A 434,755-nucleotide genomic window follows, 5' to 3' on the forward strand; every position below is an offset into this window, starting at 1 on the left:
AAAAAAAAAAAAAAAAAAGAATAACTCTGAGGACAGAGAGAAGCGTGGCAGCAAGAGACAATAAGAGGCAGTGGTTATAAGGAAGGGAAAGAGAGAATGTTCTGGAAAGATATTAGAAGTCAAGTCAGTAGGACTATAATGGTGGGAAAAGGCAAGTGAGGTAGAGGCTAGCTTAAGGGGGAATTCTAGATTTCTGACTTGGGTTATGGATACCATTAACTAAAAATCTAACAAAAAACAAAACAGCTTGGTTAGAAGGAATATTTCTTTCTCTTTCTTTCTTTCTTTCTTTCTTTCTTTCTTTCTTTCTTTCTTTCTTTCTTTTTCTCTTTCTTTCTTCTTTCCTTCCTTCCTTCCTTCTTTCTTTTTTTTTTTTAAAGAATCTATTTATTTACTTGAGAGAGAGAAGGGGAGAGCATGGGGAGGGGGAAGAGCAGAGGAAGAGGGAGAAACAGACTCCCTGCTGAGCAGGGAGCCTGATATGGGGCTACATCCCAGGACCCTGAGAGCATGACCTGAGCCAAAGGCAGTCACTTAACCGACTGAGCCACCCAGGCGCTCTGGAAGGAACATTTTTCTAAACACCTTCACAACTTCCTGTCTTCTCATACAAAGATCTTGGAACATATGGAACTTTCTAGAAAATGCCATTATGAACAGTAATCACTGTGAGGTTCTGTAACATAGGGACGCCCTCAGGGCTTAACTGAAATGAATAAAACTACTTGCTTCAGCACTAAATGGCTTCAAGCATCTTCCTTTCTCTCCCCTCCCTTCCTCCCTCCTTTGTCCTAAGTCTGTTGAAGAATGCTTTCATTTTCTGAAGAGGCTCAACATACCACTGCTCTTGCTGCCCTGAAGGTCCAACAAAACTCTAGCTCTTTCCTCATGGACCAGCATCAGCTCCATCTTCTCCCTCAAGTGGAACATTTGGGCTTGAACAAGAGACTCTCCATTTGTCCCCGATGACAATATCCTGGGATGCACTCCTGTCCACCTTTTTGAAAATTATGAACATTTTTCTGTCTTGAGCCTTCTTGTCTCTCTCTTGATGTGTCTGGTTTCTCAGGAAGGAGATCTGTTAGCACATCAGGAAGCTCTTTCAGGTCTGTGGGATGTAATCTGTCTGGACCTCTCCCCCTGAGCCCTCAACTATTTCAGGCTTCACATCTCGCTTCTTGATATGTCCTCCCACCGATTTTGGTCTGAAGAACATTCTTCTTGACAGAGAGAACCCCCAAAAATACAGATAGAGAAGTTGTTGTTTGTTGTAATTTAACATTAAGCCCTGGCTCCCAGCTGTGGGTCTGGCTGTCTCTTCTTTTTGCTTGAAAGTTAATTTTAAGCATTCTCCTAATAGACCTTAACCCTAGAATCTATTCACGGTCATCCTTGTTGACGTGCTCACTGTCACTTCAGGTCCTTGCTCTGACTTTGTTTTTTTGTCATGTCACTACTTCTCAGCACCTTTTAGATGTCCGGTTTTACCCTAGAGTTATTTTTTTCTAAATTTTATTATGAAATAATTAGAGATTCACAGAAACAGGCAAAAAGACGTGTAGGGAAGTCTCTGTGACCCCCACCCAGTTTCTCCCAATGAGAACATCTTGCATAGCTATCGTACTCTGTCACAACCAAGAAATTGATATTGCTACAGTTTACAGAGCTTATCTCGATTTCATTAGTTTTATAGGCACTCATTTGTGTGTGTGAATACAGTTCTCTACAATTTTACCACATGCATATATTTGTGTAACCATCACCAATATCAAAATACCAAACTGTTCCTTCACCACACAACTCTCTCTTGCTGCCTTTATAGCCATACACACCCCTCCCTCCCCCACCAGCAATCACAGTCCCCCAACAACCACCAATCAGTCCCCCATTTCTATAATTTTGTTATGTAAAGAATGTTATCTAAATGGAAAAAGTACATAACTTTTTAAAGATTGGCTTTTTTTCACATAGCATGATTCCCTCCAAGTTGTTGTATCTATCAATAGTTCTTTTTATTAATGAGTATTTGCCATGAGTATTATTCCATGATATGAATGTACCATAGTTTGTTGAACCATGCACCCATTGAAAGACATTTGGGTTGTTGCCAGTTTGGGGCTATTTCAAATAAAGCCGCTATGATCATTTATGTAAAAGTTTTTGTATAAGCCTAAGTTCTCATTTCTCTAGGATAAATGCCCCAAAGTGCAATTGCTGGATTCTAAGTGTATGTTTGGTTTTATAAGAAGCAGCTGATCTATTTTTCCAGTGTGGTTGTGTCATTTACATTCCCACCAGTGATATTTACAACAGATTCAGCTTCTCTGAATCCTTGCCAGCAATTGGCATTATTACTATTTTTATTTTAGCTATTCCGATAAGTGTATGATTGTGATATCTTGTTGTAATTTTGATATGCATTTTCCTAACAGCTAATAATGTTGGATATCTTGTCATGTGCTTTTTTTCCCCATTTGTATATGAAATGCCCCTTCATGTCTTTTGCCAATGTTTTAATAGGTTCATTTGTTTTTCTGACTAGTGTTTAGAGCACTTTATCAATTCAAAATACAAGTCCTTTGCTGGATAGGTGGTTTGCAAATATTCTCTCCCAGTCTGTAACGGGTCTTTTCATCCTCTTAACAGGGTCTTTTTCAAAGCAAAAGCATTTAATCCTGTGGAGGCCCTACCTAGCAATTTTCCCTTTCATGGATTTTGCTTTTGGTGTCAAGTCTAAGAACTCTTCACCTGGCCTTAGGTCCAGTTTTTCTCTTATGTTTAATTCTAAAAGTATTTTTCTCTTATGTTTAATTTTAAAGTTTTATAATTTTACATTTTACAATTAAGTCCATGGTTCATATATGTATTATATACATATACTTGTATGTATGTATATAATATATGTAATGTATATATATGTAATATACACATACAATATATATGTAATGTATATGTGTAATATATATGTACATATTTGTATATATAATGTATTATATATGTAGGAAATATGTACTATATGTATATAATATGTGTATATGTGTAATATATATGTATATAATATATGTGATGTGTGTAATATACATGTAATATATATGTAATGTGTATATATATTTATATTTATATATATAAACAGACAAACAAATCTTGACCTAAATTTCACTTAAGTCAAGATTGGTTTGTTTATTTATTTATTTTTTTGCCTATGGGTGTCCAGTTGCTCCAACACCATTTGCTGAAAAGGCTATGCTTCCTCCATGAAATTACTTTTGTAACTTGTAAAAAAAAAAAAAAAAACCCAGTTGGTTATATTAGTGTAAGACTATTTCTGTGTCCTTTATTCTGTTCTGTAACTCCATATGTCTATCCTTCCGCCCATCCCACACTGTCTTGATCACTGCGGGTCTCATGTGAGCCTAAACATCAAGTTGTTATTCCTCACATTTTAATCATCATTTTCAGGATGATTTTAGCCATTCCGTGGCTTGTACCTTTCCATGTAAATTTTAGCATGAGCTTATCAATACCTACAGAAAACCTTGCTGGGATTTTGTCAGAGCTGTGTTATACCTCCAGATCAGTTTCAGAGAACTGACATCTTACTATGTTTAGTCCTACAATCTGTGAACACAATGCGCCTCCACATTGATTTAGGTCTCTGTTTGTGTTTTTTGGTTTTGTTTTTTAATCAGTGTTTTACAATTTTCAGCATACAGATCCTATATACATTTTATTACCTTCATATCTAAATACTTCATTTCCTTCGGAGTGACTGTAAATGCCATTATGTTTTAATTGCGATTTCCACTTATTTGCCAGTAGTATATGTGACTAAGAGAGTGAGAACAGGCTTCCTTGCTTCCTTCCCAATCTTCGGAGGAAATGATTCTCTGTCACCAGTATGTATCATATTAGCTTTAGATATTTCTTAGATGCTCCCTTTTTTAAAGATTTTATTCATTTATTTATTCAAGAGAAAGAGAGAGAGTGAGTGGGAAGAGGAGCAGAGGGAGAGGGACAAGCAGACTCCATGCGAGCACAGAGCCCAACACGAGGCTCGATCCCGTGACCCTAGCCGAAATTAAGAGTCGGGCGCTCAACCGACTCAGCAACACAGGCACCCCGATGCTCCTTTTTGTTAAGTTAAGGAAATTCTCTTTTATTTCTAGTTTGCTGAGAGTTTTTATTATGAATTTATTATTTATTATGAGAGTTAGAATTATGAATTTTAATTATGAGAGTTTTATTATGAATTTGATTTTGTCAAGTGCTTTTTCTGCATCAGTTATATGGTTATCTGATTTTTCTTCTTTAGCTCGTTGATATGGTGGATCATATTGATTGATTTCTGGGTATTGAACCAGACTTGTATACCTGGAAATTCCATTTAGTCATGGTATATAAACTCTTTTTATACATTGCTTGATATGGTTTACTAATATTTTGTCGAGGATTTTTGTGTCAAATTTCATGAAAGATATTGATCTTCAGTTTTCTTCTTTTGCACTGTCTTTGGTTTTCATTTCAAGGTCATCCTGACCTCCTAAAATGAGTTAGGAAGTGTTTTCTACTCTTCCATTATCTATAAGAGAGTGTGTAAAACTGGTGTTAATTCTCCTAAAGGTTTGATAGAAGACTCCATTAAAATTATCTGGGTCTGGATATTTCTTTTTCAGGAGATTTTTAAGTACAAATTCAGTTTATTTAATAGATGTAGATAATCATATTATCTATTTAATATTGGTTGAGTCTCCGCAATTTGTAATTTTGGAGAAATCAGTTCATTTCTTCTAAGTTGTGAGCATGAGGTCGGTGATAGGATCTTTTTATTTTCTTGCTAAGGGCTGCAGGATCTGTAGTAACAGCAACCGTTTCATTCCTGATATTGGTGATTTGTGTCTTTCTTTTTCTCTTCATCAGTCTTGCCAGAACTTTATCAATTTTATTGACTTTATTCAAGGAATCAGCATTTTGTTCTACTGATCTTCTCTTTTGTTTTCCTATTTTAAATCTCATTGATCTCTGATCTCTATTACTTTGTTTTTTGTTTTGTTTTGTTTTGTTTTTCTGGTTGCTGAGGGTTTATTTTGCTCTTCTCTTCCAGTTCCTTAAGCTAGGAACCTACTTTATCAGCTTGAGACCATTTCTCATTTGTAATGTGAACCTCTAGTGCTGCTATAAATTTCCCTCCCAGTACTACTTAAGCTGAATCCAATAATTTGATATGTTCTATTCTCACTTTCAATCAGCTCTATTTTTAGAAATTTTTATTTAAGACTTTATAGCCCATGCACTATTTAATTTTTGAAAAAATTTCCAAGTGTTTGGACGTTTTCCTGTTGTCTAACTGTTACTGATTTATATTTTGATTCCATTGTCAAGAAACATACTCTATGCAACTTCATTTCGTTTCCATTTTGTTAGGGTTTGTTTTATGACCCATGATATGGTCTGTCTTGGTGAATATCCTAAATGTACATGGAAAGAATGTGTATTCTGCTGTTGTTTCATGGAGTATTCTATAACTGTTCATTAGATCTTGTTGGTTTATGGTGTTGTTCATTTCTTCTGTATCTTTGCTGATTTCTGAGAGTGGGGTGTTAAAGTCCACAATATAATTATGGATATATTGATTTCTCCTTTCAGTTATATCAGTTTTTGCTTCATGCAAATAGAAGCTCTGTTTTTGGTTTCTTGGAGATTGCATAGAGTGGAAGCATGCTTTTTAATCTACTTTTGCCACACTATCTGCCTTCTAATTGGTATATTTAAACCATTTACATTAAAGTAATTATTGATGTGTTAGGGCTTAAGTCTGCCACATCATTATGGATTTTCTCTTTGTCTCTCTGTTTCCCATTACCAGCTTTTCTTTTCTTACTTTCCTATGGGTTACTTGAACATGTTTTAGAATTCCATTTTGATTTATTTACAGTTTTTTGTTTGTTTTTTAGTTCATCATTTGAAATAGTTTTTTTACTTTTTTTCTGGGCATTACAATATACATGTATAATTTATCACAGTCTACCAACATCAACATTCTACCACTTTGAGTCAAGTTTTGAAAACTAATTTCCATTTATGTCTTTTGAGCCTTTCCATTTTTGAAATGTAATTGTCTTAAACATTTCCTCTACATGCACTATGTATCACTTAATTATTTTTGTTTCAACCATTAAATATGATTTTTAGGGGTGCCTGGATGGCTCAGTCAGTTAAGTGTCTGCCTTCGGCTCAGGTCATGATCTCAAGGTCCTGGGATGGAGCCCCATGTCGGGCTCCACGCTTAGCAGGGAGTCTGCTTCTCCCTCTGCCCCTCCCTCTGCTCGTGCTCTTTCTCTCTCTCGCTCTCGCTCAAATAAATAAATAAATAAAATCTTTTAAAAAATGTGATTTTAAAAAATCATGAGGGGGATGGTCTAAACATATCTACATTTTTACCCATTCTTTTTTCTTGTTCTTTCCTTTCGGAAATGCCATGCCTTCCGCTATTATCTTTTCCCTTCTGTTTGAAGAACTTCCTTCAGCCATTCTTTTTTTTTTTTTAAGATTTTATTTTTAAGTAATCTCTACACCCAACCTGTGGCTTGAACTCATGACCCTGAGATCAAGAGTTGTATGTCTATTGGCTGAGCCAGCCAGGTGCCCCCCTTTAGCCATTTTTCAAGGTAGACCTACTAGCAATAACTTCGTTTAGTCTTCCTTCATCTGAGAATCTCTTTATTTCCCATTAATTCTCTCTTTTTTTTTTTAAAGATTTTATTTATTTATTTGACAGAGAGAGAGACACAGCGAGAGAGGGAACACAAGCAGGGGGAGTGGGAGAGGGAGAAGCAGGCTTCCCGCGGAGCAGGGATCCCGATGCAGGTCTCGATCCCAGGACCCTGGGATCATGACCTGAGCTGAAGGCAGATGCTTAATGACTGAGCCACCCAGGCACCCCAATTTCCCATTCATTCTTAAGGGATATTTTCACTAGCTACAGTTGATAATTCATTTCTTTGAGCACATGAAAAGTGTCATGTCACTTCCAATTTCAGATGAGAAATCTTCTGTCATTCAAATTGGTATGTCTATAGGTAATGGGTTATTTTTCTGTTGGCTGCTTTCAAGATTTTTTCTTTTTCTTTAGATTTTTAATCTTCTTGGTATATAGGGCCTTTTTTTTGGATTTTTAACTCATGATGTGTCTTGTTATTGATTGCTTGAATTTATCATGTTTGGGGTTTGCTCAAGTTCTTGAATTTGTAGGTTTGTGACTTTCACCAAATTTGAAAAGTTTTCAGCCACCATTATTTCTTTAAAGATTTTTTTTCAGCTTCACACTCTTTCTGGGACTTTAAGGATATGAATATTATGTGTTTTGTTATTGATACATAGATCTCTGAGTCTCTGTTCATTTTTTTTTAGTCAGTTTTTTCTGTTTTTCAGAAAGGGTAATTTCTATTGTTCTATCCTTTAGTTCATTGATTCTCTCCCTTATCACTTTTATTGCACTATTGAGCCCATCTAGTGAGATTTTTTTTAACTGGAGCTTTTAAGTCCTACAATTTCCATTTGGTTCTTCTCTATATTCTCTATTTTTTTGTAGATTAAAAAATTTTTTTGCTTCAAGAGTATCTGTAATTGCTCATTAAAGCATTTTTGTTATGCCTGCTTTAAAATCTTTATTGAATAATTCCAATGTTTGTGTCATCTCTATATTGACACCTGTTGATTATCTTTTCTTTTTTTTTTTAATATTTATGTATTTATTTGAGAGAGACAGAGAGTGCAGGGAGGGGCAGAGGGAGAGGGAGAGAGAATCCTCAAGCAAACTCCCTGCTGAGCATGGAGCCCGATGCGGGGTTCAATCCCAGGACACTGAGATCATGACCTGAGCTGAAATCAAGAGCCAGCCGCTTAACTGACCGAGACACACAGGCGCCCTGTTGATTGTCTTTTCTCATTCAAGTTGTAATTTTCTCTGTTCTTGGTATGATGAGTGATTTTCCATCGTATTGTGGACATTTTGTATAGTATGTTAGGACACTCTAGATCTTGTTTAAATTTTCTATTTTAAATCATACTGTTTAGGTTTATCACATAAATTCTGGCCCACTTTTGTGGGCTGTGGTTCCAATAACAACTTAGTTTTCAGAGCCTTGACTGTTCTATTCTGGTCTGCTTTGTTTACCTGATGTTACTGGTATTCTTCCTTGCTCCCTGTTGGTGCTGCTTGCAAAGACAGAAGGTACTTTTTCAGACTGCCCAGTGACCCTGGGTCAGGGGTGGGAGATGTCAAGCCAACAGGGCAGCGACCACTTTGCTGGGCCTGCTCACCAGCAGCCCTGTGCCGGGGGCTAGGAGAGGGGACTTCTGCCCGCACCAAGCCACCTTCTGCCCCTGGGCGAAGGGCTGGGAAATGGTAGGCCTGGAGACCCTAGAATTTGTATACAGACTGTTTTTCTTCACTGAGATCTTTTATGGAATTGAAATTTTATTTCCCTCTGGAGCCACATTTTCACTGTAAGTCAGACAATAGAGCTGTCATATTTCTGAAAACTGCTTTCCTAAAATCTTCACCTGGACTCACCAGAGTTTACTCCAGGGATGCTCATTCTAGTTTACTGGAAGTGTCATTCATTCTCTCATCTCAGAAACTCTTCCTCATTGGTGAAATCCACATTGGAGTTGATGTTCCTTTGCAGTTTTTCTACCCTCTTAGAAATCAGCATAGAGGGTAAAGAATTTATCAGACTTTCTGTTTTGTAAGCAAGTTAGTTAAATGCCCACAGATTCAAAGTTCCCAGTTTCTACTTTGCCTCTGTTACATAAAAGCTCTACTTAAGGGCACCTGGGTGGCTCAGTTGGTTAAGCGACTGCCTTCGGCTCAGGTCATGATCCTGGAGTCCCGGGATCGAGTCCCACATCGGGCTCCCTACTCAGCAGGGAGTCTGCTTCTCCCTCTGACCCTCCCCCCTCTCATGCTGTCTCTATCTCATTCTCTCTCTCAAATAAATAAATAAAATCTTAAAAAAAAAAAAAAAAAAGCTCTACTTAAAAGAGCATTCTGGGCCTGAGTGGACACCCCCGAACTATTCCCATCCATACTACCATGTTTGTTTTTCCTCTCACTATCGTCACTCAAATGCCTTCCATTTTTCCTATCATCCGGTTTGAAACTATCTATATTTTCCATGCTGGCCCTATAACATCTGTGCCTCTGAACACACTATCTTTCTATTCCCATCATTTCCTTAAGTTTAGTGCTGTCTATGAGATCGTATTCATCGTCCACCATCTTCTGTTAAATATGAGGCTTCCCTTGTATGTTACCCATCCTTGCCATTATCATATGCTTGCCTGAGGTCTGAAGTTGCATTTCCAATGCTTTTCCAACACTTCTAAACTGACACTGTTACTCTGCACGTGTTCAGGACCCAAACCTCTGCAGCCACTCATCCATCCATTCATTCATCATCTTTCCGGCTCATGTTGTGTGGTTGATACCGTGTTGGTGCTGGACGGCACCCCTAGAAGCTTCCGGAACATAGAGGGGGCGGGGAGGAGGGAAACTGAGACATAAACAGACACAGTTCAGGATGATGGATGCCATATCAGGTGGAAACAGAGCGATGTGGGGAAGCAGAGCAGGGTTCCACCTAACCCAGGGGAGTCAGAGAATGTATCTTGGAGCAGGAGAAGCTCCACTGTGCTCCCAAAGGATGAGAAGGAATTAGTTGTGTAGGGGGGAGGAAGCAGGGTTGTATTTTCAGAGAAATACATGACCTGGAGTGAGAAGGGTGTAACGATGAGTGGTCTGGCCTGCGTGTGGCTCAGGGTCCACGTGGGGTGTGGTGTGAAGGTGCCGGCACAGGAGGACCGGTGGGCAGAGGTCTTCCTGTTTGTCCCAAGGACCGTGAACAGCCACTGGAGCACTGAAGGCAGGGAACTGACTTGGCCAGGCTGTGTGTTAGAGAGTTCACTCGGACTGCTGTGTGGGGCCCCAATTTGGGAGATGCAGTGCAGGGGAGACTGTGCTAGACTAAGCATACCCAAGTGCCACTAACTAAAATACCACCCAACCAAGAAATCATTCCTCTTGCTGCTGCTGAAGCCATCTTGAGACCACCATGCTTTAGACGATGCTAAAGCAGGGGTTTCTGCTCTGCAGGTGGCTGGAAGCAATATCAGCAGAATAATGAAGGTTCCACAAGCGATAGAAAACAGACTCAAGGTTCATACACATCTATGATGACTCAACTGAAAACCCACCATCAGCTACCACAAAGCAAAAAAAAATATGTTCACGAGCCCCCACTCCCTCCCCTGGGATGCCCACCTATGATCCCTTTGCCCTTCACATCTGCCCTTGGGGCGCATTTCAGCCTCATTTTTCCAAGGGCAACTGTCTGTGTAGGCTAGTGAGGCAAGCTCAGGCCTTGGGGTTAGATGGACCCAGGGGCATGTGCTTGTTGTGTTGCCCTAACTTCTCTGAACCCCAAGTCTGTATAAGAGGATGATCACACCTACCTTGCAGGATCGCCAAAAGCATTATAGATGATATCAGACAATGCCCAGCACAGAGTAGGTGCTCTGTCAGTATGAGTGGTGGGAAGCACAGGGCCTTCTGCAGGCTGGCTCTGCCTCCCTTTGTATGCCCCAAAATGGGGGGGCAGCTGGCGTGAGGGAAGACTGGTGTTGGAGCCACGGTGGCCTCTTTTGTAATGCCCCACACTGGAAAAAGCTTGCCAACAGGGAAATGTCTGCATGAATTGCGGGTCTTGTCTTTAAGGGATATTAGGCAGCTATTAAAAGAAGAGTTAAGAGGCACCCGGGTGGCTTAGTCGGTTAAGCGTCTGCCTTCAGCTCAGGTTATGATCTCGGGGTCCTGGGATCGAGCCCCATGTCGGGCTCTCTGCTCAGTGGGAGCCTGCTTCTCTCTCTCCCTGCCACTCCCCCGCTTGTGCTCTCCCTCTATCAAATAAATAAATAAAATCTTAAAAAACGAAGAGTTAAATCTTTCTCAACAAAACAACAACAAACAAACAAAAAACTAGAGGAATGTCCATGGGAAATCATTCATTGCAGAAAACAATGTGCTATATTATATATAATATGATATCATTTGCGTAAAATCAAAAGAAAAAAAGCCATGTCTGTCTAGCAGTGTCCGGGTTTATCAGTTTCCACGAGCAAGCAGGCTAGGAGGAAGGCCACACCCCAGGATGCCCACAAAGCTTATGTCAGCAGGTTAGGACGCCAGGGAACTGAGGTCCCCTGAAGTCCCTGATTACAAGATTATTAACCCTTGTAATGCTCTCTATGTTGTTTGATAAATTATATTAAGCATGTTTTATTTGTGTAATTAAATAATCTAAAGAAAAAAGAAAACAAAAGCCCAAATCTGAGTTCCAGATCTGCGTCTCATCACCTAATAGGTATTTCAACTTCTCCAAACCTCACTCAGAGTTGATAAAGTGGCAACAATCATGCTCCTCCCAAAGTTTTGAAACTTAAGTACGTTAATTCATTAATTCACTTGATAAACATCTCTTGAGAGCCCTCTATCACCAGGCACTGTGCTGGGGCTTCGGGCTGCACCTGGTTTAAGGACTGCACTCTGTCACCTGATGATGTGGGGCCCAGGAGTTTGCCCAGCCACACCAATAAGTGACCGACAATGGCAATTCTTGGCTTGTGGGAGAAGGGGGGCCAGGGGGAGGATTTGGGGGTAGTGGGACTTTGTGTCTTTACCCTTGGCCTTCCCGGGGGAGCCGTCTGCTCACACAGAGCGGGGATTCCGACACAGGTTGGGGCCCCCTGGTCTCTGCCTCCTACAACAGCCACCTCACACCGAGGTTGTGTTTCAGATCCAAACCCCAAGAAGAGAAAGGGGGTGAACTGCTTCATGGTCATGGTGGCCATCTACCTGATTCTGCTCACCGCAGGTGCTGGGTTGCTGGTGGTGAAAGGTAAAGCGGTCTGGTCCCGTCTGGTGCCTCCTGAGGTGACACAGGGTTCAGGTTGAGTGGAAAGCCCTGGGGTCACTGCTGCCCACCTGCTGAGAAGGGGTTCTTAGTCCCTGGGTAGCCAGGTAGCCACATTGATGGGGCTCGGTGGGAGGGAAGTGGACAGGGGAATGTATGTGTGTGTGTGTGTGTGTGTGTGTGTGTGACACAGAGAGAGAGAGACATAGAGACAGATCGAGAGAGAGATAGAGAAAGCACATTCGAGCCTACGTGCATGAGAGCAGTGAACAATGCAATAATTTCACATGGGTCTGCTGTGTGCGTCTTCTATCAAGTCTCCCCAGTGTTTGAGCGGGAAGGGGCTTTATTGATCAGAGAGTTCATGTTAACATGATTTTACTTAAAAAGTGTTCCTGGTCCAAATGTCAAGGTCATGAAGCAATTCCATCTGCAGACACTGAACTCACCCAAGAACATCGTGTGCCCAGCTGTCATAAACATATGTCACACGTATATTCAGGCCACATGTGATTACATCAGACCAACATATTGGTCATCATATGTTCATGCCCAGAGCATGCAGGAAGGCGAAGTTTGATCATGATGCTGTGAGTGCATCCCTAGGCCATGCGGGAATAGTCTATGAACATGTAATGTCATGCTTAAGTGTGAAGTGCCCATGTGCAGGATATAGAAAGAGCTCTGTGCTCACACTAGGTCCTCATGGCACATGAAATGTGTGTTCAGTATCCAGGACCCACAGAAGTTATGCGCATATGACACAAGAACGTCAGGGATGTGCTCAAATGCCTGGGATTTTAATGAGGTCCCTAAAAGAAGGCTGTGGGGTGGGGGTGGGGTGTCCAGTTCTGAATCTGCAGGAGCGGCTCTGGGCCCTGGAGACTCACTTCACCAATGGAACACTGGCTGCCGAGGATGGCCTGTCCTTCTCTTTGCTCCAGTCAATGCCCATCCCACACCTCCCTGGGGGCACACTGGGGCTGCAGGTCCTGCAGGCCCAGATCACCCAGGTCCGCACCAGGCAGGAGCACCTGCTACGGAAGGTGGACAACTTCACTCGGAGCCCAGGTTTGGCCCCCTCCCCTCTGCACCAGGACTCCTCAGGGGATAGAAAGGAGGCACTGCTGGTTCATGGGAAAGGGGATCCTTGGACTGGAATCCGAACCCTCTTCCATAGTGAGGGGAACATTCCAGAACCTTGGGGCCCAAGGAAATTGGTGAGAGCCATATGGAGTAAGCATGAGATGGCTCTATAATGTTTGGGAGGATGGGTAAAACAGAGCTTGGAGCAAGTCCCAGGACCACTCCCATGTAGCCAACTAATACTGGCCCATGGCTGGAGAGAGAGTAACGGCAGGCACCAAGAGGTCTGGGCCACGTGGGGACCTCAGAGGAACAGAGCAGTGGGCTTGCTGGGGAAGTGTGACGGCTTGGAAGATAGGGCCCAGGGCAGAAGAAAATGGAGCCCAAAGTGGAGATGCCAGGGGTCCCCCTCCCCTCGGTTTTCTCGGGGCCTGAGACTGGGCCACGTGAGGTGGTCCTACCACTACACCCACCACTCTCTTATGCTGTGCCAGAACAGGAGAGCTGATTTGGGCAAAAGCAGCTGCTAGGTGTGTCCTCACTATTGCATGGAGCTCCAGCCCTGTGTCCGGGGAGAGCTGGGGCTTAAGGGGTGATCCCATGACTGCCGTTCTGTGCCCATGGGAGCATTTGCTGAATGGGCACAGGGTCCAGGTGGGAGAATCCCCCAGAGGCTGTGGTCTTCCCAGTGAGCACAGATGAAGGCTGAGCCAGGATGCGGGGACAGGAGACAGCTGTGGCAGATGGGCAGAGTCCAGGCTCAGATGTTCAGATGCTCAGACACAAGGACCATCACTCCCTTCCTTAAGATATGGTGGAGCTGGTTGTGATCAGTACGAGGGGCCCTGCCATTAACCTGAGGCTCTTCCTGAACAGGTTTGGCTCCCAAGTCTTCTGACAATATAGGGTAGACTCCGGGGGTCTCAACCTTCTTTCCCCACTTCTGCAGCTCCCAGGGATCTACAGCTCCCCGGTGCAGACCATTAGCTGCAACAAAACATCTGGCTTTTTCTAAAAGCTCATTCCTGGAAAATACCCAGGTGTTTGGCTCTTGTTGTCCAAATCCCCCATCTGCCTGAAGCCCTTGCTCCTCAGCCTGGAGGGCAGAGGCTCCCGACTTAGAGCTGGGTGCCCTGGGTGCATGCCCTCACAGCCCAGCCTACAACCCTCTCTCCTCCCCTTGCAGAGCTGTTCCGGGTCAAAGGGGAACGAGGCGCTCCAGGTACGTTCATTTCCCCTCTGGCGCATGCCTCCTGCTCGCCAAGGCCTTTCCCCACGGGCTCCTGGGCTGATGCCTTTCTGGGCCCCGACCCCAGCTTACCTTCCATGGGCCCCCACAGCTCCCCACAAGCTCACTGGTCCTCTGTTGGGTCGGCTCTCTCTTCCCTGACCTCGCCTGAAGTGGGAAATGGCTTCCCATCCACCCCACCCCGCCAGATCTAAGCCGCCTTCCACAGCCAGCCCAAGTGCATTGCCCTCAGGTGCCCTCTCCCCTGGTACCCCAGCTGCAAGTGCAGGATCCCCCCTCTGTCTCCCATAAGCACTGTTTCCAGATGCCTCTTACCCAACACCGAGCTTGTCCCCCCATCTGACTACGATCATTTCCAGGGGTGCACGGCTTACGTCTCCTAGAGCACGTAACAGGAGGGGCAGCCTCTGGGACCTGAGTTCTAATCCTAGCTCTGCCGCTTCCTGGCTGTGTGACTTTGGGCCAGTGACGTCATTTTTCTGGAACCTCAGCCACTCAGCTGTGTAAAAACTAACGGAGATCATTTTACTCACCTCCCGGGGTTGCTATAAGACGCAAGTGAAGCAATGTGCAAAAAAATGTCCAATAGCAAGTGCTTTCTGAGGAAAACACGTGTGCCTTCGTTACTTTCTCTTTCTACCTGAACACACGCAGCGCTCGCTGCACACACGTGCACACATGTACACACACTTCACCCCACCCCTACTCCATTTTATCACCGGAGCTGTTGGAATGCCACCTTGAAAATCATTCTACACGGCGTTCTTGGGACAGAACTCTTTGGCCTCATAATTTTTTAAGTTTGGCCCAGACCACGCTGCTGGTCAGCAAGAGTTTCGAGGCAGCCTTGCATGGTGACACGAGAATCCGTTTGCATCCCCAGCACTCCTGGGGACAGACCCTGGCTCTCTCTGGAACCAGGTGGCTTTGAGCAAGTCACTTAACACTTCTGAGCTCAGTGTCCTCCCCTGTGAGATGGGGATAAGGATAGGACCTCCTGGGATTGGTGTGGGGATAAAACAATGAATGTAAAAATGTGTAGTCCGGTGCCCGGCTCAGAATATGTATTCAGTCGTGTCGGTGTTGTTATTTGCTTTGTTATTTTGTCGGGACGATTAAAGGAGCTAATGCTTGGGCAGCCCCAGCCGGATGGATGTTGGCTCCTCCCCTCTAAGGAGACACTGACTCTAAGAAGTCAGGGCTTACACCTCTTCAGATTCCTGCGTTGAAAATCTAACCCCTAAGGGGATTGTATTAAGAGGTGGGGTCTTTGGGAGGTGATTTGGCCATGAGAGCAGGGCCTTCTTGAATGGGATTAGTGCCCTTATAAAAGAAACTCCAATGAGCTCCCTCACCCCCCTTCCACCGCATGACGACACGGCAAGAAGTTCAGAAGAACCTGACCACACTAGCAGTCGAATCTTGGACCTCCAGCCTCCAGAACTGTGAGAAATGCATTTCTGTTGTTTATAAGCCACCTGCTCTGCAGTGTTCTGTTACAGCAGCCCGAATGGACTAGGACAGGACGAGGAGCCCTGGCCTGCCCTCCTGGGGTGTTGGGAGTCTTGAGTCTGCAAAGCAGCCCGTGGGAAGGGACAGAACTATATGTGAGTGACAGCAAAAATAGGTGCCACGTGTCCAGAGCTGGCCGCCAGGACTGCCCTGTGGAGCTGGTATATTAAGTCCGTTTTACTGATGAGGAAACTGAAGCTCAAAAGGAAGAAGTAACTTGCACCAGGTCACCCAGAGGAAGGGGTGGTGCTGCTCCTTGAACCCGGGTCCATCTGATGCACCTCCCTCAGAACACGTCACCTGCATCACTGCGGTTCACCTGTTATGCCATGAGCTCCTCGGAGGAAGGAGCTCTGCCTTCTCTTTCTTTCCTTCCTTCCACACAGTTTGGCTCATTCTTGGGGCTCAGTGGCAGTGTGTTGAATAAATAACAGTGTGATAAGCGGCCTCGTCACCCCACCTTGTGGGTTGGCTGCTGGGTGTCTCTGTTCCTCAGCTTTAGGTCTTCCAGGTCAAAGGGGACCCAGGGCAGGCCGGGCATCGCATCCCAGGTCTGCCAAGGCCACCAGCTGAGAAAGGGGGCCGAGGGGACCGAGGCGTGCCATGGAGCCATGAACACTGGCCCCTGTCTACCAGCCCTGTAATTCTTTTTGCCCTTGTTGTCCAGGCTTCATTCTGAATCCCTTTTCCTTTCCAGGCCCCCCAGGACTCCAAGGCCCGCCTGGAATCAAGGGAGACGCAGGTGGGCAGGGGCCAGCTGTGTGCACAGGGAGAGGGTCTGGAAGCAGGGGCCTCAGCAATTTTATACCCTATGCCTAAGGGACTCGCCTTTTCTTTCCTTTCTCTTTCTCTCTCTCCTTCTTGTTCTGCAGAGTGAAATGTTGTCACTGTTAGTGTGTGTGTGTGTGTGGGGGGGGGTGACACAGAGAGAGGCCTCTCCCTTCATGCTGGGCATCCTGTCCTTCTGTGGGGCTCTAGAACATCAGCTGACTGAGGAGCTGAGACTAGTTCTTTCCTTCCTCGCAGGCCTCCAAGGACCCAACGGTGCTCCAGGGAAACAGGGAGCCCCCGGTAACGTGTGTCTCCTCTGCTTGGGCTCAGCGGTGCCTTGGCCGAGGTGCTGAGCCAGTCGCCCCGCTACCCCTCCCCACAGCCCCACCCGCAGCCCCAGAGGGGTGGTGCCCTCCCCCAGTCCTCTGCCCTGGAGTCTTACTGTGCCTCATCAAGACACCCCTAGATGACCTCACCTTCCCCAGACTTCCTCTGGAGGCCCCTTTCTCTTCTCCCCAAATGCCCCCTGCCCCATTGCCTAGGAGCCTATCCCAGGAGGATGGCAGGAGCCCACCTCGTTGGCCATTCTCTACCCAGGCACCCCAGGACAGCAGGGAGAGAAGGGGAGCAAAGGCGATGGGGGTCTCGTTGGCCCGAAAGGGGAACCTGGAGCTAAGGGCAACAAAGGAGACCTGGGTCTCCCAGGTAAGGGCCCTATGGGGGTGTCAGTGCTTGTGGGGGGGCCTGCGGGCTGGATCCTGTCCCTGTGGAAGCATGTCTGTTCTGTCCCACGGAGGACAAAGCGGACAAAGCTGGGCTCTGCCTACCATCCTCCCGGGAACACACACGAGGTCTTTTCTGTCCAGGTGAGTAGAAACCAGGAACGTGAAAGCTGAGAGCAGTGTGTGTTGGGGGGGGTGGACAAAATCTCATGCCGGGCACGACCTGTGACAAGTGGGGACACAGGCCATGCTAGGAGCTCGGAGGAGAGGAAGGCGAGGGACAGCGGTGGGACCTGAGGTGGGCACAGGGGAGGAGGGGAGACTGGCTGGCAGGGAGGGCAAAGGGGTTCATCCCAGAAGCAGGTGCTACCTCAGAACTATTTGGGGCACTTGTTCAAAGTCCAAGAGTCTGTGTTTCAAAGGCCTGGATGATTCTGATGCTGACAGTCTAGACGCTCTGAGAAGCACAGCCCCGGGGGCTCTGGCCATGACTGAGCACCTTCATGCCCCTTGTCCTTGGCCTCTTGAGACCCCCTTGGGGGGTTCTGGGGCATAGTAGGGAGAGTGAGGCCTGTGCAGCTAGTGGGCTTGTTTTGTTTTGTTTGAAGATTTATTTATTTTAGAGAGAGAGAGAGCATGCATGCATGTGGGTGGGGGAAGGAAGGAGTGAGAGAGACTCAAACAGACTCCCCACTGAGCACGGAGCCAGATGCTGGATCCCACAACCCTGAGATCCGGACCTGAGCTGAAACCAAGAGTTGGACGCTCAACCACATGCGCCACCCAGGGGCCCCAGCTAGTGGGCTTATTTGCCATCCCTGCTCTGCACCTGTTCACTTGCATCTCTAGGCACATTTTTAACCAGTTGAGATTTAGTTTCTTCATTTCAGAAAAGAATGGCAATGAAAATAGTAATAATTAAATTATGCATACCTTGTAGGACAGTTACAAGGGCTAGAGATCATGTTTTCAAACTATCTGCCACATGGTTCAACACTAAACTAATGATAACCATTAGAATTAGCAGTATTAGCGATCCTTTCAGGTAGAGAGGGAAGGACTTCAGTTCTAAGATCAGATGCATCTGGGTCCTAATACGGCTCACTAGCTGTGCTACCTGAGGCAAATGACTGGACCTCTCCGACCCTCAATTTACTCACCTATAAAAGGGGGATAATAAGAGCAACCTCTAATAGGGATCAGTTACAACAGGAATATAAGACATAGGGTGTGTGGCGCTGTACCTGCAAATGGGAATATTTACATTGTAAGAGACTAGGGTGCTTGTCTTCAGGAAGAGGGCACTTACAAGGATGTGTCAGCCTTGCTCAAACATTAGAAAGGCACTTGTGGAAGAGAAAACAGACTCACTCTGGGTGCCCAGCAATAGAAGGAGGAGCGATGATCAAGGGTTTCATGAGAGCCAATTGTGCTGAGGTAAGGGAGGAGGAAGGCATTAAGACTTAAGGCTGCCCAGGGATGAACCGGGCAAGCATGCGCGGGGCTCAGGGGTGGCTGCTGCGGGGGCGGGCCAGGGGAGGGGCTGCAGAATTCTTGGCGGGACTGAGCGAAACCTTTGCACCAAGCAGATGGTTAGACAGTTGACCTCTGAGGGTGCTTCCAAAGGCGGCCCTCCACAGTTCTCTCTGCAACAGGAAAGGGGGCCCTAGACTTTCTCAAGGTGGCCTTGCCAGCCCCGGGGAAGGGGGGGATGACAGCTGGCACTCTGCCCGCGGAGTCTGTGCCCTCCTGTTTCCCATCCCACACTCACCCACCACCACAAACGCACTGTGACTCTGCGCCAGGGCATGGCGCGCACACTCGGAGGCGGACTCGGGCCTGGAAACGCTGTGGCCACCCCTCCTCTTCCCAAATGTCCTCTCCCAAGATCACAAGATCTCTTTCACTCCGCTCTGGTGGTACCGAGGTTTGGTGCTCTTTGTCCCAGCGGACGGGTAATGCCCCTGGTGCAGATCCAGGGGACACGTCTGTTTGCCTCACTTCACCTGTAGAGGTGATGGGAAGGTTCAGACATGAGGCGCAGCTGGGGTTCCTCCGTGGGTGGGTGCCAGACCCTGGTCGTTTCACCCAGAACACCCGGCTTCCCAGGGCTGTCCCCTTTGATGGAGACATGGCAGTTATGGCCACACACAGCCACACACAGATTCCGGCCCAGACCACGCTCCAGAATCTTCCTACAGCCAAGCAATTCCTGTAACATGATGGTTCCGGTCAGCCCGGAACAATCGGGCCCACCAACCAATTCCCCCAGGGAAGTAATTCCTAGTCCCTTCTAACAAATGCCATTTGTCCCTTCTGCCAAAACCGACCCACTCAATGACCAAGAACTGCCTTCATTGGGGCTTGCCCCTGAGGCTTTAAGAGATCTCAACTGTAACCAAGTTCTCTCTGGTTATTTTGTTTCCCATCAAGGAATAATCATCCTTCAAGTATCTAAACCAGGAAGAATCTCCTTCCTAAGCCTTGCCCCTAACGTCATCCCAGCTTAGACCCAGAAAGCTCTGCATGACCCGTGATTCTTTCCCTCTGCTTCAGACCCTTCTGTCTCCTTTCTTGATTCACTGGAGAGAAGGCTGGTATCCCTCTGAGTCCTCCCCTTCTCTATCAAGAAAATAATGGAATGGAGCCTTTTAACCAAATTCCATCGCGCTAAGCCTGTCCCAGGGCAGAGGGGGCTGCTCGGGGTGGGGCTTCGACTGGCAGGGCTAGCAGGGGCGTGCAGCTGGGTCTGAAACCAAACCCATGGATTTGGGAAGGGGTTGCCAGCCCCCTGCTCTCAGGAGCCTCCCTCGATTGATATGCACCAAGCAGTGGCAGAAAGGAGGAGGGAGCAGTGAAGGACCGAGGTGAGGACAGGCTGGGACGAGCCTCGAATGCAGATGACAAGTGGAAAATTTGAAACCTCGGGCACCCAGAGAGGCTGTGGCTGAAGCACTGGCAGGAATCGGAGCTGCGGCAATGTTCCTCTCCCCACCCGTACCTTTGAGTCTCTATTCTCAGCATCTGGGATCGACTTTCTGGAATATTCAGATTTCGGTTTGGGAGGCTTGAAAAATAATTCCCCAAACGCAGACACGAAAATGAGCCAGGCAGCCCTGGCTAAGCCTGGGCTGTGGTCCCTCCCAAGGGGACCGGCATGCTGACCAGGGTCCTGAGAGCCTGGCTTCCTGGGCCTGCCCATCAGCCAAGCCAGGTGACCTTGACCATTTTTCACAAGTTCACATCTTGTCTCTGGGGCAAGGTGGTGTGCTCCTTGACGGCAGCTATTGGATCTTCCTCTTCTGGGCTCCAGGTCGGAGGAGCTCAAGGAGTTTGAGTTTGGAATTTGGGTGAGACAAGTGTCAGTGGGATCTGGCAGCTGGGTTTGCCCTTCCCCTGTGCCTGACCACGACTCCTTGATTTTTCAGGAAGCAAAGGGGACATGGGCATGAAAGGAGACACAGGGGTCATGGGCCCCCCCGGAGCCCAGGGCAGTAAAGGTGACTCAGGGAAGCCAGGCCCCCCAGGTAAGAGGCTGTCCATTGGCCTGTAAGTATTCCCTTTCCCCCCTGGCAGACTGAGCTATAAGGGAACAAAATCCCTAAAAGTCCTTCTTCATTTCAGGTGTGGCTGGATCTCCTGGAATGAAAGGAGATCAAGGTAAGAACTCTGGGAATCCAGGTATCATTCGAGCTGCCACTGTCCCTGGACAAAGTCAAGTCCAGGGCATGTCTTTTATTTCACTGTAGTGTTACCCCAGAGCCCATGGGGTCTCTTAAAACCCAGCCATGCCCGAGAGGAAGGGGCTTGATTGGCATTCCGTCTTAGAGCTTAGCCGCACTCTGCCCCCCAGGGGTGTGGAGCACACGTTCACAACCCAGGGTGCCTGGTGGGTCCCTAAGCCCCAGACACTGCAGAGCCATGGCTGAGATGAACAAATTGCTCAGGCTGTAACCTTTCTCCTGCTGACTGGGCTCGTTCGCGGCTTCTAGAGGGAGATGATTAAAGCTGCCCAGGGAACACATAAGGTGGTAGGAGGTACACGTGTCACTGCTGAGAAGAGAGGTATGCTGGGGCGGGGGGCAGCCAGGCTCTCTGGCGACCGAAGCCAACCTTGCAGTTGTCACTTGCAGGACAACCTGGAGCGAAGGGTCTTCCCGGCTCTCCGGGCGCGGCGGGATCTGCAGGGGCCAAGGGGGAGCCTGGCAGCACTGGCTCCCCGGGACTAGCAGGTGAGGTCCTCGGTGCTGCGGTGGGCGCGGGGAGTGATGTCTGAAGATCCACAGAGCCCAGCCCTCATGCCATCTGGGCATCTGTTGTATAGGACCAGCAGGGAGACCCGGGAGTCCCGGAGCCAACGGCGTGAAAGGAAGCAAGGGGGACCCAGGTAACAGAGGGTGTGGGTAGGGGGTGGGTGGGATGCTGGGTGTCAGGGATGGACAGGGAGGAGGACTGCTTCCCAGTGCTCCCACCAGAAGGAGGCAGAGGGTCTCCTGTGCTCTGGCCCCAGAAACCCCTGGATTAAGGAAGACACTTTCTTTTGCCAGGGCCCTTTGAACTCAAAGCCCTAGGGCTGTCCTCTCTCTGCCCAGGGTCCTTGAAAGGCCCCTATGCCATGACCAAACCTCCACCACTAAAGAGAAGGGAAGGGCAGCTGACCCACATCGTCTCCTGGCCTGCCTTCCAGCCGTGTGCATTCTCTCCAGTTAACCTGCAATGGGACCCCAAGGGTCAGGGCTCTGGATCTGGGCGGGGGCAGGGGTCAAGAAACCCTCTCTTGTACATTCTTCCAAAGGGGCTCAGGCTGGGAGGAGTGACCCACAGTAACCAAACTCACAGTGACTACTGTATAAACCTTCATGTCAACTTGGTCTACATTATAAACCATTGTGCCAACTTAGTCTAGGTTATAAACCAATGTGGTCTACTTTATAAACCTCTACACCAATTTTGTCTAGTCACTAAGTAAGTCTGAGCAATGGTTTAGAAAGTCTGAGCCACTGTGTTGGGTGCTGGGGCACCGTGATGCCGAATACCTGCTTCCTACCCTCACACCTACAGGTCGGTGCAGGAGACAGGTAGACAGACTGTTGCCAGGAACATTCTGTCGTGGGCTTTTGCATGGAGAAGTGCCAAATGCCCTTTAGAAAGCCAGGTGCAGCCTGGAGGTGTTGTAACAGGGCAAGGTCGAGAGAGCGGGCTATGCAGCTGCCTAGGATGGCGTGGACAGTCTGGCACAGCCCCTCGTCTGCCAGAGCAGAAGGTCATGCTGTGTTAGACAGCCTGATGGCCTCACGCAGAGCTGTGTGCAGACTCCCACCAGGGGCAGGTCCTCTCAGGGCTCATCGATCAAGCAGTTGACTGATGGATGGATTGATTCTTTAAACAAATGTGACTTAACTCAGCTAAATGCTTCAGTTTCACAGTGTCCCCTGTCTGGTAGGGGTGGCAAAAGGCAGAGCAGTGTAGGAGCGATGTAAGAGCTTGAGCTGAGTCTTGTGGAATGAGTGGAGCCTGGCCATGGGGAGGAGCGGAAAGGAAATCTAGAGAGAAGGAATAGAGCAGGCGAAGTCATGGAGGAATGAGGGAGAGCTCTGTAGGCTGCTGTTCCCGGCATCTGGGGTTGGGATGTGAGAGAGGGTCAGGAGCTCTGGCCAGAGGGGTGGGTGGGGGCCACCTCCTGGCTGGCCCTGGACTCTGGGCCTTCAACCACTGGGGTTTTCCTGAAGATAATCGAGAGCTTCGGCACAGGCCGCTCTAATACCCATTGTCCTTCTAGCCCATCCAGCCTCGGAGCTGATTTCTTTTTCACGGACTGTGTGTCAGCGTGGGCTGGGGATCTGCTACCTGATGTCATGTAGATACCACCTGAAGGCACCCAGCAAGGTGTCACGTTCTGGGTGCGGTGGTCAGATGTCCCTGCCTTGTTGGCTGCCTCCTCCTGATCTTAAATATTTTCACCTTCTTTGGTCCCAGAGCATAGGGGGTCTGACTTTAGGGCCTGAGGCTGCCCTACCCCTGAGTTTTCTGCTTGGCTTCATAGTGATGACAGCTTTCATCCCTCAGTTATAAATAATGAGTCTCTCTCCCAACCTCCACCCCCCCCCCCATTGCCAGACTAATGGTTCTTAACTAAGCAAGGGTAACAGGGGTAAAACATGATTTTACCCACAAGGGACACTGTGCCCACTCCCCAGGCCCCCAGCCTGTGTCTCCCACTGTCTGAAGGTAGGAGATTTTGCCCTGCACTCCATATCCTGGGAGGGCTTGCAGAAGAAGAGCAGCTCCTGATAATGAGCATTTCCATGACAAGCCGGTGGGATAAGCAGTCTCGTTAGCGCTATTTCACAGTGACTTGCCCACACTTGAGGAGCCAGGAGGAGGCACAGCCAGAACTGGAATCCTAGCATGGCCGACCCAAAGCCTGGGGCCTTGTCCACTACACTCTGTCATGCTGTCTTCCTCCCCAGGCAGCCTGAAAGTACCCCCTACCCCATCAGGCATTCTGATGAGTGACACCTTCTCTCTCCATCCCAGGTCAGGAAGGATTAGAGCTGAGGCTACAGCAGATCCTTCCATTCCGAGAAGGAAACCTGAAGTGTTCAGGCCCTGTTATGGCCCACCTCCCTTATAGCACAGAGAACTTTGGCCCACAGCCTGGGGATCGTTTTAACCCCATTATCAAGTTCCCGTACATTTGTTGGGCACCTTTTTGGGCATCTCCATCAATCAGGCCGAGTGGTAAATGCCAACCAGGCAAATTCTAAGCATTATTCCTTAATTCCGCCTACCCAAGTAAACATGGTGATTACATTTTCAATTTGGAGCATGTGATGATTACAACTTATGTAAAATTGCATAGGTTTCCCACACAAATCCAAATGCTCGTCTCCATCTAGTAGCTAATGGTCCCATCTCAAGAGGGAAGTCCCACAGGTCCATAATCTGGCTGCACATAGGCAGGTCTATATATCATCCCGAAGTCAGAGGTTAAGGAACTCTTGGAGAGGTTAGATTTCTCAAGTGGGAAAAGGAAGGATGGGTGGTGATCATGGAAGATAACGCACACTTTTCCATGTCAGGACATTGGTATTCCCCCAACTAGAGGTAGTATGGTGTTTGTCCAGTTTTGATTATATCAAGCCAGTTTTTCAAACCAGTTTCCTATTTTGTAAATAAAATCGTTAATCTCTCACAAGAATATCTAGCCTCCCTGGATGAAAACAGAGAAATTATAGTGCCTTGGCTTGACCTAGGTTAACAGCCAGATCCCATTATCATGCATTAATTATTAAAAAAAAGAAGTCTGTTTATGATTAACAATGCCTTTGGGCCAGGCACTATGCTTGGGATTTACTCCTATGATCTTAGCTCATCTGTCTGCACCCCTGAGTTTCATCACCCCTACCTTACAGCCGAGGGAGCAAACACTCCCCGAGGGTGAACAATCTCCTCGGGGTCTCACAGTTAATATACTCTGAATCCCAATCCCAAAGTCAGATCCCAAAGTTGTGCTTTTCCAGATTGTGTTGCATAAAATAACATAGAGTGTAGGACTCTAGAGAAGTCCGAATTGCCTGCACCTCCCATTCCATAGTAGATGGGTAAATCCTGGCTCAGTCACCAAATCCTCCTGTTGTAAACGGTCATTTACCATACCCCAACCCATTCAGGTGGAATGTTTCCCCATGTTGACACCTCTTGAGAGAAAGCAGCCATCTCAGATTGAAGATGGTGAAGAGGAAATTTTTTTCGGTCTGTCAGTAAGACAAACCGCAACATATCACGTAGGGCATTATCACTCAGCAGAACTTTCTCCGAAGGTCATTTCCTTTACCATTCACGAAGCAGCATTTTACCACCCCCCAAAACTTAGTTTTTTCTAACCTTTGATCTTTCAAAGGATTTCAAAATTATCTGATTTGGGGGAAAAGATTGCAAAGTACAAAAAAGAACCCACAAAAATTAATTTTAGCTCTAAATCCCTTAGCCATTTCAAAGTTTGTTGGGCTTTGATTTTCCTCTTGAGACAAAGCTAAAATGCAAATAACCTGAAATCCATTTTCTCATCTGTATTGGAAGATATTTTATTGTGAAGGTAAGCAACAAAGAGTAATTCATAATAGCAATTAAGCCCTATATTGTGAATATAATTTTTCAGTTCATTCCAGTCCCCATATTGAAGTACTGAGTTAGTCCCAGAATTTATTACATTTTACCAACTCACATTTCTAACTTGTCGCTTATAAAACCTGTCCTCATTTTCCTCTAAATCTCTCAGGGATATCTGCAAAAGTTTACACGCATCCCAGTTTTGGTCCCCAACCCGCCATCTTACTTCTGCTACATAGCTCAGTCTGTCAGTTATTAAACTCATCCTCACTCTGTCAGGCTGCACTTAGCCTGTATGTCAAGATGCTACTTAAGGAGTTTCCTAATGTACCGGAAATTTCTACATTAAATCAGAGCTGGAAGATCTGCTCCCCAACTTGCCCCAGGCCTGAGTTTCCTCCTCTGTGGAATGTGAGGAATAGTCTAGAATAATATCCAGGTCCCTGCTAGCTTGACAACACTCTGGGTTTGAAACTGGCAATTTCCCCTCAGAGCAGGAACATTCTAAGATTTTAGGCAAAACACCAGCTGAACACTAAACAATAAGGAGATGTTTGCTTTCTAATGAAACGATTTTCTCGGGAGAAAATCATTTCTCTAAATAAACACCTTGCAAATAAATATTTTGGGTCCCCTCAGCTTGATACGTGTGTGATACCCAGAAAAACTCAGTTAGCTGTGGTTTAAAGGAGAAACCAGCATTTGTTTGCCTCAGAGACAGGAAGGCTGCTCAAAGGTGAGCTGGGAAGTGGTCCTTAATGCATCAGTGAGGTTTGTTTAGGGCAGTGTTACTCAAAATGTGGTCCTCGGACCAGCAGCATCACCACAACCTGGGAACCTGTTAGAAATGCAGCATCTCAGATCCACTGACTCAGCATCTCTGGGGTGGAGCCTGAAAAGCCAGTTTGTTTCCCAAGCCCGGTACAGGCAATTCTGATGCACCCCTAGTTCGACTACTCATTTAGGGGAAAGGGATGGCCCAGGGTAGGCTGGGAGTGTCTTTGAAACCAGGTGGACAGCCTGAGTGGAAACTCCAGGAAGGTGTGAGCTGCCGTGCTAATGGGCCACAAGGAGCTACAGCACCCAGTGGGAGACCAAACGTGGGTTACAACCCGACTTCACCACTCCCTCCCTGTGTGACCTTGGATAAATCACCTAGCATCTGTGACTGTGGACTTCCTCCTCTTCTGTATAAAGGAAAATGGCACTACCTTGCAGGGCAGCTGAAAGGTGGAATGAGGGTGTGTGTAAAGCTCCTAGCAGCGGGCCTGGCTCAGCAGATGCTGAGTCCCCGGGAGGGGAGGGCCTGGGAAGGAGGCTGTGAAAATGAGGTGGGGGTGGGGGTCAGGCCATGGGGACCATGGACCTAGGAATAGGGGAGTCCCTATGATTCCTGTCTGTACAGAGTGTGCTTGTCATTTGGTGCTTTGGGGACAGCTGGAGATGGGCACTTCTTTGGGAGGGGACAATAAAGGGAGGTCACAGGGTCTGGGGCCCCTGCACCTTGCTTCCAGGGACAGACTCTCAAGGTAGAGGTTTCTGCAATATGGCGGTCTCTAGGCCACAGACAGAGGGCCAAGGGTCAAGGTATGGACTGTTTTTCTATTTACTAACAGCCAAAGGCAGATTTCTGAGTGTGGCTTCTCCTCTCTGATCTTGACACATGCAATTCAGATGCTGATGAGCAGAGGAAATTTGTGCTGCCTTAGCTGGGTCACCTCAGGTCCCCGGGGAACAATTAGGGGGCTTGTTGGGCAGCGAGCCCGGAGCTCATCTGGGCCAGGGTCTGAGGTGCTCCCCCCGGAGGGGAGACAGACCCACGCCAACAGGGTCCGTGGGGTCCCTGTGGCAGCACTTACTGAGCACAGGCCAGACACGAGGCTCAGCCCATGACACAGGCGACTTCATTTCAGTCTCACGACCACCCCTGAGGCAGCCAGGAGACTCAGAGCAGGAAAGTGAGGCTCCCAGAGGGCAGCACCTTGCTCAAGCTCACAGAGGCAGATGCCAGCCCGGGCCGGCTAACTCTGGCCACTTTGCTGCCTCAGGGGGAAGTACGCCATCCACGGGCAAGGCCAGAGAAGGCTTCGCAGTCAGGTGACATCTGACATCTTAGCAGGTTTTACAGGCTTGATCTGAGTTCTCCAGGGGATGGAAAGGGTGAGACATTCTAAAAAGAGGGACCGGAGCAGGTGCAAATGTCCTGCGGTGGGCCGGGGCCTGCCTGCCAGGGTCTGACGTCTGAGTTTCCCTCAGCTCTTGGAAGAAGCTCGCTGAGCCTCAGTTCTGTCCCATCCCTCACATGAGGGGCTGAACTAGTTGCCCTCTCAGATCCTTCCAGTGTGTCCTGCTTTTCCGGTGCCAAGGTCTGCAGTAGCAGCTCTGAGCTCCTGGGGCTTCTGACCTAACCACACGAATCCTTAGCCACATTAGGGCCATGATGAAATGAACCAACAAATGCTATGGAGCATCTGCTGTGGGTGAGGGCCCCCAACACCACTGGCGGCCAAGGAGTCCCCTCCACAGCCTTCTAGAAATAAAGATGACTTTATTTTCAAAATATCTCTCACTTCTTTTCCAATAAAATGCAGGCAGGAAGGAATGGGATTGGATTTATACACCGAGTCAGGCTACCATCGGACAAAGAAGGCCAGCCAGTAAATCCAGAGTCCATCTGTCTGTTTAACTCTGACTTTCATCCACTACCTTTCTACTTCACCCCAACACGTGTCCCCATTTATCTGCGGTCTGTCTCCTTTTATGCTCTGCTAAGGAGGCTTTAAACAATCGTGGAGAACCAATGTATCTTTCCGTCTGCATTAATCAGACAAAAGGTAGAGGTTGTCTAAGATTAAAAGTGTCTAATATCTAAGTTTTATTATCTCCCCCACCTTTTGTATTTCGATCTTAGGACTTCAAGGACAGAAAGGAACAAAAGGAGAATCAGGAGTTCCAGGTAAAGGGCTGGCTTCATTTAAATTTCTCAGAATGATGTCTGGAAAGCCTCGTGCTTGGAGGGCAGGTCTTGTTGACTTTGAACGTGCTGCTGTCACCTTCCCCCAAAGCAGCTGGGGCCCAAGCCTGTTTGCGGCTAGGACTCCTGTCCTCTGTCCCTCAAGCCTCAGATTCTTCCCCTGGAAAACCTGGAGAGGGACAGAACTCAGGGCCCTGAGGCAGGGGAGAGGGGCTGAGCTGAGGGTGGGGAAGGGGGAAGATGGGGCTGGAAAGCTGGTGGTCAGCTGGTGGCTTCAGGCCGTGCAGCCTCCGTGGAGCTGGGCAGTCTTCCTCTCCAGGCCCCAGGCTGCAAGGCCTCTGTCTGCTTCCCCATGTCTGTGTTGGTCCATCTCCGTCTTCGTCGGCCCCCTGAAGCTTCTCCCGTCCTCCTCCTGCTGCTGGCCCCTGGCCTGTTACGATCACCTCAGTTTTCCAAGCCCCTGCCTGTGGTCCATCCCTGAGCGCAGCGCTTCCCACAGAGCAGTTCTAGTCTCCTCCACAGCCCCGCCCTGATGCGTGCCAACGCGAAACTTCTCAGACACATTTCTTGAACTGTCTTTCTTCCTCCTGAGTTGGGTATTTGGTTCCTATTTGAACTTACTAAAGGAGATCTCGGAGGCCTAGAAACATTCTAGCAAGTTCTCCCAGAATGGCCAGAACTTCCACACAATTAGGTGGTCTGATGAGGACCGACAACCTCTGGAATCAGCTGTTTTGACCTGTGTAGCACTCATGTGAGAGTCAGTGGGGAGATCACAGCAATACCTAGCCCCCCCACCCTCAGCACCTCTCCCAGGTGGGCCAAAAGCACAGGCTGAACATCCAAACAGCCCACTCATGGGGGCGGGGAACGTGCTTGTCAAGACAACCCAGTCATTAAAGACCAAGGTCCTTGGTCTCCCTTGGAAAGCAGAGCGGAACATCTGAGGGAAGCGGTCTCTCTCCTCTCCAGGTCCTGCGGGCATGAAGGGAGAAATGGGAAACCAGGGCCTGGTAGGCCCCCGGGGTCCACCTGGACTGAAAGGCCAAAAGGGAGAGCAGGGAGCGAAAGGTAAGGCCTCAATCTGTGATTTGTGGGTTCTGAGGAGAGGCCCTGTTGTAAGGGGTTTGGGAGTTTTCGGAACCAGAGGTGTAGAGGTTTATTGGCTCCCTGGACAAGTTCCGTGCTGGGCTTGCCCTCAGCCCTGAGCACACGGAAGTGAATGAGGCACAGCCTGGGCACCCAGAGGGGCAGACACGCGAACGTGTGCTTGCACGATACCCGGCCACGCCCTGGCCCCCAGAGCTTTCCACAAAGGAGATGCAGCCCACTATCCGTCTCTTACCTGTTCAATGCTCCTCACTAAGCTAACTTAAATCCTTCCTGCTGTAGGGCAAGCCTATTTCATCTTGCTCAACCAGTGGTGCTCGTGGTACATCTAGTCCCCAGGATGCCAGGTCACTGGCAAAGCTGGAGGAGAGAATCTGCCCTCCCCACCCCCACCCTCGTCCCTGCTGCGAGCAAAGAAGGGTGAAGGGGTCCTGGCTTGGTTTCCTTTAAATTGTGTGTGTTCTTTTTTTTTTTTTTTTTTTTTTTTGGCAGGATCTTCTGGAGCGCAGGGAATACGGGGAGAAAAAGGTCAAAAAGGTAATTATTAATTATTATTAATTCTGTTCTCTTTAATTGGTGCCTTCGAGAGAACGCTGTACTTGAAAACTGTAGGTGTGGTAGAGGAGAGACCCTTATTCTCAGAGAGATTCCTCATTTTGGGAAAAGCTAGCAGACTCAGCCTTTGACTAAGCCTCCCCAGGACGACATAGAACCACAACACAACTGTTTAGCTCCCCTCCCCCACTTCCTTCACTTTCTCTCTTCTTCCCTCCCTTCCCCTCCTTCCCCTCCTTCCCTTTCTCCCTCCCTCCCTTCTTTCCCTCCTGCCATTTCCCCCTCAACTTTTCCTTTCCTTCTCCCCACAAGACAAGGCAAGATGCAGCCGGCTGGATAGGCAGGACCAGCCGCAGGTGGATGGAGGCTGCTCGCCCGGTTGTGTTGGTGTCACATGCGGGATGTCCCCGGCTCTGGTGATGGCCGAGCAGGGGGATTCCCCCTGCCCCTGAATAACAGAACTTCCAACAATGAAAAGGCAGAGCTTGCATCCACACAAAGCCCGAGGCTGCTCTCTTCACCTCTCCCATGTATGTCTTTCACCCAGGTGAACCCGGACTCAGTTATCCGGTGCAGATGGTCAGGATTATCGGCACTAGGAACCGAGGCCGGGCTGAAGTTTACTATAATGGTGTCTGGGGGACCATCTGTGATGATGACTGGGACAGTTCAGATGCCACTGTCTTCTGCCGCATGCTGGGCTACTCCAGGGGAATAGCCCTTACCAATATAACACCTGGTGAGTGGGTCCTCGGCCAGGAGCCTCTTTCCTGGAAGTTTTCCCTTTGGTTGCAAGTGACTCAGTGAGTTTGGGTTAAAGAAAAGGATTGGCTTAAGCAACTGAAAAGTGCTGCTGCTCAGTGCCTTCCAGGCTGGCCACTCCGGGACAAAGGGGACCTGGACAGCAAAGGCTTGACTGGGGCTCTGGCTGGCCTGGCTTGGTCACTGCCTGTGCAGCCCGGGAAGCCAGACTGCTCCATGGCCAAGGGTGTTGGTGAGCCGTGGCTCTCTGAACGACAGCGAGGTGCTGGTCGTGGCAGAACAGAAAAGTTGCAGGGTAGGCAAACACAGGTGCTCATCTCAGCTATCTGGAAACTAGAAGCCAGGAATGGCCATGCTGTGATCATCCTCAAGGAGAAGGTACAAAGGGAAAAGAAAACAAATCAAAGCAGGGACTTCCTAAAATAAGTTTTGGAAAGATATCCCAGGGTGCTAGAGACTCGGCCTATCTCTTTCAGCAAAAGGTTCAAACTTTCAATAAAGTAGTTAAGTCCCCAGGCTGAGACCATTTCTTTGGCCACAAGAGTTGACCTGGCAGGGATACTAGGCTGCCTTCTCCTGCCCCCACCCCCAAACACTCTCTGCCTTTCCTCCACCCTACAGTGCCTACTTGCTTTTTAACCTGAGTTATATATATATATATTTATATGGATATTTATGGATATAAATATATATATATTTATATGGATTATAAAACTCCTTTAAAGTATGTGTTTTCCTCATATAGATTACACTTATGTAGATCGCTACACTGTAAACTGTGTAAAAGTGTAAATTACTGTAACCAAATACAGATCTTCCTGAGTTTATGATGGGGTTATATCTCAATAAGCCCATAGTAATTTGAAAACATTGTGTCAAAAATGCATCTAATACATGTCACCTACCAAACAGCACAGCTTAGCCTCGTCTGCCTTAAGGATGCTCAGAACACCTACACTGGCCCACAGTTAGAAAAAATCATCTAACATAAAGCCTACTTATAATAAAGTGTCGACCAGCCCATGTCATTGATTGAATACTGTACTGAAAGTGACAAACAGCATGGTGGTCTGGGTACGAATGGTTGTATGCGTATCGTATATTGGTTGTTTGCTCTCATGATCACCTGACTGACTAGGAGCTTCTGCTACCCAGCATCACAAGAGAGCATCATCCCACATATCCCTAGCCTGGGAAAAGACCACAGTGCAAAATCCCAAGTATGATTGCACCATCATTAAGTTGGAAAATCATAAATCAAACCATCGTAAGTCAGGACTGTCAGTCATCCCGCTGTTTTCCTCTGTGCTGTTGATCTGAAATCAATTATATCCAAAGGAGGGGATTTGGAAGAATGTGTGAATGCTTTTGAGCCAGAGAACGGCCTGGTTCAAAGGGCATTTGAGGAAAGTGGGTTCCACAGCAGGGACTAAGCAGGAAAGAGACAAACACTGGGAGGCCCCCAGGAGGAAATTTCAAACAGAGCACAGATTAAGTATTAATAATTAATAATAGATTATATATCTTTATCTTAATCTGTCTCACCTAATCTTTGGATGAGACTTTTGTTAAAGGGCAGAAAGCAGGAGGGAGGCAGAGTCATGGCAGGAGAGCCCGAGGGGCTGCAAGGGAAATTGGTAGCCTACCCCAAATGCAAGTTTGGCCCTAATCCTGCTCTCCTCTATCTCCCTGCTTTCCCTATATCCAGGCAGTGGGGAAATCTGGCTGGATGACGTTGCCTGTCGAGGGACAGAGACGAGCCTCTGGAGTTGCCAAAAAAGCAACTGGGGCTCTCACAACTGCAACCACAATGAGGATGCTGGCGTGGAATGCAGATGACCTCCCACAGCCCCTCCACCGTGCTGTGCCCAAAGTGTCTGCAGACATGGACACTCAGCTTCTCTGGGGGAGGGCCAACACTCTCTGAGGGGTCACTCTGGGCTGGGGCCACTAATAAAGCTCAAAGCACGACCTGGTAATGTCTTCTGCTGTGGCTGAAATCACTAGTTCATACCTCCCGTCCCTTATTGATGAGCCCACTCAAGGGACACATTTCACTGAGTTCTCACAGGGGGACAGTGAAGTCTCAACTTATAGCCAGGGGGAGGGTGCGCTCGAGGGGGACCTAAATGCGACGTGGAAAGTGAAGAGTGCCTGTAGTCAAAACGAGGCATGCCCGTCCCTTCCCCTTAAGCTCCCTCACTGGAGCTGTTCGCCAGCAAATGGGGAGGTGGGCACGCAGTTGACACCATGTTGCATGAAAAACAGGAACTGTGCCTTTAAGCATGAAAATTGGTTTTCTTAGGATGTGAGCTCCATAAATGAGAGGACTGTTGTCTGTTTTATTCACCCATGTAGGGGCTGAGTAAACATGTATTTAATGAATGACCGAATTAAACCAAGAAGGTAGAGCAGCTCATGTTCTGAGCAACTTGGCTCCCCCCTCCCTTTTCAGGCTTCCTCTGGGTTCTAAACTTTCTGAGTGCAATCTCACTTGCACTCTCTCTCTCTGTGTGTCTCTCTCTCCCTCTCTCTGAACATCTAATTAGTCTCTTCCCTGCACTGCACAACACCAACCACCTCTTCATTCTCCAGGCAACCTCCTGAGAGATCTTTAGAAATGACAAAGAAACCACCATACTGATCCCTGCCTAAAGCCTTCAATGGCTCCTCCTTCCCCGAGGCAGTGGGCCACACTCATCACCTGGCTTGCAAGGAAATGCCCCTGACAGTCGACCCCACACTTCCCTCCCGTAACCTTGATGCTTCGTTTCCTCTCTATGTTACATCCAGTATCTCCCACACATCACACGACAGGCTCTTGCTGTTTTCTGATTGATTCCCTGAATAAATGGAAGGAAGGAAGGAAGGAAGGAAGGAAGGAAGGAAGAAAGGAAGGAAGGAAGGAAGGAAGGAAGGAAGGAATGCTAAGCAGAGCACTCTGCTTTTCCACACTGGAATTGCTTCATAGTCTTCCCGCAGCTGGAGGGCAGGTCCTGGTGCATCATACTCTAATTATTGTGACTAAGGACCCCCTACTCAAACAGTTTCCCAGGAACGAAGGAATGGCTTTCTCCAAAGGTGAATCTACTCTTCGGTCTTTTATATTTTATAAGGTTGGCTTTCAAAACAAATTCATGGAGCCCATGATGTACTAGGAGTATTGTAAATTTTAAAAGTTCATCTCTTCCTGCTGCCTCAACATGCCCACAAACACGCTGTGAGCACCCAGTCCCCTTCCTACCTCCCATGACTGTGAACTAGTGCTGGTCAAACACCAAAGGGCACCAAGGAAATCCCCTTGTGTCCTTTGCCTGTGTACCTACCCAGCCCCCAGGTAAAGGCCCTTACCCATGGGTTCCTCACGGTCCCTCAGCTCCCCACCTTCGTGGCTGAGCCTGGTCCCTTGGCGCTCTTCCCAAGTGGTCCCCCCTCTTGTCCTGCAGTGACTCTGTCTCTCTAGGACCTGTGAGTTTAATAAACTTTGTTTTCCTGCACCTCTCCTGTGTCCCCTCTTGTGGCAGCCCCTGAGTGACCATCCCCTAAAAGGACAGGGAACAGTAGAGCATCACATGATATGTGATATTATTCCCATCCTCTAAATGAGCCAACAGAGTCGCAGCGAGGTTAAGTGATGCGAGATTGTGGCTCCAATTCATCACCCTTCTGTCCGTGGCCTTCACAATGTGACTTCCCAGCTCATCATCAGAAGCCTGGTCTGTTGCTCGTTCACTCTCTGGGCATTCCCGGCACATTATGAACATTAGTGCGTGCTAGCCCACTGCGGGAAAAGTGAGCATGTGGAGCAGGGTCCTGTTACCCCGGCTGAGGCCATCCTTCATCAGCCAGCCTCTAGCTGGCCACAGTCCCAGTAGGGAGTTCACCCAAGGCTGCTCAAGGAGGAGGAGGAGGAGGAGGAGCTAACTGTCCAACCAATCCACGAACTCATGAGCAATCACAGTTGGTTGTGGGTTAAAGCCACTAAGTTTGGGGTGTGGTTTGTTATATAGCAAAAACCACCTAATAAAATGAACTTGACTAAGGACCCACAGCCGGTAAGAAGCAGAGAGGGATTTGAACCCAGGTCTGTCTGACACCAGTAAGATTAAGAGACAAAGGAGAGTTGCTGCCCCTTGCACATCTGCTCAGGCAGCTCCTCTCATAAGCTCTCAGGCCAAGCCAAGCTGAGAAAACTTCCCTTCCAGAACCACGGGCGGAAGGAGGGTGGGCACGGCACGTGGCCCCAGTGTGGGCACACTGGTTCTGTGGCTGATGGGCGGCTGATTGTGGGGCCGAAAGGAACTGGGTAAAATTAGCATGACGCATCTTCAACGGCCAGAGAGCAGACTGGGGTGGGGCTGGCGCCGAGGAATGTTCGGCATGACCTCCTAACCTCTGTGAGACACTGCTGTTCACTTGAAGTAGTTCTCCTCCTGCTTCCCCTTCCCCTGGCTGAGGCCCACAGGACAGACACCAGCATGAGGCAAGTCGGGCTGAGCAGGACAGAGACGGCAGGTGCTCCAAGAACCCTGCGAGCACAAAGGCCTTGTCACTTCCTGCCCAGCAGGGCAAGCCCAGAGAGCTTCCTGGCACCCAGCTAGAGAGACGCAGCTAAGAGCGCAGGTTCTGGAGCCAGACTGCCCCATAACAGGCTTCTACCTGGACAGTCAAGGTGTTGAAACCCTCTGGGTCCCTTGTCTATAAAATACAGGAACAATTGCTCCCTCTCGGAGTTCTTGTGAGGGTTAATTGAAATCATAAGTCAAAAGAAAGCATTTAACAGGGTGCCTGGCACCTGGTGAATGCACAGTGTTCGTTACTACTATCCTTGAAGACCCTCCACAGCCCACCCCTTGCCCCGGCACTGCCCTGCTGGGCCCTGTGCCCCAGCAGGCAGGTTTTCTTTGGGATCTCCCATCCGCACCAGGCGTGGGGGGTAGGACACACTAGGACGGGGCGTCCAGGGCCCCACACAGATGGAGCTGGCAGTGGGTCAGGCTTACTGGGGCTCAGGCTTGTGAAAGACAAAAGGTAGGAGCAGGATGGGGCATGTGAGCCTCAGACCTGCTTGTCTACATGACTCTACAGGGAAATGTGGAGTGAAGACTGCCCCCCAGCGGCGGCTCACGCTGGGCAGGAATAGCCAAGCCCTAGACCTTGCCCCTGCCCCCTTCCGACGCTGGCCAGGCTGCCCTGGAAGTGCTAGACCTTGACCCGGAAGCACGCAGCCTTGACCCGGAAGCAGAGGTGAATAACGAAGCGCCACCTCGGGGCTAGCGCCTTTGTGCTCCCGCAGCTCAAGGGCAGGTTCTCTTGAAGTCGGAGACCTAGGAGGCCTCTGTGCCTGCCGAAGATGGTTTGGGGGAGAGAGTATGGGATTTCGGATCAGATTCAAATTCCAGCACCAATGACCAATTGTATGGCTTTGGGGAAGTCACATAACCTGAGTTTCTGCTTTTCCATCTGTAAAGGGGGGAATAATGATGATGATGATAAAAATAGTAATAATATACTGGCTCGCGTGGATTCATGGCTGTGCTCTTGGCACTTACTGGGAACTGAATAACAGCAGCATTTACTGGGACAGCTTGACCCCAAGCTTCCGTTCTAACTTACATGGCTCCCCACCCAGAATATCTTCCCTTCTTCCACCCACCATGCCAGAATCCTTTCCACCCTTTATGGCCCCGTTCACATTGTACCTCCTTTAAGAAACCTTTTCTGGTGGTTCTCACTCCAGAGAAAGCTTTCCTTTCTCCCACTCCCAATAGCCCATCTGTGTAAGGAAGGAAAAATCAGCACAGAATCCAAGATTTTCTGAGGGCTGACTGTGGTATGCACCATGCTAGATGCATTCTACTTTTGTGCTGGTTACCCTGATCTTAGTTATTCTTCACAGCAACACTGAGTAGAATGTTTCCTTATTATCTCCATTTTATAGATGGGAAAACTGAGGATGGGAGAAATAAAATGACTTTTTTTGGTTGTTAAAACTCATCTCCAGGTCTTCTAGCTCTGAATACTTTTTCCTTTGCACCATGCTGGACTCAAGAAGCAGTCAGAAAATGTGTATTGTTGCAACATAGGAATCTGCATTAAAATCATATGCAAATGACACTCCCCTGATAGGGATGTTCTAAGTCTTTGGGCCTGAGAGGATCAGAACTCAAAGAATTTGTTCATTTAAAAGCTCTTCCGTTCCCCTTTGTGGCAAAGTAATCAGAGGCAAATAAGATCAAATCCAGGAATATAAGCCATCAATTCACAAAAGAGAGACCATAGGCCAATAAACATTTTTTTTTTTTTAAAGTTCATCCTTACCTTCAATAAAAGAAATGCAAAAATAGTGAGGTCATTTATTTGCATGTCAAATTGGCAATTAAAAAAAATCCTTGGTGGGGGGGCCTGGGTGGCTCAGTTGGTTAAGTGACTGCCTTCAGCTCAGGTCATGATCCTGGAGTCCTGGGATCGAGTCCCACATCAGGCTCCCTGCTCAGCAGGGAGTCTGCTTCTCCCTCTGACCCTCCTCCCTCTCATGCTCTCTGTCTCTCATTCTCTCTCTCGCAAATAAATAAAATCTTAAAAAAAAAAAAATCCTTGGTGTTGGTCAGAAAAGCTATGGCCATTAACCCCTCCTTCCCCTCTGCCTTTCCTCCTACCTCTTTTCGTCTGAGCCCCAAACGCTTGGATCCAGCCAGCAAGATGGCACTCAGCATAGTTTAGAACTGTTCGTTGGCTCTCTCTCTGCTGTGTGGGCAGGAACTGTGTTTGTCTTGGTGTACTCCCATTATTCAGCACAGTGCATGACACACAGTGTATATATATCATGTATGTGAATGTATGTAAGTTGTATATATATATATGTAATAAATAATTTTTTAAATATATATATGCTTAGGGGAAAAAATTGGAAAGAAACAGCAAAATGTCTCTCTTTGGCAGGATTATGATTGATTTCATCTTATTTTTAATTAATTTTATCATGGCCTTTATTTTATTTTTTTATATTTTTCCATGAGTAGGGGGTTGTCTACCATGAGTATGTATTTATAAGCAGAAAAGAGATTGTTATTTAAAGTAAACAATAAAAGTACAATATGCATCATCAAAGAATCCAGAATCTTCCCCATCCTGGGCTCAGACTTTCAGTCCTGGTCCCCCTGTGTGCTGCTGTGTGTTGCTGAGTGTCCTGGAGTGCAGGTCCCTTGGAGGATGAGAGGCATGGGATCCAGAAAACATCTATGCTGCATGGGCTGTGAAGAGAAATGGGGCCGCAGTGGAGGGAGATGGGGGTTCAGGGAGGGCTTTATATTTTAAAACAAGAGATAGTCAATCTTGTTCGTATGTTCATGGGAATGGCCCAGTAGAGAGGGAGAAATTAGTAAGTCAAGAGAGAGGGCATAATTTCAGCAGCTAAGTCCTTACGAGGGCTAGAGGTCAGAGGGGTTCTGAGCAATTGGTGGGAGCAGGATAGCTCCTCGATGGCAGCAGGAAGAAAGGCAAAAATATGAATATGCAGAAGCAGGTGTATTTGGTTGTAGGAAGATGAAGGATAGGTGGACTTCTCATGTGATTACTTCTGGGTTCTTGAAGGGCAGGAACCAAGGTCAGCACCTGAGCAGCGGGGGAAGGAAGGGCTGCTGGGGGCCACGGGAGAAGAATTCGACTCTAGGGTGGGGAGGGAAGGCCTGCACTGGTGCCGCCACTGGAAATGTTGTGGGCAGGGGTAGTCACGCAGCCATCCACTGAGGCCTTACCCTGTGCCAGGCACCCCTTCTCTCATTTGATCTTCAAAACAACCTGCAAGAGGCAGACCCTAAATACACAAAACAAACTGATGGTTGTCAGGGTGAGAGGCGATAGGGAAAATGGGTGAAGGGGGGTAGGAGGTACGGGCTTCGCCTACGGGCTGACAAAGTCACAGGGATGAATGGTACAGCATGGGGAATACGGTCCACAGTACTGCAATGGAGTTGCATGGTGACAGATGGTCGCTACATTTGTGAACACAGCATAGCGTTACAGACTTGTCCAATCATTACGCTGTATACCTGACACTACTAGGATATTGTGTGTCAACCATACTTGAATTACTTGAATTAAAAAAAAAAGCAAAACCTGCAAGATAAAAATTCCTGAAACCATCGTCCAGATGAGGAGTTATGTGTTCAAGGTCACACAGCCAGTGGAGGTGGAGGGCGGATTTGACCCCAGGCATGTCTGATGACTGAGATAAGTTGGTCCTCCACATACTCTGCTGAAGACGCCTTTGCTGAGCCTCACGCCCCGCCTCCCCTTCTGCCCTGCTGGGCGCTACCTCGTGCCACCGCTCATCCTCCCGGTCAAGTCCTGTTTCCTGAGAAACCAGCAAATTCGGGGGCTCTCATACGTCTATGGGAAAGCTGCTAAAGCTTTAACATCCTACCAGGAGAGTTCAGAGGTGTTTTTGACGAGGGCTCCTCTGTATTTAATACTGAGCACTTCCACTTGCCTTTCCACTTGCCACCACCCTGGTTCCAACCTTACCGGCTCACGTTTGTATTTTCTTCTGATTTGCCAGACATCCACCTGTGCCTTCTACGAGGGAGTCACCGACACAAAGATTAACGACCCAGTTCCTGTCCCCTGTGGTCAGGGTCCAAGGGGGGAAGCCACAAGTGAATATATTCTCAGTACAGAGTGATGGGCTGGGCTGACCCAGGAGTGTGGGGATCTTTGCTCTGAACCCCGATCAGGCCTGGGGTCCAATTGGAATTCCTTCCTTCGGTCCCACTCCCCAAATCTATACAGTAAAACCTTAATGAACACAAGTGAAACAGCTGTTTAGTGTCTCCCCGCTAATTGCACTCAAAGTCGTACAAAAGGTAACACAAGAAATTTGCAAGTTTGTTAAGATACACATTAAAATGGCATTTTTTAAAAAAATCTGGATGTTCTTATTGCGGGACTTTGATAAGCTGATGAAAGCTCTTCTCTGGCCCTCTGGCCCTTTTGGCCGGGACTGGGAAGAATAGAGCAAGAGCTGAGCAGGGGCTTGATGCACACTGGTCTCCAGGCGAGAATTTGGTAGACCCTGAGCAGTGACTGACCATTGCAGGTGGTGGCGGGACTGCTGTTGAGGAACAGTCGGAAAAGGGGTGGGTTTCAGGCCTCTCGCCTCCCTCAAACAGAACCTGGCTGCCTCCGGCTCAGGGCCTGCTGGCTGGACCCTGCTTTCCCTTCAGGTCACGAGGCCTGGGGGCTTGCTTCTGCAGACCAACGGTGGTTCGGGAGGTTGTTCTCACTGTGGGCACGCGGGGGCGCTGCAGGCCGTGCTCAGCCTGTCAGGCGCCTGCCTCGGTCTCTGGCTCTGACCTCCAGAGGCTGCGGGTCCCACCAAGGTTCCCTGGCCGGCGGTGCCGCCCGGTCCCAGCCTTCCTGCCTTGAAAGAAATACATGCCTTTCATTTGTGCCCAGCCTGGGCCTCCACTAAACTCCTTCCTCCTTCCTTCTTCCTCATCCCCAGGAATAAACAATCTACAGCTGGCCCTAGACAGAATGCTTTCGAAAGGGCATGAACTAGGGGTCAACACCCTTAGGATGTAGGGAAACTTCCATTTATTAAGCACTGACTGAATTGGTATCATATGAGGTTCTTTATATGTATTAATTCTATAGAAATTTCCACGAGAGTCTATCTATAACTCCCATTTTACTGAGAAGACAGATGAAGTTCAGAGAGGTTAGGTTATCTGCCCAGGGCCACACAGCAAGCTGGTATGCAGCAGAGCTGATGGTCTACACACAAGCTGACCCAGAAACCCACATTCTTCTCCTATACCTGCCATCCCCTTCCCATACCTACACCCCAGGGTAAAGAACGTGGGCAGGAGGAGGTGGGTACTCCAGCAGGTGTGATGGAGGGACTTCTGAAGAGTTTTGGGGGAAAACTGAGAGTTCTATAGCAGAAAAAGCACCAAAGTAGTCAGGCGACCCACGGTCTAGTGTCTACTCAGTCAACTTCTGGATTGTGACCTCCAGCCACGTCCTCCTCCAGCGCTCAGTTCCTTGTGTGGACAAGGGAGGGTGAGACTGAAGCGCTGCCAAGCCCCCCACCATATCTGAGAGTCTGTGCCTACGGGATTCCCCACCTAGGGGCTTCATCCAAGGACTGGCCAGTGAGGACAGAGAAGAGCCAAGAAGGGCTCATGCAACCTGTGTCATGGTTGTGCAGTCTGAGAAGTAGGGTCTGAGTCCCAGAGAGCCAGAGCCCCTGAAAAGTGCCCCCGCCCAAGGCCTGCTTGATGGTGGCCAGTTGATGTGAGAAAGCAGGGGAGCAGGGAAGCAAATGTCCTCGCAAGCAGGTGCTCACCCATGGTCTTAGTGGGCCTGAAGCCGCTGGTTATGTCTCATGCTCTCTGGCATCAGGAGATACCCCCAGCATTTGACAGCCCCCCTTCCCTTGTAGAAAGTGTCCTCTCTCTTTAGGCTCTTTCTCTATGAATGTGCTGGGTTTAATTCCATTCCAACAAACCCTGCCCAGGCACATTGTAAATGTCAGGCCCTGTAGCAGGTGTTGGGCAGGGAGAGGGAGATGCTCCACAGCAGCTAGGCCCACAAAGAGCTCTCAGTCCAGCTGGGGAAAGAGAACCATCAGCACACAACTGGATGACCCAATATGGGGGCCAGGGACACAGAGCGGGACAGTGAACTCAAGGGGGATGATGGAGTTCATGGAAGGCTTCCTGCGGAAGTCCCACCTAGGCTGGGAGGATAATTGAAGTTGGCCAGAGGAGAGAGGCCGGAGGAAAGGTGCTCTAGGAAGAAGGAGCTGGATGAGTGTGTTGTAGGGGATGCACATTTAGCAGACAAGGCCACAGCAGCCTAGCTAAGAGAGGACAAGGGCTGGAGCAGGGGCCTGGGGCACAGATGGGCCCTGATGCCCAAGAGTGGAGGGTAGACTCCAGGCTCATTCCTGGCTGGGGTGCCCAGGAGTGTAGCTGTGCTATTCATCCAAACAGAGGATTCAGGAACAGGGCAGGCTGTGGGAAAGAGAAGCTTGAATTTGACCTAGGGAACCCCCGGAGGAGCTAATTGGCGAGGACAGGAGGGAGTCATCAGGGCTGCCTGGGCCTGCTGAGGAGGCCCTCCCAGAACATCTGAAGTGCGGAAGGTTCTCAGAGGCAATTAGAGCAATTCTGTGATGCTGACTATGGCCCCTGCTGTCATTGATAAAAGAGGCTGCAATTAATTAAAAACGAGCCTCCTTCCTGGTGCTTATGTCAGTTTGCCCAGAGAGCCCCCCTTCCCCCATCTGTACAGGAATCCTCCTGAGTTAGCTCAATCACAGTTCGGACAGGTGGGCCGGACAAAAGCTTGGGCCAGAGGCAAAACTACCTTCCAAAGCCTGCAGTGTTCATAGGCTTGCACGTGGGTACACTCACTTGACAAAGGTATAGAGAACAGTTCTCAGTGCCAGGCACCGTGCCAAGTACGGGGGACTGGGGGTGAAAGTCATGATCTAGGGCCCCAAGGAGTTCTCAGTCTAGTGATGGAGCTAGGGATACCCACAGACAATTTCAACAGAGCATGACTCCTACAGTCAAAAGTGTGGAAACATAGGTGCCTGGAAGAAGGGCATTTGAGAAGCCTTGAAGGAGGTGAGGAAGTAGGCTTTCTGTGCTCTGCTATCATTACTTCCTGGTGCAATGATAAGAATTTCCTTTTTTAGTGGGCACCTATTACGCGCCAGGCCCCTGAGATGAAGCATCCCTCATCTATATTACCACCTTGAAGGGATTCTATACAGGGAGAAACGAAGGCTCAGAAAAGATCATTGGCTTAGTGCTGTCCACACAGCAGGTGAGAAGCAGAAATGGGGTTCAAACCCAAGGATATGTGACTGACTCTGAGCCCAAACTCTCCACCCCAGTGTGCCATCAACTCCAGCCCTCTGTTAGCTCTGCCTTACAGAGGCTCTATGGTAAAGTAGAGAAATGGAAGAATATATAACCAAGGCTTGCTTTGGGGTCTAGAAAGAAATGTAGAAAAACCAGAATGTCTAACCTGCGAGGATCTTTGGAGGGCATGATTTGAGTTGGATTCCTTCGTGTTAGAGGCAAGTGAGGGAGATCCAGAGAGGCCATGAGATTGGCACTGAGACACCAGCTGGGGTGACTGCTGTGCTGGATTAGAACCCCAGTGTCCTTGTCCCCTGTTCAGGGCTCCTTCCATTCACCAAGCTGTGCCACTCACCTTGGAACACACACACACACACACACACACACACACACACACACACACACACGTAGTTGCCCAAATTCGTGATTCATTTTGGTTTTGACCAAGATAATACTTTGATGTTTGAGGATCACCTGAAATGGAAGTTGCTCAGAACATACTCCTGCCCTGGTTGTATCTTCAGGCAAGATGGCAGGGGCTGCTAGTGGTGGTGGGGGAACGTGGTGAGCACCTTGCAGGGGATTTTCCTAAGGGTATTCATGAACAATATGCAGTGACAAAAGGACTTCACAAAACAGAGAAACAACGTGACCAGAGAGACCTCCTAGCCTAGCCCTAGTTGGTTGAGCAATTCACTGTTTCTCATGTGTGGCCCTGGGCCAGCTATTCAATTATTGCCTTAATGTAATTTTATTTAAAATCTATTATAACACAAAAGTAATACACACACATAATAAAAAGCTCAAATAGTACTTGAAAACATTAAATCGATAATAGCAGGGCCTTTCTGTCTGCATGGAGCCCCCCTCTGTCTTCCTCCTAAATATGCTTTAAACTCAACGGTCAAAAGCCAGACTCATGATTTCCATCCAAAGACCAGCTCCTGCATTTCTTATCTCGGAGTAACTATTCATATCCTGTTTTAAGACAGACATGGTTACTAGTTTCACATGTATCCTTCCAAAAAAAAAAATTTAGAGTTATCCATATACAGTATACCGTGTATGTTTTTTATCAACATAATGATATAATTCTAGACACACTGTTTTCTACTGAGCTGTTTTCACTTATACCTCATCCTTCTCAATGGCTGCATGATATTCCACAGTACAGATACAGCAGAACTCATCTATTCCATCCCCAGTTGATGGATATTAGATAGCTTGTAATCTTTAAGCAGTGTTGCTCTGAGCATTCCTACTGGTACACCTTGAGTATCTAGTGGTGGAATTGCTGAGTCAAACGGGATATATGTTTTAAACGCTGACATGGTCCTAAATAAGCTTCTGAAAAGGTCTACCAGTTGACCACCACTGGGAGTAAGAGGGTGCCGATTTCCCCAAACCCTGGATGGCACTTGACAATAAATGAGCATTTTAATATTTGCCAATCTGAGATGTGATTACTGAAGTCTCCTTGCTGTTTTAAATTACATTCTTTTAATTATGAGTTGAGAATACTTTCATATTGGCTTTCATTTTTAAGAACTTCCTGTTGACATCTGCTCATCTGGGGTCTTTCAATGATTCTTTCAATGTACATTAGGGAAATGGGTTGTCTGTCATATGAACTGCAAATACCTTTACAGTTTGTACTGAAGAATTTTTTTTTTTTGTACTGAAGCTTTTAATTTTTTGTGTGTTGTCAAATTTATCAATCATTTCCTTTGTGGTTTCAGGGTTAAGCTGTTATTTAAATATGTTATGGCTAGTTTCAATTTTCACCCAACTAGAGTATAGGTACTTTAACAGCATTGCCTGAAGATTCTATCACAATGCCTTGTGCTTTGTAGGAATGCCTTAAGTATCTATGGATTAGATAGATAGATGGATGGATAGATAGATAGATGAGAGAAAAAGAGAGAAAGAGAGATAGGGGAGGTATCTGAGTCTTACCATTACCTCCTTTCCAAAAAAAAAAAAATGTTTTGCAAGTTCAAAATGCATTATGTGCTTTTTGAAACATTGTCTCCCCTTCATTTTCTTAACCTTTTTTGGAGCCTCGCCCCACTGTCTCCCTGACCCCCTTCAGCCTTCCTCCCCAGCTCCTTTCTCTTCTGTTTGCCCCTTCAAAACCGACATTCAACCTCTTCTTGCTTCACTGTCCATCTATTCCCCGGTAGGAACGATGCCAACGGGTGGCTGGGGGTGGTTACCCCAACTCCATCTTCTTCCTCCCAAAGCCACCTCGAAAGCAGATGAAGAAGAGGAGAGAAAAAAGCAAGCGACGTGGTGTTTTCTCATTCTTCAGTAAAGCTTGAATGAAAACATCTTGGAAGACTTTGCTATTTCCACGGATGTAAGGTGAACAGGAGCAGGGCTCCGTACACGGCCAGCGGCCCGAGGCAGCACGGTCCCTCCCCTCCCCGCACTGCTATTTCTCTGTCCCTCTGGTCAGCACTGCTGCTGGCCACTGGCCCACCCAGCAGCAGCAGCATCCTCTGGGTGCCCCACAAGGGCCTTCGCCTGCACAGCCTCACATTAGGACCGTTGCTCCCTTCATGCTCCTTCTCGAGAGGAAGAGGCTGTTCTCTGTGCAGTCTCTCAGGAAGGACACAAAGGGGCTCCCTCCAGCTCCCCCAGGCCTTTCAGCCTATCACCAAGTCAGACCCTTCCCTCTTCCCTCAGACCCTTTCCCCTCTTCCCAGCAGCCACTGTCTTAATCCTGACCTTTGTCGTCCTTTCCCTGAACCAGCCTCCAGCTTGTCCCCTGTCTCAGCTCCTGCCCCTTATGGCCCCTCTGTATCCCCCTGCAGCCCAAAGTGTTTTCCAAAATTCACATCTGGGGACTCCTGGGTGGCTCAGTCGGTTAAGTGTCTGCCTTTGGCTCAGGCCATGATCCCAGGGTCCTGGAATCGAGTCCCACACTGGGGACTCCCTGTTCAGCAGGGAGCCTGCTTCTTCCTCTGCCTGTCACTCCACCTGCTTGTGCTCTCTCTCTCTGACAAATAAATAAATAAATAAAATCTAATAAAATAAAATAAAATTTGCATCTAACTTCATCAATGCCTGGGGCAAAACTCCAGGCCAGGATGAGACAGAGTACCCAGGTACCCAGACTTCCCAATACCAGGGCACATGGGTCTGAAGTGAGATGGGCACTGCAAGAGCTGAGGCTTGGTGAGTGCCCATCATCCCCCGGGGATGATTCCAAGCTTTCCCTCCCAGCCCTGCACACTGTGGCTTCCTGCCCATATTTGTTGAATGAATGAATGAAAGAACCAACGAACGAATGAATGAATGAATGAATGAACCAACACCTGGCGGTTCTCTGGCCCACCCTTCACTTCCCTTCCGGCCCCACCTCTGTGCTCTGCCAGCTGCCTGGGCCCTGTAGCCAGCCCTCCTGGGACAGGTGCATCTGCTGCTTCAAGTTTGGGCAGACCAATTCCTGGCTGCTCCAGGCTGCCCTGGAGGGCAGGGAATGTCGGAGGAGAATTGGGGGCACATCTTTTGGGAAGTGATGGGGGTTGCTGCTAAGATACTGATGGTCTAATTTCTATCCTTCCCTTAGCTAGATTCCTTTTTTAATTGAAAAGTTATTTTTACAAATTGTGAAAAAGGAAAGCAATACCACGAGATATATTAAGAGGCTCACCCTAACTCAACACCCCCCCCCATCCAGGCTGCTCCGCTTAACAGTCTCTTGTGTATCTTTCCAAATACATTCTATGCATATCAAAGGATATGTACTTTTCTTTCCACACAATTGTCAGCTAACTCTTCATCCTGCCCTGCAGTCACTTTTTCACTCAGCAAAGTGTTTGTGAGATGGATCTCTGTGACTACAAACAGCTCTAGCTCCTTCAGATGTTTGGCAGCCTGGGACTCCACTAAATGGAGGCATCATAACCAATTTAAGGAGTCTGCTATTAATGATCAGTTAGGCTTTTCAAGTTCTCTGCTGTTACAAATAATGCTGCCATGAGTATCTTTGTGTTTCAGCACTAGAATATTAACTCCATGAGGCTGTGTGGTTGGCAGAACAAGGACCCCCAAAGATGTCCACATCCTAATCCCCAGGATCTGTGAGTACGCTACCTTAGGTGGCCGAAGGGACTCTGCAGATGCAGTTGCGTTAAAGATCTGGAGATGGGGAGATCGTTCTGCGTTATCCAGGTGGGCCCTAAATGTAATCACAGTGTCCTTGTAAGAGGAAGGCAGGAAGGTCAGAGTCAGGGAAAGGATCAGGAGCCATGAGCGAAGATGGGCGGGTGGCCTCTAGAAGCAGGACAAGACAAGGAAATGCATTCTCCCCTAGAGCCTCCAGGAGGAACACAGCCCTGCAGACACCTTGACTGTGGGGCTTCTGACCAGCAGAACCGTAAGGTGCCAAAACCACGTTGGTTGAAGTTACCGCAGCAGGAAGAAACGAATTGAGGCGTAGCTGTTTTACTCTCCTCTCTTTGCATCCCAACGCTGAGGACCATGCCTGCAGACAGAGTTTACAACAGAGTTGTTGAATGAATAGAGGGGCATGAGCAATTACGACTATAAAACAGCTCCGAGCAGCGGCATCGTGCTCTCTACGAGGATAAGCCTTGAAAATCTTGGTAAAGTTGTCAAACTGCCAGGCAAACAGGCTGTACTAGTTTCAACAGTACCGGCTGTGTCTTCCTCCCCATCCCCTTGCCTGACTGGATTGTCATCATTATTTTGCCGAGATAATTGTGAAAAATGGCATCTCATTGTTCCGATGTGCGTTTTTTAATGACGAGGGAGTCCGAGCTTCTTTTCATATGTTTATTGACCATTTGTACTTCCCTCTTTGTAAACTGCCTATGGGTTGGGTCCCTCTTTCTTTTTTTAAATTGAGTTATTATTCTTTTTCACTAATTTGTAAGAGCTCTTCCTATTGCCTGGATACGAATATGTAAATATATTCCCTTGGTTTGTCCTTTTCCTTCGTTCCTGGTATTTTTTTTTTTTTTTTTTTTTTTTGCTACGGAGAACATTCTAATTTGACAAAGGCGTGAATGAGGTGCTCATCCTAGTTTGGCACAGAGGAGAGGGGAGATCATTCCATTGCACCTGACAGGAGCAAAGGCTCAGAGATAAGAAGGAACAAGGAAGATTAATATGACTGGAGCAGTTAGGGGAGAGAAGGATTGATGAGGTGTGTGTTGTCAGGGTGGGGGCGGGGGGAGGCGGACAGGAAAACGACAGGGAAGTGAAGACAGCCAGAAGCTGGATGGGGGATTGGGATCATCCACTTCTTATAGGCAGTTTCCATAGGCAAGAGAATAATCTTTTTTTTTAAATTCCTTAGAATGTGCCAGCTACTATGTTAGATATTTAAAATACTTGATCCTATTCTATCTCCACAGCCCTGGGTGGTGGTGGTAGGGAATATTATTATGCACGTTTAAAAAGGAGCAATGAAGGTTTAAGAGCGGTTAGATAATCACCCACGTTCACACAGCCACTAAAGTACAGAACATATCTGCCTGAAGTCCATGGTCTCGGTCACTGAACTCATGATAGTCCTGTGAGGCCTAAGTATCCGGTTTACACAGGAGAGAACAGAATCTCAGAGAGGTTAATTAACTTGCTCAAAGTCACACAGCATGGAGGTCGAGGAATTAGGATTTGAACTCAAGTCTGCTGTGCTCAAAGACCTTGCTGTTCTCATTCCCTCCCTTTATCCATCCCCTGAGTGCAGAAGCCCCCAGAGATTCGGATTTAACTAATCTGGCACGGGTCTGGGAACATCACCGAGACACCCTAGGTACCCCGGCCCTGGTGCAGGAAGGCAAGGCTGGGGGAGAAGCACGCCTGTTGAGTTCCGATCTGCAAAGAGGGGACGTGAGCCATCGCCAGCCCAGCCAAGCCCATCTGCCCCACTGCAGCCCAGCCAGGCCCACAGCAGTCAGGGTGAATGTGGACAGAGCCCAGAACTTCTTATGTGGTTCAGTTTTCCATGACCCTTAGATTTAAAATCTCATTCATTGGTTATTATTAATTTTGAGGGGGAAGTAGCTTCCTTAGGCCTAGGCAAGCAGACCTCTGCCCTGGCCCTGTGCCTCAGGGGGCCCCATTTGGGGTGCCTTCCTTGAAATTCTCTGAATCTCTTTTGGGTACCTGGGGCCAGCTGGGGCTGTGAGTTCTGCTCAGGCTGGCACCCCAGGCCCAAGCCAGGGCCTGCATAGGTTCCAGCTTCCAGAAGCCCCCTCTTTGAAATTTTCTTAAGTCCCCTTTAGTACCTGAGACCCTCAGGGCTGGCAGAGCCTCTGTGTGGGGCACCCATATTCTAGACCTAGACTGGCAGGAGCCTCTGGCTCTGTTTCTCCCCTTCCAGATGCTCGCAGACCCTCTACTCTTTGCATGGGGTCGGCAAAGCATCTGAAGGAGCTTCAGGACCCATGCCTAGGGGATCATCCCAGAGCCCCACGGCCAGGCCATAGTCCCAGGAGAGTGGTCTGAGGAGCCGATGGCCACCGCTGGCTGGCATGCTATTCCTTTCACTGGATGCATGAGCTGGGGCCCCTAGAATGTACTGATACGCTGATTTGGGCTAACTCTCATTCATGCCAGACAGAGGATAAACCTAGGGGCTCTGAGCTACCCACAGTCCACCACAGAGCCTTGGGTTTGAGCCACCATTGTGGGCCCATGGGCTGGTTCTCTTCCACAATGATGTGGCCTCAGGTCTATGACACCCGAGAGTGGTGGGAGGGGTGGTGGATCATCTTTACCCTGCGTCCCTCCCCACCGCTGCTACCAAGGATGGTTCCACACCTCCTTTCCAGGGATGGGGGCCATGCCTATCTCCTCCGAGGGCTTTGGAGAATGCCGTGACACAGTCTCTTTTGGCTGATGGGGGTGGGGACACCATGCTCCCCTGGCCCTCTAAAGACTGGCTAGAGAGTGGATGGATGCTCTTGGTGCGGTCTGCCGGCTCTCCCCCATGCCGCCTTGCCTATGGTGATGTGAGAGCCATCACATTCTAGGGGTACTGTCCTTACGGCCTAATGAGTTCAAGAAAAGACGTGGGTGGAAGTCGTGTTTTGGGTTTGTGCGACAACATTCCAAGTGGCAAGTTTAACATGACCGGAAAATGAATCACTGGTCCCGATTCCCCACAGTCTCGGGGCAGATCTTGTACACGCGTGGTCATCAGTAACAAAGCTCAACAGCGACCGCAGGTCCGTGGAGTCGGTGCTCATGGACGGCACCCTGCTGATGCGGCTTCAGGAGCACTGGTGGCCACCAGCGTTAAGTAAATGACGCTGGGGAACCGCACTGCCTGGGAGCCGAACCCGGCTTCACTGCCATCCAGGCTCCGGAAAGCTACAGCATTGTGAGTTTAAATGGTGTTACCACCTGTTCCTTGCAGTGGGAGCTATGAAATTAGCCAGGAATGCGCTCTTGTCAATAAAGAATACAAAGCGATGCTTCCTGGACCTGAACGGGGAGAGGTAGTGCCGGGGCTCTCTGAAGAATCTTCCCGAGCGCTGATAGGCCAACAAACAATTAAGTTCCTCGTCTCTGCCCATTATCCTAAGCCTTCATCAATAAATCATTAGACTCCGCATGGATTTGATAACACATTTTTAATCAAATATTTTCCTGGGGCCCCATACACCCTAAGGATCGTTCTGTTCTTTGGGCTCGGCACAGCTGTGAAAATGCACATATTTACTAATTTATATAATTCATTTCATGCTTCCCATGTTCCCTGCACCATGCTAAACACGTTGTTAGCATTAATTTCATTTCATCTTCACATCACCCTCTTTGAGGACGGTTGGCACATCAGTTTTCCTTTTCTTCCACCTGGCGAGTCCGAGGCTCAGAGAGGTAGACTGACTTGCCAGAAGTCTCACAGCTGAGGAGGTAGCCCAAGCAGGGTATGACCCAGTACGTGTGTGGCCAACTGTCCCACTCCCCCGTCTTCAGCGGGACAGGTCTGTCATGTGTCCGTGGGGCTGGAGCATCTGCAGCTGGGCAGATCCTCTTCCTCCAACCACAACATACACGGGTCAAGTGCCTCCTATTGACCAAGTATGCCAAAGCACTCGCCAGTCTGGGCCAGCCCCGCCAGGCCCTGGATGGCTCACCCGGGACCCAGAGAGGTGTCAGCGATTCGCAGGCAGGCTGGAAGGAGTTGGGCGGGAGCTGCAGGAGCAGGACAGGGGCCAGGAAGGGGAGCCAGGCACCGGGGGAGAAACTCCCAGGTCCTGGGCCTCCTGAGCTTTGTATCAGCTCTGTGCAGGGATCTCATTCTGACCGACGGATGTGGGGGAACCCAAGGCCCAAATGCTCAGGTGTCACTGGGTGTACGTGGCAGAGCCAGGCCCAACGCCGAAGGTCACTGTGCCCCAGGTGGGTCCCGGGAGAGCAAGGGAGGAGCCCAGAGGCAGGGCAGCAAGGGGAGAGGATCGGCCTGGGGACATCTGCAGCAGGGAGGGACCGTGGGCGGGGCCTGGCCAGCAGCTCAGTTCGACCAGCTGCCTTGTCGGCCCCGCCTGTATGCCAGCCTCGCGCCGGGCACTGGGGATCACGGATGAATAAGTAAGATGTGGCCTGGCCTCAGGGAGGGCCCCGTGGAGGGCCGGAGAAGCCGGCTGAAGTCTGGGCAGCAATGGCAGAGGCGGTTACAGGAAGGGGTGATTCGTGTTCCTGGTCCTCCGGCTTCGCAGAGAAGGAATTCCAGGAGGAAAGGCGCAGCTGGGGAGAAGACAAATGTGCAAAGGCTTGGCAGTGGGAAGCAGCACCTGCAGCACCGGGGGCCACAGGTGTGGTGTGGGTGGTGGAGTGTGACCTGTCACAGGCCTCCTGAGCCTGCCAAGGCCCCTGCTCCCAGCTCCAACACCACCCTCCTGCCTCCCCATGGAGTTTCCTCTTCCCCTGGCACCCGCTCTCACCCAGGCTCCCACAGGGCCCTCGCAGGCCTGTTGCTCCAGCCCTCAGCCACCTGCCATCCAGACTGCCCTGCGCGGCTCTCCAGTGGCTTGGCTGCGCCTAGACTTGGTCTCCCAAAGAGATTGCAAGGTCCCCCGAGGAAGCTCATCTCCGTCACCTTGTTCTCCAGAAACCCGGCAGCCCCTGGCCCGGGCGGGGGCCCAGGCGGGTGGGAGCCATCGGGCTGGGGGTGGATGTGCGGGCTGTGCTCATCAGGCTGCAGAGAAGGCACAAGGTCCCACATGCCGCCTGGACCCGGGCAGCACCTTCCAAGCTGCCAGAGGGGCTGCGGCCTTATACGTGAGGGGACTGGTTGTGGGGGGCCGGGGGGCAGGACACCAGGTCCTGGATCATCAGTGAGGATCAGCTCCCACTGGGGAGAATAGCAGAGACCGGGATGCAAAGCCAAAGGCCCCGAAGCCAGCAGGAAGCCAGGGGGCTCCAGAAGGGCCGCCCAAGGGAGTGCCCATGGCTGCGGGGTCTTTAACCTTCTCACCAGAACTGGGCAGATCCCCGGAGTGCAGCAAGGGCTGGGGGGCAGGAAGACAGAAGAAAAGTAGGACAGTGTCGGGTGTTCCAGGGCACCCATGGTGGTGGCGGTGGCCGGCCGGGGGGAGGTTGCCGGTGTGTGTTTCCAGGTGGGGAGGTCCAGACTGGCTGGGCAGGTTGGCTGCCCCATCAGGGCTCAGTTGGCAGGACTGCCAGCCACACATTCGGCCAGCACTGCTGGGGTGCCGACTATGGGGCTGATGCTGTGTGCAGAGCTGAGCATGAAGTCACTGGGTCCCACCCCCAGGCGGCTCACACTCAGCTCCGGTGACAGACAACTGCCTCCCCTCCTCCCCTCACCTCCAGCTTGCTCCCTCCTGGCTTCTCTTGGCCAAAGAGGATAATAAAACGTGTTGGGTTTTTAATTTATTTATTTGAGAGAGAGAGAAAGTGAGAGACAGAGCATGAGCGGGGCGGGGGGGAGCGCAGAGGGAGAGGGAGAAGCAGGCTCCCTGCTAAGCAAGGAGCCCGATGCGGGACTGGATCCCAGGACCCTGAGATCATGACCTGAGCCGAAGGCAGACGCCCAACTGACTGAGCCACCCTGGCACCCTAAAACGTACTGGTTTTAAAAGCCCTCTCTCTTCCACCTCATGATGAGTTGTAGGCTGTAAGTGAACAAGAAGGAGGGGAATGAAATGTCCTGTTTAACAGGCAATTGGCTCCTAGCAGATGGGTTTTATTGGTCATAGAGACCAGAGCCCCAGAGTAAGATCTGTGATGGGGGCACCGCTCAGGCCCCCTCCAGGCCCAGCAGCTGGCCAGCCCTCAGTCAGCAGCACCTGACTGGCCTCAGGTGAGCTCTAGATGCTCACACATGGAGACAATAACCTCAACCAACTGATAGGTCACCCTATACATGTTTCAATAGTGTGCCAGTCTTCACAATTTCCTAGGTTTTTCTTTAAATTCTTTATGGCATCGCTGTGTTTTGTGGATCTTTAATGAAAACATGGTGGTCCTACAAACTCCATCCATTCATTCATTCATTCTCAATTTACTGAGAATTTGATCTGTGAATAACCTGTGCCTAGGCTCTCTGGGAAGGTTCAGAAATCAACACACTTAATTGCTGCCCTTGGTAGATTCCCCAAAGTCAGGAATTATGGCATTATGTCTCATGTACGTCGAGGCTCCTAGCACAGTGCCTGGCAGGTAGTGGGCGGACGATTGGTGTAGAGTGAATGGAAGAATGTTCTTAGAGGTGGCACCTGCAAGATGTCCTTTTTTGAAAGCCACTGGGCCCTGTGCCACATAAAGACCCCTTAGGATGACAAGAAAGATGTGGGTGAGACATGTCTCAGCCCCTTTATCCCTGAACTGTTGAGATATCCGTCTGCTCCTTCTGAGGCTTGCTAAACAGGCAGATTCCTGGGACCCACCCCCAGGATCTGACTCTCTAGGGCTGAGGTCAGGCCTATGAAGCTGCATTTCAGCAAGCTTTCCTGGCTGATTCACTAGACCACACATTTGAAAACAACAGAAGGGCCCAACCCAAATCCAACCCCAGTGGTCCGTCTGGACACCTTTGCCTCCTTTCCACAATGTCACATGTAGTGACCTTGGTGGCTTGTCAGCCTAGCTTTCCTCTCTTCTGACTATACCCCCCCAAACACACACACACACATACACACACACGCATGCACACACTGCCTTAGAGCTCTAGCTCACCACCGCTTGCCAATCTCGGTACCACCACGAAGGTGGTGGGCACATAAGCCACTTTGCACAGATCAGAGCCAAGTCTCAAGTGGCAGTTTTTACCTCACTCATACTCGGTATCTGCACTGATAACGTGGGGATATTGACACTGAGTGGGCTTTCTTTTGTGAGAACTGCCACTTGAGAGCCCATCATGCATAATAGATGCTATATAGCTATTCATTTCCCCCATTTTATTTTAATATCTTGTAATTCTTCCTTGGGATCCAGCTGAACGCCTGGGACTCGATTAGCTCTCTGCTTCCCATACTAAGCTGATGGTTCAGATGGGGGCCAAGACTTTGTCCCACACTCGGCAGATGCTCAGCCAGTGAATAGACTGAGTGTGAGGGACAGATACCGCCGCACTCCGGAAGCAGTGGAGGTGGGGGCGTGCACTCTGCTCTGCCCTCGGCAGAGAGAGAGCGAGCGAGCAGAAAAGCAGAAAAGGTTTAAGTGTATGGAGGAGTGACTTTTTTTATTTTTACTGCCCTCTCAATCTATCTGCCTATAGAATAAGATTTGCATAGTGGTGTTGGGGAGAGCTCAGCAGCTTGTGATTTAGGGATGTAAATTGCTTTTTAATTCGGAAGAAAAAAACAATTTGGTCTCAAGCAGGGTTCTCTTTAGATGTACAGCCCAGGCTGGTGAATTACTCTTCCGGCTACAGGGCATTGGTTAAAGACTCTCCGGTGCGCCCTATAACTCTGGGAGGGCTGTAATTGCCACGCTAACTCCTAAATTTCCCTCTGGTCAGAGTGCCACAATCCATTCTCATTTAGCAAATCTGCTCGGGATTTATTATTTTCTTTTAGACTTACTCCAACCTTAAATTTTCCCCTTTCATAAAGTCCTTATTGTTCTCATACATTTGTGCCCTGGGGCCACCCCAACCTGCCCTTCAAGGACATAAGCTCCTGGCCCTGCCGCCTGGAAGAAGAGGTGCCAGTGTGCTCAGATAAACAACCACCACCCAACAACCACTGGTCCAGGGGGCACAACATCCCACAGCTGTGCTAAGCACATGTGTTATATATATTTATAGACATATCGATGTTCATATATATATAACATGTATTTATCAATATATATACACATATGCTTTTATATGCATATACGTGTGTATGTATAATTTTGTAGGTAGGGGTAGAATTATCTCCCACTTGGCAGATGGGGAAATCGAGGTTCACAAAAATGAAGTAAGTTTTTTTGGTCACACACCTGTTAAGTGACCGAGCCAGGTGTGGAAAGTTCATTCAAGTCCAAAACTGCTATAATAATCACTGTGTTCACCTCTCTGCCTAGTAAGTAAAGCAGAGCCTGGCTAAAAACAGATCCTTGTGGTAGACCGCAGGAGACCCTTGCCCTCGTCAACACTCTTTTGGGGCATGTCTTGGGCACCCCCACAAATCCTCCTCCTGCCGTGCAGCCCACATGCTTCTGTGTTATGGACTAGGCTATCCTGAGAGACTGAGAAATGCTTTCCAGAAGTTCAGGCACCCTCATCAGCCAGACTCGCCCTTTGCAAATGCAACCACCTATATCTGGCGTACTTCATGAGCCCTCACTGGGCTCTTCCTTAAGCACTTACAAACGGACTACTCAACCACTGCACTTGGAGGGTTTTCCAGGCATTAACACTAAGGTCAATGGCCTTCAGCTTCGTATTTGGAAATGGACTTTGTTTTGTTTTCCAGTTTTGCACATCAGCGCTGCCCTTGTTGGTGGGAAGACTCTCTCTCTCTCTCATCTTTTCTGTCTTGAGAGATTCCAAACAGTGGATTCTTTGAGGTCATATTATCAAGTTCTTTTCCTGTTTGAAATACAGCTGTGTGAGCCCAGGACTTGAATGATTTAAATGTCTGCGAGGCTCTGGCAGGGCTAGCCGGCAGGTGGGCTCCTCCCCACCTCCCCGCCCCATCATAGCTGGCTGTACCCTCCCCATCTCTCCACTTTTCCTGGGCTTCCCCCCTTGCATCAAGTCCTTCATCCTTCCTACTCCTGTGAAAACCGTCAGGAAAACAGTGAAGGAGGCGTGGGAGATTATGCGTTCCCTCTGTGCCCTGTGACCAGTGCAGCTTGTCACACACCTGCATGCCTGCCAGCTAGGGGAAGCTGACACCTGGGGCAGAGTGCCCCAGCAGCTGCTGAACAGCACCCAATCCATTTCTTCCCAGGTCCAAGCGAAATGAAAAAGGGAATTAATTTTCTCTTGTCCTTGACTTTCTTCCTTCCAAACCTCAGCTCATTTGATACTAGAGTTTCCCTGACATTGCTCCTACCGCCCTGGAGCATGCTTTAGCATTTGTCCTTGGCTGCAACCCTGCCTTTTGTCTGTCTTCTTCCAACATCTGCACTCAGACAGAGCTCCCTGTGCACCCACGGCTCTGCCTTCCACGCCTCTCGCGGTTCTTCTTCTTTCCGCTCGGTGGAGATGGCACAGTTGGAACTGCTGGCAAGGGTTTAGCCCTTGCCCCGACCGTAGGTGCTGGAGCAGCCCTTCCCAGGAGTTACCAACTCCTGGCTCCCATAGGGACACTTCAATTAACACATCTATTTCCAAGCATATATATGGGCTTGTGAGTTATTTTTTTAGACAGCGTTTTTGGTCTTAATAAAGAGCATCTATGTTTCAGCCTCATGAATATGTTTGAATCTCAAAGGGCCTGGATCATAGAGAGATCTGAAACCAGGGATTCAGACTGAGTAAACATTTCCACTGCTCACACTCATGTATAAGACATAAGGCTTTACTTAAATACATAAACACTGATCTCTTTGGATGGAAGTATACACAGAGAACACTGTCTCCAGGAGCTTGCTAATTTTTCCTTTCAGAGATCCCCAAGGATCCTAGTCTAGGGATGTACACGCAATTAAGGACCAGTCTGGTGACTGATTAAACTTTTCCTTCACTTCCAAAAGGAGTGCATTCATTTCTTTTTTGCCTCCAGCCCAGTACCCACTGACTACTGGCTGCTGAGTTAGCATGGTGATTTCAGCTACTCAACTAGCAAAATATTTTACATGATTCCATGGACAAGGTGAGAAAAGAGAGGAGGAAGGTACTTCAAGGAAAAGGTAGCCTCTCTGCAGCCCCCTTCCTCTTCACTCTCAGCTCTCATCAATTTGACTCTCCCAGGTCAAACAGTAGCTGGGACCTGTGGTGGCCTGTGGAAAGCCCTGGGCACTGTGGGGATCATAGTCAAGGAAACTGATATAGGACTTTCTCCTCCAGGATAAAGGATGATGAGGATGGCAGGCATCGTAAAGCAGCAGGCCATGAGAGGAGCTTACCTGCAGAAATCCGTCCCCCAGGGGACCAGGGGATATGCCATCCCTCCCTCCCCCATTCTCCCATCTTTCTGGTCGAGAGAGCTGAATAAGTGAACTGAGTTCTCCATGCTCTGGTGGCTGAGAGAAAAGGAGAGACCAGGAGATGTCCTCCACACACCTCAAAGGGATGGTCATCTTGTTTGCTGCAGCAACAGTGACCCACAGTGAGGGGATTACTCACCAACCACCAATCTAGAGCTTGCGATATTCCAATAAAAGATAGAAACTCAGGGGGGTCACAAAGAAAAACAATGGTGCATCTGTAGTGGATGCCATAGTGTGTCACCTAGACTCCCCTATAAGAACGAAGATTTTCTTCTGCCCTCCCTTCCTCTCCCTTCTTGAGCTTCTGAGAGACCTATAGGCAGAGAGCACTCAACTGCCCGCCAGCCCTCTTTGGGAATTGCATTGGCACATCCAAGGTCATACCCACTTTCCAGGACAGATAACACTGAATACCTGACAAGGTGCAGGAGTATAAAATCTCACCCCCTCACCTCAGCTCTGGACAAACTTGAAGGGTCATACTTTGGAGCTCTTCATTAAATCAAGCTCTGTGGAGACTGCCCATTATAGCTCAACTTCTCCTCTTCCCAGTCCTGCTTCCTTCCCTCTTCTCTGGGGACGAGCCCAGGAGAACTCCCCTAATAGACTGGCAGGCTGCTCTCCATCTTAGTCTCCTTGCTGGGGAATCCCACCTGTATCTCCACTAAGGGGGCCCAGGGAGGATGGTCTATCAGAAAAAAAAAAATGCACACCTAGCCAAGGAGAGCTCCTCCCTTGATCCCTAAATGTTAGATAAAAACCGAGCTGTAGTCTTATTGGACCCTGGTTATTTACTAAATGGTACATCTCTAATCATTTTCTTTTTCTTTTCTTTTTCTTGTTGTTGTTGTTGTTGCTGTTGAAAAGACTGATATTTTAACAGAAGAAGATGTTGCCTGAAAAAAAAATTTTTTTAAGTTTTTATTTAAATTCCAGTTAGTTAACATACAGTATAATATTAATTTCAGGTGTACAATCTAATCACTTTCTTCTATGATAATTGCTCTTTTCAAGTGTTCCATTTCTTCTGTGGTCAATTTTGAAAATTTAGTTGCTATGAAATGATCCATTTCTTCTAGATTTTACAATCATTGCTCAAAAGTTACACCTATTATTCTCTTGTATTTTATTTTCTCTTGTCTATGTCAGCTTTCAAATTCCTTATCTCTGAGACCAAACAGAAAAACAGAGCACTTCTTGGCAATCAAAAGGAGCAAACACACACAAAAAGACTTTCTGAAGCTGAAATGTGGTTTTTCCAAGTTTCCAATGTGGCAAGTGAAACAAAGCAAAGATGACACTGTTGAGATGTGAATTAGTGGCCTCGAGAGTCAAGTGAAAATACACACTAATGCACAGAGCAAAAGCTAAAGAAATGAAAACAATGAAGGAAAAGTCTAGAGAGCTGGAGGATGGAACCAGGAAACCTGACATGCAAGTGTTGGGGATCTAGAAGAAAACAAAAAGGGATCACATAGCAAAAAGATAATCACTAAATTAAAAAAAAACAAAAAACAAAAAAAAAAAAACAGGAGAAAATTCCTGGGTGGAGAATAATGGGTTCTAGGAAATGTGAAATATATAAATCTTAAATTCAGAATCTGGAAAATGAAAAGAGGAAATTTCAAGGGAAATTCTAACAACATCTAGACCTAAAAGCACTAAACTATCTGAGCAACACCAGGTTAGCAGGGGCAGTGGTTGGGGACAGAAATAAGAGACATTCCAAATGTCTCTTCCAGGATTGGGAGAAGGGAAGCTGAAGGGGAAGGGGAAATGGAGCATGGGTCATTGAAGGTATTCTAACAGTTTTATGTCATAGGGTAACAAGGAGGGGAAGGCAATGTGAAAATAGAATGTCTTGCTTGGTAAAATAGTATCTTGCTAAGAAGAAGAAGGAGAAGAAGAAGATGAAGAAGAAGAAGAAGAAGAGGGAGAAGGAGAAGGAGAAGGATACAAAAATAAGTGATTATAAGTACAAGGAAAGTAACAGAAAATGTTAATAGAATGTAACAGTTTTATTAGAATGTATAAATTAACAAAGGGAAAAATAAGATGAGTAACAGTTTGATCAAACCAGTGAAAATATAGATAAATCACAACTATAAAGCAACACGAAAGGGAAGAAAAAGCAGGAATATAAGTTTTCAAATCATTTGGGAATAAACTGAATTATGTCTTTAAAAGACAGAGTTTATCAGAGAGGGTTAAAAGCCAAAAACATTTATACAATGTTTAAATAAATACACTTAAAAGAAATTGACAATGAAAGATTCAAATGAAAGGAATGGGAAGAAGAATGCCAGGCAAATGCAAATGAATAAAAGGCAAGAGTGGCAACAATATTCAATATTAGACAAAGTAGAATTTAAGGTTAAACACTAAACAGGACAAAAAGGGACACTGCATAACACAGTGGTGAATATGAAGATATTTCATAAATTGTATGTGCAAAGCAATGTATCAGCTAAACATATAAAGCTAAGCATTAGAAATGTAAAAAGAACTTGATTTTTAAAATTATACACAGGGATGCCTGGATAGCTCAGTCAGTTAAGCAGCAGACTCTTGGTTTTGACTCAGGTGGTGATCTCAGGGACATGAAATCATGAGATCGAGCCCCATGTGGGGTTCTGTGCAGGACTAGAGTCTGCTTGTCCCTCCCCATCTGCCTCCCTCTACCCCTCCACATGCACCTGCTCACTCTTTCTTTCTCTCTCTCTCAAATAAATAAATAAATACATACATACATAAATAAAATCTTTTAAAAATAAAAAATAAAATTAAACACAAAGATTTCAATACAATTCCATTAGAATATTTCATACTTAATTAAATTAAATATAGACATATATGATTTTAAAAGCTCAATAATCTTGACTATATATAAAATTTATAATTGCTTTGTATAAAGAATATACTTATTCTATGTTCACAAATGATATAAAATATTGATCCTGTTCTTTCCCCAAAAGAAATGTTTTGAATATTCAAAAAAGTAGAGATTGTATAGCTATAAAATAGAGGCCACATTTTCTAATCATATCCTAATAAAATTAGAGGCAGATAATAAAAACTGGCCAAAAATCTTAACTACTTAGAAATTAAAATATATAACCTTAGAAAATCCTTAGATTGAGAGAGAAATCAAAAGGGATATTACAACTTCTGAAGAAGTCAATTAAAAGAACACTTTATACATAACCCATGGGTCAGAAAAAGCCATATTAGTAAAAATTAATAGTAAATAGTAAAAGAAATTACTGAAATATGAATATAATCATGACTTAATTATAATAAATGTAACAATTAAATATTAGGTTACACAAATATAACAAAAAATGAAAGCAATTATTACTCTAATGCCAAGTGCCTAAAAATATTTAGAAGTCAGTAACTAAACAGAAATGCTTTCTCTCATTATAATTACTCAAGTATTTCTTTCTGATAAATGAAATGAGCCAAAAAATGCTATAAACATTAGAAAAGATAAGATAAAATACCCTCTTTTTATGCTGAGTGGATTATTGAATTTCTAGAAAATTCAATAGGCTCTAATTAGAAAAACTTACCGAAGTGTATAAGAGAATTTGGCAAGGTAGCAGGATATAAGGTAAATATACAAAAATCAATGGCTTCTATTCCAGCAATGTATATGACAAATGAAAATTAAAAAAAAAGTGTTCCATACACAAACTAGGAAATGCTGAAGAATGAGGTTAATAAGAAAAGCACAAGACCCACGTGAAGAAAATTATAAGATTTTATCAAAGAATATAAAGTAAGATCTGAACAAACGGAGACAGATAAAAGTATTTTCAGATGGAGAGACTTGGTATCATGCCAGCTTGATTTTTCCAGAGTTGGTATCTGTAAATACAGTGTAATTCCCATTTGAATCCTAATAGGACTATTTGAACTGGATAAAAGGATCTTGTGCTTTATATTTTTTAAAAAAATGTCTGAGACAATATATTTAAATATATATATATTTGATATTTTTTTTTAAAAAAAGAAACAGAGTGAGCACTTGCCCTACCAAATACCACAACATGCTATAAAGTTCCTATAAACAAATTAATATGTTATTTCCATAAATGTAAATAAATAGGTCTGTGAAACAGAATGGAAAAATCCAGAAATAGGCTATAAAATAAGCGAGAAATAAAACAGTAAATAAATGCTAATCACCATTTTGTGAGAAATATAAACAAAAATAAATTTCAGATAACTTAATGATTTAAAATGTGAAAAAAATAAAAATTACATCCAAGAGCCTATACCTTTAATCTAGAGACAAGGAGACCATCCAAATTGATGCTAGAAAACCAGAAGGTTTTTTTGTTCTTGTTTTAAGATTTATTTATTTATTTTAGAGAGAGACAACATGAGCAGGAGGGGCAGGAGAGGGAGAGAGAATCTCAAGCAGACTCTGCTGAGCACAGAGCCAGATGAAGGACTCAATCTCACAATCCTGAGATCACTATGTGAGCCAAAACCAAGAGTCGAAGACTCAACTGACTGTGCCACCCAGGTTCCCCTAGAAAACAAGAAGTTTTAAAAGCAGAGCAGAGCAATTAAAAACTTAGGTATAGCAAGAGATACTAAAAATTAAGTCCATACACACAAATAGATTTGGGAAATATTTGCAATGCAATAGATAGGGTTAAATCTATAATATGTAAAAAGATTATATAAATTGACAAGAACTGGACAAACAACTGATAAAAAAATAAGTAAAGAAACAAAGAAGACAATAATCTGCTGGAGAGCAGATTTAAATGATCAACAAACATTAAATATATGCAAATTCTGAAGCAGTCAGGGAAATGTAAACTAAGGTAGCAATGGTGATGTGCAGCATGGTGACTATAGTTAAGAAGATTATACTGCATATTTGAAAGTTGCTAAAAGAGTAGATCTTACAAGTTCTCATCACACACACAAAAAATTTTGTTACTCTATATGGTGACCGATGTTAACTAGACTTATTGTAGTGATCATTTTGCAATATATACAAGTATTGAATCATTATGTTGTACACCTGAGACTAATACAATGTTATATGTCAATTATACTTCAGTAAAAGAATTACCAATGAGCAGTCACTTTATAACTATCAGGTATGCAAAAACTAAAACACTGGAAATGCCTTCTGCTGGTTTCTGTGTGGAAATATGATCTATGACAGCGATTTTGGAAAGTGATCTGGCAGCATCTATTAAAATTAAGACATTAAAATTAGGAGCAGTCTCATTTCTCAGAGTTTATCTCATAGAAATAAAAGCACCTGTATGTGTGCACATATATACAAGAATATTTATTGCTTGTACAGGAAAAAAAATTCCTATCAATTAGGAATAGATGAATAAATTATGGCACATTTTTCATATGACAGCCTGTTATGCAAGCATTTAACAGGGTGCATTAGAGCTATGACAGGTGACCTATGAGTTGGAGCTCCAAGTTGGAGTGATTTTCATGAGTTACTATTTTTTTTTTTTTTGGTGAAAAATTTATATTTAGAGTTAGCCAGCTGGACTCAGTTTAGATGATCCCAATTTTGTTGGCAACATCCAAAGCATCATAGTCAGGAGCCAGTCGAACATATGCCTTCTTGTCTCCATCAGGCCTGATCAAGGTGTTGACCTTGGCCACGTCAATGTCATAGAGCTTCTTCACAGCCTGTTTGATCTGGTGCTTGTTGGCCTTTACCTCCACAATGAACACAAGTGTGTTGTTGTCTTCTATTTTCTTCACGGTTGACTCAGCAGTCAGGGGGAATTTGATGATGATGACATAGGGATCAAGCTTGTTTCTCCTGGGGGCTCTCTTTCAAGGATATTTGGGCTGCCTTTGGAGACGCAGTGTCTTGGGTCGTTGGAATATAAGCGACGTGCCAATCTCTTTTTTTGTGTGTGTGACTGTGGACGCCTTTCAGCACCGCTTTCTTGGCCTTCAAAGCCTTTGCTTTGGCTTCGGCTTTGGGAGGAGCAGGGGCTTCCTTCACCTTCGGCGCCATCTTTGTGAAAGGGATTAAGTGATTATTGATAAAATAAGATAAAGTATGTAAGATTAATGTAGAACATTGACCAAAAAATATATATAATGTGCATGTATGGTGATACATGTGTCTATGAAACCATTATATTTATGCATGCATGTAAAATTATGAGTGTGCATTTAAAATTAAATTTATTACCAAGTATTATAAAATAAAAAGGTATAGGAGTGTGCATGGGAGAAAAAGATGACTTTTGAACTGGCTGAACAACCACAGGGTTGATGCACACGTTAGAATTAATTTGGGAGGAAGATTGAGAACTCTGTTCTTGCTCTGGTTCTAGTTCTTGTCACCATCTTGGTCATGATATTGGAAAGATACAGAAACTATGTTGGTTACACTTGCAGATAAAGGAAAGAAGGATGAGATAGCTATTATGTTTGACGACAGAAATAAGATTCAAAACAAGCCAGAAGATTTAGCCCAGAGCTATAAAATGAACATTAATCATGATAAATATGAAGTCCTGCATCTAGATTTGAACATACCCATTTCCTTAAAACATCTGTGTGGTAATTATCAGTTTCTGGTCTGTGAGTTCTATGAAGTCATTGACTCTGTCTTATTTATCTTCAAGTCCCCACTACCGACTACCCAGCATAGTGCCTGGCCCATAATTGCACAGGACAGAGCCTGAATAAGGTCTGAGGGGGCCAGGGGAGACAAGATACAAAGCCAACCTGCACAGAGGGGAAGGGAAGACACACACGAGGGGCACCTGCTGTTGTCAGATTCCATGTGGGAGCATTTTAACCTCCTAAGATCCCTGGAGAGTGAGTAATACTGATACACTTTACTGATTAAGAAAGTAAGGGTAAACTAGGTATGTCACTTGTTCCAAATTACAAAGTACTAAAAAGAAAGAACGGGGATTTGAACCCAGGGTTTCCCTGACTCCAAAATCTCCCCCACAAAACTGGTAGGAGAGCAAATGTTGTTTTAAAATCATGGGCGCTTAGAGTTGGAAAATCTCATGGGCAAGAAGTCAGGGTGCGGCTGGGGTGGGGTGCTTGAGCCCTGGGCACTCCTCGGCTATCACCGTCACCACCGCCATCTTTAACCAGAGCAGCTTTGCTTTATTCTTTTTTGCTTTATACTTCATGAGAGTTGTTTTATTTTTTGTAAGACTCCATTTAACTGAAGAATTCCTTGACTGGAAAAAAAAAAAAAAAGAGCTTAAAACCAATGATCTCATGCATTCCTGATCTTTATTACACACGTGAGAAAAATGGAATTCCAAGAAGATAGCGAATTGTTTGAATTCTCGAGGCCCAGCCAGGGCTGGCTGCAGACCACCAGCAGCCTGGGTTTCTCCTGTGGCCTGTGGCCTCCCGGGGTGGGAGATGGGGTTGGGGGCTGTTTTCAGGTGGAAAGGTCCACAGGGCCACTGTCTCTCCACTCCTCGGCCCAGACTTGCCCAAGCCATACTCCTATTACCCACATGGCTGCTTTTCCTGTCCATCCTCTGGGGGAGGGCCAGGGGCTTGCCATAAGGGGTCTGTCAATCTTTCCCTGAGTGCATCCACTTTTCCAGAAGGCCGTGCTCCCCCCAGATGCTTAAAAGCCCATTTGGGGCCCCCTGTGGGGTGCCTGAGACTGCCCCACACCAGGAAGCGAGTGAGTTGCTTCTTGGTTGCTTTCCTGCCTGTGCCCGCTTGACTAAGCAGTGCTGGGTCAGCGCTGTTCACCCACTTTCCCTCCCGCCAGGAGGCTGGCCTGGTGACCCAGGCAGGCCCTCTCCCCTCAAGCCCCCGAGAAACATCACCAGCTCTGTCTCAACCATTGCATTGTCTCCCTGCTCTTGCGGAAGTGGACAGCCTCAGACACTGAGAAGGAACCCAGGTTTGAGGCAGCACGCCTGACTGAGGGCGCCTACGCCGTGATAGTTCCATCCAGGAGGAGTTGTGGGAGTAAAGCTACCTTCAAATAGGAAATATAGTTATTAACAACTCTAGTCACTGGGCTGTATATTACATCCCCATGACTTGTTTATTTTATAACTGGAAATTTGTACCCACTGACCTCCTTTGGTCATTTTCAATTGTACGTATTAGATAGAAGTTTACCACTAGAACTTTCTGTTTCTGTGTTGGTGAAAATGCCCTGCATCTGTGCTATTCAATATGGTAACTGCTAGCTACACGTGCCTTTGAGGGGTTGAAATGTGATCAGTCCAACTAGAGAACTGAACTTTTAATTTTATTTAACTTTAATTAACTTAAATTTAAATATCCACATGTGGCTACCAGCTACCATACAGAACTAACTGGATTGGTTTCAAACAGATAAAACAGTGTTATTTCTTTACACAAATGTTCATAGCAATATTATTTATAAAAGCCACAAGGTAGAAACAACCCAAGCTTCATTAACAGCTGAACAGATAAATAAAACTTACTTTATCCACACAATGGAATAGTGGAATAGTATTCAACCATAAAAAGGAAATGAACTACTGACATGGATGAAACTGGAAAATATTACACCAAGTGAAAGAGGTCAGACACAAAAGACCATATATTGTATGATTCCATTCATAGGAAATGTCCAGACTAGACAAATCCATAGAGACAGAAAGCGATTGGTGGTAGCCAGGGCCTGGGGCGCATGGGAAGGAATGGAGAGCAACCGTTGATGTCTTTCCTTTTGGGGTGATGAAAACGTCTTGCATCTAGAGGTCATGGCTGCCCAACATTGTGAATGTACTAAATGTCACTAATGGTAAATTTTACATTATACATATTTTACCACAATAAAGAAAAACAAAATGAAAACAAACCAAAGACAGTATCATCTCTCTTTATTCCTTTGGAAAAGTGGGTGAAGTCCTCTGGCCTCAGTGGAACTCCAGCCCCCAAGGCATATTCAGCTTCTTGCCACTTCCTTCCCCCACCCCAAGGGCAGAAGACACTCCCCACGGGTGACAGCTGAGCTGTTATCTCCGAAGGGACCAGAAAGAGCCACACAGTGACAGGGGCAGAGAACAAGCCACCAGTTAAGGTTCTCCTAGTCCTCCCAGGGGCATTGGGGAGTATCCTGGACAGGAGGTTCGGGCATGGCCCCCCTGAGTGTCTAAGACATGGCAGCCCCGCCTCTGGGAGCTTGTTCTCCCTTCCAGGACACTGAGGAGAGATGATTAACAGCCCCTTCCGTGGGCCCAGCCCCCATCAAGGCAAAGCGTGTGCCTATTAATCAGGCAGGAGTGCTCTTTGCTCAGACACGCATTTGGGGGAGCAGGCCCCCAACATTCATCGAGGATGCTGTGTGGAGCTCCTAACCTTTCCCTGCAGTCTGATGGGGGCCCCACCTCCCTTCACACACACGGAGCTGGCCAAAAGGACAAGGCACCGTAATTTAACTGGGGATGCCACTCAGAAAGTGGTGTGCCTTCAGAAATGACTCAGAAATGAGACCACGCTCCTGACTCCCCAAATCAATATTCACTGTCCAGGTGGCACTTGAGACTGCCGTGGGGGAGACCCCCTCCCTGCCTGCCAAATGAAATAAATTGTGAAGTCACCTGGTCACAAGAGAAAAATGACCCCCGACCAGGGAGAATGTGGTGTTTGAAGGAAGCACAGAGAACTCCGCACTGTGTCCCCAGGCCGCCACTCGACCTTTCAATTTTCAAGTCTGTCGAATGGAGCCAGTGAGCCTGTCCTGCTATACTCGCAGGCTTAAAAGAGGACAGGCTTCTGAAGTCAGACAGACCTGAGCTCAAATTTTCTCTCTGCCACCTACGAGCTATGTAACCTGGGATAAGTTGTTCAGTCTTCCTAAGTCTGTTTGCTCATCTGTAACATGGGTAGAAGAAAGTCTACTTGACAGGGTTGTCATGGGAATCAACTGGCATGATGGCTTGTGAAACCATCAGCGCTATGCCTGGCCCTATGTAAGAAGTGCTCAATAAATAACACCTATTATTATAATTATATATACTGTCAAACACAGCTCTAGATGGGGAAGCAGTTTCAAAATGTGTGGCCTATTTTGCTAGGGTGACACGGTCTTGGAAGCACTGCAGAGATAGGCAGAAAAAGTTGGGAATGAGCCTTGGGGCGCTGCCACTGGCAAGTGGGGCCAAGTCCTATTATGTTTTATCCTGTGTCCCACCTTGGGTTCTCAAAATGGGTCCCAGCTGCTCAAGAAACGGGCTCTTAGCCACCAGAAAAGTTTCACTGTGGGTCCCTCTTATAGATTGAATGTGTGTGCCTTCCCACTTTCATATGGAGAAACATCCAAGGGGATGGTGTTCAGAGGGGGGACATGTGGGAGGGAATTAGGTCATGAGGGTAGAGCCTCATAAATGGGATACTGTCCATATAAAAGGGACCCAGAGAGCTCCCTCATCTCCTTCCACCATGTGGAGACACAGAGAAAAGATTGCCTTCTGAGAGCCAGGAAATCAGTCTTTACCAGACACGCGCGCAGTCTGCTGGTGTCTTCATCTTGGACTTCCCAGCCTCCAGAACTGTGCGAAACAAATGTCTGTTTGTCAAGCCACCCAGCGTGTGGTATTTTTGTTATAGCAGCCCGAATAGACCAGGACAGCCCTGGAAATGACTCTGCTAATTGTCCAGAATGTGGGTCTATATTTCTGCGGCTTACCTCTTCCTCCCCAGCTCTGTCTCCCTGGGCTTCCCAACTCCGCTCCCCACACCCTGCTCAGATGACCCACCTTGGATGCTCTTCTCTGGTTATAACCCTGGCTTAGTTCTTTGGGATCCTGTGGGACCCACACTCTGGCTTCATCAGCTTGGACGCAAGAGCAAAACAGCCTCCTTTGCCACACCCCATCCTGCAGGACTAGAGCCAGCCTCGCAGGCTGCCCACCCTAGGTGTCAGTATCCCCCTTCATAAAATAAGGATGTTGAGCCAGTGCTCTTGAAGGTTCTCTCCAGCTTTGACATTCTGTGATTCTAAATATTATTATTGGTATATACAGAATTTTTGTTGTTCTTCTTCTGTAGAATGCAACCTGTGAAATCAGCCAGGACACAGGTGGTTCTGAAGGGATGAGTCACTCTGGGGCAACTGAAACCCCAGATTAATTAATTCTTCTCCAAGTGTCTCCCATTTATCTCACCTCCATTAACCTTTGGGTCTGTTTATTGTGAGAAGCCTGAGCAGGACTGAAGCAGGATGATTTCTGCCCAAGGCATCAGTCAGCTGCCTGGGGTTGTCACTGGGGAGTAAGAAAAGCTGGGTGGAGAGGTGAGCAGAAGCCAGGGCTCAGAGATTGTCAGGACAGGAACCCTTCTGGAGCTGCCTCCTAGGGATGGAAAGTGAGACATCAAGTCCTCTAAAACACCAGCCTGCCACCCTACTCCAGGTGTCAGGGTCCCTTAGGGAGCTCCATAGCATTGAAAACTCTAGCTGTACTCTCCGTTTGATAGCCACTAGCCGCAAATTTAAACGATTAAATTCAAATACAAATTCAGTTCCCCATTAAACTAACCACATTTCAGGTGCTCAGTAGCCACAGGTGGCTACTGGCTACCATATTGGACAGCACAGATAGAGAACATTTCCATCATTACAATGGAATACAGTACTCCTAAAAGCATAGAAAATGAAGCCAACAGTTCCCTGGCATCAGAAATATCAAAGTTGCAGGCACCTGGGTGGCTCAGTCAGTAAGCATCTGCCTTCGGCTCAGGTCATGATCCCAGGGTCCTTGGGATTGAGTCCCGCATGAGGCTCCCTGCTCAGCACTGAGTCTGTTTCTCCCTCTTCCTCTGACCCTCTGCCCGCTTGTGCTCACTCTCTCTCTCTCTCTCAAATAAAGAAATAAAATTTTAAAAAAAAGAAGTATCAAAGCCGGCGATAACAAGGCATCTTGAGGTCACGCACCAGTCCACTCTGAAGATGCCCAGCATCTTATGACACCCCATACTTCCTCTCGGGTTCTGGTGGGCAGTTAGGCGGTGCTGTTGGAGGGGGTGCTGTTCCTAATGTCAAGATTAGAAGCTTAGAGTGATACCTGAAACCTCGGGCTTCCTCCTCTCTCATAGAACTCTCTGCAAGGATAGAAGTGGGAGAGGGCTCAGGGAAGGTGATCCACATATGAGCATTTTCTGCATGCCAGAGTTGTGCTAGATGTTATACACATGTTGTTCACTTAATCCCTACAACTAAGCTATGAGGTCAGGTATGCCTTAACAACTCCTTGAAGTCAAGGACTGCTGAGTTAATACTTGCCAAGTTCTTAGAACAGTGTCTGGGACATTGCAAGCACCATACAACTGTTTGCTAAAGAAGAACGAATCCATCTGGGATTCCATATTCTTAGAAAGTTGGGGGCAGAGCAAGGGGTAGAATCTGGCCTGCTGCTTGTACTCCAGGGCTCTTTCTGCTATACCCACTGGCTACAAAGCCTGACAAAGAGGACACTGATTGTTTTGGGTCATTCCATAACCTCATCATGGTCAGTCTTGACCAGCTGTAAACTGTGATGCCCTCCCTGCCCTAACCAAGAGATGGGCCTCTCTCTGCCAGGACTTTGACTTCTAAGCACAAAGAGACTGTGATGGAAAGAACCCCCCCTAGAGCTCCCTCACCCCAGCATCAGTGCCTAGAAAAGGGAATTGATCAGGTTCTACTGCCTGGGCTCCCAGAGCTGTCCTGTGATCTATCCTGTTCCCAACCTGGTTCTCCAACTACCTGCCAGCTTTTGTGAGCTGCATGACAACCTGTCATTCAATTTCCTTTTTGATACAACTGGCCAGAGTTGTTTTCTGTAGCTCACCATCAAAGAAGCTTGACTGATACTTCTTCAAAGGAATACGAAGGCACAGCCTTGAAAAAGATTAAGGAGGAGGAAGAAAGAGATGGAAGAAACTGGAATGGAAAAGGGAGTTGGGTCTCAGCAGCCATTTTTCTACGCCTTGATAATCCCAAATGATTCTTCATGGAAAGGCAGGAGGCACTGAAGAGTGACGTGACACATTGAGTAATTGGTGTGTCTAATTCTTCATCTTCCCTATATCCATACCTTTTGTCATGTGGTTTTGCTCCCATTAGAGGTGAGGTAGATTTCTCTACTCCCGGGATTTGGGTTTGGCCATGTGACTTGCTTCTCCAAAGAGACATTAATTAGTGAGCATGATGCATGCAGGGGCTTAAAATATGTTTGCACATTTGGGCTTGTCTTCCTGCGCTTCTGCAGCTGCAGTGATAATCACAGGCCCAGGCCCTCTGGAGCAGAGTTGGACCCAGATCTTATAGTCACCCCGTTGAGCCCAACTTGGATCAGCAGAATCCCAGCTATTCCACAGAAGCAAGAGTGAGAGTGAATGATTGTTGTTTTAAGCCACTGAGTTTTGGGGCAGTTTGTTGTACAGCATTAGCTAACTGATATAAGTAGATTGTAAACCAAGGTGCTAAAGTGCTCTCATAAACAGTAGCCTATTTATGAATAATAATAACGTATACCCCTTTATTTATTTATTATGTGTCAAGTCCTGGGTATTCACTTTGCATGTGCTAGTTCATGTAATCATCACCAACAGTCTTATAAGATTAGTGCTATACTATTATTGTCATTTTATAGGCAAGGGCACTGAGGCTCAGACTGGATGAATATTGCCAACATCATACAATTAGCAGGTGGTGGTACTGAAATGCAGGCCCAGGCATGTCTGCCTCTACATGTTGTACTTTTCATACCTTCTCCCTCCATCCCACCCCTTTCCTGGCTCTGACACTGGATTTAGATGACTCTACCCAAGATATCCCAAGCATGACATACAGAAATTTAGGCCTAGTGATTTTATTCTAGGAACCAGTATCAGGCAACACAGATAAGGAAATGCGCTCCATTTCTCACTAAGAACAGGCAACTATTTGTTTAATAATAGTAAAGGAGGGCGCCTGGGTGGCTCAGTCGGTTAAGCGACTGCCTTTGGCTCAGGTCATGATCCCAGGGTCCTGGGATCAAGTCCCACATCGGGCTCCCTGCTCTGCGGGGAGCCTGCTTCTCCCTTTCCCACTCCCCCTGCTTGTGTTCCCTCTCTCTCTGTGTCTCTCTCTGTCAAATAAATAAATAAAATCTTTAAAAATAAAAATAAAAAAAAATAGTAAAGGACCCTGAATGTCATCTCCTGCATTCTTTTTATATTCATAATCAAAAATTACAGCTCTTCTATTTTCTGTCTTCATCCCCTATACCAGGCTATTGAAAAGTACTGTGGATTTTCATAACTTCTAAATATCTTGCCAATCTGTCCATTTCCCTCCACTCTTCCACCACCCCTCTCCTGGGTTTCATGATCCCTTCCTCCTGGCTCTCCATTTCGAGGGTCCTCCCTGATCTAGTCTCTACTCTGCAGCCAGAGTGATCTTCCAAAATGCAAATTGGACCAGCTTCTCACTCTGTTTAAAGCACTTAAATGACCTCTCAGTACTTTTAAAAGAATGACAAATTACCTGCATGTGGCCTGCAAACTCCTGCATGACCTGGCCCATCAAATTCTCCAGTACCTTCTCCCACCATGTTCTCTCTTACTGCTATGTTCCAGACACTATGTACATCCTACTCTTCCTCAAAACTCCTGTGCCCCACACTTCCTTTAATCACAGGGCCTTTGTACACACTGTTCTTACTGGAGTATTCTTCTCACATCAGCCCTATCACCAGGTTAACTCATACTCATCCTTCATATCACCCCTTGATCTCCATCTCCCCTAACCAGCATCCCCCTCCCGACTAAGTTAGATTTCCTGCATTCTTCTCCTGTGTTGACCTCTCAGTAGCTGATATTTATGCATTTGTTGTATGATTATTGGATTAAGGCTCCTCATCACAACTGGGTTGTTAGGGTCATGAGTTGAAGGACCATGTCACTCATCACTCACCTTCTACCACCAGACTTAGCACACTGCCAAGCCCGATAAGTAGTGGACAAATGGATGAATACGTAATTGAATATCGCCCCCTGCTCATCCACAGCCACCCCCAAATCTACTCCTCCTGCAGCCTTCCTCATCTCAGTCAGTAGGACTCCATTGTTCTGGTTCTTGATTCCTTTCTTTCGCTCATACCCTGTATCTGGTCTACCAGCAAATCTCATGTGTTCTACCTTTACCACGTATCCAGGATATAAGCACTTGTCACCTTTGCCGCCGCCCACCTTAGCCCAAGGTATCATTATCTTCCCCCTGCATCATGGCAGTAGCCTCCTAACTGCTCTTTCCCCTTCATCTCTTTGTCATGAGCCATATTTTTAATTGTTTTCCTCATTTATTGACTGTCTACCTCGCTAGAATACAAGCTCTATGATGGCAGGGATTTCATATGCTTGTTCACTGCTGCATTCCCTTAGGCTAGACCCTGTATGGCACGTAGTTGGTTCTCTACAGATATTTGTTAAATGGATTAACAAATATCATAGCTCAGTCAACCTTGCAAATCAGACAGCTAATGGCAGACACTAGGGAGTCCTGTCTCTAATCTGCCTGCTGATTCTCGGGAAGGCCAAGCATGTGCTTAGCTGTTAAGTGCTTTTAATTTCACTCCTGCGTTGACTGCCTGAGGCCCACCCAACCAGAAGGTGACCGGGCCATAGCACAGCCAGCCCCCTCCCACTCCTTAGGACTATTCTGAAGCTAGGGACAAGATTTAGAGTCAATCCCTGGGACAGGTGACACTGGCTTGCATCAGAATATAGATGAGGGTATCTGGATCTCTCCAGAGAGCTGTTCTGGTAGAGAGATGAGGAAGGTTTGAGTTCAGTGGGATAGGAAGGTGGAGTAGGGTCAGGGAAGAGCTCTGGGCAGAAAAGGAAGATCTGATTGAAGGGAGAAGCACCCCCCTGAGGTCACAGCTTTACTGAGGCCTGGACTAGTCTGAGGTATCGAGTGCTCATCCTACCCAGTCTGGAAAACATAGATGTGAACTCATGTCCTGAGGAACAGTGACCAGGACCACAAAGCTGAGATGAAAGCAGGAGGCCAGGTCACAGGGAGCTGATGCTGCACGTTGAGAATTGCCAGTATGTTCAAAAGCAGGAGGAAGAGGTTGGTAGGCTGAGGGTGAAGGGCTGATGTTATTGGGTGGCTGCAGCAGGCCCACTCTGGAAAGGAGGGGGGAGAGGACTGTTCAGTGCTCACCCTGAGCATCCTGAGTGATGGGGCTGTGTTCAACCAAGCCAGGAAGCAAAAAGGGCTCAGGGGGATGAAACTTCTGTCTCTACATCCCTGGATAGGTTCAGGGGCCCTTTGCACCCTCTGATTCACGTACACCAAACCACACGACTTGAGTCCCTTCATTTCCTCCCACTCTTTGACGTCAAGGACCTGGGCTCCTGGCTGAAATAACAGAAAACCAAGTGCATTTCTCAGAGGCATTTGGACTTGTCATTTTAGTAGGAGGAGTGGAGGAAAGGTTGGGGTGCGTATTGAAGGAAAGGCATGGTGATGAAAGGCAATGAATCCTGGGCCCATGAAGCCGTTTCCTGCTCCCACCTGAACTGGGACTTTAAAAGAATCCTCTTGTGGTGGTTGGAGTCATAGGAAGCCCCATGGGAGCTTTCTCCTAAAGTGCCTGTTAGAATTGTAATGTGCCTGCTGTGGGCTGGAGGTGAGTTAACAGCCAGAAAATCCTATCCCCACGTCCTTGTTGTGGAACAGAACGGTGAAGCCAGGGTTGACCAGGAGAGTCAGCTCACATGAGGCCCCAGCTCCCTTCAGGCACCACCTGTCTGTAGGGGAGAACAGAGTCCCTGCTGCATCCAGGTGCCCTGGCAAGTGCTTGGGAGGGTGACAGGGCCGGCTGACTGTCATTCCAAAAACAACACAGGGGTTAGGGGCACCGACCCCCTATGCAGTCAAAAATCCCTGTATAACTTTGGCTCTCCAAAACTTGACTATGAATAGCCTACTATTGACCAGAAGCCTTACCAATAAATAGTTAATTAACACATATTTTGTGTGTTATGTGTATTATATGCTGTATTCTTACAATAAAGTAAGCTGGAGAAAACAAAATGTTACTAAGGAAATTGTAAGAGAGGGCGCCTGGGTGGCTTAGTTGGCTAAGCGACTACTTCTGGCTCAGGTCATGATCCTGGAGTCTCAGGATCGAGTCCCACATCGGGCTCTCTGCTCAGCAGGGAGTCTGCTTCTCCCTTTGACCCCCCCCCCCATGCTCTCTCTCACTCACTCTCTCTCAAATAAATAAATAAAATCTTTAAAAAAAAAATCATAAGAGAAAATACATCGACAGTACCATACTGTATTTATTTAAAAAATCTGCTTATAAGCGGATCCATGCAGTTGAAACTAGTGTTATTCAAGGGTCAACTATATTTGGCTTTTATAAGATGGGTGACCAATGGCAGCGAACAATTGGATATTGGCCAAAAGGTAATTTCCAAAGAACATCAGCCAAGTTGAATGCAGTCAACAAGTTAAATCTGCATTCAGGACTTCCTGTGCCTCTGGCATTGGGCCAGGCCTTCGGGGACAGTGTCATGGGGCACGGGGGAGAAACGTGAGCTTTGTGCCAAGAGGAGTTGAACTGTGGGACAGAGGAGCACAGAAGATGTGCTGGGTGTGATAGGGGAAAGCACTGGTGGGGTGGGAGAGGAGACAGACCCTGGAAGCCTCACGTGGGCCAGGCCGAGCAGGAAGGTTGAAGGGTGACCCAGCCCAGCATACCAGCGGGCTTGCAAATGTACCTGGAGGGTGTGTTTGTCCAGGAGGGAGTTTGAGCTTCAATTATAGTTTACACACCTTATAATGAGGGTTTGCCAGTTTGCATTTTATACTTGTGGAAACGTGGTTACCCTTGCAGAAGTGGGAAAGCATGCCCACCCCTCTTTCCCCCAAACCAGTGTAATGTAGGACTCAGCCACTCAGGATGTGGAGCGAGAACAATGATTGTTCAGTGTGCTCTCATCTAAATAATCTTTGTGCATTTGGCTTTCACATTTTCTTTCAAATTGGAGATGAAAGTTAGTCTCCCTGCTAACAAAACACTTTCTTCATCCTACACCGAATCCCTCAGCAAATCCTCAAATATCTTTGCAAATCTCAAAGATATTAAGGCATTTAACTTTTTTTTTTTTCATTTAGACCTTTGAAGTGTGCTGTGACTAGAATAATTTCAGAGTTAAAACCTGTCGACTGCATAGAAAATTAAGGAACCCACCTGTCACCCTGGTAGCTGGGCTGATAACTAATTACATATAGATTATAAGTCAAATTTCAAAAAGATAAATATTTAAGTAAAATGTATAATCATTTGGAAATACCACTAAGTGTTTTGTAATTATTGTCTTGAAAGAAATCATTGCTCAGATGGTGCATTCCATAATCTGATGGGCCTGGCAGTTGCTAGAAGGGGAGGTGTGCAGGGGGATGTTGGATTATGCTTGCATATTTGTGTGTGTTATACATGTTTTAATAAAGATATTAAAGGGCAATGTGATGCTTGGAGAGACTGAGGTCTGCTCAGAAGGGCCACATTTATCACAGGAACTTTATCTTCATCAATCAGTTGTTCAGCTCCACTCTAGCCAGGGATAGGTCATAGCATGCCTCAAAGCCAGAAGTGAGGGCTTTGCCGGAATGGGGGCGGGGGAATGTTCTGGAGAAGGAGGGAGAGAGAGTGTAGGACCATTCCCTCCCCATAGACTGTTTGCCAGTTCATAAATGCTCTGCCCTCCCTTTCTCCATCCCTGCCTTTCTTCAGTTCCCGGATCTTTTCTTCTCCAAATATCCCCATGCCCCACATTTTTTGTGGGCCTTGTTGATCTTTAATGTTTTAAAAACCCTTCACCTAGATTCATTCTCTCTCTCTGAACCATTTGGAATTAAGTCGCAGACATCACCACATGCAGCCCTAGTCCTTAGGCATGAGTAAGAATATTCTTCTCCAGAACCACCACACAGCACTCACACGTAAGAAAATGCACATTAATTCAATAACATCGGTTTCAATTTTTTCCTAGCATTCCCAAAACGTCTTTATAGCTTTTCTCTGCCCAACCCCCCCCCCCCCCATCCACTCTGCGCCACATCCTTTTGCAGCTATGCCCCTTTAACGTCATTTACTCTGGAACATCTCTTCCACTGGTCTTTGTCTTTTATGGCACTGATATCTGTAAAGATTTCAAGCCAGTTGTTCTAACATTTCCCACATCTGGATTTGCCTGATTGTTTCTCATGATTAGGTTCTAGTTAGGCATCTTTGCCAAGAATATTACCTAAGTACTGGTATTTCTGATTGTCTCACATCAGAAGATACATACTTTCAGGATCCTCCGGATGATGTTTGATTGCTTGGTTACAGGAGGGCTGCAAGACCCTGCCATTGTAACCATTCACACTCCCCGTGGAATTATAAACAGTCTGCGGGGTGATCATTTAGGCTTAGGTGAATCTCCTGTTGTCTGATGATTTTTAATCAAATTCTTTTATCATCCTGGATTATATTCACCTGAATCAGTTACTATATTTCTGGTTACAAAATGGTGATTTTCTCATTCTACTATTCCTTCCATATTTATTAGCTTGCATTCTCCTGGAAACAGAGGGTACCAGCGACTCTCAATCTCTCTCTCTCTCTCTCTCACACACACACACACACACACAGACATCCCTATAAATGCATTCATTTTTTTCAATGTGTTAATATTTACTTCTGACATCCTTTTTGATGTTCAAATTGTCACATTGGTGCATTGAAGCCCCTTCTAGATCAGTCCTGTGCCCTTAAATATGACCCAATTAATCTTTAAGTTCTCCTTTGTTTTTCTGACAAAGCAAGATGTTCCAGGCTGCCTTTGTGCTTTCCAGCTATTTCTCCATAGAACTTTTAGAGAGGAATGGTATTTAGAAACCAAGATATGGGTGCTAGGGTGTTCATGGTTACTAGGGAGTCATTGCTGATTGCTTCTAGGCCCAGTCAGTGGACAGAGCTGGAAACACAAACACACACAATGGTGCCAAATTTCCCCTTAATAAGATCATATTTAAAGACCAGTCCTTACATTTCTCTGCTTTGTAGGGGGCGGGGAGCTTTATAGCTGCTACCTGGCCTATTTATTCAGATGTTCATTCTAAAGATAATTATTAAACACCCCACCATGACAGCACCTGAGCACCTGGGGGATGCAATAGAGTTGCCAATTAAAATACAGAATCCCAGTTAAATTTGAATTTCATATACACAACAAATAATTTCATAGTGTAACTATGTCCCAAATAAGTATGTCCTAGGGGACATACTTAAACTAAAAAATATATTAGTTGGGCACCTTGTATTTTTATTTGCTAATTCTGGCAACCCTGAGATCTGAAGACCAATAAATCACCACCCCATCCCAAGGTGTTCACAGCCAAAAAAGACATACAAGCTGGAAATAAATAGGAGCAATAAAGCATTTCAGGTGCTGTGCTAAAAATATGGTCAGGGCCTGATGGAGCACGTGGTGCCAGGGAGACTGTTCAGGAAAGACTGAGTTTTGAAAGGCGATGAACAATTTCTCATTCATCTCTACCAGTGAACAACAGGGGATGGGAAGACAATTCTGTGACATGAGGATGTGGGGATAAGGGAAAAGAGGAAAACAGGAAGCCATCTGGGGCAGTCATAAGCCCTGTTGTGGAGTTTGGGACTTACCCTGCAGGCCAAATATTTTCTTGTTGCCCTCTCCCTCCCAAAATATTTTATCAACATTCTCCAATATACATATTTATAAACTGAGTACATGTACAGTCTTACTAATGTACTATGCACGTTATAAGCATTGATGGAATAATCTAGAGATCAAGGAGATAAGAAATAGCTATAAATACAAGTTTGAACACTTTCATCATCGCTTGCACATTCTTGGGACAAATCCATCCCACTTTGGGGAACCCCTGTTACAAGTTTTGGGAAATCTGGTTCCCTCCAGGGAAGGATGAAAAGAAAACTGAAAAAGAAAAGTTTTGTATTTGATTCAGTGTTTGTTAATATCATGTCCCTGAACCGACTGTCATTTCACCAGTGGGGCCCTTAGCCAGGGGTCCTGAAGGGCCTGAGTCAGTCCCATAAACAGCATTTCTGGGGGCACTTGGGGTGCTGTGTGTGTGATACCTCACTGGGTGGCCGCTTCACTGACAGGCTCAGCACACACTCCCCTGTGGTCCAGGCTTCCCTGGTCCCAGTCTCTTGCCTTGATTCTGCAGGAGCTTCCTCGTGGTCTCCCTGCCTCCCTGTCTGGCCGGGACAAATCAGTTCTCCACTCACAGCAAGAGTGATCTTTCCAAGGAAATTCAGATTGAGCCATGCCCCTATTCAAAAACTTTCAAAAGTTTTCCAGATAGAAATGAAACTTCCCACCATAGGTGACTCTCTGATTTCACCTACAACTTTCTTTCCCTCACCCAACCAAGCTGGCCTTCTGTTGCTCCTCAAGCACAAGTGCTTCCTTCCCACCTCAGGGCCTTTGCACCTGCTGGACCCCTTCCTGGCACACTGTTCCCCTGATGCATAGACAGCCTACCCACTTCAGGCCCCCTCAAAGAGGTCATTCCACATCCTACCCACTCTGTACTATCCCCACTCCTGCATCCACTGCTTTTAGCTACTGTATTTTCCCCTCTTGAACTTGACATCTTGTGACTTACCGTATCCCCTTTTGTGCTTATTTGTTTGGTTTCTCATTGTCAGTCTCTCCTACAGACTGTAAGCTCCTTGATGGCAGGCACTCCCTGCTGTATTCACTGCAGGATCCCTAGTGCCTGGCACATGGTTAATGCTCCATGAATATGTTTTGAAAGAAAGGAAAGAGGGAGGGAGGGAAGGACAAAGAAAGAATCTCCTTCTACACCAAATGTGAGGGCAACAACCCTGCCCCCAGTAAATAATCAACAAGCATTTGTAGTGTGTGGGGACCCAAGGGGAATCAGGTGTGGTCCCTCTCACTGTCAACTGGAGAGATATAAGGAGTTCAGAGTCTAAGCGGTCTGAGCTCTGGGCACCCAGCCTTCTTCCCTGGATAGTGGCTTCTCCCCTGCTCACTGCCACCCCCCAAAGTGCCTCTGCGCTGTGACCTCTGAACCCTGTCTTCTCCCAATCCTCCACAGACATTTCCCAGACCTCCAAATGGAAAAGCAGCAGGCATGGGAGGGGGCATGTTTGTAGCTTGTAGATAACTAACCCTCGTCCAGTCCTGGGATTGACTACATGTAGGGCCTTTGACTTTTCATAATTCCGCCATTTTGGCTGGGTTCACAAATGGAGAGTTTGTAACTCAGGTGTGCGTGGACATGTTAAACCCCGCTGAACCCTGGTTTCCCCACCTGGAAAATGAAGCTGGAGATGCCTGCCTTGAGGAGTGTCTGTGAGGAGTGAAATAGCACCCATGTGAAGTAGTGAGAACAGTGCTGGGCCCGGGGGCCATAGGAGAGAATCCATAAATGTCCACTGTCATACGATGACTTTTATTATTATTGTTGTTGCTGCTATTTTTATTAAGATTGTGTACATTTGGTAAAGTGTACAGTTTGGTGGATTCTTACCTATGTGCACACCACCTACATCAAGGTATAGACCATCCCCCCAACTCACATACCGAGAGGTAGCCCCTGTCCTGATTTCCTGTACTGAGATTAGCTTGGCCTCTTCTTGAACTTCACGTAACGGAATCATGAAGTGTGTGTTCCCCTGTGTCTGGTTTCTTTTGCTCACATTAGGTCTGTGAGACTCATCTGTGTGACTGTGTAGGTTGTGATGTGTTTCTGTGACTTTTCCTGCCCTGCTCTGCTGCACCTTGACCCCCATCTGGAATACCCACATTAGTGCCTGGCCTGCCTGCCCTCAGAGAAAGGAGCCGAGATTCTCTACCTGGGCTCCAGGTTTTTGAATTGACCTTCTTAATGTTCCTTTGGCAATTTCAAAGCAGTTCTAGCAGGCATCACCTTATATTTTCTTACCTTTACTTAAAACATGCCCTTTATACCAAAAGGCAGTATCTCCCACAGAACCAAGAGGGTCCTAGATGAGGCAACTAGCAAGTAACACGGGGAGGACATCATTAAGCCCTGATCGCCTCTGGTTCTGAGGGAAGGGAGCCCCGTGGAGCAGCGAGGGAGAGCCCCGAGCGGGTGAGTCTGACAGCCTGATGCGGCTTGGACGGGCAAGGGAGGGCAGGAGGGGGTAGGTGGTGTGGACAAGAGCAAGACAAGAATTAATGAGAAATAGAAAATAATTTAGCAGGACAGCAAGCCCCTGGAGACAAATTCCTTCTCCAAACGTCTCATTTGTCCAGAGGAGATGAGGAAAGTCTACGGCAGAAAGGCTGGCCTCAAGAATTTCATTTCCCTTATGCTATTCAGATTCCCAATGTGATCGATAAAAGTACAATTAGTGCACCAGATCGCATCAGATGTTTTTAACCTTTAGGTGGTGGCAACGTGCATATTAAGGTTCTGCCTCCCCTGTGTCACCTCTCACATGGGCAGGGTAAGTCGTCACCACATTTGACATTTGATGCTATAATTTTAACATACTTTAAAAAATTCAGATAAAGATTATTTCAATTTTTTAAAGCTGGGAGCCAGATGTAATTGCCTTGCTCTGGACTTTAGATCTAAATCATTCTGCCAACTCATCCTGTAGTTATTAAGGACTTTATCATTGGAATGTGTACTGCATACACCGCAGGTTACAATGCCCCAGAGGAATGGAAGTAAACTTTTGATTTCTCCTACGATAAGGAATGACTTTTAATATAGAAACCGTGAGGGTTTAGTTTAGTAAATTGTTCAGTCAACTAATTAATCAATCCATCAACTGACCTGTTCGGGTGCCCACTGTGTGTGTCTGGGGTATCACGTTCCCTGCACCAAGCAGCTTTCAGTCTAGAAGACAAGAGACAGACTTGGAACTTTTTGTACCTTTTGGTGCCTGAAACTGGGTATACAGTGGTGCTCAATAAATGACCGCTAAGTAAATGTAGAGTGGAAAATTTGAGGTGGCACAGGACCAGCTGGACCTACTGCAGCAGCACATGGTTTCAGTGTCCTGTGTCTTTCCTCTCTGATTTCTGCTGTAGCTGGGGGGCTGGTCACAGCAGACCGGGCTCAAGCAGACAAGGCTCATGCCAAAGGCTCTGTTCTCCCTCTTCTTGCCTCACGGCCTGCTCTACAGGGGAGTCTACACAGCCTGCAAACAAGTGCAGCTCAGAAATGCAGGGAGTTAAAGCTCCCATGGCAACTCCCAACAGGTGGGGTGAGAAGCAAATGGATAAGTGCCCCAATCTCTATCCTCAATGGAGAGTTCTGGGAGGTGCTTTGTATAGTTCACAGAGGCCCCAGCGAACCAAGCCCCTGGTGCCTCAATGACCCACCTTTCCATTGGCTTTTCCTCCCTCCCTATTCCCCAACTCCCTTACTCCAGTTTCCTCTGGGATCACCTCCCAAATAAACTGCCTGCACCCGAGTCTTGTCTTTGGCTATAATTTGGGGACAACCAATCTAGACCCCTAAAGAAGCTAATTTCCATAAACCATTCAGGAAGTGTGTCCTCATTTCCTTAGAGGCACAACTCATAACTAAGTGATGCACTGCTGAGCACAGCCTGGAGTGCTTGCGGTTCTCACAGCAGCTGGACCAGCCGGGTCGGGGGGGGACCATTAGGGAACCCTCATGGAGGGACAGGTGCTTGCCTGGGCCTGGACTTGTGTGGAGGACTAAAGAGGGAAAAGGAGGACCAAACAGGGAAAAGGAGGACCATTTCAGGAGAGAGAACCTTGAGTGAAGTTGCAGAGGTAGGAATGAGTGCTGCCTGTGCATAGGGCCATGAGGAGCCCCTAGGCTGGAGTGGGGGCCAGAATTGTCCAGAATGGAGGGTAAGTTTAGGCAGAGGAATGAGAGCCAACCATGGAGGGCTTGCTATGGGCGCTAATCCCACATTAACAGCTGACCAAGTCGCTGTGAGGAAGACAAACACACATCTATAAGAAATGCACACAAATTATGTGTGGATGCACAGACAGGTGCATCAAAAGAAGTTTGCCAAGATATAGAAAGGAGAATTATAGAGTTTTAGAGCAGTAAGGAATCTTGGTGAAGGGTTGACCAGTAAACTATATGAGTACCATTGCCTCTCACCCCTGTACCCACAGATATCACTCACTGACTTGCTGAACCCAAAGGTGGCCTCCTAAACTTACTCATCACCATGTCTAGATGGCCACTACCAGTCTACTAGAGTTGTCTTCCCAGATCAAATTCCACCTCGATTCAGGGTGGAGACCCGTGTTTCCAGAGTTACATTTCCCAATAGGTGACCAGGAAGCCTTTCCTCAAATATTTCCAGTGATTAGCAGCTCACCCCTCCATAAGACAACCCATGCTGTTGGTGAGCAATTCCTAGAGCCACTAAATGATCTAGTCATTCTTCCATATGAAGCTTAGTAGATAATTGATGGCTGTTATCTGCCCCTACCCTTCTCCCCATGCACTCTTCTCCAGGGTAAAGAATCCTGGTTCTTTTCAACATTCCTCACACCATATGGATCCATGTTCCCTAGACCTCCTAGGGGATATACAAGCATACCTCAGAGTTATTGTTGGTTTGGTTCCAGACCACCACAGTAAAGCGAGTATCACAATAAAACAAGTCAAATGAATTTTTTTTGGTTTCCCTGAACTATAAAATTTATGTTTATATTATGCTGTAGTCTATTAAGTGTGCAATAGCATTATGTCTAAAAAAAAAAAACCAGTGTGCATACCTTAATTAAAAAATACTTTGCAGGGCACCTGAGTGGCTCAATTGGTTAAAAGTCTGACTCTTGATCTCAGCTGAAGTCTTGATCTCAGGGTCGTGAGTTCAAGCAAAAAACAAAAAACAAAAAACAAAAAATAAAACAAAACAAAACAAAACACTTTGCGGGGCGCCTGGGTGGCTCAGTCGTTAAGCGGCTGCCTTCGGCTCAGGTCATGATCCCAGGGTCCTGGGATCGAGCCCCTCATCAGGCTCCCTGTTCCACAGGAAGCCTGCTTCTCCCTCTCCCACTCCCCTTGCTTGTGTTCCTTCTCTCTCTGTGTCTCTCTCTGTCAAATAAATAAATAAAATCTTTAAAAAAAAACAAAACCACTTTGCTAAAAATGTGCTAACCATCATCTGAGCTTTCAGTGAGTTGTAATCCCTCTGTTGGTGGAGGGTCTTGCCTTGATGTTGATGGCTGCTGACTGAGTGGTGGTTGCTGATGGCTGGGGTGGCTGTGGCCATTTCTTAAAATAAGACAACAGTGAAGTTTGCCACATTGACTGACTCTTCTTTTCACAAATGAATTCTCTGTAGTGTGTGATGCTGTTTGATAGCATTTTACCCACAGTAGAACTTCTTTCAAAATTGGAGTCCATCCTCTCAAACCCTGCCACTGCTTTGTCAACTAAGTTTATGTGATATTTGCTATCCTTTTTTGTCATTTCAACCGTCTTCCTGGCATGTTTACCGACTAGATTCTGTCTCAAGAAACTACTTCCTTACTTTGTTCATCTATGAGAAGCAACTCTTCATCTGTTTTATCGTGAGACTGTAGCAATTCAGTGACATCTTCAGGCTTCACTTCTAATTCTAATTCTCTTGCTATTTCCACCACAGCTGCACTTACTTCCTCCACTGAAGTCGGGAACCCTCAAAGTCATCCATTGGGCTTGGAATCAACTTCTTTCAAACTCCTATGAATGCTGACATTTTGACCTCGTTCCATGAATCACAAATGTTCTTAATGGCCTCTAGAATAGTAAATCCTAGCCAGAATGTTTTCAATTTCCTTTGCCCAGATCCATCAGAGGAATCATTATCTATGGCAACTATTGTCTTTTAAAACGTATTTCTTAATCATAAGACTTGAAAGTCAAAATGACTCTTTGATCTGTGGGCTGCAGAATGGATGTTGTGTTAGCAGACATGAAAACAACATTCATCTCATTGTCCATTTTCATGGGCTCTTGGGTGACCAAGTGCATTGTTAATGAGCAGTGATGTTTTGAAAGGAATCCTTTCTTTTCTGAGCAGTGAGTCTCAACAGTGGGCTTAAAATATTCAGTAAACCATGTGCTCTCATCCAGACTTTGTTGTTTTATTTATAGAACACAGGCAGAGCACATTGAGCATAATTCATAAGGGCCCTAGGATTTTCAGAATGGTAAATGAGCATTGGCTTCAACTGAAAGTGACCAGCTGCATTCTCCCCTAAGAGAGTCAGCCGGTCCTTTGAACCTTTGAAGCCGGGCATTGACTTCTCCTCTCTAGCTATGAAAGTTCTAGATGACATCTGCTTCTAATAGAAGGCTTTTCCATCTACATCAAAAATCTTTCATTTAGTGGAGCCACCTGCATTAATTATCTTGCTAGATCTTCTGGATAACTTTGCAGTTTCTACATCAGCGCTGGCTGCTTCACCTTGCACTTTTATGTTATGGAGATGGCTTTTTTTCTTAAACCTCATGAATCCATCTCTGCTAGCTTCAAACTCTTCTTCTGTAGCTTCCTTACCTCTCTCAGCCTTCACAGAATTGAGGAAGGTTAGGACCCTGCTCTGAATTAGGCTTTGGTTAAGGGAATATCATGGCTGGTTTGATCTTCTGTCCAGACCACTCAAACTCTCTCCATATAAACAATAAGGCTATTACACTAAATATATAAAAAAAAATTTATTAAAAATAAGGCTATTTCACTTTCTTATCATTTGTGTGTTCACTGGAGTAGCGCTTTTAATTTCCTTCAAGAACTTTTCCCGGGGACTGGGAGGCACAGGATTCTAGTTATGGAATGAATAAGCCATGGGAATAAAAGGCCAGCATAGGGAATACAGTCAATGGTATTGTAATAGCCTTGTATGGTGACAGACAGTAGCTCCCCTTATGGTGAGCATAGCATAACATATACACTTCTTGAATCACTATGTTGCACACCTGAAACTAATGTAACATTGTGTCTCAACTATACTTTAGTAAAAACAAACAAACAAACAAAAAGAACTTTTTGTCTGCATTCACAACTTGGCTAACAGGTGCAAGAGCTTTCAGCCTATCTTGGCTTTTGACATGCCTTCCTTAATCATTTCTAGCTTTGGATTTAAAGGGAGAGACGTGCGACTCTTCCTTTCATTGAACACTTAGAGGCCGTGGTGGGTTATCCGTTGGCCTAATTCCAATATTGTGTCTCAGGGAATAGAGAGACTGGGGAGAGGGAGAGACAGAGAACGACTGGTCAGTGGAAAAATCAGAACACACACGTGAGCCAGTGAGTTTGCCATCTTACTCGGGCACGGTTCGTGACACCCCCAAAGCAATGACAATAGTAACAGTGGGCTTCCAAGACCTGGTACAGCCAACGACTACTGTCATCCTGCAGTGATCTTTGGATCACTGATCACAGACCACCTTATCAAATGGAACAATGGTGAAAAAATTTAGATATTGTTAGAATCACCAAAATGTGGCAGAGACATGAAGTGATAAACTGCTTTTGGTAAAATGGTGCCAATAGACTTGTTCGATACAGGTCTTCAAACCTTCAATTTGTTAAAAACCTTCAATTTGTTAAAGAAAAAAAAAAACCCGTATCTGCAAAGCCCAGTAAAACAAGGTATGCCTACAATCCCATTCCTCAGCCCCCATTGCCATATGCAGCTCTGAGACCTAATGAGAATACTTGAGATGGTTGCCCAGTGTGCGGGGGGCTGTGCTCCCCTATGGGATAATGAAGACCACACTCCAATCACCCACACAGTCTGAGGTCCCTGCAGCTGTGGACTTCTGTCTCAGACAGCTCACACTGAGATCACAGTCCACTGAGATCACCGTCCACACAACTTCCTTCACCTTTTCCAGAAAAACAAGATTTCCCCAATTTGTACTTAGGCAATCGACTTAAAACCTATGTTCTGTGACATATTTGCTATAATTTTCACTTTGCTTTAATTTCTTGTCATCCAATCTGCTGAGAGATTTTGAATCTTGATCTTGTCATATAGAGTATTAGCTGTCCCTACAAATTTTGTGTCAATTTCAGGTTGACTAAACCTGCCTCATATTAAATCACTGATATAAAAAATATGTTGTGTAGGACAGGGCCAAGAGCAGAAGTTTGTATTCCCCACTTAGACTTCCCTCCATAACAACAGCCACTTGTTAATCCAATTTCGGATTGAAAATGGTTTTTCCAACAGCTCCGAACCCATCCAGGTCCTGCCTTCAGAAAATGAAATTAGGGGGGCACCTGGGTGGCTCAGTCGTTAAGCGTCTGCCTTCGGCTCAGGTCATGATCCCAGGGTCCTGGGATTGAGCCCTGCATCAGGCTCCCTGCTCCACGGGAAGCCTGCTTCTCCCTCTCCCACTCCCCCTGCTTGTGTTCCCTCTCTCGCTGTGTCTCTCTCTGTCAAATAAATTAAAAAAAAAAAAAAAAGAAAGAAAATGAAATTAGAGATTTGTTGCATGACCGGATAAAATCCAACTTTATCTGGGGAAGGGGCCCTTAATTTGGGGTCCACATATCTGGACATTAGGAAGTTTGTGAACTTCCCTCCCAAAACTGTATGCAAATATGTATTATGTACATATGTGTGCATATTTGTTCACTGATTTTTTTTTTCAGACTCTCAAATTTCTTCAGATTTCTTCTGGTTCTCAAAAGAATTGACCCACACAATTTTAAGAGCCAGCAGTCAGTAGCATTCCCTCGGAACTACACGCAGGTCATAATCTCCAAAATGGAATAGGATCAGTTGGCTATGCCACGGTGTGTTACTCAGAAACAAGTGCTAGCCAACAGTGATAACAGCTTTGACTCTAGTTGTTCATGAACCACTGGAGGATGACAGTAGTTGCTGGTTGTACCAGGTCTTGGAAGGTTTCTAGGGAGACAGAGAAAAGCAATTATCTTTGGTCAAGAAGTGGAATTCCAGGAGAGATGTTCTATTAGCCTCCTTAGGAGTAAATTCAGAGCTTTGCTTTATCTTGGTGATGAGAGGACTCTGTACCTATATGGCCCAGGATGGTTCTGGAAGCTTCTTTATCCACCTGCTCCTGAGGCAAGATAGTAACCACTTTGTAGGACTTTGAGGATTAAAGGCATCAACACACCTTAGTGTGCTTAGCATAGAGCACAGCTCCTGCAAAGAATTCATTCTGTCCTGATCCCAAGGGGGCCATCAACTAGTGCATTGATCTGAGATCTGTAGTTTCCTAACTATAACTCCACAGTTTAAATTAGTGTTCAGCAAAGAAGGTAATCTTATCAGAAAGAAGCAGAGATATCTCAGAAAATCTGGGGGGGGTTGTGGCAGCAGGAACTGAGAACCTTCATAACAAAGCTGGTACATCCGTCTGTCTAGAGGGCTGCCCCTTATGCTGCTTCGACATTCTCTCTTCCTGCAGACCAGCTTCTGCTCACTCCAGGTCCTGGCAGAAATGGCCACCCAATCCCCCTATTCCAGGATTCCAAAGGTAAGTTCCCAGAAAAGATGGATTTTATTTGCCTAGCTTGGGTCAGGTGTCCACCCCGGCTCAATTGGCTGTGAGGAGGGACAGTTGGGGGTCTCATATTATGACATGATTGTCATGACTATTCTGTGGGGGGTGCAGTTACCAGAGAAATAATGCATAGGCTGCTAAGACACCCCAAAATGTGTCTATTCAAGATGTGATGAAAAAGATCACATTTTTTTTCATATTATGTAGACCATACGTGAAATATTTCACTTAGTCACAAAGGATGCTTTAGGGAGTTGGTAGGTTAGAGGATGGGGATCAGGGAACTGGAAAAGTCCCTCTAAATCTCACTGAGGAGACTAAATGGGTAAGGATAGCCAAACAAATTTGATAAAGAAGTACATGGGGATGAATTTGCCTCACAGTTTATTAAACACATTGTAAAGCTATAAAAAGTGTAACAGATTAATACTAATACAGCAAGAGACTAGCAAAGCACTCCAGTTGGGGGCTGTATTTATAAATTACCCAAATGCCCGCAAAGGCCAGAAACATACATATATATTTGTAATATAAGTATTGTTGCAAACTCATAGAGGCAAAAAAAGGAGAATTTAATTTTTTAAAAAGTTGGGATAATTTAGTAACAATCAGGGAAAGAAGATGGATCTTAACTGAATATCAGAAATCAACACAAATTCCAGATCAATAAAAGGTTAATTATAAACACAAACCCACAGAAATAGAAGAAAATATAGAGGATGTGAGGACTACCCAAGGATAAAAGAAAACAAGAAATCTCAAAATAAAATCAGTACATTTGACTACATAAAATGAAGAACCTCTGCACTTTAAAAGAAACAGAAGAACAGAATTAAGAGGGAAATAGACAAATTGAGAATACGTCCATGATGGTGACAAGTTTTAATACTTTAACCATAAAATGTCCTTATAAACTAACAAGAAATATTTATTTTATTTTTTTTAGATTTTATTTAAATTCAATACTGTGTATTAATAATTTCAGGAGTATTAATAATTTAGGAGTAGAATTTAGAGATTCATCAGTTGCATATAACACCCAGTGCTCATCACATCAAGTGCCCTCCTTAAATAAATAACTAAATAAATAAGCAAGCAAGCAGAGGACATGATCAGTCAATTTGCAAAGGAAAAGATAGAAAAATTTACCCAGTATATGTTTGAGAAAATGGTTAACCTCACTAATGAGTAAGCGAGCGAACACACCAAAACCGCAACATCAGTAACTTACCATTTCCTTGAACGGGACCATCACAGGCATGTCTGTCTGGTAATACTGCGTGTTGAAGGAGGTCTGATGAATGAGGCACTCTGGTTGGCAAACCATTTCTGGGATTATTTGGCAATTTATAAGAAGAGTTTTAACTCTGTTAGGAATCTATCCTAAGGAAATAATCATCAATGCGCAGGGTGTTTATATGTAAGAATGTTCATCTTTGTCTTGACCACTGGAGTAAAAACAATTTAAATGTCTGTCAATATAGTTCTGACTAAACAAAGTATGGTTTACTTGCATAATGAAATATTATGTGGCCACAATAAGTACATTTTGAACGAATGTTTATGGACCAAAGAGACTTACCCACAATACGCTTTTAGCAGTGTACTGAGATATAATTCACATACGATCTAATTCACCCATTTGAAATCTACAATTCAAAGATTTTTTTTTTTTTAACACATTGACAGAGATATGCAACCATCAATTTTGGAACATTTTTATAACCTCAAAGAGAAACCCTGAACTCATCAGGAGTCACCTCTCATTACCTCTCTTAACCCCCAGCTCTGAGCCACCGTTGACATATTTTCTGTCTCTACAGTTTTGTCTATCCTAAACATTCCCTGTCAGTGGAATCATACAAGATACAGTCTTTTAACAACTAGTATCTTACAATTAGCGTGATGTTTTCAAGGTTCATCCATGTTATAGCATGCATCAGGACGTTTTTACTGTTGAATACTATTCTATTATACAGATACGGCACATTTTATTCATTCATTCATCTGGTAATGGACCCTTGAATTGTTTCTACTCTTTTGTTATTGTGAATAATGTTGATATTAACATTTTAGTGTGACCTAAGTGTTCATTTCTCTTATGCATTAAAGTAGAAGTAGAATTGTTAGATCATATGGTAACTCTATGCTTAGCTGTTCGAAAAACTGCCACAATGTTTTCTAACACAGGTAAATTACTTGACATTCCCACCAGCAGTACCAGAGGGCTCCAGTTTCTCCACACCCTTGTCAACACGTGTTACTATTTGTGTTTTTTATTATAGCCATCCTAGTGGGTATGAAGTGGTATCTCATTGTGGTTTTGATTTGCTTTTTCCTGACGGTTAATGATATCAAACATGTTTTCATGTGCTTGTTGGCCATTTGTATGTTTTCTTTGGAGGAATGTCTATTCAGATCCTTTGTCCATTTTTAAATTGGTTTATTATCTTTACATTATTGAGTTACAAGAGTTCTTTGTATATTCTGGATACAAGCCACTTATCAGATATGTGACATGCAAATCTCCCATCTATGGGTTGCCTTTTCTTTTTTAATGATATCATTTGCAGCACAAAAGTCCTTAACTTTGATTAGGTCAAATTATCTTTTTCTTTTTCTTGTTTGTGCTTTTCAGGTTGTATCTAAGAAGGCTTTCTCTAATTTCAGGTCATGAAGACTTACTCCTATGCTTTTTCTTTGACGAGTTTTATACTTTTAGCTCATAAATTGAGATATCTGGTCCATACTGAGTCTTTGGTATAAGGAAGGAACCTGACTTCATTCTTTCTTTTGCGCATAGCTTTCCAGTTGTTCCAGTACCATTTGTTGAAAATTCTTTTCCCATTGAATTATCTTGGTGCCCATGTTGAAAAGCAAATGACCATAAGTGTGAAGTTTGTTTTGGGGGCACCTGGGTGGTTCAGTCAGTTAAATGTCTGCCTTGGGCTCAGGTCATGATCCTGGGGCCCTGGGATCAAGCCCTACGTCGGGCTCCCTGCTCAGCAGAGAGTCTGCTTCTCCCTCTCCCTCTGCCTGCCTCTCCCCCTGCTTGTGCTCTCTCTCTCTCTCTCTGTGTCAAATAAATAAATAAAATCTTTAAAAAAAAGAAGAAGAAGGTTTGCTTTGGTATCTCCATTTTATTCCACTGCTCTATATGTCTGTATTTATGCCAATACCACATTCTCTTGATTATGTATCTTTGTCATAGGTTTTGAAATAATGAAGTTTTGAGTCCTTTTTCAAGATGGTTTTAGCGAGTCTGGCTTTCTTATATTCACATACGAATTTTAGAATCAACATTTTAGTTTCTGCTAAAAAAAAAAAAAAAAAAAGCCAGCCAGGATTCTGATCAGAGTTACATTCAATCTACAGAGCAGATTGGAGAATATAGCCATCTAAGAAATATGAAGTCTTCCTATCCATAAACATGGGATGTCTTTCCATTTATTTAATTTCTTTACAAAGTATTTTGTAGTTTTCAGAGTACAAGTCTTACACTTTGTTAAATTTATTCCTAAGTATTTTATTCTTGATGCTTTTATACATGGAATTATTTCTTAATTTCATTTGCAGATTGTTTATTGCTGGTGTATAGAATTATAATTGATTTTTGTATATCGATCTCATATCCTGCAACCTTCCTGGACTTGTTTATCAGTTCTCACAGTCATTTTGTGGATTCCTTAGTATTTTCTATGTACAAGATCGTGTCATCTGCACATAGTTTTACTTCTTCCCACAATAGAGATTTATCAATAAATCATTGTGTTAATATTATTTCAATTTTTGGAAGATTAACAACCAAGAGGAAATAAGGCCAAATGCCATCATAGATTTCCATGGGTGTTGATATTACAGGTTTTTTTTTTAACTTTTCCAAATTTTACAAATAAACTAATGTGTTATTTTAATGTTAACATGTTACTTTAAAAACATGCCATAAAATTGTATAATCTCCAAGTATTTTTGAGCACCAACTACATGCCATGACTTAGAAACTGTGAAGTAGTCAAAAGATGCAGAAGACCAGTCCTTCTTCCCAAAGAAGTGCTAATAAGACATTTAGGAGACAACATAAGATGAAGTGCTGAGACAGAAAGAATTCGTGCCCAGAAGTATAATCCTGACAGTTAGTACCACAGGCCATCAGAGTGGGCCTCGTGGAGGAGGCGGACCTTGTAGAATGAGTAGCAGGGGGAACAGAAGAGGCAGGGAAGAATAAGGTAGAAGGACAGAGGTGCCCAACCCTGATAGAAGGATAATCATTACGGGGGTTGGTGCAGTGAGGAGACGAGCTGGGTACACCCAGTCAGGGAGAGGACGGTGGTGCCAAGCAGAGGACCTTGCATTTAAATCTGCCTCCACTGTCATCCATGATAGGATCAGGGTGGGGAGCTGACATGCAGAAAGTTGGATTTGAGAAAGATACACTAAGACAGAGCCCATGGGGGGAGAGCACTGAAATTGAGAAGGGGGTTTTGGGGGGTGCCTGGGTGGCTCAGTTGGTTAAGCATCTGCCTTTGGCTCAGGTCATGATCCCGGGGTCCTGGGATCGAGCCCTGCATCAGGCTCCCTGCTCGGCGGGAAGCCTGCTTCTCCCTCTCCCTCTCCCTCTCCCACTCCCCCTGCTTGTGTTCCTTCTCTCGCTGTCTCTCTGTCAAAAAATAAATAAAATTTAAAAAGAGAGAGAGAGAGAGAAGGGGGTTGGTGGGATGGGCCTAGACCAGGGTGGTTGAAGTGAGGGGTGGGAGATTTCAAGAAACAGCCTGAAATCTGTGGAGGGAGACCTATAATCAACTTTGTGACCTTGGGCAGGTTCTGGCCCCTCCGTGGGCCCCTGACATCCTCTTCTGCAAGTAATAAAACACTTGACAAGCAGTGGCTCCAGCAGTAAAGATATTAACTATCTCACATAGGAAGAAATCCAGAGGTAGGCTGCTCTGGGTTTGGTGCAACTGCCCAGAAACATCATTCAGAGGTTCCAATCTCTCTACCGTTCTGTCCTGCCATCACTGATGTGTCACCTTGCCACCTCAGGGCCACACAGTGTCTGTTGTGGCTCTAAGAACCATATCTGTGCTCAAGGCAGAAAACAGGCAGAAGGTTAGAAGAATACCAGCCCCATCTGAACTTTTTACCAGGAGACTGAAGCTTCCTCGGAGTCTTCCGGGACATACCCGTTATGTTTCCCTGACCACAATGGAGTCGTGTGTCCCTCACCCAGCTAGAGGAGCAGCTAAGAAAGTGGCACACAGGGGCGCCTGGGTGGCTCAGTCGTTAAAGCGTCTGCCTTCGGTTCAGGTCATGATCCCAGGGTCCTGGGATCGAGCCCCGCATCGGGCTCCCTGCTCGGCGGGAGGCCTGCTTCTCCCTCTCCCACTCCCCCTGCTTGTGTTCCCTCTCTCGCTGTGTCTCTCACTGTCAAATAAATAAATAAAATCTTAAAAAAAAAAATGAAAAAAAAAAACAGAAAGGGCACACAGAATCGTCATGACTGGCTTAGACCAATCATGCTCCATTGCCTGAGCAAATTGCTGATCACAATTAAATTAGAATTCTGTTAGCCAGGAAGAGGGAGCAACAGGTGTTAGGAAGACCGTTGATGGTGTCTGAGCCAGGAAGTGGGACAAGGCCCCTCCTGATGCCCACAGTCTATGAGCTCTCATCCCTGCACTGCCCCTTCCCACCTCCTCCAGCTACTCTGCTCCGTTGTCCTGTCACCCACTTGCTGGCAACGCCTCTTCCTTCCCCACTTGGCACATGCAGAAAACAACTACTTTATCAACGTCAGGCAAACTGATTTTCCCAGGGTGACTAGTATGTTGATTGGGCAAAAACTGACATGTTGCTAGGAAGCCGCATGTGATAAACGCAGCCCCTGAACGCCCCTCTGTTTGTATCCTGGCTCTGCTTTGAAGGCTCTTCTGACATTTATTTACTTGTCCTTCTTGAGATTTCTCCTTCCAGTTCATCAGCTGAACATGTGAGCCTTTCAAGTGTGAGGTGCAGGAAGACAGCCTAGCCTTGCCTTCCTTCTTCCCATGCCCGGTTCCCCTGTGGGACAGTCATCACAGACCCCACATCCATGAGCCCCCTAGCAGTTCAGTCGTGGGCTCGGAAAGGCAGCAGGGCAGAGGTTGCTCAGGCTTCGTAGAGCTCCATTCGACTCCTAGTCAGGGCTCCAGTCATTGTTTTGTTGTTGTTGTTTTGTTTTTTATTTTATTTATTTATTTGAGAGAGAGAGAGCACGAGTGGAGAGAGGGGCAGAGAGGAAGACGGACAAGCAGACTCCCCACTGAGCAGGGAGCCGGACGGGGCGTTCGGTCCCAGGACCCTGGGATCATGACCTGAGCCAAAGTCAGACACTTAACTGACTGAGCCACCCAGGCGCCCCACGGCTCCAGTCATTGTAAACACCAGGGAAAGCACCAAGTCTGACGACTGTCATGAGGAGGAGCTGTCCAAATGGCGGAGCCATTTGGTTCCAGAATTCAGAGGTGCCTTATGCATGAAAGTTTCCCACATCTGTGCTCAGGGCTGGGCTGGAGTCACATGCGAGGCAGCCAGGCTCCCAGGGAAAGAATTTATCCCCAGGATTCCTCCCCATAACTCCCTGCTCCCAAGCACGGCCACCCAGCCACTGTTGCCATCACCTTTACTTCCGTAACCGCGTACCATTTTGATTCAAACTGTTTCTGCTCTCCTCAATTTCACCCATCAGGATTACACAAGTGACTATCCCCCACCTTCAGTCATTTCTGTACCATCTGCACGACTTTTTTCATTTCCTCCTCGTGCCTGCATATCTTCATGGTTTTAATAGGACTGCTTATTCTTTCTTAAATACGATTTTTAAAAATTCAAACTTTAGATCACTATCCTCTATGGAGAACAAACATTATCTTCCCTAAGTGGAAAGTAACCTTGAAGATAAATGTAATGAAAACAAAACAATGGCAACCTGATGCTGCATGATAAACAGGATTTGGGGAAGGAAGGGGGAAAGCTGCGAAGAAAATGGAAGGAGGCATCAGCCCCCTGACGGGGTGGGGAGAAATGGCATCCATGAGTGAGGATGTGGAGAAAGACTGAGGCTCAGTTGTGCAGCTCAGGTAGAGGTGCCTGGGTCTCTGTTTGGTCCAAACAAAAGATACTAGAAGAAAGATCAGATAAAAAGTCACAATCCAGCATTTCTGGTACTTCTCCTCGCTGACATTCTACTCTTTTTTTTTTTAATTTTTTTAAATTTATTTATTTTCTATTAATTTATGTTAGTCACCATACAATACTTCATTAGTTTTTGATATAGTGTTCCATGATTCATTGTTTGCCTATAACACCAGTGCTCCATGCAATACATGGCCTCCTTAATACCCATCACCGGGCTAACCCATCCCCCCACCCCCCTCCCCTCTAAAACCCTCAGTTTGGTTCCCAGAGTCCATAGTCTCTCATGGTTCATCTCCCCCTCTGATTTCTCCCCCTTCATTTTTCCCTTCCTTCTCCTAATGTCCTCTATGCTATTCCTTATGTTCCACAAATAAGTGAAACCATATGATAATTGACTTTCTCTGCTTGACTCATTTCACTTAGCATAATATCCTCCAGTTCCATCCACAAAGACACATATGTAGTGAAAAGAAGGGGTACATGCGCCCTGATGTTCATAGCAGCAATGTCCATAATAGCCAAACCGTGGAAGGGGCCGAGATGCCCTTCAACAGACGAATGGATAAAGAAGATGTGGTCCATATATACAACGGAATATTACTCAGCCATCAGAAAGGATGAATACCCACCATTTGCACTGGCATTCTATTCTAATGCACTGGATTCCTTGTGAAGACTGGTGCCTCCGTCTTTGAATATTCTGGTCTTCTGGAAAGATGGGGGGACCATTTTGACTCTGGTAGGAAGTTTCTGTCCTTGATTACTTCGAAGCCAATTCCAGGATGCTTGGGTCAAAAAGGAGAGGAAGAAATGTATGGCCACAACCTCATCTGGTCCCCAGGGGCTGCAATTGAGTGTGACTGCAAGCCCCGTGGTTTCCCTAGGGCCAAGAGTGAGAGTGAGCCAGGGGGGCCTGAGGGTAAGGGGGCAGTTGATGGGTTTCCACCTAGGTGATGAAAGAGAGGAAAGGAAGCTTCCAACATGGGTGAAAACATGTCAGTTAAGTTCTGATACTAAGAATCCTGCAGAAGCCTAGAATTAAGATAGACGTGACAATGCAATCAAAGGGAAGGCTTCTAGATGTCCATCAACAGATGAATGGATATTGCTTCTCGGCCTTTTGGCTAAGATCAAGTGTAGTATCTGTTCTTATCAGTTTAACAGATGAATGGATAAAGAAGATGTGGTATATATATACAATGGAATATTATACAGCCATCAAAAAATGAAATCTTGCCATTTGCAATGACATGGATGGACCTAGAGGGTATTATGCTAAGTGAAATAAGTCAATCAGAGAAAGACAAGTATCATATGATCTCACTGACATGAGGAACTTGAGAAAGAGAAACAAGACAGAGGATCATAGGGGAAGGGAGGGAAAAATGAAAGAAAATGAAACCGGGGAGGGAGACAAACCATAAGAGACTCAATCTCAGGAAACAAACTGAGGGTTGCTGGAGTGGAGGGGGTGGGAGGGATGGGGTGGCTGGGTGATGGACACTGGCGCGGGTATGTGCTATGGTGAGCACTGTGAATTGTGTAAGACTGATGAATCACAGACCTGTACCCCTGAAACAAATAATACATTATGTGTTAATAAAAAAATAAAACAAACAAACAAAAAAACAAAGGGAAGGCTTCAGAACTGTCACCTTCTGCTACCATGGGTCCTTCAAGACAGGGTGGCTTTGAAGACCCCAGGATATGTGCCAGAAAGAGACTCTAATATGAGAAAGTCCTGCCTGAGAAGCTCTCACAGTTGAGGCATGAGTAACTGAAGCAGGAAGTAATGTGAAACACTGGGGGCCTGGAAGCCATGGGGTGTTGCTTAGGATTCAGCCAGGCATAGCTTTGACCTCTTTGGCATTTACTAGCTATGCAACCTTGGGAAAGTTACATAATCTCTCTGAGCCTCATCAATAAAATGAGGCTGGTAATACCTACATCATAGGGTTGTTGCAAGGGTTAAATCAAAAAGCATATACAGAATGCCAAGTACAGTGCTTGGCTGTAGATGGATAGATAAGTGATAGATAGATAGATAGATAGATACCCCATCATTAACATTATTATTATTATTATTATTATTATTATTCACACTTCGTTTGAATTTGTTTGACAAGGTCCTGTTTTCTAAATTGGTCCTGTTTTCTAAATAAACCAACAAAGGAGCAAATAAAGAGAAGCTAAGAGCAATTTGTTCTGTGACAAAGTGAAAAAAAAACAAACAAACAGAAAAAGAAATCCACCTCTGGCCCGAGAAGACAGAAGCACATTCCAGGGACCCCACTTTTGGCACAAAGATGCTTTCGTGGGTTAAAAAAAATGGACCCTTTCAGGAGTGGTAAAGATTAGAGTGGGGACTGCATTTTAAAAACATCACTCTTGGTTAAGAAGGGGGAAAAAAGACAAAATTAAAGCATTTGCGTTTAGCAGGAAAAAAATAGCTAGTTTTATAATCTGCCATTTGGAAAATCAAATCTATATAAAGCAAGAAAGCTGTGAGCTGAGGCAAGAATGAGGTTTCTCGGAGACAGCTTCATTTGTAAGTTTTGTGTGGCTCTTGAAGGTCACTCATTCCAGGGACTTCGTCCCACTTCGCAAACAGAAGACGAATCTGCAGTCCCTTTGCTGCAGCAGGTTATACAAGGAAACAATAAATGTGAGAGGCAGGCGCACTCCTAAAGAGGTCTAAATTGAATTGCATTGACTTTTTACAAAGCCACAAATTGCTTATCTTATTCAAGTGCCTGAGTGTTTGGTTTTTGATGAGCTGGGCACAAAGATATCTTGAAGTTTGACAGTGGTATGAGTCGCCCAGTTTGAATTGTCGGTGGTGGGGCGGGAGGTCGAGTGGGGGGCACAGGGGCTCCTGGGCTTACCCTGCTTTTCACACTGAGCGAGGCCAAGGGGGTCAGTCTCAAAGATGATCCTGAAAATCCAAGGTCCTACGAGGATGGGTCCATTCCACCGCTAACATGCATCTACATCCTAGCTCACTTGTGGGGGTCAAATAAGATAATGGATGTAAAAAAAGAATTTAATACTTTTCAGATTTAAGGAGTCAAGAAAGAGGAAAACAATAAAGAGAAAGGAACAGCCATTCCAGCCAAACAGCATGTGTGTCTGAAGCTTTGTAAGGAGAACTGTGTGTGCGTGTGGTGTGTGTGTTGACAAGGAGGCTGGGAAATAAGACAATCAAATTAGGTGTTGGGCTAACTCAGTGGTTCTCAGCCCAGGCAGCACATAAGAATTATCTGGGAAGCAAAAAAAACAAAAAACAAAAAGAATTATCTGGGAAGCTTTTTGAAGCTTCTGGCTACTCTCGGGACATTAAGTCAGAATCTCTGTGTGGGGGACTGGGGAGTTCCAAGCATCCTAATTCTGATGCCCCTTCACCAGGATTTTAGTAAGCGGATTGGATTTCAGACCACCAGACTAAGTGAATAAGGAGTAAAAAAAAGGACATGGTTCGTCCCATTTGTTTAAGAAGGTTGGGGTCACTGGGTTTTATTGAGACAATGGCCATTATGTTGGGGGTGAGCGTGGCCCCATCGATGACAGTTACCAACAATGTCATTCTCCATACCACTGAGATGGAGAAGCCAGGGCATCAAAGAGGAACCAGAGGTAGAAGGACAGCTTCTGAGAGGCTGCACAGGGAACGCTTTTGCTTCATTCTTGGGGGTGCCAGAGCGTGTTGGAAGACCCCATGGGGGAGGGGGTTCGGATGGCCTCTGGCACACAGGCCTAGCCCTCACTGGGGATCCCGCAATTTGAATGGGGTCCTGCCACACCAGGGGTGAGGGCCAGCTCTGTCCATCCCACTTCTGGCTGCTTCTCCAAGGAGTTAATGCAGGTACCTCCTCCAAACTGCAAGGAGCAGTGGCCACACCCACATCCCACCTGATTTAATCCAAGTGCCCCAGACCTAGAATCACACATACCAGCTCCTTTGAAGGCCTCTGTCTCCTTGAGTTTCCTTATGGGAATTCTTTAGATCCCAAAGTGGGACGTGGGGCAGGGGTGATGAAGAATCCACTGAAGGTTTTTAACTACTTGATCTGCTTTGCTCATCAAGACGATGCCTTTTGGTGGTGGAATGAACCCATTCTCATAGGACACTGTTCTTTTAGCTGACTTTTGGGTATATTTCCCTCACACCTCCCACCTCTTACAACACATACACACACCTGGTTGTTAGCTTCTAAACCCCAACATACAGACCTCCAGGAAGGATACTGTATCACCTTTCTTAAGGGTTTTGCCTAAAAAGTGAATCTCTAATGGTGAGATTCTAGGCACTATCTTGGAAATATTTTGCACTGAGGGCTATTAAGGAAATGCTCTTTAAATAGAAAACATAGATTTTTCCAGTATGCAAAGGGGGCGACTCCGAAAGGAGCTAGGTCAAAAGCCTAAAAGGGTCTGGTGTTTTCTGACATTTTTCCTCCTCCTTGAGAAAAGCCAAAGGTCCTCCTGTTTGTCTCACCTTGTATCCACATTAAAAAAATATACTAACAATCACTATTGTTAAGGTGGTGCTTTGTAGCTCCCAAAGCACCGCAATAACATTCAATCCCACAGACACATACCATTGGACCCATTTTACAGTTGAAAAAACCGAGCCCCAGAGAGGTTACAGATCCTGCCCACATCATGCAGCCTGTAAGTGGCTAACCTCTTCTTCAAGGCAGGACCTATATGAATGCACGTGACCTGTCAGTGAGGCCCAGGCCCTGCATGGTTTCTAAGGGCAGCACCAATGTCCCAGGCAGGTGGCAAGCCTGGCACAAAGGAGCTCACTAGCTTGCCCAAGGCTCCCCATACATTCATTCATCCTAAAGCATTTACTGAGCTTGTAATATGGACCATAACTGTAATAGATAGACAGACCCCCTCCTGCCTCCATGGAGCTTACAGTTAGGAGAAGGCTAATCCCAAGGTCATGGTCATATCAACAGCAAATCCTCAGTAGTAGGCGCGGCCCTCTGAAATTGGTCCCAGGGCCTCCCCTGCCCTTTCCATGTCCAGTCCCAGGACCTGAATATGAAACAGATCTGTGATTTAATAAAAACCACACAGGCTGCAATGTTTGTCATCTCTGTTGCCTCACCCTGTGCTGTGTGCTTGTTAAAATGCTGAGAGTGGGGCGCCTGGGTGGCTCAGTCAGTTAGGCCCCTGACTCTTGATTTCAGCTCAGGTCATAATCTCAAGGTCATGAGATCGAGCCCCATGTCTGGCTCTGCGCTGAGTGTGGAGTCTGCTTGAGATTCTTTCTCTCCTTCTCCCTCTGCCCCTCCCTGCTGCCATGCTCTCTCTTAAAGAAAAATGCTGAGACATTAGTCCCCAAGGCAGGAGCACATCCCTAATAGAGAAGCGTCAGGCACTGTGTGAGCTAAGAGAGTTCTATGGAGGCAGCTCTGCTTTGCAACATGACATGAAGACTTCTAGAGATGGATGGATGGATGATACATAAATAACAGATCACTGGATGGATGGCAAAGGAAGTGTGGGTGATCCATAAGAGAGAACCAGGGAAGTAGGTAATGAGCTAAATAATGGCTACAGGATACATTCAGTGATATTCCAGCCAGGCCAATCCACCCACAGTTACCACAGCTCAGCCTGCTCTTGCTCACCCCTGTGCCTTTGCACAGTCTGCTTCCTTAGCTAGCGTCCCTCTGCAGCCTTCATGCCCCACCTCCTGCCCTTTGATGGCCTGGGTTACCCCCACACACCCCAATCCTGGAGGACTTTTCTGACCACCCCAGGCAGGGTGAGATGAGACCTCCTCTGTAACAAGCCTGAGTGCCCACCTCTATTCCAGCACCTCCAACATTGCTGGGAATTATCTGCGGACAGGTCTGCCTCTTGTCTGCTGGGCGGTGAGAGCAGGGTCACGGTCTCTTGCCCGCTGCATCCCTAGCTCTGAGCACAGCCAGTGTCTATTAAGCGAACTCACTGATCTCTACGTGTGCCCATGACCCGCACGTGGGGAGCCAGCAGCAGGGGGGTTTCTCCCCAGAGGTTCCTTGGAGCTGACTGCCGTTGCCAGGTGAGAATCTGCCTGGTGATTGCCGAGGGCCTGAGTGATTGCGCCGTGGCCCCAGGTGCGGCAGCGGTGGGGGAGCCTAGCACAATGAGACCTCCACACCCGCCTCCTGTTAGCACTAACAAAGACAAATCGGAGGCAGCCACTGGAGTGCTTTGCCTGTTAAGTGTTAAGTAGCAGACTGATTGCTCTGAAGTTGACAAGTGACAGGGAGTGAGGCAGCAGGTGCTTCCAACAGCCCCCTTGGGGGAAGCAGGGACCAGGGCTCCGTTTGGGCAGGGGGGTTCCTGACTAAGGAGCCCTCGCCTCACAGAGCAGGGGGATTTCTGTCTTGATCGAGGTTGGGCCTCCGTCCAGGCCCTGTTATCTTGGCTCCCTTCTTGAGAAAAAGGTGAGACCTATGGTTCTGTGAACATTTCCAGGCTTTCCCCAAAGCCTCGGCACCCTGCCCCCAGGACCATCACAATGGAAGGCGCCTGCAGGTGACCATTCAGTTAGGACTCTTATTCTGGGGTTGAGTGTGCAGCATTTCTGATGGGAGTTAGAACTCCATGAGCTGGGGCGCCTGGGTGGCTCAGTTGGTTAGGCTCAGGTCATGATCCCAGGGTCCTGGGATCGAGTCCCACATCAGGCTCCCCCTGCTCTGCGGGGAGCCTGCTTCTCCCTCTGCCTCTGCCTGCCACTCCCCTGCTTGTGCTCTCTCTCTCTGTCAAATAAATAAATAAATAAATAAATAAATAAATAAATAAATAAATAAAAGAACTCCATGAGCTGGACATGAGGGGAGTGGCTGGCTCACCTAACCGGGGCCCCTGTCCTCTACGGCATCATCTGCAATGACAGCTCCCCTCTGTGCCGTGTTCTCAGTCCCCCCAATTCCTGCAGCACCTGCTGGAGCCCCACAGCCGGCAATATCGATCTACACCAGCGCTTCAAATGGACTCTACCTGCAATATTTTCTTAAACAATAGGGTAAGTTTGAATGAGATCTTACCTGAAGTCCGTTATGTGTGAAATAGATCTGGTTGAAGCAGGGCAGAGGGCAATGGGTCCACCCATTCTGCTATCCCGCCACACCCCCGAGGTGCCCCCCCCCGCCCCCCGCGGCAGCCCAGGGCTCCCAGCACACAGCCTGAGGAACACGAGGCCCACGCCATGTGTTTAGCATTGTTTCACATCACACGGGGACCTAAGCCAGCTGTTCAAGTCCTTCCTCCGGGTGAGCTTTGCCTCCCAGCAAGGTTACGGGCAGCGGGTCAGCCCTTCTAGGTATTTGGCAAGCATGGTGCCAGCAGACGCCAGGGAGGTGGCCGTCCTTCTCCACCAGCCTGTCCAGCCTGCACCCTTTCCTGTGTAGGTTCAAATAAATGGAGGCTGCCCAACGGGCCAGCATATTTACCAATTACACTGACGAACAAGACCAGCGCTAAGGAGCTGCAGGCGACCTGGCCTTGGCCTTGGACTCTGGGCATGATAATAATGGCATCGTGTAAGGCACCTACCTCCATCAATGACTAGGAAAAGAAAATCAGAAGTGCTCCACAAATGTTAGTTATAATTTGTTATCAGTAAGTATGTGCAGCAATCTGTGCCATCACTATTACCCAGAATGTCCCCATGCCCCTCCTCTCATCCACGTCCTCCCCATTCTTCTTTTCAAGCCCCACCTCCTCCAGGACACCCTGCAAACTGCATCTGCCTCCCTCAAACCCCCCTTCCTCTCTGTTTGCTTTGATTGATTCTCATCCAACCCTGTTCCTCCTAAATAGCATTCGGGAGTATATGCCTTAGTGGCTGGCTGGAGCAGAGGATCTCGGGTGGGCCCCTGGGCTTTCCTCTGTACCTCCCCACACAGCTCAGCTGCGCACTGAGCAGGCAGGAGAGGTAGAGAGACTGACAGGTTGTTCTTGAGGTATCTCTCTGGGATCATTTTCTCGGTTCTTCCCCTCATAGTTTAGTGGAAAGGAAGGGCAAGGTCCTCTGGTGAATACGCACTGGCTGGTCCAGGATGAGGGAATGGGAGGTAGAGGGAGAAGGAGGATAGCAGCCCAGGTTTGTCCTGTCTGGTCCACCTTCACACCCAGAAATTGTGTAACAGTTCCCTTTTCTGGGGTGATGACTGTGCCTAGCCCTGAAGTGATGGGGACCCAAGACGATGGAGGGGAACAATCTCAAGGGGGAACACCTCCTCTGAAAGCTTCCCAGGAATGACCAACCAGGTGGGGCCCTCCCCTGTGCCCTTGGAGCCCCCTCCCCGGCCTGCCTTTATTCTAGCAGACATCACTGGGATTCCACTTGCTGACCCCTCCACTCCTGCTTCCAACTTGAGGGCAGAAAATGGACCTCACCAGTCGTGTTTGAATGTTGATTGGATATGGACAGATGTGCAGGTGAGTGGATGGATAGAATGATGGGTGCTAGACTTTGTTCAAAGTTCTTTTTTTTTTTTTGAAGATTTTATTTATTTTTATTTTTGCCAGAGAGAGAGCGAGAGCGAGCACGAGCAGGGGGAAGGGCAGAGGGAGAGGGAGAAGCAGGCTTTCTGCTGAGCAGGGAGCCCACACGGGGCTCGATCCCAGGACTCCGGGATCATGACCTGAGCTGAAGGCAGATGCTTCAGCTCTGCCTTCAGGTGCCAACTTTGTTCAAAGTCCTGCCCAGTTCCGAACATAGAATGAAGTGTTTAAGGACATGGGCGTTGGGCGGGGGGGGGAGACCTAGATTTGAACCCTGTATATCCTATACTTTCATAAAGTGTCTATCCAAGTATTTTCCATTTTAATTGAAATACTTGTGTCTTTAATCTTGATATATAGGAGTTATTCATATATTCTGGATACAAGACAATTGTCATATAATGTACGGTGACATGGTTCTCCCAGTCCACAGTTTGCTCTACCTTTTCTTAGCAGTATCTCTTGATCACCAGGAGTTACTAATTTTGATGAAATCTGATTTTATCAACTTTATTCTTTTATGGATAATGCTTCTTGTGTCCTCTCTAAAAACTCACTGTCTACCTCCAGATGTCAAAATTTTGCTTTTGTTGTTTGTTGTTGTTTCGTTGGGTTTTTTCCTAGAAACTTTTTAATGTCCGTTTTGATGTCTCAGTCTATAATCAACTTCATTATTTTAAAATATAGTGTGAAAAAGGAAGGATAAGATTTTTTTAAAATAATTTTATACTGGTGTCTTACCCCAACGTTATTTGTCAAAAAAACTTTTCTTTCCATTCATTAAATTGCTTGGTGTCTTTACTGAAAATCAATTGAGTTTATGTAGGTATGTTTGATTCTGGATACTTCTTTCTCTTTCACTGATTTTTATCTTTTTTAGTATATTCTAATGCCACTACTACATTGTCTTGATACTGTAGTTTTATGGTAAGTCTTGAAACTGATTAGTGTAAGTCTTCCACCTGTACTCTTCAGCTTTATTTTCAAGATTCTTTTGGCTATACTAGGTTCTTTGAATTTCCTTATAAGTTTTTTAACCAGCTTGTCAATTTCTGCAGGAGAACTTGATGGGAATTTGATTAGATAGCTTTGAATCCACATATTAATTTGAGGAGAACTGATACCTTAACGAAAGTGTTCTCTTGATCCATGAACAAAGAACATAGTAATGTTGTCTGCTAATAAAGACCAATTTACTTCTTCCTTTCAATCATTATATCTTTTCATATCATTATCTTGCCTATTGTACTGGTTATGACCTCCAGTAAAATATTGAATATGTATACTGAGAGCAGACATGCTTGTTTTGTTCCCAGTTTTGGGGAGAATGTCTTCAGTTTTTCCCCATTAAGGACAATGTTAGCTGTAGGATTTTTGAAAAACTCTTCATCAGATGGGAAAGTTCCTTTTTATTCCTAGTTTGTTGCGAGGTTTTAACCTGAATGGATGTTGAATATTATCCATTTTTTTCTGCATTTGAGATAATCAAATTTTTTTCCTTTTACTCCTGTTGAAGTAACAAATGACATTGATGATTAAATAATTTTTGTAATTCTTGAGTTTCAGTTCCACTTGGTATTGGTATACTATTTTACACATACAGCCAGATTCAACTCGTTAAACTATTGTTAAGGATTTCCGAATGTATGTTCATGAGGGATGCTGATCTGCAGTTTTCTTTTCTTCCAATAGCTCTGCCTAGTTTTGGTAATGCAGAGTAATACTGGCCTCAGAAAATAAATTGGAAAGTGACGCCTATTCCTCTACTTTCTGAAAGAGTTTGTGTAAGATTGACACTATTTCCTAAGTGTTTGCTTGAAGTGACCTGTGAATTTACCTGAGTCCGGAGGTTTTTTTCCTTGGAAAGGATTTTGAAAACAAATTCCATTTATTTGATAGATACAGGGCTTCTCAGACACACTATTCCATCTTGTGTCATTTATTTTAAGTTGCCTTTTCTAAGCAACTCATCTTTTCCACCTAAGTTGTTTAATTTATTGGCATAAACTTGCCAATAATATTTTCTCATTACTTTTTTAATATTTGTCAGATCTGTGGTGATATCTCCTTTTTCATTCCTGATGTTGGTACCTTATGTTTTCTCCTTTCTCTTGATCAATCTTTCTGAGGGCTTATCAATTTTTTTTTAAAGATTTTATTTATTCATTTGACAGAGAAAGAGACAGCGAGAGAGGGAACATAAGCAGGGGGAGTGGCAGAGGGAGAAGCAGGCTCCCCACTGAGCAGGGAGCCCGATGTGGGGCTCGATCCCAGGACCCCAGGATCATGACCTGAGCCGAAGGCAGACGCTTAAGGACTGAGCCACCCAGGCGCCCTAGGGCTTATCAATTTTATTAATCTTCTCAAAGAACCGACTTCAGGGTTTATTACTGTTCTCTATTGTTTGTTTTGTATTTCATTGTTTTCTGTTCTTATATTTATTTACTTTCTTTTATTTCTTTTTTTTTTTGTCCTTAAGGTAGAAAATTCATTCTTGATTTTTCTTTCTTTTCCAATAAAGTATTTAAAGGTGTAAATTTTCCTCTAACCACCTCTTTAGCTATATCCCACACATTTTGAAATGCTGGGATCTTTGTTACTGTTCCATTTGAAATGTTTTCTACTTTTTTGTGATTTCCTCTTTCACCCATGGATTATTAGAAATATGTGGTTTGATTTTCAAATGCCTTGCTAGAACATTGCTAGAGATCTTATTTCTAGTGATTTCAGATATAATTCCTTTTTCAGTATGAGAAAACATATGTAAAACTTCGACATTCTGAAATTTATTGCTACTCATTTTATGGTCAGGGTGAGATCTGTCTTGGTCAGTGTTCTCCATGCACATGAAAAGAATGAGTATTTTATCATTGTTGGGGTGAGTGCTTCATCAATGTCAATTTGGTCAAGTTGGTTACTAGTGTTCAAATCTTATTTTCTTGTTGATTCATTTGTCTACCTGTTCTGTCAATTACTGAGGGGAGGCTGTTAAAATCTCCTAATATGATTGTTGGTTTGAATATTTCTCCTTTTATTTCCATTGGCTTTTGCTTCAAATATATTACAGTTCTATTATTAAGTGCAGACACCGTGTTTGACTGCTGGAGTAGACTATTTTTAATCATTAGGAAAGTCTCTCTTCATCTGTAGCTAACTCTTATCTTATAATTTACTTTGATATTAAAATAGCCACACACCAGCTTTCTTTTGCTTACATTTTGATTATATAATTTTACAACCTTCTGCTTTCAATATATCTGTGTCTTTATATTTAAAAAATAGAGGCTTTGGGGCACCTGGGTGGCTCAGTCATTAAGCGTCTGCCTTCAGCTCAGGTCATGATCCCAGGGTCCTGGGATCGAGCCCTACATGGGGCTCCCTGCTCCGTGGGAAGTCTGCTTCTCCCTCTCCCACTCCCCCTGCTTGTGTTCCCTCTCTCGCTGTGTCTCTGTCAAATAAATCAATGAAATCTTTAAAAAATAAAGTAAAATATAGAGGCTTTTGTAGATATTCTATAATTAGGTCTTTTTAAAATCTGGTCTAAAAATCTCTGCATTGCTAGTGGAGTTAAAACTACTTATATTTAATGTAATTACTAATATAGTTGAGTTTAAGTCTGCTGTCTCCCTATTTGTTTTCCTTTTTTGTTCCTCTGCTACTTCTTTCTTGCCTTCTTTTATGCTAATCAAATAGTTTTTAGTATTTCATCTTATTTCCTACCTAGCCTTTTAAGCTATACCTCTTTACATTGCTTTCAGTGATTTCTCTAAGGATTATAGTGTATATCTTTAACTTATTACAGTCTTCTGAGTACCATTTCAGGCAAAATATATAACTCTTACAGATATGTATTTCCATTTATACCTTATTTTTATGCTTTTGTTGTCATATATTTATTATTACATGTGGTAAAAATCCCACAGTACAGTTATTATTTTTGCTTTCAACTTGCTTAAAGACATTAAGAAAAATAAGATGATAGGCTTTTGTATTTATTTACATTTTTACCATTTCCAATGCTTTTATTTCTTCCTGTAGATTTTAGTTTTCATCTGACATTACTTCCCTTCAATCTAAAGAATTTACTTTAAAATTTGATGTAGTGCAAGTATTTTGGCAATGGATTATCTTACCATTTGTTTATCTCATTTTAATTTTTAAAGGGTATTTTCCTTGAATATAAGGATCCTTGTCTGAAGACACTATAAGAAAACTACAGATCAATATCCCTTATAAAAACTGATGCAAAAATTCTCAATAAAATGCTAAGAAATTGAATTCAGCAGTGTATTCAAAGGATTATACACTATGACCAACTGGAGTTTATTCCTGAGATGCAAGGATGGTTTGACATCTGAACATCAATCAATGCAACATGCCCCATTAGCAGAATAAGGGTAAAGAAAACACATGATTATCTCAATTGATGCAGAAAAAGCACTTGACAAAATTCAACACCACTTTATGATAAAAACACTCAACAAACTATGAATAAAAGGGAAGTATCTCAACTTAATAAAGGACATATACAAAAACCCCACAGCTAATGTACAAATAGCTGAAACAATCTTGAAAAAGAAGAAAAACTTTGAGAACTCACACTTCCTGATTCAAATTTTACTACAAAGTTATAGTAATGAAAACAGTGTGGTGTTGGCATAAAGAATGGAACAGAGAGCCCAGAAATAAACCCTCATATATATGATCAAACATTTTTTGACAAGTGTGCCATGACCTCTCAGTGGGGGAAAGGACAGTCTTTTTAACAAACAGTGCTGGAAAACTTCACATGCAAAGGAATAAAGACCCTTACCTGATAATATATATACAAATTAACTCAAAATGAATCAAAGATCTAATGTAAGACAAAACTATAAAACGCTTAAAAGAAAATGTAGAGGGTGCCTGGGTGGCTCAGTTGGTTAAGCAACTGCCTTCGGCTCAGGTCATCCCGGAGTCCTGGGATTGAGTCCCGCATCGGGCTCCCGGCTCAGCGGGGAGCCTGCTTCTCCCTCTGACCCTCTCCCCTCTCATGCTGTTTCTCTCTCTCTTGCTCTCTAATAAATAAATAAATATATATATATAAATAAATAAATAAAATCTTTAAAAAAAAAAAGAAAGAAAATGTACAGAAAAGCTTCATGAAATTTGATTTGGCAATGATTCCTTGGATACAACACCAAATGTACAGACAATAACAACAAAAATAGGTAAAGTGCACTTCATCAAAACTAAAAACTTTTGTGCATCAAAGGACACTATCAACAGAGAAAAAAGGCAATCCATGGAATGAGAAAAAAATTGCAATTATGGGAGGGGAGATAGAGAGCTACTTTTTAATGGGTCCAGTTTCAGTGTGGAATGATGAAAAATTTCTAGAGATGAATAGTGATGGTTGTACAACAATGTGTATGTACTTAATGTTGCTGAACTACACACTTAGGTAGAATGGCTAAATGGTAAATTTTATGTTATATATATATATTTTACTACAGTAAAAAAAGTTAAATTAAAAAATTACATAAGGCCTATTGTCCAGTGTTTGTTCAGCTTCTTTTCTTTCAATTCTTTAGAGATATTCCATTATCTTCTGGCTTCCATTGCCTTTCTGCTATGAAGACAGATCTAATTGTTTTCATTGTTGCCTTATATGTAATATGTCTTTTTTTCTATGGCTGCTTTCAATGTTTTTTCTTTATCTTTGATTTTCAGCAGTTTGATTATGATGGGCTTAGGTATGGGTGTTTTGTTTTTTTTTTTTAATTTTTGTCATTTGTGGGTCTTTGAGCTTCCTAGATGGATGTTTTTACTAAATTGAGGAATTTTCAATTAGTGTTCAAATATGTTTTCTTCTTCATTCTCTCTTTTGTCCTTCTGGAATTCCAATGACATTTATTTTAGATCCCTTAATATCATCCCATAGGCCACTGAGGTTCTTTTTCTTATCTTTTACCAATTAAGCTAATTGCTATTCACTCATCTTCAATTTCACTGAAATTTTTCTATTTGCAGTATCTAATCTCAAGTGAATATTTTATTCCAGATATTGTTCTTTACAGTTATAGAGTTTCCATTTGTTCTTTGAAAAGAATTTTTTTGCCCTATTGATAATTCCCAATTTGTTTGCTTATTATATCCAATTTTCTGTTAAATCCTTGACCTAATTGATTATAGCTATTTTAAAGAGTTGTCTGGTAATTACAAAATCTGGGTCACTTGAAGGTATGTTTTTATTGACTTTTTTCTTTTAATTATGGGTCACATTTTTTTTGCTTCTTTGAATGTTTAGTGATTTTTATTGTATGCTGGACATTATGATACTATATTATAGGGCATCTTGGATTATGTTGTCTTCTTCTAAGGGATCCCAGAGTCAGTTAAACTGGTGAATCCTCTTGATATTTTCAGGCTTATTATGCTTTTCAAATAGATCTATTTCTATTTTGACCTTAGTCTTAGGGTATGGACCTTACTAAAGAGCATGTTCCTTCCTCCAAAAGCATGACTCAACGTTCTCAGTGAGTTGTCTCACTGAGATTTCAGTGATTCCGATATTGAAAATGCACTTTCAATATCTCCCAGCACTGCATAAACCCAGGTACCTCCATTCAACTTTCTTTAGCAGCAACTCCCTAATAAGCCTATGCTGTAGCATCTCATCTTGCATATGCAACACAGACCTCAGTCAAAATGCTGAGGGAAACCCTGCGGTAGACTTCTGCCACACATATTCTCATTCAGCTTCCTCTCCTCTGATAGCCTTCACAGCAAATTTCAGATATTTCAGTGACCCCAACCTTCAATCTCTGCCGTCTCAGCTCGGTGAGACCAACACTTTCACTCTTCTCATGGGCTCCACCTCCCTGTACCAAAGTCAGAAAAGTGATGCAAGGCAGAAAATCAAGGCAAACCATGGGGCACACTTTATGTGTTTTCCTTTTCTCAAAATTCATAATCCTGTTTGATTTGTCCAATGTCTGAAGAGTTGCCTCGTACATTTTGTCCTGTTCTATAGTTGCTTTTTGTGGTAAGGTAAATCCAAAGCCAGTTGCTTTGTCATGGCTAGAACTATTTCTGGAAATTAAAGTCTGTGAAATGAACTTTGAAAATGAAGAGGAAGAGAGAAAGGACAGGACTAGAGTTAAAACATTGTTGGGGGCCTTTGTGAAAAATAGAAAATTTTTCTCTCCTGCATAGTGGAATACAAAAGGGATCCTCCTCTGGGCAGAGCAATTAACAACAGATTCCTCTTCCTCAGGGCTGACACTCCATGCCAGAATACATAGATTGGAGAAGAGAGTCCAGGCTGGGTCTCAAAACTCACTCAGACCTTCTGGGTCTGATAATTTTGTGTAGTTTACAACCTGCACAAGAGTAATTAGCAGCTCTCAAGGAAAGACCATTCCTGACTGTTGTGCTTTGCCTGAGGCAGGTGGTCTATCAAAGTACACTTCACTTTGACTTTTTCTCTTGGTGACAGACCATTGTTACTTATAAGTTATGAGTGTATAGTGCATGTGCATTGCCAAATTTAAAATATTATTCTAGCGTACTTAGGGAGGGCCCCCAAAGAATGAGTTATAAAAGAGAGCATGAGGGTAGGGGCAAATCTGAATGTTAATCTGGGAAATTAAACCCTATTGAGCTCAGCATAGATTAGACATCTATGTTCTATAAACCTGTTGAATGTTGCTTATTGGGGTGCGGTGGGGGAAGGGAGGGAACTAAGGCACAGAACAGAGGCACTTTTCCAGGGCCCCAAAGTGTCATAGAAGAAACCAGGGCCAGAGATATTTCTGCCTCCATTAAGGCAATGAGGCATTTCTTATAGGCAAGGCCTTTCTAATTTCAGCCCCTTTACATTCAAGCTTCCAATTTCATGGCAAAATGTATCCTCCCTTTTGAAAACAATATTATAACTTGATTTTTGCTCATTATAGAAAGAATACAGACCTTGGAGACTGAATAAATAGGTTCCCTGCTCTACCACTTACTAGCTGCGTGGTCTTGCATAAGTTATTTAACCTCTCCAAACCACTGCTTCTTATCCACAAAGTTGGGATGAATAATGCCTACTTCTCAGGTTCTTTGTGAGAATTACACAAGACACTGCATGTAAAAGCACTTGGCACAATGTCAAGCACATATAACATCCCATAAATGTTCCCGGATCCTTGATAACAGCAGATTTGTTGCAGCTAGTTTAAAAGAAGTGAGGACTTGGATGATACCATGCACACTCCTCACTTCATGACCCACAAAGACAAACTTCAGATAAAGAGATATCAATGTTTTACATTTCCCTTCTCCACAGGGCAGTCCTGCCTATGCCAAGTCATCAGCTGACCAAATGGAGGGTGAAAAAGAGTGGGTATGGCTGAGCAAGAGAAGAACATACCTAACCACAGAAAGGAGGACTGGGGGCTCCTTTGAACTTGCAGGAATTCATAATTCTGCAGTAGGCTTTTTCCCACTCTTCCCCCTGAACTTGCTGGACCTCAAGACCTGAGGTAAGGAGAGTGCAACATAGGGGCAATATTTTAGCTTCATTTGGGAGAGAAATGTTGTCAGCTTGCTGCTTCAAGAGAAATGTTGTCAGCTTGCTGCTGCTACTTCTTGGACACCTTTCCCTGCCCAGTTCCCCAGTTTCCCTTCCTCAAGCTCCCCTCTCTCCATTTCACCATGTGTCTCTTCCAGAGTTTTTATATTCTCTTCTTCTACTTATATATTCTCCCCACGTATTTCTTTCCACTGATACCTCACCTCCTATCTTTTTCCTTCCACCTGCTATGTTTGCTTCCTTCCAATTCATTTCTCCCTCTTCATTCCCACCTATTCTCTCCCCTACTCTTTTCTTCAACTTCCTCATCACTCCTAGCATACTGTTTTCCTATCACCAGAACCTTCACCATCTTGCTCACTCTTCCTTAGTCTCTATCTTTCTCTCTCTCTATCTTTCTGTCTCTCTCTTTCTTCTCTCCAGCCCTCCCTCTCCCTCTCTCTTTCTTCCTCTTTCTCCCTCCCTCCCCCTCTTTCCCTCTCTCTTCCTCTCCCTCCCTCTCCCCTATCTCTTTTAACCTTAACCCTTAGGGAAGAGATGGGAGAAATGGGAGACTGGGTGGGGGTGGGGAGGAATACATAAGAACAGAGACCTGGGGGCATGGTGTGGGGGGGGAGAACTAAACACAGATATTCTGGGATGGTAGTGATAGGAACAGAATACTACTTGTCTGAGGTTCTGCTTCTGGGACCAAACCAAATAAAGAGGAGCTCTGGAGAATAAGCTGTGAGGTCATGAAAGTCCTCCACTCTCACCCAGCCTATCTCAGAGCACATCATCTTGAAGGCCTGACACAGCATAGCCTAGTGGCAAAGAGCATGAGCTATGGAGCCAATCTGTCTGAGATCAAGTCTTGCCTCCACCATTTACTACCTGTGGACTTTGGACAATTGACTAATTCCTGTGCCTTGGTTTCTTTGTGTGTTAAAATGAGGACAAAAACAATATTTTTATCTATATTTGTTGTGAAGATTAATTGAATTAATATATGTAAGGTTTCTAGCACAGAAATGGCACGTAATTGTTAACTACTATTATTTTTCCAAACGAGACGCAAATTTAACCAACAGGTGAGTGGTTTCCCTTGGTGCTGTCCCTGGTGCTGAAAACCTGGACTCAAGCGTTCCAGCCCGAGTCTTTAGGCTTTGTCTTTGGAAATGGAAGCCCAAATCCAAGAGCTTTCACTGTATTTCAAAAACTGTGCTAAGTGCATTGCCTACATCATCTCACCTTTCCTTACTATCTGGAAAATAGATATCATCTCCCTTGTATATATGAGGGAAATGATGATTGCTGAGCTGGAGCTGGAGTTTAAACCCAAGTCTTGCTGATTTTCATGCTCTTTCTGTGACACTGTGTCATCTCTTATAATGTCATGTTGTCCCTTGTGTCCTCCTCCTACTTCCAACTCCCTAATTTTTGACATAGGCCACCTGCTCCTGCTAGTGACCTGTTTGACCTAATCAACAACCAAGGCCAGCCAGGTGAGGATTGTTTATTGTGTTTGCTATTTGATGCCCCTATAGCCCTGGGTCTTATTATGAGGGTATCACAGTGTGTTATACTTGGCTGCATGTGGGTTTTCCTCTCTAGCTAAGCCTTAAGTTCCTTGGGAGCAGGAGATAGCTCTCATTTATGCTGACTATGTAGTAGGTGCTCATTAAATGCCTGCTAAATGGGTTAGTTTTTCTTTTTACTTTAATAACATAGGAGCTTGTCTCACCCTGCTATGGCTTGACTTCAATAGGTGTTCCCTCTTCTCCCATCTGGGTTTCGGTCATCCCTGTGTGCCACCTGGAGTACTGGCCCCTTTGGCTGATTTCATTGGTTTGTTAATAGGGATTTACTAGTCAGACAATTCATTGAGCCTCCTATATGTCCAGCACTATGATAAATGGAAGCAGACCCAAATATGACTAGCATGCCTTCTGCACTCAAAGCATGCACGGTCTTCTGGGAAGAACTAATTAGGACATGTGACACAGATACTAAACAAGTGATACCATACTTTATGTGGGCAATCTAAGTACAGTAATTGTGTGTATGGCAACAGGAAAGTGATGGTTGAAAAATGAATAAAATTTAGATAAGGAGATGGGAAAGTAAAACATTCTGAGTAAGACAATAGCATTCTCCAATCCAGGTATAGGCTTGGTATGTGTGATTGTGTGCCAGATTGTGTTGGTGATTGTGTGTGTGCATGTGTGGCTGAAGGTAGAGAGGGTGAATAGGAAAATGAAGGTGCTGACAGTCTAAAACACGGATGTATTTTGTCAGACATTTGGAGCTAATGTTTAAGGGAGAAGAGACGGTGGAGAGTTTCAGAAGCACGCAGGGCAGTCTGGGTTTGACATGATAGGAAGTAGGGAACTGCCAAGATGCGTGGAATTAAAGTGTGTGCTTTAGAAACAATCTGTCAGCAGCAGGTAAGGCCGATGGGAAGGTTGATCCTGGAGGCAGGTGCACAGGTCAGAAGGCTCCTTGTAGGAGTCAGAGCTGAGGAGATGGGGTCCTAGCTTCAGAAGGTGGCAGCAGAGAAGAGATGAGAAACATCCACGGTGGGTAGACCGATGCCATAGTCCAGTTAGGTTGTCCAAATCAAGAATAACAGAGACCAAGCAGCCAAAAGACCCCCTGAGGAAGGCTACATTTTTCTCATTCCATTTCCCACAGTCTCCAGTAGGGCATTCTAGCTGTGAGGGATGTCAGATGCTTTGAAAGATGAAGAGAAATGAAAGAGCTCACCCTTTCACCTGCACATTAAGGCTGTCATCTGTGTGCCATTTCACATAGCATCTTGGGCCTAGGACCACCTGGGATTTCAGCTGCACTTCCAGCTGACTACAGCAACAGCTGACACAGAGACAGTGCCGAAGACGGGTAGAGGGTCCCAGCAGCTGGTGGGTGGCCCACATCCCTCACTGCTGGTCCTCCAGGGTCCCTCTGCACACCCCTTCCAGAAGAGCTATGTCATCTCGAGGGCTGTGATAAATGCAGATTCTATATAAAACCAACCCCACTGAAAACCACACTCCACTAAGTGTCTGTGTGGGTGTTGGTGGCCATGGAGAGTACTGGGGTCAAAGCCAGGTTGCCTGACAAAAACCCAAAGCAATCCAGAAAAACATACTGCTGGCTAAGGCCTTGTTGGTATGTCTGCCTATCAAGTGGATCAGTTCTGTCCCATTAGACACACACTCTGAGCTCCCATGTGTCATGTTCCTTCAAACCTTATACAAGTTTGCACAGCTTTCCCAAACCCATTGTCCCATTTGACATCACACCCCATGAAGTAGAAACGGAAGGCCTCATTATCGCCATCTATCTGATCAGCTAGGAACCTGGAGCATTGTCCTGTGCTTTCCCTATCATAACATTAATCATGCTCTGTGATGATTACTAGTTTAATTGCTTGAATTCACTGCTATCCACTGAGCTCCATGAGAGTCGGGAGCAGTCCTACCTAGTTTATTGCTATTTCTCCAGAACCTAGCACAACATTTGGCATTCAAAAAATATTTGTGTGAGTGCAAGAATGAAGGAATGAATTCCCTGAGGGCATGGGGATGATTCCTGTCAGAACCGGAACTGGATCCCAGGACTCCTGTCCTCTACTCAAACCATGGTTTTCATAGGATATTCGAACTAGAAGAGCAATTAGAGGTCATTTCAGCAGGTTTCCTCCCCTGAGATGTCCTCCTCCCCACTTCCTCAAGTGACATTTCTTCCAGGAAATGTGTCTTTCCACGCAGCTAGAAAGAACTGCGTCATCCACATTAGAACCACCTAGAAGCTTTAAAAAAATACTAATGCCTAGGTTCCAAACCCCAGAGATTCTGACTACTGTGGACTGAATGCCTTTATCCCCCAAATTCATATGTTGAAGCCCTAATCCCCCGTGTGATGGTATTTGGAGGTGGGGCCTTTGGGAGGTAATTAAGTTTAGATGAGGTCATGAGGGTGGAACCCTCATGGTAAGATTGGTGCCCTGGTAAGAAGAGACACTAGAACTCTCCCTCCCTCCTTGCCTCTCTGTCTCTGTCTCTCTCAGCTCTTTCTACAAACGTACTTCAAGAAAAGCCACGTGAGGACATAACCAGGAAGAGGTCCCTCACCAAGTACTCCACAATGCTGGTACCCTGAACTTGAACTTCCAGCCTCCAGAGCTGTGAGAAATAAGTGTCTGTTGTTTAAGCCCCACGGTGTGTAGTATTCTGTTACAGTACCTGAGTTCACCGGAACACTGACTTAAGTGGTCTGGAGACCAGCCCAGGAATGGGGATGCTAATGCACACTGTTACTCAGATTATGGTCCTAGGACCAGCAGCCCGGGCATCACCTGGGCTCTTGTTGGAAACGTAGAGCCTCAGGCCCCACCTGGATCTGCTGAATCTGAATTTGCACATTAGCAAGATCCCCAGGAGATTCACTGGCTAGAGCAATATTGTGGTTGTCTTCACCCTGGCTACCAGTAGACTCACTCAGAGAGCTCTCTAAATTGCCAGTTGCTGGCCTCCACATGAGACCAAATAAACCAGACTCTCTGAGGACGGGGCCCAGGCACAGTACTTTTAAAAAGCTCCCAGGTGACTCTCATTTGTAGTCATGGCTGAGAACCACTGAATAGAACAGCTCATCTGTACCTCTGGTGGCATTTAATGCTTTCTGCCTTGCATTGCAATTATAATTATCTTTGTGCATGACTTTCTCTCCTTCATTGGACCATAAGTTCCCTGAGGGCAGAGACTGGTTCATTTATTCATTTATGCAACACGAAGTCATCAAGCTCCTACTGTGTGCAAAACAGTGGGCCGAGCATTAAGGGTACGTTTGCAGACTCTGCTTTCAGAGGGAGACAGTCCTTGTCATCGAGAAGTTCACAATTTAGGGGAAACAGACATCCAAATAAATGACTACAATGTGGGGAACAGGAGTCTGTCATAGAGATGTGAGAGGGGACAGCCAGGCACTGGTGGAAGGCAGCGTGACTGTCAGGAGGAAGTCAAGGAGGACTTCCCGGGGAGGCAGCACTGGGGCTGACGCCCCAAGGACGAGTGCAATGCCCTGACCAGGGAGACAGGACAAGGAGAGGAAGTGCCTAAGAAAAGGAACAGCCTATTCATAACCACAGAGGCATATGTACAAAATGATGAATATACAAACTGTTATCCCAACCTTATTTATAATAGAAAAATATTGCAAACAACCTAAATGTCCATCAGAAGAGAACTGTTAAATAAATTATGGTCTATCCTTACAAAGGAATACCAGGCAAACATAAAAATACTGACGAGGTTCTTTATGGACTAATATGGAATAGTCCAAGATACACTGTTGAGGTAGGAAAAAACAAGGTGCAGAACAATTGCCAATTGTAGAGAGACTATATACATATACATATTATATATTTTACATATATTTCATATATGTAATATATTGAAATATATTTATATATAAATACATATAATATATTAAAATATCTTAATCTGCCTAAACACATTGTGACACATCATCCCATTTTGCAGATAGGAAAACAACATCTCAGGGCACCTCGGTGGCTCAGTCGGTTGAACATCCAGCTCTTGATTCCGGCTCAGATCATGATCTCAAGGTCATGAGATTGAATCCTGAGTTCTGCTCCACGCTCAGGGGGGAGTCTGCTTGAGGTTCCCTCTCTCCCTCTCCCTCTGCCCCTGTCCCCACTTGCACTCTCTCTCTAAAATAAATAAAATCTTTAAAAAAAAAAAAAGAAAAGAAAACGACATCTCAGAGAGATGAAGTCATTTGCCCCATTTCACAATGTAAAGCAGAGAACCAGGATTCAACCTGCCCGGGGTCTGACTACAAAGCCCAGGCTGGCCGTGAGCTCCACCTGATTGGACTATCTGAAGAGCAGATGGAGTTGTGGGCATCAGGGTCTGAGGCAGGGGGAGGGGGTTTGAGGGGCAGAGCCAGAATCCCCCCCTGGGGAAAAGAGGGGGACCAAGGCTGGGCAGTGAGAAGGAAGAGACCCCACAGGGCCATAGCCCACTGCTCTTATAGTTGCCACTTCCTCGGGGTCGGGGGAGGTGGGGTCAGGGGTTTCTACCCAAAGGGGCATTCCTGCAAGCCTGAGGACCCCATGTGGCTGCAGCCAGTACTGTGACATGGGGGTCAAGCTGGCCACTTGTAAAAGGGTCCTGTTGCCCCAGTAGACAGTAACAGGCAAAAATGGCCCCGAATTCCCCTCCCAAGCCCCCATCAGGAAGGACCCCAAGAGCACAGTGAATGGTAGCCCCATTTCCCCAGAGACCCTTGGAGCATTCCTTCCCAGAACTTGGAATTCCATATTGAGGACTAAGAAAAATCCAGGCCCCTCTTGCCCTTCTCCATCCCATGAGGAGAGCATGTGTGGCCATGCTGCACATCCGATGGTGGTCCCCACACAGCAGCATCACCCAGGAAACCTCCCCACCCTGTGTCAGACGACTCACCAGAAGGCCTGAGTCTTTGTCTTAAGGAAGGTGGTGCAGCTGCATGTGAAGAGGAAGAGCGTGGGCTTAGGGGTGACATTCAGGCCCTGGTTCCATCCTCATGGGAGGACACTGGGTCCTCTTAGCTGTGGATAGATGAAGTGAGATGGTCTGTGTCAGGTGGTAGCCGGCCCGGTTTTAGGATCAGGAGACGGAAAACAAAATGGAGCCATCATCCTGTGCATCTCTCTCACCCATGCCTCGTGCACAGCTTTCAAAATACTTTACCTCTTGCCCCAAGTCCTCATGACAAACTTATAAATGCAGGGGGACATAGGACTGGGGTCTCAAACTCAAATATGCCCAGAGGCCAGGAGGCAAAGGAAATGAGTCAGGCGGGGTCGGGTACACGATGAGAGAAGTGGTAGGGACTGTGGTGAGCTGGAGAGCCACAGCCCCCACCCCCAAAATCACCCTGCGGGCCCCATTAAAAAAAAATGCAGGCCTGATATTACCCAAGGGCCACCCTTTTGAGAGTCGCAACCGTGGAGCGCGCCCGGCCGAGCACCACCACAGCCCGCTCAGAGACACACGGAGTTAGCTGGAAGCTGAGACCAGCCCAGTGCCTTCTCCCGTCCCCAGCCTCTCCGGAGGGTCTCCTGGCAGGCTGGCCCCAGGCCTGAGCAGAAGAGGCAAGCAGCTGGAGGCTGCTCTGCGGAACACGGGACCGGCCCCTCCAAGACCTCTCCTCCACAGAAACTGAAATGCCAGCATTAAATATTCATTCCTTTGGGTTAAGTGTTTCCTCTCTGGGGTTCTCTTTTAAAATTCAAATGCTTCTTTGGAGAGGAACAAGCCACTTGTGGCTCAGAATCAAATGCACCGGAATTGAGTGGATGGAAAGGCAGTTTCGCCCGGCCAGGGGGATCGGACCTGCTCACCCATCAGCGCCCAAGGCTCCTCTCTGTCCCTTTGTCCTCCTGCGCGCCTCCGCCCCCCATCTGGGGAGGGACCAGGTGCGTTGGGGAGGGGAGGCCAGGCGAGGATTTGCTCTAAGTTTTTATTCGTAGAGACTAAACAAGAGATTCACTTAAAAGAGCCCGCAGACAATGCCCGTAGCCTTGGTCTCCCCTCTGGGCGCAGAGCGCGCTCTTGCTGGGGGTGGGAGGGTGTCTCCCTGGAGCCCCGGATGCACAGAAAGCCGGGGGCAGCTTCCACCCTCAGGTAGCCGAGGAAGCAGGCACAGCAGCTCCTCCAGGTGGCTCAGACGCACAGTCACCTGCATCACCCCCTCGGAAGCCCGATCGTCATTCCGAGCAGGTTTCCATTTGACTGGGATGCCGAGAACAGTCAGCATGTGCATCGCAGCTAACGAGAGAGCCCCACTTACCACATGAACCGGAAAGTGCTGTTGCGGGCCTACCGTGGGCCCAGCATCGTGCTAGGCAGACTTTGTGATTAGGTTTTCTTGAACTGATCTTAGCCACTGCTCCAACATCTCCGATCTACCCCTGGAGTCATCCTATTTATCTCTGGTGGAAGTCACCAGAAGGTCCACAGGAATGTCCCCATGACAAGGTCTCTTAGTTTCCCTGTGGTGCCCATCATTTGTCTCCCTTCCAGATCTGGCTTTCTTGGGACGGGGGTCCAAATTAAAGTGATGTCACTTTAACTGTTGCTCTTGCTTCCTGCCCCCCACCCTGGGCACCAGGGCGAAGTGACCCTTCTGATTCGAGAAGAATGTTGTCCACCCTTGGACACCCATCATCCCTCTTTGTGACCCTAATGTGCACAGACACCCCCCCCCCCACCATGTCATTCTGTTTGCGGGATTCAGACACACATCCAGGGAAGGGACAAAGGACTACTGTCCCCTCAGCCTTCCGCATCGCCCCCACCAGGCCTCCTGCCACCCGCATCTGCACCCCAGGAGCACTGGCCCCAGACATCTGACTCAAGGCTTGAGTTTCTGGAGGGATGACACCAGCAAGGCCACAGCCAGCTAGGCCCACATCAAGGTTGCCAGGCCACTGGGCTGAGGACCTTCTCAGGGAAAGGGTCAACAAAGCATGCTCCCTGACACCAGGCCACTGACCTCGACAGAATCTTCTTGGCTCCAATAGAGCCTGACTGCTGAGGCCAGAGAGCTTGGTCTGGAGAGAGGAGCGTGGGGAGCTCCAGCCTGAGGGCCCCCTCCTGCAGGTGAGAAGCAAGGGGCCCAGAAAGTCATGTCACCTCCCTGCGCCTCCGTTTTCTTACCTGTAGCTGAGAGTTCTTCTCTTCCTTCCATGTGGGGCCACAGCGCCTACCATCCCCTGAGCAGCTGCTCACCTGCCAAGTGGTCTCCATGCCTTACTGTTAACCCCCCTGACACACACACAATCTGGATCCTGTTATCACTCTCATTTTACAAACAAGAAAATTGAGGCTTGCAAAGAACCCCCACGCCCACCCCAGGAACGGTGCTTGGCATGTGGGAGGGACTCATTAAATGCGAGTGAGTTTTCATACAGAACTTTTTCAACTTTATCCAGTCCTTATCAAGAAGTTTTTATACACATGAGGGAGAAGGAATGGGGCAACATGTATAATGACTGCAATCTTCCCTAGTTTTGGAGGCTCAAGGTGAGGCCCACCTCCCTCAGGAAGCTCTCAGGGATTACCCAGCCCATGGCTATTGTAGCTCCCTGTCTGAGCTCCTGTAGCTTGGATGGTCTTCACTGTTTGTCTGACTTTGAGTGGTCTTCGGGGCCCAGCTAAAGGGCCCTCCAGTTCAAAGTCATTGTCCTTTCCTCCTCTGGCTCCTGTTTGTTCTCTCCAACCTGAATTACCTTGAATGCCTGCCCTTTCTCCTTTCTACACGGCACTGCCTGAGGTCAGGGACTGAAACTTATTTCAGTTCTCTCGCCCCTGTAGAAACAGCCCAACAGTTGCACATAGTGGATACTCATTGGTATTTGCTAAGCTGAGTACAACAACCCTTTTCCTATTTAAGAGAGTGCCCTGGCTCTCAGCCCTGAACACTGCCCCTTTAAGAACAGGGACCACGCCTCAGGGACAGAGCCATCCAGGGAGGAAGCCCAGAAAGAGCTCTGTGACCTTGGGGGAAGTTTCCTAACTTCCCAGAACCTCCACATCCATGGTCACAAAATGACAGTACTAATACCTCTTCCTGGTGTGTTCTAAGAATTGAATGAGGAGGTGTGCCCAAAGCACTCAGCCGGCAGGCACCTGTCATGTAAGGGCCCAACGACTATTCACCCGCGAGCGCTTACACCTTGTCATGCCCCCACAGCCAGAATGTGACCCTGAATATTGACAAGGGAATGAATGAGCATGCTCATGTTGCATACACTCTAGAGTTTCAGAAAACAGGAATCTTCCTGCAGCCCCTAGAATAACGCACAGGCTTGCTTTGGGCCGAGGGCCAGGAGTGAATGCCTTCCAGCAGAGGGCACCACAGAAGCAGAGACAAGAGGAGGGAATGAATCCAGGGTTTGGGGACCAGTGAGGAGAGTGCCCCGTAGAAGAGAGCATCATGGGAACTGGCCAGGACCCGGAGCAGACAGGTAGTGGTGCTGTGGGAGTCACCGTGCTTGAGCAGGGCTGCGACACCGTGCTTGAGCAGGGCTGCGAGATTATTAAAGACTCATTTGGTTACAAGTGTCAGAAACATACTTCGGTCTACCACATAGGAAATGGCAGAGCTGACTGGCTCACATAGCCGGGAAGGATTGGGGGCTGTCTGGCGTCAAACCCAGCTGCATCCAGAGCTTGAGCACTGCCACTGGGGTTTCTCTTTGTCACCTTCTGTGCTGGTCAGGATTCTAAGTGGCAGTCAGTAGAATCCTCTCCAGCTGGTTTAGTAGAAAGAGTTTGCTAAAATACAGGGGCACCTGGGTGGCTCAGTGGCTTAAGCATCTGCCTTTGGCTCAGGTCGTGATCTCAGGGTCCTGGGATGGAACCCCATATCAGGCTCCCTGCTCAGTAGAGAGCCCACTTCTCCCTCTGCTTCGGCCCCCCTTCCCCCTTCCCCTCCCTTGTGCTCTCTCTCTCTCCCTCTCAAATAAATAAATAAACAGAATCTTTTACAAAAAGAAAATAAAATACATCAGGTGGCTCTCAGCATCTTCAACAGAGTCTCAGAACAGAACTGGGACGCTGCTCAGGCAAGAGGGGTCAGGGTAAACACTCAGCCACACCACAAGACTGTTCTGCGGCCACACTCCTAGGGCTGTTTGTACTCGGCTCATGGGGTACTGGGCCCGGAGGCCAGAGCACGGCCACAGAAAAGCAGCTGCCTGTAACACCTTCTTTCTTAGAAGCTCCCATGTCCCTGCACACGGCTCCAATTCCAAGGGAAGTCTGTGACCAGCCTGCTCCCTGGGTCCAGCACCATGGCCCCAAGGGATGAAGTGCTGTGATTGCCTGGGACCTAGCGCCCACCCTGAGGGAGGGCATGGTGATTAACAGCCCTACCAGGTGGGAAAGGGTGCCCAGGGAAGGCAAACTGCAGCCTGCATGACCCTGACCTTCAGGAAGATCACTCAGAAGCAGAGTGGAGTTTACCGGATGGAAACATTGGGTAGAAAGGGAAATCCCATTTCGAGGCCATTGTGGAAATCCAGCAGGGAGGATGCGGAGTCTCCAAGGTCATCGCCTTAGGATCACCAAGCAAGGGGTGGATATAACAGACACGAGAGACAGAAAATAAGTAGGCCTCTGTGATGGTGGACATGGTGTTGCCGGTGAAGAGGAGATGGAAATCGTCCCCAGGGTGCACTTACCAAAGGACGCCTCCTCTGCCAGGAAGAAATTGACTAAGTAAGGGTTAATTGTTCCAGCTTGGTCTGACAGCCAGAAAAAGCATTTTCTCAATGTTATCCTTCTCTGTGTGTGCCCTTGCTGTGATGGAGGGGAGGAAAACATTTGTCGATTTGAGCCGAGGAGAGCATTGTTATGATTTGAAATCTTTTTAAAGTTCCTTCCCCAGGGGGCCTCATTGAACTAGAAAGCAGGTGGCCCTCCAGGCAGTTTGACTAAAATGCAGGAGCAGGCAGTTCCTATAACAGAGAGGCGCGAGGCCTCCCTCAGGCACCTGCTCACTGGTCTTTCATGTCAGCCAGTGGGGGGAGGTGTAAGTCAGAGGACCCTACAGAGAACGCTCCACCACCGGAGCCGCCTCAGTGCCTGGAACGTGCTGTGAGCCTCCTTCTCCGAGTCTCCTGGAGCCCCCTGTTTAAGTGCAGGGCCGCGGGTCCTGACTTTGGGAAGCAAGCACCTGGCGTGGCATCTGAGCTCACCTGGCTGCACGCACACACGCACGAGAAACCAGCTAGCCTCCCCCCACCTGCATAAGGCCCCTCATCTAGCACGCCTGGGCCTTCTCTGCACCCCCCCTCTTGGCCTTATCCTAGCCCATCTCAGAGTTGAGTATGGATGAATCAGGGTCAAATTTGTTGTAAGGTCTTGACAAGCCACTTCCTGGCTGGGAGCCTCAACTTGCTGGGCTGAAATATGGGGGTGGGCTAGCCTTCAGGGAGCCAGCTTCCAGATCTAACATCATGCATGGCCAAATACTCCTGAAATGGATGCGAGACCACTGTGGTGGTCCTAGCCAAAGTCAGGCCCCCGCGGGATGGGGACCCAGGACGGGCAGCTTTTAAGGGAGAGCACTTCAAAGAAGAGCAGGCTAGAACAGAACCTCTCAGCGACACCAAGAAACAGTGTGAACACCCTTGCAGTAGCAGATGCCAAGAGGAAGGGAGGGCCCTTGAAAGGTGGGTGCTGGATACAAATTGGGCCGGCCTCCTAATTGCACAGAGGGGCAGCCCAGCCACGCGGGAGCAAACTGCACTCTTCCCCGGTGGCACTTTTTTTGGAAGTCACACTTGTGTGACTTTTATTCTGACCTCCAACTGAGACTCCATTTATTCAAGAAAGGAAAGATGAGGCGATTTAGAATGTGGAGCCATCATTCCTAAACCTCACCTGGATGTGAACACTGGAAGTCTGCTCACAACATCAATTATTTACAGTGTAAGTTATTGTTCTGCAGAAACTAACTTAACAACGTCGTTTCTTTTTTAAATGGAGCACCTCGGTGACACTGGCAGCTCGGCGGTGCTCAGCAAGAACTCATTTATCCGTAATGATAACAAGACCCACCACTTGCTACACACCCACTAGGTCCCGGAGAAGCATATTTTATCTTTAACTCTCACGTCAAACCCTACAGGGAAGGTATGACTGGCCCGCATTTCCAGATGAGAAAACCGAGCCTCAGACCGGTTAAGTAACTTGTCAGAGAAGACATCACTAAGTAGGATCCACGTTAAACCTGTGTCCCCACAAGCTGACGTCTGTCTTTCTGCTGTGCTGAGCCTCCCACATATGGCTCAGACCCGATGTCAGGGGGCTTAAGATCTAGAGCCAGCAGGTCTATTGAGAATTGCCTAGAATCAACATTTCCCGTGAGAAGGCATTGGGAAAAAGACGGGATGGACGCACCGCACTTTCCTGGAAGTCCCACTCTGTCCATTTCTCCTCCAGTGCTCATCTTTGGCTGAGCACCAGATTGGTAATTGTCATGCCTTTAGGGGCTTATTGTACAAAAAGTACATGTCTCTAAACACTAGAATCAGCATCAGCAACGAGCGATGCTCCTACTGCGGGCGGGAAGTGTGCAGGGACGAGGACACAGTTAGGGAGCAGCCAGCACCCACCTCCTGTCTCACCCTTACTCTGGGCTGTATGAGGGGTTCGATAGATGTTCCTCACCATGCCATGAACAAGCAGCTGAATCCCTGCACCTACTGCACCCCTGACTGATTGACTGACTGCTGCATGCATATAGTTAAATTTCACATGAAATGCACCTGATTATGATGTTACTTCACTGCACACACACCTGCCCCAGGCCACCTCTCCCCCCCGCCAGTACATGCACGCCTCAGCCCCTCAAACACTCCTGCAGGAAATAGACTAGGAAGGCTCTGATTGGAGAAGACAAATTAATTACAGTGTGATTGTGCTGGAATAAAATGGGCAGCTTATATTTTCCATGTTCCTTCCTTTTAGACTGTGCATCCCTCACCTGTGCCTGAGAGCTGAACAAAAGAATGGGGCTCACGCTACAGTTCATAGCAAGAGATGTGCCAGGGGAGAGCAGAAGGCAGGAAAAGACCAACATTGAAGGAGAGGTTTTAAAACACATAATGATTTCATGTCAAAACACAATTTCCTACTGTCACTGCATTGTTCAGCGCACACGAGGGAAAAGGGAAGTGATTGAAAACTCCTGGAATGAGAACGCAGCCATGGATTCTGGAACATTGATTGATGGTCTTGAGAGGAGAGATTGATGGATTATGATTTTCTGGGAGGGATCATTACACGCTGAGTCCATGAACAGAGCTGCCTGGCATTTTGACACAGCAGTGCAAAAGAAAACCATTTGGATGATCCTGATTCATTAGTCCATTATCCAAAACCAAGTGGTGCCGGAACAGCCAGTCAGATTGGAGGCCCTCGGGTGGGACGGGGTCCGGATTTGGTGTGCAGCGAGTGTTTGTCGGATGAATGAGAAAGAACAGCTCAGCCCGGGCCAACCGTCTCTGGATTTGAATAGCTGCCGTGTGCCCACAATACATCACTTTCCCTGCCGGTATCACTCTGGCTAAAGTAATTAGGGAGGAGACCTGCAGTCCGGTCTTCTTGTCCCACCAGTGGGGTCTGGGAGAAGCTGAAGGGGCTGACATCCACATGGGCTGGGCCAAGGTCTGCACTAAGAGGGTGGTAACACAGAGAAGCCAGAGCTGGGGGTCATGGTGGGGGGATGGGGGACCTGAGTGTAACTCACAAAGGAAGAAAAGGTTAGAGACCAGAGACATATCAGGGTGCACCTCTTCAAAGGTTAGTATGGGTCCCTGGGGTGGGGATGTGATTTGGAAACAAGTCACACAGAACCTGGGCTGATCGGGCGCAGGTTGGGGGGGAGGGGTTGGGAGAGCAGGTCAGAGGAAAGCCAGGGAAAGTGAGGGTATCAGAGAACTGCTCCTGTGTGGTGCCAACTGTGTACCTCAGGGGTGGCCTCACCACCTACAGGAGCCAGCAAGAGTTGATGCCCCAGCCCAGCCTATCGGCTCCCTCAAGGCCAGGAGCTGGACCCCCAAAACCCTGAAAGCTGCACTGTCTGCCTGGCTCCCACAGGAAGCTGAAACCTATGAGAGAAAAATCTGAAGAGAGCAAGACTCCACCTTGCACACCTTCTCGAGGCTCCAGTGTCACGTACACCCAGTCCCCTTCAGCACCACCCATCAGGGCGGCACCAGGAGCTGAGGTGACCCCCAACCCCCATGTCCAGGTGGCCGTGGCTTTCTGCCCCTGCCCATCTCCTGCTGCCTGAGCTCTCTGCCTGGACCCCTGTGTCCTCATGGGCCCCTGACTTCCTTGCCTGACCCACCGCAGACTCCTTCTCTCATCCTAGACAGAGCTCTGTGCTACGGGTCCTTCATTCTACATTCTTTTATCACAGCTGAGCTGTCGTCCTTCCATTCACGACTGGCCAGGCTCTACTATGAACCAACATGACGAATCAACGCAGGTGGCTGCATAAATCTTCCCTGGAAACACATTACCATATATTTGGAGCCATGGTGGATAGATGCTTTAGCAGGAAGGAGTGAAGGATGATGGAGACCTCTGGCCCCGTGTCTTCTAGTGGGAGAGACCTTCCAGCACCACTCAAAGTTACATCTTCTCCGTGGACAGGTGGGCTGGTGGAGGGAGCACCATAGATAAGGTGGGCAAAGCAAGAATAGGGATGTCCCCAGTTGAGGACCAGTCTATCTGACCAGCACACAGTGTACTCGTCCAGGACTAGACACTCACTGATGTGGGGATTACAACAATAGCATACACGGTACACACCCGCGCAGTGTCCTTGCCCTCGGAGCACGTGCCTAGGCAATGCCTCTGGCCAGCCTGAGGTTGTAGTCCTCAGTCAGAGGGCTCTGGGGCATCAGAAGACATGTATCAAGGTACTTCCTAAGTCCTAAGCACTACATGTAGTCACAGCAATGTCACTCTGTCAAGAAGAAGATGGTCACACAAAATGGTTTCACACATCACTGGGCACTTCACGGGTGCCCATGTTGTGCAGGACACGTTGTGTTGAGCACTCAAAAGGTGCCCATCCGAGATGAGATGTGCTAAAAGTGTGAGATGCACACCATGTTTTGAAGATTAAATACAAAAACGGATGCAAAATAGCCATTACATTTCTTCATTTGGATTACATGCTGCAAGGAAACCCTTTTGGATGCGTAGGATTAAATAAAATATACTATTTGAATTAAGTTCACCTGTTTCCTTTTACTTAATGTGGCCATGAGAAGAATTTTAAATACATAAATTACATATGTGGCTTGCACTCTATTTCCACTGGACAGCTCTGGTCTTGCGGCTCTCTCCAAAAGAGCTCTCTGAAATGCTGGAAACGGTATAGACCTGTGCTGTCCAATATGGCAGCCTCTGGCCACACGTGGCGCCTGAGTGCTCGAAAAGCGGTTAGTGTGATCGAGGAAATGAAGTTTTAATTTGATTCAGTTTAATGAATTTCCATTTAAGTAGGTGCATGTGTCTGGCGACTACCCTCTTGGACATGCACGTCAGGAGGGTGGGGATCTGGTTAGAGTGGGGTCTGGAGTTCCGTCCCTTGGCTGATTCTTAGAATCATCTGGGAAGTTTTTAAGAAGTAAAGAAGCAAACCTCACCCTCAGAGCTCCCCTGTCATTAGTCTGGGTAGAGTTTGGGCATTGGTACATTGTAAATGCCCCTCACGGGATTTTAATGAATAGCTTGCAGAACCACTAAGTTATAAAAAGAAGGGAGAAGAAAGGGGACGGGGGCCAGTATTTATTGAGAGCCTGCATGTGCCAGGAGCTTTTTGCCAGGATGTGTTGTGGCATCCAGTCTTCTGGGGTAGGCATTATTATCATCATCATTATCCCCACTTCACAGATGAGAAAACTGACATCTGCCCAAAGCGTAGGATCAGAACCAGGGTGTGCAGAGGTCCTGCCACCCACCTCGGCAAGCAGACGGCTGAGTAGCAGAGAATGCAGACAGGGGTCAGGCAGCCTGCACAGCCTTGGGCAAAGCAGGGTTCCCACTTCCAGGGGCAGACCCAAGCCCTGGCTCCCCCCATGCACAGCTGGGCTAGGCCGGCCAGACAGGCTCGAGGCTTCCCCAAGGAAGCCCAAGAGGAGCAGGGCAGAGGCAGCTCTGACAACAAAGACGCCCAAGTGAAGCTAAAGCAAAACACTTCAGACGGCCAGAAGCGGCCAGAAGCTCTGACAGGGGGCGGCTGCCCCTCCCGGGAGTCTGCAGGGAGCTGTCCCCACGCAGCCTCCATGATGCCTGGCTTTGTCATTTAGGACATCAAAGGGTTCCTTTGAGCTAAACACTGGAGGGTCTTTGGAGGATTGGAAGAGCTGAAGGAGCCCCACATGCCAGGAATAGGGATGGCGGTGACTGGCAAAGGCATAACCCAGGATCCTTCCCCACAGGGGACAAATGGGGGATACCCTCGAAAGACTCTGCATGCACCCATGGGAGGAATAGCCCTCCCTCGTGTATGTGTGTAGATGGTGGGTGCCGCTGGGAGGTGTCCTGGGGCAAGGCAAGGAGGGTGAGTGGGTGAGTGCTGAGCACTTGGGGTGGGGGGTAAGATGTCCTCTCTCCACCTTGGCTCACTCCTCAAACAGAAATCCTCATCTCCAAAAGTTAGATATCTGGGTTTGTTGGCCCCCCAACCTCCCTCCCCCTTAACCAATGATGCTAGAGGGAAAATGTAAGAGGCCCCTGGGACCGAGACTCCTGCATGGAGCACAGATACACGCCTGCTGAGCTCCTCTTCCGTGGGAAGCTCTGGGGGGAAGAAGGGCAGAAATCCTCTCCCAGGGCCCAGGCTCGCTAAGCGCCTGTGCAGGGCGCCGGCCCTGGCCCCACCCATGATGGAGCTCTGGGGGACATTCTGAGCCCCGAGCCACAGGCCCTGCCCTCGGGGTGCCCGGTTTAACAGAGAGACAGACAGACAGATAAGTAAATGAATGACAAGCGATGCCAGGTGGGAGGGTCAGAGAAACACTTCAGAGAGGAGACCCGCTCAGTCTGGGGACACGAGCAGGAACCCTCCAAGGTGAGCGGGAGCCAGGAAGAGGGGGTACCTGAGCAAAGGTACAGAGGAAGGATGGGGAGGATTGTTTTTCCAGTCAGGCTATTCCGATGTCTATCAGGAGAAGGAAGTCAGGTAGAAATTAGCCCCCAAAGACGTAAGCAGGGCCCTTCAAGAGGCCACTTCCCTTCTCTCCAAGCAGGGGTCCTAAGCCCCAACCCGTGCTCATGTGGGTAGAATCAGGACAGGGTTTCTGAGGAGGAGAGATGGCTTTGAGTGCGCCTGTGGGCTCCCATTTCACAAACGAGCAAATTGAGGTTAGAGGACACAAGAAGGACTTCTCGTTCTAAGAGACGAGGGCCTGACATGAAGCTGCGGGAACTACAGAGAAGCAGCCGGTGGCCTGCTCCCGGGGCACCTTGAGGTGAGCTCAAACAGAGCTCCTTTAGATGCTGCACGTAGAGGAGGCATGAGGGGAAGACCCATGTCTAAGACATACAGGAAATGTAGCCAGAAACCAGAGAGAGCCACAGAGAGGTGTGAACAGAGATATGGGGGGGCGGGGGGCACGTTCTTGGCCGCACTTCTCTGCCCAGCCTCCGTGCACCTGCAGACAGTGGGGTATAAGCCCTGCACCCCACATCTCGCCTGCTCCTAGCCCCAGCAGAGCCAGTGAAGGCAGCAGGTTGTCAGGAGGGAGTAGGGAGGGGGTGGCCGCTCAGTGAAGTGGTGACTCAGCGGCCTTGGTGAGTGACAGCCTGCAGAGGGTGCTGGAGGGGGTGGGGTGGGGGTGGGGTGGGGTCGGTGAGGCTGCTTTTAACACCAGCATTTGCTCTGACAGCTGAGGAGCAGTGCTGCTTCTGCCCGCTGGGCCGTGGGCTGTGGCCTCCCAGCCAGAGGGATGACAAGCACTGGCAGATTTGCCCATCCTGGCTCCAGCTCTGCCAGCCCCCAAAGTGGGACATGGGCTGGGCTCTTGCCCTCACTCGCCCTATTTTCACAAGGATGGACTGCATCTCTGCCCTTCCTGCTTCTGCCATGACTCCCTTCTAGAAAGGAATATTTTGGAGTGCCTGCCCGCACCAGAGGCTTCACAGATGTTCAGACGACCCCTTCAGACTTCACCCGGAGCCTGGCAGGTGGGCTTTGCCTTCCCTACATTTCAAGAAATCTTGGCTCAGAGAGGGCGAGAGACTTGCCCAAAGTCACACAGCTAGACAAGAGCAGAGCCAGGAGCCTAGGTCTGTCTGCCTCTGTAGTTAATGTACTTCCAAGAAATCCCTCCAGCAAGGCTAGGAACTGAGGTGGGAAGAGACTGGACCCACGGTCCTTAAAGTGTGGTCCCCAGAGATCCTGTACCAAAACTCTGGGGCTGGCACCCATGAATCTTTGCTTCAGCAAGTCCCCAGTGATTCTGCTGCTCGCAGAAGTTGGTGTGCTGAGTTGAAGCCCCTTGCCTTTGAGGAAGAGACTAGAATGTACGAGACATAGGGAAGACCAGGTTAAAGCACTTTGGCTCCTATGGGCAGCAGGGTGGAAAGGAGGGGAGTCCCCACATCCCTTCGACTAGTCCAAGATTCTGCATGTCAAACTGATACACTTCAGAGGAGAACTTTCCCAGTCACCCTGCTGTGCTTGGCAGGCCCGACCTTGGATGCTTATCCAACACCCCACCCTATGGGAGCAAATTGGGGTGGCAGCTGGAAGGTGTCAGAGGCACCCTCCGTGCCTGGGAGTCCTGGGCATGGACTCTGACCCTGCCCCCTCCCCAACCCTCACCCCCAGTCCTGACCCTGTGGCCCAGGACGCAGGGCCTCGCTCGCCCCCTGGTGGCCAGGATGGGCACAAGCAGCCACAGGAACCTCCCCAGGGATTCCCTAGGCAATTTGCTGTGACCTTTAGCTGAAAACCAATCTCCCTCAGACACTCTGTGCGTGGCTCGGCCCCCCTGACAAGGGCAACGTATGACAGGGCAAAGCAGGATGGGAGGTGGGGCTCAGGTCATCGCCCCTCAGGGGTACGAGGCAGCTGACAGGCCAAAGGCCCAGACAAAGCCCCGAAACATCCAGACGGTGGCAGGGAATGAATCAGATTGTGTCAAGAGAGAGAATGAGAAGGCTCATTTCAAAGTAGGTGCTTGTCTTCTAGGAGAAACTAATTTTCTCCTCAGATGGGGGATTTGGGAAGGTCCCCATGATTTTGAACTACATGCTTCGTTCTACAGTTGCAGACTGTCTTGGACTGGGATTCGGGGGCCATGGCTCCCCCACCTACTGGCTGAATGCCCTTGATGAAATCGGGTCATCTCTGAGCCTCAGTTATCCCATCTATAAAATAGAACTAGGAGTGGTCTCTCTGTCTACCCGTCAGAGCTGCAAAAGCCACTACAATCAGTCTGTAGGGGCCTGGCCTACTCTGTTTTCACATGAGGAGACAGTGGTTAGAAGCAGGGAAGGAAACTTCCCTGGGCTGAGGCCAGTACAGTGAGATGTGCATCTGAATGAACTCCTGAGAGCATCTAACACTTTGTTATGCCCCGAAGCGGGGAGAACTGGGCTGGGCCTCCGGGGAGCTCCCCAGCTATTGCAGAGGGGGCCTTCCCTGGACGGGTGTGCTGAGAACTCAGGACAGTGGGTATTTGGGGCCCCAGGGCTGGGGCAGGCTTGGGCAGCTTGGGGGAGGAGGGGTCCCTTAGGGAGGAGGAAACAGGGCCAGGGACAAACACGTGACTGGTGGGACCATCTTAAAGCCTTCTGCACATGCTCTGTGCCATTAGGAGAGAGAATGAACCATTCTAAGACCTTGCAGGGTGTGAGGCAGGGAAATGGTGTCTCCCCTTCCCCAGTGCCCTCAACCTACCCCCGGGGAGGCTGGGCTCCAGCATCTGTATTTTTAAAGGTCCGCAGGAGATTCTAATGTGCAGCCAGGGAAAAAAGTAGCTGATTTAGAAGCACAGAATCAGGGTGAGAGGGCCCTTAAAAATGACCACCACCCACACACATCCACACAGGCATGTGCTTTTCAAGTAGGGAAACTGAGGCTCAGAGATCCGCTCAGGGCCCACAGCCAGTCAGTAATGTGTGAACTCAGACTCTATATTCAGGGCTGCGTCATTCATTTGAAAAATACTATTGTGCTGTACCACGTACCCGATCTTTCCACTTTCCAGCTAGTTTAATGACCTGCTGAAGCCCCATCTCCCCCTCCAAAGTGCACCTACAGCTCACTCCTAAAATCCTTCTCCCCAAAACATCTTCCGCAATGCCCTCCCATCTACCAAAACCAAAGTGTTTTCATACACATCCTAAACCCAACAGCACGCCCTTACTCAGGGATGAGAGAGGAGAGTCCCAAATTCTTTCCCAGGAGAAGGGGAAGGAGAAAGAGATTACCTTTGGGGGAGAGTAGGGCAGAAAAAGGAAAAAACAGGGGGGTCCTGAGACAAGCTTTTCTCGGGACCAGAACCTGCCTTCGCTGCCCTGGGAGACACCAGTCGGGCGTGGGGCTGTGGAAAGGACGCAGCCTCCCTTGGCAGGCTTTCTCCTTTTTCTCATGTCTCCACCAGGGTTGAAGGTTGGCACAGACCCTTGGGCCACTACAAGGGCTCTGCTCCCACCCCCATCCTCGGCCATCTTACACCACGCCGCCCCCACTGCCCGCCACCACCCCTCCTCAGCCTGCTGCGTCAGCGTTCTCGAGCTGCACCCCAGCTCCGCTGTGGCAAGAATCCCCAATGCCCGATGGCCCCCCAGGAAGGTGCCCAGAGCAGGCTCCAGGTTACAGATGCCACTTGCTGCCCAGAAATGTTCCCTGCTCTAATCACTTTTTTAAACTCCACAAACACAATCTCTGCACCGTGATCAATTATTTAGCAGAAAATGATGCATCGTGTTAGCAACTAGATGGCATTTAATATGCCTCCAGAATTCTAATGACACGCCATCTCCATAGGGCCTAATGCAAAGCTTCCCCTGCCCGTGTTCCTGAAGACTTCCCAGAGTGGAGAGGAGCCAAGATCTCCATGCTCTCGGTGGCTGTCGGACTCAGGCGGCCCCCCAGAATGTAATCAGCCTGGCCGCCGCGGTACCGTGTCCTTGCAACTTATTTGTTTTCTTTCTGCCTCGCAAATTACTCCTTCTGCAAGGTTGTTTGTTTAGTGTCAGGAGGTTATTAAACAAACTTAAGGCTTGGAGCCCTTAGTCAAATCAGCAGGAGTGGAGCCAGGGAGGGGTGATACAATATTTAAGAGGCCACTCCTTCAGCCACGCTGCTCCAAAGCAAGGCGACCTGCTGCTCAGAGGTCTCAGGCTGCGGGGACGCGTGAACGGCTCAGCTGGCCCCCGAGGACACAATCCATTGTGATGAGAAAGTCTTGGCTGTCTCCTATTCCAACACCTGAGCCCTGGCAAAGGCATCCAGGTGTGCAAGGAGAGATACCAGAATCTCTGCAGCCAAGGGTCCTTGACTCCAGCTATCCTAAGTGCCTCATCTCCTGTCCGCACCTGAGCCCGCTGGTTAAGAAGAGCCAAGTGCAAGGCTCTCTGGGAAGCATCAGCCAGGGCGCCTACCTCCAAAGACCCACAGTAACCCCGGGACTCCGACTTCGGGAGGAACTCCAGCTACTTCCATTCAATGCAGTTTTGTTACCATTTCCTGAGCATTTGCTATGCACCAAACACTCTACCCATAATTCACAGCGATGATGATCCTATGTGGAATACCTACTGTTGGGAGGGGGGACCAGCCAAGGGCTGGAGCAGGTCAATAACACCTAGGTTCCTTACTCTCACAGAGTGCTAGGCTCAGCTTCAGTTAACAACAAAGTTCACATTGATTCAACTACATAGCCCAATGACAGAGACATCTCAATGTTTCGTTTATCTTTTTTTAAAGATTTTATTTATTTATTTGAGAGAGAGAGAAGGAGAGACAGTGAGAGAGTAGAAGCGGGGAGGAGAGAGAAAAGCAGGCTCCCTGCCGAGCAGGGAGCCCAGTGTGGGGCTCGATCCCAGGACCCTGGGATCATGACCTGAGCAGAAGGCAGATGCTTAACTGACTGAGCTACCAAGGTGCCACCCCCCAATGTTTTATTTAAAAATGTACATCTTATCCATTCAGGGAACTCAGATTAAAGCTGTTGTGTGTGGGAGAGCACTACACAACTACCAGAACGAGCAAGATAAAAATACCAACAGTACCAAGTGCTGGCGAGGAGATGGAGGAGATGGAACAACAGGAACTCTCACACACTGCTGGAGGGAATGCTACAGCCACTCCGGAAAATAGTTCAGCAGTTTCTTCTGAAGTTAGGCATACATTTACCATGAGCCTCAGCAATAATCTCACCCCTGGAAATGTATTCCAGGGAAATGAAAACATGTGTCCATACCAAGATCTGTACACGATTGTTCGTAATCACCAACGACTGGAAACAACCCGTGTCCGTCAACCCATCAACTGATGAATGGATAAATAAAATGTGATCGATCCATACAGTGAGATCCTACTCAAAGCTAAAACTGATACAACAACTTGGATGGATCTCAGAGGCGTAACGAGACGTGAAAGAAACAAGTATCAAAAGATGACAAGCTGGGCGCCTGGGTGGCTCAGTTGGTTAAGCGACTGCCTTCGGCTCAGGTCATGATCCTGGAGTCCCTGGATCGAGTCCCGCATCGGGCTCCCTGCTCGGCAGGGAGCCTGCTTCTCCCTCTGACCCTCCCCCCTCTCATGTGCTCTCTCTCTCTCTCTCTCATTCTCTCTGTCTCAAATAAATAAATAAAATCTTTAAAAAAAAAAAAAAAAAAAAGATGACAAGCAGTAGGAGTCCATTTATGAAACAAGAGCCTGCCGATGGAGAAACAGATCAGTGGCCGCAGAGGTTTGGGATGGGGGTAGAGCATAATGAGGAATGGAAAGTGCAAGGGAATTTTAGGGGGTGATGGAGCTGTTCTGTATCCTGATTGTGATGGTTACGCACATGGATACGTGTGCTAAAATTTGCAGACTGTCCACCCAAAAGTCAATGTTACTGTATGATAACTTTTAAAAATATAGTTAATTTTAAAAAGAGCACTATGTCTGACATGAGGAAGATTTCATTAGGTAAAAAACAAAGTAAGTCTGAGGAAATGACCCATTTATGTTTTTAGAAAACTTCTATGTGGTGTAAGTTTGCATATGGTGTGTAGATCATTTGTAATATAAAGAGAAAAGGTCAGGAAAAATTAAAGCCGTATTTATTGACTGCGGTTACCTCTTGGGGCTAGGAATGGCCAAGAGTAAAGAAGGTCTTTCATCTTTTATTCTATGTACATCTGTATTTGAGTTTTTTGATATTGGCCAGGTATTACTTCCAATAAACAAATGAACAAGGAAGGAAAAGCACAAGTCGGCACTCATCAATTGTTTAATGTTTTAAAAATGGATGTCTTAGAACTCAAGATCTATTGTATTTGTCAGTACAAAAGTGGCTGCTGAGAAGGGGCCCCGTGGATGGGTAATGATGGGAATAATGGCCCCCGGGGTAGGCCGGTTTCCCAAGAGGGTCCTTTTGTGCCATTTCACAGACAAAGAGCCAATCAACGCTACCCGAAAGCTGTGCACTAGCTCTGTAGGAGGCTACAGGGGGTCACGCACAGTTCCTGCCTGCAAGGACCTGAGACTATTTGGGAGGACACGATGAGGGAAGGAATCCCATTAATAGAAGACAGAGAAGCCCAAGAATGGCAGGTGCACTCCAGTCGCCTGGTTACCATTTACTGAGAGTCCCTCCTGAGACAGGTGCATCTCTCGTACCACTTCGTGTACCCCTCTAACGATCCCACAAGGTAACTGGTATTCTGGTTTTTTTTTTTTTTAAGATTTATTTATTTGAGAGAGGGAGAGAACACACAGAGGCAAGGGAGAGGGAGAAGCAGACTCCCCAGTGAGCAGGGAACCCGCTGCGGGGCTCGATCCCAGGATCCTGAGATCATGACCTGAGCCGAAGGCAGACACTTACCCGACTGAGCCACCCAGGCGCCCCAACTGTTAATTCTGTTTTGTACATGAAGAAATCGGGGCTCAGTAGGGTTTAGTGTCCTGCCCGCACAGGATACTAGCATCCTGGTCTCACAGCCATCAAGAACAGGGACCTGGATTCCAACCAGCTCTGTGGGAGGCCAGAGCCCATTCTCTTTACAAAGATTATTCTGTGACCCTTAACTAGTAGCTGGTCAGCACACAGCCTAGAAGACCAGGGCTGCCCCCTCCCTCAGTGGATGGAACACAGCTGTCAATGCGATAATTAAAGGAACAAGAACAAAGTCCCAAATTCTCCCCAAAGACCAGCAAGTAATTGGTCATGAGCATGTGTGGAAAGTAGAGATACATACTTCAAAAAATATAATTTAAGAAAAAGCACACTGCAAAGCGCCATACAGCATAATCACATTAAATATTAGTTATCCAGAGAAACACAGACCACGAAGCCACCTAAGGGACATCCACCTCCATCCACCTAAGAGACGTCCCCTCTTTGGGCTCAAAGAGGGCAATTGTTTAGTCCAAACCACACAGCAAGAGAGTTGCTGACCCAGCACTGGAGCCAGGCCTCCAGACTGCTTGGAGAATCCTTGCACCCTGCTAGACTGCCTCAGAGTGATCAGGGGCCCCCTTTCCCTCACCCAGATCTCCCCACATTAGCCCAAGTTGGGAGTCCCCACTTGCCTAATAACATCATCTCATTTCTTGACATTTTGCTTAATCACTTTTGTGGTGTGGAGCGGGTGCCCAGCCAAGGCTTCTGATCTCGAAAATGGCTCCTAGAAAAGCTGACATGTTGAATTAATGTACACTTTTTCAGATAATCTCTTTAAAAAAAAAAGAATTATCCTGGTGCTATGCTATTTATATGCTGGCATGAAACCCAGAACCATTTGGACATGTTTCTATTCACTTTGACCTCCTCACAGCCCCTCCCTCAGTCAGGTGAGATGCCCATCTTTGGGACAGGGATGGAACCCTGTGGTCCCAACTAGGTGTCTGTGGGATACTGGAAATGAATCCCTGTGGCCCCTCTGTGCACAGGAAGGCAGCCAGCCTGGGAAAACATTTTGAGCCCACTTGGTGTGGGTGTTTGTGGATTGGTTGGATAGAAGGTCCCAGGCCACCTCTGATCCCCAGCTGAAGCAGAGTCCAGAATGAATAGTATCCTGGGTCTCCACTTTGGGTCTGGTCCTCTCCCTCCAGATCCAATCACAAGCATTGATTCTAAACCCTGGAATCAGGCCCAGGAGAGAGTATAAAGAAATAAGGTGGATCCCCAAGTGAGTCCTGGCTGGAAAGGGTGGACTGTCCCCCTTAGAACCTCTGAGATGTAACCATCAACAAATGCTTCTGAGCCTTTTGAGCCTGTTTTGGTTTTGACCTTTGGCTACCTCCTTAATTGGAAGTCAGCAGCTCCATTTCTTTTGTTCTGTGATATTCCATGAGAATTCTGCCACCATCATTGCCATCATCAGCATTTTCAGCAGCAGCGTGGTCTTTAAAGATGCTGGCCTTTAGGAGCTGCTAGACCTGCCTGGCTCTGGCCCCGACCACCACTTCCTAGCTATGTCATGACCATCTCCTGTTACCCCTCAGCCTCCTCCCAGAGCTGTTGGAAGCTCATAGCACCATAAGACATGTCACTGATTGTATTAGTCATCTCAGATTGCCAGAACAGGATACCACAGACACGGTGGCTTAAACAACAGAAATTCATCTCTCACAGTGTCGGAGGCTGGAGGTCCCAGAGGAAGGTGCCAGCTGATCTTGTTTCTGATGAGGCCCTCTTTCCTGGCTTGCAGAAGCCTGCCTCCTTGCTGAGTGCTCACCTGGTAAAGAGCAAGAGAGCAAGCTCTTTTGTGTCTCTTCTTATAAAGACACTAATCCTATAGGATCAGGTCCCCACCCTCACGGCCTCATTTAATCTTAAATGCCTTCATATAGGCCCTACTCCAAAATAGTCACTAGGGATTAGGGGTTCAACTTATGGATTTCGAGGGGTCACAATTCAGTCCATAGCACTGATGAAAGAATCCTGGGGACTTTTCTGACACCTCAGTCTCTGGGAGGACCAGCATCTTTCTCCAGAGGCAGCCAGTGGCCTCCCAAATTCTTCTTGATGGGGCCAGATGGAGCTATTAGTTCTCCAGCTGGGATTTGCCCAGAAGTGGTTGCTTCATGGCCAAAGATCACCCATGGTGGCCCAGACTGGCACTGCCGGTTCCCTTCTGCCCACCACCCTCCCTCCCAGCTTAGTCCCCAGGCAGGGCAACATGAGACAAGCCAGAGTCCCTCACCCAAGCACTCTTGCCTGGGTCGGCACCCAGACCACAGCCCTTTCCTCAGGTCCTGGGTTGTGCCTCCCTTTGCACTCCAAACACCAAATGACAGCTGATGACCTGCTGTATACACAGGCTGGCACAGGCTCCATGATTCCTGGTCCCCGGCCATGGTTTGAGCTGATGCATCCCCATCTGAGCCTGGAGTGACTATTCCTGGGGAAGCAGATGAGAAGAGGCAAATGTTTTAGGGCACACCTACCCCAGAAGCCCCCAGGTCTCATCCCACCTGAGCCCATGGGTGGAGGTGATGGGCTGGGTGAAGTTCTTCCCTCCCTGGATAGCTCTAGTTCAGCATCTTGAGGAGCATCCACTTGTGCTGCTAATTTCTAACAAGGGCACTAATTTCTGAATGTTTATTTGATGACTTTAATTGAAAAATAAAACCACTCAAAGCTAAGTAATTAAAACCTCTCTGTCTGGATTTATAGGATTAAGACTTAGAGGTAAAACCATTCCTCCTCCCTTTCTGTTCCTGCCAAGTGTCGGCATTGGCCTTGGTCCTCCGCACAGTGGCACAAAGGTCCCACGTGTGACCCCCAGTTTCTCTCAACCGTCCCACTTCCTGTTCAGATCCTGGAAGCTCCAGCCTGTAGGGTGCACTCATTCATTCACTCCCTCCCGCGAGATGCCAAGCCCCGAGGAAGCAGTGGTGAACAGGACAGGCATGACCTCTGCCATTGAGGAGCTCCTGGCTCTGCCCTGTGACCACACGGGCCAGGACCTCAGAAAGAATCCCAGGACCATGGCGGCCAGAGCCAGGTGGGCCCTTCCAGCTGACCTGGTTCAACTGTCATTTTACAGAGGCTATGGGGGCAAGGCTGCCCCCCATCCCCACCCCCTAGTTCCATGGCTAGGGACCCCCACCCAAGACTTGGACCAGAACTCTCTAGTCCCTCCCCCTTCCACCCCACAGAGTTAATGACAGCACCAGGCCCCCTGATAACTAACCTTGGGCCTTTCCCTTTATCTCAGGGGGACCCCCCATCCCTATCCCCACCCCCACCCAAAGCAGTTTCGCTGTGGCCCTGGTGAAAACTGTCAACATCTCCCACACATCCAGGTTTAAGTTTCTCTAAGTCCCTGTGCTGGGAACCCGAACTGGCTGACTCAAGGGTGGCAGATACAGCCCTGGAGGGATTTCCTAACAGGAGTACCCAGGACCTGCCTCCTTGGTCTACTGTCAGCTTCATCAGACCCTGGGACTCCAGCCTCTCTGTGGAGTAGGAGAAAGAAAGACACGCATTTGAACTCCCACTCTGCCCTTATTAGCTTTATGCTCTGTAGAATGAGGTAACAGTTACCTTACCAGGTTGTGTTGGGCATTAAATAACATAATCCACGTAAAGCACTCAGCACCGGGCCTGGTACATGCCAAGTGCTCAGATCATGTGGGTTCTTTTCTCTGCCCACCCCGTGCGTAGCCCACAGGCCTCGCACACAGCAGATACTCCATGCTGGTGACTGAGTGGCCCAGCCCAGCTAGGACAGGACTGCATAAGCCAAGCTGGCTGGTGGAGGAGCACTCAATAGGCTTCTGACAGATGCTTCCCAAGCCCTCCTTGGCCTGCTCCCTGGGGCACTTCCTGCCCACCGGAGGCCCTGGGGCAGACAGGAGAGCATCACCTCCTCCCTGGGCCTCTGGCAGCCTGGTGGTACCTGCATTCTCCTCTCCCATGCCCCGTCAGTTTTCTGGGCTCAGCTCTGTCCCTGACCATGCTCCCTCAGCTTTACACATCATCAGGAGACCGCAGGACTTTGCTCTTCTCCAGGGCAGGCCTGCCCCACATCCTGGACCCTCATCCCTCCCCAGTGCTTCTGTAACCTCTTAACCCCATCTTTTCCCTGCCTCCCAATCAAGGACCAACCTCCCTCTAGCCCTTTGGCCGGAAGTAGGGTGAATATTATTTCTAAATCCAAAAGCCATCTCAAGGAAGTACAGTTCAGAAGCAGCAGAGCCTGGGGTCACCAGCTCTTGATTTCAGCTCCAGTCATGATCTCGGGGTCATGGGATCGAGTCCCATGCTAGGCTCCATGCTCGGCATGGAGTCTGCTTGTCTCTCTCCCTCTGCTCCTTCCCACCCCCTTTCTAAAATAAATGAATAAAATCTTTGAAGAAGCAGCAGAGCCCATGAATGCCCATGACAGTGACCAGGGAAAGCCAGTGTGGTTGGAGACAGTGAGGTCTGAGCTCGTGTCCAGATGGGCCCCAAGGATGTGCCTTCACGAGGTAGGTGATGGGGGGCGCCAAGGGAGGACAGACAGGGGAAGTGTCAGGGGCCTCTCTGTGTGGTGAGCCACACATGTGAAGGGGGAGAAACCAGAGGAAAAGGAACATGGGAGCCACTGTAGACATCTGAGTGAGAGAAGACTGGAGGCCTGGCAGACGGCGATGTCTGTGGGGATGGAGAGAGATAGGTGTGAGGAAGTCTGCAAGAAGGACCACAGACCTGAGGACACGGGAGGTGAAGGTGGTCAGTAGCAGTGGCCCAGCTACTGATCCCCAGCTGAAGCAGAGGCCGGGGGGGGGGGGGCGGGGCCGGAGAAGTGGAGGCCCCAGAGGTGGGGCAGGAGCTGGTTTGCAGGGAGGAAGAAGTAGGTAGTGCTGGGTTCCCATATTTCTCCCAAAGCAACATATTTCCATAGTGTCCAAATTTTTTCCTGGGAACATGTAGGACTTTTATGAACCAGAAAAAATAACAAAAGCCATTTTCTAGTAAAGAAAAAGAAAAGGAACATCCTTGACCCTTATTTGCTTATATATATTATCTACAGAATGTCTAAAACTTACCAAAAATAAAAAGTCCCTACGGGCTTAGGGAAGAAAAAGGCAAGATGAAAATGTGTTCTATCTAATTTGTAAGCACCTATAGGAATGGAAAGCAGAACTGGGGAAGCTCTCTCTTCCCCATGGTGGGTCCCCCAGTAGGGTCAGCAGACCTCGGGTTTCCACACCTGCTCTGCTGCCCTGGATGGAAGCCACCGAGCTGTGCTCACAGAGCATGAGTCATGAGTCCCACCAAAGTGGCCAGAGACACGGGTGGAGTCATGGCTTCAGGCTGCTCCAACATTGGGGCTCCTTATCCTGGAGAGCGGGAGCCATGGACCATGTCCCGGGGCCACACCAGGGCTGTGAGAGCAGGGGTGGAACCCAGCCCTGGGGCTAGCAGAGAAGGCTTCCTGGAGGAGAGGACTCCCAGGCTGGCTTGAGGGTCAAGTAGAAGGTGACTGAATGAAGGGGGGCGTTCCAAGCCACAATGGCTGGATGGGGACAAGGGGGCTGAGGAGTAAGAGGGTGTGGCATGAGACTCGGGCAAATGCAAATATCAGTGATTTGGCTTGACTGCCATGTGGGGTGTGTGGAGACCGGGAGCCAATGGGGGCAAGGGAAGGACCTGTCTGTGGGCTAAAGACCTCGGGCTACCCAGGTCACGGGAAGCCTTTGGTGAAGTTTACAGGACAGTGAGGGGATAGGAATACCGTGAATGGTTTCGCATTTCCAAGAGGTCATGGGCCATGGTCCTGAGCAGTTTTCTCATTCTTCGTGCCATGACCTACCAGATGGTCAAGATAGGTTGGGTGCAAGGGGTGCTTGGGTGGCTAGGCCGGTTAAGCGTCCGACACCAGATTTCAGTTCAGGTCATGATCTCGGGGTCGTGAGATCGAGCCCCATGTCAGGCTCTGTGCTGAGTGTGGAGCCTGCTTAAGATTCTCTCTCTCCCTCTGCCCCTCCCCCTGCTCACACACATTCTCTATCTCTCAAAAAACCAACCAAAAAAAGATGAATAGGGTGTGTGCGTTAGTTTCTTATTGCTGCTGTAAGAACTCACCATACAATCAGTGACTTAGAACAACTGATACTCATTCTCACCCAGTTTTGGAGGCCAGGTGTCTTACCCAAGGTGGGGGAATGGCGGTGCTTACATCAAGGTGTTGGCAGGGCTGGTTTCCTCTGGCTGCCTCAGGGAGTCTGCTCCCTGGCTCTCCCAGCTTCTGGTGGCTGCCTGCGCTCCTGGGCTTGTGGCTGCCTCCCTCCAGTCTCCGCCTCCATGATCCCCTGGCCTTCTCCTCTGCCAAGTCACGTCTCCCTCTGGCTCCCTCTTTTAAGAACACTTGTCATTACACTGGACCCACCCAGATAGTCCGGGATCATCTCCCCATCTCACAGTCCTTAACTTAATGCCATCTGCAAAGTCCCTTTTTAAAGTCACTTTCACAGGGTCGGGCTCTCCAAAGATTAGGATGTGGACAGCTCTGGTGCGTTATTCAGCCAACCATAGTGTGCCATTTATCAGGGACCGATCGAGTGCCAGGCTTCGGCGGGGGATTCAGCAGTGAACAGGAAGAACAGTCCCGGAGCTGAGGCAGGGCCCTAGCTGGGCCTTGTGTGTAGGAGTGGGGTATGTCCATGATGCACTCCTCTAGATGTTTCCTTGGGCACCTGGGTCGGTGGCGTGCTGTTCCCCTGAGTAGCTTGTGGGTGTGAGTAAGGGGCTGGGAGTAGGAGGGCATATTCACCCCACTTAGAGACCTGTGGGCATTGACACTGACCAGCCAGAAGAGACTTGGAGCTGGACCCAACTGTGCCAGGGGTTATCCCTCTAGTTACCGCAGTGTGGGGAGGCTTAGGGGTTCTGGGGCAGGGGGCGTGGCTCAGGGCGGTGGTTATCCACCAACCAGTATGAAAGTATCTACATATTTAAGTATCTAAGTAAAAATGTAGATATCTTAACTCACCAACATGGCTCTCCCAGTACCTACCAACTGGCTCTCAGCTCTGGGGGATTCAGAAGTTTGCTTCACACTTGCTGGAACCGAGGTGGCGGTTGAGCAGCTGAGTGGAGCTGGGCAGGAGGCTGGGACCAGAGGTTTCTAGCACTGGGGTTGGGGGGGATGTGCACAGCAGAGAGGCTGGCATCCCACACCCGGCCCCCACCCCGTGGCCCTCCTAATACCTGGAAGAATGCGTCATTGAAACTGGTTTTTCTTAGGCATTGATGGAGTGTGAACAATTCCATTGCCTTCCTTTCCCCCCCCTAAACTTTCCCCTAAGCACTCTGTATTTTTCTTAAAAGCTCTTTTATTATAGAATAAAATGTACCTGTCATCTAACTGCATTTTGCTGGAGCCAGCTCTCAGGACTGCAAATCTGCCTGCTCCTGAACCAGCCCCTTTGTCCCTCCACTGTGGGACAAAGGGGGCTGGAAGGGGGCCTCAAGCCCTGGTGCCCAGACACTCTGGGGGGAGGGAGGCAGGAGGGGTTTCTAGTATCTTCCATTCAGCATAGAGCTGAACACTCGGTAGGTGATAAAGATGCGGGCAAAAGACAGGGATGGGAATTCCAGACCGAATTCTCTTGGAAAGGATGACAGATATATCAGGCTTTGTGAGCTAAACAAAACCACCCATTCTGGAAGTTTCCACCCACTTTGTTGCTCCGTAAACTGAGACCAAAAGCTGTGGACATGACCAAATACTACAATGTTTACAATGAAGGGTGATCTTCTGGACCATTTGAGGTACAACCTGGATGTCCTCTCCACATTTGCTTGTGCCTTGCATTCATTCTAAAATACATCTGAGTTTGTGCGAGTCAGCCTGCCCGCCAGAGCCCCAACTCACACATGTCCCTTGTCCCTTCCTTTACTTTCGGCTCCTGTTGCCCTGAAGAGACCCCCAGACTGTTGATCTGTGAGTAGAGCTCCTGGGTACTTTGTCGAGCTTGGCACAGGGTGAGGGCCTGCAAGCCTGTGTCACCAGCACACGGTGAACCAGCTCCTATGGAGAGAGCTCATCTTGGATCCTGGGATAGGGCTCTGCATCCAGGTGACACTCCGTATATATTCACTCAACAAACATTTATCAAGCGCCTCTTCATCATAAGACAGGAGATAAAATGCAGAAGCAAACAAAGTGACTGCCCTTCTGGAACTTACCTTCTAGTGGGGAAGACAAGCATGGACCATGTAAAGAAGTGGCAGGTATACGGGCAAGTGCTTCAAGAAAGCTACAGCCAGAGGGGGGATGTGTGGGGAGGTCTGAGGAGGTGACGTCTCAGTGGACACCTGAACGAAGTAAGGGAAGGAGCTCTGATAATACCTGGGGGGAACAGTATTCCAGATAGAGGAGCAGCAGGGCAAAGGCCATGAGCAGGAGGGTGCTTGGCCAGCTACAGAGCCTCAGCGAGGCCAGCATGCCCCAGCGAGCCGGTGAGTGAGGATGGGAGGCCACAGGGGGGCAGCGCCAGATAGCAGTGATGACCCCATGAATGAATGAAGGAAGGAAGGGGGACTCAGGAGAAGGGAATCTAAATTCAGGCCGTGGGTCACCTACATGATCAGGAGCAAGTCACTTTAACCCTCTGTCTCCCATCCCCCACATGTAAGAAAAAGAAAATCATCATTTGAGCCCAACTCATTGCAATGAGAATTATACTCCCGAAAGAGCCAGGACTAGGGATTAAGAGGACGTGGTCCGGAGTCACAGTGCTGCCATTTTCTAGCCGAGTGACCTTGGACAGATCATTTCACCTCTCTGAGCCTCAGTCTCCTCATCAGTAAAATGGGAATCATGGTGCCTGCCCTGCCAACTCAGAGGGTTGTAGTCTGTAGTCAAACGTCTTGGCCCACGTCGGAATGGTTTGTACACCGCACCGGTCATGCAAATAGAGGGGCTTGCTGAACACCTGTGGGTGGGGGAAACCTGACGTTCCCACCCTGAGGGCCTAGGTGGACCTTTCACTCCCCCCCAGGCTCTTCCTGGGACAGCTCTTCCTCTTCCATCCTCACCCTCAGCATTCTCTAGCTCCTGTTTTTCTTCATCCTCTGTGTCCTGCACAGAGTATACCACTTGCCCTATAGAAAATGGGTGCTCTGTCCTTAGGGGAAAAGGGAACTGTCTTGCTCTCCTCCATCCACACTGTGTCCTGAAAGATCTTTCAACATGGACATCAGACCCCACCTATCCCCTGCTTCCAAGCCTTCCCTGGTTCCCTAGGCCCTCAAATATCTAAGTTCCATCTCATGCCACACAGGCCTCTTGCTAGTCTTTGGCTATACGGAACCAGTTTTAATTTCTCTAGACAGTATATATCATTTTCTTTGGCTGGAATGTCCTCTCCTGTGCCACCAACTCTTACCCAAATGCCTGGAGAACTCCTATGCATCCTGCAAAACTAGAGATGTCTCTTTGAAGGCAAGCCTCCTGGAACCTCTGCTCTTTCCTTCACAGATGTCAGCTCTTCCTTCTGCTGTGCTCCTCTAGACCTCGTCCACGCTTCCCTCATTGTCCTTATACCACATGTCTGTCTTGTCCCTGCACTAGACGATGCATGACTCCGCAGAGACAACATCCGGGGCATCCCTGCTGCCCCAGCACCTATGACAGGACTTGGCCCATAGTAGATGGTCATGAAACTTCTATTGAGAGGAAATGAAATGCACCTGGGGGGTGCATTTGGGGGAGACAGCCCCTCTGTCTTGAAACTCAAAGCGATTTAGAGTGATCTCCCCAAATGGCACAGGTGTGCGCTGGGTGGTCTTTTCCTCCCTGCTGTACGTGGCAGCTCCAAAGTGAGGGAAGGCCAGTCATCTACATTCTGAATTTGGTGACTATTACAAATGACCGCATTAGTGAGACAGGCATTTTAGAGGCACTAGTATTGACCCAGGTAAGAAAGGCTCTAAATTTAGTGCCCCAAACACGGAGGCTGGTGAATTTGTAGCCTCACAAATGACCCACATTGAGTAGGAAGCTGAATTCGATTTGCATGTCAGAGGAGCGTTATCTGGTACCTGATGTAAGATTAATTTTATTATTAAATTATCAACACTGATTTACTGAGAAATACGGTACTGCCGGGAGCTATTTTTAACCTCTCGCCTCAGCCCCGCTCAGCAAACAAATCATCCTTTGAAGGACAGTGCATTTGCAAAAGTGAATTAGGTGAATAAATATCCATCTATTCATGAAGTTTCTTTATTGAGAAATAAATAAATAACGGCCCTTGAATGCCTTCATTGTCCCCCTGGCAGGTTTCCACCAGGATGACGAGCGCTCCGCAGGGAGGACCGAAGGGGCCATCATGGGAGGTGCTGGTCTGGTGGGATAGTGGTTGGGAGAGGCACCGCCTGGGGCCTGTGAGCTCTGTGAGCCTCAGGGCCTTGGCCAGGGCTGGGGGGCTGGCCATGGCCTCTCACCCCGGGCCGCGGAGCAGGAGCAGTCCCCGTCCAGCTCAGCGCCTGGAGCATCATCCCCCCGCTAACCAGGAAGGATGCAAGCTGGGGTTCTGAGACCAGCCCGTGGTGGCTCTGCCACTTACTATATCTGGAACCTTGCGCAAGTTACTTCGCCTTTCTGTGCCTCCGTTTCCTCGTGCATAACATGGGGATGATTCCCACCTCCTTATTGGGTGGTTGAGGAGATTAAATCAAGTCCCAGGTGCACAGCGCTGAGAAGAGCACCTGGGGCGTAGCAAGAGCCCAGGAAATTGCATTTATTGGTACAGTCACCATCGTTGTTGGGACAGGGAGAAAAGCGGAGACAGAAGCATCTCTCAAGAGGGAATCATATCATGTCCTAGAGGAGGCCTTGGAGTCAGATCTGGATTCCGATTTCAGCTGTGTTCAGCTCCCCACCCAGCTGTGTCACCCTGGGTAAGCTGCTTGCCTTTTCTGTTCCTCAGATTCCAAATCCATGAAATGAGCACCATCACGCCACCTCTGCAGGGAAAAAAAAATGACATCAGAAATATAACGTATACAGGGCGCCTGGGTGGCTCAGTTGGTTAAGCGACTGCCTTTGGCTCAGGTCATGATCCTGGAGTCCCAGGATCGAGTCCCGCATTAGGCTCCCTGCTCAGCAGGGAGTCTGCTTCTCCCTCTGACCCTCCCCCCTCTCATGTGCTCTCTCTCTCATTCTCTCTCTCAAATAAATAAATAAAATCTTTAAAAAAAATTTAAAAAATATATAACGTATACAACATGGTACCTGGCACTGAGGAAGTGCTCAGTAAACAATGGATGGTTAGTAACAGGAGGGTTATTCTTATTAAGATTAATGCAGTCAATCATTCCATTCCTGAATTCTCAGGGCTCCATTTTCCCTCTTCTTGCCCTCCCCTTCCACAACCTGGTACTCATCTGAGATAAAATGAGAATCAAGAATCCACCTTGAAGGAAAAAGATAGGTTCAATGTCTTGAACCGATGACACCTTTATTTAAAATTTTGATAGTTTGTTTACCGTGGATCGCAATGATTTTGAGATTTTAAATATTGCATTAAAAGTATTTATCTTAATTACTGAGGTTTCTTGGCGCCCACTTATATTTGTGCCTCACCCTAGTCCCGGGACCTGCAGAGAGGCAAGAAAGAGCCTCCCTGTGGGGGAACCAGAAGCTCCATCTGGCTGCCGTGCATGAGGAGAGGTGGGCCGCAAGGTGGCAGGGCCGGATCATGCTGCTCCAGCCCACCAGCTTTGGGACTCGGGGATTACCCTGTAAATGCCAGAAGACATGGGAGGTTTACCCAACAAGGAGCTGAGTGTGATTGACTGCCATTTGATCATGCTTGGACTCCCTTTGCCCCAACTCCTGGAGTGGGAATAATGGAGAATTAACTAGGAAAACCCGCTGGGCCCCCAGCCCCCAGCAGCCTCCAGCAAGCAGTCATGATCTGGTGTCAGCTCACACAGTGAAAACAATTCTTTGCTGTTTCAGGGCTGGGGCTATAATAGGGTCCCTAACGTGGCAGCCCCATTATTCCAGTGATAGAAAGGAGGCAGCGGGCAGCAGGCAGTGGGGCTTCGTGAGCTGCCAAAAACACACATGTTAGAGACAGCCTCTCATGTTCCTCAGTCCTGGAGCTCAGCTGTGCAAGTGCCTCCTCGTGGGCCCCAGCCTCATGTGCACCAGGCTAGGTGAGGGGCTTTGCTTATTGCCTCAAGAAGCTCCTCTCTTCAATTAGTAACTTAACAGCAGAAGTAGACTAAGACACAGCCCTAAGTTTCTCCTTCAGCAGCCAGACCTCCCAACACAGTGCTGACCACAGTGTGGGAATTGTGACATGCTCCTGCCGAAATGGGGGCGGTGCATGAAGCCACGGTCAGCCATATCCCACTCGGCAAAGGTGGCCAGCTAAGCCAAGGGGACAGCCTGCAGCCACGGGCCAAGCAAGGGCTCACATGGCACATGATGCAACCAAACTCAAGGCAAGAGGCATGCCATGCCCCAGACTCTCACCATCTTGCAGAAGTGGCAGGAAGCACCTTGGGTTTTGCCTCAAGGGAGGAGCCAAATCCTCGGCTACCTCACAAATTTGCAGGAGGCTGATCTTGCGTTACAATTCTAGCCTCACTGATGGTTAACTGCTTGTTCTTCGATGCCTGTTGCTTGGGAGTAGACCCATCAGAGGCTGTCACGCCTCCTGCTGGGCTGGCTCACTGATGGGTGAGCTGGGCAGGGGCTCTACCCCCATCTCTCTCAGTAAGGAGCCATTTAAAGGAAGTGAGGAAAGAGTGGATGGAGGCTTCTGAAAGTCTGCCACTGATTGGGAGTTCTTTTGGATAGAGATCATCTCACCTACACAGGGCCTGGCACACAGGTATGCATTGGATACATGAATGATAGGTGGATGGATGATGGATGATTAATGATGGGTGGATGGATGGGTGGATGGATGGATGGATGGATGGATGGATGGATGGATGGATGGGGTGGATAGATAGGTGAATAGATGGATGAATGAATGGATATATGGATGGATGACTAGGTGGATGGATGAATGGATGGATGGTTGGATGGATAACTTAGTAGCTATACCCAGAAGGTTATGTGAGGGTTGGGGTAAATGAAAGTGATCTGCTCTAAAAAGCCTGGAATAGGGGGTGGGAATCTGCCTTTTTACTCCCTCCGCCTTCATGATTACCACATCCGGACCTCTCACTTTGAGCCAACAAAAGCTCTTAGAATCCAACAGAACTGACCAGGTGGCCATTTCTAGTACAACTGTTTACCAGCTGTGTGGCTTTGGAGAGATCACCTCTTTTATCTTACCCTCTCTTCATTACCACATCTTACCTTTTACTGGTCAGTACAAGTGTAAGAGCTGGCCCACCCAGCGCCCAGGGTCATTACAGAGATAAAATGGGAAGGAGCTTTCTCTAATCTTTGCATGCTGGGTAAGAAACAATAGATGAAACAATTGCAGTGTGCTTTGGAGAGTGTCAAGTAAAATCCAAGTGTTAAGTTGCTGCTGGGTTATGCCCAGGTTTCTGCAATGGTGTTTCCAGGACATCATGATTTTGGGTCCCTTAGGTACCTCCAACCCCTGCTCTGAGTTATTGCTTCTCCTAACCTCCTCCATCATGCTGTCCTTAGGCTTAGACCCCACCCCACCCTCCAGCCCACCCCAAACACAAACTCCAAACACATTTCCAAGAGAGGCAGCCCACAAAGTTTACTCTGTGTGTTGGGGGCAAGGGAAATGAACCAATGGCATACAACTCTCCCATCTTTCCAATGTGGGGTAAGAAGGGCCCAGTAAATGAGGTGTCCTGGGCCAGGTAAGTACCATTGCAATTGATGCTGTTGTCCCCCTCCTTATACACAAGCACCCACATATACACACACCCCATCCCACACACAAGCATCCTGGCCACAATAAGCCTGCAACACACTATCCCCCAACACACACACATAAATCACAACTACTCCAACACATACACATTCCATATGCACACGCACACACGCATGCAAGCGCACACACACACACACACACACACACACAGGGACGGAAAGACTCCATGAGAACCTTCCCAGAAGCAAGCCCCACTCCCATGTCTTTGCCCATGCTGGTCCCTCCCCACCAGAATAGCACCTCAAGCTCTTGCCAGTCCCCCACCTCAATACAGCCTTCCAGGAGGCCAATATGGCCTTGTTTCTCCTCTCCTGGCCCCACCCTGGACTCAGTGACTCCCTCCTTGTTGCAGTCTCCTCCCTGCTCCAGGTTCCCTGCCTTGGGCCCTGCTCTGGTTCCTCTCCTCCCCTGAGAGTTTCTGCAGGACTGAGTCAAGTCTCAGGACATTTTGGACCCCAGGGCCCAACACAGAGCTCAATGTAGATAAATCAATAAGTCTTTGGAGAATGAATACATAACCAGCAAATCTTCAGTGTGAGTCTTTTGTGCTCAAACCCATTGCAGCCTCATAAGGATGATGACTATTATTTAGATGGCAAACCCCAACTCAGAGGTCACCACCTCCAGGAAGCCCTCCTGATCACTCCAGTCCTTCCCAGGTCCTCTCAGTTCCAGATAGAAATCCCCTGTACCTAGAGCAGCCATCTGAGCAGCCCTTCCCCCCATGGGCATGGTCTCACCACACACCTCAGCATCTCTCTGGGGCAGAGGAGGGGCTCTGTTGCTGGAGAGATCTGGGCTCCAAATCAGGTTCCATGACTTCTTAGCTGTGGGTCTGTGTTACAGGTCAGTTAAGTTTTCTAGTCTTAGTACCCTCAGCTGTGAGATGAAAAGAATAACATCCATCCTACAGGGCTGCAGAGTTTTAAATGAGGTTAACACTAGTCCCTGGCACCTCCCAGAAGGTGTGTTATCATCATTGACAATTATTATTCCTGTCACCAGCCAGACTGAAAGAGGGTAGCACCCAGGCCCCCTGCCACAGTGTTGGGCACACAGTGGGTATCGATTGGGCAGATTTTGAATGGAACAGGTGGCAAGCTGGTTTTCAAAGTCTGGAGGCCAGGGGACTTCTCCCATCGGACTTCTCCCATTGGACTCTGTGCCTTCCAGCAGGGTCTGGGTCTCTGGGGCGTGTATCCTGGAGCTGGGGAAAGAAAGAAGAAACCAGCCCTCCAAAGACTTGTAAGGTCCATATCCATCCCATGGAGGCAGGGCAAGCCTTGAAGGAGTCCAAGGCCTGGGCTGCATGCCCTCAACGTACCCTCTCGAAGGGGCTGTGATGAACCTCCCCCGACCCAGCCCTGGGAGCTTCAGCGGAGGATTAGTGGGTGTTCTTACTATGCATGGCAAGAGGCCCTGAACCACTGGGCTGTGCTCGTCAATTTGAAATCAGGCTGTGATAGAGCTGGGCCGTCAATGGGGGTTTGCATATTCATGCAGCAGAGCCTTGAGATTTAGTCATGGCTCCAGGCCCAATTATGCAGGGGCTTATTAGCCTGGGAGTCAACAAGGGAGTCCCACCAGGATCTGCACAGGATCATTGCATACATAACCAACGTATAGGGACCAGGCCAGGCACCATTTACCATGTGGTTCCTCCTCTCTGGGAGGCCAAGCCATGAACAGTGGAAAAGGCACTGGTTTGAATTCTGACTTTGACATTACAACTGTTGAAAATGGCCTCTCACCTCCTCATCTGTGAAATGGGTGAAATTATCTTTACCTCACAGGCTTACTGAAAGGATTGCAGACGTGTTTGGGAAATGCCCTTGGTGGCCCCTAAGACATTGACACACTCATAAATACTAGCTGTTGACACTGAAATCCTGCCCCTTCTCATTCCAAGCAGCCTTGGTTTGGTGCTTCCCGAAATGTGTCAGCTCAGGACAGAAGAGAACAGTCCCTAACAACACCTACCATCCCCAGGTCGCAAGCACTTACTCTGTACCTCATACTCTGTTATAACATCTCATTAACTCCTCCCAACCATCCATGTGGTAGGAGCACTGGCCCCATTTTACAGATGGGGAAAGTGAGGCTTAGCCAGTTAAATATCTGTCAAAGTGTAACAGAGCCACTTTATGGTGAAGGTGAATTTGAATCCAAGTTCAAAGACTATTCTGAGTTCCACTGAATATCAGTAGCTTAGAAAAGTGGCCAGTGGTACAGGTAGAAAGTGACTTTTTTCAAAACAAATGTTTGAATGCAGATAATTAACTTTTATGGAGCACTTCCCATTAACATAGTTGATATCCATTAGCTCATTCATTCCCCCATTAGCCTTATGAAATCAGTGGCATTTTATGGAAGAGGGAACAGTAGCTCAGAGAGGTTATATGCAAACCTCAGATTACCAATGGGCCAGTATGAGAGACAGGGCATTGGATTATACATTGTAGAGCCTTTGAATCAGACAGACCTGAGCTTAAAATTTGAGGCACCGCCTTGCTGTGTGATCTTGAGCAAATCACCAGCCCTCTCCGTGCCTCGGTTTCGGCCCTCTCCCAGAGTTGCTGTGAGAACTTTTGAGCTATTTCACCTTCTTCCTTGTCTAGATTAAGCAAGATTACACAGATAAAGGGCTTAGCTCAATAAAAAAAAAAAAGTTAAAACCACTTTTTTTTTCTTTCCACAGACTCTGTGTCCATGACCTGGTTGCTTTTAAAGGGTTGAGCTATTTTAGTGCTCACAGTTGCTGCCCACTGCTCAGTCTGGTTCCAGAGCACACGTCAGATGCCCAGTGTGGCCTGGCATCCCTCTGTCAGGGTCAGTCTCTTCGGCTGGCCTGGAGTCACCATGCATCAGAGGCAATGCCCCACCTGCCCTGCCTCCTTCCGCCACCCCAAGGTGCAGGGACCAGGGGAGAGGCACCAGCACCCAGCCCTGGGCACAGGAACTGCAAGGGAGGAAGGGAAAAGAGAAGGGGGCCATTCTCCAAACCTCTTGGGCCTGGGGACCTGGGTACAAAGCTGAGCAGCCAAATGGGTGCCGAGTACCTGCCTGCTTCTCACTCACAAAACCGCACTCAGAAACTACAAAAAAGCTGCGTCTACCTGGAATAAGAGATGTCATTTACTAATTCCCCCAAAGGCCCATGTGGGCAAGCAGACACACGCCATTAAAAAATCACAGCTCTGGGGCTCAGTCGGTTAAGCATCTGTCTGCCTTCGGCTCGGGTCATGATCCCAGGGTCCTGGGATTGAGCCCCACGTCAGGCTCCCTGCTCAGTGAGGAGTCTGCTTCTCCCTCTCCCTCTGCTCCCCCTGCTTGTGCTCTCTCTCTGACAAATAAATAAATAAATAAAATCTTAAAAAAAAAATTACAGCTCTGCCAATCAGCTGCCCAAGAGTCAAAATCAAAAGCGGTATTCTCTCTAAGAAATCCTCCAGCACCATCCAGGCCCCGGACTCCAGCAACCCTGCCTCCACGAACCTTCTACCTCCCTCCCATACATCACATCTCCAGCAAGGTTCCAAAGTTGGAAGCAACACAGGTGGCAGCCAAGGACCATCTTAACCGGAGACCAGGATGCCCGGAGCTGGGCATCCCCCCCCCCCCCGCCCCTGCTCACACACACAACCAGGAGTCCCCCTCCCTCCTCCAGGGCCAGCAGGGGCCAACCAGGGCTGGCTGGAGTTCATCTCTTTCCTCCATTCACCCAGTCCCAGGGGAGGGCCTCTGGATGGAGATCATAGGCCAGGAGGTAACCAGCAAGAACAGGAGGGGCAGCACTTGAATAATCTACAAATTGGGTAAAGATATCGTTTATATTGCTTCAGACGTGAGGCGGGATTTTCCCACTTGAGGGTAGAACCTGTCTCGAAGTGGAAGAGCAATCCGGTTAGCAGATGCTGTTCCTCTGCAGGAGTAGGAATGCCAGAAACGGCTGACAGGTCTAGCGGAGGCTGATCTGTTTTAGCAACCTGAGTTCCTTGTCCGTGGAACAATGGCGCGCACCTTGGTCAAAAGAGACAAAGCGCACCAACTGCCCCCCGAGAGCTGCTCCAGAGTGATCGTTAAGGGAAAGAGCAGGTGCAGAACAGTGTTTAGAGTTTTATATTCTTCGTGAACAAAACCACACAAATGTGCATTTGCTAAGCCGGGAAGAATACAAACCAAGCTGTTAGCAAAAATTACCACTGGGGAAGGAGATTGCCTCAGGAGAGGGGGAATTTTTACTTTCTGTCTCCTTTTCTCTATACTGTTTACATTCTTTGCAAGCACGTCTTACGTAAACAGTTTTTCAAATGGTGTTTTTCATTGGGAGAAAATAGAAGAATCCAGACAGAAAAGCACCCACCGAGGGACCCCACTGGAAGTGAGGCTGCTTCCCAGGCAGCCCCAGAAGGCTAACAGACATTCTGGAGGCTCGGGAAGGAACTTAAATCAGCCCAGAAGCCACAGTGTGGCAGTGGTCATAAATTCATGTCAACTGGAAGGTTCTGCTCATTTCCAGAGGTGTAACCGTGGCCTTGAACATTGCAGTCAGTGTTCCTTTGCACAGTCTTTCCCATTCATCCAAACCCTACAAACACCCAGGGCCCATGAGTGGAGGCAGATGGGGACCAATTGGTCAAGAGCAGTATTCAGCTTGCTGGGAAAATCCCCTCGATCCCACTATAAAGTCAGACACCCCAGTGGAAGTCTTTCCAAAATCTACCCTCTCAGGATCCCCCAGGATTCCATCCATCCATCCATCCATCCATCGTGCAAAATTTTATTGAGTACCTGCTGTGTACCGAGCACCATTCTAAGAACTGGGGAGAGGGGGGAAGGCTCAGTGGCGATCCACACAGATGACGCTCTACCTTTGCAAAGCCTATAGTCCATGGGGAAGACAGACAACCAAACTATAATGTGATTACAGCAGTGTGGCCAGCACCATGGTGGGGAAGGTCACGGCTCCGTGGACCTTCAGGGAAGGGGAGTAGAGAAGCCCTAGGGCACAGGGTGAGGCTGGGGGCTAGTGGACGTGACCTGCCAACTGAGCCCTGAAGGAGGGATGGAAGCTAGCCCAGGGGGAACAGCATGAGTGGTGCACGAAACAGTGAGAAGGGAGAGAATGAGAAGTTCTGAAAATAAGCTGATGGCAATATCAGGGGAGAGCGGATACGTGGGGAGCCTCCCCAGAAATGCTCTGATGCAGCATCCCCCTCAGAGTGTTTGATGGGGAGGCTTGTTTGTAGCAATGCGCCCGGAGTGTGGTTTGTAAGATCTCACCTCCCTGCCCTGCCCATATTCCCCAAAGAGTTTGGGCTCTGGGGTCAAACAGAACTTAGTGACAGTCCTGGGCTTCACTTTGGGCAAGTCTCAAAAAACAAACAAACAAACAAACAAAAAAACCTTTGTGAGCCTCAGTTTCCCCATCTGTAACATGGTGCTAATAGCAATACTTACTTCACAGGGGTGTTGTGAGGAAGCAAACTGAGCCCTAGCACCAATCCCTGGCACATCATAAGGTGTTCATAAAGGAAAACTGTCGTTCTGCCTGGATTGACCATGACTTGGTGAGTATCAAAGCTCAATGATAGGCACATGAGAGCTCAATGGACTATTCTGTTTTCTTCTGAGTATTTTTGAAATTATTATGGTAAAATATATTTTTAAAAACTATGTCTCGTATTATTTCTGCGAGTACTGCTCTGATCCATGCTCCTCTGGGGAGTGTTCCTGTTCGTTGAAGGGAATCAGAGTATGACAATTACAGGAGACCAGAACCTCCCTCCAAAATTCTTCACTTTCACCTGCCAAGTTCATTCTCCCCAGTATTCAGAGGGGCCTGAGAGAGAGCCTGCACCCCCTGGCCCGTCCTGATCCCATGGCTTGGTTCCAATGCCAACATCAAAGCTTCAAAATCAGGTGTAAAATGGAAATACTGAAATTCGAGGTTTATTTATTTTTCATCTAAAAAAAGAGAGAGGGGCGCCTGGGTGGCTCAGTTGGTTAAGCGACTGCCTTCGGCTCAAGTCATGATCCTGGAGTCCCAGGATTGAATCCCGCATCAGGCTCCCCGCTCAGCGGGGAGTCTGCTTCTGCCTCTGAACCTCTCTCCTCTCGTGTTCTCTCTCTCATTCTCTCTCTCTCAGATAAATAAACAAAATCTTTAAAAAAAATAAAATAAAATAAAATAAATAAAAAAAATAAAAAAAGAGAAAAATCAAGCATTCCTAATACTAAAATACGGATTGAAGCTGTGCTCGCAAAGAAGTAAAGTGTGCAGCCTTACTTGTTACACATAAAAGAACATATTTTCTTGCCTAAGAGTCTGGAAAAATGGCAACTCGAAGGGAAACACATGGATTAACCCTTATTTCTTTTGGTTCCAGTGAGAGGAGAACTTTCCCCAAACTTGGTTAGCCAGCTGGAAGAAAGTTACTGACTTGACTATGGAGATCCGTTGATGAATATGAATACAAAAAGATAGAAAAATTTTTTTAAAGTATGGATTGAGAGTAGTCTACGTAAATTATTCACAAGTCAAACACACAGACTGGGTGTGAGTGCTCAAAAAATGTTTGTCCAATGGGACTGCATGATCAGTGAAGTCTGGAGGAACTGGTCTCCATAATATGGCCCTTCTACCGTGTCATCAGCGCTCCATGCAGAGGGAGACCTGGATGCTTTGTCATCTGCCGAGCAGAGTCATCTGCTCACACAGATAGGAGGAAAATGTAGTGGAAGGCATAACTTCTATCCGAATTTCCAGGGCCAGGCGTGTATCTCATGCACTCAGGCAGTCCTGAAAATAATTAGTCACATAGACGTAAACTCTGGGAATAAAGAAAGGGGCCTCTCACCAATTAGGGACAGTCATGCCCACTGCACCTGCAAGGTGTCCCCCTCCCCACCACCAAAAGGGAGAAGGGAGAGCTATTATAAGAGAAGGTGGTCAAGAGACCCTAAGGAGAAGGGGCGTGGGAGGTTGCTGATGGAGACAGATAGGTCCAAACGGAGCATTTAGAGTTGGTGACCTAAGATCCTACTGGGCCATCAATGAGGACCCCAAGGCCAGGATCTTCAGCCAATCCTCAGGAGTGGGAGCTTCCGTCTGGGGTACTCTCTGCCGGCAGCCTGGGCCCAAGAAGCAGGGCTGTCTCTTCTTGCCTGACCCTTTGAAGGGTGCTGAGACTCCCTACATCAGAGGATGTAAGAAAGAGTAGGAAGCGTGTCCCACCCATTTGATCTCTTCTCAAAGCCCTGTGAACTCTGGGAGATGGACGTGCTTGGTCTGTGCAGCTGGGCAGAGGCTCGGCCTGGAGGTCAAGTCCTGGTTCAGCCTTTTAGCTTTGTGAACCTGGGCATGTCACTGGACCTCTTAGAGCCCTAATTTCCCTGCCTCCCCAATGAACAGAACAAGAACTTTTCTACTTCCTGAGAGATGTCAGTATAGTAATCCCATCCTAACAACACCGAAAATGGACCCAAAAGCAATTAGGAAATTAAGACAATACTTTCTAAGTATGATTGGTAATAATTCTCTACTCAGCTAGAGACGAGAAGGGTGAGGGTCTGGGGCAAATGCTTTCTTGCATTCCACAAGAACCCCAAGACGGATAGCCCGCCAAGTTGGCAGCAGGGGGAGGCCTGGTGTCCCCATCCCTCCCTGCCTCCATCTCAGGGCATCCTCCAGAGATCATGGGATCGTGGACTTCAACGAGTCCGGAGGGGCCTGCCTGGGATACGGAGAGTGTGCAGACGCAGAGGTTGTCCTGGGCGGGTGTGCTCCTGCCTCCAGCCTGCCATCTCATCAATCTATCATCCTCTTAGCAGGTGACACCTCTTGAAGCTCCTCCCGGCTGCCCGGGCATTAGAATTGCAAGAAGCCCAGTTGCGCCAGGGAATACAGATGGAGGCATCTCAGATTCAAGTGTGTCTAAGTATTGTGAACAGCCAGACCAGGGCAAGGCATTTCTACTGCCCTGCCACCGAAGGGGAGTGGCGGGGGTTTTGTTAGAAGTACAAATTGCTTCTTAATGCAGAGGATAAAGCTGGGCTTGGGCACCTCCTTAGAAATTCCTCCCGCTCCCAGGGAAGCCACCACTGCATGTCAATTTTAATTTTTGAAATTTAAACCGAGGGCTTTGCGTCTAAGCTCCATCTCATCGGAGGAAGGGGAGGAATAAGTCAGAAAGGATTAGGGGCCCATGGGGGATTGCAGATCCATAGCAATTAGACTTCATTTGGGTCTCAGACATTTGGTTTTAATCGTATTTCTGGATGATACAATCGACAAGGCATCAGAAATTGATACATATGCAACTGTAGATGGGGCCCGACTCTGCCCTCCCCAATTCCCGGGCTCAGCTGGGTTTGGGCTCCACAATCAGGGGGGTGGGCTGGGGTGGGGTGGGGAACTGGGGTTCCGTTTGGGTCTGGAACTGGAGAGATGGTGGTTTGTGTGTGTGTGTGTGAGTGTGTGTGTGTGTGTGTGTATGTTTTCCCCCGGCTCTCTTTGAGCACTTTATCCCTGGACTCAAAGCAGATGCAATCATCGCTAATATTCAAGTGAATGACAATGAAACCTTATTCAAATAAAATAAGAGCATAAAGAGGAATAGCGACAGTGACAGGACTCAAGGCATGAGGTGTAATTGTCTCTCAGATCGGACTCAACGGCTTTCAGCATCCTCCAAGAATTAAAGTCCAGCACAATGCGATTTGGGGGCAGACATCCAGCCTTGAACACTGTCACACACCACATGGACATGGACCTACGAATGTGTGTGTTTGTGCACGTGTGTCCCTTGGATTAGTGATGACAGCCATAACATTATATCTATATGAGGGGTGCATGTGCGCATGCGTATTTCCAGCTTTACCCGGGTACATGCACTCCAGGGTCGCCTCTGCGCACACACTCACATTTCTTTTCAAACAACTAACTGGTCAAAACGAGCTCAGTAGGCACTAACAGGTTGCTAGCTGGTTATTTTGTAGGTAACTTACTGTTTATCGGAACTCAGTGATTTAAAAACGAAACAGAAAAGTAAAAAGAAAAAAATCAAAGCCATGTGGGGTGTTTTCCTAACTCGTGAATGTGGAATTATGAAGGGAAGTAAAGAGGGGACACCAAACGAGCACATTGGGGTTCAGAGCAGGTGCCCCACATCACCGTGCAAATGGAAGGCAAGACCCCAGAAAAAGGATGTCCCCCCCCCAATAGTGTCTATCTTACCACACGGTTCTGGGTGAATTTGGGGAACTGATGGTCCACAGAATTGTCTCTGTTTACCAGCTCTTTTGAGAGATGTGGATCTAGCTGGTGTATGAGCAAATGGACCTGTGCTGAGTATACTATGTGTAAGAGTGGGTGTATTTCTGCGGAGGACTTCTGCACTTCCTTTCAGGGGCAAACATCTCAGAGATCACCTGCTGCAGAGTGCCTCATTCATGCTTCCCATTTGGAGCCCAGCTAGCCTCCTCCCCCCTCCCTCCTCCAGAAACTCTTGCCCTTTGACCTCCTCCCATAAGGCTATCCTCTCCAGCATCCTCTAACTTCCCCCCACCCTCCTCTGGGCTCTTCCTGTTCGGGGCTGCAGCCCAGGGGAGCACATCCCCAAAGGGAGGGAGGCTGCCCCCCCCACATCTCTGCACCCACCCCAGGTGGCAAGGCCGAGGCAGTGGCCAGCAAGCAGGGTATATATGAGGTTACTCAGGGCCCAGTTAAGGTCTTTACGCCAAGGTGGACATCTGAAGGCCCCCCGGTCTTGGGGCCACGCTGAGAGAGAGTCGGAGCCCATGGTCTAAAAACATAATTTAATGCATCAAGGTGGGTCTGACTCGGGAGTGCAGTGGCGAAATGAATTTTCCATTTGCTGGGATTCTGCTGCGGGTGGTTTCTGGCTGATGGACAGGGAAATTTGCACAGGTATTTTGGGTCACAAAGAAGGATGCCCCAGGGAGCTCCTGCTCACTTTGGCCTACCTCTCTGGCCAGGACTGGGAGCCCTCGGTCTCAGGGCACTCGGAGAAGGAGGGGGGACTGGAAGGGCAGGCGTCCCGCCAGGCCTGTCCAGTCCAATCAGGTTTGCAAAGTCTGAACTGAGCTGCCTCCGGCTCCGGGGTTCGGGTTCACGCTCACCTTGCCACTCAGGCATCCCCTTCTCCCTCCCCAGGTAGGGGACAGGGACCAGGAGGACAGCGCAGAGTGGAGCGTGGTGAGTCGCAGACACACTGAGGTCGGAGCGGGGCAGGGAGGACGGCAGGGATGTGTCTTTTCCGTAGATGTCAGGAAGTGTCATGAAGCGAGAGTGGTCCTCTCCAGCCGGGGAACAGCTCTCCGCCAGGGGCACAGGGTGGCCTGAGGCCAGTCCGCCCCGCGTTCCCTGCGCTCCTAATCCGGGTACAGAAGAAAGCCCGAGAATGTGCTGTATTTGTTGTTGTTGCCTCCGTGCGCCTTCCCGCCGTCCAGCTTCACGTACACCTCGTCCCCTGAATCGAGGTGCAGCACCACGCTGTTACTAGCGTAGTCGTAGTTCTGGTCGGCGTCCTGAGCGATGGCACTGGCCCGGACCTGGGGGCGAGCCGCCAGAGCAGGTGGGCCAGGGCACCCCTGCCTGCGCCTTCCCCACCCCCAGATGGCGCTCCCCCCCCAAACCCCGCCGGCCTTCTGCCCGCAGCTCCAGGGACCACACTCCCACCCAGGCTCCTCTCTCTGTCTCCTCTCTCTCTCCAACTTGGCCAGCTCCTTTCCGGTCCCCTCCTCTCGGCAGCCGGCAAGTCAAGTCCCGGAAGGAAGGAGAGAGGGGGCTTCATAAACTCTGACCCAGCGGGGAAGGGGGAGAACCAGGGCACCAGGGCCGAGAAGAAAGAAGACTGGGGGGCAAAGGGGAGACGGGGGCGCAAAGGGAGAACTAAAGAAGAATGAGGCTTCCGAGGAGCCCGCGGGGCTGCTGGCGGGTACGCTAGTAGCCGGCAAGTGCGGGTGGCGGGGTCTCTGGGCGCTCGGGGCACAGCCTGCCGCGCTACACTGGGACAAACGCGACCGGGGCGCACCGGGAAGCTGGATGCTGCGGCGCGCTCCCTCCCGGGGCTCGCCCGGGCCCTGGCGAGTGGGGGGAAAGGAGTCTGGTTTCCCAGGCGGTTTGGGGCGCGGGGTGGGCAGGAGAGTCTGCGGGGCTTTGCGGGGGCCGGCGGCGGTGAGGGGTGACTGACCTGCCCGTTCTTGCAGAGGTCCGCCCACATGCTGGTGCCGTCGCCGCCGCGCATGAGGATGTGGTAGGTGAAGAAGTAGATGCCGCGCACCTGGCAGCTGAACTTGCCGGTGGTGGGGTCGTAGTGATTGCCGAGATTGGTGACCACGTCGTCGAACTTGAGCACCTCGTAGCCTTCGTGGGGGCTCTTAAGACCCACGTAAAAGGCGATCTTGGGACCGCTGAAGGCGGCGCTCAGCGCGCCGGTCACTTCGCCTTCGGAGTCGCCGCCGCCCCCGGTTCCGCCACTTACCACCCCGACACCGCCTGTCGCGCCCGCCGTCAGCTGAAGGCCGGGCAGCCCCGGCCGCCCCGAATCGCCCTTCTCCCCCGGGGGACCCCTGGGTCCAGGCGGGCCCGGCTCTCCAGGGGGCCCCCGCGGCCCCGGCTTGCCGGGTCGCCCCGGGTCGCCCTTGGGTCCCTGGATGAAGGGGGGCGGAGGGTTGGCGCTCAGGTCCTGCATGACTTCCAGGGCGGCAGTGCTGGGTCCGGGCGGCGGCGCCTTGGCGCCCGCGGGCCCCCCGCCGGCTGCGGCGCTGTACGGGTCGCAGATCATGCGGCAGGTGCCCATCATCTCGTAGTGCGCCGCGCCGGGGGGCGCCGCCAGCAGCAGCGGCACGGCGATGAGCAGCCCCAGCGCCATGGCCAGGAGCACGCCGACGGCCGCCAGGCAGGCCCGCCGCCGCCGCTGCCACAGCCGGGAGGCGACCGCCACCAGCTCCTCCTTGCCGCCCGGGGAGGTAATGGTGGGGCGGCGCGGGCGGCCCCGCTCCCCGCGCTCGGGGGCCGACTCCGCGGATCCCGGCCGCGTCCCCGACGTGGCGACCCCCTGCTCCGGGCGCCCGACCACTTCTAGCGAGAGGCGCCTCGGCCCAGGTGCCGGTGCCCACCGCGCTGGGGCTGCTCGGGGAAGCCGCGGAGTCCGGCGCGCATGGCGGGGGGAGCCCAGGCTGAGCCCGGCGCCCCACGGGTCCGGGCGGCGGCGGCTGGGGAGCGCCGGGTGCGGCTGCGGCGTCCCGCGCGGGCTCGGCGGCGCTGCCTCCTGCCCGGCTCGGCGGGGCTCTGCGGGGCTCGGCGGGGCTCGGCGCGCAGTGAGGGCGCCCCGGCTCCGCGGCGCGCTCTGCTCTGCTCTCCCGCTGCTCGCTGGCTCCCGCGCGGAGGGGGGACCCAGCTACCCTGACGTAAGGAGTCCGGGGCTGAGCGGCGGAGGCGGCGAGGCAGCGCGCGCTGCCATCACTCGGGAGACGGCGCCCTCATGTCATCAGCCTTCGGTCCTCCTATCCCGCGGCGTCCTCGGCAGAGGCGGCAAAGGCGCGGTTCCTCCTGCGGCGCCCGGGAGCCACAAGTGGGCGCAGCGGGCGCATCCCCGGCCCCCGCGCCTCTGACACACCCAGCGGCGGCCACCCTCGCGCGCCTCCCACCCACCGCACACACACGCCCACGCGCGCACTCACGGGCGGACGGCCAGCGCCGCCCGGCCTCCAAGGTTCCCGGAATCCCGGTGCCAGCAAGGTCCTTCGGGGGCGTCACCTAATCCATGCCCCCTGCCTGCAAGCGGGACCAGACTTCAACCCAAGTCAAGAGAGCTCAGGCCCTCGAGGCCCTGGAACGAAGGACTCTCTGAAAGGCCTCCTGACTTACTTCTTCAGAACGAAATAAATCTTGCTTCTGGAAGCTCTTTCGCACACCTAGCCCGAGAACTCCAAGCTGTTAAATAGGATCCAGAAGACCACCCCATCAACTCTTTGAAAACCTCAAAGCCCCCGATACAAGAGTTTATTAGCCTCGGCCCCTTTCTTCCACCGAGAAAATCATTGGTCTTTACCCTCTGTATAAAGATCATTTGAATGCAAATCCTTGACACCCAGCACTTGGTGGTAACCTTGGGACACCCAACTCCCACTCCCCACCCACCACTACCAGGCAGATCCACAGACAGGTTCCTTTGAACATAACCGGCTCTCCCTCGTAGTGAGGTCGGTTCAGTTATATATTTTTTAAAAAAGTAGTCCAAAACCATTCGCAGCCAAAGTTTTGAATAAGCTGTGACACCAGATTTAGAGAAGAATTATCCAACTGCAAAGCAGCATGAGAGGATAAAGGAAGGATGGGAACCGCTCCTGTGTACTGCGAAGACCAGAAATCAAAAGCCCTGGTCTTCGCATTCCCTTCTCTGAGACTATCTTCCTAAAGCTCCAGACGCCCCCCACCCTGACATAGGAATGCCCCCCCCCGGGGGGGGGGGCCCTGGGAAGAAAGTCCAAGTGCTGATATCAGTGCTTGGCAATGCATCAGCATCTCTGGAACAATCGTGCACCCTCCTGAGGCTATTGCTTTGAGAAGAATATACATTTATCAGGTGTTGTGTTCTTGTGCATTACTTAAAAATCCATTTTGTTTCTCTGGTCACTCTGGGTCATTTCCCCATCCCACCCCACGGTGCTCCAGCCTCTTTATTCATGGGTGTATTTCCCAGGGCATAGCGTAAGATCTGTCACCTAGTACGTATAGGCCCTCAGTACATATCTGTGAAAAAGATAACTGAACCTAGCCTGAAGCAAACTTTACCCAGGGGAGAAGGGGGAGAAGAAACTCATTTATTGGGCACCTACTTTGATGTATCAGGTGCTTTGCACATGCTCTTCACTTTCTCCTCCCAACATCCCTATGGATTAGCAATTACTCTTCCATTATACAGATGAGAAAACAGAGGTTTTGTAAGTGTATGGTGCTGCCCAGTGTCCCCCATCCACATGACAGAGCTCAACTCCTCATTCCCTGACCAGGGGCTCTGAGAACGTGGCGGTGAACTCTGTTGCCAGCTAGCTCCTGGGCACATTCTTCATTGGTTCGGGAGCCCTCCATTCCCTTCCCTAGGGCCACCGCTAAAACTCGTGAGCCACAGTGATTCCAGGAGCCACACCGTCTGGTCCCAATCCCAGGTCTGCAGCTTTGTATCTGTGTGACTTTGGGCAATTGCTTCACCTCTCTGAGCCTCGGTCTCCATGTGTGAAGAATGGGAATGCCAAAAGTACCTGTCTCAGAGTTGTTAAGAGACTAAATGAGTTAATTAATATAAAGGCCTTAGAACAATAGCTGGCTCAGTAAAGGTTAGCTTTATTATTATTACCTATTGATACCTTAGACCCCCACCACCATGATCAAGACCACTAAGATGAGACATGTAAGTAGTAAGCAGGGTGGGGGGTAGATTTGTGAATTAAAAAGGAGAGAGACCCAAGACCACCCACATGCTCTATCCTTCCCCAAAGGAGAGAAGGGGGACTGGACCACCCCCCCTCCTCAGGCCACCCTGCTCTGACTACCTGCCCTCCACCAAAACTCTCCAGAGTGTTTCTGGTCCCCAGTTCCACCAGGAAAAATGTTTTCCAGGCAGACCATCACTCAGTTTGAAACCCCCAGCCCTGTAGACCACCATCCCCAAATCCCCGTGTTTTCACCCCTGCAGGATCTGGGCAGGGAAGAAGCAAGGAGGGGCAAATGTTTGAGACCCAGGCTTTCACCCTCGCAGACTCAGGCAAAGCAAACTTTCCCAGGGATCAGCATTCCCAGGAGCACCAATGGCCTTGAAGGGAGGAGGGCTTCTCCCCAAGGCAGCTAGAACAGGTGGAGAGCAGGCGGTCTCCTGCCCCAGGCCACATGAGTCATCAGGTCCTTCCCCTGCCCCTCTCCCTCCCTCTCACCATGGCAGAGCCAGACAGAGCGGCCTGCTGGAGCATTTGACACCCCTCCCCATCAGCCTGGCTTCTGCTCTCCCTGAGTGATTGTCGTCATCGGTGACCGTCTTCTCATTAATATTAGTTACGACCTTTCTTGGCATATCGTCTTCCATTTAGACCATGGTTTTACATTTTAAGGCCCAGTAGTGACTCAAATCTGCCTCAAATTGCCCTAGTAAGCCAGCCTGCATTTCTTGCACCAACATCTCCGCCTTCTTACAAAGCCCTTGTGGTCTGTGATATATATTTAGACAGTTGGTCACACATTGTCTTATCTGATACTCTAATGAACCCCACCAGGAATGAGCCCCACTTTTCTTTCATCGGTACTCCAGTGTCTTCAATGTGGGATGCCAGTCCCTGCTCATCTCTCTGGACTCATCCCTAAGTATCCTTCAAGTTCTGTCTAAGTGTCACTTCCTTGTCCGAAGTCTTCCTGACCTGTCTCCAAGCAGAGTTGACAATTCCTGCCCATGAACCCTTAAAGCACCTTGAATAGGGGCCTCTGAGTGGCTCAGTCAGTTAAGCGTGGAATTCATGGGTCTTGCTGATGGATTCAAGATGGAAGTTAAGAGAGGAGAAGGAAGAGGATGAGAAATCAAGGTCACCTCCTAAGAAATGGCTTCAGCAGCTGGGTGAATGGACATGAGAAGGGGGATAGTTGGGGAAGGATAATCCATTGTGGGAGATGGGAGGTAAGAGGTGGATGGAATTGTGAGCTCACTCACAATTGGTAAAGTTTGAGACATCAGTGAAATATTTGATGAAGACATCACCTGGGCAGTGCAGATGAGTCTAGTACTCAGAGGTAAGGTAAAAAATGGAGATATACACCAGAAAGTCCTCAGGATACAGATTATTTGTAGCCTTGAGAGTGAAGAATGGAGAATGGGGGATGGAGAGAGGGAGAGGGAGAGCCCAGTCTCATGATGAACAAGCTCTCCACCCCAGTCATTCTGAAGCTGGATAGAGGAGAAGGGGAAATCTTCAACAGAGATTGAGAAGAAGTGGCCAGAGCAGGGAAGAAAACTAAGAGGATGGCTTACAGGGAAAAGCATTTCAAGAGGGAAGATATGATCAGTTATTTGGAAAGCTGCTAAAAGACAGAGTAAGATGAAGACAAAAAGTATCCAGTTGATGTGGCAGCACTGAAGTTATTGGGGACTGTGGGAAGGATAATGGCATGTGCTCACAAAACCATTTCTTTTTCCTCTTGGGCACAGGCAAACTGCATTTCCCAGCTTCCCCTGAAGACGGGTGAGGACATATGCTTGAACTCTGGCCAAGAGAATGTGAGCAGAAGTGATATAAGCCATTTTCAGGCCTGGCTGCTATATTTTCCTATGCAATCTTCCAAGCTCTTTTTTCCTTTATCTGGCAGCTAGACCCAGAGGCTTCTGAGGTCCCGGGGGGTGCAGAGCCACTTGATGAATGGAGCCTGAATCTCTTGAGCCCAAGATCATGACCTGAGTGCATGGAGCAGAGCCCTCTTTCCCCTCTTGCCCACGCCAATCCACACCAAACCATGAACTGAGTGAGAAATAAATCTGGATTTTGTTAGGTTACTAAAATTCGGGGGTTATCTGTTACAGCAGTCAGGCTTGCCTGACTAATACAGGACTTTAATAAGATCCTTCCCAGTCGGGAGGCAGGGGAAAACACTGGATTGCAGTGAACTGAAGATGCATGTTAGATGAGAAAAGGGAAACTGTGCACAGACAACTCTTGAGAAGCTTGAGAAGGAAGGGGACAGAGAACTGGGGTGGTAGCCAAATGCTGCTGTGGGATCCGGGATGAGGTTAACGATGGGAGAAAGATGGGCATGTTTATTTGTTAGTGAAAACGATATAATATGAAGGGGGAAATCAACAATCAAGAGGGAGCCAGGATAACTCAGTGCCTGAAGTTCTTTGTAACCAACTCAGAACAGAAATGCAATAGAAGTTTGATATCTTTAGTAATAATAACAATAGGTAATGTTTACTGAGCACTGACTACCACCGGGGACTACACCAAGAGTTTTAGATACATTCATTCTTTTATTGTTCTGTGGGATGTGTGCCCTGCTTTACAGATGAAGAAATGGAGATAAATCTATATATTTACAAATATCATTGTTGTATATAATCTTCCCAGTAGTTGCTCCATATCCCGTTGGGATCCCAGCCACTAGGCCATTCTGCCTGAAGTTTTCGTGTGTGCTATTTTTATCTCCCAGCTAAATGTAAGCCTCATAAGGGCAGGAACTATCACAAGAACATGGTAAGGGGTTCTTGGGTGGCTCAGTTGGTTAAGTGTCAGATTCTTGGTTTAGGCTTAGGTTATGGTCTCAGGGTCTCAGGGTCCTGGGATTGAGCCCCACGTTGGGCTCTAAACTCAGGGGGGAGTCTGCTTAAGGATTCTGTCTCTCCCTCTGCCTCTCCCCACTCCTGTGGGTTCTCTCTCTCTCTCAAATAAATAAATGAATCTTTAAAAAAAATAAGAATATGGTGTTTAATAAATATTTATAGTTCTTGACTATTGTATATTGCTTGAAAATTTCCCTTATCTCATGTCATGGTTTGCTCAAAAAGACACTTTTTATGGTGGAAGGGTAAGAAAGGAGAGCAAGGAGGGGGCACTAAATTTACCAGCCATGTAAGTTCCTGCCTGGTTTTTTGCAAAAACCAGAATGGTTTTCGTTCTCTCCCTCCCTCCTCTCCCCTCCCTTCTCATCGTTCTTTCCTTCCTTATGCATTCATTTATTTGCTCATCCATTCTCTCAGTAAGAATTTTATTGAGCACCTACCATCTACAGAACACTGCTATGCAGGGGTGGGATGGGGTGAGGTGGGTAGCAACAGGAGAGTGAGGATTCAAGAATGATGACCTTGCTGGTCACCTGGGTGGCTCAGTCGGTTAAGCATCTGCCTTCAGCTCAGGTCATGATCCCAGGGTCCTGGGATCGAGTCCTGCATCGGGCTCCTCGTTCAGAGGGAGTTTGCTTCTCCCTCTAACCCTCCCCCCCTGCTCGTGATCTCTCTGTCTCTCGCTCTATTTCTCAAACAAGTAAATAAAATCTTAAAAGAAAAAAAAAAAAAAGAATAATGACCTTGCTAAAGAGCTTATAGTCCAGTTGGAGGGACAAGACTAAAAACTAGAAAGCACCCAAGCAGCCATGTAAGATATCTATTTAGGTGGTATAGACAAGGAGTATAGACAAGAAGAGGCTGCCAAAATCAAGTCACCATGGCCACAGCATTTAGGAAGCCTGTCCAAAGATAAAGAGACAAAGCATAACCTTAAAGGACAGGTAGGATTTGAACTGATAAGAGATCTGGGTGGAGAATGGAGGTGGAACCCTCCCAAGGGTGACTGGGGCACAGTGAAGAGACTGGTCTATAGATCAAAGAGATCTGTGTAGGGCTGGTGTAGACAGTAAGCTGCATGTACCACCTTTCCTATCAAAGCTTCAGTCCCCGCAAATATTGATCACTATGCCCTTCAGTTTCATTTTTAAAAAAGATTTTATTTATTTATTTATTTATTCATTCATTCATTCATTCATTTAAGAGAGAGACAGAGTGCACACGAGTGGGGGGCGGGGAGGGTAGGGGCAGAGGGAGAGGGAGAAGCAGGCTCCCCGCTCAGTGTGGAGCCAATGTGGGGCTTGATCCCAGGACCCCAAGATCATGACCTGAGCTAAAGTCAGACGCTTAATCAACTGAGCCACCCAGGCACCCCTCCATTTTCTTTATGCACCGCTTTTGGACTTTCTGGAGATATTATAGTAGGCCTTGCCCTGTATGGCCTCAGGGTCTCAGGGTCCTGGTCTCAGGGTCCTATGCCCCCAGCTCCTCAGTCTTCCAGTGTGTTTACTGAGTGATCACTTTGAAAGGAAGATGCTGGGCACTAGAGCAGGCATTCTTTGGGGTGTGGGGAAAGGATCCCAGTCCTTTTAAGCAAGAACAAGTGCCCTGCAGTCGTGGGCCCGGGGGCGGGTGAGGCTGAGTACACAAGCTTCCACTGTTCTGGAGGCTGGGCCACCGTGACCCGAGGGCTCCTTCTCATTTCCAGCTCTAGCTCCTGAGATGCTCACAGCTGAAGTGGTGGGGAAAGAACCTTCCAGCTTCAGTGTCTGAAGATATCCAGACGGCCCTACTCAGTGACCAATGAGGAAGCGCCCGCCAGGCCCATTAGCCCAGAAGCAGCAGCAACACGTTTGAGTCAAGAGGGTCAGCCAGCCCCTGAAAGCCCTGGCCCGGCCCTCTCAGAGACTGTGGCTGGGGCCTTAATTACCTTTCCTCTGAGGAGCTCGCCCCGGCTGGGTCTTTACAGAGCTGTGGATCTGTAGCTGTGCCTGGTCTGCTTTCTCCAGAGCCCACGTACCCCGTAAGGTCCCCAGCTGCCAAAGACAGCTCTCTCAACCAGAAACACCAGGTGATCGTGAGTCAAGCTGGGGCTCCCCCACTGAGCCAGCCTCGTTCCCACCAGTCCTCTAGCATGCAAGGTGGTGCCGGTGAATTATTCATCCGTGAAGCAAGTATTTATTGAGTGCCTACTGTGCGCAAGATAAGGGGGAAATCCAGCCAAAAGCAGAAGCATTCTGCTCCTTGCTGGTTGAGTAAGCCTCTACAGATTACCTTTCCATCCTCCTCTTTTGCTTCCCTGATAACATCCACCAACATGGACCTGCCTCACCCAAGCCACTTATGCTCCAGGGCTGGGGTGACACATGTGACAAGTGACAATCTCAGATGGCCTTGCATTATCCTGCTTTCTCTGAGTGACTTTTCCCCTTTAGGAGGCTGTATGTTCTTCAAGCAAAGACCCTGCCATTTGGTCTCCTCATCGCCACAGAGCTAGCCCTGGGACTGAACACTCAACACGCATTTATGAGATGGAGCAGAATGAGACAGGGGAACCCAGTGCTGGGTGGTTTTTTCCCCCTGGGCAGCACAGCAAGCTGCTAGGAGCTCCAGAGGCCACCAGGGGCTTCTTATTTGTTTTCTCCTTGCAGGCTTGTGCTTCTCTTGTGCTGTTAATAAAGTTTCCACGTCCTGAAAACACACCTATTGATTGCGGAGGGAAGCAGGCTTTTGAGACCATAAGGATTTCCCCTAAAGGGAGACTCAGCCCTTTTTCAGGCAGATGTAGAACTTAGCCCTGGAGCAGGGCCCATTACCACTGCACCATTAATGGGCAGCTACTCCAGGCTAGGCCCTGAAGATACAGACAAGGCAGGGAATCCAGTACAGTACCATGGTGCTCCTGGGACCTCAGCCATCTCTGTGCACCCTTGGAGCACCTGGATATATCTTCTGGTCGCATCACACTCCCTTTGGTACCTTCTTCTGGATCCCTAGCCAGCATTTTTTTTCCCCTTTGGGACCCTGTGTCCATTTGATGAGATATGAGCACAGCGGGGTATAGAAGACAGTGAGTCCAGGGGCGCCTGGGCGGCTCAGTCGTTAAGCATCTGCCTTCGGCTCAGGTCATGATCCCAGGAAGCCTGCTTCCCCCTCTCCCACTCCCCCTCCTTGTGTTCCCTCTCTCGCTGTGTCTCTCTCTGTCAAATAAATAAATAAAATTAAAAAAAAAAAAAAAGAATACAGTGAGTCCAGCTAAGATCCCACCTAGGCAGTGCAAAAATATCCTGTGATTCTCTCAAAACCCAGTCCTACCAGTGTCTGTCTTCTTCTTGAGCACAAAGTCCAGGCCTTCCCAGGGCTCACCTGGCAGGCGGGCCGCTGTCCGTGGTACTAATGGCTGTGGCTGCCAGACTTCCTTTGGCAGGAAGGAATCGGGTTTCAGAAATCCAAGAGCTAACTCATGTTCTCAGGCTTTAATGTGAGGCCACAGCTCTTTGTGGAAACATTGGACACTCTACATATGCCCTCCCTCTCCCAGCCTCACCCCTGCACAAGAGATTTCCCCTGCTGGCTGGGCCAGAGGTTGGATAGCTCAGAAGAACACTTCTTCCCTCTCTGCCTCTCACCTTTCCTCCCTCTTGGCTTCTTACTCTGTGTTGTACACACACACACACACACACACACACACACACACACACACCATGAAACTGAGCTATAATGAGGCAACCACTAACCCTCTCCAACAGCCACTCCTCCTCCCAGTCAGGAGAGAGAGAAATCAAGCACAAGGCTAAAAGTGCCACTGTGACACCAAAAGGGCTTCCTTCAGACTCCAGTGCTTTTTGTTTCCCTGCATCATAAAGCATGCAAAGGAGTGCATGGTCGTGGGAGATTCTGTTAGGGAGGGCTGCAGCTCTGGGAGAAGATGACACCCTGCAGGCCTGATTGGAGATCATCAGGAACTAGAGAAGTCCTCCAGCCCCCAAACAAAGGGTCCAGCCTCTCTCAGAGTCACTCTCAGGGACAAGACTGCAATTCCCAAAGGGTTTTCCACATGCTTATTCTGGAAAGAAAAAAAAAAGTATTGCTAAATAAAATTGGTTTGAACAACTTTTGGCCAAAAAATTTGCATGTGTGTGTTTGTTTTGCTGATATACTTTCCAGAAACTTTATGAGGCCAGTAGTCATTGTTCTATTTTTCACTGAAATATTTGGCCAGATTTTATGTATTAACTGAGCATGGATTCTAGAACATTTTTGCTTGAGTTCTAATTTGGCTCTGCTGTTGACTAGCTGTCTTGCCTTGAGCAAGGTCCTTAGCCTCTCTGTGTTACTGTCTCCTCCTCTGTGAAATGGGGATAACAGGAGTGCCTACCTCAGAGGGTCGCTGTGAAAATTCAATGAGTTAACACACTGAGAGCTCTTAGAATAGTGCCTGGCATGGAGTAGGCCCTACTGTTGCCCGACATTATTATTCACAGGGGCACTAATGTTTGTGAAACCCAATCTGGGAAATGCTGGATTATGGCATTGTCTCTGGAACGCTCCCACAGAAATGCCACACAGCCTTTGCACAAGCTGTTTCAGTTTCTCCACATGGAACGTTCCTCTTACTACTTCAAGCTCCTGATGAATTCCTTTTAGCCTTCAAAACCCAATTCAACAGTCTCCTCCTAGGAGTAGACTTCTGTGAATCTCTGAAGCAGAAGGTAGTCGCTCTAAAATCTTGGGGCAGGGGTGCCTGGGTGGCTCAGTCATTAAGCGTCTGCCTTCAGCTCAGGTCATGATCCCAGGGTCCTGGGATCAAGCCCCGCATCGGGCTCCCTGCTTGACGGGAAGCTTGCTTCTCCCTCTTCCACTCCCCTTGCTTGTGTTCCCTCTCTCTGTGTGTCTCTCTCTGTCAAATAAATAAAATCTTTAAAAATAAATAAATAAAATAAAATAAAATCTTGGGGCAACATCTTGGCTTGTCGTCATCTTTGATTAGGGAATTTGCCACAGTCAATTGCAATCATTACTTTACATATGCCTCTCTCCCCCAATATACTATGAGCTCTTTGAGAGCAAGAACTAAAGTAAAAAAAAAAACCAAAAAAACAAAAAAACCAGAGTCTATTTATCCCTAGCACCCCAGTGCATAGCATAACACCTGGGACACCCATGGTGCTCATCAAGGGCATAATTAATGAGCTAATTCATTGTGCATGCTAGCATGTTGCCAGGGAGAGTGACTCATGAAGTCCTCTACCATTCACTAACATGATGAGATGCAAAGCATGAATGGCTCATGCCTCCTCCCTCCACATACCAGCTGTGTGACCTTGAGCAAGTCCCTTCTCTTCGCTGAACCTATTCCTCATCTTAAAAGGTTAGCAAAGCTCCTTACCTCTTGGGTTTTGAGGGAGGATTAGAGGTAAATGTCAACCTTGTCCATCCTCCTCTCCTCCACACACACATATGCACACATATGTTGGGCTTTACTGGGTGAAGAAAAGAGAGGAAAAGGAAAGCAGGATCAAGGGATATGCATGAGGAGATGTGGGGAGGGGAGGATATGGTAACAGTCCAACTTTAAGTCCTTGATAGCTGCCCCCTAAGCAAACCTAACCTGACTGGTCTGCTGACTTCATGTAGGATTCTGGAGCATGCATTGAGAGGAGGGAACCTTCTAAAAGCTTGTGCCTCACAAAAATGAGGGCAAGAATTCACAATGCCATGGGCTGGACCTTCACTTATGCTAAGTGAAATCATTCAGACAAAGACAAATTTCATCTGATTTCACTTATGTGTGGAATCTAAAAAACAAAAACGAACGAACAAACAAAATGAGGAACAGACTCTTAAATACTGAGAACTAACTAGTAGTTGCCAGGGGGGAGGGATGGGCAAAATAGGTGAAAGGGATTAAGAGATACAAATTTCCAGTTATAAAACAAATAAGTCACAGGGATGAAAAGTACAGCATAGGGAATATAGTCAATAATACTGTAATAATGTTGTGTGGTCACAGATGGTGACTACACTTATCATGGCGAGCACTGCATAATGTATAGAACTGTCAAATCAATATGCTGGGCACCTAAAACTAATATAACATTGTATGGCAATTATACTTCAATTAAAAAAAGGTGTGGGCAAGGAATTAATGTCACCAGAGGAAGCTCCACTCCCTACCACTGTCCTCCCTCCTACTAAGAGTCTACAGTCACTCTCTCTCCTGGCGTCAGATTCCCCCTCTGTCAGATGGTGCAATCACTCAAGCCCTGTTTAACTCAGAGACGGGAGAAGCTGACTGGTGGAGTTAATATCTCCCTGGACAGGCCCTGGGAGGCACACCAGGAGTAGGGACATTCTCTCTGGGCCATAGCTCCTGTCCCCCAGTCACTCAGCCAGTCCCCTAGTCACGGAGTAGAGATGCCTCCCCTGCTCTTCCCTCCTCTTCCTTCGGTGAGAGCAAAAATGGAATCATAGCTCTAGGCTGGCATTCACTGGCCCCTCCCAGAAGAAGGGGGTTCCCCCAGAGGCTAGTGAAGTTCACTCACAAGGCTCTGTGGCCAGAAGGAGGGGACTGGTGAGGACAGCTCAGTGAAAACAATGTTTCAAGTGGAGTTGGGCATGGTGGTCTCCCCCACCCCAGCTGCCAACACTGGTCTCCAAACTCTCAGCTCCAACCCACCCCAACCCAGGCCTCACACCTTTCTTGTCCTCCAAGACCCCAAATAATCCTGTTCAGCCTCTGGGCCATACAACAGAGTCATTCTCTGAGAGTGAGCATAGCTCCCTGAAAATGCTGATACCCTAGGGGAGAGTAACCTATTGTGTCACTCACACTTTAGTCTGAATTAGTATGATAGAGAATTCCTGAATGAGGAAACACCTATGCAGCCTGAGAGCTGGGTATCAGGGATGAGTAAAGGCAGGCCAGAGGAGAGCAGCATGTGAGGTGGAAGAGAATGGATCCTGGCACCAGTGCTGGGTTTAGATTCTGGCCTCTTACCACGGGGTGACGCCCTCTCAGAGCAGAACTTCCTCCCCTGTCAATTCTGTGTCACAGCAGCACTTCACAGGTGTGAAGAGGAGCAGACGAAATCATGTATTCAAAGTGTCTGGCACATAATGAGTACCAGGGCATTTAGTGCGCTTTCCCCTGCCCTTCTCCCAGTGAGAGAAGTGACACGAAGCTCGGGACGGGGTAGAGGTAGGAGCCAGGCTGAGGCCATGTGCCGTCACGCTGGGAGATTTCTTTTTCATCAGCACTGGCCTGGTGGTTTTGGGGGGAGGGAGGTAGATGTGGGGTGTCTGCTGCCCATGAGGCTCCCTCTCCAGCAGGGGGAGGGAAGATGGGCTAGCCTACCTCTCGCCCTTGGTCCCTTGCTGGAAATGCTCGGCCTGGCCCTTCTCAGCCACCGGTCGGCCAAGTTACTCTGCATGCAAGAGGCTAAGCCAGCTGGCTGAGTGTGGCCCATGTTGACACAAACACGGGAAGGGTCTGCGGGAAACATGGGTGGCCACGGCTTCTGTCTCCAAGAGGAACAGTGAGCGAGCTTCAGGGCCAGGCGTCCCCATGACACCACAGACGTGTGGGGAATGCAAGCAGGCCCAGGCCTGGGGCCACCAGCACCAGAGCAAGGGAGAGCCAGCCCTCAGGGCTTACGGGGGCTGAGCTTGGCACAAGAGTAGTTCCAGCTGACTGTGTCCTCCGATGGGACCCTTGCTCCTCATGTCTATCTGAGTCCCAGCGTGGAGAAAGGGGAAGGTGTCTCTGCTGTGTGCCCGCTGTCTTCCCGGGCTTCATTTGTGTCCATGAACTTATTCCATTAAAATCCATGCCAAACAGGCACCCAGGGGGTGGTAAAGGCTGCCTTCCAATCTGAGACTGTTAAGGGGATCTGGGAATTTTGACGGGGAAGGAACACATCCTTATTATCACTCTACTAAAAATGTAGCATTTTCTTCCATTCGGAAGGTAAACAAGGAACCACAGGTAGAGTTAGCAGCCTTGTGACTTTGTCACCAAGAAGAATCACAGACATTCTCATAGCATAGAATAGAAATTACATATATGATGACATGGGCTCGCAGGACACATAGACCCTCCCCAGTCTAGTGAATGGAATGCATTAATAGAAAAGCACACCCAGCATCACATCATAAATTTGTGCTTTAACATAGTTTGATCATTTAAAAAAAATTATCTCCTTTTTAACTTGTGCATTTTATTTTATGCATAGGAACAAATCTTTCAGAGGAGGGCTCCATGGCCTCACCAGGCTGCAAAAGGGGTCGTTAGTACAAAAAAGGATAGGAACCTGTCGTTAGTACAAAAAAGGATAGGAGCCAGGAATTTCCGATCTTGGCCTGCACTGGGCTATGTGCACTTGAGCCCATAACTTAACTCCTCTGTGCCCCAAGTGCCTATCTATAAAATGGGGATAATACTAGTACTTGTGACATATCATGCTTGGAGGGTTCAGTGTGATAAAAGTCTTGGCATACTACCTCAAGTTGTCCATCGACAGATGAATGGATAAAGAAGAGGTGGTATATATATACAATGGAATATTAGGCAGCCATCAAAAGGAATGAGATCTTGCCATTTGCAACGACGTGGATGGAACTGGAGGGTATTATGCTGAACGAAATAAGTCAGAGAAAGACATGTATCATATGACCTCACTGATATGAGGAATTCTTAATCTCAGGAAACAAACTGAGGGTTGCTGGAGTGGTGGGGGGTGGGAGGGATGGGGCGGCTGGGTGATAGACATTGGGGAGGGTATGTGCTATGGTGAGCACTGTGAATTGTGCAAGACTGTTGAATCTCAGATCTGTACCTCTGAAACAAATAATGCAATATATGTTAAGAAAAAAAAAAAGAAGAAGATAGCAGGAGGGGAAGAATGAAGGGGGGGAAATCGGAGGGGGAGATGAACCATGAGAGATGATGGACTCTGAGAAACAAACTGAGGGTTCTAGAGGGGAGGGGGGTGGGAGGATGGGTTAGCCTGGTGACGGGTATTGGGGAGGGCACGTTCTGCATGGAGCACTGGGTGTTATGCACAAACAATGAATCATGGAACACTATATCAAAAACTAATGATGTAATGTATGGTGATTAACATAACAATAAAAAATTAAAAAAAAAAAGTCTTGGCATACTACGTGCTATACAGTGAGGTGCCCTGATATCAACAGAGTCTATCACCCTGATTCATCATTCCTTCCCGGGCACAGGGAGCCTGCCCAGTCCATCTGCAACAGGTAGGATTCCACCAGGGAAACAGAACCAACGGGACATATATATTAAGGGATTTATTGCAAAGAATTGGCTTAAGTGACTGTGGAGGCAGCTAGGCAAATCCAAAATTTATAGAGTAGGCCACCAGGAAGAGCAGGCTGGAACTTTCTGGCACGGGGGCTGAAGCTGCTGTCTGTCCACAGTGGAATTTCTTTCTTTCTTTTTTTTAAGATTTTTACTTATTTATTTGTCAGAGAGAGAGAGAGCAAGCACAAGCAGGGGGAGCGGCAGGGAGAGGGAAAAGCAGGCTCCCCGAAGAACAAGGAGCCCGATGACGGACTCGATCCCAGGACTGTGAGCCGAAGGCAGACGCTTAACCGACTGAGCCACCCAGGTGCCCCCACAGTGGGATTTCTTCTCAGGGAAGCCTTAGCTCTGCTCTTGCAGTCTTTTCAACTGATTGAATCAGGCCCACCCAGATTATGGAGGTAATCTCTATTTCAAGTCAACTGATTAGAGACACTAATCACATTACCCAATACTTTCACAGCAACCCTAGACTAGTGTCTGATGAACTGGGAACGGTAGCCTCCCCAAGTTGACACACGAGACTGATCATCACACCACCCAAGGAGAAGACAGGGAGGTCCTGGAGAGGTTCACGTGGAGGAAGGGGACTTGGCTGGGGGTTAAGGGTGGACCCACTCCATTAACTCACCAGGACTCCATGAGGCTTTTCATCTGGACGCTGCTCCCCTCGCCTTTTTTGTGGGGGACATCCAGGACGCTCCAGCGTGCCCACAGAAAATGTGGGGGGCCCTGAGAGGTCCCACAAAGCATTTACAGGATGCGAACTTGGGCCAGGCCTCACCCCGGACACCAGCATAGACCAGACATGGTTTTGAGGGCCCCTGCCGGGAGGGGATAACAGACAGGTAGGGGACAAGAGCCCCTCAGAAGTACACATCACGTGCAGCCTTCACCCAAAGAGATAAGAACCTCCTCAAGGTGGAATCTGGGAAAGGGGTCTCCTGGGCTGGTGTGACCCACTCTGGACCAGAATCTTGATTCTAACTGCCAGGGAGACCTGACTCTCGGCCCCATAGCCAGGGGCTTTATAAAGAAGCAAAATGTATTTTAAGCCTCACTGATCCAACCTCTCTGCTGAGAATCGTAGATGAAGATGAGCTCCTGACTGGGCATGTTTCTGCCTCAACCTTCCTTCAGGGAAGGGCAGTGAGGAGCCCTGAGTCTTTTATCAGTTATTCCTTGAACTGCGGCAGATGCAGGTAGGGCCAAGGCCCCTGTTTCTGAGGACGGTGCCTCTAGACATCCTTGTCCCTGCGGTCTGGTGTCCTATGCACACTGAAGCAAGGGTCACTTCCTGCTGGGGGTCCAAACTGGAAAGAGACCCAGAGGTGTTCAGCCCCTTGGCTCTTTCTGTGTGGGCGCCCCCTGGTGGCAATGGGCAGTTATTACCATCCAGTCCCCAGCTCAGCTTCATCTAGGTTAGGCTGCTGAAGCAGGAAGGATGGGTTTGTTCTGTCTGGGGAGGACAGGGAAGGGTTCTCAGAGAAAGGGGGCAGCTGATATGGGATTTAGAAAGCAGAGGATAAGAAAATAAGGGCTTTCGGGGCCACATACAAACACAGGGGGCATTAACGAGAGGGGATCTTGAACCCCACAGCCTGGTAAAATTTGGGCAGGCCAAGAGAGGAGGGGGGTTACTTCCAGTCGGTAGAAAAAAAGTAGGAAAGAGGAGAGGCATGAGAGAGCCTGTTGGCAAGGCTGAAAGTGGGAACCAACCTTTGCCAGATCCTGGGTCAATCTGGGCCCTCATTAATTTGGAAACTGGAGAGTCAGATCCTCTAAAGATAGTGGAAATTTTTGTTCTAAAGAACCCCTGTCAAGTCCCTTTTTATGTGACTCATAAAGTGGCTTTCCGGCAGAAACAAACAGCTCACCAGTAACAGGAGGGCTCCTGGGACCAGAAGGGAACCAGGCAAGGAACCACCACCCACATCAAGCACAGGCCCAGTCCCAGCGATGAGGAGGCCTCCTCCCCACTAGCTTTACCACTTAGAGAAGAACCAGAGTTTAAACGCCACATCTTTCTACAAAATTATGACAAAATTTGAAGGTGAGAAGGGGAGCAGGGTGCAAGGCATGCATACAGCCCCTGGTCACCTGTTTTCTCATGTAATCCTCATACCAACTCCTCCAGAAATGTCATTAGCCCCATTTTACAGATGAGGAAGCTGAAGCTCAGAGAGGTTAAGCAACTTCCCTAAAGTCACCCTGCAATTAGGTAGCACAAGTGGTATTTGAAGCCACTTCTACGTGTAGCCTTCACATCCTTTTTGCTGCCTTCCACAAAGCTTTGAACATTAGAAGCAGGTTTGCAAAGGCCATCACGGTCCACTCTCACAAGCCCCCTGGCAGGTGGACGGCACTGCCCTCAGGGCTATGATCCTAGGTATCACGAGCTCCATTTGACACATGGTAAGACTGGGGCCTTAGAAAGCGTCAGGTCCCAGCACAGCTGTCACCAGCCGGGGCACCCGGGACAAGAGACCTCTGTGAGCCTCAGTTTCATCATCTGGACCATGGGACTAAGAGTATGCCACCTCTGTGCACGCGGACCACCCTTCCAACTTCCAGCACTTGCATCTCCGTGCCCAAGGTGCAGAAATTGCTGACTGACTGCCAAACCCGCTCTGCTCCTTTTCCCGGGAGGAGAGAAGAAGACTGGAATCGCAGCAGCCCGTAGTCAGCAGACGGGGGGGAGCTGGTGTATAAGCACCCCTTCTAGAGGGACAACTCCGAGACGCATGTGACCCACCTCTCCCAGCTCAGCCCCATCTGCCCACTCCCCCCTCCCGGGTGTCTCCTGGCCTCACCTCCCAAATGAACCCGGCACTTGAGCTCTGGTCTCAGGCTCTACTCCCTTGCAGGTAGGAGCGCAACACGAGATCGCACATGCGCGCTCGCGGCTTGCTGCTTGCTGCGTGAAGGGAACATTAAGATCAAGAGTCTATATCTCCTCTGTCTTCTGACCCCCAAGAATATGGCAGGCCCCTGGCTTCTTCCTGCCTCTCTTGAAGCCCTCAGAAGTGTCTCAGGCTCTGGGGCACCCCCAGCAGGGCGTCCGTTCCTCCGCTGAATGACAGACAGAACCCCAGCCCTCGCCCAGCAATCCAGTCTGTCACTGGCCCCTGTGAGGCTAGGGGCAGGAGAAATAGCTGGCCTGGCTCCTGACAGGGATTCTGTTCACATCTCAGCTGCCAGGCCCTGCAGTCTGACATCTGGTTCTTCCATGGCGCTTTGTCCCCCTTTCAGCCGTCTAGAAACGAGATGGGCTGACCCAACGCTGGGCACAAGCCTGCCTTCCCTTCCCAACAACCTCGTCTGCAGCTGCAGGACTCCATCCCTACCTTCAGCCCAGACCCCCGTTCACCCCACCCCACCCCCAAGTGACAACCACAGCCTGTGTTTCCTGCCCAGAAAAGATGAGCTTTCACAAATATTGAGAATTTGCAATTTCTTAACGAGGCCGGAGAGACAGCAAAGCTTAAGCGAAGGGGGCGAGCCACAAAAGGTGGGCTTTCCAGCATGGGCAACAGGACACCACAGAGTGTCATTTAGATGCCGAAGGGACAGTATTCTGCCCGAAGGCAGGCCTATTGGTGGGCAGGTCAGACTTGCAGTGGAGAGTCCACATGAATGCTCTCAAATTCCAGACAACCCCTCTCCTCCAGACTATTACTCCCCGGATTCAAACTCAGGCTAGTCTGAGTCCAAAAACCATGAGCTTTTCCCCAGAATAGGGCTAGGGATGAGGGTGGAAGAAAACAAAGCAGGCCCCTCTCCCTAACCACCCCCTAATTTTGCCCTGGGGTTGGAAGAAGCCACAGAGGCAGGGACCCTCTCTCCCTCTACCAGTTCTAGCTCTGTCCCCCAGGCTGGATCCCATTCTGCTGGCCCCACTGGGCTCCCCCGTGTCCTCCCTTGGCCCGCAGGCCCCAGGGGTCAGAGAGTCCAGCCAGCCCCAGCCAGCCCCCTGCCCACCCTGGGCCCTGTTCAGAGGACAAGGCTGAACTGATTCTGTCAGGAAGGGTTAGGCTTGTCTCCCGGGCTGGCTGGATTCAGGGGCATGAGACAAATGCATCTGGACAGCCTGGATCCAGAGTGCTATCTGTCAAACACAATGGCCACCTCTCTGGCAGGCAGCACACGTCCCAGAACGATCAGGCAGACTCCCATCCATCCTCTCTTGAGAAGGCTGATGTCAGGGCCTGAGGTTCCAGGGAGGAGACAGGAGGAAGCAGGTGCGTCCAAGCCGAGGATCCTTGCGGGCAAGACGTCAGGATGGCTGTGTCTAGGCCCCATGGAGAGGCCAAAAGCCAGCACCTTCTTCTCTCTGCCTCAGGTGGACGCTGATGGGTGCCTGATTCCTGGATATGGTTATAGAGCACGAGCCTCTCCTGGGCTTTTGCCCCACCTGACATGTTGCCTCTGACTGGGTGGATGAGGGGGGATTGATGACAGGGTGAACACGACAGGCCTCGCTGTGAGAGGGCTCTAGCTCGCTTCCTGAGGAGACTCCTACCTTCCCCCCCCTCAGACCCCCCCATATGCTTCCTGCCCAGACCAGCATGGCAGGGGAAACAAGCATGCTGGATGGGGTAAGCAGGAAGGAAGTCCACAAGCCTCTGAGCCCCTCCTCAGGGTAAGCTTGCAGGGGGCAATTCCACAAGGCTGAGCCCCTCATGAGCCTTCGGCCTGTCAGTGGCCCCATGGATGGCTACCCCCTTATCCCGAACCTTCCATGGCCTTCTCCTGATAAATGCAAGAACCAAAACCTTCACTGAGGTGGTGGAGTCCCACTAACAGGAATTTCCATGAGTTGGGTCATCTTAAGGGCACAGAAAATCTGAGCATCACCCCACAGCATTGGGCAAAGCAGATTGCTTGTCAATTAGTTTAGCTCGTTGGAGGCTGCCGCCAGGAACATGACGGCGTCAGGGTCTAAATAACATGGGCAGGGGTTGTGAACTGAATGTGTCCCCCCAGATTCATGTGTCGGTCCGCTACCCCAGCGTGATGGGATTAGGAGGTGGGGCCTTTGCGAGGTGACTAGGATTGGGTGAGGTCATGAGGGTGGATCCCCAGGAATGGGATGAGCAAACCCTTAGAAGAGTCCCAGGAGAGCTTGCTTCCTCCACACTCTCTGCCACGTGAGGATCCAAGGAGAAATTGGCCATTTACAACCCAGAAGAGCTCTTGCCAGACACCAGATCTCTCAGCACCTTGACCTTGCCATCTCTAAAGCTGTGAGAAATACATTTTGTTGCTTATAAGCAACACCCAGTTTGTGGTGTTTTGTTATTCTAGCCTGAGCTAGGACAACAGGTTAGAGCAGGAAAATTAGGCTATCATTAGAATCATTCCTGGCCATGATTCCTGGCCTGCCCCTAACTGGCTGTGTGACTTTGGGCAGGTGCTGGAGCCTCTCTAAGACTCATCTGCTTCCTATTTGGTCTGTTTTGCCCAAAAGATGATGGGGGAGCAGCTGTCGCCAACTTTCCTAACAGCACATCCTAGGTGCTCATGTAATGACCACCGGCCCTGTGCCTGGTGTTTTTCTAAGTTCTTGGAATACACCGAACAAGGCAGGCAAAAGTTCCTGTCCTCAGAGAGGTCACGTCGGAGTGGATGTGTCATAAACATGCGCCTTCCTCTTCTTAAGGCACTCACGAATATCAGAAGTCTTCCTCTCCCACAAGTGCACGAATGCTGTGTAAAGCAGGCCGGCCCCGTACTGACTCGTGAAAGAGCCAGGCAGTGTGAAAGGGACCAGAGGTGGGTGCAGATGGCAGGCCCACCCTCAGGCCAGGGGCAGGACACTCCAGTTAGATCCCGTAGCTGCGTGTTCAGGGCCCGTGAGCCTGTCGGCACTAGAGAGGCTTGGGGCCTTTCTTGAGCCCTTTTAAGAAATGCTTCCTCCAAAACGACAGATGTTGGCGAGGATTCGGAGAAAGGGGAACCGTCCTACACTGTTGGTGGGAATTCAAGCTGGTGCAGCCACTCTGGAAAATGGTATGGAGGTTCCTCAAAAAGTTGAAAGTAGAGCTACCATATGACCCAGCAATTGCACTACTGGGTATTTACCCCAAAGATACAAATGTAGTGATCCGAAGGGGTATGCGCACCCTGATGTTTATAGCAGCAATATCCACAATAGCTAAACTATGGAAAGAGCCAAGATGTCCATCAACATCTGAATGGATAAAGAAGATGTGGTGTATATATATATGTGTACACACACACACACACACACACACACACACACACACAATGGAATATTATGCAGCCATCAAAAAATGTGAAATCTTACCATTTGCAACAATGTGGATAGAATTAGAGGGTATTATGCTAAGTGAAATAAGTCAATCAGAGAAAGACAAGTATCAGATGATCTCACTGATATGATGAATTTGAGAAACAAGACAGAGGATCATAGGGGAAGGGAGGGAAAAATGAAACAAGACGAAACCAGAGAGGGAGACAATCCATAAGAGACCCTTAATCTCAGGAAACAAATTGAAGGTTGCTGGAGTGGAGGGGGTGGGAGGGATGGGGTGGCTGGGTGATGGACATTGGGTATGTGCTATGGTGAGCGCTGTGAATTGTGTAAGACTGATGAATCACAGACCTGTACCTCTGAAAAAATAATACATTGTATGTTAATAAAAAAATTTTTTCTTAAAAAAAAAAAGAAATGCTTCCTCCAGATGTAGACCCTCCAAGGTTGGCCCTGTGAGCAGCTCAGAGGTGGGGGGTGCCCCCATCCCAAGGCCTTCCATCCTTTCCTTGGTTGGTTACCTTGATATCAGCAAACCCCAACCCTGCCCAATGAGGACTTAAGTGCTGCTTTCTCCATGAAAACTGGCCAAAGAGTGGGTTCAGGGCATTTTCCCCAAATCTCCACCCCCATAACATGAGACAGCAACCCAGGGAGCTTGCAGCAAGATCTGAGAAAGAACTGGGGGCCTAGAAAGGGGGGTTAAGGAACCCTGAGCCCTTATAATCCAGCTGCAAAAATGTGGCTTGCTTCCTACCACCTTCTTGGCCACTGCAAAGACCCTCACCAGCGCCACCCCTGAGCACTGACTGAGCCCCCACACCAAGTCTACCAGATGCCACCAAGTGCAGACTCCAGAAGAGAAAGCCAGCCCCCTCTCCTCTCACTACCTGAGGCCCATCCTTACATATATGGCTCACTGGCAGGGAACTCTATGGGGAACAGCTCCCTTCCAGAAGCCCCAGCTTCTATCAACAGGTCGATAGCCTCACTACTGGGCCACGACAGAGAGACAGTGTCTCAGTGTGACACAAGAACCCCAAACTCAATCAGAGGAACTCACGCAGCAGCCGAGGGAGCTGGGCCACGGGGCGCAGCGAGGAGCTGTCTCCCATCAGTGGAGAAGGTGCAGTGGGGAGGCGAGCAAGGTTAATCAGATGGTTCCACAAAGCTGAATGGAAGCTCGGCCTAAAACTTCTCCACCTGGGCCACCCACCTGCACTGCCCAGAGAGTTCTGCTCCCCCAAGAGCCCCCAAGCTCCCCCAGAAGGAAGCTTTAGCAGCTTTAGCAGCTGTTTCCAAACCAAGCCAAACGTGTGTGCAATGTTTCCTAATGAATGCAAAGGCTGTCGGAGGCACTCCAGCCCCCTCATTTAGCTCTGAGGTGTAATTAATACATAAATTAAGCTCCTGCAGACTCACAAATGCCCAGGAAAAAGAAACTGAAAAATATAATTAGTTTGCCCATATGACTCCATCTGTCAGCTCTGAGCGCAACATCACATAGCAAATCCGGAGGGCTTCGGCCGCATTGGCCATGCCAGGCACCGCTCCTGCCCTGCTCTGGGGAAGCGGGCTCGCTGTGGTAGCTGCAGGGAGCCAGGGGGCTCTGGTCCTGGGCGTCCGGGCCAGCAGAAGGCTCTGGAGTATGTGCACCACAGGCTGGCAGCATCCAGAGACCTGCCGATGTGGCCCCGGGGGCGGCGAGGGGTATGCAGGGCATCCACCAGGAATCTGAGTTTGTGTCTTCCAGCTGCATCCTCTGGGCAGAAGTGAAGGTGGGGGGACGGGGAGCCAAGAACTGCAATGGGTCTAAGACTCGTCCTCCTCCAAACTGTCGTCTCTGTCACATCTTATTTACAAGAAGAGACAGGCTGGAAAGGGAATGGGAACTGGAGGGGAAGGAGACAAGAAGTCACAGGGGGCTCAGAGGCAGACAGAAATAATGGTAGGGGGTAGAACTAAAAACTATGAAAAATGAAAACGAGAAAACGGAAACTATTTTACCATATTTATGTATAATATAAATGGTATATACTATGCCAAGAGCTTTCACGTATAGCCTATCACCAGATTTTCAGCACTTTGGGAAAAGGACAAACAGGGGTTTTTTTCCTTCCAAAAATTATTTATATCACATGTTGGTTTAAATACATTTAAGTAAGAATATGGAGTAAAAACAAAAAACAAAAAAAAAACAAATATTTCTCCCCCTCAGTCCCCAGGGGATTATATCATTAATAATTTATCCTTTTATTGTGTATTCTTTTGTTTTTTTAAGATTTATTTATTTATTTTAGAGAGAGAGAGAGGGCGTGTGTGTGTGAGCAGGGGGAGGGGCAGAGGGAGAGAGAATCTCCAGCAGACTCCCCACTGAGTACAGAGCCTGGCGCAGGGCTCGATCTCACGACCCTGAGCTCACCACCTGAGCCTGAGCTGAAGCCAAGAGTCAGAGGCTTAATTGACTGTGCCACCCAAGAGCCCCATATTGTGTATCCTTTTTCAGTGCATTAATATTCAGGGCAATGATTATTTTTAAAAGGGGGATGGTACTGTGCATATGGTTTGGCAACTTACGTGCTCACTCTCGGTTATGCACACCATCACGTACGCATCTTTCCGCCCTTATTGTTTTAGCCAGATGCACAGTCCTCCAGCATATAAATTGGTTTATACTTGTTTTATTTATACTTACCACTTAATTTATGTAACCTTCTATTGATAGATTTGGGGCTTACTTCTAAAATTCAACTTTGGTAAATAAAGCTGTGGAGATACTTAGGGCTGATATTATTTTTCTTGCTTATTTTTAAAGACTTCATTTGATAGAGCAGTTTTAAGTTCACAGCAAAATTGAGAGGAAGGTACAGAGATTTCTCATATGTTCCCTGTCTCCACACATGCACAGCCTCCCCCGTTATCAACACCCCCCCCCCACCAGAGTGGTACATTTGTTACAGCCAATGAACCTGCATTGACACATCATTGACACCCAAAGTCTAGAGTTTACATTAGGGTTTACTGTTGGTGTCATACATTCTATGGGTTTGGACAGATGTTTGATGACCTGTATCCACTGTTATAGTATCATACAAAATATTTTCATTGCCCTAAAAAATCCTCCAAGCTCTGACTATATTTTTATTATTTTTAAAGATAGAAATAAAACAAGATCTGGGAAGATCAATTGACTCACCTAAGAGCTACACAACTAGGGCGTGGCAAATCCCACCCGTAAGAGAGGGGAGAAGGGGAGGAAGGTTCAAGAAAAGAGGCAAAGAAAAAAAGGGGATGGCAAAGGATTGCATAGTAAGAAGGCCAGCAAATAATTATATTAAAAAAGGTTAAAACGTTTTAAAGCCACATTTGTTAAAGCAGTTCTTTGCAACCTTGTACATAATTATGAGAAATTGACCTCGCTAAGTGTCCAGCCATCTCGGGGAGGTTGGACATCTAAATCTGTGACTGATGTTTTACTCTTGTTAGACTGGGGACAAGGGCCCTCTGTGAGGCTCCTGGTGGGCTGCCTTCCGCCACCCCCAGCCCAGCCTTTATCTGCTGCCTCCCCAACCTGACGCTCACCTCAGACTCACGGAGGGTCGCGGCTGGTCTCCTCTTCACCTCCTGCTCTGGCCTCAGCCCACCAAGTGACACATGGCAGTGGCTTCCACCAAGGTCATCAGACTTGCAGGTAAAGCAAGCCCAGTGCACACATCCAAACTCTCAAGTTCTCCGGACGGCACACCCACCTGTCCTTCATCATGGCACACCAGGATCAAATGACGAGGCTGCTGTTTCCTGGAGGTGACCTGCCCCAGCTCCTCCTCCAATGTCACAGGGGACCGACATCCCACCCTTCAGGGTCTATCAGCACCACTGGGGCACCGGGTGGGAAGCTCTGCTCTGCAGGATTCCAGGTACCCACCTCCACCCTTGAAGTGCTTCTCTTTGGGATGGTGGTGGCCTTGTGCTTCCGCCTTTTTCCAGGGAGGCAGAGTGATGTCATGAGCCCCCGCCTTTCATAATTATGCACGTTTCCAGTCACCCCCAAGATATGCATACTTAAGTATTTTCCTATATAGGAACTAGATCATTAATAAACACATAGATACATTATAAAGCACATGCAAAATTATACATTAAAGAGGAAGATATGTTGATAAATCTTTTCAAGAAAATGTTTTCATTTTACTCATTAATAGTACTCAGTAAAAGTACTATTATCGTACTCAGCTCTGCCACCTTCTTTTTGTTCACATGCACTTTCCTGATCAGTACCTTGGCCAGTCCTTGGTGACTCTGCAGATATCTTTCTAAGTTTGTGCTTACGTTGGGAGGTTTATTTGGTGAATGGACCCACCTGAGCATGTGAAACTGCATGCATTCCAATAAGCTAGAAAGGGTTTTCTTATTTCAGTTAAAAGACATATAGACTTATTTCATTTAGCATAATACCCTCTAGGTCCATCTATGTTGTCTCAAATGGCAAGGTCTCGTCCTTTTTTATGGCTGCATAATATTCCATTGTGTATACAATATACCATGTCTTCCTTATCTACTCATCTATCTATAGACACTCAGGCTGCTTCCAAATCTTGGCTATTGTAAATAATACCACAATAAACATAGGGGTGTGTATATCTTTTTGAATTAGTGTTTTTGTTTTCTTTGGGTCAATACCCAGTAGTGGAATTGTTGGATCATATGGTAATTCTGTTTTTAATGTTTGAGGATCCTCCGCACTGCTTTCCACAGTGGCTGCACCAGTTTGCATTCCCACCAACAGTGCACGAAGATCCCCCTTTCTCCACATCCTTGCCAACACCTGATGTTTCTTGTGTTGTTGATTTTAGCCATTCTGACAGGTGTGAGATGATATCTCATTGTGGTTTTGATTTATATTACTCTGATGATTAGTGATGTTGAGCATCTTTTCATGTGCCTGTTGGCCATCTGGACAACTTCTTTGGGAAAATGTCTATTCAGTTCTTCTGCCCATTTTTTAATCAGATTGTTTGGGGTTTTTTGGTGTTGAGTTGTATGTATTTTGGATACCAACCCTTTATCAGATATGTCATTTGCAAACATCTTCTCCCATTCCGTAGGTTGCCTTTTTGTTTTGTGGATGGTTCCTTTCCCTGTGCAAAAGCTTTTTATTTTGATGTAGCCCCAATAGTTTATTTTTGCTTTTGTTTCCCTTGCCTCAGAAGACACATCTAGAAAAATGTTGCTCTGGCCGATGTTGGAGAAATTACCGCCTGTGCTCTCTTCTAGAATTTTTATGGTTTCAGGTCTCATATTTAGGTCTTTAATCCATTTTGGGTTTACTTTTGTGTCTGGTTATGAAATGAATACGTCATGGGAATAAAAGGCCAGCATAAGGAATATAATCAATGGTATTGTAATAGCCTTGTATGGTGACAGATGGTAGCTACGCTCGTGGTGAGCACAGTGTAATGTATAGAGAAGTTGAATCACTATGTTATGCACCTGAAACTAATGTAACATTGTGTGCCAACTATACTCAAGTCAAAAACATTGCATATCTATACAATATGGCTGGCAAGCGGGTGCTGGCTGTCGTCTTGGGGAAGGGTCTTGTTTCCTCACCGCGGGCTGTTTGAGAGAACTTAGGGCATGGTGATGGCTTCCCCCAGAGAAGGTGATGCAAGAGGACAAGATGGAAGCAGCAAGACCTGTCCTGACCTAGCCTGGGAGGTCACACACTGTCATTTCTGCCATACTCTGTCGGCCACACAGGCCAGCTCTGGGAAGAGACCCAGGCATAAGTGAGAACGGGAGGAGAGGGTCGGTGGGACCCTCTCGGAGCCTACAGCAGCACTCACTGGCTGTGTGAGCTCAGGGAGGTGTCTGTGTGGCTCTCTGCTCTGTTGCCTTGTTTACAAAATGAAGGAGATGATACCCGGAGCTAGTTTATTGAACAGACTACACTGCACTAAAGCATAAACTGGCCCTATTTTCTCCTCCCTGTCTCTTGTCACCTGGGCGCTGTCCCTGAAGGTCATTCGAGGCCAGTGTCCAGCCCAGTCCTCTTTGTAACTTTACTCTCATCTCCAATCAATCACTTGTTTCCTCTACTGTTGGCCAGGCCAGGCCTCTGGGCCCTGCAGCAAGGTGGGGACATTGGATCTGCCTGCCCTTCCCTGACCTCCCCTCTGCTAAGTTCCTTTCTCCCTCAGGGGGTTGGGCTGGGAGGAGGGGGTAGGCAGAGGAATGACTGTCACCTCCTGGCCAGGTACTGCCCATAGGGCGAGCCCATCTGTGTGGCTGATGCCCTAATGCCACTCTCTGGGGCATGAGCAGATCCTTTGACGGGTTTTCTCAGAGCTGCAGGGCTGCAGCATCCTCTAACATGGGTGATCCCTTCCGTGGCCCCCCTTCTGCCACTCCATCCCGGAGGGGACCCCAGCCTACTCCTTTCCACAGCACCCTGGTCAGGCTACCCCTCAGCCAGCTCCTTTCCACCCGCCTGTCTCCCACCAGGAATGAGGTGCCAACTTGCCCTGCTTGCAGGCACCCCACTGGCTGAGAGGCCTTCTCCTGGGTCCCTCCTTGGCTTCAGAGAGGCCAGGACCCACTTCCCTGCGGAAGGAGGAGAGCAGAGACAGCTGCCATACTTTGTCCCCAGGCCAGCCACTCACCCCGTCCTGTATCTAGCTCTAGCTCTGCTTGCAGACTCTGGGAGAGTCTGTTGGACTAGTTTGTCACCTTGTTAATAAACCCTGGACTGGTTGTGGTTCCCCCATTGTTTTGTTTTGTTTTTGTTTTAAGATTTATTTATTTGAGAGAGAGAGCACAGGGAGGGGCAGAGGGAGAAGGAAAGAAGCAGAGGCTGCTAAGCGCAGAGCCCGATGCGGGGCTCGATCTCACGACCCTGAGATCATGACCTGAGCTGAAATCAAGAGTCGGACGCTTAACCGACTGAGCCACCCAGGCGCCCCTGGTTTCCCCATGGTTTTCTGCTCTGTGAAGAGTAGAGCAGAGCACTCGGTAGCCCTCTGTCCTCAGCTTCTATTTACAGGAGTCCCACTTCTGGGGTGATGGGGCAAGTCCCACTGCCTAATGCTGTCTGCCTATCCCCAGGTCCTGGTATGAAGGATCAGTGGGAGGAAGCTCTCGCCCTGTGACCACTTGATTTCGCTGTCCCCAGGGCCTTTGCACTCTTCCCTCTCCACACGCAGGGGTCAACTCTTCTGTCCACACCCTCACTCACTGACTCTCCTCTCCCATCTGCCAGAATGACTTTACAAAAAGGGAATCCGACCCTGCCACACTTGTGCTTAAAATGGCGCCTCTCAGGTTAAGTGCCAACTGCTAGGGATGGACCTCAGGGGCCTCCATGTGAGGGCAGAGGACAGGGTTAGCCACCAATGGCCCTAAAGTCTCTTTGGGTCACCCAGCAAGGACTGCAGGGGCCTCCACCCCAGCGTGTGGTTCCAACTGACCTCCTGGGTCTCGATACAAATCACCCTACAAAGGCGGGGAGCCACGGGGTTGGGGTCCCCTTCCAGGAGCACAGCCCTGTTGTGAGTACAGCTGCATGGAGTTCGTGGAGCAAGCATCTCCCAGGGCGTTCAGAGAGCCCCCCAGTCCTGGCCGCCCAACTGCCTGTGAGTTTGAGCCTGCCGCCCACCCTGCACTGTGGTTTGCCTGGGCCGGTGGCTCAGAGCCCGGTGCCATCTCCCAGAGCGTGCTCCCCCTCTCCTCCCCTCTGTGCGAGACACTTCCTCACCCACTGCCTTCCAGCCACAGGAGCCGCCCGGCTCACGCTGTTCCTTCTGAGCAGAGCGCTCCTCGGTGTCTTCCCCACGCTGCCCGCCCCTTGCAACCATCAGTCCCTAGGGTCACCTCCTCTGCTCCCCTGAAGACTTGAGCACAGCTGCAGGGAAGCATTCTTCACGCGGCAGTAGGTGCGGGACCACAGAGAACATTTGGCCCCTGCCTCAAGGAGCTCCTGGTCAGTTGGAGACACGCAGTGGGATGATGCAAACACAGAGCGTACACAGGCCCACTGTGGTGCAAGAAAGAGGAATGGATTCTGCTGATTGGTAGAGGGGAGGCTCCCACTGAGAAGGGGCAGCTGGGCCTGGTCACCCCAAGCTGTAGTTGACTCTTCTTTCCGGCCCCCCACCATGATTCCTGCTGACAAGACCATGTGGTGAAAGGAGGGGGTGCTTTCCTCTGACACAGTGACCCAAGCCGGGATGCTGCCATCTTCCCATACCCCATGACACAATTAAGTAAGGCTGGGGCATTGAGTGTTCAAATAAGTCTCCACTGAAAGGTCCCAGAGAAACAAAATAACAACAATACGGCTAACATTGGTCAAGTGCCGGCTCTGTTCCACACACGTCCACATGCTTTCTAAATATTAACTTACTGAGTTTTCACCAATAACACATCCCCATCTTATAGATGAGAAAACGCAAGTTCAGAAAGGTTAAGAAACTTGCCCAAAGCCACATGATTAGTATGGCAGAAGCAGGAGATGAACCAGGGCATGAGTTTGGTTCCCAAGTTCACCCTTTTTAAATTTCTTAACTTTCCTAAAGGAAAAAATTCAAATATATATAAAAATGGAACAATATAATAAAACCTCCTGTACCCGTCACTCAGCTTCAACGATGTGATCAGCTCATGGCCAATTTTGTTTCACATACGCGGGCACCCACTTTACTCCTCCTGTATTATTTTGAAGTAAATCACAGACTTTGTATTATTTCATTCGTGAATACTTCAGGAGCATTTTCTAAAAGATAAGAACTCTTTAAAAAAAAAATATAGCCAGGATACCATTATCTTGCCTTAAAAAATTAACCATAATTACTAAATGTCATCAAATATTTAGTCACTGTTCAAATTCCCAATTGTCTCACAAATGCCATATTATCATCTCAGTGTGTTTGAATCAAAATAGAAATTAGATCCATGCATGGCTGCTGGATCTATATTTTTTAAGCTTCTTTTAGTCTATGGGTTCCCCCAACTCTCAATTCTGTCTCTCTGTCTCTCTCCCTTTCTCAGTGCTGTGATTTATCTGCTGAAAAAACTGAACTGATTTTCCTCTTAAATTTCCCACAGTCTGGATTTTTGTTGATGGCAACCCCCTGCTGAAGATTACTCATGCCTCTGTCTTCTGTATTTCTGTAAATTAGCAGTTGAATCTTAATCAGGTTAGGGTTGGAATCCTTGGCAAGACTCCTTCAAAGGTGGCATGGTATTCTCCCGCAAGAAGGCACATTGTTCCTAACTATGGTGATAGCAGTGGTTGATGCTTAGTGCTTAGATCCCTAATTCACCAGAGGTTGCAATATGGTGATATTCCAATTCTGCCATTTCTTCCTCCCTTTCTCAAGTCCAGTATTTGGTCACCAGGGGCTATGATTTATGTGGGAGAGGCAGGATGGTTCATTCTCTCCCTTTATTTACCAGTTTTCAATACAATGTATTCATTTACTAGCATCCTCTGCAGTGATCAAATAGATCTGGGTTTCTTCGGAGTTTGGTGAAATATCATTTTTTTTTGTTTTGGTTTGGTTTTTGGTTTTTTTAATTTCTTTTTTTTTAAAGATTTTATTATTTATTTGACAGGGAGAGAGAGAGAGATTGAGAGAACGAGTGGCAGGAGGCGCAAAGGGAGAAGCAGACTCCCCGCGGAGCAGGGAACCCAACGTAAGACTCAATCCCAGGACCCTGGGACCTTGACCTGAACCGAAGGTAGATGCTCAAATGCCTGATTCACCCAGGCACCTGTGAAGTGTCATCTTGAACATGTGGATTTAACTGTATCTGGTGGTTTTCAATTTATTGTAGTTATTAGGATTAATTATGTTCAAATTAATCCCATCTCTGGCCAGGGGAGCTCCAAGATAGAGCTGGCTCCTGAGCCCTTGGGACAGGGTCCAATAGTGTTTGAAAATGTCCTTGTTTTGTGATATGACAAGATGTTCCAGGCCCCCAGCCATCTCTTGTAACCCCTACACACAAAGATGAGTGATGGTGCCCGCCTATCTCTCTGGACATCTAAATACCTGGTGCATTGAGATTGTTCACCTCATAGCAGAGCATAAGGGAGAGTCATGCATCGGGATCTGGACTGCTCAGACTTTCTCAGATGCAGAGACCACCCTTCCGTGCCTCCCAGCCCCCACCTGCACACCCACAGTATGCCTCCATCTGCCCCACCTAGAACAGAGATTTCCTAAGCCCACTGGATTATTGGGCCCCACACGCCAAGTGGCAGGATCTCCACCCTTCCCTTCTTCCAAATTCCTGCCGCCACTATGGGGCTGCCCATCTCCTCATCTCTTTGAGCCACCATCAGCCCCCATCCACCCCTCACACAAATGCCAGCTCCACTGTCCCCTAAGCTGCTGATATTCCTTCTGGCCCATCCAGTGAGAGGGCTGCTCAGCAGTGACCCTCACATTTGATCCTGCTTTGGGGACTCTGCTCTCTTTGTGGCTGCCCCCACTGGGGTCTCCCTGTCTGCTAGCCTCTGGGCCCTCCGCCTCATCACCCCTTCATTTATTGGGTCCAGCTCTTGTCTCTCCAGGAACTGTGATTGCTCAGTGGTATGATCTCTGACCTTGGCCTTTGACACCCCTTAAGTCCGGTCTCCGGCCACCATCACCCAGATAGATCTCTTCAGACCCTGACCACACCTGACTTTCATCTTTCTTTCTCTTTTTCTGCTCCTCTGCAAGGGACCCACTGGCCTGCCCAGCTCTGTGCTGGGGCAGGAATGCACCCAGAAAAGGCTGAGCCACTGTTCTGGGGAGGAAACTGAGCAAGGCCATTCCTCGCCTCGAGGCTGCCAGGGCAAGTGCTGGAGGATAGGAGGGCTGAGGCAGCAGGTAACCTGCTCACATGATTTATGAGCATTCTCCAGGCCTGAGAAAAGTTGGATCAGGTGGCTCTGCCTGCCAGGATGGGACCAACGTCTGACTTCCCCACTTTGGCAGGGGGTGAGGAGGGGTCTGTAGGTCAGCACACCACCAAACTTCCTACTCCCGGCAGTAAGCTCCCATCCCCAGCCAGTCAGCAAAAACATTCTGAGCACCTCCCATGCAGCAGGCACTCTGCTCTGTGCTGGGGACACTGCTGGGCAGTGGAGAGGGGGCACCCATACAGATGGTCCTATTCTTACTCCCCGCCAGCTCCTGGATCATAGGAGCACCTTGAAGCAGGACAGGCAAGCCTATTGTAGGGAGATAGGCATCCTTTGTTGGGGCAGTTCCCTGGTACTCCACAGATCTAAAGTAAAATAGAATCCCACACCCAGTCTCTGCCCCATTTTTGGTCCATTTGGAGGTCACAGGCAGCACAGTGATACCCCCCTGGTCCCACCAGCTGGGTTGCCCACTCCCTCCAAGACTGCTTGAGAGCAAAGACACATCACCAGGGGCACCCATGCGGGGGGGCAGCAACCCACAATACCACCCATCGCGCCACCCTTGAGAGACGAGATTGAAAAGCTGAACACCCTCTCCTGGATTAGAAGACTTAATATTACTTAGTGTTAGCATTAATATTAGCATGAATATTGATGTTAGATTATAATATTAATATTATAAAAGGCTCAAACAACCAAAGTGATCTACAGATTCGGTGTGATCCCTACCAAAATTCCAACGGCATTTTTTATAGAAATTTTTAAAAATCCTAGAATTCATACGGAATCTAAAGAGACACCAAATAGTGAAAACAGCCCTGGAGACCTCATACTTCCTACCGCAAAGCAACAGTAATCAAGGTGGCGTGGTATCGGCATCAAGACAGACGTATGTACCGATGGAACAGAATAGGAAGCCCAGAAATAAGCCCTCGCCCTATATGGTCAGATCATCTTCAGCAAGGGTGCCAAGACCAGACAATGAAGGACAGTCTCTTTAACAAAAGGTGCTGGGGAAACTGGATATCCACAGGCAGAAGAATGAAGCTGGACCTTTACCCATACCTATACAAAAATTAACTCAAACTGGATTAAAGACCTAAATATTACACCAAAAACTATAAAACTCATAGGAGAAAACACAGAAGAAAAGTTCCAGGAGACTGGGTTTGGCAGTGATTTCTTGGCTATGACACAAAAAGCAGAGGCAAAGGAGCACCTGGGTGGCTCAGTCGGTTAAGCACCCGACTCTTGATCTCAGCTCAGGTTTTGATCTCGGGGTCATGAGTTCAAGCCCCACATTGGGTTCCACACTGGGCATGGAGCCTACTTAAAAAAAAAATAGGGGTGCCTGGGTGGCTCAGTCGTTAAGCGTCTGCCTTCAGCTCAGATCATGATCCCAGGGTCCTGGGATCAAGCCCCACATCGGGCTCCCTGCTCTGCGGGAAGCCTGCTTCTCCCTCTCCCACTCCCCCTGCTTGTGTTCCCTCTCTCACTGTGTCTCTCTCTGTCAAATAAATAAAAATCATTTAAAAAAAATAAATAAAGCAGAGGCAAACAAAAACAAAAATAGACAAGCAGAACCGCATCAAACTTAAAAGTTTCTGCACAGGGATGCCGGGGTGGCTCAGTCGGTTAAGCATCTGCCTTCAGCTAAGGTCATGATCCCAGGGTCCTGGGATTGAGCCCCGAGTTGGGCTCCTTGCTCAGTTGGGCTCCTTGCCTGCTTCTCTCTCTTCTTCTGCAGCTCCCCCTGCTTGTGCTCTCTCCCACACTCTCTCTCTTTCTCAAATAAATAAATAAAATCTTAAAAAAAAAGAATTAAAAAAAAGCTTCTGCACAGCAAAAGAAACAATCAACAAAATGAAAAGATAACCTACAGTTTAGGGGAAAATATTTATAAAGCATGTATCTGATAAGGTGGTAATATCCAAAATATATAAAGGACACATACAATTAAATATAAAAAATATAAACAATCTGATTAAGAAATTGGCAGAGACTGAAAAGGCATTTTTCCAAAGGAGACAGACAGGTGGCCAACAAGTACATGAAAAGATGCTCAACGTCATTAATCATCAGGGACATGCAAATCCAAACCACAAGAAGATATCACCTCACACCTGTTAGGATGTCTACTATCAAAAAGACAAGAGATAACAAGGATTGGCAGGGATGTAGAGAAAAGGGAACTCTTGTGCACTGTTGGTGGGAATGCAAACTGGTGCAGCCACTCTGGAAAACAGTATGGAGGTTCCTCAAAGAATGAAAAAATAACACTACCATGTGATCCAGCAATGCCTTGTCTGTGTATATATTTAAAGGAAATGAAATCAGTCCCTTGAAGAGATATCTGCACTCCCATGCTCACTGCAGCATTATTTACAATAGCCAAGATCTAGGAACAACCTGTCTGTCAATGAATAAATGGATAAAGAAAATGTGAGATAGATAGATAGATAGATGATAGATAGATAGATAGATAGATAGATAGATAGATAGATAGATGATAGATAGATAGATAGATAGATAGATAGATAGATAGATAGATGATAGATGATAGATAGATAGATGATAGAATATTATTCTGCCTTGAGGGGAAGAATGAAGGGGGGGAAATTGGAGGGGGAGACGAACCATGACAGACGATGGACTCTGAAAAACAAACTGAGGGTTCTAGAGGAGAGGGGGTGGGAGGATGGGTTAGCCTGGTGATGGGTATTAAAGAGGGCACGTTCTGCATGGAGCACTGGGTGGTATGCACAAACAATGAATCATGGAACACTACATCAAAAACTAATGATGTAATGTATGGTGATTAACATAACAATAAAAATTTTTTTAAAAAGAATATTATTCTGCCTTAAGAAAAAAAGAAAGAGATCGCCATTTGTGACAACATGGATGAAGGGGGAAGACATTTGTGCTAAGCGAAATGAGCTAGACACAAGAAGAGAAATACTATATGATTCCACTTACGTATGGCACCTTGAGTGGTCAAAATCCTAGAAACAGAAAATAGAAGGAAGGGTTGTTGCCAGCGGCTGGGGGATGCGGGATGGTAAGTTATTAGTTAATGGGTCCCGAGTTTCACTGTTGCAAGATGAAGAGTTCTGGAGATCTGTTGCGTAACAAGGTGAATGTACTTAACACCACTGAATTGTACACTTAAAAATAGTCAAGATGGCCCAGCAATTGCACTACTGGGTATTTATCCCAAAGATACAAATGTAGGGATCTGAAGGGGTATGTGCATCCCAATGTTTATAGCAGCAATGTCCACAATAGCCAAACTATGGAAAGAGCCAAGATGTCCATTGACAGACGAATGGATAAAGAAGATGTGGTGTATATATACAATGGAATATTATGCAGCCATCGAAAGGAATGAAATCTTGCCATTTTGCAATGACGTGGATGGAACTGGAGGGTATTATGCTGAGGGAAATAAGTCAATCAGAGAAAGACATGTATCATATGATCTCACTGATATGAGGAAATCTTAATCTCAGGAAACAAACTGAGGGTTGTTGGAGTGGTGGGGGGTGGGAGGGATAGGGTGGCTGCGTGATGGACATTGGAGAGGGTATGTGCTATGGTGAGTGCTGTGAATTGTGTAAGACTGATGAATCACAGACCTGTATCTCTGAAACAAATAATGCATTATATGTTAAAAAAAGAAGAAGAAGAAGAAGATAACAGGAAGGGAAAAATGAAGGGGGGGATTTTGGAGTGGGAGAGGAACCATGAGAGACTATGGACTGTGAGAAACAAACTGAGGGTTCTAGAGGAGAGGGGGGTGGGGGGATGGGTTAGCCCGGTGATGGGTATTAAAGAGGGCACATTCTGCATGGAGCACTGGGTGTTATACGCAGACAATGAATCATGGAACACTACATCAAAAACTAATCATGTAATGTATGGCGATTAACATAACATAATAAAAAAAAACAGCGTGCTAAAAAAAATTTTAAAAAGAAATATCAACTACAAAACAAAACAAAAAAATAGTCAAAATGGTAAATTTCATGTTACATGTATGTGTGTGTCACCACAACAATGACAACAACCACAAAAGCTGAACAATCTCCAGCACCATAACACCCCATGAATTCTCTAGGGACCTCACCCTTTCCCTGGGATCCTGCCACTGGTGGTCAATGCACCCCATGGGTTGCTACTCTGCCAGTTCCTCCAGTCCCTGGACTTGGACGGGAGGGGGCTGGTTCAGACCAGGGTCGCTGTCCCATCACCAGCTGGGCCCCGGGCCCTCCCAGACTAATGCTGCCTGGATTCTAAGCAGGTCTATAGAGTCTCTGGCGGCCAGCCTCAGCAGCCAGGCTGTAGCCCGTGCCCCCCACCACTGCCCATGTGGCTGGCCCCATCTGCCCAGAGCCCCAGAGAGGAGGCCAGGGCAGGCTCCTAACTGGTTGAAATGGTTGGCAAGAGAGAAAACGGAGATAGATGTTTCAGGAGACTTGGTGGGCTAGGGAAGGACAGAGAGCAATGGCAGTAAGCCAAGCACAATGTGTTGCTTGATTTTATTTAAAATGGGAGGGTAGAGGGTGAGAGGGAGGAGGCTATAGAGATCCACAGAGGGTAACGTTGAGGCTCTGAAGGATGAAGCAGCTCCTCGCCCAGGGCTCTCCCCACAACCACCCACCCCCTGCAGAATCTGGGTGCCTCAGGTTAGGGTAGAGGCCTCCACAGGAGGACGTTGGTTCCAGGCTGCCTGGTGCTCCCAACCACAGCATTACCCCCTTCCCCCTCTGTCAAGAAGCTTAACTTTATATTCTCAAAAGCCCTGAATTATATTTTTATAAAGGGCATTGCATACTTAAATTTTGGAAGTAAGATGACAGCATAAGAAAATACATACAAGTCAAAATGGGTTCAAGGAATTATTTACACAGAGTTTTCCACTTTCCCATGCCAAGAAGAACACTTCCCTAATTAGCCTCCTTGAAGGGAAATACCAGATACTTGCTTTCTTAATTCTATAATCATTTGACAAGAAAAAGAAGAAGAAGGGAAGAACCTACAATATAGGATGATACATTTGAAAATGAAGTGTGCTTGTGTATGCACAGAATATTTCTGGAAGGATATGCAAGAAGCGGTAATGTGTTGCCCCCGGGAAAGAACTAAGCAGGCTGGTGGAGGCAGAAGGAGGCTGACGTTTCATGATAAATAAATACTTTTGTTGTGTTTTCGTTTTCTATCATGTGCATTATTACTTTCTTCCTCTGGAAGGAAGCATGTTTTTGGTTTGTTTTTTTTTTGTCTGAGGAAAGAAATTCTATCCATTAAAAAAATGGCAATGACATTCAGTCACAGTGCCACTTCATACCAACTGATTTACACGCAGATTAAATGTAAATGGGGGGTAGCCCTAGGGCTGGTTATTGAGCAGCTCAACAATATGACCAAGGACCAGGTCCTCTCCATCCCTCTGCTCTGTCGTCTCAGTGTCTGGACTTGGTCCTCAAGCTTTCTAACCTCCAGGCAACAAGAGTCAGGCAACTGATAAAATAGGACAGTGCCCAGAGGTGGAAAAGAGGCCATCTCTTCCTTGGGTCTATTTTTAGGAGTAAAGAAAGCTTTCCCCCAAGCCCTTCTACAGATGTAGCTCATATATCTCCCCTGGCCAGAATTACGTGACTTGTCCATGCCTGAGCCAGGCACTAGCAGGGGAAGGGACCAGTCTGACCACCTTAAAGCAAGCAGGGCGCCTCAACCCATCAGACCCAACCAGCCCTCTTGGAAACAATTATTCTTAAAACAACCCCCCTTCAGTCCAGAAACAAAATTCATAGATGACATAATTTACCTATAAATACACATTTCAAAAAGCATCAAAGTATGCCTTAACTGTAACGTAAAATAGAAATGAAAAGTAACTTATAATAAATGAATATACTTTTGAATAAGCAAATGCCCAGGCAGCATAGTCTGGGGATAGGATGGAGTCATGAGACGCTTGCAGCTACACGTGGAAATGCCAAGGCTGTGACAGCCACAGATGCAGACGGATGCAGGAGATTCAACCAGCACAAGGCCATTGCCACAGAACAGCACGATTTTCCAGAATGGTGAAGAACTCTTGAGAAAGTTTCAAGCGAAACACTGTGCAATCTTCCCTTGATTTATATGGCAGTCACGTTCCTAGGGAAGTCAGAGTGTACCAAAAACATGCAAAAAGATACTTGGAGTTTAATGTCAAATACAATGAAGTCCTAGGCTTAGAAATGGTATTTGGTTTTTTGTTTATTTGTTTTAACCTGTATGAAGGTATCATGGGACATCAAAAAGGTTTCATGGGACATAGGACCATTTTCTCAAGGACCGTCCCACACTGCTGGAAATTTAGCATTCCTGGACCCCTCTCATTTGGTGCATGTAGCAGGGGCCCTCCCCGCAAAGCCTCCACCTTTCCAGAACACACTTAGGGAAAGGCACCAGCCCCTCTGAGAACTGTGGGCTTAGACCAACCAGTGCTCCTGACCCACGTGACTTCACAGAGCGGGGTACCTGAACAAAACTGCGTTTTTATAGGAAACATGCAAGGCAACTGAGATTAAGTACAGAATCAGCAGTCTGCTAATCACAGGTAACGTTTGGACATATTTGCGTCAAGAGTTTCCTACAGTATACATATTTTAAAATACAAATAAGCATATCTCATTGATTGAATGGACAGAACTCATTGGGAATAAATGAGAAGTGGCTCTGTTTTTAATCGTCTTGCTATTCTTTGGTTTGACTCTGCAGTGTTCCTCTCCTAGTCCCAGATGACAGCTCAGGCAGTCCTGTAGTGTTTCAGTCACTTTGAGCTATCCTAACCCTTGGGGTATTTTCAAGCAATGAAAGCCAGCCTCGTCTTGTCTCCATCGAGGCAGACTCCGTCTGCCATAAGCTGCTTCCTTCCTCCTGCTGCCACCTACCCTGGCACAGAAGGAGGGGTGGACCTGTTCCCTTGAGCCCTCTCTACCTCCCTCCCCAAGAAGTTCCTCCATGTGAGTGATGCGCTGATCTTTTGTGACACACCCTCTCCGGCCCCCAGTGGTTCACCCTTCACAGCCCTTTCCCCAGGGACTTTCTCCCCCACAAGCAGGCAGTTCTCTTGAGTAGACTTTCAAGATAACCTAAGCCCAACTTCTGGTGGGGGTGGGCATCCCTTTGGTTCCTAGAAAACGTGTGCATCTTTGCCTTGCCCAAGAGGGGAAGCACATCTTCCCAGCAACTGACTCTCCCTCCTTACCTGACATCACAGCTCCAGGTCTGTCTCCCACCTTGAGAGTTCTCCAGAGAGGAAGCAAAAGCCCTTCTCTGCTCATCTTCAGTCCCAAACTGTCATGGACCCTTGCCATGCAGTACCCAAAATTTCCTCACCAGTCGGCCACTCAGGCACCCCAGGCGGGGCAAGCACACGGCTAAGGGAGAAATGTCATTCTCTCCCTCTTGTAGGAACCCCACCGTCCGCGAGATTTTTTCTTGGAGCCTCTTTTCTTGGCTTGGGCAATCTTGCCCTGCATGAAGAAAGGGAGCAAATAGACAAACTCTATAATTCTATAACTCTATAAATTAACTTCAGTGAATCTCTTTTTGAGTTTCTAATCCTTTGTTTTTAAAGCTTGGGGAAGAAAGGAAAGTTAGGGAATCACAGAAAAACCTAACATTTTCTTAGACAACCCCCACTCATACCCCAGATTTCTTCCCTTGCAAAATGGTGTGTATAAATCCAACACTTTTAATCGACTTATGTGTGTGTGCTTAGAAAATATAGGGGTGCCTGGGTGGCTCAGTCGGTTAAGCATCTGACTCTTGATTTTGGCTCATGTCATGATCTCAGAGTCCTGGGATGGAGCCCCATGTCAGGCTCCACGCTCAGCATGGAGTCTTCTTGTCCCTCTCCCTCTGCTTCTCTCCTCCCCCTGCGCTTCTGTGCGCACGCGCTCTCTTCACTCTCTCTCTCCAATAAAAATAAATAAAATCTTTAAAAATATATATATATACTATTACCTGGGTGGTTTTGTTACTTACATAGATGACATCTTGTTGTATGTATTATTCTGCAACTTGGTCACCCCCCAACATCATGCATTGGACATCTTTTAGACCCCATCTCACATTCTCCTGGCCTGTCTTTTGCACACAGTTGCTGTGGCAACCAACACAACAGTGTCCCAGGTGGTCACTGACAGCCTCACCTCAGCTGCACCTCCTGTCTTCCTTCCCACCCTAGGCATTCTGGTCACTGGTAAACCCAGAAGTGCCAAAGAGTTCACCCTCCTTGGGGCCATCCTTGACCAATGGGAGATGGGAACCGGTGAATCAATATATTCCACACTTCCAGGTCTCAGGCACACAATCCTACAGCGTATTCTACATGGTTTCTCGGGGGTCCCCGATTAAACTGAGTCCCAGTTGCCCACAGCAGTTATCGCCTTACTAACACACACTCCAACTGGCTTTCCCTGCCTCCCCATTTTATTTTTCTCAGTCCTCCAATGCCTGACCCCAGAAATCACTTCCCAAAACACATTATCTAAATGCAGTCCCTTGTCTCAGGCCTTTGGTGGAACACAAGATCAAACGCTAAATAAAAAATATTGTTAAAATCTATATTGATCTATTTAAGTGTTTCTTAAAAATGTGATCTGGGGACTTAGTGCCTGAGACTGTTTCTGGGGTCAAACCATTTCCATAATCACAGTGAAGTTATTTGTCTTTTTCACTCTACTCTCTGACGAGTCTACAGTGGAGTTTTCAAGAAACTACATTCTATGTGGGAGTGCAATAGTCTGAATGCAGAGGCAGATGTGAGAATCCAACTCTCTTCTAGCAAGCCGGAAGTTAAAGAGATTTGCAAAAAGATGCAAAATACTTTTCTCTTCACTAAAATATTTTTGTTTTGGCAAATAGAGGTATTTTTTCATTAAAATATTATTTGTATTAATATTAAATATTATGTTAATATGTAATAAAGTTGACCTTTGAGCAACATGGGTTGAACTGCATAGATCCACTTACATGCAGACTTTTTTCCAATAAATACCATAGGGTATTATAAATGTATTTTCTCTTCTTTATGATTTTCTTTTTCTTTTTCTTCTTTTTTTAGTGAGAGAGAGTGAGTGTGTGCACGCACAAGCGGTGGGGAGGGACAGAGGGAATGAGAGAGAGAGAATCTTAAGCAGGCTCCATGCCCAGCGCCCAGCCCCATCAAGGGCTCGATCTCACGACCCTGAGATTATGACCTGAACTGAAATCAAGAGTCAGATGCTTAACCAACTGAGCCACCCATATGCCCCACTTTATGATTTTCTTAATAATGTTTTTCTTTTCTAGCTTACTTCACTGTAGGAATACAGTATATAATATATGTGGCATACAAAATATGTGTTAACTGGCTGTTTATTTTAGCCATAAAGTTTTCCATCAACAGCAGACTATTTGTAGTTAAGTTTCCGGGAGTCGTAAGCTATTTGGGGATTTTCAAATATGCAGGGGGCCAGTGCCCTAACTCCTACACTGTTGGGTTTTTTTTAATGAATTAATAAATACTTTTAAAAATTCCTCAGCTTTGTAATTTCTAATGCTGTAAATATCAGTAGATATAACCTATATTTTTTTAAAAAAGGTTTTTGAGGTCCTCCATAATTTTTAAGATGGCAAAGAGGCCCTGAGACCAAAAAGTTTGAGAGTCACTGATGTGTTTCATTCTTTTGACTTCTAAGTCCAATGAAATTCACTCTATCGGTGTATGTGCCCTATTGATTTTATCTGTTTTCTTGGTGAACATTTGGACTATTTCATTTTCTTCTGTCACAAAGAATGCTGCATAAATATCCTTGGAGCTCCTCCTTGTACATGGGTGCAGGCGCTTCTTATGGTCGATTACTGGAAATGGAATGCTAGGTCAGCGGGTACAAGCATTTTTAGTTGTAAAACTGGGCTCTGTATTTGCCTATACAATTTACATTTCCTGTAACAGGATACAAAGTACTTATTTATTCAAACCCTGTCTCAACACACTTTATATATTGGCCAACTTTGATTTTAACCAATGTGAGAGTCGCAGTGGAATTTTCTGACCACTATTTGTCTTTGGATTTCCCTGATTACTAGTGAGGCTGGTCATCTTTTTACAGGATTACTGGCCATTTGTACCTTCTATTTTATGAATTGCTTGTTCATATCCTATGTCCATTTTTTCTGCTGGATCGTGCCTCGTTCTTTTTGATTTGTGGGAGCCCTTCATATACTCTGTGTATTAAAGCTCTGTTATATTTAAGGCCAACATGCTCTTTCATTCTATTATATGTCTTTTAACTTTGCATTTTCTTTTGTCATGTCCAAGTTGTTTCTTTTGATGTCAGATTTATCAATTTATTCCTGTATATTTTTTCTTCATGTGTTTTGTTTAAAAATCTTTCCTACTCCCAAATCACAAAAATATTTCCCCGTCTTATCTTCTAACACTTTTTAGTGTTATTATTTCACAATTAAGTTTTTAATCTACTTGGAATTTTTGTTTGTTTGTTTACAATATGAAGTAAAGATCTAATTTAATTTTTCCAGATAGCTAGCCAATTATCCCAATACTATCTATTAAATAGTCTCTCTTTACCTCATTGATTTATGACACCAAGTTCCAACATCTAACAAGTACCCATGTAGACATAGGCTCTCCGTCTCTCTATCTACCTGAACCTGCTCAGTACTTCCCTGTGGGAAATACCATAACTTTAAAGCATGTCCTCTTACATGAGAGTTATTTTTCCTTACTGTCATTCTTTTTCAGAATTATCTTAATAGTTCTTGCCCTTTTAGCTTTCTGGCTTAATTTTAAATCAATTTGCCAGGCTGCATTAAAAATTTTGTTGGCAATCTCATTAGGATTATATTAAATTTACAGATTAATTTAGGAAAAAGTGTTATTTTTTTATAATATTAAGCTTTCTAATTCATTTATCTGAGTCTTCTTTCAATTTCTTCAAAAAAATTTATAATTTTTTGCATAAGATGATTATGTATTTTTGGTTAGGTTAATTCCAAGATACATTATAGGTTTTTTGTATGTTTGTTGCTGTTTGCTTTTATTATTATTTTTTGCATTATAGTTTTGATTGTCTTTTTTCCTATTGTATTACTAATTGATTATAGTTGGAACATATATATGTACATATATATATAAATGTTATTGGTTTTTATATGTTGGGTTGGTTGTTTTTTTTTTTAAGTAAGCTCCACACCCAGCATGGAGCCTGATGCCGGGCTTGAACTCACAACCGTGGATTGAGACCTGAGCTGAGATCAAGAGTAGACTCTTAACCAACTGAGCCACCCAGGTGCCCCTTTATATGTTGATTTTATATCTGGTCACTCTTTCAATCTTAAACCCTGTATTTGTTTTAACAGTCTGTCAGTTCATTTGTTATGAATTCTGCATAGATGGTAATATCACCTATAATTGTGATACATTGTATTTTTCTTTTTATTTCTTTATTCCTGTATTTCTTTTTCTTGTCTTATTGCACCATTTAGCACAGTATTCAGTAGTAGTAGTGATAAAGGATATCGTTATCCTGACTTTAAATCTGTTATGTGGTGAATTTCTTTGATGGATAGTCTAATATTGGGCCATTGCTGGGATAAACCCTACTTGATTGTGATGCAGTAATATGTTAATAAGCTGCTTGTTTCAGTATAGAAATATTTTTGTTTTTTGTTTTTGTTTTTTTAAAGATTTTATTTATTTATTTGACAGAGAGAGCGAAAGAGGGAACACAAGCAGGGCTAGTGTGAGAGGGAGAAGCAGGCTTCCCACGGAGCAGGGAGCCCAACATGGGGCTCAATCCCAAGACCCTGGGATCATGACCTGAGCAGAAGGCAGACGCTTAATGGCTGAGCCACCCAGGTGCCCCGAAATATTTTGGTTTTTAATGTTTACATCAAAGATCATAACTTAATCTGTAATTTTCTCTTCTATCCTAATCAAGTCTGGCATATTAACAGGTTGAAATGAGTTAGGTAGCTTCCCATAAATTCTGAATACTCTGGGAAACTGCTCATTCCTTGACATTTAATAGAATTTATCCATACATGATATTAACCTAATGCCTTTTGCAGGGGAGGGCTGAATCTAATCCCAATTCCTTTCACTGTTATTGGTATGTTTTTAGTTTTTCTTTTCTTTTAGGACAATACTGATAATTTTTATTCTTCTCAAAATCATTTCATTTAGGCTTCAATTCTACTGGCATCAAGTAATTCATAGTATTCTGGTATTTAAATCTCTTCTGTATTTGTTATGCCTCCCTTTCCATTCCTTTCATTTGTCTGTAACTTCTTTCTTTTTTTTATTGGTAGTATTTTCTCCAGGCTTTTCTATTTGGGTGTCTTTTAAGGATCAAACCTATGGATTTATCAAGCAACTGCATTGTGTTGTGTTTATGTTGAATTTTGCTTTTTATCTCTGTTACTTTCCTCTTCTCGCCATCATTTTTTCCATTTTTCTAGATCAGTACTCTCCAAAAGAACTTTCTGCCATAATGGAAAAATTTCTGTATCTGCCACTAGACACATGTGTTTACTGAGCCTTCAAAGTCTGGCTAGTGTGACCAAAAAATTGAATTTTTAATTTTATTTAATTTTAATTCATTTTAATTTAAATGGCCACGTGTGGCTAGTAACTTACTATACTGAATGGTGCAATTCTAGATTCTTTGTTTGAAAGTTGAAGTCAATGTTCAATTTCTCTTGTTCCTAATAAATGTTTTTAAGTCTATAAATATTTATTTGGGTACAACCCACAGATTTTAGAATGCAAAGCTTTTATTGCTCTTCAACTCCAAAATTATATTTTTCCTCTTTAGCTCTAAAGTTTTGGTTTTTTTTTTTTCCAGCTGAGATTAGAAGTGTGCTTTTACTTGTATATGGAGGTGTGAGGATAATGGAATTTTTGTTATTAATGTCTAGTTTCCAGTTTTCATGTGGTCAGTAAACATGGTCTATATGTTACTGGTGTTGAGTTTATTTGCATGTTTAGGGTAACTAGAGATTTAGAACCTTGTGTATAGTCAATGTTAATAACTATTCCATATGTGTTTGAAAAAACGCATATCCTTTTCACACACATTCCCCCAAAGCAGAGGGAATTATAAATACTATCCAGCTTGCCCCTGAGGCCTCCCATGTACTTCTTTTGATGGAGACACTGGACATGTTCTGAACCAAGAAGACTCTCTTCTTTTCAAGCCTAGTTATACAGTCATCATCTTTTATATTTTTCTGTCATTTTTTTCTGCTTATGGCCCCAAAAGGGAAGATGTCTGCCCATACGCACTCTACCATCTTGAAACGATTGATTTTCAGACTCTCTAGCACAAGGACAAAGCTCTTCTGCCATGGAGGAGTTTGTGTCTGCCACTGTCCCAACCTCTCTGCTTAAATAACCACTTGGGGGAGGCAGGTCCTGCACGTAGAAGATGGAGGGTGGAGGCCAACTGCAGGGCACACCTGGAGGGGCAGGTGAGGGATGAAAAGGTGACAGTAGCTCAGGAGGGCACAAAGGATGGCAGAACTTCTACTTTTAAAGTAGTGGTAGGGGATGCCTGGGTGGCTCAGTTGGTTAAGCGTCTGCCTTCAGCTCAGGTCATGATCCTAGGGTCCCGGGATCAAGTCCCACATCGGGCTGCTTGCTCAGTGGAGAGCCTGCTTCTCCCTCTCCCTCTGCCTACTGCTCCCCCTGCTTGTGCTCTCTCTCACTCTCTGACAAATAAATAAATAAAATCTTAAAAAACTAAAGTGGTGGTAGGAGGCAGTTAATGAAAAAATAAAAATCAAGTTACCTCTGCCATCAATGAGAAAGAGAAGGCAAGGCACAACCCATTTGTTCAATTCTGCAAGAGTGTAATGACATTGGGAGTACTGATTGTCTTGGCAGGGTGGGTGCACATCCAGTGGCCAGACACACTCTCTCTGCTGCTCACCAGCCGTGTGACCTTGAACAAGACATCCAACCCTTGCGGACCTCATCTATTGGAAAATGGGGACATTAATACCCATATCACAGTTTGTAATGAGGCTTTAGACTCCACACGTTTATTGTTCAGAACGCAGCTTGAAAAATCTAGAACTTCTTTTCCAATCTAATCCCCCTGTCCTACATGAGGACAAAAGTTGAGTCTTACACACCCATGAATTCCTAATGCTTAACACAGGATCTGGTGCTAGAAGGCATTCAATAAATGTGAAGCAAGAAAATAGTGTATAAACACCAGACGAGCTAGTTCTCCATAATTGGTAAGGATACAAAGGTGCAAGGTATTGTCAGTGTTAACAATGACAGTGGTCCAGGCAGTGGAGAATGAGTGCTTTCATCTTGGTCACTAGGTCCCTAGTGTCAACAGGACTCTTCATCAGGAGGTGCCTTCAGTAAACTAAGAAGCAGATATCTACTCTGAGCATTAGCAACGCTAGGGCCATTGGCTCAGGAGCCTGCAGCTAAAGAGGAAGGAAGTAACTGGCACACAGTTCACCCCTTGGAGACTCCTACCCTGGAAAGACCTGAGGGGACCAGTGTGAAATCTGTTCTTACTTCATGGACCAGTCTGAAGTCTCAGGAACAACAAATGCAGATATTTGTTGAGTAAATCAGTGAATGGTTACTGGACTTATGGAGAAGATGACTAGCAGCTCATGAAGACTAGGAGACATTTTGAAATATCCAGAGAGGATGAGGATTTGGGCACTGTCCTTGTCCCTTTCTACATCACCTTAGACCTTTCTTCTTCCTATGCCCTCCCCTGATGAGCTCCTTCTCTGCTTAGCCCTTTTCCCTGCCCCTGCTGCAGGATTCTCAGGCACTCACCACCATGCCCCCTTGAAGTTTTGTTTCCCTGATTCAGTCTCCAACCACTCCTTTTTTATTTTAAGATTTTATTTATTTATTTGACAGAGAGAGACACAGCAATAGAGGGAACACAAGCAGAGGGAGTGGGAGAGGGAGAAGCAGGCTTCCCGCTGAGCAGGGACCCTGGGATCATGACCTGAGCCGAAGGCAGACGCTGAACAACAGAGCCCCCCAGGCGCCCCTCCAACCACTCCTTGATGTTTATTTCCCTGATTCTGAGGAAGCTGGGTGTAAGGTTCTGTTTCCCCTCTCCTTCTTCTTCATCTTCCCCTTAGTGCTATCTTGCCCCATTTCCCCTCTGGCTTATACTGCCTTGTCTGCCCAGGGGTGTCCACAGAGCAGGGCTGAGCTGGTATGGGGTCAAGCAGAATGTCCAGGGATTAAAAGCAGCCTGAGACTGAAAGAAAATCAGGGTGGTCTAAAAATAGCAAGGATATTGGAACCACAGGGAACTGGGCTCAAGTTCCAGCTCTGCCAGGTATAGCTGGGGGACAGTAGGCAAACCACTTACCAGTAAATTTAACATTTATAAAGTGAGGATAATAAGAATAATCTCATTACAGGATTGAGTTAATCATGTGAAGTGCTCAGAACAGTGCCTGGTACATCGTGATTAATAAATGTTGGCTATTGTTATGTCACTCTGCACAGGGGAGGAGACCAGAACACTTCTCAGAAAAAGGAAGTCTCCCACTCTGGATTACTTCTCTAGGGTTGTCATAACAAAGTACCACAATCCAGATGGCTTAAACCATCAGAAATTTATTGTCTCACAATTCTGAAGGCTAGGATTCCAAAATTGAAGTGTGGGCAAAGACATGCTCCTTCTGAACCCGGTAGGGGAGAATCCTGCCTTGCCTCTACCTAGTTTCTGGTTGTAGCTTTCAATGTGGTAGCAGCTCTCCCATCTCTGCCTCTGTTGTCACATGGCATGCTCCCTGTGCATCTGTGTCCAAATTTCTCTCTTCCTATAAGGACATACTGGATTAGGACCCATCCTAATGACCTCATCTTAACTTGATTACATCTGCAAAGACCCTATTTCCAAATAAGGTTACACTAACAGATACCAGGGTTTAGAGCTTCAACAAATCTTTTTGGGGGACACAACTCAACCCATAATACCCGCCAATTATTTTAATATTTATCTTCTTGGCACCCAGATTGTTACAATCAGGTGAATTTGGATGGGGTCCTAGACTGAGAACGCTAACAACTCTTTCTTTTCTGACATTGGCATCCCTTGCCAGCAACACAAATTCCTGGAAGGCTTCCCATACTTCCTTGGGAGTTCATGCATTTTTAAGGTCTCCACCTGTAAACAATGGCTCCCCAACCTCTATTTCCAGGCCTGACCTTATATTGCAAATCTAGCTGCTTAAAATTTGGAAAATAAAAATCTTACCCAGTTGCCTCCTACATGCTTCATTCTGAAGGTTCCCTCTTCATCTCAATCTTGCCACGTCTAAAGCTAATCTCAACACTTCCCCAGGCCTGCTTGTGCCAGTCTCTCAGGAGAATCACCCTTCTCCAAGACTATGAATCTTGGAGTCATTCTTGATTCATCCCTTACTGTAGTAGGTCCCAATGCTATAGCTCCAAGACGGCAGTGAGGGAGTATCCACAAATTATTTTCAACATTTCAGGAAGCTAAATGGAAACCATGTCCATAATAAAACATCAAAGTTAACCGAAGGTCAAGTTCTTTGTTGTTGTCTGGTAAGGTATCGATTCTGAGAGGTAATACCAGCTATATAATGATGGCCAGAAGCCCTGATTGGCTGTATTTGAGCACAGCTCCCAGTTTCAACATAGGTAACTAGGCTCTTACGAGTTCTAACCTCACAAGCCGCCTTTCGGCTGCCTTTGTTTCTTCAAGACAGCAGCCAGGCATGGACTAAGCCACTGGGACTCTCTGGCAGGTTCTGGACTCCAGATTCCATCTGATTTCACCTTAACCTGCTCTCTGAGCTTCAAGACCAGAATATCCACATAGCCTGAGATGGTTTTAGTGGGGACTGGCCAAGAGATTGTAACCTGTTCCTACATGTAACTCCTCCCCTCCCAATCTTCCTTCTCACAACCCCTTCCCACCACCATTCACTCTCCTTGCCTGGATTCTCAACACCCAAATTATGCAGAAGGACTTGGATTCAGATGCTCTGGGATGTCCACACTTTAGGAGGTGAGTTTGAGACAAGAAGGAAGATTGAGACTCTCTAACCAACTGAATCACAAAACTGCTATATGCTTGAACTAACTTCCTTTCTTTCTCTGCACATCTGGACCAGGAGATCTAGGTCTTGCTTCCCTGACAAACTATGAGGAACAATTTCAGGGTGCAGAAAATAAAAAGTCTCAGAGAATTCATCACTAGCAGACCTGCTTTGAAAGAAATGATAAAAGAAGTTCTACAGGCTGAGAGGTAAATGCTACCAAAGGAAAACTGGAAATGTCAGGAATGAAGGAAGAACAATAAAAATGCAAATATCTATGTAAATATAAAATACTTTTCTTAAGCTATTTATGACTACTCAAAGCACAAATTATAATGGTATCTGGAGTAGTTTTCATGTAAGACATGTATTACGTGTAATACATATGACAACTGTAAGATGAAGTCCAGTGGGGGAGGGTAAAGGGACCTATATAGTTACTTCCACATTTGATTTGAAGTGGTAAAATATTGGGGCACCTGGATGGCTCAGTCAGTAGAGCATACAACTCTTGATCTTGGGGCTGTGAGTTCGAGCCCCAAGTTGGGTGTAGACATTATTTAAAAATAAAAAATCTTTTTAAAAAATGAAGTGGTAAGGACACCTGGGTGACTCAGTTAGTTAAGCATCTGCCTTCGGCTCAGGTCATGATCTCAGGGTCCTGGGATTGAGTTCCGCATTGGGCTCCCTGTGGGGAGCCTGCTTCTCCCTCTGCCTGCTGCTCACCCTGCTTGTGCTTGCACTCTCCCTCATTCTCTCTCTCTGACAAATAAATAAATAAATAATCTTTAAAAAATAAAATAAAACAGGGAAACCTGGATGGTTCAGTCGGTTAGGCGTCTGCCTTCAGCTCAGGTCATGATCCCAGGGTCCTGGGGTCGAGTCTCGTGTCTGGCTCCTTGCTGAGCAACGAGCCTGCTTCTCTCTCTGCCTGCAGGTCCCATTCCTTGTGCTCTCACTCTCTCTCTCTCTCTCCCGTGCTCTCTCTTTGGCAAATAAATAAATAAAATCATAAAATAAAATAAAATAAAATGAAGTGGTAAATTATTAACTCTAAATAGACTGTAAAAGTTAATTATTGTTATGGGTTGAACAGTGTCTCCCCTCAAATTCATACACTGAAGACCTCAGAATGTGACCTTTTTCAGAGATGGGGTATTTACAGAAGTAATCACATTAAAATGAGGTCATTAGGATGGGCCCTAATCCAATATGACTGTGTCCTTATAAAAAGGGGAACTTTGGATACAAAGATAGAGACACAGTGAAAACACCATGTAAAGATTGGAGTTATGCAGCCATAGGCCAAGGAACTACCAGAAGCTTGGAGAGAGGTCTGAAATAAATCCTTCCCTACTGCTTTCAGAGGTCGCATGGCCCTGCCAACACCTTGATCTTGGAGTTCTGGCCTCCAGAATAAATCTCTGTTGTTAAAGCCACCCAGTTTATGGTACCTTGTTACAGCAGCCCCAGGAAATAATACAGTTATATATATTAGATTCTGTAGCACTATCATTGAAACATACAAATAGATATAGGTAAAAAACCAATAAACTAAAATGGAATACTAAAAAAAAAATTTAAATAATGAAAAGAAGGCAAAAGCCAGAAAGCAGGGGGTAAAGAAACAGGAATAAACAGAAAACAAATCATAAAATGGTTGAAATGGGGCCACCTCGTTGACTCAGTCAGTTAAGTATCAGACTCTTGATTTTGGCTAGTTCATGATCTCAGGGTCGTGAGATCAAGACCTACATCAGGCTCTGCGCTGCGTGTGGAGCCTGCTTAAGAATCTCTCTCCCTCTGCCCATCCCCCCACTCACATGCACACATGCACTTTCTCTCTCTTTCTCTCTCTAAAAAAAAAAAAAAAATGGTTGAACTAAATCTAACCATATAAAAAATAACATTAAATGTAAGTGACCTAAATCCCAATCAAATAGCAGAGATTGTCAGATTGGAATTTTTTTAAGACCCAGCCATATACTGTCTTCAAAAAAGAAAATTTAGATATAAATAAGTTAAAAGCAAAAAGATGGAAAAAGATATGCCATGCAAATATTAATCAGAAGAAACTGGAGTGGCTATATTCATATCAAAGTAGTCTTCAGAACAAGGAATATTATCATGCACAAAGCATGACATTATATAGTGATAAAAGGGTCAATTCAATCTTGAATATGTATGCACCTAACAACATGCAAGGAAAACTGATTGGAATAAACACAGAAATACATAAATGCACAATTATATTAGGAGACTTGACAGTAATTAAGAGAAAAAGTAGACAGACAATTAGTAAGGATATAGAAGGAATGAATAGCGTTATTAACAAGCTTGACCTAATTGACCCAACAATAGCAGAATACATTCTTTACATGTGCATACAGAACACTTACCACAATAAAACGTATTCTGGCCCATTTGGGAGGAAAAAAAGCTTAAACAATTTAAAGGAATTGAAAACATACAAAGTATCTTCTCTGACCTAACAAAATTAAATTAGAAATCAGTAACAAAAAATATCTGGGAACCCCCCCAAATATTTGAAAATTAAACAACAGACTTCTAAAGTTTTTCATAGGTCAAAGATGATTGCACCAGGGAAATTTGAAAATATTTTGAATTGAATGAAAACAATACATCAAAACTTATGAGATGCAGCCAAAGTAACACTTCTAGGGAAGTTCAGAGCACTAAGTGGTTATATTAGGGGGAAAAAGATCTCAAATCAATAATATTAGCTTCCAACTTAAGCTAGAAAAATTAGAACAAATTAAACTGAAAGCAAGCAGAAAGAAGGAAATAATAAAGATAAGATCAGAAACCAAATTCTTTCATTGAAACAATATATTAAAAACAATAGAATCAATGAAAGCAAAAACTGTTTCTTCGAGAAGATTAATAAAATTGAAAGATCTGTAGCCAAGTTGACCAAGAAAAAAAGAGAGAAAACAGAAATTTCTTTTTTTTTTAAAGATTTTATTCCTTTATTCATAAGAGACAGAGAGAGAGAGAGGCAGAGGGAGAAGCAGGCTCCCTGCTGAGCAGGGAGTGCGATGTGGGACTCGTTCCCAGGACCCTGGGATCATGACCTGAGCCGAAGGCAGACGCTTAACCATCTGAGCCACCCAGGCGCCCTGAAAATAGAAATTTCTAATATCAGGAGTGAAAAAATGAACGAACATAGATGGAAAAATCTATGAAATGTTAGCAAATTGAATCCAACACAATATAAGAAGGATAATACATCATGAGCACTTGGCATATATCGCAGGAATGCAAGGTTTGTTCAACATTCAAAATTAATCCAAGTAATTTGCCAAATAAAAGACTAAAGAAGAAAACATGTATGTCAATCAGAATAGATGTAGGACAAGCATGTAACCAGTTTGAATACCCATTCACAATAAAAAGAAAACTCTCAGCCAACTAGGAACAGAAAGGCACCTCTTTAACCTGATTAAGGGCATCTACAAAAAACATACAACTAACATCATGCCTAACAGTGAAAGACTGAAAGCTCTCCCCTGAGTTCAAGAGCAAGGAAAGGACGTCCACTCAGCACTCGCATTTAACATTGTTTTGGCGGCCCTAGCCAGTGCAACTGCGTGGGTACACAGACATAAAAATGCAAATGTGTGTGTCCTATATACTTACATACATACTCTCACACATCGCTTATATATACAGACATACAAATGCAAATGTGTGTGTGTGTATATATATATACATACATACTCTCATATAGTGCTTGCATATACATATGTATACATACAAATGTGGGGCACCTGGGTGGCTCAGTTGGTTAAGCGACTGCCTTTGGCTCAGATCATGGTCCCGGAGTCTGGGGATCGAGTCCCACATTGGGCTCCTTGCTGAGCAGGGAGTCTGCTTCTCCCTCTGACCCTACCCCCTCTCATGTGCTCTCTTTCTCTCATTCTCTCTCTCTCAAATAAATAAATAAAATCTTTTAAAAATAAATAAATACATACATACATACATACATACATACAAATATGTGTGTGTGTATATATCTACATACATAGTCTCACACATTGTGTGTACATGCATACAAATACAAATAAATACGTGTGTGTCTATACATATACATACATACGAACTCTCACCCATTTCTCGTGTGTATACACATACAAAATGGTCCTGCCACTTTGGAAAAGAGCTTGGTGGTTTCTTACAGTGTTAAGCATAACTTATCACATGGCCCAGCAGTCCCACTCCTTGGTACATATCCAAGAGAAATAAAGCATATGTTCACACAAAAACCTGTATACAAGTGTTTATAGTGGCTGTATTCGTAATCACCCAAAACTGGAAACAACCCACCATGTCCTTCAAGTGGCGGATGGATAAGCGAATTGTAGTACACACAGACAAGGAATCCCTGTTCAGCAATATAAAGAAATGAACTACTGGGGCGACTGCGTGGCTCATTCAGTTAAGCGTCTGCCTTCTGCTTGGGTCATGATCTCGGGGTCCTGGGATCAAGTCCTGGGTCCGGCTCCCTGCTCAGCGGGGAGTCTGCTTCTCCCTCTGCCTTTGCCCCTCCCCCTCTCCCTACTCTTTCTCATTCACTCTCTTTCTCAAATAAATAAATAAAATCTTAATTTAAAAAAAAAAAGAAAAAGAAATGAACTACTGATACCCAGACAACAACATGATGAATCTGAAACGCATTACACTGAGTAAAAGACGCCAGACTCGGAGGGCTGCATACTGTATGATTCCATGACATTCTGGTAAATGTCATGGACATTTTATGACATTCTGGAAAAGGCAAAATTATAGGAACAAATCAGTAGTTGTCAGGGGCTAGAGACTAGGGGAGGAAATGACACAAAAGGGACAGCAAGAGGTCATGGTGGGGACTGGGGCTGTTCTGTAAATTGATTATGGCAGTGATTACGTGATGACATGCGTTTGTCAAAATTCCTGCATCATGAAAGTGTAGATTTTCCTGTATGCAGATAAATGTTTAAGAGTGAATAAAAGGAACATGGAACCTGGAAGCAAAGGGGCAGGAGCTGGGTCAGGGCTGCAGCCGGACTTAGGAGGGTTAGGGAGACAGTTCAGGCCAACAATACGGAGCAGGGGTAGCAGGAGGGCTCAGGGTGGGCAAAGACTGGGTGGAAGGACCTATCAGGGCTCCACCGGAAAGACAACAGCAACATAAAAGCCTGAGACCGATCTCAGACATTTTCAGAGATCACGTCCAGCACTTCCCCAGCTCGATGTGTCTCAGAACCCCTTGGGGAGAACGCATTAGAAAGACAGAAGCAAGCCATGTCACTCAGGTGCTCCCCTGGTGCAGAGTGGGTACCTCTTTTGTGGACAGCTGAGGAGGTTCCAGCATGGGCCATGGCCCCTGAGAACAGGGACAGGGTCAGACCTGAGAACAACTCTCGTAGCACTGTGAAAGGGGCCGGGCAGGAGGTTCTACGGTGAGGTTTTCAAGGAAGAGGCATGAGCTACTCTGTGAGTCCAGATTCAGGCTCGGACAAAGTCGATAGAAGAGGCAAGCTCACACAGCGGCCCAGGGAGGGTGTGAACAGAATTGCTACATCCCGGGGCTCCTGGGTGGCTCAGTCGGTTAAGCATCTGTCTTTGGCTCAGGTCATGATCCCAGGGTCCTGGGATGGAGTGCAGCATCGGGCTCCCTGCTCAGGGGGGAGTCTGCTTCTCCCTCTCCCCCCGCTCAGTCTCTCTTGAAAAAATAAATAAATAAATAAATAAAATCTTAAAAAAAAAAAAAAAAAGGATTGCACATCCCAGCGGCAGGCAGGAGGGGTCTACTACATCCCGATGAGCCTACCATATTTTCTCCATCCTTCCACTTCCTTTATGGTACGGAAAGCCAGTAAGGCATGTGCACAAGCGTACTGCACTTTTCTCTATTTGCTACATGACCAGTGATTTGTTTGGATGGACATCAAATGGATATGGGGGGGGGGACCTGATTTTGTAAAAAACTCCCCCTTTCTCCGTTACTGGCTGGCTCGTCCCACTTTTATCTTTATCTTTCAGTAAACTGTTTTTGCTCTCTCTCTCTCTTTACAAAAACAGATCCTTGCATATCTTATTTGGAGAATTTCAACGCTTTTCACTTTTTTCACAAAGCCAGGGACCATTTTGTCACTTTTTGTGCACATGGCTGTTTCTATAGGGCAATCTGTGTTCAGGACGGGACACAGCGCTCTAAGCAGACTTTTTCCCTTAAGTCAGGCATACGGTTATTTACAGTTCTGGTTCTGTGGCCCTGGCCTAGGAGTCTGCATTTTGAACAAGCGCACGAAGTAAGCCTGATGCTACAGACACCCACGAGCCTGTGGGACCTGCTAGTCTAATCTAGAGATGGAAAAACCAAGGTACAGTCCCGCTGTTTGATTAAAGCTGGAAGGCTCTGTTGGAGACGGCCCCTGACTTTACCTAGAGGGAGGAACAGAAAACATTTTATTTTATTTTTTTTTAAGATTTTATTTATTTATTTGAGAGAGAGAGAATGAGAGAGAGACAGCACATGAGAGGGGGGAGGGTCAGAGGGAGAAGCAGATTCCCTGCTGAGCAGGGAGCCCGATACAGGACTCGATCCAGGGACTCCAGGATCATGACCTGAGCCGAATACAGTCGCTTAACCAACTGAGCCACCCAGGCGCCCGGAACAGAAAACATTTTAAATGCCAGCAGGTACCTAATTCAGTGCTTGCTGACATGAAGGCACAATAGACCTTTAACAATCGAAGGTGGGATGGGCTGTGGAGTGGGGTCCAGGCTGTCAGCCGCTGCGTGAGGCATGTGGCTGGAGTCCTAGGCCGGGTCTGAGGCAGCAGAGAGGGACACGACAGTGGCATTCTGGTACAACAGTATGGGTTCCTCTTATAGGATCTGGGGTACTGGAAAGGGGAGGGTTCCCATCTACCTCCCCAGCACCCCCTTCACAAGGAAACCAGTTCTTCCTCCCAGGGCTGTGTAGTGCATAATCATAACCCTAACCTTCTATCCACAGTTCCCAAGGAGCAGCTCTGGTTTGCAGCATGTGCTAAGGGCCGAGTATGGGGATGTAAAGCGCAGGGGCCAGGAGACGGGTGAATTGACCTGGTGGCAGAAGCCGGTGCCACTCCTCCAGCCCCACCCCTGCCCCCACGGTCTGAGTGCCCCTCTCATCCCAGCCCCCTGGCCACCCCCCAGGTGGGGTGGTGAGCAGACCAGGAGAAGAATTGGGGTTTCGGTTTCACATTCAAGCACTCCTTGTCACCGTCCTCCCTTCCTTCCCTTTCTTCCCACTCCAGGAAACACTCAGGGGTTTTTTTCTTCCCCCTTCATTCTGTGCAGGAGACAAAGGCTCTTCCACTGTCACGGGTAATTTCGGGCTCTTTTCAAGGCAGAGTTTCTCATCACACCTAAGCCTGACGTCCTTACTTGCCTGGCTTTGCAGATTACTCAGAGGGCATAGACAACAAGAGCACAGAGAACAATTCCACTCCTTCTGGGCAGGGATCCATTTTCCAATTATTTCTTTATCCCATTTACTTAATGACCAAATCCAGTGTCATCCCCTCTTTTATGGCTATGAGCAGACCTATGATGAGGGGAAATGGCTTCATGCCACTGCCAACAAGGGGTCCTGCTTCCTCCGAGCCTGGAGGGACCCAGGGATGCTTCCAGCCTCTCCCCCTCTCTGCACCTGTCCCCCTGCCACTCCTCCAGGATCCGCCACCCCTTCCCACCTGTGAATCTCCAGCTCTGCCCACGCCTGGGCCCCTCCCCGTGGCAGTAAACCCCGGGCTCCAGCTCCACAAAGCCCCTTCTCACCCTGGTCCCGCTTTAAGAAGCCTCACCTCCCCGCCCCCACCCTCCACAGGAGCTGCTCTACCTGGCAGTAATGCCAACTGCCGGTGACTGCCACTCTCCACAGCAAGGCTCCGCGCCAAGTGCTCTCCCAACTATGTGTCCTTTAGTCTCGGTGACGACCGCATTTTATATAGGTTGAGATACAGAGAGCAGAGAGGTCAAGTGATTTGCTCAAGGTCACATGGGCAGCAAGGAAAAGAGCTACAAGCTGAACCCAGCTTTGATTCTGAAACCCGTGTTCTCAATCACTGCCCTAGCCACCGGGGGCCTCCCCAAATCAAGCCCCTGGCTCCCCTTGACATCCAAGCAATGTTCGACCCTTCTGACTTTGGAGAACCCCCTGGCTCTCCTCCTCTCTCTCTCTTCCCCTCAACCCTCCCCCCTTGGCCAACATTGCCCTCCTCCACCATCTCCCCACCCCAGCTTGGATCTTCAGCCTTCTCCTCTCACTCAACTTTACCCAGTTGGCTTCCCGAGTTTCGGCTCTTATCTCTATCCCCATGCGTGTCCAATCTGTGTGTCCAGCTCTCCCCAAACTTCTCCTCAGCTCCAGAGGTGTGTTTGCAAGGCTTCACCCACCCTCCCACACACCCTCTACCAGAAGCACTGGAGCTAACCGGGTGCCGATCTTCCTTCTCTTCAGGTGGGACACCCCAGGGTCAGCGTGGCCTCCTTCTGTATGGCTGAACTTTTCACTGTGGAATTGGCCATCCACGCTTCTAGACCTGTGAATTCTCATCCACCATATTGCAGCTTGGAAGGCACCGGGGGCTCGGAATCGCCACCCTCTTCAGGAACCTGCAGCCCCTGATGGGTACCATTCCTAGAGCCCCTCACCCAAGCTGAGTCCTCTGTACTTAGCTGGCTAGTCAAGTTGGTACACACGCCCGTATTCTGCTCCAGACTCGGCTCAGAAGCCACCGCCCCCTGGAAGCCAATCCTCTTATGAGGGCACGTTCTCTACTGGGTTCCAACAGCACCTGGACGAAACTTAGTGCGCTGTGTTGTTCTGTGCTACGTGCCGTGGACAGCAGTGAGGAGAACACAGAATCCCTGCCCTCATGAAGTTCCCCGGTGTTATTGGAGGAAACCAATAGCCACGGAGAAAATGCGTGAGGTGTGTCTCCGGCCAGGTCTGCATGCCAGAGGTTGACGCTGGCGAGGGAATGACAGAAGCAAGACTGGGCCGAGGGCAGAGTTAAACTGAGATGCAGCCACAACAGAGTCCTCAGCCAGCCCTGTGAGGAGCTCTGAGCTTGATGACTTTTCAGAGTTTTCTCCAACTGAGGCAAGAGGACTGGCCTTTCCCCCACTCCCATCCCATAGAACGTGGGCTGCTCCCAGCAAGGGTGCTGGGCTTGGCCAAGGCATCTGCCTCCAGCTGAAGACAAGTGATAAGAGAGAGCTGCTCCATTGGACCATTGCAGCCCCTACTCACGGCAGCTGGGGAAGCAAGTGCCTCCGTCCAGAAAGTGCAACCCACCACAGCGTCCACTCCAGGGTACAGGATGCCTACAGAGGGGCTAGCCAATTCTAAGCTGAAGGGAAAAGAAATAAGGGATCAATAGGAGATCTTCCCATTTGTTCTGGATCTTGAAATCTACATTAGGTCTTTGTAAAGTAGACATTTCAAACATCTTCAGTTCCTTCCACCCCTCCTCATGTAAATATAACAATTATGGTTAGTGTTTCCTCGGCGTTTATCATGCGTCAGCTCCTATGCTAAGCTCTTCACTTATATAACTTACTTAATCTTTACAGTACCCTAGGAATGAAATATGGTTATTGCCCTCATCTTATATAGAAAGAAATAAGGGCTGAGAGAGGTCAAATGACCAACGTCACACGGCAAGTAAGACTGGCAAGCCTCACATAGGAGATACCTTGGGAGGCTGACCTTAAATCCTGAGGGTCCCAACCTCCAGCTTCAGCCTGCATGGAAGCAGAGGGACCACACCTGCTGGAATGGGACTTAACGGAGTAACCAATGAGAACAGAAGACAAGGGGGCTTTCTCCTGAATCTCTACCCCGGGTGAGGCCTGCCCAAAACACGACAGATAAGATTTCTCATCTATCTTGACAAATGGGGGCTTGCAGTCAGTTTAATTTGACTTAAAGCAGAAAAAAATAATGTGACATTCTTTTACCCCCAGCAAGAACGAATCCCTTTCTTCAGTGTTCCTACAGCATGGAGTCCATTTCCCTGATAATGGTTCTTCATATGACTGTCCTACCTCCCAAGGAGACCCTGATCTCTCCTTAGGGGAGAGATGGCAACTTTTTCACCATTTCTGCATCCCGTGGACCTAGCAAGGGCCCAGTACACTGGGGGGTCTTCAATAAGTGGGATCTATTATAACCAAACTTCCTCAGTGTTATCACAGAAGACATCACAGTGTTGTTGCTCATTTGCATTTCTATATCCCCTCCTGGTCCCCTCACCTCATGGCTCTCCAAGCACATAGAACAGTGCCGACCCCAGGGCAGGTGTTGTGTGGATGCATGTGTGGGTGCAGGCATGCATATGTGGATACGTGGACTGACAGATGGGGCTAGTGAGCAAGTGAGAGAATGCTTGCTGTGGCATCCCCTGCCTATTTGGGCCACTGCTATTTCCCGTTGGCTGAGCAGTGAGCTTGCCACAGGGCCAATCAAATTTAAATGCAAGGAAGTGTATGGCCAGAGGAAAATTCTGCTGTCTCTCCTTCATCCTGACAGCCATAACCTTGAGGGCTAACAGAGGCCCTCCAGACCAATTCTGCCATCAGGAAGGAAAAGCCCTGAGAAAACACTTTGCATTCAGAAAATTAACATTTACAATGCAGCCAGAGAACTAGGAAATATTTCCCCAGCCAAGCACAGGACAATGCCATTTTGGTAGGGTCTGAGGGGCACTGGCAAGCTTACTCCACCTTCCCTACCTCCTCCACATTCCAGATTCCCCTGGTGTGGGACAAGGGGTCTTGTATGTTGCTCTTGGGAGTGCACACCGATACAAGCTTTAGTCAAGAGCAGTCTGGCCATATCTGGTGGCATTTTAAATGAGCATACCATTTGGTCCATGCATTCTATTCCTAAGAATTCATCCTGCAAATACAGTCACATATATGTACAAAAAACAAACAAACAAACAAACAAACAAAAAAACCCACAAAACCCCATAAACATTGTTTATAAAAGCAAAGCATGGAAACCACTGGACTTTCCATCAAAATGGAGACAAATAAATAAGGCATATTTTGCAGCCATCACAAAGAGTGAGAGTTCTACTGCCCTGATACGGAGCAATCTCCAGGACTCAATGCTGAGTGGGGGAAAAGCAAGGTGTAGACCTGTGCACATCATTTGCCACTGTTTGTGATGGTCTTATTTAGCACAGAGGGAAGAGAAGGGACAGTACTATTTTTTAGGCCCTCCAGTGATCTAGGGTTCCTCAGTTCATAGCAGAGTTTGTGGGTGGAGTGAGCATCCCCCTACTTTTCAGCAGGTCCTTCTTTCCTAATTAAGTTCTTTGTGGTCCTGGCCTCTTTGGGATGCCGCCAAGCACCAAGGTCAGAATGGCCACCAAGATGCTCTCTGGAGATGCTCGGCAACACTGAGCCAGCCTCCCTTCTCCAGTATTCCCAGAATGAACGAGGCCAGCCTATGACCAGGCTGCTGTCTCCTAGGGACTCAGTCTCAAGCTGCCTTGTCATGCCTTGGCTATGAGTTCTCTAAGACCTGGACCATGTCCTACACAGGAAGACCAGGAATGTACAGAACACACAGTAGGATGGACCTAGTATCTGGACCACCTCCCCATGTGTCGGGAATGGGCCACTAGGTGAATCTTGGGGAGGGGTAGCCCTACCTCCTCCAGAAGAGCTTCAAAGGCCTGAATTTGCTCTCGTTAGCCTATGCAGCTGGATGGCAGCAGGTGCCCTAAGTTCAGACGATGGATGCTCCCACCAGGGATTTAGGTCTAGAGTGACTGAGAGCTAGAAGCAGGGCGGGCCAGAAGTCCTGCTGCCTGTGGTGGCCTTGCTGCCCCCGGCAGCAGAAGGGGGGCAGTGGTGGCATCTGGTGTGCACACTGATGACCACAGCGTCTTGTCACATGACCTCAGCCATCTTTCTGGCAGCCTGCTGTTCCTGCTTTTTTCTTCAGCCTCCCTAGATCCTGGGAGGGCCCGTATTCTGCTCCAGACATTCAGGGCCCAGGTCCATTGTGGGCAGTGCCGAACCCTGATAGGGGATGGGGGAGGGAGGGAAGAAGGAAATACGATGGGGTAGATCCCTCTGTGGCAGCTGGGGGGATTCAAGGCTGTTTTCCACCCAGTTCACACTGTCCCAAGCAGCTGGGACAAATGGCTTCACGTCTCTCTCATTATACGTGTGTTCCTGGCACACACGTCTGCCCTAACCCTCGTCACCTTGTATTGGTTAAACGTCGGCCTCCTTCATTTGCTTGTGGGTGTTTGGAGGGCATTTCATTATTCCTCTCCCTGGGCCTTAGTTTTCCCATCTTTAAACAGGCGATCGGATAGCATTACCTCCGAGGCTGCTTCCACTGATCATTCTGTGGGTTGGTTCACGCATTCAACCAATCAGCCCTCCTGGAAGACTCTGGCTGGATTAAAAACTTGGGGAAACTTAAGGCCCAGAGAGACAAAAGACGAATCATCCAAGGTTAAACAGAACCAGAAGTGCAGACATACTACTTTAGGACTCTGAATTCTATAAAAATTGATGGCCGTTCTGTAAACAGAGCCCTCTTCTCTTGCACTTAAGAATTTGTTTGCAGATCAATACCCATTAACAATTGGGGGAGATGGGCAAAGACTCTAGCAAGGGCCCCAGGTCTCCCTGAGTGTGTCCAAAATAGCAGGGAATCACCGTCCAGGGGTTCAGTAAGTCAGCAGAGGGACCGTCAGTCCCCCATCTGGTTCTCTCGGACCCCTCACCGTACCCCTCCAGGACCTCATGGTGAATCAGTCAACACAGAGGCCACCTTCAGAGGTCACTTAACTTCTCTCTAACAAAGCAGGCACAGTTGTTGACTGAATGAAAAAGTGAACCTCAATCATTTCATCTCTAAGTGAGAAGGTTACACTAGATTAAGACTCCTTGAAATTCCTTCCAGCTCTGACATCATCACCATTGCTAAGTGGCTGTGAGACTGGATTATGCAGGGTCTTCTGGCCTTATCAACTGTTTGGAACAATCCTATCTTTTACCCCAGCTAGAGAATGATGTGCCCGAGGTCAGGGAGTGTGTGCAGGCCTACTTCAGTGTCTGTGGATTGTATGGTGGGGGTCTCAGCGCTGGCCCGTGGGCTCTGCCCCTTGCTCTTACCTCTAGGGCCCATCTCACACCCCTTCTGACCACAGCGGGGCCGGCCTACCCCCTGCAAGTTTTCACCCCCCTCCTGTCCCAGGGCTTCTCTGACACCATGACATGAGTCACGTGGACAGCCTGTCCCATAAGCAGGCGTGCATGGTCCAGAGGCACAGGGCAGTTAGGGATTCTCTGAGCAGCCCCGGGCCATGGCATGGGGGCAGCAGGGCACAAGCAGATACACTCCCCAGGAGCTTCCAGCAGACTGGAGACCAAGTCAACGATGTACCCTTGATTGGGATTTTCCTTCTCCCCCTCACTCATCCCTGAGCTCCCCTCCCAAATAAACACATGCACACACAGCCGGCCTAAGGCTCTGCTCTCAGCGGGACTCCGGGCAGAGGCACAGGCCCCGGGGGATCTGAGCCACAGCCAAGAGAAGGCAGGAGGGCGGCAGGATGCCGCCAAGGAGGGCTTCCAGAGTGCCGAGTAGAATCTCAGGCAGGAGAGAGGGAACCTGACGTGGAGCAAGGAAGAGAAACACTAAAGCAGAAACAATCGTAGGAGGATTTCTCTCAGACAGCCGTAGAGGGGCTTTGGTTGATCCAAGGTTTCTCAATCCATGGATGTCTGTAACTGGACAATTCTTTGTTGAGGAGGGGCTGTCTGTGCACTGCAGGATCTCTGGCCTTTACCCACTAGATGCTAGCAGCACCCTCCCAGTCGAGATGACCAAAATTGTCTCCAGACATTGCCAAATATCCCCCGGTCTGGGGAGGGGTGGGGGGAGCAGCGCAATTGGCCCAAATGAGAACCACTGGGTTAATCAGAGATGATTCAAGAAATACACCCCAGGGGGCAGTTTGAGGGCTAGTCACCAGGGAGAGTGGGTAAGCCTATGGACTCTGGAGTGCCATGGTTTCTTCAACAATAAAATGGGGGTGATGGTAATGGACCTAGCTCATGGGTTGGCCAGAAGGCCTTGATGAGATCATTAATATATGTCAGGACACACATGACAGAGCCTGGTACATGTAAGGGCCATGGAAGTGTGACCTCTCATTATTTGTCTGTCAAGGAGAAAGGACCCTAAGGCAAAACAGGAGTGCAAGCTTCCTTTAGGGGGAACTTGGTTTCTCCTTACTGATTCCCCAGCCTAAAGAAAATATGTAGGCAGGAGCGCCCGGGTGGCACAGTCGGTTAAGTGTCCAGCTCTTGGTTTCAGCTCAGGTTGTGATCTCAGGGTGGTGAGATCGGCCCCATGTCGGGCTCCACGCTCAGTGGGGAGTCTGCTTGGGTTTCACTCTCCTTTTCCCTCTGCCCCTTATTCTGTGTGTGCACTCGCTCTCTCTCTCTCTCAAATAAAATACATCTTTTTACAAAAGAAAACTCGTAGGCAGAGTTAGCAAACACTCAGCAAAGAACAATTGGCAGGCTAGTGTGTGGGAGGCAGCAAGAAGCATAGGGCCGCTTCTGAAAGTCTGACTGGAGAGACAGCTACAAAGCCAGAGGTTGGGCCGCCTGACTGTTCCAGAACCAGAGCTTCTTGGATGTTCAGGGGCTCATGTTTTCCTGGCCAGTCCACACAGCAGCCTGCCCCCAGCCATCACTGGGGCTTACTCAGCTCAGTCTGTGTGTCTTCAGGCCCCCAAGACAAACATAGCCTGCTCTCTTTTCTGAGAGCATGCCCCCCAAAAGTAGTTACAAGGCAGGCATTCCAGACACTCACTGAGGTCTGGGAACACTGGAACGGAACTGACATGTGGGGCTGGAACCACTTGCACAGTTTCTAGAAAGAAAGATGCTCCTAGATCCCCCCTGTTTCAAGGACCCCTTTTTTTTCAGATCTTCCTCCTATCCAGCCTGGAGCTTTGACTTCTCACCCTTCCCTTCCAGGTTGCCTGAAATTCAAAATCCCTGTTATTTAAAATGCGGGACAATTTATCTCCCACGAGTCTGGTCCCTCTGTCCTTCGGGGTGAGGTGAAGGGGTCAGAGGGGAGTTTGCCTTTTGTGGCGAACGGGGTTCTTAAAGGTGGCATCCCAAAGGAGCAGATCTCTCTCTCTCTCTCTCTCTCTCTCTCTCTCTGAGAGAAGTTCCGCCTTCCTCCTGGTCCAGGTGGCTCAAATTATAGCCTGTTATCAAAAAATAATGTAATTGTTCTCCTCATTAAAGAAACATCCTCATGTACCACTAGGAAAGAGATGGAACCTCTAAGTGGTGAAGAGCTTGCAGAAGAGCAGGGCGAGCTGATCTGGAGCTCAGGCCCCAGCCCATGGCTTACAGGTGTTTAACTGTCATTTCTGCATTGCTGCATCCTGGAGGCCGACATCCAAAGGGCTGGAGAAGGCCTGGCAGAAAGAAACATCACAGGCGTCATGGAGACCCATCCTCAGCAGCCAGCCTCAGGCCCCTCTCCTCTCCCGCCACCCTCCTTCCCTATCCCCCTCCTCTGCTCAGCTCCCCCTGCACAGTTGCTACCCCCACTCGGCCTCCGGTGACTCATCCCTCCATGGCTCTGGCCTCTACAAAGCAGGATTTTATAGACTAGGAAGCCAAGTTTAAGTTGCGGCCATCCCAGAATGTCCAAGCTGCAAAGGCCCGGGAATGGGTTCAGCTGTAACCTCAGCGCTCGGAGCAGGGAATGGGAGCAGGGAGATGAGGATGACTAAGTCAAAGGCACACGGGCCCATTAAGGAAGCCGGGGTCCCTGCAGGATGCAGAGTATCCCTCTGACCCCAGCCACGCCCTCAAGTACCTGCGCAAGAGGGCGTGCGCCTGGGGCCATCCTTTATCTGTTTCTCACTTACAGGGGCCCCAGTTTACGGATCCCAAAAGGCCACAACCCACCAGCACAACAACCACCATGCGCCGGCGGCCCTATATCCTGACCCTGCACACGTGGCTGCCAGCCAGTATTTGTAAATTTCAGCATACAGCTTTATTAGAGGGTTGGGTCAACACGCTTTTTCTTTAATGCAATGGAATAGAATTAAATTTAAAATATCAGATATTATCACATGTCGTAAAGGTAAGTCTTGTCTCTAGACACTTTTGTTTCAGTTATGGATCTATAATCTATATTCAAGTGGGTCTGTACTGGGTCAAGTTGTACAACCCTACGAAAAAGCCGGAAAGCCGTTGCCTTATACCCATGTGACAAATCAGCCACCCAATAAAAGCTTTCAAAAATGAATATTTGCCAATCGAAATAGACACCTTGAGCCAGGAAGAACTCTACTCAAGTGCCCTCCCCACTTGAGTAAGGGTGGAGGCCACATTCCCACTCACACTGTACTGAGCTCGGCCGCCCCTAAAGCACCATCCACCCCATGACTTGGTTTGATTCCCACCGCTAGAGGATCAGTGTTCTTGGCTGAGAAATGGGCAGGTGGAAGACCTTCCCGGAAGGGTGCCAATGACGTCAGAGGCAATGAAAGTGGAGTGCCCCGCACCAGCGAGTGAGTGTTCAACAACAGTAGGATGGCAGCTGATGGGCAAGGAGGCCCAGTGGCAGGCAGAAGGAACTCCAGGGTCTTCTGGGCCCTCGCCCAGCATGCTCTCCTGCCCAGGCTCAAGTAGGACCTCTGTGCAGGAGGGTTTAAGACCAGGCTTCTGCCTCAGGAAAGCGCCTTTGGGGGTTGACCGGGAAATGTCCTGTCTTCAGAGCATGTGCCACGATGGGACGCCCTCAAAGAGAGAGGGCAGAGCCTTGGAGTAGAGTCAAAGGTGGGGACACTCAAGTGGGGACCATGCAAGAGACACCCCTCAGGGTCACTGCCTCAAACACACTCGAGGAGGGAGGTGTGGGCCTGACTCCATGCCTTTTCCTTCTCTTTTCCAAAAGGCCCTGCCTGCCTCCGGCCCACCCCTCAGGTCAACAGCTTGCATTTGAGCACCTGAGGGGATGCTCCTCTCCAAAGTGCATTACCAAGGCCTGTGGTTAATTTTTCAGTAGCTGCTTGCCTTGCTAATGGTCTGGGAAACCGGCTGGGCCTCCACCCCTGCCTAAGTGCCCAGGCCTCCCCCACCCCTGCCCTACTTGGGCAGGAAGCCCAGCGCTGCCCCGCAGCCAGGCCCACCACACCGCCATCAGCTCCCGTGTGTCCTCTGCCAAGGACTCGGACCTCTGCCGGGGGGTCTGGCAGTGTATTTTACCAGTAATTGTACCTGGTCCTTGCATGATAAGCCCAGGGAAGTGAAAAGTTGTGTCTTATTTCACCTGGAGAACCAGTCACGTTCTGAAGTAAACGCTGCTTAGGAAGACATCCCAGGTCTCCAAGGTTGATGGGAAAAGGAAAGTGGCCTTCTGGGTCTGGAGACTCTACACTGTCACCAGGGCCATCAGGATGCCCAGCCCCGGTCAGCTCTAACTCTTCCTTCTGCCACCACCACACTGGCCTCAGTGGGTCTTCACCACGCTGTGCCTTGCCAGGCCCCAGGCCAGAGACCAGGCTGGAGTGTGTGGGTCTCCAAGCCCATTGGCCTGTGACCCCCCAGAAGAAAGCATACTTGCTTTTTAGGCTGAAATCATTATAGTCTAAGTCCCTACCACAATCTACCCGAAGTATACCTGCCCCACCTCCACCACTGTTTTTCTTAGAGTGTTTCCCAGAAGACCGCCGGCAAGGGCTCCCAAATGAGGCCCTTCCTCCAGCGTCTGGTCTTGCCACCATGTTGCCAATGACCACATGAGATGGCCATGCACCCACTTGTGCAGGCATGGCTCTTTCCACAGAAACCACTGATGCCCCCACTTGAGGGGGAACAGGATCCCTGGTGGCCCACAGCACAACCAGGCCCAAGGGTCTCTGGGCAAAATGTCCCGCAAAGCTTGGAGTTAACCCACGTGCAACACTCTGGGCTCACACAACCCTCGCGCTGACCTTGCCACTCCACTCCCCTTGCCTGCGCCAACATGATTCCCTGGAATGGAAGGGTGGACCACGGGGTGGGGGGACAGGTGCAGCTCAATCAGCGGGAACTCTGAACTGCCAGGCCAATGCTCCCCAGGCCCAGAGGGGACCTCCTTGCCCAGTGCTGAGGCCCCCTCATTTCCCACCCCAGGACAATGACCAGCTAATAGAACATCCATTCTCTGCAGCAAGAAAGCCACCCAGGGTGTGGTGTGGCCTGGACACTGGCTGACTTAAGAAAAGAGCAATGAGTACCCACCTTAAAGGCATGCTTTCCGTCCTTCGTGAGAACAGTTGCAAAGCACCTGCCAAGGGCCAGGCGCTGGGTCTGGGAATGGAGGGATGGCCCGGGGCTCACAGGTTAAGTGGGTCTAGGCCCCACTGCAGGGGTGTGGAGGCTCCATGTGGCCCGATGCCCACACACACACACACACACACAGCGGGGCATGTAGTTACAGGGGTGGGGGGGCACAGCATGGGAGCTGGACATAGTGGGGAAAGGGCGTGGAGTCAGCATTGGGCAGCCTCGGGCTGCATTCTGGTTCTCCTCCCACCAGCTGTGTGATAGGGAAATTCACCACACTACCCAAACCTCGCTGTCCTTTCCTATGGAACGAGGACATGGACCCAAACCAGACCATCTGTGCCTGGAGTCTACCTCTCTGGTGTCCCCTCAGTATCCCTGGTGTCTTCCTGCCCAGTGGGGCCTAGGCACGGGGGGCAGCCGATCCACAGTTGCTGGTCTCCTGCCTAAGCCCGCTGAGAAGGGACCAAGCGGAGCAGAGGGAAAGTGGTGGGCCTCTCCCTGTGAAGTCCTCAGAGGCCTTAGGCAAAGTCAGAAGTGACAGGGGCACCCCATCCCCCACCAGCCACCATCCCAGGGCACCCAGCCTAAGGCCGGCTGCATTTGCATCTTGTTTGCATAAATTTGCATAAGCACTGTATACGTGTATCTTGTAGCCAATTATTTCATTCAGGCATCGCTGCATTCCAGGAAAGGGCACCAGGAGAGATGTGGCCCTGTGGGCTTCAGTGTCAAAAGGGCACTCAGAGCCCCTGCCCCATCACCCCCGGACCCTGGGCCTACACTTCCCCTCTCCCAGCACCTGCTGACCCTGAACCCTTCTCAGGAGCTACTGTCTCCTGCCTTGGGTTGTGACCACCAGAAATTCCAGTTTCCTGGGGAAGGCGGAGTCTTGACACCGCCAATCTTCTCCTACTCTTCAGTGGCCTTAATTTAACCAAAGGAGAATCTTATAGATGTGGAGGGGACTTTTGGGATGTCTAACACAGGGATGGTCAACCTGATCCCACCTATAGATAGGTAAGAGGGACCCTGATCCAGATAAGGGATGGGACACACACCCACCCTTGATCTAGGCCCTCCGCCTGCAAAGGCATCTGCAGAGACCTCAGTCTCCTCAGAGCATTTGCAACCCACTGCATTTTACCTCTGGGGGAATGGAGGTCTGAGGAGGGGAAGGCTCTTGGCCAAGGTCATGGCAGATGCAGCAGAGCTGGAACCAGAACCCAGGGGAGCTGACCTCCTCATGCACCCAGCAAAAGTGGAGAGCATGCCCAGGAGACTGCAGGCCTCACAGGACAACTTCCAGAATCAAAGCAGCCAGATGGGCCTGGAGCGGAAGTGGGGAGACAGGGGTCCCATCCTCCCTTCCACCCCGGGGGAATGAGGGTTTCTGGAACTTCAGGAAAGACTGTGACCCTGAATAGGAGAGTGGAGGGGAGACAGGACCTTGCTGCCACCAAATCAGGCCCTCGAGCCCCAGCCAGCCTAAGGGACAGAGTGTACCCAGGGTCCTAAGACTCTCTTTTCACCCTGCCTTCCACCCTGCTTCTGGATAAGGGGTAGGTAGGGCCTGCAGTCTGCAGTCCAACCCTTGGCCTAGGCCCAGGGGATTCATTGTGACAGAGGATAAGAAGCCAAGGTTATCTAGGTGAGGGGAGGTAGGGACTTAACATGAGTACCATCTGTACTTAGCTTACTGCTCCCACTTCATCATCCCCATTTCACAGATGTGTTGAGCTGGCAGGAGTGGGAAGCCTAGCAAGGGGAGATTTGATGGTCAGCTCCAAGGTGGAGCATGGCCAAGTCTCCTGATTCCCAGACTAGGGTACCATGGCACCCGCTGACCTCTGGGACAGGGGACAGGGGAGGGGTGGTGAGCATTCATTGCCTACTGGTTCCTCACCATGGGGTCAGAGGAGAAAGAGTTCCCTGAGCACTTCTCAGAGGAGAAGATCTAGATCAGGACACAGGACAAAGGAAGAAGACTTTTCCAAGGGGGAAGAAGGGACCTGCCAGGAAGTATATTTCTTATGGAACAGGCTTTTTCAGTGGTCTGTCTTCCTCTCCCTGAACACACTTGCTTTTTCTCTCTGATTGGCTGGCAATGTTTTACTGAACACCTACGAAGGACCAGGCACTTTCCTGGCAATTTCTCACTTCATTCTCACACCACCTGAGGCGGTGTATTCTCTCAGATTACAGCTGAGGGGATCAAGGTTCTGTGGGGAGACCACATCTGAATCCAGGTCAGCGTGTTTCTTTACCTACAGACGCCTCCAGAGACCAAGCCCGGGCGCCTCCTCCTCCTAGGAGACCCTGTGCCCGGCTGACTGTGGTTCCTGGCCCTTGGCACAGATCGCCGCTCTTGGACCATTATCCACCTGATCCTTTCCTGCAGGGCCAGCAAACATTTGAAGGTGGCTCTGAGGATGATGACACACTCGATGTGCACGCCAGCAAAACCAGCACCACGCCAGAGAGACGCACGCAGGCTCTTGGCAGCCTACCTGGCACTCCACAGACCTGCTCCAGGCTGTGCAAATCTCGGGGGGACAGGGTCGTGGAGCTGCCGCCCCTGCAGAGGCTGGGCACAGCTGATGGAAACTCACCTAGGCACGGCAGGCACGGTGAGGAGTGTTGGGGACAGAACCCCGCTCCGTGGCTCATGTCCCCTCGGGTCGCACCACACGGACTGCCCCTGTTCCACCCCCGCACCACGCTGGCCCCAGGCCTGGGCACTAACGGGGGTCACCAAAGGTGTGCCGGCCACTGCCCACAGGAGCCTTCCACTTAGCGAGGCAAAGGTAGCAGAAAGATCCGGGAGTCAGGCCTCTGTCATTTCCTCAGTGTGGGAGGCCAAGCAGGTCACTTTCCCCATCTGCGGAGGGGAGCCGATCCCATTCACCTGGCAAGCCCATAAGTGAGGCTTGTGTGGGGTGATTTACACATGGCACAGTGCTGGCCTCCAGGTGGGACTTCAACAAATGTCATTTGCCTTCCCTCACCTTTCCTGGAGAACCAAGACGCACGAAACAGAGGGAGCAGGTTGAAACACGGGGGCGGGGAGCAGGGGGAGGGCTTATCTCCCTTGCTGACCACAGTGTGTTTGTAGATGAGCCTGAGGTCAGTGACCCCACCTCTGCTCTGCACAGCTGTGACTCTCTGAGTCCCAGTCCGGGAGCTGACTCTCTCCTCCGCCCACCCCCTGCACTCAGTGAGACGAGCGCATACCACCCAGCGGAAGGAGCAGCACGCGCCGAGATGGCGGCCGAGGCCTCTGGTGAGCAGGATCCCTCCACCCCAGGCTGTGGGGAGTCCCCCGGCACGAAGGACAGTACCTTGCACCCCCCATCAGGTGAGACCGACGTGCGGAGGGACAGAGAGGAAGCAGGGAGGGGCATGGTATGAGCACCTTTTCATGATCTCCCCCCACGTGACCCCAAGCCGGTGGGATTTTCTTTCCTCAGTGATGCCTCGCTGCAGTGCAAGCGCACATCCTTCTCCCTAGCCCTCCATCCTCTTCTCAAAACTCCAGCGGAGGACGTGCCATGACCCTGCTCTTGCCATGAAAGGGTGATGGCCGCCGAGTGGGGAGAGAGGACTGGCCACGGCAGCACCCAGGAGTTTTCCTATTTAGTTTGCTTACACAACTGGCTTTTTCCAAAAGCAACTTAAAACGATAGCTTAGAGTGAAAAGTTTAACGCCAAGGCTTATTGTAAACTTGATACCAAAAAAATCATGGACTAGGGGAAAATAAAGTAGAACTTAAATATATTCAATAAGGATCATATAGTCAGGACTATGAGCCTGAGTATCCTAGTTACCATGGTAAAAAGAGAAATAAGATCAGCTACTGGAAAGGAGTAAGTGTACCAACCTTACATTTTTCTTCTTGGAGCTTTGTATAATGGGCATTGAGTGTTGTGAAGGACAGAGTCATTTAGTCCCTATTTATAAAAATTCAGAAGGAGATTAAGTCAGGCCGTTTGGCTGGTAAGAACCTCTGAGAAAGCCAAGGGGACAGTATTAAAGTGCCAGCCGGTGAGGCTGGGTGTAGCCTGAGACAGGCTCCCGGTCATCAGCCGTGGCCCAGGTGCTCAAGGGGTTGCTGGTCTCATGTGTGCCATAGACCAGGGTTTCTCAAACTTGAACGTGCACATTATCTCTGGCGGATCTTGTTAAAATGGACATCTGGGGCGGGGCCGAGACTCTGTTAACTCTAAACCCTCCCTGAGGCCATCACGCGCACCACCTTTGGAGCAAGGGACTAAAACCCAGACTTCTTTAGTTGTGTGCCTTTGCAAACTCCCCCAACTTAAAGGCAAAGTAATGCTACCATAGACCGACAAGGAGGACCCACTTCTGGGCTCATTGAATGCTCCCTGGAGGTACTGGGCCAGCCTCCTACATTCTCACTGGCCACCAGCGGCCTAGTCACAAGCCAAGACACTTGACGATACATAGAGAGTTAAGTACCTACCATGTGCTAGTGAGCTCCCTTAGAGGAGTGGTTGCTCCTACCCACCCGATCCCCAGTCCATTATCCACACTCCCCTTTTAGCACTTGCCTTTAGAACCTTCTCCACACTCTTGGGCTGGCCACGGTTAAATCTCCCATGGATGCACAGTTCATTCCACTGAGCTCAGAGACCTTTTCCTCTCGGGAGGGCTCATGTTTCAACAGAAGACTGGAAGAAGGGCAATCTTATGCCAGAGTACTAAGCTCCGGGGTACTGAGGTGGGGGTCCCAGTGCTCTGGAAGCCACCCTTATCATGCTATACAATACTGGTTCGAAATGAGGTGCCAAGTGGAGACAAGAGTTTGTAAACTTCAGTCCCAGGCCCCAAGCACACTTTTGCCAGCTTGCTTCTGCATTTGGTGCCTCTTCCTCACAGACTATTCCTACCGTCGGCCGCTACCTCAGCTCTGGGTGCTTCCCACATGCTTTTACCCATTGGGTCACCTCAGTGGCCGAGAAATTCCTCCATTTGCCCAGATCACCGTCAGGATCGCCCACCCGAATTGCAGCCTCCTTCCCTCCCTCCTGAGAGAGAGCAGCTCCTTGCACCCTGAGGCTTGAGCACCCTCCGTGGGGCTGATGCTCCAGCCCAACAGCACTAGATCGGCTGGGGGGGGGGGGCGGGGGGCAGGCAGGCTGGCTCCCAACCATCAGAGTACGCTGGGCACATGGCTCCTCGTGGCCATCTCCTCACAGTCAATTAGGGTGTTTATTTTGTGAAATGGATGTGCTCTGTCCTAGCCTATAAATGCTCGATCAATCCAAGAAGCTGAGAGTGCACAACGTTCTTCTCCTCTCTGGCCCAAGAAGGAGGTGAACCTAGATTCTCTTCCTGGACACTCCTAGCCCAAGGGCTAGCCTTGTCTTCAGAGAAAAGGGCAATCTCAGGAGGCTGACACCAGGGGCTTCATAAAGAGAATATTCGGCAACTCTAGGCCCAGACTTCCAGCAGTGCATGTACTGGGCGCTTCTTCTGTCCCAGCACCAGGCTAGCTCTGGGGCAGGCAAGCGAGGACAGCAGAGGGGCTCAAGAGCCAATGGGGGAAGCTTCCCAGAGATGCTGAAGGAGGTGAAGAAGGGTAAGTATGGGGGTACATTCACTCAACTATGTGCCAGGCATTGCGAATACAGAAGTGAATGAGGCAGAGCTAACTTCCTGCCCTGGGGGAGCTCACATTTCTGTGGGAGCAGACAGTTGATACACAACAAACGGGAGAAGTGTGTCTTATGGCATGTTCGTGAGAGAAACGCTTTTAAAAAACAGAAAAGAAACAGGACATGGTACCTGGATGAGGGGTGAGGGATGATGGGGTGGGTCTCACGGACATGATGATATTTCAGCAAGGACCCGAAGGAGGAAGGGGGGGGGCACAGGGACGCCCAGGGGCCAGGCAGAGGGAACGACAAGGGCTGTGGCCTGTCTGGGGACCCTGCCTAATCTATCAGAGGGAAAGAGAGGAGGCCGCCAGGGAAGGATGGGGGGGCTGGAGCAGAGAAGTAACACGATCTACCAAACATCTCGAAAGGATGGTTCTGACTGCTCTGCCCTTGGCCTGATCAGACATGAGGCTGGCACAGAGGAGGTGCTCAGCCATTCAACGCACTGTCCTCCCCGCTAGATCAGGACAGAGCTCTTCCAAAAGTGGGGCCCTTCAAGGATTCAGGAAACATTTCCTGAACCCTCACCCACACCAGACCCCTTGCCAGTTAAGCTTCTCCCAATCCTGGCGGGAAACAGACCAGCAAAGTGCCAAGGCCAACGGAGTAGGTGGTGCTCTGTCCACTTAAGTTCTTGGCCTTCAGCAGGGCATTCACCGACCTCCCCCCTCCCTGTCTCCTTCAGGCCCCTGGATGTTCTTGTAGAAGTTCATGCTCCCCTTAGGATGTTCCTCCCTCTATAGTCCTCGGCCAGGCCAGCCTTCATCTCTCTCCAACTCATGGGGAGCCCCACAAAGAGGCCCACCAGGTCTCTTTGGAAGGATGCTGGATGGGTCCAAGGGTTCGTCCAAGAAGGCTGGAAGAGCTCTGAGTGCCTCCATTTCCCAAGCTCAGTCTCCTTGTGCTGCTCGCTAGTATTGCAGGAAGGATGCTCAGAGATCGCCATCAGCCAGAGATAGTTAAAGAGCACCCAGTGTGTGGCGGGGGGGGGGGGGGGGCACCAAAAGGGGCTAGGAACTAGTTCCTGTCTTCCTAAAGTTTACAACCCACTGCGGCAGCAACCCACCATCCAAGGGCAGGGACCAGGCATTGGGCACCTGGGTCCCTGGCACACAGAAGAACGTTGTGTGGTACAGCAGGATTCCCTGAGCCGGGAGCTCAGAGAGGGTGTTGCCCTGGGGCGGCGTGGAGCAAAAGGAGGCAGGAGAGGATCTGGGCCTTGGGGCCTGGCGGCAGAGAGCTGGGGACAGAGAGTATTCTAGGCAGGAGGAAACCTGTGGAAGTGAGCAAGCACAGGTGCTCAAGGGCGGATCTCAGGGGGGCGGGGGTGGGAGTGGGAAGATGAGGCGCTTCACAGCAGCATTCCCACCACCATGGGGAAAGTCGGAACTCTGCCTCCTCACCCCCTACTGTGCTCTGTGGGGGTCCATTTGTAGGGCCCAGTCCCCTGAGTCTGGCCTCAGGGCTCAGATAACCCCTCCCTAGGGCTTATCTCCCCTGCCCATTAGGGCTCCCTGGAATAATCTAAAGCTCCTCATCAGGGGCTGGTGGAATATGCCCCCCAGGCATTTTCTAGGTGGAGTCCCAAGGGTCTACCCCAATCAGTCTCCCAGGAGATGAAGGACCTTAATGCCAAGGGTGGCCCACTTAACCAGAGCCCCCACCTCCTCACCTGTAAAGGGAGGGGAATAAGTCAGGAGCATCTGCTGTGAGGTTATAAGTGAGAAAGGGCTTCAGATGGGTGCACACACCTCTAGAAAGACACCCCCAGCATATTCTCACTTTAGAGCCGCCTCCTTGCTGTGCTGTGACCCCACCCACATGGGGCAAGGGAGGGCAGCAGGCAGTGTTGGGGGCCACCCTTCTCAGGGGCAGGGGAGTGTGTGGGGGCCTCGGAAGCCTAGACAGGAAGGCAAATTGTCCCCAGCAGCTCCTCCCAAGCGCCCCCCACCCGCTCCCAGGCCTTGAAACCTGAGGATATGGGAAAGGATCAAAGGTCTACCCTATGCGTGGACAAGGGACAGAAAAGCACCAGGACCACAGTGCCTTGGATGCTGCCTTGTTGAGAAGGGGCCTCAGTTGCCTGCTGCTTCAGCGGCAGGAAGGAAGGAATCAGTATCCAGTCCGACACCTCGGCCTCTTACCCTGTGTGCAAACCTGACCGACCGTCACCCTCGGTTACAAAATGGCAGTGGATCTGAGGCGTCCCTCTGATTAAGGAAGTCGCCCTGGCCTCCACGCCCTCACTGTCCTGGCTAAGTGGCGGCCCGGAGTTCTGCACACTTTAGCCCCGGCAGGGAGGAGGGGACGCAGATCAGGAAGTGGGCGGGCTGGCTCTGAACGTCGGGCCGGGGGCGGAGGGTCGCCGGTCGCCGGTCGCCGGTCGCCGGGGCTGCAGGGCCAGGCGGGGATGGGCGACCCTGCAGCTCCCCGATTGCGGTCCCGGGGGAGGTGGCCGAGGCGGATAAGCAGCGGCGGGCTGGCGGGCGGCCACCTCCGCCTCAGGTCTGTCCCCGCGGGCGGGCGGGGCGCGGGGAGAGGAGGAGCCTCGGGGCCGGGCCACCGCCTCCAACGCGGACCTTCAGCCGCCGCCGTGGCTCCGAGCGGCGAGCCGGATTGGTGAGTGACCCCTCCGCCGCGTCGCCGCGGGCTGTGGGCTGCGCCCCGCCCGGGACCCCCACCCGGGACCCCAGGCGGCTACGCCGCTGCGCCCCGCGCCGCCGCCGATCTGAGGCCCGGCGCCGCCACGCGTCTGCAGGCGACCCGGGCCGCGGGGACCGAGCCACGTGCGCCCAGCGGCAGAGAACCCAGATCCCCGGTCCCCCACTCTGCGCGCCTGCCTTCCCCGGGGACGCCGGCCGCGTGCGCGGGGCGGGGAGGCAGGGCCGGGGGCGCTCCGCGCGGGGCGGGACTAGGGAGAGCGGGCGTCCCGACCCAGGCTGCAGCCTTGCGGACCCGCCGAGGGCACGGGTCCCGGGTCCCCGAGGCTCCGGCCGGCCGGTCTCCGGGGAGGGCGGGACCTTACCGTCAGGCCTCTGAGCCGTTTCGCCGCCCCAGCAGAGCCGGCGACAAGGGCGGGGGCTCCCGACCTTGAACTGGAAGAGGCCAGGCTGACCATTGCCCGCCCCTGCCCGCCGAGCTCTGACCATTTCCCCGAAAACCCTCCTGACCATTTCCCCGAAATCTGGGGGCAAGGTTGCCCACAGGGGTGTGGTTGGAACTTTGGGCACTCGGTAGATGAAGGGGAAGGTACTGAGCTAATGTCGTTTTGGGGGCCAAGAGGCCGAAACCAGGGAGAAAATGCAGGCAGGTCCTGCTGGAGCCCTGGTAGAGGGCACCGAAGGTCTCGCAGGTGTCCAGGGCCACGTCTGAAACAGGCTCCAGAAGTGAGGTTCTGGAAATAGCCCCAGGGAAGTATTTCTGTCCATGGGAGTGCAGTGATGATATAACTAATAGCAGACATTTATTGTGCATTTATCTGTGCCAGGCAGCTTGCTTTGCACACACTGTCCCGGTTAATCCTCAGGGCAGGAAGGCACCCCTATCATCTCGTTACAGATGGGGAAACTGAGCCTCAGAAAGCATGGGTATTTGGCAAAGATACACAGGTAGCAAGTTGCTGAAATAGGGATTTGTACCCAGATTTATCCGACTTGGCAGCCCAGGGGAGCCTGCTAGTGGGACAGACAGGGCATGTTCTCAGAAGTGGCAGCCCAGCAAAGGCAGTGCTGGGGTCCAGGATATCCACAAGACCAAAGGGTCTCACCTGGGTGTGTCCCTTCAGTCACCTGCATGGTTTGTTAAAAATACAGATGCCTAGGTCCTCCCCACGGCTGACTGAATCTGAGTCAGCATGAACCCCCCCTGCACCCAGCCGGGAGCACCTGGAGGACTGTCTTACTCATCTCTGTGCCTGTCGCTATCCCTCCTGGCCGTCGGAGATGGGGGGGAGGGGTGGTGGGAGGGCCGCTTGGAGCAGGTGCTTGATCATCGTCTGATGGATAAATGGCCTTAGTGGGGCAGGGGGCATCACTGGGGTACAAAGGTTCCCTGAAGGAGGCCTTGAATGATGGGCAGGTGGGCTCAGCCAGGCAACCTAGGAGTCGGGATGGGGTGACGCTGGCCTCAGAGCCGGCAGGGAGCTCAGCCCAGGCCACCTGTTCACTAGAGGGCGGGACAGCCAGTCCCAAGCCCACTGACTTCCCCGGGACCTGTGGGCACTCTAGGACCACAGGTGTGCCCTCTCCAGCCTAGAGATGCCAAACAGGTAAATTGCTCTCCAGTTCATATTTCCTGTCCTTGCCCGGTGGCCCTTCCCTCCTTGCGCAATACTCCCAGAGTATTGGGCAGGGCTCCAGGTAATTAAAAAGTGAAAGTTAATGACCATAGTGCAAAGCTGCGCCCCTGTGCAGTGGAGCTGCCTGACAGTAGGTGAGAGCCCCTGGCTGCGCAGTCCCCTGGAACCGAGCTGGAAGCTCAGCTCTTTCCCATGTGACCTTGGCCAAGTCCTCAACTCTCTGCACTCGCTTCTTCATCTGTAAAACCTCGCTGAGGACGCTGCACCTGATATCTCTATGTAACAGTGACAGTAATACCTGCCTGGGGGATTAGTTGTGTGAAGTGCTGAGTTTTAGGAGTGCAATAAATTAAATCTCAGAGCCCTCCCACTTCCCCCCGGGATTTGAGCGTTAATCGGCTGGGGACCTTCAAGGCTCATTGCTCTTCTAGTCCAAGCCCCTCAGTTCCCTAGAGAAGGTGGCTAAGGCCCAGAGAGTGGCTTCTTCTCTGTTGCAGAGCTGGCCACGGGCCCAGGCCTCCAGGCTCCCAGCTTGTTGTCCTGGCCAATGCCTCCCAGACTGGGAGAAAAGTCTGTGCTCCTGCTTCATTCCCTGGCCAGCCTGCAAAAGAACACCTCAGTGGCCAGGATAATTTTCAGGCACGTTGGGAACGGCCAGGGAAGCAGGCGATGCAGTGATGTGCGGGCTCCCTATGGCTGGATCTACCCCTTCCCGCCCACCCCCCCACCAGTATAGTGGCCATGACTTCCTTGGCGGGGCGGGCCAAGCTGCATCGATGAGCCCGCCATAAAATTGCTTTTTATTACCTGGACCGAGAATGGGGCTCTGGATTTAAAACAAGGAAGCTTGCCTTTTTAAGCAGTTATTAAGACCTAAGGTCAAGCTGGCTCTTTTCATCCCTCCTGGGGGCTGGAGGGGTGTGTGCCTCTTTTTTCCACTCATATTCTGTCCTTGCCAGCCCCGCCCCAATCCAGGAGGCTGTGGGGGTTACGGAACTTGGAGAGGGGAGGAAAGGAGGGGTGGGGATGGGCCACTCTAGGTGGTTTTCAAACATTCGACTACAGAATTCTCACCTCCTCCGGCTGCCCTCTGCAGCCGCCCAGCCTGCCCAGACCTCTGCACATCCGCCCTTCACGTCCTTGGCATGCCACGGGCACCTCTTGGATCACACCTGAAATGACAGTCATCATCCCTGAACGTTCAGTTCCCCACATGCCAGGCCCTAGGCCAAGCGCGTTATATCTGTGCGCACATTTGAACCTTCAGCTCTCTTAGGAGGTAGATAATATTGTACTCCCAACTGTATAACTTTCTCGAGGAAACACGAGGCTTCAATTCATTCATCCCATTGAGCTTGGGGCTCCTAACCACTAACTATACATGCTTGTCCAAATTCTACCTCATTTATTCATTCAACAAGCATTTCCTGAGAACCAGCTGGGTGCCAGGCACTCAAGACGGAGTCCCGCTTCTGGTGGGATGAGTATCCATTGTCATTTTCAACCCTGCAAAACACCCGCAGCCTCCACTTATTTCTGCATAGAAGTGAGGGGATTCAGCAGCACTGAGGCCCAGGCCCCACGGCTAATGGGATTCAGAGCCGGCTCAGGCTGAGCGGGCTGTCGGGGCGGGATCGGGGACTGCTCATCACTTCATCCCAGGGCAGAAGGTTTCCCTCCCCCTCAGATGCGGAACGAGGTCCCTGGAGAGTTACTTACACAGCTCTTCACAATCAGCACCTGGCAGAACGTGCAACAGGTGGATGCTAACCGTCCTGCGATCAGGCGGTAACTTCTTCCTACCTCTCTCTCTCCCGCTTCTTGGGAGCTAGGTGGGATGTAAGCCAACACATTCTTAAACCTTCCAGAACTATCGGATTAGGAGATTAAACTGTAAAAGATACAGCCCCAAGATGATAAACTCAATCCCAGGGAAATGTAAAGGCATTTGGGGACTGGTGAATGGGGCGGTCTCCGTTCCCCGGGGGGACAGCAGGTCTCCCAAAGCCAGGGTGCGGGGGTCTGTGCTGGATGACCCTTGACTGTAACGTGTGTTTGTGGTACAGCCGTCAGGCTGTGGGGAGGGTGGGCTCGGGAGGTGCCAGCATGCCCAGCAGTCGGGGTGAGGGTCTCTCTGAAGGTGAGTCATTCAGGGCACACAGCGGGAGGGTGTTGGCTGTGACATGGGTCCTACGGGTGCAGTCTGCGCCAAGATAGGGTGACCTGCCGCATCACTAGGGTGGCCTTTGCGAGGGGCCTGTGCTGGGGCTGCGTGACCAGCCAGGCCTGTACATGGGCCATGGTGGGGCAGGGTGGGGGAGCCAGACCCCACTGTCCAGTGAATCAGCCCCGACGAGAGGTGGGACAAGGCCCCCTGTGGTTGGTCCGCGCAGATGGCTTCAGGCTGGCCAGAAATAAGGTGGTGCCCGGAACTGGAAGGGAAGGAAGAGAGCCTGTGCTGGGCGGGGCAGCCAAGGATTGTGTTGGGGGTTGGGGACTTCTATCCAGGAAAGCCCTGCCCTCCAGGTGTTCCTGGCTTGGAGGGCTGACAATGATCTGTTGTGTGTTGCCTGTTGGGCCTGTCTGTTCTCCTGTAACCTTTGCTACAGTTCTTCTGGAATGTTCTGGTCTAGCATGGCTGTGTCTGACGAAGGGAGAGGGGGAGCTCAGGGCACAGCTGAGGGCTCGCCGAAAACCCCAGGACATGGGGGATCACAGCCGACCTGGACATGGGCGTGCCCCCGTCCACTCACACCTGGAGGGATCACTTTGATAAGAAAGGGTGAGGTCCTGGGACGCCTGGGTGGCTCAGTCGGTTGAGCGTCTGCCTTCGGCTCAGGTCGTGATCCCAGGGTCCTGGGATGGAGCCCCGCGTCGGGCCCCCTCCTCGGCGGGGAGCCTGCTTCTCCCTCTCCCTCTGTCTGCCACTCCCCCTGCTTGTGCGCTCTCTCTCTGACAAATGAATAAATAAAATCTTTAAAAAAGAAAGAAAGAGTGAAGTCCTGACAGTACAGCTTCTCCAAGGGCATGGGAGACCCCCCAGAAGCCATGATGAGGACAGAGAATGCCGAGCCTGTCCCAGTTACTGAATCAGGGGCGCTGGGGCTCCCTGAAACCTGCAGCCTAAGCTCACCCGGGATCCTGTGTTCGCTACTGTTTGAGAGCACTACCTGAGCCCTCATGGGCCCCATAGGCACCTACGGGCCTCCCAGTGAGCAGCATACCATGAGCCGGGCTCTGAGGATGCATAGGGCTACAGGGCACCAGGTCCCTGCCCTTGGGGAGCCTACAGTCTCATCGGGAAGCTGAGTGACCGTACAAAGTACCAGCAGGCAGCAGAGGAAGAAGATTCCAGGACAGCAGTGGTCCAGTGAGTGGTCCACAGCAAAGCACGGCAACGTGTGAACCCAAGCAGTCCGAAGATGTGGTTCGGGGGGCTTTCACGTTCACTGTTTAACTGGATCATCAGAGCAGAGAAGGAAAGGCATCTGAGCAAGGTCACACCCGGCTGTGCACACTCGGGGGATTCAAGACTACCCCTGCCCTCAGGAGGTCTCTCTCTGGCCCAAGAGACAGGACATGGACGGGCTCAGCGGTCAGACGACCGTGCACGCCCTGTTCTGCTGCTTGTAATAACAGAGTGAACCCGCCCAGAGCCCGGTGGTGTGTATTCTGGTTCTCAAAATGAACAGGTTACTCAAAACTACCGTTTTCCAAGATCACCAGTTTTCAAACAAGTTGAAAGCAGTTGAATATACTTATCCTAAGACTGGACATGGTATAATTAACTTCGATGATAAAAAAAGCCTCCAAACCTCTGGGCTCCCTTTGGGCTGCCAGGGTGGCCTCCAGGGTCCCTAGAAAAAGTGTCGGCAGCAGGCAGGCACACGCCCATCCAGGCTTCGCCCTTGTGACAGCGCTGTCTTCTGTCTGCGGGTCCTTCTGTCTGTCCTTCTCCCCACTGTGGGCACCGACCAGCAAATACAGACCATGGAGCCTTTGTTGGCACAGAAACGCTGAGAAAATGATCACGAGGCCGATGACAGCCACGGCAATTGCAATAAATCACCCCCACAGCAACTGATAAATTGCCACTTTCTGCAGCCATTATGTTTGGCTTTGTAACCCGAAGAGTAAACGCACCTCCCTCTCTGTCTCTTTCTCTCTCTCTCTCTCTCTCTCTCTCTCTCACACACACACACACACACACACACACACACGTGGGCAGGCAGCCTCCACCCCACCCTGGATGACATTTATTCACTTTATGCATCCTGGGTTTTGCTGTTCCTGAGGCAGGACACTTGAGTCGAAGCCACTCATTATCACTGGTGAGGTTTCCTCCCCGAACAGGAAGTACCAGCCAGCGCGGCTCTCTCGTAGTGCACTCCGTAACTGAGCCTCAGTCACCACTCCCGGTCCAGGAGCCCGTGCCTGTGGCCGGGAGCTGGAGTGTAGGCTGCGCGGGCAGTAGCCTGGAGGGTCCCTCCCCTCGGAGGGGCAGCCTGAGCCCCGACTTCAAAGACAAAGTCGGGGTGCCCATTCATCAGAGGGAGACCTGAGCAAGAAGCGGTGGCCAGGATCACGGTGGGCTTGTCAAGGGACTCAGGCTTCAGACGCTGGCGTGGGCCAGATGTCACAGCAGCCCGCCGTCGGTAAGTCTGGGGAGGGCACAGATCCACGGCGGCATGGGTGGCACGTGCGCCTCTCCCACCAGCGCCGCCAACCCCTGGCCAGCTTCTGTGTGCCCCAGCATCTCGGGGAGTCCGAAGTATTAGAGCGTCGCGGCCTCCGTGCAGGTGCCCCTAATTTGGAACTGGCCACAAAGAGCGCAGTGAAATGGAGTTCTTGCCAAAGTAAAGTGGGAATATGATCATCTGTACATTAAGTCGGGAACCTTTTGCAAAGTAAAGCGTTCGAGGATTTATCGCACACCGGGCCTTTGGTTAGTGGGAGCAATGGCTTTGTGGGTTCTGGTGTATTAAAAAAAAAAAGATGTTAATGTTTACAATGCAGGCCTGTGGAAGGCTGGCCCATTGGGAATTGTAAATTTTACTTATTGGGAACCATTTCTGGGTTGGTTTAGCACAGACCTGCTGCTGTAAGTAATTGAACCGGATTTTTCTAGAATGATTAAGAAATCTAGATGTTTGTAAAGAGCCCTATAAATTATTCATTCACTTCTATTTTGCAAAGCGGTGTAGTGACAGACCTCCCTCTTCTGTCATGCTAAACTTGCACGTATGTGTACTTGTGTGTGGATCGGCTTGTGTGTGTGTGTTTGTGTGTGTGTGTGCCCGAGCTTTGTGTGCTCTCTTTTGTAGGAATTCTCAGCCTCTCTTTTAAAAATATAATGATTTTTTTATGATGTCTAAATAACGATTCCAGGCAGTATTACAAGAAATATAACAGTAAAATGTTTGTACGAGTCCATCAGAAAGGAAAAATGCCCACAGAGAAAATAGAAATGCACCAATTAAGATGTGTGTGGCTGTAAACCAGCTTTTAAACCCTGATTTGAGACTGGCATCCTCTATCCTGTCCCTCCTCAGGTCAGCCGTGAGGGATCGGAGGGCCGGGTGCGCAGACTCAGGTGGAGCCTTCCTCTGCCTCCTAGACCCTCAGCCAGAGAGAGAGGGAGGGCCTGGGACCCGTGCTGCTGTGGTTTGGAATCTAGAATAGAGGGCGGCCCTGGATTTGCAGAAATAGCTGAGAATAAGAGGCTGGAAAGTCTGAGTCTGGGCGGCTCAGCAGGGCAGAGGGAAAGCTGGGCAGAAGAGAGCAGACCACCCCAGAGCCGCATGTGACCAGGTGACCAGCTATTACTCATTACCACAGCAACGAGCTGCCTGCCCTCACCACCCTGGAGGCAGCTGGAATGCTGGAACCAGATGGGACTAGGGCCAGAGCCAACCTTGGGACCTTGTGGAAGTCCTAACTGGACCTCAGTTTTCTCATCTGTAAAATGGAAGTAACGATAGCCTTCCACAGGCCACACCCCGAGTGTGCAAGTCCAAGGTCAGGATCTCCATAGTGTGAGTCTGGCCACGCCTCCCCGTGACTGCTTTTCGATGATTGCGGATGTGCCACCTGTCAGGCCCTGGCTAGGTGCTGGCATGTGACTGCCCAGCTGCCCCTGTAGGAGGGCAGACCTCACAGCCCCGGGGAGGCCCGGAATTTCTACATGATGGGGCTTTCGGGGCAGTCATGTGGAGAGAAGGGGGAACTAGGGGACTTCTCTTAAGCTGCTTCTCTTTGCATAGCAAGTAGCCTGCTTTTTACTTGGATTGTTTCTTTCAGATTCACACAACGGGAAAGGTTTTACAGAAGCTGTTATTCCTTTGACCTGCCTGGGAAATGTAAATTATTTATATCAAAGGGTATTAGTTTTAATGTCAACGTTAGCACCTGAGGTGGGGTGATGGAGACTAGGGGGGTCAGGGACCTCACCACCATCCACCCCTTGGACCTCTAAGGGAAAGTAGGCACCATCATATGCTGGTCCCATCCTGGTACCTGTGCCGCGGAATCGAGAGGACCAGAGAGGGGGTGTTAAGTCTGTCTAGAAGAGGAGGTAATGTGAGGGCTTCACAGAAAATCCAGCCTTTCTGCTGGACCTGGAATTTTGTCATTTGGAGGGAAGGGGGCTTTCCAGGCAAAAAGATTACATCTGTATGCGGAGCAGAAAAAAAGCATGCGGTCTGAGTGGGGAGGCCACAACAGGGCCTCGCTTGCCCCTGGACACCCCTGCCTCATGGAGACTGGGCAGACCATTTTGAATGGTTCTTCCCCCCAAACCCCAGCCACGCCCCGCCCCCCCCCTCAGGCTCAGAAGCCCACAGGCCCTGGAGCCATTGACCCAGCATTCCTGAAGCCCTCTTCCTTGGGTACTCACATACCAGGCTGTACCTTGATAGGCCTCCCAGCTGGTGTTTGATTTTCCACTTTGGCCAGAGCTGCATGAGTCTCTGTGTTTTTCTGTTTATTTTCAGTGTTTAAACTCATCTGTGCATAAGTCTTCTGTGTGATTAAATGTATCAAAGAGTGAAATGCCTGGCCAGGTCTAACAACATGATCGGGCCGTGGTAGGGATTAGAAAGTCCTGGTAGTATTTAATCACCACTGACTGTAAGAGGGCCCATTGGGTTCCGAGGAGAACAGCCAGGAGTCCTAAGTACGCTCTGCCCTTAGGCACAGAAACTAGCGGTTAGGTTAAGTCGTTCAAGCCACAAACATTAATTGAGCACCTAGTCGGTGCCAGGCCCCAGGATAGGTGCTAGAGACACAGAAATGAGTACGAAGTGGACCGTATAGATGGAAAAGCAAACCAGCCTGTGCAGTCAATGGTCACATGTCAAATGCAAAGTGAGGCCCGGAGTGTGAGATCCTCTCTGTTTTAAGGGTCCTGGAGGAAATCAGGTCTCCCAGGGCTGCCTGGACCAGCCTTTTGAGCTCTCAGGGATTCTTGTAAAAGTCAGAGGTCTGCATGGATCCAGCCCATGGTGGGTGGGTGGGAAGTCAGTGCAGGACCCTACCCACACAGAGCATTTGGAGAGTGGAGGCTGACTTCCAGTGTCCCTCGGAGCCCAGGGGAAGATGCTGCACAGGGCCTGGGAGGGCCTCTCAGAGGCTTCTTTGAAAAAGCGGCCCAACGGCTGGGCAAAGCAGGGGAAGCATGCATCCCCAACCAGGCTCAGGAACCAGGCCAGTGAGGCAGGCTGAGTTCCTTGGCAAAAGACCCTGGGGCTGCCCTGGTTTGTCTTGGCTGCTTCTGCCCCTTTCCCTGCCTCCACACCTCCTTCTGCCCAGGAATAGGGGGCTCTGATCCCTGATTCTGCAAACCTACACCATGGCAAGGGGAGGGGGTTCAGGGGCCGCCACAGCCCACAAGACCCATCTGGCCCCAGGCTTTGCGGCTCCAGGTGTCCCTGGAAAGCAAGAAGGCACCCAAGCCCAGACGCTGAGACTGCAGATTCAGCTGCCGCCGCCTGATAGCCTCCAGCCTGGCTGGATTAACCAGCCCGTAGGGAGCTGGCTGCCCCCACACGCCAGCACCCTGACCTCACTGGGCAGAGATAAGCCACTCCCTGGCTCCCACAGCGCCTGGGCATGCCCTCATGCAAGCGCTCTTCTCCTCACCGCAGGCTGTAGCTGGCCTTTCCCCAAAGAGCCCCGAGAGGATAGACCATCTTCTGGCTATGTGCCAGAATGCCTACTGGGCACATAGTAGGTATTCAGGGAATATCAAATGAGGAAATTTTCCAGGATTGGTAGGACCAGCTATTGCATAACACTGCACAGAGTGTGCACTGCACAACTCCAGAGGTTACTATTCACGTGGATTACAATGTGGATGGTGCCCCCTGGGGTTGTGCAGCATGAGGACCCTAAGGGCTTGAGCATCTTCCCAGCTTCAAGCCGCTGGCCTTGGTGCTGACCATGGGGACTTCACCCTTCCCGCTCCTAACCAGCACTGACCATCCTGCCTCCGTGCTGGCGGTGGGTGGTAATGAACTGGTCCAGTGAACACTTCTTCCTGGCCTCGCTGTCAACTTGTGGTAGTGGAAGAGCCCCGGATGCCGAGTCAGGCCATCTGAATCCTTGGCCATCCAGGAAACTCAATCCTCCTGGAAGATGTCCCCAGTCAGGGTGTTGGGGACTCCCGGACCCCCAGAATCTGTGTGGGGATAGCCCAGTGCTGCCCCCCTCTTTTCCCTCAGGCTGCAGTGGACCTGGTGACCCACATGTGGGAGGGGAGGGGCCATGGGAGCACCTCATGGAGAGTTTGCCTCACTGGCTCAGGGAGCAATGTTGCCATGGCCCTGACCCCCTTCTCCCCGGAAGGACCCAGCTCTGGGCAGCCAAGGGGTATGCAGGGATGGGGCACGTGCACCTGACCCCAGGGCTGAGAGGAGCATGGGGAGAGAGCACTGATACTAGGGGTCCCGGAGGGCAGGGAGGACTTACAGAGCAGGCAGGCAGAGAGCTGGGTCTGACTGTAAAAACCCAGGAAAAAAGTCGAATCTGGAGTGGTTCACCTCTCACACAGCACCTTTTGCGAGCATCTCCTGTGGTGGTTTTCAAAGTGTGGTCCAGGGAGCAGCAACAGCAGAAATTGTGGGGAGGGAGCCCAACAATGTGTTTTAACAAGCCCTCCAGATGACCCCGGTGAGGCTCAGGTTTGACCAGATACGTGTCTGGCGCTGGGCTAAGTGCCGGCTAACAGAAGTGAGTTTGACTCAGTTCCCATGCCTCAGGAGCTTAGAGTCCGGGGAGGAGACAGACGGGACAGACAGCAATGCTGCCAGTGGGGAAGGGGCTGCTCCCGGGGCTGTGGAGGCAGATCGGCAGCTGGTGCGGGTTTGATCCAGGAGCTGGGGGTCCTGGTGAGGAAGGGTGGCCTGGGGACACCCGTGGCATGAGGACCGTCCCTTGTAGGGAGCTGGATGTTGGGACTAGCAGTCCTCAGAGAGCTCAGGGGGCCCACTGCCCAGTCCCAGACCACCCTGGTGCCCCACTCCTGACCAGCAGCCTCTCCCTGTTCTGCCGCCCCCTCTTCTTTCCACTCCCCGAACCCCAAAGAGCCGCAAGTCCCTCCCTGCAATTGCCTTGGTGGGAAATGTGTGCATACCTCCAGGCCATTATCTCCGAGCACATTTTTAAGAAAATTTCAGAGTAAATTTTTCCATTCAGCAGAGAACGCCATGTATTGATTTAGGTGCATCTATTTCTCCTTTACACAGACAAAAGGTCTTTAAAAATCCTAGACAGAGAGGAACAAAATGAAAAGGGAGTGAATTTAACAGGCACAGATCGTGGCACTTTGCTGATTCCGTATAATCCTTACTATGTCTCCTTTAAGTAGGTAACGTTACTCTGTAGTACAGAGAAGGAAACCGAGGCTCAGAGAGGTAAAGTGACTTGCCGAGGCCGCCCCGCTAATAAGTGGTGGGGCTGAAATCGAACCCCAGCCGCCTCCAAGCCTGTGTTCTCGCTGGCCTGCCTTGCAGTTTACCACGGCGATTGAACCTGAGTAAGTCTGGAATATCCAGATGTTTCCTGAGCCCACGTTCTGATGGCTGCACTCAGAGGAGCTAGGCTAGCCTAGCCGGACAAGCTCCCAGTGACCATGATGGCTCCCTGGGGCTGATCCTCTGCCTCATTAAGGAGGGGATGCGTTTGGTGGGGAACGGGGAACGAATCCGACCTAATGCTAGCAGATTGGCAGCTATGTGCTAGTTTCCAGCTGCGTGTCCTGATACAAACCCTCTGCCATTTGCCAGAGTAGCAGATGATGCTTCCTTACCCCCTCTCATTGGAACGCATCTGCCTTGTTCATTGACCCATCCCGGGAGCTGGATGGGTGGGCCTCAGACCTCAGCAACCTTCCTTGCATGCCATGCACTGTGGTCCTCAGTGGCTGGCTGCTTGCATGGGATGGAGCGCAGGGCAGGAGCTTCGTGAGCAAAAGCTGCAGGTCCACTCAGAAACCAGAAGACTAGCCCATGGTACCATCTCCCCTACAACAGTTATTAATAGTGTTGACTACACACTCACTTTTCTAGAGGTCGTGGGGCTTAGAAACTCAGATATATGGGAAACAACCAGGGAATAAATTAGAGCCGCCAGCACCGATGTCACGGAATCCATGCTCTAAGGTCATGAGGAGGCCTTGGACTCTCACCCAGAGCAAGTTTTCTCTTCGTTCACACACATTAGTAACACACATCAGACTGTGCTATCTCAATTTCTTTTTTTTTTTTTAAGATTTTATTTATTTATTTGTCAGAGAGAGAAGGAGAGAGAGAGAATGCTTGTGCACAAGCAGGGGCAGGGGCAGAGGGAGAAGCAGGCTCCCCATGGAGCAGGGAGCCCGATGCGGGGCTGGATCCCAGGACCCTGGGATCATGACCTGAGCCGAAGGCAGACACTTAACCGACTGAGCCACCCAGGCGCCCAGCCACAGTCCATTTTAGAATCGTGCCATCACCTCCGAAAAGAAACCCTGTGCCAATGAACACTTTCCACTCCCCCCACCCCAGCCCCCTTCAGGGCAAACGCTAATCTACCTTCTGTCTCTGTAGACTTGCCTCTTGTAGGCATTTCATATAAATGGAGTCATACAGCATGTGGCCTTTTGTGACTGGCTTCCTTCATTTAGCATAGTGGTTCCAAGACTCAGGGTGTTGTGGCCCCGTAGCCGTGCTTCCTTGCTCTTTGCTGCTGAATGATGCTCTGTTGTGTGGCTAGAGTATGTTTGGTTTCTCCGTTCTCCAGCCGGTGGACATTGGGTTGTCTATACATTTGGGGTGTTACGAATAATGTTACCAGGAATGTTGGTGTACACATTTTTGTGTGGACAGTGTGCTTTCAGTTCTCCTGGGTGTTTAACTAGGAGTGGAATCACTGCGTCATATAGCAACTCTCTGTCCCACCTTGTGAGGAACTTCCAGACTCTTCCACAGTGGGTACACATTTTATTTTGTTGTTATGCCAACACTGGATGTGGGTTCCAATGTGTCTACATCCTCACCAACACTTACTATGTCTGCCTTTGTTGATTAAGCCGTCCAAGTGAGTGTGAAGTGGCATGTCATGGTTTTAATTTGTGTTTCCCTGGGGACTCATGACGTTGAGCATCTTTGTGTGTTCTTCGTGACGATTTGTGTATCTTCTTGGGAGAAACTTCGATTCAAATCCTTTGCCCATGGGCGCCTGGGTGGCTCAGTCGTTAAGCGTCTGCCTTCGGCTCAGGTCATGATCTCAGGGTCCTGGGATCGAGCCCCACGTCGGGCTCCCTGCTCAGCGGGAAGCCTGCTTCTCCCTCTCCCTCGCTTGTATTCCCTCTCTCGCTGTGTCTCTCTCTGTCAAATAAATAAATAAAATCTTTAAAAAAAAAAACAACAAATCCTTTGCCCATGTTTATATAAGTTATATGCCTTTTTAGTACTGAGTTGTAAGAGTTCTTCATATATTTGAGAGCAAGCCCCTTATTAGATAAATGATTTGCAAAATTCTTCTCCCATTCTGTGGGCTGACTTTGTGCTTTCTCAGTAGTATGTGGCCTGTATTTCTTGTCCGCAGCAGGACCTGGGAAGGCTTTAAGGGGCAAGCAGGCAGAGAGAGAGCTGTGATCAATGTCCTGACAATGAGGGAGGATTTAAACCTGTAAACTTATAAAACGGTTTTATAAAAACAAGGACAAGATCCAAGGACATCCCCTCTTGCAGTTCAGGGTGATGCCAGGGTTCTCAGTGAGGATCTGACTGCTTCTCTTGAAATATGCACTACATTTTGGAAGGATTTTTGGTCCCCAAGGATAAGCAGAGTAAGTTTTGAAGCTGTGAGATCCAGGATGTTTGCCTTCGTTCAGAAATATGCATGAAACTTCTCTGATGTGCCCAGCACAGGGCTGGATTGCAGAGTTAACAGCCATGCAACCGAACGTGGCAGTCTCTGCCTTGCCAAGGTTGACAGGAGGGTAAAGCAGCTCAGTGAGCACAGGAGCCACCAGGCGAGGACTCTCAGAGAAGTCCCCAGCCACCGAGCAATGCCTTGGGTGCGGGTGGCCCCCAACTGCCCCAGGAGGGAAGCTGGGCAGATACTGGTCCCTTTGGGCTCAGGTCTCCAGGATGGGTATGGAGCTCCCAGGGATTGTAAAGGATCATTCCCTGGGGCCAAGAAGAACACTTAGAGCTTCTATAAAGCTTAGCCTTATCCTTTTACATTTATCTACATTGACATTTATGTTAACATAATGGTTTATCCTGTGTATAATATTATACACCACAAATTAGGACATTTTAAATATATTTAACTTATAAGTAAAAATAGCGGTAATAGGAATGTGTCTCCCCCCTCCCCAATTTAATTTTACTGACCAGATAAAACCTAAACAAAGTCACCTCTTGAGGATAAGAGCTGTGCCATAGTCCTCTCTCAGTCCCTGGGGCCAACCGGGGCCAGAAATGTTAGCGCAAGTCAACCTCTGCGTGGGAGGGGTGGAAGGCACCCCAGCTGACCCACAAGCCACCCCTCCTCCATCCAGCCGCAAGGTGCCACAGCCAGCCACCCCACCCCCGCCACCACATGTGACCCACCCTGACCCCTCCATGGACGGGGACTGCCCTGGCCACGTGAGTCTGAAGGGTTGTCGCTGCCCTCGCAGAAGAAGCTGTCAGGCTGTCCGTGGCGTGACTGGCCACCATTAGTGGCTGCCTGAGAGCAGGCGGGAGCGCGGCGGGAGCGGGCAGGCCGGCCAGCGGGCCCCACATGGCTCCCAGCCACAAACACAGCCCATGTCATGACCTTGCCGGGAAGTGGGAGGGACCAGGCAAGCCTGGGCAAACACCCAGAGAGGACTGGGGCCCATGGTGTGTGCCAGTTCCTGCTCAAAGGAGCCTCAAAGCCGTTTTGTCCTCAGCTTGGGGGGGGACGGGAGTGGGCAGGTGGGCAGGTCGCAGCGGGCAAGCCCCAGACTGCCACCCCCACTCCGGCTGTAATTTGATCCCCTCCCTCCTCCTTCCGCCAGCTCTGTAAATAGAACCACCAGGGAGCCAGGGCCCAGCCAGGATCAGTCACTCTCTAATCTTAGGGCCACGTGGACAGGCGACAGGCGCTCCTCTGCCCATCCCCCCCCCGCCCCCCCCCCCCGCCCCCGCCCGCCCCAGGCCTCTAGGACTTGTACTACCTGCTCTCCCTTCTCTGGCCTTCACGCCGGCAGCAGACCCTGTGCTGGGCACTGGGAGGGCAGAATTTGGGGAGGCAACCGCGGCCCGTGAAGCCCCCTCAGCGAACGGTACATACACACGTACACGTACACGCACGTGTACACGCAAGCGCACGCATCGGTCAGAAAACTCGGCTCTGAGCTCTTGCACCCATTAACTCATTTCATCCTCAGAGCAACCCTTGGAGGAAAGTACAAATAGTGCCCCCATTTTAAAGGAGGGGGACTGAGGCACAAAGGGATCCCCCCTAGTGACGCAGCGCCCTGATTTGACCCCAGCGCCGCAGCCGGCCTGCCGATGGCTCTGTCCCTGCATCAGAACTTGTAGAGGTGGGAGCTGCCCCTGGGGTGGGAGGCCTCACAAGGCAGCATCACAACCAGGCATTTTCCTGTCCTGAGGACCCAGTCTTGGTGGCAGGAAGCACTTAGGGATGTTTTGTGTTTAGTTTCCATGCGGCCTACGACTGAAAGCAGGCCCCTAAGTGTGGGACCATTAATACACTGGGAGGGGCTCGCAGGTGATTCGGTGCAGCGGCTCGGTCAGAGAAGCCACCCAGAGAGGCTCAGCGACACTCCGATGTCCCACCGCCAGGTCACCAGCCCCAGGTTCCCCCAGCCCCTGCCCGAGGCTTCCCTATTCTGCAGCTCCCTCCACCCTGGCCCCCCGAAGGAAGCAATACCGAGTCAGGTTCTGAGCAAAGAACCTCGGGAGCCAGCCCCACATAAGTCCTCCCCACCTCCACCTTGGGATGCTCAGTCTGGGGTTCAACGTGGACAAGATTCAAAGTCTGGGTGTCACCAACTTTGGTTCAGTTTGCTGTGAGGTTGTAAACCACGGGGGATTCTTCAAGAGCCAGCCGATGCCACACGTGCCATGAAGCTGGCTTCCCCTTGGGAAGTGGTGTCCATCCCCTGTCGCTCTGTGTCCAGTCATGACTGGATGCGTCTTATCGAACGCGTCCCCCACCACACATGCACACACAATTGTAAACCATCCGAGAGTGGGGGCCACATCTTCCTCATCTTTATTCTCTTCAGACTGTTCAGCACATGGTAGTTACTCCAGCGTTGGGAGGAGAGAGCAGAGGAGACGCTTCTGGCCAGTAGGGACCGACTTGGGACCCTCTGAATTGCTAGCAGACGTGGAGAAGATGATCTGGGGGCTTCAGGGTCGTCACTCCCGCTCCCCATAAAGGCAAGCCTCACCCCAGGGCTGGTGTCTTCAGGCGGCTGATGCAGGGACAGGGGAAGGCCCCAGTGCATCTGTCTCAGCCTTGACTGACCACAGGGAATGCTGGAGGCCCCGTGGAGGGGTTTATATTCACCTCGGCCCAAATCCCCCACACGGGCCTGGGAGCCCGAGTCCACCGGCAGAACCCCTGTCATTGACTCTCCCCACTCTCCCAGGGCTAAAGAGGGGTTGGCAGGGGCTTCTGCATCCTTCCTTTGCCTTGTCCCTGCTACTGGTACAGTGCTGGCTCCAGGATCTGCTTACAATTACCGACCGACACCCACCGAGTGCCGAGCCAGGATCAGTCACTCTCTAATCTTAGGGCTTTTAGGTTTTAGGTGCTTTATTTATATTGACTTATTTATTGCCACAACCTTGACTTAAGGAAGGTGCTGTGATTGTCTCCCTTGGATCGCTGGGGAGACCGAGGCACTGACAGGCCCACAGTCACAGCTAGTGAGTGGCAGAGTCAGAATTAGAACCCAGGCAGAGTTGGGTGCCGAGGTTGGCCTTCCATGGTGACACACGACTCCAAGTCTGCACTCGAGGGATCATCAGGAGCCCCGCTTGCAGCTGCAAAGGCTAGCTCATCACCGTTCAGAAAAAATATCCTTGTCCCCAGAACCAGACAGAAAACGCTCTCCCATTTTGCAGGGAGGGACTGTCCCCATCAGAGCGTACAGTGGAGTCCCACGGGAGCAGGGTGGGGGTCCTGGCCACAACGCATGTCCCCTGACTCTTGGAATGGACAGTCAGCGCATTCCCTTCGACCCTGACCCCCTCTTCTCAGCCACAGGGCTCCAGCTCTGCCACTCGCTGGGGCATCTCTGGACAGGTCCTCTGTCTGGGCAATAAGACTCTTGGTGAAGCTCACTGCAAAGGCTAGTAGACCTGCGTCCTGTTCTCCTTTCCCCATTATCCTCTTTGCTGCCTGGAGCAAGTTCCTTAACCTCTCTGAGCTGCTGCACTCAGAGTGGCAATGCTTCTTACCCCTTCTCTGCCGAGGACTCCCATGGACCCATAGGCTGGTGAGGCCTCTGACTTCTGTCAGAATAATGCTCTTACCCTGTTGGTGGGAATGCAGACTGGTACAGCCACTCTGGAAAACAGTATGGAGGTTCCTCAAAAAGGTAAAAATAGAGGGGCGCCTGGGTGGCTCAGTCGTTAAGCGTCTGCCTTCGGCTCAGGCCATGATGCCAGGGTCCTGGGATGGAGCCCCGCATCGGGCTCTCTGCTCCATGGGGAGCCTGCTTCTCCCTCTCCCACTCCCCCTGCTTGTGTTCCCTCTCTCGTTGTCTCTCTCTCTGTCAAATAAATAAAATCTTTTAAAAAAAAAAAAAAGGTAAAAATAGAGCTACCCTATGATCCAACAATTGCACTACTAGGTATTTATCCAAAGGATACAAACAATGATCCGAAGGGGTACGTGCACCCCGATGTTTATAGCAATGATATTCACAATAGCCAAACTATGGAAAGAGCCCAGATGTCCAGCCACAGATGAATGGATAAAGATGTGATAGTGATATATATATATACAATGGAATAGTACTCAGCCATCAAAAAAGAATGAAATCTTGCTATTTGCAAGGAGGTGGATGGAGCTAGAGGGTATTATGTTAAGTGAAATTAGTCAGAGAAAGACAAATACCATATGATTTCACTCATATATGGAATTTAAGAAACAACAGATGAACATAGGAGAAGGGAAGGAAAAATAAGATGAAAACAGAGAGGGAGGCAAACCATAACAGACTCTTAACTCTAGGAAACAAACTGAGGGTTGCTGGAGGGGAGTGGGGTGGGGGGATGGGGTAACTGGGTGATGGGCATTAAGGAGGGCATGTGATGCAAAGAGCTTTGGGTGTTATATGCAACTGATGAATCACTAAATTCTACCCCTGAAACTAATAATAATAATGACAGTAATAATAATAAACACTTCTAATATCAAGAAAGAAGATGTTAGTTGAAAAAAAGAAGAAGAATGCTCCTACATGCACAAAATGACATAGGGTTACAAAGGAGACCAATTATGGTGAAACATAGTTCCCAAAATATGTTTTGAATGTGTCATAGTAATAGGCATGGTTCTTTTGAATACATTAAATAACATCTAGTGGCTGGTCTAATATTTACTATAGTTTTATTTTTTTAAATTTTCCCTCACCCTTACTGAGGTATGATTAACAAAACTATATATATTTAAGGTGTACAATGTGATGTTTTGATACACAAGTGAGATCATGCATTATTTGTTGTTCTGTGTTGGCTTATTTCACATAACATAATGTCCTCCAGGTTCATCCATGTTGACACAAATGTCAGGATTTCCTTCTTTTTTGGAGGTTGAATAATATTCCATTGTCTGTATATACCACATTTCCTTTGTCCATTCATCACCAGTGGACTCTCCCATTGTTTCCATATCTTGTCTACTGTGAGTGATGATGTAGTGAACATGGGGTACATATATATCTCTTTGAGATAGTGATTCTTTTTTTTTTCTTAAAGACTTTATTTGTCAGAGAGAGAAAGAAAGAGAGAGAGAGAGCACAACCAGGAGGAGTGGCAGGCAGAGGGAGAAGCAGGCTCCCCATTGAGCAAGGATCCTGATGCGGGACTTGATCCCAGGACCCTAGGATCATGACCTGAACCAAAGGCAGATGCCTAACCAACTGAGCCACTCAGGTGTCCCTGAGATAGTGATTCTATTTTCTTTGAATACATACTCAGAAGATGGATTGCTGGATCATGTCATATTTCTATTTCTAGTATTCTGAGGAGCCTCCATGCTGTTTTCTATAATAGCTGCACCAATTTATATTCCCACCAACAGTGCACAATGGTTCTCTTTTCTCCGCATCCTCTCCAACACTTACTATCTTTTGACTTTTTGGTCTTTTTGATAATAGTCATCCTAACAGGTTTGAGGAGATATATCATTGTGGTTTAGATTTACATTTCTCTAATGACTAGTGATGTTAAATATCTTTTCATATACTTATTGGCCATTTGTATGTTGTCTTTGGAAAAATATCTACTCAGGTCCTTTGCCCATTTTTTAATGGAATTATTTATTTGGGGGGGTTGTCTTGTTTTATTTACTATTGAGTTGTATAGGTTGTAGGAGTTCCTTACATATTTTGGAAATCAATCCTTTTTTAGATAGATGGTTTGCTAATATTTTGTCCTATTCCATAGGTGGCCTTTTCATTTTGTTTATTGTTTCATTTGCTGTGCCAAAGCTTTTTAGTTTGATGTAGTCCCACTTATTTGTCTTTACTTTGTTGCCTGTGCTTTTGGTGTCAAATCAAAAAACAAACAAAAAAATCATTGCCTAGACCCATGACAAGGAGCTTTTTCCCATGTTTTCTTCTGGGAGTTCTACAGTTTCAGGTTTTACATCCCTTTTGAGTAAGTCCTTAATCAATTTTGGGTTGGTTTTTGTGTATGGTGTAAGGTAAAGGTCCAATTTCATTATTTTGCATGAGTACATCCAGTTTTCTCAGCACCATTTATTGAAGAGACTGTCCTTTCCCCGTTGAGTATTCTTGGCACCTCTGTTGAAGATTAGTTGCCCTTATATGCATGGGTTTCTTTCTGGACTCTATTTCATTCCATTGATTTATGTGTCTGTTTTTATGCCAGTACTATGCTGTTTTGATTATTATAACTCTGTAATATAATTTGAAATCAGGAAGTGATGCCTCCGGTTTTGTTCTTCTTGCCCAAGATTGCTTTAGCTATTTGGGGTCTTCTGCAGTTTCATACAAATCTTAGGAATGTTCTCTCTATATCTGTGAAAAATGCCATCGGAATTTTGATAGAGATTGCCTTAATTCTATAGATCACTTTGGGTACTATGGACATTTTAACAACATTAATTCTTTCAATCCATGAACATGGAATACGTTTCTATTTATTTGTGTCTTGAATTTCTTTCATCAGTGTTTCATAGTTCTTAGTATACAGATATTTCACCTTTTTGGTTAAATTTATTTTTAAGTATTTTATTCTTTTCGATGGTATTGTAAATGGGATTATCTTCTTAATTTCTTTTTTGGATAGTTCATTGTTAGTACTTAGAAACACAATTGATTTTTCTATGTTGATTTTGTATCCTGCAACTTTACTGAATTAGTTTCTTAGTTTTAACAGGGTTTTTTGGTGGGGTCTTTAGAGTTTTCTATATGTAAGATCATGTCATCTGCAAACAGAGACAAATTTTACTTCTTCCTTTCCAATGTAGATGCCTTTTCTTTTTTCTCTTGCCTAACAGCTCTGGCTAAGACTTCTTGTACTATGTTGAATAGAGGTGGCAAGAAGGGCATCCTCGTCTTGTTCCTGATCTAAAAGGAAAAGCTTTCAGCTTCTTACCATTGAGTATGATGTTAGGTGTGGGCTTGCCATATATGATCTTTATTATGTGGAGGTGTACTCCTTCAATACCAGTATTGAGTTTTTATCATGAAAGGATGTTTAATTTTGCCAAATGCTTTTTTTCCATGTGTTGATATGATCACATGATTTTTATCCCTCATTCTGTTGATGTGCATCACATTTATTTACTGGTTTGCATATGTTGAACCATCTTTATGTCCCAGGGATGAATCCCACTTGATCATGCTATAGGATCCTTTTAATGTGCTGTTGAATTTAGTTTCCTAGTAGTTTGTCGAAGATTTTTTCATCTGTGTTCATCAAGGGTATTGGCCTATAATTTTCTTTTCTTGTAGTGTCCTTATCTGGCTTTGGTATCAGGGTAACACTAACCTTATAAAATGAGGCTGAAAGTGATCCTTCCTCTTTGCTTTTTTGGAACAGTTGGAGAAGGGCTAGCATTAAATCTTCTTGAAATGCTTGGTGGAAGATTTCTTATTACTGATTCAGTCACCTTACTCATTAGTGGCTTGTTCAGATTTTCTGTTTCTTCATGATTCAGTCTTGGTAGATTATAGGTTTTTAGGAATTTATCCATTTCCTCTGGGTTGTCCAGTTTGTTGCCATATAATTGTTCATAATAATCTCTTATGACCTTTGGTATTTCTGTTGTATCAGTTGTAATGTACCTTTCATTTTTTATTTGGAGTCTATTTTTTCTTAGTCTAGCTAAAGTTTTGTCAATTTTGTTTATCTTTTCAAAAAACCAGGTTTTAGTTTCATTGATCTTTTCTATTGTTTTTCTAGCCTCTATTTCATTATTTCTACTCTGATCTTTGTTATTTCCTTCCTTCTGCTAGAACTTTGGAATTGTTCTTTTTCTAGCTCCTTGAGGTGTAAAGGTAGGTTGTTTGAGATTTTTCCTTTTTTGTAAGGTACACATTAAGCTACAAACATCCCTCTTAGAGCTGCTTTTGCTGCATCCCATAAGTTTTGGTATGTTGAGTTTCCATTTTCATTTGTTTCAAGATTTTTTGGATTTCCCTTTTGATTTCTTCTTTGGCTCATTGGTTCTCCAAGAGTGTATTACTTTTTTGGGTGTTGAGTTTGATAAGTTCTTTATAGATTTTGGGTACTAACCCTCTATCAGATATGTCATTTGCAAATATCTTCTCCCGTTCCACGGTTGCCTTTTAGTTTTATTGATTGTTTCCTTTGCTGTGCAGAAGCTTTTATCTTGATGAAGTCCCAATAGTTCATTTTTGCTTTTGTTTCCCTTGTTTCTGGTGACATGTCTAATAAGTTGCTCTGGCTGAGATCAGAGATGTTGCTGCCTGTGTTCTCCTCTAGGATTTTGATGGATTCCTGTCTCACATTTAGGTCTTTCATCCATGTTGAGTTCATTTTTGTGTATGATGTAAGAGAGTGGTCCAGTTTCATTCTTCCGCATGTTGTTGTCCAGTTATCCCAATGCCATTTGGTGAAGAGACTGTCTTTTTTCCATTGGATATTCTTTCCTGCTTTGTCGAAGATTAGTTGACCGTAAAGTTGTGGGTCCATTTCTGGGTTTTCTATTCTGTTCCCATTGATCTATGTGTCTGTTTTAGGAGCCAGAGTGTATTATGCTAAGCAAAATAAGTCAGTCAGTGAAAGACAAATACCATATGATTTCACTCATATGTGGAATTGAAGAAACAAAACAGATGAACACACGGGGGGAGGGCAGAAATGGAGAGAGGGAAACAAACCGTAAGAGACTCTTAAAGATAGAGAACAAACTGAAGGGTGATGGAGGGAGGTGGGTGGGGGATAGGCTAGATGGGTGATGGGCATTAAGGAAGTCACTTATTATGATGAGCACTGGGTGCATGTAAGTGATGAATCACTGAATTCTACTCCTGACACCAGTATTGCACTGTATGATGACTCACTAGAACTTAAATAAAATTTTGAAAAGAAAAAAAAAAGAATGTATTACTTAATTTCCACATATTTGTGAATTTTTCCGTTTTCTAGTAATATACCATTGTGGTCAGAAAAGATACCCCCTATGATTTCAGTCTTCTTAAATTTGTAGGACTTCTTTTATGACTTAATGTGTGATCTGTCCTGGACAATGTTCTGTGGATGCATGAGGAGAACATGTATTCTGCTGCTGTTGGATGGGATGTTCTGTATATGTCTGTTAGGTTTGTTTGGTCTCAAGTATAGTTCAAGTCCAACGTTTCTGTGCTGATTTTCTGTCTGGATGATCCATCCATTGTCGAGAGCGGGGTAGTGAAGTCCCCTATTATTATTGTGTTGCCATCTATTTCTCTCTTCACATCTGTTAATATTTGCTTTATAAATTTATTATATATTTATCCTGTCTGCCATAATTTTAAGTGAGTGATAAGTTTAAATAGTATTTGAAGAACTCTTTCACAATTAAACTTGGGATATGGTCAGCACTGACTACCAGTACTATTGTGGTCCGCTGCTCACGTTCATGCTCAAAGGAAATGGCAAATTTCAGTTTGAAGCTGGTGCCAAGGCCAGCAGAATTTTTCCCACCCAAGTTTACTATGAATTCCTGGCCCAAGCCCAGATTTTCCACCATGGCCACTCATGTCAGGCTCAGTAAAGGAGATCCCAGGGCACCCACGCAATCTCAGGGTCCCACTCACTGTCACGTTCCACTCCAATCCTACCCTCAGAGAGCAGATGTCAGTGTTCATTTGTTCACTCAGCAGACATTGAACACCAGCTCTGTACCAGGCCCTGGGACAAATGGTGAGACCCAAAGTCAAATAAGATGAGGTCCCTCCTTCAAGCTGCTCATCATCTACTCAAGGAAGAGCACAGAGGTCCCTTCCCAAAATGCAAAATGTACACAAGCACAGGGACATGTCACCCTTCCTGGTAATCAGATAACACCCAGCAGTGGTGAGGTCGGGGTCACTCCTAGACAGTAACACTATCCCTCCATCTCTCACATACTCCTTTGAAAAGAAGTATGGCACCGCATAGCACTCATCATGGAAGTTGGTGTTTTGTTTTTTTTTAAGCATTCTTTTTTTTTTTTTAAAGATTTTATTTATTTATTTGAAAGAGAGCAATCACGAGCAGAGGGGAGGGATAGAGGGAGAAGCAGACTCCCCGCTGAGCAGGGAGCCCTACGCAAGGCTCAATCCCAGGACCTTGGGATCATGACCCGAGCCAAAGGCAGATGCTTAACCGGCTGAGCCACCCAGGTGCCCTCATCATAGAAGTTCTATATACTTCTTTCTCAGCACTCTTGCAAATTTGCACATTTATGCCAAGGAAATAATTCAGGACAGAGGGTGGAGGGCAGAGGTCCTTCCCCATCTTCCTGACTTTGTGCTGTCCTTGGGAAGGCGCTAGGTCTCGCTCAGCCCATCCCCCTATGCTGGCACCTGCTAACACCCATGGAGCTCTGTTGGGTGAATGTTTGACCACCATGTGGTTACAGTGGACAAGAAGGAGGAAGGTGGTATGAAGGACAGTCTGGGAGCTCTCCACTGATCAAGTTCCTGCTTTCCTTCCAGCCACCCAAATGTCAGGAGAGATGGACAAGCCACTGATCAGCCGCCGCCTGGTGGACAGTGATGGGAGCCTTGCCGAGACCCCCAGTGAAGGCCCCAAAGTGGGCATCCTGGGCAGCGGGGACTTTGCCCGCTCCCTGGTCACACGCCTGGTGGGCTCTGGCTTTAGCGTGGTGGTGGGGAGCCGCAACCCCAAACGCACGGCCGGGCTGTTCCCCTCAGTGGCACAAGTGACTTTCCAGGAGGAGGCAGTGGACTCCCCTGACGTCATCTTTGTGGCCATGTTCCGGGAGCACTACTCCTCACTGTGTGGCCTCAGCGACCAGCTGGCTGGCAAGATCCTCGTGGACGTGAGCAACCCCACAGAGCAGGAGCACCTCCGGCACCGCGAGTCCAATGCTGAGTACCTGGCTTCCCTCTTCCCCACCTGCACGGTGGTCAAGGCCTTCAATGTCATCTCCGCCTGGACCCTACAGTCTGGCCCGAGAGATGGGAACAGGCAGGTAGGTGCTGGGGGCATACCAGCCATCAAAACAATAAATATAAATGGCTAATTTTTGTTGCGGGCCCTCAGTGTGCCAGCCTCATCTCACATCACTGCAGAGTTCCATTTTACAGAGCAGGAAACTGAGGCTCAGAGATGTTAATGAACTTACTTATACCAGCTCCCACAGCTGGAGAGCTGGGATGTGAACCCAGTTCATATGAATCTGAAATCCATGTTCTTTCTTCTGTGGTAACTCAATTTCCAAGGGGGCAAGGAGGAAGAGGCTTTCTTTTTACTATCTGGAGTCAAGAAGAGGAGAGACTCTGCTTTGAGAATGGACTTAGAAAGAGGAAAGCAACACATTTATGTGCCAGATCCCAAGGAAACAGGCAGGTCCCAAACTTCAGTGCTTGGATTCCAAGAACTTCCAAGAACTAAGTTGGTTTCCTAGAATAGTCAATAGTGGGTTTTTTTCTGGGGGTGGAAAATGGCTCCAGGAAATGGCCAGAGCTGCATACAGTTCTTGGCAGGAGGGGCTCCTATGACGACAAGGTGGTTTTTAATGCCGAGGGGCCACCTGCATTTGCCTGGAGGAAGGATGTCAGGCTCTATGTGTGTGGGAACTTCCACCAATTGTCCAGCCCAGATGCCTCACCTGCTCAGCTCCGTGCCAGGCTGTGGAAGAACGCACAGCGGTCTTGCCTGGAAGGCCCTACGTGTGGCCTGTGCTGTAGGACTCCCATACGTGGACAGGCAAGGAATAGGGCGTGAAGGCTGGGTGGCAGGGACTAGAAGGAAACAGAGCTAGTGGCTGGCTAGGGAAGACTTCAAGGTCAGCTTTGGCCTGGTCCCACTTCCTGGTGACAGGGAGCGGGGAGGACATCCCAGTTTGCAGGGACAACCTGCAAAGGCACAGAGGTGAGAAATGATGCTCCTGGACCTCAGTTTCCTCACCTGCAAAATGGGGCCGTACCAACCTGCAGGCTTGTGGTAAGGCTGAGGGACTGCGTGTGTAAAGCCTAGCGCATAGTAGGTGCTGAGCCAGCGTCGGTGGACCAGACTAACCATAGCAGTGTGAGCAAGGCCACAGTGTTCAGAGATCCGAGGACACTGCCTGGAGCTCGTGGTGGGAAGCCATGGGCTATGAGGCTGGGACTGGCTTGTGTGTTGGCTGAGGGGCATGGGGTCCTGAGGGACACCATCGAAGGGGACACCATCAAAGGGGACTGAGGGATGGAGCTGCATCCACAGCTGCATGTTCTGGGCCATATGCAAAGCCCAATTACTGAGCAACCCCCAGAGCAGGCCACCGTTCTCAAAGCACCTACTCCAGGGGCTCCTGGGGGCCCCCCAGGCGGCATGTTGCTTGTGGTTGCTGATGGCAATGAACTGGACAAAACGCTCACTGTCGGGTGAGCCCTGGGTCCTCCCTTTGCATCATGGGTGTGCTGAACCAGGGGCTGGGTGACTATAGGGGGCCAGGGGAGTTGGGGGAAGACCCTGGTCTGGGAGTCAGAGCCACCGTCCACGCTGTGGCTCCCTGGCCTCAGCTTCTTTGGCCGCTTGGTGAGGAGTTTGGCCGAGACACCCTCTGGGGCCCTGCCCGCCCCTGTGGCCTGTGACCCCATCTGATCCGCCCTCCTTCCTCCCCACAGGTGCCCATCTGCAGTGACCACCCGGATGCCAAGCGGGCCGTCTCGGAGATGGTGCAGGCCATGGGCTTCATGCCCGTGGACATGGGGGCCCTGGTATCGGCCCGGGAGGTGGAGGCCATGCCCCTGCGCCTCCTCCCGGGCTGGAAGGTGCCCGCCCTCCTGGCCCTGGGGCTCTTCATCTTCTTCTACGTCTACAACTTCGTCCGGGACGTCCTGCAGCCCTACGTGCGGGACGGCAAGAGCAAGTTCTACAAGCTGCCGGTGTCCGTGGTCAACACGACGCTGCCGTGCGTGGCCTACGTGCTGCTGTCCCTGGTGTACCTGCCCGGCGTGCTGGCGGCCGCCCTGCAGCTGCGCCGCGGCACCAAGTACCGCCGCTTCCCCGACTGGCTGGACCACTGGCTGCAGCACCGCAAGCAGATAGGCCTGCTCAGCTTCTTCTGCGCCGCGCTGCACGCGCTCTACAGCTTCTGCCTGCCCCTGAGCCGCGTGAACCGCTACGAGGTGGTCAACCTCGCCATCAAACAGGTACGACCGGCGCGCGCAGCCCACCAGCCGCCCTCGGCCGCTTCTGGCCCCGCAGGGGCGCTGCGCCGGCCGCCGCCCGACGTGCTGAGGACCCGTGAGCCCGGCGGGGCAATGCCAGGGCTGGTGGACGCAGCCCAAGGCTGGGGGCGGGAGACGGACGCAAGACAGCTGCGAGTTTTCGAGGCTCTGCAGGAGGAGTGCTAAAGAGAAAAGCCAAGGGGAGTGTGGTGCAGCACAGTCTTGAAGCAGGTCAGGGGAGGCCTTGCGAGGCGGTGACGGGTGAGCAGAGGTGGAAGGAGGTGAGAGCGGCCAGTTTCAGCCAGCCCAGGGAGGGACAAGAACAGAGGCTCTCAGGTGGGAGCCTCCAGGAGCCCAGCGAGGGGTGGTGGGCCAGGCCTAAGTAGTTGAAGCCAGACCAGGGAAACCCTGAAGGCAGGGGAAGGGCTTTGGCCTTAGGCTCTGAGTGAAACAGGGAGCCGGTGAAGGGTTTTGAGGAGGGGAGATTCTCTGCCTGACGTTTTAGCTGGCTCACTCTCGCTGCTGCAGGGAGAACAGGAAGTAGGGGTCAAAGGCACATGCCGAGAGACCCATGGCTGGGGCGGTGGGGGTGGGGGGCTGCGCAGGAACCCAGATGAGAGGCCACAGGGGCCTGGAGTGAGGTGGGAACAGCAGAGGGCCGGAAAGCATTGAAGGCATATTTTGAAGCCCTAGTACACAGAATTTTGAAATAGGGAGTATGCGGGGTGGTCAAGGATGACTCCGGGTTTTTGGCCTGAGCATCTGGACGGAGGCAGTTGCCATCAGCTGAGGTGCGGAAGGCCACAGAAGCAAGCTGTTTTGGTGGGGTTTGGGGGGAGGCATTAATGATTCGTTCGTTTAGGAAACCTGTGTGGTGCTCTTTTGCCACAGGATTCCTGGAGAATGGAGGGCCTTACGGGCCAGGCCAGGTAGCAACCAGTTAGGCCTGGTTTACAAAGCTCACGGGGCCTGATTCTGAGTCCCAGGCAACACTGCCCCACGTGCTAATCCTACCTCCAGTCCCCAGCCAGGCACATGGGGCCTTCCCGCTGCATGCAGGACACTAGTCACCCACTAGAGTTTGGCCCAGGTGCCAGTGAGACCCTCATTCCAGCCCAGGTGGCCCCTGCAGTTCCTGTTCTTGCTTGGGAGGCAGGGATCTCCCCAGCTGTGCCCACCATGCAGCCATCCCCTCAGAAGCCCGGCCACCTCCCAGAGCGGGAAACTGAAGGCAAGGCTGGGCCGCTTCCAGAGAACCATGAGCCTCAGCCCCCATTCACTCTTGGGGTTCCTGCTCCCCTGCTGGTAGTTTCTCAAGTGCCCTCATCCTTTCCTACCCACGGACACCTGGCATCATTGTGTCTGTGGGCTTAGGCTTTCCTCAGAGAAAGGAAGAACCCCAGACTTCAGGCGGAGAAGCAAGACGCCCACTGGAAATGAGAAGAAGGGAAAAATAATAGGCACAAACCCTGAAAAAGAACGTGCTGTGTTCCAGGTGCCATCCTAAGTGCTTCACGTACTCCCCGGGAATTCATTTAACCCTCATTCCTCTAAGGCACGTGCTAGGCTACCCTGATTTTACAGATGAGCAAACGGAAGCACAGAGAGGGTAAGTCACTTGACCAAAGTCATGCAGCCAGTAAGTGGCTGAGCTGGGATTCAGATCCAGCCATTCGACTCCAGATCCATGCTCATATCCTTATTGCTTTCTATGGGGAAACTAAGTCCAAATTAACAGTTGAGTAAATGATCCCAGAACTCAGGTCATTCCCTCGTTCATTCCCTGAGCGCCGACTCTGCCAGACCCTGGGGCCCCAGAATGGAATAAGACCGTCTCGTCTCTTCCTGTAGCTGATGCTGGGGTGGGAGTGGGGGTGGCGCCGACTCCTGAAGGCCAGAGCCCTAAACTCTTGTCCTCCAGCATCACTGATTAGAACAAAGACCTTGACCTTCAGCAAGTCACAGCCCCTGTTTTGTCCTGAAGGCCCTAATACAGAGTGAGGCCTCTCCCACTGCTAATGTCTGTGATGCTCTTTGATGATATTTTCTAAAATGAGCCAGCCCGCTCAGCAGGAGGCTCTGTGTGGCTTCTCGGGGACTGGCACAATGTTTGCTGCCCAGGAGGTGGCAGATCTGGGTGGCAGGTGTTTCAGGCAGTGGGCAGTGAAGAAGGTAATGCCTCCTCCCCCCTAGAGCACAAGGCAGACCCCTGTGCCCTCCCTTCCCCCATCCACCCTCTGATTGCCATTCTCTAAATTCTCTACCCTGCCAATGCTCTGCTTGATATTGTTAACCCAGTTTTGCCACGATGCAAATACCAGAGCACAGAAGGGCGAGTGCGAGGTAATTTTCCCGGAGTTCCAAAGCCCCATAGGGCTGCAGCCCGCACATTCCCCCCCCCCGCCCCGCCCCACCGATGGAGGTTGCCAGGCAACCATCCCTCCCACAGGACAGGATCACTTGGAGACAGTGAAGGCCTGTCATGCAAAGGGGCTTTCACTTGTCCTGTAGAGTTCTGGAGGGTAGAGCCAGGGCTGAAGCCAGGGCGGAAGTGAGTGTGTCGGGGAGGAGGAGGGGTTAGAAGGATGGGGAGCGGGGAGGCTAACACAGGGCAGGGCAGCCCAGCAGTGGTGAATCGCCTGAACCTGGAGGTGTTGGAGGAGAGGCTAGATAGTCTGTGGGTCACCCCCGCCCTCGGGCCCTGAGACTGGACCGCTGAGAAGCTGTTCTGCATTCAGCCCCTAACTTCAGGCTCCTGCCTGACGTGTGACTTTTCCAGCCTGCCTTCAGGCCATCCTCACCATCCTGGCTGCCCTGCTGGGCCTTAGGGGAAAGGGAGCAGGTTAGCCCGGGCACCGGAAACTCTCCACGGTTCCCTTCAATCCCCTGAGTCTGCAGATTTGGAAACAGAGCGGCATCTCAGCTACAGAGAGAGTCTCTGAGACCGTTTATTGACAGTAGTATCACCTACAATACCTAATATTTGTACAGCGCTTTCTGGTTTGCTTGTGCGGCCCCCTAGAAATGCATTTCAAGATCAAAATCAAAGATCAAAAACAAGATCAAAGATGGGCGCCTGGGTGGTTCAGTTGTTAAGCGGCTGCCTTCGGCTCAGGTCATGGTCCCAGGGTCCTGGGATCGAGCCCCGCATCGGGCTCCCTGCTGAGCAGGGAGCCTGCTTCTCCCCCTCCTTCTGCTTCTCCCCCTGCTCATGTTCTCTCTGTCTGTCTGTATCTCTGTGTCTCGAATGAATAAATAAAAAATTCTTAAAAAAAAAAAAAAACAAGATCAAAGAAAATGTTTAACCCACACACTGTTTTCTCCTTTCCCTTGCTCCCATCCTCAGCTAGGCATTGTTAGAGAGTCTAAAATTTGCATCTTACCATGTCCCTGCTGAAAAGCAGCTCAGTGGTCCCCCACCGTCCTCAGGTAATGAGAGACCCCTCACAGGACAGCTATGCTCCCCCCCCACCACTGCTTCTGTGACACTCGGGTCCCGTGTTGTCCTCTGAGTGGCCACAGCTCGTTTCTCCCGGCCCGGACCCCCCACCCTGGGACACCTTGACCATCTGACAAACTTGTATTTCTCTTTTATTTTGTTTTTAAAGATTTTTATTTATTTACTTGAGAGAGAGAGAGCACAAGTGGGGGAAAGAGAGAAGCAGACTCCCCGCTAAGCAGGGAGCCCAGCATGGGTCTCGGTTCCAGGACCCTGGGATCATGACCTGAGCCGAAGGCAGATGCTTAACCAACTGAGCCACCCAGGTGCCCCTGTATTTCTCTTGTAAAACCCTGTCTCCATTCAGCTCCTCCTGCCTGTCTTGCCCATTCTCCATATCCACCTCTAATCTGTTGTATTTTGTCCATGCTTCTGTGATGTTTATTGTGCAGCACTTGTCTGTCTTCTGCCCCCATTCGGTTCCATGACTGGGCCTTCCACCCCTTGAGGTCCATGGCTCCTGAGAGATTCCCAGCACATGTTCATGGAGCGGCTGTTAAACTGGCCACCATGAAGCCAGTACAAGGCATCTCTTAGGAGGAGAACATGGAGGGCTTAGGGCAAGAACTAGTCTAACTTCCTAGCTGCCGTTAAAAACAGCACCAGCCATTTATTGTACCAATCACCTACTGCGTGCCAGTCATATGCGACTCATTGCACAAACATCATCTTTTTTTCCCTGTGATAACACAGCCAGAAAGAGGCCCGGGTGCGATTAGCCAGGGAAGGCACTGCCCAGGGTCTCGTGACTGCCCCCTAGTGGCAGCATCGGCATGGAGCCTGGCCTTGGGACTGAAGCCGCTGTCCCATTACCAAAGGCTGCCTCTTTTATGTCCTGTATCCCCCTTCTCTGGGTTTGCCTGGGGGTCAGCACCACCCTCTTCCCACCCTCTGACCACCCTTGGGACAAGGAGAGGGGCTCATGCCACAGCCTCACTGGTCCTCCTGCCCCTGGGTTCTTCAGGCTGTGGCCTGCAACCCACAGGGAAAGGAAATCCTACACATGAACACCACTATTCCATCTCCTGTCGGCGAGCACTATCCTTGTCATTCTCAAGGTGACCAACTGGATGAGCTGTGAATGTGGGAGAATTACCAGGGGAATGAAGAGCTGTTGAATCGACATTCCAGGTAGCCGTGGGTGACACTGGGCACTGGGGAGCCCTGAGTCCAGCACGGTGGCCCAGCCGGTTGATGAGAATCCCACAGGCTATTGAAGGCAGCCGGGCTGCAGATCCTCAATCAGGTTCCTCAGCACCCACTGCTCCACTGCCCACCTCACCCCACCGCTTCCCAGAGTCATTGCAGAGTGGAAATTATTAGAGGAAAAAAACAAGACATTTTGCAAGCAAGTGTGGTATGTGTGTGTAATCATCCAGACTCTGACTTGTGACATTAACCGCCTGATCTTACCGAAACGCAGAGAGGAATGACTAATGAAGTCTATCTGAAGAACAAACAATTTGCAATGAGATGACTTACTTAGTGACAGTTGTCAACACCTCGAAGGGGTGAGTAAGACTCGGAGCCGAGTTAGGCAGGAGACCTCGCCGCCCTCTTCAGGGCAGTGTCGGTCAGAGCCTTCCGGCATGCTTGGTACACAGGCCCAGTTATGGGATCGTAGACATCACCTCTCCCAGCCCGCAGCCGAGGCCCAGAGCCAGGGTTGCCCACAGTCACATATGACTTGTGGTCAGGATGAGAACCCGAGTCCCCAGACTCCTGGTCCTTTTGTGGCTTAAGGACACCGATGTGAGCCAGCCTGCCCTAAAATAGAACCGAGGCCATCGTGTTTCTCAATTGCAGGAAAAGCACTCGGGGGATGTCATTTTCTCAGTTTCTTTAAGCTTCGTCTTATCAGCTTTTCAACCATTTTGCTCGGCCCACCAGACTCATTTTTAATATTGTATCTGGTAACTGGGCCTGGCTTTTTTGTTTTGTTTTGTTTTGTTTTTTTCCTGCTGAAAAAGTTTCTCACAAACTTGTATGAGTCATTCTGTTTTGCAAAGCAGGGACCTGCCTGCTAAGGCAGAGTCACATTCCCTAATAGAAAATACTGTTCCTTGATCTGCTGCTAGAATGAAAGGACCAGCATTTCATGGGGTTTCTCAGAGAACACCTTGACTTCCAGGAACTCTGCTATCTGGTCTGGTTGGCAAATGACGGTTCCAATGGAAAGACCTTAATAAAAGCTTCCTCGAGTGTGTGCGCCGTATGAGGGAGTGCCGGCCGGGTTGGGAGTGGGGAGGCGGGGGGGTAGAAATCTCCGGGCCCACAGGGGCTCCCTGATTTGTGTCTACCTCTAGCTCAGTGGGGGATCCCAGAGCTCTGGGAGGGCAGGCACCCTGGCTCCCTGCAGCCCAGGGCACAGCACACAGCAGGTGCTCCACAAGTGCTCACGACTTGGTGATGGTGATAGATGTCAGTCTCTGTAGCCTGGCAACGGTTAAGCCAAAGCTGTACTCTTCAGGCGGAAATGGGGAACCGAGTGGGAAGTCGGGAGCTAGTGGCTTTGAGTCAGGAAATGTGGAGGGGTCTAGTGTCTCTGTGCGTCTTTGTGTGCCCTGAGTGGAAGGCGGTGGTCTGCATGGCTTATTGGGCTGGTTGACTGGCCCCAGGAAGATTTGAGAAAGCCAAGACCCAGACTGCCTGGGTCCCAATCCCAGCTCTGCCCTCTACTGCACTGTGCATGACCTTGGGAAAATGACTTGATCCTCGTGCCTCGTTTCCCTCATCTGTAAAATGGGGATCATAGTGCACCCTACCTCATGGGGTTGTTGAAGATTAGAGGAGCTGATGCCTGAAAAACACCTAGAATGGGACCAGGCCCATGTGGGACGTGGTGGGAGTGTTAGTCATCACAGTGTTTCTCCGGCCCTAAGCTACCCTGTCGCCCACACCCCAGCGCACCAACCTCTGCCACTGTGCTCATGGGTTTTCCTCCCCCCACATCAGGTCCTGGCCAACAAGAGTCACCTGTGGATCGAGGAGGAAGTCTGGCGGATGGAGATCTACCTCTCCCTGGGAGTGCTGGCCCTTGGCACACTGTCCCTGCTGGCTGTCACGTCACTGCCCTCCATTGCAAACTCGCTCAACTGGAGGGAGTTCAGCTTTGTTCAGGTAAAGTAGTTCTGCCTGTGCTGGTGAGCCTCAGCTCACGTGGCGTTGGCCCCGACACTCCATGAACCAGCTTGACTTTCATAATCCGTGCGACACGACCGCTCCATCAGATGCTGGCGCCTTCCCGAGCCTTGAGGGCTCCCCCCAAGTCTCCTGATAAAGGGGCTGCAGGACAAGCTCATCATCTGGGGAAGCCAGATGTAGACATGTGAAAAAATTACACAACAGAACAGTGAACCTTGGACTAAACATTCTCCGTTCCTACAGTTCTTGAGCTTCCCAAACAAAATTGCATGATTTTGTGCAGTCATTGCGTATCTCACTGGTCTAGCTGGCAGTTAGTGAGCCAGTGAGTGAGCCTCGCCGACCACTCAGCAACCTCCTCTCACCCGGCTCTCTGGTCCCCTTTAGCCCCTTGATTCATACAGGGCCAAAGAGGAGGTGAGCATTAGGATCACCGGTTTATAGGGGTTAAAACACAGCATGTCCCGAAGGACACCATTCCTATGAGACATCAGAGAAAAGGAGATCTGTAGTCAAATAAATTTGAGAAAAGATTTGCCTTCCCTAAGACATTCACAATGCACTTTGGCACATCAAAGATTCTAGTAACATCTACAACAAACCAACCCTGTTAACCAGACTTATTTGAGCATGAACACCCTCCCTCCCCCCACTTTTTGGGGTTTAGTTTTTTGTCTTGTTTCTGGTTTTCAGAGTATGGCAACTGCACTCCACCAAACACCGCTTAGGAAATGCTGCCAATAGCACAGGGCCTTTATGCAGGTATTCACTCGGCAAGTGTTTATTGAGCACTTACTGCATGCCAGGCATTGTGTTAGGCCTCCGATAGGAGAGGGAACAAGACAGGCACAGCCACGTTTCAGTTACAAGGCCGACTGAGACAGGGACAGTTTTTACACTGCTTTGGCATTCCCCACTGTTCTCTGTACAAAGTACGCGGTCAGCCCCCAAGTGTTGGCGGATTAACTCATCCCCTCCGTGGATAGGTGCTGACTAATACTGGATTCTGCCATTGATCTTGGATCGGGGCAGAGAACAGCGCTCATATCCACCCCCAGGATCAACAAAAATCTGTCACATCTCTTCTCTGTGTGGTGAGGACACAGTGCGGGATTCACAGAGGGACACTGACCGTGCAATGCTCTTATGTAATCCAAATTAATTGTCCCCGACTGGGGACGCTAACATACCTAGAACAAAACACAGTTGTGGTTGTTTTGGGTTTGTTTGTTTTTTTGAAGTCTGTCTGTTTCTGAATCTCACTGGCTCTGCTCATCTCGGAAGGTCTCCGGAGGAATGCTCAGGGCTGACACGTGCCAGCAGCAGAGGGGGAAAACAGAATTTTATTTATCTGCTGCTAATCCCCATGTGTCGCACACCCAAATCTCGGATTTTCCTGTTCCTGCCTGGAGTATCCTGCGGTGCCTGGTTTATCCACAATTAAAACAGACTGCAGGTCGCTCCCCTCACCGAAAAGTTGCTCCGTTAAGCAGCTGTAGATTACAAGCCCGGTTCTGGCTGCCGGAGAAAGCCAGAGGATTTGATTTTGTTAGGGAAAGCGGACTGGAACCTCAGGAGCCGTGCGACTTTACATGCTGAAGAGTTGAAATGTAAATATGGAAGTCCCTCAGCCACTGCAAGAACAGTGGGGGGTTGCAAGGCTGGGAGATGGGTAAGAAAGGCAGGGTTTTACTTGGGGAAGTCAAACGCCCATAGTCTGTCCACGAGAACAAATGCTCTGTCTCCCGAGAGTGCTAATATAGGGAGGAGGAAGTCAGCGCCCAGAGCCTGGGGTCCAGCTCTGCGTCCCCCTGTCCCAGCTCTAGAATCTTGGGCAGGTGACGAACCCCACCCGAACCTCGCCTTACCTGTAAGATGGAGTTAATGCCTGCAGAAGTGTCATGAGCCCCCGTGAGAAAAACGACATGTGGAAGAAAGTAGAAAGTATTTTGCTATTATTCTTAGGGTATGTGGCCACATTTCCATTACCCCTGACTAAGCTACCAACCACCCATTTCTGAGTTCACGAGAGGCCAAGAGACTCCCACCCTGGGTGTCAGAATGGTCCAAGGCTGGGTTTGCAAACCGCGGTCAGTACTCACTGGTGGGTCGTGAAATGAATTCGGTGGATCACAACCAGCTTTTTTTTTTTTTAATGTTGATTTTCTTTTCTTTTCTTTTCTTTTTGTTTTTTGTTAAAGATTTTATTTATTTATTTGACAGAGACAGCGAGAGAGGGAACACAAGCAGGGGGAGTGGGAGAGCGAGAAGCAGGCTTCCCCCTGAGCAGGGAGCCCAATGCGGGGCTCGATCCCAGGAGCCTGGGATCATGACCTGAGCCGAAGGCAGATGCTTAACAACTGAGCCACCCAGGAGCCCCACAACCAGCTTTTTAAAAATGAAATAGGACAAAATGTTACAAAAATATCAGAGGGCCTTGCATGTTCTAAGGATAGATTTTTTTTCAATATTATATTGATTCAATAGTTATATTTACATATGTGGTGTACCTGGTTGTGTCCGGGACAGTAATGAAAAGTGTGGTTCTTACTGCAAGCCACCATCTCCAATTTTGAAGTCACAGAGCTCTTTTGGAGAATTACAGATACCCAGAACCACCCCTGACCTACGGACTCAGATGTCCAAGCAGTCTGTTTTCGTGAGCTCCTTGGGTGACAGGTGCACGTGTGTGGTAACCATTGGGGTGGCGGACCCAGGTTGTGGAGCCAGCAGATTCTGGGTTTCAGTCCCAAGCCCGCCGGTGTCCGGACCCCGTCTCCTCCCGCTGCCGCGCACGACCACCGGGGGTCACCAGGGCTGAGCAGCTGGCTGTGGAGAGCCTTGCCTCTCCATGGACTTGGCCTGACTCCTGGCTCTATGATGATTTATGGAGCTAAAAGTCATCAAAACAGTGCGTTGACTCTACAGTGGTGACTTGTGTTTATGTTTATCCTTTTGTTCCTGAGGCTGTTTTCAAAGGTTTAAATTTGAGGTTTTGTGGTTATGGCTTTATGGCTCTGGTTTGGTCTTGGTGTGCTCACTGCTCGAAGTTAGCCAGCTAAACATTGTTAGGTTGCAGAATTGCCAGGTCAGGGCCGCTCACCTGCACAGGGACATTAGGGTTCTCCTCTAGCAGCTCAGTTCTGCCCCAGGGTTAGAGGGACTTCCTGTGACCTCGCCCACTCTAGCCACCTGCCTGAAATAATGACAGAGGCCAGCTCTGACCCCAGCTCCGTGAATGATTGTCCACAGCCCCTCTACGCCACAGTAAAGACCAAGAGCAGGAGCCACCGACAACCTGGCTGTTCCTTTTTTGCTAACAAGCTTACACACAATATAAACGGCCTTAGCTTGGGGAGTGCGGGCGGGGGGGTTGTTGCAGTGGGGGGGCGGTGTGGGCTGACTGTTGTTTCAGATTGTTGCCAAGGAGAGAGAGGGTGAGGAAAACAAACTCACTGGAACCATCCAGGTATCCCATTGGGATTGCAAAGTCCAAAGGCCCTTTGTTACTGGCTGATCTTTGGCTGTCAGCCCTCTCTCTAAACCATTAGCCTGAGGCTGGGGCTTCCTGCCATCTGTTACCATGGAATTTTGGATAGCAAAAGGATGGGGATGCAGGAATGGGAGCAGCATCTCAGTGCCCTCTCAGTGCACGTCCACATTGTCTAGCACAATCCGTCACTCCAAATTAGGGGCTGGGGATGGCGGCCCACGTGGGTCAAACACTGGAGCTCCAGGACATGTCACTAAGGGAAATGCTGAGGCCTCCCCGGGGGGCCACCAGGGCTAGGTCCCTTGGCCTGGGTGGGTTCTCATTGCTTCAGCATCTGGGGAAGCCCCACGAGGCTTCAGTGGATCTTTGTGGAAGGCACACATAGGATCAGGTCCATGCTAATCAAATAGCCTGGGCAAAGGGACACACAGAGGCCTCTCATCCTGATGCTGGAAAGGCTTGGGTGATGAGAGTCCCCTAAATTAGTTGTTCTTAGTCCTTACTGCACATTAGCATCATCACTGAATTTCTAAAAGCTAATGATGCCTGAGCCCCACCCTAAACCAATCTCATGTGCATTTCCGGGCCGGGCTTGGGCATTCATATTTTTCCCAAGCTCCCCATTGTTTTACCATGGAGCCGGATGTGAAAACCACAGTCTCAGACTCAGGGGTAAAAGGCATTTCCCAGCCATCTGAGCAAAGCCCAGTAAATCCACGTGAGTAAGGGGAGCCACGGTTTGGGGCCAGGCAGCTGGCTGGGAATGTCAGGGCAGTTGTCCAGCTTGTTCAAGATTTATTTCTGATGGTCAGTGCTAGGGACCTTTCCTTCCCCCTCAATTTTTTTTATTGTAGTAAAATAACGTAACACAAAATTTACTCTCTTAACCATTAAGTGAACAGTTCAGTGATATTAAGTACATCCCCACTGGGGGCAACCATCCCCACCATCCATCTCCAGAGCTCTTTTCCGTCTTGCAACACTGACACTCTGTCCCCATGAATCACTAACTCCCCACGGTCCCCTTCCCCAGCCCCTGGCGACCGCCATTCCACTCTGTCTCTATGACTTTACCACCTCATATAAGACAATCCTACAGTATTTGTCTTTTTCATGCCCAGCTGACTTCACGGAGCATCATGTCCTCAAGGTCCATTCATGTCACACCAGGTGTCAGAACTGCCTTCCTCTTTAAGGCTGAATAATATTCCACTGTTTAGAAATATCCCGTTTTGCTTGTCCATTCTTCTGCTGGTGGGCACCTGGGCTGCCTCCATGTTTTGGCAACTGCGAATATGGGGTGTCCACATATCTCTTCAGGACCCTGCTTTCCATTCCTTTGGGGTATAGGTCAGAAGTGGGAGCACTGGAGTGTGTGGTAATTGTATTTTTAATTTATTCAGGGAACCGCCCCCCCACCTTCCACAGCAGCTGCCCCTACCCACAGTGCTCAAGGCTTCCAATTTCTCCACATCCTCTCAACACTTGTTTTCTGGGTTTTTGACTGTAGCCATCCTCATGGGTGTGAGGCGACAATTCATTGTGGTTTAGACCTGCATTTCCCTGATGATGAGTGATGTTGAGCATCTCTTCATGTGCTTATTGGCCATTTCGTAGCTCTTGTTTGGAGAAATTTCTATTCAAGTACTTTGCCTATTTTTGAATTGAGGTGTTTGGTTTTCTGTCGTTGAGTTTGGGAGTTCTCTATATAGTCTGGATATTAATCCCAAATAGTTCCTCAGTGCTGGAGACCTTCTTAACCCCAGTCTTCAATATCGATAGATCAGAACTTTTAGACAAAGTGGGTGTGGTTCAGAAGTTTCGAGGAGATTTGGAATTCTTGATAGATACATCTAGAAGTGACGAGGAGCTGGTTGTGACTCACAGTCAGGGAGCCTTCCATTTTGGGGGATGACCATTTTAATATGACATACCTGTGGGTAGAAGCACAGAGCCACCCCATGGCTCTTCCCGACAGGCTGTGCAGAGCCAGGAAATTGTGAAAGATGGGATAAAAACATCTTCAAAGTTATTAAAAGCCAAGAAAACACAGAGATGGCTAGGAAGACTAGAAACTGGGGATCTTTTGGCAACTAGTATTTTTTAGGGGTCAAAAATGCTGTACTTGGGAACCTATCTATGAACATATAGTGTAGAGCCATTAGAAAATGTTTTGTTTTTTTCATAAAAGTATTGCAAGCAATTCTCCCGAACAATGTTCTTCCGCGTACTGAGGTTGACCATCCTGGCATAAGCAAGGCATCCCCCACAATAGAGAGGAGCGAGAATGAGGCATGGTAGCAGAATCAGACCCACTTAGAACCGTGCCTGAGGGGAGTGCAAGCAAGACAGTGTCTCTCAACCAAGCCCCCTGGATCAATGCTGACAAGTGGGGCTGGAAGGAAATCCAGGAGGCCCAATTGTAGCTTCTCTGTGGAAAGCTCCAAGCCAACCTATAAAGAGTACCCCGAGGTACCGTCATAATGCCACATTTCAATTAAGCCCTTCCAGTGTCGCCTTGGAGAAAATGCATATGTGTTCATGGCTTGATGAGTCACTGCTATTTTCATTCCTTATGTAATAACACAGGGCTCTCCTGCCCCAGTATCTCTCAGTGGTTCCTTGGTGCTTACGGAATGCAGTCAGAACCACCCAGTGCTTCTCCTCTGTGCCTTCCGCAAAGCCCTGCCCCTTGCTGCCCCAAGCTCTCCATCATCCCTGGCTCCTCTGGCGGCTGCAGAATGCCCATCCAGATAGCGCTTCCCCCACATCTCCAACTTTAGCTTTGGGGACCACTTACTTGTCACTGAGGCTCAGTTAGCGGCTTGCCCAGAGTCACAGTGTTGTTCCAGTAGACTCTGGAATGCCTCATTTGTCGTCCACAAGAAACTGCCCAAGATTCCAAGGCTAGAGCTACAGATCAGCACTTCCCAGCCATTTCCATGCCCCGGCTCCCATGGAAAATCAGGATTGTATAGCCCTTGGGGTGATGAAGAGCTGCTCTTGGCTGGAGGTGGCGCACAGAAGCCCACCTGTGGCTCAAGGGCTGGGACGCTCACCTTCCCTGCAGGATGGCCTAAACTGCTTCCGTTTGGGTTTGTGACTGTCCCGGTCTCCATGCAGTACCGACTCCCTTCTAGGCAAGAGAGGAACCTGGCGGGGTTTCCATCTGAGGTGTTGATGAGTCAGGGTGTGGGTGGGAGGGGAGGGACCAGCCCCTACCAAGAGCATCTACATGATGCTCGAAAGCCGAGGGCTTCACAGATGGTGTCAGGTCACCCGGCCTACAGGCCTCGGAGCCGCCCTCACTACTGATGCCAAATCCACACGCCAAGTACGTTTGTTACTTTGTGTCCATGTTTAAATCAACTTCAAACCAATTCACTTTTTTATCTGGCCTCATCTTAGGCCAAATATTATTGGTGAAATTATGGCTTGGATATGCTGTCAGACACCTGTTACTCTACTATACATTAAACTATGCACAAAACTAGTAAAATGTTTTTAAACGTCGTTGAACTTCGTTCCATCTAAAGTCCTCTAGCAGCCACCAGAGGTACGAATAACACAGTTTGAGGAAAAGCAGCATCATTTACCAGATCCTCATGATTTAGTCGATCCTTACACACCTACAGGGTAGAGGCATTATTCTCACTTTTCTGTTGGGGAAACTGAGGCTCAGAGCATTTGGACAGGGCTGGGATTGGAACCCAGAGTCTCGACTACCAGAGCAGTCCTCCTTTCTCCCCCTCGGCCAGGCAGGCAGAAGAGCCCTTGGTGGAATCACCCCGTGTCACCACCCTGGCCCTAACTCCATCCTTCCTTTCTCCTGCAGTCGACCCTGGGCTTTGTGGCCCTGGTGCTGAGCACCCTGCACACACTCACCTATGGCTGGACCCGTGCCTTCGAAGACAGCCATTACAAGTTCTACCTGCCTCCCACGTTCACGCTCACACTGCTCGTGCCCTGTGTTGTGATCCTGGCCAAAGGCCTGTTCCTGCTCCCCTGCTTCAGCCGCAGGCTCTCCAGAATCCGGAGGGGCTGGGAGAAGGATGGTGGCGTCAAGTTTACTCTGCCAATGGACCACACCCTGGCCCAGAAGACGAGCCACGTGTGAGGTGCCTGCCTCTGATCCCAGAAACCAGACACGGGCAGGACAGTGCCCTGGGCCTGTCAGGGCTGCTTTTCTGCGGTCCGGTGAAATTGTGCACCAAGTGGTGGTTCGAGGTCTGAATTCCTGGGACCCACATGTATGCGGTAATATTCAGAATGGCACACGCACGGGTGTGACATATATGTTCATATAGATTTCATATATATAACGGGATTTGCATTTATACTTACTTAGCTAAAAAGTTGAGTCCCTGAGATTTCAACTTGTAGATTTAAAAGCCAGTGCCAGACGTTAGGAGAACAGCACCTCACCCTATTGGGATCTCTGCAGGGACGGACACACACTCTTTGCACAGAAAAGGCAGTGAGAGGCTTGTACCTTGGTGGATTCGATCCATTTGTGTCCCCACTCCCTTTTTGCTGCTTTCCCGAGGCTTTTGCAGAGCCGGGGCTCTAAGGGGGCAGATAAGAGCGCGGCCTGGAGCCGGATTCAGTGCACCGGGCTAAAGAGTCTCCAGCAAGCAAGCAGAGCAGGGGGAGGCCTCCTCCCTCATTCACCTTCAGCAGCAGCAGGAGGTCAGGCGGGAGCCAGGGCCCCTGGGGGGTGAGCCTGCTGTCTGTACCCTGGGAGCCAATTGTCGAGGGGTCCTTTGCCAGGTCAAGGGGGCAGGGGATCGGGGCCCAAGCTGATCTCCCCAGTCCTCCCTGAGCTGGGGAGATTTTTTTTTCCCCTGAAAGTCCGAAGTCACCACAGCGGCGGCACATTGATCTCTTATGGGAGTGTGAAGTCACCTCCGTGCAGGAGCTACTAATGAACCATCTTGAGAACAAGTGTAATTTCTTTCCCTCCTTTAAGTTGGTGATGACCGTTCTTTAAACCACTGTGCCTTCTCACCTTTCAGATCATTAGTGTGGATATCTCTTAGGAAGACCTAGAGCAGGCCCTCTAAAAGTCAGCTCGAGGGGGAGGGGAAAACAAGGCAGACAGCGCTCAGCATCCCAGCTAAGGCTTTCCGGGGCCCCACGCAGCGCATGGAAGGACTGATTGTCTCCACTGAATCCGTCCCGTGGAAAAACACTGGGGACCTCATCAGTATGTCCTCCGCTGCTGCTGCCGGGCAGAGAACCTGCCAGAAAACCACACTGGCTCCAAGTTCCCCACTGCTCCAGGGAAACAGGGAGAACGTGGGCAACGGGACACCCCAAGAATCACCAACCCCAGGCGGTCACGCTTCAGAATCATTGGGGAGGGTCTTTTCTACCAAAGCTACAAACTTGAAATGCTGCAACCCCAAAGCACAAGAGGCTGGACCACAGCCAGGGTCATAGGACACGTGTCCTCAAATCCCATGCTCGTTCCTATTGAAACCACTTTTATGTCCCCTGTGGAGAAAAAGCTGTTTTGGGCTGAGCCCCCGCACCCTAGAACCAGGATGATCTGTCACCTCCACATAAAAAGCACCTGTGAACACAAAGGGGATGAAGTCCCAATGGAAGACGCAAGTGAGGCAAACGCTGGACTCTGCTCTGAATGGGGAGCGCTGGTCATGCTTATGTCTCAGGTCTTCCCGGCCAGGGGGGATCTTAGGAACAGAGAGTTGAGCCAGCAAAGGCTGACAAGACCGCTGCGAGAAGAGGAGGCCCCTGCCTCCCCCAGGGAGGCCTCATGAGCTCATGTCTGTAGAGCACATTAGGGTCCTTTAGTGAAAAGGGGAAGAAAAAAAAAAAAGCCAAGTGCAAGAATATCTCATTAGGCCAGTGACTGATGGAGGGAAGGCGGTGCAGGCGAAGCTGTCTGCTTCCTGCTGATGTTTTCCATCTGCTGCTTGAAGGCTGAGCAGCAGAAGCTTGTCTTCCAAATGGGCCCTGATGGAGCGGCCGCTGTGTTCCTCAGAGAGGCTTGCTGGAAAGGAGGCAGGCGAAGCACAGATTCCAGCATTCAATTCATAAAATGAGGGCCCGTCCATTTCCTGCTGATTGGAAGCGGGGAGAACAGGGGCACCTGGGATCCACTAGGGATCTCCAACCCCAGTCAGTATTGGCTGCCTTCCTTCTCCAGCCCTCCCTGGGCCCAGGGAATTTCCTTATACCAAAGATGCTGACTTCCAGCAACATCCAGTATGCTCCCTCCCCTTCCCCGCCCACCTCCTGCTGCAGGTGCTCCTAGGGGAGGGAACTGGTTCCAAGGTGGGTGGCAGGAGGGAACAGGTGCAGCAGAGGACCTGGCCGCCTACCAGCTGGACAATCAACTCATGAAAGGCAGGGTGTGCTGTGTGCTTGGGCTTGATCTGGTGTCTGTTGCTCTTCCCTACCTCACCAGGCAGCTGGCAACAGCATCCCCATGAGAGCAAGTCACTCCCTTTCAGCCTGGTAAACTCTATGTGCCTCTGGGTACAAAAGTGCCTGAACCAATGTGCTCCAGAAGTCCTAAATGCCATGGTCTGAGGTTGACGTTTAAAATCAATGCCACTGAAACAGTCTGTGTATTTTGTGTTTACCTTGTAGAGCTTGTCTAAGAAGCAGCAAAAATAAACACCTAACCTTCTGTGAATTTCAGGCTTTTATTTCTGTCCTGCCGATCACTGCCCACTCATTCATTCATTGGCTCCATGAGCCTTCTGATTGGCGTTTGCTCTGAGTCAGGCAGTATGCAAGGGGGGGCACAGAATGACCTGGGCTAGAGCTCACCCCTGAGGAAGGACAGGCATGCAGATCTACAGCAACAGGCAAGGAAGGACAGACGAGATCCAGGCGACAACGTGGTGGGGGGCAGGGGGATCGGTTGTGTGTGCGAAAGGAGCACCCTAACCAAAGCCAGTGGAGTCAGGGGAAGGCTTCCCGGAGGAAGCAGTGTCTGTGCTGTGGTCGGAAGGCTGCAGCTTTGAATGTAGGTTAAGAGCAGTGGTGCTTTTCAAACTAGAGTGTGCACAGGAGTCACACAGGGATCTTGTTCAAACACAGGCTCTGAGCCACTGATCTGGGATGAGGCTGAGCCTGTGCATTTCTAATAAACTCCCAGGTGACATGGATGGTGTTGATCCTCAGACACTCTAAGTAACAAGGGCTTAGATGGCTTCCTTTGTCCCTGCTGTGCTGCATCGCTGCCGCGTTAACCCTCCCCAGGACGTTGGTTCCCTGGCAGCCCTGGAGAGGTAGGCCCATGCACACTGTAGATGCAGCTGCAGCCCCTGTTCTCTGAAAGGCAGAACGCCGACCTATTATGCAGTCAAGCTTTTCTACTAAAGCAGAACTGTCTTACTGTATAGGGGGAAAAAGAAAAAAGAAACCCACGTGCATAAAGCAATCTAGTGGCTAAAAACCATTTCTTGGGAACAATAACCAAAAGATGGCCTTGAGCCCACGAGAAGAGTCTTCCAAAGAAAGAACCATGGTCAGAAAACAACTTCACTACAAATCATTTTCAACAGCAAAAAACATCTCACGCTTGGAGTTTTGTTTTTCTACTCTGTGTCCTCCCACACATGATGCTGAGAGTTAAGCTTTAAAAGAAGTGATGAAAGAATGTCCATTATTAAGGTGGTTCACACAAGAACTAAGGAGCAACCAAAATAACTCCTAGGAGTTTAAGAGAAGATTTGTCACTCAGCTCTTTGACAAGCTGATTCTTTTCCAAAAGCAGTGACGTGGGCCCTTGGCTTCTACTGGGTCACTGCCCTGCTCTCTTTACAAAGAGGAAGCTGGCAGAAACTCTCAGTCCCACCAAACCAGCACCAACTCTTTCTAACAGATAATTTGAAAACCCTTTTTACTCACCTAAAATGAAATTTAGAAATAGAATCTACCTATGCATACACTTTTTAAATCAATATAATAAGGTCTTGGGGCACCTGGGTGGCTCAGTCGTTAAGCGTCTGCCTTCGGCTCAGGTCATGATCCCAGGGTCCTGGGATCGAGCCCCGCATCGGGCTCCCTGCTCCGCGGGAAGCCTGCTTCTCCCTCTCCCCTCCCCCTGCTTGTGTTCCCTCTCTCATTCTGTCTCTCTCTGTCAAATAAATAAATAAAATCTTTAAAATATATATATATATATATATATATATAATAAGGTCTTAATTGAAACATGAAGTAGAAATAAAGTAATTTACACTAATATATACTATAGTAATAATGAATAGTGATTATTATGAGTAATAATCTTACAGTAATTGGTTTTAAGAGAAATACAATGAACGTAACATTATCGACCTCCTTTATAACTGACATTTTAAAATAAGGGTTAAAGAAGTGTATGAGTGTGTATGCGTGTACACATGTGCACTGAGTGTTTGAAACACGGTTGAATGCTATGGAGCAGTCAAAGAGGGTGAAGACCAATAAATGTCCACTGGATTTGGAAATACAGAAACTTTACAGTGAGAATGTCAATGGGTCAATGGAATGTGTTGGAGGACTGGGGATGAATGAGAAGTGAGGAAATGGAGAGCAGTGGACAACTCATCCGAGATTTGGCTATGAAGTGGGAGAGAGAGAGAGGATCGGAAACTGGGGAGAAATGGGGTAGAAGAAGGAGAGCTGGGGATTTTTCCCCATGGTTTTAACCTGAACATGTTTTAGGTATTCCTGGAAAAGAACAAGATGAACAGGAGTAGTTGAAGGTGAGTGAGAAAGAGAGAGAGAGAAAGATAATGGGAATCAAAGTCCCAGAAGATATGTAAAGAGATGAGGTCCAGAACACAGGGAGGAGCGGCCTGTCTTTTAATATTAGGAAAGGGGTGCCTGGGTGGCTCAGTCGGTTGAGCGTCCGACTCTTGATTTTGGCTCAGGTTGTGATCTCAGGGTTGTGGGATGGAGCCCCACATCCGGCTTTGCGCTGGGCATGGAGGCTGCTTGGGATTCTCTCTCTCCCTCTCCCTCTACCCTCCCTCCCTCTCTAAAAAATAATTTAATTAATTAAATTAGGAGAAAAGGATAGGTGCCAATGGGTGGAGGATTTACTTTGGTGACGTAAGGTGTAGAAGTTCTTTTCTGATGATGTCTGTATCCTTTGTAGAAAAGTCAGTGGCATTTGCTAAGCATAACCGTGAGGGAAGAAGATTTGACACTGACGGTTGAAGAGGGAGGAAAAGGTTAAAAATAATTGTTGGAGAAAGTGAAAAGGGAGCTGTCCAGGGAACCTTGATACAATTAGCCAAGACGAAACAAAACAAACAACTTGTTTATAACATTTTTTGTCTAAGGTGAAATGTACTAATTTTGTTTAGTGTGCAAAGTGGAGTTTTTGCTCAGGTAAATTCTATTTTCCCCCACCAATTTCTGTAATAATCCCAGGTACTTTAACTTATTCAGTTTGACCTCTAATAGTTACTCAAAATGCTTTGGATTCATTTTGTTTTCTCTGTTGAGAAATGGGCGGTCACAAATGGAACTTTTGATACACTTAGCAAACAAAAGCCTCCATGCCAATCCTCCCATAAAGTGAATAATCAACCCCTTGTTTACTGAGTGTTGATTTCATCTACCAGATGAGAAACCTAGCTTATTTCTATAATTTCTATCATATGCAGAGCCTACTCATAAAAATCTAATTTATCCAACAGTTAAAACTGTTCCCTAACTAGAGAATTCATTAAGGCTTTCACTTCCTGAGGAGTCTTCCTCCTACAAACCAACTGGTTCTTGGACAAAAGACATACTTTTTAACGACCGCTAAACTCTCAGGAGGTAAGAGAAATCACCAAGGCAGAAAAGAAATGGGAGTATGCATGCACATACAAATAAACCAGACAGTGCTATCCTTCGCTCCTGGCAGAGGCAAATTTAAGTCCTTCCTGCCTCAATTCAGACCAACCAAGTGGGAGCTCAGTATCTAAGATCAACAAGCCACAGGTGAGAATCAGCAGAAACACAACTCCCAAAGACTTCAAAGAATAGAATTATCAAATAGAAAATAATGATATATTAAAGGATTAAAAAATAGAGTCACAAAAATAAGTAAGAAATAAGGCACAATGAAAGGACCAGGTATGATGAAAAATAGAAAATTCAGAAATGAAAGATTGTTGGAAACAAACCTAATCTGATGGATTTAACAGCTGACTGGAGAAAATTAGTGAATTCTAAAATGGAGCTGAAGAAGTTGCCCAGAATGCAAAAAAAAAAAAAAAGAGAGAGAGAGAGAGAGAGAGAGAAATGGACAGAAAATATAAAAGAGAGGTTAAAAGAGCTAGAGCTTAAAATGAAAAAGTCTAACATACAAATAAGTGGCACTCCAGAAAGAAAAAATGGTAGAGAGGCAAATTTTAAAGAGATAAAGGCTGAGGATTTTCCAAAAGTAATAGAAGACTAGACTCTTGAAAAGCAGAAAGTACAATGTATACCTCTGAGCAGGAAAGCAAATGTGAAAAATGAAACCACACCTAGACACACTAGGAAGCTCAAAAAGCAGCTGGAGAAAAATGACAGATTATTTACAATTGTGAAATTATAACAAACTTAACAAATCAATGGAAATCAGAAAATAGTGATCTAATATCTCAAAAGTACAGAGAGGAAATAATTGTCAACTTCTTTTAGAATTGTAGATCTAGCAAAACTGATCTTTAAGAAAGAAGGCAAGGGGCGCCTGGGTGGCTCAGTCGTTAGGTGTCTGCCTTTGGCTTGGGTCATGATCCCAGTGTCCTGGGATTGGGCCCCGCATTGGGCTCCCTGCTCTGTGGGAAGCCTGCTTCTCCCTCTCCCACTCCCCCTGCTTATGTTCCCTCTCTCGCCGTGTCTCTCTCTGTCAAATAAATAAATAAAATCTTAAAAAAAAAAAAAAAAAGAAAGAAGGCAAAATAAGGACATTTCAGATATGCAAAAATTGGAGAGTTTACCAATAGTTTTTATCTAAAGAACTTCTAAAAAGTATACTTCAGATAGAAGGAAAATGATCCCATGGGGGGCCAAAAAACAAGGAATGGTAAACAAAGAAATAGTGACCATGAAGATAAATCTAAACAAGCCATGTCTATATAAAATAACATTCATGTCTATTTAATGTGAGGTTTTTTTTTAAAGGGGACACTGAAGGACTGGACAACAATGACATGTAAGGTGACTGAGTAAATGATTGAGTTAAAATCTTCTGAGACTCTTGTATTTGTTCGGGGGTGGGAGAAATTATGGACTAATTTAGATTTTGTTAAGTAAGCCTGGAAAAATGCCAAGGGTAACCACTAAAAACCTAAAAATATAACATCCCAATCCTGAGGAAAGGAAAAAACGAAATAAGAAAACAAACAAGCAAAAATTCAATTCTTAAAAAGCAAGAAAAGAGGAAAAATAGCATAGAAAAAGCAGGAGACATCAAAAACAAAAAGTAGATGTTAGAAACAAATCCACATATATCAATAATCACAATATATACAAATGGATTAAACTCTTGAGTTAAAAGACAGAGATTACCAGATTGGATTTTTCAATATAGTTATATACTATTTATAAGTGGCATACCTAAAAACTAAAGATAAGCAATAGTAAAAAAAAATGTGTTAGGCAAAAACAAACCAAATGAAAGTTGAGGTGGCTAGATTATTATACAAAGTATACTTTATGACAAAGGACAATATTAGAGATAGAGTCACTATATAATGATAAAGATTTAAATATTTTAGAATTGTCTGCATTTAATAATGCAGCTTCAAAATACATGAAGCAAAAAAAAAAGAAATGTAGACAAATTCATCGTTATACTGGGAAATTGCAACAAACAAAAAATTGTGTGTGTGTGTTTATAACATAAGAAGCTTGGTATCATAAAGAATAAGGAAATTATGTTCTTCTCAAGAAAACAAATAGAAAATATATTAGACCTGGGCAAATGTCAAAAAATTTCAAGGAACAAATGTCATACAGATATACTTTCTAAACTTGGTGCAAAGAAGTTAAAAATCAAGAATACAAGGCTGCATTTTAAATGCCCATATATCTTGAAATTTAAAATACAGATTTCCAAAGAAGTCATAAATCAAAAAGGAAATTAAAGTGAAATTTTTTTCAAAAATTTAAAATGGAATGGTAATTAAATATCTCATCAAAAATTTGAGGATACAGCAAAAATATTACTTAGAAGGAAATCAATAGTCTCAATTATGCACTAAGAATTAATACACTAAGAATCAACCCAGAGAAAGTAAAAAGAAAGGCACACTAAATGTAAGAGCAGAAATTGATGAAATAGAAAGGTCAGTATAAAGGACTGACAAAGTCAAAAGCTGGTTTTATGGTAAGATGAATCAAATAGATCAATCTTTGATAAGGCCAGTCATGGGGAAAAGAGAAAAGACTGAGGAAATCTTAGGTATAAAAAGACAAAACTACAGATGAAACAAATTTAAGAGATAGTAAGAGAATACTACACATGAATTTATGTGATTAAATTGGACAACTTAGAATGGACAAAAATATAACTTACCAAAACTGATTCAGAAAAAGAAAGTCTGAATATTCCTCAGTCATTAAAGAAATTCTATCAGTAGTTTAAAATTTTCCCACCCCCAAAAAAAATTCCCACAAAAAACCCAAGGCCCAGATGGTTTGGCAGCAAAATTTTACTAAACTTTTAAAGAACAAATCATTCCATCTTACATAAACTCTTCCAAAAATTATAAAAAGATAAACTATTCTCCAACTTATTCTAGGAGGCAATGAGTGATAATAAAAATAGACGAGAACTATATGAGAAAGGAAAATTATAAGCCAATCTCACTCATGAACATAAATGCAAAAATCTCAAATAAAGATATCAGCAAATTTAATCTTGTGATATACAAAAAGATTGAATACCATGACTAAGTTTGACATATTCCAGGAATACAAGTGTAATTTAATATAAGAAACTCTAGAAATATTCACTACATTAAAATTTTTTTTTGAAGATTGATTTATTTATTTTAGAGAGAGAGCAAGTACGAGCAGGAGGAGGAAAGGAAGAGAGAATCTCAAGCAGACTCTGCGCTGAGCGCAGATCCTGACCCAGGGTTCAGTCTCACGACTCTGAGATCATGATCTGAGCTGAAACCAAGAGTTGGATGCTTAACCCACTGTGCGTCCCAGGCAGCCCCCAAATTTTTATCATCTCAATTACAGAAAAAGACATGATAAAATTCAATACCTCTTCATGATTTAATTTTAAAAAATCTCATAGCAAAATAGGAATAGAAGAGAACTTCCTTAACCTGATAATCTATTAAAAATTACAGAAGGGGCACCTGGGTGGCTCAGTCATTAAGCGTCTACTTTCGGCTCAGGTCATGATCCCAGGGTCCTGCTCAGCGGGAGGCCTGCTTCTCCTTCTCCCACTCCCCCTGCTTGTGTTCCCTCTTTTGCTATGTCTCTGTCAAATAAATAAATAAAATCTTTTAAAAATTTTTTTTTTAATTTTACAGAAAAAAATTTACAGCACATATTATTCTTAATGGTGAAATGTTAGCAGCAGTTCACTTAGAATCAAGAACAAAAATGCCCATGATCACCAGTCCTATTTAAGATTGTACCAGAGGTACTAGCCAATGCAAAAGAAGAAAATAACACATGAAATAAATGGTATAGGGGCGCCTGGGTGGCTCAGTCAGTGAAGCATCTGCCTTCTGCTCAGGTCATGATCCCAGGGTCCTGGGATAGAGCCCCGCATAGGGCTCCCTGCTCAGCAGAGAGCCTGCTTCTCCCTCTCCCTCTGCTGCTCCCCCTGCTTGTGCTCTCTCTCTGTCAAATAAATAAAATCTTAAAAAAAAAAAGAAATTATTTATATTTATATATATATGTGTGTGTATATACACATATATATAGAGAGAGAGAAAGACACAAAACTGATTATTTACAAATAACAATTTCTTGGGACACCTGGGTAGCTCAGTCAGTTAAGCATCTGGCTTCAGCTCAGGTCATGATCCCAAAGTCCTGGGATCGAGCCCCACATCGGGCTCCTTGCTCAGTGGGGAGCCTGTTTTTCCCTCTGCCTGCCGTTCCCCCTGCTTGTAAGCATGCTCTCTCTCTCTCTCTCTCTTGCTCTCTCTGACAAATAAATAAATAAAATCTTTTTTGAAAAAACAAGTAATAATTTCCTATACTGGAACCCCAAAAGAATGTAGAAATTTTTATAAGTAATAAGAGAGTCTAGTTATTCTTAAACATGTTCAAAGAACTAAAGGAGACCATCTCTAAATAACTACAGGAAAGCATGAGAATGATGCCTTATCAAATAGAGTATCAACAAAGAGACAGGAACTGACCATGCTGGACCTTGATCTTGGACTTTCCAGTGTCCCAAACTATGAGGAAATTAGTTTGTTATTTATGCTATCCAGTCTATGGTTTTTGTTATGGAAGCCTGAGCCAACTGGGACAACCATGGAGACCAGAGGCAGAAAGGTGACATATTTAAAATGCTGAAAGATAATGAGAGTCAACCAAGAACTCTAAATCCAGCAAAACTATACTTGCAAAATGAGGGACAGGGAGGTCCACTTCTAACATGACAGTATGAGGAGCTCCAGTGACCACTCCCCAGTGAAACTGGTGAAAGTTAATTTTGAAAACAAGCATTTAAAGCCTCTAAAATGGTTTTAATGGCAAATAGCAAATGACAAAACATATATTTAAGAAAATTTACCCCCCACCCCCCGCCAAAATTGGTAAGAAAGGCAAGAGTGGTGGTATTTGAACTAAGACCATGCCTTTCCTCCCTCTTCCAGCTTGGTGAGGTAAAGACTCCAGAATGCTGCAGCCAAGAACCCAGGGCTCCCTCTCCCCAGGCCACCAGTTGAAGGGCTCTCTTCCTAGGAGAAGCAGAACTTCAGTGTTTCTCATTGTACCCCCAGCCTCCTACTGCTGAAGCTAATTCCAATCAAGTATTGTTGAGAAGTGTGGGCTCCCTTCTTCTGCTTAGCCCTACTTGTAGAACAGAGGCTCTGCCTTGGGTGTGGCATGCTAGGAATACTGGGGCCCCAGTTACCCTTGTTCCAGCTCATCAGGTAGTGGTTCCCTGCCAGGAGAGGCAAACCAGAGGGACTTCAGGCTGCTGCCATTACTCTACCACTCACCTGCTAGAGCAGGGGTATGACTCAGAAGCTTGCCATTGTTCCCACCTGCACCTCTAGAGCCTTGGCTCAGAGATTAGCCTAAGCGGAGAAGCAGGCTATAAAACAGATAGCTCCTAATCTCTTCCCAAGGAACTGACTTCATTTTCAACAGAGCACAGGAAGTTCAAACCTAAGGGCACTGTCAAGAACACCAGAGGTTTTGGAGAAAGGCAACGGGGAGATTCATGGATTTTAAGAAAACACAGCCTAGAATGTCAGCAGGCTAGTTTACAAGAGAACCATGGAGTAAGATGGCTGGAAAGAACCCTCCTAGGATCAGAACAAATATCAAACACAGACCTAAGAAACTACTCCTTCAAAGGAGCCACACTTTGGGGCACCTGGGTGGCTCAGTCATTAAGCGTTTGTCTTCGGCTCAGGTCATGATCCCAGGGTCCTGGGATCCAGCCCTGCATCGGGCTTCTTGCTCAACGGGGAGCCTGCTTCTCCCTCTACCTCTGCTGCTCCCCCTGCTTGTGTTCACAGCGAGAGAGGGAACACAAGCAGGGGGAGTGGGAGAGGGAGAAGCAGGCTTCCCGCGGAGCAGGAAGCCCGATGCGGGGTGGATCCCAGGACCCTGGGATCATGACCTGAGCCAAAGGCAGACGCTTAACGACTGAGCCACCCAGACACCCCAATAAATAAAATCTTTAAAAAAAAAAAAAAAAAGAGCCACACTTTGATTGGATTAGTCTGTAGAACAATTTTTGCCCCAGGGCATTACTGGAATCAGCTAGCAATTAGTGGAGTTTAACAGCTAGATGTGGTCAGGGAAAGAAAGAGAATTCTACCAATACCACTGTCATCCCAAGGGAACTATGGGTATTTCCAAGTTGGATCTCCCTGAGGAGCAACATCAGAAGCCTAACACTGCATAGGAGGGAGGAAACAGATGCCATTAAAATAATCCAGTCACTAAAAAACAAACAAGCAAATAAAAATAACAAACCCTGGTGGGGAGGGAGGGCAGTACCCAGAGTTGCTACAATATATTATCTAAAATGTCTACTTTCCAACAAAAATATATGAGGCATGCAAGAAACAGGAAAATATAACCCATATACTGTGAAAAAAAATATGGCAACAAAAACTGCCTGTGGAAATAACAAGATATCAGATTTCATAGAAAAAGCCTTCCAAATACCCATTATAAATATGTTCAAATATGAAAGAGAAATGAGGATATTCATAGGTAAACAAAAACTAATATGATTAGTTTATATATAATTACATATATTAATTATATATAATATAATTAGAGATAATTCATCACTAGCAGACCTGCTCTTACAAGATATACGAAAGGGAGTTCCCCAGGCTGAATTAATAGGACACTAGACAGTAACTCAAATCCCCATGAAGAAATAAAGAACTTGGTAAAGGTAACTACAGAGGTAAATATAAAAATATATAAATGTATTTTTTATTTATAACTCTTTCTCCTATCTTGTCACCAGCTAGACCCCAAGACCTGACTTCTACTGCTCACCTGCTTGTACCCACTGACTTCTGTCCCATGTTTTTCCTCAAGCTCTTCTTCCCAGCTGGTCTCTTAACTCATGCAAAAGACCCTAAATGCATAACATCTCAGTGCTGGAAACCAAAACTACCCCTCAAGCAATAATGACTGCTCAGAGGAAGAGCTCTAGTGGCCCAGACCACCCAGACCAGTTTGAGCTTAACCCCCAACTCATGCCAGTGCAGTTGGGCCAGGGAGTGACCCATGGAGTGACCGACAGTCATCTTTACCTCATTATAATACTAAAATCTCCACCCAACGAGGAACACAAGCCTCATTACATAATATACAATGTATGCATAGGCCTATAAGGTGCATGCGTGACTTATGCCTGCCTATACATATGAGGACAAGCTCCCCTATCTAAATATTCATCCTAATCCTAAATAAAAGGAACCCATTCACCCTTGCTCAGGGACTCATGGCTTTGGAAATTATTCCCCATCATCTCCTTATTTGCTGTGAATAAAGTTTCCTTTATACACCAACTCACCTGGTGTAGTTTCTATCTGTGACTCACCAAGGAGTGAACTCACGTTAGTTCAGTTATGATCTAAAAGACAACACAAAGCAATAATTACATATCTGTGTGGATGGGCACAGTGTATAATGATGTAATTTGTACAATAACAGCACAAAGGAGGGAGGATGAAATAAATAGGAGCAAAGTTACTGAAATTAAGTTACTACTGAAATTAAGTTGGTATTAACCCAAACTAAATTGTTGTAAGTTAATATATCAATTATAAGTCCCAACACAACAATAAGAAAATGAATTAAAATATATAGTAAAAGAAATGACAAGGGAATTGAAATGGCACACTAGAAAATGTCTATTTAACACAAAAGAAATAATGGAGAAATTGAGGAATGAAAAGGAAGACATGGGGCACCTAGGTGGCTCAGTTGGTTAAGCGTCTGACTCTTGATTTCGGCTCAGGTCATGATCTCAGGGTTGTGAGATCAAGCCCCATGTCTGGCTCTGCACTGGGCATGGAGCCTGCTTAAGATTCTCTCTCCCTCTGTACCTCCCCACTTCCTCTCTTCAAAAGGAAAGAAAAGAAAAAGATAAAGGAAACAAATAGCAAAATGGCAGTCATAAATCCTACCTTATTAGTAATTACACTAAATGTAAAAAGATTTAACACTCCAATTAAAAGGCAGAGATTGGCAGAATGGATTTTCTTTTCTTTTTTTAGAGACCCAACTATGTGTTCGCTGCAGAGACACACTGTAGATTCAGTCACAAATAGGTTGAAAGTAAAAGGATGGGAAAAGATATACTGTGCAAACAGTAACAAAAGAGAACTATATGATAAAATACTATATGATAGAAGACTAACAGACTTTAAGACAATATTTGTTACTGGAGATAACATTTTATAATAGAAGTGTCAACCTATCAAGAATATATAACAGTTATAAACATACATGCACCTAACAACAAAAATACATGAAGTAAAAACTGTTGGAATTGAAGAGAGAAATAGACCACTCAACAATAATATTTAGCCCATTTTCAATGACAGGTAGAAAAGCTCGACAAAAGATCAATAAATCAAAGATTTGAACATTATAAAACAACTAAACACATATCTATAGAACACTCCATCCAACAACTGCAGAATATACATTCTCAAGTACACATGGAACATTCTCCAGGACAGACCGTACGGTACGCTATAAAACCAGTCCCAATACATTTTACAAGACTGAAATCATACCAAGTACGTTTTCCAACCACAGTGGAATAAAGTTGTAAAACAATACCAGAAATACATTTGGGGAATTCACAAATATGTGGAAACTAAACAACACACCGGTTGGTCAAAGAAGAAATAACAAGGGAAATCAGAAAATATTTTGAGATGAATGAAAACAAAAACATGATATACCAAAGCTTGTATGATACAGCTAAAGCAGTGCTTAGAGAAAAATTATAGCTGTAAATACTTATATTTAAAAAGAAGAAACTTCTCAAATCAATAACCTGAAAAAACTAAAAAAGCAAAAGCAAATGAAACCCATAAAAAGCAGAAGGAAATAATGAAGACTAGAGTGGAAATAATGAAAACAGAGAAGAGAAAAACAATACAGAGAATTCACAAAACAAGAAGTTGGTTCTTTGAAAATATCAACAAAATTGACAAACCTTGACTGATCAAGAAAAACAGAAAGAAACGTTTAAATGAATAAAATCAGAAATGAAAGTGGGCACTTTGGGGGTGCCTGGGTGGCTCAGACGATTAAGCATCTGCCTTCAGCTCAGGTCATGATCCCAGGGGCCTGGGATCGAGCCCCACATCAGGCTCCCAGTAGGGAGCCTGCTTCTCCCTCTCCTTCTACCATTCCCCCTCGGCTTGTGCTCTCTGGCTCTCTCTATCTCTCTGTAAAATAAATAAATAAAATCTTAAAAAAGAAAAGAAAAGAAAGTGGGCACATTACTACTGACCTTCCAGAAATAAAATGGGTTATAAGAGAATATTATGAGCAATTGTCTGCCAACAAATTAGATACATTTCTAGGGCAAATTCCTAGAAAATCACAAACTACTGACACCAAGTCAAGAAGAAAATCTGAACAGACCCATAACAAGCAAAAAAGATTGAATTAGTGATGAAAAAACTTCCTACAAAGAAAAACCCTAGACAAGGAGGCTTCATTGGTAAATTCTGCCTAATTAAGAAAAAAAAAAAAAAAAAACAATCAATGATAGTCCTTCACAAACACTTTCAAGACAGAAAATACGAGACATTTCCTATTATGGGTTGAACTGGGTCTCCTCCACACATACCCCCCTGCCCTGCCCAAATTCACATGTTGAAGTTCTAATCCCCAGTACTTCAGAATGTGACCTTATGTAGAGATGGGGCCTTTACAGAGGAAGTAAGTTAAAATGAGGTCATTAAGGTGGGCCCTAATCTAATATGACTTATGTCCTTATAAAAAGGGGAAATTTGGACAGATGTACATATAGAAGGAAAATGATGTGAAGACTCACAGGGAGAAGATGGTCATCTACAAGCCAAGAAGACAGGCTTGGAACAGATCCTTCCCTGGCAGCCTCAGAAGGAACCAACCTGCTGCCACCTTGATTTTAGACTTCTAGACCTATGAGAACTATGAGACAATATAAGTCAAAACTATGAGGCAGTAAATTTTTATTGTTTAGGCCAGCGAGGTTGTAGTACTTTGTTTCAGCAGCCCTAGCAAACAAATACACTTTCCAACTCCTTCTATGCAGCCATTATCACCCTCATAATGAAACCAGACAAAGCCATCACAAGAAAACTACAAATCAATATCCCTTATAAATATAGACACACAAAAAAAGTCCTTAATAAAATACTAGAAAATTGAACCCAGTAACATATTAAAAAATGTTACAATCATGGCCAAGTGGAAAATCAATGTAAAAGGCCATATTAACAGAATAAAGGACAAAAATCACCTAACTATCTCATTAGATGTGAAAAAAAAAGCATGTGAAAAAACCCAACACATTTCATGATAAAAATACATGATAAATTAAGTATGGAAGGAAACTTCTTCAACCTGATAAAGGGTTTATATGAAATACCTCTAGCTAACAACATAATTAATGGTGAAAGCTGGGTGCCTTTCTCCTAAGATCAAGAGGAAGACAAGGATGATCATTCTCACCAAACTACTGGAGTCCTATCCCAGGCAATTGGGTAAGAAAAGAAATAAAAGGCAGCTAGATTGGAAAGGAAGAAGTAAATTATCTCTGTTTACAGATGACATGATCTTGTATATAGAAAATCTTAAGGGGGGCGCCTGGGTGGCTCAGTCGTTAAGCATCTGCCTTCATCTCAGGTCATGATCCCAGAGTCCTGGGATCAAGCCCGGCATCGGGCTCCCTGCTCCGTGGGAAGCCTGCTTCTCCTTCTCCCACTCTTCCCTCTCTCACTGTGTCTCTCTGTCAAATAAATAAATAAAATGTTTAAAAAAAAAATCTTAAGGAATCTACTAAAAGATTAGAGCTAGTAAGTGAATTCAGCAAGGTTTTAGGATACAAGATCAATATGTAACAATGACCTGTACTTCTATATCCAAGCAATGAACAACACAAAAATGAAATTAAGAAAACAATTCCATGGGGTGCCTGGGTGGCTCAGTCAGTAAAGTGTCTGCCTTAGGCTGAGGTCATGATCCCAGGGTCCTGGGATCAAGCCCCAAATCAGGCTCCTTGCTCAGCAGGGAGTCTGTTTCTCCCTCTCCCTCTCCCTCTGCCTCTCCCCTCCCACCACTGTGCTCTCTCTCACTCTCTCTCAAATAAATAAATAAAATCTTTAAAAACAAAAATAATTTCATTAATAATACCATCAAAAATACTAAAATACATAAGAATAAATTTAACTCAGGGCACCTGGATGGTACCGTTGGTTAGGCATCCAACTCTTGGTTTCGGCTCAGGTCGTGACCTCAGGGTCATGAGATCAAGCCCCACCCTTAGCACAAAGTCTGCTTGAGATTCTCTCTCCCTCTCCCTCTGCCCCTCCCACTCATGATCTCTCTCTCTAAAATAATAAATAAATCTTTAAAAAAAAGAATAAATTTAACTCAAGAAACAAGACAAATCTCAAATAAACAAACATTACACTTAAAGGAACTAGAAAAAGAAGAACAAAGAGTCCAAGGTGAGAAGAAGGAAAGAAATAATAAAGATCAGAGAAGACATGGATTGGAAGAACAAACATCGTTAAAATGTCTATACTATCCAAAGCGATCTACACATTTAAAGCAATCCTATCAAAATACCACCAGCATTTTTCACAGAGAACAAACAACCCTAAAATTTGTATGGAACCACAAAAGACCCTGAATAGCCAAAGTAATCCTGAAAAAGAAAAGAAAAGCTGGAGGCATCACAATTCTGGACTTCAAGCTATATTACAAAGCTGTAGTCATCAAGACAGTATGGTACTGGTGCAAAAACAGAAAGATCAATGGAACAGAATAGAAAACCCAGAAATAGACCCACAACTATATGGTCAACTAATCCTGACAAAGCAGGAAAGAATATCTAATGGAAAAAAGACAATCTCTTCAACAATGGTGCTGGGAAAACTGGACAACAACATGCAGAAGAATGAAACTGGACCACTTTCTTACACCATACACAAAAATGAATTCAACATGGATGAAAGACCTAAATGTGAGACAGGAACCCGTGAAAATCCTAGAGGAGAATACAGGCAGCAACCTCTTTGACCTTGGCTGTAGCAACTTCTTACAAGACATGTTGCCAGAGGCAAGGGAAACAAAAGCAAAAATGAACTATTGGGACTTCATCAAGATAAAAAGCTTCTGGGCACATGCACCCCAATGTTTATAGCAGCAATGTCCACAATAGCCAAACTATGGAAAGAGCCTAGATGTCCATTGACAGATGAATGGATAAAGAAGATGTGGTATATATACAATGGAATATTATGCAGCCATCAAAAAATGAAATCTTGCCATTTGCAACAACGTGGATGGAACTAGAGGGTATACTAAGCAAAATAAGTCAATCAGAGAAAGACAAATACCACATGATTTCACTCATATGTGGGATTTAGGAAGCAAAACAGATGAATATATGCAAAGAGGGGGAAAAGTTGGTGGGGGGAGCAAACCATAAGAGACTCTTAACGGTAGAGAACAAAGATCAGAACAGAAATAAATGACATAGAGACTAAAAAAAGAAAGAGAAAAAAGAAAAAAATCAACGAAACTGGGATTTGGTTCTTTGAAAAGATAAATGCAATTAATAAATCCTTAGCAGACTCATCCAGAAAGAAAGAGAAAGGACTCAAATAAATAAAATCAGAAATGAAAGAGGAAAGTAGCAATTGACACCACAGAAATACAAAGGAGTATAAGAAAATACTACAAAAAAATTATCTGCGAACAATTTGGACAACCTAGAAGCAATGGATAAATTTCTAGAAATGTGCAATCTTTCAAAACTGAATCAGGAAGAAATAGAAAATCTGAACAGACCAATTACTAGTAATGAAATAAAAAAAGTACCAAAAAATAAAGTCCAGGACTAGATGGACTCACAAGTGAATTCTACCAAACATTTAAAGAAGAGTTAATACCTAGTGTCCTCAAACTACTCCAATAAAGAGGAAGGAAAGCTCTGAAATACATTCTACAAGACCAGCATTACCCTGATACCAAAACCAAAAACACCACAAAAAAAGAAAACTACAGGTCAATATCCCTCATGAACATAGCATCACAAAAAATCCTCAACAAAATATCAGCAAACTGCATTCAACAATACATTAAAAGGATCATTCACCACAATTAAGTGGGATTTATTCCGAGATTGCAAAGATGGTTCAATATTTGCAATCAATCAATGTGTATATATCACATCCACAAAATGAAGGATAAAAAAAATCATATGATCATCTCAATAGATGCAGAAAAAGCACTTGACAAAATTCAACATCCATTCATGATAAAAACTCTCAACAAAGCAGGTTTAGAGGGAACATACCTCAACATAATAAAGGCCATCTATGAAACACTCACAGCTAACATCATATTCAAAAAATATGAGGGTAAAAATGGTAAAAAAAAAAAATGAGCTTTTCCTCTAAGGTCAGGAACAAGACAAGGATGTTCACTCTTCCCATTTTTATTCAATTAGTACTGGAAGTCCTAGCTATGGCAATCAGACAAGAAAAAAGGAATTCAAGGCATCCAAATTGGTAAAGAAGAAATGAAACTGTCACTGTGTGAAGATGGCATGATACTTTAAATAGAAAATCCTGAAGACTCCACCAAAAAACTACTAGAAGTAAAAAATGAATTCAGTAAAGTTGCAGGATACAAAATACCCTGGAATTGGGGCATCTGGGTGGCTCAGATGGTTAAGCGTCTGCCTTTGGCTCAGGTCATGATCCCAGGGTTGTGGGATTGAGTCCCACATAGGGCTCCCTGCTCAGCGAAGAGCCTGCTTCTCCCTCTCCCTCTACTGCTCTCCCTGCTTCTGCTCTCTCGCTCTCTCTGTAAAATAAATAAATAAAATCTTTAAAAAACAAACAAACAAAAAACCAAAATACCCTGAAATCAATAGTATTTTTACATACTAATAATGAAGTAGCAGAAAGGGAAATTAAGAAAACAAACCCATTTACAATTGCAACAAAAATAATAAAATACCTAGGAATAAACTTAACCAAGCAGGTAAAAGAGCTGCACTCTAAAAATTATAAAACATTGATGAAAAAAATTGAAGACAACACAAATGGAAGGATATTCTATGCTCGTGAATTAAAAGAATTAATACTGTTAAAGTGACCATTCAACCCAAAGCAATCTACAGATTCTATGCAATCCTTATCAAAATATCAACAGAATTTTTAACACAACTAGAACAAGTAATACTAAAATTTGTATGGAACCACAAAAGACCCTGAATAACCAATGCAATCTTGAGAAAGAAAAACAAAGATGGAGTTATCACAATTCCAGATTTCAAGATATATTACAAAGCTGCAGGGGCGTCTGGGTGGCTGTCATTAAACGTCTGCCTTCGGCTCAGGTCATGATCCCAGCGTCCTGGGATCCAGCTCCGCATTGGGCTCCCTGCTCCGCGGGAAGCCTGCTTCTCCCTCTCCCACTCCCCCCGCTTGTGTTCCCTCTCTCACTGTGTCCTCTCTGTCAAATGATTAAATAAAAATCTTTAAAACAAAACAAAACAAAAACAAAGCTGCAGTAATCAAAACAGGGATAATCCTGGCACAAAAACAAACAAAACAACAAGAACAACAATAAAACCCCCAAAAAACCAGACACATAAATCAATGGAACAGAACAGGAAAGCCCAGAAATAAACCCACACTTATGTGATCAATTAATGTATGAGAAAGAAGGCAAGAATTTACAATGGGGAAAAGATACTCTCTTCAATAAATGGTGCTAGGAAAACCGGATAGTTACATGTAAAAGAATGAAACTGGACCACTTTCTAACACCATTCACAAAAATAAACCCAAAATGGATTAAAGACCTAAATGTGAGACCCAAAACATAAAAATCCTAGAAGAGAACAGAGGCAGTAATTTCTCTGACATGGGCCATAGCAACATTTTTCTGGATATGTCTGCACATGGGAAACAAAAGTAAAAATAAACTATTGGGACTACACCAAAATAAAAACCTTTTGCAAAGTGAAGGAAATCAACAAAACAAAAAGGCAACCTACTAATGGGAAAGATATTTGCAAATTATATATTTGATAGGGGGTTAATATACAAAATATATAAAGAACTGATATAACTCAACACCAAAAAAAAAAAAAAAAAAATCAATTAAAGATAAGGGCGAAGACCTGAACAGATATTTTCCCAAGAAGACATATAGATAGCCAACAGAGGCATGAAAAGATGCTCAACATCACTAATTGTCAGGGAAATGCAAATCAAAACCACAAAGATATATCATCTTACACCTGTCAGAATGGCTAAAATTAAAAAGACAAGAGATAACAAATATTAGAGAGGATGTGGAGAAAAAGGAACCCTCATACACTTTAGGGTGGATGTAAATCAGTGCAGCCACTGTGGAAAACAGTATGGAGGTTCCTTAAAAAATTAAAAATAGAAATACCATTTGATCTATTAAATATACTACTGGGTTATTACCCAAAGAAAATGAAAACACTAACTTGAAAAGATAACTGCACCCCTATGCTTACTGCAGCATTATTTACAATAGCCAAGATATGGAAGCAACTTAAGCGTCCATCAACAGAAAACTGGATAAGGAAGATGTGGTGTACACACACACACACACACACACACACACACACACAGGAATATTACATACTCATAAAAAATGATGAGATCTTATCATTTGCAACAATAGGGATGGACCTAAAGGGTATTATGCTAAGTGAAATACGTCAAGCTAAGAAAGACAAATACCATATGATTTCACTGATATGTAGAATCTAAAAAAGCAAGTAAATAAACAAACAAAAAGCAGAATCAGACCTATAAATACAGCAAACAAGCTGATGCTAAAAGGTGGTAGGGGGGTGGGCAAAATGGATGAAGGAGAGTGGGAGATTCAGGCTACCAATTATGGAATGAAGAAGTCATGGGAATAAAAGGTACAGCATAGGGAATATAGTCAATGATATAATAGCATTGTATGGTGACAGATGGTAGCTACACTTGTGGTGAGCACAGGATAATGTATAGAGAGGCTGAATCACTATGTTGCATGCCTGAAACTAATGTAACATTGTGCATCAATTCTACTCAAATAAAAAAAATTAAAAATAAGTAAAACAAAAGGAATGAATTTAACAAGAAGATGTAAATACACTGAAAACTATATAACATCCATTGAAGAAATCAAAGAAGACTTACACAACCAGAAAGACACTCCATCTTCACAGATTGGAAGATTTAATATTGTTAAGATGACAACATTCCCCAAATTGATCTACAGGTTCAGTGTAATCTCTATCAAAATTCCATCTGGCCTTTCTTTGCAGAAATTGATAAGCAGGGGCGCCTGGGTGGCTCAGTCGTTAAGCGTCTGCCTTCGGCTCAGGTCATGATCCCAGGGTCCTGGGATCGAGCCCCGCATCGGGCTCCCTGCTCTACAGGAAGCCTGCTTCTCCCTCTCCCACTCCCCCTGCTTGTGTTCCCTCTCTCGCTGTGTCTCTCCCTGTCAAATAAATAAATAAAATCTTTAAAAAAAAAAAAAAAAGAAATTGATAAGCAGATCCTAATATTCATATGGAAATGCAAAGGACAGAGAATAGCCAAAACAATTTTGAAAAAGAACAAAGTTGGAATTTCAAAACTTACAAAACTTACACAAAGCTATAAATAAACAAGACTGGCATAAGGATAGCCATATGTATCATTGAAATAGACTTTAGAGTCTAGAAATAAACCCATACAACTATGGTCAATTGATTGTCAACAAGGGTGCTGACTGAATGGCGAAAAAATGGTCTTTTCAACAAATGGTGCTGACACAACTGGTAGTCTCACACAAAAGAAAAAGCTGGACCTCTACCTCACACCATATATAAAAATTAATTCAGATGGATATGCAACTTAAATGTAAGAGCTAAAACTATAAAACTTGTACAACAAAACATAGATGTGAATCTTCGTGACTATAGATTAGGCAGTGGTTTCTTAGACATGGCATGTAAAGCACAGGAAACAAAAGATGAAATAGATGACATGGACTTCATCAAAACTAAAATCTTTTGTGCTTTAAAGAACACCACCAAGAAGTGAAAAGACAACCCACAGAATGGGAGAAAAATACTTGAAATCCTTTATCTAATGAGGAACTTGTATCCAGAATATATAAAGAGCTCTTACAATCCAACAGTAAAAAGACACCTGATTATATGCTAAAAGCCACCAGATTATATTCTTCATAGGTAAGTTTTATGGTATGTGAATTATATCCCAATTAAAAGAAAGAAAGTGATTCAGAAGTAAATGTGAAGAAACTCTGAGAATACCTTAACCAATTTAATTCACATATATTCTCCTGATGTGTATCCAGAAGAGTGATTTATGATGAAAAGACATTTCAGAGAAATAAGAAATGTTAAGTCATAAGAAAGCATTATGTTGTAATGTATGGGGATTAACATAACAATAAAAAAATTTAAAAAAAAAAGAAAGCATTATGTCATTTTTTAATTGACAATAATTTTTCTTTTGTTGTTCTACCAAAATTATGTTACATCTTACATAGATGGCTTCTTAGAAATATGACTTTACAGATATGGCACTGCAGGTTACTGGGAAAAAGATGGTAATAATAAATGGTTCTTGGACAATCAATTACATATGTGGGAAAAAATCAAATCCCACCTCACAACATTTATTAAAAACAATTCCAGATAAAGACTCAAGTTTCAAAGGTAAAACATTAGCACTTACAGGAGAAAGTAGAGAACATCTTTATGACAAAGGGGCAGAGAAAGAGTCCTTAACAAGACACAAAAGGCACTAAGCATAATAGAAAAAAATATACTCAACTATATTAAAACTTTTAAAGTCACTGAATGGTACATGTTAAAATGGTAAACTTGATGTTATATGAATTTCACCTCAGTAAAAATATTAAAAACTCTTTGTTTATCAAAAGACACCTTAAATGATATGAAATAGTAACTATACCGGAATTAAAATTAAAACTTAACATAAATTAATTAATGTCTCCTTAAAAAAGAGAGAGAGAAAAATAATTTGCAAGAACTAAAATCAATTTTTTTAAAAAAAGACACCCCTAAAGAAAACTGGAGAAAAGACATGAACAGGCAATTCATGGAATAGGATATATGGGGGGAAAGTAAGCATACGAAGAGAAGATGAAAATGAAGGAAAATGCAAATGAAGACCACAAACAGCAAACTATTTCCACCAAGCAGATGTGGAAAATTAAGAAATCTGACAAGTATCGGCACACCTGTGGATCCATGAGGGCTTTCATATTCTACCGGTGATAGCATAAACTGATGCAACAACTTTACTTATTTTTAAAGATTTCATTTATTTATCTGAGAGAGAGACAGATGGTGACAGAGATAGCAAGAGAGAGCACACAAGCAGGGGGAGAGGCAGAGGGAGAGGGAGAAGCAGGCTCCCTGCAGATTATGACCTGAGCTGAAGGCAGACGCTTAACCAACTGAGCCACCCAGAGGCCCCAAGATGGAACAACATTAGAAAACAATTTAGCGCTATCTTGTAATGCCAAATATTTGCCCTATGAATGTGTCATTTCCCACCCCCCCCTCAAGGAAACTTAGAAACATTCCTGTAGGTGTACAATAGTAAATGTCTATACAAGTATTCCTGGGCACTCTGGGAAGGCAATATGCTTGGTGTTGTAGGTGTGTAATCTCTCCAGATCCCCCACAAAGATAGAGCAGCCAGGATTGCAAAACTAAAATCCCACAGGCAGTACCTACGACAGACTATCCCACAGATCCTGCAAACCCTAAAACTGAACGGGTGGAGACACACCTACAAGACCTTCGTGACACAGCAGCTGAGTCAGAGGAAGTGACAGAGCAGGCGACAGACCTAAGAACTTCAAAATAACCAACAGGCAACCACAGGAAAGCCAGTGGGCCAACTAGAGAAGGGCATCTGACCCGGGCAGCGATCCACTGACTCTGACAGCAGGTGAGTCCAAGGGGCAAAGTCTGAAGGGACCAGGGAAGACTGGGCCCAAGAAACACTCAGAACTGACCAGGCCAGGCTCACAACCAGGACAAACCCCAGCTGAGGAGTAACTGCCAAGAACAAAATCCAAAGGGAGCAGGTCAGGAACACAGAGAAAAGAAAAAATAAATGAAATAAAAGGACCCAGATAAAAGCAGGGAGGGAGATGCCATAGTTCTTCGCTACTTAACAAAAATGACAGAAGAATGTGCTCTAAAGTTGTGAAACTAGAACAACTCCTATACCTCCTTTCTTAAAGTTCAGGAATTCTAATATTATGTAAATGTAAGTCACAGTAAAAAAATTAAAGCCAAATCCCATACTGTTATTTAAGGAAAAAGTAAGGAGCAGAATAACATCCCTGTGGATAATGGAAGCATGCCGGAGAAACGCACAGATGCAAACTGTAGCCTAATACTTCAAAGATCTATTTATTTATTTGAGAGAGAGAGAGAGCACAAGAGGGGGTTGGGTCAGAGGGAGAAGCAGACTCCCCACTAAGCAGGAAGCCCACATGGGGCTCCATCCTGGGACCCGGAGATCATGACCTGAGCCGAAGGCAGATGCTTAACCGACTGAGCCACCCAGGTGCCCCTGCAGCCTCATACTTCAAAATGGCAAGAGAAAAGAGAGGACATGGAATGTGAGCCTACAGGTTAAGGGAGATTTAAAAGACACTCTTAAAAAAACATAGGCAAAGCTGAACTGTAGTGTTTAGGACTGGTGACGAAACAGCAAGACCAGAGGTGATCAGCGTAAAAACCAGGCTCGGGGAGGGAGAGCACTGTGTTCGGAAAAGGGAGCATGTCGGGCTGATGGGGTCAGAGTCAGTCTCCTTGCCTTGCGGGTCTTTAAATGCATTCCCTTGTTAACTAATTAACTTTCATTTTGTTTTATGCTCTATATACATGTATATATGTGAGCATATAATGCCATGTTAACAACTAAACTTCTTTTAAAAAAGAATGCTCACAGAAGTATTATTCATAATTGCTCCAAAATGGAAACAGCCCAAATCCCACTGAAAGGAGAACGCATGAATAAATTGTACTATTCAGGCGATGGCCAATTACCCAGCAATGAAAATAAACCACCCATTGCTCCAATTAAACAAAATATAGACTGAAAATAGCCAATAGCATAAAAAAAAAAAAAGAAAAAAATCAAGAAAAAGCTGTAGGATACCATCTTTATAAACTTCAGAAACCAAGCAAAAGCTATATAATACATTGTTGAGAGTCTACATACATATGTGATGTTAAAAACTATTTTAGGGAGGCAAGGGTGGTAAATACAAAATTTAGGATGGAATATACATATGGGATTTTTAAAACTATGTGCTAAAGGGAAGGGAATGAGAAACCCAAAATTCAGGATGGTTTTCACTTCGAGGGAAGCAACAAGGATGAGATAAGGAAGGTGCTCATGAACTTTCTTCTTAGATGGTGTGGTGGGTTGGTTGGCAGTGTACTTCCCATTACCCTGTCATAATTTACCAATATGTTCTTCATGAAGAGCTTATCAGATCTGCAGACAAAGAGGGAAAGAAATGAAAATGGAATTCTCCCTTTTACCAGCCATCTGCTCCTTTACTCAGTGGTTCAACAGATAGTTGCTGTGTGCCCATTGTATGCCAGGCACTGGGTGAGGCTCTAGAGCAGAGCAGTGAACAGAACAGACCCCACTGCTACCCTCTGGGAGCACACAAGCTCCGAGGACTGGAGATGGTGCTGAGTGTGAAGCGACTTTTCAACATCTGCAGTAGGTAAGAGCCAGGAGCATCCACAGTAAGCACAATCAGTGTCAGGATGGGTGGGAGATCCCCTCTCAGTATCCCTTGAGGGAGGTGATTTTAAAATAAAGGCAATTAAATAGTCAACAGGAAACAGCAGAAAGGCAGACCAGCACTCCCAAGACCGAGGTCCCCCAACACTGCTGATTCGGTTCCATGAAGAAATTTTAATTTTCTTAAAAACAGAATATATATACATGCATGCATACACACACATACAGGCGCACACCCAGGTTATTCCAAGTTTATGTCCTCCCCCGGTTGCTGAGTTAGGATCTCCTTTCAGTTACCTATTCACAGTGACGATGGACGGTGACCAGGCTTTGTTACACTTTAGGAAAGTACTGTTTAGTTTTAAATGTCCTTACTTGGTAGAATAGAGAGCTGGTGAATCCAAATCAATCCCTAAGATTTAAACTATTTATTATTTAAATCTCAGAGTCTCAGAATTGTTGTCCGGAGTCGTATTTGAACCCCACACTTTCTTTTTTCAAAAGAGAACACAGGGAAAGTGGGCTCACCCCTTAATCACAAGTAACGGGCAGTGTCATGTGCTGGAAGAGAACTGGCCTGGGTTCAGGAGCCGCCTGGGCTGACCTCCCAGCACAGAGTGGACAAGGTCAGCAGCTTCTCCTGGGCTTAGCTCCTGCATCCAGCAGTGGGGATGAAAGCCACCTCCCAGGCTGTTGCGACAATTAAAGGGGATACTACATGGATGGTAGAGGAGAATGCATGTAAGGAGAGCGCTGGTTGGCTCGATTCCTGGCACCCAAGAGCACCAGTGTGTGGACTTCCGCGTGAGTGTATACACACGCATCGTGTACGCATGCGCATACTATTACACATACAGCCGGTCCTGCAAGATGACTCCATTACAGAACCAGCCCGCAAGAAGTTGTATCAGAAGCTCCAGGGATCCTTCGGGTGGAGTGTGCTGTGTCTGAGGTCAGGTGCTTAATTGGCTAGGCACTTCCTGATTCTGTCAGCCAGGGTAGCCAGCAATTTGCCCTCATTTTAGTTCCCCTTTCACCATTTCTGCCATCCCAGAGAGTGCAGGAGCCTTATTGTCTTTATAGCAACGTTTCCTTCAAGTCGACTCACTTTTTTCCTTGAATACATTAATTTTTAACGTGCTCCTGTGGAGAAGCAGCATAGCACAGAGGTTAAGAACACAAGAGTCTAGAGCCAAACTGGGAGGGTTACTACGCTGCCTCCCCCACTTCTGAACCTGATTTAACCCCCTCGTGCCTCAGTTTCCCCATCTATAAGATGAGGGCAATTATAGTTCTTATTGCAGAGGTTTATAATTAGGTTATGAGAATCAGCGCTCTTTCTAAGCATTTAAAACGAGCCTTCCACAGCGTAAGTGCTATATAAGTTGGCTAAAGGAGACCTCTAACATCAGTGGGAAACCAGGATCACTTGCTTCTGAAATAAAACATTAAAGATAAAAACAAAATGGTGCTGTTAAATTCTAGCTAGATAGTTGCCTGCTAAAATACTTTAGCAGAGTAGGCCTGGTCTCATCTTAAAAAATGTAAAACAGAGAGGAAGGCAAGAGGTGAAGGAAATCTTCAAGACTTGCCAAGGGCAACCCGAGGCCGCCTCCTCCACCCAACCAGAAGACCTGGAGAAGCAAAACAAGACTAACTTTCTCGCTGTGCTACCCCCCTGAAATCATCCCCTGGTACACTAGGAGGAGGCTTGAGTGAATATACACGCTGGAAAGTTCTGGAAGGGCCAGAGGTAAAAAGTTGGGAAAGGGAGAGGTGTCCCGAGTAACACATATAAATGAAAATGAAAGCAGGCACCCCCATGTCGATCCATTGATCACAAACATCCCCAAGTTGAGGCAAAATACCTTACACTACCAAGCTGGCTCCAATGCAGAGAATCTGTTTTCACTTTGACGTGTTGCTGTACCCAGCGCTGCGGGTGGGACTGTCACTCACCTATCCTCCTGGCTGTCCTTCACCTGGGGGTGACTCCACACTTCCCAGTAGGTGATTCCAGGTGACAGCTCCCAGCCAGCTTGCCTTCTATTCTCTTCCGTGGGCAGGGCTGGTTCAATTGCCATGTATACTTTCTTTTAACCACCAGTGTCACCTGAGGGTGGCTGGAGGGGAGGGCAGCAGGTGTGGGGTCCTAGCACCTTGGGACCTCCTGTTCTGTGTGGCGCACGTCCCCAGCGCCTGTCAAGCTCAGTCTCTGTGGGCCCTGATGGACGGGGTGAGCACCCCGGGGCAGCCACCAACCCCCATAAGAGGATGAGGGGGATGTTTAGAAAGCAGAGCTCCATCCCTGGAGGGAAGGTGCCACAGAGCCATCAATACGCGGTTCTGCATAATCAGTTCAACACCAGAACAATGGAAATGGGAAGGGAAGATTAAAAAATAATCCAAATTTCATAGCCCTGAGGGGTGTGATGGAATGGTAAATAGGGTGAAAGCGTTAAGCCCAGAATCACAAAACACTCTCATCTGAGTCTTTTAAAACCTCAAGGCTAGGGTAGGAAACCACATTCTTGCCCTTGGGAGAATTATCTTAAGTCCCTCTGAAAGAGTGCCCATTTCTGAGGTTCCCTCTCTGTGGAGACACTGCGGAGCCTGGCCACTTTAGCTGAGTGTCAGGATAATTCACTGGGCCGCTCACAGTGGATCGAGAAGTTACGGCCCCTCTCCCAACCTGGGAAATTTGTCCACAGGACCGTTGGCAGGAGGCCCGGGGTCCCTGAAAGATGCTGGCAACCATCTCCCTCCAGGCTTCAGGTGGGGTGCCCGTGGTGGCACCAAGGGGCAGCATGGGCTTGTGGGGGTCGGGCGTGCACAGGGGTTTCACGCCCAGCATCCTCCCAGCCCTCCCATGCTCTGCTCTATGTAATGTGCTTGCCCAGCCCCCCTGCCTGGGTGTAAGCCCCGGGTTTGCTTTGGTTCTTTCTCCTCTCTCTGCCCTTACATGCCTCCCTCCTCTTCCTCTTGCTCCCCTGTCTCTTCTCCATGCCCTGTTTTTTAAGATTTTATTTATTTGAGAGAGAAAGAGAGCACAAGCCGTGGGGGGGAGGGGGCAGTAAGGGGAGAAGCAGAGAGAGAGGGAGGAGCAGACCCCCCGCTGAGCAGGGAGCGCACACAGGGCTTGATCCCAGGGCCCCAGGATCAAGACCTGAGCCGAAGGCAGATGCTTAAACGAATGAACCGCTCAGGCACCCCCATGCCTCATTTCTATTTTAGTGTTTAAAGACTGAGATTGGAGGGTTTTCCCATTTCTAGGTTTTAGATTGCCAAATCCAAAAATCAGAAATTGGGCTTTGACAATGGGACTGAATCTTGGAAACTGAGGCTTCCCAGAAAGTCCAGAATACAAGCTCCATGCAACTGCACAATGAAATACCCACAGACATTCAAGAGCACGGCTGAGACATTCAAAGTTGGCTACCTGGTAGAATCCAGCTTTGTTCACCCTGCTCACCGTGATATGAAAACGGTTTCAGACATTGTGCTGACTCCTCTTCTGTGCCACATGCTTTTCTCCCTCCAAACACTGGCGTTCCTTGAAGCTTCCCATGATTAACCAGCACCCAACATCAGCCTCCCCATGCCCTCTCAATCTTCATGACCAGGAGAGTGCATCTCGCTAATATCTTATTGGCCTTTCCAGAACTTTCCAGAGTATGTACAGCCCACTCCTAGTGCTGTACTAGGGATGATTTCAGGTGGTAGCTAAGAAGTGTGCATATCCAGCCAATGACAAGAGCTACCTACCCATCACTGAGCCATGCTGTGAACAGGCACCTGCTAAGCACCTGACAGACATCCTGATATTGAATCCTGATGACAGCCCTTGCAGTAGGCACTGCTGGCCTAATTTTACAGATGAGTAAAATGGAGCTCAAAGTAAACTGCCCAGAGTCCTACAGACCCCGGAAGCTGTGATCTTAACCCCACTGTCTCACTGTGCCCATAGAATTCCCAAAGAGATTTCAATGAGTCACTGGGTTTGTGTGATACTGATTTAGGTATATTGTCAAATTACCTCCACACTGAAAATACTATTCTAGGTTTCCTCATGCTGTTACTACACAGAAATACTGAGGTATATAAACTTGTGTTCATTTCGTATACTATGCATCTTTTTTTTTTTTTTGGCAAACTAACAGCTAAGATATTTCTCATGTTTAAAAACTTAAATACATGTACACATATAAGAAATAAATATACAGGGATGCTTGGGTGGCTCAGTTAAGTGATGGACTCTTGATTTCGGCTCAGGTCATGATCTCAGGGTCGTAAGATCAAACCCCAAGTCGAGTCAGCCTCCGTGCTCAGCAGGCAGTTTGCTTGAGGGTTCACTGTCCCTCTTCCTCTGCCCTCCCCCCCGTCGCTCATGCGTGTGTGCACACATGCGTACTTTCTCTCTCTCTCAATAAATAGATCTTAAAAATATATATATAATATATATAAAAATAATATATATAAAAATAATATACATATATGTATATACACACACATACACCATAGGTATTCGCCAATAGAATCTTATGGCTGACAATCTGTGAAGGATTTAACCCAAAATTTCATGTGAATGAATTTAGATTTGAGTATCTGTAGGTAGCATAATGTGAAAACCTCTAAAATTTCGAGCCTATGCTTTGTGATATTCGCTGTAGAGATCTGAGGCAAATTAGTGTGTCTGAGCTTCGGTCTTCTCATCTCTAAGGAGGGGACTCAATATCCATGTCCCAGGGTTGTGCACAAGATCAGATAAAGGCATTCATACACAAAAAGCCCACCACAGTCCTCACAACACATCAGTATCTTGTCATTTCCTTCTCAGGTTCCTTAAATAAGGGACACACATTTGTTTGCATATTCTTACTAAATTCTTAAAAATCAATAATTTAGTCAAATCCAATTCATATATAGACGCCGATATATAATAAAATTATCCACTGTGCATAAAATCATGTGAAAAGAATGACACAGTAACTATCAACTGACATTTTATTTAACATGATCGAGTGCCACCGTCTTAGTACAAAGTGACCTTAACCGCTTCGAAATTCCTTCCTTATTTTTCCTGCAACAAATCATATGGTGAAGGAAGACCTTCATCAGGGTCATGTAATTCAGAAGGGCTTCTCTGGGGATATGTGCAGGCATCTTTGGGGACTTTGGAAGAAAGTCTCAGTAATTGGTTTTAATGAGGCTTCTCTCCCCCCACTACAGGACCTGTCCTGTCTCCCTTTTTATGTGTCAGGTCCTCAATGGTAGGGACCACATTTTACCTGTCTTTTGTATCCCCCAACCTAGCCAACTCAAATCAACAAATACATTTTAAACAGATAGTGCATATCCAACACTGTGTCAGGACACGGAGAGAATATAAAAGAAGGAGAAATTGTGGTCCTAGCTGTGAGACACAGATAATCTCATTAGGCAATTTGGGCATAGGCTGAGTTATCTGGCTGTTATTGCCGGTATGTGAATTCCTTAATGTAAGTTCCAGAAAGCCCAGTAGCTTTCAGAAGAATACAGATGCAATAGGGAAAGTGAACCCATTCATTCATATGTAAATAAATAGGCCTGTACATTTATTAAGTCCTGATATGTGCCAAGCAGTGGAGCTATAACCGTGAATAAGACTTGATCCCCAAACTTGGAGAGAGCCCCATCTTGTGGGGAAGATCAACATATAAGAAAGCAAGGCAACAGTGTATTCTAACGGCTATAAAAAACTGGCCAGGACATGGTGAGGACCCAAAGGAGAGCATAATTGAGTCTACTAGCTGTGAAGTGGTGGGAGAGGTGGGTAAGAAAAGATCTTAGAGACTGGTGGTCCTTGACTGTCTCCCAAGATGAATGATAGTCTGGTGGAGAGAGGGTGGAACATTCCAGAGAACAGTGTGAGAAACCTGAGGTAGGTAGAAGCCTGGTGTGTCCAGAAAGAACACATGGTAGGGACAGAAGATGGCTATGGGAGAGAGGAGGGGGTTGCCAAATCACCAGCAAAAGGCTGGAGATGTGTCTTGAGATTAAGCCAAGAAGTCCCCAACGCCATGCTAGAGTCTGCACTTTATCCTGAAGGAAATGGGGACGACCAGGTGGTTGTAAACAAGGGAGGGCCACAGTCAGACTTGCATTTTTAAAGGAGCACTCTGGCAGCAAGCATGACAGACGGACCCGATGGATGAGAGTCTGTAGGTAAGGACACCAGACAGGAGAGTGTCTCGATGGTCAAGATGAGAAATGATGAGGGCCCAAACTAGGGCAGGAGCAGTGGAAAGAGAAGGAAGGGCGTTCCTGTGCAGTGTTAATTCCAGGAATTCTGAGCTGACTCATCCTGAGGAGTCATCAGAAAGTACTGAGAAGCAAAGACGGTATCACTCATGGTAGCTACAGTTAGGAATTTTTTTCTAGCACATCCAGTGAGTATAAGGAGCCTCCCTTTTACCCCTAGAGCCCCTCCTGCCTTCCTTACAAAGATAGTGTATAGTTGGTTGTGAGCAGGCTCTAAATGCCCCCTCCATCATTTACTAGCAGAGTAACTGAGTGAGAAAACACGTAAAGTAGTGAGGCCCTGCACAGACTACACACTCACTAAATACTAGCTGTTACTGCACTACTGAATGAGGTCTCCCTTCCCATGGCTTGGCTTGTCCTGCAGAGGTTGCTGAACTTGTTTGTAGGAAAGATACTCAGACATGGCCTTTTTAAATATGGCTCCTGTCATTCATAGGAGGTCTACATGAAGGGAGCAACCACCAACCGGAAGCCAAGCAACTAGCACACCCAGTTCTTAACACAGCAATACTACAGGCTCCCTCTGTGCACATGGCAGCCCCCCAAGACCCACCTCTCACTGCCACCCCTGCCATGAGGGCCCTGTGCCCATGAGTGCACACACTTCAGAAGGTACTAGAAGGATGGCTAGTCAAATGTTTTTTGATAGAGGTCAGATACACATTTGAAAACAGGGAAATCTCATTTTTTGTTCAGAAGAACAAAGAAGAGTATGACCTTGAAGATCTGTAAAGGGGGCATAATGTGGGTTCAAAGACATTAAGGATCTTTTTTGATTACTGAGTTTTTAACTAAATATGAGATATGAAGTTCTGTTGGTTATGGAGGAAACAGATTTCCCCAAAAGCCCATCTAGGAGAGAATAAATCTCTCTTCACTCCTGAAAAACGAGGTTAGAGTTGGCCAAATTTTGTGCTTTTTAAAAAAATAAAATGGCATTGTTCTCTCTTCAATTCCAATTTCTTGTAATAGAGCTATTCTTCAGTGAGTTAAGTTGGGAGAGTAATTTAGACTGTGTACATATTTCCCTCAAACATCCAAAAATGAGGCCCCAAAGCTAATCTATGGTGACAGAAATCAGAATAGCGGCTGCTGGTGGCAGAGAGGCAGGGAGGAGACTGGGAAGGGGAGAAGGAAATGTCTGAGGTCATGGACATGCTCTGTAAAGACACAAATTGGGCTGTAGGTTACACATTTGTCACAACTCTTAAACTATACACTTAAGATCTTTGCATATTAATGCATGCAAATTATACTCCAATTTTTTTAAAGGAAGGAAGGACGGAGGGAGATTTCTAGTTAAACATGATAGAATGACCATATTCACTATAGCATCTCTGGAAACCCTACTAAAATGGAGTAAAGGGATAACATAGGTATAATAAGCCCTTGAAGACAGAGAGACCAGAAGATAAAAGGACAACAGAGTTCATCCCATTTTGGAGATGGAAAGTGGACAGAGAAGTAGGAATTGCCAAGGTAGAGTTGAGTTGGAGGAAGCTCCAACTGGAGTGGTCACAGAAAGTGACATCCCTAAGAAGCTGGCTCACTCACCCTTCCAAATCCTGGGAGCCCCAGGCCACTCTGGAGGTTTATTCTCTGGGCTCTGGGGCCTGGAACGCCATGGAGAAACAGGTTCCACCCAGATGTAGGGTACTACTTTGGAGCTTTTTAGCACCTCAAGCTTAAATATAAGTGGACAGACATTTAGGGAATGCCTCTACCATGTAAGAAAGAACCCAAAGCAAACCACTGGGAAAAGGAACCCAGAGGAAACAGAGACAATATGGGCAGCAGACTAAAACATTTAGATAAAATGTCAATTAATAATATCTTTAGAGAGAAAAGAGAAGATATTACACCCATAAAAGAAGGAAAGGACACTATAGAAAAGAAATAGAGAATTAGAAAAAAAATTGAAAATATGATAGCAGAAATATTTTAAAATAGAAAAAAATAGGAAGATAAAACTTAGTACACTTGCCAGGAAGGGAAACCAAAAAACAAAAGTTAAAGGCCCAGAGGAACAATTCCAGGAGTCCAATATTTGGCTAATAGAAATGCCAGAGAGGGGCGCCTGGGTGGCTCAGATGGTTGGGCGTCTGCCTTCGGCTCAGGTCATGATCCTGGGGTCCTGGGCTCGAGTCCCGCATCGGGCTCCTTGCTCAGCAGGGAGCCTGCTTCTCCCTCTCCCTCTGCCTCTCCCTCTGCTTGTTCTCTCTCTGTCTCTCTCGCAAATGAATAAATAAAAATCTTTAAAAAAAAAAAAAAAAGAAAGAAAGAAAGAAATGCCAGAGAGAACAAAGGAAACAGAGAAGAAAGAAATCAACAGAGAACCTACAGAAGAAAACTTCCCCAAACTGAAAGACATGAGTTTCTAAATTAAAAGTGTCCACACCAAATTTAAAACACACCCTTCACCAAAGAGAGAGGAGTTAGGTCAGGAAACTGTGGTAGAAGTCTTTTAGTATGATTGATGTTTTTTTTAAATTGGTAAAAAGTTACACATATTTTTTAATTCTCAAAAAAGAGAAGGTTCTTTTGATAATTTGGAAGTAGAATTTCATTCTGTTCTCCATTTTTATCAAATTATCCTTTTGGTTGGCAATAGAAACCAAGAGGCTACACTGTCCTTCCTTAAATATTAAGTTGGGCCAACTCTAGTATGTTGTATATGAATTTGTGATTACAAATATTTGTGAAAGAAATTTCCTATTTCTTTTTTTTTAGTTTTTATTTAAATTTCAGTTAGTTAACATATAGGTGTACTATTAGTTTCACATATACATCCTCTTTCTTTTCTTAAGTCAGATTCCAGGTCCCCATCTGGCTTGAAATTCAATCTCACTCACTCACATTATTGAGCTTCCTTATCCTCTACCTCTAGGCTATGTAAAAGTCCTGGGGCAAAGTATTCCGGGGAGACTCTTTCAGTCTTCGGTTCACACTGGCTTTCCCAGAGGTTCCTGCTGTCTCTATCCATGTGATCCTGGGAAGCTGAGCAACCTGTTGGCTCCTGTGAGGAGTGGAGGTCCAGAGTCTTGGGTAGAGTGGGAGGGCTTGCCCCCTCGGAGGTACCTATTTCCTCCCCAGAACACAGACCCCTGCCAGGGGTAGAACCTGCCTTGTGGAATCATTCCAGCCCTCCAGTCCACTCCTCCTTCCCCTCCACCTCAAGCCTCATAGCAAAATCTGCCTGACCAGCATAAGGCTCCAGGAAAGACTGAAAGAATCTGTCTTCAAGCTGCTTCTGCTTTCAGTCTTCAAGCACCCCTGGGTTAAAACACCAAAGAGCCTTGACTACCTTGGAATGAGAGGAGAAAAGAATACAGAGAATTGCATACAAATTCCCATCTCAATAAATTACTCTGTCCCCTTGGTCTGGAGATCTGAGGAAGGCCAGTCAGCAGAACCTCTGCACACAGGTCTCAACATGTTTCCATCACATATAGGAGACCTAAGACCATACACAGAATGCTCTCGAGGTCAGGAAAGCCCCATTCTGACCAGGCCTGTAACAGTTTGAAAAAGGGAGAGCTGGGGAGGAGTTGGGGAGCTCCCACCTGATACAGGCCTTCCTAGGATGGTCCTCTCTCCTTGCCAGCTCCTGTGTTTCATCCCAAGTGTGACTAAGTCTCTCCTCAGCATCTTAAAGAGCTAAGTGGCACTGACAGGACTGGGGACCGAAATTCAACCCCAACAGAGTCACCAGCTATGCAGAGATCCTCCCATCTCAGGCCCTGCTCCTGGGCTAATCCAGCCTCTGCCCTAGAATTTGCTTCCGTCGGCCAGACTTGAGCTGAATCATGAAGAAAGCCCGCAGAGGCAGTTCTGCACTCTGGTAGGTTGGTTTGGTTTTTTTTTTTTATTCTGTTTATGACCTGAAAGCTGTATTTCTTAACTTATTAAATAACCTAGAAATAAACACAAGGCTTTTTGTAAACTATCGAAGAGTTAATGGGATGTTGCATGTGAGCACTTCCAGCCTTCAGAAGGGAAGAGACAGCACCTCATGCTACCATGTCCCTGAGGTGGGAGTCACTCTGCTTCCAAAGCTCTGGGCTCTGCTGTCAACTCACCTTTTCCCATGCAGAAGGATCGCTTCCAGGCCCTTCCACCGAGCGGAGTGTCTTGTCTAATATCACTGGTTTGGAAAGGGATTTGTTTACGCATCTAAGCTCAGCTAAACAAAGGAAGTTGCACATAATGCAGTCTCCTTGGAAGCTTTAAGAAAGGACCTATTAACACTTGCTTGTCACTTTTCAATCTTTAGCTTTAAAAAATAATGCTTGACAAATAAGCAGGGGCATTTTGCAAAGCATAAATGCATCATGGTATTGTTTTTAGGAATAAGTAAGATTATTGAGGTCTGATTAAAGGTAGGTATTGGCTTTGAAATAATTAGGCACTGACTTTTGAAATAAATCTGAATTTTAGGCAGTAGCAGCCATATGATCACTTTTAAACAAAAGTACAAAACTCCATACCATTTACAGGCTGAAGGCTTTGACTTTCAGCTAAAGGAGTCCGGCTAAAGGCTGATTTGACACGTGGACAAACATACCCACTAAGCACAGTCACTGACAAATGCCCAGCCCTCTCGCCCTTGAGACTTTGAGGTCTAGGCAGGCTCTGCTGACACCTGGTGGCAGAGAGCAGGCAGATGGGCCTGAGTCCAAAGCAGATTTCCCTCTACCTGACCTGCCACCTGGATGTCGAGTCTGTGTAATGAATGCTGGCTAAAACAGCACGAAAGGTGTTATATTGGAGGAAGAGCTACAAGCTCTAAAGAGTAATGGCCAGGCATGAGCACCACTGAAGATGCCCGGGCAGATGTGAGGATATCTATACTGCAAAGCCTGCCTTTGCAAGATCGTTCTTCCCAAAGATTGTACGTGTTTGAACAACCTCTGAATCCATCTCTATAACCAATCATTCTACCACCCTTATCCCACTCCTGTTAAGCAAGTTATGCCCAGAAAATAGGGATGGCCTTACTCTTACGAAAAGGAAATTTGAATTATTCTGCTTTTGTTAATGAACTCGGCCCTAATTGGGAAAAATTCCAACCGGGAGAAAGAGGATGTGTACAGGAAACATTTGACAGGTAACACGCTGAGGGCACCCAAGGCAAGGGAATGGGGAGGGAAGATTTCTTGGAAAATGAGAGTCCTTCCCTGGGTCGCAGGAGCAGTGCTGGGCAGTGTTGTGGGAGCTGACAGGTGTAGGTGGACGGGAAAGAGCTGACAAGCAGTGGGAAACACCCGACTTGTAGGAAAAGGCCTGGCTTTTCTCCCCAGTGTTTGATGTGCCTTCCCTGTGTCTCATTCTGTGCCTAAACCTTCCCTCTGTGCAACAGGAGTCATCTGCTTTGTGCAAAAGCAACATGGCAGTTCTCCCCAAAACAGAGTACGTGTGTGCCAGGCACTGAGCCTGGTCATCTGACCAAAACCTCGGAGCACTTCCATGAAGTTGGTGCCGTTATCCCCCATTTAACGAGGAAAGAAACGGAGACGCGGAGAGACCGGGTGGCTGGCCCAAGGTCACACCTGCAAACTAGCGACAGTGTGTGCATTCTTCCAACCCAGGACTGTCTGAATTCAAAACCCATCCCCTTTCCTCCTCCTCACGCTTGCCGAAACCAAACACTGAGGGAAAGAGAATTCCAATACATGCAAAAGTGCACCATTTGCCTTTTTCAATTTGTGTAATTTTAAATGTCACCACAAGTTCCCTTCTAGGTCACTTTTAAAACAAGCAACTTTGCTTTAAGGCAGGTGAGGGGGGAAAAATCCTGCTGCAATTTGTACAGTTGTAGAATCCACTGTTCAATTTTCTGCTTGGCTTTCTGGGAACAGTTCAAACAGAAACAAATGACAACCTAGGACACTAATCTTGCCTATTGTGAATAACCACCACGGCGCTTTTCCACCTGGTAAAAAGCCCTCACATGAGGCACAGGATTGCCTCCAGGCATACACAGCAATCGCACCGCACAAAAGAGCTGTCGGCTCCATGAATTTGCAGGTGCGGCAGCAACCAGCTTCAGACCAATAAAAACAAACTATGGATGAGATCTTTAATCTCATTTCCTGAACTCCATTTGAAACACGTATGCACTCAGGACTGCTGACCAATTACTCCAGAGCCCAGTCTACATCCGTGCATAAATCTGGATGACCATTCTTCAAGTGCAGAAGCTTCTAGAGTTCATCCAATCTACAACGGGTCTACTTTGCTGTGAAATGAGCTTCGAGAATCTGCAAGGTTTCGCCTTAAGATTCAAATACAGTCTCAAAGTCATTCATTCATTCAAGAAGGATTTATGCTGGCCTATTAAGTGCCAGAGACTGTTCTATACGCTGGAGGCATTCTAATAGCAGGAGACCAGAAAAATAATTTTTTTAGAGTTAGAGGGGCAGGGAGTGCTGCAGAAGGCAGGCATTTGCTATTTTATATAGTGTGACTAGGGAAGTCTTCCTAATGGCATTTATGCAGACACCTGACAGAAATAGGGAAACTCACAAAAATAACTAGGAGAAAAGGCATTGCAGGCAGAGGGAAGAGCAAGTGCAAAGGCCCTGGGGTGTGAATGTGTTTGGCATACACCAGGAAGGGAAATAAGGCCAAGGTGGCTACATGGAGAGAGGAGAGATGCTGGATGAAGTCACAGAGCTCGTAGAGGCTGATCACATAGGACCTTGCAAGCCTCAGCAAGAGACTGGCTTTTTTCCTGAGTAGAGCATGACAATTTATGTTCTAGAACAATCACTCTGACTCCTGGGTAGAAAACGGTGGCAGGGCAGGAGTAGGAGCAGGAAGCCCCGTTAGGCTATTGCAGTAATCCCAGTGGGGGACAGTGGTGCCTCGAACCAGGTGGTAGCAGTAAAGAAAGTGAGTTGAGGCTGAATGCTGGATATACTTCAAAGGTGGAACAGACAGGGCTGGCTCATGGACTGGCTATGGGGTCTAAGACGTGAAAGAGAAAGGACTCCAAAGTTTCTGGCCTACACAAACGGATGAGAGTTCTTTCCTTTGGTGGGGAAGACTGAGTGACCAGGTTAGGGACGACAGATCTGAAGCGTGTTTTCTGACATCTTAAAGTCTGAGATATCTATTAGTTGATTAGCCACCTTAATGGAGATGGAGAGTGGCCAGTTCAATGTACGAGTGCTAGGTTCAGCGGGGAGATCTGGGCTGTGGGATAAAATGAGGAGTCCACAGCATGTCATTGTTATTTAAAGCTGTGAGATGCATGAGCTCATCAAGGGGGTTCCATGCAAATAGAGAAGCCCGAGGACCAAGCCCTGGGGATTCCAATGTTGGAGGAGATGACAAAGGACCCGCAGAGGAAATGAGGATGAGTGCCCAGTGGAACATGAGGAAGCCACATAAAGAAAGTGTTTGCCCACAGGGTCATGAGATCGAGCCCCATGTCGGGCTCTGCGCTCAGCACTGAGTCTGCTTGGGATTCTCTCTCCTTCTCCCTCTGCCTCTCCCGCTCATGTTCATGCGCTCACTCTCTCTCTGTCTCTCTCAAATAAAGTAATCTTAAAAAAAAAAAAAAAAAGAAAGAAAGAAAAGAAAAAGTGTTTGCAGGAAGGAAGGTGTCCATTGGTTCATGTCAAATGTTTCTGACAGGTTAATTTGAAGACGGAGAATCATATTCCCTTGGCAACAGGGGAACCACTGGTGACCCGGACCAGAGCTGTTACAGTCAACTGATGGGAACAGCAGCCCAACCGGAGAGTTGAAGAGAAAATGAGAAGAAAGCGGGAAAAGGAGGGTGTGGATAACTCTGTTAAGGGTTTGCTGTAAAGGGAAGAGGGGGCAACTGGTGCGGGGGTCAAGATGGAAGACACCACAGCACGTTCACATGCCTCTGGGAATGACCCAGAAGAGATGGGGAGGACAGCCCTGCAGTGATGCTCTGGGCACCATGCCCAGATGGAGGACAGACTTGGAAAGGAGCACCGCTGGCTCACCACTGTCATAAGCAGGGGGACACGGGAGTGCAGCCAGAGCAGGCCATCTGCCAATGGCCTCTGTTTTCTCAGTGAAATAGGAAACAAGGGTGGCAGCCCAGAATGAGGAAGAGAGGAGGTGTCAGGGTTGACGGCCAAAGAGAACCTGGGGGACTAAGGGACCCAGAAGTGCAGAGTTGCAGGGCAAGGTCAGGAACTTCCTTGAGCCTGGCAGTCATGAAACAGAGCTTTGTCACTCTGCTTCCTTTTACCCGGCCATGTTCAGTTCTTCCTGGCACAGAGTGAGATGAAACCCCATGGCTTGGGGGCGGTGAGGGGATGAGGAGGAGGACCAGAGAATCTCAGGTTAGGGGAGGGGCCGTGAAAAGGTGGTAGGGGCTGTAAACTCCAGGTCTGGTGAGGCTGAAGAACTGCTGGAGGGGGCACCAGACGGGGGGGGAGAGAGAGAGAGAGAGAGAGAGAGAGAGAGAGAGGGAAGGGCAGGAGGCATGGTATGAAGATCATGTTACAAGCTGGGGTGTGGCTGCTGGTGGTGACCATGGCTAGGGTGTGACTGCGGGAGCAGGTGGCTGAGACCGAGTCCATGATCACAAAACTGCAGTCGAGCTGGTCAGCGGCCTGAGAGCCCCATGGTACTGGAAGGCTTGTCTATACTGAACTACAACAGGAGCAGTACTGGAGAGGTGACAGTGAGCCAAGAGCTAACACGGTGAAGGAATGAGGGGGAGTGGCCTGGGGGCCTGCAGGTGTCTGCAAAGGGGGTAGGGAGGTAGCAGTGCATAATCTGATGGCATAAGGAGCAAAGCTGAGGGGTACAGAGAGGAGGCAGGGCAGTGATTAGGAAATTAAATGAGTTTTTTGTTTTTTGCTAAAGAGAATTTAACACCGAAAGGACAGGAGACAGCTCTTGATCTTTCTGGCTCTCATTTCCCACCAGGTGAGAAATGGAGGGGGGAAAAGCCCTCATGATCCTCATCCTTCCCATTTGCCTTAGTCCTGTTGAAGAAATGGAAACTTCAGAGTACCCTGGTCACGGCTCTGACCCCAAGAACAGCGTCACTGGCAGGGACATCTTTCCCTGTGTATTGGACTTAACAGGAATGAGGCTAAAACCAAAAGCTTGAGTCTCTAAGGCAGCATTCCCAAAACAGCCTGCCTTCATTTATTTCAGGAGTCGTATGACATTATCTGGGACCTGAAATGGATGTGCTCCATCGTAAATCTCAGTAACCCAATGAATGACATTACTTACTGAATACTTCTGTAAGTGCCAAAAGCACCCAGCAGAGCAGGGTCACTGCTCTCTAAAAACCACATGGCAGAGAGAGCCGCATCACACACATCCTGTATGTTTCCTTTAAATCGTTACACATGATATAATCCTCGCACTGACTAATGATCGAAAAACGAATCTCCAAAGGCCATTATCTAAAGTCAACGTTAGTATTATAACCCAAAATGCACCTTTGGGGATGGGGGTGGGGGTGGGGGTGGGGAATAAATAGTCTCAGGTCTGATTCATTGAATAAATAGATCTCCTTTGATGGAAAGAAATGGCAAAAGCTGCGCTCTCCTCTACCACCAGCCTCCTTCCCGAACGTAAGTGCTGGCCGTGCCGAGTGAAAGGTGGAGAGTGGCAACAAGTTCTACGCTGTGGGCCCAACGTTAGAGATGGGAGCTGCCCAGGCCTGCAGAACCCAAATCCCACTGTCTTCATAGTGGAGTTCAAAATACTGACCTCAAATGAATTAAGGAACTATTCTTACTTCAATTACCTTTGCTAATCTGATGAATCAGAAGAGTTTTGAGTAAAACGAGGGGCAACTGCCAGCAACCAATAATCGGAGCCCTGCCCCCAACACACACGCACATAATGAAGAAAAGATGACAAGACTCAGGTCCTCGGACACTGTCATACTTGGACTTCTTCTCTTCCCACTAGGGAGGTGGTTCCACCACCTTAGACGCGTCCTCCTTGCCTCCACATGCAGCGACAGTTTTCCAAAGGGGCCCAGGCAAGGCCACCTCTCAGGGTGTCCCAGGTAGGCAGGAACATCATCCCCTCTCCTGCTTGTGTCTGGAACAGGCAGAAAGACAAGGCAAATAAAACACCTTTGCTATGGAAAAAGCTCCTTGAACTCATAACTAGGCTTGGCTAGTTAGTGGGACTAGGGCCTGTAAGCTCTTGTGGCACAAGAAGAGGAAGTAAGTTCTCTTCAACTGAAAAGGGCAAAAAATCATATAGAAGGAGTGCCAACCACAAACAGTGGGGCACGGTCTCTTGGCCTGTGATTGACCCCCTTCCTACCATGTTTCTCCAAGGGCCCGACACCCCTTGTTTTCAAAGAATGGCAGAATGTGGGATTTGAAGTCAGAAGAAAGCTGCTCTCGGACTTAACCAAATTTCAGGTCTTGGGCAAGTGCCTTAATGTCCAACAACATCAAGGTTCTTGGCTCCAAAATAAAGTTGATTCTGCTGCACTGCTCATAATAAGCATCATAAGACACTTACTGAGCATGTAACTTTGTGCTAGGCCCTGTCTACTAAGTGCCCACAGGCAATCTCGCTTCATCCCCAAAACTCTGGGAGGTGGGGATTGTCTTTTCCATTTTACAGATGGGGCTGCCCCCAGTTCTCTCCAACAGGACAACTTAAATGAGATAATAGGTAACATGCAGTGTCCGGCACATAGTGAGGATTCAAAAGGAAAAAGAGACACCTCAATTGTATTTAAGAGAATAACTGTTTTAAATATCAAAGGATAGCGCTTTAGAATGCATGTTTTTAAATAATGACATATGTGCAGAAAAAGGTATGGAACATTAGGCTATGCAAAGAAGTGACCTTTGAAGAAGGGGATTTTCACTGTACCTTAGAGCTGGTTGTTTTTAGAAATCCGAGGTTACCTGTGTAACTTAAAACACACCAGAAAGATCAGAAACACTGAAAAACGTATATAGAAGAAATAACCTAGATAGAATATGCCAAAATGGTAATGGCCATTGCCTAATGGGTTTTTTTTTTTTTTTTTTGCTTCTTTTAACTTCTATACAGGTATTAGTTTTTACTAATTCTTAACCCAAATACATTCTCCTTATAAACATTACAGAGGCTTTTCCCACGTCACCTCCCAGTACTAGTCCCCTCCCCAGAGGTAATCAATGTGATCAATTTGGTGTATATGCTTTTGTGCATATGAATAGATGTGTATATTCATATACATGTACACATATACATTATAGATTTTTTTTAAATAGACTCCATGCCCAGCATGGAGCCCAATGTGGCGCTTGAACTCATGACACTGAGCTCAAAACCTGAACTGAGAGCGAGAGTCAGATGCTTAACCCACTGAGCCACCCAGGCGCCCCTATAGATATTTTGTGCTTTTAAACAAATGACATCACAGTTTGAGTCTCTGCAATTCCATCCATCAGGATGTCCCAAAGATGGTCACATGTCCACAAATAAGATATACGCCCTTCATTGTTTCAGATTAAGTAGTTGAGAACATAGATACACCGTAGTTTGGCTATTCTGCTACTGACTTCAATTAGGATGTTTACAGTGTTTTTCTCTTGCAAATAACACTGTGGTGGATTCCCTTATAAAATGCCCCTTCTGCAGGTGTGAGAGGGTTCTTTGGGTCAGAGTCTAAGAAGTGGAACCTCTGGATCAATGGAATCTGCACATTTGTTATTTTAATAGCTAGCAAACCAAATTGCTTGCCTAAGTGACTGTACACGAATTTATATTCCCACTGGCAGAGTGGGCACACATCACTGCCAATACTTATTACCAAGCCCTTTTTACTCTTTGCCAACTTGACAAATGAAAATGTATCCTATTGTTTTGAATTTCCCTGAATAACAGGATGTGCATCTTTTCACGTTTATAAGCCATATAGATTTCCTTTTTTATGAACTACTTCTCTATAAAATGTGTTTTTCTGCTGCATGTTTGTCCTTTTCTCATAGACTTATTATAGAAGTCATTCACAAAATCTGGAAACTTATCCTTTGTCTCCTTTATAAGTGCAAGTAGTTTCTCCCCATCTTTGTCCTTCAATCTTTGATTTTTTGGGGGGGGAGCTAGTTTTTCATACAGATACATCAAATTTAGCAAATTAGAGTATTTGCATTTTGTGTTTTAGGGAGAACTTCTTTATCCCATGGTCATAAATATAATCCACTTTTTTTTCTAATAAGCTCATCATCTCATTTTTCATGTCAAGTTATTTAATCCATCTGAAATTTTAGTGAATGGTAGGAAAAAGGACCCTTAATCATTTTTTTAATGCCTAGTCAGGTGTTAAATATCTTTTTCTTACAAATACCTTTATCATATAATAAGTTTCCAAATACATTAGTCAGATTAGTTTGCTATTCTATTCCTTTGATTTTTTTTTTTCTTTTGGTCTATTTCTGTATCACTCCACAGCTGTTTTAATTCCTGCACTTTTAAGATACATTTTTACATCTGGTAGGCAATCCCCCTTCCTTCTTCCTTTTCCAAGTGATCGTGCCTCCTTTTGTACATTTACTTTTCCAAATGAATCTTTCAATCAGTTTGTCAAATATATAAATCCTTTGGGATTTGAGGGAGTCACACTAAATTACAGATTCGGTATAAATCTATGTCTTTAGTATACCAAAGCTTCCATCTATAAACACGTGAGGTCTCTTTGTTTAGGTCTCTTATATCCTCTAGTAATATTTCTGTAGCTTTTGTGCACATGTCACTGTAGGTTTGTTATCAAGCACTCTGGAAGTCTCTCATTACTTCTCATAACGTGTCAGTTGATCCTCTTGCAATCCTATTGTCTGCAAATGAATGGTTTACCGCCTCCTTTCCAGTATCGGTGCTTCTTATGACTTTTTTTTATTGTATTGACTATAATAAGGCCTGTGGAACAATCCTGGATAGTCCTGGCAACAGTGGTCATCTTGGTCCTGTATCTTCTCTAATAGACCTGCTTAAAACACTTCTCCATTAAGCAGTTTTTGTGGGTAACTTTCGTCAAGTGAAGGAAATCCTCTTCTAGTCTTAGTTTTTATTCGTGCCTGGGGTTGCAGATCATCAAATGCTTTTCTGGCATCTATTGAGATAAGCATAATTTCTTTCTCCTTTAATCTGTAGGATTTGTGAATTACTTTGATCGGTTTTCTATAGTTTTGAACCAATCTTCCATTCTTGGTGATAGCCCTTTTTAGTCATAATATAGTTTTCACACCTGTGTTTATAACTATATGTAACTAACAAGGAAAATACACACCAAAGGGTCATATATGCATATTTTTGCATTTTTGTTAAAAAAGAAAATATACAGGTAAAGATAGACTTAATTTTTCTTAGAAAAGAAAAACGTGTGTAAACTAAATGTGTGCAAAATGAGCAAATAGTGTGTGCTTTAACCTGTTCTACTCACTAAATTCCCTATTTGGGTTAATGTCGTCACCATCAGGCCACTCACTGGAGCCAGAATCCACCGAAGCCCCCACTCCTCCTTCTGCTAAACCCTCTGCACACAGCATTCACCAAATCCCAGGATCCCACCAGTCACTCTACCCCATGCCTCTAATGGGAGGCCACAGGGCAGAATGGGCAAGGTCAGGACTTCAAGACACGCCCAGCTCCAATCCCACTGCACATGATTGCTCTGCTTTGATGAACTACTTTACCTCTCTGGGCCCCAATTTTTTGATCTATAAATAGATAGGATATTACCAAGACTGAAAAGCTGTGGTCAAAATTAAATGAGATAATATATGTAAAGTACCTAGCACGATGTTTGCTGTGTAATGCATGAGCAAATGTTAACACTATCTCACGAAGGTCTCCTCCCCTCTCCTTCTCCTGTGCTGTGCCCTAGGTCAGGCTCTCCAGTCTTCATCTGGTCCATGACAACTATCTTTCTGCCATCAGGACACAGCTGCCAAAGCTCCCTTTCTAAAATACAAATCTAGCCATGTGATGTTATCTGTTTAAATCTTTCCACTGGCTCCCCCACTACCTACTAGATAAACGTCCAACTCCTTAGCATGAGGGATAAGGCCCACCTCAACCTCCCTCCTGACCTTCTCTTCCTCCACTCTGGTCTAAGGGCTTTCCACACCAGTACATTGAAATCTGTACTTTCTACAGAAAATCACAAGCTCTCTCACCGTGCTTTGCCTTTGCATATGCCGGTCCCTTTTCCTAAAAGCCTCTCCCTTATTTTCTACTAAGCAAAAATTCCTATTCAACCTTTTAAGAACAAGCTCAACTGATACTTCTTTTAAAATAAAAATTAATCCCACATAGAATTAACTACCCCATCATCAATGCTCCCATAGCAGTTCTCACTGCCATTATATTAAGATTACTTGCTTAAATATCTTTCCCCACTCACCAAGGCAAAAACTGTGTCTTATTTAATTCTTTGTTAACTCCCCAGAAGCCTGGGTCATTGGTCCTTTTTTAATGAATGAAATGAATAAAATAAATTTTCTGTTTTAAATAAGGCTCTACCACATCTTTCAACAAAGCAAAAAAGCATATTCTGATTATGTTAACCAGACTTCAAAGCTGATTTTTTTTTTTTTTAAGTTAGCCTCCTACCACAATGAAACCAATTTGCCTTACTAGCTATTTTAAGGGTTCTTAGAAAAATTCTAGAGCCAACTAACCTCGTAGGAGTCCTGATTAGATATACATCCTGGCTGAGAGGCCCCTTTGAAATCACTAGTCTTCAGGCACTAAGAGTAGCCATTATCAGGAATCGAGAGTATTATATTATTTTGAAAGAATGTATCTTCCATGTCTTAGACTTGTTCTCAATGAACAATTTTCTTCCAGAAGTGCAAACATCCTGCTACCTTCTCTCTCCAAAGAAATGAGTTTGGTTCTATTATAGTCTGTTCCTGAAGTAAGGAAACACAGCTCAGGGGGAAAAAAAAAAAAAATTCAGCCATGTTATTTGTGTGGGCTGAAATATTAAAAGAAGAAACTCTCTTACATCAGAAAACCTCCCTAAAATATACACAATTCAATTCATGCATGGCAGCGTATCATCGTGAGCAAAAAGATGGCACTGGTGGTCATCAGAGACTCATAATCTTTGCTAACTACAGACAGTAACAGTGCATAGTGGCTCTAATAGAAACTGAAAAAAATACAAAATGAACAGAATGACCTTAGTCTTAACAATCTTTTTAAAGAACCCAACATGCAAGCCACCCAAATAACCCCTAATTTCAGAAAAATAAGTTATGACTAAAGAACCAATATTCCATGATGATTTTTTTTTTAAGATTTTGAGAGAGAGAGAGAGCATGAACAGGGGGTGGGGGTGGGGCAGAGGGAGAGGGAGAAGCAGGCTCCCCGCTGAGCAAGGAGCCAGACTTGGGGCTGGATCCCAGGACCCCAGGATCATGATCTGAGCTGAAGGCAGATGCTTAACCAACTGGGCCACCCAAGCACCCCTCCATGATAATTTTTGAATAACTCTTTCACTTAAAAAAAATGTTTTTCTCATAAATATATATATTATTTTATAACAAGAAAGAAAGAAAAAGGGCAGACCTGCAGAGAGAGAAAACACCACAGACTTCAGCTCAAATAGCAGAGCCTGAGATTAATTTTTAAGTTTATTTGTCAATTTCCAAAACTCACTAGTGGAATAAAGAGCTTAATACAGGTATGCAAAAAGGGAGCCCCCAAGAGGTTTTCACCAGGATGAAATGGGATTAGCTTTGTAGTTCTTATAATCTTCTTCACAGAAAAATGCAATTTCAGTTTCATGAGCTGGAAAAAAAAAAAAAAGACAATGGAAAAAAATTTTAATGTAAAACTAGATTTTAAGCAAGCATTGAAATCCATATTACTCTGATTCAGTGTTTCAGATGCCTAAAGTGAGAAAGACGAGCTACTTGTTTGGTTTCACATTTCACCAAATCAATAAGAAGTATCAGCTGTCACTAAGAATTTAGAATTCAAGTAATTTAAAAGTAAAAAGAAAAATAACCAAAAAAAAATTAAAAACAAGAATGAGTACAAGAACTGGTTTCCAGGAAACCATAAAATTACTCATGTTATAGTCCTCTTAACAATCCTAGAAAATAAACGTTTATTTTTTTCCAAATGTGCTGCTCAGTTACTGAAGGAGGAGGGGAAAACGCTTTTTTTTCTCTCTGAAATTAGCCTGTAGGTATAATAATTTAATACTTAGAGGATCAGAATACTTTACAGATCACTTTACATTCTCCCTCATGACCCATCAAAATATGTGTCTGAAGAAGTTAATTTTTTGCCTGCTTATGACTAATTCATGAGGCTTCAACAATATGCAAAGTGAAAGACACAAATTGGCTTCTCCCGCAATACCTTCAAACACCTCTAATTATTCACAGGGGATATGGCACAGCTAAAGGACCCACAAAGGAGCAGAGCAGTCACAATTCTTTCAACCTAGCAGGTCAAGGACTCCGTCTTCTAAAACAATAAGTCAGCAACATTATTAATTCAGACTGGAGACAAATCTGATGGAGAGCCTTCCAATTATTAAACATGCAATTCTTTAAGGTGTGCGCCAACAAATTCCGCGTTTGTTTTTTTTTAAATTAAACCAGAAGTTAATACAGTCTGCTTAGCTTTTACAGAAAGAGCAAAAGGGCCTGCAGACTCTCGACAAGAAAACAGACAAGATTATTTGTAATGAATACCGATCACTCAATTAACATATCCTCTAAAAACAGACAAGTAAAAACTCTTCAAGCCAAATAAACAGGATAATAGGGAGAGATGCCAAGGATTACCACTGGTCTCTTAGTTTACCAAACTCATCTCATCACAGAATTTATCACAAAAGAATGAAATTAAGGAGCTTAGCATGACATTTCAGTTAAAAAAAAAAGTTTTTGCTGGTTTTAAGAATATCAAATTTATTGTTTCTCAGTCATGAGTTACCCGTGCTCATTACAGAAAATACAGAAATGCTGAAAGAAGAAAATAAAGTCACCCATAGTTTCAGATCCTCATTCCAGTCCTAGTGCATCTTCAAGATTAAATGAAGATTAATCTTGATGAAAATCAGATTGCAAACTCTCGGCACAATGAGCCTGGGGGTGAGGGGGAAACAGGGCTGCGACAAACTGAGAATCAGTGAGAAGAGGCTGGAAACAAATGAACCCTGGGCAAACAAGAAGTTTGTACAGCTGAATTTTACATGAAAATAGCATTTAAAATGATGGCTAAGAGGCTCCACACGTGGAATCAGTAAAATGTTGAAGGGGGGGTTCAGAAAACTCAATATTCAGAGAGAAGATAATTTTGAGATCTATTCCTTTATATAAAAAGCTCCCGGGGTTTCCTTTTTTGAAGGGAAGCAAGCCCAAAGGTAGACCTATATCATTTGCAAGTAATTCTAATCATCCTCTAAATGCAGAATGAGCTAAAAGCACCCTGTTCTTCAGAATCACAACGCAAGGTTTTATCTACAATGTGCTATTTACATACAGAACTTTACATAGCGCTTTGCCCACGCAGCACTTTGCTCAATACACACTAACTGTAATTACAATTTTCACTTACTGCTGCTGACATTTATCTATACCCCTTTTGAGAAACAAATATATCGTAGAGTTCCTCAGTATGGTAATAATAGGTTCAGGATAAGCTGAAGTAAAGAAGAACTGACAAAGCATTTTTGTTTTGCCACATAGGTTTTCTTGGGTCTAATTAACTTACAGATCAATTCATTACTTATCTGAAGTATTTATATGCCATCTCTCACAATACACGCTCAACATGAGATCCCCTAAGATAAAGATTTTCAGATGAATACTTTTTTTCAAAACAACAACAACAACAAAACAAGACTGACAAATGGGTTCAACTCCCAATACTTCATGAAGGCTGATAAAATTTACACCCTTCAAAAACTGGAAAACAACACACAAGTTCAAAGTGGGTTACTCTAAACATTCAAAAGTCAGACATAAAATGTATTTTTTAAATTTTTTTAAAAAGATTTTATTTATTTTTGAGAGAGAGAGAGTATACAAGCAGGGGAAGCCCAGGCAGAGGGAGAGGGAGAAGCAGGCTCCCCGCTGAGCAGGGAGCCCGATGTGGAGCTCGATCCCAGGACCCTGGGATCATGACCTGAGCTGAAGACAGACATTTTACTGTCTGAGCCACCCACGTGCCCCATAAAATGTATTTTAAACTTGAGTAATGTGGTCCTCAAACAAACCAGATAGAATGCTTTTTAAAATCTGTAAAATTCTGTTGAAAATGTTTGAGAATGATGTCCTGTATTTACGCCACAAATTTACTTATCAATTAGAGTGAAAACAAATTACAGAAGATTTTCAAGACCTCTGCATCATCACCCCTTCGACCATTATCCCTTAAATTCTTGCTTCCCCAGTTCTACTTAAAATGGCTCCAAAGAACCCCAAGGAAGTCTACTATGTGCCAGTCCCCTAGGGCACCTGATTTTAAATTAAATGTGCTGCAGGCGCAGTGCACTCAGGTGCAGAGTGCCTTGGCGTGTGAATCTGAAATGAATGTAAAATCTAAAATCCAATAAATACATTGCCAGTTCATCCCTTTGTCTTACTATCAAATGAAATCAAGTAAGAACCCTCCAAATACTATGCACCATTTTAATGTGACTTTCAAGTTTAATGCAATGAACACAAGCCAGGACATTCAAACTTTGAAAATGAAATTAATAATTTTTTTAAGATTTTATTTTTTATTTGAGAGAGAGAGAGAGAGCATGAGTCAGGGGCAGAGGGAGAGGGAGAAGCAGACTCCCTGCTGAGCAGGGAGCCCGATACGACATGGGGCAGGGGCGGGGGGGGCTCAATCCCAGGACCCTGGGATCCTGACCTGAGCCCAAGGCAGATGCTTAACCGACTGAGGCACGCAGGTGCCCCTGAAATTAATAATTTTATAATGTGTCCAAACAGGTCAGCTCCATATATATACACACCTTTAACAGGAAAATAATAATGACTTTAAATAAAAGAATGTAAGAAAAACCAATTTTATACGTAAAAGCTCAAGAAAAATTCAAGGCAATATACTTAAGCTCCTAACTAATTTATTGCAAAAACTCACCTATCAATGAGGATTTATTGCACAGTTTTGAACTCCCTAGCCTGTACTAGTCGGCACCAAAGTAGTATAAAGGCACAGCAACTGCTGTCTGAGAAGACAGACAGAGACATGCGCACGGACTCTGTATTACAGATAATTAATGATCAGGCAAGCTGTAATGTGATAATAAGTACAGGTTATTGGCCAAAAAAAAAAAAAAAAAAAAATACAGGAGTGAGGTCTGGTTTCTGCAGCAATTTGAGACCAAAAGGACAAAGTTTTACCTTCTCTCCTAATCCAGGAGTATATCCTATCCTTCCAAGGTTCATAAAATCCGAAACTACAAATCATTCAAAACTATGCTCACAGCTGAGTTATATATTTATATATATTTTTTACAGCTGAGTTATATTTCTAAGTTTGCACCAAAGTGATCCAGCCAAGAGTTCCCAAACACAGTGCTTTATTTCACATTTGCTTCAAGCATCTGTTTTTTAGATCAGTGGGCAGAGAGGATTTCAAGGTTCAGTTTGAAGAGAGCAAACAGTAAAATAAATCTGACCTTTTAGAGACTGGACACAGGCCTGTGGATTCCCACAGTGGTGAAGGGAGGGGAAAAAGGGAAGAACAATCCAGGCCCCTTGTTCTGGAATCCCAAATTCCCCAAGCCCACCACCTACCTTCTTGAATACCAGACTACCACTGTTTTGATGTTTAAGGTAAAGAACAGCCCCTGTAAGACGCCATTAAGGGAGGAAAGCATGTATGCCCTAAGATATTATTACTCAAAAGAGGATGGGAAAGGCACCTGGAATGTTCAGGAAACACAAATCAAACACGATCCTGATAAAGAAGTGAGAGCCAAAGAATCCTGCAATATTAGCTGTACATCTGAGATAATCAAAAGGTGCTGGGCACAAAGTCAGGGTTCTGGTTGTGGGCAGACAACATAAGTTGACACATAAAATGAAAACCGACCACAGGGGAGCTTTGGAATGAGCACAGGATCCGGTTTGAAGCAAACTCTTCCCTCAGATAAGCACTTAGGGTTTGGCCCGCTGTATCTTGTTTTAAAATATTTCCAGTAAAACACAACAGGCTTGAAAAGAGTTACCCTGCCACCATTTCTTTCCTAAGGAAAGAGGATTCAAAAGATAATAGTAGTAGAATGTAGCCAAAGGAAAGAGATAAAACACCACCCCAAAACTACTGACATGCAAATTTACCACTTAGGGGAATGAGTCCATAAAACTACAATCATTAATGACAAGGTAAAAATCTTTACATTTACAAATAACAATTCTAAGTAAAGCTTTCTTCTTCCTTCAAAAAAAAAAAAAAAAAAGCACATCTTTTTACTGAGGTCTTTTAGCTCTGAGTCCACAAGCGAAAATGTGCCCTGACGTCAGGCGCAGAATATACAATTAGGATCCGCAATGCAGTTAAAAGGCTGGGGCAGGAACCGGAGAATTTCTCTGTGAGAAAAGAGATCTTCAAACAAGTTTTTTCCCCTAAGATCCCCCTGCTCACAGTCCTTGTCTTCCTTTCATGAATTCTGCAGAAAAGTCTAATGATAAATTTGTTACATTGGCCTTATTCCCATGGCAACTGTGATGGCAGAGTGACAGCTCTAAGCAAGATCAAGTTGGGAAAAGGGAGAGTGAGGACTCGGAATTCTTCTCTTCAACCACTTAAAAACCTAACCAGACACGGCACCGAGGGAGGGGAAATTCCCTAGAAAAATCACACACTTCAGGTGTCATTTTTACAACTCTCCTCCCACTCAGAATTTTTTGTGGCTTCCAGGGACCACCGCCTCCTTCCCATGTGGATGTGAAGCTTCTCCAGGGCACAGCATGGCAGCTCCAGGTGACACGGACAGGAAGCCACTCCAGCCGGGCCAGGAGTCACCACAGACCAGGGCTGTGGGCTTGCCAGGGCCGGGGGGCAGCGTGAGGTTCCAGGACCACCCTGAAACTAGTGGGGAACTCGTGACAAGAATCTGATGCTCATCAAAGACCCATGGCCTTACAAGAATAACAGAAAGATGGATCTGATTCTTACCTTTACAGCTGGTTCATTACATGAGTCTGAAAATGACAGTTAAGCCAACAACTCAGTAATTTTAATAAATTCAAAACATTCGCCAATTGCCTTCTCTAAAATGGCTTCCAAATATGTGTTTCTGAGGGTCTCTACGTGCATCGTTCCAGATGTTTTCATAGGCTTTTCTCATTCAACTCTTAGGACAACGCTCTGAAACAGGTTCAGTGGTTTCTGTTTTGTCTTACAGGAATCAAAACAGAAGTTCAAAAACACTAAATGGCTTATGAACGGTCACAAAATAAGTAAAATGCATTGTTCCAGATGTTTTCATAGGCTTTTCTCACTCAACTCTTAGGACAACGCTCTGAAACAGGTTCAGTGGTTTCTGTTTTGTTTTACATGAATCAAAACAGAAGTTCAAAAACACTAAATGGCTTATGAACGGTCACAAAATAAGTAAAATGCAGAGCCCTCATTCAAACCAATTTTCTCCAACTTTAGGAGTCTATTCTTTAAAATTCGTTCCTTAATTTACATGGGAACTGTAGAAAAATTTTAAATTACGAGAACAATTAGATAATACCGAAAAGGAAAAAAAAAAAAATCAAATGCTTGCAGTGCCACCAGCCAGAGAACCATTTCTACAATTTTGTTACATGATTTTTTCTTCATATACACATACAGACGTGTAAATATATACATTTATAAACAATAATGGCATCACACAATATATTCTACTTCCATGCAATAAAGAAAGCTCTGTATCAGTGATTCACAAATGGGGAAGGTGACAGAACCCTGCCACCCCGTTGAAGGCACATCTCAACCTCGGGGGAGTCACGGAGCTTAAGGAAGCGTACTCCTGTTGGCCTGGTAACAGATGCTACAGGAAGGTAAGAGTGGCAAAGTCTTACTGGCCAAACTGACCGACAGGAAGTTAAGAGGTAATATACATTCCCAATAGTAGTACCAGAGAGTATCCACTTCGCAACACTCTCTTGGATACTACCACTTTTCTTGACGTCTGTTAGTTTTGAAATTACTGCTTGTCCAAGGTCACCCAGCCAATAAGTGGCAGAATCGGGTTGTAAACCCACACACTCTGGCTCCAGTCTCTAATTCTTAACCACTAGACTAGTATACTACATAAAATAGCATCTATCTTCATGTGTATTTCTCTCTGGACTCGTAAGACTGAACTATTTTTCATATGTTAGCTATTTCTTCTATCAGTAGGATTTCTTATATTTTTCCAACCTAATTATAAGAGCTTTTTATAAATTCAGGCTAATACTTTTTGTCATATATGAAGTATTCTTTTCATAGTTTAGTGCTTCTCCTTTAACTCTGTTTACATTTTTTAGTTTTTACATGGACGAATCTATCATTTCTCCCTGCTCTATGGCTCTGCCTTCAAGGTCATGCTTGAAGAGCTTTTCTCCCCAAGATTATGAAACTACTAAGCTACATTTTATTTAAAAACAATTTTTTTAGGGGCGCCTGGGTGGCTCAGTCGGTTAAGCGTCTGCCTTCGGCCCAGGTCATGATCTCAAGGTCCTGGGATTGAGCCCCATGTTGGGCCCCCTGCTCAGCGGCGAGTCTGCTTCTCCCTCTCCCTCTGCCCTGCTCGTGCTCTCTCTCTCTCTCTCTCTCAAATAAATAAATAATCTTTTTTAAAAAAATTTTTTACATTATGACATATAATCAATCTACAATTTATTTTGGAATAAAGGTTGAGATAGGATTTAAATTTTATTTTCCCAAATACTTTGGCAATGGGCCCAACATCATTTTCTGGCTAATTCATTCTTACCCCACTTATTTGAGAGGTCAAAACTTTATCATATTGTGAGATCTTACTTTTTTTTAGTTTGTTTCTGATCTTTTCCATAGAGGTTTCAATCCCTACATCAATACCAAACCAGTCCGGGGGCGCCTGGGTGGCTCAGTCGTTAAGCGTCTGCCTTCGGCTCAGGTCATGGTCCCAGGGTCCTGGGATCGAGCCCCGCATCGGGCTCCCTGCTCCACGGGAAGCCTGCTTCTCCCTCTCCCACTCCCCCTGCTTGTGTTCCCTCTCTCGCTGTGTCTCTCTGTCAAATAAATAAATAAAATCTTTAAAAAAAAAAAAAAAACCAGTCCGTTGTAAGAATTATAGCTTTATGTTTTAACAACAAGCGGGGCTAGCTTCTAGATGCCCCGTGCCTCAGTAACACAGGTGCCACTTGCTATAATAATATACCAGCATTTGAGGAAATAAATGCCAAAATAAAAACTGTTTTCAAACAAGAGCAACCTTACATATTTATAACATGAAAAGACACTAAATGTAGCCAATAGTGTAGACAAACAAGGAAAGTAAGTCTAAGATTTTGTAACATGTTATTTAGAATCCTATTTAAATGAGAAGACCAGTCAGGAACTCACTTTAGCTACACATGTCACTCAAAACTGAATTCCTGACATATGTCCTTAAAATAACTCAATAGAACACCTGTCAAAAAAAAAAAAAAAAAAAAGTAAGGCTTCCTAACATGGACCTCACTGAGAGGGCCCCGTAAGCTGTGTGTCTGGATAGTTACAAAGTGTGATTTGGACTGTTTCCTTAGAGTCACGGACCACAAAGGTGCGTCAGAGGCATAGCACCTTCAACAGCTCACACCTCTCTGAAAATCTTCACTCCCATTGCCAGATAACCTTCAGGTGTACATACACAGAATTAGAGTGACATCTAATGGTCACAAAACACGTCACATGGCATTTCTTTAAAATAGCACTACATGCACATTCTAGGCTGAAAAGCGAATTTGGGCCCCCTTTCGAGCGCACACGCTAGGCTCCTATTTGAAATTCCACGACTCGGCGGGCCCTGAGTGATCCGGAGGACTATTAGAAACCGCACTACACGTTATACAAACATCTCACTTCATTATTCCACATTAGTTCTACCAGGTCCATTTCTCTCAAACCATCAGTTCAAATGATGCTGATAAGAGTAAGTAGGTTATTAAGTGAGTAATAACCTGTCAATCACTTAAAACAACCCTCAGCAGAATTCTGAGCATACCTGCAGAAAAGAACTATTTGCATTCTGCACATTTGGAGAGCAGATATCGCCTGCCCTCAGTCAAACGCTCTGAACGTACATCATTCTCATCCTCCTCCTTTGAATAATTATCAGGGAGTGTAAAGAGCACCCAGGGTAGCATTTACTTTGCGGTGAGTTATCCAAACATAATCAGCCGGGTGTTGGCAGAGAGGCTGGGGAAGTGAGCGCCCATCCAGCACCATGGGGCACTCTTTCTCACCGATTCCACCGGCACGCAGCGTGCTGTCTTCTTCCAGAATGAGTGTGTCGTCGTCTTCCAGACTCAACACAAGCTCGTTCGTCTAGGAAGAAAGAAAACCTCCATCTTATCGGTACCCATATGTGCTTCATATTTGGTGAAGGCTTCTCGAAGACACAGAATTGTTACTCTGGGTCACAGCAATAACCAAAGTCACATGCTGTTCCCGTCATCATCAGGGCAGAAGCAAATGGATGTGAGCACCTACCGTGTGCACACACTCCATAAGTGCTGGGGAGACAGCGCCCTAGCATGGAGCTCTGGGGCCAGGTCTGGATGAAAATTTGGGTTCCACTGATGCCCCGCTCTGTGTTCTCCACAAACTACACAGCCTCTCTGAGACTCAGTTTCCTCCTCTATAAAAAAACGGGGAGGGGGCCCTGGGTGGCTCAGTTGGTTTAGCATCCAACTCTTGATTTCGGCTCAGGTCATGATCTCAGGGTCGTGAGATCGAGCCCCATGTCAGGCTCTGTGCTGGGTGTGGAGCCTGCTTAAGATTCTCTCTCTCCCTCTCCACACCCTGGTCCCTCAATCTCTCACTCTAAAAAAAAAAAAAAGGTGGGGGGGGATGAATCTTCTTTCGCCCCATGGTGAAGATGAAATGAGATGAAGTACAGAAAACCGTAAGGGAGTGTCAGTCATAGAGCAAGGCCTCTCCATGTTAGCTGTCACTGTTCTGTGGCTGTTGTCCTCACCATCGTCATTGTCATCTCATCCTCACAATATTCCAGGAGTCAGAGAGGTTAAGAAACAGACCCAGAGGGGGGCGCCTGGGTGGCTCAGTCGGTTAAGCGGCTGCCTTCAGCTCAGGTCATGATCCCGGAGTCCTGGGATCCAGCCCCACATCGGGCTCCCTGCTCAGCGGGGAGTCTGCTTTGCCCTCTGCCTCTTCCCCCCACCCCCACCCCCACTCACGCTCCATCTCAAATAAATAAGGAAAATCTTTAAAAAGAGAGAGAGAGTAAGAAAAAGAAACAGACCCCAGAGTACACGGAACTGAGGCCCCTGAGCTCTGACCAGCCTGACTTCGGAGAGAAGCAAGTTTACCTGTATGGCCGAAAGTCCACGTATCTATAAAAACCTTGCCCTAAGAGCAAACACTTGATCCCACGTCATATTAACTTGACCCCGTGTCATACTGACTGTAACCTTTCTCTATGAGGTTTGGGGTGGGGGTGGATGAGTTGGCCCTCCAATGAAATTTACAAATCCAGTTAAACATTATAATATAGGAGAAGATTTTGAGTTGATATCTGCCCCTAAAAAGCATACAGAGGTGACCACTAGTTGGACACACAGTACCACCTGTCAACAGAATGCAGCTGCTTAGCAACATAGTCTATTTCTAGAATGTTGCTAAGAGGGAACAGAAAGGCCACTCCAGCAGCTAAAACAGAAGGCCCAGAAGCCATGCTCCACAGTCCACAACTTCACCCACTAGAGAGCGCAGGGCTTGACCTCCAGAGTACACAGATTAAAGGGGGGGGGGAATGTTATTTAAAAAAAATCATTTTAGGGGCGCCTGGGTGGCTCAGTCAGTTGAACATCTGCCTTTGGCTCAGGTCATGATCCCAGGGTCCTGGGACTGAGCCCTGAGTGGGGCTCCCTGCTCCGCAGGGAGCCTGCTTGAGCAGGGAGCCTGCTTCTCCCTCTTCTGCTGCCTGCCGCTCCCCCTGCTTGTGCTCTCTTGCGCTCTGTCAAATTAATAAATAAAATCTTAAAAAAAAATCATTTTAGAATAGGTAGCACAAAGGGGCGCCTGGGTGGCTCAGTCATTAAGCGTCTGCCTTCGGCTCAGGTCATGATCCCAGGGTCCTTGGATCAAGCCTCAGCAGGAAGCCTGCTTCTCCCTTTCCCACTCCCCCTACTTGTGTTCCCTCTCTCGCTGTCTCTCTCTCTGTCAAATAAATAAATAAAATCTTAAAAAAAAAAAAAAAAAATAGGTAGCACATACTCATGATACAAAATTCTCCAAGCACATAGGGAAGGAGAGAAAAGTCTCCTCCCAACCCTTATCTACCAGGTGGTCTAGTTTCCTTCCAGAGAACTTAACACTAATTCTGGCGTATCCTTCCAGAGGCTGTCTCTGTACACATTCATGCAGGCAGAAATGTCCAGGTAAACTTTTCCAAACACATAACAGCATATTGCATGCTATATTCTAACACATGACTTTTTCCTCTTAAAATATAGCTTAAAATCATTCAAAACCAGTAATACGAGCTGCCTCAATTTATCAAGGCCGCGGGCTATTCCACTGAAGGGATACATATACACACACACACACACACACACACACATACACACACACACACACACACAAAACGCACTCTGTCCCCATGGATGGACGTTCAGGTTGTTTCCATCTCTTGCTACCATAAACAACCCTGCAACAAATACCCTCATAACGTGTATCATTTTGCCTTTGTATGAGTTTTATGTGTAAGATAAGTTCCTAGAAGTAGAATTGTTAGGTCAGAGAGCACGTGCAATTTTATTTTGGCAGATATTGCTAAATGACGCTCCAGAGTAGCCGTACCACTTTACAGGAACGCTACCAATCGCTGAGAGTACCTAGTCCCCAGAGCATCATTGACATGGTGTACTATCAAAACCATCTGATCCTTGCCAACCTAACAGATGGAGAGTAAGTGTAGTCTGAATTTGCATTTATTTTGAGTCAAGTCGTAAATATTTTGTTTTTTAATGGACTTGAAGGATAATTTTTTAAATGGAATTGTAAAACAGCATCATATACTAAGGAAATCAGGCCTTTTCTGTAATATAAGTTAGAAAATTTTCCCCATTTTCACTTATTTCTCAATTTTTTAGTGTTTTTTTTCCTAGAAAAAGGTGCTGAATGTTTGAATAAAGTAAAATTATCAATTTTTTATGGTTTCTGGGTTTTCTACCATACTTAGAAAGACCTTCACTCTAAGATTAATTTTAAAATTCCCTGTTCTCTTCAAATGTTTTTGTCAATTTCCTTTTCTTTTTGAAGTTTTTAATTATGAAGAATTTCATACAGAACAGCACAATGAACCCTCCACGCACCCATCACCCAGCTTGAACAAATGATCTACTCATGTTCAGTTGGTTTCACCTCTGTCCTCACCTGTGAGCTTTATTTTCACATTTATGTCATTAATCCAGTAGGTATTTATTTTGGCATAAAAAAAAAAAAGATATGGATTCAACTCACTGTTTTCTGGATATCTCCCAATTGTCCCAGTAACACTTACTGAATCCTCATGTTTTCTTCATAGCTTTAAAATATCATATTTACTATACACTAAATTCTGATATATATTTGGGTCAATTTTTGGACTTTTAATTCTGTGCCATTGACCTAAGAGTTCATATGGCAGCACCACACTGTTTTAATTACTAGAGTTTAATAATATGGGTAACACATGTCAGGGCTAGTCACTCCCCTTTCTCTTCCTTTTCCTAACTATTCTTATTTATTTTTTGCATATTAGTTTTATAATCAGCTTCTTTCATTCATATATAGATGGGGTGGCATTAAATTCGTAAACTAAGAAAAAACGGACATCTTCATACTGTTGCATCTTCCCATCCAAATATCCTAAGCATTTCCATTTAAGTCTTATGTTGGATCCCTTTTGGCATGTCTATTGTTTTGTGAAATTCAGGTAGAATTTCATATAAATAAAACGCACAGATCTTAAGGGGAGTTCAGTTCAATGAGTGTGGACAACTGAATGACCCTCACTAGCATTTCGAAGACTCCCCACTGAGCAGGAAGCCTAATGCAGGGCTTGATCCCAGGACTCTGAGATCATGGCCTGAGCCAAAGGCAGATGCTTAACCAACTGAGCCACCCAGGCGCCCCAAGCATTTATTTTTTAATTCACCTAATTTCATTGTCTTCTCTAATCCTAGATACCCACCATAAACTCAATCAGCTTTCAAATAACTGTATACCAGAGATTACAAAGAAAATGGCATGAGGGTATGGCTGTTGTCTATGAATTAGTCACTTCAAAAAACATTTTTTTGCAAATTTAATTTTTATGTTAAATATTTGCTTGATATAGAACATGCACGCTTTTTAAAAAATTAACACTTTTTTAAAGGATCTACTACTAACAGGGTCTTAGTGGGGGTTTTTTTTTTTCCTTAATGGCTGTAGAAAGGGTACTTACAAAATAAAAAATGCTATTATAATGGGAAATATTTCAGAAGTACGTGTGTTCATTCATTCATTCACTGAGACAGCCAACGGCGATCACTTGCCATGTATCAGATACTACTGTATATGAAACGTACCTTTGCTTTATGTGCTTGATGAACAATCTTTAGTTTATCTGAAAGAAAAAAAGAAGTCTTCATAAAAGATTATTTTAAAACTTCATTTGAATAATCCGAAATGGGAGGGTGCAGCTATGAAATTGAGAAACTTAAGTCCTTGCCTTATGATCCATTCACTTAAAAATCTAGTATACGGTAAAAAAAAAAAAAAAAAAAAAAATTACTTTTATATATCATCACCTTAAAGGTCACTGCTGTTTAAAGATATTTGAAAGCCTTCGTCTTTGACACACACAACTGGGTGCCATAACCTGCAATGAACTTGGCACATTTTCCCTCAGAATAGAAGACAGGTGGATATTACTCGATCCTGTTTTTTGGAGTTGTAAAAGGCTATAATTAGCAAATAATGGAAAAAATGTCAGACATTAACATAAGCAGTTCAAAAAAACCTAGTAATATCTCAGAATACATATAGTGACAGGAGTCAAACGATTATCCTGACAACTTGTTACCACTCTCTGAGCTCAGGCTCACTGGTAATGTGAGCAGGGCTGCTAATGCCCAAAGAATATCAGTATTTGCCTCCTGGTTTTCAAACACTGCACAGGCTCACACCATCTAATCTGCTTTATTCAATCCTCCTTCACTCCTTAATCTGTTTATCTTGATGTCAGGCTATGCTGTGCTTTTCCAGTAAGTCATTTCTCTACATTCGGTGAAGTCCGACTCTGCATCAGTGAGCTCTTAATTATAGCAGGGGCTCAGCATTTAACGGGTTTCAAGTCAGAAAGTTTCCAATTCTTCACTCAGTTTTGTTTAACCATCCAATTAATGTATTATGATTACATGTATTATTATATCTGGACAAACTCTTAACCTTAAACTAAAATTCATTTCTATCAATCATGCCATTCGATTCAATAAAGAATTCCAATAGTAAAATGAAAGGATCTACTTAAAAAACAGGCCTTGATTTAACTCTGTTCTAATAATACGAAAGAAAAGGGTAGCTACCCAGTTAAGAACTAGCACTGAATTACCCATTATTTTAAATAGTCAACTTTCAGTTATCTATTGCAATTTTTAACACAAGGTCAGCCTAATCCTAGGACTGCAACTATGTACTGTTAAGAACTAAAAATAAATCTAATCTAGGTGAAAAAATGCATATTAGGAATGTAAATACACCACAATTGCTAAAAATAAGCTCAGAATGTACGCAAGAAAATAAACAAATTGGCTTTTGGATTATCTGTTATTCTGAGTTACCTATTATCTTTTTCTCATTATAGCTAGATATCGGTTTATTATTAGAGACAAGTTAGAAAAGCCAGTAAGGGGGCGCCTGGATGGCTCAGTCGTTAACCGTCTGCCTTCGGCTCAGGTCATGATCCCAGGGTCCTGGGATCGAGCCCTACATCGGGCTCCCTGCTCCGCAGGAAGCCTGCTTCTCCCTCTCCCACTCCCCCTGCTTGTGTTCCCTCTCTCGCTGTGTCTCTGTCAAATAAATAAATAAAATATTTAAAAAAAAAAAAGAAAAGCCGGTAAGTTTTTTAACTAAAAGGATCCTACTTAAAGTCTGTTACAACCAACAAGCCAAACTGTGGTTTGATCTTACCAAATATTAGTCATGTTCTACATATTTTGCTAATGAGCCTTTATTAGAAATATCCTTGCTCTAATGGGTCCTGCAAACCCACAATAAGAAGGCCACATTTTTTTTTAGCAGAATAAGAAATGATTTGAACAGAAATTTTCAGATTTTTCCCTCCAACAGAAACTAGTAAGACTTGGTAAGAGGGTCAGGGAAACAACCAGCTAGCAAAAGATATTGTACTAATAATGTCCTTTTCCTTGTTGAATAATCTCTTTCACTTGTTTTTACTTCTTTAAAAAAAAAAAAAATCTTCATTACTAACAGAAACAGCATCTGTGGGTATTGTACCTGAAGTGCAAATTCCTTGAGGAAAGTAACCTCATAAAAATAAAAAGAATCGGGGCACCTAGGTTGCTCAGTCGGTTAAGCATCTGCTTTCAGCTCAGGTCATGATCTCCAGGTCCTAGGCCCCACCGTCAGGTTCCTTGCTCAGCGGGGAGGCTGCTTCTCCCTCTGCCTGCCACTCCCCCTGCTTGTGCTCTCTCTGTCTCTTTCAAATGAATAAATAAAAGCTTGAAAAATAAATAAATAAATAAAAAGAATATATCTGTGGTGCATTTGACGTGTTCACACAAGTGGGTTTAATCACACACGGCCTTAGGAAATAAACAGTATCAGCAGCTCCACACGGCATAGCCACCAATAGTTACTGTACACAGGCACAGAGTCTAGGTGATCAGGATTTAAAAATAAGACCACATCCAATGTGCTTTAGAACCCAGTCTGGTCAGGATAAATCAGTCTTAGATGTAGATGTCAATTAAATAGGAGGAGGGGCTCTAAGAAATCTCAGACTCTCCGTGGTCTGGGTGGTCTGGCCAGCGAGCCAGCCCTTTGCCCAAGGGCATGGAGACAGCAACCAGCAAAGCTGAAATCTGACTCTGGACCCTTTCCACTCCCCAACACCCAATGTGTTCTATTCCCACAGAGCAGGTAGCAATACTGGAGGACAAGGACAGGTGAGAAAGTAACGTTTGGCCTTCCTTTTTGAACACAAAGCAGCAGATTGTTACAGAGCCAAACCCAGACTGGGTCACTGAAAGTCTATCAAAACCCTAGTGGTTCTCTAATTTCTCATCTCACAGATAAATGTGTTCACTTCTTCTGCCAATTCACCTGAATAGTATACAAATCCTAGGTCAAAACAGTGTTAATAAGGTGGGACAATATAAGAGGTACGTTATCTATCCCCGTGATGATTAACAGTCACATATTCTAATGCATTCAGTATCTAAAACTTATCTTTCAAAATGACTTATATGGAACACAAGTTGGAATATGTATGCATATGCATGCATATGCATGCACATGCGTGCACACACACACACACACACACCCCATGCAAAAAGGAAATGGCATCTGTAGGTTGATTCAAGTTTAAGGTTATATTGCAAGTCATTATACTCTGAAAGCCACAAAAGCCAGAATTGAGAAGTTTCATATTTACTTAACTGTGCTTTTTATTCCTTTCTCTTATTCAATATTTAGTATGTAAATTCTTTAAGCCCAATAAATCAAAGTACTTTCCACTCAGTGCCTCCAACTTCTGCTTGACTACCCCTTATGACCTCACAATTAGTCTCTGGATATTAAAATGCATACACACGGTGAAGATTGTGATTTCAAAGTATTTTAGGTCATAAGTTGCTCTACCAAATGCGAACAGAATTAAAAGCCACTCCAAAAAATGATCTGAGGTAATAAAAAATTTATACTTCAAAAAATGTCTGTACCAATTAACAGAAATATTTATTAGATGCGTCATAATTTTCAAGTAAGGTCTCAAACTCAAAGTTTGGTGAGTGTCACTATGCTGAAGGTTAATAACTGTACCACCTTTATACCAAATAATGGAACCCAACTTCCTGCCTCATTACTGCATTGTTTAATCGACCCCTGTAATAGGCAAAATTACTATATTCTATGCTTAAGTTATTGGCATTTAAAATGTTTAATCTCTTCTTTTAATTCCTAGTCTGAAATCATTTTTCTTTCCTGGTTACCTGACAAAGAAATTCATTTTAGACATCGTTTGCCAAACATGTTATTTGTTCCTCACAAATAGGCCACTTTCATATACTATTACAATTTACTTCACTGATACACCAGGATTCCTATATTTCTAAATAAACTTCCATACTGGTTTTTATTTACAGATAGTAAACTCATTTTTGAAAACCAAATTTAAATTGCTATCAACATAAAACTAACGTAAAATTGTATTAATATACGTTTTTAAAGAATAAATAAAATTAGTTACCATATTTATAATTTCTGAATGGTGGTGGCAGGTTGGTCCTTAAAGGAATATCTGTAAGAGAAAGATTATTTTTATTATATTCAAGTAGACACTTGTAGTATATGCACAGTCTTTTGCTACGTTCTCCTAGATCTCCAGACTAAGCTAGTTTGAAAAATTTGATAGAACACAAAATGAAGCTAACATGCCATCAAAATTCAGAGGTCACCTAAAACAATGGAACCACTGAGGAAATGTTGAGCTGTTACTAGCTGAACTAAGAATTCAGTAACGTTATTAAATGAATTGTCATTTTATTAAGTACAACAGCATCTATGTACATTCGAAATATATAGCATTCCTGTGTGAGATATTATTTTCTATTAGGTGACATTCATTTAGCATATGAACCTGAGAACTCATTCAGGCCTGTAGTGGAAACCAATGATCTAGATGAGTGTTATTACTCTTACCAAAATTCAGATAACCTACAATGTAACTCTAACTCAGCAAAGAAAACAAAACAAAAACAAATTAAATATTCTTTTTAAAACAGAATTTCAAATGTTAGATCTGTTTAATTTATTAGCACTTATAGTTCCTGAACAAGACACTGAAACACTGTGAAGGTGTGAGGTAAGGAACAGAGGGCCCCGTGAAATTGCTCACAGTTAGAGGTGCCTACATTCTAAGAAATCAAATCACAGTCTTCCATTCAGTCTGGACTTCTGAGTGAAGAGACAGTGAAGGCAAATGAGAGAGCACTTTGTCTTTCTTCCTCTGGATGTCAGCTCAAGTGCCACTCCACCGAGAGGTCTCCCCTGCAGGCCCTGCTAAGGGTGTGTCTCCCCTCAAACGGTTTCCTTCATAACATTCCTTACAACAGTAGTTCTGTTATGTTGGTCTCCCTTCCCTACTAATTCATAAACTCCTTGAGATTAAGACAGTAGGCCATAGCTCCTGAAACCGAAGACCGTGTCCACCACATCACAGGTTAATAGATAACTGGTTCCATGAGGGCAGGGACTTTAGCCAATTTTCATTGTGTTACCAGTACCCAAAAGAGTGCTGGGCACATGTCAGGTGCTTAAAAATATTCGTGAATGAATAAATATAACTTAAGCCTTTCATTTGGCAGTTAAGAACTCCGAGGTCCTGGTTGGCCCAGGGTGTCAGAGTTAGGGCTAGAATCCAATCTTCCCATTCTGCAGCAAGGGGAAGGGGTTCTCTTCTGCAATGGCAGAAAGACACCAGCCATTCAACCCATTTGGTGAGATAAGAACTTTGGTGCACAAACACATAAAAAGGCCTGAGGAGGAAGAGACAAAACTAAACACCTTCCTTACGAAAGAGGCAAAAGAGGTGGCTTCTCATTTTGCACTACAACAAATAAGGCTGCGGGTAGTCATATGCAGACGTGCACTTGCATTTCACCCAGAAGTGGAATGGCTGGATCGTACAGTAGGGGTTGGTTTACCCTTTTAAGAAACTGCCAACTCATCTTCTAAAGTGGTTCCTCTTTACATTCCTACCAGTGGCCTATCAGAGTTCCAGTTCTTCCACATCCTAGCCAAAACTGGGGTTTTAATTAATAAACCTTTTTAATTCTAGCCATTTCAGTGGGAGTGTTGTGTTCTCACCATGACTTTATTTTTTAAAATAATTTTTTTTAAAGATTTTATCTATTTATTAGAGAGAGAGACATTGAGAGAGGGAACATAAGCAGGGGGAATGGGAGAGGGAGAAGCAGGCTTCCTGCCTAGCAGAGAGCCCGATGCAGGGCTCCATCCCAGGACCCTGGGACCATGACCTGAGGTATGTACATCAGAGGGCAATTTGATATGTATGAAAATTACATATGCATATACCCTTTGACCTAGGAATTCCACTCCAAGAATTGATCACAGAGATACATTCTCATACGTGTGTGTAATATACATACAAGGGTACTAACTGTAGCATTGCTTACAGTAGCAAATGCTCAGAAAAATCCAAATGTCCTCCAGTGGGGGGACTTATTAAATAAATAATATGCCCAAAAAATGAAACATATTTTTCAACTGTTAAAAAAAAAAAAAGAAAAGAAAGAGGCACAGGAAGTGCTCTAGTAGTATCTTCAAGGTATGTTAAAGGTAAAGGAAAGCATAAAGCAGACCATTATTTTTAAAGTAAGCCACCTTTTGAGGAAAATGGGGGGAAAGTAAGCATATATGTTTGTATTTGCTTATACGTTCACGGGGTAGGGGAGAGCACGGTGTACTGGTCAGAGAACAGAAGTGGAAAGGAGAGTTTTTACTGATTTTCTTTTACGTTCTGACCTTAAAACTACATGCATGTATTATCTATAAAGAAAACTTTCTTAAAAACCCATACATCTGAATTAGGAAATGTGTTTTTCTAGGCAGACACTTAACGACTGAGCCACCCAGGTGCCTCTCACCGTGCCTTTAACTTGCACTTCACTAGACTAACGATGGTGAGTATGACGTATCTTCTTTGCTCAAGTGTTTGTTCAGATCTTTTAGCACTTTTTAATAGGGTTAGGTCCTACCTATGTAGTTGGAAGAGATTTTTTGTTGTTGTTTTCTAGGCACCAGTCTTTGGTTGGATGTTCTACAAATATTTTCTCCAAGTCCATGGCTTGTCTTTTCATTTTCTTAACAGTGTATTTTGAAAAGCAAACTTTTTCATTTTGATGAAGCCTGACTAATCTTTTACAGTTTGTGCTCATTGTGCTGTATTTAAGACATTTTTACCAAAATCAAAGTCTTTAACATTTTCTTGTGTTTTCTTTTAGAAGTTTTATAGTTTCTGCTTTTATATTTACATTTATATCTTGACAAATTTTGAGTTATTTTTGCATAGGGTACGAGGTAAGAGCTGAGGTTCACTTATTTGCATATGGATATCCAATTGTTCCAGCACCTTTTTTTGGGAAGATCACCTCTTCCCCCAAAAACACCTTGGTCAAAAATCAACTGAACATACATGTAAGTGTAGGTCTGTTTCTGCACTGGTTTTCATTGATATGTCATCTATATATCAATACCACACACAATGTCTTGGTTGATGTAGCTTTATAGTACTAAGTCATGTAATCAGTGTAATTCCTACAACTTTTTTTCTTCTTTTTGTGAGTTAACTACAGGTTGATGTAGGACAGAACATTAGGGTTCGAAGCCGATGGCCAAGAAAGAATTCTTGAGACGTCTTTGGTGCAAAAAGGTGATTTTATGAAAGCACGGGGACAGGACCCATGGGCAGGAAGAGCTGCACCGGGGTCATGAGGAGTGGCCCATTATGTACTTTCAAGTTGGGAGGGAGTTATAGTTTAAGTCTCTAAGAAATTTAGAAGCGAGGTTTCCAGGACCTTGAGGGGGTTAACTATTGTTGGGAAAAGGTCATTTATTACTGTCTAATACAACCTAAGTCATGAGACCCTTGAGATGTATCTCGGTGGGCCATATGTTTGGCGGGGGTGATTGCCAACACGTATCTTGGGGGGTTTAGAGATAAATAATACGTATCTTGGGGAGTTTAGAGATAAAGGAAATTTCTGAAGGAATTTTTATATGTTAAAGTAGACTTACAGGATCCAGGGTTGGGGGTTTGTGCTAGGATTGTCTTTTGCCCTTAGCAAAGTATTAACATTGAGGCAGTTGAGTCCCTAGAGGAATGTCATTCTGCCTGTTTCAAAGACTTGTCGATGGGCTGTAGGTAGTAAGGATATTTTATAATTTTTCTGCTGCCTTTGTTTCCCACATCATAGGTCTTTTTAACTTTCCTTATAAATTTTAGAATAAAATAGAATAAGTTATTTCTAAACTGTAGAGTATATAATTAGTATATATTTAAGAAGGGAGGAAGTGTGCTGAGATTTTGATTGGAAGCTATACATCATTTTGAGGAGACATGACCTCTTCACCATATTTTTTCTGACCCACAGACACAAGGTATCTCCATTTATTTTGGTCTTTTACAAGTTTTCTCAGTGATGTTTTAAGAGTCTTCAGTGCAAAAGTCTTACACTCTAGCAAATGTATTCCATTTCATACTTTGTAATGCTATTATAAAAGGTTTTTTGTAATTTTCCAGCCGTACATTAGTAGTAACACAATTGATTTTTGTGTATTAGTCTTATATCCTACAACTTCCTTAAGCCTCGATTATAGTAGTTTTTATAGATTCTGCAGGATTTTATAATAATCATAATAAAATCATAATAGGTTATGTAGGTAATCATGTCACCAGTGAATAATGGCAATTTTACTTTTTCCTTTCTAATAGGGATGCCTTTTATTTCTTTTTCTTGCCTCAATAAATTGGCTAGAACTTCCAGCTCAGTGTTGAATAGAAGTGATTATGAGCAGACACCTCTCTCTGCCTGGTTCCTAATCTTAGGAGGAAAGCACCCAGTCTTCCACCATTAAGTATGATGTTGGAGGTCCATTTTTCATATACCCTTAACCAGGTAGAATAAGTTCCCTTCTATTTCTACTTTGCTGAGAGTTTCTAACAGGAATGGATGCTGGATTTTGTCTTTATCTACTGAGAGATTCATCTGGTTTTCCTTCCTTCATCTATTCATATAATGAATTACATTGGATTGCTTTTTGTTGTTTTTACATTGATTTTTTTTCAAGATTTTATTTATTTGACAGAGAGAGAGCACAAGCAGGAGGAGCAGCAGAGGGAGAAGGAGGCTCCCTGCTGACCAGAGAGCCAGACATGGGGCTCGATCCTAGGATCCTGGGATCAAGGCCTGAGCCAAAGGCAGATGCTTAACCGACTGAGCCACCCAGGTGCCCCCACTGATTTTTGATAGTAAACCATCCTTACATTCCTAAGGTAAACTCCATATGGTCATAATATATTCTTCTTTAACTACTGTATCTCTTTGTGTGAAAGATGTTGGTTGGTAGCTGTTTTTTTCTTCTGATTACATTCTCTGATTTTGATATCAGGGTAAGGATGGCCTCAGAAAATAATATTTTCTGATAAATATTTCCTCCTCTTGAGTTTTATGGAAGACTTTCTGTAGAATTGGGATTATTTCTTCCTTAAATATATGGTAGAATTCACCAGTGACTGGAACTGGGACTGGAGTTTTCTGTGTGGAAATGTATTTTAATTACTGTTCATTTTAAAATACAGAATTATTCAGGTTGTCTGTTTGTTAGTGGGCTTCGGTAGTTTGGGCGTTTCAAGGAACTTGTCCACTGTCCTGGGATAACATATTTATGGCATAAAGTTGTTTAATGTATTCCCTTATTATTCTTTTAGTATTTGTAGAGATTCTGTAGTAATGTAACAACTCTCACTGTTGATACCGATAATTTGTGTCTTCTCTCTTTTGTTTTTTCCAATCAGTCCAGCTACAGCTTTATCAATTTCATGGATTTCAAAGAATCAGGTATGGCTGATTATTGATTTTCTCTGTGGTTTTCCATTTTCTACTATAATCTTTACGATTTCTTTTATTCTGCTTACTTTGGATTTTACTTTTCTTTTTCTACTTTCTTAACACAGAAGCTGAAACCAGTAATTTGAGACCTCTTCTCTTTTTTAGACATTTCTAGTCCTATAAATATTCCTGTAAGTACTGTTTTACCTGCTTTCCACAAATTTTGAAAAGCTGTGTATTCATTTTTATTCAGTTCATAATACTCCGTCTTTTGATCTCTGCATTTACAAACCGGTTATTTAGAAGTATGCTATTTGGTTTCCAAATATTTCAGAATTTTCCAGAGATTCTTCTGTCATTGATTTCTAATCTAACTCCACTGTAGTCAGAAAACATACATTATAGGAATTTAATCCTTTTCCATTTGTCATGACTTGTTTTATGGATTGGAATATAGTCTCTTGGTAAATGTTCTGTGTGCACTTGAGAGGAATGTGTATTATGTTGTTTGGTGGAGTGTTCTATAAATGTCACTTTGGTCAAGTTAGTCTAATAGTGTTGTTCAAGTTTTTTGTATCCTTACTGACTTTCTATCTACTTGTTCCATCAATTATTGAGGGAGCAACGTTGCAATCTCCCAGGGATTGAAGAGTCATCTATTTTTCTTTGCAGTTCTGTTAGTTTTGACCTCATATTTTTGAAGTTCTGTTGTGTCAGGTGCATAAGCATTTAGAATCATTATGCCATCTTAATTGATGCCTTACCATTATAAAATGATAGTCTTTATCCCTAGTAATCTACTTTACTCTGAAATCTACTTTATCTGATATTACTATAGCCACTCCAGCTTTCTTTTGATTGGTATTATCATGGTATAATTTTTTCATCCTTTTACCTTTAACTGATTTTTATCTTTATATTTAAAGTGCATTTCTTATAGGCAACATATAATTTAGGACTTCCTGTTATATGTCTGTCATTTAATTAGGGTGTTCAGATCATTTACATTTAATATGATTATTAATATGATTGGATTTAAACCTACCACTTTGCCATTTGGGTTTTGTTTTGTTCGGTCCATGTGTTATTTCCTCTTCTACCTTCTTTTGGATTGACCTATTTGACACTTTTTTATGATTCCATTTTAACACGTTTGTTGGCATATTATCTATAACTCTTAGGTGAGGTGTGTGTACGTACACATGCAGTTGCTTTAAAGTCTGTAGTAAACATCTTTATCTTATCATTCTACCTCCAAGCGATACTGTAACACTTTATAGTGAAAGAATCTTATGCTTCCATTTCTCCCCTCCCAGCCTTTGTGCTAGTGCATGTATTTTCCATAAACCCCACAACACATTGTTACTGTTTTTCTTTACGTAATGAAATATATTTGAAGAAAAATTATAAAATTAAAAAAAAAGGCAATCATATTTACCCATGTTTACCATTTCCTGTACTCTTCATTTCTTTGTGTGCCTCCAAATTTCTATCTGGTATCATTTCCCTTCTGTTGGAAGAAGGTCCTTTAGCATTTCCTATAGTTCAGGTCTCCTGGTGATGGACTCTCTCAGCTTTTGTATGTCTAAAGTCTTTATTATGCCTCCATTTCTGAAAGACGGGAATAGAATCCTAGACTGATTTTCTTCCAGTATTTTAAAGATGTCGCTCCACTATCTTCTGACATGGATGGATTCTGATGAGAAGTCTGATGTCCTTCACACTTGTTCCTCCTTATGTAATGTATGTGTGTGTGTTTTTTTTTTCCCCAGCTGCTTTTAAGATTTTCTCTTTATCACCAGCTATAAGCAATTTGATTAAATATGCCTTGGTGTAGCTTTCTTCATGTTTCTTGGGGATTTGTTGAACTGCTCCAATATGTGGGTTTATAGTTTTCATCACATTTGTAAAATTTTCAACCATCATTTCTTGGGGATTTGTTGAACTGCTCCAATATGTGGGTTTATAGTTTTCATTACATTTGTAAAATTTTCAACCATCATTTCTTCAAATATGTCTTCTGTCCCCCTGTTCCAGCTCCCATCCTCCTGGCCTCCAATTACATGTATATTTGGCTAGTGGAAGTTGCCCCACCCCTCTCTACTGCTCTATTTATTTTTCTTTCAGTCTTTTGTCTATGCTTTTAGATGGCTTTTGTTGCTTTGTTTTCAAGTTTACCGATCTTTTCCTCTGCCCCATCTGATCTACACGTTAATCCTACTCAGTGCATATCCATCTCAAATTCATATTTTTCATCTCTAATTCCATTTGGGTTTTTTTTTTTCCTATCCTCCATCTCTAACATGGTTCAATTGTCCCTCTACCTTCTTGAACATTTGCAATATAGTTTATAATAACTTTCAATTGTCCTTGTCTACTAATTTTGTCATCTGCAACATTTCTGGGCTGGCTTCAATTGATTGATTTCTCTCTTAATTATGGTTCATATTTTCTTGCTTCTTTGCATGCCTGGAAGTTCTGATTTGATGCAGGTCATTGTGAATCTTACCTTGTTTGAGTGCTGGATATTTGTGTATTTCTATAAACATTCTGAGCTTTGGTTAAATTACTTGGAAACTGTTAGATCCTTTTGAGTCTTGCTTTTGAGCTTTGTTAGGTGACAGCAGGGTAGAATTCACTCTAGGGTTCATTCTGCCTTACAATTCAGCAATACCCTTCTAGATACTCTGCCTGGTAACCTGTAAATTACAAGGTCTTCCAGTCTGGCTGGTATGGAAACAAACAAAAAACAAAAAACTATTCCCAGGCCTGTATGAGCTCTGAGCATTCTGCCTTCTGCTTACATCAGGTTGTTCTTTACCTGGCCTCTGGTAGTTTCCTCACACACTTGTGCTGACTGTATCCAACTGAAGATACACATCTGCAAATCTTCAAAGACACTGCAAATGTTCGGAGTGTTCTCTCTGTACAGCCCTCTCCACGCCAGTTCTCTGTTCTATGAACTCTCCAGGCTCCACTCCAGACTGCCAGCTGTGACTCCTGAACTCATGGAACTAACCAAGTTCTGTCTGCATTCCCCTTGGCCCTGCTCTGTGGCCTAAAGACTCTCTCCACCTTGTTTGTTTCTCTTATCCCAGGGATCACTGTCTTGTGCTCCCTCATGTCCAATATCTGAAAACCACTGTTTCATAAATCTTGCATAGTTTTTTCAGTTGTTTCAGATGGAAGAGTAAGTTCAGTCCCTGTTGTTCACCTGGGCTGAAAGGAAAATCTGTGGCATATCTATTACATTCCGGAAAGTATTTCCCACTTTGCACAGAGTTTTCCTTTAATTTTATCTTTCCCCACCTTTGAACTTAACTTTGAGACCTAATGAACTTTTACAGAAGATTGTGGGATTACAAGATGAATTCTGCAAAAAAATCAATTTAATATTTCATTACTGCAAAGTTCACAAAAAGGTAACCACTAACTTTACTCGTTCATTTAGGTCACCATAAAAGGCATCCATAGAAAAATTAATTAGTAAAATAAGGCAATTTAATAAATATACTGCTGGCAGTTAGGATGCCACAAAAAAAGTCTGAAATGTTGGGCGCCTGGGTGGCTCAGATGGTTAAGCGTTTGCCTTCGGCTCAAGTCATGATCCCAGGGTCCTGGGATTGAGTCCTGCATCGGGCTCCCTGCTCAGTGGGGAGCCTGTTTCTCCCTCTGCCTCTGCCTCTCTCTCTCTTTCTCTCTATGTCTCTCATGAATAAATAAATAAAAATCTTTAAAAGAAAAAGTCTGAAATGTTAAATCACATTTCAATGTAAAGATCAATAAAGTTTTGAACATTATTAAAATATTGATGGGCAATAAAATAATTCTTTACCTCATAGTAAAGCCTCTAAAAATAGAAGGGATACAATTTGTAACTTATTTTTAGATGCTAGCTCTACATTTAAAGACTTTTAGGAAAGCACGAACACCTACAGGAAAAAAAAGAAATTGACTAATTTAATGACTAATCTGTATGAGCAAGAATACCAATACCCACCATTAATCAGAACAATGTGCCAACATTATAACCTAATAAGGGGTCTTGTCTGATATTATAGTAAGATTCCAAGGTTAAGATCTATCAAGATGCTTTTCACTTTAATTATGAAATAACTAAACATAAAAAGTGTGGAGAATAGGGGCACCTGGGTGGCTCAGTCAGTTAAACTTCCGACTCTTGGTTTAGGCTCAGGTTGTGATTTCAGGGTCATGGGATCGAGCCCCGTGTCAGGCTCCACACTGGGCACATGCAGAGCCTGCTTAAGATTCTCTCCCTCTCCTTCGGCCCCCAGCCCCCCTGCTTGCTCGCTCTCTCGCTCTCTCTAAAAACTAAATTTTAAAAAAAAGTGTGGTGATTAGAACAAAATTCATTTAACCCACCAACCACATTTACTATATTGTCATGACTGCTTCAGACACTTTACTATTTTTTATTAAATAAAACAACATGATACAGTGGAAACCTTCTGTCTTTCCCTAGTCCCCTTATACCCCCCTTCCTAGAGATAACCACTGACTGCCCCTCACGTAACATATCCCCTTTATTGTTATACTCTCATTCCATAGGTCACAGCCACAGAGAATAGAGTGTTAGTTTGTGTCTTAAGTTTATAGAGTTAAATATTTAAACTAAAGAATCTACAGTATATTTTATAGTACAAACAAGAGAACATTGCCTCAACACAACATTGACGGAAGAGTCCCTTTGTGGTAAGGTGATAATGCGCTGTGACTTTGCTGCTGCAAAATTACCCTGTGTTCCCTTCTAAAAAAGAGGGGCATCGGAGGACTGCTTCTTTACAGCAGAAGGCGAAACAATAAACGTAGAAGGACTCACAGAGGAAGAAGAATCCTGAGTTTTGTAAACATCAATGATTCAAGTAAGGATCATCGAGAGATACTAAAACTCCCGGAAACCTGATATGTGAATGGTCTCAATGTTTATCACTCCATACACTACTTATTAATCAGAAAGATACTTTTACAACAGAGAAATCCGGTAGACAGTGCCTTAACCAAATGACAGAAATTTGTATGACAAATAACAGGGCAAAGCAACATCAGGCACTTCCCGATGTGATGCAACAGTAAGGAATCACCTCCATCGATTTCAGCAAACTATTTATGTAGAGGCGTGCTAATCAACATTTTAGGTTTTGTGTGACATACAGTCTGGGTCACAACTGTGGCTGTGATCCAAGAAACCTCATTTATAGAAACAGGTCGCAGGTCAGTCTTAGCTTGTCACAGCTCGTTGACCTGCAACCTACAGAATAATCTGGCCAAAAATGTTTAGCCTGAATCTAATCACAAGAAAACAATCAAATAAATCCAGATTTTAGGACAGTCTATAAGAACATGGACCTGGATTTAAAAAAAAAAAAAAAAATCAATACAATGACAGACAAAAGTTGGGGGGCTGTTCCAGATTAAAGGAAACTAAGAAGACAGGATGTGCCATGAAAAGATACAGTGGAGGGGCGCCTGGGTGGCTCAGTCGTTAAGCATCTGCCTTCAGCTCAGGTCATGATCCCAGAGTCCTGGGATCGAGCCCCACATCAGGCTTCCTGCTTGGCGGGAAGCCTGCTTCTCCCTCTCCCACTCCCCCTGCTTGTGTTCCTGCTCTTGCTATCTCTCTCTAATAAATAAAATCTTTAAAAAAAAAAAAAGAAGAAGAAAAGATACAGTGGAACCCTAAATACAAGTTTCTAAGTGAGAGAAACCAGTCTGCAAAGGCTACATATTGTGCAAATCCAAGCACATGATATCCCGGAAAAAGCAAAACTACAGACAGTAAAGAGATGAGCGGTTGCCTGGGGCTTGCAGGGGAGGATGAAGAGGTGAAGTATGGAGGATTTTTATGGCAGTGAAACTATTCTGTATGTGTAATGTGACACATTACTCATTTGTTGAAACCCACAGAACTTTACAGCACAAAGAGTGAACTTCAATGTATGCAAAGTAAAAAAAAAAAGAAAAGAAAAACACCACCATTCAGGAGGACGAGAATGCAGACGGTGACGAGAGAATCTAGATGTATTGCAAATGTATGAAACAACCTTCCTGAGGGCAGTGGAGGAAAAGCTGCTGACTTCAGTAACTGTGGCAATGAAGACATTTTTTTAATCTAAGGCAAAAGGAACTGCGCCAAAGCGCTGACTTCTAGTTAATATCAAGTTGCTTCCCAGAGGGTACAGATTAATGACTCTGTATACTGGAATTAAAAAATTAAGTAAATGGATGGCAGATGATGGGAGCCAGACTTCTCACTTAGAGTAGGAATATAAATACACAAGGGGAGGAAGCCAGAAGGATACGTGTTGGAATGGATTGGAAAACATCAGGAAGGACTCATGTTTAACATATAGATACAGATGGTGACATGAAAATACTCATAGATAGGTGTATACACAGGGTGATCTATTTCTTTGCTCTTTCAGCTGAGAGAGCTTTAAAGAACAATACCCTAGGAGTAGTGAGCACAGCTAGCACCCAGATCTGGCTCTCAGGAACCGGGGCTCCTTTGAGAAATGGCTGATTCTGGGACTGGGGCAGGATATAAACACGACGAGCCTGAAGCATCTTATAGCACCAGAAAGTGAGAAAGTACCCAACACACACACACAGACAGAAGGGGCACAGAAGACAACTCAAGGTCCCCAGTGGCCAGAGCCAGAAGAGTTTGCACAACAAAACAAAATCTCCCCTGCAGAAGAATTCCAAATAAATGATGTAGGTATTACCCCGTAAAGGAGGGGGAACGGAACTCCCCATTCTTGAACTGTGTGTGAGCTGTGCACAGCGACTGCCTTCCAAAGAGTACAAGATGAAGAGAGAGAAGACTAACTTTACAGTGGAGAAGCCTAACACTACCACAGCCGGGTGATCTAACGGCAATGATCATAATCATGTAGAAAGTACATGTCCCCGATATGACAGGATAAAAGTGACACTTCACCTTCATGGCCTTCCTCTCAAAAACCCATAACCCCAGTTTAATCACGAGAAATGTAGCAGGCAAATTCCACTAGAGGGCTGTCCTACAATAGGCTTGACCAGTGCCCTCAAAACCGTGAAAGCCATCAAGCAGGAAAGATGATTTGAGGAACCCATATGGCCCAGAGGAACCTAGGGAGACATGACAACTAAATGTAGTGTGCAATTCTAGAAGAGATCCTGGAACAGAATAAAGGTACTAGGTAAAAACTACGGAAACCAGGGGCGCCTAGGTGGCTCAGATGGTTAAGTGTCTGCCTTCGGCTCAGGTCATGATCCCAGGGTCCTGGGATCAAGCCCCATATCGGGCTCCTGGCTCAGTGAGGAGCCTGCTTCTCCCTCTCTCTCTGCCTCTCTCCCTGCTCATGCTTTCTCTCTCTCTCTGTATCTCTGTGTCTCAAATGAATAAATAAAATCTTAAAAAAAAAAAAAAAACTATGGAAACCAGAAGAAACCATAGACTAGTTAATGATGCCTCAATATTGGCTCATTCCTTGCAATAAATGTAGCAGACTAAGGTAAGACATTAGTAATGGGAAAATGTGGACAGGAGCATCAGATACAAAGAAACATACAAAGAAACTAACTCTCCTAGTATTCACCCAGTGGAACAGCTGCTTTACAGAGTAACATACCACCAGGAGTAAGGAGGGCTAGGGAAGCAGCTCTGAACTAGAAGGTTGGGCAAATCCTCTACAGCTTTTTTCTGTTTCCTGGGCGGACTGATTTTACATTCAGAATCAAGACCTGAAGTATTACAAAATATTTAAAAGCTTCCAAATCAAAGAATAATTAAAATGTCTTCTATTATCTAGATAATTGGTTTGTACACTACTCTGAATCTAGAAAATTAGTCATCTATGTAAGGTAGTATACAGGGTACGTCTGTGATCAGAATATCTGATTAACATCCATTCCCCATATGTTAATAACAGGTTTATTTTATTATATTTACATACTTATACATAAATATAATCTTTTATATTTATATTTATAGTTATAAATAGATGTATTTATATTTATTATATTTACACAACTTTAGGTTTTAATAGCATGATGTTGGGAAACTGATTCTCAATAAGTATGAATCCAGTTTAACCAAAGTTCCTTTGCTGAGGGAAAAACAGACAGTTATGAAAGGAGACTAGCTAGATTAAGGATGGCAAAAGGTGAACGGTTAGAAAGGCAACAAGGCATCTAAAATAACCCCTCCCCCCAAAAGATCATTCATCACAATGACCATTTCTGGCTATATGCAAAATTCACTATGCCACAGTGTCAAACCACTCTTCTAGCTTTCAGGGTTCAAAACACTAGAGCAAGGGGAACTCAGTGCAAAGACTCTAGACACAGTGAATCCATTTACCTTGGAGATCCCACTTCACAAGTGAGGCAGTAGATCAGAAGAAAGGCAACTTAGTGTGGTGTGTAAGAGAATATATGCTACTGGAGGGGCGGGGGTGGGAGGATGGGGTAACCGGGTGATGGGCATTAAGGAGGGTGCGTGATGTGATGAGCACTGGGTGTTATATGCAACTGATGAATTATTGAACACTACATCTGAAACTCAGGATGTACTATATGTTGCCTAATTGAATCTAAATTTTAAAAAAAGAGTACATATGCTAAGCAAAGTCAGTCAGAGAAAGATAAATACCATATGATTTCATGCATATGTGGAATTTAAGAAACAAAACAAATGAACCTAGGGGAAAGGAAGGAAAAATAAAATAAGATAAAAACAGAGAAGGAGACAAACCATAAGAGACTCTTAACTATAGGAAACAAACTAAGAGTTGCTGGAGAGGAGGTGGGTGATGGGCATTAAGGAGGGCATTTGATGAAATGAGCACTGGGTGTTATATGCAACTGATGAATCACTAAACTCTACCCCTGAAACTAGTAATACACTATATGTTAATTAACTGAATTTATTTATTTATTTATTTATTTTAAGATTTTGTTTATTTATTTATTTGACAGAGAGAGAGAAACAGCATGAGAGGGGATAGGGTCAGAGGGAGAAGCAGGCTCCCCGCTGAGCCGGGAGCCCGATGTGGGACTCGATCCCAGGACTCCGGGATCATGACCTGAGCCGAAGGCAGTCGCTTAACCAACTGAGCCACCCAGGCGCCCTAACTGAATTTAAATTTAAAAAAATTTTTTTAAATGTTGGGGCACCTGGGTGGCTCAGTCGTTAAGCGTCTGCCTTCGGCTCAGGTCATGATCCCAGGGTCCTGGGATCGAGCCCCGCATCAGGCTCCCTGCTCCACGGGAAGCCTGCTTCTCCCTCTCCCACTCCCCCTGCTTGTGTTCCCTCTCTCACTGCGTCTCTCTCTGTCAAATGAATAAATAAAATCTTTAAATAAATAAATAAAATAGTACACGTATAGTTAAACTGCCTGGGTTGAATTGCAGCTTTGCCTTTTATTAGCCATGTAACCTCAGGCAAGTTTCTTACCCTCTCTGTTCCTTAGCTTCTTCACCTATAAAATGGGATAAAACAGTTCCTACTTTAGAAGGATGAAATAAGGGGCACCTGGGTGGCTCAGCTGGTTAAGCGTCTGCCTTCAGCTCATGTCATGATCCCAGAGCCCTGGGATGGAGTCTCACATCGGGTTCCGTGCTCAGCAGGGAGTCTGCTTCTCCCTCTCCCTCTAACACTTCCCCTGCTTTGCTCATTAACTTGAAAAATTCCCCAGAAATAAACTCTTTGGTCTTTGTTATGTACAAAATTATAAAAGGTAGATATGTGGCCCACCACCCTTTCAGAGAAGTTCCACAGTGCCTCCAATCGGATAGGCTTGGGCACAGAGCCCACAACTCAAAAGAACCCGCACCCCAAAAGTTCACCCTTTAGTCAGTGGGACACATTTGCCACATGTACAATTAAAATAAGAAGCAGTTATGTTATTACTAACACAGGTGAAAGATGTGGACAGGCAGGGCTGAGCATCTAGCTGTGATCCGTACTACTACTCTGATGGGGAAGGCACCAATGGCATCTGGGAAGAGAAGAGCATAGTGACCCGGGGTGGGGTGAGGTCAGGGGGGGGGGGGGGGGGGGACAGCACATTTTCCCCCACCACTGCAGCAACCTGAAGATTATACCTCATTCTCAAGGACTTTGAGAAGAACTTATCCTGCACTGTACCAAGAACATCATAGCACTTACTATGACAATACTAAGAAACACTGTAATCCATAATACGCATAAAGATTTCAAAATAAGAAATATAGGGATTTGTTTTTATTTCAAAATCCAAATATGCTTCTGGTGTTATCTTTTCAAAAGCAAGACACTCTGTAATTGGCAATATCTTAGTACCAACTCTCAATTTCCCCCTAACAATTAAGAACACAGCAATAACAACATATGCTCCATATGTCAGCCTACAGTTACTATAAGGAGTAATGATGTTCTCCTTAGGAAATCTTTTAACAGTCACTACAAGGGAGACTGAGCGGTCTGTGTTCTGTATAGGTCGCCTACCTTGCCTACTCCCTACTCAGGTAATACTGAGCAGTAAAACTACCCAAAGTTGGAATTCTTTGTCCTATTTTTGCAACTTTTCTATGTCTAAAAGTATGTCAAAGTAAAAAAAAAAAAAATTAAGATGGCTATAAAGCAATATATTTGTCAAAACTCATGAAACTATAATCTGTACACCATATGTAAATTACATTTCAATTAAAATAACCAAAGCTCATTCTAGATGTTTTATCAAATGTTGACAATTGGAACACTTCAATAATTAAAAACAGGGGTTAGAGGGCGCCTGGGTGGCTCAGTTGGTTAAGCGGCTGCCTTCGGCTCAGGTCATGATCCCAGGGTCCTGGGACCGAGCCCCACATCGGGCTCCCCCTGCTCCGCAGGGAGCCTGCTTCTCCCACTCCCCTGCTTGTGTTCCCCCTCTCTCTGTAAGACAAATAAATAAATAATCTTTGGGGAAAAAAAAAAAACGGGGGTTAGAAACCCATCGAGGTCCTATCAAAAGCCTTCACTTGGGACACTTGGGTGGTTCAGTCAGTTAAGTGTCTGCCTTTGGCTCAGGTAATGATCCCAGGGTCCTGGGATCGAGTCCCACATTGGGAGCCTGCTTTTCCCTCAGTCTGCTGCTCCCCCTGCTTGTGCGCTCGCTCTCTCTCGTTCTCTGACAAATAAATAAATAAAATCTTTGGGGAAAAAGAAAGCCTTTGCTCACTTCATACCTATTGAATTTTAAGCTCGAAATGATAAAATAGCAGCAGTTGGTCTGGCTGTCATTTCTGTGATCTCAGTGACCAGCAGCTCTCATGATTCTCTGGCTGGGCAGAGGCCTGCCACCTTCCTAGCTTGCTCCCCATGAGGCCCTCTGTGTGCTCAGCCAGGTGACACAATTAGCTACATTGCATTCCCTTGTTAATCAACCTCCAAATACAAAAACCCATTATAAGAAAACCTAGATCTTAATTTTTTTTTAATTAAAAAAAAAGTGGGCGCCTGGGTGGCTCAGATGGTTAAACATCTGCCTTAGGCTCAGGTCATGATCCCAGAGTCCTGGGATCGAGTCCCATGTTGGGTTCCCTGCTCAGTGGGGAACCTGCTTCTCCTCTGCCCCTTCCCCCCCGCTCATGCTCTCACTCTCTCAAATAAATAAAATCTTTCAAAAAATTAAAAAATAAATAATAAAAAATTAAAAATTTAAAAAGGAGGGAAAAAAGGTAGAAGCCAAACATGAGGGTAATAATTCCTGAGGTGGCACACACAGTGCTAAATGAGCCTCGGGAAGGTACTTCAGGCTGATGCCAAGGAACAGAACAGGAGGTGACCTAGTACCTGTCTGAGAACCTAGATTAATATCTTTCAAAGTATTTTTAAAAGATTACCATCCATGTAATAGTCAACTATTTTTTCAAAATACTAATAAAGCAAAATGACTAAGACATCTCATACCTTGCTTTAGAAATACTATAAATTCCTTTGTAGTTTGGTCCAAATTAACTCCATGATATACTATAGGCTGGAAATTGCGATGCTCAAATGAACGAATGAGGCGAACTGTAATGGTCACTTCTTTGGAAGCCATGTGGAGAAATTCCTGTGGTAAGGGACATGAGAACAGTCTAAATAACATAAACTCATAATAATCTACAAGCCTGCATTTCCACCATGAGCTCCAGGGCACCCAGCCATCTCTCCCACATCGTATGGTTACTGACAGTCCCCAAACCTAGGCCAGAGCCCAGGCACCCACAAGGGTCCCAAGGTTACTCCCACCTATCCACTGTGACCCTAGACAGCTTTGTCATAGTCACTAATGTCCTGATTGGCACAAAATGATAAATCTCTCTCCCTCCTCCTCTGCCCCTCCCTTCCCCTCTTAAAAACAAAAAACAAACAAACAAAAAACAATGCAGCCAGGTTTCAAGCATCAGTTAATTCCCAAGTCCATGCTCTAATATGCTATTGGAAAATCATGCCAAATTATTTCCTCCCAAAAAATCTGCAAAGTTGCCCATGTTCTAAAGATACAATTATGGTATATTTCTATCTAGTAGTAACTACTTCATGGTACTTTCAACTTTACATATAATTTTCAGCCATAATATACAATTATACTAGGAAACAATACCTGTAATATGACACATTAGAAAGGATGTCCAACCGCACTAGTAATCAGAGAAATTCAAGATGAGACCTATCACTCACCAAACTAACAAACTAAAAAAAAATCTGATAATACCTAGTGTTGGCAAGGAACAGTGTGTAAAGCAATGAGAATTTAATCAGGGAAGGTGGGCATCCCCAACAGGTATCTTTTGATCCAGCAATTTCATTCAAAGGTACCCTAGGGAATCTGTGAAATACGTGCATACGAAGAACACTGTTAATTAATTGCAAAGACTAGAAACAACATGTCTGTCAACAGAAGAGATAAGGAAATTATGGCATACAGTGGAAGAGTACAAGCAGCAAAAATGAATGGACCCATGCATCAACATAAATGAATCTCAAAAATAGTATGGCAAATGAAAAAAAAAAAAAAAAGCAAGTTGCAGAAGAGTCATAGTACCCCACCACTTACACTAAAGTTCAAAAACATAGCTTTTATTATGTTTAAAAGGAGATAATTATAAAATTTTTAAAAATAAATAAATAAAAGGAGGTAACTGTTATTTCTGAGGCAAAGGAAGGATTATGCAATTAGAGAGAAGTACATGGGCCATTATATTGGTAGCATTTCACATCTTAAGCAGGATGTTAGGTACATGGATAATGTATTACTCTTTATGCCTTTTAGTGTGTCTGGACTATTTCATAATATACCCAAACAAGCCACACTAATTTGGCCTAGAAAATCTCTGTATCATAGAATGCTTAAACAAATATTTTACTAAGGTTGAGAGAATATATAGCACATTATGTGTGAAAAGCAAAGGTTCAAGCTGTTTTAATACAAAAATTTATAATTATAATTTACATTGTTTATATTTAAATGAATGGTTCTTAATGAGCTTAATCATTTTTTTTCCCCTCTAAAATAAGGTAAGGGCTCACCTTATAATCTTGCTTAGTACTTAATGACCTCAAATTAACAACTGGAATGGATACTTCCAATATTAGCGATGACATTATTTCTTCTTAAACCTGGATTACCATGCTCCCCCAAAATTCTGATCTTAGAATCTATCAAGTAATAGCACTTCAGCAGACATCTACAAAATTACAATGTAAGATATACTGAAGTACTTGATAAAGTATACTTCTTGAAAAAGGGATACTGTAAAAGATTTCTGTAAAAGATTTTAGAACAGTGTTACAGGTTTGCTGAAATCATGACCACTTCTTCCTCCTGTCATGGAGCTCCCACAACAACAAAGAAGCCCTCCAAAACACACACACACACATCCAGGCACACATGCTAGGAAGCCCTATCATGTAGTCCAAGTCCCCAAAGAGTTTAGACATGCCAGATCTAACTAAAAATCAACTCCACCTCTTCGCTGTAACACACAGTTGGATTTCACATAATAGAATCTTAATGAATAGTAGCCACTTTTAGCAAGTCAACTTGGGATAAAATAGGTTTGGGCATAAGGAGAGCTCATGGAGGCAGGAGAAGATCCTAGATTCCCAGGTGCAATAAATAAACCATATAAATGGTCTAACGAGGCTGGTCAGACTGGCACATACATGGCTTGTGAAACTTTTATAATTAGAGGTTTGTTCCTTCCACTTAATAAAAAGCTGCCCAAATGTCATCCTTAAATAGTTGAAATTTTGCATTTGTGTTCATACCTAATTTTGGTCAGCAATGCATTGTCGTCTTCATCAGAAATTTGTTATAATTTGTACTCAGTCACTAAAGAATAATAGCTACTGCCCCAACCTCCTCATCTAGCTTGAAACACCGGCGCCACCAAGATGCCGGCTTACCACTCTTCTCTCATGGGCCCTGACACCAAACTCATTGGAAACATGGCACTGTTGCCTATCAGAAGTCAGTTCAAAGGACCTGCCCCTAGAGAGACAAAAGATACAGATATTGTGGATGAAGCCATCTATTACTTTAAGGCCAATGTCTTCTTCAAAAACTATGAGATTAAGAATGAAGCTGATAGAACCTTGATATATATAACTCTCTACATTTCTGAGTGTCTAAAGAAACTCCAAAAGTGCAATTCCAAAAGCCAAGGTGAAAAAGAAATGTATACGCTGGGAATCACTAACTTTCCCATTCCTGGAGGGCCTGGTTTTCCACTTAATGCAATTTATGCCAAACCTGCAAACAAACAGGAAGATGAGGTGATGAGGGCCTACTTAACAGCAACTGAGACAAGAGACTGGACTGAGACTTTGTGAGAAAGTTTTTGACCCTCAGAATGATAAACCTAGCACGTGGTGGACTTGCTTTGTGAAGAGACAGTTCATGAACAAGAGTCTTTCAGGACCTGGACAGTGAAAGGAGCCTGGGCAGACACTTTCCACAGCTGTGGGCAGCATTTTACAGCAAGATGTACACAATTATTTGCCTATATTTGATAAAGTTTTATACAGAAGAGAGAAGAGAGCATGTCTTCACTTGAAGAGCTCTTTATCAAGAATTTGGGTGGGGGAGGGAAGAATGGGTGATTTGAAATTTTCTGCAGTATTAAGCTAGTGCTTAATAAAAATAAGTAAGAATAAAGAAATTTCTAACATTCCATGTCAAAAAAAAAAAAATAGCTATTGTCAGGAGGCAACCATTACCTGATTTGTCCTAAGGACGGCAGGAATTGCAGCTTGTAGGGGTGCCTGGGTGGCTCAGTCTGTTAAAGGTCTGCTTTTGGCTCAGGTCATGATCCCAGCGTCCTGGGATCCAGCCCCATGTGGGGGGCGTGGGGAGGGCGGCTTCTCCCTTTGCCCTTCTCCCCACCCCCTACTAGCCCCTACTCCCACTCACTCTCTTGCACTCTCTCTCTCTCTCAAATAAATAAAATCTTAAAAAAAGAAAAAAAAGAACTACAGCTTGCTAGTTTAGGGAGGCAGGCATACTGAAGAGACAGTTTAGAAAGCTAATATTACAGATTATAAAATATGGTATTTTCCCAGAGGTTCAGCTACTTAAAAAAAAAAAAAATCTGGTCAAATTTAAAAGGCATCCTACTGAAGCGACAGAGAAGCCAAAACCAATAAAAACTTTGGAATAAATTAACAAAAAATATTCAAGGACAGACGAAAGATTTGAATAAATGAAATGACCATGTTGTTAACTATGAAGGCTCAAAGTTGTAAAGAAATCAATTCTCCCCTAAATTCATCTAGAAACTGAATAAAATCTCAATCAAAATATAAAAGGGTACCTTGGGGGACCTGTCACAAATATTTCTAAAATCTGGAAGAATAAATTTGTGAGCTTAGTCAGCAAAGTCATAAAAAAAAAAAAGGCAGCACCAATTATTACAACACATTATTAAGCAATAGTTAGACATATAATAGTATACATGAATAAGCTGGTATGATTCATATATTCACCAAAGTCAGTAATAAAAATTTTAAAGGACAATTAAGCTGTAGCAATTCAAGCTGGATAATGAAGCAGGAAAAACTGGCAAATCAGTGGAACACAACAGAAAACTCAGAAATAGACTCAAGATTAGAGAACTGAGTATAAAAGTGGTGTCTGAAGGCACCTGGGTGGCTCAGTCGGTTAAGCGTCTGCCTTTGGCTCAGGTCATGATCCCGGGGTCCTGGGATCGAGTCCCACATTAGGCTCCTTGTTCTGCGGGGAGCCTGCTTCTCCCTCTCCTCCCCACTTCTGCTCTCTCTATGTTTGTCTCTCTCTCAAAAAAATAAATAAAATCTAAAAAAAAAAGTGGTGTTTGACATTAGTGGGGAAAAGATTATTTAATAAATGGCACTGGGAAAAACTGGTCAGACATTCAGAGAAAAGTAATGCTAGATCCTTACTGTATCCCTTATACAAAAATAAATCATACATGGAACAAATATTCACACTTAACTGTAAAATCATAAGAGAGGCACCAGAAAAATGGGCACATATTTTTATAATCTTACGGTAAGAAAGGCCTTCCTAAGTGAATAAAAATCAGCAACCATCCAGAAAAAGGCTGATAGGTATAACAACAGAAATATGTAAGAAAAGACCAATACCTTAGTAGAAACATGGGTAAAGGTAATTGGCTATCTTTAGGGGTGGCTCGGTCAGTTAAGCAGCTGCCTTCGGCTCAGGTCAGGATCTCAGAGTCCTGGGATCGAGCCCCATGTCGGGCTCCCTGCTCAGTGGGGAGTCTGTTTCTCCCTCTCCCTCTGCCTCCCGCTCTGCCTATTTGTGCTCTGTCAAATAAATAAATAAAATCTTTAAAAAAAAAGAGGAGGTCAGCATCCAAGTTCAGACTAGAAAATTCTGCTCAATAAATGACTTGGTTTCTTTTTGCTTTATTTTATTTTATTTGTCAGAGAGAGACAGAGAGAGAGCACGAGCACGAGCAGGGGGAGCAGCAGGCAGAGAGAGAAGCTGACTCTCCGCTGAGCAGGGAGCCTGATGCGGGGCTCGATGCAGGGCTCGATCGCAGGACCCTGGGATCATGACCTGAGCTGAAGGCAGACGCTTAACCGACTGAGCCACCAGGCATCCCTGACTTGGTTTCTTCAATAAATAACACAAGAAATAAAGAAGGGGATGAAGATTATAAATTAAAAGAGACTTAAAGAGATCAACCAATGCAACATTTTAAATGGATTCTGATTTGCATAAATGTTTTTAATGTGAGAAATTTTAAACATATAAAAAATAGAATATGACGATATTAAGAATATTAATTCTCTTTATTTGATATTATTATATTTTTGAGTTCTTATCTTAAAAGAGTAAGGTATATATAGGTGAAATGGTATGAATAATTTGCTTTCAAACACCCTGGCAGAGGAAAAACCAGTATGAGAGTGTAGATTAAAAGAAAAAACGGCAGAACATTGTTAACTGCTCAAGCTGGGTATATACAGGACCTCGTCATGCTATTCTATTTTTTATGTTTAAAATTTCTCACAATAGAAACATTTTAAGAAAAATACACAAAGATGTACATTCAAGGAACTTGTTTTTCATTGAAGTGCTTCTAGGAGTTAACAAAAAATTAGAATCCATCTAGATGCCCATCAACGAAGAACTGCTTAGGTAAACTCTGTCACACAGTTACCATAAGATAAAATCCCCTGCAGCCACTACAGGGGATCCGTGGGTACCATTTTGGAAGATGGCTATGACAGACCAGTGAACTAAAAAACAAGCTAGAAAACCACAGGCATGTAGTATCTCCATAAGCACACGAAGACATCGAGTGCCATTTACCAAAATGCTGACAGTGGCTATCTCTGAATGGTAGAAATATAAGACTTCTCTGTTTTATATATTTTTAATATTGCTTGATGTTTTAATAACGATTATGTGTTTTTAAGTTAAGCTGTTTCACTGTATACTTAACATTTGTGCTTCTCTGGTGTGTTTTGCATGGACAAAAAGTTATTTTTAAAACAAAGCCATTTCCTTTTAAGAGGTAACAGGACAAAAGTAAACAATACAGAACTGATGTATCAATACTGTCAAGGATAGAGAGGGTGAGGAACTTAGTCATGCAACGGACATGCAGTTAAGGGATACCAATAAATCTCAAATGCATGCAACAGTCAGAGGTTCCAGAAGTAGGTCACACACCCAGGACAAGTCTAATCTTGTCTGAGATGGCACAGAGGCCCTCAGTACCCAGCCCCTCCCTCCACTCTGATGCTACCTGTCACCACCACGATCCACCTTCCACATAGCACTCCAGCAGCCAAGACAGCCCACAGTCTCCCACACATACCACAGTTTCCAAGCATCGGCCACACCTTCCGCCCCCGGCTTTCCCCACATTCCCTCTGTCCCGCACCTCTTTGCCTCACCACGCAGGCAGCCTTCAAAACTCAGTCGGGACCACCTGCTCCAGGACACCCTTGCCATCAGCAACTCCTCTGCCCTGGGCTCAGCTACCAGACCCTCTGGCTGGCCACAGCACCTGGTCATGTCACAGGGAAGACAGCTGTTGAAGGGGTCTGGCTTATCAGCCCCTTGAGGGAAAGAATGCTATACGGCTTATTTTGGATACAGCAACATGTGTGGCCTGAGGCACACCAGAACCCCAACAACGTCAGCAGAACCGAGTGCAGCTAAGGGGCTGAGGAAAACCTGAATCCTTTCCTGCACTGCAGTCATAGTACCTCGGGTCTATGAGCTTTTCCACTTCCCATAAAAATATTTGAGACCTTAGGGAGCCTGGGTGGCTCAGAAGGTTAAGCGTCTGCCTTCAGCTCAGGTCATGATCCCAGGGTCCTGGGATCGAGTCCCACACCGGGTTCCCCGCTCCGCGGGGAGTCTGCTTCTCCCTCTGCCTCCTCACCCCGCCCCACCCCCCACCCCCCCTCCCCTGGGCCCCCATGTACACTCCCCCCCCTTTTCCAAAAAAAAAAAAAAATCTTAAAAAAAAAAAAAAAAGGAAGAAAATATTTGAGACCTTAAAGAAAAGTCCTATTGCTCCAGAATATGAAAACTTTTAAAAATCGGAAGTAACATTTAATCAAATACCTGCACCATATAACATTTCAACAGCAACTCAACTCTATTCATAATGATGTTAGGTTTAATATAGGATATGTGTACATTTTAAATGATGTAGTGTGGTGATTTGAAAAGAAACAGTACTGAGGGGTGAGGGGTGTAAAAAAAAAAAAAAGAGAGAGAGAGAGAGAAAGTGACAGTGCCTAGGAGTTAGGAAGGTCTTTAAACCTCCCTGCCTAAAAAAAACCTGTTCTGGCTGATACTTACCCAGCTGGTTTGGGATAATGAAGAAGCCACCATATCCAAAGCAAACTCAACTCTTGAAAACAAAGAAAAAACAAAAGAAACAGAAAATCTGTGTAGGAACCTCCTCACAGAGAGCTCCCACGTCCCCGACAGGTAGCGGGTGTCTCATTAGAGCCAAGAATGGATGCAGCCCAGCAGCCTCCCCTCCTGGACTAGAATTCCCTGGTCCTTACAGGGCAGGTCGGAGCTGTTTTTTTAAGGCCCAGGCTCCAGCAGCATGAACGGCAAAGATGGAAATTCAGCATGGAAGGGTCAGGGAAAGCCAAGCCAAGCTGCATGCTAGCTTCCCTAAACACCCAGCTATTCTCATTCCAAGCTGGCCCCTCTCCTCATTGCAAAATTCTGAGTGGAGGGACTGTCAACCAGCTGGCACGGGCTCCTGAGGTGAAAAAATTGAGCACAGTATGTAAAGGCTCAGAGCCTACCATGACAAGTACAAAATATGCATACTCACAGAACACTTAGTTGTTGATGTTAGGCGGATCTCTATCAGCCCAAATGAGATAAATGAAACAACTAACTGCAGCCAGTGCTGGTTATTCGCAGTGGATAAGTTCTATCAAGTGGTCGCAAACACTGAATTAGTGAATACTGAACCGCTGCTCCTAGGGAAATACAGGGTTAGGTTCTCATGAGTCACTGGTGCATCTGGTCGCAACATTTTCATCAACTGACCAATATGTAACCTTGTTTTATGTGTGTTTATGTTTAAAGATGCCTGATTTTATATTGCTGATTTCTTACTAACATTCAACACACAGCCAACAGCACTATAACTCAGGTCTGGAAAAAAGTTTATCTAAGGCATGTATTTTTCTCCTTCAGGCACATCACAGCCTTCCTGGGCACTTCAGCACTCCAGGTGGGGGCCATTTTAAATAGTGAGATGGCCAACAAAAAGCACAAAAATGTGAAAAGCATGGCACTAAACAGAGCGCAAACCAGACACTTGTTTACAGTATGAGAGCTGAAACAAGAAGGTCCCCTGGTTTGACCTCAGCTGGGAATGTGAATATTGGTTAACTCAAATTTTTCAGTGTTCTGCACATTTCAACCAAAAAAGTACTCTGAGTCTTGCATACAGGGTTACAAATAAATTTTAATGAGTAGGCAAATTCACACAGAATATGCAAATAAGGAAGACTGACTTTATTACCCAAAAAAAAGGACATGCGCCTTTGAAGCATTTGAAGAAAGCATGCTCTTGACCTTTTTGTAAGAGAATGGAATCCAAAATGAGTTAAGTATTAGAAGCTGTGACAGTACGAAAACACTCAACATTTGAGCAGTTAAGATGGAGGAGGATTCTATAACCACCAGACAGAAGAGGGTACTGGGTGACCTTCCTTCCTGCAACCCGCAGGTTTCTGAGAAGTGGTGGATAGGACTTGAATTTTAACAGACCCCTAGGGTGAATCATTTTGGAAAAACTAAAAATCTTTGTGAACTTGTATCTGCTTCCTAAATGTAAATATTATAAAGCCAAAATTGCCATATAACAAGTTTGCTTCAAAGTTCGTCTTACCCATATGGGGCCCTGGCTGGCTCATTCAGTAGAGCCTGCGACTCTTGATCTCTGGGTTGTAAGTTCAAGTTCCATGTTGGGTGTAGATATTACTTAAAAGTAAAATTTAAAAAAAAAGCTTGTGTTGCCCACAAAGAAAAGGTACAACTTTCAAAAAAGTACTGTTCTAACCAAAGAATATATATGTTTATTGCACTAAATGCCTAGTTTTCCTCTAGAGTTAGGAACTAATATTACAGGGCAAAGAGTTAATTCACCTTCTTTTTGAAACAAATCAATAAAAAGAGGATAAGAAAGACAGTTTATTGTTCCTTTATGTGAGGAAACTAAAGTGGCACAGATGATCAGGTATAAAAGTAGGATAAAGAAGGAATTCTGCTAAGATGACAATCACTGAAATGCAAATGATTCTAAAATCGCACCTTACTGATTGTGGAGTAAATAATCATATGTATTGCTAAATATCATCTAAATAGGTCATTTCACCAAAAAAAAAAAAGTTGTTTAAGACCTGGGGAGGAGAGGGAAAAAAAACATTATTTTTATTACTCTTAAAAATACTGAGCACCTGCTAAGTAGGTGAATGATAAATGTTCACCTTTTAAAGAGAACCCAACCTTGGCCAGTAAGTTTATATTTCTAAAGTTCATAAGAATCATTTATGAAGTTCGTAAATTAAATCACATCACATTGAAGATTATGACTAAAAGTGAAATGTTGGGTGCCTGGGTGGCTCAGTCGTTAAGCGTCTGCCTTCGGCTCAGGTCACGATCCCAGGGTCCTGGGATCGAGCCCTGCGTCGGGCTCCCTGCTCCGCGGGAAGCCTGCTTCTCCCTCTCCCACTCTCCCTGCTTGTGTTCCTGCTCTCGCTGTCTCTCTCTCTGTCAAATAAATAAATAAAATCTTTAAAAAAAATAAAAGTGAAATGTTAATCTCTTCTGGCCTGTTTCAAAAGCATTTTTTGTTTTTTAACTCTTAGAGGGAGAACAAAACTTTATTCCAAAAATAGATCTCAGGGGCTCCTGGGTGGCTCATTCGGTTAAGCAACTGCTCAGGGCATGATCCCAGAGTCCCAGTATAGAGTCCCACATCAGGCTACCTGCTCAGTGGGGAGTCTGCTTCTCACTCTGACCCTACCCCCCTTTCGTGCTCTCTGTCGCAAATAAATAAAATCTTAAAAAAAAATTAAAAAAATAAAAATAGATCTCAGTGACAATGAAATAGTAAAAGCTGGTCATTATAATACAAATGGAGAAAAATGAACAGGAATTGGCTTTAAATTTTTTCAAAAGCATAATTTTTAATTAGCAATAATCGCGCCTCAGATAAACCTCATTGGCTACGATACTGCCACTGCACAAAGCTAAAAGCGTAATTTTTAAAATATGAAATTAAGTATACACTTATAGACTAAGACCATGTGAGGATTAAATAAACATTTGAGAAAGTCATTTTCAATGTATTAACTTATGATTTTAAAGTCTTTAACCTCAACCTTTTTTTTTTTTTTTTTTAGGTAGGTCAAGAAAAATAGTCTTCCTCCTTAGGTGTTCACATAGCACAGTATGTACAAAATAAATATTAGAATATTAGCTAAATCTGATGGCTAGCAAACACTTCTCAGTGTTGTAAGTACTTCATTGCATAATGCCATTAGCAGCTGCCCTTTCCTGCGCAAGGGTCATAAGCAATTCTAGTCAACAAACTGTTGACTAGAGTATAGTCACTCTGAGTGTATTACCCCCTGAAAAATCAACACCTATAATTCCACAGACCTGCCTTTGTGACCCTCAAATTAGGGCAAATACACAAAATCACAATTTGTGTTCTCTGCTCAAAACAAGGCAAGATACTCAGAGAACTGACTATCCTGGACAGTTGAGTTTTCCAAAGGGCTTAGACACCTAACTCTTTGGAAAGAATACTTCACACACTTTCCTTCTGAAACATGACATATGGAATACAAGTTCTATTTTTCTTGATTCACAATCATCAGTGAGAACGTTAATCCTTGTACCGTGTGTTGGGAGGCAAGTCTCCACAGATCTCTCACACGTTTGCCTCTCTTATGAGGAACTGGCTGCTCCAGTTCTGAACGCTCTATGCCCAGGTGTGTGTCTAGCAAACAGCCTAGAAATGTCCTCTCTCTCCAGAGGAGAAGGCAGGTTTGCTTGCTGTCCAGTATAATAAAAGTAGTGTCTCCGGGGCGCCTGGGTGGCTCAGTCATTAAGCGTCTGCCTTTGGCTCAGGTCATGATCCCGGGGTCCTGGGATCGAGCCCCGCATCGGGCTTCCTGCTCCGTGGGAAGCCTGCTTCTCCCTCTCTCACTTCCCCTGCTTGTGTTCCCTCTCTCACTGTGTCTCTCTGTCAAATAAATAAATAAAATCTTTTAAAAAAAAAAAAAAATGTAGTGTCTCCCTCTGGGCTGAGGTTGGGCAGGTTTGTTCGCAGCACTTTATAAAAGATTAAGATTACCTGAACTCAGGGCTCTCCAGCCTGACTCAAACCCACTGCGTGGACAGCATCCTGCTGGGCCCTTCCCACTCCCCCCAGGGGATCTGTGGGGCAAGAAGCACTGACACAAACATGCAATGCATGCTTCTGCCTGTGCTATATAGAGTCCTCTGGCTCTGACCCCAGAGTGCCATGTCTTTTGCCAGTGTCTGGCAAACTGTGACAGGCTGACTGTTGGCTTTCAAGTAGGACAAAATCTCAGCTTCTTCACAGTTCTTGGCAGCTGTTGCTGACAAGAATGGATGCTGCCACAGACAGGGCTTTTTGGATCAGGCAAAGGTCTCGTGGGCTTAGGGGATATAAGAAGATCCCCTGGGATCTGGCAGCAAATGCTCTTGTCCAAGCGCTTGGACAAGAGAAAGGGTTAATTAATTCTAGAGGATGAGCAGCAAAGGGGAGGACTGCAAGGAGCTGTCCAGTGGTGCTTTGGCTGTCCGTCAGTCAGTCGGTCGGTCAGTCAGTCACTCTCCCTAGCAATGCTGCACATCACCCACCCCTCTGATGAGAGGCAACGTGGCTGCAGCAACAGTGAAGGAGTCCGCAAAGCCGAAACAAATGATGTCAGCAATGAGGATCTAGAGCTTTGGGTGACTGAAAAGTTCATTAAGTTGAGCCAGGCCACTTGGAACTAAAAGCATGCCTTACTGACTGGCACAGAGCTGCTCTCCTGCTGTGCACCCCCAGTTCCTCCCCTCACCCTCTACTCTGACATCTGCTTTAAGGAGGAGGAGGATTATGGGTAGGCTGGGCTCTCCCTGTCCCTAAGAGAGACTGAAGACTTTACGTATCCAAGTACACCGGGGAACTTCAGGGAGGGGAGGGACTCAAACTTTCTTTTTTTTTTTTTTTAAAGATTTTATTTAGAGAGAGACAGGAGAGAGGGAACACAAGCAGACGGAAAGGGAGAGGGAGAAGCAGGCTCCCCGGTGAGCAGGGAGCCCGATGCGGGGCTCGATCCCAGGACCCTGGCATCATGACCTGAGCCGAAGGCAGACGCTTAACGACTGAGCCACCCAGGTGCCCGGGACTCAAACTTTCATGGCTCTGTGGATACAAACACCCAGGTACCATCCTACCTGGATCTGTGCTGGGAAGAAGTACTCAGATTCAGCCAAAGGGGTTTGGACAGGATTCACGGTGGGAAAGAGACTAACACGACCCAGTGGATGGGGGCCCTTCAGGCCAATTCAAAGTACTGTTGTTTTTACATGTGAATGTATGAATGGTACGTTACATTTACTTACACTTCCCTGTATGAAGTGCCAGAGCGGATTCTTCCCCCATCGGGAAGAGCTACGCCACCACAAGCTCCCCAGGCTCCCTCCCTGTGAAGAACCCAAAATGGACACGGTCACTCTGCTCAGTGGCAGAACTTCAAGGCCATTCCCATAGCCCTGGCTAATGTTCCCACAGATGGAGCTTATATTTTTACTGACATCTGAGCTGTCACCAAAGGCCTAGTGGTTTGATCTGCCTCTTGGAAAACTATCCACTGTGAACTGTGACAATTATCAGCTGCTGACTGAACCACCGGGGCAACTCATCTAGATGCCCTCTTCTCCGATGAGACCCCCTGGCCTCCAGCTCCTGCTGGAGCCCGCACCATCCAGACCACCACCACTGCCACCTGGGTCCGTCCTCATGCACGGGCACAACAACAAGAACTCCACCTCTGAGGAGGGCCACCGCCAGGCTTGTGACTCCAGCCAGAAGCTGACGCGTTGGTCCTGCGGTGAGGGAGGCCACATGGCACACACTGCTGCCCAACCCTCACCCCTGCTCCCAGCAGATGGATGACATTCGACCTTTGACCTCCTCTCAGGACTCCACACTCCCGATGGCAGTTTTTTCCAGGTTTCAGTATTAATGTTGCAAATCACCTGACTCTGGTCACGCCACCGTGACCCTTGAAATGAACCTGCGCCGTGTGTTTGGTTTTCCATCCTATTTGCAGTCTGACCATGGTTCATCTTTTATCATCAACACTAAGGAACAATGGGCTAAAAGTCGAGGTATTCCATAGACGTTCCACTCCTCCACCATCCACAGCCATCTGGCATCATGACGCATTGAAAAAGCCTCCTGAAAAATCAACTTGAAAAGATTTCTCAGCCGACCTGCCCAACCTCCGGGAGCACATAACGTGGGGCAGCGGTCTATGCACTGAATGTGGCCACCCCCAGAAAAGGACTGGCCTCTCGCAGCCATTTCCTGGGTAATGATCCGAACACACAAAATTGAGGCAGGGGAGGGGCGTTTATACAGACCAATGTGAAATCCTGGGATTCCACCCTGGCCATTCCTTTGTATAATGCTTCTTTCTTTCCTCTACAGAAACCCCCCTGCCAGCCCATGTGACAAGAAGCCAAAAGGGGCTTAGGGGATTTGAATTCTGGATTCTCTTGAACTGACCAGGTCCTAGATCACAAGCATAATGACCACTCAAATACACTGCAGGCCAAAGTGGGGGACATAATGAGTTTTATATGGGGGGCCTCTATGAGTTTTATAAAAATTCCCTTTGGGGGCTGGCGGGGGGGAGTGGTGCCTGGCTGGCTCAGTCAGTGGAATGTGTGACTCCTGATCTTGGGGTCGAGTTCGAGCCCCATGTTGGGTATAGAGATTACTTAAAAATAAAATCTTTAAAAAAAAATATCTTCAGGGAATAGGAGCTAATTAGAAGAAAGGTAAAGTTATAGCTAGTGGAATGAGACACACAGATTTTTGTAGAGGTGGAGGGAAGGAAATAACCTCAGCATCTAAGGCATCTACACAGAGAACAACTTATACCCCAGGAGATGTGTGTGGGAAGGATCGCTCATTAGAGATCTTCTGTCTTGAAAACTACCTGCCCTTACAAAAGTCCTCATGAAGCAAAACAGCCTGCTGAATTGCCCCCAAACTATTCTAAGCACCTCCAATTTACTGACACCTGAATCTGCCAAGTCCTGAAAGATGGCTCTGACCACAATAGATCACCATTATCAGAACTGTCTATCAGAAACACATATCCCAGCTCCTATGCCTCCCATGCAAAACACCTGCCAACATTTCCAGGTGTCTTCTTCACTGCCGCACGCCACCCCCTTCCCACAGCCACGCCATGGGACAAACAAATGTCACTCAGCTAGTGGCACAGACAAACAAGACAGACCAGACTGACTGCCCTCAGGCAGTCCCTCCAAAAATAAGTTCCAAATGCAATGATGTGTACTCAAGTGAGAACCCTAATGCCTACCAGCTGGCAAAAGGTTATACTGGAGGCCTTGACGCCTTGTGCCCTCAGGAAACAAACTGAGGGTTGCTGGAGTGGGGGGTGGGGTGGGAGGGATGGGGTGACTGGGTGATGGACACTGGGGAGGGTATGTGTTCTGGTAAGCGCTGTGAATTGTGCAAGACTGTTGAATCTCAGATCTGTACCTCTGAAACAAATAATGCAATATATGTTAAGAAAGAAAAGAAGAAGAAGAAGAATGTAGCAGGAGGGGAAGAATGAAGGGGGGGAAATCGGAGGGGGAGAAGAACCATGAGAGACGATGGACTCTGAAAAACAAACTGAGGGTTCTAGAGGGGAGGGGGTTGGGAGGATGGGTTAGCCTGGTGATGGGTATTGAGGAGGGCACGTTCTGCATGGAGCACTGGGTGTTATGCACAAACAATGAATCATGGAACACTATATCTAAACTAATGATGTAATGTATGGGGATTAACATAACAATAAAAAAATTTAAAAAAAAAAAAACCATCATGAGCAAGCTCTTGGATACCAACAAGCAGACCAACAGTGGCAATCACTCCAAAACTAATCTTAATTACTCAGGGGGAGCTTCTAGAAAGATTAACTGGCTCATTACTTCAAGTGTACCCTATGGGTAGTTTTCCCTACAATGAGACCTCCAATTAGAAAAGGTGGTATGAAATCTGTCTCCTGTTTTAGCTACAGTGATCAGTACCACCACCTTGCAGTGCAGGGCATTCGGGTCAGGATCACTCACCAGCCAGGCTTGTTATGGGTGACAGAACCCTTCTAGACTACAGACCTATATGCCTTATGAATACAGATATAAATATCCTTAAAATATTAGCAAACAAAATTCAGCAATATATACAAAGAATTATAAGTCATGACCAAGTGGGGTTTCTTCCAAGGAAGCAAAGCTAGTTCAATAATTGAAAAGTAATCAATGTAATCTGCCATATTAGAAGGCCAAAGAAGAAAAATCACATAATCACATCAATCAAGACAAAAAAAAGCATATGACAAATTCCTACATCCAGTTATGATAAGAACTCCCAGAAAAATAGGAATAGAGGGGGACTATCTCAACTTGATAAAGCACATCTACAAAAAAAATCCACAGCTACCAATATATTTAATGGTGAAAGACTAAATGCCTTCCCCTTAAGATGAGAAACAAGACAAAGATATCTACTCTCATCACTTCTTTTCCTCTCTCATCACTCTTATTCCACACAATCCTGGAAGTTCTAGCCAGTGCAATAAGACAAAGGAAAAGGAAAATAGGAAAGGAATTTATTTCCAAAAGAGGAAATAAAAGACACATAAATCAGAAATAAAACTGTACCTATTTGCAGATGACATGATTATCTATAGAGAAAATCCAAAGGAATCTACAAGAAAAAAAGCTTTTAGAATGAGTTCAGCAAAGTAACAGATACAAACATATAAAAACCAATTGTATTTCTATATACTAGCAATGAACACATGCACACAATTAAAAATACTATATCATTTGCAATCACTCAAAAACAAGCATAAATCTAACAAAACACATACAGGACTTATATGCTAAAAAGTACAAACTGATGATCAAATACATTAAAGAAGATCAAAATAAAAGTTAAAACATATGGAGTTCATATATTAGAAGACCTGAGAGTAAATAAATCAATTCTCCCCACACTGATATACAAATTTAATGCAATTCCTATCAAAATCACAAAAAGATTTTTTTGTAGACATAGACATTATTACAAAATTTATATGGAAAAATAAAGGAACTAGAATAGCTAGAACAATTCTGAAAAAGAGGAATAAAGTTGGAGGAATCTGTTTACCCAATTTCAAGATTTATTACGTAGCTATAGTAATCAGGTCTGTGTGGTATTAATGGAGGAATAGATGCATATATCAACAGAACAGAGAGAAAACCCAATAAAAGACCACATAAATATGCCCAACAGATTACTGATAAAGGTAAAAAGCAGTTCAATAGAGGAAAGATATTTTTTCAACAAGGTGCTGAAGCAATTAGACATCAGGAGGAAAAAAAAAAAAAAAGAAAAGAACCTCAAGTGTGGGGTGGGGATGAGTTAAGGGGTGCACTTGCTGTGATGAGCACTGGGTGTTGTATGTAAGTGATGAATCACTAAATTCTACATCTGAAACTAATACCACACTGTGTGTTATTGGAACTTAAAACCTTGAAAAAAAAAAGGAACCTCAACCCAAATCTTATACCATATACAAAAATTACGTTATTTGTATTATTTGCATTTACTAAATGCAAAACTATAAAACTTTTTTAAAAATAGGAGAAAATCTTCAGGATATAGAACTAGGTAAAGAGTTATTAGATGCCAGATCCAATCCATAAAAGGAAAAAATGGGTAAGCTGGATTTCAGTCAAAATTAAAAACTTATGCTCTATGAAAGACTCTGTGAAAGGATGAAAAGAGGGCGCCTGGGTGGCTCAGTTGGTTAAGCGACTGCCTTCGGCTCAGGTCATGATCCTGGAGTCCCTGGATCGAGTCCCGCATCGGGCTCCCTGCTCGGCAGGGAGCCTGCTTCTCCCTCTGACCCTCCCCCCTCTCATGTGCTCTCTCTCTCATTCTCTGTCTCAAATAAAAAAAAAAAAAAAAAAAAAGAAAGGATGAAAAGACAAGCTAAAAACAGTGAGAAAATATTCGCCAACAAAGGTCTAGTACCCAGAATACATAAAGAACTCTCAAAACTCAACATTGAAGAAATACAATTAAAACATGTACAAAGACACAAAGAGACATTTCACAGAAGAGATATACAGATGGCAAATAAGCACCATGAAAAGATGTTCAACATCATTAGCCATTAGGAAATGCAAATTAAAATCACAATGAGGGGCGCCTGGGTGGCTCAGTCGTTAAGCCTCTGCCTTAGGCTCAGGTCATGATCCCAGGGTCCTGGGATGGAGCCCCACATCGGGCTCCCTGCTCCGCGGGAAGCCTGCTTCTCCCTCTCCCACTCCCCCTGCTTGTGTTCCCTCTCTCACGTTCTCTCTCTGTTGAATAAATAAAATAAAATCTTTAAAAAAAAACCAAAAAATAAAAAAAAATAAAGACACACAGAATGAAAGTGAAGGAATAGAAAAAGATATTCCATGCAAATGGAAATGAAAAGAAAGCTGGAGTAGCAATACACATATCAGACAAAAGAATTTAAAACAAAGACTGTAACAAAAGACAAAGAGGAATATTACACATAATGATGAAGGGGTCAATCCAACAGGAGGATATAACACTCATAAGTATTTATGCACCCAACATAGGAGCCGCTAAATATATAAAGCAAATATTAACAGACATAAAGGGAGAAATCGACAATAATACCGAATAGTAGGAGACTTTAATACCCCACTTACATTAATGAATATATCATCCAGAGGAAAAAAACCAATAAGGAAACACTGGCCTTAAACAACACATTAGGCCAGATGGACTAAATAGATATATATATAACATTTCATCCAAAGGCAGAATATACATTCTCTTCAAGTGCATAGGAAACATTCTCTAGGATAGATCACATGTTGGCCCAAAAAACAAGTCTCCATAAATTCAAGAAGACTAAAATCATATCAAGAATCTTTTCTGACCACGACAGTATGAAACTAGAAATCAATCACAAAAAGAAAACTGGAAAAAACACAAACACATGGAGACTAAATAACCAATGGGTCAAACAAAGAAATCAAAAAGAAATTTAAAAAAATACCTGAAACACATGAAAATGGAAACATAACCTTCCAAAATCTATGAGATGCAGCAAAGGCAGTTCTAAAAGGGAACTTCATAGCAATGCAGGCCTATCTCAAGAAACAAGAAAAATCCCAAATAAACGGTCTAATTTTCAACCTAAAGGAATGAGAAAAAGAACAAAGCCCAAATTTAGTAGGACATAATAAAGATCAGAGCAGAAATAAATAAATAGCAACAAAAAAAAAATAGAAAAGATCAACAAAACTAAAAATCTGGTTCTTTGAAAAGACAAACAAGATCAAACTTTTAGCTAGACCAACTCAACAAAAAAAAAACAGAGAGGATCCAAATAAACTCAGAAATGAAAGAGAACTTACAACTGACACCACAGAAATACAAAGGATCAAAGAGAGTACTTTGAACAATTATATGCCAACGAATTGGAAAACCTAGAAGAAATGGATAAATTCCTAGAAACACACAACCTTCCAAGACTGAATCACGAAGCAATATAAAACATGAATAGACTGATTACAAGTAATGAAACTGAACCAGTAATTTTAAAACTCCCAAAAAACAGAAGTCTAGGGACAGATGGCTTCAGAGATGAATTCTACCAAACATTTAAAGAAGAGTTAGTACCCATCCTTCTCAAATTATTCTAAAAAACTGAAAAGAACGGAATATTTCCAAAATCATTTTACAAAGCCAGCATCACCCTGATACCAAAACCAGACAGATACCACCAAAAAAGAAAATTACAGGCCAACATCCCTGATGAATACACATGCAAAAATCTCAAACAAAATATTAACAAACCCAATTCAACAATACATTAAAAGACCGTACACCACAATCAAGTGGGATTTATTCCAGGCATGCCAGTATAGTTTAACATCCACAAATCAATCGAGGTGATACACCAAATTAACAAATTGAAGGATAAAATCATGGTCATCTTGATGGATGTAGAAAAAGCACTTAACAAAATTCAACATCTATTTATAGCAAAAACTCTCAATGAAGAGGGTAGACATAATAAAGACCCTATATAACAAACCCACAGCTAACATCAGACTCAATAATGAAAAGCTTTTCCCCCATTAAACAATTTATCACAACACTACATCTACTGTAATCAAAGTGATGCTGTTTACAGACATTATCATATGAATATTTTTAATGAGAACTGCTATAAAAACAAGCATTTACTTGACTTTTTTTCCAATTGCTTGCACATCATAATGGCCAAATTTATGTAACCAGTAATAAAGTTGCAAAAGCTCTAACTTTTTAAATCACATAGATTTCCTTATCAAAGGATAACACAAGGGCTCCTTGATAATGGAAATGTTCTGTATCTTAAATATTTCATTGTTAATGTACTGATTATGGTATGTATTATAGTTTTGCACGATGTTACCACTGGGAGAAATGTGTAAAGGGTGTAAGGGATCTGCATGTTACTTAACAACTCCATGTGAACCTACAATTGCCTCAAAATAAAAATTAGGGTTTTTGTTTGTTTGTTTTAGTGCATCATCTCAAAAATAAAGTTTTTTAAAATGGCATTGTCTCTAAAGGTATTATCAGCCAAAACACCTATCATCAGATTTTAATATTTCTAATTTTCTTGTTGATGGGCAATAAAAAAGCTCACTAGAAAATTCACCTAACAACCTAGTTCTAAAGCATTTATCAAGGGTCTGTCATGTGCAACTAGGAGCTAGGGAAACAGGCAAAATGAAAGCAGATTTAGAAGAGTTTATACTTCCAATGAGATTGAATAAGAACTACGGTACTGAACTCAAGCTATCTTCCTAAGGTGCTTCATTACTCCTGTCCATAATCCTAAGTATTTCCAAACAGGATACAGGAGTTTTGTCTCAGCAGTGTTTATCTTTACTTATGTTTAAGTTAAGTCTTCAGAAAGTCCTCTCTCGGGGCGCCTGGGTGGCCCAGTCGGGGAAACGTCTATCTTCGGCTCAGGTCATGACCTCAGGGTCCTGGGATCGAGCCCAGCATTGGGCTCCTTGCTCAGCAGGGAGCCTGCTTCTCCCTGTCCCTCTGCCTGCCGCTCCTCCTGCTTGTGCTCTCTGTCAAATACATAAAATCTTAAAAAAAAAATTAAAAAAAAAAAAAGAAAGTCTTCTCTCCTTCTTTACTCCCAGCCAGTGTAGGACACTTCCCCACAACCCCCTGCTCCCAAGCCCTGGTATCCAAGTCTCACCTCAGCCCAAACCACCACCCTGCCATGTTAGCTGGAAACAGGACTCAGGAAAGGAGCAAATCGTACACATACAGGTCACACACACACTTCTCTCACATCCAGCTTGCTGCAATTCCTCTGAATATAAATACCCAAAGGAACAAGAGAATGGCAGGCGGGAGGGGTTGGTTAAGACTTGCAGCTGCCCAGCCTCTAGAAGAGGAGTTATGCCATCAGAAAAGTTAAAGAGACAGAGGAATCGAAAAGGGGGGCGGGGGGGGGGGGGGGGGACATGCTACATTCTTATCCCATCTCAGCTCTTACCCCCCTCCGCCTTCACAAACACCCCCAACTCTGCCCACCTACTATCCCAGAAGCATTTGCCAAGAGCTTCCTTCCCTTTAAAACACACTAATCTCTCACCTTTGCTTGAGCCATGCCTCAAGAATCACATTACAAGAAGTGAAAATAAATACCAAAGGGATATAATTCATCATTTGTGAGTACTCTAGCCCCTGCCTTCTAGTAAAGCTTTACTGCAACTGTAGTCCATTTTTTTTAATGATTAGGTTGCTTTTAGAAATTAGAGGTTTAGTTTAATCAAGAAACCTAGTATTAGGACGCCTGGGTGGCTCAGTCATTAGGCGTCTGCCTTCGGCTCGGCTCGGCTCGGCTCATGATCCCAGGGCCCTGGGATCGGGCTCCCTGCTCCATGGGGGGGCCTTCTTCTCCCTCTCCCACTCCCCCTACTTGTGTTCCCTCTCTTGCTGTGTCTCTATCAAATAAATAAATAAAATATAAAAAAAAAAGAAACCTAATATTAAAAAACTCTGGAAAACAGTATGGAGGTTCCTCAAGAAGTTGAAAATAGAGCTATCATACGACCCAGCAATTGCATTACTGGGTATTTACCCCAAAAATACAAACGTAGTGATCCGAAGGGGTACGTGCACTCCAATGTTTATAGCAGCAATGTCCACAATAGCCAAACTATGGAAAGAGCCAAGATGTCCATCAACAGATGAATGAATAAAGAAGATGTGGTATATATATATATACAATGGAATATTATGCAGCCATCAAAAAAAAAAACCCCAAATCTTGCCATTTGCAAAGACGTGGATGGAACTGGAGGGTATTATGCTAAGTGAAATAAGTCAATCAGAGAACGACATGTATCAAATGATCTCACTGATATGAGGAATTCTTAATCTCAGGAAACAAACTGGGGGTTGCTGGAGTGGTCGGGGGTGGGAGGGATGGGGAGGCTGGGTGATAGACATTGGGGAGGGTATGTGCTATGGTGAGCGCTGTGAATTGTGTAAGACAGTTGAATCACAGACCTGTACCTCTGAAACAAAAAATACATTGTATGTTAAAAAAAAAAAGATAGTAGGAAAGGAAAAATGAAGGGGGGGAATCAGAGGGGGAGATGAACCATGAGATACTATGGACTCTGAGAAACAAACTGAGGGTTCTGGGGGGAGGTGGGGGGATGGTTAGCCTGGTGATGGGTATTAAAGAGGGCACGTATTGAATGGAGCACTGGGTGTTATACGCAAATAATGAATCATGGAACACTACATCAAAAAATAAATAAATAAATAGGGAAAAAAGAAAACTACTATTCACACCCACTGAGCAAGAACCGCTTTCACCTGTTAATGTATCTTGCCCGTCTGGCTTTACACTGAGACCCAGCAAGTGTAGCCTGTGAATAGTCAAAATTGGCACCCCCAAGCATGTGAGGGCAGGTTGCAGCAATGACAAGAGCCTCTCTACTAAATGGGAGGGTCAATTAGACTGATTAGGTGGCTCATCAGGTTCCCCATCTTCCCTTAATATTTGTTTTGTGTTCTGTTTCCAGCTAGGAGTGATACAAAGAGATTACATGGTCCTTGCACCAGAATTCATCTACTTTACCATAGCCTATAGCTGCATTCAGTTCCAAAAACTTAGTTTCCAAGTTCATGGCTAATCAAAGTGAATACATTTCATAGAGAGCAAAGGACTCTGTTCATCACCTGCCATTTGCTCAGTGCCTAAGAAGTTCCTGGCACTTGGAGATAGAGCACTGACCAATACAAGGTGATCCCTATTTTCCCCGGCTTATGTAGGGGAGAGAAATCAGACAGAAGAATAAGTAAAAGTGATTGTAAATAAAATTATTACGAAGTGTGCTAGTTGTTAGCAAGGATATAAACACAGCTGAGGAACCTGCATTTTCTGGGGATATGAAGAACTATTTCCTTTCCAATGCTATCGAAATATAGAATTAAAAATCCAGTTTCATAAAAATTCATACAATTTATTGATCCCCAAATTTACTCTAAAATTTACTTCACAAAATTAAATCTCAGATGCTGGCTTGTTAGCTCTTTATTTTAAAAAACAAATGCCATTCCAATTGCCTAGAATAGAAACAGTAAATGGAGGACTTAAGGCAACATATCAGTAGGTGGAAATCACACAAAATGGGTCCCTGAGGAATGAGGGAAGGAAGAAGGACACAGGCCAAAGAGCATGCCTTCAGCTATTTCAAAACTTGGCCTAGGGTGGGCCCTGTAGCAAGGAAAACCCCTTAGCACCCTGCTCCCTGAGTCCCACAATCCTTACTAGTTATATACTTCACTTGCATTAGGCAACTTTTGTGGACTCACTTGGGCACAGAACTACCATGTGGAAAATTGGGTTTTTTTGTTTGTTTTTTAGGAAAGTGGAGTATATACCAAATAAGAAAGCAACAAATCAACCTCACTTAAACTGGTGATTGCCAAGTTAAAACACTAGCCTTGCTTTCCACAGTGTCCAGACAAAATTCAATCACATCAACCAATCTTTGAGGAATACAAAGTTACATTGTCAGTTACCTAATTGTGCTATTGTGCTAAACACAATAACCTAGTGTTAAAACCTAATGACTTTAAGATACATTTGACTATAAATCTGACCCACACAGACAATAATCTGAATTTCCATCAAGGAATCTGTAAGCACTAAATGATGGAACAAAAATGAATCCAGGCTTCATGTGTGCCGGGGGGGGGGGGGGGGGGGCAGGGAACAGCTCTGAACTGTCACTTTGGTAGGGCGGGAACCTCTATTTCTTAAGATTCAAATGTAATCTCCCCAAATTTAACTACAATCTTTTTGTTAATTTGTTTGGCTTTGCTTTCTCTACCAAAATTATTCATAGACTTAAGCCTCTAGACTTGTTCCCTGCTACTGCATCTCCACTTCTTCCCAAACATTTTATAAAGGCTGGCCTACCACTAGTTAGAAGTTACATCTGAAAGCTTTCACCTGGCCTTTCTTTCTAAACACCTGTGGCTGTAAATGGGGGGGCTGGAGTGTGTGTGTGAGGATTTCTAGTCTAGTCCTCTTGACACAAATTAGGAATTGGAGAGGAATGATCTTTGTAAATGATCTCCAGTGAATTTTCCATCAATTCCCTCCCTTCACCCAGCTTTGTAACCACCAGAAAATTCTCATCAACTTCAAATTCCGCCAGCCACCTGTGCTGCTCTTTTCTGTTCCCATGGAGAGGATCAGCCTCTACAACAACTTCGCAAAGATGTGCCTCCCCTCAGTCTCATCATCCTCTGCTTAAAATCTTCTGGCTTCCCATCTCAAAATAAAAGTCCAAATTCCTATAGCTCTTATAAAGGACAAGCTCTGCATCATCTAGCCAGTCTGACACCTCTTTAACTCCCCAGCCTCATCTTTCTACTCTTTCCCTCCACTCTTTGCTCACACCTTTACACTTATTTTCTGCCTGGAATGCTCCTTCCTCTCCTTAAAAGGCTTTCTCAAATGTTACCTTCCCCTACCCTACCTTCCATGTAAAACTGTAAACTTCCAACTCCCTAAGCCCCTAACAAACTGCTCTAGTCCCCCGTGAGGGGCGGAGCCCATTCGTCCTCCCCAGGCCTGAGAGATTACTTGTACAGAGGCGCATCTTCCGGGCTCCTCACTCCAGACACAAGACTGAATGAAGAAGTCTCTGCTCTTTGGCCACCGCCCCCTCTCCTCTGCCCCCGCGGTCCACTCCCCACAGCAGCCGAACCCTGACCCCGACTCGGACCTGCGAGCCCTCTCCAGCAAGCACGCCCGACCTCCGCGGGCCCCACCTGTTCCCGGCGTCCTCTTCGGCTCCTCACTGCGCTTGTGCGAGCAAACCCACGTGGGTTCGGGCGGGGTTTGGCGGCGCTGCGGCGGCTGGACACGCCCCCCCAGCGTAGAGCTGGCTTCTGATTGGCTGCTTCTTGCCTGCCTGGCGGGGTTGGAGTCGTCTGCGGCTGCACCTCTAAAGGCGCTGCCAGTCGAGTCGTGTGTTTCCTGCTCTTCGCCGCCTCCGCGGGTTCTCCGGATCTTCGCAACCCCACCAGCATGTCTCAGGTATAAAGCGTGCCTAGCCTGGCTGCGAAGGTGCGGCGAGGCTGCAGGCTAGGGGGAGGGGTGTATCTCCCAGGAAGAACTCCGCAGGGTCTTTCCCTTCCACGCCCCGCTGTGCCTCCTGGACCCGTGCCCCGCTCTGACTCTTTGCAGGGAGCCTCGTGAGCGGAACTTGCAGGGTTTGGACACTGCTACCCACCCGCAACCGCTAGAAAGTTGCCCATGGGGTGGACTTCGCGATGAAGCAGGAACAGGGGTCGGAGGCGAGGGTCCTAGGTAGAAAGATGGCAGGTAGAGGGTTCCGTGGATTGAAGGAGCAAAGAGACCGAGTTCACCATCCGGAAGGTCAGGGCAGGAGTAGGGACGCCATGCAGAATGGGGAAGCAAGGAAGCCGTGGCTGACAACTTAGAGGTCAGGGGACATAGGGGGTTAGTGTCCGACGTGCGGGAAGGGGAGGGCTTGGGGAGAGGTGGCCCAGAAGCCTTTTTCCTCCTTCGAATGTAGTCGCCTTTCGGAGACTGAGCTGTGTGGGCTGACCTCTGACTCATCTCACCTCTCTCCAATCAGAACACTGAAACAGAGGTCAGCGCTGGACGCCCAGCCCCAGGGGGCGGGGGTCCAACGGGCTCCGGTCGCTGACACCTCCGTACTGAAACCCCGTCCCCTTCTCAACTGTTTGAAACACGCTGTGCTAGCCCTATCCGCAAGTCAGGGCTTTACTGAGACCCCAGCCTGACCCAGGGGTGGTCAGGCAGTTGAGCACGCCTTTTCAGTGAAGTATATGCCTACTGCAGGCACTCCTAGCCTGCTTCCTTCACCATTGTGTTTCCAGCACCTGGTACCTGGTATGGTAAGAGCATCCAGTACATAGTTATCCATCGAACGAGTGAACCCCTGTGCTTCCCCTCCTTGTTTTGCTGAATCTTTCTGGCTGCCCTGTTGGGGAGCTGAGAACACACACTGCTTTTCCTCACAGGCATCGCAGGAGTGCTGCCTTTCCACCCTGTCTCTCCCCATTACTGAGCTCTATTTAGGCCTTTTCTCTCCCTCATGTTTAGGCTGAGTTTGACAAAGCTGCTGAGGATGTTAAGCACCTCAAGACCAAACCAGCAGATGATGAGATGTTGTTCATCTACAGCCACTACAAACAAGCAACTGTGGGTGACATAAACACAGGTATGGGGTGCCTGGGTGGCTCAGTTGGTTAAGCATCTGCCTTGAGCTCAGGTCATGATCCCAGGGTCCTGGGATCAAGTCCCGTGTCAGGCTCCCTGCTCATCGGTGAGCCTGCTTCTCCCTCTCCCTCTGACATTACCCTCGCTTGTGTTCTCTGGCTCTCTCTAGCTGTCAAATAAATAAATAAAATCTTTAATTAAAAAAAAAAAACATAGGTATGCTGAGATGAGCTTGGGAAGGCCCTCTACTCATCAAGGCAGACTCAGCAGCCTTGACGGGTGCTGGAACTCTTAATCTATGGGAACTGCACACTCAAAACCACCCAAAGCCCTACTCTTCAGGTGGAACATGGTAATGGCTCATGGCGTCCCCCCCGCCCCGCCCCCATGCCAAGATCATGCTCCTGAATGGGGCTCATGGACCCTGTACTGTTCTTGGTGGCTTGGGTAGCAGAATTCAAATCCTAGTTTTTGGAAGGACTGTACTGGTTACCACCAGCATTTTCCATCTACTTTGGAGGAAGCAGAGACCCCAGCCTGGAAGAGACTTAGTCCAAGCTCTGAGCTCAGTAGTAGCTTTGTTGAATCCTAGTACTTCCACCGCAGACAGGCAGAATCAAAGTCAGAGCACTCGGCAGCCGGGCCAAGCCTGATAGCCGGAGCAGAGAAGCCGGCTTCCTGAGGCCGGTCAGAAGCATTTTTGCTGACAGTGGTTCCCGCTGACCGTTTCTTCCCCATTGAAAAAAATCTTAGTACAGATTTTGAGGTGGTAGTTTAGACTACCATACTCTGAATACAGTCTTTCCTGCTTTGGACAGTTTTCATTCTGCCCCTAAGTCCCTGCAACTCAGGTGTGTACTGAGGCAACAGCACAGTGCAGTCTCTGCAGGGACTCGGAGTGCAGTGGCCATGGCAGCATAGAAGAAGGTCACCCCCTCCTCTGTTCAGGAGGGAAAGCATGGCCAATTTCACCGTGCTTGGGGTGGGCGGTAGAGCAGGTGGGTGGCTGCCAGCCATTGGGAAGCAGGAAATAGTGCCCAGAGCAGTGCCAAATCAAAGTTCCCAGGAAGGGCTTAGCTGAGAGAGGTCTTGGGGCAAAGGTGAGTTCTGCGCTGGGTTTATAAACTTTATATCCTCCCAGGAAGGGAAAGGAGAGATGAAGCGGGGCTGGCCAGAGGAGCTGAGATCCTTTTCTGCCAAACAGGATTTTCCCAGACCCTGGCCTCTGCCCTGCTTTTACATGAGTATGTAGACTGGCTTGGAAATCTGTCGCTTCCTCATTGAGGAGGCGTCAGCTCATCCTAGGGCTCCATTGTCCAATAGATTGTCACTACTAGCCCCATTCAGTTTTAAGTTGAAAATAGGTAAAATCCAGAGCTCAGTCCTCAGTGGCACAAGCCACATATCAAGTGCCACAAGTGGCCAGTGGCCCTGAGTTAGTGTAAATGTACATGTCCATCATCACAAAAAGGGCTTTTGGAGTGTGCTCACTCTTCCTGGATGACGACTCTGTAGGCGCCCTCTCCAGCATCCCTGGAAATGCTTCTCTGAAAGCATCTGAGGAGACTTGCAGTTTCTCAGGCACAGCGGTCTGGGCCATGGGCACTGGGATTGCTCCTCTTGCCTTTGTTCTCAGGGTGGCAGTAAAATAGGTCAGCAGGGAAGTAGCCAGTGTGTTTCCCAAGTGCAGCTGATGACAGGTCTGGTGTAAAATCATGGTGTAACTTTAAGAATGCTTTGCCTTTGGAGACAAAACGCCCACAGATTAACAAGAATTAGACTAACAACTTGGTAGAAAAATGGGGCAAGGATATGAACAGACTATTCACAGAAAGAGGAGCCCAGAAAACTGATAGCAATAATAACGTGAAAGAGAGAAATTGGGTGACTGAGAGCAGGGGTGGGAGGGAAACTTTATAGTATTCTCCGTGACAGCATTTCAATTTTAAGCCATATGAATGGATGTAGTACTTGTTTAAAAAAAATTTTTTAAGTATGGTTTTTAAAAGGAGAAATTTTGGAGTTAAAATTTAACTTCTAAGACAAAGTCTGCCTAGTAATGAGAACAGTTTTCTTCCTATTTTCTCTAAATCTTAAGTTTGGATTTCTGTACATCTGGGTTTCTGAAGGCAGAACCCACTGTGCTGGACCCATTTAACTCCCTAACAGAGCTTGGAAGGAACCAGTGAAATGAAAGATGGCTTTCAGGACAAGAGAGTCGATGACGTTCTCCATTAGAAATTGAAGCAGGTCTAATGTCTTTTTCTTTCCTTGTTTCAGAACGGCCTGGGCTGTTGGATCTCAAAGGCAAGGCCAAGTGGGATGCCTGGAATCATCTGAAAGGTAATTGTTCGTAATCAGTTTCCCTAGTCTGTGAAGCCCAGTAATGAAATACTCTTGATTATGGAGTGTAAGGGGTAAGGAGAGTAAACAGAGTGGATGGGGCACATGCCAGAAACCAGCCTGGCCTGGCCAAAATGGAAAAAAACTGGGCCACCTACTTTTTCTCCTAATACCATGTATGCCTTCTCCAAGAGCACCATCTCTGAGCAGTGGTATTGTCAGGAGAGGAGGGCCTGGGGACCAGGTTACTGAAAAACAGACTGTGGCGTGGGGGGGGGGGGGGGGAGGGGGGGGGGGGGGGGAGGGGGGGGGGGGGGTTGTGGTGTGTGAAATAGTTGGCCTGGGCTTTATATGTATTCACAAGAAGGAGTGGTTGCGGGTCGCCTGGGTGGCTCAGTCATTAAGCGTCTGCCTTCGGCTCAGGTCATGATCCCAGGGTCCTGGGATCGAGTCCTGCATTGGGCTCCCTGCTCCGCTTCTCCTTCTCCCTCTGCCGCTCCCCCTGCTTGTGTTCCCTGTCTCACTGTGTCTCTCTCTGTCAAATAAAGAAATAAAATCTTAAAAAAAAGGAGGAGTGGTTTCCTGCCTGCACCTTCCTCTTCCTTGCAAGGCCGGGCAGTGATCCCCTAGCCCAAGCAGCCCTCCCCAGCTCCCTTCCAGCCAGAAAGGCACATAAAGGAAGGGAGTGAGTACTCCCCATGAACAGAGCTACTACACGCTGAACAGCAGTAGCCAAGAAGTACCCCAGCTCCGACTTCATCACGTGTCGCCTGCGGCAGCAAGACCTGCCAATTGGCACTGAAGCTGCCTACCAGCTTTTGTGTTCTCGCTCGCTAGCTTCTGAATAAGCCCTCTGTCTTCCTGCAAATGAAAAGCCCTCGGATTCAAAAAGGGCCAGGATATAATCAATATACTCCTAGGATTTGCAAGTAGCTGGAACAAGAATGCGCGTCTGACTGCCCGTCGTCACTGGCCGTTCGCATACCGGTGTCCAGGCGCTCTGCAGTGTTTCAGAAAGCGCTCCAATTCCCAGCGTCTCTCCCTCACCGCAGAGTCCAGGAAACCGGGGCTCACTGTCCGTGTCCTTTGGACTACGGCACGAGGGCAGAGATGTGCCTCATTCACCTCCACGAGCTAGCTGCCTTTGCTCACAGTTCTCGAAACTTTTCCCACAGCTCCTCTCTGGGGAGAAGAGGGTGCCTGGCTTTGCTTTCTCACTGCCAGCTTTCTCCAGCAGAGAAGAGCCCAGCAGATAGGTCAGAGCCGGCCAGGAAAGTCACTGCAACTCCCCATGTTAGGCTTTCCGACCTGTCTGGAGCATCCAGCCTTGCCCCCGAGGCTCAGGTTGACCACTCACTCACAACAGTGGGGGACTCATGTGGCCAGCAGGCCAATGACGGGCCTCAGGACAGCTGCACGCATGTTAGGGGTTCAGTGCTTTCGGGAGCATCAGCTGCAGGCCCAGCTCCTTAAGTATTTCAAGTTGAATCCTGGACATCTGTGAGGTGCAGGTAAGAGAAACCCCACTTCACAGGGGAGAAACTGAGCCTCCGAGCATGAAACTGGGACTGTATAGGGCTTTTAAGTCTGCTGCTTTTCTACCGTGCTGCCTCTCTGACAAATAATCCTGTTGATTCCTTCCAGGGACTTCCAAGGAAGACGCCATGAAAGCTTACGTCAACAAAGTAGAAGAACTAAAGAAAAAATATGGAATGTAACAGACTGGATTTGGCTGCCAACACTGCATTTCATCTAAACTGATCTAATGCCTTTCTTTTCTAATACTGTGGATGACATGAAATAATGCAAATAGCCTGTTAGCCTAGGTCCTGAAGACCGCACAGGGCATGGCTCCAACAGAGTAGGGCCTGCCATGGTTACTGACCTGCGCTGAGTAGTTTTTATCCGTAGATCTATTAAAAGCACATTTGTTACTTTAAGTCTTCAGTAATCTGGGTTCTTGAAATAGTTTACTCCATTCCGATCGCTCCTCCTCACACCCTTTTTCTAAAGATTTCATCTGGAAGTGTTTGAGCTCACCCTCCTCTACTCTGGTGGGGTGCGAGGCAGGTGACACACCTCTGGTGGGGAGGGAAAGGGTTACAGAAATAGCCTGTCCTACCTCCTTCTTCCTCCCCCTTCCAGCCACACTGACCGGGTGGGCTGGCTGAGACCTCAGGCCGCAGGGACTGCCAACCCTCTGCTGGGGACATTGCTGGCCTCAAGCTCCAAGTAAAGCAGGGTTGACAAGTATTTGAGGTTTGTCTGAAGTCCCTCCCGTCCATAGTTCCAGAGCAAAGGAGCAAGGCTAGAAGCCCCAGTCAGGAATGAACTGTGCATCTGCCACGGGGTATTCCCAGAGTTCCAGGCCCGTGGGCAGCTGGGCAGGCAAAACTGAGTGGGGAAGTGGGTGTTCAGCAGGAAGAAGGGAGATCAGGACCCAGGAGGCCAGGGGTTAAGGTTACAGAGAAGAAAGGCTGGAGCTTGACCCTGGGGGTTATAGGTTGTCGAAAAGTAAGAAAAAGACAGCCGACAGGCCCTCCTTGCCAGATGCTCTACCCGACTCACTCCCACAGTCTTGCGAGGAAGGTCGTGGTTTTCCCATTGTGCAGGCGAGGATGCTGAGGCTGAAAGGGGTCAAGGGAGAAGCTCCTTGAGGCCAGACAGCTGTCCGTTCCCTCCGAAGCCTCTGCCCTGGTCTTAGACCTAGTTCAGCCCGCAGTACAGGGAGGAATCAGATTTGCAGTGACTTGCCCAAGGCCACTCGGCTGGCGAATAAGAGCCAGCATTCACACGCTCATCTCCCTGGCTCAGATGCCTGCACCACACAAGGTAGCCTCCCAGGTGTGCCCTGTGCTGGAACGGGAGAAACCGGAACAGCAGGAAGGGCCTGGCGTACAGCATACCTTCAGTGGAAAGTGGCACCAGATAGAAGTCTTGATAATGAAGCTGAAAATCACAGAATTTATCAACAAAGGGCTAGGCAGCTGCTGGAAAGTAGACGTGGTCAGAGGCATTCAGATTGTGGACCTGACGGCATCTGTGGGTTCTGAGAATGGTGATTGTCCCGTGCTAGCCCAGCCTGCACATGGAAAACGAGCCCCAGAAGCTCAGGTATAGATGGGGGGCGGGGGAGTGTTCCCAGTGGGGCCAACATTCAAAACCTAGACGTGCGCCCTGAGTGAAGTGACTTCTTGAGCAGCCATGTCATTTATACGGGAGTTAGCCTTCCCTGGGCGCTAATGTGACTGAGGGCCTATGAGTCAGGAGGCCCTCCGTTCTCTCTGTTCTGCTCTCCCCCCTCCCCAGCTCCACGGCACCCAGCCTGCCAAGGCCACGGAACTCCCAGGCATCCCTGAGCCCGAGGTGGGGGCAGAGCCACTCAACTATACCCATACCTGCATTCTCTCCTTGGATCAGTTTTTGGCTGCTTCAGGGGTAAACCAAAGGAAAAACCACCTTCAATGAGTCCAGGGCATGGTTCTTGTCCAGACAGACCTGGCTCTGGGGTCAGGCCTACCTCACTTAACCTGGAGGGTGGTGGTCAGTGTGAAATGTAATTGTGTGAGGACCTCCTGCCTAGCGGGGGTGCCCGGTGTGTGACCCCCCTTCATCAGGAATTTTTCTCCCGCCGGTTTTCTACCAACTCTTGTCCCTGGCAACATCCCTTGCAATGGCTGTCAGAGTCAAGGACCTAGCCCAGAAGCAGATGGTCACCCCCTGTGGCGACACTGGCAGGGGCGCAGGCAGAGGAACCTGCCTGGTACTCGAGCTCGTGAAAGGAAGCCGTAGCAAGGCGGATGTGTGCTCGGGCGCCGTATTGCCGCCCGGCTGCCGGCCAGCGTCACGGAACGGGCCTCGGCCTAGGGAAGCCCTGACAAAGAGGGGGCAGCCTGGCCATCTGCAGTTACGTGGGCTAGGACTGTGTTAGGACTACGCCATGGTTCTTCTCCCCCGGACGCAGATGGGAGAGAACCACCACGGGAGCGGAAAGGCCCACCTGCCCACAACTGGCGTGGCCTCCAGTTACCGGCTGTCGTTAGCTGAGAACCTGCAGGGTGAGCCTCCCGCTCAGGTTCATTACTTCGGTTGGTGAATTTAATCCCGCGGTGCTTTGAAGTCGGTACTACACCTCAATGCTCTGTGATGGGAATGACTGGACCCATTATTCAGATGAAGGGATCCAAACCCAGGGCTCTCTGCCCAGGAAGGGCCTGCTTGTCCCCTTCTGTCACATTCTCTCTCGTGACCACCGGCTGCCACTCAGCTTTGCAGTGCCCCTGTCCGATGACAGGGGTGACCCTTGCCCCACTGGGCTAGGAGGAGGTGCTGTGAAGTCCCCCGCCTACTGTGCAGGTCTTCCTGAGGGGCAGCTCAGGGAAGCAGATCACATCTCCCAGGCTGGAGCGGGGACCCCCAATGGGCCATACTTTTTTCTTTTTCTTTTTTTTTTTTAAGCCATACTTTTTTAAGCATCTCAGGTGATTCTGAGACTCTGCCAGGTTTGGAAGCACACCCGCGCCGCCCCCCCCAACACACACACGCACTATAAAGTAGTGGAACTGGTTTCTCCAAAAGTAACAAGCCGTGGTGTTCTTTTTTTTTTAAGATTTTATTTATTTGCCAGAGAGAGAGAGAGCACAAGCATGGGGAGCGGCAGGCAGAGGGAGAAGCAGGTTCCCTGCCAAGCAAGGAGCCCGATGCAGGGCTCGATCCGAGGACCATGGGATCATGACCTGAGCCGAAGGCAGACGCCTAACCGCCTGACCCTCCAGGCGCCCCACAAGCTGTGGTGTTCTGGGAACACGGCACCAGTGGCTTCAGGGGCCATGCCTGTTCCGATGGCTCCTGCGGAAATGCACGTACAGCCCCAGGCTGGTTCACAGGCTGTCGTTCGGGAACAAATGAGATCGGCAGTGCGGAGCAGGGCAGGGCACCAGTCTTCACCCTCCCCCCTGTGAGGCAACCACAGCACCCCTGTGGCCCTTCTTACCTCCAATCTGCCTTTGGTGACAGACTTACCTGTGAATCCCAGTGCGGTGTCTCGGGTGCTGGATCATGGGTCTTCTTGGAGCCACATTTTCTTCATCTAGAAAATGGGCTGACAAAATGGGTAAGGAGCCTCACATAATGCCTGGCAAACACAGCTTCCTAGCAGCCCGGGGGGCCTTCCCTAGTATGCATCCTCACCCTCGAGACTTCCTTCCCCACCATCCAGACAGGTCCTGGCCTGGAGTTACAAAGTACTGCTCCTCACCTTGGCCATGCTCCAAAAGGTGGGAAGTCAACCGTGCAAATAAGTGTGGGTCATCCTAGAATGTTCTCCCCACACAAGAGTAATTCCAAGAGCCAAAAGCCTGGGAACCAGTGCTGTAGATCAGGGGCCAGTAGGGGACCTGGCTCAGCCGCTGCCTGAGTTACATAGACATGAGGCAAGTTAGGTCACCTCTGTTAGCCTCAGTTTCTTCATCAATAAAATGGGGTTGAGCAGAAGGTCATTGTCCAGTGTAGGTAGGAAGGAAAGCCAGAGGAGGGGAAATTGAAGGCCCCAGAAATGGCTGGCTTGATGGGAGCCAGGCTAGGAAGTTGTTGAGAGGGTGGTTTAAGTAGCCAGATGATTACAGGTGTTTCAAATTAAATTACAGTTGTCTGGAGTTGAGGACGGACCAGGAAAAATAATCAGTAGAGGCCGGCTTTAGCAGAGGTGTGCCCTAGGGGCCTGAGTCAAGGCAAGTCAATGCCTCTGGCCTTGGCAGCTCCCAAGTAAGATTTCAGAATGTTTCCTCTCTTAATTATTGGTGTGATTGTACATGATCTCTCTTGCGAAAGAACATGGAATAGCTAAGAAGAGACCACAAAATAAGCAAAGCTCTTTCAGGAACTTAGGATTTAAAGATAATTCAGACACCATCTTTGCCCTGAAAGATCTGTAAACCACAAACCAGAGGGCAACAGAAGTGCCCTGGGGTGCCCTCTCTGCATTCATCCAGAGAATCAATCCCCCCCTGCTTTGCAACACCCCTGCCTTGGCTACAACTCAGCCCTTGGAAGACCAGGAATTGGTCAACCAATAGCTTTTTCTTATGTTTTATGATTTTTCTAAGTAATGAGTGAACTTAATTCTAGACTGTATTTTTCTTTTTTAGGAGCTGTAAAGCCCCATAAAGCCTTTCCAGGGAAATTGGTGCGATACCAAGCACAGGCCATGGCACTTGGGGGGAGGGGTAATCTCTCGGCCCTTGAAGCTGGCTGCTGGCCCTGGGCTATCTCAGCCACTTGGACCCACCAGCTACAGTGGAACACACAGCCAGGTACTGGGAGAGCCCTAGGCCTTTGAGGACCTCCCTCCCCCATGTCCCAGCATCCTACTTCAATAAAGACATTCTTGACCTTGGGGGAAAAAAAAAAAGAATCTCGAGACAAGATCATCCTGGATGTGGGATGGGCCCTAAACCAATGACTGGTGTCCTTTTAAGAGGGAACAGAGAAATTTGAGACACAAAGATGCAAGAGAAAAAGGCCATGTGAACATGGGGGCAGAGATTGGAGTGATGCAGCCATAAGCCAAGGAATGCCAAGGGTTGCCAACAACACCAGAAGCTAAGAGAGAGGCATGGAACGGAATCTCCCTCAAGGTTCCCAGAAGGAGCTGACCTTGCCAGTACCTTAAACCTGAACTTCTGGCATCCAGAATTGCGGGAGAATAAGTTTCTATTGTTTTAAGTTACCCAGTTTATGGGATTTGTTGCAGGAACCCCAGGAAACTCATGTGCCTACCGACTCCTGTGTGGCTACCCATGGGCTAGTCCCTTCCACCAGCAGCCCTTCTTTAGGAGTAAGACCCTGAAGGTCTTTGTCAAGTATAAACGTGACTCATGACCTGGAGGACTCTCTTGGGAACACTTGATTGGGTTCATCTGTGTTGGAGATCTGGGACCTTAAAAGCATGGGAGTTAGCAGTTTTGATGGCAGTCATGAACAAGCTAGAGCTCAGGTTGCTACCAAGGTGACCACACTGAGAAATCACACACCAACCCCAGGGCATCACCATCAAGCAGGAGAAGTCAAAAGAAAGGGGGACTGCAAAGTGGGAGGAGTTTTGGAGAGGCGACTACCCCGCCCTTACCACAGTTTTCCCCAAGTGTGGCCCTAAGGGATGCTGCCAGTTCATCAGGTGATACACTGGACTGGAAAGAGCATGGGCTTTGCAGATAGATTTGAATTTAAATCACAACATGACCACTTTTGTTCTTCGTGACCTTGAGCAAGTTTCTTATCTTCCCTGAGCCTGAGATTTTTTGTGTATAAAATAGGATAATCTCTATGAGGGAGGATTGAATAAATGCCTAATACACAGAAGAAAAATTAATACATGGTAACTATTATTAGTCAACAAGAGGGTTTAAATTAAAAAATGAATTAATCTTTTTTAGGATTTTAAGGTTTGAGAGGTTCTGGCTGAAGTAGCCCAGACTCTTTCTCAATCTTAAATTGTATATCTTTTGTGCTCATGTGAACTTGGACCATCATCCCTTCTTTTAAGGAAATATCTCCGCTCCACTATTCCTGAGGAATTAGCGCATCAGGTCAAGTGGGCATAAAGAAAAATCCCTCCAAAACTCCCCCATTGGTGAGAGAAATGATTTGGTTTACACCACTGTGGCAAAGTGGGTGATGGCTCCCAACCCTTTACATCCTTCAAGTAATTATATTATCTATGCAACTTTGTGCATTACTCTGAAGACCCTCCCACTAGAATGGGCAGAATTTTCATTTCCACTCCCTTGACACTGGGTATGGTCATATGACTTGCTTTGGCCAATGAAATTTGATCAGACATGATGCAAGGAAGAGCTGTGGATGCGCTTACTTGGCTTGGTTTGCCCTCATATACTTTGCCATCTGCCATGAGAAGAATATTCCTGAGGAGAATATTCCTGAGGAGCAGCTGTCCCAGGTAGATGTGAGAGACAGGTAGAACACACCTGAACCTAACCCACAGCCTAAAGTTAAGTCCATTTGATCTCAGAGAAGCCTGGCAGAGCCACCATCAACTGAAGACCTGTGAGCTACTACACACTGATGAGAAATGTTGTTGTAAGGTCCTCAGTCTTGGGGGTTGTTGGTTATGCAGCATTTTTGTAGCACATGTTCACAGAGGACATTTGACGTTTTTGTCCATCCAGCATCCCCTCCCTCTCCCATTTGAGCAACTGTTGAGAGGTGGTTCTGGTAGGCTGCCAACCACAGAACCTCATTCCAGAAGTGGACATATCTCAGTCCATTCAAGACAGTGGGAATGGGGCGCCTGGGTGGCTCAGTTGGTTGAGCTTCCAACTCTTGATTTCAGCTCAGGTCATGATCTCAGGGCCATGAGATCGAGCCCCGAGTTGGGCTCCATGCTCAGTGTGGAGTCTGTTTCAGATTCTCTCCCTCCCTCTGCCCCTCGCCCACCCCGTGCTCTCTCTCTCTCAAATAAATAAACAAATCTTTAAAAAACAAAGATGGGGGAAGGAGAAGGAAAGGACAAAACGATATCCCCTCCCATCTGAGGATCTCCAGTAGGCAGAAAAATGATGTCCCAAGGATGTCCATGTTCTGATCCCCAGAACCTGTGAATATGTTAGGTTACACAGCAAGGGGCAATTAAGGTTGCAGATGGAAATAAGGTTGTTAATTAGCTGACCTTACAATAGAGAGGTGATCCTGCATTATCTAGCTGGGCCCACTGTAATCACAAGGGTCCTTAAATGTGGAAGAAGCAAGGAGAACAGTCAACGTCAGAGTGATGTGATATTGCTGGCTTTGAAGAAGTCATAAGCCAGGGCCTCCAGAAACTGAAAAAGACAAGGAAAGAGAGACTCCCCTACAGCCTCCAGAGGGAATGCAGCCCTCCTGGCACCCTGACTGTAGCCTAGTGAGATCTGGGTCAGACTTCTGACCTCCAGAACTGGAAGGCAATAAATCTGTGTTGTTTTAAGCTACTAAATCTGTAATAATTTGTTATAGCAACAGGAGACTAGGTAAGATTATAGGAAACAAATACAGGATCTGTCCCTAAAGAACCACATACACCTCTGCTTGTGTCTCATTGGCCAGAATTTAACCACATGCTTAGCTACAAGACAGACTGTGCACCTTGTCAACCCAAATAGAACTCGGATATCATTAACAGGGGAGAGGGCGAGTTTACGGATGGCAACCTAGGTCACAGAACTCCATTCCTTGGGCCACAGTGATGATCCAGCATGGTCAGGACTCAGCCGATTAGCTCTTACCATAGATTTTATTTGGACACTGGAAGAAAAAAGTTATCTGTTGCTGTATAACAGGTCACCCCCAAACTTAGTGGCTTAAGACAACAACAATAATTTCATTACCATTCTCATGGTTCTGGACTCGACCGGGCTTTCGCTGGATGCTGTTTTTCAGGGTAGCTCGTGTGGTTGCCACTAGATGATCATGGGGATGGAGTCCCCTCAGAGCCTCGTCACTCATGCTGGTGCCTGGTGGCTGAACCTGGCTGTCAGCCAGGACCCCTACACAGGGCTCGCCATGTGGGGGAGGCTTCCTAATAGCACGAGTTCCCAGAGTGGGTGTCCCAAGAGACCCAGGCAGAACCCGTATCACCTCGCCTCCCAAGCCACATAGCGGCACCTCCGCCATCATCATAAGTGCACCCAACTTCAAGGACAGAGAACACAGGCCCCATTGCTTAATAGGAGAAGTGTCAAAGTCCCATCGTTGGAAAGGCCTGTGGGATGGAAGACACTGTTGCAGCCATTTGAGGGGGGGACTGGGGTATAACCTGTCAGAGATTCATGACCTTATCACATGAGGCCTCCTTCAAGCTGTCCTTTCTAGATAACTGAACCATTACATCCCCTTTTTGCTGAGCTAGTCTGATGCAGGTTTCCGTCACTTCCTGGTGACAACGTTTTAATGCACGTCTCACGGGGCTACTCTCGGGATAAGATGACTGATAATGCTTGCAAAATTCACATCACAGTGCTAACTCTAGGGACCTCCTAAGTGAAATTTCCCTTCTCCCTGTTCCTTCCCTTCCACTGACCCTTCACTTCCCCTGTGGGTGGTGGGAACTGGCAGCCAATGCCATCAATGATGCAAGAGAGCAAGAACAGCAGCCTTTACCACCATGGACAGTTCACACCCCTTGCTTGCAGTTATACTCTTGGGAATTTTGTAATGCATTTGCTCCAGCCCAATGCAGACAAAGTTCCACTCTTCGGCGATAGTCTTTTTTTCCCTCTACCCACTGACTTAATATTTCCATCAGTTTGATCTTAAACGGGGTCCTGCACTATCTTCATATTAAAGCAAAAGATTTGACAATTGATTTTAAGAGTTTTTAAACAAACCTTTTAAGGTACAGTCTCTTTAAATGCATCATACTGTGAATCCCCAGTAGACCTCTCCTTCATATCTCAGCTCCGGACTGCCACATTGAAAATTCTTTTCTAATTCGAAAAACAACGTGCATGTATTACAGCTAACTTGGAAAATACCAGAAACTGTAAAAAGGAGAACAAATAATCTCTCGTAGTCCTTTAGCATATCATGAGGATCACATTGTGTAGAAAGTTCTATAACCTCATTTCTCCCCGCTAAAAGTATATCGTGAAAAATGTCTGGGTAATATTTGTATCACATTGTTGAACTGCCATTGAATTAGTATCCTGATAAGTAATATCCAATTTTTGCTATTATTATGATAACTTATAAAATATCTTCATATTTAGATCTTTGAAAACATTTTGACTTTTCACTTAGAGATAAATCCTTGGATATAACTTATGGATTCAAAATATAGAATTTCTATACATATGTAAAATATTTCCATAAAAAAGCTTTTACTGGTCATTTACCCATGTGCCCTGCCATCATCACATCCTTGCCAGCATTGAGTAGTATCACGTTAAAAATTGTTTTGTCTTTATACTTTGGAGGGTAAAACATGGTGTCTTGCAGTTTGAGGCTCTTTCTCAGGTCCAGCGCTGCTCCCCAAAGTTTAATTCAATGGCCAGGGAGCAGAAGGCCAGATGTTTCCCATGAACCAAGGTTGTGTGTGTTAATGGGTTAACCAGGGAGGCCCTGAGGTGCCCAGGAAGCCGAGTGGGACTGAGGCGTCCCCACCCTGCCTCACAGGCCAGGTGCCATGCAGGGGGCACCAAATGCAAAGCCTTTTTTGGTGTCACTGCAGTGACAAAGCCACCGTCCTGAATCGCGCACATGATCAAGATCCAAATGCTCACAAAGGAGCCTGAGCTCCTGCGTGGAAAGAGGGAAATGTGTTGGAGGCTCCAAGGGAGGAAGCCACTTTCCAGCACTGATAGCCACAGGACAGAACAGCGCGACACACAGACGGAGGGAGGGTCTGCAGGAGCTGGTGACAGGGAGCAAGAAAAGTTAGCCTCAGGGCGCCTGCGTGGCTCAGTCATTAAGCATCTGCCTTCGGCTCAGGTCATGATCCCAGAGTCCTGGGTTCGAGCCCCGCATCGGGCTCCCTGCTCAGCAGGAAGCCTGCTTCTCCCTCTCCCACTCACCCTGCTTGTGTTTCCTCTCTCGCTATCTCTCTCTGTCAAATAAATAAATAAAATTTAAAAAAAAAAGAAAAGAAAGAAAGAAAAGAAAAGCTAGCCTCCTTTCAGCCTCACCCAACTTTAAAGGATTTTGAGGACTTTCATCTTATTTATTTCTCTCCATTTTATTGGGAAACTTTTCCAACATACAGAAAAGTTGAGGGCAACCCTCGTGGGTCCCCTCCCTCTTCAGGAGCTTTGTACTATCGCTCAATAAACTTTGCTTTGCTGCCCACTAAAAAAAAAAAAAAAGAAAGAAAAAGAAAAAGAAATAATAAAGAAAAGTTGAAAGACTTTTACAGTGAATACCCATGTAGCCGCTACCTAGATTTTTACCACAGCATTTTACGCCAGTCGCTTTCTCATACAGCAGCCCATCCACCCCTTAATCCTGCAACCTGAACTCTTTTTGATGCATTTCAAAGTAAGCTGCAAATATTAATATGCTTCCCCCTAAATACTTAAACGGGTATATTATTAACTTGAGTTCAACATTTGTTTACAGTTTTATTTCTTTGGGGTCAAATTCAACTACGATAAAATGCAAGCATCTTAAACATACCACGATAAAATGCAAGCATCTTAAACATACCACTAGATATGTTTTAACAACTTTTAACATACTTGTACAACCCAGATCCCTGTCAAAATATAGAACACTGCTATAATCCAGAAAGTTCCTTCATGCCCCTTCCGGGTCAGTATCTGTCACCATGCTCCTGGAGGCAAATGCTGCTCTCATTTTTTTTTTTACCCTAGATTAGTTTTGCCTTTCTACAACTTCATATAGGTGGATTCATACATTTGTATTCTTTGTGGGAGGTTTCTTCCACCTTATCTAAGAACACTTTGTGATGTAGGAAAAAACTAGCAAACTATAGGGCCTACTGGGAGCCCAGCGTTCATGTGGGACAAACATGGAAAAAGGTTTTCCATTAAATATAATTTAAAATGACAGTGGAGGGACACCTGGGAGGTGCAGTTGGTTAAGCGTCTGACTCTTGGTTTTGGCTCAGGTCGTGATCTCAAGGTCGTGAGATCAAGCACTGCGTTGGGCTCTGCGCTCAGCATAGAATCTGCTTGAGATTCTCTCTCCCTCTCCCTCTGCCCCTGCCCCTACTCTCTCTCTCTCAAATAAATAAATATTTAAGAAAAAAGACAGTGGAAAACACCATTAAGAGAAGCCAAAGGTAACCCAGAGTGGGAAAAAAATGTTTGCAATACGTCTATCCTACAAAATACTCATATCCAGAATATATAAAGAACTCCCACAAATCAGTAATAAAAAGACAGATAATCCAATGGGAAAAAAGAGCAAAGGACTTGAACTTCTCAAAAGAGGCTATGCAAATGACCAATAAACACACAAAAAGGTGCTCAACCTTGCTAGTCATCAGAGAAATTTAAGACCACAATATGATACAAGTACACAGCCACCAGAATAGCAAAAATGAAAAAGAAAAAGAAATGTCAAGTATCGGCAAAATGTAGAGCAATCAGAACTCTCATATGCTGTTGATGTTCCATCAGCACAAATATTTCAGCTCAAATATCTTAGATAACTGTCTGATAGTAAAGCTAAACATATGTATACCATAGGGCCCAGCAACTCAATTCCTGGGTATACACCCAACTGAAACGCGTCACAAAGACCTGCACAAAAATGTTCATAACAGCACTATTCATAACAGCCCAAAACTGAAAATAACCCACATGTCCATCAACAGGAGAACAGAAGAAGTAATATGGAATATTCATGCAATGGAATAATATACGATAATAAATGGACAAACTACAATCTCATGCAATAATACAGATGAATCTCACAAATATTACAGTGAGTGGGGAAAAAAAGACACAAAACGTTACATAGATGCAAAAATCTTTAATAAAATATTAGCAAATCAAATCCAGCAATATGTAAAAAGGACAAAGTGAGATTTATTACAGGAATACAAAGTTGGCCTAACATTCAGAAACAAATCACTGCAATTCACCATATTGAAAGACTGAAAAAACAAAATGTGATCACCTCAGTAGATGCAGAAAAAGCATTTAACAAGTGTAGTTCCCCATCCATGATACAAACTCTAAACAAACTAACACTATAAGGAAACTTCTCCTTATGGTGGTAAGATGTCCATTCTTACCACTTCTATTCAGCAGCATCCTGGAGCTTCTAGCAAGGACATGTGGCAAGGAAAAAGGCATCTAGATTGGAAAGAAAAGAAACAATATCATAGGATACAAGGTCAATATTAAAAAATCAGTTCTATTTCTATGGACTAGCAATCAACAACTGAAAATCAAAATTTAAAAAACTTTACAGTAGCATCCAAAAACATGAAATAATTAGGGATGAATTTAACAAAATATCTGCAAGACTTGTGCAATGAAAACATCAAAGCATTGTGAGTGAAATTAAAGAAAACTCAAGTAAAGAGGTATACAATACTAATGAATCAGGCGGAGAGATTCCAAGATGGCAGAGGAGTAGGAAACCTTAGTTTCATCTGGTCCCAGGAATTCAGCTAGATAGCTATCAAATCATTCTGAACACCTGCGAACTCAACCAGAGACCTAAGAAAAGAATAGCTGCAACTCTACAAATAGAAAAGCAACCACTTTCTGCAAGGTAGAAGGTGCGGAGAAGGGAATCCAAGGTGATATATGGGAAGATAAACTGCGGGGGAGGGAGCCTCCGTCAGCCAGCTCCAGCAAGGGATAGAGCAGCGGAGAACAAAATCAGAACTTCAAGAAGTTGGCTCTGGTGAGGGATGTCCCCACCTGAAAGGTGTTCAGGTGGCGAAGCAGATTGGAATCCTAGGTGGGACAGTGTGGTCTCAGGACCCTCGGGGTCACAGAAAGACTGGGGGTGCCTGAGTGAGGCAGAGCTCCCAGGTATCGGAGCGGGGAAGCCGGCTGTAACCAGTGAGCCTAGAAGTGGGCTCTCAGCTCAGTGTTGCCATAAACCCTGAACCTTGACATGGTCAGGCAACTGCTCCCCAAGCAGGGGCCCAGCAAGCTGCAGAACCGGTGAGACCCTCCTTCCTCCCCCAGGAGGAGTGGTGGGGGAGCCCGCTGCAGGTGTCCGCAGGGTTTGCAGACTCAAAACACGGTCGCATGCCTGAGATAGAAACGCTATGTCAGGGGCGCCTGGGTGGCTCAGTCGTTAAGCGTCTGCCTTCGGCTCAGGTCATGATCCCAGGGTCCTGGGATCGAGTCCCACATCGGGCTCCCTGCTCGGTGGGAAGCCTGCTTCTCCCTCTCCCACTCCCCCTGCTTGTGTTCCCTCTCTCGCTGTCTCTCTCTCTGTTGAAAAATAAATAAAATCTTTAAAAAAAAAAAAAAAAAGAAACGCTATGTCACAGGCCGGGTGAGCACAGAGTGCACAGACAGCTGAAGGAGACAGGAGTGCTTGACTGCTTTTCCCTGAGGGCGTGCTGAGGAGTGGGACCCTGAGCTCTTGGCTCTGGGGCCAGAGATTGGGAGGCTGCCATTTTCATTCTCATCCTCTAAAGCTGTGCATAAAGGCTTCAGGGAACAAAAGCTACAGAGAGCAAACTGGAGCAGATTACTTAGTCCCCCCCAGAGAGGGCAGTGCAATTCCGCCTCAGGCAAAGACACGTGGGAATCAATGCAACAGGCCCCTCCCCCAGAAGATCAGCAAGAACATCCAGCCAAGACCAAGTTTGCCAATCAACAAGAATTGCAAAACTCCAGCACTAGGGGAATATAAGATATAGAATTCATGGGGTTTTCCCCATGATTCTTTATTCTTTCAATTTTAATTTTTTTTCTCTTTCCTTTTTCACCCAATTGTTATTTATCAACTCTTTTTTAAAATATTTTTTAATTTTTGGGGCGCCTGGGTGGCTCAGTTGGTTCAGCTACTGCCTTCGGCTCAGGTCATGATCCTGGAGTCCCTGGATCGAGTCCCGCATTGGGCTCCCTGCTCGGCAGGGAGTCTGCTTCTCCCTCTGACCCTAACCCCTCTCATGTGCTCTCCCTCATTCTCTCTCTCTCAAATAAATAAATAAAATCTTTAAAAAAATAAAATAAAATAAAATAAAATATTTTTTAATTTTTATTTTTATAATTACATTCTATCCTTTCCTTGTATTTGATTATATATATATATATATATATACACACATATATATATAAATTTATATATATATACGTTTTTCTTTCTTTACAATTCTGGGATACAGTTTCTTCTAATAGACCAAAATACATCCAGAATTTAGTGTATGGCTCTGTTCTTTTCACCTGTCTGATCATATTCTCTCGGTTTTTTTCTTTCTTCTTCTTCTTTTTCTCTTTTTTGTGTTTTGTTTTGTTAAAGTCTTTTTTAATTTTCATCTTTACAGTTACATTCTATCCTTTCAATGTATTTAATTTTATTTTTGTATATATATGTTTTTCTTTCTTTATAATTTTGAGATGTTGTTTCTTCTAACAAACCAACAAAAATACACTCAGGATATAGTGTATTGCTCTGTTCTGTACACCTATCTGTTTATATTCCTTCTTTTCTTTCTCTTTTTTTGGTCTTTTAATTTTCATTTTTACAGTTACATTCTATCCCTTCATTGTATTTAATTTTATTTTTGTACATATATAAGTTTTTCTTTCTTTACAATTTTGAGATTTAATTTTGTAACAAACAGACCAAAATAGACACAGGATCCAGTGTATTGTTCTATTCTGTTTATCTGTCTGATTATATTCTCTCTTTTTTAAAGATTTTATTTATTTATTTGAGAGAGTGAAAGAGAGAGATCACGAACAAGTGGGAAGTTTAGAGGGTTAAGCAGACTCCCCGCTGAGCAGGGTGCCCAACGTGGGGCTCGATCCCAGGTCCCTGGGATCATGATCTGAGCCAAAGGCAGATGCTTAACCAACTGAGCCACCCAGGCACCCCTATATTCTCTTTTTTAAAATTATTTTTTCGGTTTTGGGTCTCTTCTAATTTGTTTAGTGTATATTTCTCTGGGGTGTTGTTGCCATTTTATTATTTTGTTCTCTCATTCATCTCTTCCTCTCTGGACAGAATGACAAGACAGACAAACTCACCTCAAAAAGAGAACAAGAGGCAGTACTGACTGGCAAGGACCTAATCAGTATGGACATAAGTAAGATGTCAGAACTAGAGTTCAGAATAATGATTATAAAGATACTATCTGGCCTTGAAAAAAGCATAGAAGATACTAGAGAATCCCTTTCTGGAGAAATAAAATAACTAAAATCTAATCAAGTGGAAATCAAAAAGGCTATTAATGAGATGTAATAAAAAATGGAGGCTCTAAAAAAATGGAGGCTCTAACTGCTAGGATAAATGAAACAGAAGAGAGAATTAGTGATACAGAAGACAATATGACGGACAATAAAGAAGCCGAGAAAAAGAGAGATAAACAACTACTGGATCATGAGGTGAGAATTCGAGAGATGAGTGACACCATAAAGCAAAACAATATTAGAATAATTGGGATGCCAGAAGAAGAGGAAAGAGAGAGGGCGGCAGAAGGTATATTGGAGCAAATTATTGCAGAGAACGTCCCTAATCTGGGGGAGGAAACATGCATCCAAGTCCAGGAGGCACAGAAAACCCCCCTCAAAATCAATAAAAATAGGTCAACACCCCGACATATAATAGTCTCATTCTCTCTCTCTCAAATAAATAAATAAAATCTTTAAAAAAATTAAAAAAATTAAAAAAGTAAGACCCATTGATATGCTGTCTGCAAAAGACTCATTTTATTTTATTTTTTTTTAAAGATTTTATTTATTTATTCATGAGAGACAGAGAGAGAGAGAGAGAGAGAAGCAGAGGGAGAAGCAGGCTCCCAAGGAGCAGGGAGTCCGATGCGGGATTTGATCCCAGGACTCTGGGATCATGACCTGAGCCGAAGGCAGACGCTTAACCATCTGAGCCACCCAGGCGCCCGAGACTCATTTTAGATCCAAAGATACCTCCGGATTGAAAGTGAGGGGGTGGAAAACCATTTATTATGCTAATGGACATCAAATGAAAGCTAGGGTGGCAATCCTTATATCAGACAAATGAGATTTTAAGTGAACGAGTATACTAAGAGATAAGGAAGGACACTATATCATAATTAAGGGGTCTATCCAACAAGAAGATCTAACAATTGTAAATATTTATGCCTCTAACAGGGAAGCAGCCAATTATATAAACCAATTAATAAGAAAATTAAAGAAACACATTGATAATAATAGAATAATAGTAGGGAACTTTAACACCCCACTCACTGCAATGGACAGATCATCTAAGCAGAAGATCAACAAGGAAACAAGGGCTTTGAATGACACACTGGACCAGATGGACTTCACAGATATATTCAGAGCATTCCATCCTAAAGCAACAGAATACACATTTTTCTCGACTGCACAAGGAACAGTCTCCAGAAGAGATCACATACTGGGTTACAAATTAGGTCTCAACTGGTACCAAAAGATTGGGATCAATCCCTACATATTTTCAGACCACAGTGCTTTCAAACTGGAACTCAATCACAAGAGGAAATTTGGAAAGAACTCAAATACATGGAGGCTAAAGAGCATCCTACTAAAGAATGAATGGGTCAACCATGAAATTAAAGAAGAATTTAAAAAATTCATTGAAACAACTGAAAATGAAAACACAACTGTTCAAAGCCTTTGGGATGCAGCAAAGTCGGTCCTAAGAGGGAAGTATATAGTAATACAGGCCTTTTTCAAGAAACAATAAATGTCTCAAATACATGACCTAACCTTACACCAAAAGGAGCTGGAGAAAGAACAGCAAATAAAGTCTAAACCCTGCAGGAGAACAGAAATAATAAAGATTAGAGCAGGAATCAATGAAATAGAAACCAAAAGAACAGTAGAATAGATCAAGGGAAACTAGGAGCTGGTTCTTTGAAATAATTAATAAGATTGATAAGCCCCTGGCCAGACTTATCAAAAAGAAAAGAGAAAGGACCCAAATAAATAAAAGCATGAATGAAAGAGAAGAGATCACAAGCAACACTGAAGAAATACAAACAATTATAAGAACACATTATGGGCAACTATAGGCCAATAAATTAGGCAATCTGGAAGAAATGAATGCATTCCTAGAGACATATAAACTACTAAAACTGAAACAAGAAGAAATAGAAAACCTAAACAGACCCATAACCAGCAAGGAAATTGACGCAGTAATCAAAAATCTCCCAACAAACAAGAGGCCAGGGCTGGATGGCTTCCCAGGGGAATTCTACCAAACATTTAAAGAAGAATTAATACCTATTCTTCTGAGGCTCTTTCAAAAAATAGAAATGGAAGTAAAACTTCCAAACTCATTCTATGAGGCCAGCATTACCTTGATCCCAAAACCAGACAAAGACCTCACCAAAAAGGAGAATTACAGACCAATATCCCTGATGAACATGGATGCAAAAATTCTCACCAAAATACTAGCCAATAGGATACAACAGTACATTAAAAGGACTATTCACCATGACCAAGAGGGATTTATTCCTGGGGCGCCTGGGTGGCTCAGTCGTTAGGCGTCTGCCTTCGGCTCAGGTCATGATCCCAGGGTCCTGGGATCGAGCCCCGCATCGGGCTCCCTGCTCCGCGGGAAGCCTGCTTCTCCCTCTCCCACTCTCCCTGCTTGTGTTCCTCTCTCACTGTGTCTCTCTCTGTCAAATAAATAAAATCTTAAAAAAAAAAAAAAAAAAGAGGGATTTATTCCTGGGCTGCAAGTGTGGTTCAACATCTGCAAATCAATCAATGTGATACATTAAATAATAAAAGACAGGACAGGAACCATATAATCCTCTCAATAGATGCAGAAAAAGCATTTGACAAAGTACAGCATCCTTTCTTAATTAAAACTCTTCACAGTGTAGGGATAGAGGGAATATACCTCAATATCATAAAAGCCATATATGAAAAGGCCACAGCAACTATCATTCTCAGTGGGGAAAATCTGAGAGCTTTTCCCCTAAGGTCAGGAACATGGCAGGGATGTCCGCTATCACCACTGTTGTTCAACATAGTATTAGAAGTCCTAGCCTCAGCAATCAGACAACAAAAAGAAATAAAAGGCATCCAAATTTGCAAAGAAGAAGTCAAACTCTCACTCTGCAGATGACATGATACTCTATGTGGAAAACCCAAAAGACTCCACACCAAAACTGCTAGAACTCATACAGGAATTTAGCAAAGTGGCAGGATATAAAATCAATGCACACAAATCAGTTGCGTTTTTATACACTAACAATGAGACAGAAGAAAGAGTAATTAAGGAGTCAATTCCATTTACAACTGCACCCAAAACCATAAGCTATCTAGGTATAAACCTAACCAAAGAGGCAAGGGATCTGTACTCAGAAAACTATAGAACACTCAAGAAAGAAACTGAGGAAGGGGCGCCTGGGTGGCTCAGTTGTTAAGCAACTGCCTTCAGCTCAGGTCATGATCCCAGGGTCCTGGGATTGAGCCCCGCATCGGGCTCCCTGCTCAGCAGGAAGCCTGCTTCTCCCTCTCCCACTCCCCCTGCTTGTGTTCCTGCTCTCACTATCTCTCCCTCTGTCAAATAAATAAATAAAAATCTTTAAAAAAATTAAAAATTAAAAATTAAAAAAAAATTTTAAAAAAGAAAGAACTTAAGGAAGACACAATGAAATGGAAAAATGTTCCTTGCTCATGGATTGGAAGAACAAATATCATTAAAATGTCTATGCTACCTAGAGCAATCTACACATTCAATGTAATCCCTATCAAAATACCATCAACTTCTTTCACAGAGCTGGAACAAATAATCCTAAAATTCGTATGGAACCAGAAAAGACCCTGAATAGCCAAAGGAATGTTGAAAAAGAAAACCAAAATGGTGGCCTCACAATTCCGGACTTCAAGCTCTATTACAAAGCTGTCATCATCAAGACAGTATGGTACTGGCACAAAAACAGACACATCGATCAACGGAACAGAATAGAGAACCCAGAAATGGGCCCTCAACTCTATGGTAAACTAATCTTCAACAAAGCAGGAAAGAATATCCAATGGAAAAAAGATAATCTCCAACAAATGGTGTTGGGAAAATTGGACAGCCACATGCAGAAAAATGATACCGGACCATTTTCTTACACCATACGCAAAAATAGACTCAAAATGGATGAAAGACCTAAATATGAGATAGGAATCCATCAAAGTCCTTTGTTCTTCTTGCCCAAGATTGCTTTGGCTAATTGGGGTCCTTTGTGGTTCCATAAAAATTTTAGGATCATTTATTCCATTTCTGTGAAAAATGCCATTAGAATTTTGATAGGAAGGCTCCTAGCTGGCTCATACAACTCTTGATCTCAGAGTTCTAAGTTCAAGCCCCACGTTAGGTGTAGAGATTACTTAAAAATAAAATCTTAAAAAAAATAATTTTGATAGGGATTGTATTGAATCTGTAGATTTCTTGGGTAATACAAGCATTTTAACAGTTATAATTCTTCCAATTCACGAGCACAGAATATCTTCTGTTCATTTGCATCATATTTAATTTCTTTCATCAATGCATTTTAGTTAGTGTACAGGCTTTTCACCTCCTTGATTAAATTTATTCCTAGATATTTTATTATTTTTGATGCAATTGTAAATCAGATTGTATTCTCAGCTCTTTTTCTGATAGTTTATTATTAGTATATAGAAATGCAACTGATTTTTGTATATTGATTTTGTATCCTGCAACTTTAAAGAATTTGTTTATTAGTTCTAACAGTATTTTGGTGGGGCCTTTCAGGTTTTCTACATATAATATCATATTGACTGCAAATTATGACAGTTTTAGTTGTTCCTTTCCAATATTGATGCCTTCTATTTCTTTTTCTTGCCTCATTGCTCAGGCAAGGACTTCCAATACTATTCCAACATTATAATAAAGGTGGTAAGAATGGGTATCCTTGTCTTGTTCTTTTTTTTTTTTTTAAGATTTCATTTATTTATTTGAGAGAGAGAGACTGAGAGAGAGAGAGCACATGAGAGGGGGGAGGGCCGGGAGGGTCAGAGGGAGAAGCAGACTCCCTGCTGAGCAGGGAGCCCAATGTGGGACTCGATCCAGGGACTCCAGGATCATGACCTGAGCCGAAGGCAGTCGCTTAACCAACTGAGCCACCCAGGCGCCCTCCTTGTCTTGTTCTTAATCTTATAAGAAAAGCCTTTAGCTTTCCACTGTTAATTATGATGTTAGCTGTGGGCTTTATTATGTTGAGGTATATTCCCTCTGTACCCACTTTGTTGAGACTTTTATCATAAATGGATGTTCCTTTGTCAAAGATCAAAAGATAAAAAATGGACCATTTTCATATGGGTTTATTTCTGGGCTCTATTCTATTCCATTGTTCTCCTTGCCTATTCTTTCCCTAATACCACACTCTCTGGATTACGGTAGTTTTATTAGTCAATTGATCTTTGACAATGGTTCCAAAATAATTCAATGGGGAAAAGGATAGAGTTTTATTTTTTTTTAAGAATTATTTATTTATTGGGGGCGCCTGGGTGGCTCAGTTGGTTAAGCGACTGCCTTCGGCTCAGGTCATGATCCTGGAGTCCCGGGATCGAGTCCCACATCGGGCTCCCTGCTCGGCAGGGAGTCTGCTTCTCCCTCTGACCCTCCTCCCTCTCATGCTCTCTGTCTCTCATTCTCTCTCTCGCAAATAAATAAAATCTTAAAAAAAAAATAAAATTAAAAAAAAAAAAAAGAATTATTTATTTATTTGACAGAGAGAGACAAAGCAAGAGAAGGAACACAAGCAGGGGGAGTGGGAGAGGGAGAAGCAGGTTTCCTGTGGAGCAGGGAGCCTGATGCAGGGCTCGATCCCAGACCCCTGGGATCATGACCTGAGCCGAAGGCAGACGCTTAACAACTGAGCCACCCAGGCGCCCCACGGATAGAGTTTTAACAAACGAAGCTGAAACAGCTCTATGTCCTTAGGGGAAAAAATTAATAAATCCATCCCTTATTTCATACCAGGTACAAAAAGTTAACTCAAAATGGATCATAGACCCAAATATAAAAGATAGAACTACAAAACTACTAGAAGAAAACATAAGAGACAATATTTGAAAACTGGGGTAAGCAGAGATTAGATAGGACACAAAAAGCACAAACCATAAAAGAGAAAAATTGATAAACTGCACTTCATCAGTATTAAAACCTTTACCCTTTAAAAAAACATAGTTAAGAAAATAAAAGGGGAAGCCTAAACTTGGAAAAAGATATTGAAAATACATTTACCTGACAAAGAAACTGTATCTCTAATATATAAAAAGTTCTTACTAAAAAGAAGTTCTTACACTAAAAAGACAAACAACCCAATTTCTAAAAATTGGCAAAAGATTTGAATAGTCACTTCACAAAAGAAAATATGCAAAAGGTCAATAAGCACAAGAAAAGATGCTTAACATCATTGGTCATCAGAGTTAGTTAAAGCCACAATTAGATAACATTACATATCCGCTAAAATGGCTCAGATTATAAAAGATTAACAGTACGAAGCGTTGAAGATATGGAGCAACTGGAATTCTCATCCATTGCTAATGGGAATGTAAAATGGTGTGACCACGTAATAATTTAGGAGTTTCTTATAAAGTTAAACAAAACCTTAGCAGATGACTGAGCAATTCTTCTCTTTGGTATTGATTAAAGAACGAATGAAAACATATGTCCACACAAAACCCAAATGTTCATAGCAGTTCTATTCTCAGTGACCAAGAAAGAACTCCACTGTCCATAATGGGAGCATGGAAAAGCAAATTGTGGTGTATTAATACACTGAAACTACTATTCAACAATAATATGGAAATACTGGTCCACAGATGAATATCCAGTACATTATGCTGAGTGAAAGAAGTCAGACACAAGAGTACATACTTTATATTTCACTTTTATATGAAACTCTAGAAAAGACAAATCTAATCTGTAGGTTCAGAAACCAGATCAGTGATTGCCTTTGGCCAAGATGGAAGCTGGGAACCATTGATTGAGAAGGGACACATAGAAATTCTTTTGGATGATATAAAGGTCCTCTATCTTGATTATGGTGGTCTAACATGGTTATGTAAATTTGTCAAAATTCATCAAAATATGCACTTAAAATGGGTGCATTTTATAGTATTAAAATATATCTCAATAAAGTTAATATTTTTAAAGTAACAAAAACATGCATTAGAGGCAAATATAAAGTTGTACTTTAATTACATCTTATACTTTTTTTTTTTAAGATTTTATTTATTTTTTGACAGAGAGAGAGACAGCAAGAGAGGGAACACGAGCAGGGGGAGTGGGAGAGGGAGAAGCAGGCTTCCCACCGAGCAGGGAGCCCAATTCGGGGCTCAATCCCAGGACCCTGGGACCATGACCTGAGCCAAAGGCAGATGCTTGACGACTGAGCCACCCAGGTGCCCTACATCTTATACTTCAAGCCTATTAAAATTTGGATACACTTCGGGTCTTCCTATAGTAGGAAAGGCTATCACATACATGATAACTATTCTAAAATAAATTATCATAGGAGAGATATGTCTTGGGATAACATCTGATAAATTGATTTAATTTGTTTCAGAAATGAAGATAATAGGCAGAGGTCCTTGTGGGCCAGCAAGTTATCACCCTGGAGAAGGCAGAATTTGAGGCAGACATTACATTGAGTAGAATCTGTGTGAGAAGCAGAAGACGGCATTGGAGGGGGGAGCAAAGCCAAGCCTGAAGCTATGCAGGTGACCGTGGCCGTGATATACCTGCGGTAGGAGAAGGCTGGGCTGTCAGGAGACCTGACCGCCCAGCGTCCCAAGCAAAGGCCGGCCAGATCTACCCACTGTCGCATAGGAAGCAGGGTAGGGGTGGAGACAGTCCAGAGAGAGCCAACTACAGTTCTCAGAAGGACATGCAGAGAGACGGTGTCATTGATTTCTGGGGTGGAATGGGCCCCGATCTGGAGGAAAGAAGGCCTGGGGGCCTGATGAGCAAAATGTGTAGCGTCCGGGTAGCCCTAGAACAGAAGGCCTAAAAAAAGCATGAGATTTATTTCACTGCCAGCAGGTTTGGATTCCAATCCTGGCTCCGCCACTTGCTAGTTAACCTCTCCATGATTCCATTTACTCATCCGGAAAGGGGGTTGTTACTAGAATTCAAGGAAATCAGATGTGTTTAGATGTATGTAGTGCTTGGCGTCCAGCATCTGCTCAATAAATCAGGCAATTTTTCTTGTGTGGAGGAAACAAGGACTTGGTGTACAAATTCGAGAAGGTGAGGACAAGGAGTCCTTACTTATTATGGACACATAGCCCACCGCTTCTCTGGGTTCTTATGATATCCTACGTGTATGTCTCTTGGTGGACTCATGACAGGCATGACATGTAAAGGATCTGTTTGCGTCAGTCGCCCCCATTGCCTACTAGACTGTGGGATCGGAGCTGTACCTGACACACGTACACATTCTGTGTATACAGTAGTCCCTCCTTACCCATGGGGGATACATCCCAAGATGCCCAGTGGATGTCTGAAAACCACAGATACTACCAAACCCCATGTATACTATGTTTTTTCCTACACATACATTCATACCCATGATAAAGTGTAATTTATCAGTTAGGCACAATAAGAGATTAACAGCAATAACTAATAATAAAATAGAACAGTTAGAACCATATACTGTAATAAAAGTTATGTGAATGTGGTCTCTCTCTTAAGATATCTTATTGTCCTGTACTCACCCTTCTTGTGATGTTTCGAGATGATAAAATGCCTACGTGATGAGATGAACTGAGGGGAATGACGCAGCCATAGTGACGTAGCATCAGGCTACTACTGACCTGATTATACGTCAGAAAGAGGATCATCGGCTTCCGCTGGGCGGTTGACTGCAGGAAAACCTGGTCTAAGTGGAGACTACCGTATTCAAGAGTGAACCTTTGTGGGAAGCACTGGCGCGCCCTCTGGAGGCCAAGGGAAGAACTATGACGGTGCCAACCTGTAAGAGTCCCAACAAGCTTACTCAAGCCCATCGCTCAGCTCACCGGGCGGCCTCTTCATATGGTAGCACTGTGAGAGTAGATTTCTGCTGAATCCTGAGGTTTTATGCAGAGCTCAGTCCTGGACCCCACCATCTGCCTCTTGCCACCTGCCTGGTGGGACCTGAGGGATGTCTGCTTCCCTAGCCTACCTCCTGGTACTCCTGCCCTCCCTAACCTCCCCCTGCCCAACTATAGAGGCGGCTGGCCCCAAGCTATGGCAGCCTTGTTTGCCTTTGAAACCTGTTTCCTCCTTCCCCCTGAAATGGGAACTCCCTACTCTATCCCACCCGCTCACTTGGATATATTTCTATCACAGGACACTCTATTTGTTTTAAAGATTTTATTTATTCATTTGAGACACAGAGATACAGAGAGAGAGAGAAAGCATGAGCAGGGAGAGAGGCAGAGGGAGAGGGAGAAGCAGGCTCCTCGATGAGCCAGGAGCCCGATGCGGGACTCAATCCCAGGACCCTGGGATCATGACCTGAGCCAAATCCTCGAAGACGGGAGCTATGTCTTCTCTGTCTCTGTATCCTCAGGACTTAGCCACGTAAATCCTCAATAAATACTTGTTGAATGAATAGACGGATAAATGTAAAAATTCCACCTTTTTCTTGCCTTCCTCCACCCTCCCCCTTTAAAGATATTCCAAAATAAATAAATCTCCACTGCTATCCACCATTACCATAATTAAGACAACATTATTGGCTGTGACAGCTAAGCCAAAAATCTCGGTGGCTCAATACAAAAGAATTTTATTGCTCACTCATGGGAAGCCCAAAGCAGATTTCCCACTCAGTGGATGGGGTCTTCCACGTCCTGGCTCTGCCCTCCCTTCCCCAGCTTTAGAGTTGTCCATAGTCAGTGTGTGGACTGGAAAAAAGATGGAGGCTTTTGCAGGCCAGCTCTGGAACTGATGTGCCTCACTTGCACTGATATTCCATTCCCTGGAATTCAGTCACACAGTAGCCTAACTGTGGGGGTGGGGAAATGGAGTCTGGCTGTGTGCTCAGGGAGAAGAGGAAATGGGTTTGCTTAGTAGCCAGCCAGTCTCTGCCACACCATCTTAATGGGAATTCTTTTACTAACGGGAAGATGTGGGAATTTAGATTCCGTCATTTACATGGGTGGAAAATTATAGTACCAGAAAGACTTTGAGTAGAGAGGAACACTTCCCATCACTTGTATAGGAATTCATGTGGTTGTTTTTTTTTAAGATTTTATATATTTATTTGACAGAGAGATAGAGAGAGAGCACAAGTAGGCAGAGAGGCAGGTAGAGGGAGAGGGAGAAGCAGACTCTCCACTGAGCAGGGAGCCCGATGCAGGGCTCGATCCCAGGACCCTGAGATCGTGACCTGAGCCGAAGGCAGCCACTTAACTGAGCCACCCAGGCGCCCCGGAATTCATGCTTTTATTAAACAACACAATTTTAATAAACCACGTTTGGAGAATATTTTTTTTAAAGATTTTATTTATTTGTCAGAGAGAGCCCAGGCAGGGTGAGTGGCAGAGCAGATAGAACAGGCAGAGGGAGAAGCAGGCTCCCTGCTAAGCAGGGAGCCTGATGCCAGAGATGTGGGACTTGATCGCAGGACCCAGGATCATGAATTGAGCCGAAGGCAGCTGCTTAACCAACTGAGCCACCCAGGCGTCCCTGGAGAATAATTTTTCATAAACATTTGAACAGTGATTACAAACTCAATTCAATACACTAACATGATAGTCTTATCACAAACTGATTATTTGAAGCTTTAAATACTCTAGTCCAGGGGCGCCTGGGTGGCTCAGTTGGTTAAGGTCCGACTCCTGATTTCAGCTCAGGACATGATCTCAGGGTCCTGGAATGGAGTCCCATGTCAGGCTCCGCACTCAGCAGGGAGTCTGCTTGAGGATTTCTCTCCCTCTCCCTCTCCCCTGTCCCTCTCTCTCTAAAATAAATAAATCTTTTTTTAAAATGAAAAATAAAAATAAATAAAAAATACTCTAGTCCAGGAGTCAACAAACTACGGCCCACTGTCTCCTTTTATAAATAAAGTTTTACATGCACACAACATGGTGCTCATGGGCAACAGCCATGCCCTTCATTTGGAAGTTGTCTATGGCTTCTTTTGCTCTACGACAGCCGAGTTGAGTAGTTACAACACAGACCATGAATCCCACAAAGCGAAAAATATTTACTATCTGGCCCTTTAAGAAAAAGATCTAGGGATGGGGTGTCTGGGTAGCCCAGTCAGTTGAACATCTGACTCTTAGTTTCAGCTCAGATCATAATCTTGGGGTCATGGGATTGGCCTGCACCAGGCTCTGTGCTCAGTGCATTGTCTGCTTATTCCTCTCCCTCCCCCTTACCCCTCCCCCAGCTCACTCGATGGCATGCACTCTCTCTCTCAAATAAATAAATAAGGTCTTTAAAAAAAAAAAAGTAAAGTAGATCGAGGGGCACCTGGCTGGCTCAGCTGGTAGAGTATGCAACTCTTGATCTTGGGGTTGTAACTTCCAGCCCCATGTTGGGTGTAGAGATTACTCCAAAAGAAAATCTTAAAAAAAAAAAAAAAAAAAAAAAAGATCTAGACTGATATAAAATATCCACAAATCCAATGACTATAAAACTACTATATTTACGTTGAAATGTGTTTTAAAATATCAGCACCATGGGATTCATCTTACAACCATCACTCTTACACTTGTTCTTTTATGTGTGTACAATTATGGTGGTGCTTATTTTGATACCTTCTAGGAATACAGCAAAAGACCTTGAAAAATGAGTGGGAGGGGATAGAAAGGGGAAGAACCAGAGAAGGGGGGAAAGGAGAAGGGGAAGGAGGTAGGGGAGGAAACACTCTTGCCTTCTGAGGTCTCATTTTAATTAAGTAGAACAACTAGAGGTTTCATCTCCCAGAACTCAAGGAATAACATCTAGGCATCTCCTTTTGGAGACTTACCTCATCCTTCACCTTGCAACACACTTTCTTTCTACTTTGTGATTTTGTGTGACTATCAACGATACTCTTCCTGGTCACCTCTTGCCTGCTTGCACATCCCATATTCAACCATTCCCACTTACAAACATAAAGAACACGTTGGACATAGTTTTATAAACAGACAGAACCTGAAGAAATAAGAAAGCCATACATAACACTTTTTTTTAAGATTTTATTTATTTTATTTGACACAGAGAGAGAGCACAAGCATGGGGAGCAGGAGAGGGAGAAGCCAGGCTCCCCACTGAGCAGGAACCCCCCCCCATGCAGGGCTCCATCCCAGGACCCTGAGATCATGACCTGAGCCGAAGGCAGAAGCCCAACCAACTGAGCCATCCAGGCACCCCCATAACACTCTTCTTAATATTGAAATGCATTTAAAATACTGTCTTTGTATACTTTATATAAACATTTTGAACTACCATTATGGTCTCAGGTCTTTTTAGACCAGACTTGCTCTTAACAACTACAATTGTTATTCAACTTTGACACTCAAATTGTGGTAAGTGGTTGCCAACTGTTGCAGTTTGGCCAACCAGACCCTTTGTTCTCTTAACATGACCTGCCCCCAGGCCCACCCCACATCTCAGCAATCTTTCATTGTTAGAGGGCAACAGCAGGATAGTTTAAGCCCATTCTTGCTTTTCTCTTCCCTGGACATGGAATTCGTTACCTTCTAATGGAGTCCTGATTCCCTTTAGGGCAGAATTATGTTAAAGTACCAAACCTGGCTCCTTAAAAATTAAGCAAAATCATAATCTTCACTTTTGAAGTTAGAGACCTAGAAGGTGTCTTTTGAATGTGTCAATGCTCACCTTTCAAATTAATTTCTTTTTTACCCTAGAAAGATAGCAATCTTGAAAACTTGACTTTATGGATAGAAAAGGCTTTCCGATTTCCAAAAGCTTCCCCTTACTTATCAAAAGCAAAGCTTGGAGGACAGAGAGTCGACCATTAAAATAAGCTGCAGTATAAAGAGGATGCAAAATCTGACCTAAGTAAGGGTTTTTTTCACTTCCTTGGACAAGGGGGAGCCTCTACGTAGGTCTGGGGGGAAGGCAGAAGACAGCTGGTAGAGAGAGAGGGAGGGCAGGAGGTGAGTCCTGAGAATCTTCTCTTCCTCTTTCCCTCCTGTGGCTGAATATGGAGGAGAGAGATCAAATCCCCTAAGAGCAAAATACTGCAGTGTCTGGGCGTGGTGACACATCAGACAGGTGGCTCCTCCTGCTTGCAGGCACCCGGTGGGGAGATCTTGGGAAGCCCTGAAGGCCTCTGCCAAGGAAAACACCAGTGTGCCCATGAGGGCTGGACGTGCCCATGGTCCCAGGAGGATAACCCAGGTGCTGATTCCCTCAGCAAGGCGCAAAGGGAATCTGAGGAAGAGGGACACAGGCAGGACTCGTAATCCAGGCCACCAGGCCTCAAGGATGGCAATGCCAGTAAGCAGGACGTGAGGGCAAGTGAGCATAGGGGCCCAGGAGCGCTGGGCTTCGGGCAGAAGGCATCAGCAGGTCCTGAGTTCCTGGGGCCACCCAAGCATCACTAAGGGGCTTAGGCGTGCCCCACACACCGCCTGGGGCCAGAGCCCACCCTCTGCCTCTGACCTCTGACCTCTTAGGAAGGATGGGAGTGCACATGCCTTCAGAGAGGAGGCCTGATGGGGAGTCTTAAATCTGAAAACTATTTGCAAAAGTCTTGTAAACTAGGGGAGACCCGGTACCTTTAACCTGCAAGTTACCGCCTCAGTTCCCACCCTCAGTGCGCTGCGGGCACAGCAAGCTAAGGCAAGTTGAACATTTGCCTGGGCCAAGGCCTCGTCCCCCGGCGCCTTTCTTGTGTGTAAGTCTCGCCTCCCTGTTGGACCTGCCCAGCGTAGACTGCGTGGCTCCTGGAGGACGCGGGCCAAGGGGAGCCGGCGGGGTGTGGGGGTGCCGCGGGCGCTTTGACAGTGACTCGCGCTGTACTTTGGGCTCCTGGCCTCTAGAGGGCGCGCCGACGCCTCCAGTCGCCAAGCCGGCCACGCATTTTTCCAGCCTCCTTGAAACCTCTGTTCCGGGTGGCGCCCCGCCCCCCCAGTCCCCCCACCCCGCCAAGAAGTGTTTCTCATTCTTACCAGCTTACCCGAGCTTCACCGATACTTCTTTACTTTGGTAGGCTGCGCTGCAATTCGGTAGGGCTTTTTCCCTCTTTGAAACATGTTATAGGGGCGCCTGGGTGGCTCAGATGGTTAAACGTCTGCCTTCGGCTCAGGTCATGATCCCAGGGTCCTGGGATCAAGTCCCGCATTGGGTTCCTTGCTCAGCGGGGAGCCTGCTTCTCCCTCTGCCTCTCTCTCTCTGTCTCTCATGAATAAATAAATAAAATCTTAAAAAAAAAAAAAAAAGAAACATGTTATAATTCGATGTCGTTTCTAAATACTCGTGTCCCATCCCACCCCGGAGATTTTCATAACGCTACACACACAGGCCCTTGAGAGTGACTGTGGAAGGCCTGTTTCCCCCCAGTGGCCATTCTCCAAGACGTCCTGGGACAAACTGGGACAGCCCCATTCACTTCTGAGCTCAGTCCGCCCAGAGCCTCTGGCCTGTGAGCCCCAAGGATGGGAGGGGAACTCCCTTGATAGACGCTCCCTGCCACGGTTCCATTTTCTGGACTGTTCCCCCTCCTCTCAACCCTTCTCCAGAAATGACGGGATTTAATGCTGCCCAGGAACATTTGCTTTTCAAAAGGAGAAATGAGGAACAAAGCAATGTTTAACTTCAAGAGGTGACTCACTCCTCCCTCACGCAAGCATCAGAGAGCCAGGGAAGCTGCGTCTGGGTGATGTCACCTTCCCGGGGCCCCTCCCAACCTAGGCCACTGGCTCTCCCACCTGCACCATCTGAGGGGTGCACCTGGGTGATCAGGCAGATGGAATAGCTGATCGCAAGAAGGATCACCAACCTTGGGAACATTTAGCAGCTATGTCCCGGGAAGGCTACTCTGAGCTTTCACGTGGAGGAGATACTATTATCCCCACCTGACAGGTTCAGAAACTGGGATCCAGAAAGTTCAGTAAGTTGTACCAGGTGCACAGTGAGGGGCAGAGTGGCTGTGACCCAGGTATCTGGCCCCAGAGCCTTTCCCCTAAGAGGAAGCTGCTGAGGCGCCTGGTCTTTGGACACAGAGGTGTACAGAGATCCTGCCACACACGGATAAATCCGACTTGTCCCTGGTTTCCAGAGTTCTCAGTCACCAGAGGACAATGCAAATGGAACCACGGCTCCACCTCTGGTTCTGCTTGCCAGCAATCTCCCCTTGATCTCATCAAGACTCCAGATGGAACTATCAGCTCACAAGAAGTGCAGGAGACAGAGGAACACGTTACACAACTCCAGAGGGAGGCAACCGGCAAAATCCAGGCGTACCAACGCTACCGGGCGAAAACCCAGCTCTCTCCGAAAAATGCCTGGTAGGGGAAAATGAGGAGGGAGGGAGGGAGGATCCCTATGAGACAAATCGACCAAGTGCAATGCATGGACCGTGTTTAGATCCTGATGTGAACAAAATAACTCTTAAAAAAAAAGTGATGAAGGGCACCTGGGTGGCTCAGTGGTTAAGCGTCTGCCTTCAGCTCAGGTCATGATCCCAGGGCCCTGGGATCAAGCCCTGCATTGGGCTCCTTACTCAGCGGGAAGCCTGCTTCTCCCTCTCCCTCTACCCCTCCCCCCATGCATGCTCTCGCGCGCTCTCTCTCTCTCTCTCTGTCAAATAAATAAATAAAATCTTTTTTAAAAAATGATGAGGTAATAGGAAATGTGAATACTGATGGACATTGGATGATACTAAGGAATTACTATTCTGGGGGGAGTGTGATAATGATAGTGAGTTATGCTTTTTTTTATATAAGAGCTCTTATGTTTACATTTAACGATACACAGAAGTATTTATATATGAAATATGGCATATGTGCTTAAAAATCACTGGGGAAGGTGAGTAGGTCATAACATATAGATAAAACAAGAGTGGCTATGAGTTAATAGTTGCTGAAGGGGGGTGATGGATACATGGGGTTTTATCTCTGCCTTTGTGTAGAATTTTCAAAAATTACCATGTAAAATATAAGTCTAAGGGCACAGGTGTGTAAAGAATCAATGACCCTATCTGCAGCCCGGCCCTCAGGCTTGAATCCCCCATCTGTGGAACCAGGCCTCTCCCACCATCAGGAGCTGAGTCTTCCCTGAATTCCTGCCGCTCTTGGGGAAGCCAGGGAGCTTCTGCGTCTCCTGACACCCTGACTTCTTGAGGAGACAGAATTCTAGAATTCCGTAAGTAACCCAGTCATTCCTTGACTACACCCAACAGAGGGCCAAACCCACGTGCTGCCCACCAGTCGCTAACAGTGAGCACTTGCTGCGCATCATCCCCTACCTACCTGTGTCCACTGAACACCCAGTGATTCGGCACACCCGGCTTGGAGGACAAAAGCAGCTTGTACAAGGCAAGCCATTCATCCAGTTGGCTCAGAACTGTTCTGGTATGAGCACTGACAGTCCCCTGTCCTAAAAAAAGCCCAAACTCTCCTCAGCCCTGAGCTGAGCAAACAAACCTGGACTGTTGGTCACCCTGAGCCTACCGCTGAGGGGCCCATCGTCTTTCCACCACAGAACATGGCTCTCCCAAGTTGATGTGTAGAATGTTCTCAATGTTAAGGGCTTTTCCCATACGCTTATTTTTCGTGGCAACCAATTAAAAACAAAAGAAAAAGTTAATATTAATGGAAAACTGAGAAAATAATGATGAACGTTAGTTCGATGCCCCATTTTTTCTGTGTGGGCTTCATAGACTCGTGGCCCCTTCATATATCCACCTATGTCTTTACCTCATGGAGCCAGATTTTCTACTAGTTTGGGAATTGCTGCTCTATATTCTGCTGTCTCTTTGACCCGCAGCAACCACCCAGTAGGAAGGAAGAAACCAGCTTGGAGCTGGAACTCCCCGGTGGCCAGGGTTAAAGGGGGCAGGAGCGATAAGCTGGTGCTTTCCTAAGCACTACAGGTGGCCGACTTTGCCGGAGTCTGGAGAACACCCACAGTGCTGGGCAAAGGTTGTTGGTTCCTGACCCCTCCAGCTACACGCCGCCACTCCATCCAGGGCCTCAAGGGAATTTCTTTTTTTTTTCCCTTTTTTTAAAGATTTTATTTATTTATTTGACAGAGAGAGACGCAGAGAGAGAGGGAACACAAGCAGGGAGAGTGGGAGAGGGAGAAGCAGGCTTCCTGCAGAGCAGGGAGCCCGATGCGGGGCTCGATCCCAGGGCCCTGGGATCATGACCTGAGCTGAAGGCAGATGCTTAACGACTGAGCCACCCAGGCGCGCCAGGGCCTCAAGGGAATTTCTGCTCAGCATTTGAAATACAGAGCCAAACCCCCAAACTGAAGCACAGCCTGAAGGCATTTGGAATGTGTTTTTCCTCCTTCCAGGCATTATTCAGTTCTCCATTCATTCATTCATAGATTCATTCATTCATTCATTCATTCATTCAACTCCTCAGGCATTTGCTGATGGCGCTGTGTACCGGCCCACTGAGCCCAGACAGATCAGCTGCTTTTAGTACAAGCTGGTAAATGGAAGCTTCCTCCATCCCCTTAGTGGTCCCCTGGTCCCTGCCCCTTAAGCCTCCCTCCTGAAAGGGTCCTCAACATCCAGTGACAAAGGGTAAAGGCCAGCCCAGTGAGGAACCCCCAGGGCCCTGCTCCATGATGCCGGCTCTGTGCAGTTGTCCCAGTGCTGGACATGAGGTGTGGGTCCTTACGGTGCAGACACAGGGCTAGCCCCTGGTGGAGGCCACCCAGCCCAGACCCTGAGAGTCCAAGAGTCCCACTGAATGCTCTGGGTCCAGCAGCCATCCGGGCTCCACACGCAGCAGCTTGTCCCCAGGAGGAGGAAGGAGCAAGGTGAACTAACTTATAAAATGGCTTAGAGGGTGTGATCAGCCCCTTCCAGGCCTCACAGAGTCCCTGGGATGAGGGAGCAGAAGGCGAACTGAAGACAAAGCATAAGCTGACACCCAACAACCTCCCCACCCCCCACTCCTGACTGGAACAGGTGTGACATTCTTCCAGGAAGCTCCCAACTGTCTTCATGTTAATGCCTTGCTAGAGGGAAAAACAACCTTAACTTGACAAAGGCAAGGCCTCCGTCCTCTTTAGCATATGAAAAGTTCTTTTGGAAAGCCTCCCTTCTTCCTTAGCGCCCCAAGCCCCATGGTATATAATCAATTGCTCCTCACAACCTCAGTGCCTCTTTCTGCCCATGAGGAGTCTAGTGTGGAAATGGAGAACCTTGCTCTTTCGACTAACCAAACCCCCTTGCATCTCTTTCCCCAGGAGCCTCTATTTTCTCCTCCTCAAAACGAAGGGGTAGGAAAGATTTGGATGCCCCCCCTCACGTCCTGGCTCTGGTCCTGCTCTGCCCTTGTATCTGCACCTCCTATCCGAGCAGGACCGGCTGCCCAGGCTGTGGGCCCAGAGCAAAATGGAAAAGCAGAGCCCCTACGACACTCCTACGAATTTCGAGGTGGTGACGGCACAGCATTGAACCAAGCCTGGGCCTTCCGGAGCATGGGGTGCGTTGTGACTGCTTGGGCCAGCTCGGGCCCGGCGGAATCGGACAGAAGCAGGCGGCCCCAGTGAAGCGCAAGGTGACGCCTACTGAGCGCTCACTGTGTGGAGGCTCCAGGACCTCAGGCTGTCAGCGTGCCTGCGGGACAGGAAGCTCGGCCTGCGGAGGCCTGTGGCTGAACCGGACAGCGGCCAAGCTAAGAGCCATTCCTTACTCCGTGCTTGTTCGCGGGTGCCCAGGCGAGGAATCCCAGTGGGCCTCCACCAAACATGGGACTCGCACGTGGCCCTGTGTTCTCCTGGGGTTCGTGGGAGGGTTTTCACCCTCTGTGATCCTTATGATGGGGTTTTGGAATATAGGTAAGGTTCAGTGGGGTGGAGTCCGGAGCCGACGACCAAGAAAGCATTCGTTAGACGTCTTTGGTGCAAAATGGTGGTTTTATTAAAGCACAGGGAGAGGACCCGTGGGTAGAAAGAGCTGCTGCACCGGGGTTGTGGGGGGTGGGTGATTATATACTACAGTGGGGGATGTAAGGAAAAGGAGGCCTCAAAAGGATTTTCATATGTTAAAGAAGATTCACAGGAGACCGGAGGCCTTACCATTGTCAAGTTAAGGTTGTTTTTCCCTCTAGCAAGGCATTAACATGAAGATAGTTGGGAACTTCCTGGAGGAACATTATACTCTGCCCGCTTCAAGTATATGTCGATGGGCTGCAGGTTATAAGGGCATTTAACTGTATCTACGTTTCCTTCTGGAAGCTAGGTTATTGATAGAAATGCTTTGCTAAAAAAAAAAAAGAAGATAGCAAGAGGGAAAGAATGAAGGGGCAGAAATCGGAGGGGGAGACGAACCATGAGAGACGATGGACTCTGAAAAACAAACTGAGGGTTCTGGGGGGGGAGATGGGTTAGCCTGGTGATGGGTATTAAAGAGGGCACGTTCTAGGGGCGCCTGGGTGGCTCAGTCGTTAAGTGTCTGCCTTCGGCTCAGGTCATGATCCTAGGGTCCTCGGATCAAGCCCCGCGTCAGGCTCCCTGCTCCGCGGGAAGCCTGCTTCTCCCTCTCCCACTCCCCCTGCTTGTGTTCCCTGTCTCGCTGTCTCTCTGTGTCAAATAAATAAATAAATTCTTTTAAAAAAAAAAGGGCACGTTCTGCATGGAGCACTGGGTGTTATGCACAAACAATGGAATCATGGAACACTACATCAAAAACTAATGATGTAATGTATGGTGATTAACATAACATAATAATAAAAAAAAATTTTTTTAAATGCTTTGTTCTTGTAGATGGCTAAAGTATTTGTAAACTGAGGGAGACTCACATCTTGCAGGATTGTGATCACTGTAAGTTTAACTATTTGTTTTTCCTTTCCTTAGCTTTAAGGCAGCCAGGGGTGCCTGAGGAATGTGACACAGATCCCATGGGGGCGGGGGCGGTTGTGGGGTATCAGCTTCTGCTTTGTCCTCAGCTTGCCTTCTGTTCCTCATCACTTATAACCCCTCTTTCAGCTTCCCTGGTGCCTTCTGCTTTATCCCACTTGTGGACCCGAGATGGTCCCCCCCTCTTCTCCAGACCAATCCTGGATTTGAATGGGCCACAAACCTTACGATCCAAAAGCATTTATAATGTAGGAATTAGGCAAGCTTAAAATTGGGTGTTAGTGGGACGTCTGGGTGGCTCAGTCGGTTAAGCATCTGCTTTCGGCTCAGGTCATGATCCCAGGGTCCTGGGATCGAGCCCCGCATCGGGCTCCCTGCTCCGCGGGAAGCCTGCTTCTGCTTCTCCCTCTGCCTGCCACCCCCGCTTGTACTCACGCTCTCTCTGACAAATAAATAAATAAAATCTTTAAAAAAAAAAAAAATTGGTGTTAGCAAAAATGCCAGGCACTCTGCATCTTAGGGAGGGGGGAAGGACAAAGAGGTTTTACGCGGATTACCTCAGCTTCCTTCAGGGGATGGGGAGGCCCAAGTGACAGATTACCTCCTGGGGCGTTTATCAGAAAATTCCTGATTCACAACTTAAGGTTTACATTTTTGGGAGAGGTTGAAGCTGCCTTTAGTTTAGGTATTAGCTGGATGTGGTGATTTGGCCTAAGTGACACCATTTGGACCTGTGGTTTTCTTTGTATCACCGGCCACCTTTCGACTGCAATATTCCAGTCCCTCAAAGGCAGAATGCAGGCTGGAGAGGGAGGGGTCCGTAGTGACCCTTGACTAAGAGAGCGAGGTCACCACCACTCCAGGAGCAGCAGGGGTGGGTGGCCGGCCTCGGACAAGTTCCCGTGACACGTGGCCACAGGAACATGGCAGGCTCTGGCTCCTGATCCTCACGGGTGAGACAAGGCTCGTCCTAGGAAGAGGGTAGAGTGTCCCTAGCTTTGAAGATTAAGGTCTTCGAGGGCCAGCAGCCCAGCCGATCACTGCAGGATCCCCTCCCCCACTCTCCCTAATCTCTAGTTCGCCCTTTCCCCAGGGACGACCCTCTGCTTGTCTTCCTTAACTTCGCCTCCCTGATAGAGAGGAGACACTTTCTGTCCATGCAACACTTGTTTAGAAGCTGGAGCCTGAGCCCTTAACCTGGGCTTAACTGGACCCAGGACACCCCTAGAAGAACACGTTAAAATGGACGACCAGTGCACTTGAGTCTTAATCTGACTAGAGGGTACATAGGTATTTTGGGTTTTGCATCCAGTTCCAATGTGTGGAAAGACGGGGGAGGTTCACATCCAAAGTAATTCTCTGACACCAACTGGGAGTCCTACAATTCAATTCAATTCTGACACCACCCAGAGACAGCATCGGATTCCATAGCTTAAGGGCTCGGTCCCACAAGACTGCCCCCCACCACCCCCTACTTCAGATGCCAGTCACAGCCAGATTATCACCTGGGCTTCTGACCACTGGCTATAAATCAGATGTTCCCACAACCTCCACCTTGGGTTCAATTAATTTGCTAGAGCTGCTCACAGAACTCAGAGACACACGTTACTTACTAGATCACCGCTGTATCATGAAAGGATGTTAAGTCAGAAACAGCCAGATGTTGGAGATGTGTAGGGCAACTTGGGGAAAAGGCAGGGGGCTGCATGCTCTCTCCAGTGGCGTCCCTCTCCCAGCACCTCCCTCTGTGCACCAACACAGTAGCTCTCTGATCGGTCCTTTCGGGTTTTTACGGAGGCTTCATTCCATAGGCATGATTGATTAAATCATTGGCCATTGGCAACTGGTTCAACCTCCAGCCCCTCTCCCCTCCCCCGAGGCTGGGGCTGGGGGGTGGGACTGAACGTTCCAACCCTCCAATCACACAGTTGGTTCTCCTGACAACCAGCCCCCATCCTTAGGTGCATCCAAAATTCACTTATTAATCTAACAAAGGACACCTTTATCACTCTCATCACTTAGGAAATTCCAAGAGTGTTAGGAGCTCTGTGCCAGAATGGGACCAAAGATCAAATATATATTTCTTATCATAAATCATAATATAAATCACATTTTATGTCATATTTAAATCTGTCACAACAGATTTCTTGAGATTCTCAGAGGGCTCTGATTTGCAGAAGAGATCAAGATTGGACATTCTTGAGTTACTCAAATCTTGCCAGCTCCTTAAAACCTCCCAAAACTCTTGCAGTTTTCTCCTAGGTTGGAGGTTCTTTTAACATATTTCTGGGGTTTGAAGGAATGTTCAGGAAGCTATTTCAAACCAGGCGCTGCAGCCACCAGAGCCTCAGAGAAGAATCCTTGAAGATGGTTGTAGAGAGCAAGATGGAATCACTCACGTCAAAGAGTGAGTCATGTCAAGCAGTGATGTGAGCAGCCAAGGGCGTCGTAGTTAAGACCAGTTATCAGCAAAATCAGCACAGGTTGGCGGCACCTTCAACTGATAACTAGGAAAGCTTCGAAAGCCTGGAAGAACCGAGAGCTGGTAATCACCACAACCAGGGGAAGTCTGCAAAGGCCCAAGACTGATTGAATTCCTTTAAAAAGGGAGCATTTTGGCAGCCACCTGTCGGACTCTCCAGACGCTGACCTGTGCCCTATGATGCATTTGAAAGGCAGCTGTCCCGGAGGCTGTGCCCCGTTGACCTCTGAGCAGAACAGAGCTCCTCCACCCCGCAACGAGAGCTGAGCCAGACTGCACCTGATCCAAGTCTCACCTCCCCCGCACCGCACTCATGGACTCACTGCACGTTTGGATCGTTAACTTCTTACCCCTTATCGTGTCTTGTTTGTCATGTGACTTTGTCTTGTGCTTGCTTTGTGTGACCTGTATGAAGCCAAGTTAAATGGGTAGTGAAATGTCATTGACTTTGGAATCCTGGATCTGCTTTACAATTACGTTAACCTTGCTTTATGACTGGATAAAGCTGACATTGTGGAAAGACACAGCCCTTGTGTGCGCCTTCGCAGCATGCTGGGTGACAGTGGAGTGGTACAGATGCCGTGGTGTGGGTGACTGGGGGTGGAATACACCTGGAAAGACAGACAGACTCTTCCAAAAATCCTAAAGCAGATTCATTCACCCCAGAAGGGCTCATGGAGCACACTGCCAAGTAACTGGTCCCAAAATGTTCCTTCGACAGAACAGAACCCTGGCTTTGACAAACATTTGATACAATGTGTTTTATTTATTTATTTATTTTTAAGATTTTATTTATTTATTTGAAAGAGACAGAGATAGAGAGAGCAGGAGCGGGGAGGAGGGAGAAGCAGGCTCCCCACGGAGCAGGGAACCCGATGTGGGGCTCTATCCCAGGACTCTGGGATCATGACCTGAGCCAAAGGCAGATGCCTAACTGACTGAGCCACCCGGGTATCCCCGGTACAATGTTTTGACGGGAAAGTCCTTACCCAGGAACAGTGGGTGATTAGTTTCTGTCCCAAATCAGAGCACTGACACAGTGTCTGAGCATAGTAAGCAAAGGAACTGATCTTTCTCCCCTGGAGTTCCACCCCGTTTGGGCAATCCCATGGTGGCTGGATTGCCAGGGACAAACGTTCAGGAGTAACCAGAGTCTGAGGCACGCCTGAACACTACCGACATTTCCTCAAATCAGATCAATTGTAGTAAGATATACATGACATGAAATTTACCATCTTAGCCATGTTTCAGTATACAGTTCAGTGTAAGTATTTTCCCAGCGCTATGCAACCATTATCACCATGCATCTCTGGAACTTTTTCATCTTGCAAAACTATACCCATTAAACTCTGACTCCCCATTTCGTCTTTCCCCCCCAGCCCCTGGCAACCATAATTCCACTCTTTGATTCTAGGAATTTTACTATTTTAGATACCTCATATAAATGGAATCACGCAGTATTTGTCTTTCTATGACGAACTTATTTCATGTAGCATAATGTCCTCAAGTTTCTTTTTTTATTTATTTATTTGTTTATTTATTCGAGGGAGAGAGAGAGAGAGAAACAGCATGAGAGGGGAGAGGGTCAGAGGGAGAAGCAGGCTCCCGGCTGAGCCGGGAGCCCGACTTGGGACTCAATCCCAGGACTCTGGGATCATGACCTGAGCCGAAGGCAGTCGCCCAACCAACTGAGCCACCAGGCACCCAATTTCCTCGAGTTTCATCCATGTTGCAGTATGTGTCAGAATGTCCTTCCTTTTAAAGTCTGAATAATATTCCATTGTATGTTTACACCACATTGTGTTTAGCTGTTCGTCTACTGATGGACACTTGGGCTGCTTCCACCTTTTCATGATTGTGAATAATGCTCCTGTGAACATGGGTGTGCAGATATCTCTTTGAGACCCTGCTTTCAATTGTTTGGGGTGCATACCCAGAAGTGGGATCACTGGATCATATGGTAATTCTATTTTTAAGTGTTTGAAGAGCCACCATACTGATTTCTATAATGGCTGCACCATTTTACATTCCCAGTAATGACGCACGAGGATTGTAATTTCTCCACATCCTCACCAACACTTGTTACTTCCTGCATTTTTGATAGCAGCCATCCTAATGGGTGTGAGATCCAGAGGAACAGCTTGTACCCGTGTCTCCCTCGCGTAAGTTACTCAGATCAGTAATGCCATCCAGCCGCCTGCATAAAATCTATCTGTATTTGGGACCCGAACAGAGTACGGAAATAAAGGCTAATACTGAGAGGAGCCATTAAGTGGAGACTCCGGGAGCCATGCATATCTCAGAACATTCCAGCACGGACCAAGTGTGATCCCGTGGCAGACACTGCCTATTACCCACCTGATACCCATGCCCCCTTTCCTTCTTACCATAGGACACCAATTTTGTATGGGAAAGCGGTGTGACAGTGAAAAACTACAAATTCCAGTCTCATTCACAGCTAGAAACGGCCAGTTCTGGCTAAGGAGAAGCCAAGGTTGTTAGATGAGGCATCTGGGAAAATCCTTTCAGAGGGGGCTGACACGTGCCTTTTGCTCTTAGCTTGGACCCTTCTTTCTGCCTAGAATGGAAACACCATATTGAAGGTGGAGCAGTTACTATGGGCCCACAAAGAGACAAGCTTGAGACCAAAACACACTTGATAAAGATGGCCAAGCAGGAAGATGGAGTTTGGGCCCCCAGTGGCAACACGGAGCTGCTGTATCATGCTTGGGTACCCCAACACCAGGTTTTGGATGTGTGAGGAAAATTAGTTTTCTGATTATTGAAGAAGAAGAAGAAGAAAAAGAAAGAAAGAAAGAAAGGAAGGAAGGAAGGAAGGAAGAGAGAGAGAGAAAGAGAAAGAAAGAAAGAAAGAAAGAAAGAAAGAAAGAAAAAGAAAGAAAGAAAGAAAGAAAGAAGGAAAGAAAGAGAAAGAAGGAAAGAAAGAAAGAAAGAAGAAAGAAAGAAAGAAAGAAAGAAAGGAAGGAAGGAAGAAAGAAAGAAAGAAAGAAGAAAGAAAGAAAGAAAAAGAAAGAAAGAAAGAAAGAAGGAAAGAAAAAGAAAGAAAGGAAGGAAGGAAGGAAGAAAGAAAGAAAGAAAAAAAGAAAGAAAGAAAGAGAAAGAAAGAAAGAAAGAAAGAAAGAAAGAAAGAAAGAAAGAAAAAAGAAAGAAAGAAAGAGAAAGAAAGAAAGAAAGAAAGAAAGAAAGAAAGAAAGAAAAGAAAGAAAGAAAGAAAGAAAGAAAGAAAGGAAAAGAGAAAGGAAAGGAAAAAAAAAAAAAAACCCACACCATATTTCTACTTTCCACTGTAGAAATTGCTGTTGGGCCCGCCAACAGGAGGTCCCATTTTGGTCCTGCCCTGATGTGTCTTGCCCCAACAATCCTTGTTCCAAACCTTTCAGAGAATAGTAGGAGAGAAAAACAAGAAGGTTAACAATAGATGGCTCTGCAGAAATTCAGCGCCTTATCATTGACTCAACCTCTGCAGTAAAAGATAATTTCTTTATTATGTTATGTTAATGACCATACATTACGTCATTAGTTTTTGATGTAGTGTTCCATGATTCATTGTTTGTGCATAACACCCAGTGCTCCATGCAGAACGTGCCTTCCTTAATACCCGTCACCAGGCTAACCCATCCTCCCACCCCCCTCCCCTCTAGAACCCTCAGTTTGTTTTTCAGAGTCCATCATCTCTCATGGTTCTTCTCCCCCTCCGATTACCCCCCCTTCATTCTTCCCCTCCTGCTATCTTCTTCTTCTTCTTTTTTTTTTTTAAACATACAATGTATTATTTGTTTCAGAGGTACAGATGTGTGATTCAACAGTCTTGCACAATTCACAGCACTCACCATAGCACATACCCTCCCCAGTGTCCATCACGCAGCCACCCCATCCCTCCCAGCCCCCACCACTCCAGCAACCCTCAGTTTGTTTCCTGAGATTAAGAATTCCTCATGTCAGTGAGGTCATATGATGCATGTCTTTCTCTGATTGACTTACTTCGCTCAGCATAACACCCTCCAGTTCCATCCACGTCGTTGCAAATGGCAAGATCTCATTCCTTTTGATGGCTGCATAATATTCCATTGTATATATTTACCACCTCTTCTTTATCCATTCATCTGTCAATGGACAAAAGATAATTTATTTTTAAGGAGAAAGAAAGAAAGAAAGAAAGAAAGAAAGGAAGGAAGGAAGGAAGGAAGGAAGGAAGGAAGGAAGGAAGGAAGGAAG

The 434,755-nt window shown here is 46.3% G+C and overlaps 5 protein-coding genes and 4 pseudogenes across 11 annotated transcripts in view; 5 read left to right on the forward strand and 4 right to left on the reverse strand.

The window, feature by feature from the left end:
- Positions 1 to 32,792, forward strand: part of MARCO (macrophage receptor with collagenous structure) — a 34,689-nt gene extending 1,897 nt beyond the window's left edge. Inside the window, exons 2-16 of the mRNA XM_032426285.1 lie at positions 11,853 to 11,954; positions 12,819 to 13,040; positions 14,242 to 14,277; positions 16,514 to 16,558; positions 16,843 to 16,887; positions 17,185 to 17,292; positions 20,738 to 20,836; positions 20,934 to 20,969; positions 21,443 to 21,541; positions 21,634 to 21,696; positions 28,333 to 28,377; positions 29,368 to 29,466; positions 29,998 to 30,042; positions 30,608 to 30,799; positions 32,531 to 32,792. Coding sequence (XP_032282176.1) covers positions 11,853 to 11,954; positions 12,819 to 13,040; positions 14,242 to 14,277; positions 16,514 to 16,558; positions 16,843 to 16,887; positions 17,185 to 17,292; positions 20,738 to 20,836; positions 20,934 to 20,969; positions 21,443 to 21,541; positions 21,634 to 21,696; positions 28,333 to 28,377; positions 29,368 to 29,466; positions 29,998 to 30,042; positions 30,608 to 30,799; positions 32,531 to 32,661 — 1,367 coding nt within the window. The 3' untranslated portion in view covers positions 32,662 to 32,792. The remainder of the gene's footprint in view (positions 1 to 11,852; positions 11,955 to 12,818; positions 13,041 to 14,241; positions 14,278 to 16,513; positions 16,559 to 16,842; positions 16,888 to 17,184; positions 17,293 to 20,737; positions 20,837 to 20,933; positions 20,970 to 21,442; positions 21,542 to 21,633; positions 21,697 to 28,332; positions 28,378 to 29,367; positions 29,467 to 29,997; positions 30,043 to 30,607; positions 30,800 to 32,530) is intronic.
- A 30,051-nt stretch (positions 32,793 to 62,843) lies between these two features.
- Positions 62,844 to 63,318, reverse strand: LOC116645877 (annotated as a pseudogene).
- Positions 63,319 to 96,120: 32,802 nt separating this feature from the next.
- LOC116638281 lies at positions 96,121 to 96,236 on the forward strand (annotated as a pseudogene).
- A 51,340-nt stretch (positions 96,237 to 147,576) lies between these two features.
- On the reverse strand, positions 147,577 to 387,892 carry CUNH2orf76 (chromosome unknown C2orf76 homolog). Of its 6 annotated transcripts, none has more exons than XM_032412020.1 (6): positions 387,630 to 387,892; positions 362,827 to 362,971; positions 345,509 to 345,559; positions 341,607 to 341,644; positions 337,275 to 337,356; positions 147,577 to 147,809 (listed from the first exon to the last, which is right to left on the reverse strand). In XM_032412020.1, the coding sequence occupies exons 1-6, from the start codon at positions 387,888 to 387,890 to the stop codon at positions 147,799 to 147,801; spliced, it is 588 nt and encodes a 195-aa protein (XP_032267911.1). In that variant the 5' UTR covers positions 387,891 to 387,892; the 3' UTR covers positions 147,577 to 147,798. The 6 variants fall into 6 exon arrangements, with proteins under 6 accessions (XP_032267911.1, XP_032267893.1, XP_032267901.1 ...); XM_032412002.1 differs by lacking the exon at positions 147,577 to 147,809 and adding an exon at positions 249,764 to 249,869; XM_032412010.1 differs by lacking the exon at positions 147,577 to 147,809 and adding an exon at positions 322,338 to 323,752.
- Positions 160,998 to 162,621, reverse strand: C1QL2 (complement C1q like 2). Of its 2 annotated transcripts, XM_032411974.1 has the most exons (3): positions 162,243 to 162,621; positions 161,941 to 162,194; positions 160,998 to 161,299 (listed from the first exon to the last, which is right to left on the reverse strand). In XM_032411974.1, exons 1-3 carry the CDS (start codon positions 162,619 to 162,621, stop codon positions 161,120 to 161,122), a joined length of 813 nt encoding a protein of 270 aa, XP_032267865.1. In that variant the 3' UTR covers positions 160,998 to 161,119. The 2 variants fall into 2 exon arrangements, with proteins under 2 accessions (XP_032267865.1, XP_032267856.1); XM_032411965.1 differs by having other exon boundaries at positions 161,941 to 162,621.
- On the forward strand, positions 238,291 to 283,738 carry STEAP3 (STEAP3 metalloreductase). Its single transcript, XM_032411955.1, has 5 exons — positions 238,291 to 238,428; positions 262,998 to 263,497; positions 265,137 to 265,664; positions 272,137 to 272,301; positions 279,654 to 283,738. The coding sequence occupies exons 2-5, from the start codon at positions 263,006 to 263,008 to the stop codon at positions 279,933 to 279,935; spliced, it is 1,467 nt and encodes a 488-aa protein (XP_032267846.1). The 5' UTR covers positions 238,291 to 238,428; positions 262,998 to 263,005; the 3' UTR covers positions 279,936 to 283,738.
- Positions 365,215 to 365,873, forward strand: LOC116636847 (annotated as a pseudogene).
- Positions 373,036 to 373,163, reverse strand: LOC116638398 (annotated as a pseudogene).
- DBI (diazepam binding inhibitor, acyl-CoA binding protein) lies at positions 387,718 to 393,364 on the forward strand. The gene is made up of 4 exons (XM_032412051.1): positions 387,718 to 387,897; positions 388,954 to 389,071; positions 391,351 to 391,413; positions 393,058 to 393,364. The coding sequence occupies exons 1-4, from the start codon at positions 387,889 to 387,891 to the stop codon at positions 393,129 to 393,131; spliced, it is 264 nt and encodes an 87-aa protein (XP_032267942.1). The 5' UTR covers positions 387,718 to 387,888; the 3' UTR covers positions 393,132 to 393,364.
- The last annotated feature ends 41,391 nt before the right edge of the window (positions 393,365 to 434,755 follow it).

The sequence above is a fragment of the Phoca vitulina genome, unplaced genomic scaffold (assembly GCF_004348235.1).
Source record: "Phoca vitulina isolate PV1807 unplaced genomic scaffold, GSC_HSeal_1.0 scaffold1, whole genome shotgun sequence".
In the NCBI taxonomy this organism is placed as follows: Eukaryota; Metazoa; Chordata; class Mammalia; order Carnivora; family Phocidae; genus Phoca; species Phoca vitulina.

What these genes read in the sequence shown, in the direction of transcription:
- C1QL2 (XM_032411965.1), bottom strand. Translation starts at nt 162,621, where the DNA reads ATGGCGCTGGGGCTGCTCATCGCCGTGCCGCTGCTGCTGGCGGCGCCC. An exon ending in ACCTCTGCAAGAACGGGCAG is followed by an intron (nt 161,300 to 161,940) that starts GTCAGTCACCCC and finishes GCTCGCCCCCAG; the next exon opens with GTCCGGGCCAGTGCCATCGC.
- STEAP3 (XM_032411955.1), top strand. Translation starts at nt 263,006, where the DNA reads ATGTCAGGAGAGATGGACAAGCCACTGATCAGCCGCCGCCTGGTGGAC. An exon ending in TCAACCTCGCCATCAAACAG is followed by an intron (nt 265,665 to 272,136) that starts GTACGACCGGCG and finishes CCCCCACATCAG; the next exon opens with GTCCTGGCCAACAAGAGTCA. An exon ending in GGGAGTTCAGCTTTGTTCAG is followed by an intron (nt 272,302 to 279,653) that starts GTAAAGTAGTTC and finishes TTTCTCCTGCAG; the next exon opens with TCGACCCTGGGCTTTGTGGC.
- DBI (XM_032412051.1), top strand. An exon ending in TGTGGGTGACATAAACACAG is followed by an intron (nt 389,072 to 391,350) that starts GTATGGGGTGCC and finishes TCCTTGTTTCAG; the next exon opens with AACGGCCTGGGCTGTTGGAT. An exon ending in TGCCTGGAATCATCTGAAAG is followed by an intron (nt 391,414 to 393,057) that starts GTAATTGTTCGT and finishes GATTCCTTCCAG; the next exon opens with GGACTTCCAAGGAAGACGCC.
- CUNH2orf76 (XM_032411987.1), bottom strand. Translation starts at nt 387,890, where the DNA reads ATGCTGGTGGGGTTGCGAAGATCCGGAGAACCCGCGGAGGCGGCGAAG. An exon ending in ATTCAGAAATTATAAATATG is followed by an intron (nt 341,645 to 345,508) that starts GTAACTAATTTT and finishes TTTTTCTTTCAG; the next exon opens with ATAAACTAAAGATTGTTCAT. An exon ending in ATCAAGCACATAAAGCAAAG is followed by an intron (nt 337,357 to 341,606) that starts GTACGTTTCATA and finishes CTTTCTTCCTAG; the next exon opens with ACGAACGAGCTTGTGTTGAG.